Genomic DNA, 576,716 nt, shown 5'->3' with positions numbered 1-576,716 from the left:
AGCGTTAAATATGTGGTGACTCACCATGCGGTCTTCTAACTCATGACGTTGCACGTTGCTTTAATTTTATTTTTGCTAAAAATTTTTGCCTTCCCACGCCAACGCTTCCCTAACACGGATGACAGAAATATATAGGAGAAGAGCTATGGATTAAATTCCCTTTGAATCAAAGGAATCAAAGTTTGATTGTATTTAATTTACGCTCTATAGAATCCGCTTGAAAATCGTTGAGCTTCAGCTGTTCTTCCCCGGAATAAGGCAACGAAGACATCCAAATTCACTAAGCGAGACGCCAGTAAACCGAAGAGTCAACGGATCCTCGTTGCAAGCCGTCTAGAAGTATATCGCCGCCAGCTACAATTGTGGACACATTTGTGAAAAAGGCTTTGAAGTTAATTTTCAACAAGAGAAAGCTGGTCCAAACAAAGAACTGGCGCTTCCGGTTCGTTCGCCTACCAAACTTGCTAGCGAGAAGCAAGATTACTAAGTCAATAAAGACCATAGCAAAGGCTTCGAAAACTCCAAAGCCAAAAGAAGTTCTAACGGAGAATTCTGTTCGAAAAAAGCTGCTGCCAAGCAGTAAATTTCTTCGATTTGTATTATTAACAGCTGGTAGAAAACAATCAGTTCTTTTAAGAACTACTGAATAAGTATATGAAGCAGTTGAATTGATTTTGCGAACGGCATCATTTTCGCGTTGTTTGGGTTACAAATAATAATGAGAGTTACGACATTATCTCCCTGTCCGGATCCGGACGCGGCAAAGGTGGTAAAACTCGGCAGCAGCCGATTATTGTTTGGTGTGGAGTGGAAATTGCGCCGACCGTGTTGGATCCGAAACATCGATCTATTATTGTCAATTGCAAGGAAAATTGTCCAATCAATAAGTGCGCAATCGCTCATAAAAGTACTATTTTAGCTTAAATCGTTTCGGTCTCTTCGGCGCACTTATTGCTTGGAAGATAACGAAAAAGTGCGCCGAAGATCGAAACGATTTAATGCAAAATTGCACTTTATGAGCGATATCGCACTTTGGATGGTACAATTTTACTTGCAATTGACAATAAGCTGCTATAATAGAATATTAAATATGCTAGAAAACCCAAAGTTTGGTCGCGGAAGCAAAGGGTTTAAATTGGTGGGAATAGTGATGTCCGAAATTTTCAATTATTCGATTACCGATTAATCGGTGAGCCTTGTCTGCACTAATCGATTAATTCAACTATTCGTGCTAGAGAGCTTTCTGACAGCTCAAGCACCCACACTAGCGAACACGAAATCCGCGTGTATATACATGATGTTTACCTCATTTTGGGGAACAGCTGATGCTGGAGGAACAAACCGAAAAATAGCGATTACTAGTTGTGTTTCTCCGTTTGCCACACTGCAGAGCACATATTTCGGTCAAATTTTTCATCCTGTTCCAAATTCAAGCACTTATTTTGAAAATTTGCTGGTATTTAAGCCAGCGGAAGACGAAACTCATTCTGTACCTTGGTGACAAAGGAATGCATCTCTTTTGTTTACTGTAGTTGTTTGCCTCATTTTCACACATAACTTTGTTTGCCTCATTTACACACATAACTGGAAAGGTCTAGTGGTCTTCAATTAGAAATATTCGCATATTTCTTTGCATAATTCGATTAATCGAACGATTATGAACGATTACCGAGCATTATTCGGGGATTATACGTACTGATTGAACTATTCGATTAATTCAACTACTCGTGCTGGCATTATTCGATTAAAAATTATTCGAATATTCCTTGTGTTATTCGATTAGTTGAATTAATCGAACGATTAACGGACATCACTAAGCTCATCTGAAGGACGAAAGTTGACAATGGACACTACGAGTCAGAAATTTGAGAATTAGAGATTAATGAACGGACCTTTTCAGGTCCACCATATAAATTAGCTGAAGAGTTGAAATTATGAATTTCTCACATGTAAGAACACAATTCTTTGATGCGCAACTTGAGCATCTATATATGAAATTCATACAAAAATCACCGGCTTTAGCATTAGGAGACGAATTGCGCTACATTCGTAGTCCTACTTCAAGCCTGCGCCCGTGCCACTAGGCATGGACCCTTATACTTTTTAATCTGAATATTTGGTAACTCTATTCACTTTCACATACGCGCAAGACGCGCACGCTATGACCTTGTTGTTTTGGTTTGACGAAAACAAACGTTTTGAAAACATATCGAATATTCGCGAATTCTGGACATCCAGATTGTAGAAGAGGAAATTGGCTCGACAGTATCAACTAAAATGGTCTATTTTGAGTGCTGGAGAGAAATAAGTTGCATATGAGCTATATTGCCAAAGCTGCTGTGCAAGAGGAGACGTATTAGGTTTTTTTTTGGTTTTTTTTTAATTTGCCCGGTCAACTTAACCGTCAATTATGCATGACGCTTGATAAGTTTTTAATGTGAACGCATTCATACCAACGGGGTTCAGATTGAAAATGTTCAGATTAAGGAAGGTCATTCCAGCGGGGGTCACGGTATATTTACCGTTCCCACCCTAATATAACCTACAGCCCTATAAAGGTATACATTTATAGGGCTTTAATAGGCCTAATATATTAATATATGATAATATTGCGACATTTACCCCTATTTAGATTAACCCTATTTACACGATTATCACAGTCGAATCTTTCACACGATTTCGCTCAAGGAAAATGAAGTGAAAAAGAAAGGAAGAAAGGAAAAACTAAATGCCACTCTAGTGTCAGATTAACAAAAATTTCTTACAACTGTCAGTCGGCCCAATTAGCGAATCAGCTGGAGTGCAGTCGTGGCCCAATTAACGAATTCAGGCTGTATTATGAAGTGTCTTACCTCTCGAGGTTAACCTTGTTTTTCTAGGCAATAAAGTCTAAAAAGGTACATGGTTACTCATCCACACGTCCTTTCCACGTGAAAAATCACGTAAACAGGGAGTTACGTGACTTTCAATTGAACATTATTGGAAAATACAACAACATTTATCTGATTTCCATGTAAATGCACGCATACTAATGCATTGCAAATTACGTGAAATTCACGTAAATAGTACGGGAAAAGTTGGATGGAAAATAATCACATAACTTTTCCCGTATAATTTCGACGTGAAAATTATTTTATGGGTATGAAATAGGGTGATTTATCTATTTTAGACAGGCGTTACGCGTACTCTATTTTTGGACATTTCCATTTGATTTTGTCGTAAATGTCCAAAATAGAGTGCGTGTAACGCCTGTCCGAAGTAGATAAATCGAATTAAAAAAAAAGCACATCAAATTTTGTAGTAGAAACAATTTATTGTAAAAGTGTCTCAAATTCATATTTTTGATTCTAATTTTTTGGAATAGAATGGATCATTGTAGGTAGCTTTTACTCGTGATTATCGCTAGATGGACACTACACACTTAACAAAAAGCACCGAATTCGGTAAAATTTTACCGGATTATAAACAGCTGAATGTTTGGTAAAAATTTCGATGGTGCCAAACGACGTTTACAGATCATTAGTAATGTTTGGTGCAATAAAAAATTTTACCGAACGTTCAGCTGTTTAGATTTCGGTAAATTTTACCGAATCGTTTAAGTGTGTAAAGCGCCACGGGTCACATTTAGAGTAAACTTTAAGCACACTGTATTTTGTACCTTTTTACAATAATTTTTATCTTCGTGTTGTGGTTATTTTTCCGTTTTCGAGATTTCTTTAAAGTTTTCCACCACTGTGCATAGTTTTTCCAATATTTTTTTCTAAATGACTGATAAAATCGTTATTTCATAACCGTAATGCATATTTTACATATAATTTGTTGAAAAAATTCAATAAAATTAAGTGACTGAAAACAATTACGTACGAAATAGGTCACGAATCACGTAGTAGATGGATTCTGCCGGTTGCAAACACGCATAACGATGTTTGGCAACCCTTCGCCGTTGGCAGCCGCGCGCGATTTCGACAATCGACACACTGCCGCCACTGACAGGCAGCTGATTGGAATTTTTTCCCTCTCGCGTTGGCAGCAAGCCAAGTTCGTTCAGTCAGAATCGCGGATCGTATCGTTCAAGTGAAAAAGTGCTCGGAAAAATTGCCTCTTCCCATCGGTATTGCCTTCGCGGTAGCAAAAATTGCCGTCCGGTTGCTCGGTTCGAACGCCGGATATGTGCTAGTGAGTGCGTCAGCCGTTATTTTACCTGCAAATGATTTTTCGCACGTTCAAAAGTTGACTTCCAATGTTCACACGTGTTTGAGGTTAGATCTGTCACTGCTTCCTTCTGCGCGGCGGTTCTTTATCTCTTTTCGAGCAACAAAATAACAACTGTGCACGGGTCCGCGGACAATTTTGTTACATAAACGTACGCTTGCTGCAAAGCGACAACCACAACGACAATGACCAGCGCGGATCGGATACTGACGGTAGCGCTGCAAACCAGCTACGATCTGCGGCGACTGGCGAATGGTGGCGGCGGTGGCTCTGGTGAATCCTGGAAATTTTTACCATATTTAGCCGAATCGAAACCCATCGAACCGAAATGTCCGCCCACGAAGGCGGAACTGGAGGAAGCCGGTCTCCTTCCGACGCAGTCGGATCGACGAGAGCCAAGCGCCGATGAGGAAGCGAAACCCGACCCGGAGGTGCTGTTCGAGCAGATGTTTGAACTGGATATCGATTATCTGAAGAGTTTGGATCCGAAGGATTGGAAAAACCAGGACCATTACGCTGTGCTGGGATTGAAGAAAATGAGGTAAATTACTGAATAGCGAAATTTAAAGTAAGAGTTTAATTAGTAAACATGTGATTGCAGATTCGAAGCTACGGAGGACGACATCAAGCGAGCCTACCGAAAGATAGTTCTCAAACACCACCCGGATAAGCGGAAAGGACTCGGGGAAGAGGTTAAACAAGATGATGACTATTTTCACTGTATAACGATGGCTTATGAGACGCTGGGAACGTTGAAGAATCGAAGAGCTTTCGACTCTGTCGATCCCGAGTTTGACGATACATTACCTTCGCAGAGTGAGACTAAGAAGGATTTCTTTGGTTCGCTGAAGGAGGTTTTTAAGCGGAATTCACGGTGGAGTGAGTCGCGCAAACCGGTTCCACAGCTGGGCGATGAAAATACCGAACGCGCCAAGGTGGAACAGTTTTATGACTTCTGGTATAACTTCTCTAGCTGGAGAGAATTTAGTTATTTAGATGAAGAGGACAAGGAAAAGGGTCAAGATCGAGAGGAGCGTCGTTGGATAGAGAAGCAAAATAAAGCCATTCGCTTGCAACGTAAGAAGGAAGAGTCTGCTCGTATACGAACGTTGGTTGATTTAGCCTATAATAACGATCCGCGAGTTGTTAAATTCAAGAAAGAGGACAAGGATCGAAAGTTGGCGGCTAAACGGGCAAAGCAGGATGCCTATCAGGCCCAGAAAGCCGAAGAAGAGCGACTGGCGAAGGAAGTCGCCTTAGCCAAGCAGAAAGCTGCTGAGGCAGAACAAAAGCGAATTGAAAACATTCAAATTGAGAAGGAAAGGCTCAAACGGGCCTTGAAGAAGGAAAGAAAGTCTTTCCGGGACGCTGTCAAGGCTAACGATTATTATGTGACGGATGAAAAAGACCGTCTCAAACATTTGGAAGGAGTTGAAAAGCTGTGTGAATCGCTGAAACTTGTAGATTTGCAAGAGTTCAACAAAGAATTGACGGCCAACGGCCGTCCTGCATTCATGAAAGCTTTGAATGATCTGGAACAAAAGTTGGAAGAGGAACGCCGGGTGGCTCTTGCAGCTCAAAGTCAGTCAATCCCGAACAATGCCGGTCTGAAGGTGGTTAACCGAAAAGCCCTTTGGAATCACGACAACGTTCAGTTGCTAATTAAAGCCGTCAATCTGTTCCCGGCGGGAACAATCTCCCGCTGGGACGTAATTGCCAATTATCTCAACCAACACGGCACCAATTTGGGTGATTTGAAATTTTACGCTAAGGACATCTTGAATAAAGCCAAGGAGCTGCAAAGCGGTGACTTCTCCAAGAGCGATCTCAAAACCGTCGTCAACCAGCAGGCGTATGAGTCTTTCGAAAAGACCCGTAAAGACCTGAAGGTGGTGGACAAAGCTGAGATCAGTACAAAGGACGATGCGGCAGCAGCGGCGAAAACGTCGAAACCGCCAATGCAGAATGGTCGCGCGGAAGAGCCGCTAACAAATGGAACACATGAGGCTTCCGATGAGAAGGAGAACATCGTCAGCACTTCCCAGCAACCGAAACCGACTCCTGCTGCAACAGCAGCAGCAGTAGAGAAAAAGGACACACCAGCTGCTACGAAGGAAGCCGCCAAGAAGGAGAAAAAAGAAAAGGCGGAAGCAAAAGTGTGGAGCAAAGAGGAGCAAGCACTACTGGAGCAGGCCATCAAGACTTACCCGATTTCTACGCCCGATCGTTGGGACCGGATAGCGGAATGCATCCCGAACCGAACGAAGAAGGAGTGTCTGCGGCGGGTGAAGGAAATCGTCGATCTGGTCAATGCCAAGAAGGAAGCCCAGCAGACGGTCAAGTGAAACTAGACGGCGGAGAACTGCCGTTCGTGTGTACCGCAAGCCTGGGGTTATAGATTGACGAACGAACAGGTCTTAGTAATGGTAACGTCTCAGATACACATACAAACAGCGCACCAACGGTCTGCTGCTGCTAGTTAATAATCTTTACTTGATTTATCCTCTGCGACTACTTTATGTCAGTATTTGTAAATAAAACATTGAACTAAAACCAGATTAGTTGTTTTTTTTTGGTGTTGCTATGGTGGAAAAGAAAAATCCCTGCGATAAAACTGAATCTTCACGTGGTGCAGGGCTTTTTAAATAACTAGTAAATGTACAGCGGTCACGTTTAATTCTGAATGTAGGTATATTAAAACTCGAAGTGGGATTCGGGGTAAAAGTGACCAAATGTGATTGTTGCGTTGCTCAGAAAGTGCCTTCATTCTGATTAAGAATAAGGCCATTACGGGGATCTATGATAACTTCTAGTTCTAAATTAATCGGACTTTAGAATATCCTTAGTTCTAATAAAAATTTCTTAAAAATCCTTTATATGGAGGGGCGACAAGGATTTTAATGTTACTAAGAGCTAAAAATGAACAGTCACCAGACCCGGTTGGATATCGAAGAAAAATCTTACAATAATTCATTCTAGTGATGTTCCCATTTAGGTAAAGTAAAATTTCAGCTAATGTTAATCGAAGTGTTCTAGAGTGTATAAAGTCATCTCGATAAACAAAGAATTTCAGGTTGACGCTAACCAGGGAGAGCGTAAAAGAGGTAAAGTGAACCGCTGTAGAAAGTTAGGATCAAGTTATTAAAAAATTTATTAAATTTTATAAATTCAGGAGGAAGGAAAACACGTTTCGACGTCTTAAGGTTGACATGTTTGGTTATTTGATCGTATTACGCAGTTGCAAACATATATCTATGCAGTTTGCGGGGACAGTGGGGTTGCGCTTGGTTGGGATATCGGGCTTGGCGTCGGATCCCCGTTATAAATACTGCGCACTAGCTGTTTAGTTCCGAGAGTTGGGAGGCGGGGGCGACTCTATGGATTAAAGCATTTGTCAACTGCCGCGAAGGCCCTCGACTTGATGCGATCAATTTACTTTGTAGATATTTATTTAGGCTTATACAAATTTAAAAAAAAGTTTATGTCCTGGCCTTAAAACACATAAAGCACATAAAGTAAGCATCCAGCTTCCGGGGTTACTGTACTTCACCGCCCAGCACAAGTTTGATGATCCGGAGGAAGTAAGGATGCAGAAACTATCAAAGTTTGCCAAGAAATACATGATTTGGCAAGCGATCTGCTCATGTGGCAAACGGAGTGCGCCGGTCGTGACTACCGGGAATGTAAACGGGCAGATCTAGCTCAAGGAGTGTCTACAGAAGCACCTGCTTCCTCTGTTGAAGCAACACGAGGGCTCTACGGTTTTCTTGCCGGATCTACTGTGTTACCTGACTCACTGCGAAATGCGTTGTATTCGTGGTATCGTGTTGGTTCGAAAGGTTTCGAAAAATATCGCCCTTGTATCGAAAATATCGTTAATTTTGATCACTAAAAATAACGTACTTAAACGTTATATTTCATGTGCCTGTAGTACGCAATAATTGTATTGTGAAACTGAATTGTTATTTATGCAACTTTTTACAAATTAAATGCAATAACAAAAGCACAACTTATAAAAAATCGTTTGTTATCGATATTAACTGCATATGCGTTATAAACGAATAAAACGTATGGTTACGTTTTATTTCAATAATACGCATATTCGCAGTGAGTCAGGTAAAACAGTAGCTTCGTGTCACTATTCAAAGGATGTCCTGGAGTGATACGAAGCCAACGGGATTACTTTCGTACCCAAGGACATGAACGGGGGGAACGGAATGGAACCACCTGGAACTATGGTCCATCGAAAAATACTAGGCTATTATGAAGCAGGCACTATGGAAACATCTCAAGGAGGTCCAATCTGAGGAAGACATAAAGAAAAAGTTGGTTTCCGTACAGAAGAACCTGCAGCCAGGTAGTACAAAACTTTTTGAGTGAAGTTAAGCATAAGGTGCGAGCATACGGCTATGATATTGAAGTTGAACCAAATAAATATGCCAAAATCTTACTAATGGGTTATATTTTGCTGTCTAAAAGTTTGAAAAGGTTCGATCAATTAGGTAATTTTCTACAGCATTTCTTCCGTAGTGCAATTTGATGTGGGACACCCTTTATTTTACTTGGAACGCATATGCTGTGCTACCGACATATTTCAAGAAAACAAATCTCTGAAACTATTCACGTTTGAACGTGGGGGCTCCGTAGCCGCAAGGTTACCGAGTCTGCTTTGACAAGCGAGTGGTCGTGGGTTCGAATCTTAGTAGAACCAAGCCATTCGAAGTCAAGTGACTTTAGCATGGGTTTATTCTCAGGCCCCTCCATTTATCCTTCCTTCATGCTGAATTCTATATATTTACCCACTGAAGCCTCCTGACAGTGCAAATGTCCGTCCTGTAGTTAAGTGTACTGGTCAGAGGTATGAATGAGTCCTCGCCAGGGACGGCTATAATATGGGATAGTGCTGGCAGCGAGGAATAAGTGGGTAAAGTAGATCAAGCTTTGAAGGAAGGGTAAACCCCAATACACACAAGCACGCATAAATTTAATAAGCATATCGCTCACTCAATAGCGATTATAGTAAAAAGAAATGTAGTGCAGGTCATACAGCAAACACTCGGGCGATATTACAATAGATCAACTGTACTGGTCGCAGTGATGAGTCCACACATGGAAAAAAAAAATTTACGTTTGAAACCGCTTGTATCTTGGTCAACCTTTTAGTCTTGAATATCAGGCCATTCCTAAGGTGATGCTTGCTCTCAAACAATAACGTATATACCTTTGTACATTAAGGACGCAAACCGTTTCGATAGCAATTTCCGCCCAACTCTTTGGCATCTTTAATTGCTTCTGGCAGGGATGGTTCGATCACCTTGACTCATTTTTGATTCATTTGACAACACCGTCTCAGCCGAGCAAAATTTAAAAATTTATTGTACGTCTCTCCACTGTTTCTTGCTTAGAAAATTACTTTCCTTTTTCTTATCATATCCCAAGATACTTTCGAGTAAGTAAAACACATATTAGTGCTAAATTTGCAACACTTTCAAATCGTTCAACAAGATTGATAACTAAACGATGAACGTACCAGAAAGGTTCTCTTCCGAACTCACTACTCACTGCGCACAGGAAATCTTTAAAAGCTAACTAAAGCCTAGGTTTCTAATAGACACCCAATTGACTCTTTCACGCCATTGTTGTCATTTGTCATTGTTTTGTGGTATTTTTTACAGTATTTGACGCCAATTTTTCGTCGTTGTGTTCGTTGCTAAGACAACAAAATGTTATTTTTTACTACCGTTTTCTTACCGCCGTTCGTTCGTTGTCGAAGTAAGTACGAAGTTTGTCGGGTCAGCTAGTATTTAAAATATAACATCCCGAATTTTGGCAGAGTCAGTTCGTGGAGTCTGCGCAGGGCCGGAACGCCTTCGCCTGTCGGCTATGTTTGATGGGGCTCTACCTGTGTTTAGTGGACGACATGCCTATCTCCTCAGGTAGAACTAACTTTGAGGTCACGCTGATACTCTGATGACAAAAGAGTTTGCATACGCTATTAAGCGTCAAGCTGGATAACCTGAAAAAGGAAAAAAAGCCATGCTGGAAGAGAAAATTATATTCCCTATTGTCAGTGGCCTTCGAACTATCATGTATAGACATACATATAAACAAAAATAAGGCTATTTTCCATTGGCGGAACTAGCGCTCATTTCTAGGGGGGGGGGGGGGGGGTGATATACTACCCATAAATGCATAACAGTCCCATCTGACTTTTCACCACTTTTGAGATAAACCTGGGAATCATCTTTAAATTAACTGTTCTTTCAATATTTCAAACAAAAAAGTTATGTTTGTTCCCAAGATGTTGAAAAAAATATCAAACCATGTCAGCCCCATATTACAAATAAACGCATAACAGTCACAATAGCAAAAATATATCAATAAGCATTTGTTTTTTTGGAAATGCCTGGACCGATTCGACTGCAGCAACTACCAAACGGAAGATGGCCTAGAAGAACACTATTGAGGAGAATTGGGATCGGATGTACGATTCCGAAATTACAGTGGGAACAAGTTCCGGAATATATGGGACTTGAACATATAGACTATTGGTAGTCGTATAAAGTGTTCAAGACGTCATTGGCCACATCTAAACATGTCCGTGAATGTTCCAGATATCTCTACGGGGATCAGTTCCTGAATTTAACTAAAATACAACATGTGACATCTCTAAGTCGGTACTCGAAATTGCAAAACTAGTTTGAAATAGTTCATTTGTTGTCATATATAGTGTCCAGGATCACATTGATCATACTCGGACACGTTCTGGGAGTGTTCCGGGCACACAGGAAAGCGACCAGCTTCTGAGTCAAACAAACCGACGTGACTGTTATGCGTTTATTCTTGCTTATTCAAGCACCAATAAACGCATATCAGTAACTTCGGCAGTTTTGGAACAAATTTTAGGTTACTTGTGAACAAATTTTATGACGATTTGTACGATTTAATATTAAAGAAAAATGGTCGTGGCTTCAACTGCGTTTTTCGTAGTTGCACGTTTTTGCAAATGTGACTGTCTTCCATTTATAGGCAGTGTAGCCCCCGGCATTTTTTTTCTGCCATTTTATTTGGTCGGCCAGCCCCATTTTTTTACGGGGGGTTAAATCTCTCCTCCGCCAATGCTATCTTCAATATAAATATACATTCTGGCGGCGAACAGAAAGGAACTTTCATTATCTTCCTGTTCTTAAAGTCCATAATCCGAAAGATACGTCCAACGGCAACGTTTCCAACAGCAAAAACAGATATCCGTCCTGCAGCGCATGAACAGAACGACCAGAGATGCCAAATTTTCTAAAAAAATGTCTGCAACTGCTCGAAACCCGAAAAAATCGAGCAGTTTTCCGGCTACTCGAATTTTCTGGTTTAAAAATAATCTGCGAAAATCTGCACACTTTTTTAGGAAGTCTGTGAAAGTTTAAAGAGCTTCGAACAAAAATTTGCACCAAAACAATAAAAGTCAGAAAAACTGCAAATATCTGCAAATTTATAATGATCTGCAAGACCGTTCCAAAAATCTGGAATTGGCAGACAAATCTGCAAGTCTGGTATCCCTGAGAACGACTGATGACAACAAGAATGTCATCTAGTCTCTGGCTCGACTTCGGACGTCAACATTTGGTTCGATGGAGCAATCTTTGTCAACACAAGGAATGAAGACGTTCTCAAGGAGGATGAAGGACGCGCCTCGACGAACCGGCGACAGTTTGGCTACTCCTACGGATGCTGAGTCTTTCAGTGGCACGAAATATACACTTAGAATTCCGACGACGGTTTCCAAGCTCAAGAAATTATTTGGTCGGCGCAAATCCTTTTCCCGTGTCCAGTATTAATACTTTTAAGGTGAAATTAGCCGTAGTTGATTCTGTAAATTTCAAAACCAGTTTTTTTGTTTGAAACAAAAATTTTGTACAGGAAAATATATACGCTGTGTTCAGATTGGCAAGAAGAGTGCAGAATATATTTTTAGCTACAGAATCCCTGTTTTGTGCCCAAAAGTTAAAAAGTTACTGACTGCTAATTTCCCGTTAAAAGTACTCCTAGAACGAAGCGGACGATTTCATGTTGCAACGGCCGACAAGCACTGTGAAGCACCTATCTCTCGAAGTTTTCAAACCGTTAATTCAAGACTTTATGATTATATTATTACTAGCTGACCCGACAAACTTCGTATTGCCACAAATTAAATTGTGTTGTACATAAATCGTGAATCTCGGATGACCTTTGTCACAATCTCGAGTTGTGCAAATTTCTGAGAAGTTCATGGGTGTTTTAATATACATATGATCCTCAGAGTAAAGTAGAAAAAAGGATTCACTGGAGGCACACATGTGAAAACATTGAAAATACTCCAGCAACTGCTAGATTGCAGAAAATCCTCGCTAAAGATCATTCTAATGGGTTAGGTACTTTGAAAAAAGAGGATGGCTCTTTTCCTAGCTAAACTAAGGAAACATTAGAGTTAATGATGAGAACACATTTTCCCTGTTCAATCATTAATACATGCGGAGACCAAAGTGCACCGGCATTGAGAACTGTAAATCTTGAAACCAGGACATACATTCACGAAATAGCGAATGGAATGCCTGGGTTAGAAAGAAATAGGAATGATGCTTGTACTTTGGCCAAAAAAAATTTTACAAGAAGCAAGGTTGAATGGGCGATTGACGCTTTTGAACCCTTCAAATCACCGGGTGGGATGGAATTTTTCCTGTACTACTACAGAAGGGCAAGGCGTTTTTAACACCTATTCTAACAAACCTTTTTCAATCAAGCCTGATACTAGGTCATATACCAGCAGTATGGCGACAAGTACGGGTCACGTTCATTCCGAAGGCTAATAAGAAGGATAAGACTTCACCAAAATCCTTCAGGCCGATAAGCTTATCGTCCGTTGTGTTAAAAACAATGGAAAAAATAATTGATGAGCATATAAAGTCATCATATTTAGCCAAAGATCCTTTGAGCGAATATCAACTCGCATATCAAGAAGGCAAATCTTCAATAACAGCAGTACAATCTGTTGTAAAAAAAACTAGAAAAGTCTTTTGAAGCGAAAAAAAATTTCACTAGGTGCCTTCCTTGACATAGAAGGCGCATTTGATAATTCATCTCATAATTCAATGATTACGGCTATGACGAAACGTGGTTTTGATATATCCATTATAGACTGGATTAGCGAAATGTTATCAAAAAGGAGATATAAGCAAGCCTTGGAAGCTCATCCATAAGCATTAGAGCAGTAAAAGGTTGCCCACAAGGAGGCGTAATATCACCTCTACTGTGGTCTTTAATAGTTGATGATCTTCTTCAAAAGTTGACGGCGCTAGGCTTTGAAATAATTGGTTTCGCAGATGATATAGTCATAATTGTCCGAGGAAAATTTGCTTCTATTATCGCTGACCGAATGCAAATGGCTTTAAATTTGATTTCATCATGGTGTGATAGGCAGGTTCTCAGCATAAATGCCAATAAAACTACTATCATACCATTTACGAGAAGGAAAAAATTTACATTAAATAACATCAGATTGAAAGGAACACTTTTAAAACTTTCAGACACTGTCAAATATCTTGAAGTATTTTTTGACAGAAAACTCAATTGGAACACACATCTAGAGCAAGCAGTAAACAAAGCAACAAATGCTCTATGTAAAAGAACGTTTGGTAAGCAATGGGGACTGAAACCGAAGATGATCAAAATGGTTCAAAAATGGACAATCAAGTGGGAGCAGGAGTAACTGGCCCAGGAATAGACATGTCAATTTCTATGGGCAGATGGCCAACTGTAGTCCAAGCTGAAATACAAGCAATTCTAGAATGTACGACTGTGTGCTTGCGCAGGAACTATAGAGATTCATATATATGCATCATGCCAGACAGCCAAGCAGCTCTAAACGCTCTAAAGTCGGCATCATGCACATTAAAACTTGTCTGGGAATGTATTCAATCACTCCAAAAATGGTCTTGTCGTAACCAAGTCAACTTGTACTAGGTCCCAGGTCACTGTGGAATTGATGGAAATGAAAGAGCTGATGCACTAGCAAGACTCGGATCATCTCATCAATTTGTAGGACCTGAGCCTTTCTGTTGCTTATCTGCTTCTTCTGCTTCAAAAATGGAGCTAAAAGCATGGGAATGTACGAAAGTGAAATCAAATTGGAATAACAATTTCAATGCTAGGCAGTCGAAACGTTTTATCTCTCCAAACGTTTCAATGACTCGCAAAATCCTGGAGCTTTCGAAGAAAGATCTAAGCATTTATACTGGTCTTATAACAGGACATTTTCCGAGCCGATATCATCTGAAGCTAATGGGAAAACTTCATGATGATATATGTCGCTTCTGCGCCATAGAAAAAGAAGACTCGGAACACCTGTTATGCCGATGTTCGGCAATTCTCAATAAAAGATTAAGGTTCTTCGAAAGAGGACTGTTAGAACCCTCTGATATTTGGAGAACAACTCCCAGCGCAGTAGTGCGCTTCATCCGAAGTGCATCACCAGACTGGATAAATGCTATTAGTCAGACAATGACAATCACTTTTGATAGTGGTGCGTCATCTTGACAACATAGCTATAATAAAACGGGGAATATATCACAATAGATCAAACAAATGGTCGAAGTGATAAAAAAAACCCAACATGGAAAAAAAGGTTCTAAGGAAGGAATGTTGCGATGAGGGCTAAATGAGTAAATTTGTACTTGCTTTTCTTGCCATGATTGCAATTTTGGAAACTCCGTTCCCTTCAACCGTGCACAGGACCAGGACGACTGTTGAACGCTGGCAAGGTAAAGATGCGACCATTTGTGAAAATCCCGGTTCGATATTGGCGGAGAAAAAATCATCAACCGGAGTGAACTCTACACGACACACGAGGAGTTGTCAGCAGCGATTGAGTGGTGGGCGGAGCCCCATAATTTATAGAATTAGGGTTACCAAATTTCTGGAAAGTAATACCGTTTGTTGGCCTGATACCTATATTTTTTCTATTGATTTTGGCTGTATATGTCTCTTTTTGCAACAGCAAATATACATTATTCAAGAAAAATCTCAGTCTGGGGGTAGAAGCATATTACGAAAATCTTCAGGAAGATGATTCCTAGTAACTCGTTATATCTTATTTAGAACAAAATTGGTGCCGACGCAAAGTATGTACAAATGGAGTCGCACGGTTTTCCGTCAATGTGCCTAACAATAAAACACCAAAAATCCCATCGCTAACGTGAGTTTTGGTTTTTTTACAGATTATATACTCCTCACTGTACGAGGTGGTGGTCGATTTTACCCGGGACTACGAATCGATCCGGCAGGCGCTGCACAAGATCGAACACTACGACAAAACCAGCCTGGAAAATGTGCTGGTTGCAGTGAACAACATGTTCAAAACGCACTGGGGCAATCACAACTATTGCCAAATTATATTCATTACCGATTGCGGTGTCGGTATGGGTTCCAGTTCGCTGAAGAATACTATTATTAATTTGCAAAACTATAAGCAGCAGAGCAGCAGCAGTGGCGTCAAGGTGCCAGTATCGGACAACCACTGGGTTGGCTTCTCCTACCCGAGCAAGCTGACCTTTATGGGGCTGGGAAACGTGAACGATACGGCGTTTAAGTTTGGTTTGTTGCCTTCCATTATTAATTAATGGAAAACATTTTTGATGAAATTTTTGTCATTTTAGGAACAAAATTATACCAACAGCTGTTGGATATCAGTGGCCAGAATGGGCAAATTTACGTTCCCAAACTGAAAACCCTCTCGATTGATGACCCAATCGGAGACGACGGGGACGAAAGCAACCGACAGCTGAGTCGAAAATCTATCCAGGAATTGTTCGAGCGAACTTGCGAACAGAACTACAAGCAGTTCGAAGCGACCCTTCGCTGTGGAGGCTACTTTCGGCTGGAAGGAGCCATCACAATTTGGCCAGCACCTTTAGTAAGTATTTCATTTGAACTGCCTTTTTTCCAACGTAAATTAATAAAATGATTTTTTTATTCACACAGCCCTACACTTCGAAGGACATTTTCGGAGCGGAAACCACGACATTAATCTCACGTAGGTTGGAAATCTGCGGCTACATAAGTCTGTCCGACATCGGTTCACCGATGTCGGTTAGCCGTCATCTAATTCTACCGCGAGGTGATGGCGACAAACGTATCTCGTCGAAGGATAGCAATCTTACGGCAGAGGAAAAGTTGGAAAACGACATAAAAGCCTTTTATGCCAAGCCTGATGGTAGTGGTGGAGGCGGCGGTGGGGGAGATAATGACGACGACAGTGGTCCGGGTGGCGATGCCACCCGCGAATCCGTCTGTGTGCTGCTGCATGGTGCACTGAAGGTGGAAAATATGGCGGCGTTGGTTCTGCTGAACGACAACTGGTACGGATTCATCTATTCGTACGCTGACAGTAAGAAGAAGTCCAATCTGATGTTGAACGTCCTTCCACCGGGGAACGATGTCATACCGTGGTTGGGTGATTTTCGGTTTCTCGGTAATCTGGACGATGCATTCCCGGGTGAAAGCCCTAGTTTCCCAATCAAAGCCGAGAAGCGAAGCTACTCGCAGAACATTGTGGTTTGGATTCGTCAGGCGGGGCTCCAATCGGACATTCAAAAGGTGCTGCGGCATGCGAAGAAGTTGCCGGAGAAAACGCAGCACTTCTATAAGGAGCTTAACCGAATTCGCCGGGCCGCTTTGTCGCTTGGCTTTGTCGAACTGCTGGAAGGGCTGGCGCACATTTTCGAACGAGAAGCGGCTACTTTGGGGGGCAGTGCCAGTCCCGATTGCGGAATTCAACTGAAGCATGCAGCGAATGAGCTGCGGAAACCCAGCAATCGCGACCTGAAGGCGGTGATACAGGCACTGCCGACCAAGTATAATCAGATTGGTTGATACGTACGATAATAAAAGTAAAATTGAGTGAGCTAGCGTTTCTATTTAGATTGAATGCCGTACGTCACAGGATACTTTAATGCATGGATTATTTGCTACACTTCCCAATATAGAAAGCTCTTAAGGGCCCAAATTACTCCCTTGAGGAACCTCCGATAAATTTAAAACAAGCTTGATTTTTCCGGGTCGTCTTTTGGATAATTTAGAGTAACCGCAATTCGTGATAAACCAAGTATGGGAGTACTCGATCAATCCCTGCAGCAGAAACTTTTAAATGAAGCTACACTGAGTTTATCAATGGCTGAGATGATAGTCATAAGGGAGCCATAAGGGGACTGGATAATATGCTTGATTGATTGGAGATTGATAGGATGACCAGATAGCATCAGTTAGAAATCCGCCAAGTGCGCAATTGCTAAACAAAAACTCATGCTAAAGATTTGTTCAGAGGCAACGCCTAAATAAAAACAAAAAAAATCACTAGTTGTGTACAAGACACGATCGCATATTATAGGTGTCGCAGGACTACGCAAGTCTCTTTGTGGCGATAGTAGCATATATCCATACAAGTAATAATACGATTCTTCATGTATACATGCTACATACAGCATATACAGGGTTTGTTGAGACTGCAGGTTGAGAATATTCAATTATTTTCGAATGAATGTTAATAGCGCCTCAAATCTTACTTCAACATCAAACACAATTTAGTTTAATTAGTTAGATATAGTTATGCAGGCAAGTTCAATTGTAATCCGGACGTTCCTTCCGCTGATGTATTCCCCGCTTCCAGCTTGGAATCTCCACGTGGTGCAGGCAGTTTTGTTCCGGAGCTTTCTGCACACGCCAATGACGTGGATGGTATTTGTGCATACTATCAGAATGTGCGAGGCTTAAGGACTAAAGTGGACGACCTATTCCTTGCATCTAATGACTGCAGCTACGATGTAATCATTCTAACTGAAACCGGTTTGGACGGCTGCATCGATTCCCGTCAGCTGCTTGGATCCGCCTTCAACGCGTATAGTTGTGATCGTAGCTCGAAGAATAGTGACAAAAGTAGTTTTGGTGGCGTATTGATTGCCGTTGCTCAACAGCTCCCTAGTTCGCTGGTCAGCTTAAGACATGGAAATTGTTTCGAACAAGTCTGTATTTCTACTGTCATCAAAGGAATGAAGTTTTTGCTTGCTGCAGTTTACATCCCACCTGACAGAAGTAACGTTGTCAAGTTTATCGATGAGCATATTCTCTCAATCGGTGAATTACGTGACAAGGGGTCTTCAGAAGAGAGAATTCTCATTTGTGGTGATTATAACCACCAACCACAACAATTCTCTCCTGCTTCCTGCTGCTAGCGCTGCTGTGGTCGATGGATTTGAATCTCTGAACTTGAACACTGGACCTCGTTTACCGCCTTCCTGAACAAGACATCGCTGTGCGTCTGGCCATTTCTCCGTTACTTCCTGTTGATCTTCTCCATCCTCCATTAGATTTATTCTTGCGTATACTGGCATGCCCCGTTGAAGTTGTCAGTTTCGAAATTACGCCTCTGAACTATCGTCGTATTAACTTTGACGTTGTTGTGGATCACCTTTGTGTCTGGATTGGGCTACTTTATTAGACGAGATCGATGTGGATGATATGGCATTGCGGTTTTTGTGCGTTGCTATTTGCACCTGGCTGAACGAGAATCTTCCCAGAATTAGACCTTCTTCAAAACCTGTCTGGAGTAATAATGAGTTGCGCAGATTGAAACGGCATCGAAACGCAAAGCAGAGACTACGTCGTAAGCAACGAACACCGCAGAATAAACGCGCTATCAAATTTGCCAGCGATGCATACCGTAGGCTAAATAGTTCTCTCTACAGTTCTCTGACATCACTCCCGACATGTTCAATTCTGGTGCAATTTCTGGTCGAAGAGCTCCCACTCACCTGGACCCGATGGTAACTCTGAACAGCACCAAAAACTATATATCAGTCGACCAGCATGGTTTTATGCCAGATCGTTCTGTGGCGACGAACTTGATAGATTTCACTAGTACCTGCATCTCACAGATAGAGGCTGGAACTCAAATTGACGCTGTGTACACAGATATTAAGGCCGCTTCCGACACAGTAGATCATCGAATACTCTTGCACAAGCTCTCTAAACTCGGTGTATCTGATAGATTAACTTCATGGTTGAGCTCATATCTAACAGACCGTACTTTACGTTACAAGCTGGATTCCACAGTTTCACGTGCATTCAGTAATACTTCTGGTGTTCCGCAAGGCAGTAACCTGGGGCCTTTGCTATTCGCCTTGTACTTTAACGACATTGCCATTCTGCTTGGTTCCGGATGCACACTGACTGGTATATGCCGACGATCTAAAGATCTACCTCGTTGTGAAATCTATCGCTGATTGCTACCGATTGCAAGCACTGTTGGACACCTTTGCTGATTAATGTAGTAGAAACAGGCTCACAATAAGCATTGCCAAATGTGTGGTTATAACATTCCACCGATGTAATACGCCTATCTCATTTGATTACCCGATAAACGGAGCTATTCTCGGACGCGTCGATCAGATCAGCGATCTTGGAGTTCTGTTGGATAACAAGCTCATGTTCAACCACCATTAAACTGCTGTCATCTCTAGAGCTTCGCAACAACTTGGGTTCAGCACAAAAATCTCCCGAGACTTCACAGACCCCCATTGCTTGAAGGTATTGTACTGCGCGTTGATACGGCCAATACTTGAGAATGCCTGTGTCATCTGGAATCCTCATAACCTGTGTTGGAAAGCCAGAATAGGACGTACTCAACGAAGATTTGTTCGTATCGCCCTGAGACATCTACCCTGGCATCAAACTCACAATCTTCCCCACTACGTAGACCGATGCCAGCTTTTGGGTTTGGAGACACTAGAGAGTCGTCGAATGAATCATCAAGCAACTTTTGTGGCCAAGCTGTTTAACAATGAAAAAGATGCCCCGGCTCTGCTGTCCCGTATTGATTTTCGTGCTTCACGTAGACAGCTTCGCTCATCAAATTTACTGACAACCAGATTTCATCGGACTATGTACGGGTTTTATGAACCACTGACGTCATGCATCCGCACCTTCACGCTGGTCGAAGAATTATTTGACTTTGGAGACGTTTCTTCAAACGCCTTTAGTAGAAGACTGACAAGGTCTAGGATGCTGCAATAGTTTTGTTCTAGATTTAAATTTATATTCATGTAGATAATATCAAAATTGTCAGATGAATCGACCAAAATACAAATACAAATACAAACTCAAATGCGAGAAATCATCACGACAAATGAATCACTCATGGATGTTCCAAAAAACTTCCATAAAATTCCCGATTCGGTGGGTTCTGCACCATACGAATATTCGTCGAATATTTCAAAACATTTAGAGACCTTATCGTAGACGACATAATGGTTTCCTTAGCCTGTTTTTCGAAGGTTTCGAGTCCCAGTAAGTGGCATCGTGTATCATAAGGAGGCAAATCCAGCGAGTTGCTCTGGGGATGCATCCGAGTTGCTTGTTAGCGCTTGAGGTGATTTCTTAAAACTACTAACGAAAGGTAATGCGCAGTGTCAAGATTCACTGCTAGGTCACGAATAGAGTAATTGAAAGTAATCGGGTTTAGTTTGCGGTGTAACGAAATAACATTGCGTTTGGAGACACAGATTGTTAACAAATTATTAGTACACTATGCCTCAAATAGATCAGCCAGCTGCTGCAGTCTTAAGCAGCCAAGTGTGGTTTTTATAGACAAAGATGTCTGAGTATCGTCCGCGTAAAACAGACGACATCTAGCTGGTAGCATTATGGAGAGCTCGTCGATGAATAGTGTGAACAGCGAAGGGTCTAAATTGCTTCCTAGAGGAACTCCCGTTAGATTACAAAACTGTTCCGATTTTTCAGGGCCGATCTTCACACATAAACTGCGGCCAGTAAGGGAACACTTTTTCTATCTGGTGAAAGCGACAGAAATTCCCAGTTTCATCACCCGACTCAACAAGGCAGCGGTCTACCAGCGCATTCTTCTCCATATGGTTTAAACAGAATGAAGAAGCTTCGAATAATATTGCCAGAGGGCGACCAATTGCTGTAGCGGACGGACGAAGCTGGGTATTTTCGATATGAGGCCAAAAATATATTGGGTAGTTCAATTGGTAAGTAGGACTCCAACCCACACTTTCTCGGTTAGCGCCCGAGTGCTTTGGCAATTAAACTATTGCCATACAACCCTATATTAGCTAGTCTCATGTCTAATTTTGTCCCTCCAGTTTAACCATTCCATATACGCACACATACGCTTCCCCGCCGACGGTAATTAGTTGTTGTATGATTACCCTTTTGCTGCTACCGCCGAGAAGATTGTAACTGGTACCTAGTGTGACTCTACTGTCTGTACCGGGAAAGCTCAGTAGCAAGAGACCCTGTGACTATGGTCCCAGGATCGGCTTACTACTGGGTAATCAGAGGGGCTTCGCGAACAAACGTGCAGTCGACTGTCACTTTCCTTAAATTGGACTATTGTGATAATTTGGTTTTGGAGATTGAAAAGATTGGAATTGTGGGTGTGTATGTGTGTGTGTGTGTGGGTGTGGGTGAGGTTGAAGACCGGTACGTACCGCTGTCGCTGCCGCTGCTGGTCGAGTTTTCCGCTGCTGACTTACTGTTCGGGGGAGGCTGGGGGACGCTATCAACAGATCATCGACATACATTATCAGGAAGAGTTCATCGTTATCGTCCCATTTTGTGTACAGACAATTAATAATCATTCTTGGATCTGGAGAAACCGAACCTTAAAAGTTCTTCGTTGACTCGCTCATTCCAACGACGTGGAGATTGTTTTAATCCGTACAACGACTTGTTCAATTTACAAACTTGTCCGAGCTTCTTCAACATACCGTCCGGGATCTCGATGGAGATTGTTTCCTTGAGCTGCCCGTGTAGGAAAGCCGTGCGCACATCCATATGGTGAAAATGGAACTGGTGGTGAACTCCAACCGCCAATCTAGCAACCAGCGCGTAGGTCTCCTCGTACTCTCTCCCTTTTTTAAACGAAATACGTTATCTCGCAAAAGATAAGTCTCGCGAAATAAGTTATCTCGCAATTTAGGAATATAAAGCATTTTGTTGATATTTACTGGAACCCGCTAGTTACTACAGCCATCAATTACACCCTTCGTTTTTGCTATAAGAGTTTCACCATCCTTTGTAACTTGGATAACAATTGGTTTGCACAAGATTGACGGCGACGAGAACACACTGGCATCATTGACTAAAGGGTCACTTGATCCAGAATCCAGCTTGAAAATCAATTTTCCACTATGCGGCCCTGTTACTTCTTTGCGTTTGATGATGAAACTAACTGCTTTGTTGCCTGTAGCGACGTTGGCTTTCGTGGTACCCTTTTGACGACAATCCTTTTTCATGTGACCTTTTCGACCACATTTGTGGCACTTGCCGTTGAAAAATTTAGGCTTTCCTCTACCTTTTTCACCAACGAATGCTGTTGACTTTTTCGACGAATCTTTCTGTCTATCAAGAAGCTTTACCTCGTCTGCCAAAAGTTTTTGTTTAACCAGGTCCGCCGTTAACTATTCGTCGCTGCGATTTTCCAGCACCGTAATCAATGGATCATAACGTTCCGGAAGGGTTCCGAACAACTTCTCAATCAGGTCAGCTTCCGCTAGTTGTGCACCCGCCACTGTTGGTTGTCGAATTAAACCTTCAAAGACTACTAGATGGTTCTGCATGGATTCACTTTCGTTCATCTTCTGCCTTCCTAGCTGCTTTCGGACCACGTTTTGACTTACAAGAGACTTCTTCGCAAAGCAATTTTCTAGAGCTTGCCACAGTTGCTTTGCAGTAAATTTTTCACGAATAATCTCCAGACAGTCGTTACCAAGGAAACTGATCAATAACAATTTGGCTTTCCTGTCCGCTTCACTAAATTTCTGCCTTTCTTCGGTCGCCAACGGGGGATCATCAGTAAGCGTATTTATAACTCCTGCTGCATCCAGGAACATCTGAACTGAGAATCTTTAGTTTTGGAAACCTGGACCTCCGCTGAACTGAGGTCCCAACAAACACCGAAGATGAATTAAAATGCTTCTGATTTGGTTACAGCTGATTTACCTCTGAATACAGGTGGTTGACGCTGAATAAATTTAAGCAAAGGCCTCTGTATTCTATAAGTGTTTAAGCAGGCAACGAATGCGCTGTAAATCAGCTGCTTCACATAATATGGACACAAGCAGATTAGGCGCATCTTCAACCTCTTCACAACCCGTCAATATTTTCAATAATTGTGCTATACTAGCTGAACAAACGATTTGTCATCTTATATATAAAAATGGATTTCTGTCTGTCTGTCTGTCGGGATGTTCCTTATAGAATCAAAAACTACTGAACCAATCGGCGTGAAAATTTGCATGTAGAGGTTTTTGGGACCAGGAAAGGTTTTAGTGATGGTTAGAGACCCCTCCCCCCACTTAGAGGGGGGCTCCCATACAAATGAAATTCAAATTTCCTTATAACTTGAGAACTAATCAAGCAAATGAAACCAAATTTTGCATGTGAGAACTCGAGAAATTCGAGACTCTTCCATTAAACATTAGTCAATAACAAGACCACAAAAACTATCTATAGTAACACTAGATCATTCAGGACGAGACGGCGAGTGTTGCCGGTGACCCGCCGTCGGAAGCGCCGCCCACTGGGGGGAGGCAACTCGCCGCAGAAATCACTACTGTCTAGGTTTATATGTTTTCCTGGAACGAGCGACATTGAGTAAGGAGAGGATCGCGAAATGGTACTTTCGACCAGGGGTGGTTCGATCACTTTGACTCAATTTTGATTCATTTGATAGTATTGTCTTAACGGGGCCAAATATGACAAAGTTACGTAAGAGACATTTATAGAACAGGCTATTATCTATAATTTTGCAGAATAAAGTTTTGCTGTATCTTTTGTAGTTACGGCGCTACAATGCTAATATCTGATTAGTGACTAAATGAACGTTCATTTAGTCAGTGATGAGTTACTATCGTTGTAGCACTGAAACTACAAACGATACAGCAAAACTTTGTTCAGAAAAATTGTAGATTACAACTAGTTCTACAAATATCTCATATATAACATTGTCATATTTGGCTCGGCTGAAACGGTACTGTCAAATGAATCAAAATTGAGTCAAAGTGATCGAACCATCCCTGCTTTCGACAAAAAATTTTTCCGTGAAATGGTACATTCCGCTTAAGGTTTTTCGCAAAATGATATTCGGCGAAATGTTGTACAATCATGGCGAATATTACTAACCGCTTTCTGGCTATGCAATGAGGGGACAGGGGAGTTGTTTTCTACTCTACTGTGTGGAAAAATTACAAATTTGTATATTAAACTACCCATTTCTGGTAACTAGTAAGCATTAACATAAGCAGTACATCAGCATATCTGGCATTTTATACTGCACGTTGTTGTATATTATAACTTTTTGGCTGCATACTGCCCATAAATGGAAGACAGTCACATATGCAAAAACGTGCAGCGGCGAAAAACGCATTTGAAACCGCTACAATTTTTTCTTAAATATTGAGTAAATTTCGGAAACAAATCGTCCAAATCATCATAATATTTCTTGAGTGTACATTATAGAATACTTTTACAAGCAATTTGTTCACAAGTGACCTACAATTTGTTCCAAAACTTATAAAAACTGCCGAAGTTACTGATATGCGTTTATTTGTGCTTGAATAAGCAAGAATAAACGCATAACAGTCACACTCACAGCATGCCTTGATCCTTGCGTTGCCGGTGAGCCGGTGACTGCCGATGGAGTATTTTCAAAACCACGTGTCGTTGTTGTTTTGATAATTCACGTACACGTTTAATTCAACTGTTTCAAATGTCTGTATTGAACTATTTGAAATTTTACGGGAGTAAGGATAACTCTGAAGATAAACTTCCAGTTCCTAGCATTTTCTGCTTTTATTTGTAATTTGTTATCGTGGGGTCGCATAAGGGGTTTTGTTCAACTCAGAAACTGGTCGCTTTCCTGTGTCAGGAACACTCCCAGAACGTGTCCGAGTGTGACCAATGTGATCCTGGACATATTATATGACGACAAATGAACTATTCTGAGCTAGTTTTGCACTTTCGCGTAGTTAGAGATGTCACATGTTGTATTTAAGTTCTATTCAGAAACTGATCCCTGTAGGGGTATCCGGAGCATTTCCGGATATGTGGTTAGATATGGTCAATGACGTCTTGAACACTTTATACAACTACCAATGGTCTAGTTTTGCAAATTCGAGTACTTAGACGTGTCGTATAATGGAATTATTGTGATTCAAGGTGATTCAAGTTCCATATATTCCGGAACTTGTTCCGACTATAGCTTCGGAACCGTGTATCCGCTCCAAATTTTCTTCAATAGGTTCTTGTAGGCCATAAAATCTTTCGTTTGGTAGTTGTTGCAATCAAATCGGTTCAGGAATTTCCAAAATCAAATGCTTATTCATATATTTTCACTACTGTGACTGTTATGCGTTTATTTGTAATATGGGACTGACATAGTTTAATATTTTTTTCAACATTTTGGGAACAAACATAGCTTTTTTGTTTGAAATATTGAAAGAATAGGTAATTTAAAGATGATTCCCAGGTTTATCTCAAAAATGGTGAAAAGTTATCTGGGACTGTTATGCGTTTATGGGCAGCATAGGTGTTGTAAATTGGCATCCAAAATTGTATTCAAATTTTTCGTGTCGGTAATTGGCTGTAAATTAGCATTGTCAGCACTATAAGAAGGTTATCAGTAAAGTAGCTGTGTATTTTACCAAAATAGCATTTAAGGCGACTTAAATGCTCATTGGCCTACATTTGAATAGCATTGGTGATGCTTATTGGTAACCTGGGATGCTTTCATAGTTACGTAACTGCCAAAATGAATCATCTAAGGTTGAACTCCTCAGAAACTTGCAAAACTCGAGATTGTGACAAAGATCATCCGAGATTCATGATTTAAGTACAACACATGTTAATTTGTGACAATACGAAGTTTGTCGGGTAAGCTAGTGTAAAGTAAAACAATAGTTAAGCAATGCAAAACGTAGGAAAAATCAGTAAAATTGCAGTAAAATATCAGCAAAAATATCAACCTATCGGTATGCTTTGTAAATGGAGTTGCAGCGTACATTTTTGCATGCATTCCACATTACCAGCACTCTGAACAAAAAATGTATGTGAATAGATCTTTATTCAACTTTTATACAGCAAACCTGCCAGAACTGGAGTCACAAGGTCTGTGCTGGAGTTTTAAATTGTTCTATGATCTTTTATTCTATTGATGGTGGTTTTAATAGATCAGTTTATCATGTCCGAGCGTAGAAGACAGCGTTCGATTTGAGCTGATTTGTACTCAAATCACTATCTACTTTCAAAATCAACCTTGCAGTGCAAATTTTGTTGCCTTGTATTTTTTTGCTTATAATATTGTTTCACTCTACATTAAAGTGTAAATAGAGGTAATAAAGCCGGTATTTTTTGTGTTTTATCTTAAAAACCTATAAAGTATCCGAGCATAGACGACTTCTCCCTAGTTGAACACACTTGAAGGGTAATCATGCAAGTACCTGGCAAGAAAACAACACTACAAGACTATCGAACATTCCACTATGGGCCAGAAATTGAAATTTCGGGACAAATATATTTGCGGTTAAACGGCGTATCTCAGCTCAATGTAGTCTTCGGCAACTTTTTGAATGAAAAAATGATGCATCTTTAGAAGGGGTCGTCCAATATTTACGTGTTCCTTTAACAACAATTTAAGTAATAACTTTTTGAGTAAATTTTTTTTCACTTTTTTGGTTTAAAAATATTAAAGATAAACCAATTTCAAGTATTTTTTCTGAAGATATCAAACTTCTACCTTTTACCCATTTTCGGCAATAGACCTTTGTTTATAAACGACCCCTCAAATCACATTTCTTCTTGTAATATGTTTATTTCAACAGACAGCTCAATGTGATGTTCTAGACAACATTTTGCACATAAAAGAGCAATATTTTTGCTGAAGACTGTTTTGCTTTTTCTGCATTAATCAATAAAATATAACTGTTTTTAGGCTAAAAACCGTTTGATGAAAAATGTGTATATTTTCAAAGGTGGTGTCTTTGGAGAAGTAAAATAATAAAATATAGCGCATCTACCTGCACTATTAGGATGACCATGAATTCACCTATTAGGATGATACCAACTTTTGTTTTCTTAAATAATTTTAAAAAAAAGTTTTTTTCTCCAAAAGTTGCAGAAAATACTAAAATAAGCAACTTTGCTGAATAAAGTAACTATCTATCTCTTACCGGTTACGAAATATAATGATGTGTTAAAAAAGAGCACTTAAAAATCAATTACACTCAATAACTTTGCACACGATTATTTTATTGCTTTCAAATGTTCTACAAAGTTATTTAGTATGTTGAAATACGTATTTTCTGTAAAGACTGTTTGACGCTAGGACGCATATTTATTTATTTATAAAATGTATGAGAAAAAAATTCACACTATTCCCAGGTATTCCCAGCCATGGTATTCCCAGGTATTCTCTGAAATACATATTTGGGCAGATAGCTTTAATAATTCCCTACAAATTGGTATGCAAACTAATTGCAGATACTTGCAGATGGCTAAGATATTCGGATTTTTCATCAGACGGCTTTGAACCTAAAATCAGTTATATCTTATTAATTAAGGCATATAAAGCAAAACAGTCTTCAGCAAAAATATTCCTCTTTTATGTGCAAAATATTTTCTAGAACAACATATTGAGCTGTCTGTTGAAATAAACATGCTACAAGAAGAAATATGATTTGAGGGGTCGTTTAAAAACAAAGGTCTATTGCTGAAAATGGGTAAAAGGTGGAAGTTTCATATCTTCAGAAAAATTACTTGAAATTGGTTTATCTTTAATATTTTGAGACCAAAAAGGTGAAATAAAGTTTACACAAAAAGTTATTACCTAAATTGTTGTTTAAGTAACGCTTAAATATTGGACGACCCCTTCAAAATATGCATCAATTTTTTATTCAAAAAGTTGCCGAAGACCACATTGAGCTGAGACATACTGTTTAACCGCAAATATTTTTGTCCCGAAATTTTAATTTCTGGCCCATAGTGCGTTGTACGGCCGTCATGTCAACTTTGCGAATGCATCTCTTGATTCTACTAATCAACTTGTTTGCAATTCGTGGCTCTCCAGTTATTTTTGTACACCAAGGAACTCAAAATTCCGAAGAAATCTTCGATTGGGCACACTGAGACAGATTTCTCGGGTCGTGGGTTCAGAAACGATTGTGTTTTTTTGGCGTAATGCGATGATACTCTATCCGGTAAAAACACGTCCATCTGCATGATGTATTAGTAGAAAGGGGATCAAAAATTTCCTCAAATATTCGTCTGGTGCATCTTAATTGAAAGTCAAACCAGAGGGCTTGTTGTTGAAGAAACGAGAAAGAGAACGATGCCTTTCTGCGTCCATAATTTTGGTTGGTCTTCCAGTACCTTGCTTGCGAATAGTTGTTGGGCATCTTAGGATATGGTAAACAGTCGAAGCCGCAACATATTCGCTTTTTAAATGTTGTACCGTATACTTTTTGCTGAGATATCTGTGACAGTTCGTAGAAGTGTACAACGCGCTCCCTACATGCTTCTTGTTTCGACGCCATACTTGGGAAAACTGAGCAAGCATAAACAAAACAAAAAATGTTAACAAAAAGAGAAGTGAGAGAGAGCTAACACATACATACTCTCATTTCTCTCTGAGCTCGTTTGTTGTTGAGCATAAGGGCCGCGAAAAAATTCCAAAATTTTAGTTGCAACCCGTTACTAGAGGCAATAAGTTCACGACATAAATGACATCTTTAATGCCCTGGCTACTAAGATTGTTTTTCTTGAAAAGAAAAAGTACGAAATACCTATGAATGAATTTCAACCAATTGTCAAACTTGCAATGCTATGCTGGGGGGCTCCGTAGCCGCAAGGTTACCGAGTCTGCTTTGACAAGCGAGTGGTCGTGGTAGAATCAAGCCATTCGATGTCAAGTGACTTTAGCATGGGTTTATTCTCAGGCCCCTCCATTTTACCCTTCCTTCGTGCTGAATTCTATATTTACCCTCTGAAGCCTCTTGACAGTGCAAATGTCCCTCCTATAGTTAAGTGTACTGGTCAGAGGTACGAATGAGTCCTCGCCAGGGACGGCTATAATATGGGATAGTGCTGGCAGCGAGGAATAAGTGGGTAAAGTAGATTAAGCTTTGAAGGAAGGGTAAACCCCAATACAAGCAAGCACGCATAAAATTTAATAAGCATATCGCTCACTCAATAGCGATTATAGCAAAAAGAAATGCAGTGCAGGTCATACAGCAAACACCCGGGCGATATTACAATAGATCAACTATACTGGTCGCAGTAATGAGTCCACACATGGAAAAAAAATGCTATGCTGGATTGCGACTTTTCTAGGAAGAAACGGCGGTTTTGACGTAGGACTACGCAGGAAAAAAAATCAAAAAAGGGAAAATTGGTCGGGTTTTGAACGTTGATAACTCAGCTCGGTTCAATGGTTGTTTGTCAATATTTTTGCATCGATTGATTGGACTTAAATGATTGTTTTTAATTTTTCTACTTACGTAATGTCACACCGCACGTCGGGGCCATTGGGAAGCTTTTTTTCAGCCGGGGCCAGGACTTTCTTTCCGTTCTTCTAGTACGGACCACACTCGGGGCTCAGGCTCCGGGGCTTCAGGTTTCAAAGTTTATGTTCAATTTTATTTCACCGGCTGGATGGCGAGTTACTAGTCAATTAATCAATAATCAATAATGAGTGTTATGCGTGTGTCTGTGTCAGTGTTGTTTTTTTTTATAATTTGAAGATTTTCTTTTTGTTGTATACATTCTAAACTGTCTGCACTTCTAGGTTTTTTGCTTATTTTGCATCTACTAATCCTTCTGCTGCACACTACACAGTTAGTTTTTGCGCTTCCTTCTTTGATTTCCAATTTTCGTACTAGTTTACTAGTCAATTTTGAATTTCAATTTTCTGCTGTGGTATAGTTAGATTCCAAAGTGTGTGTCTGTGTGTTTGCTTGCTTAATCAGCGATAATTTCTAAACTTACTTTTACCGAGACGGTTTTTTCTGTGCTTTGCTTTTCTTGCTTGCTTGCTTGCTGCTCATGCTACGATCCCTCTAAAATATGGCACGGAAGCCACGGATTTGTTTGTTTTCTTCGTATATCTTCAGTTAGTAACGGGTTAACTTAGAAAAGAACTGTTCAACTCAAGTGCTTTTTTTTTTCTTTCTTCGTTATTACAGTATTGTTCAGTTTTTTCTTAGATTCAACTTTTGTTTTTCTCTTTGTACAGGGGGTGAAACTGGGGTTGAAGCGTTTTACTTTGCTTTGTTTTAGTCATTCACAAGAAAGTATAGACCGAATTTAGCACGAAAAAAGTATAGTTATTTATATCCGAATCTTCTTACGTAGAGCGGAGAAAATTGCTCGACCCCAAAGTGGCAGCTCGCGGGTAATTATAATGGGCCACGGTAATTAGGCACCGATCAACGCCTAGCACTAGGACTAGCACTAGGAGGTGACTGCAATTATGATTAATGAACTCCGGCTTTGTTATCAAGATGGCTTGCTGCGATGCCATCTCAACAATCACGCACGCAACACCGCAGGTATTTGAGCTGTCACTTTGAGGTTTCTGCTGCTGCTGCTGCTGCTACTTGGTTGGTTTGCCTTTTCCTAGCTGCTATGTGAAATTATTTTTCAAGGTTAATTTATTCGCTAAGAATTGAAATGCTATTTACAGTATGTTCAAACGACTTGACGACATGCCGGCCGACGTTTCATCCTATCCTATTTTTTTAAGGTATACGTTCTGAGGGTAGATTGTACCGTAAACTAAATCAAGATAAATAGGAAAATAAGTTCTAAATAGTAAACATTTTACGTATACAGGTTTCAATCAGCAGTTTAATTATGAGTGTATCAGTGTGTGTTTTGTGTGTGTGTGTTTTTTCTGCGTAATTTATTTACGTCTCAGACAATTGGCATTCGGTTTCCTCTTGATTAGCTACTAAATAAACTTATTCGTAGAGTTGGTATACTTTGCTCTCACCGCCACACTTTTCGTTAGTTTGCTTTTTGTTTTTAATAGTTATGACACAGAGATAGGAATTTTACGTATTTTTGTTGCATTTCAGTTTTTTCAGTTTTTTCAGTGGACTGTTTTCATTGTAGTAGTAGTTGCAGTAGTAGTAGTAGTAGTTTGTTGTTCTTCTTTTTGTTGTTGTTGTTTGATTAGCAAGAGATATGAAAATCAAATAAATCTATTATCACAGGCTTAATTCTTCCTCGTTTTAAATTTGCTGTTGCTCTACTCATTCATTGTTAGTTAGTGTGTATTCCTAAAACATCGTTACTTCCGTTACAATCTATTTCATATTCACTTGTTTCGATTACGTATATCCGTTGCTTGGTTAACATAAGCTTAATGGTTTTGAACTTCTTTAAGACAACCCAAGTTTTACACTAAAATAATGGTAAATCGTTATATTCCTACTTGAAAGAGCGTATACAGTAGCTTGGCTTGGCTTGTTGTTGACTTAGTGATCGTCCTCTCTCTAGGCTGTTTCCGAGTTTCCGAGAGCCGCTTGGTAAGAGGCATTAAAATGAATTCCACCTTTCCTCCCTCCCTTTTTTCGTCCCTGCCAGCCCTTTTTCTGTGTAGACCTAGAGCATTCAGTGTCCGCTTGATCGTGTTAATTGGCATTATCATAAGCATTCAATTATCGCTTAATTCGATAATTTATATTCGTGAAAGTGTGCCCTTTTTCCTCTCGATTCTTCGGCCGCGCTTGCATTGGAATATACAAAATCTATATGTAAATAATATTTATTCATGCAATCGTTTTCTGTATTTAACCTGAACTTTTTTTTGGGAGTTGTTTTTTTTCCTGTTCTCTGTTCAGTGTATTTTCAGTGCGTTTAATTGAGTTACGAATGTTTGTTTATTCTCGAATGCCTTTTTCTCGGGCTTCTCTGGCTTGGGGGGGGCGGCGACGGGCGCGGGAGGGACCTCATTATTTGTAATAAATATTAATCAATTCAACTTCATCATCGCACGGGAAAACGCACGAATATCCTCGACCTGATGATGATGATGTTTTTTCTCTCATTGTTCGTGTGCTTTACCGGTTCCTAAAGGGGCGCGGAGGTCGAAAGGCAGGACGACTGTGGCACTGATACTTATTAATTAATTATCATATTTTCATCATTTCGTCCTGAGAGTGATATCATAATTATTTATGCGCTCAGGTTCTCTCCCGTCTGCTAGTGGTGGTGGTGGTGGTGAACCAGGTCTTACCTTGTTTTTTTATTTCGAATAATTAAATAAATTCAGCACGTTATTTACAATCTAGGTGCTGCTAGGAGTTGTTCCTTACCTAATGTAGATGGTTTTCTAAACTCTACCACTGCACTGAGTACGACAGTGTGTTTCTTCCAAGCAATTATGACTTCCTCGAACAAATCAACAATGAAAAAAATAAGACTCACTAGCGAGATTAAGATTAGTTTTACAAAAACCTAAACCGAACGTTAAACTAGAATTGGTATGGCATTCGTTAAGTTGCTCTCAGTATACATCGGTTGCATTTTATGAGTTGGTGATGGTGGGGATTCTCAGCTCAGCGGCCCCCCGGATTGGAATCATCTTCTGAGCTTAGCTGCTGCTGCTGCTGCTGCAGCAGCTGCTGGGGCTGGCCGGGATAGAAAAATCGGCCCGCATGGTTGGTCAATTTTGCCGATGCAGCAACGAGCAGCATTCGCTCCGCTTCCATCGAACGGCTGATGTTGGAGCTAATGTTTTCGATGTCGGCCAGCAGTGGTGGAGTCGAGAAGTGATCCAGCTGAGGGTTATCTGCTGCTCCAGTAGTCCAGTAGCATTTGCTCGGGGTGGCCTGAACTGAGCTGTTGGACTGATCCACCGTGGAGGACGTTTGTGAGGATGATGGCGATGAGGGACTTTGACCTGCGGTCGATTGTGGGTGATTTAATGATTAGAGTGTTTTAGTATTTTGGAGAAAAGATGAAGAAAACTTACGGGTACTGTCGGATGGTTGATCTAGCATCGGTTGCAGGATGCGGCGTCGGGCATTGATGAACCAGTTATTGACCTACAGTAATAAAATAAAAATTAAATGTATTGATATATGCTGAGCATTTTTAGTGCATTTGTTTTATTAGGTTTGAGCTTCATGGTGTAATGTATGGAGTACCGCAAGGTAGTCATTTGAAACCGCTTCTATTATTGTTATATAGCGTTCGTATTGATGAATGAACTGCTTGTCGTAATTGATAATGCCCTCGTATTAGTTTACGACGTCGATCTGTTCTGAAGTTGTTTTATCCAGTGAAGAAGAAGGAAGATTGCCTGAAGCTTTAAACTGATCTGCTTGCTTTTTGGCCTTTCTGTTCTAGATATGAGGTGCGAATTCGCAACGCTAAATGTGCTAAAATATTTTTTACTCGCTGTTTAATCGTGATAATATTAGATTGCAAATTGAATGAATGAAACATCAAAGGAATGAGCGGGGTTAAGGACTTTTAACCATTTGGTCATTCACCACGCACTTAGAACGCGCTGTCGTCAATGTGTGTCCAATTATTACATTTTTCATCGATTTCAAGGTAGCGTACGATACAGTCGACCTAGAATAACTACGACCGATAATGTGCGAGAACGAGAACATCTTTCCAGATCACGGCTAGGTTTTACGGGAGTACTCTCAACCAGGGCTTGAAACGGGATCGCAAGTTGAATGTGACTGCGTGAATGCGTACGCTTTCCGCATTCAACCTGCGCTTTTTGAACGATCATTTGACTGTTTTGTGAATCTAATCAATCTGCCGCTTGCGCTGCTGCCGTCTTACAGTGTGACACATATGTTTTCGAACAAAACCAAAGTCATATATTTTTCTAAATAATCGCTTTATTTCGGATTTTAGTTTTAGAAGTTGTTTACCCATGTATACAGAACGCAACAAACATTCATTATTCTATTGAATCGCCTTTTGCCTGGATAACAAATGCTTCTTAAAGTCGTTACACGCGGCACGCACTACTGCACTACTGTTGAAAGCAATAATATTCTTCACCATACACTCCCCGAACGTAAGGCATCAAATTTGGTTCTAAAACCATTTCTAGATAATATTTTGCATTAACTTTCACATTCTTGGCAATAAACACAAGAGGAAGTTTCCCTTTCTTTGAAAAGCCTCCTCAAACCATGACTGCTAATGAAATTTGGTATCGTGGTACATTCCGTTTGTGCTTTAGAACGTCGATGACCGAAATTGACCACAACCGATCATTTTGAGCATGACGCGGGGTTTGAAGAACAAACAACTTCTCATTAGGAGAGATCCCTTCGAAATCACCGTCTCGACGGAGCAGCAGTTTGCATCTTTCCTGCCGTTTTTGTTTTGTTGCTTCCGTTAATCCATGGATTTTACGTTTTGACGTAGGACTACGTCTTTGTTTACTATACTGGGACTGGGTAGCACTTTGTGAAAACGAAAATAGAAATGTAACGTTTGAATGAAAGATTTCAAATACTAATAACTGCTAAACTACTGAACAAAACTGAACAATTTATATGTCGTTGGATAGATAAAATGACCAGCAATTTTTTAGGGGGTAAGAGAGCAATTTTAAGCAAGGTGTGAGAGGGGGGACTCCTATACAAATGAAACACAACTTTCCTCAAAACTCTAGAACTAATCAAGCAAATGGAACCAAATTTGGGGTTTGTAGGGATTTCAGAAGGCAAGAATTTTTCTATGGTAAATTAAGACCCCTCCCCTTTTTAGGAGGGGGAGGGAGCATACAAATAATATTCAAATTTCCTCATAACTCGAGAACTATTCGAGCAAAAGGAACAAAAATTGGCTTGTGGGGGTTTTCGGAGGTAAGATGTTTATCTATGGTGTACTGAGACCCCTTCTTCTTCTAAGAAGAGGAGCTCCCATACAAATGAAATACAAATTTCCTCATAACTCTAGAACTAATCAAGCAAATGAAACCAAATTTGGCATGTGAGGGTTTTAGAAGGTAGGAATTGTTTCTATAGTATAATGAGACCCATCCGTCTTTTAACAGTGGGGGGGGGGGGGTTCTATGATGGTGGATTAGAACCTTTGCTTTCTTTAAGAAGGGGAGATCCTATTCAAATGAAATACAAATTTCTTCATAACTCGAGAACTAATTAAGCAAATGGCACGAAATTTGGCGTGTGGGGTTTTTGGAGGCATGAGTTTATTTTGAATATATTTATTTTATGATGCTTTGAGACCCCTCACCCCTGTGGTAGGAGGATAATTCATTACCATTTCAACCTTTATTTAAATTTCTATGTCTAAAAGGTTGCAGGTATTGTACTTATGAACCCCCGTCCACGTTTTTCAAAGCCACCATTGCATTAAATGAAGAATTGAATCTGAATATTTCGCTCTTCTCTCTTGAATATTTACTTAAACAACTCACAGATTCTTATAAACATACATATGCCAGAAATGCAGTTTACATTAGTCTTTGATCTGATGATCTGATATAGTACTACGTCACCCTTTCGTACAACCCTTAGGGCTGCATACCTTGTAGTTTTTTCAATGCTTTCACATCCAGATCCATTTTCGAAATTCGACGAAGAGATTCCCTGCTCAACTGCCATTTTCCGTGCGGACCGCTCGCAACTGCGACAAATTCACTCTCGAGAAACCTTTTTGACCTCTGCAGTTCTAACGCGTCGTTTTCTTCCGGTTTTTTACGGTTTTCGACAGATCCCGTTTCGACAAATCTTTTTACTATATAGTACGCAAATCCTCTTTTTATGCCGAGATGTTTGAGATGTAGCACCGTTTCGGAATTCACTTATTATCAACGACCGTAACTCGAACATTGGTACGTGTACACCGAACGAGATGCAATACGCAAATGAAACTACGTCAAGTAAGACTTAAGTCATGATGACACACACACATGATATTAGTTTGATTGTATTAATTGTATATGCCGTTGCAAGCATAAAATGATTTTTGTTCGAATATATATGTGTCACACTGTATAATTCATGCGACCTCTCAAGAGAAGCCCACAGTCGTTCTACCGCTTTTTTCTAAATCGGCTGCTTACAGTAATAGTTTGTTAGTGTCGGTCCGATGCAAGCGAAAAGTTCGTTTGCTTTAGACGGAGTCCGACCGACTTCTTCCATGCACATGTAGAGGTTGTTTTTTTGTAGTATTGAATCACGGTTGCTTTTCGTTAGCGTGGTGACTGCTAGTCATTTGACTGTTTTGCAATCATTCGCTGCTCCAAACGGTAAAGGCAATTTGATCGAAACGAAAATGTTAAAAAGGTTTCAAATGCATTCATTCTACCGTTCAAAACGGAGGCGTGACTGAGCAAGCTACTAGTGGCGTTATGTATAGCGTTCATATTCCACCACTAAACAGACGGTGTCAATTTGATTGCGCGGTGATGTGACTGCGGTAGAAAAAAAAGGATCGGTTGGAGCCTTGGGCGAAAGGTTTCTACGTTTTTCGCTGCGATCGTTTCAATCGTATTCTTTACAAGCGCAGCGCAGCTTTGGAGGAGTACTGATTTTTGGCGCCCGGCAACATCCCTGCAATGTCGATACGTCAGCTAGCAACTTACAACAGGTTTGGGTTACTGCGAACATCCGAGGTTTAAAATTTTTTTTAGGGCGGTGTATATCCCTCCCGCCCAAAGCCAAGATACCGTTGTGATTGAGGCGCATGTTTCCTCTATTCGCGGGCTGTGCACAAAAAAAAAACATTCAATTGACGGTATTTTGATTTGCGGCGACTATAATCCAACCACACATTACTCGGGACCGCAAAGACGACAAGATTCGCCACATGAACACTTGGTGCGGCGACTGCACGGAATGGACGGAATGGATTTTCTCAACCTCCAACAAGGCTAATTTGGAGCTTGGTAGATTGCTTAATTTGGGTTTTCATTCTGCTGAGCCTGCGGTATCTGTTGACATGTGTGATGCCCCACTGCTCCCCGTTGATACCCATCACCCCCCCGATGTTGATTTCGTTACCTGCTTTTAACAACTGTATGGAAAACCATGCGCCTCCTGAAATTGGGCATCAGCAATTGAATTATCGCAAGATAGATTTTGGCCTACTAGCAGGCTGAAGTAGGCTGAAAACCTCTCGAATATAGAATAATAATAATAAGAGTTTTTATTTATTTCGACTGGGAAATTTTATTGGGTATAAAATGGGGAAGGCAAATGAGGAGCGTCCAATATAGCTCTAGCTATCCCAAGCCCCTACCTAGCGCCTCCACGTGGCCATACCCGGTAATGCTCTATTGAGTAGCCAAGCTAGGAGGTGCGATACTGTGTGGTTCCCGGCTGCCTGTTCTCATAATCGAGGTTTTGGGCAGACGGTGGAGCCACACGATCTGGTAAGCTTAATGTAAGTTATTTTAATTATTTTTTTTCGTTTTAGCTTATGAAGCATTTACTGCTTTATAGTGAAATCTTTGGCTAATACGAGTGTTAATACTGCACATGGATATTGGATACCAGAAGAAAAATTAAATTATTTATTAGAAGCACCTATGGAAACTAAAAGGACGCAACTCTATTCCATTCGAAGGACTGCTGGTGAGATTGTTCTATTTTTACCCATATATACCACATTTCATAAATAAACTAGAATCGGGAAGAGGGAGGGACCATCAGAGCACTTGTTTGAAGCGGTGGGCCTAGGGAGAGTGAAACAGTCAACTTTCTAGGGTTAATCTTGGCCCGATTAACAACACATCGTGGATAATGAGCGGGCTCTTCTCCCCACCTGCTGGAGTCATTCTGCATTAAGACGGTTTATTCAACGATTGACTCCGGTGACTTAGATCTTGGAAGGAGATTCTCTAAATCCCTGGTACGTGTAAGTGATGTTGCTTGTCGACCAATTCCCTTTTGGCCCTTCATACAAGAGTTGGGAAGCATGACCAATCGTTGAATATGTTCAACTCTTTTTGACATGATAGGCTCATTGCTATGAACGGATGTTCTGCTAAGGCAGGTGGTAGTACCATATATTCATATTCATTTCAACTGGGAAATTTTATTCAATATGAGAGAGTTGGCTGATATGACTAGCTTATTTTGTGATCATATTCCTGTGGCTCCAGTCTAATTTACCATTTACATATTAAGAAACGTCTCACATCGCCATATACTACTTGCCTTTTGCGTACATTGAATCACAATATACAATATTTCTCCGCTGGACCAGATGGAATTCCTGCCGCTATTTTTTGTCACTGCGCGTCAGAACTATCTGAGGCACATTGTAGCATTTTTAACATGTTCTATATGCAAGGAAAATTTTCTGATATCTGCGCTACATGTTCCCTGTCCATAAGCGTAATAAGATTTTTGAAATTATCGTCAGCACCGCAATCCTCAACCGTACTAAGAACTACATACATATCCATCTACCAGCGCGGAATCATGCCAGGCCGGTTTGTTTCAACTAATTTACTCGACTTCACTTTTTCTTGCAACGCGCAACTCAAGGAAAAAACACAAGTGGACGCAGTATACATGGACTTGAAGGCTGCATTCGATCGGATTGAACACCGCATCCTCTTGCGAAAACTGCAGCGTCTGGGAGCCGCGCAACGACCATTGTGTTGGCTTGGCTCATATTTACGTGATAGAGTCTTGAGGTCAAGTTGGAATCCACCGTTTCATCTGTGTTTACTAACAAATCTGGTGTTCCCCAAGGAAGTAATATGGGCCTTTTGCTGTTCATCTTATCATTCAACGACATAACAGCAGTATTTAATAGCCGGGAGCATACTTGTTCACGCTGACGATTTCAAACTGTAACTTAACCTGCGGTCTATCGACGATTGTCATCGGCTGCAAATCGGAAGAGATTTCAAGGACCCTAATTGCTCAAAAACTTTGTATTGCGCATTAGTCCGTCCTATACTTGAAAACTCAAATGTAATTTGGCATTCAGAGCATGAAAACTCATATGTGAACGCTTCCAGAGAAGGATTATCCGTATGGCTCTTAGGGATTTTTCTTGGTGACATGCTGAAAATTTTCCGCCGTATCCAGCACGTAGCTGTCTAGTTGGTTTGGATACTTTAGAAAGGCGCCGCTAGAGGCGAAAGTCCTAAACAACGATATCGATTCACCGACATTACTCGCAAAGGTAAATTTTCGCGCTTCGCAAAGAACTTTACTAACCGCTGCACAATGGGCCAAAACGAGCTCGTAATCCCAAGAATTAGAAGCCGCTGGTTTGGAATCTTACAAGATACCTATTCTTATGTAAAAAAAATACGGGAAATCGATTGGTGATGGTTTCATCCTGCGCAGACTTCGGGAAGTGGTCCATTTTACCCTATTTTCCCCAAAAATCATGATTAAAGCTAATTAAACAGTATAAAAACTTATTGGCCACTCATGAAACGAACTCAAATAGCTTCCAAATTTTGTCAAAACATCGGAAGAATCAAATTCCATCCATTCCATACTGTGCGAAATGCAAGAATAGTCCATTTTGCCAATTCACTCCCATATACAAAGATAACTTAATTAACCAAAAACCCCAAAAACAGGAGATATGTCGCAAAGGCGAGGAAATGTAGAGGATACTTCCCAAGTACCAGACAACCATTAGGTGAAAGTATTATATTTTATCTATAAAAAAATATTGCCATCATTGCCAAAGGAATCTCAGAAAAATCAATTGAAAAATCAATTGATCAATTGAGAGGTGAATTCACGGTCACTCTAATAGTGCAGAAAGATGCGCTATATTTTATCATTAAACTTCTCCGAAGACACCACCCTTGAAAAATTACGCATTTTTTGCCCAATTGCTAATTTCCGCGTTTTTTTTTTTCAAAATTTGACCACTGTAAGGCGGAGGGAGTATGAATATATGTTTCACCATAACTCCAATACGCCTGGACGGTTTTACATCGAACTTGGCACACGTGTTTCTTGGCATAAAAAAAAATCAGTGCAGAGGGGTTGACAAAAGGGGGGTGGTCCCTAACAACGGGGAGCAGGTCTTCGTGACAGGAGGGCGAGCTGACTGGGAAGGAGCCAACAGGGGAGACGAGGAACGTGAGTATGAATGCATGTTCCGCTGTAACTCTGGAACGCGTGAACGGCTCTTCATCAAACTTGGCACATATGTCTTTCGACATAAAAAATCAGCGCAGGGGGGCTGGGATAGGGGGGACTTTTTTTCCAGCATAACGCCCACCATTGGTATGTCTAGAGGCCACCCAACCAGAGGGAATCACAAATCGACGACGTTCTGATAGTTGGTCAGCACTTTTCAGACATTAACGCAATCTTAGCCTATCGGGGCGCTAACATTGATTCGAACCACTTTTTTTGGTGCGCCAAGAGGGACAGTCTTATTGATCGTCTTTTGTGGCAGATTTGGACAAGAACCCCAGTGATGGTTAAAATACGTCAAAAACTATGAAGTCCCTCTAGTGGACCGTCGGAGTGCCGAACAATCATAAACAGCGCAGGGGAAAACGTCTTATGTCGTGTAGCACCGAATCGACGTAACGAATGGTTTGACGAGGAGGGTCAGTAGATATTGGATGTGAAGAACACTTATCAAAATGGACCCGGATAAGTTAGCCAGCTGTTTGCAATAATTGATTGTTAAGATTTGGAATACAGACGATTACCAGAGGACTGGAAAGACCGGGTTATTTGCTTTATCTACAAGAAAGACGATAAGCTGGATTATGAGAACTACTGACCGATCACTATTCTAAATGCCGCCTTCAAAGTGCTTTCCCAAGTCATCTTCCATCGGCTGTCGCTAATGACCAATCGATTCGTGAGAAGTTATCAAGCTGACTTCACGGAGGGTCGGTCTACAATGGACTAGATCTTCACCCTGTGGTAGATCCTCCTAAACTACCGCAACTACCGAGTCCCCACTCATCAACTATTCCATGATTTCAAGGCAGCATATGATAATATAAGCCAACAAGAGCTATGGAAAATCCTGGCCGAAAACGAGGCACGATTTTTAATAAATCCAGTCAATTTATCTGCTTTACCGACAACGCGGATGCTGTCGGCAGAACATTTTAGGCGGTGGAAGATCAATAAACCAGACTAAAACGCGAATCAGAGAACATTGGGTTGAAGATAAATATGTCTAAAACGAAGTATATGCTGGTAGGTGGGACCGAGTGCGACTGAGCTCGCTTAGGCAGTACCGTGGGAATCGACGGGAATGAGTTTGAGGTAGTCGACGAGTTCATATACCTTGGCTCACTGGCAACAGAGGACAACAATACCAGCCGTGAGATTAAAAGGTGTATTATCAGCGGAAGTCAAGCCTACTACGGACTCCAAAAACACTTGCGATCCGGTAGAATGCCGGACAACTATCCTGGAAAAACGGTTCTCGCATCGAATCCGGTAGGAACAAGACAAAGAGGGCACAAAGAATGAGGTGGCAAGACCAGGTGGAACGAGATATGGCGAGCACTGGGTGCCCGTGGAACTGGAGACCTGCCATGGACCGAGTTAGATGGAGAAATTATGCTACGCAGGCCTTGTCATAAAGCGTAAGATCAACTAAGTAAGTAAGTTAGTAAATAAGATATCAAATAGGACTTTAATTTGGGCCATTCAAGATGTGTGATGGACAAAAAGGACATAACCAAATTTAGGGCAATAGATCCTGTTGCTGCCATCTCATTCAAGTTTCTGGTATCAACATTTACTGTGGCGACTATATAGTGAGGCACGGCATAGATTTTGTACTACGAGAAAAACAAATTAAGCGTGTCATTAGGTGCAGGCTCAGCAATGCCCTATTTTACGTGTTGAATATCAAAGGCAAATTCTTCAACTAGACCCTGACAAACAATAAACACTGGGCACTTCTACCTGTGGCCCTAAAATTCTCTCCCGCACAGAAATCTTCCGTTCCGGCGAATACCAATGCACTTTACGAGAAGGACGCTTCACAACGGAACAAACGTTCAACCTTGCTACAGATCCGCGACACATCAATCACAAGATCAACTTGTAGACCCACAGTTTATAGATTTTAAGGCAACGTTCAAATCAGTAAATCGAAAGTAAAGTTATATTGGATTACACTAGAGCATGGTTCCATGTCAAGCGCCATAAAACCGGGTAGGATATCGGACTGGTTTGTGACAAAGACTCACATGATCTCAGGTCTCGCGGATAACATCGATATCGTCGACGTTTACTGTAGATAGCAAAAGCTGTTTTCAGTCCTTTTAAGAAGGAAGTGTTCTATTGGACGGTGACGAAGCCTGGATGAGAAAGGAGAGTAGGCCAAAGCGGAAGATCGTGCGATTTATTCTTGGGCAATGAACTGGAAAATAAGTGTGGTGCAGGCGCATGAACCACGTGTTTTATCCGGTGTATAAAGATGTGGATGCTGTAAAGGGAGTAAAAGACTACCGGGCTACAATGGGCTGGTCACGTAGCGAGTATGCCGAATGAACGGGTGGCAAGGACAGTACTCAGAATGGAACAATTGGGGAGCCTAAGACCGAGAGATGTAGATTCTTCTTCTGGATTTGGTCTAGGATCAATACCACAAAAAGGTAAAGTTATCAGTATCTAAGTAGACTTGTATGATAGATAGAATAAACCTCTTTAGAGCGACTGCACTTTGTTAATTATTCACATTGCTGACGCGTAGATGATTGAAAAGCAAATTTCATGGTGATCTTTACGCAAATACACGCATTATTTTGTTTTAAAATGGAACCTTTAAAAATCAGAAGCTCGAGACATCAGGATCTTTCTAGGCAAAAATGTTACTGTTGTCCGTAAAGTATGGTATGATGTGCCGTCTTGTTGAAATAATTAGGTTTATGCTTTTATGCGTTTTTTTAGTTAGTTGATTTAACAGATATATGTTAATATCAATTGTTTACCATCGCCATTGATGATTTTCTCGAAAAAAAACTTGCGCATTATGATTTTATTGAACAATGTTAGTTTGTGCCAAAGTGAAAATAAATCAAAACTATTAATTCAACTAACCTTGAGATTGATTCAGTTACAGAACAAACTGAAATACCACCAAAATTACTGTTTTGTAAATCAAAAGCAGCTTAACAACTTTAAATTCAAGCAAAAATAATTGATTGCAATTAATTTCGCAGATATATAAGAGAAAAATCACTTTAACTGTAGTCGGTGTCAATTTGAAAGACGAATTATTCGAGAGGGCACGTGTAAATTTTGAACCTTTGCGAAGTATTTTTGGTATAAACTACTGCCTTTACTTACTTGTAGCAGTGTGAGATTGGTTTGGGCGGCTATTGCTCGTTTCTCGTCCTCAGTAGGATAAGGATGCTGTCGGTTCCCCCATCCATCATCAATCAAACCACCAAACGGACCAAACGGCGGACGGTGAACGCGTGAAAAGGAAAAAGAGCAAAACGGAAAGATCAAAATTAGTGGAACACAGAGGAAATAACAAACTGGAAAACGAATACTAACGACTAGGTGCTGAAATAACCAAGCGCGCATTACGCTGGTCGCATGTTTGGGCAAAATGCCTCGCTTTGAGTGTTTACCGCGACCCAAACCGTCACTACCCGCGCCGTCCAGTTCCGAATCGTCCAGTTCATCCGAGCTGCCGCTGCCGCTGAGGGCTGACAGCTGTTCGTCGGCAAAGGCTTCCAGCAGCGGGTGGGGCGCGGCGCCAATTTGATTAAGGAGTGCCGAAGCAGGACTTGGGAGCTGCCCTAGGGAAGGGAGTTCTTGAGGTAGGCAAGGCAATGTGTGTGACGGTTCTGTTGCGGGTAAAGTATGGGGAATACTACTGCTCGGAATGTGCAGTCCTTTTGGCGTTCGTTCCAGCATGGTAGGCTGCTGATGCAGTGCCGGCGCAGGGAACAGCTGATGCTGATTAAATTGGCCTGCTACGTTTGTTTGGAAGGTACAATTAGGAAGAAAAGAATGTAGAAACTGTCAAATTGTCAAATTGCTTACCTTGCATATTGCTGTACTCATTGGTATCGGTTGCCGATAAATAATCGGTGTTTTGGTAATATCCTTGAGCGCTACCCGACAGGTCCTGGGAAAAATAAGAGAAAATAGTTAACTGTATAGAATGCATCCAGAAATCGCCGAACAAACTCACCTGTTCCGGACTATTAATCGGACTATTCGAGTTGGACAGATTGTTGTTGTGCTCCATGGCATAGTCGGATCGCAGCAGATTTTCCGACTGCATTTTTCCCCGCAAACAGGCGATGTATCGCGTACAAAAGTCCCGGCACAGTTCCTGAACCTTCTCCAGCTCCAGCAGATGTATTCGCAGCACTTGTAATGCTTTGATCATAAGGCCGTCTAGTTCTGAGTTATTCGTAAGCAGCGGGCGTTTTTCCTTCTCTAGCATTTGCACGAAGGCCTAATAAAAATTCGAGTAAATCGAGCTTTAACGTTGGTAATTGAATTTTTATTTGTCGAATAAATGTCTTACCTGAACATCCCGGGAGAAACTGTCGCCTTCGCTGGTTCCATTGGTGGACCCATTCGGGCTGGATGAGTTCGAGGAGGGAATGTAGCCTTGGGTTGCCTGCTCGCACTTCTCTAGCAGCAGCGCCAGCAGGGAGAACAGTGGATGTCTGCATGAAAGCACAAAATGACCGAATGAGTATGGCAAAAGTAAAATCGAAATGCATTTTCCTAGTTGTTCAGTGTACTGAAAAAAAAACTAGAAACCCCTAAAACGATTTTCTGGAAGGCAACTCCAATCCAATGATTTCGTCCCAGTGCCCAGTAGTGGGAAGGAGAGTATGGGTGCCGCCTCCACAGTCCTGGTAATAAAGATATTACAGCAATTTCAACATTGCTAGATTCCGTGTCTTTCTGTGTCGCCAAACGAAGGAACGAACGAACGGAAACCCCTTTCCTTCTCTATTGTCAACTCTCTCAAGGATAAGAAAACGACAGTCGATTGGGGACAACGATTGTCCCAAGGAGCTTTGCAAAACAGCATGTCTGTCTACACATTTACTGTGGCAGAGTCCAATGGATGACGTTGTTATCCATCGGAATACCAAACTCTCTCTGTGTCTCTGTAACTGTACTGTACAGTCGAAATCCCACCGGCGGCACCGAAGTTCGATTCTTTTGTCTTGTTGGTGATCATATCTATAGCTCTAGGACTATGTGTTTCGTTGACTGTCAGAAATTATAAAATATATTCATACTTTGTGGACTATATTTCTTTGAATCACATCAGTTATCTATTCATATGTGCATTTCTTTTAAACTAAAATATGTATCTGGAATATCGCATTTGTGAAGATTCTTTTGCAAAATAATCGTAAATTTTGGGTCGGCTACAAGAAATAATTCCAAACCATGAAACAAATCATATAAAAAACACAAAAAGAATCTAAAAAAGTATATGTAACTATGTGGGAAATGAAAAGTAATACATAAATGACACCAAAAATAAGTGAAATAACAGAAAAACCATAAAAAATGATACTAGAAAAAATACGTGCAAAAATGACTCAACAATAAATAAAAATCTGTAAGGAATGGATACGTAGGAGATTTTCCGACCGATTAGTGAAAAAGTACTGAAAATCGACCAAGAAATTACTTAGTTATTAGTTATTGGGTATAAAGAAAATTAGGAATAAATAATTGATACAGAAGAGAAATGTAATTCAAAAGTGGCTCCAATAAGCTACAAAAATAACAGAAAAACGGTTGAAAGATTACTCAAGACTGACATAAAATGGTACCCGAAATAATACAAAAGTTACACAAAAATGAAACATGTACCTAACAAAAGGAAAGAGACACAAGAATGGCCATAAACAGCCATAAATAACTGACACAATTGAAAAATGACACCAAAATGGCACTAAAATGATACAAAAATAACAAAAACCATGCAAAATTTTACAAAAATGGTACGAAATAATTCAAGAAATAATACAAAAGCAACGCAATAATAAAACAAAAAAGTAGACATAGAAAGAATTGAAAAACACAATACAGAAATATACAAAAATGGTACCAAAAATAAGGTCATTACAAATATTGTATAACGTTTTTGTCCTTGCAATGTTGGGCAATTAAAGCGGGAGCGGTTGTGGTGGGTAAAAAATCAATGAAATTTTTGAACCAAACGGAAAAAATCACGCGCTTAAAATTTAATCATAAAAATCAAATTATTCTTGCTTTTCATATTTACGTTATTATTTCCCATTCAAAAATCCACCAAACAAATTCGAAAAAAAAATTTACCGCTTATCGCTCATTAAATTGTTTGAATTTCCTCTTCTGTTTCGTGCTAGAAGCGTTAAAACTCCGTACATTCATTTTTTGTGTCCTTTAGGCTATAGTGATTACAGACAATTGATTTTATACGAAAAAATTTACAATTTTGTTCGCCCCCTGATTTTTAAAGTCAATTTAAAAGGAGGGAGGTAACCAAGTCTTTAAAAATTTATAATGGCCTAAACAAAAAATAAAAATGGTTTAAAAATGACTAAAAATGGTTTAGAAATAATGCAAAAATAACACAGCACAAACAGATAAAATTAAATAAAAACACATTAAGGACCCCAAAAAGCATAAAAATAAAATATCCAGAAATAACAGAATAATTGGACAATGATAAAATAACATAAATAGACGCAGAAGATTCCAAAAACAACAAAGATACTAACAAAGAAATGAAAAATAGTATCAAAATAATACGAAAATAACAGAAAAGTAATTAAAAAAATACAAAAACTGACAAAACTTGACAGAAGAAACAATTTGAAAACAACGCAACAATGTGCTTAATAAATGAATAAATGAAAGACACAGAAAGATTCCAAAAACCGATACAAAAATAACAAAAAAACTGACTCAGAAAAGAAAAATGACACAGAAATATACAAAAATGGCACCAAAAAAGTACAAAAATAAGTGAAGTTTGATTTAAACTTGATACAAAAATGATGCACTGAAGTCTTTTTTTTCGATTACTCAACTTAGTGACCATTTACAAACTACGTGACGGATGTCGGGCCGGTCCCAAGTCTATTGAGAAAAAATGAATGGTCCCTAAGTCGCCCCGTTCTTAATAATCGAAAAAACAAACCGTGTAAAAAAAGAACTCGAGTGTACCTAAATAACACAAAATATTTCAAAAAATAATACAAGAATAAGGCAATAAGCCTTACACAGTAAATGATGATCCGTTTTATATGAAAGGCACAAAATAAAAAAAGAGTTAGAAAATGATACAGAAATGACACCAAAATGGCACAAAAAAGTTGAGCGGATTATTTTTTGCTAAAAAAACTCATTATTACAAAATATAAGCGTGTAATTTTAACCCTCAATTGATCAACCGGGTACACCTGTACCCTTGTCATATTTCATACTCCGATTTCGGCAAGTTTTTTTTGAAATAATATCTAAGGGCTCCTGTTCCTCGTTATTTAGACGAATTTGAATAAATTCAATTATTTATTTAAAACATGTTGAAAAAAAAAGTAGAGTTTTGGACCGTCAAAGTCTAATTCCCCGATTTTGATCAACCGGGTACAGCCCAAGCAACAATGTGAGTTTTATTGTACTCTTATGGTGGTCTTCAAGACCAATTTTGGTCTTAAATGCCATCATAAGAGTGTAATAAAACCCAATAAAACTTGGGAGGTGTACCCACTTAGCAATTCCACTATTAAGAGTGATCCGATTTAGTTCAAACTTTGTGTACTTGTTCCTTTTCTTAAAATTTTATATCACAATTTTTTATTTTGCGCTTAGGATACCCCCTAGTGAGTTAGGGTGGTGCTAAAAAAAATTGAAGCTATTTTTTTAAAATTTGTATCTCCAAAACAAAAAACCCGATTTAATCCACCTAGTGGTGAAAGGAACCTTTGTTATACGGTCTTACTTGCTATTTGAGATAGAAACCGACACGTCTTCGGAGTATAATCCATCTATTGGTTAAAGTTGCGTAGTGCGTTGGTTTACATAAAATTTTTGAAAATTGAATACGTTTACAAAATTTGAACAAAATATGACCATTTATAAATTTTGATAGATCCTTTTTTCATGAAATTGCTGAATAAGGATAAGTAAGTTGTTAATAATTTGAGTAAGTGCAAGTAAAAGTAGGTTGTAAGAGCAAATATTATTCTTTAACATATACATTGCGTAGTAAAGGTCTAGTTTATAGATTTTTGAACTATGCATAATTTCCTGTAATGCCTATTTGATTCACACCAATAAAGTTTTCTAGAATAAATTACATCAAGTTTTATTAACCTTCGGTTACTCACGCTGTTGTATTTTATATAACACGTGTAGGTTTTTGAACGCCATATTGTTATAAAGTTACAAATTGTTGTGTAACTAACGTATATTCTTCAATAAACTTGTTATGAGCAAAATGTCATAATTATTCAATGCATTAATACTTTAAATTGTTGGGAAAATTGATCAGCATAAACTGACATCACAGAAATGAAGCAATCAGCATATGAGGTGTACCGGAATTAGCCTGGAATTTTCTCTCGTTTCTTCATATGGAACTGAAGAAAAATAATTTTTTTATTTCACTTTTAGGGGGATTAATCAATTTTGCAGATATATTTGCAGCATTAAAATCTCTAATCTGATGTCAAAATAATTCAAACTAGATAAAGCATCTTAGATGAAATGGTTATAAATTATTATAAATTTTAATGTGTTGTATTCAATTGCTCGTAACTTTCAAATTGAACGTCCAATCAAAAAACAAATCAATAGTGATCTATTAGGCTATGTTACCTTTCAAATGAGACTAATAGCGCCTAAGTCGGTTTAGCCATCTCTAAGAAACAGGCGATAATTATTACCTTGTCAAAACAGGTTTTTTTAGGATAACTTTTAAACTACTTGTTTGTTTTCAATAAGATTTACCCGAAAAATTTAGCGTTAACAAGAGCTTTCATTCGATACCAAGATCGTTGAAATCGGTCACTTGGTTCCGGAGAAAATCGTGTCACGTAATTTTCACGTTTTTACTTATAACTTTTAAACGAAATGTCGGACCTCGAACTAATTCAATAGTGATATACTAGGCAATAATACCTTTCAAACAAAAGTAATAGCGAACAAATCGGTTCAGCCATCTCCGAGAAACAGGCGATAGAAAAGTTGCGCCTAGTGATGTCCGATTTTTTCAGTTAATCGATTAGTTAATAATCGATTACTTTTTAGGCGGCCAATAATCGACATAGATTAATCGGCGCTGCAATAATCGATTGGTTATAACCTTTACGTCCTGTAACGGGGCGGGATGGGTTTTGGGGCAGGGAGCAGTGACAACCTTCACTTAAGCGCCAGGCAAGGATTAACTTGCCGTGAAGGAGCGTGTTTAGCGATACAATCCCGGTCCGGTTAGAACACTTCAGGGCAGGTCCATCAAATGCTCAACTATAAACTTACGAACGAAATGCCGACAAACCTAACATCGGTTGAATCCCTTCGGCTGACTCAACAGGGGGACAAGAGCAACCATAGGCTAGTGCAGTGTCTCCTAGGCGTCCTACACTAACCTACCGGGAGCTAACTCGCAAACCGATGTGGGAGGGGGGGGGGGGGCAGCACATTCGGGGACTTACACTTTCCGAGGACACATATCGTAGCAAACACCATTTCGAGGGTTAACAGATCTTCATTTAAAAGTTTGGCTTAATCTAGTGCTTAGTTTTCTTCAGTTTTTCTTACGGCCTGCTGCTTCTTGCGACGAAGGGTCTCTGATGTTCCGATGAACAGGTGACTGTGCTAGTCTAGCGGTTTCGTAGACCGCTTACAGACAGCCCGTACCAGATACGGGGTGGGTGGCAAATGGTGAATCGAATGTTTAAGTTCGACCGGGTCCGACATCCGGTAGCCGGTACGAATGGTGGTGAATCCACGGACAGTAACGATTGCTTATGTGGTGGGTATAGCATACGGCTGGCTCTTCGGCTATCGGTTCCTACGATTGATGGTGTATAGGGCCACGGATGGCAGCAACTACCTGCTCGCTCGGTGTGTTGCTCGGAGAATCGGATCACGCACTCATGGTCGACACGTGTTGAGGCCGACTGACGACGGTCGCGCTCTCAAGCCCTAAGGGAAGACCTCCGTTTGAAGGAGGGTGCTGGTGGTCTTTTTCTTTGTTCCACTAGGTAATCAAACCTCGCTTTAGCGCCTATATTTTCTGCCCGTGTTTTTTCCACTTTACTTCTACTTATTGTATCTTTTCCGATTACTAGTTTACTTCACTTTTCGTCTTCTCATGTATCACTTTGCGTCTTCTAACTTCTCTTTCCAATCTTGCGTGTCGTCTCTTAGGTGGTTGTCTTTAAAATCACTCATTCCCCAGACTGATTTGCCTGCCAAGCACAGGACTTTACGACGGGACCGACGATTCAGCTTCGGCTAGTTTCGTCAGGTTCCATCCGGTGGGCATTAGCAGGGTTTGTTTACTGTCGCGGTACCCTAACCTAACCGGCAGGTAACGCGAACAGGCTGTTATGAAGGTTGTGTGTGGGATTGGACAATAGGGTTTGTTACCTTATTTATTTTGTAACCTCGTTACAGTCCCCGACACCAAAGAATAGCCTTGCGTCCCGTAGTACTGTCCACGAGTGTTTTGGAATGTGCAGTCAGACTTAGGTTAGTTACATAGAAATCGAGACCGCATTTTTTGGTTTTTGTATAGAAAAAGACGAAGGGTATTACCCAGTTTTCTAAAAATTCCTTTCAAAATTCCGTGTCTAACAGACTGACAAATTTCGAATTATCTTTTGACGGTGGCACGGTTAATATCTAGATTGAGTTTAGTTTGGTTATTAGGCTTCAGCGTGGTATTTAAACCGGCCTACTGCGTGCAAACTGGATGATTGAAAGCAAAGGCTTGGGGTTAAACATCCTTTCTAAGATTTGACCCATCTTTATCGACATACTTCACAGCCAGCTATTAGAGTACAAGACAATTACGAGGCTATTGCAGCAATCCTACTGACTCTATCTAGGAGCACCGCCTAGCTGAGATTTGAACATACGACTGGTTTCTTAGATCAGCATCGTACCTCGAAACCAACGAACTGGTTGATTGCGTGTGGTTAATTAGGCCACTGTAATAATTAAATTTGTTAGAAATTGTCAAACAAAATTTTAAATAATCCGGCATAATCGATCGGCCAGGTAATCGATTATCTAATAATCGGAACATAAAGCAATCGATTAAAAATTAATCGATTATTTTAGCGGATAATCGATTAGTTCGATTAATCGAGAAGTAATCGGACATCACCAGTTGCGCCCCGCACATACATACACACATACACACACACACAGACATTGCTCAGTTCGTCGAACCCTGTCGATTGGTATATGTGGCTCGGCCCTCCGGGCCTCGGATCAATTTCGTGTTTTTCGACCAATTCCTAAACCTTTGTTATAGTATAACAAAGGTAAAAATATAAAAACTGGGATCTTTTTATGTATTACAACATGAAAACACTAAAATTCAATGATGTTAAAAGTAAGCAAAAATTTGGGGTTCGATCCAATATTTTTCACAGAAAGCTCGTTTAGGTTATAGTTTTTCTTAAAAGTTCATTATCATATCTTTCATTTGCTGTAAAAATTATTAAAATCGGTTGAGTGAATCAAAAGTTATGATTTTTTTAAGAAAAGGTCTCATAGCAAGGTGATGATCTTTGGAACCACCCTAAGTCGGTAGGGGATCCCTAAGCGCCAAATAAAAAATATAGGTGATAAATTTTCAAAAAACGAACAAACATGCAAAATTTGAGCAAAATCGGAGCATTTTTTGCCATGGAATTACTAAGTGGGTACACCTGTACCCGGTTGATCAGATTGCGTTGATTTTTTGGTTGATCAATTGAGGGTTAAATCATGCCCTACCTTGAAAAAATGATACACCTAAAACATAGTAATTTCAGGACAAAAATGATGCAGAAATCATACTAAAATAATACAAAAATGACATACTCATATACACAAAATAAACACAAAAATGATATAAAAATGGGGCAAAATAAAACAAAGAAATATTCAAAAAAGATACCATAGCTATCAAAAAATATGCAAAAATTATTTTAAAATACTACAAAATGATACAAGAAATAACAAGGTATCTTACACCTATTCTTGCACTCAAAATAATTTTCACGTCGAAATTACGTGAAAAGTTATGTGATTATTTTCCATCTAACTTTTCTCGTACTATTTACGTGAATTTAACGTAGTTTGCATTAGTATGCGTACATTTACGTGGAAATCAGATAGATGGTATTGTATTTTCCAATAATGTTCAACTGAAAGTCACGTAACTCCCTGTAGAGAAATTTACGTGATTTTTCACGTGGAAAGAACGTGTGGATTATCTTGCGTGTGTGTAAAAAAATGCAGGAAATCGATTGGTGATGGTTTCATCCTGCGCAGACTTCGGGAAGTGATCCATTTTGCCCTAATATCCCCAAAAATCATGATAAAAGCTAATTAAACAGCATGAAAACTTTTTTGCCGCCAGTGAAATGATCTCAGATATAGCTTTCAAATGTTGTCACAACATCAGAAAAAGCAAATCCCATTCATTCCATACTGTGCGAAATGCAAGAATAGTCCATTTTGCCCAATTCACCCTTAAATACATAGTCAAACCTAATTTAAGCGATTAAAACTAATTTAAAGACAGGGGAATAAACTCGAATAACACCAGTATGTTCGAAAGATATCAAGAGAGTTGAATATCATCGGTTGTTTTATCTGATTCTCTCCTAGATCTACAAAACCTTGTTTATTTGCTATTGCGTAAAAAATTCGTAATTTTCAACGATGGTGTCTTTAGAGAAGTTTATCAATAAAATACAGCGCATCTTTTCAAACTATTAGGGTATTCTTATATTCATCTATCAGGGTGATGCAAAATTTTGTTTTTTTTTAATCTGTTAAAAAAAAATTTTTTCTTCAGAAAAATTGTAGAACACACAAAAATGAGCAACTTTGCTGAATATAGTAACTAAAAATCTTTTACTAGTTGCGAGATATGATTTTCTTAAAAAGTACACTTAAAAATCAAGTCTGCGGGATAACTTTTCATCCGATTTATTTATTGCTTTCGACTGTTCCCCAAAGTTATTCAGTATGATAAAATAGACATTTTTTCTGAAGACTGTTTTTCTGACTTTGATTTAGTTTTAACCGCTTCAGTTAGGTTACCTATGTGTATGCGGGTGAATTGGGCAAAATGGACTATTCTTGCATTTCGCACAGTATGGAATGGATGGAATTTGATTCTTCTAATGTTTTGACAACATTTGGAAGCTATTTGTGTTCATTTTACGGGCGACAGATAAGTTTCTATATTATTTAAGGCTTATACAAATTTGGAAAAAAGTTTATGTCCTGGTCTTGAAATATTGATCAAGGGGGGGGGGGGGGGGCAGGAAAAAAATAATAACATCAAACCTTTAATAACTAAACAAAGGAGAAGAAACCAGTATTTATTTTTCCATATTAATACAAATTTAATACATAAATGTTGTACAGTACTTAAATTTTAGTTCAAACCGAACCAACCTTCAACATTTTTCGATTCAAGCACATAAAGTAAGCATTGTGATAGAAATGAATCAGCTTGATAATAATGGACTGCCACAGCATCACCTTAAAGAGCCACACGCGTGTAACCATCATTTGAATTTTGCTTTAAACTTGCGTGTTACTCGGTTAGTTACCTTGTATTTAAGAATAATACAAATCTGTGTCACTTACTAGTTCAGAACTTGGTAACCACGAAATAGTATCGGAATCTAATCATCTTGTAAAAGTAGTTCCCTACAATTTTTTTCTTGGAACACATACGCTGTGCTGCGAAGTCTGTCGATAAAGAAAGGTCAAGTTCTTAAGGACGTTTATACGCATGGCTTTGCTTTTTTTTGCATGTGCTATCTCTGACACTATTCACGTTTGAAACCGCTTGTTTCTTGATCAAACTCTTAGTCATATGAATATCAGGCCATTCCTACTGGTTCTCAACAAGAACGTGTTTATCTTTGTATATTAAAGATGCAAACGCAACACTATCAGAAGCAATTGTCATTGCTTAACTAATAGCATTTGTCCAGGCCGGTGATGCACTTCGGATGAAGGTCACTACTGCGGTGGAAGTTTTTCTCCAAATATCAGGGGTTTTATTCTAATAGCCCTCTGCCGAAGAACCTTGATCTTTAATTAAAAATTCCCGGACATCGGCATAACAGGTGTCCCGAGTCTTTTTTTAAGCTTCTGATGAAGCGTAATGTCCTGTTGTAAGACCAGCATAAATGATTAGATCTTTTTTCGAAAGCTCCAGGATTTTCCGAATCTTTGAAATGTTTGGAGAGATAAACCGTTTCGACTGCCTAGCAATGAAAATGTTATTCCAATTTAATTCCAGTTTTGCACACTTCCATAATCCATACTAAAGCTCTATTTTTAAAGTAGAAGAAGATAAAGGTCAGTAAAAAAGCAATATAACTTAACATGACTTCATTTGATGTTGTGGTCGGGCCACTATTGAGCCCAATGATAATCACAATATGACAATAGTCAGAAAAGTGTCGAACAATTCAGTGACATCCTTTCTGCATGCATCCAATGCATGGTAAAATATTGTATTTGTGAGGTAGAATTGTAAGTTTTACGTCCCACACATTTTGGATGTTGAGATGTTTGATGATTAGGGTAAATTCTTGAACACTACGGAATAAAACGACAAATTAGAGCCCCGAAAGCACTGAAAGCTGATATTCCGCAGTGTCTAATTTGTTGTATTTCTACTTCAATCTATCTTCTACCTAAGACAGCAAAAAATAACCCCACTGCAATTCGGAATATCTCCGTCAAAAGCGATACCATATTTCACTAATATATTGTTTAGTTTATTGATGCCTCAATCTAATTCGGTTCTTTTAAAACAAGTTGGATTGAAATGGAATAAAATTTAAAGTAAATGGAGCCAAAAGTCTGATTTCAAACATCCCAATTTTCGGCGTCAGGATTTAAAGGTTAAGCTCAATAGTCGCCTATGACCTGTAGCAGGAATCAGAAAGCTTAGTTGATGAAGGAAAGTTGAACGAGACTCACCGGATAATTACTTCAAATTTGCACATATTGGGTAATTTAGAGATGTAAACTCGTTGAACTGTAAAAAATCTGCTTATCACTAAAGAATGCAACATAATAATATTTCACTTTATTTTTTTGCCCCTTCAAATTTGGAAATTTTTTGAAGGGGGGGGGGGGGGGGGTGACATAAACTTTTTTTCAAATTTGTATAAGCCTAATTAGCTTTTATCATGGTTTTTGGGGGATAATAGGGCGAAATGGACCACTTTCCGAAGTCTGCGCAGGACAAAACCATCACCAATCGATTTTCTGCATTTTTACATAGAAATACGTATCTTGTAAGATTCCAAACCAGCGGCTTCTAATTTTTGGGATTACGAGCTCGTTTTTGCCCATTGTGCAACGTAATAAATAATGTGGAAACAAAGAAATTCGTATTTACGAAAATAGACCCCAAAAATTCAAAACTTACACAGAAATGAAAAATGATACGGAAATGACATAAAAAGGTACCAAAATGTTACAAAGTAATTTGAATATGATGCAAAAATTATACAAAAATGACACAAAATGATACAGGAAATAATGCAGAAATTTCGCAATAATCAATCAAAAAAGAGAAAAAACAAACAAAAATAACAAAGAAACGGAAGAAAAAGAACAAAATTGCAAAAAACTAACGTAAGAATAAAACATGATACAAAAATAACTGAAAATTTGCTGACTGAAACTGAAACTGAAAGCTACACGGGTTTAGAGTGCGGACAATTTTCCGGTTTTTATTTCTTCGAAAGAGTGGCCTGCCTCTTCGCCTGATTTGAATCCTCTCGATTTCTAGGCATCGGGTTACATGCTAGGTAAACTAGAAAGCACCAAAGGATTGATTAAGGGTAATTTTAAGCAGCGTTTGGAGAATGTTTGGGATGAATTGCCTCAGAATATTGTGCATTCCAGCCGTAATGCTTTTTAATAACGATTGCGACTGGTAATGAAAGCAAAGGGAAAGAGATTTGAATTAGACTAATTAAAGACATCTATAGGATATACTTTACACGAAATACACTCAAAATTGAAATTTATTTTAACTGACAGTTATTACTGCTCACTCTCTGTAGCGAAAAAGTCGAAAAGTTTTTCGAAGAGCTGAGTCGCCACCCCGCCAATTACAGAAGTCGTTGTAAAACAAAATTTGTTAAGACTAGATTTTTTAAAGTTTTAAAATTGTAATTTTTGACAAACTGTGTTATGGGTTGAAGTACGTACGTCAATTAAACTCAAATATGAAATTCCTTGGAAAAAAAACCAAACTATTGTGTATTGTGTTTCAGGCCAATAATTTATGAAAACGTAGGTTTTGAGTCCCGGAAGTACGGTTTCCATCTTATATCAAAAACCCAAAAAGGAAAAAAAGGATTCCTAACTCACTTGTACACCGCCCGCTTGTCCGCCTCGAACTGGGCCTGATCGATCTCGCTGATGCTGGTGGCGCTGGGGCCGTTTCCGTTGCCGCCCGGCGGTGAAGCGACTGGCGTCGTGCCGGAAGCGTTGCTGGCAGCCGGGTGACCTCCGCCGCTCCCACCGCCGCCACCGCCCGCGGTCTGATTGCCGTTCCCCGTGATGCCGCCGGCGGCAATGGTGGTCGCACCGGACACTGCAACCGGAACTGCAGCGACACTATTTTCCTGCATCTTCTTGCCGCGCCGGCTTTCTTCGATTCGACTCGCTTCGCTTCGCACCAGCACAGATTTCGTCGATATTCAACAAATTCGAAGCCACCACAATCTTCTTCTGGCTGTTTCCTATCTGACCGGAATAGCGCACACGGAAATCATACGAAACGATGGACTAACTTATTGCACATACACTTTCGGCCCGAAAAGGAGGAACACAAAAAAAACTTATTTGACGATTCTACGGGGACCTTGTGTTTTTCTGCAGCGAAAAATAGGGAACTGATTATTGCACGGAACGTGATTCTCCGGCAGAACCGATAACCGGTGCCGGTGCTGGATTTAGTCCAATCGATTCGATTCTAGTGGACAAAGAGCAACTTCTGCCTTGCAATCCGATTTGCATAAATCAGTTCATCAATTTGGCATTGATTGTTTTCCGAGCGTCTCACTGCTGCTGCTTTTCGTGTCGTGTCGTGTCCCGCAGTTGCAGTTTATGTAGACAAAATTCCGAAGTGGATTAATTTTTCCATGCTGCTGCCTGCGCCCGGCGGAACGGTTTGTCGCCAACAAACGTTGGTAGTAGGATGGTGGTGCGGCTGCTCCTAGCGTGGCATAGCGCTGCTATTCGAATTCGGTTTGTTGCCTGCAAGAGGAAAAACGAAACGAAGGAAGCAAAATTAGATTTCCGCTCGCTGTAAAATTGATGGTTTTTCGGGCCATGAGTGATCGATAACGTGTCTGATGGAGCAATATTCTATATACTATCTGCAATAAATCACGGCGATTTCGGTGGTTACCCACCGAGCCAGTCGGTTAGTGCATATCCAACGGATGGGCGGAACGGTAATTGGTTATGAAGTCTGGTCGTGCAATGTAGTTCATTAAATTGAAAAGGTATCCGCTTTTTGCTGAGCCGAGAGCAAGAGATACTGTCTCGGCCAGCATGTCGAAAGTGTATTAATCATACCTAGAAACTAGATAATTTTGTTGAATGGTAACTGACTTGACCACGCTATGAATGCCTTATTTTCTCTAAAGATGGTTTCGATGTTACATTGAAAGCAAACGGATTGGATATTGCTTAAAATTTTGATCCTCAAAATTTGAATGTTATCTAAAATAAGGAATTGACCCATGTGTCAGAAAGTCGTCATAAAACATCAAGAAATCAAAATCATCAAAAGTCATCAAAAAGTGATCACGAGAACGCCGTTAGAAAGTCGTCAGAAAGTTGACAGACTTTTGTGTCAAAAAGTCATCGAAAAGAGAAAAGTCGTCAGAAAGTCGAAAGAAGGTCGCCATAAAGTCGTAAAAAACTCGTTATAAAATCGACAAATAGTCGTCAGAAAGTCGCAAGAAAGTAATCAGAAAGTCGTTAAGAGGTCGTCAAAAAGTTGTCAAAAAGTCATTAAAAAGTCGTCAGAAAGCAATATTGCAGATTGAGCAAGAAGTCAACGTTATCTACTCTCACCCGAGTGCGTATCAGAAGCATAGTATTCAACGCTTACGCCGCACATGCTAGCATAAAACAAACAGCCACCGTTGCTGTGTGCAGACATTCTGCTACCTACACAATCGCGCACGCACATCGTCACATCGTCTTTCTGCATAGCTTATTCGCGAGCCAAATAAGGTTTGTATTACTTAGGTTAGGTTTTGCATTACTTTTTCTTTTCTTCTTCATTCTCGCCCTCGATTCTACTCACGGGCTGGAGTGCACCTCGTGAGTAATCGGTTTTAGTAGTCGACACAAAGTCGTCAAAAAGGTATTAAAAACTCGTCAAATGTTATTAAAAAGTCGTAAAAAGGCGACATTCGACAAAAAGTCTTCGGAATGTTGTAAGAAAGTAGTCAGAAAGTTGTCAAAGCACCGTCAAAAAGTGAAAATCGTCTGAAGGTTCGCAAAAAGTAATTGAAAAGTAGTAAAAAAGACGTTAGAAAGTCGTCATAAAGTCGATAAACAGTCTTCAGAAGTCTTCAGTCTAACATTTTGTCAAAAACTCGTCAGAGAATTGACAAATAGTCGTCATAAAGAAGTGAAAAAGGCATCAAAAAGTGATTAAAGAGTTATCAGCCAGTCGATGGAAAGTCATTGGAAATTTGACAGCAAATCGTCAGAAAATCAACAGTTTTCAGAAAGTCGCCTGAAATTTGTTAAAAATTCGTTGGAGAATCGAAAAAAAGTCGTCGCAAAGTCGACAAAAAGGTCATTAAAATCAGATCATTAGAAATTCGCCAGAAAGCCGACAAAAAGTCTTCGAAAAGTCGTAAAGAAGTAGTTAGAAACTCGTCAGAAAGTCGTAAAAACGTTATCAAAAAGTCATCGAAAAGAGAAAGTTGACAGACTTTTGAGTCAAAAAGTCATCGAAAAGAGAAAAGTCGTCAGAAAGTCGAAAGAAGGTCGCCATAAAGTCGTAAAAAACTCGTTATAAAATCGACAAATAGTCGTCAAAATGTCGTCAGAAAGTCTTCAAAAAGACACCTGTAATTTATCAAAAATGCGTCAGAAAGTCTTTAGAAAATCGTCAGAAAGTTACCAGAAAGTCAACAAAAAATCTGCAGAAAGCCGTGAAAAAGTAGTCAGGAAGACTTCGAAAAGTCATCAAAATGTCATTAAGGGTCGTCAAGAAGTTGTTAAAAATGGTTAAAAACAGACAAAAAGCCTTCAGGAAGGCGCCTGAAATTTGCCAAAAATACGTCATAAACCTGACACAAAGTCGTCAAAAAGTCATTAAAAAGCCGTAAAAAAGTCGTCAGAGAGTAACATTAAATAGACAAATAGTCTTAGGGAAATTGTAAGAAAGTAGTCAAAATGTGATCAAAAAGAAGTCATCAAGAAGAGGGCAAAAGTCACCAAAAAGTGACCAAAAAGTCATCAGAAATTCGCCAGAAGGTCATCAGAAAGTCGTTAAAAAGTCGTCAAAGACAAAAAATCTTCAGAAAGTCACCAAATATTTGCCAAAAATTCGTCAGAAAGTCATCCAAAAATTGTCGTCAAAAATCGACCATTAGTTTTCAGAAAGTTCATCGTATTTTTAAAGCTTTTTGTCTTGTTTTCATCTTTTTTGTCGCATACTTGTTATCCTATTGTCGTTATCTTTCCTTCGTTATTTCGCTGGCGTTTCGCCGTCTCTACGTCGGCGTTTTGTTGTCTATGTGCTGCCTTTTAGTCGGTTTTCTCATTTTATTGTTTTCTTTTCGCTGTCATTTTGTCATCTTTCTGTCGTATTTTTGTCATCTTTTCATAGTTCTTTCATAGTTCGTTTTTTTTTGACTACTATTTTAAGAACTTTGCGCTTTTCTTCGGCGGCTTTTTGCCGTTTTTGTCGTCTTTTCTGCTACTGTTTTGACGCCTTTCCGTAGTTTTTTTTCTCGTTTCTTCTTCGCTTTTTAAATTTTTTATCGTCTTTTGTCGTCTTTTCGCCGTTATTGTTGTTGACTTTGTTCACTTTTTCATTGCAACAAAGACGTTATATATTTATTGTTATTTTGTCATGATTTTGTCATTTTTCTATCGTATATTCGTTATCTTTTTGTCGTCTATTTACATGTTTTGTTGCACTTTTGCTTTTTAAACTTCGTTTTGTTGTCTTTTTTGCTTTTTTTTTGTCACAGATATTTTTTATTTATTGCCCTTTTATCGTATTTTCATGTCGTCATATTTTTGTCAACTTTTCATCGTTTTTCACCATCTGTTCATTATTTTTTGGTCATTTTTCCATCGCATTTTCCTCGCTTTTACACCCTTTCTTCGTTGTTTTTTTTCGTTAGAATGTCGTCAGAAAGTTGTCAAAAAGCCTTGACGACTATGTCTCTAAGAGTCGACAAAATGTTGTCAGAAAATGGTCATAAAACTCACAAAAAGTCCGCGGAAAGTCATCTGAAATGTGAAATTGTTCAAAAATTCGTTAGGAGATCGACCGAAAATTAACCCACAGTCGTCAGAATGTCGACAAATAATTTTCAGAAAGTCGTCATGAAATCGTCAAAAATTGGTCAAAAAACAGTCATCAAATAAAAGTCAAAAAACAATCTGAGAGTCGACAAAAAATCATCAGGATATCGTGAGAAAGCCATCAGAAAATCTACAAAAAGTCGGCAAGTTATAAAAAGGTTGTAAAAAAGTCTTCAGAAAATCATCAAAAAAAAAAAAGAAATCATAAACAAGTGGCCACACAGTCAATAAAAAATGATTATAGAGCTATGAGAAACTCGTTAGAAAGTTTACAGAAAGTTGTTAGAAAATCAATAAAAAGTCTTCAGAAAGTCTCCTGAAATTTGTCGAAAGTTAGTCAGAAAGTTGACAAAAAGTGTTAATAAAATCCTCAGAAAGTATCATCAAGGCATAAATCCGATAAAAAGTCGTCAAAAAGTCGTCAACAGGTAGTCAAATCAAACAAAAGTGGTTAAAAAGTCATTGAAAAGTGCTTGAAGGGTCGTCAAAAAGTTGTCGAAAAGTCTTCAGCGTCAATTTGTCGAATAATCGTCAAAAAGTCGTCATAAAATCGACCAAATCGAGTTTTCAGAAAGTCATCAAAAAGTTAATGGGAACGTGGTTAAAAAGTCGTCGGAAAATCGACAAACAATCTTCAGAAAGTCATCTGCAATTCGCCAGAAAATCGTTACATCAAAAATTCGAAAATTCTCTCCATGGAAGGCGTCGAAGGGCAAAGTGCACAAATCTCCGCTGTTCAGCTTCGATTCTGTCAACTTCATTCTGGTAGTAAGGATTCCAAACTTGGCAACAATATTCCGGGATTGAGCGCACCAATGAGAAATACTCAACATTCCAGAAGGTCGTCAGAAAAACGCCAGAAAGTTGTCAAAAAGTCGCAAAAAGATATCGAAAAGTCGTAAGAAAATCAACACGAAGTCGTCAAAAAGTCGTCAGAAAGTCGTTAGATATCGTCAGAAAGTTGCCGGAATGTTGTCATAAAGTCATCAAACAGTTGTCAAAACGTTGAACTTGGTCAGAAAGCTCACAAAAAGTCTGCGGAAAGTCGCCTGAAATTTGTTAAAAATTCGTCAGAAAATCAACAAAAAGTCAACCCAAAGTCAGAATGTGGACAAATAGTCGTAAGAAAGTAGTCAGGAAGTCGTCAAAAAGCAGTCATCAAGTTGAAGTCAAAAATCCATCAAAAAGTGATTAAAGTGTTGTCAAAAAATCATCAGATAGTCGGCAAAAAATCTTCAGGAGATCATGAGAAAATGGTCAGAAAGTCGTCAAAAAATTATCTAAGTGAAAACTTGCCAGAAACTTGTCAGAAAGCCGACAAACAGGTCTTTAGAAATTCGTAGGAAAATAGATAGAAAGTCATCAAGAAGTGGTGAAAAAGTGATCAAAAAATGCTTAAAGAGTCGTGAGAAAGTCGTTAGATAACCTTCAGAAAGGTCACAAAGTCGACAGAAAACCGTCAGAAAAGCAACAAAAATTCTTCAGATAGTCGCTTGAAAATCAAAAATTTGTCAGAAAATCGACAAAAAGTCGTTAAAAAGTCATTAAAAAGTCGCCAAGAAACCAACAGAAAGCCTTCAGAAAGTTGTAAGAAAGCGGTCAGAAAGTCTACAAGAAGTCTTCAGAAAGTCGCCTGAAATTTGTAAACAATTAGTTAGAAAGTCGACAAAAAATCGTTAGTAAGTCATCACAAAATCGACGAATAATTTTCAGAAAGTCGTAAAAAATAGTCGGAAAGTCGTTAGAAACTCATCTAAAAGTTGCCAAACAGAAGCCGGCAAGAAATAATCAAAAAGTCATTAAAGTGATAAAAAGTCGTCAGAAAGCCGACAAAAAATCTTCAGAATGATGTCTGAAATTCGTCAGAAAGTCATCATAATAATCAAGTGGTGAAAAAGTCATAAAAGAGTGATGAAAGAGTCATCCGAAATTCGTCAAGAAGTCGATAAAAGTCGCCTGAAATTTATTAAAAATCGTCGTAAAGTCGTCTGAAACTGTTCAAAAACTAACCAGAAAGTTGTCAGAAAGTCGTAAAAAAGTCATCAAAAAGTCGTCAAATAGTGGTCAGAAAGTTGTCAAAAAGCCGTCACAGTCATCAAAAAATAATCAAAAAGTCGTCAAAAAGTTGTCAAAAAGCCGCCGAAAAGCCATTGTCGTTCGCAATTCTCGGACATTTTGGTAGTAAATAGTAAGGGAACGCACCTGAAAAGGTTGCTTTTGTTATTATCGTAAAGGTGTGTCACGTGGCGTTTGGGCACCAGGTTTGTTATAAAGCTGTAAAATTTTTTCATAGTTTTTTGTGTTATAATTTTTATAATGTGACTTTTCACTCGCAATTATTAACTTTCCTTCGCATCAACTTATGTGTTACAAAATATGAAGCGCCAAGGTCAGCTTTTCGGACTTTCAACCTAAAGAAGCGATGGTCTTTTGTGTCAGTATTTAGAAATTACTTATCTTCTTCTCGTTAACCATAGTTTCCCCTTGAAACGATACGCAAAATTTTGCACGGCTCGTTTGCAACGTACAATGTATTAGTATGCTGATGTTCCGGATGTTTTGAATAACATCAAAACGATGAAAATTTTTTTGACGGTCCACGCACATTTTGATAGTATACCGATAGTCTCCTCTATGATGAGGACTGTAAGTGTCTGGATCACCATTTTGTGGGTGGAGGTGTGGCACCAAAAATCAGGAACTCATCGTGGGTCGTTACAATTTTGGTGTGATACCGACTACAATTTGCTATCTTTTTGCCAGAGCTTAAAATTTTGAAAAACAATCGCGTCACAATCAACAATCAATCTTGAAAGAAACAGTGGCCACTTAAGGCCACCTTAAGTTGGGATTTAATTTTGCTTGTTTTGTGTGTATTAGTTAACTTAACTTAGTCACTAATTAAGGAAAAACTGAGTAAAATTAGGTGTGCTCAGTGCTGTCTATATATGTCTTGTAGATGAAAACACTCATTGGAGACAAGTTTGACAGAAAAATACTTTGTGCTACTTAATTTTAGTTATTTAATTTTTATAGTACTGGTAATCCTCAAAACGCAACATAAGTCATAAGGAAAATAATTCATCTAACAGTGATCGGAGTTTCTGACCATGACGGAGGAAAAAGGCCCTGCATGTTCTGTCTGTCATGGGAAGGACATTCTTAGGACCGTCGGGTGCCATATCTTTACATCACACCTCTAGTACTGTAGCACACCTACGTACGTAATTCAAATTATTCTCCAGACTGAACTGACGTACACCGCATATGGTACATGACAGCTTATGGACGGTCCTTGTCCTGGTGGCACATTGAAAGCAAAAAAAAAAGAGTGAAAGCGGTGAATGTAGAGAGGATTAAAAAAGTACCTTCTGGTGTAAGCTACGTCGTACACGAGACCAGTTGTACCGAAGGTACTACGTAGGTACCTGCTAGTCACACATCAGTAGTAGTAACAAGATGCACACGTTTATGATGATCCTCTTTTTTGCTGACTTCCCCCTTCACCACCATTTTCCCGTCGTAATATACTGGCTTATGGAAAGATAGACTTCAGATGCCCCAATCCGTACACTATGCCGTAGACACGGCAAACTGTCAAGAGACTGTCAAAGGTACGTGTTCTCCGCGTTTTCCCCCTTGCTCGGATAAAAGCATTTCGAGGTATTCACCTCGAACCGGAAACATTTGTTCAGCTGTGTCCTTCCCACCCGTTCATTGCTCTAACCACGGACCTTCGTATGTATTACTGCAGCAATGACAACCGTAAACATAGCTTTCATTCATGAATTTGGGAATTGAGACAAGATTATCAACTCGTCTCTGCATCAAGGCCCCAACCACTGATGCCCCATTCGTTCAATATCCATACACTACCGACATGCCGAAGCGATGACAGACAAAGGTCTTAGCAGCAACCCTCAGTTCAGTTCACAGCAACACTTTCCTCCGTTATCAGATGGTACTCTCCTGAGATCATGTCACAGTCATTCAATTTCCTTCCCGGCAAATGCTTTCACATTTCGTTGCCATTCTAAACCGGCCCCAAAAACATTCAGCCGAAGGGTGACCGGGCTAATTCCAGATGAAATGAGCCCAATTCAACCCTCGCGCCGAACTGTAATCTGGGATAGTACCTTCAAGCAGCACAAAAAAAAAAACTTTCAATTTTGCTCCGGTCTGCCAATATCGAAATTATGATGAGCTCCGTTTCGCTTTCTTCGGGACGCCCTTGACTTGACTTGCTTGCCAAAACTGGAACTGGAGACCGTGCATTGGCTTCTCCCATAGTTTCGTGCCTAATGAAAACCGGGGGGTGGTGATTTTAATCGAGCCCAACCCCAGAAGGAGGAGGAACAACCGGAGAAACCGTCGCCTGCCGCATGAGGGTCGGATTAAATCATGGGGAGGTTACCCGTTTCAATAAGGGGATAGAGGGGGAAAAATAAATTGGTCGATATTACGCAGGCAGCACAGTGCTGTACGTGAGACTTTTCCTTAGCCAAAAAGGAAAAAAAAGGTGGAATCATCAGAATGCGAATGGTACTGATTGGACATTCGGAGACGTTACTCCGAAATAAGGGGGGGACTGATTCTCTGGTGGGAAATGGATTTAGTTGATTTAATTAAAATAAAATATTGGGAAAGGGGAAAACTAATTCCAGCACGGGTTGGAATGATCCAAAACATAACCAATTTTTGGGGGAAACATCTAACCAACAGAGAATATATTTTTGGATACATGTCATATTACTATCCCAATTTTTTAAGAAAAGTTGCAAACGTAATATGCCAATATTATCTGCACTATCATTATCATATTAAACCGTTTTTGTTGATTGCCGACAAAATATTATCGACTCAAATAGTGGCTACCATCGAAGTAAGTCGCATTATTCCTTTATGGATTAGAACTGTCTTGTGTGCATCAATAAACATATTAGATTAGTAAAATCACCTCAATTTAGCGAATAATACTTTAATATTCAACATCAAACAAAATAATCACCTCAGTCACCTTGACAATCGAGGTGAACCGGGTTGAAATGGTGAATTGTCGGTTAGTCTAGCTAGCTAGACTGCGCCGGCCATTAATTCAATTTTGCAAAAAAAAAAAAATAGCTAATTTATGCCTAGCCATGGAAACTAAACCAATTCACAACCGTGGCTATAGATTAAGCCATCGAAACGTCGCATCGTCGTGGTGGTCGTTGGTTGGTGGCTAGTCGAGAGGCATTCGGAAACATTCATAGCTAGAGTCGTCGGGCGAACTAATTGCAATCACCTGACTGCACTGCTAAATCGTTCGATGTCGAGAATTGAAATAATTCTTTTCTGGTTGACTCGATGCGTTTGAAATAAATAATATAGAATGAATGATATTTTTAGCATAGGTAGCAATCAAAAATTTACGAAGTTTTTTGTAATCTTCGTATTTTTTTGGAATTTTGATCCAAAAATATTCTATCAGGTTTCAGTTTAGTGAATCCCAAAGTGATTAGTAAAGTCCCAAAAACCGGCCAATCATGTTGAAAACTCCGGACGTTCGGGTGCAGTTGTATTTAAAATAAAGTTGAAATTAGACTAGAAATTAAGGTTGAACTTGAAATCGGACTTAAGGGTATGAAATGGGGAAGGCAAATGAGCGTCCAATATAGCTCTAGCCATCCCAAGCCCCTACCTAGCGCCTCCACGTGGCCATACCTGGTAATGCTCTATTGAGTAGCCAAGCTAGGAGGTGCGTTGCTGGGTGGTTCCTGGCTGCCTGGTCTCAAAACCGCGGTTTTGGGCAGACGGCGGAGCCACACGGCCTAGCTAATAGGTAAGCCTAATAAGTTATTTTAATTATTTTTTTCGTTTTAGCTTATGAAGCATCTCCTGCTATATAGTAAAAACTGGCCAAAACGAGTTTAATACTGCACATGGATACTAGAATGAAAAATTAAATTAACTTTTAAAAATTAAAATTAAATAAGAAGCATTTATGGAACCCAAAGGACGCTACTCTATTCCATACGAAGGACTGCTGGTGAGATTGTTCTATTTTTATCATTTATACCACATTTCATCTTAATATCATATCATATATTAACAGTATTATTATTGATATCATAAATGTGGAAGGCTGGATGACGGAGTGGATTGCCAACCTGAATCCTTAAGGTCTGAAGCAAATATGGCACTTCTCAATTCAAAACAAACAAATCATCACGTGGGTTAAAGTTGGTATAGCGAAATTGATTATTACATGGAAGGATCCTAATGCTGGAAGGCGACTCTTATAACCCCGGAATGCGCACAAGTGCCTCTGCTTGTGGGTCCGCCCAATCCCTTTTGGCCCTTCTGTAACAGCATTAGTGTGAAATTCATTTGATAATCAAATTTGGATCTACTGTAATTCTACCCACATACATTGGCAAGTCCTTGAAATGATGGTGGCTTTCCCCTACTACTACTACTACTACTACTTGAACTTGAAATCGGACTTAACATAGAACGTTAAATAAGATTTGAATCTGGACTTATTTAAGCTTCAAGCTTGACTACAAATTAACCAGGGAATTGGATTAAAGCAATTTGAAATGAAAGATTTACTGGGAATTAGGCATGAAAACGGACCTAAAACAGAATTTAAAATTACTACAGAAAATTGGACTTTACTTGGAATCGGAATTGAAATTGAACGCAAATTGGATTTGAGATTAGACTTGAAATTATATTTGTAACTAGCTGACCCGACAAACTTCGTATTGCCACAAATTAAACTGTGTTGTACATAAATCATGAATCTCGAATGAACTTTGTCACAATCTCGAGTTTTGCAAGTTTCTGAGGAGTTCAACCTTAGATGATTCATTTTGGCAGTTACATAACTATGAAAGCATGGGTAGTTTAATATACAAATTTGCAATTTATCCTCACAGTAAAGTAGAAAACATACAATGATTCGCTTATGTTAACACGTCTAACATTAGACAGAAATAGAAAATCAAACAACAGAACTTTTTTTCTTTCTTTTCGAAGGTTTTTGCATGGAAAACAATAACATATATATGAAAAGCAAAAACAAATTTTTGGTTTTCACCTTTAAACTTTAGGTAAAAATGCGTTAGTTTTTCTCGATTAAAAAATTCTCTTTCCGTTCAGTTGCCCAACACTGGAAGGACAAAAACTTGAAAAAATATTTTTAGTAGCCTTATTGAATAATGTTTTAAGGAAGAGTCTAAAATTTCTTGAGAGGAACGATTAGTTTTTGAGTTATGCAAAAATATCTGTTTTATTTGTATGAGAGTCCTTTTCCCACTACCACAGGGGTGAGGGGTCTCAAATCATAAAAAAATAAATTCATGCCTCTAAAATCCCCCATGCCAAATTTGGTTCCATTTGCTTGATTAGTTCTCGAGATATGAGGAAATTTATATTTTATTTGTATGGGAGCCCCCCCCCCCTTCTTAAAAGGAGGGGTCATTATTCACCATAGAAAAAATGCCTGTCTCCTAAGACCCCCACATGCTAAATTTGGTACATTTGCTTGATTAGTTCTCGAGATAAGAGGAAATTTGTATATGTATTTGTATGGGAGCTCCCCCTCTTAAACGGGGGAGGAGTCATAATTCCCCTCCTAAAGAGGGAAGAGGTCTCAATTCACCATAGAAAAAATTCTTGCCTCCAACAACACCCAAATGCCAAATTTGGTTCCATTTGCTTGATTAGTTCTCTAATTATGCAGAAATTTGTGTTTCATTTGTATGGGACCCCACCGCTCCTAGTGGTGGGACGGGTCTCTAACTACTATAAGAACCTCCGCTGGCCCCAAAAACCCCTGCATGCAAATTTTCACGCCGATCGTGTCAGTAGTTTTCGATTCTATAAGGAACATACCGACAGACAGACAGACAGACACACAGAAATCCATTTTCATAGGTATAGATTAGACACGAAGTTTTTCATGAAATTGAAATTAAAAAAAAAAACCTTTTCGTCTTACTCTCACATTTTACCTCTATTTTTCTGTTCCGTTTTTCTCTTTTGCAGTCCCGTTTTTTCTCTTTACGTTCCGTTTTTTCTACTTTTCTGTACCGTTTTTTCTATTTTTACATTTACTTTTTTTCGTTTTTCTTCCGTGTTTCGTCTTGTTCTATTGGTTTTCTTTTTTCTGTCCCGTTGTTCCTGATTTATTGTTTCATTTTTCATTTTCATTTTCAATTCTGTTTTCCTCTTGTTTTTGACTCGCTTTTTTGTTATTTTCTTCCCCGTTTTCTGTCTGTTTTCTTCCAGTTTACCTTTTTTCGTTTCCGGCTTCCGTCTTTTTCAAACTCTTTTTTATCTTCTTTTCTGCACGTTTTTCATCTGTCTCGTTTTTCCTTCGTTTCTGTCACGTTTATTCTGTTTTTGACTTCCTTTTCTCCTGTCCTTTAATTCTACTAGCATGTAATCTATCCCGTTTTGTCACTTCTTTCTCCTTTCATATCCTATTTGACCTTGTTATTCCGTTTTTCTCGCTTTTAATTGCTAAATCTCTCTTTATTTCTGTTTTCAACCCGCTCTTCCTCTGTTTCTGTTCTCTTCCAATCCCGTTTATCACCTTGTTGTTCTTCTTTTCCTACTCATTTTTATCATTTTGATAATCGTTTGTTTCGTATCCTTTAACTCCTTTTCGATTATCATGTCCTCCTTTTCTAGCATGTTCTGTTTTCTTTCCGTTTTATTCCTTTTGTGCTCCGTTTTCATTTTTTCTCTCTCCATTTTATTACTTTTCTGTTCTCGTTTACCCTGTTACCGTTTAATTGGTTTCGAGGTACGACGCTGGTCTAACAAGCCAGTCGTACGTTCGAATCTCAGCTAGGCGGTGCTGCTAGATAGAGTCAGTAGGATTGTTACACTAGCCCCGTAACTATCCCGTACTCTAATAGCCGGCTGTGAAGTCTGCCGATAAAGAAGGGTTAGGTCTTAGAAAAGACGTTTAATCCCAAGGCTCTCTTACCTTGTTCCCGTATTTTCTCTTTTTCTTTTCTTTCTTTTCAATGTATTTTTTCCTCGTTTCCTTTCTCGTTTACCTCGTTTTTCCTATTTATCGTTTGTTTATCTTTTTCTATTCTCTTTCTTTCTCAATTTTTCCGGTCTAGTTTCTATTTGCATTTCTGGCATATTTATGTTTATCAGAATTTGGGTGCCATTGTTTAAGTGAATGCTTAAAAGAGAAGAGTGTAATATTCAGATTCAATTCTTCATTGCATGCAATGGTGGCTTTTACAATACGTGGACGCACGTTCATAAGTACGACGCCTGCAACCATTTAGACATAGAGATTTCTTTTCAAAATCACTTCATCATAAAGGTTGAAATAGAAATGAATGACCAGCCCACAGATTATTGTATTAAATATGTTTATGCGTAGCTTGACATGTTTCAATAACCTTACTTTAACTCGCTTGTGGCCTTCAAAAGGGCCATTGGTTGAAAATAACATTAAAGCCAAAGCACGTTCATCGCACACAGGACGTGCCATTCAAATTTCCTTCTCTTTTGACATGTATGGCAACAGGCACGTAAGTTAGCGGCGTCGACTCACTGTCTCTTGCTCCGATGTTTTACTAGTTTATTTTCACAGCTTACCGCTTGTTAAATAGCAGAAAACATGGTGCATACGCAAAAATTTCTGTTTTATTTGTAAGAGCGTCATTATCCTCCCACCTCAAGTTTTGAGGAAATTTGTGTTTCATTTGTAGGCAGCTCCCCCCGTCTTACCTCCCTCCTTAAAATTCCTCTCTTACCTCCTCCATAAAATTGCTGGTCATTTTATCTATCCAACGACATATAAATTGTTCAGTTTCGTTCAGCAGTTTAGTAGTTATTAGCATTTGAAATCTTTCATTCAAACGTTACACTTCTATTTTCGTTTTCACAAAATGTTACCCAGTCCCAGTATGGTAAACGAAGACGTAGTCCTACGTCAAAACTGTATTGAAAAAGAAAACCTAGAGAAAAATTAAAACTGAAATAGGGCGAAAAATGTGACGGAAAACAAGAGAAAGCATAAATAGTAGGCAGAAAAAAGGAAAAACAAGAAATAAAAAAGGGATAACAAGACAAACAGAGCAGACGAGGGAAGATGGAACAGAAAAAGAAAAAAAACATGTCAGATAATGAAGGAAAATGGGAAAGAAAAAGAGAGAAAACGAAACTAGAAAGGGAATATAGCTCAGAAAACAAGGAAAAACAAAAGGGAAGAGAGGAATAGCGAGTGTGAAAAAAGAAAACCGACTGGGTAAACTTGGAAAACGGGAAAAAGAGGCCAAACGGGATATAAAAGAAGAAAGATAAGATCAAATTGGAATGGGCAATTGGATTCGGAAATAGACAGAATAGGAAGAAAAAAGAAACAGAAAAACGGATCTAGAAAAAAATAAAAGTGGAGAGACAAAGATAGAAAACAGGAAATAAAAAACGAAAATCAGAAAGCAAAAGAAAAAAGGGGAGGCAAAATAAACGTGACAAAAAAGAAGAAAAACCGAGTCGTTTTAGAAGAAAGGAGTACAGGAAGACGAAAAACGTGAAAGACGAGAGTTAGAGTGTCGAAAACTGGAAACGAAAAAGGGAATCGGGAAGAAAAAAGACGAAAACTGAGAAAGAAAACAAAAAATGATAAGCAAGAGAAAAAATAGAACTGAAAATAAGAAAAAATGGGACATGGAACGAAAAAATACGGAACAATGCGGCAGAAAACGCGGGATAATGAGAGAAAAAGAGGAAAAACTAAACAAAAAGAAGAAAAGTGAGAGCAAAAACAAAGAAAACAAAAAAAAAAGACATAAAAGAACAGAAAAGAGGTAAAACGTGTAAGAGAGTGAGGTGAAATATGTAAATCCGAATTTCAACTTGAAATTTTCAAGTAAAATTTCTAGTACAATTTGAATTCCAATTTCAAGTTTAATTTCAACTACAATTTTAAGTACAGTTTCGAGCACAATTTCAAATCCAATTTTATGTCCAATTTCAACTTCATTTTAAGGTTAACTTTATTTCAATTTCAACTAAAATTTCGAATACGCTTGAAGTTTGAAGCTATAACTTTGTTTTAGATCCGATTTCGTGTCTAATTCCAGTCCAAATTGCTCTAAATTTAAATCCCGTTGAACCATTTCAAATCCCATTTTAATAACAACTTACAGTCAGTTTGAAATACAGTAATGTTCCGATTTTGTCAGCTCCATGTTGAATTTTGGGCTCACAAAATCGGGAATTTTTTTTTTAATTCAAGACTTAAGACCTTGCACCTATCGAAGACTTCTACTAAAAATTAAATTTTAACCCTCAATTGGTCAACTGAAAGCTCAATGAACCGGGCACATCACACTGGTCCAGAACCTTTTTTAGTGCGGACTAGCTTTGAGCGGGCAAACTTAGTTTTAGGATTATGGAACCTTTGGAAGAGTTTCTTAAAATTAAAAGTTCTATCGTCTAGCGGAATTCAAACTTTGATTAATCCCTTTAAAAGTGCAATAAAAAATTTATTTTTTTCAGTTTCAGTATAACACATTGATGTGTTCTGCAAAGTTTTACAGCATATTATTACATTATTATATAAATTTTGCTGAAGACAGTAACCGCCCAAGTAACCAAAAGTTCCGATAAAAGGGGATTTTTTGGCTTAATCAGCCAACGAAACGATCATGAATAGAACTCTACTCAACTTCATTTTTAAGTAATTAACCGTACTTTCAAGTTCATATTTGATGATTAAACTTCGAAGGGAATACAAAGTAACTTCTAACAGAACTAGAAAGTTCGCAAAAAGTGTGCTTAAGTCGCTATATAGAACACTGTTCAGCCCAAAAAGAAACTCCAATAATTTTAGAAATAAAAAAAGATTGGGGGAATATTTTCCCACTTCTTCCTGTTTTTGCAGATGCATGACATTTCTCATTAACTAAGGCATTTAATTTCGGTTAATAACCGACTGTTTTTTTTGCATATTAATTTATTGTAACTTACCAAACACCACCAACCAAAATCTCGGGGATTTGAACTCGAGTACTTCTTTTCGGTGACTTAGACGCATACCACTACTCCGTTGCTGGAATATGCGATTTGCATCGTTTTTACTCGGTGTGCTAATTTCTCATTTATCACAGCCCCGAAACGAACTTACACTTAATAACAACTCATCGGCAAAATTCATGTCACTAGCGGCGTCAGAGATGGTGCAATGCATTAGGATAGGCTTGCAACGCGGAACGCTCGGGTTCAAATCCAGCAGCGGTCGGTGTTAGTTAGGCTTTTTTTTATATGGTCTATCTTAATCGCATGACCGACGCAACCGACTTTACAAAAGTTAGGAGGAGGCGGAGGAAGAAAATAGAAAAGTTTAAAAATAGAGCTAAAAGTGCTGTTTTATAAACTTTTGCCAGAGTTTCTTTAGAAGCTGCTTAGCGCTCTATGCAGCGAACTTAAGGCAACTTTGAGTTCGGTTAATTACAAGTAAAGCTGCTTATCAAGCTATAGATCCATAGACATAAAGCTTGTTAACCTTCCTTAGACACCATTATCCGAACTCTAAGTTACTTTCAAGTTGTATGTTGAACTTTCAAGCTGCGTGTTGGACTTTCAAGCTGCTGTAGATATTAACGGTACTTTAATGAGAATGAAGTTCGGTTTATAAATGTAGTGTCTGGTTGTTCAGCAAGAAAGTTCTGCTGAACTAAATTTGAACCAAATATGAACTTTCAAGTTTGGTTCTTAAGTGAAATTCGAACTTTTGGTTGCTTGGGCGTGTATCTCTTTAGCGAAGATAAAAAAAATCCTATTAAAAATCATTAAAATCAGTTTTTCTATTTTACCTGTTTTTGCTGTTGTTGTATGACTTTTTCCTGTTTTGCAAAGTTGTACTAATAGTAAAAATACACAACATTGCTGAATATAGTCTACCTCTATCTTCGCTTGTTTAGGAACTATAGAACTTTTACTATAGAACTTTTACTATAAAAATACCTTAATTTCGACCCCGAATTACTCGCCAAAAGGCATCATTTTATTCAAAAACTCTCCCCAGAGAATCAGAATAGTTTCAAGCAGGCTGAAAAGTTTTATAACTTATGTTTAAAAGTACAAAAGTTAAACAAAATTTATAGGCTGACAAAATTGGGATAAAAAGCTGATAAAATCGGGGGTAGACAAAATCGGGAGCTGACAAAATCGGAACATTACTGCAATACTTCAAGCCCAAATTAGTTCAAATTCAAGTCTAATTTAATGCCCCTTGTCAATTGCTCTAGTTTCTATTTCAGTTTTAACTTTGATTACAAATCTAATGGCACCCCGAATTCGACAGCCTGTGATTTCTCGATTTTACAGGCAAAAACATTATTCTGAAATGTCGGGTGCCGTACCTTTTGTGTGCATGTCTGGGCACCTGTGTGTAGGTCCTTCCATAGCAAGTCCAATTTCATATCCAAATTCAAGTCTAATTTTGACTTTAAGTTTTAAGGTCCTACTTCAAGTGAGTCCTTTTTATAAATCCAATCTTCTAAGTATATAAAAGACCACCAAACTTGGCACACGTATTTGTTAGCATGCACCGTCATGACTCTGGAACGCGTGGATTGTTCTCCATCAAACTTGGCATATTGTTTCCTTGACATAAGCGGATCAGCTCAGGGGCATTGACAAAAGGTGATTGGTCCCTAGCAACGGGGGTAGTGGTTTAAATAAGGAGAAAGTGCTTTATTTATATGTTTCAAAGGGATTTCCCATCCCGAATTGTCCTAGAGATTGTCTTATGTAGCTGGCCCCTACGGCTGATTTTTGGCGCATGCGACGAACAATGTTTTTACCTTAACGTTGCTTAAGCCTAATCCATCTGCTCAGAAGCAACAGGCTATGAGCTATGAGAGCTAGTAATTATTTATAAAACATTATCTATTCCAGCACTGCACGGGCGGCGGAACAGCTCGTTCTGATGTAAGTATGTCCATAACTATCATGTACGGGACGCGTGTAACGTTACGCAACGGAACCGCCACCGCCGCGCCGGCCCGAATGCCACCGAATGCTGGAATAATTTAAACTGCCAATATTGGCACAAGATAAGCTGCTTCTTGGCACCAATAAAATAATATGCCTTCTGTTCCTTGGTTCCAGAATCTCTCGGTTTACGCGCGGCGATTGCGAACGAGGTTGCCTAGCGAGGGGTGGTGGATGGGACGGGAATATAAATAACTACCTACCATTCGGTACGGTATAAGTGCATCGTACAGCATCATCGTTATGACCGCCGGGAGGTGTCTGAATCTGAATGCTTCAACAAGGTAGCTAGCTAGGCTAGGTAGTAGGTACGTAAGACGATTCGAGAATGCAACAGTTATTTCATACATACTTTTGTTCCGTGCAGCATCCCGCCGCCGGTGCGTCTTCCGCCCCAAAGCCGGGATGGTGTGTGGGATGGTACATAATTGAAATACAGTTTTACTCCGGTTAGGATTCTGATTGTGGCACTTGGCATTTGCATAAGCGTTATTCTTCCCGGTATGCTGACTTGTATGTCACACATGGTTATGGCACAAACACACACGGGAGGCGAACTGACGAAACGAAAGTGATCCATTTACAGATAAAATATTCAAATAAAGTCTCCTTAATTGAAGTTAATTTGCCGACCGGTATTTGAAGAGTGCTGCCGGAGTGCGTTTGATCGTTACCGCAATTGAGTCGATGCAAGCGATGTCGGAATGATACGGACGTAGGGAATCGTTTGTTCGGATTTCCCTCTGCGCACGGAGCAAAGGAAGGGGAGATAGGCGAAGCCGCCGAGATAAGACTTCAAAGAAACGGTCCGATTGAAACTTCTTCCTACCGACCGGTTTCGATGAAGGATACCAATTCCTAACCAGTCGTTTCAAGTAGTTTGAAAAGATTCGAGTTACAATCGGATTTTAGCAAACCAAAAAAAAACTTGGTTTAGGAAAGCAACCCTTCGGTGTGGACATGGAAATCACATTTGTAATTTATGTCCGCAATATCCGAGCGGTTCGGCGTCGTTTATCCGCATCGGAAATTCGGGGAGAGCAATAAAACACACATTTTTCCGTTCCAATCCGAAAGTGCCTCCTCGTACTCCGTACAAACCGTCGTACGTACGAAGCGTGCGGGAACCATTTCACACACGTCAACCCACATCGCCACCGTTCGTCGTCGTCACTTGCCATCAGACGACGACCACATATGTTCTGCGGGAACGTCTTACAAAAGCCATTTCAGACAGACGCGCCCCGTATTTTTCCCGCACTACGCAGTTCACTCGCAGAGGGTTTCGAAGCTCGGACTCTGGCTGGAATGGCGTCACCACGTCATCGGCATGGCATCGTCCTCGTACAACAACAGCACAACTCGGCAATTAAATGTTGGTTATGTGTTTTTGATAAGTACCGCAGCATCCTTCGCTCTCGACTTCCCCCGCCACCCAGCCGAATTCTGCGGGGAAAGACATCGAAAGTAAATAAAACTCCAGTCAAATGCGTCTGGTTTGGTTGGATGCTTGTTGTGTTCGGCTGTTTGGGTCGACCAAAGTGTGAAACTCGGGAAAGAAGGATTGTCCTTCTGCCCGGACGCCGCGGCAGCAATCCGAGTGAGAAACGATGATGAAGCCCTCCCGGGAGAAAGTACGAGCAGTAAATCATATTTTTGTGTAAAAAACCTATTAAAAGCACGTGCTACTCGTACATATATTTGTGTGTTATTTTTATTATTGCCATTTTTTCTGTCTCGCGTTCCTCCCGGAACAGAACTGCAAAAATGCCAGTCAGATAGAATGGGTTTCTTTAGTTTGCAAAAGTGTAGTTCTAATGTATGGCCATCGACATCTGGGACTGATCTGAACTGAGCTAAGAACCATTAAGTGCTCTGGTATTCACGTATATTCAGCGAGTGTAATTTGATAAACATGCTGCAGTTAGTTGCTTGCATTGATGACTTTTTGACTGATCCTAATTGAGCAGTTTTCCCAACCAAACTTGCACGGAGATAATGTTGTTGAACGATTAATCTGCGTCAAGCAGTTGGTTCATAATCACACAATGATTTACGTTTATTGAGACAAATTATCGACAACGATCGATGAAAGCAAAAAAAAATCAGAGCAACTTGTGGTTTATCGTTCAGGGGAAAAATAAGTCATTGCTTGTAAACATGTTCCTATCCTCCTAACTCGGACGATAATATCTTCTTTTTTTTCTGCCCTGTGTCTACTACCCGGTCCGGCCCAGACCGGCGAAGGGTGTGTACTTCATCTTGATAAATCACTACGGTAAACGATCGGTTCGGAGTGGTAAAGCGGTGTTGTGTTGTGTAGCCTCGAACAGCTAAACCTGCAATTATTGGTCCCAAACTGTGCATTTTCCACGTCGCTCAGAACAGAAGCTCCTCACATCACATACCTTCTATCTACCACACCAGTAAGGAGGGAGCGCGCGCGCAAGGTAATGATGATGGTGATAGTTAACTTAATAGCTATCAATTTGATTCATAAACCTACACCGGCTGGCCGCCGGCAGCAGGAGCAACAGCAACAGCAGCGCCATCGTTCGTGCTCACTTGGTACGTTGTTCCGCCGAGATAATGATTATTTATTTAAATCAATAGGCACCTGAGGGTGTGAAATTATGATGATTGGCTGGCAAATATGGCGAAGGCATTGAAATAGTTGGAAAAGGATGAATATGACACGGCAATGTGGCAAGGCAAAGCAAGGCTTCACTTATTGGACGCGATTGGTGTAAATTATAACCTTCGCGTCGTGCGGCCTTTAAGCACTATCCTGTCTGGCAGTCTCAACGTGATTGATCAGCGTGAAGGCTGGCCGAGAATGTGGAGCAAATTTTTGATTTGTTGAATATTCATGTTTATAGTAATTCTTTTTCGGTGTTAATTTGGTTCTACTCGCCAAGTGACACCGGTTTCACAAGTAAAAATACACCTAATTCGCACAAAATAACTTTCAAATATATCCACCTCACCTGTATATCTAGCTAGTCAAAAGATGAGAAATCACCTCATAAGTACTTCTTACTAAACGCTTTCCTAGATTATCTGTCGTTCTGACTTCGAGCGCAACCGATGATTAAGTAATCGTCAACTTTAAAGATTAACTATATTGTACATTATAGTAATTGCGGATGAAGTCAGTCCCATGATGATGTGACGTGATGTTCTGGGAGCAACTCAAAGCGAAGTAACATCCGCAATGAGTTTTTGAAGAACTTTTCTTTAGTAACGCTGTGTTTTCGAGTTGTCTCTGAAATATCCAGAGACGGCACTCACTTTGTGCTTTTCTTGATATTGAAGGCGCTTCCGGTAACATATCCTTATAACATAACTTATAAGCTTCTTGTTCAAATCTAACACACTGCAATAACTCACTGCACTGGATTCAACCAATGCTGTCGAGCAGAAAAATCTCAGAATCATTGAGAGATACGTCGTCAGCGTAGTGCCGGGATGGCTCGTTTACCATTTCTGGTTCGTCACCGTCAACGATTGTCGTCCGTGGAACGCGCGCGTTCGTCTCTTTTGACGTTCTACCTTTCACGTATTTGATAGATGCATTTAGTTTTCGTCCAAGCTTCCTAAAGTCCGCTTTCAGTCTGGCGTAAATGGGCTCCGCCGTCGCAAAGTTTCTGGCTAACCAAGAAGAAGTTGGCTACCTTTACGTGCCTTCCCAAGCTGCAATTTAAGTTTTCTTAGGTTCCCCTGGTGGTTTTCATAACAAATTTCATGAAACCGCTTATAAAACTGTTAGCTCCACTAGAACTTTCTGATGACAGCTATAAAACTCTCCATTCCGACCAAGTGGCTCACTCCTAACCTTCCTAACCTCTTTAAGAATTACGTTATAAGCCAAAGTAGTTTTATATATCAATTTTGTTGATTTTAAGTAGTTGACCAAGTAGTTTTATTACGCTCTACTGAAAGCATCAATAAAACTGATTATAGTGTATAGATGAAGAAATTTTCGGAAGTGTCTTTAACGTAGTCAGAGACGACAGAAATTTTCTTGAGTCTCAAAAGAAGTCGGGTGGCGGAGTCCTCATAGCTTTGTCGTCTAATTTCAATTCTGAAATTATAACGACAACAAAATTTAAAGAATTTGAGCATGTCTAGGTGAAATCATGTATAGCAGGTGAAACACATCAGTGTATTTTCCTCCAGACCATGCTCATAAAACGTCTTACGAAGCATTTTTCCAAATCGCCGAACAAATTTTATCACAACTACCTCCTGAGGTTAAAGTTCACATCTATGGGGACTTCAATCAACGCCATGCAGACTTCATTCCGGACTCCGGAAAATGAATGTATCTTACTTCCAATCGTTGGGGAAAATGAAACACTGCAGTTCATTTCGACAAAACTGCTAATTTAGGTCTGAACCAAATTAATAAAATTAAAAACCAACAAAATTGCTATCTAGACTTTTTGCTCACAAACATTTACGAAGACTTCTGTGTGACTGAATCATTAAACCCACTTTGGCAAAATGAGGCATTTCACACAGCAATTGAATATTCTTTATTTATACACCAATACCAGAGACCCAACGATTGCGAATATGAAGAGGTTTTTGAGTACGAAAAGGCTAACTATGAAAATATTAGAGGTAGATTAAACTGTGTTAATTGGCAACATATTCTCAAGAATGTAGAAAATGTCGACGCTGCTGTAGACATATTTTATAAAATTTTGTTAGAAATAATGATGCAGAACATACCGTTAAAGAAAAGAAAACGTCACAAAAATTCAAAAAGCCCAGTCTGGTATAACAGCCAACTTAAGAATTTAAACAATCGCGAACAAAAAGCCCATAAAATTTGTAAAAAAACGCCACTAGTGAAAATTTAGCAATATAGTTGGATATATGCAACCAGCTAAATTTAGCAATCAGCAATGCATTTGAAGAGTACAGTTAAAAAATTGAACTTGAAATAAAGTCCAGTCCTAAGAACTTCTTTAATTACGTGAAAACTAAACTAAAGTCTGACAACTTTCCATCCATAATGCATCTTGATGAAAGTGCTGGGGATAGCTCGGAAAAGACTTGTAATCTCTTTGCAAAATTTTTCAAGAAATCTATACAACATTTTTCGAAGAAGATCGCGATCGCGACTATTTTGCATTTTATCCGGAATTTAGGTCCGTGTTAGGTGGATATAGGTGTCAACCAGCTTCATGCCCAGGACATTTTGCAGGCCTTAAAAAATTTAGATGCCTCAAAAGGCCCTGGACCCGACGAAATCCGTCCAGTTTTCTTGCGATGGAGTTTACAGCTCCTTTGTTTTGGCTTTTTAACTTATCACTGGAATCCGAAATTTTTCCAAAAATATGGAAAAGCTTATTTCTAGTACCTATATTTAAATCGGGTCGGAAATCTGACGTACGCAATTATCGTGGCATTGCCACAATCTCTTGCGTTCCAAAACTTTTCGAAGCAATTATTAATGAAAAATTATTCCTACAAATTAAATTAGAGAGTAGACCATGTAGAACCATGTAGAAGTACTTTATACGGACTTTAGCAAAGCATTAATTTGATCGCATTGACATACCAATGCTGCTTTTCAAATTGCAAAAAATTGGATTTAAGCCAGGGCTCCTGAAATGGCTTGAATCGTATTTATCTAATCGCCAACAAATAATTACATTTAACGGAAAGAACTCGAATCTTGAATTGGATTCGGTCACTTCTGGGGTCCCTCAAGGCTCTCTGGTGTGGTCACCTTTTTCCATCACGCACGAAGAGAGAATAGAATCAGTACAAAAACAATTTCTCTTATATGCCCTTCGTAAATTAGGTTGGACAACATTTCCTCTTCCATCATACGAAGCACGCTGAATGCTTATAAATATACAATCATTAAAAGAGCGTCGTAAATATGCAATGGTCTTAATTGTTTCGCAGCATGTTGACTCAGCAACACTTTTATCAAAATTTAACTTTTATACACCTACTCGGCCACTTCGTAATCGAAATGTATTTGCCATAAGCCATTATCGCACAAATTATGCAAAATTCGGCCCATTAAATCGTATGATGGCCCCGTACAATCAATACTGCGAAACCATTGACTTTACGATGTCTAGGCATAGACTTAAACATTACTTTCAGTCAACGCGTAATCGTAACGCGACTTTTATACGAGAAAATTGTAAATATTATAGTAGTCTACATCGGTTGACGAAATAAATAAATAAATAAATTAATTAATTAATTCTGCTACCACCGCACAGTGGGCAAAACCGACTGAAAAAATGGAACTTTTTGTTGCCGCTGTTTTTAAAGGGTAAAAAGTGACTTTTCTTATGTAAAAAATAACGAGAAATCGATTGGTGATGGTTTCAACGCACCGAAATGACGTGAAGTGGCCTATTTTGCCCCATTCAACCCTATTTTTTTTTAATAGTTTTGAAAGAATCCTGTACAAACTCTCTCTAATTTGGCATTCTATGGTAAAGAAAAGAAGAAAAATGTTAGAGAAAAGGTATATGAACAATTTTATTTTAATACAATATAACCTAGAATGCTGTTTAACCCCATTTTACTCAACGTTGGTTTTAGTACTACAGGCAAGATGCCAATTCGATACTTTTACCAGAGAATCAAAACGACAAAAGAACGAACGACGATCAAGCTTTTCACAAAAATGTCGTGTAAAGGAATGTTTTGCCTTGTTTTACCCTACAACTTGTACTGAAATCTGAGAACTCTAACTCTAACTCAGAAAGCGGCACCCTAAGCGTGCAATAAAAAAATATGGGTCTAAAATTTTTCAACTAGGAACAAACATACCAAATTTGAACGAAATCGTAACACTTTTACCGTTGCTCGTTTTCCTGTTACCACTTTCTCAGATTTCAGTACAAGTTGTAGGGTAAAACAAGGCAAAACATTCCATTACACGACATTTTTGTGAAAAGCCTGAACGTCGTTCGATCTTTTGACTTTTCAACTTTCTTGAAAGCCTTCTTGAAATCTCTGGTAAAAGGATCGAATTGGCATTTGGCCTGTAGTACAAAAACCTTGAGTAAAATGGGGCAAAACGGATTTCTAGCATTCTTGACCATCACCAATTAATTTCTTGTGTTTTTTATATAAGGAAAGTCACTTTTTACCCCTTAAAAAACCGCGGCAACAAAAAGTTCCGTTTTATCGGTCGGTTCTGCCCACTGTGCATTGTTTTCAAGTTATAACCAGGCAAGTCGTACACAAGGACTTTTAAACACCGCCATATTATGGTGCTTAAAAGATGGCCTTAATATAAAACCCACAAATACGGTATTCGTATCGTTCACTAAGCGGTGAAAATACACTATTCCTTCTCCTATACTGAATTTCGACTTCCAGACTTTTCAACTTTCAGGCTTCTCAGACTTTCAGATTATTCGACTTACAGAGTTTTCCACTTACATAGTTTTTGACTTCCAGGCTATTCGACTTGGATTTCTCAGACTTTTCGACTTTCCAACTTTCACAGTTTTCGATTTCGACTTACGCACTTTTCGACTTTCAGGCATTTCGACTATCAGACTTTTAAAGTTTTCGAATTTCAGACTTTTAAACTTTCGGACTTGTCGGATTCCAGGCTTTTCGACTTTCAGATTTTTTAACTTTCAGATTATTCGACTTCCAGAGTTTTCCACTTACATAGTTTTCAACTTCCAGGCTATTCGACTTGGATTTCTCAGACTATTCGACTTTCCTACTTTCAGAGTTTTCGATTTCGGCCTACGCACTTTTCGACTTTCAAACTTTTAAAGTATTCGAATTTCAGACTTTTCAACTTTCGAACTTGTCGATTTTCAGGCTTTTCGACTTTCAGACTTTTCAACTTTCAGATTTTTCGACTTCCAGAGTAGTCCTCTTACGTAGTTTTCGACTTCCAGGTTCGACTCGGATTTCTCACTCTGATCTCTCTTCAAATGTCGATTTGTGATGTCTCAGACTTTTCGACTTTCAAACTTTCAGAGTTTTCGACTTACGTACTTCTCGATTTTCAGACTTTTTAACTTTCAGAGCTTTCAAATTTCATGCTGTTCAACCTTTCGGACTTGTCGAATTCCATGCTTTACGACTTTCAGACTTTTCAACTTTCAGATTATTCGACTTCCAGAGTCTTCGACCTTCAGACTTTTCAACCTTCACTTTTTTCGGCTTCGGTGGCACTTTTCGATTATCGGATTTTTCAACTTTCAGAGTTTTTGGACTTCTAGGCTTTTCGACTTTGAAACTTCAACTGTCGCATTTTCCGGCTTCCGCACTTTTCAACTTTCAGACTTTTCAAGTTTCAAAGTTTTCGACTTCCAGATTTTTTGTCTTCCAGACTTTTTATTTTCGAGCTTTTCGACTTCCAGGCTTTAACACTTTTAGACATTTCGACATTGAGATTTTTCAATTTTTACATTTTTCAACTTTCAGAGCTTTTGACTTTGGTTTGTCAGACTTTTCAACTTTCGTACCTTCGACTTTGAGACTTTAACTTTCAGATTTTTCAACTTCCCGTGTTTTCGCTTTTGATTTGTCAGACTTCTGGACTTGAATTGCTCAGACTTTTCAACTTTAAGCCTTTCCAACTTTCACATTTTTCAACTTTCACATTTTTCGCCTTACGCACTTTTCGACTTTCAGGCTTTTCAGCTTTCAGAGTTTTCGACATTTTTTGGCTTATGCACTTTTCGATTTTCAGACTTTCCAACTTGCAGGGTTTTCAACTTACTTACAACTTACGACTTTCTGACTTCTCAGACTTTTCGACTTTCGGACTTTTCGACTTCCAGGCTTTTAGACTTTCAAACTTTCTGACTTTCAAACAGTTGAACTTTCAGAGTTTTCAACATTGATTTCTCACCTAAAATTAAAAAAGAAGAAAACTTAACTTGTCTGTTTTCGAACTAAAGCACTGAGGAAGCCTGCAAGTCGTAGGCGAAATACGTATCTGTCGTGAATAAAATATACATAGTAGAATTAAATTTGACAAGTTTTCTTCTTTTTTAATTTTAGGTTTCGTATTCTACTTACACACTCCAAAAACATCAGTCATTGAATTCTCAGACTTGTTAACTTTTGTACCTGTCGACTTCCAGGCTTTTCGACTGCTTTTCATATTTCAGATTTCTCGACTTCCAGACTTTTCGATTTCCAGCTTTTTCGACTTTCAGACTTTGCGCGTTTGAGACCTTTTCATTATCAGATTTGTCGACTTCCAGAGTTTTCGACTTTCGGATTTCTCGTTTTTCGGACTTTTCAACTTTCAAACTTTTCGACTTTCGAACTTTTCGACTTTCGAACTTTTCGACATTCAATTTTCAAATTATTCGACTTCCAGAGTTTTCCACTGTCAGAGTTATCGACTTTGATTTCTCAGTCTTTTCGACTTTCGGACTTGTCGACTTCCAGGCTTTTCAACTTTCAAACTTTTCGACTTTGAGACTTAAACTTTTACATTTTTCGACTTTCAGGTTTTTCAACTTTCAGAGTTTTCGACTTTCAGATTTCACAGTCCTTTCAACTATTGGCCTTTCGACTTTCAGCTCCAGGTTTTTCGACTTTCATTCGTTTTGACTTTGATACTTAAACTTTCACATTTTTCGACTTTCAGGCTTCTCAAGTTTCAGAGTTTTTGACTTTCAGTTCAACTCTTGGCCTTTCGACTTTCAGCTCCAGGTTTTTCGACTTCAACTTTTACATTTTTCGACTTTCACAGTTTTTGACTTTCTGATTCCTCAGACCTTTCAACTTTTGGCCTTTCGGCTTTCATATTTTTCAGACATTGAGACTTTTCAGCTTTCAGATTTTTTGGCTTCAGGAGTTTACGATTTTGATTTGTCAGACTTTTTAACTTTCGTACTTTCCGACTTTGGTACTTTTCGACTTTCAGTTTTTTGGCTTTTCGACTTTTCAACTTTCACATTTTCCGGTTTACGCACTTTTCGACTTTTCAACTTTTAGAGTTTTCGACTTCCAAATTTTTCAGCTTTCGGACTTTTAGACTTCCAGACTTTTCGACTTTCAGACTTCTCAACTATCAAATTTTACGACTTTGGTTAGTCAGATTTCAAATTTGTACTGATTTGTAATTTGTGCTTTTCAACTTTCATACTTTTCGACCTCAAGACTTCTTGCTTCTTGATTTTTCGACTTACGCACTTTTTGACTATCAGACTTTTCGACTTTCAAACTATTTAAATTTCGTACTTTTCGACTTTCAGACATTAATACTTTTCAACTTTCAGACTTTGAGACTTCAATTTCTCAGACTTTTCAACTTTCGAACTTTTCGACTGCTAGGCTTTCGATTTTCAGATTATTCGACTTTTAGACTTCTCAGACTTTTCCACTGAGGAGTACTGGGAGCACTGTTGACGGTTGGCGCGGTGTTCTGGACTGTGCGGAGTCTATTTTCCAGCAACAAAGAATCGCCCAAGTCTTACTTGATCACCGACTACGGACGACTAACTGCAGCCGATAATGCACCGAACTGTTCAACCCGTTTCTCACGACGCACAGTGGGGCAGATTGATCCGGCGCTCGGACAAAACCTCATAACTTCTTTCATATGCTTCGTAAAGCTTTATTGTATTCAGCAACATTGTTTGTAATAAAATTGCGCATCTTTCTGTAAATTTTAAGTAGTTGTATTTTTATTCCTATAGATGGCGTTGAGATCTAACTTTTTAAATAATGACTTTAGAAATATTGTGTCTTCAGAAAAGTTGTTTGTCCTGTAAAGTTACGTAAAGTTACAGAACATACCAAAATTCTAGGACTTACGGGAATCAAGTTATAAATATTTTAAATACTCAAACACATTTTTTAAGTAGTCGAAATTGGTAGTCTGACGACCTCCTATATAAATTATCACAATATGTATATCAAGAGTAATTTAGTATTATTATTCTGGTATAGGGTAAATCAACCATTTGTGGACCTTTCTATACATTATTTTGAACTCGTTGCGCTAAACACCCAACCAATGGCACTTACAATATTAATAACTTTCGAATAAGCCTAAATATATCAATTTCTGATGCAAATCTATATTTTACAGATTTTTTAAAACAGATTGGAATGTCCATTTTCCTTTTATGGACCCTTGCGGTTTACAATAGAATAACGACCGGGTCCATTATAGGAATTTTAGTGTATTTTGCATGGAGAGAGTCCGGTAATGGCGACATTTTTTGCATTGTATATAATGGACCCACTTGTTGAAAACGTCAATTTTAAAGCATTAATAATGAAATGCAGCTAAAATTTTATCAACTCAAATGTGTGTTATGTTTAGTACGTTCTGTTTCATGTTATATATCCTCAGAAATAAGAAGTATAAGCTAATAAATACCGAAATTTTATCCGAGTGTCCATTACAGGTAGAGGGTTTACTATATAGGTTAACTTACCCTACTATCTGCTTTAGTGCATTCATGTAATTTTTTTAATTCATTAGTTTGGCCATACGCAGCAAAAGGATATGAGTGGCGAGATAGGCTGTCATCGGCCTCAGCCAGATCCTGGCAGAAGGCACAAAAAATAACGAGTAACTGACAGAGTATAGCAATCTGTTTATTCTGCAAACACGTATCAACATGTTCGACTCTGAATAAACAAAATGGAGGCTAGTTGAATCGAGCTGAAAGTCCAATCGAACATATTCTACTGCCAACTTGACTTGAAACAGAGCTAATTGGGAAAAATCAGAGGGGTAGTGTACAAGACACGACCGCATATATAGGTGACGCAGGACTACGTAAGTCTCTTTGTAGTGATAGTAGCATGTATTCATGCTTGTAATCATTCGATTCTTCATGTATACATGCTATATGCAACATATATACATGCTACATGCGTTATATGTAACATTTATCAAAGTAGTAACATTGCATACGTTCATTTCTCAAAATATTGTGCGTTTAAAAACAATTTAACAAAATCAAGAACACAAACTATTGCTTTCCTGTTACCTTACTGAAATTGAACATTGTTTTTATTATCCATGGTTTCCCACGTTGAAGGGATTTTACCAATTCAATCCAATTTTATCAACAGCACATCTTTTCACTACACTTCTAATGAAACGGCAAGCATACGTATTCATACGGAGTCGTATTATAACCGAACACTACAGCTGTAGCACATTTTTCCAACACAGATATCAAATTCGCCGAGGTTTAATCGTCTCGCAGTAAAGAGTTTGCGATCTGTTGGGACAATGAACTTGTGTCACTTTTTCTGGCACACTTCCCTAACACAGACATTAAATTGGACTAGGTTTAATCGCGTTCGTAAGAAATCTGTTGGCACGAGGGGGCTTTGTCACTCTTTCTGGCGTACTTCCCAAGCAAGGACATCAAAATGGTCTAGGTTTAACTGCGGTGTTAAGAAATCTTGTTGAAATGAGGAAACTTTGTCACTTGTTTTGGTGTACTTCCCAAGCACAGATATCAAAATGGTATAGGTTTAGATCATCGCAAAGAATCTTCCCACCAATCACAAAGCGAGAATTCTGGTAAAACATAGGTTCATTATTTTCAATTTTTCAATAGTTCAACATCAAGGATCCATACTTTTCTTCATTTGGGCCAATTCTTAGAAGATTTACCGATCGATTGGTGTAAGAATATTGAAAATCGATCGGAAAACCGCTGAGCTATTAGCGTTCAAAACCTTTCATTTTTCGTGACGCTCGCATTTTTCGATTTTTTGGAATGACACCCTATCTCAAAACTTGCCGTAAGACGTAGTCCTACGTCAAAAGCTGTTAAGTAGCTGCCTTTACAATGTCCTGAATTCCCTTTATCGGCTCTGATGTATCTCATAACGATAATAATGCTATGTCTTACATATACAAGCATGACTATTTAACGTACAGCAGGAATGAACTTCGCACTGGCGCGCGCATTTACTAATTTGTAGCCTAAAATGCCGGAAAACATGCATTCGAAAAACTTGAATATCTTCGAACATCGCAACTAGTAGCAGCTAATTTTTTGCTTGTTACTAGTTAACACCCTGAATGTTGATTTTATGATAGTGTCAGAGCGGAAATCTGTGGAAATCTTTTTCTACACGCTATTGAAAATTGACAAAAATAACAAATATTTTGTTCTAAAACACTTCGTCAGAACAAAGCCTACTAGTAAAAAATCTGTCTTAATATCACCTAAACTATTAGTTTATAATCCCTTTAATGTGAATTGTCCTTTAAAAGTATAGAATTTTAAGCAGCATGGTAGCCAGATACTAAAAGATTAAATGATATTTATTTTTTCATTTTCCAAAAATTCTTTACACTGTGTTTCACCTTCTTTAATGCCTATTGAAAAACTACTTATTAAAACAATTTATGTATATTTCTTATAGATTATGTGTCTACTATACGTAGAATATTAAGTTTGACAGAATATCTCAAATAAAAATTTTGAGGTTTTGTCCGAGCTTTTTCGGGTTCTGCCCCATAGTGCGACGGTAGCGCAACATTGGCAGTTTTTTTAAACCCAATGCAGCTTTAAAAATCAGTTTAAAATGGCTCAACCATTTTATCTGCCAAATATCCAAGTAAATCAATAGCTTAAGCCAGTAAAACTACTTCAGAATTCTCCTCGAGTACCATCATACTGAATAAAGCCATATTTTCAACAATGGGCCGTATGAAAAAAACAGTTTGCTTTTCTTTTCCCGTGTAAATCTTATGGAAGAAGTAAAGAAAACTCTTTTATTCATACGGCCTAATGATCGAACAAAACCACTTTATTTATTAATGCGTATGCGTATTTCATTCATCTATTATCTTACCATTTAACTATGGTCGTACCGAACCATATGCTACAACAATGTTCGTACCGAATCATTTGATCTATCAATGGTCGTACCGAACCATTTCATCCATCTATAGCCGTACCGACTACCCTACTTTCTGCCAGGGGGGATCTATTGCTGTCAAATTCCTTACATGTGCGCGTTACCGCAGATGGTGCTTGGTCCTGACGTTTGTACTGTCATGAACCAAACGGCTTATCATTGATTTCGAGCCAGGGGAATCGCAACTCTATTCCTGTCTACTGCAGTTGAGAGGAATTCATTTCCCAACGTGCAGTACAGTGGTCGTTTGTGTAATTTTGATCTCGGTAATGCATTTATCTGCTTTTTAGCATAAATGAAACAAACTAAGTAATTTCTTGAAAGCTATATATACTGGCAGGAGCATCAGATCGGTAAGAAAAAAGTAGCAAGAGCGGTATTTGAAATCATGATCACCTCTCAAGCAATAACGTGAGTTTTATTGTACTCTAATGGCGGTTTTCATGACCAATTTTGGTCTTAAATGCCATCGTAAGAGTGTAATAAAACCCAAATTGTTACTTGGGCTGCCTGCCCCTTAGCATGTGAAAATCATAATTCCTCACCGATAGATCCCCTTTGCTTTCTGCAGCCTAGTAACGGGCGACTGCTCATGTAAGTATCACTTAAAACAGCTAGGCAAACTGGAAGATGACTCTTGTCGCTTTTGTAAGCTAGATAGCGAAAATGCGGAACATCTCCTTTACAACTGCGTAGCACTTCATCATCAAAGAGGAAATTCTTTTGTGAGGGCTTAAGCGGACAAGTTTTCCCAATAAGGAGCTAAACTTTATTCATCATATAATACCTTATTAGGACAATGCCATTAGTCAACAAGTGGAAATCACTCTTACTAACAGTGATACGGCACCGTGATTTGGGTACAGAAAATAGAATCAAATAACAAATAACTGGTCGCAGTGGAGAATGTACCCAAAACAAAAAAAGGGTCGCACCGAACTGTATACTTCATTGAACAATGATCGTACCGAGCCATTTTACTTATCAATGGTCGTATCAGAACCATTTAATTCATATATGGTCAAACCGAACCATTTAATTTATATATGGTCGTACCGAACCACTTTAATTAAATGGTCGTACCAAACCATTTCATCCATCTATGGTTGTACCGAATCGTACCTAATCATTTAACATATCATTGGTCGTACCGAACCATAAACTTTCTTCAACAATAAACGTACCGAGATTTTTTTTTATGTTGGGTATTTTTATCACTGCGTACAGTACTGCGCCGAGACAGTCATCCGTGTACGCTGCGTTGACCCTGTTCAGTCAGCAGCAAGCCAGATAAACCAATTCTAAAGTTATTTAAAATCACTTCGCGATTCATAAAATTGTTCTGAAATCAGTGCAATTTTAATTAGTTCTAGAGCAGACAATTTATTTTTAAACTACAGATATTGTTTCGTTTTTATCAAATGATCTAAATACCAGAATTATAATGTGTTTGTAAACATTTTTTTCAGAGCTTTACAGTCGAATATTGAGCAAACGAAAATACCCATACTGCTTAAAAGTTCCAAGACTGGTCCTTGTATTTTAATCTGGGAATGAGTCTAACCCTTTTAAGTACGCCCTGCTTCCACAATGTCTATACTGCTGCTACTCGCATAACAGTCCTATTTGTATAGGAAATTCCATAGAAAATGGGGCTGTTATGCGAGTAGTGGCAGTAGTATCAACAAAAATTTCGAAAAACTAAAGAGACTAAAAGACTAGTTAATGTTTTGAATAAATTCAATGTTTTATATAATTTGAGTACAGGTTTAGTACTCGCAGATCTTCCAGCTTGAGTAAACAGGAACGGCACACAACTTCTTAAGCGTTGCTCCTTCGCGCCTTGTCCTATTCTGTTTGGACACTATCAACACCTTTGTTACAGTCCTTTTTTCTACCATCCCCCACGTCGATTGTAAAAAACTACCGTTATAAAAAATTAAATCTTCTAGATTATTAAAAAACTCTTCATTAAGCGTTCGTTTATTCGCAACGGTCTTAAAGCCTCCAAGCTCGTTGTTTTGATGCTGTCCAATCCTGTTCCGTTTCGTCCAAACGGGTTCTATTCTGTCTGATCTCTTATTCCTGAGATGCAGTCCTCAAGTCGAGAAATTGGACAGCTGAAACCTAATAGAGTCACCTGAAAGGATCGATTCCCGGCAGTACAGAGGCATTTCTGTACTGTAGACGATCATAAACTGCCACACGTTCAAACTCAGTGGAAATAAAAACTAATCTCTTTCATACCAAAATAAATCTGCCTCCAATATTACAAACAAAAACTAATAATAATCACAGCATAGCGATGTGAGTGCCTGTGCAACTGTTATCTCGCTTCCTTGCCCCGTCGTCCGTCTGTGACCGACTCGGCAGTGGCTCGGCGCCGCGCTTCGTTTTTATTGCCTTCTGTTGAGGAACCGAATCTACCTACCAATAATAACGGATCGCCACATCCATATAGAACAGTAAGCAAGTCGTAAAATTGACACTCATCACGCTATAAATCTTTTATTGATGTCTAATTAGACGGAATTACTATGTTGTTTTGATGTATCGCGACACAGAGCGCAATTTATTTGTGTTATATTTTTCCAGCACAATTGGCTGCCGTGGTCGAAAATATATTACAAATATATAACGCTTATCAGCGCAGAGAACACCGGGGAAGTTCACGCTTTTTCGCAGAAGGCAATCAATTCTATCAAGGCAACGAGTCGAACTGATCTGAACCTCGAAAAAAAAACATTGCAGCAGCAGGATTAAACCGTTAAACTGCCAATAGACTGGCGTGTAATTGGATTGAAAGAACAGAACACTTAATCGAAAATCTTTTGCCGGAGAGCTTGTTTTTTTTTTGTTATTGGCAGTCCAAGCCAAGTTATTCTAGGATTTATGAAAAAAAAATAACAAACTTTCACGATACACCAAAAACTTTGGCGAAATCTAAAGTGAGAAATCCCCATCAACTACAGGCGAAACAATAAACTGAAAAACAGAACAAGGAAAAGTTCCATCTTCGGAAACACGGTACGCTCGCGAGTTCCCCGTCGTCGCAAGCCGAACCGAAAGGTACATATTTTCTATATTAAAGGTAACATTTGCGTTTTATTGCAGTTTTCGTTGGTTTTTGCTTCGCCATGGACGAAATGATGCTGCCACACGGCACGGTATGCTGTCCTGGCCCGACCAGGCAAGTGGCAATCCCCAAGCATTTGCGTGTAAATATGCGCTAGCACCTATACGTGGTGTTCCGCCAGCCAGTCAGCCAGCCAGCCAGCTATGCTCGGGTGGTGAAGCAAGCCGGAGGAGGAGGACTGGGAACGGGAAAAAAAGCCAAGTATAAAAGGTTCTGTTCTTGAGCTCCCTTACCCATTCTGATCACACGTAGATGGATGCGGTGGAGATGAGACGACAGTCTTTTCATCCCCCACCCCGAGCGGGGGGAGTGGGAAGCAGGCGCTAGAGCATAGATCGCACAAGACGAGCATCACATAACATATGCGAGATGTGAACAGCAGCAGAAGCAGCAGCAGCAGCAGCAGTGTAAATATACACACACGGACACTCGACTCAAAACGCTACTCGAACTTCTTTCAACCATGCTGCTTCAGCTGATTTCATATTTTACGCTTACAGCCAGCCAGCCAGCGCTCGGAGTGCGAGAATACAAATTTACTTGCAACCACGGCCGCCGACCTAGCCCCGAGTTACGTACTGGCTAAGCTAGGGTAGGGTAGTCTGACCGATGTGAGATTATATTTTGGGTCTATAAACATATTATCAGAGTATTACATCCGATTTAGATTGGTTTATTGGGTCTTTACCATCTCTAATATGTTTGTTAATATTGGTACAATAAAATATATTGGCAATTTCTAAACGAACAAATTAAATTTTGATTGTAACATTGTCACTTACTACGGTAGAGTATGGGAAAAGCAAATAGGGAAGGCAACTAGGAAAAAGCGCCCAACATAGCTCTAGTCATCCCAAGTCCCTACCTAGTACAACCATCTGATCATACCTGGAAATACTTCAATTTGTATAATTGAGTAGCCAAGCTACAACCATTAACCATTGCCTAGTTTTAGGCAACCATTAAACTACACAACTTTATTTTCAAGTATTATATGATTTAAACTAAATTTAACTAAGCGAAATAAGGCGTTATATCCTTGGCCAATTACGGTCTGGCTTCTGGTCTAAATGCCATTAGTTCATCCCTGAGAGTCCGAAGTATCACTTAATCTTTATTAGCAAAAATACTCCCAACGTCTGTAAATAAATCATTGTCTATATATATGGGAAGCGTTTGGTACGGGAGGTCCACGCTTTCTTCCTTGCCCTTGATTTCAAGGAGTTTAATGGAATTAGGTATTTTTTCTGGTTCCACTTGATTCCGTGGAATTCTCTCTGCGGTACATGCTGCGCAGTTGGCCTGGCCGTGACAAGAAAAATGATTGATTCAAGTAATCATTCTTTTTCAGGATGCCTTCAAGAATTGGCTGTGTTAGTGTGAGATTAGATTAGATTAGTAACATTGTCACTTACTACGGTACACTGTGATAAGTAATGAAAGAAAAATTTTGCACATTTTTTCGATTATCCATGTATTTTTTTTCTTCCTGTCTTGTATGTGTTTAGCGGTATTATATTGAAGTACATCAGGTATTATATTAAACGTTAAGGGATTTCCGGATTAAAATGCAATAAATACCCATCGTTCGCCTCTTCGGGAACTAATCATGTATACCAACATTCTCATCAGTTTCTAAATCGTAGTTTTCGAACTGGCTGTCGATGACAATTAAATGAAACTTGTTAAGAATCGTTGTGTCAACCTTATTACATGGCAGCTTCGCTCAAGCCGAACACCGAATATATATCTCTCGTAGCTGGAAGTTTTTCAAAATTATTGCCAAAATCCTTTTTCGTTAGATGCTTTCGATCGGCTTCAAGTTGGATGCATGGTGACGCATGCAAGGTACCTACAGCTAGCCAGTTATAAGAGAAAGACTTTATTAACACTTTTAGGATGATCGAAACGCCTTTTACGGCAAAAAAGGCAAAACAGATCTCAGTTTTGCAAAACTCGCCAGTGTTAACGTATCTGTGCGCAGCACGATGCCGAATGCAGAAAATAATTTTCACGACTTTTAGTTGCGTTGGTTGATTTTCAGTTAAAATGAACCAATGACTGAACATTGAGCATCAACTTCATCCTTTATTCTTATAATATCGTCGAGATAAAAAACTGACTGGCCAATTTTACTAGTGCTTCTTTACCTCCCAAACATTTGTACATTTGTTGTCATAACAGAAATTCTCATATTATAAAAAACAAAACTCTTTTTTCCTGATTTGGACGTCTCTCTTCCTTGTCAGCTTCCCCCATTTGTCACCCCTTTTCCTGTACTGATTCCCTTATGTCAAGTTTGGTGGAAAACGGTCCAGTCGTTCTGGAGTTATGGTGGAACATATATGCATGCATACCCCTGTTCACTTTTATATATTCTAACTGAGTGCCTGATGAGCCTAACTGAGGGACCGCTCGACGTCCCGTCCCCTTGTCAGATGCTCACGTTTGCTACACAGTTATTTGTACATATGGTTGCTATTCGGATGTCCCTATAAAGGAAGGGAACTAAAGCCTTCTTCTTTATTAGAACCACCCCCCAGATCTATCCCTTCTTTTCAGATCTTTACGTTGTCTCCAGGCTTCATTCTCGGTTTTTTGCTCAGTAGATGCTCAATTGACTATAGCACTTCAACTAAACAGAATTCGAAAAAGTAGTGTAAAGGGCGATTGTAGAGTATATTATTGTCTACATTATTGTTGAAGAAAGTATGGTTTTATCTTTTGTATTTACGGCGTTATGCGATTGCTACCCCGTTGGTAGCCAAATGAGCGCTCTTTTTGCTACCAACGGTGTAGCAGCCCCATAGCGCCGTAAATACAGAAGATAAAACTATACTTTCTTCAACAATAATGTAAATAATAATAAGCTCTACAATCGCCCTTTACACTACTTTTTCGAATTCTGGTTAGTTGAAGCGCTATAGTCAATTGAGCATCTACTGAGCAAAAAACCGAGAATGAAGCCTGGTTGTCTCCCATGTCTTCCATGTCTTGTTATTGATCCGGAATAAAACAAGACAAACAAAGCTCTTCTTCCTTGGACATTCTCCCCTTTTTATCGGTTACCCTCTCTTTTCTCAATCTCCTGTGCTAATACCCTCATGTTAAGCAACCTGTATGTCATATTTGATGGAAAACCGTCTAGGTGTTCCGGAGTTATAGCGGTGCATACATACATGCATTCGTTTTAACACAGGTTTACACAGGTCGTTCATACAGGGTATGAAATGGGGAAGGCAAATGAGGAGCGTCCAATATAGCTCTAGCCATCCCAAGCCCCTACCTAGCGCCTCCTCGTGGCCATACCTGCTAATGCTCTATTGAGTAGGGTAGCCAAGCTAGGAGGTGCGACGTTGGGTGGTTCCCGGCTGCCTGATCTCAAAGCCGCGATTTTGGACAGACGGCGGAGCCACGCGGGTTTGTTAATAGGTAAACCTAATATAAGTTATTTAAATTATTTTTTTCGTTTTAGCTTATGAAGCATCTCCTGCTATACAGTAAAAACTTTGGCCAAAACGAGTTTTAATACTGCACATGGATACCAGAATGGTACCAGAATCGCAAAGGACGCTCCTCTATTCCATACGAAGGACTGCTGGTGAGATTGTTCTATTTTTACCATATATACCACATTTCATCCTAATATCATATTATTAACAGTATTATTATTGATATCATAAATGTGGAAGGTTGGATGACGGAGTGGATTGCCAACCTGAATCCTTAAGGTCTGAAGCAAATATGGCACTTTTCAATTCAAAACAAACAAATCATCACGTGGGTTAAAGTTGGTACTGCGAAATTGATTATTACATGGAAGGATCCTAATGCTGGAAGGCGACTCTTATAACCCCGGAATACGCACAAGTGCCTCTGCTTGTGGGTCCGCCCAATCTCTTTTGGCCCTTCTGTAACAGCATTAGTGTGAAATTCATTTGATAATCAAATTTGGATCTACTGTGATTCTACCTACATACATTAGCAAGTCCTTGAAATGATGGTGGCTTTCCCCTACTACTACTACTACTACTACTACTACTACTACTACTACTACTACTACTACTACTACTACTACTACTACTACTACTACTACTACTACTACTACTACTACTACTACTACTACTACTACTACTACTACTACTACTACTACTACTACTACTACTACTACTACTACTACTACTACTACTACTACTACTACTACTACTACTACTACTACTACTACTACTACTACTACTACTACTACTACTACTACTACTACTACTACTACTACTACTACTACTACTACTACTACTACTACTACTACTACTACTACTACTACTACTACTACTACTACTACTACTACTACTACTACTACTACTACTACTACTACTACTACTACTACTACTACTACTACTACTACTACTACTACTACTACTACTACTACTACTACTACTACTACTACTACTACTACTACTACTACTACTACTACTACTACTACTACTACTACTACTACTACTACTACTACTACTACTACTACTACTACTACTACTACTACTACTACTACTACTACTACTACTACTACTACTACTACTACTACTACTACTACTACTACTACTACTACTACTACTACTACTACTACTACTACTACTACTACTACTACTACTACTACTACTACTACTACTACTACTACTACTACTACTACTACTACTACTACTACTACTACTACTACTACTACTACTACTACTACTACTACTACTACTACTACTACTACTACTACTACTACTACTACTACTACTACTACTACTACTACTACTACTACTACTACTACTACTACTACTACTACTACTACTACTACTACTACTACTACTACTACTACTACTACTACTACTACTACTACTACTACTACTACTACTACTACTACTACTACTACTACTACTACTACTACTACTACTACTACTACTACTACTACTACTACTACTACTACTACTACTACTACTACTACTACTACTACTACTACTACTACTACTACTACTACTACTACTACTACTACTACTACTACTACTACTACTACTACTACTACTACTACTACTACTACTACTACTACTACTACTACTACTACTACTACTACTACTACTACTACTACTACTACTAGGTTTCTAGGTTTACACAGGTCGTTTATACGATACACAGGTCAGACGCTAAGAGTTCCTTTCGGCACGTTATTGGCAGAGAAAGCCTCCATCCTACCACAAACAACAATGGCCTGGGGCTAATCAACTTCGCATGCAGCCAGAGCTAACCATAGTACCTATTTTACATGACGGAACATTCGAAAGCACACCTGGAAACACCCTAATGGAGAGGCCTGTTCTCAGATTGACCATGTTTTGGTTGATAGCCGACATTTCTCTGATGTCGCAGACGTGTGGTCTTTCCGGGTACCAAACATCGACTCAAACACTATCTCGTAGTAAGCAAAATTCGCGCCCGGTTGTCCAACATGTTCAAATCGAGACCGACGTGATGCGGCTGAACACTCGGAGGTTATCAGCGCAAGGATTTGCTGCAAAAACTGATGAGTGAGTCGTTTGAAACAGAATGCCAACGGGTGACTGACGAGAAGAATCGAGCCAGAAGTCACATATTGGCTGCAGAGCCGTAGTGTGACATTGTGGCGCCCTGGGCGGATACCCTATCTGACGCCCCCTGGTTTCCTAAATCCGTGTTCCTTTCAGGTTTATCTTTTTTTTGTATTCGCCCCTTCTTTATCCAACACTTTGCTGCACTTAACGTATGTATTAGAAAAATAGACTAATTTCGGTTGGCCGTAAAGTGGCCAAAAGGCCACATCCTACGCGTGATACTTCTTGATGAAGGCGATAACTTCTGGTAAGTACTTCGAACTGTATCTGAATATTCTCTTCTCGCCAATCGTCAGCCACAGAAGGATCTTCTTCGGGAGCTTGGCGCGGAAGATATATACTTGACGCCTACCTTCTTGGTGGAGAACATAAACTACTCGGTCCTCTACCGGTCTTTGCCGTCCAGCGCCAAGCAGTTTTTTCGTACTTTTCGTCGCCCATTATGACCACGACATTGTATTCTCATGGCGAAAACCCGCTACTCAAAAACAGTCAGTCTCGACTGACGCTTCCACATAAAAATGCCCATTTTGACCAAGAACTTCTTCATCGTTCAGCCGGTTACTCCGACCTCCCGATCCAAGATGCGGATCACATTGAGACCACCTTGCTCTCGGTTTTCATCGTTAGCTTCTGCTGTCAGACGACCGAAACCAGGCTTTCTTTCAACCATTTCGTCTTTCTCGAGGAACAGGATGTTTTAAATGCCAGAATGCCTCAGCGGATACGAAGTGCTTCATCTGGTCCAACTTCTACGCTACGGGATGGAGTTGGCAGTATGAACAAAGCATCGAGCGTAGTTGCTTGACTGTTTCCGCTGTTGCATGCAAATCAACTGATAACGTGACATGCAACAATCACTACAATCAGTCCATGCATATGTTATTGCTAATGCTTTACTGAGATGCAAGCAATTTTTGGCGCTCCTAAGAGTTAGCAACCTTGGCGGGGGCCAGTCTGACCAACCGTATGCTACAGTGCTGCTTATTGTTAGTGTCTTAATGAAGCTCATCTCAGTTTTGGGGCCCATGAAGGCTAGCGCTCTTGGCGGGGGCCAGTCTGGCCAACCACACGCTACGGCGATGATTACCGATGATACCGAGATGCAAGAGCTGCCGAAAAGGGACTTTTTTTTTGAAGCCACTGTCTATGACCATCTGCTATTTCATGGGAAAAATTATGTCTCTACTTCAAAACACGGACTTTATCCTGGCCGACTCAGCCAAACGTACTGGAGTTTACCTCGCTGTGTCTTTGTCTGCTATGGAGCAGGACAATCAGATCGACGCCATTTACACTAATCTGAAAGCGGCATTCGATTGAGCCGATCATGATATGTTGCTTGCTTATCTCGACAAATTGGGGGTGTTAAATTGGGTTCCTGTCAATTGAGATGGTTCCAGAATGGTTCTGGAGCAAAACAAGGAAGCATTTTAGGACCTTTGCGAATCTTGCTGTTTGTGAAGAGACGTCACTCAACTGTTGTCCAGCCCCCGGAACAAGGCTGTGCTACGCTGATGATATAAAAATTTACCTGCAAATTGAAAGACTGTTTGCAGCTTCAGATATTGATCGATTTGTTTGTTGAATGGTTCAACTCTAATCGTATGCTTATCAACATTCAGAAATGTACTATTATTAGCTTCATCCGTAAAAGACAGCCTCTGCCATCTGGTGTTCGATTATTGCATCAACGGAACGTCACTACTGCGGAGTAAAAACGTTGTACTGGATAGCCAAATGTCGTTCAGACAACACTATGCCTTTATTATTAATAAAACGTATGGTCTGCTTGGTACTATATTCCGAATGGGTAGAGATTTCTTTGATCCATGCACACTACGTGCTCGATACTGCTCTTTAGTCCGTTCCGTTCTTGCTTGAGACTAGCTGTGCTGTTTTGGATTCTCATTATGATTATTGGATACTTCACGTAGAATGAATACAAAAATACTTCATATGCGAGATCTGCGGCATGTTACCCTTGAGAAACCCTGGTGCTCTTCGGCCTTATGTGGAACTTTGCTTGTTAGTTGGGAATGCAGCGTCAGTCTTGAGCAGCGACGAAAGCATGTCATCGTAAGATTCTGGCGGGTGCTCTTCACTATCCTGCTTGTCGTAGCTTCAATTCACTCTTCAGTGTACTGTTGGGCCTCAACGGAACCAACAGGGTGCTGTTGTTTTGTTTATAGATTTGTATATAGACTTCAAGGCGGCGTGCGATTCAGTTAAACGAAATAAGCTGTGGCGGATCATGATCCTGATTTTCCAACGAAACTGATTAGGCTGATACGTGCTACCCTTGATGGTTCAAAATCAGTAAGCAAGGATAACGGGCCAGACATCGGACCCGTTTGTGACCTTAGATGGTTTGAAGTAAGCTGACGGTCTATCGAATTTGCTGTTCAACATTCGAAGGACAGGCGTGGAGGGAAGCGTTACCAGTATCACAAAATCTAAGTAGTTTCTTAGGTTGTTTTTTAGGATCCAAGGTGACCTAAACCTAGGTTTGGAGAGAAGACTGCGTTGCGTTTTTTACAGCGCTGGGAGGAGGTTAAAACGAAGTCCAAACAGTGAATTTTGAGAAACATTTTTTATGAGTATGCTAATGAACAATAATATTGAAAAGAATTTTCACAAAGATCCACACTTATGCTCGGAAAATAATCTCAATTCTCAGCGTTTTATTGCAGAGCGCAGATGAGCAATTGATTTGCTCACTCTCTGTCGGATGTTATCTCCTCGGAAAAGCGAAGGGATTTTTTTTTCTTTTGCAATGCATTGCTAGTAACCTCTGCATTCGAATGAGCTTGAATTTTATTTCATCTTTCTTCTGAATTTGGCGGCAATGTTTTAACTAAAAGTATCAAGTCTGCGTTCGGAAAACTGGCACATAATGGTACAAGCCAATGCACCCCAAGAGATTGACAACGTTCAATGGAGAGCGCTACAAAGACATGAAAACTAACTTTTTATGGCCAGGCTAGTGACCATAAGAACTATGATGCTAACAAAATGGCGCAGCATATGCCATACAGTTTGTTAAGAAATCCATCTTTTAGACAAAAAATCCGATATATTTTTTGCGGTACTCCGCTTTAACTATGATACAGTATGAACAATCCACAAATGGCTCAGACCTTTGAGTTGAGCATTCAACAAGTTATTTGCTTGATCTTGGACAGTTCTTACGGGACAGCACCGCCAATATAATAGATTCAACGAATGAAAAGTATATGAAAAGGAGCCCATTGAAGCGAGCTTTTCCACCTGCTATATTTTTAACATTTTTGCGCCAGTCGTTCGGAAATTTTTGACGTAGGACTATGTCTTACTTTAAAAGAGCGGCATGCTGCGAAAACAAAAATGATCGTGAAACGAAAAACTGACAGATTTTGAAAGGTAATAGCTCAGTCAATTCTGAACGGATTTTGCTGGAATACATACCAATCGATTCACAAAACATGTGCCTTTCCTGTGGTTTTCGCAAAAAGATGGATCTTTACTGTAAACTGCTGGAACAATTTTCGTGAATTTACATAGGCTTCAATCCAATCACGTTTGAGCATTTTCGGGTATGAACTTGCTACTTCTATTGCATTTATTAGGTGAGTGTGAGAGTGAAATCCATAGTTTTTATAATCATGCAGCCTAGTTATTGCCATTTTCTTTTCCTTTCCCTTTTCCTTTTCCTTTTATGCCGAGTCCTTCCAGACACACTGAAATGCAACACAAAACATTATCATTTTTCGTTACTACGTGTTGCAAAAAAAGTGACAGTTTCGCGGCTTGCTACTAGTGTATCAACAAGCTACGCCCTTTAGTTGCGTAAATGATAGAATGATAGAATTGAAAAAACTTTGAATCCCAATTCTAATGAAACAGTGACTACTTGATCACTTAATTAGTTTCTACGAAGCGTTCAACCGTGTGGCACGTGAACTTTGCCAGTTAGCTCCGAAAATTAATGGTGAAAGTTGCGCAAGGCTCGTAAAACATCACCAATGGTGATTAGAAAAGAAGACACAATGCACATATATAAGGTCCTGAAGCAGATGAAGCACTCTTATACTGGTAATTCTTGATACGAAATAAGTATCTTCGGACGAATTTCTATCGAGACTTCTAGTCTGACTCACTACACCAAGCGTTCCCTATGGTCAAACCTCTGGAAATATACTGCATCCAGGATTCCTGGCATCTTTACGATTCCTGAGCTTCTCAAGTAGTGACGACGTATAGATACACACCAACTAGCTACTGTAAATTAAGCACTGGCAGTAACATTAGTAGCAATAAAGCATACCCTCCTCAGCTCTAGTCCTTTAAGGACGGCTCGTTTTGTTTTGCAATTTTTCAGACAATCGTAACTAAGGAAAAACTGCTTTGTTGACGGACCTCGTCCACTATCCATTGATCCGAGAGGAGCATCTTCCGGGGGCCCGTATGCAAGCGTCAACCCAAAGCATGAACACATTTCCATTCATACCAACCGATCCTTTTCAGGGCAACCACATTTACAAAAAGAGTTAGCATCGAAATTTTATCCGCTGTTCAAGTCACGGCAACATAACTGATTTTTTAACATGCTTTCGATATCACTCTCATTCCTGAGTATACTAAGTACAAATTTACCTGGTTAATGTTTTGAAGTTGAAACTGATTATAATTACCTGAAAGTAAAAGAGAAAAAAGGAAATCATTAGATACAAAAAAAAACTAGAATAATTAAACTACAATAATTGAAAAGAATGTGCCCGATGGTGCAGCCTAATAGTAACATTTCACATAGCCTAATAGTAACATTTGAAATTGAAGTTTCCGCAGAAAAAAATTATTTTTTGTAAGTTTCCTATTTTTGTCCTTATTCTGAGTTTCGATGGATCTAAATTTCGTTCGACTTGTTTCGAACGAGTTGTTTTATCTGTTTGAGTTTGCTGGTGAAATGGTGAAATGTTTGCGTGGATAAGGCAAATACAGAATAAGGGTGCATGTCTGAAGCATGAAGGTGGTTTTTTACGCCAACATTGCTACCTATTACCGATGCTAACTGAAAAAATAATCATATTTCTCGGTCTAGTAGGGAATGCAATAGTCTTTTAGTACGAAAATACCATTGAACTCTCATGGACACTTGAAAGTGATGTCTGGATGGAACAGATAAGAATTAGAATCTTTATTTCAGGGATAGATTTAGAGCCAGTGACTGATTTGCCACTGCATATGAAAAATTACTAACCGCAAATACAAAGAATAGCTAATTTTTTAGGATTCGCCAAAACTAACCTCTAAAAAGTTTTGTTTCACAAAATAAAAATCCAAAAATTTGAGCCAATTTGATATATTTCAGTTGAGCCTATCAGTTTAAAGTTTCCCCTTTCACAACGCTCCACAAAAATTTAGATTTTCGAACGTTAAACGTTGATGTCCACCACCCTATCACGTGCGCCTATCTGCCTCGCCCGTTCTCGTGTGCAGATCTGCGTCTCCGCAGTCCAACACCCTCAGCACCATCATGGTGCTGGCTGGCGTGAAATGGCAAAATTTTGCTCATTTTCTTCTTCCGCCTCGCGTCTTCAATAGTGCCCCTTCTCATATATAATATCTAGAGCATTCAAATGAGATGAACCATCATCGGCGGCAGCACAGCAGCATCAAAGCCGGTGAAATGTGTGTGAACCGAACTGGGAAAGATGGGTGGGGGAGGTGCCTTCTATTGATGCTGCTGCATCCTGAAGCGATTTTTTTCTCTTCTCATTGTTCAGGTTCTTCAACCTAACCTTGAGAAAATATTTTGATACTGATATTCGACTTCATGTTTAACATTATGTTTCAGATATTCGGGACACCCTCTGCGAGGGTGCATCGCATTAGGGGGCACATATTCTATGTATTATGTATGAGAGGAAAACGAGCACCCAGACTCCCATTGAATCCCGGTTGGCTCGTTTGGCTAGTTTGGACGAAATACAAAAATGCAGACTGAATAGTAGTGGAATAAGATGGCGTGCAGAAGAAGAAGAAGAAGAAGAAGAAAAGAACTAGAAATTGCTACTCTCCACACAGTTGTGATCTGACGGGCTACTGCTTATAATAGATGAAAAGAGATCCGCGCGAACGGAACTCATCCCGAGCGAGACGAGCTGAAATTGGGATTGGTGTCGAAGGACGGAGGAGGTCGATCAGCGCCCACTTTGCACCACCCACCCGGCGATTCCACCCGGCGATTTTCCGACACTCCAGCTTCAAGCTCAGATGAAAGATAAACTGGGCCTGATCCGTTTTGCGATACACGTGGGAGTAGTTTATGCGATTGTTACTTTCTCCCGTCGTCGTCGATGCTTGCCATCTGCAGTAGTGGTTTTTTTCTTTTCGTTTCGGGATAAGCAGTATCCTGCGTGTGCACCCGAGTGTGTATGTGTGTGTCTGAATGGAGATGAAAACAACTGGTGCGATATATGATAAAGAAGTAGAAGAGATGGAGATAGAATCATCAATGGCTCTTATCTTTCTGCTTGCTTTCTACGAAATGGTGCTAGACTGAGAAACGCGTTCTGTTTAACAACAACTTTGGCTTGCTCCTGGTTACGGTTCCTGGCAAAAGCAATCCTTTTACGGATAAAGTGGATCACAGATAAGGCAACATTTAAAGGGATCAAGTTAAATATGAGAGAACTGGATTGAAGGAGACAATGTGTGTTGAAAAATTCAAGTCGAACCGAAACCTGGTAACAATCTTGCATTGAAGTAACTATATTTATACAATTTATCAGCTGATATGAAAGTAATATAAAATGAAATCACATCGCGGGTAAACAAACCGAGGGTTTACCGGTGGCGGCGGTGGTAAATGTTTGCTGTGCCACTTACAATTATAATTGCACGATTTCCAAGTTGCTGAACGTCGCGAAGGGAGTTAACGGTTAAAACCGAACAATTCAAAATGTGCTATCGTCTAACGCGAAGATAAAACAGTTTTTGTAGAACAAAAAAATAATGCGGATTTGATAATTAAAATATCACAGCTTTAACCTTTATCATTTATTGAGTTCCATTCGATTGTTGAAAATCTTATCTGATTTAAGTAGGAATGTAAGGCAAGCAGCTCTGTTTACCCCACATCTCCCCACTTTCAACCCAGTAGGTCTGGGGTCGGCTTATCAACAAATTACGTGTGCGTACTTTACCACCGTCGACGTTTTATTGAGGCTTGCGAATCGTAATGCTGCAAGCAACAGAAGCAGCTGATAGATTAAGTCTCGCCATATACCAACTACCGACTGGAGTAAAGTTCCAACCAACGTTTTGGGACTCAGACTATTGTTTCCCAATGCTTGCTTATTAAACAACGTAAGTCGTTGTTATCAGTCGAGATCAGAAGCTAGGGCGTGGACTTTCCTAAGATGACGAGGCGAATGGGGCATTATTTTCGGGCGTGATTTCTGATGAAACCGATGACCGGCTGGCCTGCAATCAGTAATGGGCGATACAAACGAAGCCTGCTGATAATAACCGGAACAGTAATTTCCAAATTTAACGAGGAGGAGGTTTGTTTTTATTATTTTTAAGTTTGCAAATCGGTGCCAAGAAAATTATTCCATCAATCATCATCGTGCTGAAGTTGAAGGCGAACGATTTGGTGCGTTACTCGAAACGAATCTGATCGGGTGTGTTCCCTGTCAAACAATATCTAATGCGATTGGTTGTAGACCAGTAGCGATATAAGCTAACCATAAAAACTCCTAAAATGACCAATCTCAAAATCCAGCAGGTTTTTAATATTCAGACTAGAATCACTGATCATACCAGCCGGCTCCACCGCACGCACAGAAATCTTTCTCCAATTTCTAAATTTCGCGCAGACAGTAGATTCATACATAAATTGATAGTTTTTTTTTAAATTCATTGATTCCAGGTTTCGGTACTGATAAGGTCAATCTAATCTCATATCCATTTTGTATTGAATTCATTCGGGTTTCTACCTATCACGCTTTACAACCGATAGGGCTCATGTTCGTAAGTCTCAGACTTAGACCTGTAGTGACTAATTATCCAATATGTGTAACGCACTGTACTTCATAGTCGTGTGCCTCAAATTCGTTTTCCTAAAGAGCAAATATTTTGCTTTTTGATTATTGTTAAAATAGACTACAAACCGTAATCGGTTCGATCTTTACTTCTTTTACTTCACAAAATCGAATACTACGAATAAATTATTAAATTATTTAAATTACAAGAAATGAAAAAATGACAAAACATGTTGAAACGGAACGAAATAACATTGAATAGTTTAAAAGCAGATTGCTTTTCGATCATTGGATCATTGGATTTTTGGATGAAATGTAGAAACAAAATAGCAGCTGTGGGATTAAAAGCTGCTCCAGAAAAAAAATCTCACCTTTGGTTTAAACTTATTGTACTTTTCCCTTTGTGGACATGGATGTTAAGCTTTGATATGGCAAATGGAAGGTATAGTAATAAGTTTTCTAGGAAAACACAGAGCGGAGCTAAAAATTATGCATCGCTGCTAAAATAATTAAAATAATAGTTAGTTTTGTGTTCTCATGGGTAAGGATATTAAAAACCCTACGTTTTTTTTATTTAGCCTGCTGATTGCTCGATCTTACTCGGGGTCTCTTTGTCTCTCAGTCACTGTACATTAGTTATTCTAACGAAAATTCTCATAATGTAAGAAACACACTTTTTCTTCATTTGAATGTATCTATTCGTTGTCAGCTCCCCCCTCTTGTTGTCCCCTAGCCACTTGTAAATCTGTATTCTTTCGGTAATCTCTATAAATCGACACAAAGCCTGTTTTAAACCTCCACCTTGTGAATGGCCACCCTATTCCCCCTTTCAGAAATCTACTCTTAGCGTCCAGCCACTTGTACAACTGTTATCATTGCAAATGCAATTGAACGCTCTTCCCGACTTGAAGGAAACCGCCAACCCTCCTGCGCTGGATCTTTTTTGTAAAAACATGTGTGCCAAGTTTGATTAACAACCGTTCAGGCGTTCCGGAGTTATAGCGGTTGAATCCTTCCCAGTCCGCTGCCCCTTCACTGTTAACCAATAAGTGGGAAGAGTGAGACAACGAGTATTGCATACTGAGACACCAATTTGAAATCGCTCTACACCATATTTTTGGGTAATAAAGAACATGTTTATTGTGTCGTGTTGTTTATTGTGTCTATAAAGCATACATTATTATGGGTATGATTGAAAATTCCGATTATTTTCACACAAACATTTATCTACTATATAAAAATGGATTTCTGTCTGTCTGTCTGTCGGGATGTTCCTTATAGAATCAAAAACTACTGAACCAATCGGCGTGAAAATTTGCATGTAGAGGTTTTTGGGGCCAGGAAAGATTTTAGTGATGGTTAGAGACCCCTCCCCCAACTAAGAGGAGGGGCTCCCATACAAATGAAACACAAATTTCTGCATAACTCGAGAACTAATCAAGCAAATGGAACAAAATTTGGCATGTGGGCGTTTTCGAGGGCAAGAATATTTTTTATGGTGAATTAGGACCCCTCCCCACTTTAAGAGGGGGGCTCCTGTACCAATAAAATACAAATTTCCTCATAACTCGAGAACTAATCAAGCAAATGGAACCAAATTTGGCAAGTGGGTGTTTTTGGAGACAAAATTTTTTTCTATGATGAATTGGGACCCCTCCCCACTTTAGGAGGGGGGGCTCCTATACAAATGAAATACAAATTTCCTCATAACTCGAGAACAAATCAAGCAAACAGAACAAAATTTGGCATGTGAAAGTTTTCAAGGGCAACAATATTTTCTATGGTGAATTAGGGCCCCTCCCTACTTTAGCAGGGGGGCTCCTATACAAATGAAATACAAATTTCCTCATAACTCGAGAACTAATGAAGCAAATGAAACCAAAATTGACATGTAAGCGGTTTTGGAGGCAAGATTTTTTTCTATGGTGAATTACGACCCCTTCTCCTTTTAAAAGGGGGGCTCCTATACAATGAAATACAAATTTCCTTATAATTTGAGTACTAATCAAGCAAATGAAACCAAATTTGGCACGTGGGAGATTTTGGAGTCTTGAATTTATTTTATGATAGTTAGAGACCTCTCACCCCTGTGGTAAGGAGATATGGACTCTCATACAAATAAAACAGATTTTTTGCGAAACTCAAAAACTAATCGAACTCGAGAAATTCGAGACTCTTCCATAAAACATTAGTCAATAACAAGACCACAAAAGCTATCTATAGTAACACTAGATCATTCAGGACGAGACGGCCGCGAGTGTTGCCGGTGACCCGCCGTCGGAAGCGCCGCCCACTGGGGGGAGGCAACTCCCCGCAAAAATCACTACTGTCTAGGTTTATTTGTTTTCCTAGGTCTACCTGGGTTTCCTGGAACGAGCGACAGCGAGTAAGGAGATGATCGCGAAATGGTACTTTCCACACAATAATTTTCCGTGAAATGGTACATTCCGCTTAAGGTTTTTCGCAAAATGATATTCGGCGAAATGTTGTACAATTATGGCGAATATTACTATCCGCTTTCTAGCTATGCAATGAGGGGACAGGGGAGTTGTTTTCTACTTTACTGTATAATTTGTATATTAAACTACCCATTCCTGGTAACTAATAAGCATTAACATAAGCAGCAAATCAGCGTATCTGGCATTTTATACTGCACGTTGTTGTATATTATGTTTTTGACTGCATAGGTGTTGTAAATTGGCATCTAAAATTGTATTCAAATTCTTCGTGTCGGTAATTAGCTGTAAATTAGCATTGTCGGCACTATAAGAAGGTTATCAGTAAAGTAGCTGTATATTTTGCCAAAATAGCATTTAATTAGCATTTAAGGCGACTTTAATGCTTATTGGCCTACGTTTCAATAGCATTGGTGATGCTTATTATTTACCTGGGGTGCTTTCATAGTTACGTAACTGCCAAAATGAATCATCTAAGGTTGAACTCCTCAGAAACTTGCAAAACTCGAGATTGTGACAAAGATCATCCAAGATTCATGATTTATGTACAACACAGGTTATTTTGTGGCAATACGAAGTTTGTCGGGTCAGCTAGTGCTCATATAAAGGACAATTCCTGGACATCTGACTTTTAACTTACACTTCAGAATTCATTTACAGGCAATTGCTATGGATTGATTTGCAATTGAACACAAAAAAAAAATTCACAAAAATTTGCATGACAAAAGCTATGTCTCAGTGTTACCCACGACTCTGTGTCTCACCGTTGCCAATAGGTATGTTTTATGAAAAATAGTGAACTAGCGGAGTTAGCAAACAATTCGATTGTCATATTCTTTCAAATATTTACTCTTATTAGTATGTGATGCCATGTAGTAATTTTAGTTTTAATTTAGTATGTATTTTGTTGTTGAAAATCACTTGAAAATGATTGCAACAAAATTTACTTGGACCCCCCCAAAACTAATTTTTGTTGAAATATATGTTACAAAATCAACAAATTTTTCTCAAACTACATTATGCAATGTAGGCTCACAAATTTGACTTTGCATGAAAATATCATGGATCTTGAATGTTTTATGACGTAGCTATTCCCGTTGTCTCACTGTTGACTACTCTCTCCTACCCGTAGCGGCATTATCGGTTTCATTTTTTCAAAAACAATTTCAAATCGGAGCAAATTTTTTTCTTGATAGCACTTTTTGCTGTAAAACTGCTGTTAAGTTACATCTTCCTCCGACAGAAAGAATGATGTAGTAAAGTTAAAGAATACTTTGAATTGTTGTCAATAAATTGTCTCTTTTGGCCGGCCGCCAGCACAGCTTGGGCTATATGGGATCAATAGCTTTGTAGAACATTCGAAAGCAGTAAACAAAATCGTGTGCAAAGTTACTGAGCAAAATAGATTTTTAAGCGCTCCTTTTTAACACATCATTATATTTCGCAACCGGTTAGAGATAGATAGTTACTATATTCAGCAAAATTGCTTATTTTAGTATGTTCTGCAACTTTTTGAATACATTTTTTTAAATTTATTTAAAAAAACAAAGGTTCGTATCACCTTAATAGGTGAATTCACGGTCACCCTAATAGCGCAGAAAGATGCGCTATATTTTATTATTAAACTTCTCTGAAGACACCACCCTTGAAAAATTACGCATTTTTTACCCAATTGCTAATGTCCGCGTTTTTTCAAAATTTGACCACTGTGGCGATGGTGCAATTTACGTACAACATGCTGCAAAGAAACAGAGGTTGTGATAAAGTAATCTTGGCTGTTGGCTTCATTCAAACAAATTTGTCCCTCCTTTTTTTCTAATTTCTTCCGTTTTATCAACGATGTGGTTAGAGGGTGTTGCCAGTAATAACTTAGCAACGAAAACTAATAATGAAATGATGTGCTAAAAATTGCAGTGAATTTATAAAAGTTGTTCAACTTTACGTAGAAATTCCAGGAGTTACTTGCAAAATTCAATCTTTTGATGAAAACTATACGAAAGGTACACCTTTTATGATTCGAACGGTATGCGAACCATAAAATTATATTCAGAAATGGCTGAGGTATAAGCGCTCAAAATCTATCACTTTTTCGTGTCACGAATATCTTTGCTTTCGTAGCATGCCACCCTATTAAAGTAAGATGTAGTCCTACGTCAAAAAACTATTTTAACTGTTGAATTACTGAACCGATTTGAATTTATTTTTATATAGCGAAGATAGGGTGCGGGAGGGTATTTCCAGCCCATTAAGCGGTAACCTGAATAATATTCAGGAATTACGTTGAAACTATATTTATTCGAGACAAGATTTTTATACCAGTTGGTAGAATAATATTTACTGAATATCGGCATGTATTTTGGTCTTAATAAAATGCTACTGAATTTGAGTTATAGTCGCGAGAAATGAAGTCGCTGCGGCTAAATTGAACCCATTTTCTATAGCGGTGTCTGTATTTTTTAAAACCGATCGGCCGAAATAGCCAGCACAGGGATTAAATGCTTTTCAAAAACAGATCAAAAGAGAGACCGATGGATAATGTGTCGGTATAACCTATATACCGGCTCTTTGAAGATAACTAGTTTTGCAGTGAGAACAGCTTGCTGCTGGCGCTAGTGTATCATTGAATCGTTCATATACACTAGCACCAAAAGCAACTCACTCAAATACTGGCTATATCAACACGATAGAATAGTTTCAGGAGTAGCTGCCTCACACATTGGTAGTAGTGTAAATAGAGCACCATATGCTGAAATTAAAAACAAAATGCTGCAAGTGGTAGTGAATGAAAATTGATTTATATTTTCATATCAGAAGGTAATTTTTGTGTTCTTCCGTGATAAAAAGAAGTAGAATTGTTCTGGGATAGCATATTCACAACTGTTTAGTTTCTAGAATCAGTAAACGTGATCATAATTGTGTGTTTTCCAAGCCATCATCAAGAGCGGATACGCGTAAGCAATTGCTGCTGGTTTTTCAGCCTGATTACGTGCCAGTGGAAAAACAGTGGTTTTGATGTTTATTGAATAGAATTTAACAAATTACTTACATTTTTATGAAAATAGTTATAACACATTAAAGCTAATGAGTGCTACTTTCTTTTCAGTATTATTACATAGCGGCAAAGTTTTTATTTGGAAAAGCGCAGCAAAAAAGGTAATGTATGCCGAATTTAGTAGCGTGCTGGGAATACCCTCCCGTACCCTTCCTTACGATGGCGCTTCGAAGAACTAATTCTATAGTTTGAACGAGCCTAGTGGATATCGCAATTTACTGTTTTTTTGTAAAATTTTTTTTATGGTTTGTGTACCACCCTAATGCATTATGATACAAGTTTTTTATGCTTTTAACGGCAAATACAAAATTTGCCATCTCAAAAACAAAAACCACGATAAAACAAGTAAAAAAACGAAACAATTTTTTAAAATTTTGTGAACCACCCTAATGAGCGATCAGTTTTTTCGATTTCTTATCCCAAATTTGATATCAGTGACCCAAAATTAGTCAAAGATGTTATATTCAGCCGGTTTGAAGTAACTTTTGACTTTTGGCCAAGCTTTGTATGGAGGAGTGCCACTGTGCATCGCATCATTAGAATAACACCAACAGTTAGTACAAATATCGCAACCTCTCACCGAGCTACCGGCGCAGGTTCAAAAGTTGTGTGATGTCATTGATAGCCTAAGCAAAAAAATCGACAACTTGCCTAACAAGCCGATGTACGCTGATCATGAAACACCTTCTACCTTACAGACCACACCTGTGTGGCCAAGTAAGAGTGTGAAGCGTCGCCGAACCGAGCGGGTTCCGTTTGCTGCTCAATCAGATCGTGGTGAAAACAATATCGATCTAAGCGATCTTTCAGTGCCATCCGTTGCTACCGTCGCAGTACAGAGACGGTTCTGGTTATATTTGTCGGGGCTGAATCCACAACTAACCGACAACGATATACAAAAAATTGTCTCTCGTTGCCTAAATACAACTGAGCCTGCTATTGCTATTCGTCTCGTGAAGAAAGGAATGGATACCTCTGGTTTTTCATATGTTTCTTACAAAATTGGACTGGATCCGGATCTGAAAAATATTGCACTGGATCCCGCTTCGTGGCCAACAGGACTGCTGTTTCGAGAATTCGTGGATCAGCCAAAAAACTAATTAGTGAGAATGCTACAATCAACACCGTGTCTAATCGTTTTGGTACTGGATTTGTATTGACTGGATCTGACCCGGGACGCACCGAAATTGGCAATTTGGAAGCCCCTAATCCACTCATCACAGTCGCGCCACTGCAGCCAGCGCTCATCAGCCGTCCCGGTCCTGTGTATGAGAACGGAGAAGGGGTCTTCCAGCTTGCTAGTATAGGCAAGTATTCTGCTTTCAATATTAATTCCGAGCAATCGGTACCTGATGAATGTTCTTTTTATGTACAAAACGTCCGTGGCCTAAGAACAAAAATTGACGAGTTTTTCCTGTCGACTACGGAGAGCAACTACGACGTTATATTTTTAACCGAGACTGGACTTGACGACCGTATACATTCACTTCAACTATTTGGCACATCATACAACGTCTTTCGCTGCGACCGCAACCCGAGCAACAGCAATAAATCTGCTTTCGGTGGTGTTTTGATTGCCGTTGCGCAGCGGTTCCCCAGCTCAATCATACGGACAATGAACGGTAACAGTCTGGAACAGGTATGTGCAAGTGCTACTGTTCGGGGGAAAAAACTATTGCTTTGTTGTGTGTACATTCCGCCTGAGAAAGCAAGAGTAGCCGATGTCGTCAACATGCACATCTCGTCCGTCTGTGAGCTGTGTGATGCTTGTGTGGAGCACGATAATTTAATAGTTTGTGGCGATTTTAACCAGCCACGCATTGAGTGGGAACCAGCTAGCGATGCGATTCGAAATATCCGTACATCCCAATTGACATGTGCTAGTGCCGCACTGGTAGACGGAATGAATTTTTTGAACCTTTCTCAAGTAAATACGCAGCGAAACTATCTCGGCCGTATTCTAGACCTAGTGTTTTGTTCTTCGGATTGCATGCTTACGGTTGATAGTTGTATCACTCCGCTGGTACCGATCGATCCGCACCACCCTGCTCTTGTTTTATCACTGCCAGTGCACAACAATACTGCCATTGGAGATGCTTTTGGTGATGATGTGAGCAAATTGAACTATAGGAAAATCGATTTCGCTGCCCTGAATGAATACTTAACGTGCACTGATTGGAGTTCTCTATTTGTTGGTGAAGATGTTGATGAAATGGCTTCACAGTTTTGCAATACCATATCTCAGTGGTTGAGTTTGCATTTGCCGTTTGTAAGACGACCAGCCACCCCCGCATGGTGCACTCCTCGCCTCCGACAACTGAAACGTTTACGCAACAGCGCCCAGCGTGCCCTTCGCCGTTGGAGAACAGCTTTGACTCGACGCAATTTTAAGCTTGCCAGTGATAAATACCGCCGTCTGAATGCGTCATTATACAAATTGTATGTACTGCGTGTGCAGTCCGATTTTCGGAAGCAGCCGAAAAAATTCTGGAACTTTGTCAACTCTAAAAGGAAATGTTCCTCTATCCCTTCCAACGTGTATTACGACGACGTTGAGTCGAACTCAATCTCTGACTCCTGCGAGATGTTTGCGAAATTCTTCGCCTCAGTTTTCGCTGATGAAACTGCTCCCGATAGTATTGCCGGAATTGCTGCTGCACCTGTTCCGGCCGATTTGGTGGACTTGGGTTTGTTTACCATTACTACTGACATGGTGATAACTGCCGCCAAAAAACTAAAGCGCTCCTTTTCTGCGGGGCCTGATGGTATCCCAGCCGTAGTTTTGAGTCGTTGCATTGCAGTGCTGGCCAATCCGTTATGTTCTATTTTTAATAAATCTTTTGAACAAGGCAAATTTCCCGCCATTTGGAAACAGTCGTTCATGTTCCCGGTATTCAAATCGGGTGATCGTCACAATGTGAGGAATTACCGTGGAATCACCAGTCTTTCTGCATCATCAAAACTGTTTGAAATAATAGTGAGTAGCGTGATGCTGTCCTGCACTAGGAATTACATTTCAACGGCTCAGCATGGTTTTATGCCCGGTAGGTCTGTATGCACTAACCTGCTAGAGTTTACATCGATGTGTATTTCGGAAATGGAAGACAAGAAACAAGTTGATGTCATCTATACAGACTTGAAAGCTGCTTTCGATAGAATTGACCATACAATACTCTTGCGGAAACTATCTCGACTCGGTGCTTCTCAACAAATGGTGAAATGGTTGAACTCATACCTCAGTGGCAGAGTGCTTCGTATAAAACTTGGATCCGCTGTTTCATCTGTGTTTACTAATAAGTCTGGAGTTCCTCAGGGCAGTAATTTGGGACCATTGCTTTTCTTGTTGTTCTTCAACGATATTGCGCTGCTTTTGGGTACTGGCTGTAGGTTAGTGTACGCCGATGACCTGAAACTATTTGCCTCGATAGGAAATATAGATGACTGCCGTCGACTGCAGGGTTTGCTTGATTTGTTTACGAGCTGGTGCAAACAAAATTGGCTGATTATAAGCGTTGCCAAATGTGAAGTTATGAGCTTTCACCGCATTAAAAACCCGATCCTTTTTGGTTACACCGTTGATGGTATTGAGTTACGCAGAGTGGACCGAGTTAACGACCTTGGAGTCCTGCTGGACACAAAAATGACGTTCAATGTGCATCGTGAATCAATTATCTCCAAGGCATCACGGCAGCTCGGATTCATCTTTAAGATTGGTCGGAACTTTAAGGATGCCCACTGTCTTAAATCGTTGTATTGCGCCCTTGTTCGTCCGCTATTAGAAAATTGCAGCCTAGTTTGGTTTCCAAAGCAGCTAACTTGGAACCTGCGCATTGAACGTGTGCAACGGAGGTTTGTCCGACTAGCACTGCGACACCTCCCTTGGCGAAATCCTGACGACTTGCCCCCATACGCAGACAGATGCCGTTTACTGGACCTAGACACACTAGAACATAGACGCAAGGTGCAACAGGCATTATTTGTAGCAAAAGTTATTAATGGGGAAATTGACGCCCCTAACTTACTAGCAATGATCAATTTTCGCGCTTCGCAACGATCCCTGCGCTCGACGGGTTTACTGCAGACCCAATTTCATCGGACTGTGTTTGGATACAACGAACCAATTACTGAATGTGTAAGGACCTTTTCGAATGCGGAGGAATTGTTTGACTTTGGTGAACCGTCGCGCTTGTTTGCGCAGAGATTACGCAGATTTAATTTAGTATAAGATTTTATTCATGTAGACAATATTTTATGTCAGATGAAATATCCCTAATAAATAAATAAATAAATAAATAAATAAATAAATTAACCAAGGAGGGCAAGGCAAATGAGTAATTCACGCCATAAAGAGAGCTAGAGCAGTGTTTTTCAATAGACGATCAGCAGCATGAGCTATTTAATCAATGATATCTCCAAATGCACTGCCACTAGGTTTTGCCGGTATGGCTACTGTAACCGATTAGCTCTCGCGGGCTTTAGATCTCTATTAGTTTGCTGACATCTAATGAATTGTGTAAACTGGTTGTCTCTGAAGCTACCAAGTACACTCTAAATTAATGTTTTAGAATAAGCTCTATGAATCAACAATAAGCCTTTTCAAGGGCCATGCGGAACTTTGAATTATTTCATTTCTTCGCTTAGCAAAATAGTTTTTAACCAGGATCCTTCCTTATTAAATCAAAAAGAAACCCTTTCTGCAAATAAAGAAAAAGGTGATGCTATCTACTGGCTACAGTTCCTTAGGAGTTCAAAATATCAAAACCCGACGAGATTAATTATTTGTAAGGCGCTTGTACTTATCATAAGCTAGGCATTTATCAAAAATCTACTAATTGGCCTGAAGATTATTGAGGAATCACTACGGGTGAACAGTATCGCAAGCTTTTTGTAATCTGACCACTATTTTATTGCATCAACTTTACGTAGTCCTACGTTAAATAAGCGGTTGAGTCTTGAAAACAACTTTCTACTTTTTTCGATCTAACTCTTTAATAACGCTTCGTATGCCTTGCAAATGTTCTAAAAAATTGATAATCTAATTAAATTGCACATTTTTGTCGAAAATAGTAGAGCTCTATCTTTTTCCCTTTAGAAGCTATCACTGACTTTTTACCTTTGTTATACAATATAACAAAGGTTTAGGAATTGGTCGAAAAACACGATGTCGATCTGAGGCCCAGAGGGCCGTGTCACATATACCAATCGATCAGGTTCGACGAATGAGCAATGTCTGTGTGTGTGTGTGTGTGTGTGTGTATGTGTGTATGTGTGTGCGCTTCAATTTTCAATCGCCTATTTCTCGGAGATGGCTGAACCGATTCGTCTGCTATAACTTTTATTTGAAAGGTATTTTTATCTAGTATATCACTATTAAATGGTTTCGTGGTCTGACTTTTAGTTTAAAAGTTATAAGCAAAAATGTGAAAATTACGTGACACGATTTTCTCCGGAACCACATAACCGATTTCATCGATCTTAGTACCAAATAAAAGCTCTTACTATTGCTAAACTTCACGCCAATTTTTATTGAAAACAAACAAGTGGTTTAAAAGTTATTAATTTTGTGATAGACTTTACATATAAATACTAATTTACATGTCAGGCAATGTTTCGTCACTAAATGTAGACTTTTTCATGCGTTTTGGAGACAAAAATTTTTTCGCCATTTTTTCAAATTTTTTTCCGCCATTTGTCACAACTTTGCACTGTTGAAAATACAGATGAAGTGACAAAAACTGACAAATTATAGCACACACACATCAGATTGATGTCTTATCTCTCTTGTAGTGATATATTAACAATGCTAACTATTGACATTCAGCAGTAAACAGGTTTTGAAGACGAGGTATGATATATCATACGCTGGGTCATAATGGGTTAACCTTCCTTTTAAATGAAAAAAATTATGGGTCTCAGTTTTTTCAAAAACGTTTTCAAATCGGGGCAAATTTTTTTCTAGGTAGCACTTTTTGCTGTTAAACTGCTGTCAAGTTACACCGTCCTCCGTCAGAAAGAATGATGTATTAAAGTTAAAGAATACTTTGAATTGTTATCAATAAATTGTGAAATAAAGAAAAGAAAGTAGGCAATCTCTATGCTTCTCTTTAGAATTTATCTAAGTAGTGAATTTTAATTAGAGCGGAATCGGACAATCAAAGCAAATCCTTGGTGCTAAAAGCCGTTTTCGAAACTTGAACTGCAGTTTTTATTCGACCGACTTCGTAGCCAGCTGTTTGAGTACAGAAAAATTGCACGGCTAGTACTCCCAAGTAGCAACGTGAGTTTTATTGTACTCTTATGGTGGTCTTCAAGGGGGGCTTCGTAGCCGCAAGGTTACCGAGTCTGCTTTGACAAGTGAGTGGTCGTGGGTTCGAATCTTAGTAGAATCAAGCCATTTGATGTCAAGTGATTTTAGCATGGGTTTAATCTCAGGCCACCCCACCTCATTTACTTTTCCTTCATGCTGAATTCTAAATTTACCCACTCTTGACAGTGCAAAAGTCCCTCCTATAGTTAAGTGTACTGGTCAGAGGAACGAATGAGTCCCCTGACGGCTATAATATGGGATAGGCAGTGGCTGGGACTGGCAGTGAGCAATAAGTGGATAAAGTAGATCAAGCTTTGAAGAAAGGGTGAACCCCACAATACACACAAGCACGCATAAAATTTAATAAGCATATCACTCATTCAATAGCGATTATAGCAAAAAGAAATGCAGTGCAGGTCATACAGAAAACACCCGGGCGATATCACAATAGATCAACTATACTGGTCGCAGTGATGCGTCCACAAAGGAAAAAAATGGCGGTCTTCAAGACAAATTTTGGTCTTAAATGCCATCATTAGAGTGTAATAAAACTCAAATTGTTACTTGGGCTGAGATTCGCGACAGGCGATTGGCTTATTAGACCAGCGTCGTATTCCCAGAGATTGACACCTTCATAGACAAACTTATTAGCAGATATCCAACAAAGGTGTAAAGATGTTACGTGGCCAGAAAATAATAATCATTAGTCAAATGAGATCAGTAAAATTAAAGCGAATGAGCGTGCCAAAAAATTTCAGGACAACGCAACGGAATGTTGAAAAATGTTACATAAAATTAAGTAATAACAATTTACATAAATCAACGAATTCCACCTGCAGTTGCCGTTGAAATTGTGTACCAAGAAAGGATGGAACATTTTCTGCTGAAATTGAAAAACTGACAAATTAGTGGCGCGACGTTCATTGGCACCTTGTGCCTTTGAACTAATTTAATCTGTGACAGCAATGCGATCGTAAAGGTTATAATCTGTAATGATCTGTAAAGAACTGACAACAGGTTACTGATGCGATAAAGCAAACTAGATACCCTTAACCGGATTTGATGAATCCACATTGAAAGTTAATGCGTTAGAATATGTTTCATTAGAATATGTCCATTGCGATTTTAATATGAAGCTAAACAAGAGAATATTAAATAAAATGATAAAAGTTATTTGAAATCAGTCTAAATTTGAAGGGTCTTCAATGAAGCGACACATTTATTCAAGTATTCTATTTAGCCTTATTTCGCAAGTTTTATTCTCTAAGTAATTAAGCCCGAATTTCTACATTCCGTCAACACTCTACCGTGGTACTTACGCTTAAATTTCGAAATCAATAGTAACAAAAACAAACGGCACGATTGGTTAGCCTTGGGGCACCCCCCACACCGGGGCAACCGGCGCCACGCCATGGCATAGCACGGCGTGGCGGCGGCGGCGGCGGCGGTAATCAACCGGCAGTGCTGATTTAATTTAACTGAAACCGAGAGATCGCCCGAATGTGATCTATTTACTATGATAAACATTTACTTTGCATATTAATTACATCAGCTACCACCACCGTGTAGGCGGTGGTGGCAAGCAGCGGTGGGTGCCGCGTTGTGGCAGGCACTGTTTCGAAATCCGAGCTGTGCTCTGCCTTGTGCTTCCTCCCCTGAAGACCGATTGCGATTCCAAAAACGCGGGGGTGGCGTCGAAGGATTGGCTTTTGTGGTGTAGGCACCGAGAGGTGGGGGAGGATGGAGTGCAGTGGTGAATTTTGGTGAAATAATTAAATAACATCAGGTTGCTGTCGGCACGGTACGGCTGCGGGTTGCGGGTTGCGGGGAAAGGTACCGAACTAATCTGGAGAAAGGTTCCGAATGTCGTTGGATTTTGAATGAAATTAATTTTACGTAAACATGGCGTCATTGTCGTCGTCGTCGTCGTCGTTTTTGGCCTCTAAGAGAAGAGCCTCACGGTGAAAGTACAATGTGGCGCAGCTGACTTTCTCGGTTGATGGTTTTGGGGCTTTGGGATTCGGGTTGGATTTTGGGTTCGCGCGGAAACAAGGGGACGTGTTTAAATTTAGTTCGTTCAGTTGTGTGTTTAATTTAGCGAACCTTTTCTCTTTTCTATTAGGCAAAGCTAAGGGATAAGGGAAGCAGCAGAAGAGTGCATTTACATAAAAATGTTTTCGAAGCTAAAATGTTTTACAAATTTTGGTACCGCTCGGTTCTTGATTAGGAAAGGTAGTCCCAGGAGAGCTGAAGGCTACATGCGAAGGCGAAAGGATCTGAATGTCTTAGTCTCCTGAGAGGAGAGTGCCGAGCAGGCAGGCAGCGAGGCTTGCGTTCATAAAATGGAAATTCTGTTTTGCTGGTTTCAAAGAACGGGTCGATTTCGAGTTGTTATCCAGTGAATTCAAAAAGAAACGACAGTCCAAAAGAACATTGACCGGTCGGTCTTCGATTTGATTGGATGGGTCATAGCTGCAGAAGCTTTCCCCTTGAACACGAGCACAGCTCACTAGTTTCTGGCTAATTGTCAATTTGCTTACGAACTTTTCGAATCGACTAGCTTTCCACAGCTCAGCAGGATATTCCCCATCGATAAGCGTCACTATCTGGTGCAAAAAGAGGAAAACAAGAGATCCGGAGTGCTGTTTTTTGTTCAACCAGCATAAAATATAAATAACGCACATGCCATGCCAACAAATTGTTGTACGGTGGGTGGTAAAAAAATGACCGGAAAAGATTTTCATATAAAATAAAAGTCAACCACACAGCTACAGTGCAGTGGTTGGCTGGTTTAGTTCTTAAAACTTTGGGAGAAGATCGGAATATTTAGCACTGTGCGGTTCCACAACCCAAAGGAAGAATGCTTCTGAAATGAGCGTTTATTCCGAAGACTTGGTGAGCTTGGAATGGAAATCAAAACAGCAACAGCAAACACACAGAGCTACGGAATGAAAAACTCTTCGTATACAAATAAAGAAATTTGCATAAATATGTTATAAAAGAAGCTTAAAAAACAACGAAACAGATAACAGAAATAAAACTCAGTGCCATGGTTTCCATCTTCAATTTTTTTTTGTTTCGCCGCTTTCGAGTCTGAACCTGAGTGGGTGGGCAGAACCGGGTGGCGAATTTATATTCATAAATGTGTAGGTGAAAGTGTTTTGACAGGCTGGGAGAGTTGGGTGGGCTGGAAGAAGGAGGAGGAGGACCATTTTTGCCCAGTCAGTAGGCCAGGTCCAGCCGAATTCATACCCCTGCTTTAGCTGCTGCCACTGCTGCTGCTGACCGGCTTTCGAGCTGATGCTGCAAGGACTGCACAAAAAGCCTGGCCCAGGCTTGGCCATCAGCAACGGGGCGTGGGGTGAGGAGAACCGCCGGAGCTTTGAATAACAGAGAATTTTAATTTTTAATCCATTTTTATGCCTTTTGCCACTGGGGATCGTGCTGAGATCGAGCGAGAGGCGAAAGAGAGACACACGGTGTGTTTGTGTGCGTCTGAAAGCGATAGATATATAATGGCTGTCTGTTCCAATTTCTGTCGAACCAACGTTTTTCTCGGCTGCTGGGATTGAAAAATTTATGCGTGATAATTTTTGTCTACACAATCTCCGATTATATTTGATGCAGTCGACAGTTTTTGGGCCATTCATAGCACACCAGCAGATTCCGTAAGTTGTGATGGTTCGAATAACACATCGCATAGAAAAACTTTCAAGGTTCGGTATCGATTCCAAATACAAAAAAAAATCAAATCGAAATCAACACTAGCGTATCAAGACATAAACAAAAGGTGGGACAGCTTTCAGAAGAATGTTTCGACGCGGAAAATCAAGTAATTGCAGGATGGCGAGTTATTACTTATCACAAAAAATACCGGCAGATTAGGTTGAAAACTCCGGACTTTCAGGTGCAATTAGCTTTAACACCGAACTAGAGACCCAGCTAGCATTTTTATTTGTATAAAAAAGTTAAAAATCAGCATTACTTACATATATACATGCTGATAAATCGTATTTGATGCGCAAAATTGGCATATCCGCGGTATTTTGGGGGCGATTTACGTGATGAGGAATAAATATACAAGTATCATCTATACGTTAATATCCGATTAAGCTCGACCCGCTCCGTAGTGCTATATGATGTTGTGCTGAATATCGTATGTATGTCAGCTATTATCATTATATACGAGTGAAAATCAACTTGGGCGGACTTTATTAAGCTTTAATTACGATTCCATATTTGTTAAGAGTTATTTACGATAATTTTCGGTTATTGCTTTGGTGCTAGCTGGGAATTGGACTAGGAATTAGACTTGGAACTGGATTAGAAATTGGACTTGAAATCGGACTTGACATTGGACATTAAATAAGCCTTGAATTTTAACTAATTTGTTGTTATTAATATATGTTGTTATTAATATATTTTAAACGCCAGGCATTCATTCGAGTCCTTATTTTAACTAATTTGAGCTGAATGTGAAGCTTTACTTCATATTGAACTGAAAATTTGATGTGATATTAGCTTTAAAATTAAACTCGAAATTGAACCTAAAATTGGACTTAAAATTCGACATAAATTGGAATTAAATTGGACTAGAGACAAGACTTCGAATTACATTTGAAATTAGACTTAAAATTGGAATTCAAATTCTATCTAAAATTGAACTTAGAATCAGAATTTAGATTTGACTAAAATCGAACCTACAATTGGAATCAAATCAGATTTGAAATTGGGTTCAAAATCAGAGACGCAATTGAACATTGAGCTTGAAATTAAGACATTGGACATTAAATAAGCCTTGAATTTTAACTAATTTTTTGTTGTTGTTACTAATATATTAGGACTTTTTAAACGCTAGGCATTCATTCGAGTCCTTATTTAAACTAATTTGAGCTTGCAGCTTTACTTCATATTGAACTGAAAATTTGACTTAAAATTAGATTTGAAATTAATTGATTTAATTCGAAATTGAACTTAAAATTGGACTTGACATTCAACATAAATTGGAATTCAAATTCTACCTAAAATTGGACTTAGAATCAGAGTTTAGATTTGACTGAAATTGAACCTACAGTTGGAATCAAATTAGACTTGAAATTGGGTTTGAAATCAGGAATGCAATTGAACTTAAACTTAAGACATTGGACATTAAATTAGACTTGAATTTGGACTAAGCTTTGAAGCTTTACTTTAAACCGTATAGGCAAGAACCCGACGGTAGACACGAAGTTTTACTTGAAATCAGGATTAACATTTTTCGTCTGCAGTATTATTCTTACACACGTTTTACCTCTTTTTTGTTACGTTTTTTCCTCTTTTTTAATTCTGTTTTTCACATTTGTTCCATTTTTTCTCTTCTTCTGTACAGTTTTCTGGGCTTTCGGTCTTACGTTTCTTCCTCTTTTTGTCTCGTTTTCCTTTTTTTGTTCCGTGTTTCCTCTTTTATGGCTACGATTTTCTTTGTTTCTTGTCTCATTTTTCTTATTTTCAGTTCTGTTTTTTCTCATGTTTTTTACTCGCTTTTTCCCCATTTTCTTTCCTGTTTTCGTCTTTTCTATTCTCTTTTTCCCTTTTTTTATTTCCAGCTTTCATCTTTTTCTGACTCTTTTTGTCCCCTTTCCTTCTCATTTTTTGCCCTCATTTGTTCCATTCTTCCTCTTTTCGATATCCCAGTTTTTGCCTTTTCTGTCATGGGTTATTCTGTTTTTTCAGTTTGTCCTGTTTCAGGTCTTCTCCTCTTTCGTTTTGAATTTTTCTTAAGTTCGTTTTGCCTGTTCACGTTTTTTATTTTTTTCTGTCTCCATTCTCCCATTTTTTGTCCCATTTTTTGTCCCATCTTTCTCCTTTTATTTTCCGTTTGATCCCTTTTTCCCGTCTTCCTCGTTTCCTCTACCGGTTTTCTATTTTATCTCTCGCCATTCTACTTTTGCTTCGTCTTGCTTTGCGTTCCGTATTTTTGTTTGGTTTTCCCTCTTTTCCTCTTGTTCTATTTTTTCTTTTCCTGTCCCGTTTTTTGCTCACGTTTCCTGAGTCCTGGTTTTCCGTCTCCATTTTCATCTCTTTTCTTTCGTTTTTCCTCGCTTTCAGGCCCTAATTTTTCTGTTTAACTTTTTGTCATTTTCTGTTTCGTTTCGGCTTTTTAATATTTATCGGTCACGGTTTCGTCGTGTTTCGTTTTTGACTATTCCGTTCTTTTTTTTATTATGTCCTACTTTTCTCCCCTTTCTGTTTTCATTGTTTTCCTTTTCCGTTTTATCCCTTTTTGTCTTGCATATCCAGTCCAGTTTTTCCTCCTATTCTGTTTTCTTTCTCCATTTCATAACCCCCGTATTTGTTTATTTTCTTTTCTATTTTCTATATTCTATTTTCTTCCGTTTCGGTCCCCATTTTTCCATTTCTATTTCTCTTTTTTTATCCCGTTTTTTGCCTTTTCGGTCCAGTTTATCTTCATTTTCTTCGTTTTTTCACGCTATTCCTTTATTTTCCTCTCGTATTTTTATACTTTTCTCTTATTTTCTCTCCATTTTCCACGTTTTTCCTCGTTTTGCCTTTCTGTTCCATTTTTGTTTCTTTCCCAGTTCCGTCTGGCCACTTATTGTCACGTTTTTTTCTTTTTTTTTCTGTACCGTTTTGCCATTCGCTCTTATGTTTCTTCTACTTTTCCTTTTCCTCTTGTTTTCCTATTTTTCTCCCGTGTTTCCTGTTTCATTGTTACCTTCTTTGTTACCTGTTTCATTTTTCTTATTTACAATTCTGTTTTTATAGTGTATTACATTCGTTTTTTTGCTGTTTTCTTTCCAATTTTCGTCTGTTCTCTTCACTTTTTTCTTTTTTTTCTTTTACAGTTTTCATATTTTTCAACTCTTTTTGTCTTTTTGTATTTTCATTCGTTTTTCGTCTTCGTCTGTTTCATTTTTCCTCTTTTTGATGTAACATTTTTTCGTTTTTCTGTCATATTTATTCAGCTTTTTTCCCTTTCTCTTCTTGCTTTCCATTTTATCACCCATTCAAGGTTTTTCAATTTAACAATTTTTCATTAGTCCGTTTTTTCTGTTTTTTTCGTTTTTTTCTATCCCATTTTCACGTTTTTCGTCCTATCTTTCTGCTTTTCTGTCCAGTTAGATCCCATTTTCTCATTTTCCTCGTTTACTCTACCGTTTCTATTTTCTCTCGCGATTCTTCACTTGGTATCTCTTGTTTTATGTTCCGTTTCTTTCTTGTTTCGTTTGCCCTCTTTTCCTCTCTCGTTTTTTCCTTGTTTATGTGCGCGGTTTCCTCTTGTTGTCATTTTTTTCGTGTCCCGTTTTTGCCCTCATTTTCTGGGTGTTGATTTTCTCTCTCCGTTTTCTTCCGTTTTTCCTTGCTTCCAGACCCGTTTTTCTCTTTTTTTGTCATTTTCTGTTCCATTTTGACCGTGTTCTTTTTTCGGTCCAGGTTTTCGTTTTTCTAACCAGTTTTTCGTTTTCGTCTGCTCCATTTTTCATCATATTTTATCCCTCTTCTCTCTCCTTTCTGTCATGTGCTATTTTCTCCTCCGTGTTATCATTTTTGTGCTCCATTTTAATTTTTTTTCTGTCCAGTTTCTACTTTTTATCTGTTCTCTTCCTCCATTTTCCTGCTCCTATATTTTCTTCTTTTGTAATCTTATATTTGTATCCCTTTTCTTCATTTCTATTTCTCCTCTTTTGTCCCATTTTTCTCCATTTCTGTCCAGTTTATCTTCATTTTATTCGTTTTCTATGCATTAGCTTTTCTATATTTTCCCTCATTTTTCTTCTTTTCTCTTCCGTTCTTCATCTTTTTCGTTCCTTGATTTGTGTTTCGTGTTCTTGTTTCGTTTTCCCTCTTTTCCTTTTTTGTTTTCCTTTTTCCTATGCGCCATTCCTCTTGTTTTCTTTTCCTGTTACATTTTTTACCCACGTTTCCTGAGTCTTTTCTTTCTTTCTTCGCTGTCGTCTCTTTTCTTCCATTTTTACTCGTTTTCATACCCATTTTTCCACTTTTTCTGTCTGGTTTTCGGTCATTAGCTGTTCCTTTCAGACTTTTTTCTTCTTTTCGGTCCCGGTTTTCGTCTTTTTTCGTTTTTATATCCAGTTTTTTTTTGTTTTCGTCTGTTCCATTCTTCATCTTATTATATCCTGCTTTTCTTTCCTTTCTGTCACGTTCTAATTTTTTTCGTTTCATCCCTTATGTCTTCCGTTTCTATTTCTGCTTCTTCTATCCAATGTTTCCTCTTTTTCAGTTCTATTTCACCATTTTCCGGTTCTTGTATTTTCTTCTTTTGTTTTTTTTCATCTGTATTCCCTTTTTTGCATTTCTATTCCAGTTTTTTCTCCACTACTAACCCGTTTACCGTAGTTTTTTTCTCGTTTTCTTCGTTTTCCTTATACTTTTCCCTTATTTTCTCTCATTTTTTATCTCTTTTCTTACGTTTTTGGCCTCTTTCTTTACAGCCTTCACGTTTTTTCCACATTTTGCCTCATTTTCCATCCCATTTTTAATCGGGGCCTGCCACAAAAGACGATCATTAAGACTGTCGCAGTGGCCTTTTAACCCATTCAAAAAAATCCCATTTTCTACTTTCAATTGTTTTCCCCTTTTTATGACCCGCTTTCCCTCCCATTCGTCACGATTTTTCTTGTGTTTATGCTTATTTTTATTCTTTTTCTGTCTTGTTTGTCCAGGAAAACCGAGTTTTTTAGAAGAATAAAGGTTATGTAATAAAAATTTAACAATATAAATTAAGCATAAGATTTGACAAAGAAAAAAATGTTCCAAAACGTGACAGAACATAATTTTCCTACCATTCTTCGAAGTTTTCCATCATCACTTTACTTAGAATTAGACTTAAAAATGGAAATGAATAGATTTTGAATTGTACCTAAAATTAGACTTGAAATTGGTCTTTAAACTATACTTAAAATCACGGTTGAAATTAGACTAGCATCGTACCTCGAAGGCAACTAGGCGATTAAAATGGATGGACTTGGAATCGGTGATCAAATTGAACATGAGATTAGAATTGATTTTGAACTTGAAATTTACGGGCTTGAAACTGGAATTATTTTTGTAATTGCACATTTACTTATCGCAAAAATAGTGGTCGATTAAATAAAAAACTGCGTACTTCTGAGCTTTTTTTACACTAAATTTTACAGAGAAGGTGGCACGTGCCCCAGTATGCCCCGGCCTGGGCACGCCAGTGGGAGCCAACATTTACACGCCAATTTTCGGGTGATTCGAAAATAATTCCATTTTAAAGATATCAGATCGTAGTCAAGATCCGAAGGCAGCGTAAAAAAATCCTCTCAATTGCCGCACTAACATTTCCATTTGAATAGTTACAGGCAGGCATTAAACCGCCGTTCATAGGACCACAAATTGAGCGGACAAAAAATTACTTTCGCATCGAGCGAGCGCCTGAAACGTGGAACAATTCCGAAACTTAAAAGAAAACAATCCAGCAAGCACCGAGCACATTCACACTCACTAGCAAAACATTTCAATTTGGCATCGTCTTTCGAAGCGGAAGGAGAAGAGATTTCCTCTGCTATCCTATCCTCCTATAGGGTTTCGGCTGCAGTGTGCGAAATCAACCGACCGAAATTTCACCAGAACACCGAAAAAAGGACGATTCCTTCCATGGACATTATAGCTTGCTCGAGCAGAGCGAGAACGAAACTAAAAAAAAGGAAAACAAAACGACAATGCAGTGAGTCAAAGAAAACATTTCTTTCCCTTCGGATTCACCCTTTCTTATCATTCAGCAGGACGGAAAATCCTTTCGAGCACCAAATTTATTCAGACGCACTGCAATCGGGACGCAGGAACCGGGACGGAAGAAGACAAGCAGTTTGGACGGGTTGATGCTTCGTTTTTTCTGTGCTATTTAATTATTTACGAACGATTTGAATTTGAATTCGGCACTGAACCGAAAACGGAGAAAGGCACAACTTTTCCTTCGGTTCCGAACGCTTGCTCGCTTATGGATGGGTGTCGAAGTGTCGAAGGAAAAACATAACCTCACACTTTACCTACCACCCGGTTCCGTGCCGTACCCTTTCCATCCGGTTCTTCCGAATCGGAGCAATTCGCATGAGATGCGTGTGCTGTTGTGTAGAGTTTAGTTGCTTGCTACCTCTATGCTAGTGATACCCATTCCTCCGCCGCGCCGGTGCGGTGCGACGATCCGAGCGCAGAGTGTTTCAATTTCAAAAGCATTCACGACGGTGGGGAAAATTTATGAATTGTGAAAATGGAAAATCAAGCCCCATTTGAACGGGGGGCCAGCTGAGCTGCGCTGAGCGAGCTGGGAAATTTGTTCATCCTTTATCGTTGTCGATCTTGCTGGCTTGCTCGCTGATGATGTCGTGCCACGGAGAAGTTCTGTAACGAAAGCCCGAGACCGAGACAGATTCAAAAAGGGGAAAGACAGAGATAGAACGCAAATTTTTACCATCAACTTTTTTATGTCTCTTCAGCACAGGGTCTCCGACGGTTTATCGCCGAGTCTTGGTTGGTTGTTTGAATAGTTGCTCGCCTCCCGGTATGGTTGGGGATGGTTCCGTGGAAAACGGAGAGGAAAGTTTGTTGTTTTTCATCTCATCGACACAACGACGGTGGAGGGAAATTGGTCGGCGAAAGTTTTACGTGCAAAGTTTACATTCTTGCGACGACGACGACGACGACGTCGACGGAACGGATTGACTTCTGTTTTGCTGCGAAGGTGGCAAAATTGGATTTGTTTCTGGTAGATTAAAAGAAAAACAAAAAATCAAAATTACAAACACAACCTGCACAGAGCTGAAGTGTTGTTACCAAATATGATTATACGGAATAGATCCGATTTTTATAAAGATGTTCAAAAACCTGTTAGTTGTCCGAGTAAATCAAAAAATTGTTTGGTACTATGAGAATGTAAAGATTTGAGTGGTCTCAACTTAATTAAGCCCTTTAAAACAGAATAAAAATTTAAATGTCTAGATATTTTATGAATTTAATTTTAGTGCATGCCTCGAATTCTTCTTTAATATCCCTAACTCCTGCTTTTTCTTACTCAACTTTTTGCTTTGCGACCGCGATAACTATAGAGTATGTAAAAACTAACTCTTCGTGCGCAAAATGAGCGCAAGAACAGGCGAGACTTTTTCCCGTGAGCTCGTTCATCCTTGTAAATCCAGTTCAGACTTCAAAGTATAGCGCAATCATGCCAATACTGTTAGAATGCTGATTTTTTTCCGTACCGAGCCATTGTTAGAATCTCTAAATAAACGAACTATTTATATTTATTTCGAATCTTGGTTTGCTGTAAATAATCTCGTTCAAGTCAATAAAATATGCGCTGCGTTGCAATTAAAGTTGCCCAGCAAAAGGCTAAGAATTTCGTAGGCGACTAAAAGAGGCAACCCAACATTTTAAACAGTGGTCAGTTTTTAAGAGCGGCGGATGATTTTATGGTTCGAAAAATCTTGAGATCATCAGCAAACGTCATTAACGAACAAAATTATAGATCCTAACGTACTACCTTGAAGCACTCTACTGGGCGCGCGTAATTTGACGATTGCAATATGGGCGGTCAAGTATGAAACTCAATTGCCTTTATTACCCGGAAGTTTTTAAAATCGGCAATGGTCGCTCAATGACCTCAAATGCGAGGACGGCTTGTCTTTTATTTTGGATGGGAAAACTAAAAATTTCTTGAAAATGATCCACAGGGGCCTGGGAGGAGAAGTGTGTTCAAATCCGGTTATAATTGGCGATTGGTCGATATTGAGTCTCGGTGCCGTACATGCGAGAAACACATCATTCTTCTTTGTTCGTAATCCTCGAACATTCTGGTAGTATATCGTAAATCAGAGAATTTTCGTTTGACGTTTTAGCCAAATTGTGCAAAGTTTTAGTGATAAGTCGTTGCTTCTTTTACACGAATATTCTAAACAACAATTTGCACTATATTATAGTCTTATTAACTGGTGTGCCCAGGCTGGGACCCACTGGGGCACTTAGCCTATTCTCTCTAACAGATTTATTTCAAAACAAAAAAATTTCAAAATGTAATCCGGAAGTTAGAAGAATTTAATTTGCTTATCCGCTATTCTTTCAAGTAACTAAATTAATATCATAAAAAATTGGCCAGTTTAAGGGTCAATTTAACTCTAATTTAATCTAAATTCAAATCCATTTTTAGATCCAACTTTAATCTATTTTCTAGTCTACTTTCACATGTAATTGCACTTCCGATATCAACTGTCCAACATCAACAATAAATTTCGCCGTTTGATTTTTGTGTAAAATTTTAACATTTAGCTCTAAGTTTTTGACTTTTGATGTCTGAAGTTCAACTTTTGTCTCTCAAGTTTTGACATTTGAGTTTCGACTTTTGGTGACTCTTGACAATTTGTGTTTGACTTTTGAATTTCAATTTTTGTCATGTGACTTTCCACGAATCTTTTCAAAAGGATCTAAGTGTGCGCGTCTCTTCTTTATCGCCTATTACAGCAATGCAAACGCACTGTAACCAGGCAACTTTGCATGAATGCCAGTTGCTGGCGTTATTAGCTAGCTAATCACTAAGAAAAGTTTCATTGAAATGCATCTACATATGTTGCTATAATCGAAATCGAAAGAGAATGGCACCAAAGACAGTCTCTCAATACAACTTAGTTCCTTTTAAATAGTTACGCGAGACTTTTGGCTTTAACTTTCGACTTTTGGCTTTTGACTTTCAACCTTCGGCTTCTGTGTGTTCACTTTCAACTAATATTCTGATTTATGTGTTTTCAATTTTTGTTTTTAAAGTCCAATTTTCACTCCGATTTTAGGCTCAATTTTAATTTCAATTAGATTTTAGGTATTATTTCAAGTCCAATTCCATGACTCATTGCAGGTCCAATTTCATGTCTAATTCAAAGCCCAATTTCAATCCTAAATTTATTAATGTTGCAAATCGAGCGAAAAACCAATGATGCCTACCCGTACCCGAGTGAGCGTGAAAAGCAGAGCATCCAACGCTTAATGTACTGACGCAAGCGTACGACAATCAACCCTGCAGACCAGAATTGCGAAGCCCACACTCGAGTGGTCTAATTTTCTCCTTCTAACGAACACGCCGGCATAAACATTCCTTTCGGACTCTCGCTCTTATTAATTCATGCTCTGCGTCGAGTTTTTGCGAGTGTGTATTTAGCTAACAGTTACGGTCGTCACCCTCGTTCATCATTACGGCCCGAGCTGCTGATATCGGTTATTTGTGAGGTCTCACACTCTCACCCGTGAGTAGAATTGCTGGTGTAAAAGTTGAATGCAATGCTTCTCATGCTCTCTCGCGTGAGAAAAGGCATCATTGACTTCTCGCGCTCGATTTGCAGCATTGGTTCAGACACTCTGCAAACGACATACTCGCGAGACTACAGTCTCGTAGCGTAGCGGTGCGCAGCCCGCTCACGAAACTAACAGCTAGTGAGCTGCTTGCAGCCCGCGTGCATAAATGGGATATATGGCTGCAGATTTTGCTTTATCTCTTCTTTTATTCATTATTCTACACCCCTTTCTTACACGCGGCAAGAGAACTGGTTGCAATGACAAGCGAGACCCAAGACCGTGGTTGATAGCTAAATCACACACTCTAGCTCGTCGCAGGTCATGAAAAAATAAGAAAGAGAGGGAGATGCTCATACTGGTGTGTTCGTTAGAACGAGTACGCGTGTGTGATAAATTAAGACTTCACGCATGTGGGCTTTGCAACACTAAAATTTATGTCCAGCTTGAGCTTGAAGTTTCACTTAAAATTCAACTAGAAGTTGGAAGAATTCAACTAGACTCATATTGTCGCTATTGAAAGGCGAATGTTCAACGCAACGGGATGCAAATTCAAAACAAGCCTCTGAAATAAAGAACCAAATCAAATCAGGGAAAAATATCTAACGGCAGCCCACTACTGTTAAGGTACGTTAAAGTATTCTCGTTTTAATTGGCTGTCAGTCTATTAATAGTAGAACAGATTTTGTGATCTTTCCAACGTTTCAACTGTGTATTTCTGTCTTCTTCAGGGTTTGCTACAATGTGTTACATGTTCGGTCTGTTTTAAAATATTTTTTAATTATACGTAGAAAGCTTTTCCGAAAGTTTCTAGACGTAGTCAATATCGGAGTAGTGGTTAGCATTCACGCCTCTTAGGTCGAGGACCCAGGTTCAAATCCTAACTCTGCGGAAGTTACGAATGACCTAAGCTGTAAAAGTAACTGTCTATATCTATACCTATAAAAATGGATTTTTGTCTGTCCGTATGTTCCTTATAGAATCGAGAACTACTGGACCGATCAGCGTGAAAATTTGCACGCAGGAGTTTTTGTGGCCGGGGAAGGTTTTTTCTTATAGTTAGAGACTCCTCTCCTTATGAGGGAGGACTCATATACAAATGAAATACAAATTTCTGCATATCTCGAGAACTCGGGTTGTGGATGCATGAATATTTTTTATGATGGTATGAGACCCCTCACCCCTGTGGTAGGGGGATAAGGATTCTCATACAAATAAAACAAATTTTTGCGTAGCTCAAAAACTAATCGAACTCGAGAAATTTTAGAGTCTTCCGTAAAACATTAGTTTGTTATTGACTAAAATGTGATCTAAAAGTTGTTATTGACTAAAACGAAAATGTGGTCAGAAAAAATTTAAAGTAGGAGAGTTCTTGAGATATGTATTAAAGTTGAAATTTTGCTTATAGAAAAAAAAATACATGCACATAAATACAAATTTCTCCAGGTGCGGTGCACCAATTTCAAGTCTCTTTCTTCCATATTAAAGAGGAGAAAATCTGCTACAGATTAGTCGAACTTCATTTTTGTGTAAGAATAATAGTACTGTAGATATTTGAGAATTTGTTCACAACAAAACAAAAAAGAACGCATTTTTTTGGAATAATTTCAACTTTGTCAAAGGTTTTAGACATGATTAACGCATTTCAAAAATTTCATTATGTGTGGGTCCTAAACAATCGGTTGAAAATTGTAGAAGTCATGACCATTTTACTGAAAGAGTAATGTTTGCGCATTTAAATATCATACTCTTGCAAACACCCCCTTACTTTAAGCTTTTACCCTCGTACTTGTCCACATGCCACAAATATACCTCTCCCAACGTCCCCCCCTCTCTCTCTTTCTCTATCTCTTTCCTCTCTTTATTTTTCAAACACACACTCATCAACATTACGGTCGGAGCAAATTTTCCAATTATGTTTAACTGTATTTTATTATATGTGGAGCCATTTGACTCATGCTTGGTATATTTAGTATATATTTATTCACATACTTGTAGCATGGGCTACGGGAAACGAGGATTATTTGAATCCCTGATGTAGTAATAGGATACCAGATGAACCGTTTCTTTTCAAAAGATGACGCTTTTATCAAAATTTGTCGGTTACCTATGTTTACCAGCCTAAACAATACCTAATCTAGTATTATCTAATTTTCATAACTTCTGCCTAACTTTAATAAAAAAAAAAATTTCCTATACTTCTCCATTGCAGCTTACTATCATTCTTCCGGGAGCCCGGGAAGGTGATTTTGATACCGTGCGAGAGTCGGGAGCTGAATATTTTTGCGACATTTCAATTTAAAGAAATTTAATTTCGTGACATGGACGCGATAAACAAAAACAATATTTACCAACTATTTGTTGGTTCAAACGTCAAAGGTTATACCGCCTTTAACGGTAAACACAAAAGAAACAGAGATGAAAGAGAGCGTGCTGTTGCCAAGCTGAGTAAAGTTTTTGTTGCGCAAAATTGGATTGTTTTCAATATGTACAATATGCGTTACCAAGCAACGACATTTGTTGTATTTAACAGGGACACATTGACAGTTTCAAGCATATTTTCACACATGACGCATGATGAAACACTAGCGCTAACTTCTGTTTTTCATATTCAGAAACTAGAGGCGGTATCCTATACAGTCTTCAAACTCTGCTTAATGCTGTCTATGAACAAACGCTATTCAGCTGGGTCATAGGGCTCACCTATGGCCCCTTTACATCAAAACAATAACTTCGAATAGCCCCTTTATATCCAAACACTAACAAGCATTGTCTTAATTGGCATAACATTTATCGAATCGCTTGTCATGATCAATATAAATGGACATGCAAATGGAAACGCAGTTTTCAATGAAGCAGTGAAATTAACCCGGGTTGTAAAAATATAGTTTCCACAGGCCTAACAGAGTTTCTGTGGATTATTTTCACGTTTAAACTCATGCTTTGTTACGCTCATTTTTCTTACTGTTCTTACTATTTTCACAGTTGTTACTATTAAGAATTCAATTCTCTTCAAGCATGATCATGAGCAAGATATTCAAATGCGCAAATATTACTGTTTTAGTAAAATGGTCATAACTTCTACTATTTTCAACCGATTGTTATCATTAACCCCATGATTTCTTTGTTTTTTATTGGCCTTTAAGACCCATATGAAACGAAGTTTTTGAAATGCGTTAATCTTGTCTAAAATCTTTGATAAAGTTGAAATTATTCCAAAAAATGCGTTCTTTTTTGTTTTGTTGAGAACAAATTCTCAAATATCTACAGTACTATTATTCTTACAGAAAAATGAACTTCAACTAATCGATAGCAAATTTTCTCCTCTTCAATATGGAAAAAAGAGATTTGAAATTGGTGCATCGCACCCGGAGAAATTTGAATTTTTGTGCATGTACTTTCTTTCTTTAAGCAAAATTTCAACTTTAATGTATATCTCAAGAACTATCCTACTTTAAATTTTTCTGACCACATTTTGGGATTCAGCGGCTTATTTTACTTGAAAAATCACCTTCAGCTTACTGAGTTCACGCTTTTTGTTTTATTTTGTTAACTAGTATATTTTCACTCTCAGCAGGAAAATAAAACCACCCAAATCAACCGTAAGCAACCGTGACCGGAACACTGTTCCTTCGCCGTGTCGTGGATGTGCTGCTAACTTCCCGGACCCCACCGCCGCACCGCCGCGGCACGAAACCGTCGTAAATTAAACAAATAAAACAATTTGTAAAGTTTCTCGTGTGTAACAGTGGAAGCTACGACGACGACGTGCAGCAGGCAAGCAAGCAAGCGTCAGAAAGTAATGATTAAATGCCATAATGAGATAGAGACAACAATATAAAGAGAAAGAACTTCCAACAAGGCGCAGTTTAAGTGTTTGTAAACAATTCATCTTCCTACACGTTGTATACACGGTGTGTAGTCGTCGGTGATGCGAGGTTCGTTGCCTCTTGGCCGGGGTGGCGGATGTCCATGAGGTGTCCAGCGGGCCTACCTACTTATGGCGATGGATGCCGATGGCGTTCAAGAGCGGTGTCGATAATGAGCGAGGTAAACACGGTGCTTCTTTTCCGACTCGTTGCTACAGGTCAGGTTGGTGTCGAAGCATTTTGCTTGATATAACCCTCATCCTGACTCTATTTATTTAAACGGCACTTGTTCAGTACAGTTGTTTTCAATATTCCCTGAGAGGGCTTTCGTATTGGTTTTAAATTAAGAGACTATTTCAAGTGCCCGACTGCTGCTGGCCGGTGAAACAGCGATAAATCGCTGGAAAATATTGAATGACACTGCGTTGTGTTTGTCTTCTTGAGTATCACTGACTATGGAATAGAATTCACTCCGCCTGTCGGTCGCTGTCGGTTCCCATCATCATTGCAACTGAAGGAAGGTTCTTTCCGTCGTGAACTGTGGCTGATGGTATTAAATAACGGATTATTAACGCATCGCCTCAGTTGTCGATGACTAAAGATATATATTTTGGATGTTTTCCACTCACATGGTCTTGCAGCTCACTTGCACAGTGGTGCCCATTGCCTGGCTGGCGGATAGAACGGGTGACGAAATCCGCATGTAAAACGTGTTCTGCATGTTTACTATCGTTAATAGTTTTTGAAATCGCGTTTCAACACTCGCTTCATATTCTACGCCGCTGCTGCGCGCGTACTCATCTACTGGTACTGGGAGCCGGCATGGCATTTTGCGTGCTGGGAAAGTGCCAGGGTTTCTCCTAGCTAGACGTGCGAGCCAGCCAACCGACCAACCGACGATGATGCCGACGACGACAACGACGTCGACGACAACAACGGCGATGTCAGCAATCGGTGGCTCTCCAGCGCATTAAAAATGCACCGAAGATATGAAGAGATTTCGAAGGATCCTTTTCTTACTTCTGACTGAATGGCTCCAACTGTGAGGTACACCGTTTGTCAAAAGTTTATTGACAGTTTAAGTCCCAAAAAAATTCTTTAGTTTTAAACCTTTTGAAACACATTTCAAATTATGGCTTCCTGGTTAAGAACTGTTCACCAGCTCATGTACAAATATTATTCAACCTCCTTGTCAGGCATCAAAATTGCCGAACAGATCCGCAACACCCAGTGTGCAGTGTACAGTGTGATGATGCCCCGTTTCGTGTCACAATTGGCACTTTGTTCGCACCGAGCCGCAATATTCTTGTCTTGTGCTTCCCTCCCATTAACCATTTTCCGCACGGAATGCGACGAGCTCCGGCGACTGCACTGCAGCAGCGCAGCGTCGCGGGCGAAGGCAGCCGGAGAATTTATGCTATTATTGTAAAACGAAAAATCATAACTCATCTCGATGTTATTATTATTGCCTTTCGGTGGCCATTAAGTCTCGACTTGTTTAATGGGCTAAAGATTTGCTTGGAGTTTTTTTTTCTTTCGCGTCGCGTTTTTTTCAGACTCGCGTTTTCCACTTCAACAAACAGTAGCAGCCAGCAAGCAAACGCAAGCGTCGTTCATTTGCAGCTGCCCATAAAAAGACGATTAAATCGAATTTTAATCGAGTTCAATTTTCAAACCCAGAAGACCCACGCTGCTGCTGCTGCTCTAGCAGCCAAAGGCTGTTGCTTCGTTCTGCTAGCAAAGCAGCAAAGGGGGATTTAACTTTAATTGCCGCTCTTAAATAAATATCGATTTTTATTAGCACGATCGAAATGAAATCAAGAGATTATTTTCTCAAATATGAAATATATATTTTTCTAAGAGTGGGAAAATGCAGTTCAACCGCGCGTACCGTTTGGCCCAAGCACCTTGCCGGAGATAAAGTATTATTTATTGACCACAAATATCGGCACAATAACGATGATGCCACCGGCTTACGATGCTGTTAATGAGGTATGTCATTAACGGAGATTTAGAGAAGCTGAGCAGGTTCTGTCGGTGCAACGACACGTACGTATGTATCACACGGTCGTGGCCATTAATTGGGATAGTTTTTTTATTCATTACACGCTGGCTGTATGCTAAGTGTGTTTAAGATTAGCATGACAGCACAGGGCGATGGGCTAATGTAAAAAGTGCTCAACCCTTCCGGGGTTTAATGAAGTTTTAAAAATAGCAAACCAGTTTTGGATTCGATTCCAACAAACCCAACGGAACAAAACCGGAGCTAAAATAAACTTGAACCACTTTAAAATACTGCTGAGATAAATCTTTAGACTTTTGCTGGTTTTCTTAATCATTTATCAAGACAAATTTTTGCTCTGCTCTTGGAGTAACTATTTGTACGAGAATTCAACATCGCTTGCCCTCGTGCCTCGTTCGACGCAGAAGCTTTAACGAAAACCTAACTCCGAAGTCCGAAGTCGAGACAATCGCGCAGTTGTTAATTGGGGCCAGCAGTTTTGAACAGTAGTTTGGACTATTGAGCTCGGAAAGTTACATCATGCCATGGAAACGAATGTGCATTCATTATTTAATTGGCGGATCAATGCAACTAAACAACATAAGACCAATCGAGATTGAATCGATTGAGTTGCGCTATCAGACCAACGTTCCTTTCCTTCCTTGATAGTACAGCCTTTTGGTCGTAGCCGGTCAGCGTTATTAGTTGATTTGCTAGAGCCATGTCAAGCAATTACGCTCGATGCTTTGTTCGTACTGCCAGCTCCATCCCAGAGCGAAGACCATCGACCATCGTCACATAGCGGATTTGATATTTACACCTCTCCCTTCTGGAAAAAGGCGAGAGTTTCCAGCCGAAATCTGGTTTCTGGCCTAATAAAGTGCAGCGGAAGCTGAAGAGGAACACTGAGAACAAAGTGATGTCATCGTTCCGCGTCTTTAGCCGGGAGGTTGGAGTTGCCGACCAAACGGTGAAGAAGTACCTGGTCAAAATAGACATTTTTATGCGTCAGTTGAGGCCGGCCGTGCCTGAAGAGCAGGCAATAACCAGGAAACTGTGGCTGAAGGTGCTGGTGAAAAACATCTTTCCGGAGTAGCGCGACGTCGTGGACATAATGGATATCAAGACCTACTTGACGCTGGACGGTGACGACTGCCAGGGAACCGGGCTATTTACATCCTTCACTAAGGAGGTAAGCGATGATGGTAAATATATCTCTCACGAAGTTCGCGAAGAAGGTCCTACAGGGCGACGCCACAGTGGGACGGATTCAAAAGAAGACGGACATCGATATTTGTGACGAAACTATTAAAGATATCAACTTACTGTCTTCTGCGATGTTTCTTTGATTTATGAGAACTTTCTAATTGTATTAGAAAATTAGGCATTAAAGGGATAACACAACAGATAGAAAAAATAACTTTTTAGTTTCAAGCTTAACGTCTTCAATTGCTAAGAAACATTTGTTGGCAATATTGTTTTGAGCAACTTCGCTGAACAAAGAAAGTAGCTATCTCTTAAGGGAAAAAAGTTACGGAGCAAAACTGGCGGGAACCCCCTTAATATTGGTTTTTTTTCACATAGCTCTTTTATTTCAACTATAAACATAAAATGTTCTGTAAAGTTGTAGACATTGCTAATTTGCATATTTTTGTAGAATATGTGGAAACTCTATAATCGCCGGTTTTCAAGTTGCTTAAAATTTTTGGTTTATTTAGTGCAAACTTTAAGGGGGTGCTTCTTGATCCACTCTTCATGTATAAGAATATGCATAAATGAAAGTGGGATCTCATGGAGCATTCATTTCATCGCCTTTTGAAATTATTCTATTTTTCAATGCATTCGTTATGCCAGGCAGAATTCTACCACTAATTTTTCTAAACTTTTATCATTTTACTAAATATTTGTATTCTACAATAGATGTGTCAATTTTTGTGTCTACTCTCCAGATTTTTCATTAAGTTGCATTATTATTGCATTATCCCATGTAGTATTTAGTGTTTCTTTTGCAACTTTTGCATCGTTTCGATACCATTTTATATGAGTCAGGTTTTTTTTTAACAATTTTTGCGCCTTTTTGTTTTTTTTCGTGAAGTGAAGGTGCGTTTGAGAAGAATGATAAATTGGATGAAACTGAGATATGAGACCAAAAATATATTGGGTCGTTCAATGGAAGGTGGAACTCCAACCCCCACTTTCTCGGTTGGTAGCCAGATGTTTCTGTAATTTAACTATCACCGCACCCTTCTATTAGATAGTCTCATATCTAATTTTGCCTCTCCAGTCTTAATCATTCCATACACGCACACACATCTCGGAAAAATTAACCATAACAGGAAGATAAGATTCATTATAACAGTACAGAATACAAAATACAGTAAAAACATTGAAAATTATTGCCATAAAAGGTAACCATTTATTGCAGTCCACCATAACTTTCATGGTTTTGAGAGATTCTACCATAAAAATGACGAGTTAAGATACTTAACTGACAATTAAAAAATCTATTTTTTCGCCAACAAAATTTTTCAGTTAGGTACAGTAAATGGTGTTGTCCTTTTATGGTATTTTTTTTCCAAACGAACAAGCAAAATATATTAAAAAAAAGGCAATAAACTTGTGATGAAATATGTTCCATTCCATTACCATTCCGTAAAATAAGAATAAAATTTGAATTTGTAACACTTTTACAATAAATTTACCATAATTTTCAATATCCACAATAAAAACTGTTGTAGACGCATTGTGAATCATTTTTATTTTTGTTTTGAGCCAATTTTTGTATTATTCCTGTATTATTTTTCGCTTTTGAGTTAGTTTTGATTTGCGCCTTAGTACTTTTTGTTCTTTTATATTTTCCATTTTGCTTTATTATTGCCAGAGTATTATTTCTTGGACAATCTTTGTCATTTTTGTATCATTTTTATCGCTTTCGAAACGCTTTTATAGTAGTTTGGAATGGTTATTTTTCATTTTCTTACATTTTATGATATATTTGTACCTTTTTGACGTTCATCGTGTGGCCTATAAATTGGGTTTGCTTTATAATTGCGTCATTTTTTGTCACTATATTTCTGTGATATTTACTAATATTTCTGTGTTTTTTGAGATACTTGGATTTTTTAAGTGACGTTTTTGTATAATCCTGCACCAACTTTTCAAAAGGACCTAACTGCCAAATGGAAATAAACGGAGTGATAGTTAGATCCTGTTAAACTAGCATAGAGAAAGAGAAACAAATTCTCACTTGGTTGAAAAAGTTGGTGCCAAATTATGCATCTTTTTCGTTATTTTTGTTGGGATTTACGGTTCTTTCAGTGTCTTTTGTTTGGTTTTGTTTTAATAAAGCGTTATTCTTACATTGTTTCTTGTACCATTCTTGTCATTGTCATTTTTCTTTCATGTATTCAGCATGTTTGAAATGCTTTTCTTTTATTTTTATCCCATTTTAGTGCTATTTTTGTATTTGTTTCTTTTGTTGCTTCATTCCCGAGCAGGAGCGAAGAGCAAAATAATACAAAAACAATATCAAATTGTGTTATAATGGTATATTTTATTATTGAATAGATACGGAGATACATTGATAACATATTTTGTTATTGAGTAGATATTTGAAACAGGGGTTGTAAGATGAGTATAATAACTGATTTTGTTATCAGATCTTGGCCTTTGGCCTTCGATATATTTCATACAATTTTTTTTATTGATTAAAAAAATTTTAGATTATAAATATTTTAAAAAATAATTTTTTAATATCTCATATACTACCGCATTTGATATTCAATACCTTAATAATACTAAAATATGTTATTTTAAACTCTGAATACAGTCATGTTATTGCTTTGTTATTCAAATAACACAAGTTGTTATTCTTTTAGCCTTGAAGGAGTAAAATTTTAATATTATTTTTTGTTATTTTACCAACTATGTCAGCCAAAACAAGACCAAATTTTGATATGAGTTATTCGATTTCCAATAGCACATTTTGATATTATTTTGCTATTCGCTCCTGCTCGGGTTATTACGTTGTTTTTGTATTATTAGTTTTAATTAATTTTAAAATCATTTTCTGTTATTATTATATTTTTTCTAGGACACTTGCGTACCATTTTTCGTTTTTTTGTTAATTTATTTTTGCTACGTGGAATTTTGTTGTCATTTCTTGTAAACCTAAATTTTGTGCCATTTTTGAATCATTTATATGCTTTTTTGTGCCTTTTTGAAACGCTTTAGTGTTTTTATATTTTTTTGGTTCTTTTAGACCATTACAAATTATTTTTAAAGCCCTCCCCCTTTGGACATTGACTTGAAAAATTAGGGGGCAAAAAAATAATTTGTGCGATATAAGTTGAATTTTTTTTATAAAAAACTTTATAAAATATTTGTAATGGCCTTATTATTGTAATATTTTTTGTACCATTTCGTGCATTGTTTAGTACCATTTAGTAGGTATCATTTTTGTATAATTATGGTGAGAATTTCATATAATTTTTGTACTATTTTTTCGCTTTTGCCGCAATTTTCGTTTTGCTGCCTTTTTGTGTTTGTTTATTTCTCTGTTAGTGTTGCGTTATTTTTGTTGTTGTTTCTTGTGTCACTTTGTGCTGTTTTTGTTTTATTTTCTGTTCTTTTTGTACCTTATCTGGGCCATTTCTGTATCAATTCTATTTCGTTTTTCATTTCTGTGTCAGTTTTTATATTATTGCAGTGCGATGTTGGGTTCCTTCTCGTGTGTTTATATATCTTTCGATGATTCATTATTGCGATATAGTTGTAATATGTCTTTTGCATCATTTGTATCATTCTTGAAATATTTTTTTTTATTTTAGTATTATTTTGGTTCCAGTTTTGTGTCATTTTTGTACCATTCTTCATTTCTACATTAATTGCCCTTAGTTTTTGAGCCTTTTTGTGTTTTATTGCCCTGTTATCGTTTTCATATTGTGTTATTTTAGCATTATTTCTTGTATTACTTAGTGCTAGTTTCATATCATTTGTTTTTTTGTTTTTGTTTTTTTTTCTAGGCCATTTTTGTATCATTCCTGTTAAATGGGTTAATTTCAATTTTGTTTTACTTTTATGACTAATTCTGTGTTTCTTAGTTTTTTTGCTTCATTTTATTGCGTTATTATAGTATCATTCCTTGCAGTATTTTGTACCATTTTCATATCAATTTTATGCACAAGCGTTTTAGGATATTTTTTATGGTGTTTTTATTTTTTCATTGTTCATGTTTTTGACTACATTTTTTATTGTTTTATTAGGTCATTACAAATATTTTAAAAAGTTTTTGTCCTTTAGGTGTTGGGCCACTGAAGGGAGGGGCGAAAAAACAAAGAGATTTTTTTAATCGAGCAAAAAAATATGGGTTTTAAGCATTTTTACTTAAAGCTTAAACGAAAAAACCAGATCTGTTCTTCCTTTAAATATATACGTTATTATTTTCCTTGCAAAAATCTACGAAAAAGACAAAAACGGAAGAAAAAATTTTTGAACTATTTTCGGAAATTTTATTTTCGAATTTCCATTTCTGTTTCGTGCTTTCAACTCGTACACTCATTTTTCGAGTTTTTCAGGCTGTAGACCCCACAGACAATTGATTTTATAAAAAAAATTAACTCATATCCTACAAATTATTTTTTTGCCCCCCGATTTTTTACGCTAATTTCCAAGGGGGGGGGGGGGTTGACAAAAACTTTGAAAATAATTTGCAATGGTCGTATTGCATTATTTTTATATTATTTGCATCATTTTCGCCGAGTCAAGCTCGAAACATCCTCTACTTTTTAAAAAAATTTGAGCAGTTTTTTACAGTTTTAGAACAAAATGTCTGATCTGGAGAATCATTTTCATGTCTTTGCTTGATTATAAAATCAACCTTTAGTCAAAGGTGGGGCACGTGCCGCAATGAGCCCCAGCCTAGATATGTCAGTGGAAACAACAACAAAATAGTACAAAAATGATACACAAAATGATGCATAAAAGTACTAATATGAAGATAGACGAATGCCACAAAAATACAACAAAAAATAAAAAAAAAACAATTTAAAATTTTCTCAAAATAAATGGCAAAAAATACGAACATGATAAGAAAATAAATGTACAAATGAAAAAAAGATAGGTAAAACCGCAAGATAAAATTGAGTCGAAATATACGTCATTTTTGAGTTTTGAAACCAGCATACAAAGTTTTTATATGCGTTTAGACATAAAGTAAATTCTGGATATCTTTTTTTGGATAGCATAACATTTCCAGAATTTTTAAGAAACAAAATAATTACAAGAATTATACTAAAAATTAAAAAAATCCCTAACTCTTAAGATCTATTTTTTATTCATGAAAATCTCATGAAAATCTTCATCGGAGAAAATCAAACCAAGCTTGAAGAGCTTGAAGTTTTTAGACGGTAGATACTAGAGCAATCGCCTCCGGCATTCGTAAAGCGCTCGTGACAATCGAGTCATTCTTTAGCCACAGCCAGCGAAAGCGAAGCGAAGAAGCAAAAAAAAAGTCAAGCCGCTAAATCCTTCAAACCCTGTCTCCCATCATCCTCGATGATGACGGCCGGCGCAACGAACGAGCGCGTACGGCAGCAGCGGGAAGAGGTAGCAAAATGTAGATAAATTCCATTAAATTATCATATTTTGCTCGTCATCAGCATAAGCTATTAAAGCAGCCTCCCGGCGACATTCTTTCCGAGTCATTCCCTCAGCAGCTCTCAGTTCAGTGTCGAAATTGGCTGCTGAAGTAGGCAGGCATGCCAACAGCAGACGGTTCGCGAAAACAGGCGCGGATAAGCGGGAGGCACTCGATAATAAAGCGTTCGTTATAGTTACACCTTCGACGTGGACACTAGAGTAGAGGACGCACCGTTTAGAGCTTCGGATCGATCATCACACACCCACAGATCCTAGAAGACGGGTGAATGCGCGAAGTGCATCCCGTAATTGATGTCGATATGATGGACTAATGATGATGGGAACTGTCTTTTCGTTTGACTTTTCCACTTTCCACTGTTTGGAAATGGAATTTTGGACTAACTCTTGGAGGGAACGTGATTGAGGACGAATACTTGTGATCAATAATGATTCACTAATGAAGATTCAAATTAAATTGATGAGATAACCGAAAAAAGAAGTCGTTCACTTACCTATTCGATGATCATTTTGTAGGTGTCTGTAATGAGAAAGCGAAAAGTAGAATGTTAGACTAGCTTTAAAAGTAGAACGTTTCAAGTACATGCAAGAATTTTCTATGATTCACAATTTAAAGGGCAATCCAGAGACTTGACCCTTGTGCATGACAATCAAAAACTGCAGCTACCTGCAGTGAACGTACAACGAGTAACGAACATTATAATGACAATAATCATCTAGAGAGAACCGGACACACACAGCCACACGCCCACTCCGAGTCAGCACACCGAGCTTGCCAGTAAAGGTTTGGTGTCAAACTATTCAACTCTTCTTCTGCTGACTGACCGGTGGTGCTGGTGGAAGCCCGGAAGATGCGAACTGGCGACGACGACGACGACGACGACGACCAGCAGGCAGGAGTAACTAGAGCAGCAGCATCCATTTGGTGAAAGTCTATTATTACACCCTGGAGGGAGGGAATGGCATCATAGTACAATGCTTTGGAAGTTATCATCGTGTACCCGTAGACTGATGGACATTTTTCACATTTCATCGTCATCAAAGCATGTTTGACAAGAAGAGCTGTTATTCCCCACCGTGTCTCCGTTGTTCGTTGTCGAATGTGACAGTCAGTGGTGGGGTGACTTTTTTGCTGCTTCCGGTCGGTCCCTGGCCTGGAATTCCGAGCTACTCCTATTGATCAAACGGAACTTAGCTATCTCAATGTGTCCGTTCGTTCGTTCCCTTTCGTCTCGTATAACGCTTTATTCGCCATTCGTTCGTCCACTTATCTCCGAACGCTATGCATCGACGTTATGTCCGGCACGATCCTACTCAGCATCCGATAGGATGATGTATGTGTACGTATACCGAATGACCCTCTTGGCAGTTTCAAAGGTCGAAGAAGCAACCGCGTCGACGCCATCAGTCCAGTCCAGTCCAGTCTAGTCATGATGGATGTTTTGATGGCGCTGCTGAATGACTCTTTCGACACTTATACGCAAACCTTTAACGAAGCGGACAATAATGTCCTATAAGGTGGAGCTAATCTCTGTGCCTGTGTATTCCGATTATGCCAAAATGCTGTTTGCCGGCCGGCTGGTCCGTAGAGTCCCAGAGCCAGTCTACAGTCACCAGTCACCACGACAGTTGAGACGCCAACGGAGGCCCACTTCAAACGAGCTGACTGCACTACTGGCAGCCGTCGTGAATGGCTTTCAATTCCAGCCGGACGCCCACTGACTGACTGACTGGTGCCTTAAAGTAGTAGCTGCACCACTCCAGTCCGTGAGTGGTGACGAGCTTTATTCACAATCATCGTCATCAAAGCAGCATTCGCAACTTGAGAAGTTGTGTTTGTTTTTCAAAGAGTTGTGCGGTACTTTTTGTATGACAAAACTGCATTTGAATTTATTTAAATTAAATGGAAAACGTTTTAAAATCGTTGGCTGTTTATTTTATGGAAGCTAAATTAAAAATCTAGAGTTAGTAATACGATTTTTAATTTTGAAGCCTTCTAATATAGATCAACTAATCGCTTTTACTTGGGAGTTAACCAACATGTTTTAAAGGTACATTCGGATTAATCAGGATTAAAACCTTATGCAAGGGCGTAGCCAGGCAATCTATACCTAAAAATGAATTTCTGTCTGTCAGAGAGACATGTGCCTTATAGACTTGGAAACTACTGAGTCGACCGGCGAGAAAATTTGTATGCAGGGGTTTTTGGGGCGGGGGAGGTTCTTAAATATGGCTTGAGACCCTTCACCCTTCTGGAATGGGGGGCTACCATGCAAAATACAAAACACAAATTTCTGCATAACTCGAGAACTAATCAAGCAAATGAAACCGAATTTGGCACGTGGGAGTTTTTGGAGGTGGGAGTTTGTTATGTGGTGGTTTGAGACCTTTCCTCCCTCTGATTTTATCTTTATTTTATCTAGCGTAGCTATGGGAGGCGTTTTCTACTTTACTGCGAGGAAACCCATGGTTTCATAGTGATGTAACTGTCAAAATGAATTTTCAAAGGTGGAACTTTCCAGAAACTGGCAAAACTCTAGATCATGACAAAGGTCGTCTGAGATTCACAACTTATGTACAGCATGGTTTAATTTGTGACAATACGAAGTAGTTTATCACATAAAAGTGAAATTTCTCAATGAATGTAACAGTCTGGATTTGGCAGCTTGTCGTCTCTTCGTTAACTATTCTTCCCCGATCTAATTTGGACTTTTCCAGAGGCAATCTTGCTTACATATCGTTGCTGAGAAGACATCCGTATAAGCTCGCTGGAAGGATGTAGATCGAACATTAATCGATTAGTCAAGGTTACGTCCACGTCTAAGTTAAAAACTAAATCCTTGTTCAAGTTGACTGCCAATTCAAGCCTGAATGAACCTATTAAGGGGGTTGTAGGGTTTCCTTTTTATCCCGTGCGCTGTGGTTCAAAGGTTCATCAATATCTGCAATGGTTCGATTCACGGATCTCCCAGCTGTAGAGGAACGTCATACAAGCTTAATTAGCGTTGCATCAATTACTTTCCCTTACCTAATTTTCCACTCTTTCCCCTTCATGCCTCGCCACCCCTGAGATATTATCAATACTTTTGTTTCATTACTTTCGTCTACCAACCCATTCGTCGATTGCAAAAAAATCCATCATAATCATCCGATCCGATCATGTAAAATGTATCGTCAGAAAATTTTTTTTAACTAATTTTTGGCAACTGAGTCTATATTTGGGATCAAAAATCGAGGAATAAAAATAATGTTCTCAGTAGTTGACCCCGAATCTTACGATGCGGAAAATATAAATGTCTGTTTAGAATTCCGAAAACTGCGGCTATATTCCATTGGCCAGTGTTTGCGAAGATGTTTAATCTTTGTATTAGTTCTTTATTGAGTTCGAGTCGAATCAAGCAATCGAGTCAAGCAGTCCGGTCGAGCAGTTGAGTCGAGAAGTCGAGTCGAGCAGTTGAATCGAGTGGTCGAGTCGAGCAGTCCAGTCGAACAGTTTAATCGAGTAGTTAAGTCGAGCAGTTTAGTCGAGTAGTTCAGTCGAGCAGTTGAATCGAGTAGTCTACTCGAGCACTTGAGTCGAGCAGTCGAATTGAATGGTTTAGTCAAGCAGTCAGGTCAAGCGGTTAAGTCTAACAGTAGGTTCGAGCAGTTGAGTCTAGCAGTTCATTCGAGTCTAGTGGAGTCGAGTAGTCCAGTCGAACGGTTTATTCGAACAGTTCATTCGAACAGTTGAGTCTAGCGGTTGAATCGAGCAGTGGAGTCGAGTAGCCCAGTCGGGCAGTTAAATCGAGCAGTTAAGTCGAGCTGTGGAATCAAACAGTTAAGTCAAGCAGTCGGGTTAAGTGGCTAAGTCGAGCAGTCTAGTCGAGCTGTTAAATCAAGCTGTCAGTTGAGTCGAGCAATCAAATCGAGTAGTCTAGTCGAGCAGTTGAATCGAGCAATCGGGTTGAGCAGTTGAGTCGAGCAGCCAATTCGAATAGTCCAATCGAGTAGTTGAGTAAAGCAGTTCATTCGAGCAATTGAGTCGAGTAGTCCAGTCGAGCAGTGGAATCAGTTGAACCGAGCAGTTGAGTCGAGCGTCGAATCGAACAGTTGAGTCGAGCAGTCTAGTCGAGCAGGTAAATCATGCTGTCCAGTGAAGCAGTTCAGTCGAGCAGTCAGGTCGAGTAGTAAATCAAGCAAATGTGTCAAGCAGTCGAATCGAGTAGTCCACTCGGGCAATTCAATTAAGCAGTCCAGTCGAGCAATCAAATCGAGCAGTCTAATCGACCAGTCTAGTCGAGCAGTCTCGTCAACCAGTTGAGTAATCGAGCAGTCCAGCAGTCGAGCAGTGATGTGACTGAGAATACAATCCATTGCTACGAAAGCATGACGTCCTGTCAGGGACCTGTTTTTAGTTACCGATAAGCCTCTTATGACGTTCTGTCAGAGACATGATTTTTGGTACGGACATAAGCCTCTTATATAAATAGATTAGGGAGGTTCACAAAATTAAAACAACATTTCACTGTAGTAAAATGCAACAGAGGCAACTTGGCACTCAAAAACCACTAAATTTTGAATCAAAACGGAGAATTACCTTTATTTGTGATGGTACTCTCCGTTTCGATTCAAAACTAAGCGGTTTTTCTAGTACTTTTAGAGGTTTTGCTGACTAACAATATGACGGAAGCAGTCACATAGTGACACAAAAACAATGAAACCCTCGTTCGCCAAGGGGTCCAAGAGTTTAAAAAAATGTGGAATTTTTAGCAAACCTTGAGATATATATCATGTGATAATTTATAAATTTATGAATGAAACAACTGACAATTGGCACAGTTCTGTAAAGAAGAAGAATTGGGCTTTCAAATGAAGTAAATCACCGTTTTCGCCATGAGCCCCCACTCGATTATCATTCTAAGACTACCATTGGAAAACTGAGAAAAAACACTACAAGAAACAATTATAAAATTAGGTGTTATGATCGCACCGAACCAATTCACTTACAAATGATCGTACCGAACCGTTTTAATAATCTAAGGTCGTACCGAACGATATACTTAATTTAATAATGATTGCTACGAATCATTTTGCTTATATATTACCGTACCGAACCATATGCTTTATTCAACAATGTTCGTACCGAATCATTTAACTCATCTATGGTTGTATCGAACCATATACTCAATTACACAATGAGCGTACCGAAATTTTCCACTCATATTCGTTGGTACCGAAGTTTTTTATCACACGACCAGCTTAAAGTATTGATATTTGGATAAAATACTTCAAGGTCACTCAGTTCAAGTTATCAGTTTCAAGTTCAAGTTCTTAATGTTTCTGCCATAATAAATCATAGCGCAACAAGAAAATGGGACAAATTAGGGAAAATAAAGCACTCGGAATATATTATCCAATGTTAACTCCTATACCTAGAATATTGAAAAAAATAATTACCTTTCACAACGAACCAGTTTTTTCTATCTGCAGTACACCTGACATGGTTCGAAAAACGATAACCCACCAGGGACGAAACAACGAAACTATTCTTTTTTCCGTTTTTGACGTTGGCGTACGTCTTTCAGGAAAGTAGCTGGTATAGGGGGTAATTCCAAAAAATCTTACTCGAAAAGTGGTCAGGTTTTGAACGCTAATAGCTTAGTGGTTTCCCAATCGATTTTAAATATTCTTACACCAACCGATTGGAAAATCTTCTAAGAATTGACGCAAATGAAGAAAAGTATCGATTCTTAATGTTGAACTATTGAAAAATTGAAAATAATGAACCTATGTTTAACCAGAATTCTTGCTTCGTGATTGGTTGTTGGAAATGACGTCATCAAAGTGGAAATGCGTTTTCACGCATCGGCTTATAATTCTGACAATTTTCAATAGATTTCCGAGATATTTACACCAATTGATGGTAAAATCGATTTGGAAAATATTGAAAATATAGAAAACTATTGGTTTTCAATGCGCGTCATTGAAAAATTGAATCTCACTTCAGGGCTTCCCTAGCACGGATGACAGAAATATATACAATGTGTGCCATGGGTTAAGCTTCTTTATGATTGTATTTAATTTTAGGCCCTATAGAATCCGATCAAAAATTGTTGAGCTTCAGCTGTTGCTGTTTCCCCGGATAGGGCAACAAAGGCATCCAAATTCACCAAGCGAGACGCCAACAAACTGAAGAATCCATCGACTTTTACTGCGCATCGTCAGTCGGTCAGCGGCTTTCGTTGGCGACACATCGGCAAGTAGCTAGTTTGTGGCACATCGGACAGGCAGCTTTCGAGTCACATCCGTGGCATAATTTTAAAGGTTGTATTTGAAACATTGTTTGCCGTACGGTGCACATCGTCGTCAGTTGGTCGTATAGATTTAATCAATTCATGGACATAACTCCAAAATCGGTTGAGGATTGAACGTAAACAATGTTACTACTTTGATAAACGTTGTGTATGTAGATTGTATGTATAGATGGATATATCCTACTATCGCTACAAAGAAACTTACGTAGTCCTACGTCACCTATGCGGTCGTGTCTTGTGCACAACCCTTCAGAATTTTTATCCCCTTTTTTCTCGTTTTCCTTCTTCGTCTGTTCCGTTTTTCATCTTTTAGAAGCTCAGTTTTTCTTCTTTTCTGTCCCGTTTAATCTGTTTTTGACCCCTTTTTGGCTTTTGCTCTCTGGTTTCCCTTTTTTATCTGCCGTTTTTTCGTCTTTTCCCCTCTCGTTTTACCTTTTTACCTTTTGGGTTGTTTTTCCTGTTTTTTTTTCTTTTCTTCCTTTTCTGTTCCGTTTAATCTCTTTTTCCTCGTTTCCTCTATCGGTTTTCCCTTTTCTATTTCGCTATACTTCTTTTCTCTTTTGGTTTCTATGGTTTTTCTTGTTCAGTTTTCCCTATTTAGCAGGAGTGTAGACCACTGCGACCATTTCGGACGATCTATTGTGGTAGCTGTTTTCCTTTCTTGTTGCGTTCTCTCTCGTTCTCCTTTTTACTACCACTGTTTCTTCTAGCTCTTCTTTTCCTGTTCAATTTTTTTTTCATTTAAAGCATAATTTCTTTAAATTTTCAGTCCTGATTTTCCTCTCGTTTTCACTCAGTTTTTGTGATTTTCTTACCGATTTTCCGTTTTTTATTTTCCTTTTTTCGGTTTTCAGCTTGCGTCATTTTCTAACCTTTTTATCTGTTTTACTTCTCGTTTTTCGTCATGGTTTTTTTTCAGATGCCTGTTTTCTCTTGTTTTCTAACCCGTTTGCTTTTATTTGTTTTCTGTCCTAGATCTCATTCAAATTTTGTCCCATTTCTCTTCATTTATATCCCTTTTGATCTTTTTTCCCGTTTTCATCGTTGCTTCTATCGGTTTTCTTTTTCCTTTTTCGTTATTCCTTTTCTCCCATTTGCTTTCTGTTCCATTTTCCTTTTTTTTTTGTTTTCACTCTTTTTCTTTCCCGAGTTTCCACCGTCTTTTCTTTATGGGTTCCGTCTTTCCTTTATGGGTCACGTTTTCTCATCTGTTTTTCCTTTCTTTCTGTTCGCTGTTTCCTTCTTCTCTTCTTTTCTTGTCCCGTTTTCGCCTATTTTTCAGTTGACTTTCTTCCTCTTCTTCTTTCTTTTATTTTTCTCGAAAGCGACAGAGAGTTTTGCAGTTTATTATCTTCATGTTTTCGATTTTTTTATTTTCATCTGCCCTGCTTTACCTCCTTTTCTGGGACGCTCTGTATGGCTTTTCTATTTAATCCCATTTGTCTTAATTTTTCTCACTCCATATTCTTCTTTTTCTATTCTCGTCTCCCAATGTACCTACCCCCGTTTTCTCTCTCTTTCTATGTCGTTTTTTCTTCTTTTTTGTTTCTGTTTTATCTCCTTTTCTGTTCAGTTTGTTTTCATTTTTCATCAGTTTTCTTTCTTTTCGCATTCATTTTTATTCTTTTCTCTTGCGTTCTCTGCTTTTTCCTGTCCAGTCTTCTCTTTTTGGCTTCGTTTTCCCTTTTTATCTCATCCGTTTTCTTCTTTTCCATTTTTTTCTGTTTTGGCGACCCGTAATTCCTCCCATTTTTCACGATTTCTGGTTCGTTATTTTTTCTGTCGTGTTCGTTTTCCTCTGTTTCGTGCCAGTTTTTCTTCTCTCTCTCGCGTTTTTCCTCTGTTTGCTTTTGATTTATATTAAATTATAAAGAGAAGGTGGGGTAGGTGCCCCAGCCTGGGCACGCTAGTAAGTGAAACCATCTGGAATTTACAAAATTGTTTCCCTTCTAGAGAAAGTAGAGAGCGTCGAACGGAAACCTGGTTTTGGCGCCTGCCGATGTTGCACGACCGCAAAATGCAGCAGAAGGTAATAGGAAACACCAAGCAATAGGTGGTCTCATCCTTAAGCCTTTTGGACGGAGCAACTGGCCAAAATGGAGAAGAATTGCCTGGTCAAAATGGAGATTTTTATGCGGAAACGTCAGTCGAGGCCGGTCGTGTCTGAGCTGGAGGCAGTCACCCAGAAGGAGCGGATGGCAACAACTGGCAGGGGAACGGGTACTTTACGGCCCCCAGTAAGGAGGTAAGTGACGTCAAATATATCTTCCACACCATCACTACTGGAAGAGATAAACGTTATGCCTGCTAATCCAGCTAGACCCAAGTAAATCCACTACGGGGTGGCGGTAGTTTAGTTAGTAAAATATTCGGGTACTAATCGAAAGAAAGACACTTTCCAAAATAGTTTACGTCAATACCGTGTATAGTCATGCACAAGTAAAAGAAAAGAAAAAATATAATTATTTTGTCAAAACAACTGCTTCCAAAAATTTAAAAATTGCAATGGCGCGATGATTATAACCGCCTATTATACCAATATGCCCGATAAAATTTAATTTTCATATGCTGCACAACTACGGAGGCCGTTCAAAATTAGAGGTTCTATTAAATTGGTAATGAAAGTGAAAAAAAGAACGTAATAATCCAAATAATTGTTCCATAGGAATAGAAAATAGGAGGGAAGCGATAAGAAAATATTGTGACCGTATTATGACTAAATTTGATCATGTATCTGTTTGAACAACTCTTTTATAACAACTGTGTTTGAAGGTGTATATCGGAGCGGTAAAAAAATAGTGTTTTCGCAGATGTTCAAATAATCATTTTAATTTTGTAGCAGTTATTAAAAACAAAAGCTTTTTGCATCTCTTAACAAAACTCAATTGTTAATAAATCTAGAGTTGCAGGGTGTCACAATGCTCTTTGTAAAACAAAATGTGAAAATTACGCCAGACGTCGTCCGGACCAAACCGTTCGAATTTCATCGACGTTAACGACGGCAGCGTCTCATGAACCTGACGATTAATTTCCCTAGGGGTGTTATTTTCTTGGGACTGATGCGGACAGGACGCAGAAGACTCGTCTGTGTCTTTGATAGAGTGTGCTTGTTTGGTTTAGTATTCTAGCCAGACGCACGATGTGAATGATTTCTCAGATGGTCGAAAATATTATTTTGCATTTATTGTGTGCCCGCATCAAGCACTGCATCGAAACAAAAACTTGCCAGGAGATCCAATGTAAGTTCTTAAAATGAAACATACCTCTTTTCTGTTTTTGTTTTCAATTTTGTACAAAATATAACATGGGGCTGTAGCAGGACCTGATGTTTTTATTGAATCCTGTTGGAAAAGCATTTGATAGCATTTGAAACAATATAAATCAAATCACTTTTGCCAAAATGGTCACTCCACTGTGAAAGCCACAAACCGCCCGACACATGCTTCGGATGTACCGAAATGTTTCGGTTGCAGTTTTCCCACCCAGCCGGAGTCGAAAAACAAACAAAACAGAACCATCGGTCAGGCGAGGATTCTGCTGATTCTACATACTACTTCAAAACAGAATATCTCATTCCCGTTTCTTTTCCTTCTTTCTCCAAGCAAAAGCAACGATCCTTCAATAAATATTGCGATAGATAAATTTCGTCGCAACTGTTTTATCTACGAAATGAGATTTTTGGCTTCGCCCGACCGATTCCGTATGCCAGAGAGATACAATCCTCCTCGAGCATATTGCCACAGTGGCAATTCGAAAATGTCATCCCTGCAGAGTAGCTCCGGCAAACCGCCCGCGTCCACCACCACCACCATCGTTCGGTCGTCCTTTCGGGGAGTAGAAGAAATGTGCATAATAAGCATCCAACCAACGACGGACCACATTCTGTATGCGAACGGGAATCTTCCCCCACCCCCCTTCTCCGTTCGTCGACCTACCGACGACCGCCTGGCACAGTAGAAGAGTAGAAAAGAAAGCACCCTTCCGAAGAACGTTTTCGGACCCCGGATGTGATGAACGACGGGTGTAGCGAGCGACTGTGGCAAGCAAGCAAGCAAGCAAAAAAAGTGGAAAATTATATCTAAATATATGACACAATCACTCGAAGAATGAGAGATGAGTTCAGTGAGCAAATCGTGTGCTGTTGACCGCTTTCACTTTGATTTTGTGCTGTGATCGTGTCCCGGTTTCGGTACGAAAACTTTTTCGTAAAAATTTATAATCAATTCAAGTGCCATGCGTTTCCATTGAACTTTGCTTTGATGGAGCCGCTTAGTTTTTTGTTGAAGGTTTGTTTCGACCCGTCACTGTCGGATCGACTCGACTGCAGTCATGATGTCATGAAGGGGAAAATATGCTGCGATTTGGCACCCTTTTCACCGAACAGACGCACTCCCTGTGTTTGATTAATTTATTGCGTGCAACGTTGTCCTCTCGGGATAAGCTTCGGATCGGAACCGACAGCCAGCCAGCCAGACACAACAAACATCGCGTGTGCTTCAGCACACTTGCTAGACTTGCAGTGATTTATCGTTTTATGACCCCGGATACGCAGTTTTTGGCCGCAAGCGGCAAGCGTTGTCTTTATGACTGAGATTGAGTGGTTGATAAACGTCGGCAGGACGGTTTTTATTTAGTATGGTTGACGTCTAACCTTGCAGGCTTCAAATCGTATAGCAGACAGGAAAAAAAAAATCGAAAACCGAAAAACTTAAACTCTCCCAACTTTGGGTTCTGCTTTAACAACCTATCCGATTAGTATTCCGAAGAAAGCGTTCTTCATCCTGCATCATGCCCTTGGATCTTCATTGTATCGACTCCCCGGCAATTGACTGTTGTTCCAAAGCTCTGTCCGAGACAGAGTAATGTATGTGCCTGTGTGAGTATATATTTTTTTTCTCTCTTCGGCAAAAGCTAACTTCATCCACCCGATTCAAAGTTCGGAACTGTGTTCTGATCCAATCCCGTCATCCCACGTCCGGTCTCAAACCTCTCCCGTTTCGCTCCAGAGTTTGATGAAGATTCTGTTGAATACGGTACGCTGCTATTGTATTGTAGTTTTTCTTTCTACCATCGTCGTTTCATCGTGCAAGAAACCCTTTCCGTCCCTTTCCGCCCTTTCCGCCGTTCCTGGCTGGTTTGTATCCTTTTCTGCAGTCCGATTTTGGCGAGATCTTCATTCGTATCCGTATCGAGGAGGTGCAGAAAATACGGAAGCTCCACCGGAACGGAGAGAATCACCGGTATCTGGTACTGGGTCTGGAGCTGGCTATTGTTGGATTATCGCTAACATCAGCAGAAGCATTTTAGCGATTGGAACTGAGCGGTGCGAAAAGATACGGGTGACTGAATCGAACGGACGAGAAAACGCAAGGCAGACGACGACTACGACAGCGACGACGGCGACGACGTCTCCATGCCAAAGCCCCAAGTATCCAATTTTACTTTTGCAGCGATATCATACCGCATTATTTTTTGTGCTATAGGTATTTGAAGTTTGATCAATTTTGCAGTGAAACTGAAAAGTTTCTGCGAGGGCCCATAATTTAGTCGGTTGTAAGTATTCTTACCGAACTATTTAATCGATTTGAAAATATGGTCAAGTAGAAATCGAAACCGGATTCGGAACGTCATTCAATAAACATGCCAGAAGGCTAAAATATTTACCCGTTTGTTGCCAATTGTTTTTTAGAATACAACATTCGCATCTTAAAGATGGCAAATGTTAGTTGCAGGTATTTTATTTAAATTGTCGTACAAACTGAATTATCGTTTTGTGGTAATAATTATTGCTGACCCAATAAACTATATTGTGATCAGCGGAGAACAACAATCTTTTATATCTTCATATAAGCAGTATTAGTATTAGCAGTTTTAGTGACATCTTTTGCATCTTCATATAGGAATTTGTTCATTCTTAAAAGAACGGTTTTCGGTGATTGATGAAACTTAGGAAACTTGGAACTTAGGGGTTTTCACTCGGTTTTCTTTAGCAACACAAGTCTATCCATCACCAATGCTACAGTAAAACGAGGCGTAATTTTTCTTTGGTAGCAAAAGGTGAACGACTCACTGGTAGCTTTGCTCTTTTGTTCAAACTGAAATACTCCATTTTCTCCAACGTAGATGATAGAATGACGGACCACGAAAAAAAGACGGAACCGATTCTTGTCGCTTGCTCTGGTACATAACACGAGGTAAGCCAGAGAACAGCATTATTCAAACGCTAGTTGAGCTACTGCACCATTTTACTTGCATGTAAGCTGAGCTTTGGGGTTAAGCCCCCCTCCCTCAGACGAAAATTTGTTCTACACTTTGAAGCTTGATATTTCTGCTACCAATTGCTTAGAGAACAGGAAAATTTACGGGACTAGTTGTACGATCCTCGTTGTCGTCGTTAGTAGCATAGATCTCGTGCTGTTCAACGAATCGACTGCATGCAACTCAATCTTGGGTTACTCGTCGCCTATTTCCCAGGCGTTTCAGAAGGCGCAAATCGCGAGACTAAGTTGAGCCATCTCGCACGTAGAGCCCCTCTGTTCTGGGTGCCCGTGGCGTGGGGTTGTTAAATAGAATCGTTTTCCTTATGACTGTCCGGTCCACCGTAGCTTACCGTATGCTTCACCAGGTGTCCGATGGTAATTTCCCCAAGTTGTCTCTTCTGCTCATGATTCATATACACGCAAATCTCGTTTTACGTCCACTATTATGGGACGTAAGCACAATCGGTCGTAAAAAGTATGGACGCTAATTCAAATTTTAGACGTAAAACGAGACGACATTAATTAAAATTCCGTACCTAAAAATATTGACGCAAAAGGAAATCTAGTGTGCCTCCGCCGCTCTCCGCTTCCAGCTTTTGCTCCGTCAAATATCGTCCTCCGTCCTCCGCGGGCATGTCCTCCGTGAGTATCGTCAAATCCATAAAAACTACCGGTCTAATAAGGTCTATGTTCTTTTGTCATGCTCGTACGGTGGCCACCAGCGATCCCAACGATTATCGTCCACGAAAAGTGCACGTTCGTCTCTTTCAGCATCTACCAATCATGTATGGACTGCGACACATTTACTTTTATCCCAATCCTACTTGCCTACTAGCTTCGATTTTGCTCGCCGGATCCTCTTCTCAAGAGCGATGTTGAAAAGCATGCAGGTTAAGCTGTCAACTTGTCTCAACCTTTGCCGCGCCTGGAAGGGACTCGGTCCTTTTGGCTCTAATAGTCTCTCCTAGCCAAGATTTTAATATAAAACGTACCACGATGTCAACTGGGAGGCGCAATTTCAACATTTACTTTCTTTTATATCAATTTGATTTTTTTTTTTCAAATGAAGAACCCAGAGTATAAACCAAAATAGCTTATGATAATTGGAAATAACACTAGTTAACAAAATAAAACAAAAAGCGTGAACTCAGTAAGCTGAAGGTGATTTTTCATGTAAAATTGGTCGCTGAATCTGAAAATGTGGTCAGAAAAATTTAAAGTGGGATAGTTTTTGAGATATGCATTAAAGTTGAAATTTTGCTTAAAGAAAAAAAGTACATGCACATAAATACAAATTTCTCCGGCTGCGGTGCACCAATTTCAAATCTCTTTTTTCCATGTTAAAGAGGAAAAAATGTTCTATCGATTAGTTGAACTTCATTTTTCTGTAAGAATAATAGTACTGTAGATATTTGAGAATTTGTTCACAACCAAACAAAAAAAAACGCATTTTTTGGAATAATTTCAATTTTATCAAAGGTTTTACAGAAGATTAACGCATTTCAAAAATTTCATTTAATGTAGGTCTTAAAGGCCGATAAAAAACAAAGAAATCATGGGGTTAATGATAACCATCGGTTGAAAATTGTAGAAGTTATGACCATTTTACTAAAACAGTAATATTTGCGCATATGAATATCATGCTCATGATCATGCTGGAAGAGTGATTGAATTCTTAATAGTAAGAATTGTGAAAATAGTAAGAACAGTAAGAAAAATGACCGTAACAAGGCATGAGTTTAAACGTGAAAATAATCCACAGAAACTCTGTTACGCCTGTGGAAACCATATTTTTACAACCCCGGTTAATTTCACTGCTTCATTGTAAACTGCGTTTCCATTTGCGTATCCATTTATATAGATCATGACAAGCAATTCGATAAATGTTATGCCAATTAAGACAATGCTTGTTAGTGTTTGGATATAAAGGGGCTATTCGAAGTTACTGTTTGGATGTAAAGGGGCTATTGGTGAGCCCTATGACCCAGCTGAATGGCGTTTGTTCATAGACAGCATTAAGCAGAGTTTGAAGGCTGTATAGAATACCGCCTCTAGTTTCTGAAAATAAATAACAGAAGTTGGCGCTAGTGTTTCATCATGCGTCATGTGTGAAAATATGCTTGAAACTGTTAATGTTTCCCTGTTGAATACAACAGATGTCGTTGCTTGGTAACGCATATTGTACATATTGAAAACAACCCAATTTTGCGCAACAAAAGATTTACTCAGCTTGGCAACAGCACTCCCGCTTTCATTTCTGTTTCTTTCGTGTTTACCGTTAAAGGCGGTATAACCTTTGACATTTGAACCAACAAGTTGATAAATATTGTTTTTGTTTATCGCGTCCAAGTCACGAAATTTAACTTCTTTGAATTGAAATGTCGCACGGTATCAAAATCACATTCCCGGGCTCACGGAAGAATGATAGTAAGATGCAATGGAGAGGTATAGGAAAAGTTTGTTTCTATTAACGTTAGGCAGAAGTTATGAAAATTAGATAATATTAGATTAGGTATTGTTTAAGCAGGTAAACATAGATAACCGACAAATTTTGAGAAAAGCGTCATCTCTTGCAAAGTAACGGTTCATCTGGTATCCTATTACTACATCAGGGATACAAATATTCCTCGATTCCCGTAGCCCATGCTACAAGTATGTGAACAAATAAATACTAAAAATACTAAGCATGAGTCAAATGGCTCTACATATAATAAAATACAGTTAAACATAATTGAAAAATTTGCTCCGACCTTAATGTTGATGCGTGTGTGTTTGAAAAATAAAGAGAGGAAAGATAGCTAGAGAGAGAGATATTTGTGCCATGTGGACAAGTAAGAGGGTAGAAGCTTAGTAAGGGGGTGTTTGCATGAGCATGATATCAAATGCGCAAATATTACTGTTTTAGTAAAATGGTCATAACTTATTCAATTTTCAACCGATGTATCATTAACTCCATGATTTCTTTGTTTTTTATCGGCCTTTAAGACCCATATAAAATGAAATTTTTAAAATGCGTTAATCTTGTCTAAAATCTTTGATAAAGTTGAAATTATTCCAAAAAACCCGATTTAATCCACCTAGTGGTGAAAGGAACCTTTGTTATACGGTCTTACTTGCTATTTGAGATAGAAATCGACACATCTTCTGAACATAATTCATCTATCGGTTAACGTTGCGTAGTGCGTTGGTTTACATAAAATTTTTGAAAATTGAATAAGTTTAGAAAATTTGAACAAAATAGGAACACTTAAACTTTGATAGATCTTTTTTCATGAAATTGCTGAGTAAGGGTAAGTAAGTTGTTATTAATCTGAGTAAGTGCAAATAAAAGTAAGTTGTAAGAGGAAATCTTATCCTTTAGCGTATGAATTGTCTAGTAAAGGTCTAGTTTATAGGTTTTTGAACTATGCATAGTTTCCTGTAATGCCATTCTATTTGAATCACACCAATAGAGTTTTCTTGAATAATTTTCATCAATTTTGATTAACTTTCGGTTACTCACGCTGTTGTATTTTATACAACACGTGTAGGTTTTTCAACGCCATATTGTTATAAAGTTACAAATCGTTGTTTAACTAACGTATATTCTTCAACAAACTTATTGTGAGCAAAATATCATAATTATTCAATGCATTAATGATTTAAATTGTTGGGAAAATGTATGCAGCAAAACTATCAACAAATGTAAAATGTTTAAAATGTATCTGTCTGCTGGTAGTCAAGTAATTCGGAGTCAAAATTAGGGTATTCTTTATAATCAAAGTTCTACAGTTCCTAAACAAGCAAACATACAGGTATTCCAGCAAAGTTGTGTATTTTTACTACTTGTACATTGTACATGTACTACAACATGAAAAATTGCAAAAAGAGCAAAAGTAGAAAAACTGATTTTACAAATTCATATACAATACATAAGATATTTTTATCTTCGCTGCAGAGATAGAAGGTTCCTGTCTTTAGCAAAATTTCTTGTAATAATAGGCTCTATAACTTTGCAAAACACATCACAATGACAACGAAGAAAAATATTTTTTTATTTTACTTTTAGCGGGATTAATCAAAATTTAAATTTCACCAGACGATAGAGCTTTCAATTTCAAGAAACTCTTCCAAAGGTTCGATAAACCTAAAACCAAGTTTTCTCAGTCAAAACCCTAGTGCACACGTTTTCTTTGGTTTGGGGCTATTTTGCGCGCGAGTAACCGTGTTATAAAAGTTGGCGCGAGTGTTCGAGGATTAATATCTTTTGACCGGTAAAACCAATTCTTATGAAATTTTGCATATATATTCGTAGCGTCAAAACCTCTCGTACGATATTAAAATAATTGAGATTAGGTAATTTATCTTGGTTAAAATCATTATATATTATTATTAATTTTGGTGTGGTGTATACGGTTGCTCATAACTTTCAAATTAAACGTCCAATCAAAAAATCATTCAATAGTGATCTATTAGGATATATTATCTTTCAAATGAGACTAATAGCGCATAAATCGGTTTGGCCATCTCTAAGAAACAGGCGATAATTATTACCTTGTCAAAACAGGTTTTTTAAGCATAACTTTTAAACTACTTGTTTGTTTTCAATTAAAAATTCCTGAACAATTTAACTTTAATAAGGGCTTTCATTTGATACTAAGATCGTTGAAATCGGTCATGTAGTTTCGGAGAAACCCTTGTCACGTATTTTTCACATTTTTGCTTATAACTTTTAAACGAAACATCGTGTCACGAAACAACTCAATAGTGATCTACTAGACTATAACACCTTTCAAACAAAAGTAATAGCGAACGATTCGGCTCAGCCATCTCTGAGAAACAGGCGATAGAAAAAATCATTACATACATACATACACACACACACACACACACACACACACACACACAGACATTGCTCAAATCGTCGAACCCTATCGATTGGTATATGTGACTTGGCCCTCCGGGCCTCGGATCAATTTCGTGTTTTTCGACCAATTTTTAAACCTTTGTTATAGTATAACAAAGGTAAAAAATGCGCTCGTTTTTGTTTTGTTGTGAACAAATTCTCAGATATCTACAGTACTGTTATTCTTACAGAAAAATGAAGTTCAACTAGTCGATAGCAAATTTTCTCCTCTTCAAAATGGAAAAAAGAGATTTGAAATTGGTGCACCGCTGCCGGAGAAATTTTTGTTTATGTGCATGTACTTTTTTTCTTTAATCAAAATTTCAACTTTAATGCATATATCAAAAACCTTACTACTTTAAATTTTTCTGACCACATTTTCGGTTTCAGCGACCAATTTTACATGAAAAAACACCTTCAGCTTACTGAGTTCATAAATGCTGTTAACTATTGTAATTTCCCATTTCCTGAATAAACTCCTTAAGGTTAGGCTATGTCAAACTTTTTTTTTTAAATTTCTGGCTACGCCCCTGTCTGTTTTCATACGGTGGAAAAATTGAAGAATCGTTCCAGGGAAGGAATCTTAATGATGAATTTCCGTTGCACGGGTTTGATTCTTGATATCCAAATCTCAGGTTGCGATTTGCTATTGATATAATGTTGGAATCACAGTTAAGGAAGGTAAGCTTCAAATGCAGCTCCATTCCCAAATCTTTTACGTACAAGAAGAGTCGCGGTGGTGCTATATGCGTACATATATGATTGGGGTTTTGCTTCTAGAAAACGTGATATCTGAACAGTTAGAAACACTTATAGTGAGATTGTTCAGACCACTGCACCAATCTGCAAATCGGTAATTTAAATCTTGTAGTTCTTTGGCAATCCACAACTGATCTTACAGCATGCAATATTTTCAAATCGTCCGCATATATTTAACTGCTTCCAGGTGGTATCACAAAACAAACCGAAATCGTTGAAGTATATGAGAAAAAGTAATGGGAACAAATTGCTTCTTCGTGGAACGCCGTACTGGCTGTAAAAATACTCGACTCGGTAGTGCCCAGCCGTACCGAGAAGCTACATATTGCACATGTTCAGCACATGCTGTTTTTTTATTCTGTAATGTTTTTTGTTTTCGGGTATAGAGTTCCTCCTCCACTACGTGGATGTGAGGATAGGAGTTAGTGGGCAGAGGTGGTAGATTTGCACATGTGCACTCCTTGCTAGGCCACAATTCATGGGACTTGGGGGAAAGTTAAAGTTTGGTTCGATCCGCGGATCCTCAATCTTGGGTAATGAGAACGTTATACAAACTTAATAAGCGTTGCGTCAACGTCCTTCCATTTCCTTCGACTTTTTCCCCTTCACCGTATTTTTTTTTGCCCTGAAGCTACTATCAACGCCTTCCCCTTATTGTAAAGACTATCGCAATAGAAATTACAATAACATTTTTATGAGCGATTGCTCACTTTTGACGATAAATTTTTTCTTGCAATCAGCAATACTTCCAATGTTGCGAATCGAGCGAGAAGTCAACGTTGCCTGCTCACACGCGTGTTAGTGTGAGAAACATAGCTGCCATTCAGGGCTGTCTAACCGGTAGTACCGGTAGTACCGAAACCGGTAATACCGGCCAATTTTTGGATACCGAAATACCGGTTTTGGAAAAGCCAAAAACCGGTATTTCCGGTATTGTCTAATCTGCTTGTTTTTTCCAACTCCTTATTCGAATAGGAACTAAATTTGATAAAAGATTATAAAACTCTTAGAAAAACAACTTGGTGTCAATGCCGACGAGATTCTTCGACTACTAACAATGAAGAGAGTGAAATTGTGGGTCAAATAATTATAGTTCTTGAACCCGTTTAAGGCACAGTAGAGTAACTTTGCTGTAAAATTTTTCATTCTATGAGCCAGATACCGCGTTTCAATTCATTTTTGAACAACTTGATATTCAAAAGCCACCAAATTATTCGAAGCTCTCAAATGACGAATTTAGGAAACAAGATCAGGACCCAGAAACGTCACTTACAATAGTAAATTGTTATTCAACAATGAAGTAATGAAGCTTCATTACTTGGCAATCGACAAATTGTGCCTGACTGTCAATCGTCGTCATTCGACACAGTCAGTAGCTTCAGCTGAAGCTTGCTTGAAACGTTCTGTTCAACAAATGAAACGAGTCGCTTCATGTATGAAGCGAAGTTAATAAAAAGTTAGCTTCATTTATTTGTTTCGACGATGCCGATGCTGATGCTCTTATCAGAATACGAGGATCTTTGCGCTATTTGAGCATTCTTGCCATCAAAGCATCTGTCAGGAAAGAATTTGGAATATTTTTCAAAACTCTCGAGTGATACATTGATTAAACAAGGAGATGAAATCTGCATCCTACTATCTTCGAATAGTGGGATTGGTAACAGAGAAGAGAAGGTGTTTGTGAATGATGATGATGAAGAGGACAACGTTATGCAGGAGTTCCGGTTTGGAGATGGAGAAAAATTGTTGAGAGACTGTACCCTGTAGGAGACCGGGGCATTAATTATGCTGGAAGCTACAATACAAGATATTTTGTAAATAATTAAAGGCGGGTTTCCTTACTATAAATTTGAATGAATGAAAAGAAAATTCCTGATGTGCTTAGAGCCGTTCGCCAGATATAGATAAGAGCGGAAGTTTTTTCAACTGTTGGAAATGTTGGCAATAAAATTCGTTCTAGTAAGGGAATTAAATCGCTAAGAGTATTATATCTGCTTAAATTCTACTTTGCAAAGCAACAATACTGAAGCTAAAGTTTCAAAATAAAAAAAATTACTGAAAAACATTTCAATTGATTTCGAATAATCTGGCAATATCGGTATTTTACCGGTATTACCGGTATTTTCTACGCCAATACCGAAATACCGGTTTTCACCAAAAGCGCCCAATACCGATAGCCCTACTGCCATTGCTGTGTGCAGACATTCTGCTACCTACACACTCGCGCACACATCCTCGCATCGTCTTCCTATAGAGTTACGAATCCTCTTCGTCATACGTAAACACGATCCAGACTTTATTGCGAGTTTTTTACACCAGATAAATCTAACACATCTTGCCTATACATGTATACCCATTTAGCCTGAAAAAATATTTCGGAACTTACATTTTTCAAGCTCCAGCGGGAGTTCGTCATACCAAAAATTCTCTTCGTCATTAACAAGATTTCTTTCGTTTATCATGAACATAGCAATTATTTACAAAAATCTATACACGTATTCTTTGAGCCGTGCCCAAGAGCTAGCCAACTACTATAAAAAGAGTGGAAATAGTTTGAATCACAGCTCAAAATTTCAAGTACTTACTTTTCGTCATACTCAAGCTTCTCTTCGCCATACTCAAAACTGGTAGAGAAAAACCAAGAGAACTTCTATTTTTTGAACAAGTATTGAAAAATAGTAATTTTCTAAAATAATCTTTTCCTCGATAGCGAAGGGACAATCCATAAATATCAATATCAGGTTGGTTTGACAGTAATTCGCATCGAAATTGGTTATAATGCTGGTTTCTTGTCGATATGTCTGGAAAGTAGACGAAGACCCGCCGTAGACGAACCTATCCAGCACCCTAGAGCTTTTTCCTGAGCAATCAGCTGCCCGTGAGGCTAGTGGTGCAGTGGTTCTTTTCCTTTTCATCTTCGCCCTTGATTCTACTCACGAGCGGGAGTGCGAGCCCTCGCGTGTAATCGGCATTAGCAGCTCGGGCTGCAACGACGAACGACGCGCAACGACTGTAGCTGTTAGCTAAACACACTCGCAAAAACTCGTAGCAGTGCATGAATGAGCAAGAGTGGGAGTTTGGAAGGGATGCTTATGCCGGCGTGTTAGTTAGAATGAGTACACGTGTGTGAGAAAATTTGACCGCACGAGTCGCAACACGGAATACTTCCACTAGCTAAATTAAAAAAAAAGTCGGAATCTGTGGCAAAAAATTGAAAAATCAACGACGGCAATATGAGAATTTAGCGGTGAATTTTAATTGGACATAAATTTTAGCATTTAGTGGAAGATTTTTGACCCAAATAGCATTGCAACTTAAACGTCAACGAGCTATGACTTGTAAAATCTTTCTAATTTAATCAGGTTAATTACCTGTAGTTCTATTTTTTGTGACAGATGATAAAGCAATGGAAAGTATGTTGGCAAGAGGAAGAAGCGAAGGGATTGAGTGTTCAGGCGATTAAAAATTGTCGCTATCTGAAGAGACAGGCTATTTTTTTTCAAGAATTCAAACATTTGGCCACTTTTTAAATTTAGTCGAATTTAAATGGAGGCAGGTTGTTTTTTATTATCAGACTTTAGAGTGCTCTCGAAGCATATATATTCTCAAGCAGCACTTACCCTCCCGCCCGTCACCGCGCCTACGAAAAGCGTGGAAATTTAAGGAATTTCCTGCCGATAACATAGTGATGTGGTTCGCGACCCGAAACACCGATCAGTGCTGGGGCACTGATGACGCCGTGATGATAATAATGCGAACAGGCAGGAGAGTTAATGAAGCCGGTCGGGCCGGCGGCGGAGGTTGCGGTGCGATGGTGATATAGGAAATGAGTTTCTTCCTCCATGCGTTTGCCATGCCGCCGCGCCATGCCATTCGCATGATTGCATTAAAGCCACACAACCGCAAAGGACCGTCCCAAACCTTCCCACAGCCAGTTCGAAAGTCAATCGAAAATCACTCTAGACGTGACATCCCGTCGTCGTCATCGTCGCTAGAAAGCCAGGGTCTGCCTGCCTGCCTCCGGCAGGGATGTGCGTACTATCATTTTACACATATGCGAGGAAAGTGTGGTTGAAGGCGAGAAAATTACAGATAAGATCATTTATTGCTTGTAACAGGGGAGCGATACCTAATCCGAATTTTAGAAGGGTTACCAAGAAGATGCGAGTGCGTGTCGTCTTTAATGTTTTCGATTAAAAAGGGGACAAATCTAGAGCCAGTTTTGGAGAAGAAAATTTCTGCGGGCTGCTTGAATATTTTCCATGCAGGATAATTGCAATTCTGTCACGTCGCTGGCACTATTCCATCTTCATTTTCATTAGCGTTCGAAGAATGAATCATTTCCCGGACAATGCATTGCTTTGTCGTGAGCAGCGTGCAGTTTAAGTTCTTGCAATTTTACTGTAGGCATAGATTATTTATTTGTTGAAACCCCAATTGTATGCTCCTACTTTCTTTGGGCGATCTATTCGATATTTCATATCGAGCAAAAGAAGAAGTTTTCTAAAATTTCTAAGCAATCTTCACCATCATCGGCTTGTTGGAAAACTAATTTCGACGGGAAGGGATCAGCGGGAGGAAATTTTAATTTAATATTTGCACAACAGATTCGCCTTCATGTTTCATCACGTGGTTGCCAGCCACAGAGAGAAAACCTGGCGCTTTGGAAATGTTCGACAGAGGAATATACATTTTCCAACCTTTCCCAGCCAACCAGCCAGCGGAAGAAGAGAAGACTTCATTTCATTTTTTAACCTTCCCTCGGTCCTCTCCGGTTTCCACTTGAACCTTGCCAGTTGCCACCTCCAAGACATGAATATTACCGAATACACACAGCGTTTGAAGCCGAGCGTGGAGCAGAACACACGCAGCATCAGAACATATTTAAGATAAAAATCTGATTAAATTTAATCATTTTAGATTCTGCTCCGCCGCTCCAAAGGCGGTGTTTTTTAAGCTCTTCGGCACCGGCACCGGCACCGTCGTCGGTGTGTTTCGCGTAGACTCGTATTATGATTATATGGGTTTCGTTCGATGCCTTTTCTTGGCACTTGGCAGGCACACGCAGCACACAGTACAGGACGACGGAACCGGAAGAGCTTATATCGTTTTCGTAGTACGATAAGTTGGGCGGACGAAACCCGCCGGCTTCGTCCGTGTTCTCGTCCTCGACATCGTCGGGAGAGTGTGTATATTACAGTTCAGCCTGTTCTCGGTATGACGTGCACGGATCTGAAGCTCCGCTGCTGAGAGCTGTGGCAGTAATGAGATTTCTGTAGTATTTAAATTTTTAATACAATTTATGAAGCAGTTCGGCAGACGTGGCTCGCCCGGTGTAATGTATGAAACATGTTGGGAAAAGCAGATTCCTGTTTGAGATTACACCAATTGTTGGTTCAATCTGATTGAGGCTGAGCGCCGAAATTGAGATGTTCAGGGCGTTCCCGTTCCCGTTCTTTATTTTGATCTAAAATGTTATTATGAAACTTTAATTTTTCAGAAAACACTAACGACAGAAATTCAAAACAAAACAGGAAATCTGAACTCCAGAAAACAATGCCCTTCCGAGCTTTATGTTACGATGCAGATAAAATTAGTTGCAACCAAAACTATTCAAACAACCCCTGTGCACACAGTCAGTCAAGCAAGGAGCAGTGAAATGCGTACCCCCCTACTATCCCCCCAGGGGGTGGGGGCACTGTTCCAATTTTCCCAAACAAAACCATACAACAAATCGATTGCACCGTGTGTGCGGCGGTCAAATCTCCTGCAGTGAGGCGAGCCATGACTATGACAGATAGTAGTTCCACACTGAGCACCACTGAATGAGCAGAGCACGGTGCGGTGGGCCCATTCCCCAACAATGGGGCAGTGCGCGCACGCGACGCAACGTGAAATGGTTATTTGAATATCGGAAATAGACTGTAAACGGCTTATGACGAGAGGCGACCCGTGGCGCAACAACGGCTTGCTGGCAGCAACCATCCATCGGCAGGATATCACCGAAATCCGATCCGCTGCGCTGTGCTTGTTCTCGTTGTTGTTGTTGTTGCTGCTGGTACCGCTGATCCGACGAACCGCAGGATAACCGGTGGGTGAGTCGTCGGGAATTACGGCCGAGAGTCCTGCACCATGTTTATGTGCGGAACAAAATCACAATGACACGGATAATCGACGGTTTGAGTGAGCGCTCTATTCTCCGGTGGTGCGGAGTGAATGAAACACAAAACATTTTTCGACTGATTTTCAGCCAGCCAGGGATGTTTTATTCGATTTGCAGTGGACTTTCGGGGAAGTTTCGATAATGATTGGCATTGACGAATCGAAATGTTCGAGTGGTAAACGGCTACAAAATGAAGATGAAAAACCACTCGAACCCGTAATGTTTGTAGCATAAAATCACAAACTAGAAACCATTATCTGCAACTCACTGAAACAGGGTTGGCTCACTATAACTGACTGGCTGATCCATTAGAGGCTGTGGGTGGTAGCATTTTCCACGCAAACCAATCAAGAACACACTGCTAGGATGGATTTCACGCACCATCATGCTCTGGCTGTTTTGCTGCATCCCCGGCCGGGCGGCCGTAAATACAGGCTTTCTGCCAGGCTGTACCATTAGCGCTAATGTGCAGCCCCTCAGGTGGTTTGCCGAGTGCCGAGTGATGAACGGCGGCAGGCAAAAAGTCGTCGAAAGAACATCAAAAAGGCAGACGCCACTCCGCTGCTGGTGCTGCTGCTCTTTTGTTCGGTCGGCGCTTATCGTATCAAAATTGGTTGGATTTTTTTCTTTTCTCCACCATCCTTCATTCCTTCTTCGCTTCTGAAGAGAAAATTCCGATCGATGAGTTTATCTCTGCCGCATGCCGTTGAGTTTTCCACCCGCCGTTCGCTCCTCTGGCATGATGATGAGGACAGGTTCTCAGAGTACATCGCTTGAACGCAAATGAAAGGGAAACAGGCGACTGCGAGAAAGCTCCGGAGTCAACCGGAACGAAGTTCACGGGCGGGGGTGGGGCTGTTGAGGCATCAGTGCGTAAAAGTGATTTATTCATAGGGTTGACAGCGATGAATCTGTTTTCGTCCTTGAATCAAATGTCGTTTAAATGGTTGCAACTCTAAATGGCGATTCATTTTTATTTAAATAAATCAAAATTGGTAATTTAACAGTAGCCTAGTTAAGTAGTATCCTAGGATCATAACAAGTACCTTTACTCTAAAATAAGACACACACCTCTTTCGCTATGGAAGAAGCCAAACCCGGTGCCGGTGGCTCCTGGCTCCTGTTCTGTCAGACAAAGGGCTCAGTGAGGGTGAAGTGTGTAAAGGTGGTTTGTTTAACGATGATGCAAAATGCGTGTTGGCTGTCTGCTGTTGTGACTTTTAAAATCAATCCCAGTTTGTGTGAAAAGTTACCGCACGGAACAAGCTAGAAGCTTTTTCGTTCGAAATACCAATCCAGCGAAATACAGTTTAAGGTTTGTTGGGATGAGTATTGAATAATTTCTATTTAAATCGGCGATCAATTAGCCTAATTTATTTTCTGTATTCACTATGGATAGCTCACATACAAAGTCTGAAAGTGGATATCCCATGGGCAGTCTCGGTTTCGGGTTATAAAACTTATTCCGAGTAGAAAAATGGAACTCATGAAAAAAAAACTCATGGAAAGTTATGTTTCATATAAGTTTTAGCATTGAACAAGATTTAGCACGATGAACAAGATTTCCCTGAACATCGTGTAATTGTCGCCAAGCGAACACCATCTGTGCAGGATAGTTGGCCGGCATTCTTGCAACATGCCCTGCCCTTCGTATTCGTCCAGCTTCAGCTACCTTTTGAATATTAGTGTTTGCTATAGAGCAGCGCTAGTTTATGGTTTACTCTCCGCTTCCATACTTTGTTCTCCAGTACGTAGCCGAAGATCGTTCTTCGCACTCGTCTCGCAAGAACTCCGACCATTCGCAGGTTCTGCTCCAGCGCCGTCCACATTTCATGCCCGCACAGAATAACTGGTATAATAAGCCCCAGCAATCCACAAATCGTATAATAATGTATAAAAATTGTCTTAAATATCGCTAAACAAACTCAAAATCGTACATAAAGCTTAATAAAGCGCACCCTAGTTTACATTTATTCGTACAAAATGATAGTTACTGATTCACATACGATTTTCGTCACAGAATTGTATAGCATTATGGAACTAATCATGTTGAGTCGGATTTCATCGTATACAAACACTTATGAATGTGAATTGTTTTCATTTAATTTGCAGTATGTATATCGCCTCCAAAACAGTACGCATATGCTGGTTTCGTGCATCGAATACGATTTTTTTAGATATATATCGGTAGGGGAGACCAGGTAGACTTGATCCCTTGGGACAATTGATCCATTCATTGTTTCTCAGTAAATACAATGTTTTTTTTATGCAGAAAAAAATAAAGTTGTACATTTCATTCAAGTAACAAAATTGCAAAACAAAAATGTAATAAATTTTTACATTGCAAGGAAAATATAATATAATAAGATTTGCAACGGAATAATTCTCTATACTTCTTTTTTTAGTGAAGTCCAACTTTTTGGCTACGGAGAACTGTCTTAAAATTTTTTAATTGCTTTTCAAACAAAAAATTAGCTAAACATGTGTATTCATTGATACTATATACATTTTGCAATAAAACTTGTATATATTTTACAAAATTAATTTTCAGTAAAACTTACTACGACAGGTACACTTGATCCACATAATTTCAGTGACACTTGATCCTTTTATTAGGAACTGAAGAGCTTGGAATCCGTTATGTCGTAAATAATAAAGTGAACAATTCTTCATATCGTAAACATTCGTCATGTAAAAATCACGAATAGTCCGGAGATCCGGCCAGAACGACTGCAAAAATGTTCAACTTGAATGTAATGACACTTAAGCGATATGTGAGAAAACGAAAAAATGCTTCTGAAAAGATCATTTAGCAACCGGACTATGGAGGAGCAACCCGTGCATTTTACAAGGAAGAAGAAAGACCGCTCGGACGGAAGTATTTATCTAAACAAAACGACTCATCTTCTTTGAAGAATTCTATTAATCATTGGTACCCGATGATTCCGAACAATACAATTATCTAAACACCTGTAGATATAAAACCATTTCCAAAGGCATCGCCACGTAAAAATATGCGAAGAGTAGGAAAACGAGGAGATACACATCCTTACAGATGCACTAACGAAATTGAAGCTGGAGGCTGCTCTGATTATTAAACAGGAAAAATATAATGCTTCGAAAATTCAAACCCAACGAAAAAGTTCTCGTCGCAGATTATAAAAGATGTCCAAAGCTATACTTTTACAGATCGATGGACTTAACGATTTCTAAATACTTTTTATATTTTTGAATTAAGCTGTTGTACACTAAATAATGATACTACATGAACTAGGCCTATTTTAATAAAACTTCCAAATGAAAGTTGAGCTTTAAAAATATATATTTGCAAATGGATCAATTGTGCCTAAACTGGGGATCAAGTCTCCCGCATATTTTGAATATGTACAATTTTCTGTACTTTCCAAAATATCCCATATCTTTTGATTAGCGCTACGTATCACTAACTGATAAATTGTAGGCAGTAAGCTGTATTGTAAACTGTCGAAAAATTGAAAACCCAGGGTTTTGTTCTCGTGGACTTTTGAGAAATATACATAAAACAAAATGGGGATCAAGTCTCCCTTGTTTCCCCTACATATATCATATTTGTTACTTTGACATACGTACGAAAATGTTTGCTGGGGCGTCTTGTGCAGGGTACACTTTATACTGGTGCTTAGACTGTTCGACCGTAGTAGCTTGTGAAACCTCTGATCGACTGATAATAGCCGCCGAATCGCACGGCTGCACAGTGGTTTGATTGCTCGAAATCGTGAACTTTTTTAATAATTCTTTTCTTACCGCCAGAACCGTCACATGTCAAATTTGGTTCCATTTGATTGATTAGTTCTCGGGTTATGCAGAAATTTGTGTTTCATTTGTATGGGAGCCCCCCCCCCCCTCTTAATGTAAGGAGGGGTCTCTAACCACCATAAGAACCTTCCCTGATCCCAAAAACCCCTACATGCAAATTTTCATGCCGGTCGGTTTAGTAGTTTTCGATTCTATAAGGAACAAACGGGCAGACAGATAGTAATCCATTTTTATAAGTATAGATTGACATTATCAACAGGCCAACGCTGCTTTGAATTCAATAAAGAAGTTTTGCGTGGGCACATCATAATCCCGATATTTCTGCAAGACCTTTGGATGGTAAAAATTACATCCACAGTGGCATGAACTCTCTTGAAACCCGCCAATAAACCTTATGCTAATTGTGACTTTCTACGTAACAGGATTTGAGACTGAGAGAGTACCTTCTAGACGGCGTTTACCAGCTCATTGCCGTGGTAGTTGCAGTAGTCGAGCCGATCACTCTTTTTGTAGATGAGACCAGAACCTCCTTCCATCCATTCCCCCGGTAGATTATCATCTTCAGCACAAATCATGGAAATCGCCCAGTGTAGAGCCACTGCCAGCGTTCCTCGACCATGTTTTTAAAGCTCTGATGGTAGGGGATAAGTAATAATCGGACAGCGCAATTTGTGCTTCCAAGTAGGGTTTAACGCATTTTGCAACCTGACGTCGAATGTTTCATGTTGTAATAGAATTCTACACCGTTCCCTAGAGATGGAACTTCTTTTTTGCCGTTGAAGCACTTATTGACTTGGGAATTACCAATGCTGAAGTAAGCGCTTCCTGCGTTTGTCCTGGATCTTCATCCTGCAACGTCTCCAATTTAGTGTGGTCTTTCTTCACGGTCGTCAACATCTAATTCACCATCCTTGAAGCAACGGAGCTTGAAATGCTTTAGCCGTTATTTTCTTTGAATGAAAGAATAAACCCAATACTTCCTTAGAATACGAACTGGGAACTTTATGGGAGTGGTCAAGGACACGGTGCAGGTATTTGGTTATGAAGAGGAGATCCAATAATCTAATCTAATCTAATCTCACACTAAAGCAGCCAATTCTTGAAGGCCGATTACTTGAATCAATCATTTTTCTTGTCAACGGCCAGGCCAACTGCGCAGTATGTACCGCAGAGAGAATTCCAAGGAATCAAATGGAACCAGAAAAAATACCTGATTCCATCAAACTCCTTGAAATCAAGGAGAAGGAAGAAAGCGTGGACCTCCCGTACCAAACGCTTTCCATAGACATAGATAATGATTTATTTACAGTCGTTGGGAGTATCTTTGCTAATAAAGGTTAAGTGATACTCCGGACCCTCCTTATTTCGCTCTCTGAAAATGGATTAGTTTGCCAAAAATATTAGTCTAAATTATATAATACTTGAAAATAAAGTCGCATGGTTTAATGGTTGCCTAAAACTACATTTGTAAGGTTACGACCCCACACCAGCTTGGCTACTCAATTATACAAATTGAAGTATTTTCAGGTATGGCCACGTGGAGGCGCTAGGTAGGGTCTTGGGAGGGCTAGAGCTATGTTCGTGTTGGACGCTTTTTCCTAGCAGCCTTTTCCATTTCATACCCTTTGGTTATGGAGAGGAGATCCAATAAAGCAATTAAGTGAAAATATAACCATAATGGTGTATTTTATTCCTGTACATTAGAAGAAACTTAAAATGAAAAAATTCCGACTTCAAATGATTAAAATTCCACCGTTCGTTGGTCCTTTTAATCAAAGTTTTCACCTTTCAATTGTGTGGTCTAATGGCTGAAGGGAAATACATTCAAGAAAATATTAACAAAGCAACTATTTACGAAGAAACTTCCGTATTGGCCAGCAACGCAAGTTCCGAATGACCCTTAAGAAACGCCGCTAGTTAAGGTATAATTTGTCAAACTGTTATAGTACTTAGTTCAGCGGTAGTCAAAATTTAACCTTTGATTGAAGAGATCATTGGTAGCTATCATCAAAAATATATGAAAATTTTGAATTTTTGGCAATTCACTTGCCAAAATCATCACAGGACAAAATCATGTTAAACTAAATTTTTGGTCTTTCCTATCTGGAACAGTTTGACCGTTGAGATTGATCCAGATGTTCCCGAGCAGGAGCGAATAGCAAAATAATATCAAAATGTGTTATTGGAAATCGAATAACTCATATCAAAATTTGGTCTTGTTTTGGCTGACATAGTTGGTAAAATAACAAAAAATAATATCACAATTTTACTCCTTTAAGGCTAAAAGAATAACTACTTGTGTTATTTGAATAACAAAACAATAACATGACTGTATTCCGAGTTTGGAATAACATATTTTAGTATTATTAAGGTATTGAATAACAAATGCAGTAGTATACGAGATATAAAAAATCCTTTTATAAAATATTTATAATCTAAAATTTCTTTAATCAATAAAAAAAATTGTATGAAATACATCGAATGTCATTTTAAGGCCAAAATAAGATATGATAACAAAATCAGTTATTATACTTATCTTACAACCACTGTTTCAAATATCTATTCAATAACAAAATGTGTTATCAATGTATCTCCATATCTATGTAATAACAAAATATAGCATTATAACACAGTTTGTTATTGTTTTTGTATTATTTTGCTCTTCGCACCTGCTCGGGTTATCCTACGTTTATAAATAAATTCTGGGGTGCCGCAGGGTATCAGTTTCGGTCTACTTTTTTATATATATATTTTGAAATAATAATTTACACCGATAATCATCGTTATAGACAAACAGGTGCCTCGGAATAGTTACGAGATGGTCACTCGACTTCTTTTATGTTCCATTTTCCCGATCGGAATCGATTTTTTCTCGACAAAATTCCCGTACGTATTTCGGGTATAAAATGAAGTTAACATAGATCCCTGAAATTAAATAAAGAAGAAAACTTTTCTAATTAAATTCTACTACAGTGCTTTACCGGTTTTATCTACCTCTCCGAAAATTTTTGGTAGATTATTTGGAAAGTAGACAAATTTGGGAAAATATAATATAAAATAATTTGAATGAACAAAAAATATTGTTATTGTTATTGTTATCATTTTCTAAATATTATAATTATTAATCATTTTGTTCGGTTTGACAAGCAACCGCGATAAGATAAATTTTGATTGGTGCGCCATTTTGTATTGCTGTGCTACATTTATAGTAAGTTTATAAGAGCTAGTGCAGCCAACAAGTTTTAACGTAGTAATATAAGCAACCACAATAAATTTGCTTTATTATTATTTATTATAGTTTTGTTGTGGTTTTCTAGCTAGCTGTAAGTGTATTTGAACTCGTATCCTCTTGATATTGCCCTATACCACAATGAAACCAGGGGTAAGGCCATTACAAATATTTTTTAAAGTGCTGACGAAATATTTGCTTTGCAATAGTGACGCACTTATAGAACGCAGATTTCAAAATTTTAAAAGAGGCGTGCTAGAGTCCAAGGGGTCCGATTCGCATCGCCGATCAGGGTAACTAGTTTTATAAATTAAGCTAGCATAAGTGATACGCTAGCTTTAAATGTAGTAGATATCCCAAGCAGCAATTTGAATCTTATTACGTTCTTCTAGTGGTTTTCCTGACCATTTTCATACACCGCAAATAAAACTATGAGCTCTACTAGAATGGTGATCTTCTGATGACCGCTATAAAACTACCTTCCTACTAAGAGGTTCACTCTTGAGACGGTTGTTATGAGTTCGTGCAGAGTCAGGCTATAAACTCAAGTAGTTTTACCATGCTCTGCTCACAGCAGCAATAAAACCGTTTGCTTTAAGAATAAACTAAATTAATCAACCAGCTTTGTTAATTTGAAAAAACATCCGTGAGCAAAAAGATTAAAGCACTGACGAACTGACATGACACTTAGAAGAAAATCCTTTAAAAACCATCATTCTACACATTTTGCTTGCACACTAGCACCCTCTGTTATGCATGTTGCGGAGTAGCTTGCATTTGCAGGGTTTTATGCTGTAGGGTTTTGTACATTTGGATGGTTTTAAAACTGAAAACTCAAAGCAACACCCGCGCGCTGCGGTGTGGCCATGTTGCGAAACATGCTTTTTTGAAAAATGAGTGGTTTTCGATTGGACGATGGAATTATCGCGAGTGTCTTGTCTGTTTGTCTGTGATTAAAGTTTTACTATCCGATCATCCTGATCGGTTTGGTTTAAGGCAACCATAACAAAATCTATACCTATAAAAATGGATTTCTGTCTGTCTGCCCGTATGTTCCTTATAGAATCGAAAACTACTGAACCAATCGGCGTGAATCTAAGGTTCTTATGATGGTTAGAGACCCCTCCCCCAACTAAGAGGGGGGGCTCCCATACAAATGAAACACAAACTTCTGCATAACTCGAGAACTAATCAAGCAAATGGAACAAAATTTGGCATGTGGATGTTTTTGGAGACAAGAATTTTTTCGATGGTGAATTGAGACCCCTCTCCACTTTAGGAGGGGGGCTCCTATACAAATGAAATACAAATTTCCTCATAACTCGAGAATGTATTAATTAAATGGAACCATATTTGGCATGTGGGGGGTTTTGGAGGCAGGAGTTTTTTTAATGATGGTTTGAGACCCCTCACCCCTGTTGTTGGGGGATATGGACTCTCATACAAATAAAACAGAATTTTTTACGTTACACAAAAACTAATCGAACTCAAGAAATTTTAGAGTCTTTCATAAAACATTAGTCAATAACAAGACCACCAAAACCTATCAATAGTAACATTAGATACTTCAGCGCGAAACGGCCACAAGCCGCGAGTGTTGCCGTCGACCTGCCGTCGGAAGCGCCGGGGGGGGGGGGGGGGGACAGGGGCAGCCCCCCGTGGAGATCACGTCTATCTAGGTTTATTTATTTTCCTAGATCTACTGACCTCTATTACTTTCCTTCAGTTGGGTCACCCCTGCGAAATGATACTTTATACGAAAATATTTTCCGTTAAACGGTACATTCCGCGTAAGGTTTTTCGCAAAATGGTATTCTGTGAAACTCTATATTCCGCGTTATGGTGACCCGACCAATGGTGTTTCGCAAAATGGTATTCGGTGAAATAGTTTGTAATGATGGCGAATATTTAAATGGTATCCGCTTTACTTTATCAGGCTAAGCAATGGGAGGAGTTGTTTTCTACTTTACTGTGAGGAAAATTTGTATATTAAAACACCCATGAACTCCCCAGAAACTTGCAAAACTCAAGATTGTGACAAAGGTCATCTGAGATTCACGATTTATGTACAACACAGTTTAATTTGTGGCAATACGAAGTTTGTCGGGTCAGCTAGTATCCCATAAAATAGAATAAATAATAAATTTTCAGTAGTTCCCGTAGTTGTACAGCATATGCGCAACTAATTTTATCTTGCGAATTGGTATAATAGATTAACACGGCATCGAAATTTTTCAATTTTTATTTTATCTATAGATTGGGGTCTACTAAAGATAAAATTGAATTGTTAAACATAGCAGGGGTTTACAAAATTGCTTGTAGCCATTGTGAAAAAGTTTACATTGGGCAAACTAAGTCCAAAATAGCGAAACGTATATTCGAGAATATCCATCCATTAACCCCTGAAAACATCCACCTTCTTCAATCTGGAAGTTGAATGTTGCTGATAGTCTGGAAATATATCAGCTAGAATCTTGACACAGTAATCCTCACAGCGAAGAAAATCAGCGACTGCCTTATCCGAGAATAGTTTTTGAGCGTTTTATTTGCTGCTTTGTGTCAATTAGTTGATTGCAATTCTTTACATAATTCCAATTGTCTAATTGTCAAATTTGGAAATAGCTGTAAAGCGAAAGAATCTAGTAAGATGCAGAGGATGTAAGGTAATTGATATTTTAACCAAAATTCTCGGAAGACAGCACCCTTGAAAAATTACGCATTTTTTACCCAATTGCTAATGTTCGCTCTTTTTCGATTCTGGACCACTGTGCGATGGGAAAATTTGTTCAGTTTTTGTTTTGTTCTGTATACTGTAGAAAATGGTTCATACTGATGAAAAGCAATATTTGAGATCATTCAAGGGCAGAGCAAACGATTGAACAGTTTTTAAGATAAGCCAATTTCCTCGTCTATTTACTACTAAAGTTCGCCAATCCATGCTGGAGAATTAATTTTATTGAGCAATCTTTGCTTTTTGGGTCAATGCTACCACTGATTGCTTGACTGACTTTAACAGTCTATACCAAGTACGACTCGAGCATACAACAATTCGCTTATGCTATGTATTTAATGCTAATTGTTTATGCTGATGGCAAAAGAATCTCAAACTAAATTTAATGTTTGTGTGCATTATGAGCTAAGAAGATTGCACAGTGCTGCAATATTCCAGTATTATCTTCATTTGAAAATTAAGCTCAAATATGAAGCTATACATCAAAAATAGCTAACAATCTCTTATCGTAGTTAAAATTTAGTTAACTTTATTCGACTCATTGGTTTCATCTCTGATTCTAAATATTTATCTAACGACACCCATTATTAACGAAACTACCCTACAGGCACAAAAAAAAGCTCCACCACAATCTATGCAGGCAAACCGAGCGCGTTAAGGGATTTAGGTGAGCCCCATTCCGGTGTTCGCGGTGATTTCAGGACACGCGGGCGGCACTAGAGCACACTAGAAAGGACCTGCTAAAACATGAATGAAACCAACTGCGCTGGTACACGCTGCCATGCCGTGCCGTGCCGTACCGTTCCCCTTTTCCCCAGCACGGGAAGGCGGATGAACACACATTCCAGCAGCGAGTGCGAATATACGCGAGTGTAAATACATTACGCGTGGATGGATAGGTGGGCCAAAGGCCCGGCTTGAGCCCCGTCCCGTATCATCGCTCGCATTCAAAAGGAAAACAAATAAAATTTTATTGCACAAATGGCGGCGAGTTTTCTCTCGTAAGCACATTTTTTGTTTATTTAAAACTCATCCACTCCACGGCAATTTGTGATAGGGTACTTGTTTGGCAAAACACTTACGGTTTAGGGGCATTCCACCACACAGAGTAACGCTGCCGTCGGTCGAGGCGAGATTTTGATGTACTCGGACTTTGCTGCTGCTACTGAAAAACACTGATTTCTCACTAACGATTGAATCTGTCAAGATTTTTTTTGTAGGACCTTTCCTCTATCACTCACTAGCACTGGTAAATCACTGCACGCACAGACAGGAACTATAATCCTTTCAGCCTTTTCGCTTCTCAAACACTGTCAATCATCTGGAAATAACAGATCAGAGAAAAGTTATACCGTGTTAGTAACTACTGTAGGCAAAAGCTTGCGCTAATATTCCGTCTAGTGAAAAATTGATTGATTGGCGTCAACACAGCACAGGTCTGCACAGCCTGCTGGGGTCTGCGAGATTGAGGAAGAAAAATTAACTCCCACACTGAGAGAAAACAGGATTACTGAAGTAGATCCGCACTCCGCACAAACCGACAGGGACACAAACTCCTGAAATCCGCTTTTCGAGGAATGCTTAATCCGAACCGTGGAAATCCCGTCACTGTCTCCTGACTGACTGACGGCCGACAAGAGAAGACAACACTCTTTTACCAACTCGACTCCGACCGGGTTGGGTATGAGTTTTTCCAAATAAATTTTGCGATCCTATCGGAGCGCAGCGAAGGATACTGCCAGGGAGCACAACACAGGCATTATTACACGGCTCGCACGAACACACAGACGCGCGTCTGGCCAACCTAAGAGTTTTGACAGTGACGACGACGACGACGCTAACGAACGACGAGATGAGATCAAAGAGAAGCCAGCATCCGGCAGCGACCGTGGAACGTCAACAACGTCACACCAGCAGCAGCAGCCAGGAGGAAAGCCACCACTCGAACTCGCTACTCACTGAAGGACAAACAGGGAATGAGAACACTCACTTGCTCGCGCACCGTGCGTCGGAATCCCGGCTTGAATTGAATCACCCTAGAAAAAAAAATGCAATGCATCCGTATCCTTGGGCGTCCGCAGCGTAACTCTCGCAAAAAAGTAGGCGCCGGAGGCAAACATGTGCTTCCACACAACATACACACAGTGTGGCTAAGGGACCAACGTGCCTTCATGGTGCAACCAGGCAACACTGTTTGTTCACTCATCGACGGGAGAGCGAACTGAAAGGATAACAATGGTTCCATGCTCCTCAATCCTCATCGATGCTATCACACAACTCGCCTGGGGGTGGCGGTGGGTGGTTGCCGTAAATGATCGCTCATTTTCCGACCCACTGACTGGCGGACGATGAGTGGTATAAATCAACCGGAGAGCGGACGGAAGAGGCGGTAGCGTAGTGTAGTAAAGAGAAAGAGCGAATGAGTGAGTGACTGACTGCGCGTGCACCCTTCGACTCCGACAGTGACGGACATGGATGAAACGGCGATGACGATTTGTGGCCGCAGCCGCTCACGGCACGCCGCGTCTGTGAAGATTTAAGAAAGGGAACCATATTTATGGATTTCCCATTAGCCGACTGGAGGCAGTGTGCATGTGTGTGTGTGTGTGCGTATGTATGGGGTGTGGAAATGTGTATGCGTGGGTAATCGCAGCGCTGTTGTGTCCTCGATGGGCACGAAACGAGAGTGGATTTAATTTTAATGAAATGTGTTGACAAACGAAATTTGATTCATGATTATAGAAAGTTTTCTTTCCCGGGATGATAGAGTTTACTGGAGGTTTTAGCAGCTCTATACATGTTCGCCTTGGATAATGATTTATGTTTGTAAACTGTGAGGAATGCATACAATAAATATTTTCAAATGAATTAAAGTGCCTTGTCTGGAATCTATACTTGATATGCTTTCTGATTTACTTTGGCAAAACCATGAATTATGGCCCAAAAAATTGAGAAAATAATCTAAAAACTGCTGAAACGTTTGTATCAGTAGAGATTGTTCAAAATAATTGAATTATAAACACTGATGGCCCATGATCTTCCTATTGAATTTTAATTATAATAAAAAATGATGTAGAATCACAACAGTATTTCCATACAAAAAAATTACGATAACTAAAATACAGATAAATATATAACTGTATAACTAAAAATATACTAATAAACTCAACAAATAAAAAATTATGTTGACATTGCAGGAAAAACAAGCAAAATAGTTGGATTAGATTATTAAAATATTTTAAATAAATGTGAGACTAAACCAAATTTGTGAAAGATCTAGTTGGAGCAATCCCAAATCTAATTTTATCTCGATTATAATGCTACAATGTACGGTAGGCTCCATTGTTTTAATTTCTGGACAGTTTTTTGGTTTATTTCGGTGTTCTTCTAATATTCTTCATAATAACAGCAATAAGCCTGTTTGATCAGGTTGCTGCCATTTTAATACCATAAAACCAGTGCCAGTTGGGAGTTCCAAATTCGAATAGAGTCAATCGATTTGGACTGCACGGTGACCTTAGGCGACGCCCGAAAGAATGCGGTTTAATTCCCCATTCGCGCCCCATATAGGTGGATAGTGGGAGAGAATTGTGTGCAGCATTAAAGAAGCACTAGCGTCGTTGGATGAGGAGTGGAATTTGACCGATGAGACTGCGCTAATCGAAACAGTAAGATTGATGAACTCTCGACTGCTTACTTAAGTTGAACTTTACCGTTTCTGCTGTTAACCTAGTAGAGTCGTATTTCAAGAAACGAGCCCAAGTCGTGTTCTGTGGAGAGCAACAGTCCGAAGTGGGTTTTTCAACATCTGAAGTTCTCAAGGCTCAGTGATAGGACCTCTGCTCAATACAGATGTATGCGGATAACGTTTAGATGTACCCGAATGACGTATAACTTCTCATTAACTGATTAGGATGATGTACGAAGATCTAGCAAGCAACCACTCGTCAACCACTCGAAGAGCACAGCAATGGTTTTAAAGAGTCATCGTAGAAACACGGATTCAACCAACCTTTTAACTTCTGTCTGCTTCTGAACGGGTCGACTATTGAGTGTATAGAGCGTGCGAAAAATCTGGGTTTCATTTTCCAGACCGATCTGAAATGGGACAGCCTAGTAAACCAGCAATGCGGAAAAAACCAACGCAAACCTTCGATAACTCTACGATTTTGCTTCCGCTGCCATAACGAGCACGCGCCTGAAATTGTTCAAAGCGTTTTTTTACCCCACCTTCACTTTAGACCAAGCGCGGGCTCCATGAAAGGCTAAAAGTCCGTGTACGCTTTGCAGAAAAACCTGGTCGCATGCCCACTGGAGAATTTCTACGCGCAAGGACGTCGCCTACAGAACCCTGTAATGCCTGCTAACAGTTCGATTAGCTATTCAAACTCACTATTCGTTAGAGCTGTGATAAACTGCAGTAGTAAGTAGTGAGTAGTAATAGAGTCAGTAGGATCGTTGAACTAGCCCTGTACTGTAACTCTAACAGCCGGCTGTGAAGTCTGTCGATAAAGAAGGATCGAGTCTTAGAAAGACGTTTAAGCACACGGCTTTGCTTTTTTTGAGACATGAGTAATGAGAGATAAGAAATGAGAAGCGAGTAATGAATAGTTCAAAGTGAGTAATGAGAACTAAATAGTAAAAAATGAAGAGTGAGAAATGTGTGCTAAGTAAAAAGAAGTGAAAAGTGAGTAGTGAGTAATAAAAAATTAGAACGAAATAGTGAGAAGTGAGTAGTGGGAAACGAATAATGAAAAGTGACAACCAAATAGTTAGAAGTAAGTAGTGAGGAATGAGAAATGAGTAGCTAGAAAACTGATTAGTTAGAAAAGTGAAATGAGACATAAGCATGGATAGAGAACCAAAAATCAAAACAATTAAGTTTTATGATGTTCCTCTAGTGGTTTTCATGATCAGTTTCATAAAACCGCTAATAAAACTATGAGCTCCACCCGAGCTTTCTGATGACTGCTCTAAAGCTGCCTTCTGACCAAGTGGAATCAGGTTATTAGCTCTTGTAACAAAACCGATTACCTCAACGGTGGAAAACATTTTCCACCAGTATTGCGAAGTGTGGTCTAATTTTCTCTCACACGCGTTCTCGTTCTAGCTAACGCACTGCCATGAGCATCTCTCTTGGACTTCCTTTTTTAGTTTTTCAAGGGTTTTTGCGACCCAAGTAACACACAAAACAAGTTGGAAAATAATATTCGTGAAAAGTAGTCGCTTAAGAGTACTATAAACGTATTTTGAAAACATATGTCGTTATTATTAAGGTTTTGAGATGTTTTGGGATAACATGAATTTATTTGACAGCTCATATCAAATGTATACTGTTTGTTTTGTGAACATGTCAACACGAAGTTTTTATTATGTCTCCATTACTAACTTCAAACTACTGAAAGAACAAATTGTAGCTTATGCTATAATAACGTTTTTAATTGGTATGAAATAACCCGATACATACTTCTTTCAATTCTTGTTTCATTAGACTTCAATTTTTTGCGCTTTTCAGGTAATAGAGAAGTTCTGATATTTGTAATATAATACTGTTCTATAACAAGCTGTGTTGCTTGGGGAGTGTGTATTTAGTTGCCGTTGCGCTCGCTCGTCATTGCAGCCCTAGTGGTTGATGCCTAACGCTCACGAAGGCCGACACTCGCACCTGAGGTAGATGCTGTACTTCTCACAATCACAAGCGTACGGGTCAGCATCGTTTGCTTCTCGCTCGATTTGCAACATTGCTAACTTGAAAACATATAGCCGTTAGCAGAAAATTGCTTTGGTATACAGCGAGTATAATGCAATATCCTATAGATATAGAATAAATAATAATTTTTCACCAATTTCCTTAGTCGTGCAGCATATGCGCATTGAATTTTATCATGTAACTGACGTCAACATCAGCGTGCCATCGTAATTCGGGAAGTTCGGGTAAAATCAAGCGGCCTAAAATTTTTTTGTTAGATTATAGTCACTTTAACAGCTTGGGCCATTCATGACTTCTGTGGGGTTGGAATTTGAAGCCGGGTCCGCAGCATGAGAGGCGAGAATGCTAACCACTACTCCGGGACTGACCCTGGCTTTAAAATGGTTACTTGGGTTGCGTTCTTGATCGCTAGAAGAATTTTTCCCCGGAAATGTGTAGTGAGAAGTGAGAAGAGAATAGTAGGAAACGAGAAGTGAGTAGTGCGTAGTGAGTAATGAAAAGCGAGAACTGAGTAGTTAGAAGTGAGGAGTGAGAAATGAATAGTGAGTAGTGTGCAATAATTAAAGGGTATTGAGCAGTGAGAAGTGACAAACGAGTACGTAATTAGAAAAGAACAGTGAATAGTGAGCACTGAGGATCGAAAAGTGAAAAATAAATAGTGCGAAGGGAGAAATGACGAGTGGGCATCAAGATGTAGCAAGTATGTATTTTAATACCAGTTGGTGTCAATTTGAAAATTCAAGCTAATGATGATTATTTTTCGAAGCTAAAACATGCTTTTGAAAGGTCGGTGACTCGCTGTCTAGGCACCTGCACTATGGGCCAGAAATTGAAATTTCGGGACAAATATATTTGCGGTTAAGCGGCGTGTCTCAGCTCAATGTAAACTTCGGCAACTTTTTGAATAAAAAAATGATGCATCTTTTGAAGGAGTCGTCCAATATTTACGTGTTACTTTAACAACAATTTAAGTAATAACTTTTTGAGTAATTTTTTTTCACCTTTTTGATTTCAAAATATTAAAGATAACCCAATTTCAAGTATTTTTTCTCAAGATATTAAATTTCTGCCTTTTACCCATTTTCGCCTTTGTTTATAAACGACCCCTCAAATCACATTTCTTCTTGTAACATGTTTATTTCAACAGACAGCTCAATGTGATGTTCTAGACAACATTTTGCACATAAAAGAGGAATATTTTTGCTGAAGACTGTTTTGCTTTTTCTGCATTAATTAATAAAATATAACTGTTTTTAGGCTAAAAACCGTTTGATGAAAAATGTGTATTTTTTCAAGGGTGGTGTCTTCGGAGAAGTAAAATAATAAAATATAGCGCATCTTTCTGAACTAATAGGGTGACCATGAATTCACCTATTAGGGTGATACAAACTTTTGTTTTCTTAAATAATTTTAAAAAACAAAGTTTTTAAAATTAAAAAGTTTTTTTCTCCAAAAGTTGCAGAAAATACTAAAATAAGCAACTTTGCTGAATAAAGCAACTATCTATCTCTTACCGGTTACGAAATATAATCTATATAATAAAACCAAGTTGGTTCGTTTGTTTGTAAGGGATAAACTCAATAACGGCAGGACAGAATTGCATGATTCTTTTTTCAGTTAATGTGTTTTGGTTTGCGTCAGGTTTATACGCAAAAAAAATATTAAAAATCTACGCGAAAAACTGAAAAATAGTAAAAAACCGATATTTTACTTTTCCCGCCATTCGTCGCATAGACAATGTTTTAGACTACTATGATTATTATCGGTGCAAATCAACCGGCGTCGCATTCAATATGAAGCGTCGTTGCTGGGCTAACAAACATGTTGATGAGGGTAACTTTGATTGAATGGTCAATAGCGCCTGATTTTCACAGAACATCTGTTCGTTACAACTGTGTTAGAAATACTGAAAACTGAAATACTTAGAAACTGAGTTAGAAATGTTTGTTCGATTTGATCGACGTTTTTCGGCGAAATAAGTATGAAGATTTTTAAATACCAGTTAGTCCGGACATTTCGAGCTACTACTGGTCTTCGCTCATCATCTGCGGACAACTTTTTCGTCCATTAGGTTCTATTTGGCTTATCTTTCTCCAAGTCCATCTTTATACTTATTTCGCCGAAAAACGTCGATTAAATCGAACAAACATTGCGGTGGCGGCGATTATCTGAAATCAACATTAGTTAGAAATGGTAATCTTTCCAGAATCCTAAAACTTATTGCCAAATATTCATTGAAAACATGTGGAAAATGTTGATTTTTCAATTAATAGCACTCAACAGTTAAGCTGGCTGTTACTTTATTTTTTGTAAAAGTAAATTCGATAGCTCTAGATAATGCCTAATTCCTCCTGCTGTAGTTGTCCGTTAATATGGTATGCAATATACATATATTGAAACAGAATCTTTATTCTTGCTAATAAACAGTTTCATGGGCTAGCAAATTTAAAAAATAATAAATGTTGTATAATGCGTTGGGGGTTCCGTTTATAAAAGAGCCTAATAGTCTTAAACTAATTCTTTCACATCATTTATCAAATTAATGAAATTAACCAGAACTGGAAACTTTCTACGTTGTATGCGTTTCTAATGCATGCTTACAAATGTTTCAATGACTAAAAATTAGGTATGAAGCTATATGACCGTCAAGTGAAGAATATACTTTATGTATTAAATTTAATTGAAAAGTGTAGGTACTTGATAAGAATATTAGCTGAAATTAATTAACACTAAAAGTACATGTAACCCATTAGAATAAATCGTATTGAAAACAACGTTAATTATTTTTTGTCCTTTTCTCTTCTGATTAGACTTCTAAAAGTGCAAAAAGGCTCATAAAATTATAATTCTGTTTCAAATTGTTTTGAAATACCAAAGTAATAAAGAAGACAAAAAAGGGTTTAAGACAAGGCGTACATTTATTTGCATTTTCGTATGTTTGAGGAGCCCAGCAAGAAATGAAATTAGCAAATTACATTGATTATATTTTGAGGAATAATGAAGCCTATCGGATTGGTATAATATACTAACAAAAGTAATTGTTTGAGGACTTTGAGTAGAGTATAATTCATTCGATAAATTCCTACCAATCGATTGATAAGTAAAATTAAAAATCTAATGAATCTAATTGACATTCTCATTTCATACATATGAATATCAAATTTAAATTCAAAAATTACGGTGGCAATCACAACAAAGCTCTGATTTTGATAGAGGAAATCGAAAGTGTCAACAAATTATATGTTTAATAAACCAACAATTTGCGTAAAAAAGAACATGCAAAATTTCAAATCAATAATGGGGGAATGCACAAAGGCGAAAGAAAACATTTGAGGGCGTTGAACAGAACAATCATAGATTTCGGCGGCAATGAAAATATAGTTGGTGGTGCAAGGATTCTGTTCTCAAAAAGTTTTGAATGTATATTGCATATCATTAGACAGTTAACTGCAGTAGACGGAATTAGGCGTTATATAATAACATCGAGTCTACTTTTACAAAAAATAAATTGACACTCAGCACAACTGTTGGGTACTGAGAATTGAAAAATCAACATTTTCCACATGTTTTTAGTGTATATTTGGCAATAAATTTTACGATTTTGCTTGCTATTTCTAACTAATGGTTTAGCACAGTTTTAAGAAATAGATGTTCTATGAAAATCCGGTAGTCAATTAACCATTCCCTCAAAAGATAAACTTCTCAAAAATGCACAAACCTTAACCCACACTTTGAGTACATCCAAAATTTACTATTTACGGCATTTAATTCAATTGGTGGCAGTATGAAGTTTGCCGGGTCAGCTAGTGATGTATTAAAAAAGAGCACTTAAATATCAATTACACTCAATAACTTTGCACACGATTATTTTATTGCTTTCAAATGTTCTACAAAGTTATTTAGTATGTTGAAATACATATTTTCGTTGAAGACTGTTTAACGCTAGGACGCATATTTATTACGTTATAAAATGTATGAAAAAAAATCCGCAATATTCCCAGGTATTCCCAGCCATGGTATTCCCAGGTATTCTCTGAAATACACATTTGGGCAGATATCTTTAATAATTTCCTACAAATTAGTATGCAAACTAATTGCAGATACTTGCAGATGGCTAAGATATTCGGATTTTTTATCAGACGGTTTTTAACCTAAAATCCGTTATATCTTATTAATTAATGCAGAAAAAGCAAAACAGTCTTCAGCAAAAATATTCCTCTTTTATATGCAAAATATTTTTTAGAACATCACATTGAGCTGTCTGTTGAAATAAACATTTTACAAGAAGAAATGTGAATTGAAGGGTCGTTTATAAACAAAGGTCTATTGCTAAAAATGGGCAAAAGGTAGAAGTTTTATATTTTCACAATAATTACTTGAAATTGGTTTATCTTTAATATTTTGAGACCAAAAAGGTGAAAAAGAGTTTACTCAAAAAGTTATTACTTAAATTGTTGTTTAAGTAGCGCTTAAATATGGGACGACCCCTTCAAAATATGCATCAATTTTTTGTTCAAAAAGTTGCCGAAGACCACATTGAGCTGAGACATGCTGCTTAACCGCAAATATATTTGTCCCGAAATTTTAATTTTTGGCCCATAATGACCTGGTGGGCAGTTGCGCCTTCAAGTCATTAGATTGCTTAGATCTAGAGCTGTTGGGACGGGGAAACTTCGTAATTCGTGTTTACAACTGAAGTTATAACACAATTAAAATTGTTGTACACACAAGTTACACCCAATTATCACAGAAAAAATGGATCCTAAAATTTGTTTTGTCCATTTGTTCAGATTATCCAGCTAGTCGCTTAATAACGAGTAAAACCCTACGCCGGGCCCTTTTCTATTGAGTATCAGGGAAACCCAGTTTTACCTGACACGACAGGCAATATCGCCCACTAGAACACTGGTAAAGCCCCAAGCATAGCCGGCGCATCTATGCCCGCGACGGAGGCGTTCCGGCCCTGCGCGGACTCCACGAACTGACTCTGAGGTCTCACTGCCAAAGGCCGGGATGTCATATTTTATATATGTTGATGACGATAACGAATGGTAAAAATGGTAGATAGATCGAATTTGTAAATGTGCTTTACCTTAGACATCTACTTGAGTTGTAAGATGTAGTATAGTGAAGAAGTGGAGATTTCGTTAGCCCCGCCTAACACCGGTTGTCCTCGCACCGCGCACCTGCATTTAATTTTCTAACGCGAACAACCACAAATGAGCCAAGACAGGAAGACAAAACACGGACCATCGCTAGTTATCAACTTATCAGGGCTCGACCCATGGAACAATCTTCATCTTCCATCCTCCTGGCATTTATGCATTGTTTCAAAATAGATCTACAAAGTAAATTGACAACGACACGTCCTTGGCGTTCGCGATAGTCGACAAAGGCTTTAACCAATAGAGTCGCACCCGCCTCCCAAACCTCGAGATGAAGCAAAATCCGACCGTTGCCAAGCGCACGCTGCGTGCTAATCGAGCGGACTATACGTTCTACAACACTTCGATCAACATTAGCAGAAATTTTACTCGGCATAAATGAGAATATTATTAGAATGAAATATGGGTTATGGCAGTTTATATGAGAATTGAGGATATGCAAGTGTCTGATTAATTTAAGATTACTAGTTATCACAAGATCCCCGCACTAGCCTTATTCTAATTCAGAATGAAGGCACTTTCTGAGCAACGCAGCAATCACGTTTGGTACGTTTTACCTCGAATCCTACTTAAATCCACAAAAGTATTCTAATTTAGCACAGTAATTTAATTTTTGCACCCAAATATATTTGAATTTTTTCTCTAAATTTATGTCATGGATTCTTTGTTGTATAAACTGTATCAGATAAAATCTGTTAAAATTTCACAGTCAAAAATTTGATTTTGCTTAGCTTTGCTAGAAATTCATATGTCATATCATTTCCCATTTTAATACAATTTTATATGCCACAAAGTATAACACTCCGCTACAACCTCCCACCCTAGTAACCTTAGTCTAAGCTAGTAAAAGTTACAGGCAAGAAACTACCCATTTTGACCCATTCCGGTTGATCACACCCCGTTAATTTCCGCACGTTGCTGCCACTACGGCACACATTTCTTGGCCCGGTTCTTTCACTTCGACGATGATGATGGTGAAGTGTTCGCGTTCAAAGTTCGCGTCACATTACTTTCGTTGGCGGCGGCGGCGGCGACGGCGCCGAAATGAATTGTTAAGTGAGCTGGAAATTGGAAATTAAATAATTTAACAGCTTCTGACACGTAGAGATTCGCGCGAGCACGCGACATTTAAACCAAGCCGCACCCGCGCTTCACCCTACTTCGCTGCCAGTCGAGATTCGTCCGCGCAAAAGAAAGGGGTGATATCTTGTGCTGGCTGAAACTATTTCTGGAATTTCTCTTCGGCGACCGCGGTATGCCTGCCTACAGTGCGCGGTGGGGACGACAGAAATTTCATTCACCTTCCCCCCCAGTGATGGAAGGAAAAGGGATAGAAAAGTAGAGTCCCCTGCTCTGGGGCTGGGACTACTGGCGCGGAGGGATTGAAATCTTAATCACACAAACTACACAACGTCAGCGTCAGCGCCATCGTCATCGTCGACCGACAGCTAGAGCAGTGGACGGGCGAAAAGAGTGCTTGCGAAAATGAAATCTCAGCCGCATAAATCTTAATTAAACGGATGAAGCAATTGTAGAGAAAAGGCGAAAAAAATGACTACCTAAATGAACTTAATGAAGTCTTGAAATTTGAAACGTTGAAAAATGCAGTTTCGCTGCTCGCACCAAAGCAAAAAAAAAATGCAGAAAGAATTAACTGGAAAAAGGAAATTGTTCGTTTTGGTTGCAGAGGGAAAAAATCTCGTTAGAAATTCCTTTGACATTGTTGTTACCTAAGCAATGTGAACATGACTGAAATGCTGGAGATTTACCAAATTTTATTAGACAGCATTGAAGATCGTTCTTTTTTCTCAATCCCAAAACTTTAGAAATCTCAAATAGGCGCAGTGCCCCACTTTCTCTACAGAATTTAATGTAAAATAAAATAATGTCTGCAACCCAAAAATTCGCAGTTTTAGTTTTAAAGGGCCACTATTTTTACGATAGAAACAAAAAAAATTACAGACTAGCAGTAGCCCGCGTGCGTCGCCTTACGTCTCGAATATTGTTATGTTTATAACACCAACTTTTTTTTCGGGTCCACAGTAAATCCTGCCCCGCATAGGAGAGTGTTTGTGAGGTTTAAATGTTCAGCTTTGTTAACATAATTTAGGGAGCAAGCTGCGATTCTTGCTACGAAACCATGACGTCCACGTCAGAGGCCTGGTTTTGGTTACAGACGAAATAAGACGCCTAAAATATTAAATGGATTACCGATGGATTTAGGTAGACCGTCTAGTACTGCTTTTCAGAGAAAGAGCACTGGATCTGGAAAGAGCACGAGGGGAACGCGACAAAAATGGATGAAATATAGTGTAAAAGAAAAAACGGGAGAAATAAAGAAGGAAAACGAGGCATAAAAGAGGAGACTGAACGAAATAAGGAATAAAGGAAGAGAAAAGTAGAAAGACGGGGGGAAAAACAATAATGAAAATGGGACTTAAACTTAAAAAAAAGTAAAAAAAATCAGGCAAAAAAGGGGAAAAACGCGACAAATAGAGAAAGAAAAGTACGGGAGCAGGTAAAAGAGCTAAACAGAACACAAAAACAGGCAAAATGTGACAGAAATAGAACAAAAATTGAAAAAAATACGCACGACAAACGGCATGAAACGGAAAAGAAAAACAGAACGTGACAGAAAAGGCACCAAGAAAAGGAAGAACGCAAGAAGTTAAGACAGGATAGAAAAGAAAGAATACATTTACATTTATTAACATTGATCCATCTGACAACAGTGTCTACATGAATAAAACATACTAAATTACTACTAACATACTAACATGCTAACTAGATTACATTCAAACTTTGCAAGCGATTTCGAAAACAATTAGCAGAACAATTAAAATCAAAGTAACTTTATACACGATTAAACGTACAACACATAGCTCTGATTGGCTCATTTTGTCCGTAATCAGTTCTTCTAAAATCCGGCCGAAGAAACTTTGAGCTGCGAAGGGCACGTGGAGCAGCGTTTATGTTAATTTGAGCGAGGATATTTGGAGAGTCCAATTGGCCCAGCAAAACTTTCCTGAGGAAGAGTATCCTATCAATATTTCTCCTTTTGGCGAGAGTTTCCATATCGAGTAATTTACAACGGTCTTGATACGGCGGGAGCAATAAAGGGTTTGCCAGAGAAGGTGTCCAATGCGTATCGTAAAAAATTCCTTTGAACTGCCTCTAGCCTGGAAGACCAAATTCCAGTGTAAGGGCTTCAAACTACAGCAGCGTATTCTAAGAAAGATCGTACGATAGAATAGTACAAAGCGCGTAAACAGTACGGATCTCTGAACTCTTTGGACACTCGAAATATAAAGCCCCAATTTTGATTGACCTTGGATATAATGTAGGAATAGTGCTCCCGAAAGCTAAGGTGCGAGTCGAGTACCACTCCTAGATCTTCAACAGTAGATACCCTTTCCAAGCGCTCGTTGCCAATGGGATAACTCCAAGTTCTTTTTTATGGTTAAAGGAAATAACCGAACACTTGCACACACTAATAGAAAGTTCATTCTTTCGACACCAGTCCACAAAGATATCGATGAGCTTTTGCAATGTTTGGCAATCTTCAAATGATTTGACCAGTACGTAAATTTTCAGGTTATCAGCGTAGAGCAATCTACAGCCTCTTGGAAGCACAGTGTACATGTCGTTGAAAAATACAGAAAACAGAAGGGGCCCAAAATTGCTTCCTTGTGGGACGCCAGATTGATTGCAAAATTCGCTGGAATGCTGGAACGCTGGTTGCGTTTTAAGTCAAGTCGCTGAACATGTAGGGAATATAGTCGACAATTTATAAGCATTACTTGCGAGTACAAACTATCTTTTCGTGTACGGGTTCCGATTATTCGAGTATTGTCGAAGAGCTCTTGCACGTTCACTTTTTAATTCACGTAAACGACGGTTCGACCAAGAAGGGTTAGGTTTTGGTCGAGGCTTGGGAAGGAAGTAAAAAAGGAAAAAAATAACAACCAGACAGAAAAAGTTGACAAACGAGCTCAATAATGTGGAATAACAAAATAAATAAAACGGGACAGAAAAGAGAAAAATCATTGCTGAAGCGCGAAAAACGGTACGAAAAGATAGAAGGAGCAAAAAGAAAGAAATGGCAAGCGAGACAAAAGAGGAAAACGGGACAGAAAGGGAACATAACGAAAGGAGGAAAGGGAGAAAAGGAGGAGGAAAGGGAAAGGAAGGCACACTGGTGAGGAAAAAAGGAGAACGAAAAAAACGAGAAAGGTAGACACAAGAAAGAAAGGATGTAAAAGAAAACAAGAGAAACCAAAACGGAAAAGAATGGGGAGAGAAGAAACAAAACCAATAGAGATTAAACGATAAATATCAAACAAATTATAAGGAAAAGATCGGACGAAAAACAAAAGGACAAGATCAGAAAAAGAAGCAAAGAAAAACATGATAAACGGACCAAAGAAAAAGGTGAAACAAAAGAGAAAAATGGGAAAATGAAATGAAACATTGAAAAGGAAATAACAGGAGTGCGAATGAAGAAAAAAAGGACACGAAAAGGAATAGGGAACCGAAAAGAAGGGAAACCAAAAAGATATAAAAGATATAAAAGAAAACCGATAGAGGAAACGGGGAAAACGAGAAAAGGGGTTAAACGGAATATGAAAAGATGGGATAAAAGACGGAGAAATGAGACAGAAAAAAGAAAAGGAAAACAGGACAAACGGACTAAAGAAAAGTTTAAAACGACAGAAAAAAAACTTTAAAACGGGAGATACAAGAGGGAAACCGAAGAGCAAAACAAAAAAGGGTGCCAAAAACAAAATGAATGTAATAGAAAGGAAGGAAAAATGAGGCATTTAAAAGAAAAAAACATAACGGTTAAAGACAAAAAACCAGAACGAAAAGAGATAAGAAGAGTTAGAAAAAGGCGAAAACTGGTAACGTAAAAAAGGAAAAAGCGAAAGAGAAAGGATGTAAAATGGGCTATAGAATAACAAATAGCAAAACAAGTATACAGGACTTATTAAAATTAATAAACTGGAACAGGAAGCGAAGAAAAATAGAATAATGAAACAGGAAACACGGGAAGAAACAGAAGAAAAACAGAAGGAAAAAGAAGAAAAGTGAGCATGAAAACTAAGAAAACGGATATTTAAAATCCAATACAGTGGACCCCCGTTCGTTTGTACGATTCCTTATGCAAACTAACGAGGTTAGTTTTTAATTTGAACAACTGGCAACCCTAAATATGCTGAAACTTGTATGAATTGGCTGCCCTGCTCTCTGTTATTGTTTTGGTGGTTTGATTTAGTTCGCAGTTTCAAGCATGCAACAGTTGCAAGCAGCAGTTGCAAATCCGATCGGATTTCTATCATAATCGTCTAGGTCAGTATAAGCAAATCGTGTTTATGAGTATTGTCTGCATAACCAAATGATGTCATATTGCGAATGACATTCGAACCATTTTTGATTTGCACGTCGTGAAAACCAGCGGGGTTCAAATTGACAAGTGTTCAGATTAAAACCGATCAAATGAATGGGGGTCCACGGTACAACTTTTTGAAAACTAAAATCCACGGGCAAAATCCAAATTCCATTGTCCAAATACTCAAATTCACAGTCCAAAAATTTAAGTTTCAAATACAAAAGTCCACAAAATCCGAGTACCTCATTCCAAAATCCAACTTTTACGGTCCAAAATACAAATTCGAAAAACCACTACAGTCAAAATTCCATTTTCTACATTGTACCAGAACAATGAACCAGGAAACACGGGTTTGAACAAAAAAGAAAACGATAGAAAAAGATGATAAACGGATGGAAAAACTACAAGGTATACAGCCCTAAGGGTTGACCGAATGGGTGACGTAGGGCTATATCGGATCATTAGATCAAAGACTAATGTAAACTGCATTTCTGGCATATGTATGTTTATAAGAAACTGTGAGTGCCATTGTTCAAGTGAATGTTTAAAAGAAAAGAGCAAAATATTCAGATTCAATTCTTCATTGAATGCAATGGTCAAAGCACGTTCCTCGCAAATATGACGTGCCATTCGAATGTCCGAGAAGATTTTACTTAACTCTTGCGAAATTTTTTGTCAAGCATTCATGTTTCAATGAAAATGGTGAGGGTTCCATTAAATGTGAGAATATTGAGTGTGCTATGAAATTAGCTGCTGCTGTCTCGTCATTGTCTGAAAAGTATGAAATTTCGATATTGAAACCGCTGAAACCAAGGGTAAGGATTATTGGCGTATCCAATGACCTAAATGCTGACGATATAGTCAGTTGGCTGAAGCAACAGAATAACCTTCCGAAGCCCTGTGATATGAAATTAATTAGATTACAAAAAAGTGAAAACCGAAAAACAGTCAATGTTGTGATAGAAACTGACGCACGTTTGTTTGAATGCCTGATGAAACTCCTGACTGGAATCGCTGCTTGGTTCTGGAAGATGTCAATGTTAACCGATGCTATAATTGCTCTGCTTATGGTCATAAGGCGTCCACATGCGATAAACCTCTCTGCTGCCCAAAATGTGCTGGTGATCACTAAGCAAACGAATGTGAAGCTGTTTATGAAAAGTGCGTTAACTGTGATCAAACGAACCGAAAACGAAAGTCTACCTGTGAAGAGATAGTTGACATCGACCACTCAGCATGGGGTAGCAGCTGTCCAATCTATACCTATAAATAAGGATTTCTGTCTGTCTGTCTGTCTGTCTGTCTGTCTGTCTGTCTGTCTGTCTGTCTGTCTGTCCGTATGTTCCTTATAGAATCGAAAACTACTGAACCAATCGGCATGAAAATATGCATGTAGAGGTTTTTTGGGGCCAGGAAAGGTTTTAGTGATGGTTAGAAACCCCTCCCCCCATTAAGAGGGGGGCTCCGATACAAATGAAACACAAATTTCTCCATAACTCGACAACTAATCAAGCAAATAGAACAAAATTTGGCATGTGGGTGTTTTCGGTGACAAGAATTTATTCTATGGTAAATTGAGACCCCTCCCCTCTTTATAAGGGGAATTATAGCACCTCTCCTCTTTAAAAGGGGGGGCTTCCATTCAAATTTCCTCAGAACTCGAGAACTAATCACGCAAATGGAACCAAATTTGGCATGTGAAGGTTTTCGAGGGCAATAATATTTTCTATAGTAAATTAGGACCCCTCCCCACTTTAAGAGGGGGGGCTCCTGTACCAAAGAAACACAATTTTCCTCATGACTCGAGAAGTAATTAAGCAAATGGAACCAAATTTGGCATGTGAGTGTTTTTGGAGACAAAAATTTTTTCTATGATGAATTGGGACCCCTACCCGTTTTAGGAGGGGGGGATCCTATACACATGAAATACAAATTTCCTCATAACTGAAGAACTAATCAAGCAAATGGAACAAAATTTAGCATGTGAAAAATTTCGAGGGCAAGAATATTTTCTATGGTGAATTAGGACCCCTCCCAACTTTAAGAGGGGGGGCTCCTATACAAACGAAATACAAATTACCTCATAACTCGAGAACTAATCAAGCAAATGGAACAAAATTTGGCATGTGGGTGTTTTCGGAGACATTATTTTTTTCTATGATGAATTGAAACCCCTCCCCACTTTAGGAAGGGGGGCTCCTATACAAAGGAAATGCAAATTTCCTCACAACTCGAGAATTAATCAAGCAAATGGAACCAAATTTGGCATGTGCCAGTTTTCTAGGACATGAATATATTCTATAGTGAATTAGAACCCCTCCCCACTTTAAGAGGGGGGGCTCCTATACAAACGAAATACAAATTTCCTCATAACTCGAGAACTAATCAAGCAAATGGAACCAAATTTGGCATGTGAAAGTTTTCGAGCGCAAGAATATTTTCTATGGTGAATTGGGACCACTCCCAACTTTAAGAGGGGGGGGCTCCTATACAAACGAAATACAAATTTCCTCATAACTCGAGAACTAATCACGCAAATGGAACCAAATTTGGCACGTGGGTGTTTTTGGAGACAAAAATTTTTTCTATGTTGGATCGGGACCCCTACCTACTTTAGGAGGGGGGCCTCCCATACAAATGAAATTCAAATTTCCTCATAACTCGAGAACTAATCAAGCAAATAGAACCAAATTGGGCATGTGGAGGTTTTTGGAGGCAAAAATATTTTCTATGGTGAATTAGGACCCCTCCCAACTTTAAGAGGGGGTGCTTCTACACAAATGAAATACAAATTTCCTCATAATTCGAGAACTAATCAAGCAAATGGAACCATATTTGGCATGTGGGTGTTTTTGGAGGCAACCATTTTTTCTATGATGAATTAGGACCCCTTACCTTTTTAAGAGGGGGGGCTCTCATACAAACGAAATACAAATTTCCTCATAACTCTAGAACTAATCAAGCAAATGGAACCAAATTTATCATGTGGGTGTTTTTGTAGGCAAGAATATTTTCTATGGTATATTTTCTATGGATTTCCCAACTTTAAGAGGGGGGGTTCCTCACTTTTTCCTCATAACTCGAGAACTAATCAAGCAAATGGAACCAAATTTGACATGTAAGTGGTTTTGGACGCAAGATTTTTTTGTATGGTGAATTGAGACCCCTCTCTTCTTTAGAAAGCGAGTTATGGCCCATCTCCCCTTTAAGAGGGTGGGCTTCCATACAAATGAAATGCAAATTTCCTCTTATCTCGAGAACTAATCAATCGAATGGAACCAAATTTGGCATGTGGGAGTTTTAGATGGCAGAAGTTTTTTCTATGGTGAATTACGACCCCTTTCCCTTTTAAGAGGGGAGCTCCCATACAAATGAAATTCAAATTTCCTTATAACTTGAAAACTAATCAAGCAAATGGAACCAAATTTGGCATGTGGGAGATTTTGGAGTCTTGAATTTATTTTACGATAGTTAGAGACCTCTCACCCCTGTGGTAGGGGGATGTGGACTCTCATACAAATAAAACAGAAATTTTTGCGAAACTCAAAAACTAATCGAACTCGAGAAATTCGAGACTCTTCCATAAAACATTAGTCAATACAAGACCACAAAAACTATCTATAGTAACACTAGATCATTCAGGACGAGACGGTCGCGAGTGTTGCCGGTGACCCGCCGTCGGAAGCGCCGCCCACTGGGGGGCTTGCAAAACTCGAGATTGTGACAAAGATCATCCGAGATTCATGATTTATGTACAACACAGGTTAATTTGTGGCAATACGAAGTTTGTCGGGTCAGCTAGTGTATCATAAATGTGAGAATAATGCCAGACAGCGGATCGATTATTCTATCTAGCAATTACAAGAGACCTGTTGTCGTACCTGTATCGCCGCCACCTGTTCCCGTATACTTCCAGGACGCATTGCCTGCTGCTGCGAGGGAGTCCATGAGCCACCCGACCAAGCCGCGCATCCTGATGGTTCCTGTCAACATAATCGTCCCGCTTCTCTTGTTCGTTCCTGCCAACAAAGTCATCCTGGCGCTTCGGTTGTGGTTGGTGACGGGATCTCCCGTAAACTTTTCTCAGGCAAGTATATGAATTCCGGTACCGTCCACCTGCCTGATTCCTTCTTAAGTTACAGCTGTAATAAACCTGCTAACAGTGAAGTTCACATTGTCGGTGATTATTCCCCTGAATGCTGCTGTCGTGTACAACCAGGACGCATTGCCCACAGTACAAAGGGAGCGCCCGAGCCACCCGACCAAGTAGAGTTTCCTGATGCTTCCTGTCTACATATTCGTCAAGTTCCGGATGGTTCCTGCCAACAGAGTCGTCCTGGTCCTTCGGTCGTGGTTGGTGACGGGATCTCCCGACAAACACTCTCAGGCAAGTATCTGATCTCTCGAACGCTTCCAGCTAGTCTTAACTATCTCCTGGACGAGCATTACCTGTAGGTCATACGAGGCGCATTGAAGCTGACATTATAGAAGCCTCTGAGTTTCGACCCGCGTTTAGCAGTCGTACTGTGTTTCCTGCGCGCAGAACGGGATCTCCACGTGAAAGGAGTACTTTTTTGGAACTATCAACACACACCAGTAACACGGATGGCATTAGAGAGTACTATCAGAATGTGCGAGGTCTAAGGACTAAAGTAGACGACCTGTTCCTTGCATCTAATTACTGCAACTATGATCTAATCATGTTAACTGAAACCGGATTAGATGGCTGCATCAATTCCCTTCAGCTGTTTGGATCCGCCTTCAACGTTTATCGATGTGATCGTAGCTCAAAGAATAGTCACAAAATCTCTTTTGGTGGCGTGTTGATTGCCGTTGCCCAACAGTTTCCTAGTTCGATGGTCGATCTAAACCATGGAAGTTGTCTCGAACAAGTCTGCGTTTCTGCTGTTATCAGAGGCACGAAGTTTTTGCTTGTAGCAGTTTACATCCCTCCCGATAGAAGCTAGGTAATCAGGTTTATAGACGAGCATATCCTCTCGATTCGTGCACTACGTGAGAAAGAGGTTTCTGACCACAGAACTTTGATTTGCGGTGATTACAACCAATCGCAAATTTCCTGGTTTAATGGGGAGGATGGAGTACAATACGACAATTCCCTCGTGCTTCCTGCTGCTAGTACTGTTGTGGTTGATGGATTCGAATTCCCAAATTTAAAACAAGTAAATTCACTGAGTAATTACCTTGGACGAACACTCGACCTCGTGTACTGCCTTCCTGATCAAGAGATCTCAGTGATTTGCGCAAAAATTTCTGTTTTTTTGTATGACCTCATCCTCCTACCACAGGGATGAGGGGTCTTAAACTATCATAAAATAAATTCAGGCCTCCATAAACCCCCACATGCCAAATTTGGTTCCACTTGCTCAATTAGTTCTCGAGTTATGAGAAAATTTGTGTTTCATTTGTATAGGAGCCCCCCCTCTCACGCCATCCATAAAATTGCTTTTCATTTTATCTTTCAAGTGACATATAAATTGTTCAGTTTTGTTTAGTAGTTTAGTAGTTATTAGCATTTGAAATCTTTCATTCCAACGTTACACTTCTATTTTCGTTTTCAGAAAGTGCTACCCACTCCCAAATAGTAAAGTAATATAAGTAAATAGTAAAGTAAAGTAAATAGTAATAGTAAATAGTAAAGACGTAGTCCTACGTTAAAAGAAGATGAGCGAGAGCGAGAACTAAGCAACGGTACAGATAACAAAAAAGTGAAAAAAACTGGACTGAAAAAAAACAGCCGGAAAGAGAAGAGGTACATAAAACGTGTGAGAGAATAAGACAAATATTATCAATCCTGACTTCAACTAAAACTTCGTGCCTAATTTCGTGCTCATGCCGGATTCGAAGTTCAAATTAGTCCAAATTCAAGTCTACTTTAATGTCCAAATCAAGTTCAATTGCATGTCCGCTTTGAATCCCATTTCAAATCTAATTTAATTCCAATTTTAAGTTCAATTTTCAAACAAATTTGTGCTTTGATTTCAAATCTATTTTCTGGTACAATTTAAATTCTAATTTCAAGTCAAGTTTTATATACAACTAGCTGACCCGACAAACTTCGTATTGCCACAAATTAACCTGTGTTGTACATAAATCATGAATCTCGGATGATCTTTGTCACAATCTCGAGTTTTGCAAGCCCCCCAGTGGGCGGCGCTTCCGGCGGGCGGGTCACCGGCAACACTCGCGACTGTCTCGTCCTGAATGATCTAGTGTTACTATAGATAGTTTTTGTGGTCTTGTATTGACTAATGTTTTATGGAAGAGTCTCGAATTTCTCGAGTTCGATTAGTTTTTGAGTTTCGCAAAAATTTCTGTTTTATTTGTATGAGAGTCCATATCCCCCTACCACAGGGGTGAGAGGTCTCTAACTGTCGTAAAATAAATTCAAGACTCCAAAATCTCCCACATGCCAAATTTGGTTCCATTTGATTGATTAGTTCTCGAGATAAGAGGAAATTTGCATTTCATTTGTATGCAAGCCCACCCTCTTAAAGGGGAGATGGGCCATAACTCGCTTTCCAAAGAAGAGAGGGGTCTCAATTCACCATAGAAAAAAATCTTGCGTTCAAAACCACTTACATGTCAAATTTGGTTCCATTTGCTTGATTAGTTCTCGAGTTATGAGGAAATTTGTTTTTCATTTGTATAGGAGCCCCCCCCCCTCTTAAAGTGGGGAAATCCATAGAAAATATACCATAGAAAATATTCTTGCCTACAAAAACACCCACATGATAAATTTGGTTCCATTTGCTTGATTAGTTCTAGAGTTATGAGGAAATTTGTATTTCATTTGTGTAGAAGCACCGCCTCTTAAAGTTGGGAGGGGTCCTAATTCACCATAGAAAATATTTTTGCCTCCAGAAACCTCCACATGCCAAATTTGGTTTCATTTGCTTGATTAGCTCTCGAGTTATGAGGAAATTTGTATTTCATTTGTATAGGAGCCCCCCTCCTTAAGTGAGGAGGGGTCCCAGTTCATCATAGAAAAAAATTTTGTCTCCAAAAACACCCACGTGTCAAATTTGGTTCCATTTGCTTGATTACTTCTCGAGTTATGAGAAAATTTGTATTTCGTTTGTATAGGAGCCCCCCTCTTAAAGTGGGGAGGGGTTCTAATTTTCCATAGAAAATATTCATGCCCTAGAAAACTTTCACATGCCAAATTTGGTTCCATTTGCTTGATTAGTTCTTCAGTTATGAGGAAATTTGTATTTCATGTGTATAGGATCCCCCCTCCTAAAACGGGGAGGGGTCCCAATTTATCATAGAAAAAGTTTTTGTCTCCAAAAACACCCACATGCCAAATTTGGTTCCATTTGCTTCATTACTTCTCGAGTTATGAGGAAAATTGTGTTTCTTTGGTACAGGAGCCCCCCCTCTTAAAGTGGGGAGGGGTCCTAATTTACTATAGAAAATATTCTTGCCCTCGAAAACCTTCACATGCCAAATTTGGTTCCATTTGCTTGATTGGTTCTCGAGTTATGAGGAAATTTGTATGGAAGCCCCCCCTTATAAAGAGGAGAGGAGTTATAATTCCCCTTATAAAGAGGGGAGGGGTCCCAATTTACCATAGAATAAATTCTTGTCACCGAAAACACCCACATGCCAAATTTTGTTCTATTTGCTTGATTAGTTGTCGAGTTATGCAGAAATTTGTGTTTCATTTGTATGGGAGCCCCCCCTCTTAGTGGGGGGAGGGGTTTCTAACCATCACTAAAACCTTTCCTGGCCCCAAAAAACCTCTACATGCATATTTTCATGCCGATTGGTTCAGTAATTTTCGATTCTATAAGGAACATACGGACAGACAGACAGACAGACAGACAGAAATCCTTTATAGGTATAGATTTCAAGTTTAGTCTTAAGTCCAATTTAACTTCAATTTACGACCAAATCTCGTGTTTTTTTTCCAGCGTCTCTATGATTCAAAGGTACAAGTACCAGCGAGCCACATGCCCTGGCGAGTGTTGTGGGTTCGAATCCGGTTATAATCTTAGATTATAGCTTGGTTCGACCCATGCACCTTCCAGCATTGGAAAAAATGTAGGAGTCACAACCTCACCCATGCTCTCATCCACTCATTCCCCGCCATTCAAAAAATTCTTCATTACCTTCCCCTAACGTCCCTTCATCAATTGTAGAACCATCGTTTCAAAAACATGTCCAATTTACGTCCAATTTCAATTCCGGTTCAGTTTCGAGGCCAATTACTGATCTGATTTCAAGCTCAATTCGAAGTCTAATTTCAAATAAAACTTCAAAGTCTGTTTTAAGTCTAATTTTAGGTCTAATTCCCAGTGAAGTTTCCAGTCTAAATTAGTCTAAATTTAACCCTAATTTCAAATCCAATTCTAAGTCCGATTTTTAGTTTATTTGAAAATAAAGTTTCAAGCCCAAATTAGTCCGAATTCAAACCTAATTTAATGCCCTATGTCAAGTCCAATTTATACTCTAATATCTAGTCCAGTTCCAAGTTCAATTTCTAGTTCAATTCGAACTTTGAATTTAAGTCCATTTGCATCCGAAAGTCAAAAATTTTTAACATAATCGGCTGGTATTTTTGTGATTAGTAGTGATAGATTCGCCATCCTACGATAACCCGATTTTTCTAGGCCAAAACATTTTTCTGAAAGGCCCTTTTGTTTATGTGTGGGCACGCTCTTGTGGTTGTGCTTGTGCTTGTTAGAAAACATTTACCTGTATGATTTGAGGGTTTAAAATAGTCTGGACAACCATTAAAACAGCAACAGTAGTAGGGAAATCCTCGCAAAAAGAGTTTTCTGGTACTTTTCTGCTAGGTAGCACAAGTTTAAGCAATGATAGTCGACAATTATTTCACTTTTCACTTTCAACGTTTTACCGCAACTTCACTCTCAAAACCGGCTCTCGAAAAAATCGTGAAAACTGGTGTTGGTAAAAAATTTGTACGATTACGAGTTATCGTAATTTTACAAACGATTTTGATTTTCACTGAATCGAAACAGAATGACACATATTACGAAAACTTTTGACACTTCGTTTGCTCGTAGCAGTAGCTTGCTTTGATTGGTATCACCTGCAGGAGGCTCTTTCCCTTCTATCACATAATCTAAAGGACTTATAATTAAAATGATCTATAAAGGTAAGATTGTTTAATCATCAAACTGGTAGTGTCAAATGTTAAAAAAATCCGTTCCAACTAAATATTCTTGTTATTCAAATTCTTAAGAAAAATCTTCATTTTCGTTAATCACTGAAGTGACGAAGCCTCCAACATCTCAACTAGACTCTACGCGGCAAAGATTCTAAATTTAATTAAACCCACCAAAACAGGACGGAATATTAAATTCGCCACATTGTGCCACCAAGCATTTCCATCTTTTCCAGAAGATTTTTAATTCGAAAATATGCTTCATTGTCCTGCTAAACCACCTGATTCCAGCTGATATGCTCCTACTTACAAACCAAAATATTTCTAATTTTGACACGCGTGTGTGCGCGCATATGTTCTCAAAACATTTCAACCCTCTGTCGGTAGCAGTTCCAGCAGCAGTAGCAGGCAGTCTGGTCTTTGCTCATTTTAATTTCCCTGCATCCCCCGTGCATATCATACTTACGTCGCGGAGAAAGTATTTAATGCCGGTCGGTCGGTCGGTACGGTGCGGTGGCATGTACATGGCTGCCTATTTTCTAGAAGTTAATCTTTCATTCCGCAGCCTTTACATCACCCATTCCGAGTTCCCCTCGGCGCAACAAACTGCACACAAGCAAAGCTTGTGCCATGCAACAGAATCCTTCTGGCTAGGGATGACGGATTTTCCGTACTGTGTAATCTTAAAAACCAAAATCTGTGGATTTGGCCAGCATTAATATTATATACTGATCATCCCTCGGTCGCAATACCACGCGCCACAACAGGGTGTCTGCTTTCTTCCTCCGCAAGCAAACCCACTCAAGTGGGTGGGTTGCTGGTAGGTTGAGTTGAGGGTGGATTTTATTGCCCTCTGCAGAACATCACCAGACTGCAGCAGCAGCAGCAGCAACAGCAGACGAAGATGAAAGAATGCGGCGAAATAAGCTGAAAAGAAGCGTAAAAGAAAATCGGCAGGCTTTTCCCCCTCTGCGCGTGCGGTTCTGCCGGGTTCATTTTTATGCTGTAATTTTTCGCATCCTTGAATGGCACTGTCTCGTTATGATTGCATAAGTAAATTCGTCCTCAGCTGGTGCGGGGAAAAATCCTGGAATAGGATAGTCCGCGCGTTCGGCCGTATCAGTAGCACTCACACATAACACACACAGTGGGATCCGACGGGGGTGAAATTGGGAAAATTTCATTTGGCCCATTAATTACTGTGGGACAATAAGGACTAAACCTGAGATCGGTTCAACCACCATTCGATTGAGAATTATTCTAGTAAACCTAATTTTGCAGAAGCGAATCACAAAATTTTGTAAACTCTCAACGGCTGTTGACAGCCACCATGTGGTGGGCCAGAACCGGGGGGACGGGGGCGAAACGTGCCGGAGGCAAATACTTATAAATACAGGCGTAATTTATTCATTCTCTGTGCCGCGCTTGAATACGATATGAATTGCTTAGCCATGTCCCCCATTCGTTGTTGCGCAGTTCCCGGCCATTCCGGCCGGGCGTCCTTTCGCTCGCTCATGCCGCCATAGTTGCCACAGAGCCTCTCGGTTAGAGCAGGCAGGCAGGCAGTGACAGGAGAAGAAGTTTCGGCGGCTGCGGCCCGGTTGTGCCTGCTTAATATTTAAGTGCATTTATTAATAAAGATACGATAAGAGAGGAAAGTTCGAGCGCGGTGACAGTCGGTGGCAGATTATTGGCTCGCGAGATCAAACGACCACAGCCAGTATCATGGTCTGTCGATGACTGGAAGTGATGGAGACGCTTGAGACTTGGTCCACTTAGGAAAGTTTTGATCGTTAGTTTTTTTCAACTGTTTTTCGAAGCGTGGGTTATGGTCGAAATTGTTAATTTAGCATCTGGAGGATTAATCTGTAAGAACGCGCCGCCCATTGGTGTGCATTTTAAATTTGAAATTAGCGATAGTATAGTGTGAATTATGGCCGATTTAGAGCACTTTGGAAATAGAATGTGCTCTTAAATGGTTTCTTATTTTATAATTTAATCTAATCTAATCTCAAACTAACACAGCCAATTCTCGAAAGCAACCATGGAAGTGACGATTACACGAATCTATAGTTTTTAATGTCAATGACCGGGTCAACTAAACAGCAAATGCTTCTACTTTTTCTATGTGCCTTATACATCGCACCTGATCGTGTTCGCGACAACGTTCTAATTGACGCTCACTGCCAGCCAGGTTACTCAGGCGTGTCAGCAGGGTTACCATTTTCACAGGTTTTTCTGTAAAATCACAGATTTTTTCGTTATTTTAAAGCACAGAATCTGTGATCACAGATGACAGATATTTTTGAAACTCACAGATTTTCACAGATATGCTACATGTTGAAAAAAAGTTTATCAATTTTATCACTGGAAGCGAAATGGCACAAAAAATCGGGAGGTAAAGTTAAAAACCGAAATTACTGCACATTAAAAACAAAATTCACGAAGCGTATGGATGATATTGGATGAATCATATTGTTCAAAAACATTAAAATGCTAATTTTTCTTCATGGAAGCTTTAGTAACAGATTTTTTTGGATAGTTTTACAGATTTTCACAGATTTTTAAACTATAAACATAGATTTCAAAATGGCAACTCTGCGTGTCAGTCGCCAATGCTTTTTGCGGTATTCCACGAAGACTGAAGCATCACCCGAAGTCTTGCTGGAACTATGTAAGCGAGCAACTTCGAGAAAATGCTGCCACTCTTCAGGAACCGCCCCCCCCCCTTGCAGCCCACAATGTCCAATCTGTATGCTCAAACGCTGGGTGTCATTGACATTAATGTCGAAATGATTTCGAAGGCCACGCCCATGCTCAGGTCATCCTTCAATTCTGAACCCAATGGAGTACCTTCCATATTCCTGAAGAGAGGCATAACCTGCTTACTGATTAACTCCGTTTATTTCAAATGTCGATTACCTGTCGTTATCCCCGAAAAAAGGTTAGGGTACCGCGACAGTAAACAAACCCTCCTAATGCCCACCGGATGGAACCTGGCGAAACTAGCCGAAGCTGACGCGTCGGTCCTGTCGTGAAGTCCTGTACTTGACAGGCACAAAAATCTGGGAAAAGAGCCATTTCGAAGACAACCACTAGAGAGTTCACACGGACAAACAGTTCAGACAAGTACGAAAAATAAAGATAATCAGTGTAAAGTAAAGTAAAAAACAAAAAAGTACAGACAATAGAAAGTGAAAAGTTTTAAAAGCACGGTTTAGTTAAAAAAAATAATTAAAATGTATAAAAAGAATTAAATGACAATCGGATTATAGGTTAGGAAACGATATAGACGATAGCGTAAAGTTAGAGTGGATAGTGACACGAAACAGTAAATGTACAGGTAAATGTTAAAAAGTTTTTGTATGAAAAAAAAACTGTAACAAACTCTATGTACAAAAATACTAACACCCGTGTTATCCCGTTTGAAGTACCCTCCTTCAAACGGAGGTCTAACCCTAGGGCCGGAGAGCGCGACCATCGTCAGTCGCGGCAGATCATCGGCGTGTCTGTTTCTAGTTCAAGAAAATTAATCAAGATCCATATTCCATCTATTTTCAATCTGTTTACCGACTTTTAGATCATCTTCTGTTTATTTCTGTCCAATTTCTGTTGATTTTCGGTCCCTTTCAATCCATTATCGGTTCGTTTTCCGTCATTCTTGCGTCTTCATATTTCTATCCCTTCGTTTCTTTTGACTATTTTCTTTCCATTTTATATTCTTCATCTGTTTATATCCTGTCCGGTTTAAATTAATTTTTGCTAATTTTGTGTCCATTTCTTGTTTACTTTCCATCAATTTTCTGTCCATTTTCAATTCATTTTCTGTTCATGTTCTGTCCATTTTTGTCAATTTGCTATCCATTTTATTCATGTTTCGGTTATCTTTTTCCCATCTTCTCTCCATTTTTTGTTCGTTTTCTGTCCATTCCTTTTTTAATTTCGGCTCATTTTTTGTACGTGTTTTGCTATTTTTTCTTTTTATTCTCTCTATTTATTTTATCTATTTTCTGCCCATTATACTCTGATTTTTTGTTTATTTGCTCTCAATTTTCTATCTATTTTCTGTCTACTTACTTTCCATTTCTCGTTCATGTTGTGTCCATTCTTTGTTCAACTTCTTTTGTAGTTTCTTTCCACTTTTTAGTTTATTTTTACCAACTTTTTTATTGAAATTTTATTCATTTTCTTTCCTATACTTTTCCTGTTCATTTTCTGATAATTTCCTGACCGTTTTTTTACTTTTTTGTTCATTTCTGTACACTTTTCATTAATTTTCCGTGCATTATATATCTATTCTGGTTTTTGTTTGATTTCTGTTAATTTTCTATCTATTTTTAGTTAATTTTCAGTTTTTTTCGGTCCATTTTTGGTTCCTTTTCTATTCAGATTAAATCCATTTTTAATCTATTTTCGGTGCATTTTCTGTCTGTTTCTAGTTCACGCTCGGCTCATTTTGTATCCATATTCCTTTCATTTTTAATCTGTTTGCCGACTACTTTTAGACCAATTTGATTTCCGGTCCCTTTAAATTCATTTTCTGTCCATTTTTGGTTCGTTTTCCGTCATTCTTGCTTTTATTTTTTCTCCAAGTCCCTTCGTTTTTTTGACCACTTTCTTCCCATTTTCTACCCTTCATCTGTTTATATCCTGTCCGATTTGAGTTAATTTTTGTTAATTTTGTGTCCATTTCATGTTTACCTTCCATCAATTTTCTGTCCATTTCTGTCAATTTGCTATCCATTTTATTCATCTTCCGGTTATCTTTTGCCCATCTTCTCTCCATTTTTTGTTCGTTTCCTGTCCATTTCTTTTTCAATTTCGGCTCATTTTTTGTACATGTTTTGCCTTTTTTTCTTTTTATTCCCGAGTCTGTTTAGTTTATCTATTTGCTCCCCATTAGACTCTGATTTTCTGTTTATTTGCTCTCAATTTTCTATCCATTTTCCATCTATTTCCATTTCTTTAACTCTCCATTTCTCGTTCATGTTGTGTCCATTCTTTGTTCATCTTGTTTTGAATTTTCTGTCTGCTTTATAGCTTATTTTTGTCTACTTTTTTGTTAAAATTCAATTCATTTTCTTTTAATTTCATGCATTGTTGTCAATTCTTTTGTTCATTTGTCCGTTCACTACCTTTTTCCTGTACTATTTTATGTTTATTTATTCTATTTTAGGCCATTGCAAATTTTTTTTAAAAGTTTTTGTCCCCCCGCCCTTCAAAATTGGCTCTAAAAATCGAGGGTTTGACTTTATTTTGGAAGGTTTTTGCATAGAAAATAGCAACGTATATATTAAAGGCAAGAATAAATTCGGGTTTCACGATTAAACTTCAAGCAAAAATTCTTAAAAATCTTATTTTTTTGCGTTGTTAAAAAAATCTCTTTGTCTTTTTTCGCCCCCCTCCCTCCCTTCAGTTGTCTGGCATCGGAAGGACAAAAACTTTAAAAAATATTTGTAATGGCCTTATTAGTCTTTATCAATTTTTGCTCCTTTCTTTCAGTTCGGTCGTTTTGTTTATCGTTTTTCTGTCCATTCTCGGTTTGTTTTCCGTTTATTTTTTCTGTCATGTTTTAACTGCTGGCATTCCATTTTCTACCTTTTTCTGTTCATATGTTGTCCGTTTTGTGATAATTTTTGTTCATTTTGTTTCCACTTAATGCCTACTTTCAATCAATTTGCTGTCCTTTTCCTATTAATTTCCCGTTCATTTTTTGTTGGGATTTTCTGATATGGAGCTTTGCGATGTTGCCTACACAATACTGGGTCAGCTTTCTGCATCTCGGCTAAAATGTGTGCAGAAAAAATTAGCTCTGCTAGTTGTCTTCTTTCTGCGCAAGATAAGGTGTTGTAAGAGAAAATAGTATTTTCTCGGGAGCAAAGAAAATGTTTGAACAAAAATCAATGCACTTGATCGCTGTGAAAAGCAGATTGCTCTGTCTATTTATAATTAAGATGAGCAAAGACAAGCCTGTTACTAAGTAACTAGCTAGCTTTCTCCCTCTTAACCCAGGCGCCTGTCTTCGCTATCTGCTGTTGACTTCAATGTTCATCACAGAGAACGTAAGAGAATCAAGTCAGCCATTACTGCCAAATTTTTCGCAAACTCATTACAGGATGCCGATTTCTTGGAAAATCAGGGACGATCTGGAAAATTGAAGGAAATTTATTTCAACCTGGAAAACTAAGGAAACTTCAGGGAATTTCATTTGAAGTCAGGGATTTTTAGCAATAGGAGAAAATATGAGAGAAAAGCTAAGCAGGCAACGCTTCTCAACAACGGCTGGATTTGATCGATTTTGGTTTTAATTAGAAGAGCTCACAATCTAATTGATAAGGCCATTACAAATATTTTATAAAGTTTTTGTCCTTCCGGTGTTCGGCCACTGAAGGGAGAGGGCAAAAAAAACAAAGTGAATTTTTTAATCGAGCAAAAAAAACATGGATTTTAAGAATTTTTATTTAAGGTTTAAACGTGAAAACCGAATCTATTCTTGCTTATAATATATACGTTACTAGCTGACCCGACAAACTTCGTATTGCCACAAATTAACCTGTGTTGTACATAAATCATGAATCTCGGATGATCTTTGTCACAATCTCGAGTTTTGCAAGCCCCCCAGTGGGCGGCGCTTCCCACGGCGGTTCACCGGCAACACTCGCGACCGTCTCGTCCTGAATGATCTAGTGTTACTATAGATAGTTTTTGTGGTCTTGTATTGACTAATGTTTTATGGAAGAGTCTCGAATTTCTCGAGTTCGATTAGTTTTTGAGTTTCGCAAAAATTTCTGTTTTATTTGTATGAGAGTCCATATCTCCCTACCACAGGGGTGAGAGGTCTCTAACTATCGTAAAATAAATTCAAGACTCAAAATCTTCCACATGCCAAATTTGGTTCCATTTGCTTGATTAGTTCTCGAGTTATGAGGAAATTGGTATTTTAGTTGTATGGGAGCCCCGCTCTTAAAGGGGAGAAGAGGCATAACTCGCCAAAGAAAAAATTCTAGCGTCCTAAGACCCCAATATGACAAATCTGGTTCCATTCGCTTGAATAATTCTCGAGTTATGAGGATATTTGTATTTCATTTGTATAGGAGCCTCCCCCCCCTCTTAAAGTGGGGAAATCCATAGAAAATATACCATAGAAAATATTCTTGCCTACAAAAACACCCACATGATAAATTTGGTTCCATTTGCTTGATTAGTTCTAGAGTTATGAGGAAATTTGTATTTCGTTTGTATAGGAGCCCCCCCTCTTAAAGTGGGGAGGGGTTCTAATCCACCATAGAAAATATTCATGCCCTAGAAAACTTTCACATGTCAAATTTGGTTCCATTTGCTTGATTAATTCTCGAGTTATGAGGAAATTTGCATTTCATTTGTATTGGAGCCCCCCTTCCTAAAGTGGGAAGGGGTCCCAATTCATCATAGAAAAAAATTTTGTCTCCAAAAACACCCACGTGCCAAATTTTGTTCCATTTGCTTGATTAGTTCTCGAGTTATGAGGAAATTTGTATTTCGTTTGTATAGGAGCCCCCCCTCTTAAAGTGGGGAGTGGTCCTTATTCACCATAGAAAATATTCTTGCCCTCGAAAACTTTCACATGCCAAATTTTGTTCCATTTGCTTGATTAGTTCTTCAGTTATGAGGAAATTTGTATTTCATGTGTATAGGATCCCCCCCTCCTAAAACGGGGAGGGGTCCCAATTCATCATAGAAAAAAATTTTGTCTCCAAAAACACCCACATGCCAAATTTGGTTCCATTTGCTTAATTAGTTCTCGAGTTATGAGGAAAATTGTGTTTCTTTGGTACTGGAGCCCCCCCTCTTAAAGTGGGGAGGGGTCCTAATTTACTATAGCAAATATTCTTGCCCTCGAAAACCTTCACATGCCAAATTTGGTTCCATTTGCTTGATTAGTTCTCGAGTTATGAGGAAATTTGTATGGAAGCCCCCCCTTTTAAGGAGGAGAGGAGTTATAATTCCCCTTATAAAGAGGGGAGGGGTCTCAATTTACCATAGAATAAATTCTTGTCACCGAAAACACCCACATGCCAAATTTTGTTCTATTTGCTTGATTAGTTGTCGAGTTATGCAGAAATTTGTGTTTCATTTGTATGGGAGCCCCCCCTCTTAGTGGGGGGAGGGGTTTCTAACCATCACCAAAACCTTTCCTGGCCCCAAAAAACCTCTACATGCATATTTTCATGCCGATTGGTTCAGTAGTTTTCGATTCTATAAGGAACATACGGACAGACAGACAGACAGACAGACAGACAGACAGACAGACAGACAGACAGACAGACAGACAGACAGACAGACAGACAGAAATCCTTCTTTATAGGTATAGATTATTTTCTATGCAAAAATATACGAAAAACCCGAATTAATCCACCTAGCGGCGTGACCTAGCCTTTCTACTGCCACAATAATCGTTATTTAATTTCTCAGGAACATCTATAATTAACTTGACTATATTTTTAAATATCCGTTCCGTATTCCTCAAAATCCTTATTTGCCAGAAAAATTCACAACGTATTGCGTAGAATAATTATATTTTCTTTCCTTGAGTGCGTAAATACTTTAAGCGTCATTTATGTTACTTGATTATTTAGTTTTATAATCGGTTGGCCTTAACTTTCGGGTTTCAGAGCCACATACGAAACTTGTTTCGAACTGACAATATGAAATATGTGTTCATAGCAGATTTTTTGATATTTTTTTTGAGTGGTTTTTTGGGGTAGATTTTTTTGATATTTTGATATTAATACCATGCGTTCGAAAGTTAGCATCTTTGAAAAACAAGAGTTCAGAAAAATTATTATTATACTTCGCTTTTTTCTTAGCTGGCGTTCCTTCAGATAATTATTTTTGCATGAAAATCAAAACTTAAGCTTCTTTTGAATGTACTTTCATGAAAAGATAGTCATTAACTTGATCACATCGTTTTTACAATGTTAGAGGGTTAGGAAAATAAGATGAGGTCGAAAAATAGTGCAAAAACTGCGCCATAAACATGCTTGAGAATGAGAAATATGATCAATATGATTTCCAGTGCTTGTCATTTTTGATTTATTAATAAAATATGATACATGACCTAAGACATCTGTCCGTTAAAATGTCACTAACGAAAACAAATCTTACAAAATTACTACCGTGCACCGTTTACTTCCTATTTTTCATATAACATTTCTAAGCTCTAGTATCTATGGATTGAAAAGAGCATCTATTAATGCGCAAAATTTGTATGAAATTTGTATAAATTTATTTGGAAAAATCAACTCACTAGTATTTTGATCCTATACACCACTATATGTACTTATATACTTAAATTAACTGCTTTTCTTGTACAATTGTGAGTAACAGCAAGTGAAGAAAATGACTATTGAAATCTAAAAAAGAAAAGAAAAAACTTTTCGATTGAATCCCACTATTTAATATTTATTTGCGACAGATACGTAGTTCGCCAACGACGTGCAGGCTTCATCAGTGTCTTATTTCAAAGCGTATACGTATCTGTCGCGAATAAATATTAAATAGTGGAATTTACTGCCCATGGATGCATAGTCGACGTAACGACCAGCACCATGATTGTTGAGAAAACGCATTTTTATCGTGAAATAAAGCCATATAATCTTTGCTATAAACTTTTTCAAACGAATAATCTGTCTATTTAGTAGAGTTTATTAATCAAAAGAGGACTGATGGGGTTTCATGATTAATTCCTCATTTATTGTGTTTAAAAAATGCGAACGCCAGTTTATGTGAATAAACAGACTGGTTTTTGAACGATTATTCCCATAACTTGGCGTCAAGCTACAAAAACAATTGATGATTGATTATGCAGGAAATTACGTCAACCATTAGCATTACGTGAAACCAATAGCAGAGTAACTCAATTTTCCTAAATTTCCCGAATATTTTCGAACAAACATATGTTGTTTGAGTATTGGGCATGTGAACAACATAGTTAAGAGTGCGTAGGACCGAAAAAGTACATTTTGGTCATTTTGGTTTTTACGTCAACTATGCATCCATGGGCAGTTTAGTAGGTTAAAATTTTTTTTCTTTTATTTCAGAGTTCGTATTCCACTAAGAGGCTTCAAAAACTTCAGACTATTGACATGTTTCTCACTTTTCTTGAATTTCATAGCAAATTGTCATCACATATATACATACATACATACATACATACATACATACATACATACATACATACATACATACATACATACATACATACATACATACATACATACATACATACATACATACATACATACCTACATACATACATACATACATACATACATACATACATACATACATACATACATACATACATACATACATACATTGCACACATTGAATACAATCAACATTTGATTGATATGTTTTGATTTCACACGTTTTAACGGTTTAATATACGGTGCTTAAGTGTTAAAGTTTGAATAACTTTTGAATGAACCGTCCGATTTTCAATAACTCGGTTTCGTTTGATAGATCTCAGCAGTAATTTTCAAATAATAATAAAATGTGTGATGTTTTTCATTTAATTAATTCTTAAATGTTACAAAAATAGGTTTTAAATACTATTTTTTCACATTTCTTTATGTAACTTTCAAACTACAAGTCCAATCGTCATGAAATTTGGAAGTTAAGGGTTTGTAAGGCTCCTCTTTCATATGCAATCAATTTTGTTCAAATCGGTTAAGGGATCTATGAGATAATGAAGTCCCATATTTTTCGTATTTTTATACATAACTTTTGAACTAAAAGTCCGATCAGTATGAAATTCAATAGCGACCAATGGGACACCTAGACCTTTCATTTGACACTAAGAACATTAAAATCGGTCCAGCCATCTCCGAGAAAAGTGAGTGAGATTGAAAGCGTTACATACACACACACACACACACACACACACATACATACACACACACAGAAAATGCTCAGTTTTCGAAACTGAGTCGAATGGTATATAACATTCGGCCCGCAGGACCTTCTTTCCATTTTCGGTTTTCCAAGTGATTTCTATACCTTTATACTATATATTTATATAGTAGAAAGGCAAAAAGACAAAAACGAAGGAACATTTTTTGGACGATTTTCGGAAATTCCATTGTTCGAATTTCCATTTCTGTTTCGTGCTAGAAGCGTTAATTCAACTCGGAGACACATTTTTCGAGTTTTTCAGACTATAGAGTCCACAGACAATTGATTTTATAAAAAGAAATTTGACTCATATCCTACAAATTATTTTTTTGCCCCCCGATTTTTCAAACCAATTTCCAAGGGGGGGGTGACAAAAACTTTAAATATGATTTGCAATGGCCTAATTATCAATATTTTATAGATTCTTTAATATTGATCGAACATTAGTTGTGTACAAAAATCTATTTATTTTGTGTAGAAAATAATATAAAAAGTCAATATTAGGCTGGTGGATGTTGACAAGCAAAACGCATATTCATAGTCGGTACTAGACTATGACCACAGACAAACAGACATAACACTCGTTTTCCATTTTTCGTACCGATTGAACCGTCATTTCAAAGTTGGGCTTAGTTGGGAATGTCTTCGTTATGGTCAAAGTGGCGCTTTTTGACGAAAGAAGGGGAATGCCCCATAAAACATACTTGCTAGTTCGAGGGATACTCCTGCTGCTATTTGATATTTGGGAATGTTGCCTGTTAGGATCTTCATTACATTAGATTTCAATTCGAGGAAAAAAGCAGAGCCTTGGGTTATAAACGTCTTTAAGACTAGACGGAGAGGCTCCGTAACCGCAAGGTTACCGAGTCTGCTTTGACAAGCGAGTGGTTGTGGGTTCGAATATTAGTAGAATTAAGCCTTTCGATGTCAAGTGACTTTAGCATGTTCAAGTGACTATTCTCAGGCCCCTCATTTACCCTTACTTCATGCTGAATTCTATATTTACCCGCTAAAGCCTCTTGACAGTGCAAAAGTCCCTTCTATAGTTAAAAGTGTACTTCTATAAGTGGGTAAAGTCAAGCTTTGAAGGAAGAGTAAACCCTAATACACAACACGCATACAATTTAATAAGCATATCGCTCATTCAATAGCGATTATAGTAAAAAGAAATGCAGTGCAGGTCATACAACAAACACAACCGGGCGATATCACAATAGATCAACTATATTGGTCGCAGTTATTAGCGTACTGGACAATTACAAAGCTAGTGCAACGATTACTGACTCTAGCAGCACCACCCAGCCGAGATTCGTACATACGACGACTGGCTTGTTAGATCAGCATCGTATCTCGAGGCTAACTGGGTGGCTAGTTAGTTAGTTAGTTGTTTTTATGGAACATTTCGTGATTTTCCGAAGCAAAATCTAATAGAAACCGATTTTTGACTGAGCTTTAAGATATTTGTTTTCTTGCTATTTTCAATAATCTTGGTATTTGACTTGGGTGTCATTCCAAAAAATCGAAAAATGCGAGCGTCACGAAAAATGAAAGGTTTTGAGCGCTAATAGCTCAGTGGTTTTCCGATCGATTTTCAATATTCTTACACCAATCGATCGGAAAATCTTCTAAGAATTGATCCAAATGAAGAAAAGTATGGATTCTTGATGTTGAACTATTGAAAAATTGAAAATAATGAACCTATGTTTTACCAGAATTCTCGCTTCGTGATTGGTTGTTGGAAATGACGTCATCAAAGTAGAAACGCTTAGGTTTATAATTCAGTCAATTTTCAATAGATTTCCAAGATATTGACACCAATTGATCGGAAGTTCGATTTGGAAAGTATTGAAAATACAGAAAACTATTGATTTTCAATGCACGTCATTGAAAAATTGAAAATAACTCTAACTCGGTCGTACTATAAATTGTCGCTTTGTGATTGGTTGAAATAATTTCCAATTGTTATCGAACAAGTCTTGATACAATTCAGGAATCACCGAGAAAGATGATGGACAGTTCCATTTAATTCTACTATAACAAAGTTACAAGAGAATTAAATGGAATCCTACCCTTTCTCGTTGATTGCTAATTGGCTTGAAAATTCCTTATTGAGATGTACCACCAACGGCAATACGAGCGGTGACGCAGTCGTGCATGTTTGCAGTTCCCGGTCGGTCGTGTTCATCGGCTGTTGAGGAAAGGAAAGTATGCTGAGCGTGTGTTGGATCGGATGGAGCTGGAGCACTCGCTTCGCTGCCGTGATGGAATATCTGGCAGCTGAAGTTCTGGAATTGGCAGGAAATATGCTGCTCGCGACAACAAAACGACCAGATTTATCGTCACTTGCAGCTGGCCATCCGCAACAACGAAGAGTTGAACAAATTGCTGGCCAGTGTCACCACTGCTCAGAAAAGTGTCTTTCCGAACATCCAAACTGTTTTGTTGCTGCCTAAGAAGACGGAAAAGAAGGATTAAATTTCCAACATATCACGTCAAAAAACCGTTCTTTTGAGGGCGAAACATATGTTCATGAAGATTTGAGGAATTTTTGCTCACTGATTTTAATTCTATTTATTTCGATTGATTCTAATTGTTCGCTTCTTATCAAATAATTTTAACCGATCACCTCTCGCGCTTCTGTTCGCTTGTTGCTGCTGGTTGAGTTGGCCGTCTCGGAAGGTACCAGCAGCCAGCAGCCAACAAATATACCAGCTCCAAAAAAATGTGTTCGGTCAAGCGTCAAAATGCAGTGAAAACTGGATTGAAATTGTTTTAGTGACATCTTTTGCATCTCAGGGCTTTTCACTAAGTTTTGTTTAGTAACACAAATCTATCCAGCACCAATGCTACAGTAATATGTAGCGTAATTTTTCTTCGGCAGCAAAAGGTGAACGGCTCACCGGTAACTTTGAACTTTTGTTCACACTGAAATTGAAATGCTCCATTTTCTCCAACGTAGATGATGGAATGACGGACCACGAAAAATAGGCGGAACCGATTCTTGTCGCTTGCTCTGGTACATAACACGAGGTAAACCAGCGAACAGCATTATTCAAACGCTAGCTGAGCTACTGCCAACATCTTACTGGCATGTCTGGACACGACAAAGGGCGAAAGCATAAAGGACAAGCGAAAGTCACGCTCAAGTCGTGCACATCTGCAGTTCCCGGACAGTCGTATTCACCGGCTGCTGAGGAAAGGAAACTATTGAAACTGGAGCTGGTTGCCGTGATGGAATAATTAACTGCGGAAGTGCTGCTCACGATAGCAAAAACACCAGAATTATCCCACGTCGCTTGCAGCTGGCCGCCTGGACTGGTATTTCATCGTGACTCATGACTATACACGAACGGCTTCGTCGATCGCATAGTTGCTGTGGCTTTCCGGTTGGTTCGTTGCAACAAGCCGAAAAGAAAATTACGTTAAGTGCGTTAGTGCAAGTTTATTGCAAGCTGGAGTTATGATAATCAAACAATCGGTTCTTTTAAGGACCACGCAACAATTGAAGAGTTTATTGCATTTCCTAGTCCAGTTAATACGATAATAACACAGGTAACGAGGGAAAAGTTGAATTTTTCGCCGTTGCGGACGACCAACAAGTGGCGGGGATAAGTTTTCTGGTCACGGACGACATTTTCTGCCACTTCCAAAACGTCTGCAGCTTGTAAATCAGTGTTCTTCTTTTGTAAGCCGCAGAAAAGTTTTGCGTAAAATTTTCAGCTTTTTGAAAACTAGCGCGTGTCGTGTACCGATGACCAGAGGAAAAGCAATATTCAACGTAGAAACAAATCATGAAAATTGTTTTACTGTTTGGTTTAGTGTGACTGATTCGTTTTAATAAAACAGATTCAATCAATTGATTTTTTTTTGTATGCCAGAAGGGCATTGGGTTAGAAGGCCACTGTGACAGTCTTAATGATCGCCTTTTGTGGCAGAATCAATTCATAGAAATAACTCCTAAATCTGTTGAGGATGAACGTATACATTGTTCCTACTTTGATAAACGTTGCTTACAGCGCTTGTAGCATGTATACATGAAGAATTGTATTGTTACATACATAGTACATACTTACGTAGTCCTACGTCACCTTTGCGATCGTGTCTTGTGCACAACCCTCTGATTTTTTGCTTTAACTAACCCTTCCCTCTCCCCTACATAAAAAAAACTCTCGTGAGCCCCTAGCAATGGACACTCAACACTCAACCATAAACAAAGCAAGGAAAATAAAATTCCATTGGTTGAGCGCAAATCAATAGTATTGTCTTATTCGTGAATAGTTTTTGAGCGTTTCATTTGCTGTTTTGTGTCGGTTAGTTGCTTGCAGTTCTTTACATAGTTTCAATTGTATTTCTGTTAAATATGCAAATATCTGTAAAGTAGAGTGTCTAAAGAAGCAAGTAAAATGAAGAGGACGTTAGCTAATTGATATTTTAACTGACTATCCACATGTTAGTTATAAGCCAATTACACTTCAAATCAATCTATCATAATGAATGGTGCTATCAACAATTTCGTGAAAAACGACGAATGTGAATCAGTGTTGTAAATGAAAACTCAGAATGATTATTTATTGTTTCGGTTTAACCGTAGTTGTAAGCAAGCCCCTTAAGTAAGCTAACTACATTAACTGCATACCAGTTTCAAGTCAGTTACTTATTGGTTCCGCTAGGCATAGAGCTCCATACTTTATCGAATTCCGTAATCTTAAAAAACCGACGTCAGTAGAAGTAATCAAATTTCTTAAAGAAAAATGAAAAAAGGGAATAGTTCGTATCTGATAACCCGGAATGACAGGCGCGAACTTTAGCGCAACAGTCACTTTGGTCAACCTACAAGAGTTGGAGAGCGGATTGTTCTGCATAGGTATGCAAGATTTTCATCTGAATCTGATTCTGTTGCTTTACCGCTGGAACGAGCGGAAATCCCAGCTGAACCGGATAGTTCAGCAGAAGTCCAAGAAGCCGAAGAACCATAAACGAGTTCCGTATCACCGCAAGTGCTTCCACGGACAACTCCAGCGGAGGTGGACGCTTCCAATGGACTGCACAAGACACGCGGTGGTCGGGAGATCAAACCTAAAAGACTGACAGCCGGTTATGCCAACCACACGCGTTAAAGATTCTTACAGTAGTTCCAGGATCAGTAATTGAACACAAATCCTTCGATACCGTAGTCCAGCGCCTCTATGGTTCAAAGGTACAAGTACCAGCGAATCACATGCCCTGGCGGGTGTTGTGGGTTCGAATCCGGTTGTAATCTTAGATTACAGCTTGGTTCGACTCATGCACCTTCCAGTATTGGACAAAAGGTAGGAGTCAAAATGACTACTTGTCAAGCATAGCTACCAATCCCCCCCCTTCCTTTCCGCTCTTCCCCACCTTCACCAAAAAATTTTCATTTCTTTCCCTACCGTCCCTTCATCAATTGTAGAACCATCGTTTCAAAAAAATATTAAAAATCTGATGTTCCGCTTGATATTTGCAACACGGTATCACCTGATTGATGTGATCTATCCAAAGAATGCACAATAGGCCAAAGCAAGCATTTAATCCCAAAAAGTAGAAGCCGCTGGTTTAGAATCCTACATGATACCTATTCCTTTGTAAAAAATGCAGGAAATCGATTGGTGATGGTTTCATCCTGTGCAGACTTCGGGAAGTGGTCCATTTTACCCTATTTTCCCCAAAAATCATGATAAAATCTAATTAATCAGTATGAAAACTTATTTGCCGCCCGTGAAATGAACTCAAATAGCTACCAAATATTGTCAAAACATCAGAAGAAACAAATCCATTCCATCTGTGCGAAATGCCAGAATAGTCCATTTTGCCCCTAAGCATCCATTTAGCACGTCACGCAAATTTTGACCAAAATCAAATTCCCCCCTCCCCCTTGTCACATTTTGTTACACATTCATGACACCCCTAAGAAGTACGTCACGTCACGGAAAACCCTCCCCCCCCCCTCCCTGAATGATCTCCAATTGCTGCGATCGATCGATCGATCCTGGTCCTTTATATCCATCCACTCAAATTCGTCTGATCTAGTTAAAAGAATCAGGACTTCCTACTGACGCCAGAAAAGTTCTTCCACGCCTTGGAAGAACTTTTCTAACGGATTTTGTCATTTTGTGTATTTTTTGCAATCATTCAACATTATCTTAGATACGAAATTTAATCCGCAAGTGGCACAAACCCTATCCTTCAGGGAGCTTTTGAGTGAGGGGCAGTATAGGTTATACGACAGAACCTTAAAACCAGCCGTGGAACTTCGGTATGAGTTTATGTTCATCGATTGAGTTCAGCAAGAATATCCAGGGAGACATTGCCATTGGTCTCCGGTAGCACCCCGTAGCCCCTCAGGAGTTTGTGCGACTGCTATTTGCGGTTGCAAAAATCTATCTTTTAGGCAGGCCGGTACTCAAGTAGTTCTCCAGTGGTGTAGAGCATATTCTGTGAAGCCTTAATGGAGAGTTCATACTAGAAGAATAAATGAGTCCTGTACATATATGTTAAAAAAAAGTTATCATAAAAATCATAAATCATAAAAATTTAACTATTTGCTTTAAAATCCATCAGTACGTTAATTTATGAAATGAAGGCTAAATTATAATTCCCCTAATAAATTTTCCACTTGATTTTTGCTCAATTTCATGCTCAAATGTTTACGTTGGCATCACTCCATATAAATGTCCGTTCCCTTGGCAACGTACAACAACGACGGTCGCGGATTCGGAATTGCAATCGAAACAAAGTGAAGTTTTTCCTATCAATTCAAGTGAACAATTCTAGCAAAATGATTATAATATCTCTCTAAATAACTGTTCGGGTGCTAAATTAAAGTTGTTTGTGCCTCAAGTTAAGTTTCGCGAGTGATTTGACGACTAAAACGGCTGAAAAAATAATGAAAAACCGACGGCGAAAATGTGAAAATATAGTGATGAATATTAATTGGTCACTTACCGTTCTGATTCAAACTTCGAACACTTAAGCCATGCTGAAACTTTCTTCAAAGTAAAATGCTCGAAAACATCTTTATTCTACCCCCATGAATGGTTCAATAGCATGACAATTTATTTATTTTCATGGGAAAATTTCAAAAATGAGGATAAAATGTTATTTTATAATGAAAAACACTAAAAAACTGCTGTTCGGTTTTGATTCAAACTTCGAACACTTTCATGGTCGGCATTCAAAGCTCGAATATTTCAGTCTCAGACATCGAATACTTGTATTACTTTGAAAAGTATTAATGTTTTTAGTGTCATTCAACTTAAATAAGTGAAATTACATCTTTTTTCTAAACACTGTCCTTTTAAATTCACCTAACAGTGTGATTTAAATTTTTCCCGCAATAATTAGTTTCAATCCTTATTTCTGAAGTCAATTGCTAATATTTACGAACTCCATGAACCACATCTAAAGGAAGTTTACTTTCTACAGCTTTATCAATGCAGACAATTAATTTTCGCGAAGGAAAACCCGAAAAAACCGGATATTATTCGTGGGTGTTCGAAGTTTGAATCACACCTCAAAACGTGATTCAAACTTCGAACACTTTTTATTTATCTAATATCTTTGAAATAATGCATGAAATATTGTATTTTAACTATGCTTTAGTACATATATATCTTGCACTTACCTAATAATCGCGCAGTGGGAAGGTAAATGTTCTAAAATTGGTAAAATAATGCAAACGAAAAAAACAGCTACTTTTGCACGAAACGCTAAGAGTATGCGAACGAAGTTAACATCTGAGTTCTCACTTTTTTCCAACGCCTCCTGATTTCTTACAAAGAGTCCTACAGTTCAATGTCATACCTCACCGGATAGAGGACATTCTAACGAACACGGTGGTGTACAATAAACATAATATTTTATAATATTAGCGATACAAACGAGCATTTTATTCTGAAGTGTTCGAAGTTTGAGACTGTTCTAAGTTTGAATCAGAACGGTATCTTAGTAATTAGTGTAATTAATGACCGAAAAAGTAATAGAACTTATAGAATGCAATGTTTAGTGCTCCGAGTTGCAAGATTTTGTTACGGCTAGCAGGTTAGTTGAAGTAATTTTATATTTTTGTGATGGTTTCCCGAGTCTGTGGGAGCATGCTGATACACTGAAGAAAGGAAGAGTAGGCGGATATTCGGTGCCATGCTGACAGCCATAAATGGACTCTGACGGCCTTGTCGTTAACAAGACAAAAGTGGAATTAAAAGTAAAAAAAAATGTATAGAGAGATGATTATTTAATACTACATTTTACAAGTGATAAGTTGTTTACTTATAGACATACATTTCTTAGACAAAAGATGAGAAAGTTTTGCCTGTCCGAAAAACGATTCAAAAGTGTTATTGAGTTTTCGTCGTAAAATTGATGTGTTATAGCAAATTTAAGCTTTGTATTTGTTTATAGTACAAAGGAATTACTAGAATGCTGCGAAATTATTGTTTACAGAGCATATCAAAAATACTATCTGCTTAGGTGTCCGGATGTTGATGCAGCATGGTAATAATTTATTTAAAAACTACACTCAAAAATCAATTCTGCACAAGAACTTCGCATCCAATTTATTTATTGCTATCAACTGTTCTCCAAAGTTATTCAGTATATTAAAATACACATTTTTTAAGACTGTTTTTGCCTTTGAGTTTTTTTTCCATGTGAAGACTCATTACTGCGACCAGTCAAGTTGATCTATTGTAATATCGCCCGGGTGTTTGCTGTATGACCTGCACTGCATTTCTTTTTGCTATAATCGCTATTGAGTGGGCGATATGCTTATTTTAAATTGTATGCGTGCTTGCGTGTATTGGGGTTTACCCTTCCTTCAAAGCTTGATCTACTTTACCCACTTATTACTCGCTGCCAGCACTATCCCATATTATAGCCGTCCCTGGCGAGGACTCATTCGTACCTCTGACCAGTACACTTAACTATAGGAGGGACATTTGCACTGTCAAGAGGCTTCAGAGGGTAAATATAGAACTCAGCACGAAGGAAGGGTAAATGGAGGGGCCTGAGAATAAACCCATGCTAAAGTCACTTGACATCGAATGGCTTGATTCTACTAAGATTCGAACCCACGACCACTCGCTTGTCAAAGCAGACTCGGTAACTTTGCGGCTACGGAGCCCCCCTTTGCCTTTGAGTTACTTTTAATCGCCTTAATTAGGTTATCTATGTATATGGGGGTGAATTGGGCAAAATGGACTATTCTTGTATTTCACACAGAATGGGATAGATTGAATTTGATTCTTCTAATATTTTGACAAAATTTGGAAGCTATTTGAGTTCGTTTCACGACCGGAAAATAAGGATTTATAGTTTTTGAAACGGTGGTTCTACGATTGACGAAGGGACGGCAGGGGAAAGAAATGAAAAATTTTTGGAGAAGGAGGGAAAAGAGCGGATAGCTGAGGAGGGGGTTTTGGTAGCTACGCTTAACAAGTAGTCGTCTTGACTCCTACCTTTTGTCCATTGCTGGAAGATGAATGGGTCGAACCAAGCTATAATCTGAGATTATAACCGGATTCGAACCCACAACACCCGCCAGGGCGTGTGGCTCGCTGGTACCCGTGTACATTTAAACCATAGAGGCGTTGGGCAAAAGGAGACTGCGCAACCCCCTATTAATGTAGCGACGTATCTGGTTGGGTATCAGATTCAAATTGTGCCTCTTCCTTCGTCTATTGTAGATAACCACCGACCGAGAAGTTTAAAGTTTTAACTTGTGTTTTACTTGTTTTTTTGTTTAAACTGAATTCATACTCCTTTTGCTTCTACTAGATCGTTTATAAACCCAAAAGTACTTATTTTTGATTCTACAGTTTTTTCTTTAGAAACTAGCAATTATTCAAAATAACAAACCTTATTGTTGAACTAAAAAGTCAAACAGTTAGAATAAAAAAAATATCTGGGTTAGCCTTCAGTCTACAATATTTTTTGTTGAATTTATACAAAAATTTTTTGCATTTACAATTTTTTTTTTCTGCGTGGAGTTTTGAGGGATATGTTGGACTATGCTTTCAGAAATAGACGCAACTATTTACTACAAAAAGTATAGTAGTTCCATTATACTAGGTAAGACCATGTTGTGGACCCGAAAGAGAAGGGACCTAAAATTTGTTTTGCAAACAAGTATAAGGCAATTTGCTGAAAAGAGCGCAGGTCTAAAAGCAACAAGATAATTTGAGAAAAAATTGATTTTTAGTTGACCTGCGATGGTAGTTAAAATTAAACCAGTCGACGAACGATCGATACATTTAGCTAGCTTTCATAATACTGTGCATTTTAACTAATTTTTAGTTTGTTTTGTGTTGGCAATCCGGTTTTATAGAGAAGTCCTGGTAGCAAACTATTTTAAATACGATTTTTCACTTTGGAATGACTATGTTGTTAAGCAAAAAAAAATTTCCATAATATATTCCATAATCTTTATCACCTTTACTTACAAGACTTCAGTTCAGTTTTGAATGAAATTTGTCCATTTAATCGTTCAAAATAAAGAAATACACTTGCGCCCTTTTCCAAGTTTAAGAAACTGTATAGCCTATTGCTCGCAACTGCTAATGCCTTTCAATTCGATTTTTTCATATGGTATCTCGATTAATAAGATTTCAAATCAACGCAAATGGTTTAAAAAAATTTGATTATTTTGGTAACATTAACGGCCCCAAAATAGGCGATTTCCTGGAGCCGAAATGAAAAATAAACTTCATCACCAGAACTGTTTATCAAACCATTGAGTTCCTATATCATCGCTTGTCTAACGCCAGACGCTTGAATTGCATTCATCCTGGCTCCCACAAAAAAAACACCTCGCGCGTCTTCTGCAATCACAAACCCGCAAGAGCAGCAGCAGCTTGCTATCTTGCCTCCATTTATTCTCTAAACAGACGAACGAAAATAAATATTCCGAATGTTTATCATTATTCACTTCACGTCGTTACCGAAAGGAAGAAGAAGAAGACTATGGAATCAAAACGCAATGTGGCCAAATTAAAACCAAAATATAATCGAGAAAAGAGCGGTGCTGTGCAGTAAGAAAAAGAAAACAAAACACAGTCGAAATTTCATTTTTTTCCCTCCTGATCAGCTCTTCTGCAATGTTTTCATACAAAACAAGCGGCGGCGGGAACCACTTCGTACTACACGTACGACTGAATTTGAAATCCCAGCGCTCCAATGGAAATTATGACACGTTTAAGGGATACTTTTCTTGCCGTTTTGTCGTCGTTATCATTTCTAATGTCACGAACTTTGCGGATTTTTTTCTGAATAAAATAAAAGCTCGGTGCGGCTGAGCCGCACACGAAAGCGAGAGTACGAGATTTTTAATCTCAAACTCCGTTCCGTCGCCGCTGGACTTTAGACTTCAGGTGGGAGCTGGTTTTTGTTTCCAAAATAATGCGGCATTTACTGTCCGCTGACATATTTGAATAATTTTCCAATAATCATAATCAATCGTCTCCGTCACGGCCAAACCAGCGACCGTAGCGGAATTCGATTAACTGTTTGTTTACCTTTTCCTGCTCACTGGCTGGCTGGTGGACTGGTGTCTAATGCAGCTAAATATAGCCGGTGGTTCGGGACTCCACACGGATAACACCTACACATACAGCTCGAAACGGCAGCAATTGGCCAGGATTTACCTGAACAGTACCTGAACCCGTACGGCACCTGTAGCACTTTAGGAACTGTTATTGTGGGGTGCACGAAACAAAAACAATTCATAAATCACTCGCAACCTCACCGTAGAAGGGTGCAACACAACACACAATCCCCGTCGGCCGAGAAACCAGCTTCTGCAGCTTACTGCGTTGTTTTGAGGCTAGGCTACGCGCGTGTTAGTGTCAGTCGGCGTATTTCTACACGCAGGACTTTTTCTCCCCGGTCGATCCAAGAAACGTACGAATGAACGAACGAACGAACCAACGAACGGCACGCAAACGGTGCGAAAGCGAAACCGCAACTGTTTCGGTTTCACAGCACAGCAGGCAATCGACCGAGTGCGAGCGTTCTATGCGCGTGTTCGACCAGTCTGTTACCGCCAGTACCACTTGTGATTGTGCAGCCTGCTTTGCTTCTGTCAGTGTTTGTTGGGTACGCGCATGTGGTGAAGGTGCTTTTGAGAAGCATCACAAACACATGGCCATTACTGGATGTGTCAAGTGCGATTGCGATGAGTGAATATTCTACTTGAAGAAGCGAGATGAATATATTAACGCTGTCAAGCTGACACACGTCTTTCGAGTGAGTGAAGAGACCTTGGTGGCGAGCATCGGTACTTTTTGATAGAACAACAAGCCTGATTTGAAAGCAGTGCTGCCGTGTTGTTGTTAACGTCTGAAAATATCCGCCAGTTAAATTATTACTCTCAGAGAACGACGAACCTTGTCGTGTTTCTACACTCTCGAAAAACGAGAACAAGGTCAATAGCGTGTTGAATTTACTTTCAAAAGTCTATTATTTTTCGACTGAAATGGTCAATCTTAATGAGAAATAAAATTGTCTCTGTTTTACCTCTTTTTGGGGCGCATCACTAATAAGTTCTCTTTTCATTTGATTTATTTTACCATTATTCATACCGTCCACTTCTGTAGAGAACGAGCATTTTAATTTTTTTTCAGCAGCTAGGACCATATCTGTAGTCATATAAAATGTGCTTAGATCGACTAAATTCAACGGAACAGACTGTGAAGCTGTCTCAGCTTCTAGTTAAGGTGCAGTATTGTCGGTGGCGGGGTACTCCATGGAATGGAAACTGGCGCCTTTAATAACGGAAGATTCGAATTTAGCCATAGGTACAAAGGATCACAAAACAGCTCTCTTCAATTAGGTTTTCGTCAAGAGTCCGGATGTCGTTGGCTAAGCTGCGTCGCCATTCCAGTCGAGTGCTCTGCAGATTTCGTTCGCTCCTTTCCTCAAGGTGTGTCCGATTCACTTCCACCTAGTACGTTCACGAATTTCTGTTACTGTTATCTAACTTGCTCTCCTCCGCTAGGTCGAGGTCATTTAGCTGCCCCATCGTTAGAGGATTCCAAGGCAATCCTCGATTTGATCTACTGTCAATTGCTCTAACTAATATCTCATCCATAACGATGAGAAACAGAAGCGGGGATAAAATGCAGCCCTATCTCACGCCAGCAGTAACCTTTATACGGTCGGACAAGGACCGTTGTGCAAAACCTTGCTCGAGAACGTCTCGTACTGAGCCTCGGTGAGTTGGACTAGACGGTATTTATTGGCGGATAAAAAATCGCCGACCGGAGTTGTCAGCAACGATTGAGTGGTAGGTGGATTAATAATTATTAATAATTTTTGGAATTGGGTTTAGCAACTTCCTGGAAAGTAACACCGTTTGGCCGAGTACCTGAGCCAAGTGCAGCACTGCCATTTTTCTTATCCAAACCGATTTTAAAAGAGTTCATCTGGAACTTCTCTACGCCTTAGTGCGCTCCAGATGTTTTCGTGGTTGAGTCGGTCAAACGCCTTTGCGAGAGTCCTGGTATTCGTCGATCTGCTCCAATATAATGCGGAGCGTTGTGATATGGTCTAAACATGATCGGCCAGAACGGAATCCAGCTTGCTGCCGCCGGAGAGTGGCGTCAACTGTCTCCTGGATCCGGTTGAGGATTACCTTACAGAATACTTTAACCTCTACCTCCGCCCGCTACGTATTTTGCCGAGGGTTTCATCACTGGTCGTGATGAAAGCGTTCTTGATGCTCAGTCCATTGCTCTTTGACGGTTCCACCAGGTGGCATATCCGAGGTTCGGTATTCAAATTTTTCGACAAAGGCCCTTTTCACCTCAGGGTTCTCCAATTGGCGGACAGCGTAACGACACCCAACTTTCTTCTCCCATCGCTTGACACGTGCGACGCGTAAGCATATTTCAGTGATAATAATGTGATGGATTTGCAAACTATTGCAGATGTGGTCAATTTGGGTTTCGTGGTATTTGTGGTTCGTGGTCAAACTCACGTGGTATTTGTGCTGGTTTATGGGGAAATCGCTCACCTCTTCTAGGCCATGGCGTCCGTGTTGTTTGAACCAATCTTCGCGTTGAAGTCGCCCAAGTGGATTTGGATGCTTTCTCAATCTGTAGAAACTCTCTTTCTTCTGCAGGTCACTAGCATCTGTTCACTCATAGCACTGGATTGCAGTAAGGTTTCTAATCCGTATTCGTGCATCTGACTACAATCTTTCTTTCGTTTATTAATTTCCACTTCGTCAGGGCCGCACGTGCCCCTGAGCTCAATAGGAATCCTAATACTAAAAGTACCCGGTTAACGGACCTCGTTCAGTGCCAGGATATCACGCTTCAGGGTTCAAATGAACAGAACTTGGGAAAGAACCACCATTCTTCAAACGTGCCCGAAGGTAACTTGAAGTTTGGTTCGTGAATCATAATTTACAGAGCTGTCAGCTTGACAAACAAACGAACCGTGAACCATGAGCAGCTCATTTGAATCGGTTCGCAGCAGCATATGAACGGTTCAGAGCCAGTTGGATGTTAGATCTTAGATGTGAGGGGGAACTAAATCCTAAATCCGAACGTCAAATATCGATTTTTGACTTCTAACGGTCAGCCCGTTTAAAAAAAAAATCTATGTTGCAAGGGTTTTCATGCAAATGGGGGAAGTCTCCTAGTACCGGACACCTAAGCATTTTGACATATATAAAATCAACACTTAGCATAACTTCAGTTTTTATTCACTGGAAGAGCAATTTGGAATTTCCAATAAAAATAGGTTGCACGCCATTTTAGAAGCCCAATTTACACCATTTTAGAAGTCCAATGAGAAATTGATAAAAATCATTACTAAAAAATTATGTCTTCCGGTACCGGATGTCCCTAAAGCTAGCAGTACAAAGTTAGCAGAACATTAGCTGCACCATTCAGTTAATTAATGCTCAATTAATGCTCACTAATGCTCCTAACGACGAATTTAATGCTCCATTGTTTCATAGGAAAAAGCAATGCACTGCTAGCTTTAGATAAAGTTAGCAGGACAATGCTCGGAAATGGCACTTCCGGTGCAGATAGAGCTACCCAAGTATGATTTAATGGTCTAGGAAAAACATAGTTTCGGTAACTTTGATAGTCATTTGCCATTAAAAATTGAGCGAAAAAGACTGTACTGCTAGCTTTAGATAAAGTCAACAGGACAATGTTCGGAAATGGAAAATGACAATTTTTATGGAAAATGACTATCAATTTTTTATGGAAAATGACTATCAAAGTTACCAAAACTATGTTTTTTCTAGAGCATTAAATGAGCATTAAATTGTTATCGTACTTGGGTAGCTCTATTTGCACCGGAAGTGCCTTTTTCGAACATTGTGCTGCTAACTTAATTCAAGCTAGCAGTGCATTGTTTTTTCCGATGAAACAATGGAGCATTAAATTCGTCGTTAGGAGCATCAATTAACTGAATAGTGCAGCTAATGTTCTGCGAACTTTGTACTGCCAGCTTTTGGGACACCAGTACCGGACACTTAACAGAAATCATAAAATAAACAAATTCGCGGATTTTATTTCTGCAAAATACATGTCAAACTGTTTAAAATCTCTCACTGCTTGCTTACTTTTTGACCAAAGATATTAGAAAAATTGCCTTGAATAAAAACCGATGCTTTTTTTATACAATACTGGGCTTCATCAAGGTGATGGTCTTTCATACCTGCTGTTCAACATAGTGCTAAAAGGTGTTGTAAAACGGGCGGATATCAACACGCGAGGTACGATTTTTAACAAACATAGTCAATTCGGGTTGGTTAACGGCTGGATAATGCGGAACATAGAGTGGTCGTTAGCCTCTTATCCAGCAACTCCGATCCCGACCTCCTCGTGGTACCAGCCGGAATATGAGCAATCTTAGCGGAGATCGGGTAACCAACCCCGGTGGAAACTAAGGTCGTATACTAACCGGGAAGGAGGTATAGTGAGTCTCGGCACTATAAGATGGCAGCCGCATCGCGAGACTCGGTAGTGTTGCCCCAGTACGGTTACACACCTAAATTAAACTTAAACTAACAACATTCAAGCATATTCGGAGCGGAATATTCGGCATCGACCTAGGCGACGGAACAAGGACGACGAATGGAGACTCGGGACTTGGAACTGCAGATCGCTAAATTTCGCAGGTTGCGAGCGGGTGCTGATTGAACAGCTTGAACCCCGCAAACTCGGCATCGTAGCTCTGTAGGAAATCTGTCGCAAAGGAGAGAAGGTATGGAAGATCCGTGGCGGAAAGGCCCAGTTTTACCAGAGCGGTGGCGCTACCAACGTACTGGGAACGGGCTTTGTAGTGCTGGGCGGAATGCAGGATTGCGTGATAGATTGGAAGGCGATCAACGAGAGAATGTGTGTATTGAGGATAAAGGGCCGTTTCTTCAATAATAGCATCATTAACGTGCACTGCCCGCACGAAGGTAGACCCGACGATGAGAAAGAAGCGCTCTACGCGAGGCTGGAGGCTACGTGCGACAGCTGCTCGTCACGGGACATCAAGATCGTCATCGTGGATATGAACGCCCAGGTCGGTAGGGAAGAAATGTATAGACCGGTGGTAGGACCCCATAGCCTGCACACCGACACAAACGATAACGGCCAACGATGTATAAACTTCGCAGCTTCCCGAGGCCTGGTGATCCGGAGCACCTTTTTCCCCCGCAAGGATATCAAAGCCACAAAGCCACCTGGAGATCACCTGACCAACGTACAATGAACCAAATCGACCACGTTTTCATAGAGGGCCGGTTTTTCTCTAACATCACGAACGTACGCTCCCGTCGGGGTGCGGATATTGATTCTGACCATTACCTAGTAGCAGTACATGTGCACTCAAAGCTGTCCACCGTATACCGGACACGTCAAAGCCGCCCTCCTCGGCTGAACATCAGGCAGCTAGATAACCCACAAGCTGCCGAAAACTACGCGCGAGTACTGAATGAGGCACTGCCTTCTTCCGAGGAGTTAGATGCTTCAAACCTCGAAGACGGTTGGGGCAGAATACGCTCGGCCATCGGAGAGGCCGCTACCGCGGCACTAGGTATTGAGCCTCGGACTACACAAAATGATTGGTTTGATGGGGAATGCCAACAAGCGGTGAAGAAAAAAAAATGCTTGGAAAAATTATCTAAGTATTGCCACTAGAGAGAACCTGGCCAAGTACCGACGAGCTAGGAACCAGTTGACCACGATCCTGAGGAGAAAAAAGCGCCAAAAGGACGACAGAGATCGTGAAGAATTAGAGCAACTATTCCGAGCTAATGACACGCGCAAATTTTATGAGAAGGTGAACCAAACTCGGAAGGGCTACACACCGAAACCTGACATGTGTAGGGACGAGGGAGGGAATCTAATTACAAACGAGCGCGAGGTGGTCGACAGGTGGAAGCAGTTCTTCGATGAACACCTCAATGGCGAAGTCGCAGAAGGAGGCGGAACGGAAATTAACCTAGGAGCGCCCAAGGAAGATAGTAATGTCCTAGCACGTGATCTCCAAGAAGTCAACCGAGAAATCTGGCTGCTGAAGACCAATAAAGTCCCTGGCAAGGACCTCCTACCGGCAGAGCTTTATAAACATGGCGGAGAAACGCTAGCAAAGGCTCTACACTGGGTTATTTCGAGGATTTGGGAGGAGGAAAAGCTACCGAAGGAATGGATGGAAGGAGTGGTTTGTCCCATCTACAAAAAGGGTGATCGGCTAGACTGCTGCAACTATCGTGGTATTACGCTGGTAAACGCCGCCTACAAGGTACTCTCCCAGATCCTGTTACGCCGGCTGTCACCGATAGCACAAAGTTTCGTAGGGAATTATCAGGCGGGTTTCATGGGGGCTCGCGCAACTACGGACCAAATTTTTACTATCCGACAGCTCTTGCAGAAATGTCGGGAGTACAACGTGCCCACGCATCACATCTTTATTGATTTCAAAGCAGCATACGATACAGTCGATCGAGACAAGCTATGGCAGATAATGCACGAATACGGTTTTCCGGACAAACTGACGCGACTGATCAGAGCTACATTGGATCGAGTGATGTGTTTCGTACGCATCTCTGGGACACTCTCGAGTCCTTTCGAGACGCAGCGAGGGTTGAGACAAGGTGACGGTCTATGCTGCATGCTGTTCAACATCGCTCTTGAGGGGGTGATCCGACGAGCGGGCATGGAAACGAGAGGCACGATTTTTACCAAGAGTAGCAAACTTCTAGGCTTTGCAGATGACTTCAATATCATTGCCAGGAACTTTGCGACGGCGGAGGCAATCTACGTCAAACTGAAAGCGGAGTCTAGGAGAATTGGGCTAAAAATAAATGCTTCGAAGACCAAATACATGAAAGGAAGTGGCTCAAAGGAAACAAACGCGTGCCTGCCATGGACGGTAACCGTTGACGGCCCGACGAACTAGAAGTGGCAGAGAAGTTCGTGTATTTGGGATCGAGCGGCGCATCTAAGCGGGAAATCGGGCCTAGTTTGCCCTTCGTAAAACGCTACGATCAGGAAGCATACGCCGCCGCAGGAAGCTAACACCCAAGTAACAATTTGGGTTTTATTACATTCTTATGATGGCATTTAAGACCAAAAGTGGTCATGAAAACCGCCGTAAGAGTACAATAAAACTCACATTGCTGCTTGGGCAATGTACAAAACCATTATTAGACCGGTAGTTCTTTATGGACTTGAAGCCGTGACGCTGCTTACGGAGGACACACGCGCCCTTGCCGTGTTTGAGCGGAAAGTGCTACGGACGATATTTGGCGGAGTACAAACTGAAAGCGGAGAGTGGTGCAGGCGTATGAGTCACGAGCTACAGGCACTGCTTGGGGAGACTCCCATCGTACATCTAGCGAAAGTTAGCAGGCTACGGTGAACCGGACACGTCGTAAGGATGCCGGACGACAGTGCGACGAAAATAGTCCTCTTCAACAACCCCACCGGCACCAGGAACAGGGGGGGGGCAACGTGCACGATGACTGGATGACCAGGTCGAAAGCGATTTGCGACTTCTGAGACGACTAGGAAATTGGCGACGGGTGGCCCAAGACCGAGTTGAATGGAGACGAGTGCTTGAAACAGCACGAGCCACCTTGGCTCTATGCTGCTGAAGAAGAAGACGTCAATTCGTCAATCGACGCCGCTTTGGTAGAAGTGCAACGATCGACAACGATGATTTTGAGGTAGTTGACGAATTTATCTACCTTGGCTTACTATGGGCTTCACAAGCAATTGCGGTCGAGCAGACTAAGTCCCCATACAAAATCCATTCTGTACAAGACGCTTATTAGAACGGTTTTTCTCTACGGACATGAAACATGGACAATGTTCGAGGAGGACTTGCGAGTGCTCGAGGTTTTCGAAAGACGAGTGCTATGAACAATTTTCGGCGGCGTACAGGAGAACGGAATATGTAGGCGGGGAGAATGAATCATGAACTCACACAGCTGTATGGCGAACGCAGTATCCGAAAGGTGGCTGGAAGGAATTGGGGAGCGATAGCCCACAACCGAGTTAACTGGAGAAAACTTGTTCAACAGACAACAGACAATCGTGGATCTACAGGACCGGTCGATATAATATTTGTACTTGCTGGGTTCTATAATCACGGGCCGTGAATCACGGCACCCTTGTGCTCCAATCATTGATGGCGATAGAAAATTAGACGCGTGTTGTGGATGTTACGAGCGCGACTTAAATAAGTTTCCCGGCGTAGATACACCGAACAATAACTAACGCAACGAAACCGACTATTGTTGACTAATTTCAAGCTACAACTCGGCCTTTTCCGTCTCCTGCTAGTTGCCTTACTACTGGACAGGCCTGTGCGTGTGGAGAGTAGAAAACAGTTTCGCAACAATTAGAATCCAAGCTTCTTAAGGCAGCTAACTTCACGGCTTGATCAAGTCTTCGAGTCTTTAGTTTTAACCATTTAGCATGACGAAGTACAAAAATTAGAACTTTTATAGGATAGACGCTGCGGATATTTGCTTTCCTTTGATTTCGTCACAACTTTTGAACTACATAGAAAACATGTTTTCTATCGCTGATTACTTTCATTTTCCGATTACCTAGTTCACTTTTAGTTTACTCTTACCTTCCTGCTTCTTCAAGTGTCCTATATTCAACTGAGAACCAGAACCTCTGGCCACGATCTTCCAGTGGAATTTCGGACGAGGCGGCATTTAGAGCTTCTGATTCTAATTCTGTATCCCGTTTCTTTTTTTCAGTTCGCCGGATAACTTCAATATAACACTTGAAATTCACAGTTTAATTAAGTTTTTAAAACTCAATCCTAGTAGAAAAGGGACGCGAAAAAACTTGACGTTTCTATAGCGTAACCGCTTGCTTCGATCTAATCTCAGATGTTAAAATGCTCGAACTATAGAGGTAAATGGGCTGCCAGTGAAATCCTTTTAATTTGTAAAAGGCAGATCTTATTCGATGAATGATGATATTCGACGAATTTTTATGAATTGTTTTTGGACCAACCTGAAATTATAATAGATATATTTTTATAGTTCGACTAATAGCTCAACAAATTTGTTCCCCGACTGATCCACATGTCCTGACGATTTTCCACATTACAGCTTCTGCGTTGTGTATTTCGGGTTCTCCTTTCATCCTGGGAAATTTTGGGTTGGATGTCTGCTACTTTTCGCTCGAGTCTCCCCGCTAGAGCCGTTTGGTATTCTTTTATATAGTTCGGTTGACTATTTCTGTTAAAGGCTTGGGTTTCTGATATTTAAACCTGATTTCAGTTCCAAAGGGCTGGTGATTATCACAAGACCGGATCCTTCAACGCTGAGAAACGAAATCTAACAACTTACTGTTTCTGGTTTTATTATACATACTCTAAGGACTTTGTTTCTTCTCGCGTTTCAGTTCCTCTCGCCATATTGTTTCATTGTCCACCGACGTTAAAATACGTTTTGCCTGAAGTTCACTAGTTCTCGCATTACTATTAATATATATGTAGGTAGTAATAGTAGTAGTAAATAAATAAATAACATCACAACGCTTGCAGTTCAGTGTTCTTATCATCATTTGTTTCATAGTTTTTTTTTCTTCAACTTCCGCTGTTGGGTGTTCAACTTCCGCTGTGTTCGCGCAATATTAATTCGCACACCGAAGCACACTGCTCAGCTCGGGCGCTACCGTTTGTTTTTTTTCTTTATTTGTTCACACTTAACCTAAGAATAATTGTTCTGTTCTGTTGTTGTCTCAAAGAGATGTGTTAACTCTCCGAGTCAACGTTGCTAAAATTTATCTGTTTTTTTTTCTTTCTTGTTGTCTGTTTATTATAGATTTAATTCACTAAGTTGATACTGTTGATTTACGCCCTTTGCTTGCATTTTTGTTAATGTTTGTGTTTTTTTCTTGCTTGTTTTGTTTTGTTTGACAGCTTTCTCTACTCGATAATGATCACAATTATTGTTTCTTTTTAGAGTTGCAAAAAGTTGAGTTACTCTTGTCTTGTTTTTCTTTTCTTTTTGTTAGTTAATTTGGCCACTGTTGAAACGGTTGTTCACTGGTTGTCGTCGCCGGTCCTCCTCCGCTCGGAGCTCGCACCGGGGAGGACGAATATGGCACCGAGGAGGAGGAGGAGCAGGAAAAGGAGGACGCAACCGGGACGATCTCCGCCGCTAGCGACGACGAAGATGACATGGACGAATGCTGAGATGAATGCTGCGCCGGCAAGGAGGGATCGTTCTCTTCCATGCAGCTCTTGTTACGATGCCGGACGGCATCACCCTGGCTGTAGTGTCTGCCCCCGGCGGGGGACTGGTTTAGGTCGGATTTGTTTTTCTCAAAATACCTGGGAAAATGGGGAAAATGACTTTCATACCAAAAACAAATTCAGAAAATACTCACTTTCTTCTCGCCATGGCGAGCAACTGTTCCTTCCGTCGCTGCAGGATGCGCTCCCGTTCCTCCGAACTCTTGGAAAAGCGATCCCCCAGCGGAACGTCGTCGAAGCTTTCGTCGCGCAGCAAATGGTCGAAGTTGCCGAAAATGTTGGTACTCCGTTCGACCTCGTAACCGCTGCTGTTGCTCCCGGTCGAGGAAAGCGTCGACGCAGTCGACTCGTAGTGGGCACCCGAGCCGAGCTCACCATTCACGTCATTGACGTAGTACTGCGCTGTGCTGGACGATATGGCAGGAAAGTCCGCAACGCCCTCGACCGGCGTACTGTTGAAGCTGGTGCTATTGCTTATAATACTACCACTGTCGTTGCTGGAAAGGTTCGGGGTACTGGATGCGGTGTTCACGGTCGAATCATCGTCCAACAGATCGTCAAACTCTTGAAAACGCGCCGGCACCTGCAGACGTCCCTCGAGAATGTTATCGATCGTGACCTCGATCGAGCGGGAAATCTGCAGGTCGGCTATCAGTGTCGACAGTGGAAAGTGCGGGAACATTTCCTGCACGTGACGAGCCATGTTTCGGATTTGAGAGGTATGATTAGCTGCGGCCGTTTCCCGCGGGCTCGGTTCGTTTCGCAGGACAGAGTTTATGTGGGTCACCTCGACGGAGAAGTTCGGCAGCCAGGAGACGTACCGGGAACCGTTGAAATGGAAAAAGTGGTTGTTCGCTGTTCGGCCGGCCGGTTCCGTATCGTCGATACGGATTTCATTCGGCAGCAGATTGACGTTGTTCTGGTGAACGCTCAGCCCTAGCCGGCACGTCGGACAGCTGGTATCTTGCTCGAGCCACGATTGAAGACAGGAGCTAAAAATAAAAGTGCTTTAGACGTTGTTTTGAAGAAAACAGGTCCTCTAAACTTACTTGTGAAACAAATGCGAACATGGCAACTTGCGGGCGGTTTCCATCTTCTCCCAGCAGATCGCACAGTTATCGGAATTCTGCTTCAGATCGTCGGAAGTCGCCAGCGGGTAGCTCTTCTCCATGTGGTTCAAAACCCATAAATAGTTGCGGTGCTTCTTGATCTTTCGTTTGATTTCGTTAATCAGGTAGCGCAGCTGCATGATAATCACCAGACTGGCCATCGACAGGAAGATGTTGCTCCACAGCAGCATATGCAGATGATGGCCGAAGTCGACGATCAAGGCAGCCACCTCGAAGCACAGCTCAATATAGTAAGCCACAGGACCGCGTTTATCCCACGAAATCGCTGAAACGATCAACACCGAGAAGCGATTAATTAATTAGCGGTGCGAAATCGGTGTACGCCTGAATTTTAAAGCTCCATTAAACGGGCTGGCGTTTCGACAAATTTACAACGGCATGGCAGTCCACCGGGGCGTACCCAGGCTGGGGCACACCGAGGCACGTTTAATTTAATCGGCTGCGACTTTTGCGAGAAGTGAATCCAGTTTCAAGTCCAAATTACATTAAATTAATTAAATTTTAAGTATAGTTTCTAATAAATAAATATAGATAGAAATAGAATAGAAAAAGAGGTAAAAGGCAAGAGAGAAGCAAATAATATCGGGCACGAAAAATACGGAAGAAAAAAGCATGACAGAATGGAAAGGGAACATAAAAAAATGGGACATAATAAAAAAAGAAGAGTAAAAATGAGGGAAAACGAGTCAGAAACCGAGGACACTTTACACCAAAAGATGAAGAGCGGAAGTGATGGGTGAAAAAATGAGGTTAAAGAAGGAAATAATCACAAATAAAAAAAGTGAAAAAGAAATTAAGGGTAAATTGAACAAAAAATGAGAAAGAACTGGACAGAGAAAGAGAAAAAAGGAACAGAAAGGAGGATAATACGGAAGTGGGAAAAGGAGAAACGAGAATAGAAAAAGGAAAAAAACGGGAACGAAAATGAAAAGAAAAGACATAATGTATAAAACGAATGCAAACAGAACGTGACAGAAAAGGTCATCTGGACATAATAAGAGACGAACCCCGGGACCGAAAAAGTTGAAACTGGACAGAAAATGATAAGGAACGAGCAGGAACAGTGTAAAAATGAGCGTGAAAAGGAAGAAAAAAACAAGACAAATAACAAAAATCAGAGCTACGAAGGAAACATAAAGCAAAAGAAGAACGAGAACGAAACTAAGGATAATCTGTGGAGGAAAGCAGACTGAACGGCTCAAAAAATAAGAGAAAAGGTGGAAAAGAAATAGAGAAAATACGTGAGTAGAAAAATGGAGAAACGAACAAAAAAAAGTAAAAACGGGACAGAAGAAAAAAAATTTAAAACGAAAGACATAGAGGATAGAACGAAAAAACTGAGCGTTGCAGAAAGGATGCAAAGCAGAACATAAAAAGAAGGAGAACGGAACAGACAAATACGAAAAACGGAACAGAAAAGGAGTTAAAAAGCGACAAAAGAGGAAACCCGGAACCAAAAAAGTCAAAATGAAGGAAAGAAGGGAATTCAAGACCCAGCAAACAGGCGACAAACGGTAACGACAAAAATGGGAGAGAAAAAGAGGGAAAACGAGGCAAAGAACGAGGACACTTTACAGCCAAAGATGAAGAACGGAAATGAAGAAGGAAGAAGCAAAATGAGAGAAAAAAAAGGAAATAGCATAAAGAAAACGAAAAACGAGAAAGAAACTAAGGATAATTTGAACAAAAAGGTGAAAAACCGGGAGAGAAAAAAAAGAAAAGAAAAGTAAAAAACTACGGGAGCATAATATTGGAGAAACGAGTACAGAAAAAGAGGATAAACGGGAAGGAAAAAATAAAAAAATACCGGAAATGGAAGACATAAAGAATAAAAATGAAAAGCAAAAAAGAACGTGACAGTCAAAAATGAAAAGCAGGACATAGAATAAAAGGGAGAAAGAAAGTTGAAAAACGAAGAAAGGTAGAAAAAGGGAGTTAAAAAGCGAAAATAGTCGAAAATTGGGACCGAAAAAATTGAAACGGAACAGAAAATGACAAAACAAAACCAGAAGGAACAGAGGAAAAATTGACTAGAAAACGAAGAAATATACTTAGAAGAAAAATAACTTAGGAAGATGGCAAAAAACGAACATGCAACAGAGTATAAAAGTATCGATGAAAATGGAGAATAGAAAAATAGGTTAAAGGGGATATAAACTTAGGCAAAAAACGGGAAAATCGAACAGAAGAAAAGAAAAAGGAACTAAAGAAAAAGGTATACCGGAAGAGTAAAACTAGTGAAAAAACGAAGCAAAGACAAGAAAAAACGGGAACAAGAAAGAAACCAAGGAAAAACTAAACAGAAAAGGAAGAAAAACAATTGATGAAAAAGAAAAACAGTCATGATGAAAATCAGGATAGCGCAAGTGAAACAGAGGAAAACGAAAATTAGGATGAAAAAGGAGTTAAAAAATGCAAAAAAACGAAAACCTGGATCGAAAAACTCGAAACCAGAAAGAAGGAACAAGAAAAAAATGGAACAGATAAAATTCAGGACTCGGGAAAAGGCAAAACGTAAATGTGCAGAAAAGAAAATAGCAAAACGGTAGAATAAAACCTAAGAAAAGAGGGAAAAACGAGAAAATGAGGAAAACTGGATAAAAAGGAGAAAAAACAGAATAGAAAAAGAAGAAAAGTAGATACTGCGCGAGCATGGAAAAAGAAAAGGAGAAAAAACAAGAGAAAAGAATGGAAAGTATAAAAAATGGAGAGAAAAAACAGAAACCGGAAGACGTCGATAAAAAGGAAAAGCCAAGCAGAACGTAGCAGAAAAGGATGAAGAGCAGGACATAATAAAAGGAAGAACGGAACAGACGAAAATGAAAAACGGAATAGGAAAGGAGCTAGCGAAAAAAGACGGAAACCTGGACCGAAAAATTCAAAATGGGACGTAGAATAACAAAATGAAAATGAGAAGGAAGAGAGGAAAAATGGATCTGAAAACGAAGAAAAAACGGAACAGAGGAAATTCAGGACTCCGAAAAAGGGAGAAAGGGAGGCAACGAGGAGAAATGAAATGAAGAAAGAGTGGATAAAAACAAAAAGAAAACCGATAGAGGAAAATGGGAAACGGGATATAACGGGATTGGGCAAAAGAGGGGAAAATGGGACAAAACCAAAAAATAAACTAAAGAATTAAGCAAAACAGGGGAGAAAAAAAAAGGTAAAACGAAGCAAACCGAGAGAAAAGAAGGAACACGATGAAGAAAATGTGGTAGAAATTGGGACAAAAAAAGAAAAAAAGAAAACAGGACTAAAGAAAAAAGTCCTGTTTTCTTTTTTACTTTTTTTTGTCACAAAAAAAGGGAAATAAAAAAATAGAACGGAAAAGAAAAACTAGTTAAAAGCAAAAAAAACAATAAAAGAACGAAAGAAACAAGAACGAAAATGGAAACAAACTAGACAGATCAATGGGAAAACCTTGGATAAAAATGAAGAAATGAAAAGGAAAAAAATACGGGAGCAGGATAATAGAAAAACGAGATAAGAGAAAGAAAAAAATGGAGAGGAAAATGAAAACGGAGAACATGAAGGGTTGAAAGAAAGAGAAAAATAAAGCGTGATAGAAAAGGAAAAACAGAATAGAAAAAGAGTTTAAAACCGAAAAAAAAGATGCAAACAGGGACCGAAAAGCGAAAGAGAGAATGACAATAAGGCGAGAAAGAACAGAGGAAAATGGGCCTTTTTAGATCAAAGCGATCAAAAATTGAACAGAAAGAATTCAGGACTCGGGAATGGGGACAAATGGGACAAAAAAGTGGAGATCATAGAGAGAACTTGAGCAAAGCTTGGAGTAAAAGCAAAAAAAGCTGACTAAGGAAAAGGTGAAATGGAAGAAAACAGAGAAGAAAAAGGTAAAACGAAAAAGAAAAACTAGAGAAAAAAACGTTAAGGAAAACGAAAGAAACAAGGAAGAAAACGAGGACGCAACTGGAAGAAAAAGGAGGGGATGGGAGCAGGATAATGGAGAAACGTGAAGAATGGAATGAATGGAGAAGGATGGAGGATAAAACGGAAAAGACGAAAAAGAGTCAAAGAAGAGTAAGCGATAGCATTTTAAAAGCGGGACAGAAAAGATATGAAAACTGGAGGGAAAAAGTCTGTACTTGGGACCGAAATGCTTTAAACGAGACATAAAAACACAATAAACGGGCCTGAAAACGAGGTAAAACGGAAGAAAAAGACGGAAAATGAAACATTAAAAACCAGAATAAAGAAAAAAAGCGAAAACATGGGACAGGAAATGAAGAAAAATCGAATTGAGAAAGAGAAAACAGCGAATATAAGAAAAACTACTATATGAGAGGGAAAACGAGACAAAAAAATGAATACGGAACAGAAACCAGCAAGAGAAACCATTCGAGCAACAAAGAATAGTGGGAGGAAAAAGAAAGAAAACCGATGGAGGAATTGAGGGAGAGAAGAAAGATCGGAAATGGGAAAATGGGACAGAAATAGAAGAAAAGACAGATAGGAAAAACGAAACATAAAAAGGAGAAAAACGGGAAATGAAAAAGCGGAAAACATGAACTAAAGAGAAAGGGCAAAAGAGGGAGCCAGCAGCAGAATAAACGTGACAGAAAAAAGAATGAAACGAGTGAAAAACGCGAGGAAAAACAGAACTACAATTAAGACATGGGCCTGAAAACGAAGAAAAGCGGAAAACACAAAACAAAAAATGGAACAGAGGAAATTCAGGACTCAGGAAAAGGGCGAAAAACGGAATAGGCAACAAAGAAAAAAAACGGATAAAAGGAAAATGAGAAAATAGACCAAAAGGGATATGAAAAGAAAACTAGGGCAAAAATGGAACAGAGAAAAAGAAAATCGGGTTGAAGAAAAAGGAAAACGGAAGAGAGGAACTAGGCATAAGTAGAAAAAACTATAAAGAAAATGAAGGAATAGAGAAAGAGAATGAGGAGAAAAGGAACAAAATAAGGGAAAAACGTAATAGAGAAGGCAGAAAAGTAAAGGAGAAAATACGGGAGTAGGATAACGGAGAAACGAGAACAGAAAAAGGGGGTAAAAAATCGAGACAATACTGAAAACAGAAAGCCAAATGAGGCAAATGGGGTATACCCCAGAAAAGAAAACCAGGAAAAGAGAAAAGAAAAGGAGTTGAAAAGTGATAGTTAAAGTGGAATACAAAAGAGATGAAAACTGGGACCGAAAAAAAGAAAAAATCAAAACGCGACAGACAAAACATGACAAAAAACGAGACAGGAAGAACGGGAGTTAGAAACGGAAGAAAAAGGAAAAATGGAACAGAGTAAAAGGAGTAAAATGGGATAAAAAATCTGAAAATGATACAGAAGATTATGAAAAGGAAAATAGGAAAAATTCAAGTAAAAGACCGGGAAATAAAAACAGGAACCGAAGAGGAAAGGGGAAAACGGAGGCCACCAATAGAATAACCGTGATAAAAAGAAAAGCAAGACATTAGAAAGAGGAAAAACGGAACAGACAAAATGAGAAACGATAATGAAAAGACAAAATGAGAAACGTTTTTGTCACCCCCCTTCCTTGGAAATTGGCCTGACGAATCGAGGGGCAGAAAAATAATTTGTAGGACACGTGTTAATTTTTTTTATAAAATCAGTTGTCTGTCGGCTCTATAGCCTGGAAAATCGAAAAATGAGTGTATGAGTTGAGTTAACACTTCTAGCACGAAATAGAAATGAGAATTCAAACAGCGGAATTTCCGAAAATCGACCAAAAAATTATTCTTTCGTTTCTATCTGTTTTTCGTAGATTTTTGCATGAAAAATAATAACGTATATATTAAAAGCAAGAATAGATTTGGTTTTCGCGTTTAAACTTTAAGTAAAAATACCTAAAATCCATTTTTTTTGCTCGATTAAAAAATTCTTTGTTTTTTTTTCGCCAAGCCTCCCCCCACCCCTTCAGTGGCCCAACACCGGAGGGACAAAAACTTTTTTTAAATATTTGTAATTGCCTAAAATAAGTTAAAAAAAGACGAAAACTGGAAACGAAAACAAAGAGAGTAAGAGAACTAAAAAGTCGGAATACGTGAAAGAAAACCAGAAAAACACGACTGAAAATAAGAAAAAAGCGAACAGGAAACAAAGAAAAACGAAACAATGAAAAAGAGAACGTAGAGAAAAAAAAATGAAAGAAAAAGAGGAAAAACGGCGGAAAACTGAGATCTAGAACCAACTAAACGAAACAGAAAAGAGGTAAACCTAATTTTAAGTAAAACTTTATATTTAGCTTCGTGTCCATATCTGGTTTGAAGTAAAACTTCTAGTTTAAATCCATGTTTAATTTAATGTTCAATGCCAAGCTCAATTTGCAGTCCAATTGCATGTCCATTGCGCTCGGACATTCAAATCGAATTGAAACCTAATGTTAGGTTCAAGTTTAAGTTTAAGTAACAATTAGAATAGGTACTAATTTCAAATCCAATTCCAATTTTAATTTATATTCAATTTCAAAAAAAAAATCAAAATTTAAATTAAAATCAAAGCTTTAAATGCTGTTTTGGGCCCGATTTCTTATCTAGTTCCAGTGCAAATTACTCTAAATTTAAGTCCAATTTTAAACCCAATTTTAAGACCAAATTTCCAGTACAATATGAAGTAAAACTTCTAGCCCAAATTAACCCAAATTCATGTCTAATTTAATGGTCTATGTCAAGTCCGATTCAAAATTCAATTTCAACTCTAATTTGTAGTGAAATTTAAACTTTTAGTTTAAATCCAATTACTCCCGTTAGTCTGGAGTTTTCTACCTAATCGGTCGCTATTTTTATGATAAGTAATAACAGATTCACCATCCTATGATTACTCGCTTTTCGTCAAGTCAAAAGTTTCTTCTAAAAGCTCGGGTGCCCCACCTTTTGTTAATTTCTGGGCACGCTAGTGTCATGCACGGTACGACGGCGATCAGGGCGAGACGAGACGGTGATAGTAATTCGGCATGACTAATCGCACTCATCCGCTCTCGCTCTCCCCTCGTTTATTGTACCATTGCATTGCTGGTTGATTGTTGATGGATTCGGTGATCGCCACCGACTAAGCGCTGCGCGCTAATTAATCCACCGGCTGACAAGTGGCGCCTCCTGTTTGCTGTGTAATTAGCGAAACGCCTCGGATGGGGAAGGTAAATCTCCGATTTAGGCATTTCAACCGTAAAAGGAGATAATCGCACACATTTCGTTTGGTACAAGTTTGAATTTACTTACATTCATGGCTTATTCCTCCCTGGCGCATATCGTATAGGAACATTGCATAGCGGATCAGCACGTGTAGGGTTCGTATCGAGAGCAGGACACACTGAAACGAAAGAAAAAAAGAATAAACAGACCATTTAGATACGTACTAATTTAAACTAAATCATAAAAAAATCGTCAGACTACGGCAAACTAGTTGCTACATGAGTAATCGAAGGCCGCAGCGGTCAAGTGTAACACATGACTGGTTTGGAACAATTATATTCCGGCTTAGCAGCCGGCCGGTTAGTTGGTTGGATTCCAAGCAAACCCGCTACTGGAGCTACTGAATAATGCAACACTTAGTAGTGGCTTCTCCTGTAGCTAGAGGTGAACGGTGACGTTATTGTTTTAGGTTCGTTTATCGCGTCCCAACCGGTTAGTAACTAATTTGTGGCAGGTAACTGGTTCTGTTCTGTTAGACGATTCATTTACATTCGAATTTGCGGTGACGTCCGTTACAGTGAATTTCGTATTCCAAAACATACGTCCGAAGTGAAATAATTTACGGGCAATTTTTCGATCGAAACGTCTGAATGTTTTGAACGAACACACTCGAATTAGATACCCTGCAAGGATCGGAATTCATACTTCCGATTTAAATACCTAACGAAGCTAGATAGTAAAATATTCAGTTTAGATGGTCGTTCGACACACGGAAACCTAACGTGAGACGTGTGCCCTTTGAGGTTCATGGTGGATTTTAACCTCTACATGCGCGCACGAACAGTTCGATCTCTGTCTTCGAAGCCTTGTAAGTCTCGTGGTGTTATCAAATCCCTTGATTAATTGGTGCTTATGGAAATTAAAACTGTGCTTTATAAATAGATTTTTGCTCATTTAGATTCGTATATAAATAACAGTGATTTTCGACAAGCGATGATAACCCGGCAACCGTGATCTTGATATAAATCAAGATGATAAGGTTATGATCAAAACTTCGTTAAACCGAGTGTTGGTTGATTAAATTTTCGCTAAAAAATCAAATTCTTTTTCTTTTTAAAGCTTAATTAGTTTGAGTAATAGAAAAATTCGACTAATCTTCCAGTTGACAGAATTCGCACTACCAGCTTCAAGCTGTTTCCTCTTCCGGATATCGTATAAAAACGCTAGCCCAGGAGGCCGTTTGCAGTCCTTCTTGACGTAGATTCCGACCGCGTTCAACAACCAGCGTTGCTGATTACAGTCAGTCGTCTGCGGCTGGTTAACAAGTAAGACTTAGGCGATTCTTTGTGGCTGTAATACGGATTTCGCACAAATGGCGATCCTGAAAGGATAGTTCCTATTTTAGCAGAATTAATCAGATTCGTTGTTCAGGTTTACATGAAAGAATTGCCCAAGAAAACCGGAACCGCGGGTGAAAAAGTGCTACGTTGACAAAAATTAACCAAAATTTTTGAGGTAAAATTCCACCTCCATTTCCATGCGATCGTTTTACTTCCCAGGTACATACGACTATCAGCTACACATACAATACACTAAAAGAAAACATTGAAAATATTTAGGAGGAAAAGGCAAAAGAATAACACCCATTTAAACTGCCGAGTGAGTCTACTAAAACAGCTGCGAAATAAGCAAGGTAAGAAGTAACTTCTTTTCAGCTCAACTTTTGGTGGGACCAAACCACCCGAGAGCGGTGGCAGCAGCGAGCGAGTGGCACTATGGAAAACAGACATGAAGGAAGGCCCTGTAGACGCGGAAATTGTGAACTACGCGAACACAATCAGGTGCTGGTTTTCGCAATCCCACAATAGTTTTGATATCTGTTGACCCATTCACTCACCCATGGTAACCAAAATGGGTTCTATGGGGCCATAAACTGAAATGATTCGGTACAATCATTGCTTGTTCGGTACGACCATAGATGCATGAAATGATTCGGTACGACCGTTGTTGAATAAAGTAAATATCTGATGATGGTCGAACGAAACGCAAACAGTAAGCCGAAACGTAATCACTGACTTACTTACTCAATTGAGCACACGTCTTCTGACAAGGCCTGCGTAGCATAATTCCTCCATCTAATTCGGTCCATGGCAGCTGGTCTCCAGTTTCGCGGGCACCCAGTGTTCGCAAGATCCCGTTCTACCTGGTCGTACCACTGCGCTCGCTATTCCTCTCTTCGTTTTATTCCTACCGGATTCGATTCGAAAACCATTTTTGCAGGATAGTTATCCGGTATTCTAGCAACATGTCCTGCCCAACGTATCCGTTCAGCTTTACTCACTTTCTGAATATTGGGTTCGCCGTTGAGACGCTCGAGCTCGTGATTCATTCTTCGCCTCCATACATCGTTCTCTTGCATGCCGCCAGAGATGGTTCTTAGCATCTGCCGTGGGAAAACTCCGAGTACTCGTAGGTCCTCCTCTAGCAGTGTCCACCTTTCGTTACCGTAGCGTAGAGGATAACTGGTCTAAATAGCATATAAATTGACTGGTTTTATTGAAAATCGTGCCCCACATTTCTATTGGCACTCGTCTTATAACACCTTCAAGCGCAATGTTGAATAGCAGGCAGGAAAGACTATCTCCTTGTCGAAGTTCCCTGCGAGATTCGATTGGGTCCGACAATCCATCCGAGATTTTCACACAGCACTGGATCCCATCCATCGTAACCATGATAAGTCTAGTAAGCTTACCCGGGAAGCCGTTTTCGTCTAGAATTTTGTAGGGCTCTTACACTATCATATCAGGTACGTGGGATTCTGAATTCACCGCACTGGAGGATTTGCCGCAGGGTGAAGATTTAATCCGCTGTAGACCGACCCTCCATGAAGCCGTTCTGATAATTTCCCACAAATCTATTGGCTATTAGCCAATACTTGGGACAGCTCGTTATAGGCGGCATTCAGGATAGTGGTCGCTCGGTAGTTCTCCCAATCCAGTTTAACCAACTTGTCCGGACTCATTTTAATAAGTTCTGCTCCTTTCCATCCATCCTTTCCCGCTCCTTTGTTGTTCTTCAGCCGCTGGGTGGCTTCTTTAACTTCCCTTATCGAAACGTAATCAACAAAGTTTAATATTTCAACCGATCGAAATCAATTTGAATACATGCAGTCATGCACATAAAAACGCGGTGACTAAAACCAAATCATTGTGAAATAAAGTGTATGGTTCGGTACGACCATAGATGGCTGAAATGGTTAGCTACGACCATTGATAAATAAAATGGTTAGGTACGATCATTGTGGAATGAATTATATGGTTCGGTACGACCATAGTTAGATGAAAAGGCCTGATCCATGTCAGATCATAGTTGAATGAAATGGTTTGATACGCATTGGTAAATAAAGTGGTTTTGTACGATCATTCGAAAAGATCGCTTTAATGGATTATGAAGCAGTTTTACTAGTTTAAGCTATTGCTTTATTTGGATTTTTGGCAGATAAAATGGTTGGCCCATTTTAAACCACTCCTGATTGTTACCGAAGACTGTAATATATAAAAAAGAGACACAGAAGGTGAGTAATATGTTAAGTGGAAATGAACAAACGTGAAGTCAAATTTCCTTTTAGGCGTACCCTATGAGTCGAAATATCCTCAATGCCATGAGTAGGAGTAGGAGTAAGAGTAGGAGTAGGAGTAGGAGTAGGAGTAGGAGTAGGAGTAGGAGTAGGAGTAGGAGTAGGAGTAGGAGTAGGAGTAGGAGTAGGAGTAGGAGTAGGAGTAGGAGTAGGAGTAGGAGTAGGAGTAGGTATAGGTATAGGAGTAGGGTAGAGTAGAGTAAAGAAGAGTAGAGTAGATCCAATTTGATCCAGTGTTAAAAGCTCCTCCAAAAAGGCCTATAAATTTATAGGCAAAGCTAATTGTTTATGGGTCGGAGCTCCAGCGAAGAAACCCAGATTCATTTATTTGATCAATTGCAAACTTCCAAAAAGACTTCGGATTCCATTTCAATTTTCCTTTTTTCTGCCCTCTACTCACCTTCGTTGCCTGTCCCATTTTGCGACCAATTCCCGAGTGCTGAATTTCCTTTGCTCGACTTTTTCGCTTTTTACCTCCTTTTCGTTTTCACTTGTTTCGTTCTTCCTCTTGTTTGGTCCTTCTTTTCATCGTTTTCTGTCACGTTGTTTTTCTTTTTCGTTCTATCCTTCATATCTTTCGTTTTCAATAGAGAAACGTTTCAGCGTTTTCAGAGAACATTCCTTTTTATTGTTTTTCCTTTTCTGTCCCGTTTTCATTCTTGTTTGACCCGTTTTTATTTTTTTCTGTCCAGTTTATCCTTATCTTTTCTCGTTCTTCGTTTTCTTTATGTTATTTCATTTTTTTTCTTGTCTCTACGGTTCTTAATCTTTTGCTGTAAAGTGTCCTCGCTTTTCCTTCTAGTTCATTTTTTTCGTTTTACCACTTTTCATTTTTCATCCTATTTCTTCATTTTCAGGCCAATTTTTCCAATGTTCTTTCTTCAAGAAAAACATCCTAGAAAACAAAGAAAAACGGAACAGAGATAATTCAGGACTTAGGAAAAGGACAAAAACAAGGAACAGGCAATGAAGGAAAAGAAAACGGAGAAAGAGCGAGAAAAAAATTTTATGAAAGAAACGAGGAAAATAATAGGCCAAAATAGTGGGGGATGTAAAAGCAGCAAAACATGGGAAAGTTAAAACAGGAGACTAGAAAAAAGAAGAAAAACCATCAAAAACGAAGGAATCTAGAAAAAAATTACGACAAACTGAACAAAAGAGGAGAAAAATTTAATAGGAAAGGAAAAAGTACGGGAGCAGGATAATGAAGAAACGAGAACAGCAAAAGAAAAAAAAACTTTGAAAAAATTGAAACGGATGATAACAGGGATAAAACGGAAAAGCAAAACATAAAAACTTTAAAGAAAAACAGGAGTTAAAGCAGTTGGCGATAAAAGTTTAAAATCCGAATGGGGAAGAAACGAAAACTGGACCGAAAAAAAAGAAAAAAGCTGAAACGGGACAGACGAAAATTGACCACGAAAAAACGAGACGTAAAAAGAGAATAGCCGGGCTTGATAACGATGTTAAACGGAAGAAAAAACCGAAGAACAGTACCAACGGCAATCAGTGCAAAGGGAGAGGGTGAAGAAACTTGACCAAAAAAGAAGAGAAAAAGAGATAACAGAAGAACAGCGAAAAGAAGAAAAACTAAAGCGAGCAAGAAGGAAAACGAGTCAAGAAAAGGAATTTGGAATAGAAGACAAGAGAAACCGAAAGGGAAAAGAAAAATAGTAAGAAAGAAAAAAAAGAAAGCCAATAAAACGAAGAAAACGGAAAAAAAGTCCAACGGGATATTCAATTGAGAAACGAAATCAGAAAAAAAGGAAAAACGGAACATAAAAACAAAAAAAAAATGAATGTTGGAAAAGAGACATAAAAACAAAAAAAAAGAAGAAAATGAGACAAAAAAGAAGAAAAGAAAATATGATGAAAAACGAAACGGACCTAAACGAGAATGAAAACAGACCAAAGACGAAACCTGTAAACCTGTAAAGAAAACGAGAAGAAAAAATCGGAATATGGAAAGAAAATAACGAAAAACTAGTGAAAAAGATAAGGAAAATCAGAAATGAAAATAAGTAAAAAGGCTCCAGCACACAAAGAAAAATGGAAGAAACAAGGAGGCCCAAGTTTGAAAACTGGAATAAAAAGCGAGAAACATGAACCGAAGAGGAAAGGCTAAAACAGGAGCCAACAGCTTATTCGTGACAGAAAAAAAGAAAAACGACACAACAAAAAGAAGACAAACGGAACAGACGACAACAAAAAACGAGAATAAAAGAAGTTAAAAGGAGTTTAAAAAAGACGAAAATACCAAAAGGGTTTAGAAAAAGACGAAAAGGGAAAAAGAGAACAAAACAGTCAGAATACGAAAAACAAGTGAAACATGGAATAGAAAACGGACACGAAAGAAAAAGAGGAAAACCGGTGGGAAATTGAGACCAAAAAAACAAGAAAACGAAACAGAAAAGAGGTAATACGTTTAGTTTCGTGTCCTTGTCTGGTTTGAAGTAAAATTTCTAGTTCAAATCCAAGTTTAATTTAAATGTGCAATACCAAGCACAATTTCCAGTCCAATAGCATGTCCGGTTTTAGGCGTAATTTCAAGCCTAATTTTAGACCTAATTTTAGGTTCAAGCTTAACTTTAAGTAACAATTGGAATACTAATTTCAAATCCAAAATTCATATCCATTTTCAAAAACAAAAAAAAAAATTAAGTCCAATTCAAATCAAAACTTCAAATGCTGTTTCAAGCCCGATTTCTTGTCTAGTTCCATTGCAAATTACTCTAAATTTAAGTCTAATTTTAAGTCTATGTCAAGTCCGGTTCGAAATTCAGTTTCAACTCTAATTTGTAGTAAAATTTAAACTTTTATTTTAAATCCAATTACTCCCGTCAGTCCGGTGTTTTCAACCTAATTGGCTAATACTTTTGTGATAAGTAAAATATATTACAGTTCAAAATTAACAAATAAAAGATATATTTTAAAACCCTAAAAAGGTTCCAATCCGAGACCGAAACGTTGGCATAAAATACAAGCAATTTCTCAATCTGTTATTGTTTTTGTGGTTATTCGGGATGCTGCAAAAATGCTCTAATTTTTTTAGGATTGTATTGGGGTTAGTTTTAATCAGTAAAATAATGGCAACACTAACGGCATATAGTCGTTGTGCCCTGAATCACTTAGCTAAAAAATTTCCCTGCAGTTGATCATGCAAAAGTGTCACTATCACTAAATAAATATCGATTCTCATTCAGATGGAAGTTTTATTCCACACTCCTGAAAAGTTTCCGGTTACTGATTCGATTCTACCTCATCTTCAGCTTATCAGTTCAAATGCAGTTCAAACCAAGGTTAAGCTCTCTTGCGCTGCAGCCAACTTTTGTTAGCAAATACAAGCGACTATCTTTAGAAAAGGACAATTTGCAATGGAAGTATGTATTCTGAAGAGGGTTTGTCATTACCACAATACAAACATGAAGTACATAATTGCGGAAGAAAATCCAATTACATATTCAAAATCATTTTTCAAATATATCATGCATCTCATGCAATGCACCTTCAAGGGACCGAACCAAAATCACCTTGGCCCCATTTTTTGCACTCCGCTCTGCATTGAGTCAACCGGAATCAGAACGATCTTACGCGGCTGATTGTAGGTAGTGTAGGTAATATGCGCGAAAATAATTCCAGCGTCGACCCTCATTTCACCGTGGTGCACATTTTTTTTATCGCTCTCCTCACTGCATCCCGGTCGACCTTTTCTCGAGTCGAGAACATGCCAATCATGTTGCGATGCTTAATGTCCAACCGACCTCTAAAGTTAGTGGCGGAAAATAAGAAAGAAAGAAAGAAAGACTGACCCGCCGACCCCCAGGCAGGCACCACCATTACCGTCACCGCCCGCCGTCGCGTGTGTGAAAAATGCTTTTCTTCCTTTTTCCCGTCTCGCAAAAGTTCAAGGCAATTCCGCTACTACTGCTGCTGCTGCTGTCCCTGCTAAAACGTAAACTCTCATTGCGGCGCGGTGACCTCTGCTTTGGTTACCGACCGCGACACAAGCGACCGGTCTCGGCCATTTGGCCCAACAGCACAACCGGAAGCCTCCAAAGAGCTAGCTCTCTGTGTACGATGTGTAATGCACGGTTTGTTGGTACGTGTGCTGTGCATGTCGGAAGAAATGCTGTCTTTTCTTTATTTTATAATCTGCCACACAGCCTTCACGACTGACTTCATCGGGTAATTGGCTGCCGACTTACCTTCGCCAGAGTCATTCCTATCATTGGAGCGATTACAGTGCAGGAATGAAAATGTTCATGATGATTTATTTTAAGTATTCGAAAATGTTGTTCAAAATTTTTTTTATTGTTTGAGAAAGATTTCTATCTTATTATTCAATGCGAAATTCGCAATTGAACTAGTATTTTAATAAGTAGCATGAAGAATATGTCAATGCCTAAGCCCGTTAGCAAAAAACAAACAAACAACCATTTGCGGTGTACATTCGTCATTCCATAAACTGTTCGACTTCCATTTATTCAAATCATGCAGCAAAATATTACGACTTTGACCATCAGTCGTACTGGCGGAGTTGATATCCGCGTCAGGGGGTATTTTGGGTGGAAGACGAGTGGCTGGGAGGGGGTGGGGGGATATTCGTTAAGGTGGCCGCAAGCACGCAATGCTACACACCGCACTCGGGCGACATGAATTGACGAAATGTTGCGTGATTGGAATAATTAAAGTATTCCATTCCGTCGATTAGATTCGGCGGTAAACCTGGCCTGCGGGCAGCCTAGAGCGGTCGGTCGGTCGGTTGACGGTCCGTGTGTGTGTCGTCGTGTCATGCAAGCTGCGCTTCTGTTTCGAGCCGATCAATCCTTGGAATTACAGCTAACGCGCTTCGCAGCGCCAATCAGATAGCTAATCGAATGTCAATCTTCTATAGTTGCAGCCGTTTTTGTGTCTAGATTAAAAGATAATTCATTTTAAATCCTGCTCTTTCTGTCCTATAACGAATGATATTAATATTCACCGTTGTTCTTTCAAAGCATGGGAAAGAAAAAAATTACTAAGCAGAATATTATCGAATAATTTAAACTAAATTCTAAACATTGGAAAACATAGAAATTTACATTGTATGTTTGGTCTTGACATCTTTAAACTTCAGAATTTTCTTCGAACGGAGCTTCAATCATCCTTCGATTTTTCAATACTTTCAACAGAGTCATCCGGCGTACTCTTCAGAGTTGCTTTCTTATTCGATTATGGTGAGTGGTGTATTTTATGATTCTGTATTCTAAATCAATCGTTCCGATAATACAATAACTGCATTAACTAAATTAAAATTTGATACCCACAATCAGTAGAGTATTGCCGTTATCGTCGGACCACTGTTATGGTCGGGCCATCGCGATTTTACAGTTTTAGTAACTCATGATATCTATGATACAACCATTGTAAAACTTCTTACTGTGATAGCTAACTTTTCACAATATTGTGAGTTTCAAAGGTGTATTCAAAACACCCGTACTGAATTCAGTGACTAAATCTTACAAAAAAAGTTTTCTAGGCGCAATGAACTTTTCTTCAAGAAATGATTCATGAAATGCAATTATCGAGATAAATTTTGAAAATGTATGAAGTGTGTTGTGCTGCACACGAGGACTATAGAAAAATCCCCTCCAGTAAGGTGTTTGGGAAGGCTAAAATGAAATACTAGAAAAGTGCTATTTGTAAAGGTCGGGCCACTTGAGTAGTCATGGTTGGGCCACCATAATTTTAAGCGCAGAAGCGCAATAATCGCTAGAGAATGTCAGTCACGTAAAATGTGATGAAATAAAGCAAAATTAATACGATAAAAACCTAGATTTTTGTAGTTTTTTTCATTGTAGTTGTACACTTCGGAAAAGGCAATTGTAGCAATATTGATTTTACAAGATCGCCAAAATTTCGCAATAATGTAATAAAAAATAGAGTATTTGCACCTATATGAGCCGTTGTTCACGAAATTCATTCTTTTCATGTCTCTATATAGAATTTCAATACGTATGTCTAAGATTTTCTGCGGTGGCCCAACCTGGACAACATGGCGCGACTATGACAACATTTTTTGTCTTCACGTAAATGCCTATAACTTTTTTATTTTTCAAGCAATCAGTTCAAAACGTTGCGGAAATATACCTTATTCTTAGACCTTTGCAACGATGTATTTAGATTTCCAAAATTCCTTTTGAAACGAAAGTTATGGGCGAATTCCAAAACGTGGCCTAACCACGACGACACTCCCTTACTTTAATACCCACTCAGTTTTACCATTTCTCCTGGCAGGATCGCCAACACAGTCCAGTTAGCTTCGAGGTACGATACTAGTTTAATGGTGGCGCTCCACCTTTGGGCACGCTAGGCGTTGCAATAGTCCTGTTATTGTCCTCTACTCTAATAACCGGCTGTGAAGTATATCGACAAAGAAGAATAATGTCTAAAGACGATGATACCAAAAATGGTTTGCTTATTGATTTTACCATTTCAATGTAAAAACAGCTTTTGATGAGACCAATGGTGTAGTTTTAAGAACTGGAGAAACATTGCTACATAAAACTTCACTGCGGTAACATTACAAAAATATAATATTAGGAGGGGTTCCTAATTCATCATAGAAAAAAAATTTGCCTCCGAAAACTCCCATATGCCAAATTTGGTTCCATTTGCTTGATTAGTTCTCGAGTTATGCGGAAATTTGTATAGGAGCCTCCCCCCTCCTAAAGTGGGGAGGGGTCCTAATTCATCATAGAAAAAATTCTTGCCTCCAAAAACCCCCACACGCCAAATTAAGTTCCATTTGGTTGATTGATTCTCGAGTTATAAGGAAAATTGTATTTCATTTGTATAGGAGCCCCCCTCCTAAAGTAGGGAGGGGTCCTAGTTCATCATAGAAAAAAAATTTGCCTCCGAAAACTCCCATATGCCAAATTTGCTTCCATTTGCTTGATTAGTTCTCGAGTTATGAGGAAATTTGTATTTAATAGGTATGGGAGCCCCTCCTCCTAAAAAGGAGAGGGGTCCTAATTCACCATCAAAAAAAATCTTGCTCCCAAATGCCAAATTTTGTTTCATTTGCTTGATTAGTTCTCGAGTTATGCAGAAATTCGTGTTTCATTTGTATGGGAGCCCCCCTCTTAGTGGGAGGAGAGGTATCTAACCATCATAAGAACCTTCCTTGGCCCCAAAAACCCCTATATGCAAATTTTCACGCCGATCGGTTCAGTAGTTTTCGATTCTATAAGGAGCATACGGACAGACAGACAGACAGACAGGCAGACAGAAATCCTTTTTTATAGGTAGATTATAGAGGATTTCATCCTGCGGCTGGCTCGCCTCTTTTCATATTTGCATCTTTTTATATTATTTGTATCATTTTTATATGTTGTCATTTTTATATCTTTGCTTTAGATATTCTGCTGAATTCTGTTACATTCCGTTATATTCTGCTACATTTTCATCAACTTTTTGTGTCATTTCCGTAACATTTTTGAAACATTCCTGTATTATTTTTCTGTCCTTTTTGTACATCATCTTCACCATTCATCATCGTTATCCGATCATTTTCCGATGATTCTCAAATCATTTTCAGAGCAAGTTGCAATTATTTTCCGATCATTTTCCGAATATTTTCTAAGCATTTTCCGATCATTTTCAAATTACTTTCCGATCATTCTCCAATCATTTACTGACTGTTTTCCCAACTTTTTTCGATCGTTTCCGATCATTCTACGATCGTTTTACGATTGTTTTACGATTTTCTAATTATTTTCCGGTCATTTTCCGAATATTATTCGATCATATGTTAATTTTTCCGATCATTTTTGATCGTTTTGCGATAATTTTACAATCGTTTTTTATCATTTTTCCATTTACTAATCTTTCCGATCATCTTTATCGATCATTTTTTGAAAATCTTTGATAATTTTTCAATCAATGTACGATCATTTTCTAATCATTTTTCCATTTTTCTGATCGTTTTATGATCATTTTATAACTATTTGATTAGGCCATTGCAAATCATTTTCAAACTTTTTGGCACCCCCCCCCCCTTGGAAATTGGCTTGAAAAATCGGGGAGCAAAAAAATAATTTGTAGGATATGAGTTAATTTTTTTTTATAAAATCAATTGTCTGTGGGCTCTACAGCCTGAAAAACTTGAAAAATGAGTGTACGAGTTGAGTTAACGCTTCTAGCACGAAATAGAAATAGAAGTTCAAGCAGTGGAATTTCCGAAACTCGACCAAAAAAAATTTCTATCGTTTTTGACTTTTTGTTCGAAGATTTTTTCATGAAAAATAACAACGTATTTATTAAAAGCAAGAATAGATTTGGTTTTCACGTTTAAACTTTAAGTAAAAATGTCTAAAATCCATTTTTTTTACTCGATTAAAAAATTCTCTTTGTTTTTTTTTTCGCCCCCCCCTTCAGTGGCCCAACACCGGAGGGACAAAAACTTTTTTAAATATTTGTAATGGCCTTATTGATTGATATTTTCCGATCGTTTTGCCATTTTTTTATCATTTTTCGTTTATCTTCCGATTATTTTCTAGCCATTTGCCGATCATTTTTTTTCTCATTTTCCGATAATTTTCCAAACATTTTTCGGTCACTTTGCGATCATTCTCCTATCATTTTTCGATTATTTTGCGATCGTTTTACGATCATTTTCTATCGCTTTTGTTTTTAATAAAATTATTTTCCGATCATTTTCAGATCATTTTTCGACCATTTTCCAATTATGTTTGATCAGTTTTCGATTATTCTCCCGTCATTTTCCGTTCATTTTAGAGATATATTTTTTTATTCTTTATTATAGAGGATTTTATCCTGCGGTTGGTTCGCCTCTTTTCATATTTGCATCTTTTTATATTATTTGTATCATTTTTACATGTTGTCATTTCTATATGTTGTCATTTTTATATCTTTGCTTTAGATATTCTCCTTGTGTTCTGTTACATTCCGTTATAAGGTTTGTTCTCGACAAAATTTGGATGCCCCTAAACACACACAGCTTCGGAAATACATTAACAATGAGTGAAATATTTTGCAGAGTAGTAGACGTATGTCTGTTCTTTCTGAAAATATAACACTTGTTTATATTACAAGCGCTCAGCGAAAAATGGCGTCGAAAGAAGAGCAGGTGCGAAAAGCAATTGTGTTAAGAAAACTTCCCAAAAAGCTTGGATTTCCTCCAAGCATTGTTCACAGTGTTTTAAAATCGTTCGATACTCGCTTGATAACAGCTACAAAAAAAGGGAAGTGAAACAAAAACGGATTTGAGGAACCACCACAAGGATGCGAAGGTAAAACAAATATTACGGAGGAGACCAGATTTTTCTGTACGTACCATTGCTCGTAAAATAAAAATGTCGCCAACAATCGTGCACACTTCTAAGCAATGACAAGGCATGAAATCTTTCAAGGTGAGGACTGTGCCAAACCGTAATGATAAACAAAATACGACGGCCAAAACATGCGCTCGTAAGCTTTATCGCGAATATTTAACGAAGTTTCCATGCGTTATAATGGACGATGTCCTAGAAGACTTTAAACAGCTTCCTGGTATGCCTTTTTACACTGCCATGGAACGGAATGGCGTTACAGAGCATTTTAGGACAAAGGAGAAAGCTAAGTTCCCCAAAAAATATTTAGTATGGTAGGTCATATGCAGCTGTGGTCGAGCAAGCAAAAATTTCATCACTACGGGAAAGGAAATATACTGTGAAGAATGCCTGCAGAAAAGATTGTTACAGTTCCTACACAACCATGATGTACCCGCGCTGTTTTGGCCTGATTTGGCATCCAGATGTTTTGGAATGGTATGATGCTAATGGAGTCCATATTGTACCGAAGGAGGCGAATCCACCTAACTGTCCAGTGTTACGCCCCATCGAGCGGAATTGGGCTTTGGTGAAGAGAGAGTTGTCCCAGCACAGACAACAAGCAACAACTATAGATAAATTTCGAAAATCCTGGACAAACGCAACTAAATTGGTTGCCAACAAGTCTGCACTGGCCCTCATGGCAAAGGTAAACTCCAAAGTTCACCAATTTTTCATGCAGACCGAATAAGTAATGTTAATTTGTTTGATAATTATTAACGATACACACATAAATGATATAAAATTAAGCTTCTAGCAAATTTGTTTTATTGCAAAATTGAGGTGTCCAGATTTCGTCGCGAACAAGCCTTATTCTGCTACATTTTCATCAACTTTTTATGTCATTTCCGTAACATTTTTAAAACATTTTTGTATTATTTTTCTGTCCTTTTTGTACATCAGCTTCACCATTCATCATCGTTATCCGATCATTTTCAGATCATTTTCCGATGATTCTGAAATCATTTTCAGAGCAAGTTGCAATTATCTTCCGATCATTTTCCGAATATTTTCTAAGCATTTTCCGATATTTTTTAAATTATTTTCCGATCATTGTCCAATCATTTACTGAATGTTTTCCAAACTTTTTTCGATCGTTTCCGATCATTCTACGATCGTTTTACGATTTTTTTACGATTTTCTAATTATTTTCCGGTCGTTTTCCGAATATTATTCGATCATATGTCGATTTTTCCGATCGTTTTTGATCATTTTGCGATAATTTTTCTATCGTTTTCCAATAATTTAACAATCGTTTTTTGTCATTTACCAGTAAATGGAATTATTCTGATCATCTTTTCCGATCATTTTTCGAAAAATTGTCAATGTCCGATCATTTTCCGACTATTTTCCGATCCTTTTTCAATCATTGTTTTCCATTTTTCCGATCGTTTTATGATCATTTTACGACTATTTGATTAGTGATTGATATTTTCCGATCGTTTTACCATTTTTTTAAAATAATTTTTCGATCATCTTCCGATTATTTTCTAGCCATTTGCCGATTATTTTTCTCTTATTTTCCGATAATTTTCCAAACATTTTTCGATCACTTTGCGATCATTCTCCTGTTATTTTTCGTTTGTTTTGCGATCGTTTTACGATCATTTTATATCGCTTTTGTTTTTAATAAAATTATTTTCCGATCATTTTCAGATAATTTTTCGACCATTTTCCAATTATTTTTGATCAGTTTTCAATTATTCTCCCGTCATTTTCTGTTCATATACCGATCATTTTACGAATATATTTTGATCATTTTGCGATTATTTTGTTATTTTGCAATCATTTTGCGATTATTTTGCAATCATTTTGCGATTATTTTCTAAGCATTTTCCGATAATGTTTAAATTATTTTCCGCTCATTTTCCGGTAACTTTTCAGTAATTTTTAAATCATTTTTTGATCATTTTCAAATCATTAACATCATCATGTAAAAGTACATGCTTTTCTGACAGTAGGTAAACATAATGAGTGTATTAACAAATTACACCCGAAAACTAGTTGTTTAATTTGACAAACGGCATTAATAAAATGGGTCGAAATAAGGTCGGCACTTCAAAGTACTCGGGGCAAGTGGGACCTATTAAAAATAAAGTGTTTCAGCACAAAACTTCCTGTCTTAATACATTTTTTAGCTGTACTACCGAACATTTTCAGTTCAATTACATAATATTTATATCAGTAAAGCTATAAAATAAAACCGAAAAGGACTAAACCAAGGGGCCCCCAAAAAGAAGCCTATTAGCACAGCTTATGAGGGAACAAACAGTTTGGTCACATTTTGGTTACACCTAAATGACGGTAATTGAATTTGGAAAGGCAAATTTGATATAATTAAGCAAATCTGCAACTAGAATTGAAACAGTAAAGTGTTGTGGTTACTATAGCGTAACTATCTCTTATGAGTAGCTCTACCCAATTGGGCATGGTAGAACAAACAGATCATAATCGTATTTTCGAGCTATTAAGCAATGGTTAATCCTAAATTACATCTCGCAAGAATTGGATACAAGGACATATTCAACTACATTTCATTACAATAATGCTTTACAGCGTAATTGCTCACGATCTGTGTTTTATATAAATAATAAAGTCACCCGTTGTGATCTGATTTTGTTACGCTATTTTTGAATGAACCATTCGTACAAATATTGTTTTTGATTGCTTCTTGTAATGCTTTAACATTGCTGTATATCAACTTACACAATTTACTATTGTTTTGTGCTTTTAATCAAATTTGAATATAGGTCTCACTTGCCCCGGTAAATGGGGCAAGTGGGACCTATCGCCATAATTTTGAAAATTCTCCAGATTCATTTCATGTAAATTGATAGGCCTTTTTAGTAATTAATCCTTCGAAGTGACACCACTGAAAAGTTCCTGTGCTGAAATTTTTTTGAAATAATCATAGGTATAGATAACACAGTGGAATAAAGCCAAACTATGCATTTTTTAGGTCCCACTTGCCCCGGTGTACCTTACCGATCATTTTACGAATATTTTTCGATCATTTTGCGATTATTTTGCAATCATTGTCCAGCTATTTTCCGGTAACTTTTCAGTCATTATTAAATCATTTTTTGATCATTTTCAGATCATTTACGATCATTTTGCGATCCCCGTCATTTTTCGATTCGTTTTCAAAACGATGTTCCCGATCATTTTCAGTTAATTCATTTTCAGAGCATTTTGGGATCATTTTGCGATTCTTTTTAAATTATTTTCTGAACATTTTCCAATCATTTTTCAATTATTTACCTAATATTATTTTCCTAACATTTTTTCGATCATTTTGGGGTCGCAACGGGTGCGACTGGCATGCAGAATTGCAGAGAATTTTCCAATTAAAGCTTTTTTCAATCAAAATTTTAGCTAGCACAACATTGATCAAATTTTTCCGATCATCAATTTTCCGTCCATCATTTTTCTGATCATCATTTTCCCAATCATCATTCTTCTGATCATCCGTCTCGATTCTACACTCCGATCGAACTCGTTTCGATCATGAATCATATTCCGAATTCCGATCGTTTTGTGCTACATCATGCCGTTTGATTTGAAATCGGAATAAAACTACTGAATGGAACGGGTTTAACCGGAATGTAGAATAGAGATGAAGGCTTAATCGATTGTCATTTTTCCAATCATATTTTATGAGATCAATTTTTTTTCGATCATATTTGTTCCAATCAAATCCTTACCAGTGATTAAAACACATCTGCTTGTTCGAAACAAGAAACTTGACTTCACCGAAAGCTCCACACTTCGGTGGGCTAACGACGGTCGAAACTGCCACACAATTTTTTCACGAATTTTTTCACTTATTGGTTAAAATGTGGCGTGAAATTAAATGATAGGCTTTTTCCCCTCAAATAATGTAAATCACTTCAGATTGCGACTTCGTTCACACTTTGATGGATGGATAGTTAGGTGGCCCTCGATAAAAGTGACGAAAAAACGTACTTCTGCTTTATGAAGGCTGCTTATGTTTTCTCCTCAGTTGTATATCGACTCTCTTTGTCTGGAATAAAACTAAGGCCATTACAAATATTTAAAAAAGTTTTTGTCCTTCCGGTGTTGTGCCAATGAGACAATGAGAATTTTTTAATCGAGCAAAAAAAATGGATTTTAGGCAATTTTACTTAAAGTTTAAACGTGAAAACCAAATCTATTCTTGCTTCTAATAAGTAAGTTGTTATTTTTCATGCAAAAATCTACGAACAAAAAGGCAAAAACGAAAGAAAATTTTTTTGGTCGAGTTTCGGAAATTCCACTGTTTGAACTTCCATTCCTATTTCGTGCTAGAAGCGTTAACTCAACTCGTACACTCATTTTTCGAGTTTTCCAAGCTGTAGAGCCCACAGACAATCTATACCTATAAAGAAGGATTTCTGTCTGTCTGTCTGTCTGTCTGTCTGTCTGTCTGTCTGTCTGTTTTGTGTTCCTTATAGAATCAAAAACTACTGAACCAATCGGCGTGAAAATTTGCATGTAGAGGTTTTTAGGGCCAGGAAAGGTTTTAGTGATGGTTAGAGACCCCTCCTCCCACTAAGAGGGGGGGCTCCCATACAAATGAAACAAATTTCTGCATAATTCGAGAACTAATTAAGCAAATAGAACCAAATTTGGCATGTGGGTGTTTTCGGTGACAAGAATTTATTCTAGGGTAATTTGAGACCCCTCCCCTCTTTATAAGGGGAATTATAACTCCTCTCCCCTTTAAGAGGGGGGGTTTCCATACCAATTTCCTCATAACTCGAGAACTAATCAAGCAAATGGAACCAAATTTGGCATGTGAAGGTTTTCGAGGGCAAGAAAATTTTCTATGTTGAACTAGGACCCCTCCTCACTTTAAGAGGGGGGGCTCCTGTACAAATGAAATACCAATTTCCTCATAACTCGAGAACTAATCAAGCAAATGGAACCAAATTTGGCATGTGTGTGTTTTTGAAGACAAAATTTTTTTCTATGATGAATTGGGACCCCTCCCCACTTTAAGAGGGGGGGGGGGGCTCCTATACAAACGAAATACAAATTTCCTTATAACTCGAGAGCTAATCCAGCAAATGGAACCAAATTTGGCATGTAGGTGTTTTTGGAGGCAAGAATGTTTTCTATGATGAATAAGAACCTCTCCCCACTTTAGGAGGGGGGGCTCCTATACAAATGAAATACAAATTTCCTCATAACTCGAGAACTAATCAAGCAAATAGAACCAAATTTGGCATGTGAAGGTTTTCGAGAGCAAGAAAATTTTCTATGGTGAATTAGGACCCCTCCCCACTTTAAGAGGAGGGGCTCCTGTACAAATGAAATACAAATTTCCTCATAACTCGAGAACTAATCAAGCGAATTGAACCAAATTTGGCATGTGTGTTTTTGGAGACAATTTTTTTTCAATGATGAATTGGGACCCCTCCCCACTTTAGGAGGGGGGGGTCCTGTACAAACGAGATACAAATTTCCTCATAACTCGAGAACTAATCCAGCAAATGGAACCAAATTTGGCATGTAGGTGTTTTTGGAGGCAAGAATTTTTTCTGTGATGAATTAGGACCTCTTCCCACATTAGGAGGGGGGGCTCCAATACAAATGAAATACAAATTTCCCCATAACTCGAGAACTAATCAAGCAAATGGAACCAACTTTGGCATGTGAAGGTTTTCGAGGGCAAGAAAATTTTCTACGGTGAATTAGGACCCCTCCCCACTCTAAGAGGGGGGGCTCCTGTACAAATGAAATACAAATTTCCTCCTAACTCGAGAACTAATCAAGCAAATAGAACAACATTTGGCATGTGGGTGTTTTTGGAGGCAACCATTTTTCCCATGATGAATTAGTACTTCTTACCTTTTTAGGAGGGGGGGGGGGCTCCCATTCAAACGAAATACAAATTTGCTCATAACTTTAGAACTAATCAAGTAAATGGAACCAAATTTGGCATGTGAGAGTTTTAGATGGCAGAATTTTTTTTCTGTGGTGTATTACGACCCCTTTCCCTTTTAAGAGGGTGGGCTTCCATACAAATGAAATACAAATTTCCTTATAATTTGAGTACTAATCAAGCAAATGGAACCAAATTTAGCATGTAGGAAATTTTTGAGTCTTGAATTTATTTTATGATAGTTAGAGACCTCTCACCCCTGTGGTAGGGGGATATGGACTCTCATACAAATAAAACAGAAATTTTGGCGAAACTCAAAAACTAATCCAACTCGAGAAATTCGAGACTCTTCCATAAAACATTAATCAATAACAAGACCACAAAAACTATCTATAGTAACACTAGATCATTCAGGATTTTCTGATCTGGTTTTCGGACCCATTCCTTTCATCATCGTTCATCATTTTCCGATCGATTTTCCTTCATTTTTTTTATCATTCTCTGAGCGCTTCTTTATGATTTTCCGAGCATTACCTGATCCATTTCCTATCAGTTTCTGACCAACTTTTCAACATTTTCCGATTATTTGGTGATTAACTTCCCATCGTTTCCGCTCAGTTCTGGTCATTGCTGATCATTTTCCGAATAGCTTTTCGGCTTATTTTCCATTCATTTTCCGATCAAATTTTTTCCGGCTATTTTTCATTCATTTTCCAGTTACTTTTTCGATTACTTTTCGATCATGGTCTGACCACTTTTATGATCTGTTTTCGATAGTTTTCAATTTCTTTTTAGAGCATTATCCGATCATTTCTCGATTATTTTCCGATCAATTTCCTAGCGTTTTTCGATCATTTTCCAATCATATTCCGATCATTATCCCATCCATTTTCTATCAGTTTCTGATCAATTTTTGATTATTCGGCAATTATTTTTCGATTTCAATTATTTTTTGATTTCTTTCGATTTTTCATTTCTGTCCATTGCTGGTTATTTTCCGTTCATTTTTTCGTTACATTCTTCTTTCCTTTTCGTATCAAACTTTTTCCGATTTTTTTCTAATAATTTTACGATCTATTTTCGTTTGTTTTTTAACCATTTTTATCTCCAATTGGTTTCATTTTCCTTTTTCCCTTTCGATAGTTTTCTGATAATTTGAGCATTTTCAGATCATTTTTTTATTATTATCCGTTTATTCTTGGATTATTTTCCGGTCAATTTCCGATTGTTTCTTAATTATTTTCCAATCATTTTCCATTCATTATCCGATTCATTTCTGATCAGTTTCTGATTAATTGTCGATCATTTTCCGATTATTTGGTGATTATTTTCCGATCATTGCCGCTCATTCGTGCTTGGTGGCCTGACAACTGGATATCCAATGAGGAACTCCATCGTCGATGTCATCAACGGCCGATAGCAACAGAACGTAGGTGGAAGTGGATCGGTCAAACCTTGAGGAAAGAAGCGAACGAGTTCTGCAGAGAAGCGCTAGACTGGTACCCGCAAGGACAGCGTAGAAGAGGCAGACCCAGAGGCTCATGGGGAAGCAGCTTAGCCAAAGACATCCAGGCTGTAGACGAGAAGCTGTCCTGGCGACAAGTAAAAGCTGTGGCGGGTAACCGTCAACAGTGGAGATCTCTGATTTCATCCCTTTGTTCTGCCGGACCGGCGGATATGGTCACATAAGTAAGTAAGTAAGTAAGTAAGTAAGAGGGTAAGTAAGTATTTCCGCTCAGTTCTGGTCATTACTGGTCATTTTCCGAATAGTTTTTCGGATCATTTTCCGATCAAATTTTTTCCGACTGTTTTCCCCGACCTCGCGTCAGTTGTGTAATATCAACTCATTTTTCCGATCATCACAGTTTTTTGATCTGTTTTGTTCATTATTTTTGCGATAATCGCCCCGATTACACTTTCCGACCGGCCTCTTTCTTATCAGAAATTTGGAGTAAGGTGCTTGACTGCATCCAAAGCTTCACATTTCGGTGGCCTATGGGAAACGACGGTTAAGACTGCGCAAGCGCAATTTGTTTCGGCAATTTTTTACCTGGTAGACCTTTTCCTTCGCTCCTCTACATCATTCTTTTTCAGAGGGGAGGTGTGCTATGCGCATTCGGTTCTGTGTATTTAACACATGGGCGCCTACGAGTAATGGAAATACAGTCAGCATTTTACAGCTTTTGATTGAAATTTTAAGTTAATTACGATTCATTTTCTCTTAACATGTTTTGTATTTTTGATAATTTCTAAGGATAATCTGAAATTCTTTATTATAATTTAGTAGTTTTAAACAATGTTGCGGAGTAACTCAAGATCTATTGAAATTTCTCAAGAAAAATTTTTTTGCGGCTGTTCTGTGAGGTGAGTGTTGTGCCAGACTAAACTGAATTTCGTTCTTGTTGTCATTCGCATTTACTTCAGTGTTTTGTGAATCGAGTCGCATGTCTCGAGAGGTTTGTCTGGAAAATCCCACTTGGTTCGATGTGACTTGACTAATACCGATTGAAATGGGAATGGCAGTGAATTAAAATTTGCTATCTTTACAAAGATTTAATATTTTCTTCGTTTCCCTAAAATTTTGTTGGTTATTATCTCCTCTATCCCCAGAGTAAGTCCTCCAAAAAATGATAGGTGACGACTATGAACAATTTACCGGAGACCGTGGGAGTTCAATTTAAATTACCAAACCAAAGTTAGACGCAGACAATATGTGTCAGTACCGACTGACTTCAATGTCAAAAACTCTCTATGCTACTCTCCTAGACCTAGAGTACTCACCTCGGCCGCCATGAAGGCGAACGTGTTAACACCGCTGATGAAAACGCCCACTCCGATGGAGACGATCAGCATAAAGCCGGACAGCGTGAGGATCGCCGACAGTAGTGCAATCAGTCGAAAATGGGACCATCCTGGCGTTGTTGGACTGAACGAAAGCTGTGGAAGACACAAAAAAAAACGACTTTAAATAGTTAACATACAAACAAAAAAAACGAGCGCTTAGAATTAAAATTAATGAATCCGTTGTCAATCTCAATAAGTGAACTATTTCGAGCTCCGAGCTTTCGTTTGAATGCGGCTAACGTCGAACACCGGATTGTGTCAGGCTGATTGTGGGCTGGCTGGTGGGGTTGTGGGTGAAGCTGGTTCCCCTAACCGAACCGGTTAGCAACGATTGTCGTGACCGGTTCGATCGGGCAGATAGCATACATGTTAACAAAATCAAGATCAATGTTGGAAATTGCCCGGGGTGTGTCATTTTTTCCACATTTTATTGTTGAGTCATTGAATATTTTGAGATAGAAATAACAGTCACACGCGAGAAGCCTGCAGGGCTTTATTCATAAATCGTAAATAAATCGTTGATAGACGGATAAATTTCGGAGGGGGGGGGGGGGTTATTTACGATCAACATGCGTTTGAACACCTTCGTTTTGATTTTGTTTTCATTAGCTGTAAATTAAAATGTTCGAGATGGAATGGTAAAGCCAGCCTCCAAACATGAAGCGTTTGCCTGGTTAACCATGAACGCAGCAAGTATTGGATTGACTCCATTACGTTACAATTTTGTTCCATTAAACGGAAACAAGTTCCGTACGCGGTTTACCGACGAGACGAAGTAAAATACTGAACTAGTCATAATGAAGGAAAAAAAACTATGACGTTGTTTTACTGACGAGACCCTTTTTTTTAATCGCCAGTATGATGAATATCCGATAGCCTGTACCGAAATCGATTACTTCCGAAACATAAAATGAAGATCATTAAGTCCAGTTTTTTATGTGTGGGCTTGATTCCGTCTGGTTGTAATCGATTATCGAGGTCGTAATAGGTTTTCGAGCATGTCAGTCACCATTTACTGTAAGCTTTTATGAACTTTTCCACACGAGATTGACAGATTGACTGTGTTTAACGAAGCTGAAAGGTGCCCCATCGTGGTGCAGCGATGGAGGTGGTCACGTTTTCAAGCATCGTTTGGCAGCACAAAATGAAAAGCTTTCTGCTGCGGTACGCGCGGCGCGGGTATTGTTTCACGAAATCAACCTTGCGTGAAAGAGTTTCCTCACGTGCTCGGGCAGGAGGCAGACTTTCCGTAGTTCATTTCCACGACGCGTGTTTTGACTCGCCTGTCAGCGCACGCTGGAAACTCATTCAAAGTCGCTTGCTGCTCAATGCTGATGGGTAGCTTGTTCTAGCCATCCAGTGACTGGCAACAGTGATTTTCGCTTTAGAATCGCCGCCGCCGTCGGCGCCCTTAGAGGTGCAGTAACTGGAAGAAGTTAGTCGACAAACCCGTCGAGAATATATCGATATCGATATAGAAAACCGGCTTCGCTCTAAATGGCATTCTCCAATGCGGTGGAGCGCTTTAAAAGGTGAAAAACTTCATATATAGGAAGTTAAGGAGGTTCACTTGCTACGCGGGTTAGAGCTATTAGCTAGTTACTGGGTACTTACATGGAACGAATGTACGTCCGCCAGAGCCAGAGCGAGGTGCGAGTTTTAGCACTGCACACCGAAGAACAGCAGGGGAGCAAGCAAATCATGAGAAAACCCAATGCCGCATTGTATTTATAAATTGTTATATATTTGAAAATCTGTGGCCAACAGCCCGTGAGAAAATATTAGCTATGCTGCTAATAATATTTTTACACCTTTTTATTAGATAACTTTTTCGAATGCTTCGGTTCCGGTTTGCTCAACATTAGGACCAAAGTGAGACTTTAAAAATTTCAAATCGCAAAGTAAGTTTTCAAGTGAGGCTATCAAGGGTTATTAACCGATATGCTCAGTTAAGCTGGAAAAAATTGACCTGCCGGTCATGATGGAGTTCGTTTCGTTCATCACGTCGTTTTGTTTTGTTGTTTCTATGAGTCTGACTCATTGCCAAACAAGCTGGCCGGTTCAAGTAGGCAATTTTCTTTCAATAAAAAGTAATTGTATCCTTTCAACTTCTATATTATCAGCACCCGTACAATAGCCGCCCTGCAGATGAACTAAAATGGTAGAATTATTCCATTAAGAGAAACGAAGAAACGATATCTGAAACGTCAAAAGCAAAATCAGCACGATTTTTCAATCGTTTGATAAAAATAACAGATTCGGAGTGTAAAAATAAAACAATTATTTTTAATATAACTGTCTGCATTGAAACATTTCCATTTTTCCAGCTTCATATTATAACTTGCTTCAATGACCGCAGCAAACGAACTAGTCGATGAAATTTTCTCAGCAATGGATTCAAAGAAAATCATGGGAGTTCTCTTCTTGGAATTAAAAAAAAGCTTTCGATCACGAAATACTTTTACAAAAACTTTACTATTACGGGATTCGCGGAACGGCGAATGATTTGATCAAAAGTTCGTACGGACAAATAACACATTGAGCGAACCTGCACCTTTGACTGTCGGCGTACCGCAGGGCAGCAGCTTAGAACCGTTATTGTTCCTGCTGTACACTAACGATCTTTTTTAGCCTAGCTTTTTTAACTGTAGCACCTCAGCCAAGCAAAATTCGAAAATATTATATATGGGGCATGTATAGAGTAAATCATTATCCATAATATTACTGAACTAAGTATTGCTCTATCTTTAATATTTACGGCGCACTCCCAGTTCTCACTGGCTGTGGTGCACTAAGGTGCGCACCAACGCCGACGAAAAGTTAATGACTGCTGATTTCCCCGGTGAAGCAATGAAAAGGTGACTAAAATACATCGAAAAGACAACGAAGAGCCGGCGAAAGACAGCGGAATGTTGACGAAAATGTGATTCAAAGTCAACGGTACAGTGATAAAAATATGGCAAAAATACGATAAAAAACGACGCAAAGATTGCCAAAACTGCGACAACAAAAATGGGAAAGAGACATTTCAAAACAATCAAAAGGCGAAAAAATAGAAAAAAGACGATGACAACGGATAAACAAGAAAAAGACAACATTTTTGTTGGCTTGGGAACAAAAAGGACGAAAGACGATGAAAAGATGACAATAAAATCGAAAAAGGCAGCAAAATATCAAAAAATCAAGATACGGTGGAAAACTGGCAAAAGGACCATAAGAAGACAACCAAAATACAACAAAGAAATGACAATGAGATAACAAATACGGAGAAAAGGCAACAAAGAGGTGACAAAAAGACGACGAAAAGGTTCCTAAAAAGCAGCGATAATATGGCGAACAAATAATGATAAGGTGATGAAAAGACGATGAAATATCGTTGAAACGACGGCAAATAAATGACGAACAGCCAGTGAAATACCAGCGAAAAGATTTGACGGAGAAGTGAATACAAGTAGCCGAAAAGGTGACAAAATACGATTAAAAGATGTCAAAAATGGCAAAAAAACGATATATAAAACGACGCCTTTGACTGAAGGTTTTGAAGAGACAATTAACAGTCATTGAAATAGTAACAGACTCTACCAAAAATGACACTAATGACGACGCCGTCAAACCGAAGACGCCACAATAAAAATAAAGCAATAAAACGGAAAGAAAAATTGTTGAAAAGAGACAAAAAGACGATGATAGAATACCAGATGTTAAAAGTAACAAAAAAAAACTAACAAACGTTAAAAGAACAGCAAAAAACGAGGGGTCAGTGACCCAAGCTGTGAAAATGACTATAATCAGATTAAAACAAAAAAACACGACAAGAAGATGACAGGAAAAAGTGACGGAGCACACTTAGCAAAACAAAACAAATGAAAAATAAAGACAAAATACGAAAAAACCAATCGACGAAAAACAAAAAATGAAACACGGAAAAACAATGGCCAAAGGTGAATAACGAAAGTCAAGCGCATGCGTTCTTGAATAATATAGAGAATATTTGAAATGTATCCTGAACTCATTTGATTCAAAAAAGTACTACTTTCTTTCAAATACAATCAAGTACAATACCTATACGATAAAAAAAAAGTCACTTTCATCACTTTTCAGCAAAATTGAGAAACATTTTACATTAACAAACTTTTAAATGAAGAACAAATGTCAGTCAAAGAATTCAGTGTCCCAATATACACAATTTATAAGATTTATGGAAAGTTACCGCCGAAAAACAGATTTTCGGTTCATTCTCGTGGATTTTGCAACAAACGAGGCACATCGGCAAGCGATACTAAACGGTCGTAGGAATAAATACTCACTCAGCACCTATAGGTACTCTGCTCACGTAAAACAAAACCTGAATACTTTCCATTTTTTTGTAAAGCCAATGCGAACTTATGGAAATTGTTTAATTTAAGTTCACATTAATATTTTACTTCCCTTTTTGGTTGACAATAAGTCACTTTCCTTTTTACCTTTGTTATACTATATAATTACCTTTGTTATACTATATAACAAAGGTTTAGAAATTGGTCGAAAAACACGAAATTGATCCGAGGCCCCGAGGGCCGAATCACATATACCAATCGATAGAGCTCGACGAACTGAGCAATGTCTGTGTGTGTGTGTGTGTATGTGTGTATGTGTGTATGTGTGTATGTGTGTATGTGTGTATGTGTGTTTGTGCAGCTCATTTTCTATCGCCTGTTTCTCGAAGATGGCTGAACCGATTTGATCGCTTTTACTTTTGTTTGAAAGGTATTATTGTCTAGTATATCACTATTGAATTGCTTTGCGGTCCAACGTTTCGTTTAAAAGTTATAAGCAAAAATGTGAAAACTACGTGACACGCGGTTCTCCTGAACTACGCAACCAATTTTAACGATCTTAGTACCAAACGAAAGCTCTTGCTGTTACTAAACTTTTTACCAAGTTTTATTGAAAACGGACAAGCAGTTTAAAAGTTAGCCTTAAAAAACCATTTTTGATAAGGTTCAAATGATCGCCTGTTTCTCAGAGATGGCCAAACCGATTTATGCGCTATAAGTTTTATTTGGCAGGTAATATAGCCGGATAGATCACTATTGAATGGTTTTTGGATTGGACGTTTAATTTGAAAGTTATGAGCAATCGTATACACCACACCAAAATTAACAATAATTTATAATGATTTTAACCAAGATAATTTACCTAATTTCAATTATTTTAATATCAAACGAGAGGTTTTGACACTACGAATATATATGCAAAATTTCATAAGAATTGGTTTTACCGGTCAAAAGATATCAATCCTCGAACGCTCGCGCCAACTTTTGCAACACAGTTACTCCTAACAATTTAAAGAAAACGTGCGCACTAGAGTTTTGACTAGGAAAACTTGTTTTTAAGTTTATCGAACCTTTGGAAGAGTTTCTTGAAATTGAATGCTCTATCATCTGGTGCAATTTAAATTTGGATTAATCCCCCTAAAAGTGAAAAAAAAAAATTTTCAGTTTCAATATAACACATTGATATGTTCTGCAAAGTTTTAGAGCCTATTATTACAAGAAATTTTGCTGAAGACTGTAACCTGAGATAGAAACGAAGACAGAGAAATCTTATTTATTGTTCCTGTATTTGTAAAATCAGTTTTTCTATTTTAGCTCTTTTTGTAATTGTTGTATGACTTTTTCATGTGTTACAAAGTTATACAAATAGTAAAAATACACAACTTTGCTGAAAATAGTATACCTCTATGTTTGCTTGTTTAGGAACTGTAGAACTTTGATTATAAAAATACCCTGATTTTAACCCCGAATTACTCGACTACCAACTGACGGATACATTTTAAACATTTTAAATTTGCTAGTTTTGCTACTGCTACAGACATCATTTTTCCATATGAAGTAACGTGAAAAAAATTCCAGTTTGGGGCCAATAGCGGTACACCCACGGTTTCCAGTATGCCAGATAAATCTGGATTTTGCCAGATTTTTGATTGCGTGCCAGACCAACAGAAAAAGCTTAAAACTTTCCAGATACTTGGCAATGTGCCAGATTTTCGATCCTCTGTCTTGCAAAAAGGTCATCACTTCTAATTTTGGACAAAATTTTGCATCTACGGTGAGCAAAACGAGCAAGATTTTTTCAGGAAAACGCCTCCCCATCGGACTAATTTACCACCAGATTTTTGCCAGACACTTTTATTCGTGTTCGCCAGATTTTCGGGAAAACCTGGTGGCAACCTTCGTATACCTCACATGCTGCTTGCTTCGTTTCTGTGCTCTCGGTTTATGCTGATCTATTTTCCTAACAATTTAAAGTATTATTGTATTGAATAATTCAGACATTTTGTTGAACATTTTTTTGAAGAATATACGTTAGTTAAACACCGATTGGTAAATATGGCATTCAAAAACCTACACATGTTATTCAGAATACAACAGCGTGAGTAACCGAAGGTTAATAAAAATTGATGAAATTTTTTCAAGAAAACCTTATTGATGCATAGTTATGCATAGTTCAAAAACCTATAAACTAGACCTTTACTACGCAATGTATATGTTAAAGAATAATATTTCTTCTTACAACTTACTTTTACTTGCACTTACCCACATTAGTAACAACTTACTCAGCAATTTCATGAGAAAAAGAACTATCAAAATTTGTAAGTGCTACTATTTTGTTCAAATTTTGTAAGCTTATTCAATTTCCAAAATTTTTATGTAAACCAACGCACAATGCAACGTTAACTAATAGATGAATTATGTTCCGAAGACGTGTCGATTTCTATCTCAAATAGCAAGTAAGACCGTATAACAAAGGTTCCTTTCACCAACAGGTGGATTAAATCAGGTTTTTACCTTTGTTATACTATATAACAAAGGTTTAGAAATTGGTCGAAAAACACGAAATTGATCCGAGGCCCCGAGGGCCGAATCACATATACCAATCGATAGAGCTCGACGAACTGAGCAATGTCTGTGTGTGTGTGTGTATGTGTGTATGTGTGTATGTGTGTGTGTGCAGCTCATTTTCTATCGCCTGTTTCTCGAAGGTGGCTGAACCGATTTGACCGCTGTTACTTTTGTTTGAAAGGTATTATTGCCTAGTATATCACTATTGAATTGCTTTGCGGTCCGACGTTTCGTTTAAAAGTTATAAGTAATAATGTGAAAACTACGTGACACGCGTTTCTCCGGAACTACGCAACCAATTTTAACGATCTTACTACCAAACGAAAGCTCTTGCTATTACTAAACTTTTTTCCAAATTTTATTGGAAACGGACAAGCAGTTTAAAAGTTAGCCATAAAAAACCACTTTTAATAAGATTCAAATGATCGCCTGTTTCTCAGAGATGGCCAAACCGATTTATGCGCTATTAGTTTTATTTGGCAGGTAATATAGCCGGATAGATCACTATTGAATGGTTTTTTGATTGGTCGTTTAATTTGAAAGTTATGAGCAATCGTATACACCACACCAAAATTAACAATAATTTATAATGATTTTAACCAAGATAATTTACCTGATTTCAATTATTTTAATATCAAACGAGAGATTTTGACACTACGAATATATATGCAAAATTTCATAATAGTTGGTTTTACCGGTAAAAAGATATCCTCGAACGCTCGCGCCAACTTTTGCAACACAGTTACTCGCGCGCAATAGCCAAAACCAAAGACAACGTGCGCACTAGAGTTTTGACTAGGAAAACTTGGTTTTAAGTTTATCGAACCTTTGAAAGAGTTTTTTGAAATTGAATGCTCTGTCATTTGGTAGAATTTAAATTTTGATTAATCCCCCCAAAAGTGAAATAAAAAAATTATTTTTCTTCAGTTTCAATATAACACACTGATGTGTTCTGCAAAGTTTTAGAGCATATTATTACAAGAAATTTTGCTGAAGACTGTAACCTTCTATCTCTTCAGCGAAGACAGAGAAATCTTATTTATTGTTTCTGAATTTGTAAAATCAGTTTTTCTAGTTTAGCTCTTTTTGTAATTGTTGTATGACTTTTTCATGTATTACAAAGTTATACAAATAGTAAAAATACACAACTTTGCTGAAAATAGTATACCTCTATGTTTGCTTGTTTAGGAACTGTAGAACTTTGATTATAAAAATACCCTGATTTTAACCCCGAATTACTCGACTATTAACTGACGGATACATTTTAAACATTTTACATTTGCTGATAGTTTTGCTACATACAGACGGCATTTTGCCATATGAAGTAACGTGAAAAAATTCCAGTTGGGGTCAATAGCGATACACTTCACATGCTGCTTGCTTCGTTTCTGTGCTGTCGGTTTATGCTGATCTATTTTCCTAACAAATTTAAAGTATTATTACTTTGAATAATTCAGACATTTTGCTCATAACAAGTTTATTGAAGAATATACGTTAGTTAAACAACGATTGGTAAATATGGCATTCAAAAACCTACACATGTTGTTCAGAATACAACAGCGTGAGTAACCGAAGGTTAATAAAAATTGATGAATTTTTTTTCAAGAAAACTTTATTGATGTGAATCGAATAGAATGGCATTACAGGAAATTATGCATAGCTCAAAAACCTATAAACTAGACCTTTACTACGCAATGTATATGTTAAAGAATAACATTTCTACTTATAACTTACTTTTACTTGCACTTACCCACATTAGTAACAACTTACTCAGCAATTTCATGAGAAAAAGAACTATCAAAATTTGTAAGTGCTTCTATTTTGTTCAAATTTTGTAAGCTTTTCAATTTCCAAAATTTTTATGTAAACCAACGCACAATGCAACGTTAACTAATAGATGAATTATGTTCCGAAGACATGTCGATTTCTATCTCATATAGCAAGTAAGACCGTATAACAAAGGTTCCTTTCACCGCTGGGTGGATTAAATCAGGTTTTTCTTTACGGGAAGAGTAAATGTTTAAAGTGACAAATCAAAAACTGACTATCAGCCTGCGTGGCAAGAACAAAACGAGTCGGTAAATAATACTCCCGTTGTGTAAATGCGTGATAAAATCACAAAGTTCGATAACGCAACAAAATTTGATGTTAGACTGTAAGATATCAGCCGGCCAGCGTTGGTGTAATCGGTTAAACAACACGCTCAACTAGAGATTGAGAGCTGTTAGTTCGACTCTCACCCTCGCTTAGTCGATATTTTTAGTCTAAGATCAAGATTTTCAGCTCATCTTATTTTTGATTTGTCACATTAAACATTTACGCTTTCCGTAGAGAAAAAAAATGTTTTACTTCAGTAAATGGGCTCTATTATCAAAATTAGGCACGCAAAGACTAGCGATTACGACGATATCAATTCGAGTGTTTGCTCATTGTTTTATGAAGAATTGATTTATTGATATCGGGATCACGGGTAATAGATTAATCTAAAAAAAAAGTGTTCCTAAAAAAACTTGAGTATCCTCTTAATGAATATTACAGGAATTGTCACCGCCAGTTTGGTGCACATGGTGACCTCGAGCAAGATCAGATATTTATCTAGTTTTTCCATACTATGATTGGGTAAGATAGCATCGACCACTAAAAACTTTGCCGGAAAGATTTAATTTGGAGACCCCGCAGATTATACATCCAAATATTTTTGGTGCTATTTAAGGTTTAAATACGCATCGTCGATTTTTTTACTTCAAAACAGCAGTTTTTATGCTCAAGACAAAATTGAATTGCGGGTTTGAATCTTAAGGGTCTGAATATTATCTAGATCTGGAAGCATTTTTGGAATAAAAAAATCACCATGCGTCTCCTTATTCTTCTAAATCGATGGAGGTGCTTAGCACTGTACGGCTATTCAACAATTTCAACACAATCAAGTTACAGAAACAACCATGCCATGATGACTTTTTCCAGATACTCTTATATTGAACAGTTGCTGAGTTGTTTTAAGGCAAAATTTACAACCGGCCCTTATCAATGCATAATTGTTTAGGCTATAATTGTTTATTAATTAAAAGTCAACAGATTTTTCTATCCTACTGACTACTTAAAAACTAATAGCTAGAGTTCTAAATCGGTTTTTCAGTTCCACGTTGCGGCTGACGTCAAAGTCGAAGTAGGACACAAAACGGTTCCTGTCTACTTGACAATACTTGACAATGTTGAACAAAAGAATGTAAATTTGATTCCCATACAGCAGAAATCCTCAGGATACTGATAACTCGGTAATGGAACTGTCTTTACTGAAAAATAAGAGTTCTACCCAAATAACCTTCCAATATAAAATTGGTCTTAAACATTTCTTATAGTAATTTTATCAGAGCATTGTCGAGTCTGTCAGATTTAACAATAGGTTTCCTCGAGTGAATTTTGTCTTATTTGATTAACAGTTCTGAAGTATGATTGAAGAACACACGAAGAAACACTCATAAAACTGTATTATCAATAAGTGTAATCCATCTTATAAACTTTTTTTAAGGATACTTGATTCCCGTTAAATATCGACATATTATTGTTTCCTTAAAACTTGACAATAGTTTTAACAAAACTTTCTTCTGCAAGATGGATGTATCTTAGCAATGCTGCCATAAAATTCTCTCGAATGACCGAATGTACCGAATGACCGAATCACGAATGGCCGAATCACGAATGGCCGAAATCCAAATGACCGATTTACAACAACAGTCACAGAAGGCCGAATCACGAAAGGCCGAATCGCGAAAGGCCGAATCACGAAAGGCCGAATTTTCCCGGAAAGCCCAAATCAACAACATTTTTATTGCTTATGTTGTAAGACCTTACACATTTTGAATAAATTTTTTCATCTATTTCTCTCCGCGAATTGGAAACATCCCCCTAAAAAAGTTTTAAAATTTTCCCCTCTATTGCCTTTTGTTCCACTCGCAGCTCTGTGACGATCCGCGTCTTTGATAGGTGAAGGAGAAAAGCTTTTCGTAAAATTCTGTACCTTAGTTTCGGAAAAACAAGACATAATCTGCGTCTTATTTTTTATTTTAGTAGATAGAGTATAGATGATTGAAGATTCTTTGTTCCCCTAATCGCGAATTATTTACGTTTATTATAGGGTGCGAAGCCTATTGATCGTGTCAGTAGCAAATGTTAGCTAGATGATTCAAGGCGACGCAACTGCAGGGGGCAGCCTGCCCGCAGAAATCACTACTATTTAGGTGCATGCATTTTCCTAGGTTTACTGACTAGTAGGGATTATCCCTTAGTTAAGTCCGAACGAGCGGCAGCGAGTAAGGACGGCATATACCCAACATTTGTGCAGGATGAAGGTCGTGATTATTTTCTGCCGAATATGACATCCGGCCATTCGTGTTTCAGCCTTTTGTGATTCGGCCATTTGTGTTTCGGCCATTCGCAGGTAATCCGAGTTTATGGCTATCTCTCAAAAAACTTGGTTACCTGAAGTAATTCAAGCAATATTTTTCAAGCGCATCTTGTCTCCTTCATAACTCTTGGAAAAATCTTTATTATCTTGTGCAAGAAATATTGAAAGAATAGCGACCAAGGCTATCTTAACTGCTTTCGAAATGGTATCCGATTGCATATAGGTGTTAATAATATAGTATTCTCCAATACTATAAGTAGTGTACCTACTTTAAATAAATGTTTGAACATAGAAAAGGCTTCTTACCACAATTTGTTTGAAATTTGTAACTATCAGCTGCAGCAATTAATAATTCAGAATGTATCATTATTCAATAATCTAGCAAAATTCACTGATGTGTAAAAATTTTCTAACTTTTATGTCACAAAACATCGACAAACTTAGCGCGGCATGAAAAATGTCTCATTTATGTGTTACGAAGTGAACGCAATAATAATTTTTATTTTCAATTTTCATCTATAACCGTTTTTGTGAAGCAATATCTGTGGATACTTAGTAAATTCAACATTAGCCGGTTCAGGAAATAAAGTCTGTGAAAATTTTTGATGTCAAATTAAGAGTTATTTAAGAGCTGATCCGTAAAACCTTCAACACTTGTAGTGGTTTTATTATAATTTTAGGCAATTCTCGGAAGCCCCTATGAGTAGATATTGACAAAAATTTCAAGTTTTAAGAGAACATTTGAAAATATTCTTGAAAACCTTCTTTAGTGTGGGCCTCTCTAGTTTTATGTTCCGTTTTATCTGCTGTAGTTGCTAACAGAGCTCCATTTTGGCGGTCTGTGGGAGGCAGCCATGAAGTCCGCCAAAACGGCTTTTACTCAAAAATCCACACTGCCAATGCCATTCCACAGTGTTTCTCGGAGATTCGTGCATTCTTATAGTACAACTTGAACTATGTATGTCTAAAATCTTCGGCAGACTTGGAAGCTTTTACCCCAAAAAATTTTCGGATTGGAACCAGTTTTCAACCTGTTCCTCAGAACAAAATTCGAGGCGTTCCAGTCAACCGACTGGCCTAGTGGGAAATGACAACAATTTACCACAACTTCATTTGGGAGAATTCTGAATACACATCCTGGCATGGATGTGTTAAACTCATGTTGTCACCCTCAAAACAGCTATCTACTTCAGAAGCCATCAGCAGATTAGATGTTAAAATAGCACTGCTGCCAGTTCCAGACAGTTCGATTGCTCCCAACCATGAATGACACCTGGTGGAGCACCCTTAATGATGCTTGATAAGGTTTCACTTTCAAAAGAGAGCTTTGTTGAGAATCAAACGACATTGTAACTGGAAGAAGACGGATTTTCGCCCATGGACACGTGAGGAAGCCATTGTCAGTGGAAAGACTCTGAAGAGTCGCGATACGTAATTTTCGCAACGATTGCCATTGAATGGAATTTATTCATAATTTAAGTTTTTAGCACATACTGTAGAGGGTAATTTGTGTTAACAGAGTCTCTATATCGTGGAAGAGCAAAAGACGATGACCCACGATGGGGACAAAATGTTTCTGAGCTGAACGTATCGTTGTCTCCCAGAGGCCGCCGAAATGTGACCACGGTGGATTGAGGTACCACCCAGTTGTAGTCACTGAACATTCGCGTTGAGTCGATACCGATTCGTTGCGCAACAATTTTCCTAGCTCATTCGCATCCTCGACAAAGTTTGTGCCGTTATTAAACAGTATATCAGAAGATAGCCCATCATCGATGCGTATAACTTTATTGACGGTAATAATTGAACATACTACTAATAGCGACTAAATGGAAGATTTTAACGACACAAACTATTGCCGTTTAAAAGCCTTCCATTCGTTAAGAAAACACTCGCCTTGTAGAAGTCGCGCGAAAGACAATTCAGCATCGCGAATTATCAGATGTTGTAAGTGGGGCTTTTTTATTTTTGGATTTGAGTTCAGGATACATTTAGGCCATTGCAAATCATATTTAAAGTTTTTGTCACCCCCCCCCCCCCCTTGGAAATTGGCTTTGAAAAATCGGGGGGCAAAAAAATAATTTGTAGGATATGAGTCAAATTTATTTTTATAAAATCAATTGTCTGTGGGCTCTACAGTCTGAAAAACTCGAAAAATGAGTCTACGAGTTGAATTAACGGTTCTAGCACGAAACAGAAATGGAAATTCAAACAATGGAATTTCCGAAAATCGTCCAAAATATTTTCCTTCATTTTTGTCTTTTTTCGTATATTTTTGCATAGAAAATAATAACGTATATATTATAAGCAAGAATAAATTCGGTTTTCACGTTTAAACCTTAAATAAAAATTCTTAAAATCCACGTGTTTTTGGCTCGATTAAAAAATTCACTTTGTTTTTTTCGCCCCCCCCCCCCCCCCTTCAGTGGCCGAACACCGGAAGGACAAAAACTTTATAACATATTTTTAATGGCATACTGTTCTGTGTAACTCAAACAAAATACATATATTTGAAGAATTACGAAACTTTGTGTTTCTTTCATCACTTCTGCATCGCCAGTCACGTCAATAGTTTAAAGAGGCTACTGATCTCTCTTTCCTTTCTCAATCATTTAGGACCCTCCCAGTACAATTCGTTGTGCAGTAAATGGGGAATTGGTAGTATAGTATTGTAATTAAATTGCCTATGCCAGGAACATTGTGGCAACTGCAGTCTTATGATGATCGTTGAAAGAGAGATATTGCGCATGTTACCTCTCAGTAGACTCACAATTAAAAAATAATTTTGTCACACCAAAGTATGCTCACACCAGCTTTCTTGCATTTAAAGCAGCTTCAGATATTTAGAATTCAAAATCAATAGCGTAGAACAGGCTTACTTACAACAGTTCTAGATAAAAGGACGTAAAAATTATAGTCTTAACTTGTACTTTAAATATCAGAGACACTGTAAAGTTTCATAAGGAATCCTTGAAAAAAGTGAAATGGAGGCGTTGCATGTATTTTACATCAATCATATCAAATATGTTTAGTGCTTATTGAGAGTCAGAATACAATCTGAATGTGGCACCATATTTGTAAAAATCATCATGTGTTCCATTTTTCTTTTCAATCGATGGAGGCGCCTTGCACTGCATGGACGCTCAACGATTTCAATGCTTCAAATAATAGGTAGAAACCCCTGGCTTCGATGTCTTTTTTAGATATCATATTAATCAGTAGTTTGGCTACTTGAATGCAAAACCTAAAATATTGAAAAAGCCGATGCTTACTCTACTACTGGTCTTACATAAGTTCCAACATAGGTATTTTTAACCTGCAAATTCATTATCTATTTGTGGATTTCAAAGTGACATACGATTCAATCAAACGGAATGTGCTGTACTATCGGATTACACTTAAAAATAGTTTTCCGACGAAATTGGTTAAGCTGCTTCGAATAATGCTACAACAGCTGGTATAATCTGCTATGAATTTGTTTTGTGCATTTCAAGGTGGCGTACTAATAATTCATTCATAATTCATAATTCACTAGCGTGCTCAGACATAAACAAACCTTATTACAAGAAAAATCGACCCATTATGTTAGAAACTCTAGGCTTGCGAATGCAGTTGGATCAAAGTTGAAATTAGCCTAGAAATTAGAGTCGAAATCGACTCGTAGTGCGAGTTATTTGACATAAATTTGAAGTTATAAATTTGCCATAAATTGGAACTAAGAATTGGAATTAAAATGGATTTTAATTTGGACTAAATTGAACTAGAAGTTTTAATTCAACGGACATGGTCACGCTCACGACAGTTTTACTTAAAATTAAGATTGGAATTTTGCGGCTTATTCTCTTTACACGTTTTATTTTTTTTCTGTTTCGTTTTTTCCCATTCTAGTCTCGTTTTTTTTACTTTTTGTTTCGTTTTTTCTGCTTTTCTGTTTCGTTTTTCTTGCTTTTTGCTCTTAGTTTTCTTCATTTTTCTTCTGTTTTGGCTCTTTTTCTATCGTTTATCCTTTTGTTGTCCCGTAGTTCCTGTTTCATTGTTCAACTTTTCGTTGTTTTGAGTCCCATTTTTTCTTACTCTGTTGTTCTTGTTATTTTCTTTCCCGTTTTCCGTCTGTTTACAGTTCTCGTTTTTTTTCTAACTCTTTAATCTCGTTTCTTTCTTGGTTTTCGTCTTTTTCTGTTTCGTCTTTCAGATGCCTTGTTTTTCCTTTTTTTCTGTCACGTTTAATCTGGTTTTGGCTCGCTTTTTCCTTTGCTCTCCGCTTTCCTTTCTTATCTCCTGGTCCATTTATATCCCGTTCGACCTTTTTCCGGTTTCCCTCAATTCCTTTATCAATTTTCCATTTTCTAATGTTTTCTGTTTCGTTTTTCCTCTTTTTCTCTTCCGTTTTCTCACCTTATCTGTCATATTGTTCACCTCCTTTTCTATCCCGATTCTCCTCTCGTATTACCTTTTCGTTTTTTGTCGTTTTTAATCTTGTATAGTCTCTTTTCCCTCCTCCTAGCGGGAACTCCTTTAATATTGTTCTCGTTGTCGTCTGTTGCGTTCTGTTCCGCTTACTATGTCCTTTTCTGTCTTTTTTTATTTTTATTTTGTCTTCCGTTTTCATTTTTTCTCACAATTTTCGTCTTTTTCTGTTCCCATTTCTCCTACTTCCGCAACTTCTGTTTTTTCCTCCTTTTCCATCCCGTTTCTTCTCATTTTCTGTCCATTTTTTTCTCGTTTTCCTGGTTTCCTTTATCGTTTTTCTTTCATTTCTCTCATTTTTCCTCCAATCTCTTTGCTTTTTTCTATCCAGTCCCCGTTTTTTGCCACTTTTACCCTCTTTTTCTTTCCCATTTCGGCGTGATCGGCGTGAAAACTTTGCATGTAGGGGTTTTTGAGGCCGGGGAAGGTTCTTATGATGGTTAGAGACCCCTCCCCATACTAAGAGGGGAGGTTGCCATACAAATCTATACCTATAAAAATGGATTTCTGTCTGTCTGCCCGTTTGTTCCTTATAGAATCGAAAACTACTGAACCGATCGGCGTGGAAATTTGCATGAGGGGTTTTTGAGGCCTGGGAAGGTTCTTATGATGGTTAGAGACTCCTCCCCTACTAAGAGGGGGGGGGGGGGCTGCTATACAAATGACACCCGAATTTCTGTCTGTCTGCCAGTATGTTCCTTATAGAATCGAAAACTACCGATCGGTTCACAGCATGAGGGGTTTTTGGGGCCTGGGAAGGTTCTTATGATGGTTAGAGACCTCTCCCCCCACTAAGAGGGGGGACTCCCATACAAATGAAAACCAAATTTATGCATAACTCGAGAACTAACCACGCAAATGGAACAAAATTTGGTATGTGGTTGTTTTAGGAGACAAGAATTTTTTCTTTGGTGAATTGAGACCTCTCCTCTCTTTAGAAGGGGAATTATGACCATTCCCTCCTTCAAGAGAGGGGGCTCCCATACAAATAAAATACAAATTTCCTCATAACTCGAGAACTAATCAAGCAAATGGAACCAAATTGGGCATGTGAAGATTTTTGGAGGCAACAATTTTTTCTATGGTGAATGAGGACCCCTCCTCACTTTAGGAGGTGGGCTCCCATACAAAAGAAATATAAATTTTCAGGAGCAGCCGCCCCCGCAGAGAATACTTTTATCTAGGTTTATCTATTTTTCAAGGTCTATCCGCTTTATTTTTTCAGGCTAAGCAATGGGGGGAGTGGTTTTCTACTTTACTGTGAGGAAAATTTGTATATTAAACCACCCATGAACTCGTCGGAAACTTGCAAAACTCGAGATTGTGACAAAGGTCATCCGAGATTCACGATTTATGTACAACACAGTTTAATTTGTGGCAATACGAAGTTTGTCAGCTAGTGGTTCATAAAAATACGTAAGTAAGTAGCATCTGATGAGTGGTTGGTCAATATTATAGAAATTTCTTGTTCTATTTCACAGCCTAAGTCCCGTATAAGTTCTTCGAGGTGGGGAGGTTGACACCAAGACGATATTCTTCCGCTTTTAGAGAAATCTTTAGTGTCCGGGCAAAGAAGCGATCTGTCTGGGAGGGGCTCATGCTTACAAATTGCTGTTAATTGGTACAAACTTGTGATGAGCACAATAAATGCATTCTGTTTATTACTTTCCTAATGTCTGGTCGTGTGGCATGAAGCGCCATCTTGTTGAAATCCATTGTATTTTTGGCCATAGTATCGGGAAAAAAGTTTTCCACAAAATTTTCCTGCTCCTTAATGTATCAACAAACAAGTAACCGCTCAACAAATTCCACTCTGTGTTTAGCTTAGTGGTTTAATAAACAAGAACAACTTCATATAAATTTGCATTTCAAACACAATAACTTTCACTTTCCACTTATGTATCTACCGGTATTTGCCTTGTTTCAATTTCCTTTGTACTTCACACTCGTTTTGCCTGACCTATTACATACGAATCAAGGTACGTCGCGTATGATGACAAGGACAGAGTCATTTAGCTATGCAGCAAACTGCAGTGGCAGTGGCTGCGAAGTAGGTGGTAGTAAGTCATACATGCATGATAACTTCACTTGATTTACTATTAAAATTTTATTCTTTAAATAAAAATTAATTAAATAATCATTAAGCTAAAGTGTGATTATGAGAAAAAAATCTCTTTTCCGTTTAATTATGTAAAATAGGGAACCTCATTCCCATGAAATCCAAACAGCAGCATTCCCAGAAACGAAAGATCAGATCAGAACAGTTCATGGCCGAATCCAATCTGCAGACTCTGATGCGGTAACATCTCTCAAGTTGCGTGATGTTCACTGAATATTTATTTATTATTGCCAGAGTGCTTACAGCACTGCCTGCGTACACACTGGTCCCGTCATTACCCTGTCGACAGTGACGATTACCGGTATTACAACAATCAAGTCATTACCCATGTGGGCTACAACCGCGTTTATACGTGAAAAGCCACCCCGGGCGTTTCTCGCCCGAGAAATGCCAGCAGCCAATTAGCATACAATGAATCACATGACCCAATAAAAGCAACGAACAGCAACACCTTCCGCCCTACTCTGGCCGTTGCCGTTGCATTGGCCGCAAGATTCCACTATGTAATTATAGACCAGAACACGATGACAGTTGCGTACCTACTAACTGCCAACCCAGCCAGCCGCCCAATCGTCATCATCACATCCTTTGTTTTGTTTTGTTTTGTTTTGTTTTGGTTGGTTGGGCGGCGCGATGCGACGCGACGCGTCGTTCAAGTGCACATCGCACGCTCGCGAGTTGCGAGTCGCGACACGACAACAACGGCTGACCCTCTCCGGGTGCAGCACCCTGCCACAGCCTGCGGCTGTGATGGTCTTTTTTTAACCTATAAAATTTGCAGTTGCAACGATTACGAAACACTGCCGCTGTTGCTGAGTAACTCACATCGCAGAAGAAAATACATAAAAACAACAGCAAGCAAGCAGACAAACAGCGAACTGTTGAACTCTCTCACGTCAACACTCACTCACTTACTCACTGCACTGCCGGTTGTGAATCATGCATGACAGTAGGTACACGGTACAGCGCACAACAACAACAACAACAGGTGCCACTTAAGCTAACGAATTTGATTATCCTATTAAAATTGTTTGTTAGTTAAAGATCATTGTTTTGGTGCCAACTTTGGGGCATTTTTGGGCTGAACTGAATAATCGAAAAATTTAGGGACAATTTGTCCAAACCAGCGCAGTCAAACTGTACCGCAACCGCATCCAACAACGCTCGGGGATTGATTGATTGATTGATTTTCGCAAAGTTAGTTAACCTTCGGTCACTGTTGTACGTAATACTGTAAGTAGTCACTCGAGGCACTGGCATGCCCAGGCTAGGGTACACTGGAGCACTTCTTTGCAAAATCTAATGTAAAGCCAAATAATTTCTGCAACCCAGAAGTCCACAATTTTTAATTAAGTCGGCCACTATTTTTGCGATAAAATAGTTTCAGTTTTAAGCCCACTTAAGAATTAAATTTCAAGTTTAGTTTGAAGCCTACTTTCAGCTCAATTGCAAGTTCAAGCTCAATTCTAATCTTATGTCCAATTTCCGCATCAATTTCTAGTTTAATTTTAAGTCTTGTTTCAAGTAGGTACAATTTCAGACTAATTTCATGTCCGGGTCTAATGTAAACTTTCAACCAATTCATTTCACTTTTAAGTGCTTATGTTCTGTTGCATGGAATTTTTTTTTCTTGTTTATCAATTTGTGGTCTTTTAATGATAAAATTTTCATGATAACATTTCCATTCTTGTTCCTGTGTTATGGCTGAAAAACTGAACTGAACTGAACTGAATCTAATTCAAAAATTCATATTTCATGAACCAAACAGTACGCAGAGCAAACAGTTTGTTAGAAAAATGCTAGTAATTTTTTTAGCATATTCACATATGGTTTACCGATAAATCTAGAGATAGTCCGTCTCCTGCTGCTCTTCAGAAAAGCAAGCAAAAAGAAAAACTGCGACGAAAGGAGAAAAAACAGAAAAGAACACAAAGGAAAATGTGACAAAACCTGAACAAACGGGATAGAAAATGAGGAAAAACGCGACAGAAAAAAAGAATGGAATATGGTATGAAAAAAAGAAAAACGTGGTAAAATGGGAGGGAAAACTGCATCTAAAAAAAAGTGGAAAAAGTGGAAATGGGAGATAAAGAGAGAAAAAATGAGGCCACTTTACTGCCAAAGATAAAAAACGGAGGAAAAAGAAGAAAAAAGAAAGAAGAGAAGGAAAAATCATAAAGAAAATGAAAATGAAAAACGGGATAAAAAAGGAAGACAAGACGACAGTAGGAAAATGAAGCAACGAGAACAGAAAAAGAGGAAAAACGGAACCGGAAAAAAATTGAGAAATATATAAATGGAAGACATAAATGATCTAACAAAAAAAAACAGAACTTTACAGAAGGAGATGGAAAGCAGGACATAATAAAGTAAGAGGATAACGGAACAAACAATAACGAAAAATGAGATAGAAATTAAGTTAAAAAGCGAAAAAAGATGAAAACTGAAACCGAAAAAGTTAAAATTGGACGAAAATGACAAGAAAACAAAATAGAGAAGTAAGAAACAGCGGGCAGAAAAAAAGAAAAACGAAAGTGAAAAAGAGGGAAAACGTAACAAGCACAGAAAACAAAAGATCCAAAGTAATGAAAAGAGAAAAGAAAAATAAAAGGATTAAAAATAACCAAAAGAGGAAAAGATCAAACGGGATATAAGTAGAAAACTATGAGACAAAAATAGGAAAAATGGAACAGAAAAAGAAGAAAAACAGGAGAAATGAATTAAAGAAAAAGGTAACACAAAAGAGAAAAAGACAAAAACGGGGTATAAAAAAGAAAAATTCAAGAGAAAAGAAAAAAGGTAGCTAAAAACAGAGTAAACGTGTTTGAAAATAAGAAAAACGAGGCATCAGGAAGAAGAAAACCGAAACAGAGGAAACAGACCGAAAAATGAGAAAGAAAGGATAAAAAACAGACGTAAACTTTATTTGAAAGAAGGTGAAAAAATGAAAAAGAATACGGGAAAGAAAATAACAAACAACGAGTGAAACACATAAGGAAAACTGGACTGAACATAAGAACAAATGGGCCAGGAATAGAAAACGAGAAAAAACAGAGTTTACCGAGAACCGAGAACATAAAATGAGGAAAAACGAGACAGTAAAGGACAACAAATTGAGAGAGAAATGAAAACATGAGACATAAAGGATAAAACTGAAAGGAAAATCAGAACGTAACTGAAAAAGATGGGTTAATGAGAGCAAAAATAAAACAGACAATAGCGAAAAACGGGAGAGAAAAGCATTCAAAAAACGAAAAAAGACGAGAAATGTCGAAAAACGAAGGAAAAGAGAAAGAGAATACATCGGCCAGAAAAAAAGGAAACCGAAAGAGAAGGGAAAGCAGAAAGATGGGACAAAAACGGAAGAATGGTACATAAAAGGAAGTAAAGAAAATTAGAAAAACGAATGGGCCAAATTACAAAAGTAAAATAGTAAATAAAGAAACGTTAAACGGAAAATGAAAAAGGAAAACCAAAGAGAAAAAAGAGAGACAAAAGCAAAAAAAAAGTGACAGAAAAGAAGGAAAACCGAGGCATCGTAAGGAAAAATGCGAAGGAGAAAGAGAATAAAACGTGACAGAATGGGAAGTGAAAAAGGACGTAAAAACAGGAAAACAGTGAAAAAGAAAATAAATCAGAGGGGTTGTGTACAAGACACGACCGCATATATAGGTGACGCAGGTCTACGTAAATCTCTTTGTAGTGATAGTAGCATGTATTCATGCTTGTAATCATTCGATTACATGCTATATGAAACATATTCCCATTCCCTCCCTCATTCCCTCCGGCGTACCCCAAGGAAGCGTACTGGGGCCACTGCTGTTCAACATTTTCGTAAGCGACCTGGGTACATCTATGTCATCTCCTGTACTTTCGTTCGCCGATGATTTGAAAATTTTTCGAACAATACTGTCGGTGTCGGACTGCGTGGCACTGCAAGAGGACTTAAACAAACTATTAATTTGGTGCGACAGCAATGGCATGCGCGTCAACTACAAGAAATGCAAAATAGTAACATTCACTCGAAGCAATAATGCTCTACACCATCAATACTCACTGGGGTTAGACATTATAGATCGCGTTTATTCAATATGCGACTTAGGCGTCACAATTGACTCGAAAGTCAGATTCAACGAGCACATCGGAATTATCACCGCGAAGGCATTCACCACACTAGGATTCATTCGACGTCATGCTTCCAGCTTTAGTGACATTTACGCACTCAAAACGTTGTATTGCGCGTTGGTGCGTAGCATCTTGGAGTACGCGTCTGTCGTTTGGTGCCCGCATCAGGTAACGCAAACCCTTGCAATCGAACGAGTACAGAAAAAATTTTTACGTTTTGCTCTGCGCAATTTGCCCTGGAACGATCCGATCAATCTTCCTCATTATCAAGCTCGGTGTCAGCTGATCAAACTCGATCTACTATCGGGTAGGCGTACCAATCAACAAAGAATGTTCGTTTTTGACCTAATGCAGGGAAACATTGACTGTCCAGCATTATTAGAACAGGTGCCAATCAACGTACCTCCTCGTCGGTTTCGCGATACGCAGTTACTTGCAATACCTTTCCACCGGACGCATTTTGGCCAGAACAACGCTTTAAACTCATGTCTTCAAGCCTTCAACGCTGTTGGTGAAATTTTTGACTTCGACATGCCAAAATCACTTTTTAAAAAACGAATCAGTGAAATTACACAGTAAAACATAGTTTATAAGCATATTCAGTCTGTACGATTTTTTATCGAAGGCGGTGTTAAATAAAATAAAATAAAATAAAATATATACATGCTACATGCGTTGTATGTAACATTTATCAAAGTAGTAACATTGCATACGTTCAATTCTTCAGAGCTATTTCTATGTGCATTAGGAAACAATTTAACAAAATCAAGAACACAAACTATTGCTATCCTGCTACCTTACTGAAATTAAAGATTGTTTTTATTACCCATGGTTCCCCACGTTGAAGGGATTTTACCAATTCAATCCTATTTTATCAACAGCACATCTTTTCACTACACTTCTAATGAAACGGCTAGCATGCGTATTCATACAGAGTCATATTATAACCGAACACTGCAGCTGAAGCACATTTTTCCAACACAGATATCAAATTCGCCTAGGTTTAATCGTCTCGCAGTAAAGAATTTGCGATATGTTGGGACAGTAAACTTGTGTCATTTTTTCTGGCACACTTCCCTAACACAGACATCAAATTTGACTAGGTTTAATCGTGTTCGTAAGAAATCTGTTGGAACTAGGGGGCTTTGTCACTCTTTCTGATGTACTTCCCAAGCAAGGACATCAAAATGGTCTAGGTTTAATCGCGATGTTAAGAAATCTTGTTGAAACGAGGGACTTGGTCACTTGTTTTGGCTTACTTCCCAAGCACAGATATCAAATTGGGATAGGTTTAGATCACCGTAAAGAATCTTCCAACCAATCACGAAGCGAGAATTCTGGTAAAATATTGGTTCATTTATTTCAATTTTTCAATAGTTCAACATCAAGAATCTATACTTTTCTTCATTTGGGTCAATTCTTAGAAGATTTTCCGATCGATTGGTGTAAGAATATTGAAAATCGATCGGAAAACCGCTGAGCTATTAGCGCTCAAAACCTTTCATTTTTCGTGACGCTCGCATTTTTCGATTTTTTGGAATGACATCCTATCTCAAAACTTGCCGTAAGACGTAGTCCTACGTCAAAAATGGGAAATCAAAACAGGGTAAACGAGGCAAACGCGAGGATACTGGACAGCAAAAAATGAAGTACACTGAAGTCGCATTTAACGCGAAGGATACGTCCCGCGTAAAAAAACCGCGTAAATTCCGAAATTCGCAATAAAAAAAAACAAAATTTCGCGTAAAAAAACTTAGTGGAATTCAACACTATGCGAAAAAATAGACGTTATGAGCACATCCGCGTAAATTCCGAAAATCGCGTAAAAAATCGGCGTAAATTCCGAAATTCGCGTAAAAAACAAACCGCATAAAAAACCCGCGTAAAAAGCGACTTCAGCGTATAGAAAAACTGAAGAAAGAGAGGAAAAAAATGCAAAAGCATAAATAATACGAGGAACGAGAAAAAAGAAGGTTAAATTCGACAGCAAAGGAGAAACCCCGGAGCACGGCATAAAAAATGAAAAAAATAGGAGAAATGGAAGACAAGAAAAGAAGAAAATACTGGAGTAGGTAAATGGAGAACAGAAAAAAGAAGAAAAACGGGTTATAAAAGGAGTCAAAAAGCGAAAAAAAACGAAAATCAAGTCGAAACAGAAAACGATAAAAAAACGAAGAGTAAAAGAGCAGAGAAAGGGGAAACGGTGGACAGCAAATAAGGAAAACCTATTTACAAAAAGAGTTAAACCGATGCAAGAAATGGAATATGGAACAGAAAACAAGAGAAATCAAAAGGGTAAAGATGAATTGAGAGAGAAAAAAGAAAACCAACAGAAGAAACGAGGAAAATGAGAAAATAGGTCAAATGCAGGGTGTCGATCTCCTGGAAAAACCTGGAAAATCAGGGAATATCAGGGAATTCATTTTTGGATCAGGGAAATCAGGGAATATCAGGGAATTTCGAAATTCAATCAGGGAAATTTTGTTTACCCGGCAATATTGTTGATCAACTTTGGAATCAAATCAATTTTCGTGTAAAATATACGCAGATTGATCGGTTGAATTAAAACTTGTTACATGTCTAGTAGCGATTCGATTATCTTTCAGTTTGCCGTAAGTTTTTTATTTGTTTTGCGCCGTACAATTGTCAGACTTCACTCGCTGTAGTGCTCGAAATCGGCAATGGCAGGCCTCACACAATTCACGGTGCAGACATCAAGAGCACAAAGCGGGATACAGACTATTATTTACACGCGATTTACAGCGTTTTCACCAATTGCAGAATTTTACACTCAGAAGCCCCATGCATTGATCATCTTCCTTCAGTGTCCATGATTCATGTCCGTTAATGGTTACCGGGAGCATTAATGTTCTGTAGAATTTGCGTTTATGCGAGTTGGCAACCTTCGGGACTGGTTCAGCTGGTTACATAATACGCAGAAAGCTTACATATTTCTCTATTCTGACGTGATCCGCAGTGAGCAAGCGGCTCTAGGCCTGGTTCTTCTCATCTGTCATTTTCTGGCATTCGACATCAAACAAGCTGTTACACTCACCCTTATTCTGCGAGGCGAGTGACGTAACTAATTTGGAGTCATCGCGAATGAGGTGACAATTGTCACCTAGGTGACTCGCTTTGCCAGCTAGGTGACCCGCTTTGTCACCTAGGTGACACGGTTTGTCACTTAGGTGACACGGTTGTCACTTAGGTGACAATACTCAATTCGACTCGCCGTGGTGGGTCACGGCGAGTGACAATCTCGCAGAATAAGGGCGATTGTCTTCCCCACGTCGTGCCTATCACTTCCCTCGTAGTTGTTGGCGCCATGGCGGATCCTCCACAGCCTACTTACGTCTTATTCCCTTTCTTCCTGCTGTTCTGCGATTCGTTGATCAAGCTTTCTGGTGTACTCCACTGCAACGTCATAGTCCGTAAACCGCTAGATGTTGAAATACAACATCCTCTCAGTGCGAGCCTTCGCCGATTTCGATAACCTTGCGTGGATCTTACGACGAGATAGTGGTCAACAGTGTTACCAGGTCGATTGCCCATTTTCCCGCTGCCCAGCGATTGATTTCCCGCTGAAATCCCGCTGTCTAGAGTCTATTTCCCGCTAGAAATCCCGCTGAATCAAAAGTCATATTATTCTTTCGTTTCTGGTGCAGAATAAAAATTAAAAATTATTTATTTCAGTAAGGCTTGCATTTGAAATTAGGAGATGATCTGCTGAAATTGAGAGGTTGCAATTAAATGAACATTATGCAAATTTGCTGCATTCATGTTGACGAAGTTTTTGGCTTCAGGAAACAGAAAAAGAAATATTTTGTTATCCCTCATATAATGACAGTTTACTACGAAATTTCGCAAGCATTTTAAGATTAAGGAATCTAAGAACACATGCAAAAATTTCGAAAGAAGCTTATAGCACAAATTCTATGATAAAAATCGTGCAAAATTTTAGCAACGCTGGCAAATGGTTATGGTTTTTGGTGACAAAGGAAAATATGTTTCAATCTTTATAAGCACCCAAAAATCAAAAATATCTGCAAAGCGCATTGGCTCTTTGTTCTCGCTGATATTTTGTTTTAGCAAAAATGTACCGATTTGTTTTGGTTTTGTTATCATACAAATGCTGCGGTATATAGCTACGATGTATATAGTATAGATACATAAGTGCTGTTTTGTGTCCAATTCATGAATCAGTTGGATTTTGCCTTTGGCAACGAATTAATTTGTGGAAAAATTAGGAATACGCAAAACGAATTGGTTTGGTGGTCTTCTTTTTCAGTTAGTTCTAATGAGTATTTGTCAGAACTCATCCCATTCTAGGCAAAAACCACGGAGTTTTATAATCAACAGAATATACTGAACCATTTGCCAATGCATGAGCAGACATTGGATTGTCAATAACCCAAGTGTTTTGCTGTCAACCTCTTTTTCAGCAGTCTTCTTGCCTACCAAATATTGCTAAATCGAAATCCCGCTAAAATCCCGCTAAGTTATTTAAGAAAACCGCTAGATTCCCGCTAGCCGCTGTTTGGCCATTAAGTCCCGCTGTCCGACTTGAAATCCCGCTAAATCTAGCGGGAAAACCGCTGATCTGGCATCGCTGGTGGTCAAAGTCGCTAAGAAAAGACTGTATATTGATGACTTCCAAAAAGTATTGATCGTTAAACAGGATCGATCTGGGAGCTAGAGTCTTGAATTTTCAAGTCGTGCGCACCCCATAAATCCTTTCGAACCTGTCATAGAATTCGTCCCTAGCAAAGCAAAGCAAAGTCTTGAGCATTAACCGTCACTAGACATTATCCTTCTTTATCGACAGACTTCGCAGCCGGCTGTTAGAGTACAAGAAAATTACGGGGTCAGTGCAACGATCCTACTGATTCTATCTAACAAAATCCGGCTAGCCGAGATTCGAACACAACTGGCTTGTTAGATCAGCATCGTACCTCGAAGCTAACTGGGCGCTTCAATTCGTCCCTAGTATCATCGAATTTATGATTTGTTGGTGACTATACGATGATTAAGCTGTAGTTGAAGAACTTGCCTTAATACTCAACACCCATATACGATCATGGGACCGAACGGCCGGCCACCGAACTACTTTCGAGTCAATGTTGCTCTCAAGCCTCGATAGTTGCAATCCGAAATCATGACACACAGCTTTAGTCTTAACTTCGCATAGTGTGCACCATTGAGGATTGAAATCTTTGCCATTTGGACATTTTCTAACAATATATCTAGCTAAAGTTTTGCCGTACCTCGAAGCCACCAAAACGCACATTTTTATACCAAAAATCTTTGGGGAATCATCTCCTTAACCCCATGCTTTTTGCAGCAAAGATAACTAGCTGAAACTTCCAGGAAAGTTTTGTTTTAGTTTAACTGAAAAATCGCAGACATGTGTCCACCTTCCAGCGGCAAAGTTACTAGTTTGAGCTCACTGAAAATTAGCAAGATTTGTTATGTTTACACGGCTGTAATTTTGTTGTATGTAACATCTAAGCTTTGTGCAAAAACAGGTCGATTAGATTATTTCTCAATCTTTGTTTCTTTGGATTCAAGTTGATACCTCAAACACAACTGTCCCTGCCTAGACTCGATAGAAGAAGGCGTTTTCGAAACGCTGGTAAGAAATAGGTCAAGAATCTTTGATATGTGTTCTTAAAACATGAAGAAATCTAGCTTTAGTTTTCAGCAGCTCGCATAAGCCATGCTAAAGGCTTGAAAACTTAAGTTAGAAATCGCCCAAATAAGCTTGATATTCGAGTTTTGAGGGTCAGGGAAAAATATTTGAAGCATCAGGGAAAATCAGGGAAAGTCAGGGAATTTTATTTTTGGATTTGAGTCGACACCCTGAAATGAGATAAACAAGCAGAAAGATAGGACAAAAATGTATAAAACGGAACGAAAAAAGAAGAAAAGAAAAACAGAAAAAACAGCCTAAGGTAAAAAGGAAGAGAAAAATGGGAAAAAAGAAAACTAAAGAGGAAATGGAAATACAGAGACATCAAAGTAGAATAACCAGGCATTAGAAAGTGGAAAAATAGTACAGTCGAAGGTGAAAAATGAGAATGAAAGAAATGAGTTGAAAAAATACGAAAACTGGACACGAAAAAATGGGAAAAAAGAATAAAAAATCGGAATACGAGAAAGAAAACAACATTAAACAGGACTGAAAATAAGATAGAATAGGACAGGAAATGAAGACAAATAATCAAATAGGTAACATATGACAGAAATCTGGAAAACGGAAGAAAAAATGAAATCCAACAGAAAAGTGAGAGCAAAAACCAAGAAAACGGAACAAAAAAGTGGAAAATACGGAACGGAAACGGAAAAAACCAAGACACTTTACAACAAGAAATGAAGAACGGAAAAAAATGAAGCAAAATGACATAAGGGAAGGAAAAGGCCTAAAGAAAACCAGGCACGAGAAGGAAAATGAGGATACTATACATAAAAGGAGAAAAAACGGAATACAAAAGGAGAAAACACGAGATAGAAAAGGAAAAAACACGGAAGCAACAAAATGGAGAAATGAGAACAGAAAGAAAAGAAAAACGGAACAGAACTAGAAAAAAATAAAAAATGGAGCACAAAAAATGAAAACGGAAGACATTAAGGATACAACAGAAAAGTAAAACTAAGAAAAAGAAGAAGAACGGCCCGAGCATGAGCAAATAGCAAAATAATATCAAAATGTGTTATTGGAAATCGAATAACTCATATCAAAATTTGGTCTTGTTTTGGCTGACCTAGTTGGTAAAATAACAAAAAATAATATCAAAATTTTTCTCCTTTAAGACTAAAAAAATAACTACTTGTGTTATTTGAATAACAAAGTAATAACATGACTGTATTCAGAGTTTAGAATAACATATTTTAGTATTATTAACCCTCTAGTTCCCAACCCTGCCAATTGGCGGGCTTCGGCAAAATCGTTGTAAATCTACTATGCTTATTCGTTTTATGTTGGTATCCACCCATACCTTCTCATTATAGTCTAATATAACTATTCGAGTGGTTTGTTTGTTTTATTACGTTAATTTGAAACAGATATTTCGTGCAAAACTTGAAAAATGCAAGAAAACTGAGAAAAAAATTATTTTGCTCTGCAGAGTGAAATTCAAATGGTTGTAAATTCTCGCGTAACTTTTCAAAAGGTCCTAAGTAACAAATGTTAAAAAATCGAGTTGATAGATGATTATAGTTAATCACATTCTTATAAATATTACACGAAAACATCCATTCAAATTGATATCCTTTGAATTGAGAAAATCAAAGCAAGCAAAACATCCTATGTACAATTTTGATTCATTCTCGTTCCACTGTTACATTGGACATTTGCTTTGGTAACCACGACAACGTCCAAAGTAACAAAACAAATCAAACAACTCTAATCTGTACTTTGGTCGTTATTTGTGTTCAAGTGTATTGCACATCAAGTTCCAAAAATCTAATCTTGAATGCACCGAAGGCAGTTGCTTATACAAAAGGACGCCCATTAGTTCTTCAGCCAGTGTTTATTCTGCATAGAATAAGGAAAAAACAAGTGCTATCTAACCAATTGAACGGTTATTGTGTGAAATATTATAGTGATAATACATCATATAAACTTATACTGACTGACTGACCAATTTTAATATACTTTTCAACTAACGGCATCCTTCTGAGTCCAGGACAAAATTTCCTCATTGATCGTTGCGCTCTCCAAAATGAAAAAACTTGATGATTGAATATGATAGGCAATTGACCCCATTCGTGAAAGAACTCCGGCTGTGAAACAGTAAAGTTCTGCGGTTCTAAAATACCCAGAAAATAAACTATTTAATACTTCAACCAACATAATCATATTTAACCGTTATGTGTGCAACAGGGTACCCGGGTACCTTTTCAGTTTTAAAATAGATATAACTCATTCAGTTTAAAACATACGTCATTGAAATTTTGCGACATCGTAAAACTCGTTGATCTTAAGTAATTGAGGTGTTTTTGGTGCATATCCATAAAGGGGATTAGCCATGAGAGGCACTTGAATTTTTTTATTACGTAGGAGGGCGACAAGGGTACCCGGGTACCCATGATTTGCTATGTTCATAACTTTGGCTATCTTGAACCGATTTGGATGAAACCAGTGGCATTTGATTCATACATTTATCTAGTTTTGATTAGATAAAGCATTTGGCCAACAAATGACATGTAGTTCCCGGGAATCGGTGATTCCGGAGCAATGTCCGGTAAAACGTGGGAAGCCGTTTGTTTTGAAAGAATATCAGCTTTCAGCAAAGCTATTTGCTTTGAACTTGACGTTGTGGACCCTTTTTTTCATCTTATTATATAAATTGGTGACTTTAGATCGCATTAGCCATTCCAGAATTGCGTTTCTGTAGGGTTACAGATGGCCAGTTGGGCGCCTAATCCAATATTAGAATTGGTTTAGCGGATCTTTTAGATGTTTTGAGCCGATGTGGCTGTGCAAACTAGAATTTAACCGACACAAAGAATCGCCCAAGTCTCACTTGTCCAACTAACCGCAATCGACTGAGCTGTGGTCAGCAGTCAGCACTTTGACCACGGTCGGAATCTAGACGATACCGATGGTTGCCGACACGATAATTAACCGAGCCGCTCAAACCGTCTGTTGCAGAGCGCATCACTGCGGAGATGCGTGATGCATATTCTGATGCTGGTATAAGCGATATTCTGTACGAAGGGTACTCAGTCCCCACATCTCTCCTCTTCTCACAAGATAAAGCATGGTAAAAAACTACCTAACATGAAAATATATAAAAAAATCCAACTTGCACACCTCAAAACGATTTTATTGACGAATTTGCCATTCATTATATTTATTTGAGAATAAAACCCGGCCTTACATTCAACTGGTACCCACCAAGTGCACGAAATCCTGAAGGTTTCCTAAAACCATCCTCTTCCTAGAATTTGCGAGTTGGGTCATCGAAAACCGAGACACATATTTGTAGCGGACGGTAATCTGTTTAGCTCGTCGCCTAGAGGACAACAATTTGGCTCAATTACCAGTATTAGCGTTGTTAAAGTCCTTAGCAATTTTGAAAGTCATTTTAAATCGACACCAAGTAGCTGTACCAGGTGAAAACGGACGGATGTCCTATTTTCCAATGGTCGTACCGAACCATATACTTCATACAACAATGATCGTACCAAATCATTTTTCTTACCAATGGTCGTACCGAACCATTCCAATCATCTATGGTCGTACCGAACCATATACTTGATGCCACAATGATCGTACCGAATCATTTTTCTTATTAATGTTCGTACCGAACCATTCCATTCACCTATGGTCGTACCGAACCATATACTTTATGCCACAATGATCGTACCGAATCATTTTTCTTACCAATGGTCGTACCGAACCATTCCAATCATCTATGGTCGTACCGAACCATATACTTTATGCAACAATGATCGTACCGAATCATTTTTCTTATCAATAGTCGTACCGAACCATTCCATTCATCTATGGTCGTACCGAACCATATACTTTTTGCAACATTGATCGTTCCAAATCATTTTTCTTACCATTAGTCATACCGGACCATTCCATTCATGCATGGTCGTACCGAACCATATACTTTATGCAACAATGATCTTACCAAATCATTATTCTTATCAATGGTCGTACCGAACCATTCTCTTTTATTTAATTATGGTCACGTCGCACTGTACATTTATATTCTGAATTTGGAGTCATCAATTGTGTCGGTTATGTAGACCAAGACTTTTATCGGAATAGAAGCAAGATAATTAAGAAGCGTTGTTATTGAAGGTTGTCGCGAGCTTCAGACTTTTCAACATCTTCGTCGTTTAGTGCAAAATGAACGAGCTTCTCATCAGTGTGCGTAAATACTCGGTCATCTCTTTCAAACGCAAAAAAGAGCCCGATTCAAACTATGATATTGATGGCGAGTCACTGAAAAGTCTCTGTCATCAAAGACGTAGTGTACAGCTGGACGAGAAGCTCTCGTCTCGTGAGCATTACTCGTGCTTAATAGCGAAGAACATAAAAAATCTGGGATTTCTTTCGAGTCACCAAGGAATTTCGCGCTCCATATTACCTGTGTGCGCTTTAGTATTTTCTCGTGCAATCCGTAATTGAATACGCAGCTCTTATACAGGTATTTGGTCGTACAGATTGGAAGCCATCCAACGCAAATTCATTCGATACGCGCCTAAATATCTTCCATGGAGAATTACAATCTGCCTCCGTATCAAGACCGCTATCGTTTATTGCATGTGGACACATTGGAAAGACGACGTAAAAGGATTCTCTTCTTTGGAAAAATTTTTGGCAGCGAATTGGATTGCCATGTGATCCTGTTTCGAATTAACATCGAAGCCATCCCAAGCTTTCTACGAAATAGAGAGTATCTATGACCTGACTTTAGACACACCGAATATGGCCAGATTGAACCCATTCGTTTTATGATGTATACAATTATTTTGTTTCCATATTTCTTGTAGTAAATTTAAGCAACAACTGTTCAGGAGCTTTAGTTTTTATTCATGTAGACAACAGCATCAGATTGAACAAATAAATAAATAAAAACATTCTTCAAGTTCAAGTTCTTACCCATTCTGGGATTATGCATTCGAAACAAACAACCCGTGTAACAAGTAATAATATTTCAATACACATGTGAGCAATATTTTTTTACTAAAATGGACGGATTTTAGATGAAGCACGTCGCACACGCGCAATTTAAGTGGCCGAATACAGCCCTGACCCTTGCAAAACAAATTGCCTTTTCCCGGCTAGAAGGCAACCCCTGATGACGGTTACCTATTTAGCCTCATTCTACCAACAAAGCTATCAGTACCACACTCTGCTTCGTTTCTCCCATGTACAAAGCAAAAAGTTTGGTATACTATCTCGCTATACAACTCCTGTTTTAAAACAACAATGCAATTATCTGCGCTCGCCAGCTCGTATACTTTGGCGCAGCTGTTTGGCAGGCACGATGCCAGTCGGCTACTCGAAACATACAAACATTACAAGTATCAAATACTCACCATCAACTGAACGACCAGCGCACAAACAGTGCAACACTTTTCTCCATACTCCCAGAGAGAGAAGAAAATAATATAAAAACACTTACGTTCAGAATCCAACATCGTCTGCTAAAAAAAATTGCCTCGCCAAGAACAATAGAGCAATACTTGACTTACCTTCCGCAACGTTTTAAGATTCGCGATCAAGTCGCGAACAGAGAAAACGACACTGGTGGCGATCAACCAAACAGGAACACCTTTCTTGCTAGTTGTCGTCGCCGACCAGTTTCTCTCTCTTTAATCGCGATGGCGAAGTTGAAAAAGGTTAGTAACCGATTTTCACACAATGGCAATACAATAGCGCACTGTAACTATAACACGTATTTCGAACAAAAAAATTGCACCAAAGCTGAAAAAAACCAACATTATAAACTATTACACACTTTTTCACACTTGGTTCGTAGATAATAGCTTTCTTAGGCGATTCTTTCACATAAAACCGAACAAACAATTTGAAAAAGAATCTGTACGGTACTATTAAAATAGGAACTATCCTGTCACGATCGCCATTTGTGCAAACTAGAATTTAACCGACACAAAGAATCGCCCAAGTCTCACTTGTCCAACTAACCGCAATCGACTGAGCTGTGGTCAGCAGTCAGCACTTTGACCACGGTCGGAATCTAGACGATACCGATGGTTGCCGACACGATAATTAACCGAGCCGCTCAAACCGTCTGTTGCAGAGCGCATCACTGCGGAGATGCGTGATGCATATTCTGATGCTGGTATAAGCGATATTCTGTACGAAGGGTACTCAGTCCCCACAGTGGCCAGTTTAGTACTGATTAATAATTTCGGAACTGATTCCAAATGTATAACGGATGGTTCTACGTTTTAAACTGTTCTGATAATGATAAGCATTATCTTGAATTCTGCGGTATCATCTGTGACCCCGTAGAAACCATTTTCGAAATAACCAATCAAAATACATCGAAATGTAAAAAATATCACCTACCGAACTATTTCCAAGAACTTTGATACCCATATTGCTAGGTTTTACCTCCAATCCTAGACTGGCCACCCATGACCCCACAGGAACCTACTCCGGAATGGCCAACCTGATTCATCTCATTATATGAAATAGTTCATTGTATGAATTTTTAGATTTTTTATATCCGCATGACTGATTTTCCTGCAATACAATCAGTTCTCTACCTCATAGCGGACACTCTGTCGGAATTCCGGATTTTCGGGCCCCGTATGTCTTTTAATGGCCAAACGGCCAGGTAATTCAAAACTAGATTAATTAACGAATCAAATGACACCTATTTCATCAAAATCGGTTTAAAATTGTTGATATTATAACAATATCAATTTTGGGTACCCGGGTACCCTTGTCGCCCTGCTAAAGGTGTTTTTTTTGTCGCACACATAACGGTTAAAATACTATGCAGGCATACGATTAACGAAATTGGCTTATTTGGAATCTAAATCTTCCTGTTTTTACATACATTTAAAGACACATTCAAGCGTTACGGGACACTACGTCCACTATGCAAATCAGTTCCATTTAAACCAAATCTTTGGCATACACCTGCAAAGTAAAGTCCCTTTTAGTCACCAATTTTACAAGCTATTTACTATAAATTTGGTGAAACAAAAGTTAATTTTACAGTAAAAATGGATGCTAATTGTGTCCCGTAACGCTGAAATGTGTCTAAAGCAATTCAGATTTGGATGATTAAATAAAGAAACTGATAAATGACTGTATTTAAGGAGTTTTCGTTAATAAATAATTTTTATATATTATTTTCCATCTGTATTTCTTTGTTTATTTTCTGTTTAATGGATTTGCAAAGTGTTTTACAACCGGGGGCACTTTTGTTGGCAAAAAATACCCTGTTTTCTAATTTTATTATAACTTTTTTGTTTCAAGCGAAAAAATACGCAGTCTTTAGCAAAAGGATATGTATGTCTTCAAACTTTTATATGCTTTTAAAAGATTCGAGATTGAATGATCCGATCAAAAAACTATGACCAAAATACAAAACCTTTTTCATAACCGGGGTCATTCCCCTACATGTTTTGGATAATGGAAAATGGACGATATTGAAAGATATCGCCAACTGTACAAATCATGATCTGTATAGCTTATGACAAATAGTGGATCTGCGGTCACATGAATTTGATATCACAGCAGTCGACTACAGAGTAACATCTTACCTAGCAGCGAGCAAACGGGTACCAATGTTGCTTACATTGAGAATAGCGCTCAGCACCAGGGCCCGACAACGTCACCTTCAATTGCATAGCGTCATTTAACAATGAAGTAGTGAAGCTTCGATTTCAACAGAAACAGGACCGCTTCAGTTTCAAACTGGCTTCAGTCAGCGTCAGCGAAACGGGCTTCACTTCATCATGACTATCGGTTTCAACTTTTCATTTGTACTTTTCTATCAAATATTCAGAAGAATACTAGCAACTTTAAATGCAAATAAATTGATTTTGAGTAATCTTTCCTACAATGCAACGCATATTAAAGTTAACCTAGGTAATGTCGACCAATCGTGCCTGATTTTCTGCCATCGTCAATTGAAACAACCACCAACTTCAACCGAAGCTTGCTTGAAACGTTCTGTTCAATAAATGAAGCAAGTCACTTCATGTACGAAGCGAAGGTAAGAGAAAGTCAGTTTCATTTATTTGTTTCGACGATGCCGGGCCCTGCTCAGCACACAACTAATAGCTGGCCGGTATTTGTTAAATTTGTTTATGCAGTCATATGAATCAAATCATACTAGTGAATCAAATCTGTTAAACATAAAAATCAGATCTGTTAAGAATGTTAAATTAATCGTCAGAAGATGATAAATGAGTCGCTCAGAAGGAAAGGGGTGTAAGTGACAAAATTGAAAAAATCGAGATAATGATAGGAAACGATACTTTGAGCATGGTTTTATGCATGCTAGAAAATTCGTGTCAAAATTTTACCGTTTAATGACTTTTTTAGAAACATGAAAAAAAGAGCAAAATAAAAGTTGGGTTTCGCTTGGAAGGAAAGGGGTGTGTAAGTGCAAATAACATTTTCAAAAATGTCTTATATCTCCCAAAAATTATAAAATGCTTTTCCAAGATTTCAATAGAAATTAATAAAGTGAAGTTAACAGAACCATAGTGCGCCATTAGTTTTGTATTTTAACCTGACGAATTTTCTAGCTGACTTCTAGCTTAACTTTGGATCCGATTTTCTCGAAATATACTTTTTGTCACTTACACCCCTTTCCTTCTGAGCGACTCAAATTATTTATTGATTACACATAGCGATTTGAACGAAAGTCTTATGTTCTTAGACGTTAGAAGAAATTTTGCCCCGTTCCTGCTCGTATGTATAGCCACTATGTTAAATATCATGATATTGAAATCGTATCATAGAAATATCGCGTTACCGGGACGATGAAATGAGAAAATTCAAAACGACCAATCCAACAATAAGTTAATCAAAGCGACCTATGTAATATGTCCAATGTACATTCCGGTTGAAAAAATGTCCTATGTAACTTTTTGGGCTTATTCAATGTAAATTCTGCATAAAATTACAAGATCTCTTTATTATGACAAAGTACTTTTATGCATACTGACTTTGCCGAGGACAGAATAAAAAAAAAATGATTCAGTTTTAAACACTTTCAAATAATATTTCATCAATCTTCGCGCGCGCTTTACTGGCAAAAAGTGTTTTGTTAGATAGGTCCTTTTGAAAAGTTACGCGAGAATTGCTTATTTCTTGGAATAAATGAACAAAAAAATTATTGGTGAGTAGCTGATAAGTTGTACTTCATGGTAAAAAAGGAAATTTGCGATAAAAAGTTTAGGAACTGGCCGATTTTTATCAAGGAACTGACCCCGCCAATTGGTGGGGTTGGGCATTAACGTCAACTTTTTTTGGTAATTTGACAACGTGTTGTTTTCGTTGTATTTATTGATTTTTTTCGAGTTTAAGCTACAAATTATTGTTATAGGCCTTGTTAGCTTCTTTTATATGCCTTAAAAAATACACAAGCATGCAGTGGGATTAATATGGAAGGGTAATTTACAGGATTTATCACCTAATTTTCAGTGCGCATTTTGACGAGCTGCAATATAACGCTTTATAGCTATATCACAAAACATTTTTGCATTTTATGGTATTTGAAAACCATAACCCTATAACCAAGAAACAGATTCATTGAAACCCGGCGAATTTTACCTCTTAACGACAAATTCTTGATAAGCAAGACAATATTATTCAAAATGGGATCCATCATAGACTATTTTAAAACCGCAAATTTTAATCTATACCGCTTAATAAGTTTGTGTTAATGAACAAATTGAATGAATTACAGTTTCAGGTTACAGTTTCAAAGCATATTATGGTGTAGGCAATCCTGACTTGGGAGCAGCTACTAATGTTGATGTTCGCCTTTCTAAAATTTTGCCGGATTTTAAAAATCATATTTTTCGATTATTATTATGCGACATTACCTTTTAAATTACGATATTGATTTTATGATCTCCACTCGAGAGGAACGAGAGGAATATACGACTGGGAACTATTCGGAGTAATAGAATCCCCAAAAGCAAACTGCTTACTGATAAGGACATCAATAGGCAAGATCGTGGTGATTCTGCTGAATCCATTGCCAAATTTGAACATACAACTGTTTCTGTGAAAGATTCGCTTCCCACGGACAATGACTATAGACAACGATGAACTGGAAGTGGTTGATGAGTTCATATATTTGGGATCTCTGGTCTCCGCCGACAATATTACGGGCAAGGAGATTCAATGATGCATTCAAGCTGGAAGTCAAGTCTAGTTTTCCTCCGCAAGACGCTTCGATTAACCCCTCTAGGGTCTACTTCATTTTTAGCACTGCAAAATTCACTAAAATGGCGGTAAGTTTTTTATCTTTCAATATTTTTTCACCAAATTTGGGAATTTTTCCGGAAATATTTTCTATTTTCATAATATCTATAGATAATAGCCATATGTCATATGGTCCCGGAGTTATTCCGGAGTTCCTAGGGCGACCGTGACATGGCTCTTTTAGATAAAGTTGCCAAATATTTAAAACTTGTTTGAAACCTGTTGATTTTTGTAAGCATATCATCGACTGTGGACATATCAGTTACTTTGCCGCAGTTATGAGCCATGGTGCGCGCCATCCGAATTCGGGGGGGGGGATATTATAAATCCGGAACCGGTTCCCATAAAGGGACATTTCAGCATCAGTAAATTATGTCGTGTCGCATATCAAAAAACATCAGCACTCGACAAAATAGCGATTGGCGATCATCTCATGTCTCACAGAGGCCGTATGACCGGTTCCGGGCCCGGGGAGGGTTTCTTTTCTGATTCAAGTACGGAACGGATTTCGAAGGAACTCGTCCGGGACCTGGAATCGGCCATATGGTCAAAAATTTCAGTTGAAGCTCATTATAACTAGTTTCATAAATACTAGCACTGTTATAGATGTTCTGAAATTGAGGTCCCGAATTAAATTGAAAAATTTGATTTTGCAACTTTTTTGCGTCCAGGTGTCCAACCCCGCCAATTGGCGGGTTACGAATTTCTATAAATAATCAAACTATTCCTGAACTTAGTAATTAGAGAATATTTTTTCCATTATTCTAGCCACGAAATGAGCATTTTTAAATTTTTTCAAGCAAATCAAAAATTTGGGCACTAGAGGGTTAAGGTTTTGACTAACAAGTGCAGTAGTATATGAGATGTTAAAAATTCCTTTTATAAAATATTTATAATCTAAAATTTCTTTAATCAATAAAAAAAATTGTATGAAATATATCGAATGTCATTTTAAGGCCAAAATAAGATATGATAACAAAATCAGTTATTATACTCATCTTACAACCACTGTTTTAAATATCTACTCAATAACAAAACGTGTTATCAATGTATCTTCATATCTATTCAATAACAAAATATACCATTATAACACAGTTTGATATTGTTTTTGTATTATTTTGCTCTTCGCTCCTGCTCGGGGGAACAGACGTAAATGAAAAACGAGCAAAATATTACAGAAATCATAGAAAAGAAAAAGGAAGAGAAGGAAACCGAGAAAAGAAATGGAATATAGAAGAGAAAACAGGATAAACCAAAAGGGAAAAGAAGAGAGAGAGAGAGAGAGGAGGGAGAGAGAGAGAGGGAGAAAAAAAAAACCGATGGAGGAAACGAGAAAAATGAGAAACCATACATACAAGCAGAAAGATAGGACAAAAAAGGAAAACATGAAAAACAGATTATAAATGAGAGATAAAAAGATGGAAAACGAGAAATAAAAAGAGTAAATCGACGAAGAAATAGTTTTCTCTTTCTTCGTCGATTTACTCTTTTTATTTCCCCACAGAAGGCAACAACAAAATAAACGTGACAGAAAAGATGAAAAACGAAGCATCAGAAAGAAAAATGAAACACACGAAGATGAGAAAACAAGAATGAAAGGAGATAAAAGAATTAAAAAAAAAACACAAAGAGTAGATACCAAAAAGGGGAAAAAAAGAAGAAAAAAGTCGAAATGCGGGAAATAAAATATGAACGAGACAGGAAACAAAGAAAAACGGAATAATGAAACAGAAAACATGGGATGAAAAAGAAAAGAAAACAAAAGAAGAAGGGCTAAACCAAGAAAACGGTACCAAAAATGAAAAAATCCGGTGCAAAAAGTGATAAAACAGGGAAAAGGAAGAAAAAGAAACAGAAAAAAGGTAAAACGTGAGAGAGAATAAGACGAAAAATGTCAATCAGTTTTAATTTTAAGTAAAACTTCGTGTGTCTAATTTCATGAACCAAATTATACTAATTTCAATTATAAGTCTAATATCAAATCCAATTTTAAGTCCAATTTCCAGTTCATTATGAAGTAAAGCAAAGCAATTGATATAAACGTCCTTCAGAACTTGACCCTTCTTTATCGACAGACTCCGCCGCCGCTTATTAGAGTTCAGGAAAATTACGGGGCTAGTGCAAAGATTATATTAACTCTGTAACGACACCGTCCATTCGAGATTCGAACATACGACGACTGGCTTGTTAGGCCAGCATCGTACTCTGGAGCTAACTAGGCGGGCCTAGTAAGTAAAGCATCAAGCCCAAATTAATAAAAATTCAAGTCTTACTTAATGTCCTCAAGCAAGGTCCGATTTAAAGTTCAATTTCAACTTTGGTTTTAAATACAAATGCATCCTGTGTCCGTGTGAAATTTTCTACCTAGCCGGCCGTAATTTTTTTGGGGACAAGTAATAATAGCTTCGCAATCCTAGGATTACTCCGTTTTGCCAGGCTAACAACATTCTGCTGAAAGGTCGAGTGCTCCGCGTTTTGGTTTATGTCTGGGCACACTAGTGATCCGAAATATTAACTGTTTTATTTTTTTACAATTTTACTTACGTATTCGAATCGATCCTTGCTCAGCTGCGACAGTAGATGAAGGAAACCGAGCACAGAAAACCACGACACCCACAGCAGGACCTAAAATTAGACAAAACAAAATAAAGAATTATTAGCTTCAAGCTAAAGTAAAGGTATGATTGGGTTGAACATCAGTAACAAAATTGTCGAAATAATGATGTATTAAAGTATTTTTACATTCAGGAAACAAATTAGTGAATGACAAAAGATTTTAAGGTCATAAAACATAAAAAAAATAATTTAAACGGGTCACTTGATATTAAAAAATTACGCTTTTATAACTCTCCAAAAGCGGCGTGACCCCAATTATTGAATTGCCTCAATAAAAACCCCAATTTACTGGCCAAGAGTTAAATTAAAATTACCGTAAAAATCAAAATGATGTCAACCCCTTTTTGTTCCTCTTGTTGTATCGATCAACAGCCAACTCACCTCGTGTAGATACTGCACATTAACGACGCCAAACACGAAAATGAACTTGTAGAATATAAAGTTCCAAAATTTGTCCTTCATGTGCTGGAAAGAAAGGAAACAAGAAGAAGAAAAAAACTATTTTATATAAAACCTCCAATAAAACTGGAATGAGGACGACATATAAGGCAGGCGAAGTTCGAAGTTGTCCCTCACGTTTACGGTTTCCTGCCGGACGACGGAAAGATCCAGTGCCTCCATTTTCAGACCACATTTGCAAGCACGTCACAATGAGCGAGCCTCCGCTGCGCTGTTCTGCAGCTCTGCACTGGCGGCGAAAGGTTTCTTCGAACTGAATCGAAGGTTCGCAGCGGCACGATTTCTTCATCTGCATCATTTTGAGCACCTAGACCTAGATTTCGAACGAGTCGACCGACCGACCCACAAAGATTAGAAATTTTCGAGCAGCTTCCGATGACGGTCCGGTAGCACTCGGTTCCAATACAAAAGGTGAGACAGTTCCAATTCGCACGCGCAAGGACAGCTACCTAACTAGCATCGATTGACGCAAAATGCTTATCGTTGTTTAAACAAAATCCGGCTTTCAATGTTGAATCGGAAATTCAATTAATTTAATTTATAATCATAGTGGCACAGTTTCGGTTCGAACCATCTCCAATTTATTAGTAGTTTTTTTTTTGTTCATTCTTTTGCAACCCATTTTTCACAAAAGTTCAATGCCAAATCACACACTTGCTTTCAGGTGAGTGGTTCTAGGTGAACAAGTTCAGAACGGATTCTTTTTAAGGTTAAGCATTTAACTGTTAAGTTTCAAAAATCGTACAGGGATTAGTTGTGAGCTCGAGCGCGCGCCGGAAGCTCCGAAAATGGAACGTGAAGCCGGCTAACCTTTTATCCTGCACCGTGCACCGTCGACATTTCATTTCACATTAACCAAAAGCTAAAATAAAAACACTGTATTTAACGATGCCATAAATGTTTCCTTTTTTTTTGGCTTCTAACGAAATTGACTCCAAAACCGGTCGCTCAGTGTGGTTTATGATCGCTCGGTGGACCGACTACCAAAGTCAAAGTTGGGCTAAGATAGAAAAAACGCGGCTTAACACAGTAAGTCGGTTTACAGTGTCAAGCCCCTGGCGCCGCGCCGCGTCGCGGCCTTCGATCGTAATTGGAACGCAGAGCAAGACTGTGTTGCAGGATGTTGGATATATAGGTGTGGTGTATATTTAGCTTACCTGTTGCTCTGAGATTCGTAGTTCACCAAAGACCACCTTCTGGATCGATTTGCCGAGCAGGACCAGACAGCAATAAGCCATGTTGATCAAGGTCTGTAAGTAATGGAAGTGAGAAATAAGGAAATTACTATAATTTATCATTCTGATAATATGCTATTGAAATTCAAACACTCGGACCCTTCGAAATTGACTAAAATGCCCGCATTCTATAGAACAACTACTGGAAAAGACAGTGTAATAATAGAGGCCGTGGCAGTGAGAATAGATGTTTAACGCATAGTCAGTCAGTGACTGAAGCATAACTTTACTGAAGCATAGTAAGATAGTATATTTAACAAAAGTGCCCAGCATTCGCTACCTCGAAAACCTTCTTCGATGGAAAATTTCAATAAATTCACATGAAGCATTGTGATATCCAAGATTCAAATGTTGGATCTGGTAAAACGCAAAATATTTGAAAAAAAATCAATGTAAATTACTATTTGATGCTAACCATCGATTGTGTGTAAAACATAGTTGCGACGTATATAACGTCTATAGAACCCTTTTTTGTGTACCACAAGGGAGTAATCACGGATCGATACTTTTCCCCAACATGATAGGATATTTTCTTCATTACACCAACTAGGTCAGATCTGTTCTAGGTAGATGATCTGACAGTATTCTTGAATGCAAGGTCCATTGAGGATTACAGACAGCTGCCGTGGATAGTCGACAGAGTCAACCTACAAGAATCTTAAACAACCCTCATTGAAGGAACACCAGTTACAACATATCAAAGGCTAATCCTAACCTAAGCTTCATTTTTCACCAGCAACTAGATTTTGGATCCGATTTTGAAACAAATTTTGGACCAGATCCTGGATTTGATCCATATTTTCGACCTGAACTATATCGTGAACCACATTTGTTTTTATTAAATTTTGTTCCAGATTTTGAAAAAAAAAATTAGTCTAGATTGTGGACCATGTATTTCTTATTAGGGAGTGAATGTGTTTTTGTGAAGAACGAATATTGGAAGAACTGGGACAGGGTCCCACCTGGACAGTTAATTATTTTTCACAGTTTGCATATCATTTTTCCCAGTTCTTTCAATGTTCGTTCTTCACAAAAACACATTTACTCCCTAATAAGAAGTACATGGTCCACAATCTAGACAAAATCTTTTCCATAATCTGGAACAAAATTTGATATCAACAAATATGGTCCACGACATAGTCCAGGTCGAAAATATGGATCAAATCCAGAATCTGGTCCAAAATTTGTTTCAAAATCGGATCCAAAATCTAGTTGCTGATTTAAAATCTGATTTAAAATGTAGTCCAAAATGTGGACCAGAATTCAGTTCTAATCGGTTACAGAATTTGTTACAAAATCTGGAAAAACTCTGCAATCTAGTCCAGATCGAAAATACGGACCTAATCCAGAATCTGGTCCAAAATTTGATCAAAAATGTGGTCTAAAATATTATCCAAAATTTGGTCCAAATCTGATAGAAATAAGGCCCAAAATCAGGTCTAGAATCTGATGTAGCTCCAAGATCTGCTTCAGGTCCAGAATCTGTTAAAAAATCAAGACCAAAATGTGATCATTTCCGATCAGATTTAAAGTCTTATCTAAACAATGGTTCATGATAAAAATGTGGTCCAAAATCTGAGACAGGTCCAGAATGTGGTGCAGACCAGGTCTAGAATCTGGGTTTAAAACCCGATCCAAAATGTTGTCAAAAATCTGATCATAAATTGGTTCAGAATCGAGTTCAAGTCTATTACAAAATCTGAAACAAAAGTTGATAAAAAATGAAATCCTCGATGTAGTTCAGGTCCAAAATATGGTTCAGGTCCGGAATCTGGCTCGAAATCCGATCCAAAATATGGTTAATGGTTCTGGCCCATAAAAATCTGATCAAAAATGTGGTCTAAAATCTTGTTTATAACGTGGTTCAGTTCCAAAATCTGATCCAAAATTTGATATTCCACCCTGTGAATCCAGTGGATATTTTTCGGAAATGGAATTTCTGAAAGCTGTTTTCCAATGTTTCAGCTTAACTGACCGGCATCCTTAAGGTTTTTCACGAATGTCCGATAATGAAGTATTTTGGTGTAAGTCCTTCGCCTTTACCTTTGTGCTATATACGTGCTATATACGAGAGCGGGTATTTGCTAATCCTTGTTTTTCAGTAACTAGGATTTCATAATTTATTTTCTGTCCACCGTCGGGTTTTCGTATAGCATCTTTAACGCTCTTTACCATGCGCTCCCATATGCCGCCCATGTGTGGAGCTAAGAAAAAGTAGAAAATTGATTTTGTCTTAGCAGCTGTAAACGTCGCTGCATACTCTAGATTACTAAAATCTAACTTCTCTAGGTTTCGGCCAACCGAGTATCATCTGTTGTCTAGAGCTGTAGAGATTTTTCGTTGGTTGTTGGTTGCACCACCAAAAGTTGAAAACGACCTAATGTGCATCCCTGTTTCACCAATTTTTCATCTTACCAGTGTCGTTGGTAACTGCTTTCTTCATGTTCAGCCCAATACTTCTTCATTGGATGAAACTGGGGATTCAGCTTTTTTGAGATGGATTAGATTCCGTCGTCGTAGTACCATTGTAGCACATCCTTGCTGTAATGGTAGCTACCTAGAACTGTCCAAAACGTAACTAGACCATTATGAGTATTACCCAAGGGTTAAATTCGTTGGTTGAGGCGCTCACTTTTTTATTCTTCCGAATCCATAATTTTATCTTTCACAAAAATACTGGGATGCTTGTCACAGGAACAGATCCCTTGCCAAGTCATGACTTTTTTTCTCGAACTTATCGGCGTAAACAAACTGTAATCTGCTACGAAGCTTGCCGCGAGCAGGAGTGTTGCAGAATTTGACCCCCCTGGAATTTGCTTCAAATCAATTTTTTCACAAGCAAGACACATCCATTACGTTTTCTCGCTTCCACGCTTGGTGGTAAAGCTTACAACCCTGAATTCTGTGCCACTGCTTGTTGTTTGATGATTCAGTTGAGTTCTCTATTTGCTCGGTAACACTTGTAGCCTTTGCGGAGATGGATGCCTAACCAATAGAATAGTTAAGACTGGAGGGACAAAATTAGATATGAGACTATCTAATAGAAGGGTCTACCTCCGTACCGTTTAATTGCATAAAACACACGGGTACCAAGCGAGAGTGCGGGTTGGAGTCCCATCTGCCATTGATCGACCCAATGTCGAAACGTCGGAAAACATCAAACTGAAGACTGCCCTGCCAAATATTAACAGGAACAATTGAATCCAGTCGATAAAAAACACAACCGAACGTTATAACGTTGCGTCTTTTTCTGCAGAAAGAGATAGCATTACATTTCTGTACCTTCACTTCCATCCCCTTCAGCGTGTGCCAGTTTAATAATGCGTCAATATCAGCTTGGATTGCACAGCACTCAGCCGCTGACGTTACTACACGAAAAAAATTGAGATCATCTGCGAACGAGACTGTATAGTGGTGCACATATCGTTCACAAATAGTATAAACAGCAGTGGACCTAGATGGCTTCCTTGAGGTACATCCGATTCGATCTCAAACGGAAGTGAACTCGTTCCTATGCGGAATCTATGCGGAAGTAAGCAGTACGCTCGGTGAGATACGACAGTATCCACCGTGTTAACCATTCGGGCAATCCAATTTTTTCTATGCGGCACTTTATCGAAAGCCTTTGCAAAATCGATGTAAACGGCATCGACTTACTGACGTTTATCAAGTGCACTGCTCAGCGATGAAACGTAAGCCATCAAGTTGGTCGTCGTTGATCGTTTTTTAACGAACCCATGCTGCCATTCGGAAATACTCTGGTGAATCTTCGGATACAGTAAATAATAAATTAATACAAAAATTGTCAACATCAGTGAGGGTAATGAGTACCAACATTATGCCACAAAAAGATCGAAAATCGAACATACGTAGCCCGCGAAAATTCAAAATTCGCGATACTTTTTGAACAAACCTCGCAATATATCAATTAGTTTTTGCGTATACGTTTAAAATGCCTCCCAGTTGGCTTCGAGGTATGGCGCTGGCCTACTAAGCCAGTCGTCGTTTGTTCGAATCTCGACTGGGAGAAGCTGTTAGAGTCAATTGGATCGTAGCAACTGGCCCTGAAATTGTCCTGCACTCTAACAGCTGGCTGCGAAGTTTGTCGTATAAAAACAGAAGGTCAAGTTTCGATAACGGAATGTAGCACCTAGGCTTTCCTTTGCTTTGCTATTTGTTCTAAATGACGAAAATTGATAACGTCAGCATGTGCACAAAAAAAAGTTTGTGTTTATTGAATCTTTCGAAAGGTAAGATTTTTATTGGCGTAGGACTACGTCTTATCGCAAGGTGTCAAAAGACTTACAATAGCTCCTAGTGAGCTTTTTGAACATTTGCAAGTTTCTGAGGTGTTCAACCTTAGATGATTCATTTTGGCAGTTACGTAACTATGAATGCATCCCAGGTAACCAATAAGCATCACAAATGCTATTCAAATGTAGGCCAATAAGCATTTAAGTCGCCTTAAACGCTACTCAAATGCTATTTTGGCAAAATATACAGCTACTTTACTGATAACCTTCTTATAGTGCTGACAATGCTAATTTACAGCTAGTTACCGACACGAAGAATTTGAATACAATTTTGGAAGCCAATTTACAGCTGTCAAAAAGCTAATATACAACAACGTGAAGCATAAAATGCCAGATATGTTGATTTGCTGTTTATGTTAATGCTTATTAGTTACCAGGAATGAGTAGTTTAATATACAAATTTGTAATTTTTCCTCACAGTAAAGTAGAAAACAACTCCCCTGTCCCCTCATTGCATAGCCAGAAAGCGGATAGTAATATTCGCCATGATTGTACAACATTTCGCCGAATATCATTTTGCGAAAAACCTTAAGCGGAATGTACCATTTCACGGAAAATTTTTTTGTGGAAAGTACCATTTCGCGATCATCTCCTTACTCGCTGTCGCTCGTTCCAGGAAACCCAGGTAGACCTAGGAAAACAAATAAACCTAGACAGTAGTGATTTCTGCGAAGAGTTGCCTCCCTGGGCGGCACTTCCGTCGGCGGGTCACCGGCAACACTCGCAGCCGTCTCGTCCTGAATGATCTAGTGTTAGTTTTTGTGGTCTTGTTATTGACTAATGTTTTATGGAAGAATCTCGAATTTCTCGAGTTCGATTAGTTTTTGAGTTTCGCAAAAATTTCTGTTTTATTTGTATGAGAGTCCATATCCCCCTACCACAGGGGTGAGTGGTCTCTAACTATCATAAAATAAATTCAAGACTCCAAAATCTCCCATATGCCAAATTTGGTTCCATTTGCTTGATTAGTTCTCAAGTTATAAGGAAATTTGAATTTCATTTGTATGGGAGCCCCCCCTCCTAAGCAGGGGAGGGGTCTCAGTTCATCATTGAAAAAATTTCTGCCCCCTAAAAGCCCCACATGCCAAATTTGGTTCCATTTGCTTGATTAGTACTCAAATTATAAGGAAATTTGTATTTCATTTGTATAGGAGCCCCCCCTCTTAAAAAAGAAAGGGGTCGTAATTTACCATAGAAAAAATTTCTGCCATCTAAAACTCCCACATGCCAAATTTGGTTCCATTTGCTTGATTACTTCTCGAATTATGGGGAAATTTGTTTTTCATTTGTATAGGAGCCCCCCCTCCTAAAGTGGGAAGGGGTCCTAATTCACCATAGAAAAAATTCTTGCCTCCAAAAACTCCCGCATGCCAAATTTGGTTCCATTTGCTTGATTAGTTCTCGAGTTATGAGGAAATTTGTATTTCGTTTGTATAGGAGCTCCCCCCCCTCTTAAAGTGGGAAGGAGTCCTAATTCACCATAGAAAATATTCTTACCCTCGAAAACTTTCACTTGCCAAATTTTGTTCCATTTGCTTGATTAGTTCTTGAGCTATGAGGAAATTTGTATTTCATTTGTATGGAAGCCCCCCCCCCCTCTTAAAGGGGAGAGGAGTCATAATTCCCCTTCTAAAGAGGGGAGGGGTTCCAACTTACCATAGAATAAATTATTGTTACCAAGAACACCCACGTGCCAGATTTTGTTTATTTGCTTGATTAGTTATGCAGTTATGCAGAAATTTGTGTTCCATTTTTATGGGAGCCCCCCCTCTTAGTGGGGGAGGGGTCTCTAACCATCACTAAAACCTTTCCTGGCCCCAAAAACCTCTACATGCAAAATTTCACGCCGATTGGTTCAGTAGTTTTTGTTGATTCCATAAGGAACATCCCGACAGACAGACAGACAGACAGAAATCCATTTTTATATATAAGATTCTTCAAAGTTTGACACATTTCTATTCAGTTGCTTCAGTTCAAAAGGATGTCGATTTTGGCAACATAAGCAACACGCATTTGTTGCCAAATTCGAAATCCTACTGTATTTAAAATCGACAAAACAGCGGTACAACGACAATGGCGTCACGTTTGGTTTCAAGGAGTGGAATTTGGCCAATCATCCACAGCTATGGTCGATTGAAGAGTACTGATCGATTGTGAAGGGAAAACTAAAGAACAAGAGTGAAACTGTAAGGGATGAGAAGAAGTTCAAGCAAAAACAGAGTTTTTTATGCTGCTTTTTACTATAAACATATTTTCAACCGAATTCATTTGAAAAAACAATTAAAGAAAACCACCAGCTTCGCTTTTGGTTTTATAGAGTGACTCATGGTGGCAGTATTCGCATAATAAAATACGTGAGCAATCGGTGAAATACCTTGGTAAATGATGACTTGCAGTAGTGATGAATAGCTTCACGCTATCAGTAGCTTGTGTACCGCCGTATTATTTCTTTGAAACTAGACTACAAAATGATCACATAGTTGCGGTATACAGTACGTGATAATGATATCATGCTTCACGCATCAATATAACACGATTGAATAACACTGTCATAATAAATTATCAGTAGCACGATATGTGTACAATGTTCAAAAAATAAATTTGACGACGAAGTTTTCGTTCTGCGGTTTTTGTAAAGTACCTCTTTGCATTATTTTTTTCAAACTGTTTGAACGTTAAAAATTCCATCCGCTAATAATAAGACAAAACCTAGCAAGGAGTATCAAACCAGTTTGGGTAAACACCTTTTGCCGGTACAACATTCTCGGTACATAAGCATGCTAAAAATATACAACAGAGAGCAACAAATATACAGCAGCGCGAAGCAGTCAAGCTAGCAACCAATTTGGTGCTTAACCCATTTATGTAGCTCTCAGCATGACTATTATAGCAACGAATTATATCTCTAATCTTGGCCGTACCTTCAACCTAATCCAAAAATACGGGCCAACGAAATTGGTTAAACCTTTCTGTGGACCCATGTAAGCTTCCAAATGATCAGCCCCCCAAGCCATTGTAAACTTAATGGTGAACGTACAAGTTTTCAGCCGTGTGAACTTGACATTGAGCAATGCCTGCCTGGTTGGTTGGAAGCCACGCGATCGAAAGGAACGTAATATACCTACCCTGTGCTTGGTGCTAGGAGATGGATGAGGGTGGCAGTCTAGTCGGGTTATACGTGAATACGCCAGCTAGTACCACCCTAACCCGGTCCAGCGTAGTCGCCTAGAGTAGACAACAGCATATAGAAGTAGCGAGCGCGAGTGGGTGCTAATTGAACGAGCACAAGCCCCGGTGGATGACCGCCGGGTGACATTGATCGACAATCGACATTACGGCAATTTTTATTTCGAACCAAAACAGGTTCGCAGAACCGATCCCTACCGAGTAGATATGCCGGCACGGCCGGCGCGGCGGATAGAACGTCAACAGTTAGCTTCGTCGAGCAGAAAAAAAAACGGAAAAATATTATTTCAGCTTTTATTGATTTACGGTACATAAAAATTTCGTTTACTTCGAGGGCTATTGATCATGGCTTGCGTTACAGGCGCTATTGTTTAACAGCAACATGGTTTTGTTTGCTTCTCTTGCATGAATCCTGGGACGTGGGACGTGAATGCGGCGGCTAGACGCAATATTTCGCAGTCATCATCAATCAAGCCATGTCTGGTCGTAAATTTCAGATACCAATCATGATGGATTCCAACAAAGCTATCATGATTCATGAATCTGGTTAACCGATACAGAACAGAGAATGTTTTTTTGTTTTAGATTGAGAAAGAAACAAAAAACTATCAGTTAAAGCTACTTATAGCTGATGATTTTATTAGTAAGTGTGCTTCAACCGACAGGGTCATTTGCTAGTCTGAACTCAATACATAATATTACCGCGGGGGTCACCGTCCTTGATAGAATTGCATCAGCTGCTTTTAGCACATCATAAATATCGTATCATTTCAAGGTGCTTTCTTGGTGCAATTCTCTGCTGAAGCTAGACAGTAGTCGTCGTTTGAAAGATATGATCGATGATGATAGATGTCACAGAATAATCTATTACCGTTTTCAAACACACCCTCTCATAGATCAATCGGGTGTGGTCGACACGAAACGAGGATAACATCGGAGAAAGGATAGTCACATTTAATGTTAAAAATTTTTTTTTGTTCATTTTTCGGAGGAAAAATTTGCGACAAAATCATAGCGTAAACTAATAATCCCAAATTTAGAGTTAGGGTATTGAATTTGCGAAACAAACAACCTTTATCACACCGACTGGCGCCAGGCTGTTTGCACGTTCCTACTTTACGCCTGAGAGGAAGGAGCTAATTAAATGATTATCAGAGTGCAGCCAAATTGATCACAAAATCCCCGAAGTTTCGTCACGAAGTAGGCAAACTGTTATTCCAAGAACGGAAACTTTAAAGCCATGCTAAATGTTTTCTAAGACACCGTTACCGTCTAAACATGACAAACAAAAACGAAAAGAAAAAGGAAAGGCAGCTCGTTGCTCTAACATCATGATCATGACCGCAATCGCGATGCACGTTGACAGTGACGGTGACAGTGACATTGATAAACTCATTTGCATTAAACCGAAGAAAGGTCAAACTATTCCGGTTAGCAATGGTAATATCATAGTTCAGCGAAGTTTGAGCGAATCGAAATATTTTTTTTGTTTAAGTCACGGTGAAAAAGCATAAATAATTAAACGTAAATTAGCACCAAAAATTTGGTGACATCTTCTTTCTTCTTACTTCGGACTACTTACTTCTTACTTCTTACTTCTTACTTCGGACTACTTACTTCTTACTTCTTACTTCTTACTTCTTACTTCTTACTTCCTACTTCTTACTTCTTACTTCTTACTTCTTACTTCTTACTTCTTACTTATTACTTCTTACTTCTTACTTCTTACTTCTTACTTCTTACTTCTTACTTCTTACTTCTTACTTCTTACTTCTTACTTCTTACTTCTTACTTCTTACTTCTTACTTCTTACTTCTTACTTCTTACTTCTTACTTCTTACTTCTTACTTCTTACTTCTTACTTCTTACTTCTTACTTCTTACTTCTTACTTCTTACTTCTTACTTCTTACTTCTTACTTCTTACTTCTTACTTCTTACTTCTTACTTCTTACTTCTTACTTCTTACTTATTACTTATTATTTCTAATTTCTTACTTCTTACTTCTTTCTTCTTTCTTCTTTCTTCTTTCTTCTTTCTTCTTACTCGTTACTCACTTGTTTTTTACGCGTGTCTTGTTGCTTGTTTCTTGTTTCTTGTTTCTTGTTTCTTGTTTCTTGTTTCTTGTTTCTTGTTTCTTGTTTCTTGTTTCTTGTTTCTTGTTTCTTGTTTCTTGTTTCTTGTTTCTTGTTTCTTGTTTCTTGTTTCTTGTTTCTTGTTTCTTGTTTCTTGTTTCTTGTTTCTTGTTTCTTGTTTCTTGTTTCTTGTTTCTTGTTTCTTGTTTCTTGTTTCTTGTTTCTTGTTTCTTGTTTCTTGTTTCTTGTTTCTTGTTTCTTGTTTCTTGTTTCTTGTTTCTTGTTTCTTGTTTCTTGTTTCTTGTTTCTTGTTTCTTGTTTCTTGTTTCTTGTTTCTTGTTTCTTGTTTCTTGTTTCTTGTTTCTTGTTTCTTGTTTCTTGTTTCTTGTTTCTTGTTTCTTGTTTCTTGTTTCTTGTTTCTTGTTTCTTGTTTCTTGTTTCTTGTTTCTTGTTTCTTGTTTCTTGTTTCTTGTTTCTTGTTTCTTGTTTCTTGTTTCTTGTTTCTTGTTTCTTGTTTCTTGTTTCTTGTTTCTTGTTTCTTGTTTCTTGTTTCTTGTTTCTTGTTTCTTGTTTCTTGTTTCTTGTTCATGCCTCTGGATTTTTCTTCTTTCTTATTGTTTCTTTACCTGATTTCTAATTTCTGATTCCTGATTTCCGGTTTGCGCTTGCCAATTTCTAGTTTCCGATTCCGGCTTTCCGTTCTTCAATTTGCGATCTTTATTTTCTGAATTCCGTTTTACGATTTTCGATTTATTTTTCCAGGTTCCTGTTTACCAATTATTGCTTGATGATTTCTGGTTTTTGATCTCGATTTCCAATGCTAGATTGCCGATTTACTATTTCCGATTTCCGTTTTTCGTAGATTTAGGATTTTCGATTTGCGGTTTCCAATTTTCCGATTTTTGATCTCCAGTCTTCAATCTCCAATCGCCAATTTTCGGATTCCGATTTCTAGTTTATGAATTCTGATTATCAATTTTCGATTTCCAGTTTCGTTCTCCAATTTTCGGTTTCCGGTTTCCAATTTTCGATTTACGATTCACGATTCACGATTTCTATTTCTGATTTTTATTGTCCGCTGATTTCTGATTTCCAATTTTCGATGCTTGATTTCGATTTCCGATGATTTATATTTCCTGTTTCCGTTGTCCAAGTTAAATGGAAGAAAGATTTCTACTTTCTAATCGCTGTTTTCCGATTTCCGATGATTACCGATTTTCGATGTTTGATTTCTGATTTCCGATCTCCAATTCCCTATCTCCGATTTCCGCTAATTTCTGGTTTGATTCTAGTTTCCAAATTAAATAAAAGAAAACTTTTTCCACGAATAAATTCAATCCGATTTTCTCGGTTTCGCATTTTCTTACATTTAATTTTTGTATTCTCCTAAAATGTTTAGAAGATTCCGATTTCCGTTGATTTTTGGTGTTTGATTTCCAATTTCTGATTTTTGATCTCCAATTTTCAGTTTCCGATATCCGGTTTCCGATATTCGATTTCCAATTTCCAATTTTTGATTTCTGATATCTGATTTCTGCTTTCTGATTTCTGATTTCTGATTTCTGATTTCTGATTTCTGATTTCTGATTTCTGATTTCTGATTTCTGATTTCTGATTTCTGATTTCTGATTTCTGATTTCTGATTTCTGATTTCTGATTTCTGATTTCTGATTTCTGATTTCTGATTTCTGATTTCTGATTTCTGATTTCTGATTTCTGATTTCTGATTTCTGATTTCTGATTTCTGATTTCTGATTTCTGATTTCTGATTTCTGATTTCTGATTTCTGATTTCTGATTTCTGATTTCTGATTTCTGATTTCTGATTTCTGATTTCTGATTTCTGATTTCTGATTTCAGATTTCTGATTTCTGATTTCTGATTTCTGATTTCTGATTTCTGATTTCTGATTTCTGATTTCTGATTTCTGATTTCTGATTTCTGATTTCTGATTTCTGATTTCTGATTTCTGATTTCTGATTTCTGATTTCTGATTTCTGATTTCTGATTTCTGATTTCTGATTTCTGATTTCTGATTTCTGATTTCTGATTTCTGATTTCTGATTTCTGATTTTTGATTTCTGATTTTTGATTTCTGATTTCTGATTTCTGATTTCTGATTTCTGATTTCTGATTTCTGATTTCTGATTTCTGATTTCTGATTTCTGATTTCTGATTTCTGATTTCTGATTTCTGATTTCTGATTTCTGATTTCTGATTTCTGATTTCTGATTTCTGATTTTTGATTTCTGATTTTTGATTTCTGATTTCTGATTTCTGATTTCTGATTTCTGATTTCTGATTTCTGATTTCTGATTTCTGATTTCTGATTTCTGATTTCTGATTTCTGATTTCTGATTTCTGATTTCTGATTTCTGATTTCTGATTTCTGATTTCTGATTTCTGATTTCTGATTTCTGATTTCTGATTTCTGATTTCTGATTCCTGATTTCTGATTTCTGATCATCATAGAATGACCATCATAGAATGAAACTGGAGAAATTCGAACATTGACCTTTCCCACTGAGACCACGTACGTTTTGACAGTATCGAATGCGGTTGGTATCGAATTATTAAAGATGTCATAGGGAACTTAGTCTAAACTGGACTGGTGCACAGATTGCTAAGCTCATCGCATCTCATGACTGCCCATAGCTTGTGATCTGTATGTAATTTTCTCACATGCGATGCGAATGGGTTATAATCAAGCCAAACAAAAAATTAAAGAGAAAACAACAATAACTCTCAATATTGTGAGTGATTTTTTATGAATAGTTTTAGCAGAAAGGAGTCAGAAATAGCTGCCAAAAATATCCGTTTCGGTGTGGTTGTAAATATTGATTAACCTTTATGTGCTTTGCTTACAGAGAGTAATTTAAAAAAATATTCAAACCATCCACAACGTAAAACAATTTAAACAAATTTGCGAAAAGTAGTTAAATTTTAAATTCATTGGTGCCATTAGCATCAGTTCCACAAATAAACAGTTACCACCTCTATCCTTCCGCAAGAAACCTTTGCGTTTCTTCACACAAATCGATCCGCTAGCCGTTAGCCGGAGATTGTATGTTGTCTTCACTTACTCGTTACCGGCTCAGGTTTCATAGACTTCTGCACGCACGCAAGTCGCAAGCAAGCGTTTCCCTTAGCAAAAGCTGTTTCCAAGTCAACGAACCCATCCATCGTCGTACTGATGTTACTGTTGTTTATATGTTGTTTTGCTACATGCTGGCTATACTTAGAGCCGTTTGTGGAACAATCTAGTCGATTTCATTCCGTTCGCTCGCTTGGGCTATATCGGATAGAAATTGGAAGAAGGTTGAAGCATGTCCGTAATCTGGTTAGACATCGCTCGCTGTTGTAAGTCCATAAAGCACTGCGTTTTGTTTGGTACAACAAAGGCTAAATAAAAACTCTTCCTTTTCAGTGGTAGAGAAAACAACTGATTGACGTCACCGCTCAGAAGTGCTCAGCTAACTGTGATCGAAACGTTGACACAGCGTAACCATGGCGTTTGCCAAATTAGAACAGCAATCAACAATCAAACGACACTGCAGTGCCTTCTAGGTGATTTGTTTGTGCCCCGCTATGACTTGTGCTTGTGCTGACCTACTGAAACACGTTCACGTTCAAGGTTCGGCTTGGGGTTGCTGTTTCAGGTTAGAACCACAATGACACCCGCTATCCATTCAAAACCAGGGCGCATATTTGAAACGCGATTCTGTCGAAGCATGACCGAACCAATGTCGACCGATGGCAGCAGTAGTCAGCAGTAGTGTTTGCCGGCGGCCACTGCAAGCCAGCCAGCAGGGATTTTAGAAAGTATGAAAAGTGCAATGACAAAAAATGGCCGGATAAAGCCATAGTGATTTAACTACGTAGTGTGTATGTACCCGGTTGCGAAATATGGAAACAAACAGGAACTTTCTCCTGTTTGCCTCTCGAAGCCATAATTTGATCATGCAATCTTTGCCCGGCTGGCTGACTTGCTATATCTGTCTGTCTGTCAGCCGTTGCAGCCTTTTACTCATTTGGTCACTAAATGACTTGTGACGTGGGGAAATTGACGACGGGTATTATCGGTTGCTTTTCCCCTTCATGAAGGGGTCATGAAATACTTAAAATTTACCATTATGCGGTAAATCAACACCCGGGAGGTAAAAGTTAACAATTTTTGCCTCATCTCCGAGTTGCTCTTCCTCAATACTTATTTTTTGTTGAGCCAGACTGATGAAAAATGCCGTTCAGCACTGCTAGGAGCATTGAAAAAAACAGGGAGGTTTTCTCCGCTTCGCACGAGTGACGTGTTAGACCACATATCATTTGCCAAAGTTACGCAAGCATATCTACGTATGATTGAAGAGAACCAGTCTAACAATTTTTGCTCACTAGCGGGATACGAAACGACAAAGTGCACCAACCTACCTACCTACTCGGGGCACATGATCAAGTGAAAGGTGATCGGTAGGTAATTGGTTGAACAATTCAAAGCAATCCTTTAGGTCGGTTGCATAACATAATCGTATAACGGAGATGAATTATTTGCCAATTTGTGCCAGAGATCAATTGAATAATCTGTCAATTTTTTCAGCGCAATTGTTGTTTTTTTGCAGATTGAGTCACGGCAACAGAAGAAGTAGATTTGGTCAACAAAAAGGTACCTATTATTGAATGTTGCAAGAACTGTTGCGTCTTGTCTCGGTGCGTTATGTAAGTGCTCTTACGTTTGGCACAGAATCAATACATAAGTAGTGGCAATATCGTTGAGATATTGTGCACGTTAATTGATTCCGCGGCGATGCGACTTTCCTTCTACAGTCATCACATTAACTTGGCTAATTAGATCGTCTGAATCTGGATATAATACCGTCATCTTATGATCGCTGTATGAAGAAAACGGGTTGCCCGCTAATTCTTGAAGCAATCGTGTTAAGAATCTCGTCATTGGGCTTCTTTTCATCATATAACGCCCGAGTCGCATCCTTGAGGGATTTCACCATCCGTTTCCAAATGCCGCCCACGCGTGGTGTATATGGGAGATTGAGGTACTAAGAAGATACAAGAAACAAACCGCATTCGAAAAGACTGCCCTCAGTAATCGTGTATTGAAATCCGGTGCTTTTTTTTGCATCCAGCACTTTTTTTTGTATGCCAGAAGGGCAATGGTTAAACGCCAACTGAGACAGACGGAGAGAACTCCTCCTTGTGGACTTCCAATGATTACCGAAACCGTCTTACCGACGACGTATCTCCCAATGATGCTGCGATTTCTCTACTCGAAAGCGTTGCTTGAATCCGGCTTATTGTAGTGTGGACGATTCCGCTTTGAAAAAAAGCCTTATTAATTGTTGCAAAGGACGTGTTGTCGTAAGCGCCTTCAATATCAAGAAAAGTAAAAAGTCCCGACTCTTATTATTTAAGCGATTTCCCAATTAAAACCACTAGCAGTGCAATGCGGTTTCTGTAGATTTACCGTATGGGTTAGAGTGTTAGTTATAAACTCATTATGGATATCGTTTCCGTGATTTTCGCCATCAGCTTAAAAAAGCGAATCAGGTCCCGTTTTGTCTTTTTTACCAGCCTTAAGTATGAATGTAAAGATGCACTTTTCGCCAATTCTCCGGTATATGTCCCAAACTGAAACTGGCTCGAAAGAGATAAGTTGATAAGCTCGGACATTGACATCGTCCGGGTTTTGTAAGAAAATGAGTAGAATACCATCCGGATCTGGAGATTTCATAGGTTCAAAAGAGCGAGCGAGGCCAATTTGATCGAAGCCTCCGTAAACAATCGGCGTGCAAACAGAACGGAGTCGTTTGGCACATTATGTTACGACTTATTCCGCTGTTGCCCGCCTTTGTTTTGTCCTATGGTCACTGTCGTACCAAAGAAGTGCGTGTCGATATAAACTTCCAAAATTTCGCTGGTGTTAACAGTGAGACACCCATATTCTATTTATCTTTAGTCTATTTGCTATTCATTTTCTCTTTATTTTGGGTCAATTTACTGTCCATCTTCTGTCCATTTTCTACCTATTTTCTTTCTCTTTGCTGTCTATTTTCTGTCCACTTCTTGTCCAATTTCTAGCAAAGCCTTGTTAATTTTATTTTCATATTTTTTAACCAATTACTCGCAATGTTGTTAAGTTTTTCTCCAGATTCTGCCCATTTCCTGACCATTTACTATCCCTATCGTCCTAAGTGTCCATTTTCTGGCAATTTTCTATCAATGTTACATCTATTTTATTACCATTTCTGATGAATTTCTGACTATTTACAGTCCATTGTTTATCTATTTTCTGTCCACTTTTAATTCATTCTCGGTTTTTTTATATCCATTTAAACCTCTTTCCAATTCACTTTTTGTCTATTTTCAGAACATTTTCGGTTTATTTGTTTTTATTTCTGAACATTTCCTGCCTAAAAATTTTCTTTCCATTTTTTGCAATTCATCTGATTTTATTCTGTCCATGTTGTGCCCATTTTCTATCCATTTTGTGTCCATTTTTAGTCCATTTTCTATCTGTTTTCTGTATGGTTTTCTCTGTATGCACTGTGCATTTTCTGTCAATATTTTTGTCTACTTTCTGTTCCTATCGTAAGGTACATTTGCGTACAACTTAACTTCTATTTTATTAACATTTCTGACAGTTTTCTAACTAATTTCTGTCTATTCTCAATATATTCTCGGCCCATTTGCTATCCATATTCCATTTCTTTTCAATCCATTTTCAATCCATTAACCGTTCATTTCCAGATTCGAATTCTATTTTCCATTCAGGTTTGGTCAGTTTTCTGTATATTTCCTCTATATGTTCTGTTCATCTTGTGTCCAGTTTCTGTTCCTATCGTCCCCACCCTAGCAACAATGGGAGTTTTATTGTACTCTTATGGCGGCCTACATGACCAATTTTGGTCTTAAATACCATCATACGAGTGTAATAACCCAAATTGTTACTTGGGTAAGGTCCATTTTCAGACGATTTTTACCCTATTTCGGAACATTTTTTATTCAGTTTCTCCATATAGGCATTTGTTGTGGATCTCCTGCCTGTTTTCGGTTTAATTTCTGATTGCATCCTGTACATTTTCAGTCCATTTTCAGTTTATTTACTGTCCATTTTCCATCCATTTGACGTCTACTTTATTATCATTTCTTACAGCTTTCTGACTATGTGCTGTCTATTTTTAAAATAATCTCGGTCCATTTTATTTCCATATCCTAGCCCTTTTCAACTCATTTTCAGTCCATTAACCATTCATTTTCAGATCATTTTCGGTTTATTTCCTACCGAATTTCCGAACATTTTTTGTCCATTTTCTGCTTTTCTTCGGATAATATTCTGTCCATTGTCTATGCATTTACTGTCCATTTTATGTCTATTTTCTGCCATTTCCTGTATATTTTCTCACCATGTTCTGGCCAGCTTCTGTCAATTTTCTTTCCATTTGTTGTTCCTTTCATCTCTAATGTCCATTTTTCGTCAATTTTCTAAATATTTACGGACGGTTTTCTGAGTATTTTCTATCAGTTTTTTTTTGTCCATTTTCGATTCGTTTTGTATTCATAAATCACCTGTTCATATTCTGTCAATTTTTGGTTTATTTTTGGTCCATTTCCAATCCATATTCTATCAATTTTGTCCATTTGCAGAACATGTTTTGTTTAGTTTTTGTCCAATTTCCTGTCCATTTTATGTTCATTTTCGATGTCCTTTTTCTGTCCTTTTTCTGTCCATTTTTTGACCATTTTCAGATAATTTTTTATTCATTTTCTGTTCATTTCATACAAATTTTCAGTTCGTTTTCAATTCCTTTTTATATTCATATTCTAATCATTCATAATCCATTTTCTGTCCATTTACCATCCAGTTAGAGACCATTTTCTGTTCATTGTTTCTCCAATTCTTGTCCCTTTTCTGCTGTTACTTTTTGTTCAATTGAAGTTTATATCTTGTCCATTGTTGGTTATTTTCTGTTCTGTTTTTGTGCATTTTCTTTTCATTTTTGGTTTATTTTTTATCCATTTCCTATCCATATTCTATTAATTTTAAATCCATTTTATGATCATTTTATGTCCCTTTCCTGTTCATTTTCTTTCCATTCTTCTGATTATAGTCTTTTCATTTTTATCTCTTTTTCAAATTTCCGTTCAGTTTCTGTCCATTTTATGTCTTTTATATTGATATTCTATCTATTCCTAATCCATTTTCTGTTCATCCACCGTCCATTTGGGCTGGTACCGAATGACCGAAACACAAATGGCCGAATCACGAATAGCCGAAATCCAAATGGCCGAATTTCAACAACAACTGCGGGGCAGATCCCCCCCCCCCCTCCCGCAGAAACCACTACTATTTAGGTGCATGCATTTTCCAAGGTTTACTGACTAGTAGGGATTATCCCTTAGTTAACTCCGAACGAGCGGCAGCGAGTAAGGACAGCGTGTACCCAACGTTTGTGCAGGCTGAAGGCCGTCAATATTTTCGGCCAAATATGAAGTTCGATCATTCGTGTTTCGGCCATTTGTGATTCGGCCATTCGTGATTCGGCCATTAGGTACATTATGCCATTTGTTATTTCGGCCATTTGTGTTTCGGCCACTCATGATTCGGCCATTTGTGTTTCGGCCATTCGTAAGTAATCCGTCCATTTTCAGACCACGTTCTGTTTAATGTTTGTCCAATTCACGTCCCTTTTCTGTTGATTTTTTTACTGTTTTGTTCAATTCCAGTTTCTTTTTTCCATTTTTTGTCCATTTTCTGCGTATTTCCTATCCATTTTCTGTCCATTTTTGGTTCTTTTCCTGTTCGATTTCTAAACATTTTTTGTGCATTTTCTGTACATTTTTTGTTGATGTTTTGAAAGTTTACTGTACATTTTACGGCTTCTTTTTTATTCATTTTCTTTCCATTTTTCATGCACTGTGTATCTATTTTCTACCATTTTCCGTTTATTTATTCCCGATCTGCTGTCCATTTTGTGTCCATTTTCTAATCATTTTCGATTTCATTTTTTGTACAATTTCAATACATTTTTTTGTACATTTCTGTCCGTTTTATGTTAATATTTGCTTATTTTCTGTTCCATCTCTGTTTAGTTTTTGTCCGCTTTGCATTCATTTCTTATACAATTTCTGCTTACTTTCTTCATTTTCTGTTTGTTTTCTTTCCATTTTCATCCATTTTCCATCCATTTTCTATCCATTCTATACTGACGAAAGCGTACAACAACCAACCGCTGATGCTGTGTACATATTCTGCTACCTACACACTCGCTAGGACACAGCCTGATGGCGTATTCCTACGTAGCTCGCTCCCGATGGAAACCAATGCCACCAGCTCGTGGGTGCGAGTGGCAGACTAGGATATAAAGATACAGATTTTGATTTACTCCTTATTTTAATCTTCATCTTACGTCCTCGCTTACACATGCGAACAAGAGTCCTCGCCCAAGTGCGTGGTTGCAATGACATGCGACAGCGACGACCGTGACTCGTCACACTGCAGTGGAAATTACGCTCAAAAAATCAACCACGTACCAACCGAGAGAGCGTGAGTGCGAACCCCACCTTCCGTTACCTCTATATATTTTTTGTCTATATTGGAAATTTCTAGTTCATCCAATCAATCATTCATCACATCAGACACTTCCTCGCTTTCCATAACGGTTTATGTCATGACCGTGTACGGTCATATACAAGCAAATAAAAGTAAACTGAAAATATATTGAATTTAAAATTGGATGTGATTTTTTTTAGGAAAATAAAGGAAAATCTAGTGCGAAAAATGATAAACTGGATGAACTGGAAAATTTCCAATTGAAGACTAAAAATATATTGGGTCGTTCAATGGCAGGTGGGACTCCAACCCACGCATTTTTGATTGGTACTCAAAGGTTTTTTGCAATTAAACTACTGCCGCACCCTTATATGAGATGGTCTCACATCTAATTTCGTTCTCCCGATTTTTCATTGTTCCATATATATCGATGGTAATTATTTTTTGTATGATTGCTCTTTGCTTCTAATACCGAGAAGATACACGGTTATTAATTGAGGAATTATTTAGTTGCACGTGCAAGTTTTTAGAGAAGCTGTGGCACGTGCCCCAGCCTGGGCACACCAGTGAAGGAAAATAAAGCTTAAATATGCAATAATTTTGTGAAGATAACTCCTAGAAATTTGCAGTCTTCTAAACAAATGTGTGTTTTGATTGCTTCGACAATTGCCAGGAACAATATATTTTCGTAAAATGCAACCAACAAAAGTTAAGCATGAAAAACTAATTTCAAAGGAACTTCCAAAGAGAATGCTCTATAACTCTGCACACGCTGGAGGTACAAATTCCATTTTTGTTCAGCAAAGTTGCTTCATTTTACATTTGCTACAGCTTTGAAATTGAAAGCAACATCCATTTTTTGCATCTTTTGAAAAGGACCCTTTTAAAAAAGGTAAAGGATAATGCAATGAGATTGTGAGAATGTCTTACGTAACTTTTTTCAGTGCCAAACTAATTTTTATCGGCTATCAGTCTATTGAAAATCAGAACGGATCTCTCCAATGTCTCGACTACGGTGTATAACCTTTTTCAAGGATTGAACAGTGTCTAAATTATAAATTGTTCTTTTCTTCTGTTGTTGTTCGTCCACTGACTGTAGCTTGTACGTAATGTTTCATCAATTGCTGGGTAGAATTCACACTTTGCTATAGATTTCATACGCTGTAATTGTACGTTTTCAGTACTTAGTGATGTGTTCTTTGTCATTCCTGAGTTATGGCTTATGGCAGAAAAAATAATGAAATAATGAGTGTATCGATCGTTAGTATTTCGACCATAGATCAGGATCGAACAATGCAGACCAACAATCCAATGGGGCCACAGTCCAACATACAAACAAACCGAGCGACGATTCATTCTTGTATGCCGGTCCAGCAAAAAAGTAACGGTCTCATTCGGTTTGTTAATATGCTGAACTAATGGCTTAGTTCGTTTTCGAATAATACTGTTGTGAAATTTTTCCCACAAAAGGTTAAAAATTGGTTAGTAAGAAGAAAACCTTTAAAAAAATCCGGATCCAAGCTATACGATCAATTTGCCAAATCTCAAATCCAGTCTTAGTAACAAAAAATTTGAGATTCTTCAACTACATGTAGTTACTCTCAGTACTCATTGAACGTATGTCTTTATTTTACACTGCAAATGGTTTTCCCGCTCAATGATAGTTAAAATTGAATCCGCTGCCAAAAAGTGTGAGGCCGCTTTCCTGGTCGGCCGAAAACGGAACGGTCCGAACGACCTTGACTAGCAGCGGAATGGAACGGCACGGGATAAATAGCCGCTTTGGTGCTCACTTTACTTCACCGCGCCTGGACAGGCAAATTATCTCAGTTAGAATCGCGGGAATGAATTGCAAATTATTGCCCATGTACGACCGACGTCTCTACTCGTTAGCATTATTTTGCAAACAGGTTCTCTTATGCCCAGATAAACAGTGCACAGATACCGCGAACAATGGCGCAAACACTTGAGCTTCAAGTAAGACTGAATCGAATTTAAAGTGGAATTCAATTGTATTTCAAACAAGATAAAGACCAGGTATTAATTTGCAAAAAACACTTACCCAAATGCAAATCGGTTCACTGCCCATGAAGGAAGCCACATCCCTCAGATGGGCTCCGATCGTTCTCGAATCATTGGCCACCGACCGCTCCAGCAGGTCGGCTTCATGTTCGATCATTTGCTTCAGATCGACATCGGATGCGGCTAGTATCTTCTCTTCGAGATCATTGATCTCCTTAACGGTTAGCACCGCGTCCAGTTTGTTTGGAGCGGGCACAGCTGCGGCTCCTGCAGCAGCAGCTTCTCCGGCAGCGGCTGCCGCCCCGGACAGCAGGCTATTTACGGCTCCTGCTCCTCCGGAGGAGCTTGCAGTAACATTGCTCAGCTGCCGCCAAAATGGGTCACTCGTCACACTGACCGCGTAGTACAGACAGATCGAAACCAGCAGAATACTTGCGCTGGTGTAAACTCTAATACTGGGCAACGGTAACGAACCGTTCAAAACGACCGGCATTTTTGCGCTGCTATTTTACTGACGGATCTGACGCTGTGTATTTATTTTTCAATATAAACTTTCACCTGCCAAATAGGAACATGGGACGCACTGCACTAATCTACACTGCTTCTTTTACACATTTTCACACTGGCCGAGTAGAGAAAGAATATTCCGCACTGTCAACACTGAGTATCTGTAAATAAAGCCAGAACAAATACGGTTTGTTAGAATGGTTTGCTGGATAAACAACGACAATTGAAAGAGTCACCATTTGCGGTTGCCATGGTGCGAGGACGGTAGGGCAAAATGCAACCCAACCCTTAATGCGTTAATTTAAAAACTCAAACCGAATTAATTTTTCTCTTGTTTATCAGAATTTATATTAAATTCAAAATATTACTTTATGTTTATGGTACTTTCTTGGTAATATGAAATACTCCCACTGCACAGCCAAGAAAAAATCAGCGACAATCGCTGCTGCAAACTGCTAACCGTAAACACACCACAAGACGGCCACCGTCTGTATGCCAACAGGAAACGTAAACAACCTGCGGGTTGCTGAGTAAATTCCATCCACACCGGGAGCGGGAGCATCCATTATCAATTACTAAATACATTCACACACTCAGACAGACGGACGGACGAACAGACAGACAGACAAGTAACACACCGTATCGCGCCGCATCTGCCTGCCTCCCTGCCAACCAGAAAGCAAAATCAAATCAAAACAAACTCGAAAGCCCCGTGCGACAGTACGGGCCGGCCTGAGTGAGTGGACCGAGTGGACGAACGAACGGATGACACATTTCGCCACCCTGCCTGCTGCGCCCGGCCCGGCACGGGGGCTCGATCGTGTGATGCTGGGGACGGGCGTAAAAACAATTTGCGCCGCAGATTTTGACTGCCCAAATTTGCATGAGTGTTTGCCTTTCTCTAACTGCTTCTCTTTCTCGACGGTGACGGTGACGGTGACGCTGACGCGGGACTCGATCGGACCTGTCCGATTAGCATATATTTTTAGAAAACATACAGTTTTATGGTTGAAAAGAAAAAAAAATCGATTAGTCGTTTAGTGAAAAAAAATTGTTTCACAGAAAGTAAAAACGACGGCAGGAATGCGCTGATTTGCGCGTCCAACTTGTAGATAAGTTTTTAAGTTGAAGGCTGGACTAAGTACTATTTGAGTGATAGAATACAAACAAGAGTTAATACGATAATAATCTTTTCGTAAACGAAGACAATTCTAGAAAACAGTTTCAGCTTAAACGGTTGTTGGGTTGTAAAATAGGTCGCCTGCTCCAGGTGCAAATGACCCCAGGTTAGGGGCGGTTCAAGCAGCGTCTGTCTCGGAATGAGTGTCTGCATTAAGAAATACTGTATTTCGTCAGCTATGACAAAGGTTGCAGTTCCATCACAGGAATAGGCAGGTATCGCGACCCGGGTAAGGATACATATCAAAACCTTCATTGCAATTCCGGGGTAATCAAGTTTCGTGCAGAAGATCCTATTACACGCACTTTTGTCGTAGGGCTGCATCTTATAGAAAGGTAAGAATGTAAAATCTAAAAGTATGAAAATGGTCACTTGCAACTTATAACTCATTCATCTTTATATGGTTGAACTAGACTTTCACATCAATCGATCAAAACATTTTTCTACGAATTGATTTGCATAGAACAAAAGATTATCTAAATAATAACTGATTTGATCATAACTGAGAAGATGTAAATTGTCCATACATTTTCTCCGCAAATCTTCCATTTTCCAAAACCAGACGGTAAATACATATACAAAGTATGTATTTCGACACAGCGGATGGTTGCATCACAAAGAACTAGAAGCGAGCAGGGCAGAATGCGATCAGACAAGATTGCTCAGCTTCGAAATAACGACGAGCACAGTTTGTTATCGTCCGTGAAACGATATAGGGGTAATAGACAACGAACAGACAAGCATTGCAGCTCAGAAATAAGGGTACAGACCTGAAAGAAAACGTTCAAACAGAACGGAACAGGATTGGACAGCATCAGGAGACTGTAAGAGCTGAATTGTGTAATGGAACGGAACAAACACAATGAGTGCGAGGTTTCGATATCAGTACCCCGCAATTTCGACATTGGAAATTCGTTTCATTTTTAGCAGCCTAAACTAGCTCACCTGCTAAAAATACGGAAAAAGGCTAATAATTGTTAGCACTCGTGTTTTAAATGACACGAAAACCTATGATTTTATGATAGGCATCAACAAAAGATGATAGTTTCGTTTGCCTAGGAACATAATAATACAAGGGTAAGTCGCTTAGAACACTCTTTGTACCTTATTCGTACAAATTTTGCTCACTGCGTGGCTTATTGTGCCGGCAGCGGCAAGGTGCTGATCACGTTAAACTTGTGCTCATTTGTTCAGTTTGACAATGTCAAAAATTGGCAGAACTGCCGGATTCCAAAATTTTAGAGTTTGGATGTATAACCTGGGTACCACAGTGTGCAACAAATTGTGCAATGAATGTACCGCAATTGTGCTCAATGAGCTGAATTGTATAAGACATCGTTCCCTAGACGGTGCCTAGCATAATGTTCTCAGCGACTTTCCCCTTGTAATAATAGTTTTCTTTAATAGACGAGATTTTATCACAAAAATATCCTTACATAGTCCTACGTCAAAAACCGCGCAACCCTACTGATTTTCTACTCACGTGTTGCAAGTCAGTGCAAGCGCGGATTCCAACGTTACGAGCCACCATGCACTACCATTTTTACAATGTGTTTTGTTTGTGGATTTCAAAGCGGTGAAAGATTCAGTTAAGAGAAATAAACTCTAGATCTTCGGGACACTTTCGGGATGATAGGATGAACTGCAGTAAGAAGACGTGCTCTTAAACTTTTTTGTTTATTAAAATTAAGTCCATAAAAAAAATTAGATCAACGAAATAATAGCTGTGTTTCTAGTCGATTTGGTACCCTTTCAAAGAAGCACACAGCACACAGAGCGATTACACAGCGAATAAAAACTTCAACGCCGTTTTTCTCGAAACCAGGTTTTCAAAGTCGGTACCATAAATAGCTCAAGAACAGCTCAAGCAATTCACTTGCTTCTTTTTTTTTTGTTTAAAAGCTTGTAAAATTATCTTGTCTTTGACCCATCCTTTTTTGATATTGCAATTTATGTATTTTTTTGGAACGTTTAAAGCCAATTTTTCGACTAAAAAACTGACTGCTATGTTTGAATATCCTCCATTTTGTTATGCATTCAAATTTTAGGAAAGGGATGGGTCAAAGACAACATCGTCATGTCGTTTTAAAATTTTTCATTTCGGATAAGCCCCCGACCGCGCATTCAAGGTACCGCAAATCATGTTTTTTTTTTCGAATGATCATGTTCAAGCAGCCGTAGGGAAGGGGGAGGAAGTTCCCACAGGTAAATAAAATTGTAAATCTAATCTAATCTTGGGATCCTGGGTGGGGCCTAGGGCCGAAAGTCTGTCCAGTCTCCATCGTGTTTAGGAGGGGTAATTACCAAACGAAGCGTTGCAATTCAAGTGAACGTCATGGGATGAATACAGAACAAAATTGTAAATCTATTTATATCTTCTATTTATATAAGAGGTTTATGTCTGTACCGAAAACCAGGTCTCTGACAGGACGTCATAAGAGGCTTATCGGTGACTAAAAGCAGGTCCCTGACAGGACGTCATGCTTTCGTAGCAATGCACAATGGGCAAAAATGAGCTCGTAATCCCAAGTACTAGAAACCGCTGGTTTGAAATGCTACAAGATACCTATTCTTATGTAAAAAGAATGCGGGAAATCGATTGGTGATGATTTCATCCTGCGCAGACTACGAAAAGTGGTCCATTTTACCCTATTTTCCCCAAAAATCATGAAAAAAGCTAATTAAACAGTATAAAAACTTATTTGCCGCTCGTAAAACGAACGCAAATAGCTTCCAAATTTTGTCAAAACATCAAGAGAGTCAAATTCCATCCATTCCATACTGTGCGAAAGGCATGTATAGTCCATTTTACTCAATTCACCTCTAAATACACAGTAAATCCTAATTAGGGCGATTAAAACTAATTCAAAGACAGCGGGATAAACTCGGATAGTACCAGTTTATTCGAAAGACATCAGGAGAGTTGTTTGTCATCGATTTAGTACCGTGATGAATTCACAACCAGTCCGTTTTGCCTGATTCGCTCCTAGATCTACAAAAACACGTTCATTTGCTATTGCCCAAAAAATTCGTAATTTTTCAATGATGGTGTCTTTGGAGAAATTTATAAATATAATACAGCGCATCTTTTTGGACTATTAAGGTGACCTTGTATTCATCTATCAGGGTGATACAAACTTTTGTTTTTTTTTAATCCGCCCAAAAAAAATTTTTTCTTCAGAAAAATTGTAGAACGCACTAAAATGAGCAACTTTTCTGAATATTGTAATTATCTAACTTTTGCTAGTTGCGAGATATAATGATTTATTTGAAAAGTACACTTAAAAATCAATTCTCTACAATAACTCCGCATCCAATTAATTTATTGCTTTCAACTGTTCTCCGAAGTTATTTAGTATGATAAAATACACATTTTTTTAAAAGATTGTTTTTGCCTTGGAGTTAGTTTTAATTGCTTTAATTAAGTTATCTATGTATAAGGAGGTGAAATGGCAAAATGAATTATTCTTGCATTTCGCACAGTATGGAATGGATGGAATTTGATTCTTCTGATGTTTTGACAAAATTTGGAAGCTATTTGAGTACGTTTCACGGGCGGCATATAAGTTTTTATACTGTTCAATAAGCTTTTATCATTATTTTTGGGGAAAATAGGGTAAAATGGACCACTTCCCGACGTCTGCGCAGGATGAAACCATCACCAATCGATTTCCCGCATTTTTTTACATAAGACCTTGTAAGATTCCAAACCAGCGGCTTCTAATATTTGGGATTACGAGCTCGTTTTTGCCCATTGTGCGTCGGTTGGGAACCCTTGATCGTCAACTGCCGTTGAAGGTCATTCAGAAAGTCAATGTTGGGATTATGATTTCGCGAAAAAACTGAATATTGAACGAATTCATTTCCGGGCAGTCTACACTATCGAGCAAGCAGAAAACCCAATCGAAGCCTCAAACAACTAATAGTGGCCAGATTTCGGGTTCGCAAGTTATATGACTAGGTGCTGACGAAACGCAATGGATGTGACTTGCTTAAGATGACCAGTTATCCCAGATTTGAATGACTTGGCTCGGATAACCCTATAACATACTTTTGATTAAATAATATCAACCGTCGACTTTCTTTTATGCCAACCAGATACATGGGTGGTAAGTTACCAGTAGTAGTAACCCACAGACTGTTTCTTGTAATAAATGAAGTATGGACTACAAGCTAAATGACACTCGGGTCTTCGTGCCTTGTTCAAAATTCAAGTCGTCTAGCAGAGTATTAGCGAGCAAATCCTGTCAAATTGTAAAGATCTCGTTTTTGCGCATATTTTTGTAGAAGAGAAATTTATCTATTCAAATTTCAAATTCCATTTTTTAGCTCTATTTTCGCATTTTTCTGACAAAACAAAAAGACTTCTTGATTATATCATTTAGGTTATTTGTATTTCTGGCTTTGTAGGCCACAGCCCTAAAGTACCAGGTTGTGTAAAATTAAAAAAAAACTTACTTAATTTCTAACATCAATAATCTATTTATATAATCTCTTCTCCCTATATATATGAGAGGCTTATGTCTGTACTGAAAACCAGGTCTCTGACAGGAGGTCATAAGAGGCTTGTCGGTAACTAAAAACAGGTCCCTGACAAGACGTCGTAGCAATGGGTTGTATTCTCAGTCACTTTACCGGTCGACTGCTGGACTGCTCGATTTGATTGCTTGACTGGACTGCATAACTGTACTGCTCGACTGAACTGTTCGATTCGACTGCTCGACTCAACTGCTTGATTGGACAGATCGACTTGACTGCTTGACTGAACAGCTCGATTTAACTGCTCGAGTGGACTACTCGATTCGACTGCTTGACTTACTACTCGACCCGATTGCTCGACTTAACTGCACGATTGAACTGCTCGACTGGACTGTTCGATTCGACTGCTCGACTGGACAGCATGATTAATCTGCTCCACTAGACTGCTCGACTCAACTGCTCGATTCAACTGCTTGATTCCACTGCTCGACTGGACTACTCGACTGGACAACTGCTCGACTCGACTGCTCGAATGAACTGCTTGACTCAACTACTCGATTGGACTATTCGAATCGGCTGCTTGACTCAACTGCTCAACCCGATTGCTCGATTCAACTGCTCTACTAGACTACTCGATTTGATTGCTCGACTCAACTGACAGCTTAAATCAACAGCTCGACTAGACTGCTCGACTAAGCCACTGCATCCGACTGCTCGACTCAACTGCTTAACTTAACTGTTTTATTCGACAGCTCGACTTAACTGCTAGATTTAACTGCTCGACTGGACTGCTTGACTGGACAGCATGATTAATCTGCTCGACTAGACTGCTCGACTCAACTGTTCGATACGACGCTCGACTCAACTGCTCGATTCAACTGCTTGATTCCACTGCTCGACTGGACTACTCGACTCAACTGCTCGACTCAACTGTTCGACTGAACCGATTGACCCGACTGCTTGACTAGACTACTCGATTCGACTGCGGGACTAGATTACTCGATTCAACTGCTAGACTAGTCCAGTCGATTTAACTGCTCGACTTGACTGTTCGATTTAACTGCTCGGCTTGACTGCTCGACTCGACCACTCGATTCAACTACTCGACTCGACTGCTCGACTCAACTGCTCGACCGGACTGCTTGACTGAACAGTAGAGATGGTCGGGTATGAAAATTTGAATACCCGAACCCGACCCGTACCCGATTAGGAAAAAAAATAAAAACCCGTGCCCGACCCGAACCCGCAAGTTTATTTTTTTTGATACCCGAACCCGACCGCAACCCGTCGGGCACGGGTACGGGTCCGGATACCCGACAATCTTTAGTGTTAAACGAGGTCAATAGACCCGACCCGACCCGTACCCGGTTTCAAAACCAAACCCGTACCCGACCCGAACCCGCAAATTATTTTTTTTTCAATACCCGAACCCGACCCGTACCCGGCGGGTACGGGTACGGGTGCGGGTTTCGGGTAAATTTTCCGCTACCCGACCATCTCTACTGAACAGCAGGAATTTTCTAAGCAACATTTTACTTTAATCAGACTACATAAATGTTGCAAACAGCCAGAAGTTTTTTTCAGTTAAATAAAATCCAATACTACCATAAAAACTATTCGTTTAAGCTTCCGGCAATGACTCTTTTATGTACAACATCTTCAACAACAACAACATCATGAGGGGTCAGTCCCGGCGTAGTGTTTAGCATTCACGCCTCCCACGCCGAGAACCCGGGTTCAAATCCCAACCCCGCAGAAGTCACGAATTACCCTGGTCATTCCCGAAAGTGACTATAATCGAAACAAAATAAACATCATGAGCAATATAAGAACTCAAAGAACTAATACAAAGACTAAACATCTTCGCAAACACTGGCCAATGGAATGTATCCGCAGTTTTCTGAATTCTGAACAGACGTTTATATTTTCTGGATCGAAAGATTCGGGCTCAACTAGTATATTTATAAAACTATATACAGTAATGTTCCGATTTCGTCAGCCCCATGTTGAATTTTGGGCTAACAAAATGGGGAAACTGAAAAAATCGGGATTTTTTTTTCAAAATTCAAGACTTGAGGCCTTGCAATATCGAATACTTCTACTAAAAATTTAATTTTAACCCTCAATTGGTCAACCGAAAGCTCAATTAACCGGGCACAGCACACTGGTTCAGAACCTCTTTTGGTGCGCATTAGCTTTGAGCGGGAAAACTTGGTTTTAGGTTTATGGAATCTTTGGTAGAGTTTCTTAAAATTAAAAGTTCTATTGTCTAGCGGAATTCAAATTTTGAATAATCCTCCTAAAAGTGCAACAAAAAATTTATTTTTCTTCAGTTTCAATATAACACATTGATGTGTTCTGCAAAGTTTTACAACATATTATTACAAGAAATGTTGCTGAAGACAATAACCTTCTATCTCTTCAGCAAAGACAGAAAAATCCTTGTTTCACATTAATGAAAAATCGGTTAACTCAGTTTTTCTATTTCAGCTATTTTTGTAGTTGTTGTATGACTTTTTCTTGTTTCACAAAGTTGTACAAATAGTAAAAATACACAACATTGCTGAATTTAGTATACCTCTATCTTTGCTTGTTTAGGAACTATAAAACTTTTACTATAAAAATACCCTTAATTGACCCCGAATTACTCGCGAGAAGGCATCATTTTATTCAAAAACTCTCCCCAGAGAATCAAAATAGTTTCAAGCAGGCTGAAAAGTTTTATAAATCATGTTTAAAAGCACATAAAATAAAACAAAATTTATAGGCTGATAAAATCGAGATGAATAGCTGAAAAAATCGAGGATAGACAAAATCGGGAGCTGTCAAAATCGGAACATTACTGTATTATGATATAAGAGCTATATATGAGCAATATAAGAACTCAAAGAACTAATACAAAGATTAAACATCTTCACAAACACTGGCCAATGGAATGTATCCGAAGTTTTCTGAATTCTGAACAGACATTTATATTTTTCGGATCGTAAGATTCGGGCTCAACTAGTTTGTTGATAAGAACCGAGTCCAATCTTCAAATTGTCCACCAGGCGTTGCTGTGCAATATAGGTGCAACTGGCAGAAGATCTGATAGTTCATTTATAAAAAGAGAAAAGAGCAGTGGTCCAAGGTTGTTCCCCTGTGATACGCTAGCGATGTTGCTGAGCAAGTCGGAAAACTCGGACCCAATCTTCACTCAGCATACGGTGTGTTAGGTACGATTGTAGCCACTTGCAGAACGGTGTGGAAACTCTCAAATGCACAAGTCTTGCCAGGAGGATACTGTAATCGATCCGATCAAACGCTGCTTTCAGGTCTGTACACTGGTATCCTGCGTCAATTTGCATTCCTTCATTCATGTTGCGCAGGCAGAACGAACAAAATCAACGATATTCGTAGAGATTGAACGTTGGTCTGAAGAAATGTAGTGTTGACAGCTAGAGAACAAAGCATGGTTCACGATTATCCCGAGCACCCTTGTCACCCTTCTTGTGTACAAGGAAAATAACTGAGTCTTCCCATAGGGTAGAGAACTTACACTACTGGATTGAAGCATTAAACAACAATAAAAGAAATTTGGCGAGAACAGTAGAACACTTTTTCAGAATGCAAGTAACATCAAGAGCGGAGCGATGCATCTATACAACTACTGCAAGTACATCTTTATTCAACTCGTTCTTAGGCCATTCGTCGGTAATTTCCCAGGCGTCTCAGAAGTCGCAATTCGCTTATTCCAGGTCTTGGACGGTAGGCTGCACTGTTCCTGGTGTTCCAGGTATACGTTGGAAATCTCTCCAAGCAGTGCCTGTAGCTCGTGATTTAAACGTGATCCCTGATATGACGGCCTCCGTGGGCAGAGTGTCACAGCTTGAAGTCCATAAAGATGGACTCGATCGACTGTATCGTATGCTGCTTTGAAGTTAAGAAAGAAGTATTGTGTGAGCACGCTGTACTCCCAACATTTCTGCCAGTTCTGGTTGGCCAATAGTTGCACGAGCTCCTATGAAGCCCGGTTGATAATTCCCTATGAATCTTTGTGCTGTCGGTGACAGCCGATCTAGGAGAAGGTGGCGTTATGTTTTAATAGATGCAGCGTTCGAGCCCCTTTTGTAGAGGAGGCAAACAATTTCATCCATCCTCCTCTCAAATCTTGAAAATAACTCAGTGTAAAGCCTTCGCTAGTATTTCTCGACCATGTGTATAAAGGCAGTGGCTAAGTAACGTTTTTGACGTCTGTTAGAATATGGCTAAATGTTAAATTATGTCAGTCCACTGCGAATAAACTGGCGCAGTGGTGTAATGCGAAACACACGCGACCGGCCGAGAGTTATGGGTTCAATTCCAACCTGCTTACCCACTGACCAGTCATTAGGCATGGGAGTCTTGTAAAATTTCAAATATCAACTAATGACGCTTGACGATCATGATCAAGATCACGAAGATGATGATGACGATGGCCATCTTATTTTCATGAAACCGACGTTTCGACCTTATATTTCAGGTCTTTTTCGAGAAATAAAACTACCTAATTGGTCTACAGATGGTTTATGCGTCTGTTTTCATTGGTTTCCATTACAGAAACTAAAAAACTTTCAAATACAGTTGATTAATCTCTGAAACAGTGCTAATTTATTAGCGGTAAAAGTTTCACACAGCCTTAAGCCACCTGGTAGTTAGATTTATATTTTTCTCACTATCTCAAGAGGATTGTATTAAGCTGAACTTTTTCTATAGACGACACGAACATTTATTATGGGCTTTCTTTTGATTCTCCGATGTACTTTTCGGTTTACAACGGGAGAATTAAAGCGTTGTACAAAATAACGGCATTTAATCATAAAACCAATTGAAAAAAAAACAAGGAAACATAAAGTCAAACGCTATCGAGGATCACCTGGTGAAAGGCGTACCCAAATATACTGCTTTGGCACAGTTTCGAGTAACAGTAGCACGGTGAAGGTAACGGCAAAAATAGTTGTTTATCGCTGTCTCTGTGCTGCTCTGCACCTAGTCTAGGTCCGTTGCCGTTGCGGAACTTCAAAATACAATACGAGGCGAGCACCACTCATTCGTCGGTGTGGATGTACTTGTTTGTTGCATAGAGAACGGAACGGAACGGCCTGACGATGTCTAGGAGGACGTCGCCGACGGGCGAATGAGGCAGGAACGAGTGCGCTCGCTATAAATATCCTCGAGGGCAGGGAATCGGCCCAGCTGTGAGCTGCTGTGAGGGTGCTGCTGCACGCTACCACCAACAACCGGAACAAGAGAAAAAAGGCCATCCAGTGAGTGGTCGTGGTCGTGGTACGACCGACAAGAAGCGTTAAAGCACTCTCCACGGTCTCCAGCTAACCTATACGGTAGCAGCAATTCTTCTAAATCATAAATGAAGCAAGTGAATGCGGCGCAAGCTAGCTAGCCGGAGGTGGAAAAAGTCATCCCACAAAGGAAAGGATTGAGTGAAGTTGATTTTGATGACACCACAGTGACTGCCATCAGGCAGGCCAGATACAATGGGATGAGAGATGGGTGATGCATGGAGAGGGCACACTCTCTGCCGTCCGTCGTGGTTGCGGCTGCGGGTGCCGGGCGGGCTAATTCAATTAGAACGAACGACGAAACGCTTCATGCTATCGGCAAGGACGAACGGACGACAGCGGATGATAAGCGCCATGTAACGCGGAGCCGTTTCTCCTGTGTCGATAAGCGCAACCATAATAGCTTGTATTTTGTTCGTTCGTTTGTTATCTGCACCGTTCCAGTTGTGTTGATTTGCACATATCGACATCGTGACCGCGCCGGAATGAGCATCTACACGGTCCGGGGATAAACAATTTAAGAGACTAGAATAGCGCCAGTTAAACATGGTCTTAGATTGTTACTTCGTGCCATCACAGCTTGCGATACCCGAACGGTGATAAAGTTTATAGTTTTTCGGAACGGGTTTAGTTCTGGTTTTAGATCGAAAAAAGGAGATGATAACTAGCAGGAAATGTAAAATAGAACCAGTCAGCTGAATTTTTGACTGACCTTGACCAGATCTCGAACCGCGATTCTACTGGAAAGAAACCTGTTTCGAAATCGTTTCACTGTCAACGCTGGTAAAACTAGTTGTGGAAAAGTTCAAATCTAATATGCAAAATGAGTCCCCATAAATTTGCCAGCTTTCTCAAGGCAACCAAAGTTCACAGCACAGTTAGTTCCAACGTGTGTTTGGTTAAGGTTGAGTTCGACACCCACGTCTGCGGGCGGGTGTCACCATGAACTTGACAGAGAGCATAGCGTATGTTAATTTCAACTTTAATAGGTGGTTTGACTAATATTAGGTAAACAGTTAAGATTTATTTTTTCCAGGTGTTTCCAAATATCACAAACACTGGCGATGAAAGCAACATAAACTTATTGCCAGTTAATTGTTTGATTGACGAACTGAGTTGAACGCGGAACAAACAAAGTTTTGCTGAGTCACGATGAAGCCACGGCAATCGCGCGGCTGCGCCGCCGCGCAGCGAGTGGCCGACTAGAAATAACATAACTGCGAAATTGGGTTAAATTGACGCTAAAAATAATGCCGCGGAGAGAAATCTGCAGTTGCACGCCACACTCCTCCTCCTCCTGCTCCTCCTCCTCCTGCTCCTCCTCCTCCTCCTCCTCACGATCGCGTTGACTGTATACAAACATAAAACAACATGACTGTCTCAGAGACGTGCCGGAGGACCGTTATGCTGCGGCTGCCGATAAAAATTGTTCCAGATGCTGAACTGAACTGAACCTGTACAGTACGTACAGGTACGGCAGAAAGATCGATAAAGCCGGTTTGCGAAAGTAACAGTGCTAAACCGTTGCTGTTGTTGTTGTTATTGTTGTGGATAATTTCTTCCTAACTGTATAGTAAGCGGGATTGTTTTTGCACTTTCTTCTGCGACGAAGTTGTTGGCCTAGATACCGGAACATTCCGAGAAAACTGTTCACATTCAACCATTATCTTCAATCATTTTCCTAGCAGAAATAAGCCAGTTTGATCTATTCGCAAAAGACAACTTGAAAGAGAAACTAAGATCTTTGTTTCTGTCTTTAGAGACTGCAATTATAGCACTGGCGATTATCGAAGTTCGTAGTTGGCGGGGCCGTTTTTTCGATCAACGAACGACAAAGGAAGAGAAATCCTGACAAGCTCGGTTGCTAAGATCTGTGACGGATTGTTTTGTAAAATGAACGAATTTAGAACACTTCACTTCGAATTTAGATCACAGAGTTAAGTGATTGATATAGATATCATTATATACCGTGAACGTACCATATTCTGCGCAGTTAAGACATTTTTATGATTCTTCCGCTATTCTAAGTATCCTAGATTTAAATTAACACCGTGGATAGCAGCAACGTGTAGTGCTACGGTCTATAATATCTGGTAAAAAATATGGGAATTATAAGTCGACCAACAATTGAGTATTTTTTTCGTTTTGTAAACTTATCCACGGTGCCTAATTCTGCGCACTTTCTTGCACATGTTCCTAATTCTGCGCATATTTGCTCCTAATTCTGCGCACACAAAAAGTGAAAATAAATACTCTTACCATGCTTTTTATGTCTTTATACGCTGAAAGCACACAAAAAATCCGGCATTAGCCATTACCATAATTAAATCCATGATCCGGCCTTCTTGTGCTGTCCGGGTGGCAAAGGAATATTGTTATCATTTTGATTGCCTCATTTTAAATCTTTGATTCTCGATAACGTGAAGGGCGAATTGATTCGGGTTTTCTGCATACTGAACATTACACTGTAGACTAATACTAAAAATTGTGTTTTCATATAGAAACCACTTCCCCACTCTCTGACAGCCCCATGAGGTTGAACATTAAATAAAAATAGAAGACATGGTTTCATGAACTAGCGCTCGTAGGTTCGGACCCCGTGACACAGCACAGGATGCCAATCAATGCAAGTTAAAGATTCTACTTGAATTTTCATGCCTCTATACCTCAGCCATTTGGGCGAGGTTGCGTATTCTATCGCGATGTCTTCGTAGGATACATTACTGCGCAGAATTTGGAACATGAATAAAAAATCTGTGCCTAAATCTGCGCATTATTGCGTCGCATTTTTCTAAGGAAAGCATTGCATGCAATCACTCTTTTTGTCTAAAACATGACTAAAACTAATTATTCTTTCTAATTATGCTGGGTAATTTGATCATTGCAAAGAATTTCGATGATAAATTTGTTAATTTTCTAGAAGGATAATCTTAGCTTTGGTGCTAACGGCGATGTTTTCTGCCATATAAAATACTTTCAGTTTCACGTTAAATTATTTCGCTCTCAAATATTATGACCCGTTAGTGAATAATGGCGTAATATTCAACAGATATTTATAAAAAAATAACGCAATGATCATAGTTATGCACAATGTTGAAAAATACTCATATAAAGAAAAATGCGCAGAATTAGGAGCTGCGCAGAATTAGGGGCGGTCACGGTAGTACCAAACTTTACCACTACGCAGTACAGTAAACATGTTTTGCTAATTCTATTATTCAATTCAATATAATTTTATTAAGGATTTCGATACACTCAAACATATTCTCGTGATTTTTGATTTTGTTTTCTTAACCACCATAATATCGTAATATGCGTTTTATACTATGTTTACCTTTGTTTATTTTAATAACAATTTACCTCGCCTTTATTTTCTCGATTTTGAGTGAGTTGCTTCTACGGAGTACAGTTTTAACAGTTTTAATTCTTTTAATCTATACCTATAAAAACGGATTTCTGTGTGTCTGTCTGTCTGTCTGTCGGGATGTTCCTTATAGAATCAAAAACTACTGAAACAATCGGCGTGAAAATTTGCATGTAGAGGTTTTTGGGGCCAGGAAAGGTTTTAGTGATGGTTAGAGACCCCTCTAAGAGGGGGGGCTCCCATACAAATGAAACACAAATTTCTGCATAACTCGAGAACTAATCAAGCAAATAGAACAAAATTTGGCATGTGGGTGTTTTTGGAGACAAGAATTTATTCTATGGTAAATTGAGACCCCTCCCCTCTTTAGAAGGGGAATTATGACTCCTCTCCCCTTTAAGAGGGGGGGGGGCTTCCATACAAATGAAATACAAATTTCCTCATAACTCGAGAACTAATCGAGCAAATGGAACCAAATTTGGCATGTGAAGGTTTTCGAGGGTAAGTATATTTTCTATGGTAAATTAGGACCCCTCCCCATTGTAGGAGGGGGAGCTCCAGTCCAAATGAAAAACAAATTTCCTCATAACTCGAGAACTAATCAAGCAAATGGAACCAAATTTAGCATGTAGGTGTTTTTGGAGGCAAGAATTTTTTCTATGATAAATTAGGATCCCTCCCCACTTTAGGAGGGGGACTCCTATACAAATGAAATACAAATTTCCTCATAACTCGATTACTAATCAAGCAAATGGAACCAAATTTGGCCTGTGGGCCTTAGGGGGCAGAAATTTTTTCTATGATGAATTAAAACCCCTCCCCTGTTTAAGAGGGGGGACTCCCATACAAATGAAATTCAAATTTCCTTATAACTTGAGAACTAATCAAGCAAATGGAATCAAATATGGCATGTGGGAGATTTTGGAATTTATTTTATGATAGTTAGAGACCTCTCACCCCTGTGGTTGGGGGATATGGACTCTCATACAAATAAAACAGAAATTCGAAACTCAAAAACTAAACGAACTCGAGAAATTCGACTCTTCCATAAAAAATTAGTCAATAACAAGACAACAAAAACTATCTAACAACACTATCTAGTAACACTAGATCATTCAGAACGAGATGGCCGCGAGTGTTGCCGGCGACCCGCCGTCGGAAGCGCCGCCCACTGGGGGGAGGCAACTCCCCGCAGAAATCACTACTGTCTAGGTTTATTTGTTTTCCTAGGTCTACCTGGGTTTCCTGGAACGAGCGACAGCGAGTAAGGAGAGGATCGCGAAATGGTACTTTCCACAAAAAAGTTTTCCGTGAAATGGTACATTCCGCTTAAGGTTTTTCGCAAAATGATATTCGGCGAAATGTTGTACAATTATGGCGAATATTACTATCCGCTTTCTGGCTATGCAATGAGGGGACAGAGGAGCTGTTTTGTACTTTACTGTGAGGAAAAATTGCAAATTTGTATATTAAACTACCCATTCCTGGTAACTAATAAGCATTAACATAAGCAGCAAATCAGCGTATCTGGCATTTTATAATGCACGTTGTTGTATATTAGCTTTTTGACTGCATAGGTGTTGTAAATTGGCATCCAAAATTGTATTCAAATTCTTCGTGTCGGTAATTAGCTGTAAATTAGCATTGTCAGCACTATAAGAAGGTAATCAGTGAAGTAGCTGTATATTTTGCCAAAATAGCATTTAAGTGATGATGATGATGATGATGGTCCGGCCACATACCCCTTCAAAGGTTTGAGCAAGACGATATATCTGTAAGATAATAATAATTATAACAATTTAAACCAGTTATTCAAATAAAAAACAAAACGACCTGGTTTACCATACAGGTATAGGTAATCAAAATTTTAAAAAATCATTATATCTGTATTCCGCGCGCGAGAGTCAAACTTTTGTAGACTGCTCTTGTATTATTTTTAATTACTATAACATGAAAGTAAAATCCATCATCACCATCGTGGTGAACATAGTAGTTACAGTGTTATGACAAAAATGAAAAAATGCATAAATTTAAAAACATAAATACAGTTTAAATTTCAAACACAATGAGATAATTCATAAAATACTGCGTCAATTACAATCTTCTGTTCCTTAAATAAAATAAATAATCCTAATAATAATAAATTAGTAAATAATCTTAAAACAAAATGGACCATAAAAAATTTTAGTTGTTTTATTCAAAACTTCGTCAATAAATCAATAAATGAGTCTTAAAAGGCTGCTTTTACGTGTGAAATACATAGCCTTTTAAACTCTGCAAGTGTTGACGCACGTTTAATGTGTCTTGGCATCGAATTGAAAACATTTATTCCTTTGTAAAATAGTGAATTCTGTGAACCACATGACAAGAAATTCGGTGTTCTTATTTCATCTGCGTTCCTTGTATTATATCTATGAAAGTCTCTTCCTCTTTCAATTCGAGTACACAAATATTGAGGCAGCAAACCATTGATTACTTTAAAAATGAACACCATAGTCAAATAAACAACTCGCTGCTTCACTGACAACCATTGCAAAACGTCCAGCATCAATATCGAAGAAGTAAATCGGTTACATCTTAAAATTAAACGCATTATTTTATTCTCTAAGCGCTGTAGTCTCACTATTTGTGTTTCGTTAGCCAAAAATAAAATGGAAGGGCAAAAGTCTAGGTGGGGAGAGATGATTGATTTGTATAGCTCTATTTTGCTCCAAATTGTTAATTCGTTTTTCAATCGGCATAAAATTCATACTTCTTGGCAATTTTTTTGATGACATTGTCAATGAGAGCTTTGAGCTTTAGTTTGTCATCAATAATCACGCCAAGATATTTAATCTCCTGAACGCGCTCAATTGCCTCATCATCAATCATAACTGAGACATTTTCATCTAATCGACTGCGCGAAATCACCATAACTTTAGTTTTAGTTATGTTTAATTTCAATTGCTTATATTTCAACCATCTACCAAGAGAACGCAAATCTTCATTCAAGTGTAAAACGGCTTCGTGCAAATCTTTAGCTGCAATGAACAACACAGTGTCGTCTGCAAAAAGATTAATATCGCAAAAATGCAAAACGCGGCGCATGTCATTAATATACAAATATAATAAACAAAAGTGGCCCTAATACACTTCCTTGTGGCACACCAAGATTGTTTCCCACTGGAATAGATACGAAATCATTAAAAGCAGTCCTCTGACCTATCAGACAAATCACTTTCAAACCATTTTAGTGCGGTACTCGTAATTCCAAAGCGCTTGATTGTTCTCAACAATAAGGGCCTTGAAATTGTTTCAAAAGCGCGTTTTAGATCCAAGAAAACAGCAACTATTGTGTCCTTCTGCTCTAAGTAGTCCTTCCATTTTGCTAATACCAAGTTCAATGCGGTTTCACAAGAATGGCCTTCTCGATAACCCGATTGTTCCGGAATCAACAGGGAATTCGTACTCAAATATTCCAGCAGCTGACCTTTAACAGCAAGCTCTAGGATTTTTTCTAAAGTGTGCAGCATGTTGATGGGACGAAACTCTTCGGCTTTAATCGTTCCAGCAACTTTTTGTATCGGAACATCCAACGATTCTTTCCACACTTGAGGAACATGGCCAATTTGCAAAGATTCGTTAATCAGGACCAACAAGGTGTGACCAATGACATGAAAGCAATCTTGAATAACCTTAGCATTCACGTTATCTACGCCAGCCGTTCTTTCTAATGAAAAGCAAATAATCCTAAGTTCATCTAATGTAATTGGATGAAATCTTTCAAATCTACAATTATTATTAGTTGGTTGTTTTATTTCATCAGGTTCATCGACCAATTCAATGGATTGATTGATCAACGAAACACTATCGACGAAATAATCATTAACCCCTCTAAGGTCTACATCATTTTTAGCACCGCAAAATTTACTAAAATGGCCATAACTTTTTTATCTTTTAATATTTTTTCACCAAATTTGGGAATTTTGCCGAAAATATTTTCTATTTTCATAATATCTATAGATAATGGCCATATGTCATACGGCCCCGGAGTTATTCCGGAGTTCCTTGGGGGACCGAGATATGGCTTTTTTAGATAAAGTTGCCAAATATCTAAAATTTGTTTGAAATCTGTTGATTTTTGTAAACATATCATCGACTGTGGATATATCAGTTACTTTGCCGCAGTTATGAGCCATGGTGCGCGCCATCTGGATCCGGGGGGACACTATGAATCCGAAACCGGTTCCCGTAACGGGACATTTCAGCATCAGTAAAGCATGTCGTGTCGCATATCAAAAAACATCAGCATTCAATAAAATAGCGATTGGTGATAATCTCATGTCTCTCAGAGGCCGTATGACCGGTTCCGGGTCAAGAAATGTCTCTAGCCAATTTTCTAGAATTTCAACAACACGCTGGTTGCTAGAACTGGGAAAATGATACAAAACATCCCATCCCATGCCACGCACAACTGTAATGCCCAAGAACCAGTTGCCATCAATCACTTCATTAAGACAAAGGTTGAATTGAACTGATTCTCTGACATAAATAGCAACACCGCACAAGTAGCATTTAAGGCAACTTGAATGCTTATTGGCCTACATTTGAATAGCATTAATGATGCTTATTGGTTACCTGGGATGCGTAACCAGTTACGTTACGTAACTGCCAAAATGAATCATCTAAGGTTGAACTCCTCAGAAACTTCCAAACTTGAGATTGTGACAAAGATCATCCGAGATTCATGATTTATGTACAACACAGGTTAATTTGTGGCAATACGAAGTTTGTTGGGTCAGCTAGTAAATAATAAAAATGGTAATAAAAGCAGCTGCTAGGTTGCCCATAAATGCGATTTTTTTCGTGCCACGGTCAGTTTGTTGATGTTTTGTGACATGAAAGTTAGAAAATTTTAACGCGCCGGTTATGTTTGCTAGATTATTGAAAAATTTAATAAATAAAAAAAATTCTATAATTTCATAAAGAAGTTGATAACTACCAAATTTTTAACAAATTGCGGCAAAAAGCCGTTTACATGTCAAAACATTTATTTAACACTTACCGAATTGTAAAAAAACATATTTATAAACACCCATATGCAATTGGCTACAATTTCAAAAGTAATCCAAACTGTCCTGTTCGCCATTATTTCAATGGTTCTATCTAAATCAACTAGAAAGCGCTTATTAGACTAACATTTATTGCACAAGACAAAGAAAATTCATCCAACAGGGCGATAAGTTCAGCTATACTTATTGCATTCTTGAAGAAGACAAGTTACGCTTGAATAAGAATTGTTTGAATTACTTCAGGGCACCAAGTTTTTTGCAAGATTACCATTCTAGTATAAACAAAGAAAACGTCACCGAAGTGTCTTTGTAACGTGTTGTTTGTGCTGGAGACTCATATGCTTGTATTGAGCTCAATATTTTTAAAGTTTAGCAGTCATGTTGATTATCAATATAAATTTATTTTAAAAATTAAAAGAGGACTGCACGACAATGCGTCCATGCGTAAAGTTTAATCTACAGAATTTTTAATGTACTTTATCTTTACTATCCCTTTTAGAAAATATGCGATCCTTCCGGGGACCAAACGTCGACTCGGACCACTATCTCGTAGTAAGCAAGATCCGCGCCCGGTTGTCCAACATATTCAAATCGAAGCCAACGAGGAAGATACGACTGAACATTCGGCGGTTATCAGCGAAAGGAGTTACTGCAGAGTACCCTCGGAAGACGGATGAGCGGTTCGGTGAACATCACGGAGAGAACCTGAACGAACAGTAGAGACACATCCACGACGCGATCAGTACTACAGCGCGGGAAGTGAGGCTTCTTTAGTACGATCAACGGAATCAGGAACCAGACCGTGCCAATTCCTGTTATGTGCAACGACATGAAAGGGAACCTGATTACCGAAAGATCGGAGGTGGTTAGGAGTTGGAAACAACATTCCGATGCATTGTTGAATGGTGAATAAGATGGAGCCGTCAACAGAAGTAGGATAACGATTATAAGGATGATGGACACGCTATGGATCCACTAATTTTGGACGAGTTTAGGAAAGCAGTGATAGAGCTGAAAACGGCAAAGCAGCTGGAAAGGACGGCATCCCTGCCGAACTTTTGTAAGTCGGGAGCGAATGGCTGTATTGTGCAATCCATCAGGTTATACTAAAAGTATGGACTGAGGAGGAATTACTTACGGACTGGTTGGAAGGTCTCATATTTACAAAAAGGGCCATCGACTCTCCTCAACTCTGCATACAAAAATTCTCTCCCGCATCCTGTTCCTCAGACTGAGGCCGCTGCAGGAAACCTTTGATGGCGAAGACCAGTACGGTTTTCGAGAGGGACGCTCCACGACGGACCAAATGTTCATCGTGCGACAGATCCTCGATAAATTCAACGGGAATTCAACTTGCAGACTCACCATTTGTTTATAGACTTCAAGGCAGCGTACGATTCAGTTAAACGAAATGAGCGATTATGCTTGAACATGGGTTTCCAACTGATTGGCTCTGGCTCTAGCTCTGGTTCTGGCACTGGCTCTGGCTCTGACTCTGAGGTAGTCTTGGTTAGTCTTGATTCAAACTTTGCACACTTCTGCCGCAAAATTTAAATTTGCAGCGAGCCATATCGGTTTCTAATTGTAGTCGAGATGCCAGATTTTGAAAAATAACTGCCAGCCTTTGTGTAAATGGCGGCTTAAATAATACCGAACGGTAAAAATAATTTTCACAGCAACTATCATGAAGCCGTATGTCGAAAATAATTTTTGCAGCTGCAGTTTGATAATAAAAGTTGGACAGTTTACAGGATCTTCTAATTTAGTGGTCGATTACGAAGCTGATGTGCGATGAACTACAGACTGTTCCAAGTAGCTCAGAGCTGAATCAAGTAAAATAATTTCGTAGCTACTAATTTAAAGTAACCAGATTATTTATAAACGAACGCGGAACATAGTGGATGACAATAAAGAAGAAAGTTGTTTCTACAGAGGCTGACAAATTTATGCAGGGGCAATTAAATACAAATTTACATGCATTTTAATGTCTGGTCAGCGTTTATTTCAATTGTAAGTGAGCATGCTGCTGATGTTCTATTAAATGAAACCGACGATTGACATTTCGTCATCTTATGTCAAGTCTGCACAATGCCGAACTGATCACAGATTTTTGCGAAAAATAAATTCACCATAACGAGTTATTGGAGGCTATTTAGGGTTACAAAACCAAACCACAGGTTGACTTGAGGCAGAGGCACTGCAGCCTCAGCTTGGCCTTTATTATCATACTCCTTGCTGAAAGTCACAAAAATGCTTGGATCTGCTATTTGAAATCTCCAAGACTGCATTCTGTCAAATTCAACCAAATGGAATGCAGGTGTATTTGGAACTCACCGGGATCACGAAGATCAACGTCTGAACCAAATACTTGTTGTTAAAACCAGATCGAACTGTATTTCTAAAGAAGTTCTGCAAACAAGAGGAAACGTCTCGGCGAAGAAACAACGCAAAAATTGCAAATTTTCGCAAAACGCCGCCAGCCAACGGTGGCGTCTTAGTTTGATACTAAACCATAAACCGAAATGAAAGTGGAACGAACCGGTCGATTGGGATCTACAAAAATAACACAGACAGCAGAGGCTCGTTGGTGCCGTAGCTTAAGCTTCAACTTATTCAACAGCCAAGCTAAAGTTGACGAGCTAATCGACGAGCAGTGGAGATCCTTAATTTTATTGCTTTGTTCTGCCGTAAGAGAATGCAAAGAATATAAATTCGAAGAAGAAAAAATGACCACCTTAATTACTGATTCTTCGTAGTCAGTTTCCGCATTGCAGGTGTAGCCTTTAGTATCAATAAAAAAACGAAGAAATTAAAGTAGAAGTTAAGTTGCACTCTTTTTTCTTAATTAAGGATGTTTTAAGAAATGTTGGTAATACTTGATGTTAAACATTTTTCAAAAGCTTTAGTAACGTTTCCTATTCGGAATAAGTTTTGATTTTAACCTAAGAAAAATTTAATTAACAATAAAAAATAAAATGCCAAATGTACCAGACCACATCTAGAAGACACCAAGTAAAAATATCATTAAAGTGTTGAATCACACACCACAGAGCTTTTTAGAATTGTTTGCTTCGGTTACAACTGCTGTCAGTTCATTGGTACTACACAGTCTATTCCACAGCTTCAAGCTACAATTATTTAAAGAAATGCAAATATAATCAGCTATCTGCATCTTACAGTGTACCTATTACCTAACATAAAAAATATCCCGTCTAGAATTTAATAAGACATCTCACTATGAACCGTGCAATAACCTGACATTATATGCTTATGAGGTGATGTTTTATCTTCTATTTCACCTCGGTTTCTACTAACAGAAACAACCTGCTTTCACGTAGCTATTGTTCCTCACGATACTACCTGGGGCACTAAGGTGTAAGTTCACATCACAACCATGTTTGCATGAAAAAATATAATTACTTCGTTTCAATAGTCTGTCTATACGGTATTGCAGCCCTTCTTTTCAAACTGTTAAGTCACCACTGTATTTCCCATCGTACCCCAAAAAGAACGCAAGCAAAAATCAATTTCGAGCTATTGAATCAGCATGAATATACATAACATCGCTCTCTAGGATGGATTTCAGTATAAAACAATCCCAAAATAAGGGCGATTACTAGCGTACAGAAGTGTTTTACCTTTCGAATACCGCATAACTCGAACAAACGATGATCTTCCTTGTGCAGGACTCGGCAGTTTCTTATTTCTCAAAAATTGAATACCATTCAAATTGACCGAAGGGAAAAAAACACCTCCACACAATTTCACAACTTGGTTCGGAAACGTTTGCCCGTTCACTTCCACAGCGCAATACGCGAATTTCTTCCGGGAGATTTTTTCCAGTAACACCTTCCACTGTATCTCGGTTTATCCCACTTTTGCGGAATCGTTAATCGGCGAAAGATTATCACTATTATTTTCGTCGCAAAGTCCGCTGCTGCTGGCTGCAAATCTGCAGAACGATTTATCGCGATTTTTGCACCTTCTCACCCGTGTCCGTGTCCGTGTTCGCTCGATGGCTGACAGCTCTATAGCCAGCCAGCCTCTAGAAATGAAAATATACCGTCGTCGCGCGCACACACCCGTTGCCGTGTCAGTGACAACACAGAATGAATGAATCCGGCCGAGGCTCCCGTGTCGAAACCCCGCACACGCAATTCATCTACCTATAAACCTATGTGACGGGACGGACGACGAGCAAAAGCAAAATTACGCCAGAGGATGTTTGTGAAGTCGCGGTTGTTTGTGTCGGCAAAACCGACCGTACGGCCGTGTGTGAGTGAATGGCCCACGAGTTCATTTTGCCGTTTGACAGCGGTAAATTTTCCATTGGAACGATACGGAAAATGGAATGCTGTACTTATGAGACGTTGAGGTGCAGGGATGTAGTCAGTGTAGTTTGTCACTTTTAAATATGAATTTAGAAGAAATATACTTCATTATCAATTACATTGTATATGTGGGCCTTTTGAACTTTGGTATTTTATTCATAGACGTCAAAATATTTTCACACACGCAATTTTCTCTAGTTGCTTTGAATTGTAATCGCTTCTTCAGTTACACTACTATAGCTGATTCCTCAGCTTCGGTTTAGATATTTTGTATATCATCGAGTACCAAGAATGAATGAGTGTGCTAAATTTGTCAACGATTTAGTTATTATGAGGCGCTAAAGATTTGTGGGTCCTAAGATACTTCCTTGGGGCACACCTGCAGGGATGTTAAATATTTGTGAACTGAAACTCTGCCAAGCAGATAACTTCTGATGATCTTGATAAGATGCATTGGAGAATTATATCGATGCAGCTTGAACACCTGGCCGTCGTGCCACACATTATCGGAAGCCATTGCACAGTGGTCCTGCAGCGAAAATTAAGTGGAAAGTTTTTTGTGGTTCAAAATAGCTCCCTACAATGTTCAACAAAGTTGTTCAACTCTAAAACACAATTAATGTGAATTCAACGGCCCAATTCCAGTTTGGCTTGTAAACACATAACACATAATAACTTTTTGTAGAAAAGAGATAGAAGGATAATTTCTTCGACAAACTTGTAACTAAAGATTATATAAGTAACTTTGTCAAAGACATAGTAGGCGTATTTTTTATAGTTTCTATCTCACAGGACGTTTTATGTAAAGTACCCATGCCTTTGCTTTGCAAACAATAGGTACTAATTTATTTGAGAGATTCACATTAGCGTACCACTGCCAGGAGGATTCTAATGTCGGGAATACTGCTCGGAAATTTTTTAGCGAGTGGAAAATCGTTTGTTCCATTACTGGACTGAACTGTGAAATCCAAAACAGCTGGTGCAGATAGAAAACAGATGTTATATCTGAAATTCGAAGACTATTTTACGTAACAATCAGAAGAAATTATGTCATTGTACGACAATTTTCTTTTGCACTATTGACTTGGCTCTAATCGTCTTATTAGAAGAAGATATTAGGAAATGCTGCATTATGGAAAATGGCCAAACATGGAATAATTAAACTGAAATTACTCTAGTTAGAGAAAAAACCAGTTTTTTATTTTCACATATGTTTGAAATAAAATTTCAAGCCTTCAAAAACGGCCAAGGTTGATTTTTTCCATTTGCCACTTTTTGAGATATTCTATCCTGAAAAAGACTAAAAAACACAGGAAAACCGTTAGAACTCGTTATACGTAGGTGTTATCAACATACAATGTTTTACAAAAATAACGTCTTTTGATAAGAGAAATAAGTTTGTAAAACATTATGATGCAATAAAACCATTAAATTTGAAGTAATTAGCGAAAAAGTGATTTTTGACAGGTCTTTCCATAAAACGCCCTGTGAGATAGAAACTGTAAAAAATACGCCTACTATGTCTTTGGCAAAGTTACTTATATAATTTTTAGTTACAACTTTGTCGAAGAAATTATCCTTCTATCTCATTTCTACAAAAAGTTATTATGTGTTATGTGTTTACAAGCCAAACTGGAGCTTAGCCGTTAATTTCATATTAATTGTCTTTTAGAGTTGAAGAAATTTGCTGAACATTGCAGGGAGCTTTTATAATCGCTTAAAATGCTTAAAAGTAAAAGAGGTTTGTACATTGTCAATTTTGTAAGGTGACTTATGCCGCCTATTAGCAGCATTTGGCGAAGGCCAAAGTAGACCCGTTGTCCTGCTTGAATACGCCGCTCGATCTCCTTATTTAGGTTGTTGGGATCTCCTTATTTAGGTTATTTAGGTCCGGGGCTACCAGCGATCCCACATACACGAGCTCATCTACCACTTCTGGTTCGTCGCCGTCAACAATTTCCGTCCGCGTAAAAGGCACGTTCGTCTCCTTTGGTCGGTATTAAATCAGACCGGACCAAGTCGCAAAATTTAAAAGAATGAGTTAATGACAGCAAACGATCAAGAATTCAAGAACAGCCAGAGTTATGAGATGATTTCGAACAATTGATAGCTACAAACCATACAGAGCAGCAAACTTTGAACACATTTTTCTCGAAATAAGAATTTTGTCACTTGGCTCGGTCTGACATAACAGCGACCATTTGAACCTCTATCATTCATGTATAAGGTACGTAAAACAGACTTTATGTCTATTTATATGGATTACCGAAAAGCATTCAAATTTACAAGTGGCCGGGGGACAACAGGAGGGGGAGTTGACAAAGAGTAGATAATGCAGTAAATAAATACAAAGAAAAGTTACTAATACAAATACAAATACAAGTGGCAGAGAAGCCAAGAGTCCTCGAGTAAGATCAGGCAATCAGCTAGTTAGTTATAATTTCATGTTTTATTCGTGTAGACGTAGTAGGCTAATAAATTTATGTGAATGAATGTAAAAATATGAACACAAACAGAATCGGCGTTTAGGCCGGCAAACCCGTGCGGTCGCACAGAGCCTCGCCCTTCGGGGGGGCTCGCTTGGTGATGACTAGAGAAAAATGTTAAAAAAGTCTAGTGGATAATCCCTGGCTGTTCAGAAATATTTGCATGATTTCCATTGAATTCCTTTCTCTTTCATTTAAATGCAAAGTGTAAAGTGTTTTAAAAACTAATACAACCCTAAGGGTTGTACGAAAGGGTGACGATCAAAGACTAATGTAAACTGCATTTCTGGCATGTGTATGTTTATAAGAATCTGTGAGTGCCATTGTTTATGTGAATGTTTAAAAGAGAAGAGCGAAATATTCAGATTTAATACTTCATTTAATGCAAATGGTGGCTTTGAAAATACGTGGACGGGGGTTCATAAGTACAATGCCTGCAACCTTTGAGCCATAGAAATTTCTTTTAAAAATCACTTGTGTGCATCATAAAGGTTGAAATGGTAATGAATTATTAAAAAACCCCACATGCCAAATTTTGATTAGTTCTAGAGTTATGAGGAAATTTGTATTTCATTTGCATGGGAGCCCCCCTTCTTAGAAGAAGAAGGGTTCTCAGTACACCATAGAAAAACATCTTACCTCCAAAAACCCCCACAAGCCAATTTTGGTTCCTTTTACTCGAATAGTTCTCGAGTTATGAGGAAATTTGAATATTATTTATATGGGGCCCCCCTTCTAAAGAGGAGAGGAGTCTTCATTTACCTTAGAAAAACTTCTTGACTTCTGAAACCCCCACATGCTAAATTTGGTTCCATTTGCTTGATTAGTTCTCGAGTTTCGAGGAAAGTTTTGTTTCATTTGTATAGGAGCACCCCCCCCCCCCCTCCTCTTAAACCCCCCTTGAAATTGCTCTCTTAGCCCCCTAAAAAATTGCTGGCCTTTTATCTATCCAACGACAAATAAATTGTTCAGTTTCGTTCAGTAGTTTAGTACTTTTTAGCATTTGAAATCTTTCATTCAAACGTTACACTTCTATTTTCGTTTTCACAAAGTGCTACCCAGTCCCAGTATAGTATACAAAGACGTAATGCTACGTCAAAAATCGATGAAATCAGGCCTAGCTGCTTTAAAGTAGGTCATTACATCATGTGTCAAACGGCTCGACTCAGCCTGCACGCCGATTGTTTATGGAGGTTTTGAACCAATGAAAATCCAGAAAATAGATATTGTAATGTCCGAGCTCATCAACCTTTTTCGAGACAGTTACGCTTTGAAACTAGCACTGTCTAGCCGGTAGTACCGGTAGTACCGAAACCGGTAATACCGACCAATGTTTGGATACCCAAGTACCGGTTTTGGAAAGGCAAAAGGATCTTAGAACATACCGGTATTACCGGTATTTCCGGTATTTTCTAAGATCTTAGTTTTTTTAAACTCCTTATTCGAAGAAGGACAAAGTTTGATAGAAAATTGTAAAACTGATTGAAAAACAACTTAGTGTTAATGCTGATGAGATTCTTCGGCTACTAACCAAGAAGAGATTAAAACTGTGGGTCATATAATTATAGCTCTTGAAACCGTTTAAGGCACAGTAGAGCATCTTTGCTGTAAAAATGTTTCATTATATGAGCCAGACGACGTGTTTCAATTTATTTTTGAACAACTTGATATTTGAAAGCCACCAAATTATTCAAAGCAAATAACGAATTTTGGAAACAAGATCAGGACCCAGCAACATCACTTACAATAGTAAATCGTCACTTAACGATGAAGTAATAAGGCTTCGATTTCAACTGAAGCAGCGCCGCTTCGTTTCAAAACTGACTTTAAACAGCGTCAATGAAATGGTTTTCACTTCATCATGACAACTGGTTTTAACGTTTCATTTGTAATTTTCTATCAAATATTCAGTAGAAGACCACTAAGAATGCAATTGAATTTAATTTGAGTAACATTTTCTACAATTTAACGCATTTTATGATTAACCTACTCAACATCGACAAATCGTGCCTGACTGTCAGTCGTCGTCATTTGAAACAGTCACTAATTTCAGCTGAAGCTTGCTTGTAACATTCTGTTCAACAAATAAAACCAGTTGTCTAATGTAGCGAAGGTAAGAGAAAGTTAGCTTCATTTATTTGTTTCGACAATGTCGGGCCCTGATCAGAATACGGGGTTCTTTGCGCTTTATGAGTATTCTTGCCATAAATGCAAAACCCTAAAAAGTTCTGGTCGGTCGTAAACGAGAAACGTAAGGAGAGTGGTCTTCCAGCTAAGATGTTTCTTGGTGAGCAATCATCTAGCGGTCTCGAAGATACTTGCGGTTTATTTGCTCAACAGTTCTCAAGTGTTTTTACTGACAGTAACGTATCAACTGAGGGGATTGAAGATGCTATCAAGCTTGTCCCAGAGAACCTCTGCTGTATCAACATTGTTAGTTTCTCCGAGAACGAAGTCATGAATGCTTTAAATAAGTTGAAGCCGTCTGCAACTCCTGGGCCGGATGGCATTCCCGCTCTCATGTTGAAAAAATGTGCAATTCCACTCGTGTATCCACTACGCAAAATAATCAATCGATCTCTTTGTGAGGAAACGTTTCCTGCAGTTTGGAAGAAGTCGTTCGTTTTCCCCGTGTATAAGAAAGGAAACAAAAATGATGTTCAAAATTACCGAGGAATCACCTCACTTTGCGCTGGTTCTAAAGTATTTGAAATACTGATATCTGATGTGTTACAGCGTAATGTTACTTGTTACATCTCGGCTGATCAGCACGGGTTCTATCCTGGCCGTTCAATTAACACAAATTTGGTCGAATTCACTTCATTCTGCATCCGGAATATTGAAAAAGGAGCTCAAGTGGATACTGTTTACACTGATATTAAAGCCGCTTTTGATCGTGTCAACCATCGTCTACTTTTAGCAAAGTTAAGACGCCTGGGAGCGTCTCATTCATTCGTACGCTGGCTAACATCGTTCCTCTCCAACAGCTTTCTATCAGTAAAGCTTGGAGACTTCAAGTTCCAGATTAAGTCGGGAGTAGCGCAAGGCAGTAATTTGGGACCGCTGTTATTCTCGCTTTGCTTCAATGACCTCTGCCTGGCGCTTCCAGTTGGTTGTCGAACTCTGTATGCTGACGACTTGAAAATCTTTTCCGTCGTACGGTCGAAGGAGGACTGCACGCGGTTTCAACAGTTACTCGATTTGTTTTTCGGATGGTGCACGTGCAACCATCTGACTATTAGCGTGGCAAAGTGTATGGTAATTACGTTTACGAGGAAAAAATCGCCTTTAGCCTACTGCTACACTATTAATAGCCTGTCAATTCAGCGCGAAACAGTGGTGAAGGACCTTGGGGTGTTGTTGGATACCGAATTGACTTTCCAGTGCCACTATAGCTACATTGTCGCGAAAGAAAACAAAAACTTGGGATTCATCATGAGAATTGGGAAGGATTTCCGTGACCCCTATTGTTTGAGATCACTTTACTACTCGTTAGTTCGGTCTACCCTCAAGACAGCTGCAGTAGTTTGGAGTCCTTATACTACAACGTGGTCTACAAGGATTGAGGCTGTACAAAGAAGGTTCATAAGATTAGCATTGCGATTCCTTCCATGGACTAACTCGTTTGAGCTCCCCCAATACGAAAGTCGTTGTAGATTATTAAGCATGGATACCTTGGCTAATAGAAGAAATTGCACGCGTGCTATATTTATCGCTAAATTGCTTTATGGTGAAATAGACGCACCCAACATTTTGGCGCAAGTGGATATAAATGCACCTGCGAAACCTCTACGATCCAGTAACTTTATACTCCTGACTTTTCATCGGACGGCTTATGGTCAAAATGAATTAATTCGAGCAATGTGTGCTATATTCAATCATGTGTATCATTTGTTTGATTTTTGTATTACGTGTAACTATTTTAGAAATCCTATCTATAATTTTAATTATTTTGACTGATCGTATGTAATGTTTTAGTATTATCATGTAAACCCTGTTGTCCGATGATGTAAATGAATAAATGTAAAAAAAGGATCTGCCAGGAAAGAATTTGGAATACTATGCAAGGTTGTTTCGGTTTGGGAATGGAGGAAAAATTCGTGAAGGAGACCAGGGCATTCATTATGCTGGAAGCTGCAATACCGGTTTTCACCAAAAGCTCCCAATACCGACAGCCCTATTTGGGACATATCCCGGAGAATTTGCGGAATGTAGAGGTGGTGTTCATGCCACCAGGGAGATGAAAAAGAGAAAAGCATGAATAAGGCTTTCAGACCAATTAGTCTGACTTCAACACTTAAGTTGAAGGACAAAATCACAGATATCCGCAAAGAGTTTAAAGAGTTCTCCGTTGCATGGAAATCCACATACATACCAACACGGCAAATCTACGGAAAACCCACTGCACTGTGTAGTGACGTTAATTGAGAAATCACTCAAATATTAGGAGACGGCATTTTGTGCTTTCCTTGATATTGAAGGAGCTTTCGATTACACGCCCTTCGTTCCAACTATTATGGCTGACTTTCAAAATGGAATTCACCAGTCTACAATGAAGCAGTCTTTTGAGCAGAGAAATCACAGCAGCATTGGGAAATACGTCAGTCACGATTTTCAAAATGCTGTGATCAAAGGATGTCCACAAGGAGTACTCTCCTTCTCGTTCTGTATACTAATGGCCGATGCACTCCTTTACAAAATATTGCATCTTGGTTATGAGACTATTGCTTAGGTCGTCGACGTAACTTGTCGTCGGAGGAATGTTTCACTGACTTTCCAGTTTGGACTTTGACTGACCGACGTTTTGACTGTTTGACCGACTTTCCAGTGGTCAGAGGAAAGTTTGGAAGCAGTACTGTCAAGTTGTTTGTTAGGAGCTCTAAGCACAACCATGCTATGAAGCTTACAAGACGAACTTAATACAAGCCCCACAAAAACAGTTATTATATCATTCACTAGGTGAAGAAAACGTTTCCCTGTACTGATTGGTGCCAGGCTGAGCTTCAGCATAAGGGTCAAACTCCTCAGAATAATTCTGGTTGAAAAACATAACTGGGCATCGCATTGGAATCAAATACAGGACTGTAGACCAAACAGACCTAACCCAAATCCTACAGCAGCTTAAAATGGCTCAACTCAACTTGTATTGTATCATATGAGCACAATCATAGGATTCCTAACTAGACACTGTCCCGCTCTTTATCATTGAAATAATATCGGATGATACCGATACCTGCCGCTTTTGTAGGTCTGAACTTGAATGTTCAGTGCATCTGCTATAAAATTATGGGGCTCTAGCTTTATCTAGGCATAACTACTTCCGAAGTTTCATTCCTAGAGCTAAATTCCCAAAGGGTCAATGATTTTATTAACCATGTAGTACCGAATCGGGGCTCAAGATTACAACTATTTAGCTCAACTCCAACAATGGGTATGAGCAGTGCGTAAACTTTGATAGAGCAATCGGAGCCTGCCTTTTAATTCATGCGATTGTGGCATTTAAAAAAAGCCCCACTACTTAATCTGCACAGGGCCTCGCGGCTTGTAACGTCGGCTCTGAACACAAATATCGAAATGTGACGAACTAAAAGTCTATTGAAAACGCCACAAATGTTTAGTTGAGTGCATGTTATGCACCTGCAAAATAGGAACGTTGCGGAAAGCGGAGTGATTGCACGAGCTGCCATCTGATGGCAACCATAAAATGCAGTACCGGATTTTCGCGATAAATTGAGGCGATGCCTAATGCCTGATATCTGACGGTGCCTAATTATGATGGAGCTGTGCGTCCGCGAACGCAAACGAAAAGCCCGTTTCTCCATGATGATAAAACTCAAACACGTAATTTGAGGCTGCTCCAGAGTCGTTAGGTAACTTTTTCAGAAGCCTTCATGAGGCAACAAAACTGTCCAATTTTCACCATAAGATGAATGAAGATGAAGGGTAGGCGGCCCAAAATAGAAATAGGCCGAAAAAAGAAATAAGCCGAAAAAACTGGAGCTGAATTTGGCAAGTTGATCCATTATTGTGCTCATGTTATCTGGAATCATGACTTCCAAAAGGTGGAAAACGTGCAATTTTCAAAACCATCGATACTGGATAATTTTATTTAAAACATTCTATATTTACGTTAGCTTACCGTGCGTAGGACATCTTTATCCGCTAAAGGTTCCACAACTTAGCAACTTTTCTGTTCACATTCTAGTGCTCAACTCAAATGCTGCTATCACATATAGAATTTGCTCAATCTATTAACACTCCGTTTAGAACTTGTTACGCAGGCTGGTAGAATACTACACCACTATGTTTAACACCACCAGGTAATACCAATCAGCACAATAAACCTGTAATTATTGCCAGTAACAATAATTAGTTGCTAAAACTAATATGTCGAACAATTTCAGGTTCATCTGGAGAAAAAATACACTGAGTAAATGAATACGTTTGTTTACCATCATAGCCACAGTCAGTTTTTCCCCACGCCTACTATGTATCTTGCTTTATTGTTGACTGAAATCAGAAGAGGACACAACCTCTACTGATGGCATCCAACATGTTCAGAGGCCATTATAGTAGTGGAATTCGTTCGGACAAAACGGTAAGCTCGCCGGATTGAATCAATTTAATTTTTATTCTATTATTTTTATTATAATAATATACCTTTTTTTCTTTTTTGCTCGTTTTCTCTCGTTTAATTATAATAATATAATAGGTTGTATATTTTGCGAAAATCACAATTCTTTGTTTTCTATAATGTGTTTTTTTTTGTTTCTTTCACATATAATCTTCACTGTTAATATATATGTACTAGCAATGTGTAGCCATTGTGTTGGTTTTCTCGTTATCGACAGCTTCCTCTACTGTTTCGTTCTCATTTTGTTTAGATTATCCTACAGCTACAGACCGAGTAAATCAGTATTTTATTCATTTTTTGTTCAGGCTTATACGCAAAAAAATGAGTTTAAGTCGATTGCACGAGTGTATATCTATATCGGTTCGCTTTATAAATCCACCATCACCATTTTTTTCTGCTATTTTTCACTATGCTTCATTAATCGTAAGCGAAACCATCTTCTTTATTTACGCAACCTGTTACCGCTCTGTCGCTCGCTCGTTCATTTTGATTTTACAAGTCTCGTTGAATGTGAGTTTTTTCTTTTTGTTACAATCTAAGCCTATTCTCGGGGGATCGTGGAACGATTTTCCGACAACCTAAAAGGTAGAGAATTGTATTCTACACAGATGCCGCGCGATACTATAAAACTGATAACAATTAGAGTTTACATTTGTTAATTAACTTTGTTAAATGTGTTTCTGCACATAGTTTTGCTGCACTTAGTGCACATATCAGTGTTAATGATAATGATAGTTACGTTCCGTTCGTTTTTCAGCTTTGCGCCACGCTTATTAGCTCAGCGCGCGGCAAACAGCAGCTGATTCGATCGATTTATTCCTAACAGAATTAACAACCAGTTAATTACCTACGTGTGTTAACATAAAAATACAGATGCTGGGTATGATAATACTATAACTATACACAATAAGCATTAACTAAAACAAGCAAATTTGAACTAAAAATAAATAGTTTCGCAAACCGATGTACACTTAACAAAACGCTTACAAGCTGCGAAGCAGCCAACACTTAAAAATGAACTTGAAACTTTAACTAAAATTTTTTTGAACCGATTTACATATTTCGACTTTGCCTCCCTTGCACTGCTTCTAGCATGCAGATGCAAGTGCCAAGGCGAAAGAGATTGTTCAGTCAGTACTGTGTGGCTGTGGTTGTGTGATTCATTCGCTTGGACTTCCGTCCATTCGTCTTAATTAGTATCATAAACATACTTGCTAATAAAGAACAATATCTGTAAAAATGAAAACAACCTATTCTTCTCTCAGAGAGCACTAACGTACGTACGAATGATTTAGTGGTTTGGTGAGGTTCGCGTGTGACCGCGTGCGCGGTCACCCGGGAAACCACAGTAAATAAATTGGTAAATTTCCTTTTGAGAATTCTTCCAGTGTGGAAAGAATTCAATTTTGAGTGTCGTGAAATATTTCCGTTTCTTTCAGACGGACAGCCGAACTGTCAACGGTTAAAATTTCTTCAATCAAAGTAAGCCGCGTGCGCGGTGCTTTTTCTTCGATTATAAGTTTGTGATGCTTAACCGTGGTGCACGTGGTTCGGTCTGAACTATTATTGTGTTATAGTTTTGTGACAAAACAAAAAAAACAGTGACGGTTCCTCTGGTCCTGATTGTGTGTAATCTGATTTATTGGAAAGGCACGGCATTCAAACGTGCTTCGGTAAGTGATGGTTCCACTGTATTCAGTCTGTGCTTTGCTGTTGTTGTTGTTGTTGTTGTTGCAAATTCTCTATTCGGTACAATACTAGTACAAAAAAATGTGCAGCCCGCTAAGAAACCAATCTACGAAGCCAGCCATTTCATTCTAACCATATCCTGAGCAAAATTTGTTCCGTGATTAACGTGTTTTTTTTTCAACTGGTCAAGTCTTTTCGAGTTTTCCCCATTTTGTTTTACAATAAATTATTTCATCTAGCTTTCTCATCTCAAACTACAATAAGGCATATTCTTTTGTTCGTTTATCCGGTTTATCCTGAGCCTAACTCCGGCCTAATTTGGCGGCCGTGGCACTACTCCAGCCAGAGTGCGGCCTTGCTTCGATCAGTCAGTCACTTACACTTCTCTCTTCGCTCCCGCTAGCCCTAGATCTTGGTCACCAGCGTTTTCACCTGCAGTAGATTACGTACGTTTTCGTTGTACTTCACCAGTACCACCTTGTTGGAGTTGATGTTGAGCTTCTCGCCGGCGCACAGCAGCTGCAGGCAGGTGGCGCGCGTGAGGAAATCTTCGATCTTCAACTCCCGAATAATGTCCCGACAGCCGCTCCCGCTGTGACCGTTGCTGCTGCCATTCGTTGAGTTGTTAGTAGTGGCCGGGGTGTTGCTCGAACAGATCTGGGAAGGGGAAAGATCGATATATTAGTGTCACATGAATTGTACTTTAAAAAAGGTTTATGTCTGACCAGAAGGCTAACGTTTAAGTCTAAATCCAGAACCATATTCAAGTTGGAGTCGAAGCCCAATAGCAAAAGCAAGACCAAGACCAAGATCCAAGGCCTACGACCAATATCTAAGGCATAACACTGAAATCCTAGACTAAGACTAGACTAAGACTAAAGCCAAGACTAAAATCCAAGACCAAGTCCGAGATCTAAGGCATAAGACTGAGGTCCTAGACTTAAGACTAAGATTCAACGCCAAGACCAAGACTAAGATCCAAGGTCTAATATTAAAATCCAAGGTCTGAGACTAAAATCCAACGCATAAGACTGAGATCCAAGACTTGCGACTAAGATCCAACACCAAGTTGGTCTTGGTTGCGACTAAGATCCAACACCAAGTTGGTCTTGGATTTTAGGTCCAAAATCATGACTAAGATCCAAGGCCAAGGCCAAGATCCAAGGGTTAATATCAAGATCCGAGGCCAAAAACCAAGATTCAAGGCCTAAGACTAAGAACCAACACCAAGACTTAAGACCAAGATTCAAAGCCTATGGCTAAGATCCAAAACCTAAGACCTAAAAACAACGACAAAGATAAAAAATTGATGGAAAGATAGCGCAAGTATGATGAAAAACTGGCGATAAGATGACAAAAATACGATGAAAAGCGAATACGATGAAAAGCGAAGTGAAAAACGACAAATATACAACGGAAAAAACTCGGAAATACGATAAAAAGACGACAAAATAACGCCGAAACAGTGAAAAAACACAAAAAAAGCCATTTGAAATTCGTCAAATAGGCTGCAAAACATGCAAAAAAGCCCACGATAAAATGACGAATGAACTACAGAAAGGCCAAGAAAGAACCACTAAAAGGCAGTAAGAAGACAACGGTGACGAAAAGCGGCAACAATCTGGCGAAAAAACAACTCAAAAAATAGCAAAACGAAGAAGAAAAGTTGACAAAAAAAAACTTTAAAATTAATACGGGAAGACGCCAAATCAGTAGACAACCAAAATGGCAAGAAATCGTTGAAAAGACAGAAAGACAAATGATAAAAAAGCGATAAAAATATGACTAAAATACGATTTTAAGTTGGTGAAAAGACAACAAAAATACAACGAAAATAACATGAAAATACACTAAAGAAGACGATAGAAACACGCCAAAACAGCGACAGATAAAACAGCGAAAAGACGTTTACAGAGTCAAAAAGGCGACAAAACATACATAAAACGAAACAAGGACAAATATGCGGAGAAATACGATGAAAAAACAACAACAAAAAAAGCGGTGCAACGAAGATGAAAAGTTGACGAAAAAACAAAACAAAAAAGACAACAAAATGACGACGGAAAGACGGCAAAACAGCAACAAAAAATCGTTGAAAAAATGTCATTAAATGGCAAGAAATGGAGTTCAAAAACAGTGAATAGACGACGCAAATACGCCCAAAAACGGCAAACAAAAACATGAGAAGTCAACAAAATGATAGAATGATGATAAACAGATGATGAACACGGAAAAAGCAACAAAGAGAGATATCAAGTCCAAACGAATTCTGATACGTTGGAAAAGTATACTAAAAAAAAACGGACAAATGGCAAAAAAAATCTGTCACAAAAGCGACGAAACTACCGAAGAAAGAGGTATAAAATCGAACAAACATAAAAAGACAAGACAAGAAAAAACATAAAAAATAAGACAAAGATGCCTAAAACACAATTCATTCATTGTATGCAACACAAGAGATGAGATGGTGAAAAGAGGACGGAAAGCGTCGTAAAGACAACAATAGGATGACAAAAAGACATCAAAAAAGAAGCAAATAAACAATAAAAATGCGACGACGAGGTACGGCGAAAAAAACAGCAAAAAGACGACGGAAAGATGACGAAAAAGTGGTTATAAGTAGGCGAGGAAAAGATGAAAAACAGGACAAAAGATGATAAAAATGCAACTAAAAGCGATGAACACGCCAAAACATGCCCTAGAAGTGGCAAAATAGGTCAAAAACATGAAAAAAATTACGAGAAGACTGCAAATTTGATGCAAAATAGCGATGAAGAGAAGATAAAAAGACGGCAAAACAGCAACACAAACCGTACTAAAATACATCTAAAAAGCGTTTAAAACGTGACATTCAAGATGAAAAAAAAAGACTACGAATGTACGACAAAACGACGGTAAGAAAATGGTAGTAAAAAATAACATAAAAATAAATAAAAAAAACGTTTTGTTAGTAACGAACACAACGACAAAAAAGATGGCGAAACGATGACAATAGAAAACGATGTAGAGGATAAATGGTTCACAAAAAACTGAATAACGAAACGACGGACGACGGGCTATAACGAAAAACCAAAAACGGTATCCCAAAATGCTAAAAATGGAGGCCAAAACAATGACAAATGACAACAATGGCGTCAAAGAGTCAATTCGGTGTTAAAAGGGACTCTAGTATATTAGAAAAGTATATCAAAAACAAAATGCGGCCCAATGGTGATTAAAACACACCAAAAAAGAGTACAAAAACAGCAAAAATATCAAAAACAGACAATTGTAAACGAAAAGACGACAAACTGACGCAGAAAAAGTGAGGAAGAGACGATAAACGGATGCAAAAACGCTTGGAAATTAAATAAAAAGAAAACTTATCCAATTTAATGATACTATGTATATTTATTCTTGACAAATACGTATTTCGCCTACGACTTGCAGGGTTCCACAGACATGAGTTTTCTTTTCATTTAATTTCCAGGTTTCATATTCTACTAAGACCGTCCAAAAACTTCAGTCAAAAGCGCGACAAATGACACCACGACAGGAAAACGTCAAACGAACGACAAAAAAGCAGTAAAAAAAGCGACTTTTCGGTTTTGGAAACAAACAGAAAGTCGATAATTGGCAAAAAAGTGACGAAGAAACGCTTAAAAACAGTGAAACAAGGATGCAAAATTGACAAAATAAAGAAAAAAAGACGACAAAATGACGATGAAATAACGCCAAAAAAAGCAATAAAGAAGACAACAAAAACGGTTAAAATAAGAGTTCAAAAAATGACAATCAGACGACCACAAAGGTGCCAAAACAGCAATAAAAAATGCAAAGGAAACCAAAAACGGCAAATTGCCACGACAAAAATATATCAAAAGGATGATAAAAAGACGACGAATACGAAAAAAAATACAATAAAGACATGACAAAAGCAATCGTGAAAGCATCGAAAAGATAACAACAAGACGACGAAAGTCGACAAAAGAACTAAAGCCTAGTATCGACCTGAAAAGAAATGGGCAAAAAGATAGGCCAAGAAATGTTAAAGAAAAGATTTTCCATTTGCGATTTCTTTAGCAGTATGCGCCTCACAAGAAATATTATTTCACTTTCAGATGGCGCAGTTTTACAAGCAAGTGAATAATATCCGGCGCAATTATTACCACAAGAAAAACTACAGATAATTGCTTGGCCTTGCAGTTGTCAAATTTTCTTCGGTAAATAGCAGGATTTTTTCTTGAGCTGTTTTCTTTTCAGCTGGATACTAGGCTTAAGATGGCAAATAGACGACTAGAAGACCGTGAAAGGATAGCGAAAAGTCGACAGAAAGATGACGAAAAAGTGATTACAAATAGACGAAAGGCCTATGATAAACAAGACAAATGTCGTCAAAAATGCAATCAAAGTACGTCGAAAAATCCTACGACAAAAAATGTTAAGAACTGACAATAAAAAATACCGACAATAGAGTAGAAATTGATGCAGAAAAAGCGATGACGAGACGCTAAAAAGGCGATAAAACAGCGACATAAAACACTAGTAACACATTTAAATAGCCCAAAAACGCGACAAACTAGACAAAAAAAGATGACGAATATACGATAGAAAAACGATGAACTTATCGACAGCCTTATTGATTTGTTGACAACAAATTGAACTCATCGTCAGGAGCAAACAACTAACAAAAAGATAACAAAAGAACGGCGAAACGCAAATGAAAAATTGATAAAAAAACAAAAAAAAACGATAGAAAGACGCAAAAACAGAAACAAAATTGACAACAAAAACGGTCGCCGATAAAGTGTTACACAAAGCTAAAAAGAGAGGTTAGAATACGACAATCAGACGACGAAAAGATGGCAAAAAGATTATGAAAAGTCAACGAAACGACAGAGCGATGCCAAACAGACAAAATATGCCAAAAACAGAAGTCAAAGAATTAACGAACAGAAGATGAAAATACGGTGAACAGTGAGCCACACGACCGACGAACAGACGATACGTCAAAAATACGTCAAATAGGTGATAAACAGACCACAAATACGAAGAAAAGCTATTGAAGAGATGACGAAAGACGACAAAAAGGTGTTGAAATGGCTACAATAATATAAGGAAAAGTTAACAAAATAACGGAGACAGCAAATAGACGACAAAAAGATGACGAAAAAGTGATGACAAGTAGGCGAAAAGGCGTCGAAAAAAAGACGTAAGATGACAAAAATAAGATGAAAAGATGCTTAGCTTAGCTTAGACTGATTGCACATATCAATGGTTGCACTCAGTGATTGACCCGAACCAGTGAAATTGCACAATGAATCAAGTGAATGAGGCTGGGAGTGACCGATCATCCTCACTGTGCAAAACTCAGTGACTCGATATATAAAGGGTCAATAACTGCGCCGGCCACGTCCTTGCAATCAGATGGTATTGGGGAAGGAGTATTAGTGTAATCTTTGCTGTTTTTGGGACCGTGTTAACCTCTGCATCCCTGCAAAGATTACAGGAAGGAGTTGCGATTTGTTAGTAAGGCAGGTTTCGTTGGATCGGGATTCACCTTGATAAGTGATATGATCGTTATTCTTTAAATTTATTTAGTTTTTAAAATGGTTGGGAGAATTATTACATATTTTAATATTTTCAAGTCGACAGTCAAGATAAGCCTGTTTAAGATATTTTAGTTTTGCGAACAGATTTATACCAGAGAAATTTTTTTTAGCTTTGCCTGGAAATAGTGTAAACAACAGGTGGATAATTGTTGGATCAAGGTAACGAGTAAAATGTGTTATCATTATTGGCAGCAAACTAAACTCAAACCGGCGGTCGTAGGGAGTTTTGCTATAGGTATCCGAGATTATGATATGTTTCTGTAAATGGCTATTTTTTTGAGGACAACGCGCGTACGAATTATGATGTATACATTAATCGTTTCATTTACTACAGAGAATGAGCATGATGTACTAATATTGGATCCGCGAGTTTTAAAAGTATATAGTCAATATGTATGAAAAAGATTGACGATTGGGTATCTTAAACTTCAAGCAGCAAAAAAGAAAAAGAATGTTGGTTATCGATTATTTGCTAATCAGTTCACTCCAAATACTCTCTGCGAATAAATGAGTATACTCAATGACTGGTCAAGCCGGTCAGCCTATCAATTGATCAACTTGAATATTGAGCATCACTATGTCTAGCTCAACCGCTGCGTATATTTATGTATCGCAATCATACTCCTAAGCCATTAAATAATGACTATGTTGGATGATTATATTCCATTCTATGTCAATCAAGTATTAATGCGTATGAAAACAAAAGATTCTTTACTTGGGAAAATCGAAATGGAGTATTCCGATGCAATCCGAATTGCTGCAGACGTGTCCCACATGCTCACAATCAGATAATCATAATCAAAAAGATATATGTCTTCATAAACCAAAAACCACCGTAATTTTGAAAATACCATCGCCAACACGTCTCATTGTCATTATCATACAAAATCAACTGGTAAACAACAGGCTCACTGTACACTCCCCCTGGTATGGATCATTGAATGCAATGATCTAATGCAAATACTAAAGAAAACCTGAATTCCGATTCCAATACTTCCTAGTGGCAACTGGCAACCCACCACCAATACAGAGGCGAGTCCAAAATGCAAACATCTCCTGAAAACGAACTAGACTAAAAAAACATTACCTGTTCTGTCTTGTAAAAAACATATTTGTGTGCTGACAGAGCCCTTATAGAACCACTTAAGAAAAAAAGAGAGAAACATTTTGCAAAAGCTCGCTTTGCCAGGATTACGATGTTGCCCTGTTGCCACTTTTAAAGTTTGTACCTTTGAGTTTGAGTGAAACAAAAGCAAGGTCAAGAATCTGTTAGAGTGCAAAAGACCGAAACAAAAACAAATAGAGCAAAAAGGGATAAAATCGACGTACAAATAATGAATATACGATGAAAAATTGACAAAAAGACTCTGAAAAAACAACAAAAATAAGACAAATAGATGACAATTAATATGAAGAAAAGACAACAGACGAGATGATGAAAAGGCGTCGAAAATACAACAATTAAATGACAAAAAGGGACGTCTATTAGGACGCCCATAGAGACACAAATACAGTGACGAAGCGCGGTGAAAAGACAGCGAAAAGACGACGGAAAGATGTTGAAAAAGTGATTACAAGTAGCAAAAACATGCCGAAAAAATACCATAACGGTCTAAACCGGCAGTAGAAACCGACGAAAGGCACCTGCAGAAAATGTGATGAAGAGACGATCAAAAGACGACAAAACAGCCACATATAACACTAGTAAAACATAAATCAGAAAATGACAATTTGGTAACAAACAGACAAAAAATGTCAAAAACAGAAGTCACAAAATAACAAACAGAAGAAAAAATACGATGAAAGCAACAAGACGACAACAATTCGATAAAGAGTTGATAAAAAGACGAAATACGAAGAAAAAACATTAAAGAGATAACAAAAGGCGGTGAAACGGTGTCTAAAAGACAACAATAAATAGACGAAAACAAAAGAACAAAGGCAGCAATCAGACGACAAAATGACGACCATGTGGAATGAAAAGACAATGAAAAGACAACGGAAAGATGACAATAAAGTGATGACAGTGATGGCGAAAAGGCGTAGAAAAAAGATGTCAAAAGACAATAAAAAAAATTACAAATTGATGAAAAACGGCAATTAAGTGACGATAAAAAACGACAAACCGCTGATGTGAAGCGGAGGGCCAAAAGGCAAATATCCTAAAGAACGAAAAACTACTAACAAACGTTAAAAAGAACAGAAATACGACCAGAAGACCACAGTAAAAGATGACGGAGTATACATTTATTTATTATCAAATTTTAACAAAACAGACGAAAAATTACCGACGAATGGAGAAAAGAATGAGCGTCATTGAATAATTTATACAATTTTTTGATTCAGCACGAGCCACACCAACTCTGCTAGAGGAAGTCCACGTCTAAGTCCAAAACTAAATCCAAGTCGAAGCCCTAGTAAAGTAAATCCCATTTCTAGTGACTAGTGCTAGTCTTATTTCTCGTCGCTGAAATTCTTGTCTTGGAAATTTAAGTTTCAGTTTCGGAAGTTCAATTTTTAGTCTTGGAAGTTCAAGTTCTAATCTTGAAAGCCCAAGTTCTATTCTTGAAGATCTATTTCTATAATAAAAGTTCAATTTCCAGTCTTGGACGACCAAGACCTAGGGAAAGTCCAAGTTCTAATCTTGGGAGTCTAATTCCTGGTGTTGGAAGTTCGAATTCTAGTCTTGAAAGGCCAAGTTCTAGAGAAAATGCAAACTCTAGTCTTGAAAGTCCAAGTTTCAGTCTTGGAAGAGCGATTTCTAGTCTTGCAAGTTGAGAGTTGTGGGTTCAAAGTCCACCTGGACAGTCAATTATTTTTCCCAGTCCTTCAAATGTTCGTTCTTCACAAAAACACATTTACTCCCTAAAAAGAAGTACAAATTAACTTGGCCAGTATAAGTCAATATCAAAAATGATAAAAAATTGCAAGTTCAGGTTCCAGTCTTGGACGACCAAGTGCTAGGGGAAGTCCAAGTTCTAGTTTGAGAGGTCCAAGTTGCAGTCTTGGAAGATCGATTTCGTGTCTTGGAAGTCCAAGTTCTAGTCCTGGACGTCCAAGTTCTAGAGGAAGTCCAAATTCTCTAAAGTGGAAAGTTCTAGTCTTGGAAGTCCTAGTTCTAGCGGAAGTCCAATTTCTAGTGATAGTCCAAGATCTGGTGTTGGAACTAAAAGTTTTAGTCTTAGAAGACCGATTTCTAGTCTTAAAAGGCCAATTTCCAGTCTTGTATGACTAAGTTCCAGTCTTGGACGACCAAGACCTACGGAAAGTCCAAGTTCTAATCTTGGAAGAGTAATTCTTGGTCTTGGAAGTTCGAATTCTAGTCTTGGAAGTCCAAGATCTAGAGAACATGCAAACTCTACTCTGGAAAGTTCAAGTTATAGTCTTGGAAGTCCTGGTTCTAGTGGAAGCCTTATTTCTAGTGATAGTCCAAGGTCTAGTCTTGAAATTAAAAGTTTTAGTCTTGGAAGATAGATTTCTAGTCTTGGAAGTTCCAGTCTTGGACGACCAAGTTCTTGGAGAAGTCCAAGTTTTAGTTTGAGAGGTCCAAGTTCTAGTCTTGGAAGTCTAGCGTCTGATTTTGGAAGTCCAAGTTGCAGTCTTGGAAGATCGATTTCGTGTCTTGGAAGTCCAAGTTCCAGTCTTGCCCTACTAGCACCGTTGTTACAACGTTGTTGCGGAAACCGAAATACAGTGGACCCCCGTTCGTTTGAACGATTCCTCATGCAAACTAACGGGGTTAGCTTTTAATTTGAACAACTGGTAACCCTAAATATGCTGGAACATGTGTGAACTGGGTGCCCTGCTCTTTGTTAGTGTTTTGGCGGTTTGATACAGTTGGCAGTTGCAAGCAGCGAATATTCATTCTCCGATCGGTTTTCTACCATAATCGTTGGGAAAACGCAATGTGAAACAGATTAAACACGCTAGATCAGCACAAACAAATCGTGTTTATGTGCATTGTCTGCATAAGCAAATGATGTCATATTGAGTATGACGTTTGAACCATTTTTAATTTGCACGTCGTGCAAACCAACGGGGTTCAAATTAAAAAGTGTTCAGATTAAAAACGGTCAAACGAACGGGGGTCCACGGTATAACTAATTTCAGTCGTAATTCGGTTGCTTCTACTAAATGGGCCTAAAGTGTGCTACTTGGGTGGAGAACCAAGTTTTAGAGGAAGTCCAAATTCTAGTCTGGAAAGTTCAAATTCTAGCCTGGGAAGTCCTAGTTCTAGTGGAAGTCCAATTTCTAGTGATAGCCAAGATCTAGTCTTGGAAATCTAATTTCTGGTCTTGGAAGTCCGAATTTTAGTCTTGGAAGTCCAACTTCTGGTATTGGACTTCCAAGTTCTAGAGGAAGTACAAGCTCCACTTTTAGAAGTCCAAGTCCTAGTCTTGAGAGTCCAAGTTCAAAGTCAAAGCAAAGCCCAAGTCGAAGCCCAAGTTCTAGTAAAGGACGTCCCATTTCTAATGGAACCCCAATTCTTACCTTGGAACTTCAAGGTTCAGTCTCGGAAGTCCAATTTCTAGTCTTGGAAGTTCAAGTTCTAGTCTTGAAAGTCCAAGTGCTATTCTTGGAACATCGATTTCTAGTCTTAAAAGTCCAGTTTCCAGTCTTGTATGACTAAGTTCCAGTCTAGGACGACCAAGACCTACGGAAAGTCCAAGTTCTAATCTTGGAAGTCTAATTCCTGGTCTTGGAAGTTCGAATTCTAGTCTTGGAAGTCCAAGTTCCAGTCTTGGACCACCAAGTTCTAGGAGAAGTCCAAGTTTTAGTTTGAAAGGTCCAAGTTCTAGTCTTGGAAGCCTAATGTCTGATCTTGGAAGTCCAAGCTGTAGTCTTGGAAGATCGATTTCGTGTCTTGGAAGTCCAAGTTCTAGTCTTGGACGTCCAAGTTCTAGAGGAAGTCCAAATTCTAGTCTGGAAAGTTCAAATTCTAGTCTTGGAAGTCTTAGTTCTTGTGGAATCCAATTTCTAGTGATAGTCCAAGATCTAGTCTTGGAAGTTTATTTTCTGGTCTTGGAAATCCAAATTCTGGTCTTGGAAGTCCAAATTCTAGTCTTGAATGTTCATGTGCCAGTCTTAGAGTTCTAGTCTTGGAAGTCCAAATTCTTTTCCTGGAAGTCCAACTTCTAATCTTGGACTCCCAAGTTGTAGAGAAAATCCAAGTTCCACACTTCATCCAAGTCCGAGTTCATCTCTTGGAAGTCCAAGTCCTAGTCTTGATAGTCCAAGTTTTAGCCTTGTAAGTCCAAGTTCTAGTCTCGGAAGCCCCAATCCTAATCCTCATCACAAAAACCTGTCTGACGTAGTACTACGCAAGGTGAGTTAAAATAGGTGATCTAGTTTTCACAGTTTGTAGAACAGAAGTGTGCGGAACGATTGGTTAGCAACCATCAACGTTGTTTATACATTCAGCAGTTTCCGCTTTGGAAATTTCGGTGGTCGTCAAGGGTAACTCAGAGGGGGTGAAAAACAAATTTGAACATCAGAAAACCTTTCTTGACTAACCTTGGTACTACGTAAGCAACGCGGTCATACCAGCTATCGTACTCACCTGTCTTATCACCGCCTCCTTGGATTTCAACTTCAAAAAGTTGCACAAATCCGTCATCATCATCCACTTGTCCGCGCCGGACTCGTCTTTCAGGAGATACAGCGGAGGCAGCGGCCGATCGGCTTCCTCGTATTCGAACAGAAATTCCCCCGCATCGTCGTCATCATCGTCACTACCGTCAAATTTACCTATCCCATTGTGGTTTTCTACATCCTTCCGTTGCAGCTGGCCATTCACGTAGGACGTAGGACCAGCCGTGGCCGGCTGGCCACCTCCGCCGGTGAGCTCCTGAATGTCGTTCAGCACGACGGCACAGTCCTTGTATTTGCGCTCGCAGATTGCGTCGGGTTCTAGTTTAACGTCGAAATTCATAATGTTTGAGTTGGAGTCGCACTTCTTCGGCGTGGTCGGTGTCGTCGTCGTCGTCGTCAGCGGAACTGGCAGCTCCGGAGGTGGGAGTGGTGGCGGAGGAGGTGGAAGCTTTGTCGCCCTATTTTCCATCGTCTCCGACGATGCTGTGAAATTACTCGCCGAAGAGCGTTCCGTTGTGGTCGAACTGTTGTGCACAACGTCGTCCTCCTCGAATCCGGGAATGTCCGCAAATATGTCGCAACCGCTTTCCTCGGGGTCTGTAAGAAAGTTAATTTTATTTCACAATTATGAAGGAATATTGGACTCAGAACAAACCGTGAATCTTCCATGGTCCATCCATCTTCCAGCCGGTTTTCGTAGAACTCATACTCTGAATGTCGTACAAGTGATTCTCCAAAAACAGTGCCATTTCGTTGTTCTCCGCCAGCTGAATCGGCGTTTGGCCGGCGTACGTTGCCAGCAGCGGATCTGCTCCGAACGCCAACAGCAGCCGGACAACTTCGATGAAGGAATTTTCCACGGCTTCGTGCAGTGGCCGCACCCCAGAGGGTGCCGCTTCCGAGTGACTAGCTCCGTACTGCAGCAAATAGTTGCAAATATCCAGATGACCCTTGGCACAAGCCTCATGCAGTGGGGTATAACCTGCGTTGTCCTTCAAATCCGGGTCCATTTCCAACCGCTCCAGACAGTACACGATGACGTCCTGTGAATTAAAGCAAAATAAATCCGTTATTTTGGGAAACAAAACTAAATTTAAGAAACTCACCGAATAACCCAGTCGAGCTGCCTTGTGCATGACACTCTCGCCAACTCCCTTATTCAGCACCCAACTACGAATCTCCTTATTGATGTGCGACTCATCCTTCGACTCCAGATTCTCGTACGCCGAAATCATCTTCTTTTTCGGCACCAGCGGTGTACTGCTTTCACCGCCGACACTGGCCGGAACGGGCTTTTTCTTCTTCCGAATATAGTCGAAACCAGAACTCCCCTTTCGGCGGCTTTTGTGTGCCTTCTTTTTGCCGACTCCCTTGAACGAAACCGGCGTCGCTAGGTCCCGCTCGGAAACAATGGACGGTGTATCGCCGTCCTCGGTTGCTTTCTCCAACTCCTTCAGAACACTATCCTGCGTTTCGTCGTCCAACTCTTCCAGCTTAATTTTTGAACTGGATGTTGGCTGCGCAGCAGCCGCAGCTGCTCTTAACCTCTCTTCTTCAGCTTTTTTCTGCGCTAGAAAGGTCGCCACATTGTTACTTTTGGTGAGCATTTCGTTGTACATCTCATCGTAGGTTAGGTTGCGGAGTTCCTGAGCGCACCCTAGTGGGGGTGCGCTCTGTGGTCTCTGATCGTCTCCACCGAAAACCTCCCGAATGATCTCCTTGCTTTGCATCACCTTCTGTTCGGTGCGCGTTCGGGATTTCAAAATGGCTGTATCAAAAAGCGATTTTTTCTTCCGATTGAAGAGAGCTTCGCTCTCCGCACCGGGCGTCGGAAGCAGTTCGAATTCCGGTTTAGGCTTTGCCGCTTCCTTATCGTTGCTGTTAGATTTGGACTTTTTTGCCTTCGCTTGCTTAACATGGCGCAGCATCCGCTCGTGCAGCATCTCTATGATCGACGTAAACTTATCGTTTCCCTCGAGCTTTCGCTTCTCCTCCTGCTGTTCTTTGTTGAGACTGTTCACCTTTCCGCCCTGCTTGGCAGCGGCCTTGGTTTTAATCCTCTTCGCCGCCGGACTCTGATCCTTTTGGTTGATCTTCCGGACGATCTCCGAGAAGGTTTCCGATTCATCACTGTGGTGCGAGTCCAGATCTGGGAGAGAAGCGGATATCCGGTGAACGTACTGTTTACCTCCGATCATGATCAACTGCGGAGGCACCTTCAGGGATCGCTTGAACTCGTAAAACTCCTTCTCCCAGCCTGGGTAAAAATTTTCGCTCGTATTTTCCGTCGCACAGTCCTTGGAGGTTTTCTTCGGATGACGGCCGCGCTTCTTCGGTGGTGCTTCCGATTTGACGTTGTTCTTCTTTTCGGAGGAGGCACCGCCTCCGGTTACGGTTGACGATTGTTTAGCTGGGGTTTTATACTCCTGACTGTTGCCCCGCTTGGATGCGGACGACGGAGCCGACGTTTCCGAACACTTTTGTCGGCGCGATCGCAAACGCTCCGAGACGGTTTCGGCGTCACTTTCCTCCGAACTATCCGAGGCGGAAGTCGTTTGCAGTTTGGACGTTTTGGCGATTCGCTTTTTTGTGCCTACTGATTTGGTGTCCGAATCACTGTCCAGAATTCGTTTCTTCGTATTTTCCAGTTTGACATTAACGGCGTTCTTTTTCCCCTTCTGAGGGGTTGTGCTTTCCGACTTTTTTCGTTGATTAACAAAGTTGCCAACGATCTTATCGTTTCTCAGCACCTTACTGTTGGACTTACGCTTCTCCAGTTCCAGCTTACTTTTCGATCGGGTCATTGTTTCCAGCTCTTCCTCCGAGGATTCCGAACTGCTTGAAGTTTCTTCCACAACCTTCGATCTGGACGTCGTTCTAGTTTTCCCCTGCTTCTTCGAACCTTTTTTGGCATCCTTCTCACTCCGATCGGATTCTCCTTCGTTAAACTGCGCCTCTGCTTCGCGGTTTTTCTTCTCATTAGCACTCTCTTTAGGTCTCACACCACCCCCGCCGTCGCTATCGGAGCGTGTCTCCTGCTTTATCGTCTCACTTTTCCCATCCGACGACCCCCGCTCCTTACCACAGGGAGACCTTTGCGTTTTCGGATCTTCCTCATCCGAGCTCATATCCGTCTCATTCTCCTGCTTAATCTGAGACTGACACCGACTGACCCGTTTGGAATTACTCCCATCCGAATCAGACGAAGTCTGATTCATCTTCTTACGCTTCCGCAAATCTTTCGCACCTTCTTCCTCCTCTTCCTCATCTTCCCCATCAGTATTAACATCGGACAACTTGAGCGGAACGCTCGACCGATGCCGCAACTTCCGAGCTCTCATCTTCGAGCGTTGCACCACCCTCCTCGTATCGGTCTCACTCTCCGAACTGCTCGAACGGCCCAGTTTGGCTTCGTGCTTTTGCTCCAGCTCCAAGCGTTGCTTCTCGCGAATGTTTCGAGCCAACTTCTCCGTCAGCTTTTCCATGGTAGAATTTCGAACCGTCGTCGCTTGCAGTCCCGACCCGGGATCATCCTTCACCGTCGTTTCACCCGTCGAATTGGTGTGCTGCGTCAGTTTCAGCAGATGAAGCGGTTTATCCTCGTCGCTGGAGCTGGAAAATTCCCCCGGCATTTCTTGGGCTGCCGACTTGAGGACCTCCTGGGGGATGTCCGCGAGCGTACTGCTAGCTATTCCCGGTAGATTATCGGTGCGAAAGGAGTCCGGTTGTGAGTTTGCGGTTGCTGTATCCTGGTCTCGTGCGCCTCCGGCGATGCCACGTTTTCGACGACCTCGCTTTTTGCCGGTTTGCAGCTGTTCTACGAACTCGTTACAGGCGCTGCCCCAATCGAGCATGTCCAGCGCGGAGGCGCCTTCAATGTCCGGTGGGGGCTCGATTGGTTCCTTAGGGATTTCGTCCGGTTCCGGTTTCACCGGACTGGTCGATTGTTGGCGAGGGGACTCAGCAGGGGGCGCCTGTGGCGCTTCGGACGTTGTGCTCGGGGTGTCAAAAGCTGGAATCGGTGTGTACGCTTTCATGGCCCCTTTCGAACGAAAATGCGATGGAGGCAGGGAGTTTGTGTTCGTGTCCGCTGGTTTGCTGGTGCCGTCCTCTTCGGACATCTCCGAGCTGGGTTGCTTGCGGAGTTGATTGATGCGTTCCTTTTGCTCCAAGCTGGTTCGTAGTTTGGAAATTACCGATTGGTCGGCCCCTCGGTGTTGAGGGGAAGTTAGAGTTGATGGGTGTCCGGCTCCGGACGACTCCGGATGGCTGGGGTATTGTTTTGGGGCGTCGCTTATCAAGTGGGGGATGTTCTCATAGGACCGACTGTGATGGTTTTCCACTATATTTGGAGAACGTATCGGGTAGTTTTGCAGCAAGCTTTCCGGATGTTGTTTGTAGGGAACCGGTTGCGGCTGGCCACCGTACTGAATGTGCGAATGCATCAGTACCGTCGACGTCGTCGAGGGAGGCAGTTGTTGGCTTTTCTGGCTGTCGGGTGTACAAGTTGATTGCTCTACCGATGATCCGTAGTACTTCGAATCACCGTGGCCGTCACGAAAGGGCTCCGGTTTGGGGTAGAACTGCCGCTCATCCGCGTGTCCGCCGTACGGCGGATGGTAGTCCGTCCGGTGCGGCGGATGGGGAGCTTCTTCCTGCATCCGTACGGGTTCCGGTCTACTGGACGACTGGTAACTGGTCTGGATGACAGACGGGTGCGGATCGACCGGTCGAACGTTCTGCTGGACTACGCTGGAGTGCTGCGAAACCGTCGGCGAAGCGTGAGTTTGTGCCGCAGTTGTCAGAACGCCACGGGTTATCGAGGGAGCTTCCGAACGCTTCTGATCGGCGTAGTAAATGCCGGCCGGTTGGGGACTTGCCGGTTCCTGTTTGATCGGTACCGGATAGTAGTCTCGAGGAGCCGCTGGACCCGGGTACGGATAGGGACCAGGACCAGGATAACTGTTGTCATACGGACGATGAATGGCGGACTCCTCGACTCGTGCCATTTTGGTGGGGGAAGTCTTCGGTATCGTTTCGGCCGGACGCTTCTTCGCCGGAGCCAGGACAGATGGGATTCGAGTGGAAAATTTTCCCGCCTGGAGGTCCGCTATCACTTCGGCTGAGGGGGACGTTTGCTTTTTGAGCATGCTCTCGACAAATTTACGATCTTCGATGCGAGGATCGCTTGCTGTCGGGGGTTTTGGCGGAAGTCCCGCTTGTTTGCCGCCACCGCCTGGACGTCCGATATCGTGCGGTGGGTAGTAGACGCTTCTACTGCTGACCGAAGAAGTTGCCGGCTTGGCATTGTTTGCATAGTACGGATCGGGCTTCGACGAAGGTCCCGGTTGTTGGTAGGGGGGCATCCCGCCGGGAGGCATTCGCTGAGGGTATTGACCCGGTGGAATTCCGTAGGGAACGTGTTGTTCGCGATGATCCAGCGGAGCTGGAGGTCTCGCCGAAGGCGATGGATAGCGACTGTCCTGTGGATATCGATCTGAACTGCCACCGACGGCTCGGTAGTTTGCCGACATGTAGGCGTCGGTTCGTTTGTCATACCCGGGAGGGATTGCCGGACTAATTCCGGCCATTTGTGGTTGATGGTGTTCCGGCTGTGCCGGACTAGGCGCTGGGGAAGACTTCGACGATGAAGCTGGTTGTTGAAGGGTTTGCTGATTCGGAGGCATCGGTGGTACTTCACGGGACATTAGTGGATGATATGGTTGTGTCGGGGCCGGTGCTGGTCGCTCCGGATGCCTGGGGATGTGGATCTTGAAGTTCGGATTGAAGTTAACCTTCGGGACGACGTCCCGATTGCGACTGTTGTGCCCGTACTGGTCGTCACTGGCCGTTGAATCGGCCTTGGTCTTGACGGTTTTGACGGACAAATCCAGCGGGGACTCGCGTTTGGTTGTACTTGTTGCAGGAGCCACGGTCGTTGAGGAAGGCGCCGCAGGCGCTGTATTCGCCGTAGCAATCACCTTCACCGGTATGTTCTTACTGATGGGCGGTTGAATGACGGGATTCTGCCGTTCGTCTCGCATCACCGTAGCTCGTTCGGCGGGCGGGTAACCGCCGCCAGAGGGACCTGCTTGCGCCGGTGGAACGACCTGCTGGGATTGTTGTTGGTAGTGTTGCCACGCGGGGTCCTTGCTCATCGCCGGAACTGCGCCGTGAGTCGGATTGTACTGTTGAGGATAAGGCTGCGAGGAGGTTGCCTTCATTTGAGGTGCCGCAGGATAGTGCTGCCCGGACGGGTAGTGCTCCGGATGCGTCGCTGGATGAGGTCTCTGCTCGGCGTAGGCCGCCGCACGGGATCCGGTGCTGCGTTCCTGGCTGTAGGCATTACTTATCACAGATGGTTGCTGCTTCTCGGAAGACCGCTCGTACGGGGAACTTGGGTAGGAACTTTTACCGGGTGGAGGACCGTATTGGGAATCGTTGCCGCTCCCAGGAGGATATCCCGGGTAGTGGGAAGCCTTCGAAGAGCTCGGTTGAACCGCCTGCGGCGGATAACCCGGGTGTTGTTTGGATGAAGGATGATACGAGGGTTCGCTGGGTGGGTAACGTTGAGCAGGTGACGGATCACGGCCGGCGTGTTTGTAAAACTGAGCTTCCGACTTTCGCATTTCTCCCTCGGGATTGATTCGCGCTGGATACTGCGCGTATTGGTTGTAGTAGTTGAGATTCTCCTGGCTGTGAGAGTATCGTGAGGCCACCGTTGGAGCGCTGGGCTGCGTATGAACGGCCGATGTGGACACCGCCCTTGATCGACCGTATTCGTCATAGTGCTGGTCTTGAGGTTTGTGCGGCGGATGCCGCACATAATCTCCACTGCTTCCAGGGTAGGGATGACCCCCGGGTTTAACGGAGGACGTTTGCTTCTCCTTCATCTGATGGGCCTGCCGAACTTCGGCAAATTTCTGCTCCATATTATAGTCCAAACTTTTGTACCCAGGCTTATAGCAATCCTTATCGATTTCAATACTAACCATGCGTTCGCCACTACCCCCCGGATAATACTGGGTGTACTTCGTCACGGAATTCCCCGGTGGTCCCGGTGGGCCGGGGTACGGCGCCGGTGAGGAAGACGACGGACTGGGCGATTTATAGCTGTGCGTGCTTGGCCCGGGCTGAAGTCCGTACGCGCTTCCTCCGGGGCTTGGGGAGTTTTTTTGGTGCATAAAATGGTTCGGACTAACGGAGGTGGCCGATGCCGACGAGGGGGACGAGGTGGCACTGCCACCGTGTGGGCTAGGAATAATTCGGCTTTGACTGGGCCAACCGGACGGGGGATGCATTCCGCTCGGGGCATTCGATTTCGGAGCCGGAATCGGAATCGGACTTCGATTCTGGTTGGGGTGCATTGGCGTTGGCGAAGAGGCCGCTGACGAAGCAGGGCTGATCGCTTGCTGTTTGTGGTGCTCCGGTGGTGGCGGTTGATAGTACTTGTTGGATGGAGGAGTGGCCGCCGAATGGTGGCCACGGTAGTACGGATCGTAAGGTGATCGATCGCGAGGGACGGGCTCTGCTGGTGGTCTGCTTCCGGAGGGAACTCGAGCAGAGCTCGCCTGGGGAGGCATTTCGTAGGATTGCTTGAGTTTGAAGTCCCGGTAGAGAATCTCTTTCGAGGATGCCATCATTTGAGCTTCTCGCTGCTCGGCGGACGGTGAACGAGGTCGCGGAGCATGATGGGGATGGTACTGTTGTTGGGGATGATAATGCGAGTTCGGTGATTGGGAAGGATTGGCGTGAACTCGGCTTTCATTGGGTTTCAGCGTTATGATGGTTCCTTCCTGACGGAGTTGTTTTTCTTTGTGTTCGAGGCGAAAGTCAGGCTCCTTTGATTTGGGCAGGGCCTGCTGCTGCGGTTCGGGATAGTACGTTTTGACGTGATTAACAATGATACCCCCGGGATGCGAAGCGTGTGAAGGTTGCATGACCTCCTTGCTTTTGCTTGTCGCCGCCGGTGGATAAGGTGGATAACCGGGGTACGCGTGAACCGGAGGTTCACTAGTTAACGGTGGAGGTCCCTTATGAGGACCAGCGGTTGAGTACTGATGAGTATATCGATCTTTGTCGCTTGGCTGTGGATAGGCTGGATTCCACGGCTTGCTTGGATCGGGAAGACCAGCCGAAGGTGTTTTGTGTATGACGTGAGCTTTCGGTTCTTCCAGCTGCATCTGCATGGAAGCCTCCGGTCTGTACAGATTCGGAGGATTAGGCCTTGACGTTGGAGGTTTCTCAATGCGGTAATTCGTCAAACTAGGACCGGACACTTGAGAGGAAGGGCCTTTTACCACACTCGGCAGTTCCTGCCGAGGAGGATTCTTAAGCTGCAAATCGCTGATGTAGTTACGTTGCTTACTAATCTCTGCAAATGAGGCCTGGTTCATGTAGGCCGCTCGCTCATCAGCCATTCGTGAAGATGACGGTGGAGGCGGCGGCGGAGCCGCCTTAGCACTAAAACTTTTCGAGAAATCTGGATTAGCAATCTGCAGCTCGTGGGAACGTGAGGTAGTAGCCGCCGGGCCTGGGCCAGGTGCAGGAATACTGGAGCTGGACTGCGGAACACTTGAAGCTGGTAGGATGCGACTAAAATCCGGCGTTTTCATCTGTAACTGACTAAGGCTTTTGGTAGAAGGTAAGCTTCTACCCCGGTTTGAGCTTGTCGTCGACGTTGGGGTCGTCGTGGACAAGCTGGGTGCCGTGAAAATCGGCTTGCTAAAATCCGGCAGCTCAGCATAATACATTGTCTTCGAACGCTTTACTGGTGGGCTGCTGCTAGCTGCACTTGTCGGTTGCTGATCAGTCTCCTTCGTTGTATTCGATAAATCCAGTGAGGCAGCAGCGCCAGCTGCCACGGAAGTTGTGCTCGAAGAAGCCGCCAGCGGCGGCCCCGTTGGGGATGAGCTCATCCCCGGTTTAGGCCACTCCCGAAAATCTAACGAAGCACTTCGACTGTACGTATCACTCGCACTTTCTTCGTGCACCGACTCACTACCACTGCCACTAACCTTACTCTCCGTGGAGTGTCGCAACCGAGCGAATGATTCTTCTGTCCGATTTGGTTTCACTTCGGCGCTTTCACTACTCTTCACCACATTACTGCTATCACTACTGTTACTGCTGCTGTTGCTGAACGATGAACTTGGTTCTACGGATTCAGGTCGGGCACTGGAACACGCCGGTGGAGTACTTTTACTATCCAACGTCGTACCACCCTTGAAACCGTCCTCCTTCGATTTCTCGTCCTGCCTCAGAGGACCCCCTCCGAGGGTGGCTCTACTGAGGGACGACGTAGTCGCCAGTGTTGCCTCCCCGTTGGTGCTGCTGACACCGCTCATAATCAATCTACTGTTCTCCAACCGCTTGGTACTGTCCTGCATCCCGTTCAGCAGGGAGAACTTTATCACCTTGTGCATAAGGCTGCCACCTTCGACTTTCACTTCAATCTCGTCGTCGTTACCTTCGGTAACATCGAGTATACTAAGATCACTGATTCCATTGATTTTTATTCTATTATCACCAGTGACGACGCTTTTCACGCCCACACTACCACTGCCACTACAGCTGCTGACGAAGCTAACGCTACTACTGTTGTTGTTGCTGCTGTTGTTACTACCATTGTTCACACTAACACTGTTTCTAACACTCTGACAATTACCACTAGTACTAGTACTATTGTTACTACATCCGGGTACGTCACTGTTTGACGTCACACTATTAGCTCCATTCACCGTGGCTTCCGTTTCACCACCGATCGGTTGAGCAATCGTTGAGGTATCAGCCAGCGGAGCTGGCACATCCTGGCGGTTGTCAGCGCTACCAGGATCTGCATTCTGCGGCTCTGCCGGAGTGACCTGGATCGGCACACTTTGCTCGACGGCACTGTCAGCGTCCGTCGGAGCGGACGACGCTTCCGACATCGGATCATTGTTTCGGTGCTGCTGAGCCGGCGGTGATTGCAACGAATCGCCCGTCGAAGGGGCCGGTTGCGGCGACTGGCTTTGTCGTCCGATGTCGCTCTTTTCGACGACGTTCGTCGTCGTCGAGGGATCCGCTGTTTCGTTGGAGGACGGTTCCGGTTGAGCAGGTGGCTGGTCAATGGCTAGCGGATCGGTCGCGTACTGCGACGGATCTTGTGGTGAAGCTACGTGCTGTGTTGATTGCATCTTTCATTTGTAGATTCTGAAAGGGAGAGGAAAGAAAAACAAGGGGTTCAGTACAGAATTCAAAGAGAATAAAATCTCTAGAAAGCAAGCAGTTGTAAGCGAACAAAATATAACTTTTTGGTACATTTGGAATTTGTACTTGTGCTGTGAAGTACAACCCAATATAGTAAACAAAGACACAATTCGAGGTATAAGCCTTCAGTTACTCTACACTAAATAGAATTATGAACAGATTAACGTTTCTTTAAACAATCATTTGGATTTCCGATGGAACATCAACAATTCCACGAGAAAAAAAAACTATCAAAATTTAAAAGTTCTCTAATTTTGTTAAAATTATGTGTGCTTGCGGAAAATTTTAGACCAACATTTTATTTAGCGCCTAGGGTGTCTCTTTCTGAGTTAGAGTGGCCCCAAAATGGTCATGCTTTCCAACCTATTCTCTTCTAAAAATGCAAAACTATTGAATCAATAAGCCGATATCAATGATTATGGTATCAGATGATAGGTATTTCAATGGTATGCAAACCAAAGAGACCCTCTTGTTGCATTTTTTCATCACCAAAATAAACCCCGTTAATTTAAAAACGGCCGTCTGCAGAGACTTCACCCAGCAAACATTTTGGTCTGTATAACTTAATTCTAAATGAGATAAACGTCAGCATATAAGGTTTATCAAATCATATATCATGCGCAGAAACGGCATATGCATGCAAAAGTGGAGGCGATATACATGATTTAGTTCTTCAGAATAATTGAAATGCCGACAAATCAAAACAGTTTATACGACTGAGCCGATTGACTGGATTGCATTTCGACACAGTTACGATAATATTTCTACTCTACCCTTCGCCTTTCCCCATGTGGTAAATGGCAAGTGTCAAAAATTGCATACAGAGCAGGCTATTTATAGCTAAATATTCGCCCTGAAAGTCAATGAGACAAAAAAGTAAAAGCTTTGCTGAAAGCTTTTTTTCATAAGCTTCCAGATATTAACGACCTGTCACAATTATTTATTTATTTACTAGTCTTCGATGGTATCGCACAGACAGTTCCTAATTCTAATACATACTTATTCTAAATTTAAAAGTCATTCTACTAATATTAAAATCATAAGAGTCAGACACTACATTGAATTCACGACAACATACGTCAATAGGATTGTTCTGGCCAAATAGAGTGCGATGAAATATTTATTTAACTTTTAACAATATTTAACATAATTTAACAATATTTAACTTTTTTGTTTATATCATTTAAAACAAAGCTGTACTCACCTGGTTTAGAACCAAGAACCACCCGTACCGCAGTATTTGTTCATTACCTTTAAGCTATTGGTACATCAGTACCTCAATGATATTTTTGCACATCTTAAACCAAAGTCATCGTACATGTAAGCAATGAGATCCTATCTGATGCATTGAACATGTAAGTACGGATTTGATTTATTCTCATCCGACATACGAGTTTGTGTCAATTGTGACTGAATTAGAGTGTCGTAAATAAGTTTGCATTTGATCGTTAATTTTAATGATAATGCTGACTTCATGGAATGATATGCACTACCTTTGATAGCATTCCGTGGTACAGATTGTTCTAAATATACATTAGAATACGTTATATGCATATTCATATTTGATTACATAGAAATAATATTATTAAAGCTCAAACATTTTTGTATGTTGTCTGTTATTTCAGAAGCTCTTAAAAAGAAATTAAAAGTTTTTTAAAATAGAATGCTTAACATTTAGATGCTATAGGACAGCTCAAAATTGCTTACAACAATAAGCATCAAACATTATTTTTTACTGTACCAGTTTAATGCTGAAAGTCTTTTTCCAATTCCACTTAACATTTGCATTTCTTCTGAAAAGCCATAAGATGCACTGATATTAAGGCATTTAGATTAGCGGAATGGATCATAATCTAGACTTGCCCAGTTCTGAGAAATACTCTCCTTGGTAAATTTTAAGATTTCCGTTCGTTCACTTACCTATCAGAGAAATATCTAAAAAAATATGAGTTTCTATTTTTAACATTTTTAATTTTTAAAACGTTACGTTACGTGATTTTAATACGTCAAAAAACAATCAAACTCCTCAAAGAGTGCTTTTTCAAAAAGATTTTTTATTGTCTTGTCAGTATGACTTAATCATTATATGCTTGCTGCTTAATATTTAGGCGGGCTTATTTGAATTATTAACATTTTAAAATAGTTAAAAAGGTAATTGTAAAAGTTTTTCAAACCAGATAATAGTTTTTTGAATATTCCGCCACAATAAAAATAAGTTCGATGCACCTTTACACACAAGTTTAATGCACCTAGAATCTCATGATTATCACTGCTTGTATATAAATCTAAAACGATGTCATATACGACATTTTGCAAAACATAATCCGATGAAAACTGTAATTAAATACGATTACATCTTCATGATAGCCATTGTTGGTAACTAAATCTAAGAAATCGTCATGTGCGATATTCGCTAAGCATAATCCGATTATCTTTCGACCTATTTACGATTTTTACTATTAATTCGTATATCAATCATCGTGTGCATTACATACGATGAAATTTACACAATGTGCTTACAACATGTGTACATTTATACGAGTCCGATGTGATATCCACTTATATAAGATTAAATCTCGACATGAATATACGATATCTGGTTTGCTGGGCAGATGCATAGAGTTGTAAAAAAGTCAGGTGCCGAATGAGAAAAAAGCTCCGGGGCGTTAAATTATTAGGCAGCATATGTTCCAATGTCAATACACTTCCGTTGGTACGTCCGTTGGTACCTGGAAAATCTCGGATCTCCAGAACATTTGAGAACGACAAACTTCTCGTTAAATGTTTTGCGTCCAAAGGTACGTGGATGACCAAATATTTGTTTTAATGATTTTGTTCCAGTAGTACAACGATTTGCGGCAGAAAAAGTGATCCCTTCCTCATTGGCGAAACTAGTGGTCATTTCTAGGAGGGCCAAAGCTCTCGGCATTTTTTTCAATCATTTTATTTGGTCGGCCGGGTCCATTTTCTAGGGGGGGGCTAAGTCTCTCCACCGATGCCTTTCCTAGGCCGCATTGCTGTTGGACAACTATTCAGCCCATCGTACGAACGACATACGACTGCAAAGCGCTGATGAGTTTCTCCCGGCAATCACCCAGTTGATAGACCAGCACGTGATTCAAAACATCAACTTGCGATACCATGAATAGCTTTTGACACATTCCGCCGTGACGTTACAACGTTTTGACTTTTCTTTGCAAATTATTTATGTTTTAGCTTAGAAAATCATTGAGAAACCCCCAAATATTATTATATATTTGGAAAGAGCATAAAATTTTCTATTAAAAGTGAACAAATTAATAGCATTTGCTTTGCCCAGATTGGTTTGGAAAGCAAATATGTAGCGTGACGTTACAACGCGCCAGAAATAAGTCTTATGGTTCTTCTGTTAAAAAACATGAAAATTCTGCTCTCTTTCAAATTTTATCTGAAGATGTTCTTCTATGATTTGATAAGAGATGAATACTGAACAACTTACCGTTTTCAGAATTTCGATAGTTAGTGAAGTTAATTTTTAAACAGCTTTTACTTTTCGTGACGTTACAACGCTCTGCTTTGCACAGAGAGGGTCGTAGCTCCATTGTAACGTCACGAAAAATCTGTTCATTTAATATTCGTTAATTATCGCTGTTGCTGCCCTCTGTATATAAGGGATAATCCAAAAATGTGTTGTTAATTTGTCTTTCACTATTTTACCTACGTAATTGTGGAGTTGTTCACAAATTACGTCGCGCAGTGGGAGGGATTCTAAGAAAGTGAGACATAAGTAATAGCATCGAAACCTTAAGACATAGCATAATAGTTGCTTCAAAAATTTTTCTTGATTTAAAAAGCACTTTCTAGTGGAGAAAAAATATTCGGACATTAGGGTGTCCTCAAGTAGATACAAAAATATTTTCTCTATTTTAAGTCAGAAATGATTGTTGTCTACAAAACATTTGTATAAAAATTAATTTTAAGAAACTTTGTTGAATACTGAAGATTTATATTTCGTACATGAAAAAAGTTATAGAGCCAAAATCTTAGGGACACCCTTAAAAATAGCTTTTTTCCATCTCGCTCTTTTATAACGCTTCGCGTGGCTTAAAAATGTTCTAATAAATTGGTAATCAAATTAAATTGCATATTTTTGTCGAAAATAGTAGGCTCTATCTTTTTCCCTTTAGAAGCTATTACTGGCTTTTTTATTTTTATATGTACTTTTTAATGTACTGTATCTCGGAGAAAAGCTGCTAATCTCACTTGTTTTTTGTGAGTCAAATTATGCTGTATTCCACCATGTACAACATAGGGTAGAACACTGTGGAATATCTAAAAAAAGGTATTATGAAGGCAACCGTAGGTGAACGTGTCGAAATAAAAGAAACAAGGGATAGCTCCTAAAGGGAAAAAGATGGAGCTCTAGTATCTTCGACGAAAATGTGCAATTTAATTCGATTACCAATTTATTAGAACATCTAAAAAGCTTCAATCAGTTGTAACTTAGGTTCTACTTTACTTATCATCATTCTTTAGGCACCGTTTTAAAGGTATTTTTGAGTACAAAGAGAACACGGATTATTAGTTTGTTCGAATTTGTACTTTTCTACGAAAGCGAAAAAGTACGCCTTTTTCGTGACGTTACAACGCAAGAAAATGGTCCAATTTCATCCACTTGAAATACAAAATAACTGTAAAATTACATCCAAACTATTTTTGGAATGGATTCAGCATATATTCCTTTGTAAGTTGGTCGAAAACAAGTGATATTATGCAAAGTATTAGCGCACTGTAGCAGCATTTTCAAGAATATCACGAAAAATCATTTATTTCTTGTAAATTTAATTTATTTTCGATACACGTTTTATATAACTTCCGAAAATGCTAGAATACCAGTTATGGCAGTTTTGAAAGGTTCAAACATTGCCAAATTATGGAAAAATAATCAACAATGCTAAAAGCATGTTTTATAAAATGTCTGATTGGTATACCGGCCCGCGGAATGTGTCTTTTGCTTTACCTTATGGCATACGACAACGGACATAACACTAATAAACATTTGAAGAAAATATCGTTAAAATAAATTTTTGGATACGGGAAGCTTGGGCCGGATTGGGCAATGTTATAATACGACGTGTTGGAAGAAGATTGCACTGTCAATAAGTTAAGAATCACGAATGGCCGAAATCCAAACGGCCGAATTCCAACAACAGTCACAGAAGGCCGAATCACGAAAGGCCGAATCACGAAAGGGTGATTTTCCCAGAATACCCAAATCAACAAAATTTTTATTGCTCAGACTTTATTGTTAGACTTTACACATTTTGAATAAATTTTTCATCTATTTCTCTCCGCGAATTTGAAATATCCCCTCGAAAGACCTTTAAAATTTTCCCCTCTTTTGTTGCACTTGCCTTTTGTTCCACTCGCAGCTCTGGGATGATCAGCGTCAATGATAGGTGAAGGAAAAAAGCTTTTCGTAAAATTCTGTACCTTAGTTTCAGAAAAACAAGACATTCTCTGCGTCTTTTTTCTTGGTAGATATAGTATAGATGATTGATAGTTGTTTCTTCCCCTAAGCGCGAATGATTTACGTTTATTATACGGTGCGAGGCCTATTGATCGTGTCAGTAGCAAATCTTTTCTAGATGATTCAGGGCGAGACGGAAGTCGGAAGCGCTGGCCACTGCGTGGGGGCAGCCCTCCCGCAGAAACTACTACTATTTAGGTGCATGCATTTTGCTAGGTTTACTGACTAGTAGGGATTATCCCTTAGTTAAGTCCAAACGAGCGGCAGCGAGTAAGGACAGCATATACCCAGCATTTGTGCAGGCTGAAAGCCGTGATCATTTTCGGCCGAATATGACGTTCGGTCCTACGTGTTTCAGCCTTTTGTGATTCGGCCATTCGTGATTCGGCCATTAGATATATTATGCCATTTGTTATTTCGGCCATTTGTGTTTCGGTCATTCATGATTCGGCCATTCGTGATTCGGCCATTCGTAGGTAATCCCTTATAACGTAGAAGAACCCTATGCTGGCTAAACATACACAGATGCAGACATTCTAATATTCCTGATGTTAATGAAGAATGAGGAACCAGAGCAACCTGAAAAACTAGACCGAAGTTTAAAAAGTTAAAGTTTAAAGCTCAAGACCTCGCTTAATTAATATCCCACTATAGCATTACACTGTATAACTACCCGAGCTTTCGCACTGGCTCAGACCACAAGCTGTCAGCGATCTTTGCATTAATAGTTAAAGCGAAAGAAATGGTGCTTGCAGCAATAATCTGGATTACCGATGGGATCTTCTTTGCCCCCAGTTCAGATCTTCAAGCAGCTTAGAACCCGCGTCTCATGCCGCATGACTTTGTCACCATAATTAAAACCAGTGGGTGTTGAGCCCAGCTGCGAAATGGAGCGGAATTGTGACGACCGAATAGTGGCAATCGTTGCCACACGAGATACCAAACACAATGTCGTTTTACTTAACTTTATTTCACTGATGCTGTCCGCATCCGGACTATTCGGTGGTACGACATAGACTAACTTAACTGATGAACGAGAGCGCTACCGATCTACAGATATGGTTGAATACTCTCACAAACGATCACTCCCGATAAATTATTTTAATCGGCTCTAGGCTCAGCTATTCTGATCGAAATTGAATTATACCGTTTATCGCTACACTAAAACACAAATTTAATTCAAGCCACAACAGTGGGTTTTCGGTTTCCTTTTCGGTTGATGTTTGGAGAGGCAAACATTAAAATGATTACTGTGTTCAACCTTCTACAAATAGGGTAAAGAACTGGTTTTAAGCAGTCTAAGCGGGTCACTGATTGTTTTACCTTATTACAAGCGGTGGGTTGACTAAGTGGGGGATATCAGCATACCAATCTTCTTGCTATCTTTATTTCTTCAAGCTGTTACCATTGGAAGACACTATTGTTGAGCTAAACTTTTGATTTTTCGCTTTAAAAGTTGGAGCGGTGGAACTAATTTTGAACAGACCGAACATATTTTCACCCGCAAGGTGCTTTCTTAAGCAATCCTGAAATCTGAATTTTTTACGTCCCCATAAAAAATCCCTCGAACTCTTCCCCCTATTCAGTAAGTTCGCGTTCCTATCCGCAACCTACTAATCGGCATCTGATGCGTAATCGGCATAGCGTATCGGCATAGATGCGTAAAATGCCATCTGTCTAAATTGTTTATCGGGGCATACACTCACCACGCCGTTCGGCAAACGGTATTCGTCGTCTCTTTTATTCTCTAGTGTTCTTATGGGAAACTGCGAGTTTGTCGTCTCACTCGCTGTTCATAAGGATGGTGGGAGAACAAAAGAGGTAAACATATAGCAGTACAAACGATCCGACTCAGAACAGTGTTGTCAAAGCAAATAACATTGAAACACATCGTTGCTTTATTAAATCACTGAGAAAATCTTCGAAAATTATTGAAAAGCTGTCTTTTGTGTTGTTTTTTAATAAAGAAAAATTAATTATGAACATACATTTCTCTTGAAAGTATTGAACCACGTTTTCACCATAGGAGGTTTCAGTTCATTTCAAACTTAAAATTCTTATTTCCAAAACCGAAACAGTGTCTTGGCAACACGATAGTTCATCAGTTGTGCTGCAGCTGCTGCTAGTGGTGAACAGGTTCCGTCAATTCAGAATTTGTTTTCAGTTTTGTTAGAAAATAATAAAACTTTCGGCTAGTGACAAAGCCTTAGATAATAGAAAAAAGAGAGTGAATAATATGGTATGTGACAATTGAGTGCTTGACTTTTAGAGTGGTTGTAATCAGTGCTGAAAAATGTGATGGATTCGTTAGTAGCGAGGTGGCGATTGCCTTCGGCAGCTGAAAAATGTACGTTTTTGGACAACAATTTTTAATTCATCATATTTCTTGTCATATTTCATATCATATTGTGTTTGTGTGAATCAAATGTATGGTTAAGTGATTTGTGAAGATGATCCTATCAAAAAATTTTGAAAATATGAATAAAAAAGTGCATTTTCGGCTCATTTATGTTCAACTGATTAAAATAGGTGACACTGCTTAACTCGTTCCTTACCCTACTGTGTTTCATTTCACATGTATGTCACGGTGGATCACGGCGGAACATTTGAGAAAGCTGCAAATGAAATTTCCAATTTTGCATGATTTCTTTGTTCTGAATCAAAATATGCAAGAAAAAATATAGCCAAAAATAATCAACAATCACGTGGCAAGGCTTGCGTTGCTTATTTTTAGACACTCACATGCGAGCAAAAACAAAAGTTTTTGACATACTTTTAGCATTTGCGCCTAGCGTATTTCGATTTCAATGCAAAAAATCGTGCGAAATTGGTAATTCTATTTACAGTTTTCTCAAATGTTACACCGTGATCCACCGGGACATCCATACGAAATGAAACTCACTATATTGCAGTATGTAAAGTTGCTTTTAAAATAAAGCCTCTTAAAAATTGATTGACAATTAGACAAAAGCTGGAATAGCTCGAAAACCAAGAAAGATAGAGCAGCACTTTTTCAGCAAAAAGATGTATTTTCATAGTATGTTATACTTCGAAACATCAAAACTGCGTAGAACTCCAAAATAACCAGAAAAAATTAGGAAAACTGGTATTAAGGGGATACATTAGTTTGTAGCACTATAAGTTCTTTCCCTTAAGAGATAGTAGTTCTCTTTCTTCGACAAAAACTTCTTAAATAACATTTTGTACAATTTTTTCTCGGGCTTTGTTTATTATTGGCTTTCTACAAAAAAGTTAAATTGATTATTTATTGACCCACCCCCTTAATGCAAACTTTTTTGGTATAACAAAAAAGTACTTCAAAATTCAAAAACTTTTGTGAAGGCACAAATGCAGAAAACTTAGTAGTTTCTACGCAAGAGCTGATTGTTAAGTGGATCCCGATCTCTGTGATAGTGTCCATTCGAAGATACACTTGGCGGCAAGGGCCGTAGTGTATGCGGAGAGAGTGTTGGCGGATGCAGAGGAACGGAAACGGAGTAGCTGGTGACCTGGATTCTGAAGGAGTAAGGAAGAGGTGCGTGGTGGAAACGCGTCCCCGTCAACGATGTAATAGAAAAAGGTTAGATAGTTCATGAGAAAAAGGGGAAGAGTGAAGCCAGAAACTGTTGTGAACGACAATAAATTTGTAAACCGGATTTACAATAGTTTTACATTATACATCACGAGCATTTCTCTTTGCCCGCGAAAACTAGGATAGGCAGGCCGACCCAGAGGCCAGCGGGTCCATACTACGCTCGTGGCTGTGCTTAGCCGCAACTTACAAAGAGTCCTAGAATAGTCCAGGAAGAGTTCAAAACCAGTTCAAAAAGAATCCAAGAAAAATACCAGAAGCGTGCAAAAAGTTCAATAAAAATTTAAAAAGATTGCAAGGAAAGTTCAAAAAGAATTCAAGAAGAGCCCAAAAAGAGCCTAAGAAGAGATCCTTCCCAAATGGATTCAAAAAGAGTTCAAAAGGAATTAAAGAAGACTCCTTGAAGGGTTCAAGAGGAATCCAAGAAAAGTCCAGGAAGAGTTGAAGAAGAATTCAAAAAGAGTCCGAAAAGAGTCCAAGATCCAAGAAGAGTCCAAAAATGTTCAAACAAAGTTCAAAAAGACTCAAAAACAGTCCTAGCGGAGTCCAAGAAGCGCTTAAGATGAGTCCAGGAAAGTCCAAGTAAAGTTCAAGAGGAGTTCTAGAAGTGTTCAGAAAGAGTCCATAAAGAGTACAAGAACAAAGCACGAAGAGTATCCAAGAAACGCCGAAAAAGAGTTCAATAAATATCCATGCAGAGTCCAAGAAGAGTTCAAGAAAAGCCCAAGAAATGTCTAAGAAAAGTTTGAAAAGTTTGCAAAGAGAGTCCAGAAAGAGTCCAAGAAGAGTCTAAAATAAGTCAAGTTGCAAACCACTACGGTTAGCACAGCTTGAAAAACTTGATTGAAATCTGTATACAAGAAAACTTTTCCTGCCAACTCCCGTTTTCCTACAACAAAAAACTAGTAAAAATTAAACTTTTATGAACAACTTTCAAAGTTAAACTAATCTATCTTGCGCTTCATTAGTCTTCCGGCTCTGCAATATATCATGCAGCTTAAAGCTTTGCTTATTAATTAATAACCCACCATAGCAATAAGCTGCACGATCTGGTAAAGACATAAAAATGTATCAGACGAGATTTCGTTAAGACGAAAAAAAATGGTGCTGGAAACAAAAATCTGGATTACCGATGAGATCTTCTTTGTCATCAGTCCAGAAAAGATTGCGACTTCCTGCTACAGCGCAAGCAGCTTAGCGCCGAGTGACTCGTGCTGTTGCAAGAAGTTTTTTTGCAAAAACTTTATTTGACCTTTATGGTTGAAGTTCGGAGGATCTATGCCTTCATCGTCGGAGCAACATGTCAACAATTGTTTTCTTAGTCAAATATTGGGATGCAAACAATAAAATAGTAATCTAGTTTAACCCTCTACAATTATAACTTTTATTGCGTATCACAACCAGATTGAGCAACGTTTATTTCCATTATACTTGGAGGACCAAGCCGAGGACCACTCGCCGCCATTTCGTCGCCTGAAGTCAGCCTGAATCCGCCATCAGGGTCAGCTAGCACGCTGAGCCCTTCTATTCCTGATGCCGGTGAGGTTCTTAAAATAAACAGATTTCACTGCATTATCGTCTGGCATCCTTGCGACGTGGCCGGTCCGCCGTAACCTATCGCCAAGTGATACAACAGGAATTTTTTCAAGTAGTGCCTATAGGTCGTGGTTTCTACGTTAGCGCCACTCTTCGCTTTCTGTTTGTACTCCGCCAGGAAAGGTCCGCAACACCTTTCGTTCAAATACGCCAATTGCACATTTATCAATAGTCACTGTTCGTTGGAGGCAGGTGTTGCTTTCCTGGAGCCTCTTCCTATCATATATTTGGTGTTTGATGCATTGATTTGTAACCCAAACCTCCTGGCCTCCATTTTTAGTCTGACGTGGATTGCTTCTGCCGTCTTAAGGTTTCCGGTAATGATGTCGAGGTCGTCTGCGAAGGCCAGAAGTTAGTTAGTTTGTACGGAAAACCGTACCCCGTGCATTACCTGCCATAGCTGTTCGCGCTCGACTGTATCGTATGCTGCCTTGAAATCCACAAAAATATGATGCGTGAGCACGCTGTTCTCCCGACATTTCTGAAGGATTTGTCGGAGAGTAAAAATGGGACCCGTAGTAACACGAGCCCCCGTTAAACCCGCCTGATATTACCCTACGAATCATCTTGCTATTGGGGATAGACGACGTAACCAAATCTGGGAGTGAGCCCTATAGGCGGCATTGACCAGCGTAATGCCGCGGTAATTACAGCAATCTAGCCGATCGCCCTTTTCGTCTAAGAGCCAATTGGTTGAAACAACTCAAAATCTAAGAAGATTCTGCAGAAGGTTTCATCAAATTCGGTAAAAGTAACCTACATATTTGTCATCATGAATTAGTAGCATACAGCCGATATAGGACAAATTTTCTACTTAATATCGGAGTTTGTACACGTTAAGAAGAACTTGGAACCACCTCAAAGTGTTGCCAGCCAAGTTTTAGGCAAACATAGCTAAGAGTGTGAGAAAAAAAGTTTCAAAATCGACGCACGTGTATTAAATGCCGCTTCCAGTCCGTGTAGTAATGTGGAAATTAACTTTGTCGATCGAGTGCTATGTCTATTTTGAAACTTATAAGTTGAGATTAACACAACTTAATTAGTTATAAGGTGACAATTAAGTATGTTAAGAATAACACTGAGGTGAGAATGAATTCTGTTTTGGCTGAGTATATCAATTTACATTATGATGATCATAATGCTGCTGTTACGCTTCTAAAGGGACTGTTTTTGCTAAATTTCCTGCTTGGTCCGTCGTTTTCCACATTCAGCAGCTACAAATTATTTACCAAATAAGCAACATTTACGGGAATTTCGATCTCGTTGTTATTTCATTGCAGTCGGGATACTCTGCCGATCTAACGGAGTATTCTCCGTTAGATTCTTGTTGTATTCTTGTCCATTTAGACACCAAATTCTGGCTGGAGCTTCCTTGAAAATAATTGGTCAATTTCATGCTCAAATGTTTACGTTGGCATCACTCCATCTAAACGTCCGTTGCCTTGGCAACGTACAACAACGACGGTCGCGGATTCGGAATTGTAATCGATATGAAGTGAAGTTTTTCCTATCAATTCAAGTGAACAATTTGGGTAAAATGATTATGATATCTCTGCAAATAACTGTTCGGGTGGTAAATTAAAGTTTTTTGTGCCTCAAGTTAAATTTCGTGAGTGATATGACGATTGAAACGGCTGAAAAAAATAATGAAAAACCGACGGCGAAAAAGTGAAAAAAAAATGTAGTGATGAATATTAATTGGTCACTAATCTCAGTATTTCGTGTAATTAATGACCGAAAAAGTAGTAGAACTTATAGAATGCAATGTTTAGTGCTTCGAGTTGCAAGATCTTATTACGGCTAGCATATTTTTGTGATGTTTTCCCGAGTCTATTGGAGCATGTTGGTACACTGGAGAAGAGAAGGAAAGGGTTATATTCGCTGCCATGCTGACTGCCATAAATGGACTCTGACAACCTTGTCGTTAACATAGCACGAAAACAAATGCCTGTTGTGGTTCTATAAACTCGTAACCTAATTTCGTAAAATTTAGATGATTTCTACTCATAAATCGTGTCTTATAAATCAAGAAAACAGAAACCAACGAACTCATTCGAACTTTGTTTTGTTTGCTGTGCACCTTTCCATTATCTTATCAGTCAGTCAGTCAGTCAGTCAGCGGTGGAAGTGTGCCATCTAATTATCCGCATTGCTCCCTTTTTTTTCGCGGTTTCCGTTTTTTTGTCGGAATTCCTAGATTACATACTGATTGCGAATGCCGCCGCACTCGCTCGGTCGGCCGGTCGGTCGACCAGAGGAGGAGAACGAACCTGGAACGGAAGATGTTATCGCATTCACGCATACCTAACAGCCGTGTAAAAGGGGCTATTAGCCTTGACCTTTATAGATTGTTTTGGCAGGGCGGCCGATGATTAATGGCGGCGATGAACGCGGATTGCCGTGACAATAGATGTGAGGTCAGGTGTGCTCGCTGCTCGCTCGCTCGCTTGCAGCCAGCCAGCATCAGCAGTGTGATCCCACGCGCGTGCTATTTTTACGCCGGACATGATCGCCGGAGGAGCGCCAAGGTGTGTTGTATAACGAAACGAGTATTCTAGCGCGAATATATTGTCGTCCTGTCCTGAACTGTGTAAACGTTCGGCACGCATTTATCGTTCGACGGAATTACGTGCGTGTGTGTGCGCGTTTGTCTGTGCGTCGTTTCTATACTTGGGCTGAGTGAGGAAAACCGGTCTGCTGCGATGAAACATTGTGATCGCTGCCACTCTGCCAGTCTGAAGGATTCTAGTTCAAAGCACTTTCGAGGTGCCAGTTAATCAGAGTTCACTGTCTTCGTAGCGCGTGACTAGACTGGAGGTGAGTTAGCAACACTGTCATCGTTCCACTTCGTTTCCATTCGTTTAACCTTGAAGAATTCGGATCGCGTTACTCTTATTCAGCTTGTTTTTCTTCACACCGCAAAACGGACCACTTCCAGGGTAGGATAAACGACTGTGCGCTTCGCGCTACAACGACGTGACGGCGAAGGCAGATAAATATCAGCTGCTTCTTAGTTTTCCCAGCCTCACTACTGCTTCCTCGCGTCAGTTGATCCTTTTCGAACAAACCTTTTTCCTCAAAGCTATTACAACCAGAACTAAACTCACGGTGTTCTCCAAAACTCATTTTTCATTATTTTATTCGACCCTCTCTCGCTTCAACAACCGTTCCGTCTCACCCGCCCAGAGGCGGGGCGGCGATCACTGCACGTACGAGCATCGCTCGATTTAGAGGTCGTTGATCTTGACGAGCGCAGCCACTCGCTGCTCTCTGCTTGCTTTGCTAGCTCGGGTGCAGTGCACAGAGTCGGTCGGCGGCAGGATGCACCGTCGTCGGTTTTGGTGGCTTGCACCGAATTTCGGCTAAACTGCACCGTGGAAAGTGTTCAGCACGGCACAGCACAGCAGACGGACATGTGATGTGACACACACAAAACATGGCGAAGAGGAGGAACAGCAGCAGCAGCGCTCCCTCCGTCCCATCCAACGTTTACACATTCAATGGCGAAAATTTCTCGTCTCGGGCGAGAGCGTGTTTCTGTGCCAAATCAAGTTTATTTTGGATGCAGTTCTTTTCGTTTTTGACTTTCCTATTCTGACTGAAACGTTTGGTTTAGAGGTGGATGATGACCACCCTGCCATCTGCAGGGTATGTTTTCTTTTGAGGTTTGTCTTTGGAAGATGAAATGAAACCACGAATGAAGTGTTTCTGTTTGACGGTTTTGTTTGTTTTTCGACGACGTATCGTAGCGGTGGTCTGCTTGGATCGATTTCGGTTTCGGTTAATGTCGGTGTGTGTGGTGCTCCGTCCGGTGTGTTGGTGTGCATTGCATTGTGCTGTGGCATGTTTTCAATTATTCTCACCCGCTTGCGCTTGCCACGCTACGCGTGGTCAGGGCGAGAACGACGAGGCATCAGATTCGGTTGACTGAACTCGGTCGATAGGTGCCGTAGCATTTTGGCATCACAGCTTGTTATCCACTCAGTTAGCAGGCAGCCGTGTTGCGTTATTTATCATCGTTTATGCATCGAACCAACTGCCAGGCTGTCATTTTTCTACACTAGAAAACGAGCCAAGATTGCATAAAATGAGGTGGTTAATGACGGTGACGCACAAGACGCAGAAAAGGTGCTCCTATGTTAATTAGTCGCATGAATCGAGCCTACTGCGGTGTTGTTGTTTAATAGGCTAGGTACCGCACTTTCGCATGGAAGAAAACAACATCGGTGTGGTGCGCAATCACCGTAAGCCCGCATGCAATCGCTGCTGTGTGTGGGAAACTTTCCCTTTTCAATGAGGTGAAACTGTGCGTATTCACTGGTTGGTCGAAGTTTTTTCAATCAACAGGTTAGAATAAAAAAAAACTACACATCTGTTGGGCAAACCTGCGGCAAATACTGTAGCTGTTTCGAGCTGAACTTTGGATAGTCTCAAACTTCGAATATTTTAGAATGAAATGCTCTTTCAGGCTAGCTAAACAACTGAAATTACCCAGAAATACCGTATGGCGAGTTATCAAACGGTATAAGGAACCATTGACGACGATTCGGAAGCCTCAAGCTAATCATCGGAGTAGAACTGTCGACCGGAAACTGCGTGGTAAGATTTTGAAGACCATCAAGAGGAATCCCAACCTATCAGACCGTGATTTGGCTAGAAAATTCGGTGCTGCCCACCCAAGCAACCAAAAGTTCAAATTTCACTTAAGGAACGAAGTTGAAAGTTCAAATTTGGTTCCGAAGCACTTTCTTGCTGAACAACCGGACACTACATTTGTAAACCGAACTTCATCTATACCTATAAAGAAGGATTTCTGTCTGTCTGTCTATCTGTCTGTCCTGTGTTCCTTATAGAATCAAAAACTACTGAACCAATCGGCGTGAAAATTTGCATGTAGAGGTTTTTGGGGCCAGGAAAGGTTTTAGTGATGGTTAGAGACCCCTCCCCCCACTAAGAGGGGGGGGCTCCCATACAAATGAAACACAAATTTCTGCATAACTCGAGAACTAATCAAGCAAATAGAACCAAATTTGGCATGTGGGTGTTTTCGGTGACAAGAATTTATTCTAGGGTAATTTGAGACCCCTCCCCTCTTTATAAGGGGAATTATAACTCCTCTCCCCTTTAAGAGAGGGGTTTCCATACAAATTTCCTCATAACTCGAGAACTAATCAAGCAAATGGAACCAAATTTGGCATGTGTGTGTTTTTGGAGACAAATTTTTTTTCTATGATGAATTGGGACCCCTCCCCACTTTAAGTGGGGGGGGGGCTCCTATACAAACGAAATACAAATTTCCTTATAACTCGAGAGCTAATCCAGCAAATGGAACCAAATTTGGCATGTAGGTGTTTTTGGAGGCAAGAATTTTTTCTATGATGAATAAGAACCTCTCCCCACTTTAGGAGGGGGGGCTCCTATACAAATGAAATACAAATTTCCTCATAACTCGAGAACTAATCAAGCAAATAGAACCAAATTTGGCATGTGGGTGTTTTCGGTGACAAGAATTTATTCTATGGTAAATTGAGACCCCTCCCTCTTTATAAGGGGAATTGTAACTCCTCTCCCCTTTAAGAGGGGGGGCTTCCATACAAATTTCCTCATAACTCGAGAACTAATCAAGCAAATGCAACCAAATTTGGCATGTGAAGGTTTTCGAGAGCAAGAAAATTTTCTATGGTGAATTAGGACCCCTCCCCACTTTAAGAGGAGGGGCTCCTGTACAAATGAAATACAAATTTCCTCATAACTCGAGAACTAATCAAGCGAATTGAACCAAATTTGGCATATGTGTGTTTTTGGAGACAATTTTTTTTTCAATGATGAATTGGGACCCCTCCCCACTTTAGGAGGGGGGGGGTCCTATACAAACGAAATACAAATTTCCTCATAACTCGAGAACTAATCCAGCAAATGGAACCAAATTTGGCGTGTAGGTGTTTTTGGAGGCAAGAATTTTTTCTGTGATGAATTAGGACCTCTTCCCACATTAGGAGGAGGGGCTCCAATACAAATGAAATAAAAATTTCCCCATAACTCTAGAACTAATCATGCAAATAGAACCAAATTCGGCATGTGGAGGTTTTTGGAGGCAAAAATATTTTCTACGGTGAATTAGGATCCTTCCACACTTCAAGAGGGGGGGCTTCTACACAAATGAAATACAAATTTCCTCATAATTCGAGAACTAATCAAGCAAATGGAACCATATTTGGCATGTGGGTGTTTTTGGAGGCAACCATTTTTCCCATTATGAATTAGGACTTCTTACCTTTTTAGGAGGGGGGGGGCTCCCATTCAAACGAAATACAAATTTGCTCATAACTTTAGAACTAATCAAGCAAATGGAACCAAATTTGGCATGTGAGAGTTTTAGATGGCAGAATTTTTTTTCTGTGGTGTATTACGACCCCTTCCCCTTTTAAGAGGGTGGGCTCCCATACAAATGAAATACAAATTTCCTTATAATTTGAGTACTAATCAAGCAAATGGAACCAAATTTAGCATGTAGGAGATTTTTGAGTCTTGAATTTATTTTATGATAGTTAGAGACCTCTCACCCCTGTGGTAGGGGGATATGGACTCTCATACAAATAAAACAGAAATTTTTGCGAAACTCAAAAACTAATCCAACTCGAGAAATTCGAGACTCTTCCATAAAACATTAACCAATAACAAGACCACAAAAACTATCTATAGTAACACTAGATCATTCAGGACGAGCCGGTCGCGAATGTTGCCGGTGACCCGCCGTCGGAAGCGCCGCCCACTGGGGGGCTTGCAAAACTCGAGATAGTGACAAAGATCATCCGAGATTCATGATTTATGTACAACACAGGTTAATTTGTGGCAATACGAAGTTTGTCGGGTCAGCTAGTTCTCAATAAAGTACCGTTAATATCTGTAGCAACATGAAAGGTCAACACGCAGCTTGAAAGTTTAGCACGCTGCTTGAAAGTTCAACGTGCAACTTGAAAATAACTAGAAGTTCGGATAATGGTGTCTAAGGAGGGTTAACAAGCTTTATGTCCATGGATCTATAGCTTGCTAAGCAGCTTTACCTGTAATTAAGCGAACTTCGGAGTTGCCTCAAGTTTGCTGCATAGAGTGCTAAGCAGCTTCTGAAGAAACTTTGTGAAAGATTCATAAAATAGCACTTTGAGTTCTATTTTTATACTTTTCTATTTTCTACCTCCGCCTCTTCCCCCCAATTCTCCCAATCTTTATTTTTAGGATTATTGGAGCTTCTTTTCGAGCTGAACAGTGTTCCATATAGCGACTTAAGTGGACTATTTAGGAAGTTTCTAGTTCTGTTAGAAGCTGCTTTGTATTCCCTTCGAAGTTTAATAATTAAATATGAACTTGAAAGTACGGTTAATTACTTAAGAATTAAGCTGAATAGAGTTCTATTCATGATCATTTCGTTGGCTGATTAAGCCAAAAAATCTCCTTTTATCGGAACTTTTGGTTGCTTGGGCATAGTACCGTGCGGAGAATTCGACTTCGGGAAGGAATCAAGTCTTAGCGAGCTAGCAAACAGCCAAACCGAACCATAAAACAGAATAGTGTGGTCAAAATCCGCCATACGACCGGGTGCTAACCAAGTTCGACGGGTGTCTGTTGATGGACGATGAAACCTAGATGTCAAGGCTGACTTCGACCAAATTGCCAGGTCAAAAATTTTACTTCACAACGGATCCAGGGAATGTTCCATGCAAATTTGCCGACAAAGTTGCACGAAATTTTATGATTTGGCAGGGCACATGCAGCTGTGACAGAAAAACGAAAGTTTTCGTTCCAAATAAGATAATGACGTCGGAACTGTGTTCCAAAAGGAGTGTCTCCAAAAACGAATTTTGCCGTTCATTCGATCCCACCACCATCCTGCGATGGTTTGGCAACCTGTCATTACAGCAAACTCGTTCAAGAATGGTATACAGAGAAAGGGGTCCAGTTTGTTCCGAAAGACCTTAACCCACCTAATTGTTCCCAGTTTCGCTCTATTGAGAAATACTGGGCAATCATGAAGAGGAGACTCAAGGCAAAGGGAAAAGTTGTCAGATGAAGATCTGGTGGAATAAGATAGCCAAAACGATGGAAGAAGAAAGTGTGCGCCGCCTAATGAGCCATATTACAGGAAAAGTTCGAGAATTCACCTTTGAAACCGTGACGAATAATTTTATCCGTATTTTTTCTTAAAAGTATGAGGAAAATGCTTCATTTGCGTAAGAAAATATTCTAAATTCAATCATAGATAACTGAAATACACGCAATTGGTTTTGTTCCAATACTAATTTGAAGCAAGCTTTATGACTTAGGTTTTAACTTGATTCGGTCAAGACAGTTACTCAGCTTTTTTTCGGAACTGATTTTTTATAAGTCAAGATAGCGTTTCCAATAGACGGAGGGAATGGTAGAAGAAAGTATTGAAGCAAAGGTTTTTATAGTATTTCGAGGGTGGCACAAGACGTGAAATGGATAAAGCGGAAACTTAGATAAAGATAAAGGTGATTGAAGCTGTACTTACTAGGTTCGTAGTTCGTTAATTTTACCAAACTAGGAGATCCCCGATTTGAAGAAAGTTTAATGGGAGACAATTATAATAGGATTCAAACTCAATTGTCCCCCTACGCCCTAGTGATTCACCGATATTGCATAGCGTTTGAACCACAGAAGATAAAAATTAATCTCTGTAGCCTTTATATAGGCATGCGACGTGTTTCAGTCTACGCTGATGAAACCGTTTTTAGCACAAAATCTCGTTTTGCTGATTTCTCGGTCTTATTCGGGGCCCTTTTGTCTCTCAGCCACTTGTAAATCTGTTATTGTAACAAAAATTCTCATAATGCAAGAAACAAAACCCTTTTTCTTCATTTAAATGTGTCTACTCTTTATCAGAGTCCTCCTCCGGTTCTCTTCCAGCCAGTTAAAATCTGTATTCGTTTCGGTAATCCGAAACAAATATCTTTTACGTTTTAAGCCTCCTCCTTATCAATGACTACTTCCTTTTTTCCCTTTCAGAAATCTCCTCTTACCGTCCAGCCTCTTGTACAACTGCTCTCGTTCCAAATGCCAGAGAAACGCACCCCTTTACCCATTTGAACATTCCCCCCCCCCCTTGTAAGAGACCGCGGCACACCTTTGTCAACCGACCGTGTTGACACACCTTCTCCCACCTTCCTCTTTTTTGTAAACCCCCCCTCCCCCCTGCTCTGATTCTTTTCTATCAAGGAACACGTATGCCAACTGCCAAGTCTGGTGGAGAACCGTCCAGACGTTGTGGAGTTTTGACGGAACATACATTAACAGTCACGTTCCTCCTCCCTCCTTTCTCCTGTTAAGTCCCTCCTAGTCAGCACCCCCAGCTCCTCCACCCCTTGATAGGGACCACCGCCCCTTTGACAGGCCCAGAATAGGAATTTAAATTGTACCAGAAATTAGACTTGGAATCAGGGTTTAAAATTGACTTACAAAAAAAAGCAAAGCAAAGCCGCAATTAAATAAGACTCGAAATTGGGCTTAAAACCGAACAGACACTGTGACTTGAAATTGAACATGACATTGGACGTTAAATTAGACTTAAACGAATTTTTACTTGAAATCAGGATTGACTTTTTTCTTCTTTTTACTCTCTCACGTGTTTTAACTCTCTACTGTTCCTCTTTTTCGCTTTTTCAGACCCGTTTTTCTCTTTTCCTTTTTTGTTGCGTACTTTTCCGTAGCGTTTTCTTGGTTTTTGTTCTCATTTTTCATCTTTTTTCTGCCGTTTTGCCTCTTTTTCTCTCGTTTTTATTTCTTTCCCATTTTCTCGTATACTCACTCCAGTCCTATTTTACCTCTTGCATTTATTTTTTTTGTATTATTTGGTTCTTCCCTTTTTACTTTTTTCGTTTTCAAGTTTCATCTTTTTCCAACTTTTTAATATATTTTTCTTCTCGATCGTCTTCACTGGTTTTGTTTTTCTTTTCTTTAAAATGGCCCGTTTTTTCTTATTTGTCACGTTTATTCTGTTTTTAGCTCTTGTTATTCTATTTGTCCACCGATTTTCCTTTTTTTTCGTTTTGCCTTTTTTGGTTCGGTTGCCCTGCTGTTCTTCTCTTTTTTTCTGACCTATTTTCCCATCCCATGTTGTCCCATCTTTCTCCTTGTATATCCTGTTTGACCCCTTTTCCTCTATCGGTTTCCTTTTCTCTTTTTCTATAATCTTCTTTTTTTGGATTCCTCTTGTTTTCTGTTCCGTTTCCTCACTTTTCTTTCCCGTTTTCCCAACTTTTCTGTTCTGTTCTCTTGCTCTTCTTTTCCCGTCCTGTTTTTCGCACTTTTCAGTCCTAATTTTCCTTCTGTTTTCTCTTTTCTTTTTGGTTTTTGGTTTGGTCTGTTCAGTTAACTCCTTTTTCATTTTTTTCGTTTCCGTCGGTTCCGTTCTTCCCCCTATTAAGCCCTGCTTTTCCTCCTTTTCTGTCACGTTTTATGTCCCTTTTTTGTTTTATTCCGCTTGTCTTCCGTCGCCATATTTTCTCTCTGCTGTTTTTTCTGCTTTTTTGTTCCGTGTTCTCCTTTTCTGTTTTTTTTCCATGTGTGGACTCATTACTGCGACCAGTATAGTTGATCTATTATAATATCGCCCGGGTGTTTGCTGTATGACCTGCACTGCATTTCTTTTTGCTATAATCGCTATTCAGTGAGCGATATGCTTATTTTAAATTGTATGCGTGCTTGCGTGTATTGGGATTAACCCTTCCTTCAAAGCTTGATCTACTTTACCCACTTATTCCTCGCTGCCAGCACTATCCCATATTATAGCCGTCCCTGGCGAGGACTCATTCGTACCTCTGACCAGTACACTTAACTATAGGAGGGACATTTGCACTGTCAAGAGGCTTCAGAGGGTAAATATAGAATTCAGCACGAAGGAAGGGTAAATGGAGGGGCCTGAGAATAAACCCATGCTAAAGTCACTTGACATCGAATGGCTTGATTCTACTAAGATTCGAACCCACGACCACTCGCTTGTCAAAGCAGACTCGGTAACCTTGCGGCTACGGAGCCCCCCTCTCCTTTTCTGTATAGTTTGTCGTTATTTTCTTTCTTGCTTTCCTTGTTTTCCTAATCGTTTTTCCTTTATTTATCTCACTTTTGTTCCTTTCTCTTTCGTTCTCCCCTTTTTCCGGTCCAGGCTCCAGACTTTTTGCCTGCGTTTTCTCTTTTATTCTCCCATTTTCTTCTTTTCCATTTTTCCCTCGCATTCTGTTACGATTTTTCTTTCATTTTTCCTTTTTTCATGTCAGATTTTCTTCTTTTTCTCTGTCACATTTCCCTTCTTTTTATATCCCGTTTGTCCTTTTTTGTCACCTATTTTCTCCCGTGCTCCTTTCCGTACTTCTTTTTCTCCAAGACCACCAAGTGGCTTTTCAGTCCTATTTTCCTCCTGTTTTCGCTTTTCTATTTAGTTTTTCATGTTTTTTTCTTCCGTTTTTTCTTTATTTTGAGGCACGTTTTTCCTCTTGTCCTGCCTCGTATTTTATTTTCTGTCCAGTTAACTCCTTTTCCATTTTTCTTTTTCGTTTTCGTCGGTTCCGTTCTTCAGTGGGATTATTTTTCAGTGGGAAATTTTACAAACAAGAAAAAAATATTTCAACAAATTTTCATGTAACAAACAGAAGACAATTTTCCAACTTTTCTTTGTAGTTTTCCACCGCCACTTAAATTAAAATCGGACTTAAAATTGGAAATGAATTTAATCTGGTTTTAAATTGGACTTTTAAGTTGAAAAGGATTCAAAATTGGGCACGAAATCGGACTTACAACTGTACTGGAAGTTAAATGAAACTTGAAATTGGACATGAAATTGAATTTGAAACTCCCAAGGAACAGTTTTGTTGTATAGCAGCTTATCAAGCGCTTGTTCCATTGATTTTAGCTATACAATACAGTAATGTACCGATTTTGTCAGCTCCCGATTTTGTCTACTTCCGATTTTATCAGCTTTTTATCCCGATTTTGTCAGCCTAAAAATTTTGTTTAACTTTTGTGCTTTTAAACATAATTTATAAAACTTTTCAGCCTGCTTAAAACTATTTCGATTCTCTGGGGAGAGTTTTTGAATAAAATGATGCCTTCGTGAGAGTAATTCGCGGTCAAAATTAGGGTATTTTTATAGTAAAAGTTCTATAGTTCCTAAACAAGCAAAGATAGAGGTATACTACGTTCAGCAATGTTGTGTATTTTTACTATTTGTACAACTTTGTATAACATGAAAAAGTCATACAACAACTATAAAAACAGCTAAAATAGAAAAACTGATTTTTCATTTATGCGAAATAGGATTTTTCTATCTTAAAGAGATAGAAAGTTACTGTCTTCAGAAAATTTCCTAGTAATAATATGCTGTAAAACTTTGCAGAACACATCAATGTGTTATATTAAAACTGAAGAAAAATAAATTTTTTATTTCACTTTTAGGGGGATTAATAATAATTTTAATTCCGCTAGACGATAGAACTTTGAATGTTAAGAAACTATTCCAAAGGTTTCATCAACCTAAAACCACGTTTTCCCGCTCAAAGCTAATGCGCACGCAAAAAGGTTCTGGACCAGTGTGCCCGGTTCATTTCCGTTGACCAATTGAGGGTTAAAATTTAGTTTTTAGTAGAAGTCTTCGATATTGCATCCCGATTTTGTCAGTTTCCCCGTTTTGTCAGTTCAAAATTCAACATGGGGCTGACCAAATCGGAACATTACTGTAGTTAAATAAGCCACTGTTAGACAAAAATGTTTGTTGGGCTGGAGCTATCTTAACGCAATTAATTGACTAAACAGCAAAAATAGTAGCAGATTAAATTAAAAAATGCGGACTTCTGGGTTTCAGAAATTATTTTGTTTTGTATTCAATTTTAAAGAGAGGGTGGGGCACGTGCCCCCATGTCCCTCCCCCCCCCCCCCCTGGGCACGCCTATGATTTCTAATCGGATTTCAAGCAAATTTTAAATACAATTTAATTCCCAGTTTCAGTTCAGTTTCAAATAGTCCAGTACAATTTCATGTCCTATTCCATTCTTTTTTCAAGTCCTATTTCATATCGCATTCAAAGTTCCGTTCAAACTTTAATTTTATATCCTGGATTAAGTTAAACTAAGGTTTAATTGTGTGTCCCTTTTCAAGTCAAATTTCAACTCCAGCTTAACAAATTCAGATACAATTATAACATCATGCTGAAGTGGAAGTCACAAAATGGGAAAAGTAGAGGCAGGGAGAAGACAGTCGGTTGCGAAGGACTCTAGAGGTGATCCGACGACAGCGGCGCATCCGGCGTGAACGCTGGAGAAGAGGCTGGCCACGCAGTGAGAATGCCAAATGACCAGCAAAGTTAAAATTCAGCAGGGAACCAACCAAAAGAAGCCGATAACTTTTTAACGAAAGATCCTAGAGATTTGCAAGCTTCTGCACAAACATGTGTTTTGAGTCCTTCAATAATCGCCTAGAACCATATATTCCTGTAAAATGCAACCAACATAAGATAAGTATGAAAAATTAATTTTTGAAGAATTTCCAAGGAAAACGCTCTATAGCTCTGCACTGGATAGGAATAGAAATGTCATTTCTTTAGCAAAGTGGTTTATCTTTATTTTTTCCATAACTTTACCGAAGAAACCATGTGTCTATCTACTAAAACAAAAAAATGGACGTGAATCGAGCCTTTAGCGAACGCGAAACACATCAAACATATGCTTGCCGTAGTCTCTTTTGGGCGGTTGGGGACAAACGGAACTCGTACAAGTTTATAGTGTTCGACTTAAGTTTTAAGGTGAAGCGCTGATTTCATAAATCCGCTTGCCCCATTTCACCCCATGGGCTAGTGAAGCTATGGAAATTTAAAGCTTGAATATGCGATAACTCAGCAAGTAAAGGTCCAAGAGATTTGCGGTCTTCTGCAAAAACATGTATTTTAAGAGCTTCGATAATTGCCTAGAACATTGTGCTCTTGTAAAATGCAACTAACAAAAACTAAACATGAAGAACTATTTTTTTAAGAAGTTTTAAAGAATATGCTCTATAGTTCAGCACTCGATAAAGACAGAAATTTTATTTCTTCAGCAAAGTTGCTTCTTTTTATATTATTCACAACTTTGACGAAGAAACTATGTCTATATTTCCTAATACAAAAAGTTGATTGCCAAAAGACAGGAGACTCTAGCTGGTCAAAAGTTTTGGGACTCTAATCCAATGGATCTCGGATTTCCTTTGATTGCGGCAGTTATTTTTATTTTTCCGAATAAGCTTTGCTGTCGTACTGAACAAGGCACCTCCATCGGTCCCAGCGAAAATGGAGACGCATAGTTAATTTTTAATTTGTCATGCTATACTTACTCTTAAAGCACTAAAAAGTTAAAAAATCCTAGTTCAGTTGACGTGCCTTTGAATAAAAAGAGACGCGTAACGGTACATCTGCAAGTGCATCACTCAGTCTCCACTTCGACTCTGACTTAGTCCTCCTCTGCATCAATGGTTCCTAAACTTTTTTGATTGGCGAACCCCCTGGTGGAATAACCATATATTATTTGGCTGCGAGCTAAATTTTTGGAGAATCCACAATTGGGAAACACTTCCCTACATCTTAATTTCCCAGGAGAGAAGGTTTGCCCGTGAAGTTGTTTGAGTTTTGGTCTTCGATAAACGTCCCACGAGTTGGTACAAGCTTAAAGCAGTAAGGGTCGAGATAGTTTGGAAGACAGTTTCAGTTACTATTTGCTGGTTTTCAGCAAGAACCGTTACAGAGCATTTTAAATTTAGTTTTGATCAAAGTTTGACTAACTATAAAGCTTTTTTTTTAAATCCAGCATAATCCAACAGTCGACACAAAATCCCGTACCGACAGCAATTCTCCGGAAAACAGATGAACCACCGCATCAGCGGGCGTGCGAGAAATCCCCAAACGAGCCACCCCTGCCGGCCGGGTCTAGGTAGGAAAGCTTTGTTGAGATATCTAGCTGCTATCAACACACAGTCTGGCCCCTTCCAAGCCCGTCGAAAGGGTGGGGGGTTACGGTTGGTAAATCTACACATGCTGGTGCTCCTCACACAAACGGCTCCCACCACCCACCACCACCTACTCGCTCGCTATGCGGCATCTGCCCCCTGTCAGGGTCACATATCCAAATCTTGACAGCGGCGTTTAATGCGCACCACCATTAACAACATTATGTTCCGAAATCGCCCATCTTACCCTAACCAGAACCGTCGTCATTTCGCAACAAACGACGGTAAAAAAATAGCGCACTTGTATAGGATATACGACCATACATACTGTCTGTATAAAGCCGTATGAGAGCCGAGGGGAATAACACTACGAGAAATGAACGCAAATGGACCACCTTACACCTCTTGCCGCTTACCCCCCGTTAGGCCGCTTTTTCTGTTTTACCAACCAACCAAGCAGCCTGCCACCCACCACCAGCCCGCCCAACCCGGCCAGAGACGATGGGGGCTGCGCCCGGTTTGTCGGTCGGTCGGTCGGCCGCTTGATTATTTATGCTAGTAAACAAGAGTGCTACATGGTTGAATGTTGGGGCAAGAATAACCAACCAACCAACCAGCTAGCTTGCTGGGTAGGTATGAGAAAGCACAACAGAAGAAAAACAGCACTACCTTTGCGCTGCTAACAACCACCACCCTTTTCCCATGCTCCCCATCTTCCTGCCGGCCACCCGGTTCCCAAGCGCGCAAAGAGAGGGCAAACAAAAACTGAAACAAAAAGAAGGCAAAAAAAAAGTGGACGACGACGAAGAAACGAATGGCGAATTTAGGTCAACGACCTTGACAATTCGTTTCAAGTTTTGTCTGTCGTCAGCCAGCAACCAAGCAGCAACGCAACGGGCGGCGAACGAGTTTCGTGTGAAATGTTGTTGTCAGGAACAGATAGGAATTAAATGGGTGCTGCAGCCTGCAGCCAACCGGCCAGTCCGTGGACAACAATAATATCCGTATCAGCAGCAGTAGCGAGCAGTATCACGCCCCGTTTTGGGTACGTTCCGTGGTCGTTCACTGTCGAGTTGGTTGAGGTCGGTACAGGCACTATGTACTAAATGCAGTCAGTGGTGATACGCTATCGAAATACCGTGATAAATTTTGCGGATACTTTGGTCCTCGGTTCGGGTGTCACACACCCGTCGGTTGTGGCCACTGTTTAGGTTTTGTACGGAAGGAATTGCTACATATTTTATCTGTGTCCAAAATTTGACACTATGTGGTTAAGGCGTTAAGGGGTGTTTAATGGGGAAAGCAAACGATAAATTTATTAGACATACAACTGCTGCTGTTTATAATAATTATATGACTTAAATGTGCATTTTATCGAACTTCTCGATGTGATCATGATTTCGAATTGGTAGGAAAGAACACAGTAACAAGCCATGTTAATGTGGCTTAACAAATAGTGCCGAAAGCAACTTTCAAATATTTACTCTTTTTGTTCCTCAGGGTAGAAATATGGGACCTATATATTTTGTGACTTAAATAAATGATTTTTCCAAACTTTTTCACCTTAAAAAATACAGAAAAGTACAAGGGTCCCTGCCTAGTGGCACGGGCGCAGGCTTGACGTAGGACTACGAATGTAGAGCAATTCGTCTCCCAGTGCACAATGGGCAAAAACGAGCTCGTAATCCCAAGTATTAGAAGCCGCTGGTTTGGAATCTTACAAGATACCTATTCTTATGTAAAAAAAATGCGGGTAATCGATTGGTGATGGTTTCATCCTGCGCAGACTTCGGAAAGTGGTCTATTTTACCCTATTTTCCCCAAAAATCATGATAAAAGCTAATTCAACGGTATAAAAACTTAAAGGCCGCCCGTGAAACGAACTTAAACAGCTTCCAAATTTTGTCAAAACATCAGAAGAATCAAATTCCATCCATTCCATACTGTGCGAAATGCAAGAAAAGTCCATTTTGCCCAAATCACCCCCATATACATAGATAACCTAATTAACCGTTTTATGTTTCAGCGGAGAAACATTGTTTTCCCTCGGCCAACATCCCGCTAGGCGCTTGACGGGGTTTGAATAAATTGTGGAAAAGCGAAATATATTTTGTAAATTCTTTTCACCGTATTTTCAAAACAGATATGTGAGTGATGTAAAACGCTGCTACAAATTTTCAACAAGTAATATCCTGCCTATAATCGCCTATCAGTCCCATATGCATTTTCATCGTTTTTGAGTTAAATATCAGATTCTCTCTTTTTCTTGCTTTACTATCCATTAAGAATACAAAAAAGTTTATTATTACAAAAAGTCTGAAAAAAATATGAAGACAATTTGTCCCATCTTAAAAATAATCGCATATCAGTCCCACCAAATGTTTTTCCTTGGTATGGCCATATATTTTACTTCAATAAATCATCAAAAATCATCAGTTAATTAATAAATACAGGGTTGTTTCAAAGAAATTCCACATGAAAGTTAATTGAGTAATTATTTAACTTTCATGCACCTCAGATTTTTCTTCACAGGATGTTAGTATTGGTCAAAACAATTAATTTGGAGAAGGTCTTGAAATATTCTATCTTGGGTTTTTTACAAAATTCAATTTTCAAGGTTATATAGGGGTCATTCCCTCTCAAGTGATCATATCCGTTGTAATCGACCACTTCCAATGTCAACCAAATTTGGTATAATTACTTATTATGAACCCACATTCAATTTCCTAAAATTTTGAACGGATTGATCAATCCCCCATGCAGTGACATGCAAAGAAAAATGAGTTTTTTCGAAAATCTAAGAAAATTGGAGAAGCGTCACTGCAAGGGGGATTGATCAATCTGTACAAAACTTTAGGAAATCGAATGTGGGGTCGGAATGAGCAATTATACCAAATTTTGTTGAAATCGGAGGTGGTCGATTACAACGGATATGATCACTTGAGAGGGAATGACCCCTATATAACCTTGAAAATTGAATTTTGTAAAAAACCCAAGATAGAATATTTCAAGACCTTCTCCAAATTAATTGTTTTGACCAATACCAACATCCTGTGAAGAAAAATCTGAGGTGCATGAAAGTTAAACAATAATTGCCTTCGGACATAGCGTGGGCCACTAATGACACGTGAGGTCTTCAAATATTGGAACTCTTATACTTGATTGGAACTTGATTGGTTGGAAATGGTTAAAATTTGAGAATTCTTAATACCTCGAAACAGTGGACCCCTCGTTCGCAAAGGGGCTCGATGGTTTAAAAAAAAGTTAAATTTTTAGCAAAATATTGAAATATATATCATGAAATATTTCCTAAATTTGCAATGATACAACTAATAAATGGAACAGTTCTGTAAAGAAAAAGAATAGGTTGAAATTCCCGAAGTAAAAATTAAATTTTTTGGTGGTCATCTTGTATTTGGTCACTTTATTGGATTTTATGACAAAAATCGCCGTTTTCACCATGAGCACCTCAACCGATTTTCATTTTAAGACCACCATTGAAAAGCTGAGAAAAAATGCTATTCGCTGAGAAAAAATGCTAGCTATTTCTATCGCAGAACGGTTGCGACTGAGAATAGCTGAAACTGATATGCGATTATTTAGCTACTCGATGGCCTAAGTAATCGCATATCAGTCTCCACATTATTTTTCATTGCACTTTTCACGAAAAATGCAATGTTTTGATAAAGAAGTTATATTAAGGGTCTATTTCATTATATTATGTTGAAAAAATAGGAATAAACTGCGCTCAACAGGTAAAATAACCAAAACAAGAAAAATACCTTCAAACGCTGTTTGCTCAACTCGATGATATTGCAGATGGGACTGATATGCGATTATAGGCAGTATCCTCCTGTTGATATCGCATTTGCCGTATAACGAAAAATTACATCAAAACCGCCCTAAAATAACATTTGCACATAACTCAGTAACTATGCTTCGTAAGCAACCAAAGTTTACGTTAGATTCAATCTGTCAAAGCAGTCACCCATCCATGCAAATGTAGTCAATTTACTCCAAATCTGCACCGATAAATCATTGAATCGCACTTTTACCCTATACTCTATAGCATGACACATTAAAAATTAACTACACGTCTCCATTTTCGCTGCGACCGATGGAGGTGCCTTGTTCAGTATGACAGTTATCCGAATATTTCGCTTTGTCGAAACTATACTGAGCATGATAAGTCCAATCCCAAGTCCTAACATCAAAGGATCAAAATTACGGAAATCAGCACAGCCGCAACCGAAGGAAATCCGAGAATCCTGGCAACCCAGTGGTACTAATGGTACTGATACAGTATTTTCGAAGGAATCTTCAACAGTCTTAGTGTTTTGTTAGGACTATTGTGGAGAACTTCTAAGCTTACAAACCTGCGAGTAATGACAAAGTTTTTCCAGATCGAATTTAACATGAAAAACCAATGCTAATTTCATCTCTAATCGACACTCTTGAGAAAAGTGTGTTTGTTTAATCACATACACTAGTTGGTTTTCTCAAGTCCCTACCTAGCGCCTCCTCGAAGATCTAAGTCAATGATAACGATCCATGACTATACTTAGAAATGCTTCATGTACATACTAGTGCAGCTAACTATGCGTCTCCTTTTTCGGTGGAACCGATGGAGGTACCTTGTTCAGTTCGACAATAAAGCTTATTCGGAAACATTAAAAATAACTAAATAGAATGTTCTATTCGTCTCGTTAACGATCTGAGCTGGTTTGCTTGCTCAGGAGCTATATTGATTCGGAAATCGCTGCTATTCAGGAAGCTTGATGACCACCAAATTTAGGAGAAGAGGCCGTAGACTTTTTGGGGCAGTCCACGCACCCGATGACGGTGCGCTGTCGAGGATGGCACACGCTCAGCTGGTGCTCGAGGGGATTGGAGAACGGTAGCCCAGGACCAAAGGTCAAGTTTCGATAACGGAATGTAGCACCTACGCTTTACTTTCTTTTCTACTGCCAAGTAAAATTTTAAAATGTTTTGTATGGGACATTTGGAGAACTAATTGTTACCTACAATATTGTTGCGTTAGGTCTTGCTCTATGTTATGTATTTACGAGGTATCTCCGGGTCACACCCGTTAGTGGATAAAGTGCATCGTATTTACCAAAAACGGAGCAATAATCAATGCAACTATATTGTAGGTAACAATTAGCTCTGCAAATGTTCCATGCATAACTTTTTAGGTCGTATTTTCTCGATTTCGAGTTCTGAGTCATATTTTTGTTTTATTTTCCGTAGTAAATTGATTCAGGCGGGTCGCCTTGCTAGGGCCCAATGACCTAGTTCCGTGATAGGGCTGCACTCTTAGTTTTATTGCCGAAACAACACATTTTTTAATTTGGACGGTTGCTCTGGATCAAATGCTGTTATGAGCCGCTCCTAATATGGAGTACATCTGCCCACTTGGTTGAGGAATCGTCAAACCGTCAAGTGCACGTTAGAATAGACATTCAAGGCTGCCAAGGCTATTCCTCGTTATTACACTCAGCACTCGCATGAGTGCTTCTTTCCGTCTTGGTCTTGGTATGTGTTTTTCTTGGTTTCTTGGTTACCCGATCTCCGCTAAGGTTGCTCGTATTCCGGTTAGTACCACGAGGGGGCTGGGTTAAAAAGCTAAGGACCACTGCGGGGTTTATTTTATACCTATAGATACGCCAGGCACCAACGTTACGTATCATCCCTTGGCTGAGACGCTGTGGCCTATTAAGCACTTACTTTACTTTATTGGCGACGGTCTGTTATCGATCCTGCGCCGAGCGAATTATGGTCTTTCAGAACTGTCGGTCCTATCATATCAAACCTATAAAAATGGATTTCTGTCTGTCTGTCGGGATGTTCCTTATAGAATCGAAAACTACTGAACCAATCTTCTCGCCGATGATAAGCATGTAGTGCCATGATGATTTTTTTCCATGATGAATTAGGACCCCTTACCAAAAAGGTAAGGGGGGGGGGGGGGGGGCTGCCATACAAATGAAATACAAATTTCCTCATAACCCCAGAACTAATCAAGCAAATAAAACCAAATTTAGCATGTGGGTGTTTCTGCAGGCATTTTTTTTCTATGGTGAATTGAGACTCCTCCCTTCTTTAGGAGGGGAATTTTCTCCATAAGAGGAGGGGTTTCCATATAAATGAAATACAAATTTCTTCATAACTCGAGAACTAATCAAACAAATGGAACCAAATTTGGCATGTGAAGGTTTTTGGAGGCAAGAATTTTTTTCTAAGGTGAATGAGGACCCCTCCTAACTCCAGAACTAATCAAGCAAATAAAACCAAAGTTAGCATGTGGGTGTTTCTGTAGGCAATTTTTTTTCTATGCTGAATTGAGACCCCTCCCCTCTTTAGGAGGGCAATTATGGCCCCTCTTCCCTTTAAGAGGGGGGGCTTCCAAATAAATACAATAGTAACACAAGATGATTCAGGGCGAAACGGCCGCAGGTTGCGAGTGTTGCCGGCAACCCGCCGTCGGAAGCGCCGGTCACTGCGGGGGCAGCCCCCCTCCCCCGTAGAGATCACCTCTATCTAAGGTTATTTATTTTCCTAAGTCTACTGACCTATATAACTTACCTTCAGTTGAGTCCGAAGGGTCACCCCTGCGAAATGGTACTTTCCACGAAAACATTTTTCGTGAAATGGTACATCTCGCGTAAGGTTTTTCGCGAAATGGTATTCCGCGAAACTCTATATTCTGCGTTATGATCTACCGAGAAGTGGTGTTCTGCAGAATGGTGTTCGGCGAAATGGTATATAATCATGGCGAATATTTTAATGCTATCCGTTTTATTGTATCAGGCTAAGCAATGGGGGAAGTTGTTTTCTGCCTTACTATGAGGAAAATTTGTATATTAAACCACCCATGAACTCCTCGGAAACTTGCAAAACTCAAGATTGTGACAAAGGTCATCCGAGATTCACGATTTATGTACAACACAGTTTAATTTGTGGCAATACAAAGCTTGTCGGGTCAGCTGGTTTCAAATAGAAAGAAAAACATTTCATTCGTTATCAGTTGCTTGAACACACGAAAAGTATTTCTCAATTCCTCCGCAATCTATTCCGGTTGATACTCAAATTCCGCAAAAATTAACATAAACAATGAATCCACCGTTTACGGGCATTTCGAGCCTATTTTACTGCACGTTGCTTTATAATATTAGGGCTTGATCCCAAGATCATAGAGGAGGGAATCAACCATAGCTCCCATATTGGATTTGTCCGAAAATGAGCAATACAAAGAATGCAACACAGTACAGATCTATTAATATGTTAGAGAAGTTCTAAGAAAAAAAACTCTCGAAATCGTTGTCAAAGGACAGTTTTAGAAATTCGCTGATTGATGTTAAAGGACTAAATACGGCAACACTGTGGGAGTACCTCAGGAAAGTGTCTTCGGACCGCTACTCTTTATTTTCTACAAAAATGACTTGAAAGGCTAGTTGGGGTGCGGAAAGCTGAAACTGTTTGTTGAGTGTACCACAATCTATTGGACCTGTGACTGCTTAGATGCAGTGATTCAAGTAGCTGAATCATGAATCTAAAACAGATCGCTGAGTATTTGAAAAAAAAAAAATGCTGATAATGTTGAACTCGCAACTAGCGACGAACTAACAAGGTCTTAGGCTTAAACGATTTTTAAGACTTGACCCTTCTTTGCCGATAGACTTCGCAGCCGGTTATTAGAGTATAAGACAATTACGGACTAGTCAGTGATTCTACTGAATCTATACAACCAACAACTTTTATGCTAAATATGTTCCAACGAATGTCAGCGAAACAACGAATATTCTATAACAGCTTAAAATTCCTACTTGAAAATTACTCTTCTATAAAGGCCTTCAAATGTAGAGTTGTAAATTGGTATCTAAAATTCTAAAATCAAACTTATCAAGTCAATCAGCTGCCAATATGCACTGTCAGTATTATAAGAAGGAGAACAGTAAAATAACCGTATATTACGTCAAAACAACCATTAAGTAGCATTTAAGAAATGGCAAAGAACTTCGATATTATTGGAATTCTAGAGGTGTTGAGAGCAGTGTTGAAAAATTCATAGCAGCAAAAATGAGATTTCAAGCACCATGAAATTTCAACCTTGATCAGAAGCACCGAACTTACATATGAATTTCTCTCGCTATTATATGCGATGTCTCTGTTGCTATGCGATGTGAACCAAATTCAGCTGTGAGCATTTTGCTTACTTCTTCCACAGCTGGCATTTCATACCTACAACGAACCAGAGAGCGAAAGAGAATTAACCGCCAGAGAAAACATCAGCTGCGAAAACCGCTAGCACACATTCATGAATGAAGATGGCAAACAAATTGGCAGAATTTATATTTTTCCATCGCGGGAATCGTCATTTTGTTAACTAGAAAGTAAAAAGCCTAATAAGAATTAGATAAACATGTAGTTTAAATGTGTGTTTAAGTTTAACTTTACGATTTATTTGGAGATTCATTCTCTTACGCTCAGTCACAGTGACGTATCGCACGAGAGAATACCTATGCTGTTCAAGAACGAATTTGTATGTATAGGTGTATAGCTCCGGGTAGCAGTTGAAGCAAAGCATGCAACATCGCGAGTACCGCAAGGCAGTCATTTGGGAACACTTCTTTCCCATCTATTGATGAATGAACTGCCCACTGCAATTGATAATGCCTATCGCATTAATTTTCACCGACGATGAGAAGCTGTTTTACTCGGTATGAAAGAAGGAGGATAGCTTATAGCTCTAAAGTGATCTATAAATTATTTGGCCGGACTTGGGAGTTAAATCTCTAGTTTCCAAACCAGCAATTTGGCGGATTAGAGCGAAATCTCTTGTAGGGTTATGTCTCTGACTGACACCTTGGAAGTTGGTAGGCAATATGCGTCGAGAGGTTGACAAAGCATTATCTTCCAAATTAAGCTAACTGCAAAATACCTTTGATATTCAATTTTTGCTCTACCAGAAAGGAATAAAATTTTCCTCAGTGTAACATTCCGCCAGAGAACGCGAGTGTGATGATAAAAAACCCAAGTACCAATACTGACAGCACGGAAATCATCAAGGCAACTGTTGCAGTTCGTTTATAATGGACCGCAAAGCACAGGTTACTTGATCTAATGTTGATCTGGCTGTTAGTGCTGTGCATATGAGTTTGAACTTTTGTCACTCTAATTGTATAGTTAAAATTAATGGATTCTTAATTATTTCAATTTCTTTACTATTCAGGATTTACTTTACTAGGTAATTAAAATCTAATGAGGTTTCGAGGATTGAATCTTAAATAGCTGAAAGTCAAGTTCATAATAACTTTCTAAATAACTTAATTGCACAGGAATAGAACTGTTGTCAAACAGAGTAAGTTCTTTGCAGTTCAAGGCCCGGAAGTCCTCACGGCCTTGACAAGATGAAATCGATAAACCCCTCACCAGGGACTTTGTTAAAAATAAAGAACCTCCAGCTTAGTGTGAGCTCCTGCTCGCGATGAAGTTTCCTAATGCTCTCTCATGTTTTATTCAAAACCAACGGTCAATATGTGTCGATTTATACATCCGAACTGTAGCCTGTGCTGTGCTGTAGAAAATCTCCATGTTGATTGCGTCGTTTGGCATGCTGTAAGTCATCTTCATGCACATCACGTCACCGTCTGCCAGCCATAACGTTGCGCTATACGTTCAAGAAAGCACCATCTCAACATCGGCTCCAACACCGACGCCGACGACCATGATGGCGATGATGGCATTCCCGTGTACGCGCCTTACGGCCATATGGAAACTAGAATATGTGCTGTTTATTAATATTAGATGACACTTTGCGCCCAACCTCACCATTCTCGTGCCACTTCCACGCACGCACGTCTTCCGTGGTAAAACCGTGAGGAAACGTTGCCTGCTTTCCGTTTTGTCTTAAGGCCAGAGTCTAAACAAAAACTCACCGACCCGCATCGTCTCCCAGCGCAGCGGCCCGGGAAAGGTGGAAGTCACGGTTACACCACCCGCCACCGCAGTGGTCGGTCGGTGCTCGAGGACGACGACGGCACACGGCGCAGGCTGGCTGGTGGTATGGTGGGTGATTATTTTCAAACACACGCGCTCTCATCTGGCAGCCGTATGTGTACCGTCCGTGCCGAGGGGGTCTGTCGCCCCCTGTCTGGCAAGCTAGCTAGCTGAGCGCTAGCTAGAACGGAATCGTCGTCATTCGCCGCGAGCGTTATTTATACTACACATATAGACGACGACGACGACGACGAAGACGACGATTGACCATTGGCAGGCATTTCGCGGCACGATTTTCCGAAACTGCACCGGGTGAGGACGAACAAAACGACGACAGTAATGTGGGTTGGGGCCACTTTTGTTTGCAGAAAACATTGCAAAGCACTGCGACATGATTTTCTTCGCGAGGAGTCGCGCAAGCAAAAAAAACCTTAATACGTATAACGGTTTCGGTCAAATAAGTGTTTCAGCTTTCTTTGCCTTCCACCAGAGCAGCGCTCGCTGCTGATCAGGCACTGTGTAAATTGGGTCTTTGTTTCCGTGCTGTGAACCAGCACAGCAGGTGAAAATTTGGTACATTTGAATATGACAAAAGAAAAACAAATTCCGTTCAGAAATGACGTGGTCAGCAGCAAAGCTGCTCGACAGGAAAAAAGTGTCTCCTTATATTCCTTTACCGACGCAGATACTGCGAATTTTTATTTCAAACACTACTCTGTTTTGACCAGCTGGAAATCGACCTTAAAATTGTAATTGAAATTGGACGTAAATTGAATTTAAATTGATCTTGAGATTAGACTTGGAATTACATTTGAAATTAGACTTGAAGTTGGATTTCAAATTCTTCTAGAAATTGGTCTTGAAATCATAGTTTAAATTTCACCTACACGTGAAACTGAATTAAACTTGAAATTAGAGTTAAAATAGGACATGCAATTGGACTTGAAACTGAACTTGACATTGAACACTAAACTAGACTTTGGAGATGGACACGAAATTAAACACGAAGTTTTACTTGAAAATAAGATTAACATATGAGTCATTCCACGTCAAGTGACTGAGAAAAAGTTCCAACGTGTGATCGGCCTTTACGGATTTTGCCAGATTGTTCATATTAAATAAGAATGTAAAAGTCTAAAATTTGGTACCGGTTGGACTTTCCCGTTTTTGTCAAACCCTTTTATTTTCTTTTGCTTATATCTCCGGAAGTATTAGGCTTAGAAAGACACTATTTACACATTACCCAAGAAATTCGAAAGAGCAGTACTGCCAAATATTTTTAAACTCAATTTGAAAACTAAATTTACTTGTTTCTCTCAATGAATACAATTTGATCTCAAAAATTCCAACTCCATCGTGTTTCGCAGACTTTTTTACATAAGAATCACTCATCGCCCCGAGGTATTTCTTGCCGATCCCGAGATATGGCGTTTAAAAGCAAGCAATCCCCCATTTTGTAACGAAGAGCAAAATAACTTTTTCTTGAAGCAGTGATTCTCTACGCAATGTAAAATACTTTGCCATACCGGTAAAAGTTTTTCTTAACAGTGTTGCCAGCCCTTCTTTTTTCGTACATTCTATGGAAGAATTCCTTTTCCAGTCCCGTTTTTCCACTTTTTGTTCCGTTTTTCTTTCTTTTCTGTACTATTGTCTTGGTTTTTGCGCTAACTTTTCTTCATTTTTCTTCCGTTTTCCTTTACTTCTCTTTTTCTCTCTTTTTCGTCGTTTTATTGTCCTTTTACCTTTACCTTTATCTTTTGGCCGTTTTACCAGTTTATATTATATCTTTCTCCTTTGACTCTTTTCTCCCGTTTGACCTCTGTATCACCTCTCTCTCTCTCTCTCTCTCTCTCTCTCTCTCTCTCTCTCTCTCTCTCTCTCTCTCTCTCTCGCTCTCTCTCTCGCGCTCTCTCTCTCTCGCGCTCTCTCTCTCTCTCTCTCTCTCTCGCGCTCTCTCTCTCTCTCTCTCTCGCGCTCTCTCTCTCTCTCTCTCGCGCTCTCTCTCGCGCTCTCTCTCTCTCTCGCGCGCTCTCTCTCTCTCGCGCTCTCTCTCTCTCTCGCGCTCTCTCTCTCTTTCTTTTTCTTCTTTTCCCTTTTGGTTTCTCTTGTTTTCTGTTTCGTTTACCTTCTTTGTCTTTCCCGTTATGTCACTTTTTCTATCACGTTTTTTTTTTCCTTTTTCTGTGCCGTCCATTTTTTACCTCTATTTGTTTCTTTTTCCCTCCTTTTCGCTCCTGTGATTCCTCATTTTTGCCCGCAGTTTCCCCTTCCCCCTGTTTTCCTGACCGATTTCCCCCCTTTTTAGTCCTGAATTAGCTCTTGTTCTTAACTTTTGTCTCGTTTGACGTCTTTTTCTGTCATTTTTTTCCTTATTTTCAGGTTCATTTTTTCCCTTCCCAGTCTTGTTTTTGTTTTCTGGAGTGTAAATTCCTTTTTTTGTCTTCGTGTTTTGTTATTTCTCTTCTTTTGTCCTGCTTTTGCTCCTTTTTAGTCACGTTTTGTTTTATCATTTTATCCCATTTGTCTTCAATATTCCTGCTCTCGTATTTTATTCCTTTTTTTCCTCTTATATCTGAGAAGACTCTCTTTTATCTCGTTTTCCCTTCCATCGCATCAGGATTTTGTTTTCGTTTTTCGTTTTTTCATGCCAATTTTTCTTCTTTTCTTCTCTTACTGGTTTGTGCAGTTTTTGTCACCTTTTTCCCCGTGCTCTTTTCAGTTCTTTTTTTCTCCGGTAGCAGCAAGAGACCGTCTACCTCTAGATCTATCAGTAATCCATCATCTGTAAATATTCGATGAAAACTTACTTGTTTTTTAACAAGAAAGTGCTAAGTTCATGAGATATTATGTTGTGAATAAGGTTAATACAGTAATGTTCCGATTTTGTTAGCTCCCGATTTTGTCTACCCCCGTTTTTATCAGCTTATAAGTTTTGTTTAACATTTGTGCTTTTTTTTGGGGAGAGTTTTTGAATATAATGCTGCCTTCTTGCGAGTAATTCGGGGTCAAAATTAGGGTATTTTTATAGTAAAAATCCTATAGTTCCTAAACAAGCAAAGATAGAGGTATACTACAGTCAACAATGTTGTGTATTTTTACTATTTGTACAACTTTGTGAAACAGGAAAAAGTCATATAACGACTACAAAAACTGCTAAAATAGAAAAACTGATTTTAGGGATTTTTCATTTATGAGAAATTGGATTTTTCTATCTTTGCTTAAGAGATAGAAGGTTACAGTCTTCAGCAAAATTTCTTGTAATAATATGCTGTAAAACTTTGCAGAACACATCAATGTGTTATATTGAAACTGAAAATTTGAAAATTGATTTCCACTGGACGACAGAACTTTTAATTTTAAGAACCTCTTCCGAAAAGTTCCATCAACCTAAAACCACGTGTTCCCGCTCAAAGCTAATGCGCACCAAAAAAAGGTGCTAGACCAGTGTGCTGTGCCCGGTTCATTGAGCTTTCGGTTGACCAATTGAGGGTTAAAATTTAATTTTTAGTAGAAGTCTTCGATATTGCAAGGTCTTAAGTCTTGAATTTTGAAAAAAATTTCGAAATTTTTTTTCCCGATTTAGTCAGTTTCCCCATTTTGTCAGCCCAAAATTCAACATGAAGCTGCCAAATCGGAACATTACTGTACTACCGTTATAAAAAATTAATTAAACACCTGACCTCAATATAAAAATCAAGACAAAAACATGAGATTAATCTGCTCTTTTCTGCTGTTTTTATTTCGTTTTTCTAGTTCCGTTTTTCCATTGTTTGTTTGTATTTTTCTTTTTATCTGTACCGTTGTTGTGTTTTGCTCTCACCTTCCTTCTTAATTCTTCCGTTTTTCTTTTAGTCTCGGGTTTTTGCTCAGTCCCGTTTTTCTTCGTTTTCTGTCCTAATTTTTGCTTATTTCCAGTTCCAGTCCATTTTTCTTCTTGTTTTTCACTCATTTATTTAAACTTTCTTTCCCGTTTTCTGTCTTTCTCTTCCTTTTTTACTTTTCTCGTTGTAGTAAAGTAATGTTCCGATTTTGTCAGCCCCGTGTTGAATTTTGGGCTGACAAAATGGGGAAATTTTTTTTCGAAAATTTTTCAAAGTTCAACACTTATGATCTAGCAATATCCAAAACTTCTACTAAAAATTAAATTTTAACCCCCAATTGGTCAACCGAAAGCTCAATGAACCGGGCACAGCACACTGGTCCAGAACCCTTTATGGTGCGCATTAGCTTTGAGCGGGAAAACGTGGTTTTAGGCTGATGGAACCTTTGGAAGTCTTTCTTGAAACTAAAAGTTCTATCGTCCAGCGGAATTAAAATTTTGATTAATCCCCCTAAAAGTGCAATAAAACAAATATTTTTCTTCAGTTTCGAAATAACACATTGATGTGTTCTGCAAAGTTTTACAGCATATTATTACACGAAATTTTGCTGAAGACAGTAAACTTCTATCTCTTCAACGAAGATAGAAAAATCCTATTTCTCATAAATGAAAAATTCTTAAAATCAGTTTTTCTATTTTAGCTGTTTTTGTAGTTGTTGTAAGACTTTTTTCTGTTTTACAAAGTTGTACAAATAGTAAAAATACACAACATTGCTGAAAGTAGTATACCTCTATCTTTGCTTGTTTAGGAACTATAAAACTTTTACTATAAAAATACCCTAATTTTGACCCCGTATTACTCGCAAGAAGGTATCATTTTATTCAAAAACTCTCTCCAGAGAATCAAAATAGCTTCAAGCAGGCTTAAAAGTTCTATAAATCATGTTTAAAAGCACAAGAATTAAACAAAATTTATAGGCTGATAAAATCGGGGGTAGACAAAATCGGGAGCTGACAAATCGGAACATTGCAGTATTCGCCTTTTTTCTAACTTTCCTCCTTCTCGTTTTTCGCCTTCGTCTGCTCCGTATTTACACTTTTAGATGCGCCTTTTTTCTGCTTTTCTGTCATGTTTGTTCTGTTTTAGACGCTCTTTTTCCGTTTGCTCTCCGTTTTTCTTTTTTATCTTTTTCGTCTTTTTCATCCCAGTTTTACCTTTTCTTTGATGCGTTTTGCCTGTTTTTATACTCTTCTGTGACTGTCTCATTTTCCCCCTTCCCGTTTTCATTTTGTCTCATCATTCTCCTTTAAAATCCGGATTGACCTCCTTTTCCTGTACTTTTCGTTTCCTCTATCGGTTTACTTTTTACTCTATCGCCATTCTTATTATTCCGTTTTGTTACTCTTATTTGGTGTTCCGTTTTCCCTTTCACGTCTCGTTTTTTCTTTGCAGGTTTCCTACCTTTTATTTGCTTCGTTTTGCCTAATTTACATTTTTATTTTTCTTCTTTTCTATCCACTGTCTTTTTTTCTTTTCTTTTCTGTCGCATTTTCCGCCGTTTTCAGTACTGATTTTTCTCTTGGGTTTGGTTCTTCTCCGTTTTGTTTGTTGTATTTTTTCCCCGATTTTTCTTTAGTTTCAGTCCCGTTTTTTCCTCTTTATTGTCACGTTTTTTTGTTTTCTGACTCGTTAACTCCTTTTCTCTTTATAGTTTTCGTTTGTTCCTGTCTTGTTTTCCTTTTCTGTTACGTTCTGATGTTTTTTTTCGCTTGCCTTGCCACCATTTGCTACCTTGGGAAATATTTAAGCTCAAAAAAGTACTATTTTTCACCAAAAAAGCTCAAAATCTCCGAAACTTCAGAAAATAATATATAATAATGTTCTACAAATTCGTAGATTTTAGCAAGATAACCAACTTTCTAGAACACTATGAACACATAAAGGTTGACCAGAATAAGTCAGGGTTTAAAAACTCTTTTAAAGGGTTTGTCCACATAGACAAACTCTTTTAAAGGGTTCATAGACAATTTCCATGAAGAGATACAAGTATGGTGTCTTTAACAAAGTTTTTTGTATTGATGTTTACTACAATTTTGCCGAAAGTACCAAACCTGTATCTCGAATATACGAGAAAATAAATTTTGTATCTCACGTTTAAGGGAATTAATCGTCCAAAGATTTTACTCACAAGGAGGGGCTTGTAATACCAAGAAATGTTCCTAAAGACACTACATGCAAAAAACTTCACGTTTCGGCGCAATATCACGCGATCATGTTTTTCGCTTTTTGGACCACTGTGCCCTGTACTGGCTCTATTATGTCAAAGAACATGTGTGCCAAGTTTGACGAAGAACCGTCCAGGCATTCCGGAGTTATGACGCTAGAATCTCTTCCCCCTTTTGTCCCACTGGCGCTTATGGATCTGTTTGATCTCCAAAAATCCCTGCAGCAGTGGGAAAGAGAAACGTAACCCTTTACATATTTGGGCTTCTCCTCCCCTTGTTGGGCACCATCCAAATGCCCAGGCATGCCAAATTTTGTGGAGAACGGTCAAGGCGTTATTCCGCCATAACTCCGGAACGCTTTGACTGTTTTCCACCAAACTTAGCAAACATGGCTGGATGATAAAAGGGGCTTTCTGAAAGGGGGAAAACATTAACAAGGCGGAGGTTCAAAAACGTTAAAAAGACTTTGTCTCACTTTATATGGATTACCGACAAGAAGACAGATTTACAAGTGGCTGGGGACAGATTGGCTTCCAGGTTTAGCTTGGATGCAACTCACATTTGACGCTACAGTTTTACTGTCGTTAATCACCAGACTGCAAACCATCGGTATCAATATGGAAAAATGGGAAACATCCTTCATCAGGAAAATCGTTTCCTGATGCAAACGAACCAAGCGACCGCGTTGCCGCACATCAGCAGTCTATCCCGCCAGAAACGTCAAACACTTGGAACAATTTGATGAGTCACAAAAATCTAAGTTCACCATGAGCTGTCCGTCGTCCGTCAGGCAGGGTTTCCTTCTTGTTTGCATTTTTTCTTCTTTTTTTCTCCTGCACGGTCTGTCCCAATTACGAATTCACGCCAGGCCAACTATGTATTGTATACATATACTCTCTAGTTACCCACCGAAGAAGCAAAGTAGCTCAAAAAAGGTGCACTATTTTATACACTAGTGCTCCACACTATACAGTGTTCTTCAAAACCGGTACGTATAGTTATGGCAAACATCCCCGTTGAAGGCAAAGCGAGTGCGCGTCGAGTGCGGCGGAGTGTGCAATGGCAAAAACAGTAACAACCAACAACTGGTTTCATCGGTGAGCTGCGGGAATGTTGGCTGCACGGTGGCTGATGAGGGCAACAGCAGCAGCGGGGACGGCGGCATTGAAAGTCGTAAATATACAGCCAGAGCCAGAGCCGAATGCACGCGACGCGACCGACTACTGCGCTGCACGTATGTACTCTGTACGTACCCCGACGCTGCTGCTGCTGCTGCTGCCGCAATATCACACATTGTAGTGGTGCTCGTCGCAAGTACTAAAAAGTTGCTTCGCTTACATAAACGAGTTAAAACTGCGAGGATCGCGTATGCCTGCATGCATGCCTGCCTGGCCTGGCCTGCTGAGCTGAGTCGATTCGTGACAACCAACAAACGACGCGGTGGTATACTACTGAAGGGTACATCGGCGGTGGCGGTGGCGGCGTCGTCGTCATCGTCGTCGTCGTCGCCGCGATTAGCGTGCCAATATTTACTGCGGCAGTGGCATTGGGTCGACTCTCGGGGAGGTTTAGACTTCGAAGGTGATACTTTCTAGTGGCGAACGTGACAGCTCAAGTGGCATTGTGAGAAATTAATTACGACTGACAACGAGTGCGCGACGAGCGCTGACGGGGGAAACAAAGCAAAAAATGCATTTGAAATATATTTCGAAAGAAATCTTTCCCGTACAATTGTAAACAAACACTATGGGCAGCAGCGCTGCATTCAATGTGATCAGCGAAGCGTCTAATTTGCTTCCGCACTCAAACACAATACTCGCACTGTCGAAGAGGAGTGTCGCCCTAGTGAACTGCGCTGCGCGCAGCGCTGCTATTTCTGTCAATCAATCGCACACAACAACCTTTCCGCCCGGGCCAGGTTCGGTGTCAACCAGGGTACCGCCGCGCCGCGCCGCACCGGAGGGCGCACGTTGCATAATAATTGCGTGCGAAGCAGGCGCCGCCACTGGCGGTGGCATTTCACGGTGCCATTTAAACGATGACATTGCGTGGAACTTATGAATTGTAATTAAAATCATTCGCGGAATCCTCCGGTGAATGGTCGAACAATAAGCACGGGCAGCGCATCAGAATTCCGCGGAAATTAAGCGAGATTGAATTTATACATTTTTCGTGATTCACTCAAAGCGAGGAGGGAGGGGGAGTTGATAACGATATGACTTTTTCCCACTGGAGGGGGGAACGTAATTTTCGAATGGCCATCAACCCGAGCAATAATGCTTCTGGGAAAGCTCTCGGTGAAAGAACGCAGTTTCGCCAACATAGAGTGGTGAGCCTCCACCCCACCTACCGTTGTTGTTGTTGTGCTGGCACAAAAAGTCATCTCCATGGTGACTTCGGCGCACGAGGAAGCCCATCGTTAGCAAATTGATCGCAGAAAACCACGATTTGAGTTTTTTTTTCATCATTCATCATCGTTCATCATTCAGTCAGAATCATCATCGCCACTTGAGCGTTAACAAATGCGCCTTCTGTGGCATATCGGAGTAACAGAAGGTGATTAAAATGTTTATTTTTGCTTTCCTCACCGCGAGAAAAGGCTGTGATGTTGTTCTAAAAATGGCTGTTTTTCTACCTCGATAGCCAAAAACCCAGGTTTTTGTTCGATGGTAGAGGAACGACGGGAAAAATTCAATTGTCGAAACGATCCGGAATAAAAAGGGACATTAATGAGCTTTACTCACCTTGCTAACAGTTCGATGACTTCTGCCGATGAAAGTGTTGGCTATTGATTCTATTGCGTACTATGCTTCCATCGTTCAACGATGTTTGGTGGTATTTTATCGAATATCTGTAATGAAGAACAAAAGATAAAATGATTAGAGATATTTCTGAATGCGCGTTCAAATTGTTTGAAAATCTCAAATTTTTGATATTCATTCGAGCGTACGCCAACGCACGTGGCAGCGTTTTAATCTTCAGTACGGACTGTTTCCCAATGATTTTGGATACTTTTCCCCAGTCTTTTTACAAAAATAGTAAAATTAAATCCCAATCGATGCCCAAAATGTTTTGATCGGCCTAGCCGTGGAACGGTTTGGAGGATTCATCGTCTTCGGTATGAATTCGACTCCATTGGCTTTGTACCAGGCTAGCGTATTTGTCGTGTATTGCAACTTACGATTAGGTTCATTCAATTTTCACATACATTTGATCATCCATTTACGCGTTAGCACTCCGATCTTTCACACAACAGTTTGCAATATAATTTACGGGCTCTTGGTCTGACAGATGCGGGTTATGTTGCACTTCGTTTGAGATTCTTTTGCTTTTTATATGCAGTAAAATCCATTGTTTGTCTTGGCATGGTCAACGTTGTTACTCTTCGATGTTTCAAGCTTTTTGTCTACAGCTCAAATGGAAGCATACTTTTTAGGGAGAAGCGAACAATGCCCACTAACACGTGAGCGAGTATGAAAAGCGGTTACATCACTGACGCGAACGTACGACAAAAAACCGCTGGTGCTGTGTGCATACATTCTGCTACCTACACACTCGTCGCGAATGCACAGCCTCGTAGCGTCTTTCTGCATAACTCACTCACGAGGCCAGCAACACGTGAACAGCCAACAGCCCGTGAGGCACACGGGATTGTATAGATACGGATTTTGCATTGCTTTTTCTTCTCGTCTTAATCCTACGCCCTCCCTATGCATACGCGGCTGAGAATGCGAGCCCTCGCGAGCTGACAGCTAAATACACGCTGGCAATAACTCGTGCATGAAAATATGAGAGCGAGAAATGCTCATATCGGCTATCCATGAGTGCGGGCTTCGCAACACTATGGGCTATGGGCAAAAACGAGCGAAAAAGCAGATGCAATTAAGGTACGGCCTGCAGGCTGATAAAATATAGGTGGTCCTAAGTAAAATTTTCCGGAGAATCTCGTGGTGCCCACCCCTTTCCTGTTTGCCATCGGGAAGTGCCCCATTTTGCTCATTTTCCCTCAATTTTTGACATTTTTTCACACTTATTGGACCGCCAATCGTATCAACCACGTTACACTTGATGCTTTGTTTGTACTGTCAGCTTCACATCGGAGCGAAGAAGTTAGACATCGTGAGGCTCTTCACAACCACCGGATATAGCCGATCTGGTATTTACAACATCCTCTTCTTTCTGGGATAAGCTTCAAACGGAAATCTGGTACTGGCCGCCCGATTACCCGGCGCTGCGTGACCGTAAAACTCTATAATTATTGAAAAGAGAGGTCCAAGAGCAAGGTGACTCCATCGATCTGGCCTTGGGCCTAGAGGAGGTCGGAGCAACCGGGCAAACAATGAAGAAGTACCTGGCCAAAATGAACATTTTCATGCGCAAGCGTCTTTCGAGGCCGGCCGTGTGTAAGCAGCAGGCCCAGAAAGAGCGGCTGAAGGTGCTGGTGAGAAGCATCTGTCCGGCGAAGTGCGACGTCAAGGTCATAATAGATGACGGACACAGTTACTGGCAGGGTACCGAGTACTTTACGTTTCCCATCAACAGGGTAATCGATGACGTCGAATATATCTCACACCGAATTCCCGAAGAAAGTCCTTGTGTGGCACTGACCACTGACCATGGTTAAGATTCCGACCAACTGCTGATCACGAGTCAGCTCCTCTGACACCAGCCAACGAAATCATCTATTTTTTTCATGTTTCGAACTCCATATGGTAGTAACAGAGTTGCGTCGTTGAAGAACGGCCTGAATAATAATATTGCTCTGAAGAAGTTTGCTAAACTTGGGTTTTCTCAACGTCTTTGTCGCTGGTTGGAGTTATACTTGAAAAATAGGAAGCTACAAGTTAAAATCGGATCATCGCTGTCTGATTTTTTCGTTAATGAAACTGGAGTTCCCCAAGGTAGCAACCTTGGCCCGTTGTTATTTTCACTGTTTTTTAATGATGTGACAGCTCTACTTAACGATAAATGTAAACTGGTATATGCTGACGACCTAAAAATATACGTCGCTGTGAAAAGCTTGGGCAACTGCTACGTTCTACAGTCTTTGTTGAAAACCTTTACCAATTGGTGCCAAGAAAATAGAATGACGCTCAGCATTAATAAATGTCTCGTAATTTCATTCCACCGTAAACAAAGCCGTGAAGTTTTCGAATTTGACTATCGTATTAATGATCAGATACTTGAACGTGTGGACTGTATCAAAGATCTTGGAGTTTTAATCGACACAAGGTTAACTTTTCGGAACCATCTCTCAGCAATCATCGATAAAGCAAATAGACAACTGGGATTCATGTTCAAAATTGCCAAGGAGTTCGACGACCCACACTGTCTTCGCTCATTATACTGTGCACATGTCCGATCTCACCTGGAAAATTCTGCAGTTGTTTGGTCACCTTATCGTGCAAACTGGATTAATCGGATAGAGGCTATCCAACGCAAGTTTGTTTGGTACGCCCTTAGGCATTTACGGTGGAATAACCCACAGAACCTTCCACCATATGAAGCTCGCTGTCAGTTGCTGGGATTGACAACCCTCGAAAAGAGAAGGAAGGTGTACAAGGCTGTTATGGCAGCTAAAATTCTCACGTCAGAAGTAGATAGTCCCGCATTACTAGAACAATTACAGGCAAGGGTATTGCCCAGAAACCTTCGTCAACGTAGCGGATTTCTGCATATGCCCATCAATCGTTCAGATTTCACGAAGAATTCTCCTATTCAATCGATGTGTGCAACCTTCAATGAGTTCTTCCACCTGTTCGAGTTCAACGAGTCGTCATCGGTGTTCAAACAAAAGCTGCTTAAGTTACTTAACTCATCTATTAGTTAGTAATATGTTCATTTTTGTTTATTGTGAATTGACCATTACGTTTTATTTTGTAAATTTGTATGTGCGATGCTCTATCCTTAATTATTTTTGACTACTATTGTGAGCTTTTATAATTCGAAATGCTAGTTAAACGATACTGGGTTTTGTGCCTATTCGAGAATGACTCCACAATCGTTTTTTCTGATCAACTCGAACGGGCTTTCCTAGTCATTTACATTCATGTAGACTATTAGTCGGATGAATTACATTATAAATAAATAAATAAATAAATAAATAAATAAGGGGCCCATGCTACTTCCTTGTGGCACTCCTGAATTATTGATAAACTACGAAGACCGTGATCGATACGATCAAAGGCTGCTTTTAGATAAGTGAAAATGACGTCAATTTGTGCTTTCAGTGGCATTTTCGAAATACACGGTGAAGCAAACTTCAGTAAATTGGTACATACAGAACGGCTCGGCATAATCCTGACAACTTTGTCTTAATCTATAGTGCATACTGCAATTAAATTTTAATCAGTCTTTTCAGTCGACTAGCAAATGGGGATGCAGATATTCCAAACTCGAGTACCGATTCGACAGAAGTAAATATGCGAACCGTCTTCGAGCGAGTAGTAAGTAGTTGAAACCCTAAGTATCCATCACCACCACTATGGAAGATTCCTGAGAGTGAGCCGTATCAACCTTTTTTGGACTGGCTCAACCCTTAAGTTTCAAGTTGCGTCGTTTGGTGTCCATATCACTGAAGCGTTTTCAAGGCTTGGTCTAACAAGGGAATATAATAATATAATGCCTTCAGGCAGTGCGGATCCACTGCGGATGCGGTGCGGACGCGGCCTTTGGCACTTTTGAAGCCAAATTGCCGGTTTGCCTAGGAAATAATCAACATCTAGTACGCATGGGAGCTGAGTTTAGGATGCAGGCCCCCTTGCAAATGATTACAAATGGTGCTCGATACGATACGAACAAAGCGAGAATTCAACGTCGTTGAAGAAAATCATGATCAAAATTGGCCCCAAATTGCTCCCTTGCGAAACACAGAGAAGCAGTAAGAGAGAGAAAGGAACCGAGAAAGAGAGAAAGGAATTGAGAAAGAGAGAGCATTTCAGAGATAGAGAGAGATAGAGTGGGATGAGTTGAGAGAGAGAGAGAGAGAGGAACGAAAATAAAAAGTTATTTTGGACAGCTTCTTTTTCGGATCCACAATAAATCCTGCCCCGGATAAGAGAATGTTCGCAAGGAGCGAGAGCGACGTCCTGAGAGTGGTCTAGGTTTCCCGCCGCTGCAGCGCGCTGGGCTAGGATCAATCTTTTGAAGTCAAAAAAGAAATATATTTTTATAAGAATTTCAATGGGGTGATGTTTGTTTACGGCACGCATATATTTCCAGCAGTTTTGTCAAAAGAAGGACATTTTACCCTACTTTCTCGACACGGAGAGACGTAAAAGTCCATATTCCGGATTCCGCTGACATAAAATTGAGCTTTTTTCGCTAAAAATAAGCTGTCTTCGATTGGAATCCGACGACATTGTGTTTGTTTACGAAACGTGGTTGTTTCCCATTGTTTTGGTCAGATAAGCGGCATTTAGTTTTAGCAATGCTTATCAATAAAAGAGAATATCTCTTGATTTTGTTGGGATAAATTGAATCTTTTTTCACCTCAAGAAAGTTATTTTTATATACTTTCGAACAGTTTGATGTTTGTTCACAGCACCTGTTTGTTTCTTGTAGTTTTTCTCAAATAAAGATCATGCTACCTTAATTTGGCAGCGTTAATTAAGAAAATTTTGCCGCGATCAAATATTCTGTGATCGGAATCTACATAAAGTTAACTTTCTTGTGGCGAAAAATGTTCGGTTTTATTCCACCAGGTTCCAGAGTTATTGATCAATATATCTCTGCACCCCTCCAATCTCCAAGAAGTCAAAAGAGAAATCGGGCTGCTGAAGACCAATAAAACCGCTGGGAAGGACCGCCTACCGGCAGAGCTTTATAAACATTGCGGAAAACCCCTAGCAAAGGCTCTACACTGGGTTATTTCGAGGATTTGGGAGGAGGAAAAGCTACCGGAAGAATGGATGGAAGGAGTGGTTTGTCCCATCTACAAAAAGGATGATCGGCTAGACTGCTGCAACTATCGCGGTGTTACGCTGGTAAACGTCGCCTGCAAGGTACTCTCCCAGATCCTGTTACGCCGGTTGTCACCGATAGCACAAGGTTTCGAAGGGAATTATCAGGCGGGTTTCACGGGGCACTATGGGCCAGAAATTAAAATTTCGAGACAAATATATTTGCGGTTCAATGTGGTTTTCGGCAACTTTTTGAATGAAAAAATTATGCATCTTTTGAAGGGGTCGTCCAATAGTTAGTGTTACTTTAACAACAATTTAAGTAATAACTTTTAGAGAAAATTTTTTTTGCCTTTGTGGTTTCAAAATACTAAAGATAAACCAATTTCAAGTATTTTTTCCGAAGATATTAAACTTCTACCTTTTACCCATTTTCGGCAATAGACCTTTGTTTATAAACGACCCCTCAAATCACATTTCTTCTTGTAACATGTTTATTTCAACAGACAGCTCAATGTGATGTTCTAGACAACATTTTACACATAAAAGAGTACTATTTTTGCTGAAGACTGTTTTGCTTTTTCTGCATTAATGCATTAAATGCATTAAATTCAAAAAGAAAGTTTTTTTCTCCAAAACTTGTAGAACATACTGAAATAAGCAATTTTGCTGAATAAAGTAAATATCTATCTTTTACCGGTTGCGAAATATAATGATGTGTTAAAAAAGAGCACTTGAAAATTAATTACACTCAATAACTTTACACACGTTTATTTTATTGCTTTCAAATGTTCTACAAAGTTATTCAGTAAAAAGACATACTTTTTTTTGGGAAAACTGTTCGACGCTAGGACGAATATTTATTAAGTTATAAAATGTTTGAAAAAAAAAAAATCCGCACTATTCCCAGGTATTTCCAGCCATGATATTCCCAGGTATTCTCTGAAATACACATTTGGGCAGATAGCTTTAACAATTTCCTACAAATTGGTATGCAAACTAATTGCAGATACTTGCTGATGGCTAAGATATTCGGATTTTTCATCAGACGGTTTTTAACCTAAAATCTGTTATATCTTATTAATTAATGCATATAAAGCAACAAAACAGTCTGCAGCAAAAATATTCCTCTTTTATGTGCAAAATATTTTATAGAACATCACATTGAGCTGACTGTTGAAATAAACATGTTACAAGAAGAAATGTGATTTGAGGGGTCGTTTATAAACAAAGGTAAACAATTGCTGAAAATGGGTAAAAGGTAGAAGTTTCATATCTTCACAAAAATTACTTGAAATTGGTTTATCTTTAATATTTTGAAAACAAAAAGGTGAAAAAAAGTTTACTCAAATTATGCATCAATTTTTTATTCAAAAAGTTGCCGAAGACCACATTGAGCTGAGACATGCTGTTTAACCGCAAATATATTTGTCCCGAAATTTTCATTTCTGGCCCATAGTGCTCTCTTTTGGCTTTTGATAAGTTGAAACATGAAATTGCGATTGATAAACTCGATAGAATGGTACTTGGCGGCACCCTACTGCTCTTGCTGAAGTCCTACTTGGCTGATCGGCGGAGAATCACTATCCAGCGAGTTTGTAGCCACGTCCGGTATTCCACAAGGCAGTCATCTAGGCCCGCTCATCTTCGTGCTATATTATAACGATGTAAGGTTTTCGCTACGAATACCCAGGCTTTTTTTTGCTGGTGATCTTAAGATGCTAAAGCATCTCGCAGTCTTGACCTAATCATGCGAACTGCGAGCGGTTTCACCGATATACATTACTTGAAGAACTTGTACTAGATCCTTCGGATCCAAGCAGGATTGGTATATGGGAGAGCAACTGGCAGGGTCGCTACATCTCCCCCCCTCCTCTCTTACGAGCTGTTTAGCACCACTGAAAGAGATGCTCGACAACTGGTGGCAATTTTTCAAGCCAATTTTCAAGGAAGGGGGGGTGACAAAATTTTTAAAAATAATTTGCAATGGCCTTATAAAATTTAAATAAAGTGATATAAAGTTTAAATATTGATATAAAATACTAGTCTTTTGGGTACAAAATTTTTGTTTCCTTGTGATTAGCTAGTGCCCCGCCGCTTAGGGCTAGTGTTGACACTGCTTGATAATGGTGCACGTCCGTCTTCCTGTTGATTTCAGAAATCTAAGCAGGTGTTCTATCGACGATATCGGCGACCGGTCATCGTCCGGTCCAGGTATCCATTTTGTTGTTGTCTGAGAGGTTTTGGGGAATGGTGGGAACTTTGAGTGTGTTGGATGAGCGGAGATTCTTCCTCGGTCGTAACGTCATCTGGGCAGCTTCTCGAAAAAATCGTCGTCTTCATGGACGACACTGTGGCAGTGGCAACACTGTGCTTCGCGTTGCGCGATGTAGCCCCTTGGCTTTAATATTCTTTTTCGTTTTGGCCTCCTGGCCTACCGTATACTTTAGGTGATTTTTGACATATTGATCGGCTTATCAAAGGCTAATCAGCTATATCTAATGGAAGAAGTCTGTGAAATTACGATGGGTAAACCCATGCATCACCCATGGGCCTATTCGGTGGATTGTTGGACTTCAACAGCGGACTAAAAGGGAGTTAGATGGTTTATGTGTTGGTGTTTTTCAAGTGCTGCCAATATACCGGCAATGTAACTAACTTAGTATGGATTTTTACTGAATGTGCTAGAAGCGTTCTTGACGCTTCTGCTTTGCGCTTTTGTAGTAGTGTACGGGTGCTACATTCTTCCCAAGAAACATTTATGCGCTGATTAAACATTTTAGCAGCCATAATTATTCAGCCATAGCTGAATATGCATCGAATAAAATTTATGTAAACAATTCTACAATACTTATTCAGCCGAAATTGGAGAACTAATACAACCTATTTCGTTTGAGACGCCTCAGTGCGCCTTGTTTCCAACTTTGCACAAATTGGTTATTTAAAAACGCACAAAAGCTACATTACAGCTTCAAAGCAGCTATTAACAAGCCCGACAAGCTTGACTTAGATTTTTAAGAGCTGAAAAAAGGTTTTTATTTCTAAAACTAAACCATAGTTCAGCCCCAGGTTGAATAAATTCAGCCAAAAAACGTTTGATCAGCTTGAAATTGTTACCTGGGTAGATGCTTTCAAAGCTGCAGAGGAGCTTAATAGAGGCTTTTGCGTGTTTTTAAATAACCAATTTGCGCAATGCTGTCAATTCTATTTTTAGAACGAGAAATAGTTTTGCAATGCTTTTTCAGTCGCTTAATCAACGTCTCATCAACCTTTATGCAGCCAAAAAATGATCTATTTTAAATTTAAAAAAAATAAAAAGCATCATATTTATTTTGCTATGGCGTCGTATGCTATATATTTTTAATTTCGAATAACTTTAATTCGTGTATGCAAGCTAATTAAAAATGCATGTCGTCTTCTCTCGGGAATTGAACCGCCATCTTCTGATCCATAAACACTCACTGTATGATCCGCCCCATCTGCATGTGCAGAACAGGCAGTGAATATATATTTACACTTGAAACAGTCGATAATGTTGATAACTGACAATATTTTTGCTGGCAGTCGAATTGCGAAATTCGGTATGATCTGACAGTATGTGTGCTGTGAACCGACTAAAGGTTTGGTATTAGTTTGCCACTTCAACACCCTTAAGCAGCTTTAAAGTAGTTTGAAAGCTGTGAGCCTAGTGAAAGCCTCTACAGGTTTATAAAGCCACTTTAACACCTTTAAGCAATCGTAAAACGGTTTGAAGTTTATGGCTGTTTAAAAGCGGATTGTCTGTTAAGCTTGTTTATCAGCTTTAGGTGAAAGCTGGTTTTAAAAAAAAACTTAAAGTAGCTTAAACATCGCTTGATCAAACACCATTTGAGTGCTTACTTTAGGCAGCTTGGATCGCTTGGTTTAAGGCGATCCAATGTGCAAGTTTTTTCGAAAACAGACACTGATGAAGCCTGCAAGTCGTAGGCGAAATACGTATCTCTCACGAATAAATATAGAAAGTAGAATTTATATTTTGAATGCTTGGAAAGTTTTTAATTTCAGAAGATGGCGGTTCAAAATAGATTTTTTTTGGCTGTATAAAGGTTGCAGCTTTGAAAGCAGCTACCCAAGTAACAATTTCTGGCTGATCAAACGCTTTAATAAACAACTCTTAAACAACTAAATTTGGTGATTTTATCAAGCTTCGGGCTTGCTAATAGCTGCTCTCGAAGCTGCAATGGAGCTTAATAGAGGCATTTGCGCGTGTTTAAATAACCAATTTGCGCAAAGCTGGAAACAAGGCGCACAAAGGTTATATAAAGGGCGATATAATTGCTTAACAAGTGTTTTTTCTGTCTCAAACGAAATAGGTTGTACGGCTGAATAATAATGACTGCTAAAATGTTTAATCAGCGCATAAATGTTTCTTGAGAGGGCTTTTTTATTAAGATGAAAAATCGTTTATTCAGCTAATATAGCACAATTATTGAGAATATTGACGGGTTGTGGAGAGGTTGAAGATGCACCTAATCTGCTTGTGACACTATTCTGTGAAGCAGCTAATTGGCAGCACATTCGTTGGCTGCTTAAACACTTATAGAATACAGAGATCTTTGCTTAAATTTATTCAGCGTCTGCCACATGTATTCAGAGTCAAAAATCAGCTGTAACCAAATCAGAAGCATTTTAATTCAGCCTCAGTGTTAAGTTCGCGGTAGTTGCGTGGTATGATCGGGGAAGGAGAGTTTTTGCTTTTATCAGCATGCATTGTTTCGGGCGGGTGGCCTTCGAATTCGTTCTCGTTCTCAGATAGTTCTCGTTGTCGATGCATTAAACTCACGATGATATCACAGCCTTATTATTACATTAATGGCTGAGATGTCTCTCAAGCTATTTACCAATTAACCAGCAAGCGTTGCCGCTAGCAGTAAAGCAGCAAACAGTTTAGTTTAAAATTCTGGTTATTGAACCATTAAAGGCATATCAATGGTCCGACATGGGTGCCTTGCTCAATTCCAGATGGAGCAGCACATTCGTCACAAAAATTATCACAGATTTTCAACACATAAATGATCACCAGTGAGAGGCGAGCGTAACCAATTGCTCAATCTACCGCAATCGAGTCGTAACTTTCCTGATTTGGCTAAAACGATCAAGCTTCTGTTATCTACGCAGTAAATGACTACTTTGACATAAATCAGTGTTGATCCTCACCAATACCTATTCCAAACAATATGAGAATTGTTTTCAATTTCAGTTTGCAATAGAAAAAGATGGAACCCATGCCCACAGGCGCTATTTTATTTTTCCAACAACACGTGATCAAACCCCCGCCGCCCATTTCTTCCAGGAAATAATCAAAGGAGCTTGGGACTTTTCAAAACAACACATCCGCGAATGTAAATAAACCGAGCGAGAACTGCTTTCTGCGCAACTGGGACACGAAAACAACTTTCACTCGGCTTGTTTACTGGCGATACGTTTGTTTTCGGCGAAGTTTTTGTGACTGTTTTTGATTGTGATTGACCAACACCAAATTCCTGTAACCATTCCAGAACGACAGTATGGTCGTTCTGACTCTGATAAAATCACTCATCATCAAGCATTACGAAACAAGTTCCGACGCGGGCGCCATCTGCATCTGGTTTAGTTAACAGTCAACGGAGAACGAAACTTAAAAATAGCACACACTGACTGGATTATGATGGCCTGTCGATAAAATTCCCGGTGAAGCACAAATGGACGATCCCGGCGGGGCTTGATGGAAGCGTATGATCACGCGACGATGCGGATGGCGTTGCTTGCTTGTAGGAGGGCAGATGTTTGCGTGTCGGAATTCAATAACCCCCACGTACGTAACGTACAGATGCTACCCAACCATCCGTCAGTCAGTATCAGTACAGTGGACTAACACACGAGCGCGCGCATTAATGCTGTTCTCGGAGCATATGTCCGTCCGCTGCTGCTAGTGCTGTATTTGCTTGCGTGGTACGGTCAAACGGGAAATACCTCCTAAGTGCCTTACGTCATAAAAATCAAACTAACGTGCTGCGGTTGTTGTTGTTGTTGTTGTTGGGTGGGCTCCATTACCGCGCGCGATCGAAAGATCTGACGTACCTAACTAAACTACCTACGAACTAACAACCGTATGAGAATGTGGTGATTGGCCTTGAACTCTAATTTTCACAACAGCGCGTTCTCGTGTTGGCGATAAACGAAATTCCGGGCGCGATAGCGATAAAACGGCGCACAATTTATTTCTGTCCGCCAGTATGTAAACAGCGAACGAGCTCCATCCGTCCATTCGTCCGTTCATCCATCCATCCCGGCCGTTGAATGTCTTTCATTGTGGTACAATTTTAGCTTGCAACGCCCAGCGAACAAAAGTTTTCCTTTTATTTGATAATGTCTCGATAACATGGGACGGGGCAACCATGCAATCCGGCCACTCGAGCGTAAATATCAATTTCACGCGATGTCAACGACTCTGTCACGTGAGCCCACCAATTGGTACTTATCTGCTTGTTTCTAGGTTTCGCAATAATATGTATGCAGGCGGAGCGTTTCCCGGCGGCTACGGATGGTTGAGGTCACGTGTCTAAGCCGCTTAGGTTAGGCAAGCGATTTCGTTTCGTCGTTATTTTCCTACAATTCCGAGCTCCGCCGGGTGAGTTGAGTGGAAAACTCTACCGAACGAAGATTAACCTTTGAAATCGATACATTGCATGCCCGGCATGCAATGCCGGGGCACTCCGTTAATCTCCGTAGAAGTTTCCAACGAAACGCGGAAGCGAATGATGCTGCTGTTGCTAATGGAAACGGCTGCCACGCTTGAGAGAAAAAGCTGAATAACTGTATGAATCTTTACCAAAGCTCCACTGGAGCTTGAGAACGTCATCTGGCTTTTAAAACCATCAAAATTTTATTCTACTGACGAAAAATTTCCCAAACGCGGGCTCCTCCTTGCTGATGCGCATAATGTTTTCGACTTAAACCGGCCGCGCAGCTACTGTGGGCTGTGGCGCGCAGTAATTCCATCGCGTTCCGTCCTGATACGCCATTGCATCGAATCGGCGTCTGGCAGCAGTCAGCGGTGACCTACTTTGTTTGTGCCTGATTCCCGTCCCGTCCGCTACGGTGGAGGCACTACGAGTGGCGGGAGATAACTCAACGAAGGAGGTTCCACCGGAACGGGGTGGCAATTCGTATTTGCGTGTTTAATATTTTGTGCTCGGTGATTTCAGACAATTTAATCCCCTGAGTTGTGAGTGACGTGAACTAATTATAACAATTTTACTGATGAGGTATTTGATAGACGGTATTTTTAGAAAATCTGTATCAAAATTAACATTATTTCTATTCACTGACAGTTTGGGTTGTACGTTTGGTTTCGAACCCTACTCATATCAATTTCCGGCACAGTTACAGTAACATTGACCTTCAACTTTGCGCAACACATTCAAACCGAGCCGTCGTGAATTGAATGCACTTTTTTGTGAAGCTTAAAGTTATCTAATCAGCAGCGGGTAAATTACAACATTTGCTGCATTTTTGAATGCTCTGCTGATGATAAGGCGTGAACCGAATGCATATTGATGGCGAAGTTAGTCAGACAGACAGAACTGGTTTAATTTCATCAAGTCCAGCCAGCCAGTCAGTCGGTTTGAGGACCTGTTTTTCACTCCAAAAACCAATCCATATTCCGCATTCTGTTTGAGGTTCGGATGCTCTACATTAACCTAGACGCGTGATGAAAGTGGGAACCGGTTTTATGGTCATCACGCTCTAACATGGACGATCGGGTTAATTTGCGCTCGCGCAAAGTGGGTTGTTAACCTCACAAAGGAAAGGACCGACAGGGAAAAAAGTGAAACGAGATCAACCGTTTTTTTCGCCTTTGTTTTATGTGTGCTCCCCAATTTTTGTACTCTAAAAGTCACACGCTTGGTTTATTGAAAATAAACATGATTAAGAGCTTTTTCGTTTCGCCAATTACTGGGTCCTCAATATGCTATTTAAAAAGACAATGACGGTACATGCGGTACATTCTTTTTTCGTGTCCAAAATTTACCATCCCTGAGCCTGAACGTGCTTGAACCGCGGAAACAGAAGTAGGCGTTAGCCGGAACACAACAAACGTCAAAAATTTTCACTAGCGTGAGTTCGAATCAAATTTTAAGCTTCATTTCATTTTGTTTGAACCAATTTGTGTGAATTTCGATTCTAAAGAAGAAAACTAGTTCTCTGGTGGACAGTGTCGGTGTGGTGAAAAACTCATCATTTGCCCTCAGAACTCGTGAATATGCGCTACAAGCAAAGGTGTGCACTTTAACAACAGTAAAGTTTTAACAGGAAGAGTGGCCATAAGCTTGAAGGCCACGTTATAGTGCCGTGCAATGAATAAGAAGAATAACGGAAGGTATCGATTACCTACGTATTGTCGTCCGCTTGTCCTCGCCCCACTGGATGAGGTAAATCCGTATCAGAATTTAGATGCTTTTTAAGGCATTTTTCACGTGTCTCAGGCTTTTGTTTACGATTTTGCAGTACAAAAGTTAAGGTAAAAGTTAAAGCAATTGTTCAATGCGCCATTGCAAACTATACCCAATTTTTAAGTGAAATGTTTATAGTGAAATGCATCAATTAAGTGACCTAAAGTAAGACCTCTTTTTTCCACGTGTAATTTACTTCTGAAAAAAAATTAATTTGACAGACACGCTCGGACGGACACGCCTCATATTATACGAATTTCATTTAAAAAACACTTCAAGGTATACAACCCTAAGGGTTGTACGAAAGGATGACGTAGGACTATATCAGATTATTACAGACTGATGTAAACTGCATTTCTGGCATATGTATGTTTATAAGAATCTGTGAGGGCCACAAAAATTTCTGTTATATTTGTATGAGAGTCCTTATCCACAGGGGTGAGGGGTCTCAAACCATTATAAATTAAATTCAGGCCTTTAAAAAACCCCACATTCCAAATTTGGTTCCATTTGCTTGATTAGTTCTAAAGTTATGAGGAAATTTGTATTTCTTTTGTATGGGAGCCCCCCCTCCTAAAGTGGGGAGAGGTTTCAATTCACCATAGAAAAAAATCTTGTCTCCAAAAACACCCACATGTCAAATTTTGTTCTTTTTACTTGATTAGTTCTCGAGTTATGCGGAAATTTGTATATTATTTGTATGAGAGCTCCCCCCTCCCTCCTAAAGTGAGGGAAGTCGCAATTCACCATAGAAAAAATTCTTGCCTCAAAAACCTCAACGTGCCAAATTTGGTTCCATTTGCTAGATAAGTTCTAAAGTTGTGAGGAAATCTGTGTTTCATTTGTAAGGAAGCCCCCCACCCTCTTAGAAGGCGAAGGGATCTCAGTACACCATAGAAAAAAATCCTACCTTCTGAAACCCCCACATGCCAAATTTGGTTCCATTTGCTCGATTAATTCTCCAGTTTTGAGTAAATTTGTGTTCCTTTTGTATAGGAGCCCCCATCCTCTTACGCCCTCCTTAAAATTGCTCTCTTAGCCCTTAGAAGATTGCTGTTCATCTTATCTATCCAACGACACATAAATTGTTCAGTTTCGTTTAGTAGTTCAGTAGTTATGAGCATTTTCGTTTTCACAAAATGCTACCCAGTCCCAGTATAGTGAACAAAAACGTAGTCCTACGTCAAAATGTGAATAAAAATATCGTTTCCTTCAGTAAATTGGGTTCCAGATATATCAAGATAGCTATTATCTAAATTGGTGCACACCGGCATTCGAATACTTCAAAAGCATGTTTTGAGCTAAAAAAAAACTTCAAACAAGCCTAGGCTAGCGGGTCTATTTTTATATTACTATAATCTACTTATCACAAAACCACTGGCCTTGGATTTGAAATATGATTTGATTTTGGGCCGATTTAGGCCTGAATTTGGTCTTGAAATCGGACTTGAAATTAAACTTCAAATTGGATTCGGTGTTGGATATTAAATTGTTCTTCAAATTGAGCTTCAATTTGGACTAATCTGGACTTAAAATTGAAAATGAACGTAAAACGCAACTTAAAATGGTACTTGGAACTTGAAATTAGGCTTGATATTGGACATGAAATTGAACTTAAAAATGGGCTTCAAGTTAGACAAATTGGGACCTGCATTTAAGTCCTGCCGGAGGAGTGGTTGGATAGCCTCATTTGCCCAATTATCAAAAAGGGACATCGACTGGAGTGTAAAAACTATCGAGGAATTACATTACACAATTCCGCCTACAAGGTGCTTTCCCGTATCCTGTTCTGCAGACTGAGACCGTTAGCGGAGTCCTTCGTCGGCGAATACCAAGCTGGTTTTCGTGAGTTGCGTCAGTTGCTAGACAAGTTTCGGGAGTACAACTTACAGACACACCATCTGTTTGTGGACTTTAAAGCGGCGTACGATTCAGTTAAACGAAATGAGCTGTGCCAGGTAATGCTAGAACATGGTTTTCCGACGAAACTAGTTACGCTGATTCGTGCGACGGTGGATGGATCCAAATCATGCGTTAAAATAGCGGGTGAGACCTCAGCTGCTTTCGTGACGTTGGATGAACTGAAGCAAAGGGTTGCACTCTCTAACCTGCTATTAAACATTGCCTTGGAAGGTGCATTACGAAGGGCAAATGTGGAAAGGAATGGAACTATCACCACGAAATCTCACATGCTTCTTGGTTTTGCGGATGACGTCGATATCATCGGAATCAACCATAGATCAGCGGAAGAGGCCTTCAGGCCCTTTAAAAGAGGCGCGCCAAAATGAAGTACATGGTTGCTGGTAGGGAACGTGGGAGCCCAAGTGGTGTTGGTGCCGAGGTGGACTTAGATGGGGAACGATATGAAGTAGTGGAGGAATTTAGTTACCTTGGTACACTCGTGACATGTAACAACGATGCAAGCCGCGAAGTGAAACGACGAGTTGCAGCCGCGAATCGGGCTTTCTACGGATTACGTAGCCAGCGGAAGTCCTGTAGTTTGCAAATTCGCACAAAACTGGCGCTCTACAGAACACTAATCTTTCCGGTTGGCCTTTTCGGACACGAATCATGGACGCTAAAGGAAGCTGATCGGCGAGTGCTTGGGGGTTTTGAGCGTAAAATTTTGCGATCTATACTTGGTGGCAAAATGAAAAATGGAGTGTGGCGCAGACGCATGAATCACGAGCTGTACCAAGTATATGCTGAAATATGCTGATATAGTGAAGGTAGTGCAATGTGGCAGGCTGCGGTGGGCTGGGCACGTGGCCAGAATGCCCGACGAAAGAGTAGCCAAAACTATTTTCAGTAGAGAACCAGGAAGAGGCCGTAGGATCGGTAACGGACCGTTGCCACTAAAGTAAAGTAAATATTTAGCCCTGAAATTAGACTTAAAATGGAACTTGAATTGAACTTCAATTGGGCCAATTTGGATTTGACTTAGGCCATGAAATTGCACTTAATTAGGAGTTGAAACTTGGCTTTAAATGGGACTTAATTTGGACTTAAAATTTGACCGTAAATGAGACTTAAAACTGGACTTGAAATCGGACTTCAATTTGAACTAATATGGACCCGAATTTGGTCATGAAATTAAACTGAAATTGGTCTTGAAATTTGATTTAAAGTGGAACGCAATTTGAACTTGAAATTAGACTTGACATTGCACATGAGATTGTAATTAAAATTAGACTTCAATTCGTAATCATTTGGACATGCGTTTAGTCTTAGGATTGGATCTAAATTTAATTTAAATGGAACCTTAATTGGAGTTGAAATTGGAGTTGAAACTGGACTTCGAATTATACTTCCATTCGGGTTAATTTAGTTTTGAAGTTGAACTTGATTCGAATTAAAATGGGACCTAATTTAGACCTGACATTTGGCTTAAAATTTTAAATCAAAAGAACTTCTGGAATTGAAATTGAACTTTAATTTTGACTAATTTGGACTTGACGTTCGACTTGAAATTGGAGTTAAAATGGATTTCAATTTGTACCAACTGGGACCTGAAATTGCTCTTGAAATTTAACTTAAAATGTGACATAAATTAAACTGGAAATTGGGCCTCAAATTGGATTGCAAATAAACTAATTTGGACCTTAATTTGTTCTTGAAAATGCACTTAACTAGGATGTTCGAGTCTCGGCTGGGCGGTGCTGCTAGATAGAGTCAATAGGATTTTAGCATTGGCCCCGTGGCTGTCCTGTGCTCTGATGGCCGGCCGCGGGGTCTGTCGATGGGGAGGGGTCGAGTTTTAGAGAGACGTTTAAGCCCACAGTTTTACCGCACTAGCTCTTTGGTCTCGAGGGTTGGAAGGCGGGTGCGTCTCTATATTTTAAAGCTTCTGTCGACTACCGCGAACGTCCAGCTTGTGTTGCGCTCAATTTCTTTTGTATCTTGGGACAGTGCATAAATGCAGGGAGGATGTTAGATTAAATTTGCCCTGATAAGTTGATAACCACTAATGCTCCAAAATTTGTGTTTCCCATTAGTTCATTTATGGTTGTTTGTGTTGGGAAATTGATAGCGGGCGCGCGGTTGAGGACCAGTGCTAGTGCCTGAAAACCTGCTTCTGCCTAGTGCTAGGCGGGGATGACGAATCTCCACTTCACTATACTACATTTTACAACTCAACTAGTACAAAAAGTCCAAAGCACATTTACAAATTCGATCCACCATTTTTCTTCTTATCATCATCATTATCATCATCATCGTTATCTTCATCATCATCATTATATTTCAAATATGACATTCCGGACTTTGGCAGAAAGATCTTAGAGTCTGTTCGTGGAGTCCGCGCAGGACTGGAACGCCTCCGCCTGCGGGCATAGGCGTGACGGCTAAGCTTGGGGCTCTACCTGTGCTTTAGTGGGCGACATTGCCTGTTTCGTCAAGTAGAACTGACGATTGAGGACTCCCTGATACTTTGTTTACATCACAAAATGGCGCAGAGCGCAGAGTTTTATACGCTATTAAGCGACCAGTTGGATAACCCGAAAAAAAGCTTTGTGAGAAAATTGGAAAAATTTTTAAATTTTGTTTTCGTTCATAAGTTCACTACTTTTCACATAATCCCGGGACTAAACCTATATAATTTTGAAAATGATCTAAACAGTTATCCAGGATCGAATGGTATTCTACCCATTATTTTACAGAAAATGGTCGACGTTATAATGCCCCCGCTTTGGAACATATCCCGGAGAATTGGCGTAAAGTAAAGGTGGTTTCATACCTAATGGAGATAAAAAAGAAAAATATGCATAAGGCTGTCAGACCAATAAGTTTGACATCAATGCTTCTAAAGTTGACGGAGAAAATTACCGATAACTATATCCGCAACGAGTTTTTAAAGAGTTCTCCGTTGCATGGAAATCAACATACATACCAACACGGCAAATCTACGGAAACCGCACTGCACTGTGTAGTGACATTAATTAAGAAATCTTTCAAATATTAGGAGTCGGCACTATATGTTTTTCTGGATATTGAAGGAGCTTTCGATTACACGTCCTTCGTTTCAATTATTACAACTCTCTTTCAAAGCGAAATCGACCACACTATAATGAGCTAGATTCGAGCAATGCTTTCGTGCAGGGAAATCGCAGTATCATTGGGAGTTACATCGGTCACGATTTCGGTGATCAAAGGATGTCCAATGTGTCCATATTCAACAAACGACTGCGGTCTTGGTACGGAGGCATATTATATATGTTTCTCCATGGAAGATATTTAAACGCGTATCGAATGAATTTGTGTTTGAGATACCTGTGTAAGAGCTCCACACCACAGCTACGTATTCAATTACGGATCGCACCAGAGAGTAGTAAAGAACGCGAAGGCAATATAGATCCCAAAATTCGTAGGAAATCCGAGATATAAATCCCACATTTCCATTGAAATTGCAATTAGGTAAAAGTAACGCTCACGAAACCAGAGCTTTTCACCAAGGTGTACACCGAGGTCTTTGATAGCGGAGACCCTATACAATGACTTGCCATCGATGTTGTAGTTCCATATAATCGGACTATTTTTACGCACACTGATGAAGACTTCGTTTGTTTTGTACCACTCGACGAAGATATGGACAACCCGCTGAAGCTCGCGACAATCTTCAATGGACTTTACGTTGACACTGAGCGAGAGTTTCAAATCATCTGCATACAGAAGTCTGCTTCCTCTGCGCATACGTCATTGAAGAATAATGAAAAGAGCAAATGTCCAAGATTGCTCCCTTGTAGGACACAAGATCGGTTACAAAATGGACTCGAATGTGCGTTTCCTAGCCTCACAGAAAGACTCCAGTTAACTAAATGTGATCTTAGCCAGTCTCAAAGTTAGCCACCGAACCGCATCCTTATGATTTACTTTGGCCAAAAGCAAGTCTTGGTCCACACAGTCAAAGGCCTTCAGGTTTGTGTAAACAGTATCTATTTGAGTACCGTTTTTCATATTTTGAATGCAGTATGATGTAAACTCTGTGAGATATGTGGTAATCAATCGTCCTGGAAAAAATTCATGCTGGTCACAGGAAATGTGACGTTTTGTTTCTAGTAGCTTCGATCCCGGTCCCGGTATTGCATTGACGGTCTTAGCTTCTTGATTGCAACTGCAATATCTGTTTCGGCGAATCGAATATCTCGCATCTCAAGTATTCCCTCTAGACCAAGAGCATCGTCGATTATTCGTGTTGCATCTTTTTCAGTCTTAAAGTCACTAGAGAAGTGATTTGCAAATAAGCAGCAGATTTCATCAAGGTCGTTGTGTATGCCCCACGTGACATTACCGATGCGAGGCCTCGCTCTTTCAGTTTAATAATAATCTAATTCTAATTCAGTTCGGTTGACAACCCCAACACCTTTTGATCTTCACTTCCAGAATACTGGAAGTAGCGGATTTCTACCCAAAATATTTGGCATTTCTTGTTTTCAATACCATATGCATTAGTGTACAATCATTAAATTTCCTACAATACAATCGACCATCTGATTGTAAGGCACATTACGGTCAATCAAACTACTTCAAGGCTCCTACGAAAAAGTGACGTAGGTCGGTGTATCATTATCTCAAGTTATTACAATCTGTGATTCCATAAGTTGTGTTCAGTCTGCTTTGACGAGCGAGTAGTCGTACGTTCGAATCTTAGTAGAATCAGGCAATTCAGACCATTGTCTAGTGACTTTAGCATGGGTTTATTTTCAGGTCCCTCATCACCTCATCACTTCCTTCATGCTGAACTCTATATTACTCCGATAAAGCCTATTGACAGTGCAAAAGTTACTCTTATAGTTTGAGTGTACTGGTCAGAGGAATAAGTCGTTGCCTAAGACAGTCATAATATGGAATAGTGACTGGCAATGAGGAACGAGTGAGTAATGTAGACCAAGCTTTGAGCAAGGGTAAACCGCAAGCACAAAAATGCGCATTCCGGGGTTATGAGAGTCGCCTTCCAGAATTAGGATCCATCCATGTAATAATCAATTTCGCAGTACCAACTTTAACCCACGTGACGATTTGTTTGTGAGAATTGACAACTGCCATATTTGCTTCAGACCGGATTAAGGATTCAGGTTGGCAATCCACTCTATCATCCAGCCTTCCACACAGGGTTGATTTGCTCCTTTTCCTGTTTTTTTGCTATTAAACGACCAGTTGGATAACCCGAAAACGAGGAAAAAAGGAGTTTAGTCCTCAAATTGAACCTCAATTGGATTTAAAATTTGATTCAAAATGAAACTTAAATTGGCTTTGCAATTGGACTTAAAACTGGACTTCCATTTGGTTTATTTTAGTCTTGAAGATAAACTTGAAATTTGATTAAAAATGGGACTTAATTTGTGTTTGAAATTTGGCTTAAAATCTAATTTAAAAAGCATTTCATTTAAACTAGAAATTAAAATTGATATTGGACTTGAAATTGAACCTAAATTTGAACTTGATTTTGGACTAATTTGGACCTGAATTTAGTCTTGAAGTTGAACTTAAAAGGAGACTTAGTTGGAACTACAATTTGACATAAAATTTAATTTTAAAATTTGACCTAAATTAGACTCCAAATTGGACAGTTTGGACCTGAATTTGGCCTTGAAATTAGACATAAAATGGGATTTGGACTAATTGGGACCTGAAATTAGTCTTGAAACTAAATCAAAAATCGTATTTAAATTGGACTTCAATTAGACTAATTTGGGACTTAATTTAAACTTGAACTGTGACCCTAAATGAGAGTTAAATTATACTTGAAACTGCACTTCAAATTAGATTTTAATTTGTACTAATTTAGTACTGAATTTGGACATTAAATCGGATTGAAATTGGTGAAATTTGATCATAAATGGGACGTAGTTCGGACTTGAAAGTGGAGTTGATACTGCACAGGAAATTACACTTCAATTCGGAATAATTTGGACATTAGTTTAGTTTTGAGATTGGATCTAAATTGGACCTGAAATTTGACTTTAACGGAATTTCAAATGGATTTGAAATATACACCTAAAAAGCATCGAATTCGGTAAAATTTTGCCGAAATCTGGACAGCCGAACGTACGGCAATTTTCTTTATGATACCAAACGTTACTGAAGATCCGTAAACGTCGATATGTACCACCGATACCATTTTTACCGAACGTTCTGCTGTCCAGATCTCGGAAAAGTTTACCGAATGGTTTAAGTGTGTAGGATTTAAAATTAGACTTCAAACTGGAATTCCATTTGGCCTAATTTGGTCTTGAAGTGGGGTTTGAAATTAGACTTTTAACTGAATTTCAATTTGGACAACTTAGACCTGAATTGGCTCTAGAAAATGGACTTGAAGTTGAATTTAATACATGACTTAATTTGGGCTTTTGGGCTATTAGACGTGAAATTAAACTTGGACTGATTTCAACCAGAATTTGGTCGTGAAATCGAACTTAACATGGTACCTAGTTTGGACGGAAAATTGGGCTAATTTAGACTTCTGTTTATTCTTGAAATTGGACTTGAAATTGGACCTAAATTTGACTTCAAATTTGACTTAAATTGGACAATTCGAGCCTGAATTTGGTTTTGAAATTGAAAGTGTACTTCAATGTGGACTAGTTTGAGGCTTAATTTGGTGTTGAGATTAAACTTAAATTGGACTTGAAAGGTGACTTAAAATGAGACTTGGATTTGCACCTTATTTTGACTGAAGTTTTTCGAGCGTCTTAGTAGAATATGAAACATGAAATTAAATTGATATTTTTTTGAAACGATGGTTCTACAATTGATGAAGGGACGGGAAGGGAAAGAAACGAAATTTTTTTGGTGATGGAGGGGAAAGAGCGGAAATGTGAGGAGAGGGGGGGATATTGGTAGGCACGCTTAACAAGTAGTCGTTTTGACTGCTACCTTTTGTCCAATGCTGGAAGGTGCATGAATCGAACCAAGGTATAATCTGAGATTATAACCGGATTCGAACCCACAACACCCTCCAGGGCATGTGGTTTGAACCATAGAGGCGCTGGACAAAAGGAGACTGCCCACTTATTAAGATAGCAACCATTTGTGTTTCGGCCTCTTGTGTTTCGACCATTCGTGATTCGGCCATTCGTAGGTAATCCCACCTTCCCTCTTAATATACTGTGGTTACCTACAAGGTTACCTAACTTGTGGCGATATCCCTAAATGCTTACCTAAATGCCAAATAAATTGAACTGTTAGCTGGTTGGCACTTTCATTCTGTAAACGTTATATGTTCACAACATACAACTGCTTTTACTCTAAAGCACAGGCAACGTATTAAAGCAAAATAAAGTGAAATGTCCGGGATACTGTTCGAGGATATCTTCAATGTTAAAGATATCGACCCAGAAGGGAAGAAGTTCGATCGTGTCAATAGATTACATTGCGAGTCCGAATCGTTCAAAATGGATATGATACTAGACATCAACTCGTGGCTGTATCCGATGGAGCTTGGCGACAAATTTCGGTTGGTTTTGGCCACGACGTTACACGAGGATGGAACACCAGCCAGTATGGAGTACAACGCAGCCGAAATTGAGGGTTCGCGTGCCGATAGTTTTGAGTACGTGATGTTCGGCAAGGTGTACCGGATCGAAGGTGACGACGGTCAGTTCGAGTCGGCCAGCCGGCTGTCTGCCTACGTTTCGTTCGGTGGTTTGCTAATGCGACTGCAGGGCGACGCAAACAATCTACACGGGTTTGAGATTGACCAACACATGTATCTGTTGATGAAAAAACTAGCCTTCTAGAAAGTAATTTGGATAGAATTAGGAAATGATTTATGAATAAACGAAGGAAGTAATCCCAGTACAGTTTTTATATTTATACAAAGTAGAAACAAATAAATATACCACTTACACTAAAGCTGGCTGCGAGCACCTCATGAAGACTGTCATCCGAAGACTCTGTCAAAGGGACGCACAGTCTGTGATTGCTAATTTGTAGTTGTGTTAGGAAAAAAACTCTACAATAGCACAGTGAAAACCCACCAACAGCAGCAAAAAATCGCGTGTGCGCAAAGGGTTTCAAGTAAGGCGTTATTTTTAAGCATTGGACAAAAGGTAGTGGACAAAAGGTAGGAGTCAAAACGACTGCTTGTTAAGTGTAGCTACCAACCCCCCCCCCCCCCCCCTCATCACCTTTCCGCTCTTTACCCTCCTTCACTAAAAAATTTTCATTTCTTTCCCCTACCGTCCCTTCAATTGTAGAACCATCGTTTCAAAAAATATTAATTATGGCCGCATTAGTCTACATGAAATTGGATTTAAATTTGCCTTGAAATCAGACAGGACAATTCAGACCTGAATTTTATCTGGAAATTTCACTTGATATATAACTTGGACTTAAAATTATACTTGGACTGCAATCCGGACTACTTTGGATTTGAATGTGGCCTTGACATTGGATGCAAAATTGGACTTAGTTCAGACTTCAATTTGGACTAATTTAGATCTGAATTTGGTTTTGAAATTGAACTTCTAATTAGGCTTGACATCGAACTTTAAATTTGACTTAAATTGGACTTCAAATTGAACCATTTGGACCCAAATTTGGTCTTGAAATTGAGCTAAACGTGGACTTCAGCTTGGACTAATTTAGATCTGAATTTGGTCTCGAAATTGAACTTGAATTGGACTTGAAATGTGACTTTAAACTGGACTAATTAGAACTTGAAATTTGGCTTCAAATTTGATTTCAAAAGAACTTCATTTGAACTTGAAATTAGACTTAATATTGTGCTTGAAATTGAATTTAAATTTGGCCTTTAATGTGAATTAATTTGGACCTGAATTTGGTCTTGAAATTGTATTGGAAATTTGACTTAAAATTTGATTTAAAAATAAACTTTAATTGGACTAACATTGGCTTTCCAACTTGACTCAAAATTGGACTTCAGGTTAAACAATTTGGACGATAAATTGAACTTAAAAGTGGACTTCAATTTAAACTAGGGTAAACGCACCATTAGTGGTGGTAGTACCAGTAGTGGTGGAAACTCGAATTATTCCATTATTTTTGCAGATTTTGGTACAAGTTAGATACTTATCAAATAATACTGTTACTGGTAGTTCGATACTTATCAAACTTGTACCAAAATATGCAAAAATAATGGAATAATTCAAGTTTCCACCACTACTGGTACTACCACCACTAATGGTGCGTCTACCCTAGTTTGGACTTGAATTTGGTCTTTAAATTGCATTTGAAATTTGACATTAAGTTGGACTTGAAATTTGGGCTTAAAGGAAACTTAAATTGAACTTGAAACTGGACTTGGAATTAGACTATAATTTGGACTAATTTGGAACTGAATTTGGTCATAAAATTGAACTGAAATTGGACTTGAAATTTGATTAAAACTGGTATGTAATTTAGACTTGAAATTGTACTTGATATACATATGGAATTGTACTTGAAATTGAACTTCAATCTGGAATAATTTGGTTATGAGTTTAGTCTTGAAATTAGACTTAAATCGGCCTTGAAATTTGACTTAAAATGAAACTTAAATTGGATTTGAAATTTGATTTAAAATTGAACTTGAAAATAAAACTTGAAAATTGGATATGAAAAAAAGCAAAGCCATAGACATAAACGTCCTTAAGAACCTGCTTCTTCTTTATCGACGGACTTCGCAACCGGTTATTAGAGTACAGGAAAATTACGGGGCTAGTGCAAAGATGCTTTGACTCTACAAGCAGCACCGCCCAGTCGAGACTCGAACAAACGACGACTGGCTTGTTGGTCCAGCATCGTACCTCGGAGCTAACTAGGCGGGCAGGGACATTGGATATGAAATCTAATTTAAAAATAGGTTTCAATTTGGACCTGAATTTGGTCTTGAAATTGCTCTTAAATAGGATTTGAAATTTAGCTTTAAATGGAACTTAATTTGGACATAAGATTTGACCCTAAGTGAGACTTAAATCGGCTTGAAACTAGACTTGAAATTAGACTTCAAATTGGAATAATTTAAACCTAAATTTGAACATGAAATTAAATTGAAATTGGACTTGAAGTTCGACTTCAATTCGCAATATTTTGGACATGAGTTTAGTCTTGAAATTGGACCTAAATAAAACTCGAAATTTAATTTAAAGTGGAACTTAAATTGGACTCAAAATTGGATTTGAAATTAGATTTCCAATCGGCCATCAAATTGGACTTTCATTTCAACTAATTTGGACCTGAACTGGATCTTGAAATGGTACTTAAACTGGCCTTGAAATTAGACTTAAAATTGGACATCAATTTGGACAATTTAGGCCTGAATTTATTTTAGAAATTGAACGTGATATAAGACTTAATTTGGCTTTATTATTAGACTTGAAATTAAACATGGACTTCAATTTGAACTAATTTGGACCTGAATTTGGTCCTCAAAGTCGACTTGAAATTTGATTTAAAATTTGATTTTGAAAAGGACTTTATCTGAATTTGCAATTAGACTTGACATTGGACTTAAACTTTGACGTAAATTGATCTTCAAATAGGACATTTCAGACCTGAATTTGATCGTGAAACTAAACTTTAAAGTGGACTTCAATTTGGGCTAATTTATTCTAAATTCGGACTCGAATTTGTTCTTGATATTGATTTAAGTTGAACTTGAAATGTGATTTAAATTGGACACGAAGCTTAGCTTCAAATTGAACTACTAATTTATGTATGTGCAAATGTGCAAAATGTACAAATCTGTGGTGCCGGCTGGAGTACGCAGCTTTGGTTGTCGTACGTGGCCAAGGAAGAGGAGAACAGTGGCTCCCGTTCACATTTAAGATGGCAGCCCCATCAGCGGGATACGGTTCAAGGGCTAAAAACTTACCCAACCCGAAAATCAAAAAATGTTACTAAAAATCAATGTTCACGAGACAATGCCTTCTATACGAATTCGATCATCTAACAAAACTTGGATAGGTTTTACCCGCTTATGGTTTACAGTCATTTATTAGCAAATTTTGAAAACATGTGCGTTACTCGATTGGCCATTTTTCTGCGCGTCTGCAAAAACACAAAAAAAAAGTTTTTGGGTAGATTCAGAAGCGTTGTGAATTCAAAATTTTCCATGAACACCACATGTTGTTCATCGATGTGAAAAATTATGGAGCAAAAGCAATCGATCTCCAGTGAATTTTTGATTACATTTATATTGCATCTGGGTTAAATTTGGAATGGATTTGTTTTGAATTTTGATTTGATTTAGAAAAGATTTTACTGGGATTTTATTCAGCTTAATTTGGATATCAATGGGATTGGGATTGGATTTGCATTCAATTTAGACTGAATTTGCATTGCAGTTTAGTTGGTATTGGACTGGATATGGATTGGAATGTGTATTGGCTACTGTAACTTCGTTCTATCGTAGATTATGTTCACTATACTATCTATATATATCTATCACTATACTATAAAAGAATTGCATTTCACGTCCTTCTTTCTCATGTGGATTCATGATAGATCGTACTAACGAAAATTTACTTTTCCTTGGATTTCGCAAATAAAGCAGAATACACAAATTGACGTTATTTATACCGATCCAGTTCAGGAGTCCCACAAGGAAGCAATATGGCATTCTGATTATCCACCTTTCTCTTCAACGAAATAATGAAATGCATGTAAATTAGTAAATGATTATGCTTGCTAATGTATCACCAGAAAATTGCCATTCGGTTTGGCTCCTAAAATTAGATTGTTCAGAAATTCACGGATAGGACGTATCCACAAGAAATATCATCCGACTTGCTATACCTCAGCGTTTTTCTATTGCAGGTAATGCGAGTTTGAGTAGCTTAATTAAAATTTTCAAGTTTAATGTGATTTAATCAGTTTAATCAGCAGCTAGTTTTGAAGATTTGTTTCCATCGGCAGATACGTTGTTTTGTAAAAATATCCGAGAATTTGCTTTCATGCACGATTCATAGTAGAGTATTATTAATGATGTAATAGAAATGTATATATATAATATTGAGATAAACTAATTTCACTGTCAATCCAATTAGCTAAAAAACATGAACGTTTTACTGCTAACAATCCCAATATTCAACTTATTTAATGAGTTAATTATTTTTGGATTGTCTGTACTACGAATAATAATCGAACAGGGCACAGCAGATGACGAAAATATTCCTCAAACACTCATTAATAGCATCATTCATTACACAGTGCATTGCACTTTCTACACGTGTTGTTCGAATTCACTTTCGTGATCGAATTCCGTCCCTCCGAACCAGTTTCCTCCACTGCAATGCCTCGATGATTCCGAACCGTACCGATTCCGATTCCGATAGCGACCGACCGGACCGTATCTCAACCTGAATCAAATAGAAACAATTAACATTCCTGATCGTTCCACTTTTCCTGTTATTCTCGTTTGAATCGAATCAAGAAATTCTTCTTGCCTGCTTGCCTGGTTGCTTGCTTGCCCGCAAGCTGCAACAAGCTCGGAGTAACTTGACCCTAAAGGAAGGAAAATGAAACGGAGTGAAGTAAAGAAAGAAGAAGGAAAAAATCGTGAAATTCATCGGGGAGGAAAAGCACCCGAGCAAGAAAACAAAACAAGCGCAAAAGTTAATCACACCATTAAAGGCACCGAACGGAGGCGAGGGTAAAAAGACTGAAGGAAAAATATCCTCCGTTCAATTACCTTTGCTTTGCTTTCTTTGAATCGAAAAGTTATGCAATCCGGTGCCGGTGCCGGTGCCAGCACCAGCACCAGCTTTCTCTCCAATAGATTTCTGCTTGAAAAAAAAATTGTTCAAATTTTGATGATCTTCAACAGTCGAAGATTGATTGATGATAATTGTGTAGAAAGCCCTCCCCGACCGGAGCCACTTCGTGGCTGGCCGGAGTCACCCTGCTAGGTACCTACATCGCGGAGCTCACGTCGTCGTCGTCATCTTGGGAAAATAAGGTATGTAATTAAAAACAAAAGCATATCTTACACACCGGCGAAAGTACCGAACCTAAAACCGGGATAAATCGACCAACCAGCAGAGAGTCCGAAAAGTTCGATGCCATATCGACCGAGCGAACGAATGAAGTAGTGCTAAGCTAGCTTTTACACTACAAAGGAAAGGAAGGAGAACGGAGCCCCGGCAAACCGGTCCTGGTTCGGACGGAACGAAACGGACCTCAGCACAGTTTCCACCCGCGCAACATCATTGACGACGACCGACGTTCTCGTTCCGATGATGTTCTTCTGAGTCGCCTTTCTTTGCTTCTTCCCAGCGCAGGGCAGAGCAGCAATGAGCTGAGAGAGTGGTCGTTCGTCGGTTGTTAATACATATTTATATACCAGGCCAGGCATTGGCCATTGGCAGCAGCAGCAGCAACCAGCAACCGTCAAGATTTATCGCTGTGTTCCCCTTGTGGATTGCGGCGCATCGTGACCTCGTTTCTTTTTTTCTTCCATTTGCTTAGTTGGTTGGTTCGTTGGGTAGTTCTTTTGACGAAACTCGATCGACTCCGGGTGCCCCGCTTAGATTGGTCTTGTAGAATAGGATTAACTTTTCTTGGTTGCTTTGAATCATTTAGATTACTTTCGGACCGGAGGAAATAGGCAAACAGAGATTTTATCGTTCGGCTTGTACCTATTTCAATTCTTCTATTATCGAAATTAAAAAAATGTAAATTTTATAGTGGTTACTGGTTTTCACTGGAGGACGTAGATTTAATGAGCAATCATAAAAACCGGCTGACTCTACTCTACGAGTAAGCCATTCAAGGACATTGTTTGGTTGTGCCGGTGAATAGTTGCACGTTGTTGGCTGTCAGTCAGGGACGAACTACTGACTGGCTGGCTGGCTGATCAGCTAGCTAGCAAGCAACGGAGCTAGACCTAGAGACCTGCACTCCGGCGGCGGCACCCGGTGAGATGATGATGGTTCGCACGAGATGAGGCCAGGGAGAGCACATCGTCTGTGCACGACTTGTCGGTAATTAATTATTATTGATTACAATCACGTCGTCGCTACACTCCGCGTGACATTGATCGGGAAGGTTATGCAAATACAGCTGAAAAGTCGCCTGACGCGGAGGGTAAGCTCGTAATCAAACGGCCGTTAGTAACAGTTCGAGCATTTCTGGTTCTGGAAATCGCAGTTGACGCTTTCGGTGGCTTTTATATGTTGTCAAGGATTTTTGATTTTGTTTTTAAAACCGTCATTATATCGTATTTAATAGGTAAATGATTACAAGTACTCTGATTGCTACGCACTTATACGCCTTACTTGAAACCCTTTGCGCACACGCGATTTTTTGCTGCTGTTGGTGGGTTTTCCACTGTGCTATTGTACAGTTTTTTTCCTAACACAACTACAAATTAGCCATCGCAGACTGTGCGTCCATTTGAGTCTTCGGATGACAGTCTTCATGAGGTGCTCGCAGCCAGCTATAGTTTAAGTGGTATATTAATTCGTTTCTACTTTGTATAAATATATAAAGACTGTACTGGGATTACTTCCTTTGTTTATTTATAAATCGTTTCCTAATTCTATGCAAATTACTTTCTAGAAGGCTAGTTTTTTCATCAGCAGATACATGTGCTGGTCAATCTCAAACCCGTGTAGATTGTTTGCGTCGCCCTGCAGTCGCATTAGCAAACCACCGAACGAAACGTAGGCAGACAGCCGGCTGGCCGACTCGAACTGACCGTCGTCACCTTCGATCCGGTACACCTTGCCGAACATCACGTACTCAAAACTGTCCGCACGCGAACCCTCAATTTCGGCTGCGTTGTACTCCATACTGGCTGGTGTTCCATCCTCGTGTAACGTCGTGGCCAAAACCAACCGAAATTTGTCGCCAAGCTCCATCGGATACAGCCACGAGTTGATGTCTAGTATCATATCCATTTTGAACGATTCGGACTCGCAATGTAATCTATTGACACGATCGAACTTCTTCCCTTCTGGGTCGATATCTTTAACATTGAAGATATCCTCGAACAGTATCCCGGACATTTCACTTTATTTTGTAAATCTTCCTTTAACGCTTGCTTTAATACGTTGCCTGTGCTTAAGAGTAAAAGCAGTTGTATGTTGCGAACATATAACGTTTACAGAATGAAAGTGCCAACCAGCTAACAGTTCAATTTATTTGGCATTTAGGTAAGCATTTAGGGATCTCGCCACCAGTTAGGTATCCTTGTAGGTAACCAAAGTATATTAAGAGGGAAGGTGGGATTACCTAACAATGCACAGTGGTCCAGACAATCAAACTTTGTTGTTTCTGAAAGCTTTAAATTTTATTTCAAATATATGCGAAAATAAAAAACTGGTTTTATCTCTAACTTGAGTAATTTCAGTTAAATTATTTCATGTTTGGACATTTTCTACTATGCAGCATTTTCTAATATCTTCTTGAAGACGATTAGAGCCAAACCAATAGTACAAAAGAAATTTATCGTACAATTGAACAATGTCTTTTGATAAGAGAAACAACTTTGTAAAACATTATTATGCAATAAAACCATTGTAAATGTAAAGTAATTAGCGAAAAAGTGATTTTTGAGAGGTCTTTATATAAAACACTCTGTGACATGGAAACTATAAAACATACGCCTACTATGTCTTTGACAAGGTTACTTATATAATCTTTAGCTACAACTTTGTCGAAGAAATGATCCTTCTATCTCTTTTCAATAAAAAGTTATTATATATTATGAGGTTACATGTCGAACTGGAACTTAGTCGTTGATTTCACATTAATTGCCTTTTAGAGTTGAACAACTTTGCTGGATACTGTGGGGAGCTATTTTGAACCACAAAAAACTTTTCACGTAATTTTCGCTGCTGGACCACTGTGCAATGGCCGAATCACAAATGACCGAAACACAAATGGCCGAACGTCATTATATTCGGCCAAAAATATTCACGCCCTTCAACCTGCAAAAACAGATATTTTTGAAAATCACAGATTTTCACAGATATGCTACATGTTGAAGAAAGGTCTATCAATTTTATCACTGGAAGCGAAATGGCACAAAAAAATCGGGAGGTAAAGTTACAAATCCGAAACTACTGCACATCAAAATCAGAATTTACGAAGCGTGTGGATGATATTGAATAAATCCTTATGTTCAAAAACATTAAAATGCTAATTTCATGGGAGCATAATTATGTAATACAGATTTAGTAACAGATTTTTGTCGATAGTTTTACAGATTTTCACAGATTTTTAAACTGGAAACAGATTTCAAAATGGCAGCTCTGCTCGCACCTTATTATGAACGAAGTTCATTTGGGCTTAGGGGAACAAAGAACTATCAATCATCTATACATATAGTAAATAATTGTGTAGCTTATTTTGTTTTATGTTTGATTAAAGTTATTGGTTAGCTACTTGCCAATTCTTGTTTTCAATATATAGTTAGGCCATGACAAATATTTTAAAAAGTTTTTGTCCCTCAGGTGTTGGGCCACTGAAGGGGAGGGGACGAAAAAACAGAGAATTTTTTAATCCAGCTAAAAAATATGGATTTTAGGCATTTTTATTTTAATCTTCAGGTTTAGTTGAACTAAACCTGAAGATAGTGATTTTGCGGTGACTTAAAATCAAAGAATTTTTATTTTAAGTTTAATCGTGAAAACCAAATCTATTCTTGCTTTTAATAAATACGTTGTTATTTTCCATGCAAAAATCTACGAACAAAAAGATAAAAACGAAAGAAAATTTTTTTGGCCGAGTTTCGGAAATTCCACTGTTTGAACTTCCATTTCTATTTCGTGCTAGAAGCGTTAACTCACCTCGTACATGCATTTTTCGAGTTTTTCAGGCTGTAGAGCCCACATACAATTGATTTTATAAAAAAAGTTTAACTCCTATCCTACAAATTATTTTTTGGCCCTCAGATTTTTCAAGCTGACAAAAACTTTCAAAATGTTTTTCAATAGCCTTATTTAGGCATTCCGAAAAATTCGTCCTTTTATGATTCGGCCTTCTGTGACTGTTGTTGAAATTCGGCCATTTGTGCTTCGGCCATTAGGTTGCAGTCCCTGTACGGAGCGAGCTGCGATTCTTTCTTTCTTTCCTTTCGGAGACCTGGTTTTGGTTACAGACAAGGCTCGTTAGATATTAGATTGTGTGCACATTTTGATCAAGAAATTACGATTATAAATCATTTTGGTTTTTTGATACCATTTGGGTCCTTTACGTATTTTTTCTTTTCTTTGCTTTTATCATATTACTAGTTGAGCCCGATTCTTACGATCCGGAAAATATAAATGTCTTTTCAGAATTCAGAAATCTGCGGATACATTCCTTTGGCCAGTATATGCGAACACGTTTAATCTTTGTATTAGTTCTTTGAGTTCTTATATTGCATAATATAGCTCAAAGATATTGTACATAAAAGAGTCATAGCCGGAATTTGAAACAATTTTTTTATGGTTGTATTGGATTTTATTTAACTAAATAAAGACATCTGGCTGTTTGTAACATTTATGTAGTCTGATTAGAGTAAAATGTTGCTTAGAAAATTATTGATCGTTTGCTATCATTAACTCATTTTTTTTTAAATTTTGCGACTTGGTCCGATTTAACACCGACTTGGTCTGATTTAACACTGACCATATGATATCGCGACAAGCAATCGAGTTGAGCAGGCGAGTCGAGCAGTCGAATCAAGCAATCGAGTCAAGCAGTTGGGTCGAGCAGTCGAGTCGAACAGTCAAATCGAGCAGTCTAGTCGAGCAGTTAAATCAAGCTGTTCAGTCAAGCAGTCCAGCCGAGCCGTTGAGTCGAGCAGTCGAGTTGGGCGGTTGAACCGAGCAGTCGAGTCCAAGTCCAGTCGAGCAGTTGAATCGAACAGTTTAGTCAAGCAGTCTAGTCGAGCAGTCGGGTCAAGCGGTTCATTTGGGCAGTTAAGTCGAACAGTTGAGTCGAGCAGTTCAGTCGAGTAGTCCAGTCGAGCAGTTAAGTCGAGCTGTCGAATCAAACAGTTAATTCAAGCAGTTGAGTCGAACAGTCGGGTAGAGTAGCTAAGTCGAGCAGTCCAGTGACAGTTGAGTCGAGCAATCAAATCGAGAAGTCTAGTCGAGCAGTTGAATCAAGCAATCGGATTGAGCAGTTGAGTCGAGCAGCTGATTCGAATAGTCCAATCGAGTCGAATAGTGGAATAAAGCAGTTGAATCGAGCAATTGAGTCGAGCGCCGAATGGAACAGATGAGTCGAGCAGTCTAGTCGAGCAGATGAATCATGCTGTCCAGTCAAGCAGTAGAATCGAACAGTCCAGTCGAGCTGTTCAATCGTGCAGTTAAGTCGAGCAGTCGGGTCGAGTAGTAAGTCAAGCAAATATGTCAAGCAGTCGAATCGAGTAATTAAGTCGCGTAATCCACTCGAGCTGTTCAGTCAAGCAGTCAAGTCTATCTGTCCAATCAAGCAGCTGAGTCGAGCAGTCGAATCGAGGAGAGGCGACTGAGAATACAACCCATTCCTACGAAAGCATGACGTCCTTTCAGGGACCTGTTTGTAGAGACCGATAAGCCTCTTATGACGTCCTGTCAGAGACCTGGTTTTCGGTACAGACGTAAGCCTCTTATATAAATAGATAACCTTATTATTGTATTATTTCATGTATCGTTTTGTGTCATTTTTGAAGCATTTTAGAATGATTTTCCTGTCATTTCTTCAATTTTCAGCTGTCATCATTCATTTCTCTTATATTTTGTTACGTTTTATACCATTTTGTTATTTCTGTGCTTGTTAGTTTTTGTGCTTCTTCGGTTTTTTTGTGTCTCCTTAGACGGATTTTACGCTAACTCGACCAGAGGTTGGCATGACCCTCTCAGAATTTTATGACACTTTGTGTGTGTAAACAGTTCATGTAAATAAACAACTTTGCATACCTACTTAGTTTTTCGAAAATTGGTCTAGACTAACTTTTGGAAAGGGCTTAAATTTTTTCTCTTTTTTATTAAAAAAAATGTAACTCGAAAATTATAGGACCTACAAGAAAATGATCTATGAGTAACTTTTAGAAAATCTTCTGAATTTTCTTTAAAAAAATACTAAAAAATTAAAATTATTTCTAGACTGAAAAAAAAGCATTTTAAAAGGTAAAATTCGATTTTCCAGAAAAGGGTCATCTCAGAAATTGATGAATTTTTTTTTCGAGTATTTTTATTTCTTTTTTTTTGTGTCAGTTTTCAGTGTCAGTTTTATATCTTTTTCCGGTTATTTTTCTATCTTTTTGAAACCATTTTTATATCATTTACGCAGGGTTTACCTTTCGCGTAAATCAAAGCCGCATAAATGTCGAAATTTGCGTAAAAATAGTTGCGTTAATTCTAAAATTCGCGAATAAACCGACTACAATATACTCTTTCGTTTTTTTTGTGTTTTATTCCTTTTCCCGTTTCATTATTGGTTTATTTCTGTATTATTTCGTAGCATTTTGTGCCATTTTTGTGTCATTTCTGTGTCATTTTTCATTTCTGTGCCAGTTAAGGTGATTTTTCAGTGTCATTTTCTGGTTTTATTTGTGTTCTTCTTTTCATATTGTTCTGCCTTTGGGCATTCTTTTTTGAATCTTTTTATTTCTAGTGTTGTTTCATTATTGCGATATAATATTTCTCCTAAGTAACAATTCCAAGTTTTACTACGTTCGTATAGTGGTTTTCATGACCAATTTCATAAAACCGCTAATAAAACTATGAGCTCCATCAGAACTTTCTGATGACCGCTATAAAACTGCTTTCTGATCAAGTGGCCCACTTCTCAGAATGTTTTCATAACCGCTATAAGAATCAGGTTATAAGCTCAAGTAGTCGTATCACGCTCTGCTGAAAGCAGCAATAAAACCAGTTAAGCTTTCGCTGCTTGACAGACATCGCCGTAATTTAAAAAAGCTTTTCGCTTTTCGCTTTTCTGGCAAAAGCTAAATTCGTTCACTAGGTTTGTCAACTTGAAAATATCTGGTTTTGGTTTATAGAGATCAGCATAAAATATCCCAGAGAATATTTATTAAATTTTAAGCAATTTCGTTGGTTTGCAGCATGTGCGCATTTAATTTTATCGTGCATATTGATATGATAGGTCGATAAAATCAGCGCGCCACTGAAATTTTGCAGTTTTCGAAAACTGATTGTTTTAAGAAATTGAAAATATTCAGTTAGTCAATCTCAATTTTTAGCAAAATCATTGCAGTTGCTTCCTCTGACCGGAAAACCGATTGATAATAACTTTCTTTCTGCAAAACACCTTTCTTTGATGAATTGTGTTTGCGAGCTAAAACAAAATACTAGGATATGGCAATATGGCTTCGCATAAAAACATGATTTTGGTTTTGAATGTTGGTATTCTTCTTAATAGCAGCAAAAAAACTGTTTGTTCAGGGTGTTACCGTTTTAATAGCTCTATAAAACTAACAGATTTATTGCGGTTTGACAAGTAACCGCGATAAGATCAATTTTGATTAGTGCGCCTTTTGTATTGCTACGCCACACTTATGGCACGTTTCTAAGAGACGTGGTGCAGCCAACAAGTTTTAACGTGGTAATATAAGCAACCACAATAGATTTGCTTTATTAACAGTTTTATTATGGTTTTCTAGTTAGCTATAAGTGTGGTTGGACTCGTATCCTCTTGGAATCCAGAGGTAATGATTGATGCCGCAATAAAACCTTTATAAAATTCAAGTAAAACCAAGTGGCTTTAGAATTGTTAATTGGGCTTGCATTTTATGTACCGTATTTTAATCATTTTTCTGTTATTTTTTTATTTTTGTAAGATCACTTTGCATTATATTTCATTTGTGTCATTGTTTCTTACACAATTTGTGCTATTTTTCCATATTTTTTATGTCTTTCCGGGCCAGTTTTGTGACATTTTTGGTTTCTCTGTCAATTTTGTTTTACTTTTTTGTGCTTTTTTATGTTTACTTTTGTTTAGTTTTGCAGTTTTATTATTGCATTATCTCTTGAAACATTTCGTGTCATTTTCGGAACGTTTTTGAAACATTTTCCGTTATTTTGGTGTTATTTTAAGGCTACTTTTTAACGTCCCACCCGTTTTGGCCGTCTCGGCAGTAAAACGGCAGAAGATTGAACCTCTCAGTCTGTGGTTTGACTACAACAGATAAAGAGCTACAGTTTGTGTCCAAAATTAACTCAACCCGCTAATGTTGGTGGACTTTAAAATACGTCGCACGTCTTAATAAGTGGTTGTGGAGTCTCCTTTTTATCCAGCCTGCTGTGGTTCAAAGGTTTACCTATATCTGTGATCCACAAGGCCCGAAAGAAATTGAGTTCGAATTCGGTTATAATTGGTTATAATTGGCCCAGCTTGGGCAAAGAGGAATGGTACACATATTAATTAAGCGTTACTTCAATGACTCTCCTTTATCTAATTTTCCCTATCCTTCCACTTCACGTCTTGTCCCACTCAGTTTGGTACTATGAACACCTCTGTTTCATTACTTTCTTGTACCGTTCCCTCCATCGGTTGTAAAAACTACCGTTATAAAAAATGCCTAATCTCATTATAAAAGGTCAAGACAAAAACATGAGGTTGGTCTATGAACAGAGTACTAAATTAACGCACAAAACTTCTTAGAAATGCTTCAACAGCAATCAAGAATAGTTTACTTGCACAAGAATTTCAGTTCAGAAAATTGCTTACATATAGGAAAACTCATACGATTCCATCGTCACCGCACTTCACTTATTGTGAAAGTTCTATGGATGGATTTTCCGCGCATACATACACGTACACACTCATACACTTGCATTTCGAAGTTGTTTCTTGTTGTGTTTTTTTTTCTGCCGTTCCGTTTTCCCATCCTACAACATTATCATTCTGCTCAACTCCACCGAACTGACTCGCTGCTGGCTGCTCACTTCAAGTTGAAAACTTTCACTCAATTTCTCTTCAACGCCCGCCCTCAGTCAGTCAGCCCCCACTTTGCGCTACTTACGCTGTGTGTGCCATTTAGTTTAGTCAGTTACTGATCGATCGATCGATCGATCGTCTTCTTCGTTTTGCGTTTCGATTGCTTCATCGCTTGTTATCGGAGCGGTGGAGCTCTTATGAATGTTGTTGTTGTTATGGTTGTATAGTTGTTCCAACTTCCTGTTGAATGTCGAACAACAACAACATCGTAGTAACCCGAAGCGTTTGGGATTCACATTAAATGTGACGTCGTACCGTGCGAATTTGCAACAGGACTGGCTGGCAGCCTGCGGCTGCAGGAGAGGAAAAGAGCCAAACATAAAATGCCGCATTCGGTTGGGTGGAAAAATTGCACAATTGCCGTTTTTTCGCCATTCGGTCGCGGACCATGCTGGGCCCGGTTCATTTTGGTTTTGCGGTGGTGATTCTGCGGTCGAATCTGCTAGCGAATGTTGTGGACCGGTTTTCGCTGCAACGTGTGTGCTTTGCACACTTAAACAAAAAATCCTCGAAATGGTTATATCCTTTTACAGTCATTGTCGTCGATCTGCGAGACTCCGGCGGGACCTTGAACATGGGACGACGATGTCTTCTGCACTAGTAGATGATACAGTAGGTGGAGAATGTTTTCACAACCTTCGTCGCGAGCCGTCCGCAATCATGGAAAACCCCGAATGAGAAGTGTGCAGTGAAGGACACTCGACGAGAAATGAGTGCTTTCTCAAGTACGGTTCGGGGAGTGGAGCCGTGAAATTTCGACATCGACGGCAGTCGAGATTTCGGAAAGTTTTTTTTGTAATGACCCTCGAAGATAAACAGTTACTCTATGCGGCTTGATAGACTGCAAGCATTAGGACTTACCTCTCTTGAGGCTAGTCTACACTATCAGATTGGCCGATTTGACTTAGACTGGCAATTCTGGTTAAATGAATGAAAGTATTTCTTCTCTACTGTTATGTTAAGATGCAGCTATCAGAGTAAGCCTAAGCATTGTTTGATAGGGATTGATAGGGGAACATGTGACAAATAATCGGACAGGTTGTTAAAAAATCGATCAAATTTTCGGAATACAAACTCGCCCGTAATAATTATGTTTTGGTATGTAGCTTTCATTTGGAGTTCAACAGAATTAGTTCTTATTCTTTCTGCTATAGTTCTTTTAGAAAAATTTAAACTGTTCGTTGAATATTTGAATGATTAAAAAAACCTCAATGTTGCTGCCTAATTTTGATACTACAAGGATATTTAATTAATTATTCGTATAAGACTCTATACGCGGCCATGACGTAAACTATTTTGGAAACGGAGAAAGTGGCGAAATATGATTAATTGGATGAACAGGAAAATTTCGATATAGACCAAAAATATGTTGGGTTGTGCAATGGCAGGTGAGGCTCGCGCCCACGCTCTTTCCGTTGGTACCCGAATGTTTTACTCACTAAACTACCGCCGGTTATATCAGATAGTCGCATACCCCGTTCATTGATTTCAAACCCGCAAATGATAGTGTAAACCTAGAAGAGCTATGGAACGGACGGACACGGCTTTCCGGGGAAGCTTACTGCCCAAGCAACAATGTGAGTTTTATTGTACTCTTATGGCGGTTTTCATGAACAATTTTGGTCTTAAATGCCATCATAAGAGTGTAATAAAACCCAAATTGTTACTTGTGTGGGCTTGTTATGGCTACGATGGATGGAATTCAGTGAAAATTTCGGGTGGATTGTCGGACCCTTTCGAACCTCGCAGGGGACTTCGACAAGGAGATGCTCTTTACTGCCTGCTATTAAACTTTGTGTTTCATGTGGTTATAAGACGAGCGACGATCAATTTTTATTTTTGTAATTGTTGTCGACAGAACATTTGAGGTGGTGCATTAGACTAAAATGCGAAGCAGAAGCGATTAGGTTGAAGATAGATACGTCTTAAATGAAGTATATGCTGGCAGGAGGGCAAGAATGCGACATGGTCTGCGTAGGCAGTCCGTGGTAATCAACAAACACTTACGGTTGAACAATCTGAGCCTCCGTAAAAGGGGACATTGAACCAAACGCCAATTAAACTGATTTTGTTCTACGAGCATGAAACATAGTCACTGCTAAGAGAAGATCTGCAGACGCTGGAAGTTTTTGAGCAATGAATCATCTTTGGTGGCACGCAAAAGAACGGAGTCTTCAAGGCAAACACAGTATTCATAAAATGGCTTAAGATGGATGAATATTTTGGGCTGGACATGTTGCTAGAATGCCGGACAACAATCCTGTGAAAATGGTTTTCGCATCGAATCCCGAAGGAACAAGACAAAGAGGGGCACAGCAATCGAGGTACCAAATGACCATATCAGACCAAATGAAGCGAGATCTGACAAGCTCTGGGTGCCTGCGGAAGTGGAATTTTAAGTCTAATTTCAAGTACAATTTTATGTCCAATGTCCGGGGCAATTTCTAGTTTTAAATTAGTCCAAATTGAAGTCCATTTTAGGTTCAATTTCAGTCCTAATTTGAAGTCCAATTTCGAATCCAATTGACGTCCCGTTTTAAGTCAAATTTCAGGTCGAATTGAAGTCTAATTTCAAGATCAAATTCAGGTCCAAATCAGCTCAAATTAAAGTCCACTTTCAAGTCCTATTTAAGCCCCATTTTAAGCCAAATTACAAATTTATTTTATATTTAATTTATAATTTATTTTAGTTCAGATAGAAGTTTACTTTCTTGCACAATCTCAAATTTAAAATCTAAATCAGATCTCATGTCATTTTATGTCAAATTTCACCCCCGAAGTAAATTATATTTCATGCCCAATTTCAAGTCCCATTTTAAGTCCAGATTAAGTCTCATTTTAGGTTAAATTTCATGTCCTATTAAGTTCAAATTAAATCAAATAATAATTCAAATTTCTAGTCTCACTTCAGGCCTTAGTCAAGTCCCAGTTTAGGTCAGATTTCAAATCTAATTTATGTCTAATTTCCAGACCAAATTGTGGTCGCAATTAGTGCAATTTAAAATCCACTTTTGAGTCTAATTTCATGCCCAAATCCAATTCAAAGTTACTTCAAGTCCAATTTATGTCTAACTTCCAGACCAAATTGTGGTCGCAATTAGTGCAAATTAACATCCTCTTTTAAGTGTAATTTCATGCCCAATTTCAAATCGAAATTAAATGTCAATTTTCATGTTCAATTTAAGTCAAATTTCATGCCTAAATTAAGTCCTGATTAACCTTTACGTCCCGACATAAAAAAATGATGGTACTTGTAGTTACACTTTTGGCTCTATCTCCACTTATTTTCATCAGATTATTATGCAATTAGTCTTAAAAGAACCACAATAGATTGTCCTTGAACGAAAAAATAATTAAATAAATTATGGTTCCATTTTCCCGGGGATATTCCAGATCGCAGTGGGACTGTCAACAGTTCGTCATTGCTCACTATAGTAAAAATAAAAAAATAACTTTTTTGTGTTAGAACATATAGACATAGTTTCTTCGGTAAAGTTGTAAATATTGCTAAAACAAGCAACTTTGCTGAAGAAATAAAATTTCTATCTTTATCGAGTGCTGAACTCTAGGGCATATTCTTTAAAACTTGTTTAAAAATTGGTTTCTCATACTTAGCTTTTGTTAGTTGCATTTTACAAGAATACAATGTTCTAGGCAATTATCGAAGCTCTCAAAATACACATTTTTGCAGAAGACCGCAAATCTTTTGGACCTTTACTTGCTGAGTTATCGCATATTCAAGCTTTAAATTTCCGTAGCTTCACGAGCCTATGGAGTAAAACGAGGCAAGTACATTTATGAAATCAGTGCTTCATCTTAAAGCTTAAGACGAGTACTATAAACTTGTATGGGAATTCTTTAAAAATTGGAAATTCTTTAAAAATTAGTTTTTCATACTTAGCTTATATTGGTTGCATTTTACGAGAATATTTGGTTCTAGGCGATTATTGAAGGACTCAAGATACATGTTTTTGCAGAAGATTGCAAATCTCTAAGACCTTCCTTTACAAAGTTATCGCTTTTGGCTCGTGAAGTTAAGGAAAAATAAAGCTTAAATAAGCGATAACTTTGTAAGGAAATGTTCTAGAGTTTTGCAAGCTTCTGCAAAAACATGTATTTTGAGTCCTTCAATAATCGCTTAGAACTATATACTCTTGTAAAATGGAACCATCATACGCTAAATATGTAAAACTAATTTTTAAAGAAGTTATAAAGAAAATGTTCAATAGCTCTGCACTCAATAGAGATAGAAATGTTATTTCTTTAGCAAAATTGTTTATCTTTATATTTTCTATAACTTTGCCGAAGAAACCATGTGTCTATCTACGAACACAAAAAATGGACGTGTATCGAGCCTTTCGCGAACGCGAAACCAGGGGCGGACTGGCCCACCGGGCAACCGGGCATATGCCCGGTGGGCCCTAGTAAAAATTTCGTCGTTACACAAAATGAGATTTTCCAAAAATTTTATTTCAGTTACTCTTTGTACGACTCACGAATGTTCAATTGCTGGGGCCCCATGATTTATGAAATCAACCGATTTGATGATTGAAAACTCAGCTTCAAATGGAACTGTTGGGGCCCCGAACTTTAAACCAAAATTTCTCTTTCAATCAAACTTTTTCTATGACTCACGAATGTTCGATCGCTGGGGCCTTATGATTCATGAAATGAACCGATTTGATGATTGAAAATTCAGCTTCAAATGCAACTGTTGGGGCCCCGAACTTTAAACCATAATTTCTCTTTCAATTAAACTTTTTCTATGACTCACGAATGTTCGATCGCTGGGGCCCCATGATCAAATGGGACTATTGGGGCCCCGAACTTTAAACCAAAGTTTCTCTTTCAATCAAACTTTTTCTATGACTCACGAATGTTCGATCGCTGGGGCCCCATGATTTATGAAATCAACCGATTTGATGATTGAAAATTCAGCTTCAAATGGGACTATTGGGGCCCAGAACTTTAAACCAAAGTTTCTCTTTCAATTAAACTTTTTCTATGACTCACGAATGTTCGATCGCTGGGGCCCCATGATCAAATGGGACTATTGGGGCCCCGAACTTTAAACCAAAGTTTCTCTTTCAATTAAACTTTTTCTATGACTCACGAATGTTCGATTCTATGACTCACGAATGTTCGAATCAACCGATTTGATGATTGAAAATTCAGCTTCAAATGGGACTGTTGGGGACCCGAACTTTAAACCAAAATTTCTCTTTCAATTGAACTTTTTCTACGACTCACGAATGTTCAATTGCTGGGCCCCGTGATTCATGAAACCATTTAAGTTGAGCTGTTGGGGTCCAAGCTCAGAAAATATTACTAGCTTCAATTCTGAGTATTTAAAAGTAGAATTAGTATTTCATCCGCAGTTATTTGACTACTTATAAATATCGAACTGTCGGCTTAAGCTCCATACTTAGTTTACTTCAGTGGCGATGTCTTCTCTGAAGTCTACGGTCTCTTCTTGATTCTATGATTAAAATAATTTTGGTTACTCTTTCGTCGGGCATTCTAGACACGTGACAATCCCAGCGCAGACTGTCACACTGTACTATCTTCATTATAACAGCATATTTACATTCTTAATACAGCTCGTGGTTCATGCATCTGCGCTACACGCCATTTTGGATTTTGCTAAACTTTAAGCATTCGTCGATCAGCTTCTTTTAGCGTCCATGATTCATGTTCGTAAAGGGACACCGAGAGGATTAGTGTTCTCTAGAGCATCAGTTTATGCGAATTTGCAAGCTACAGGACTTCAGCTACAAAATGTAATGCCTCCGTAAAGGCCAATTCGCAGCTGCAATTAGTCGTTTTATTTTGCGACTTACATCGTTGTCACATATCACGAGCATATCAAAATATATTCAGTTCCTCTTCGACACCAACACCATTTGGATTTCCACGCCAGGTACTTCGTTTTGGCGGTGTTAATGGTAAGTCCCAATTTCTCAATAAATGACCTAAAGGCTTCTTTCGCTGCTGTACTTTTGATTTCGGTAATATCGACGTCATCCGCAAAATCAAGAAGCACGTGAGGTCTCATCTGCTATTCTGACTTATAATTTTTACTCATCCAGCGTCACACGAATCAACGTAACTAGTTCTGTGGGAAAACCATGTCCTAGCGTTAACTGTCACAGCTCATTTCGTTTTACTGAATCGTATGCCGCCTTGAAATCCATAAAAATATGATGAATCTGCAAGTTGTATTCCCGGAACTCGTCAGTTACTAGACGCAGGGTAAATACCTGATCCATCGTGAAGCGACCCTCATGAAAACCAGCTTGAAACTCGCCGACGAAGAACTCAGCTAACGGACTCAGCCACACACGATAGGGAGAGCACCTTATAGGCAAAATTGAGCAACGTAATGTCTCGATAGTTTGTACTCTCAAGTCGATTACCGTTTTTAAAATTATGGGAAATGAGGCCAATCAACCACTCCTCCGATATTTATTTTCGTCCCATATTCTATTCCTGACAATGAGGTGGCGAATTGTTTCGTTCACAGCTGCTCACTCCTCGTTTTTAGAAGTACAGCCAGGATACCATCCTTTACAGCAACCTTACCGTTTTTCAGCTCACTGATTGCTTTTTTGACCTCCTCCTGTGTTAATGGCTCCACAGTTTGGCCGTCGCTCAAAATTCTTATCCTGTACCTGCTGATCTTCCTGTTTACTTCTCTATTCAACAGCGTCTGGAAATATTCTTCCACCTGGCTGCTACCGTCGTTTTGTCAGTAAGCAGGTTGCCAGCACTATCATTGCACATCACAGGCATGGCAAAATTCTTGCACCTGACCGCTTTGTAGAAACTCCGTGTGTTGTTGCTGGCGAACCTCTCCTCTGGACTGACGAGCACGTGCTCTTCGTACTGACATTTTTAGACGGTGGGTTCTTTTTTCCGCAGCTCTATCAGGACGAACCAAAAAGATTCGCGCAGAGTATCGGGCATTCCTCACATTGGAATCGTGAGAAGAAATTCTGCAGAGGATTCGCACAGAATACCTTACTTATAGAAGCAGAATTCTTATAGGAGAATCCAAGAGTTTAATCCCAGGGATAGCTATAACTCGGCACGGGAATCGCCTGCACTATGAACTGTTTTGTTCTGATGTGAAGACGCAGTAAGCTACTTATCTATATTGAACTGTTGACATCCTATCATTTATAAAATCCGCTTATTTGGTACTTTGATACTTAATTTGATTTGATACGCTTATTTGAAATATGAATGGGTGATAGATGAGGAAAACGTTGCATTGCTGGCAAAAATGCGCAGTGGCACTTATCAGAATGTGGAAAGTTCTCTTCCGGGTTCGCTGAAGCACGGTCAATAAAGAATCAAATATTCACGCTGCGGCAGATCCTCCAAGAAGTTCATGAATACAGAATTCTACGCACAATTATTTCATTGATTTCAAAGTTGCGTATGTTACCATCGACCGTAAAATCATGGCCATTCTAACCTCGCAGTGGACTTTATTAACGTGATGGTCCCTCAGGTGGGCTGTACAACATGTCGTTACAGGATGTTATGAAAGGAGCAACACACAGGCACAATCGTCAGCAAATCTAGTTAGTTCGTCTGCTTTGCCAATGAAATGGATATTGTCGATAGAACAACATCTGTGGTGGTGGCTGCAAAAACTAAAACTCAAAGTAGCGAAGATTGGGTTGAAGAAAAATGCGTCCAAACTAAAGTACCGTGAACCGCTAATATGACGCACACGCTAAAAGCTGATAACTCGGTCCTAATAACGACTGAGTTTGTTTTGTTTCGAGCATCGAGCCGCTATGCTGTCCGTTCTCCCGATACTCGACACTCGACGTGCCTGAGTCGAGTCAAGTTGCACGGGGCCCCTAATCTCAAAGGCCCGGTGGGCCCTTTGGCTCCCAGTCCGCCCCTGCGCGAAACGCATAAAACGTATGCTTGCCGGTACTCTCATTTGGGTTGTTGGGGACAAGCGGAACCCATACAAGTTTATGATACTCGACTTAAGCTTTAAGATGAAGCGCTGAGCAATCATCCGACGGATTATCAGGATCTGGGCGGAAGAACAAACACCGGAGAAGTGATTGAAGTGCTGTATTCGGTCTCCAATTCTGTTCACTGAGGCCATTAGCAGCGCCGTTTGTCGGCGAGTGCCAAGCTTATCTCCGTGAGAGTTTCATGGATCAGAATCAGAAGTTTACCCTTTTTACGATGGATCAGATGTTTGCCCTGCGTCGGTTATTAAACAAGTTTCCGAGAATACAGCTTTCAAACTTATAATCCGTCTGTAGACTTTAAAGCTGCGTACGATTCAGTCAAACGAAATAAGCCGCAGTAGATAATTCTGGTTTTCCATGGTTTTTCGACGAAACTAGTTAAACAGATTGATGCGACGCTGGATGGATCAAAATCATGCTTAAAAATAGCGTGTAAAACGTCAGCAGCTAGCACGGCTACCAAATTCTGCTTCAAGTGCCGATTCGGATGTTTACTGTCACTGTAAGTCCTATAGCCTTCTCGAGCGAGAATATTTCGCATGGTTTGACAGTTGGCATCGTACTTTCTAGCTATATCCCGGTTAGGGATGTCAAGATTGGACCAAAAGTACCTCAATATCATCCCTTCTCAGCTCTCGGTTCCTAGTTCTGGGTTCCTTGAGGGTTTTTTGCCGCCTTTCCAAAGCATTTCCAGATTTCTAGATATTCCAAGTGTTGTGCAAGATTTTTTACGCTGTACAGTTCCGCATTGTAGTGGAATATTTTAACGAGGCTTGTTCTTCGTAAACATGTAAACAAAGTTATGTCAAACGGTGCCGGTAACGTACGAGGGGCGTCCACTTCAACGTTAATTGACAGACAGATTTAATTGGTCGAAATTCTTTCCACTAAATTGACTAAAAGTAGTTAGTAAGCAAAGTTGAGTCACATAAAGAGAAAGCTGCTTGGTACAATTACGCAAAATCTGAGATATTCAACTTACAGCTAATTTTGACATTACGAGTCGTTTTATGTCGCAGCACATAAAACACCGCACCGCACCGTGACGCAAGTAACGCACCTTCAGTGGCATGACACCACACACACACACACACCAGTCGCAGTATTTGTTTCGTAATCGGGCTGGAACTCACCTGCAATTAAAAGAAGATAAAATAACATTAATGTTATGCTTTCGTCCACGGTCGCTCAAAGCTTATACGCAAGGCAACAAGAGATAAACAAAATTTGACAGACAGACAGACAGGACAGAGTGCGTTCACCGTAGCAACCAAGGCATTAAGCACGTGCGGCTGCGTTCGCAGCCCAACAGTGCAGTGCAGTGAATAATGAAATTCAACAACTTTCGATAGACATCTTAATTGCCGCGGGCTACATCTATCTAGTGTGTTGCAGTTCAGTTCAGTTCAAAGACGGTCACAATCAGTTTCAATGTTCCAACTTCCAAGCTTGTTGGTTGGTTGGTTTGTTTTTCTGGATCAGCATTTTGATGTGCGGTCATCCATCGTCCACGTCGCGTCTGCTGACTCGATGCTGCTTAGCACTCCAGCTGTCCGGACCTCGGAACCTGACCGGCTTTTAGTGTATAAGCTGAGTTGTAGTGCAAGAAGCTCGACTAGAGGAATACGTCAATTTTTCAGTGGAGATTTGTGAAATTGGATTTTATTGTTTACGAATGGTGACATGTAAATATACATAGTATATTTATTGATGAAACTGATAACTAAAAGATTGGATTGTTCAGTCTCACAGTCATCGCAGCAATCCGTTTTAGTTTTTGCTTGCCTAGAGACTTTTTTTACTATAGATGTGCTGACTTCATACCAGTTGTGCCAACAACGTAATGTGCTTTTTAATTTATTGTCGATTACAGCGGTAACGGTAAAGTAGGTTAAAAATATCAGCCCTTTCCAAGCATGGCTGGACAAACTTTCTGGGTTTCTTTATTGGTAGTAGGTACCCTTAGGTTCGTCGGTATTTTTTTCTCCCAACGTTAGACCCTCTAAAAATAACCACGTCCACACACAGAAGATGCAGCCTTTCTTTTTTCCTTCCCAACGGCGACGAACAAAAAAAAGCATGAAAACGACCGCACCGCATAAGTTCGTGAAAAGTACCCAAACCGGGTTTCCGAACGATCCTCCTAGCAGAAGGCAGCAGCAGCAGCAGCAGCAGGAAGGAACGAAAGTCGTAAAATGTCTCCGAACTCGGTGCAAAATTTATCCCGTTTCCCACACACACCCACGCCCGCGGACCGACCGACCGGCCGCACTCGTGTCTCGCATTTCCCGACCGCACCGACGACGGAACGGAAAATGACCGACGACCGGCGAACGTGGCAAAGTAAGAGCAGCGGCGGCTCTTGCAATGCAATGCAACGGCAACGGCGGACGGACGGCCCGGCCCGTTCGTTCAGAGTGAAACGAGGTCAAACATTTGTTATTTCGTGATGTCTTTCACTTCTTCGTTCTTAGCCGCCTTTGAGAACCCCCTCGTTCCGCCGATCAGCGCACACAAACACACACATACACCGGCGCGAAGGCTGCATCGACCGGCTGAGAGCTGTGGTGCAGTGCCAATGTGCTCAAGCGTGTGGTGGTCGTTTGCGGTTTGTGTACAACAGAGCAGAGCCATGCATGGTGCAGGCAGAGTGAAAATCAGCTAAGAAAGCTATCTTTATTGACTTTGCCAACCAGCCAGGCTCTCGTGTTTTTCTTTCGCTGCCGGGGTCGGAGCCGGGGCCGGGGCCGGGGCTGGCATTCAACGCAACGCAACACCACACGGGCGGGGCGGTATGTTGCAAGAAGCGGGTTGAAAAATACTACATTGGACGAAAATCGATTGGTTGCACTTTCGCACATCTGGTGCACAACTGCTCTCTAAACAGAAGAATTTCCATTCCATTCAGGCCATTTTAATTGAAGTTGATTGTTTTCCAGTTAGCCGAAAGATGATCTCAATAGTCACCATTTTATCGGTGTATAATGAGAAAAGGATGAAAATGAAATACAATTCGAAAGAAAGTATAAAATGGGAACGGTTAGAAACCAACAAGAATGGCAGAGGAGAAATCCTTCGGGGCAGGTGCTGCCTGTCTAGCAAAATTCCCCGGGGAAGATTTGATTCAATCAGAGTGGTACACAACAAAACTTTCACACAGCCAGTCAGGTTCGCTCCTGTCCTGACACGGTCGAATGACGAGGGATGCACGCCGTGGGTACGTCACGACCCCAGACCGGTTGCTATTCGCGTTGACGGCATTAAACGATCTCTTGCACACTCATAGAAATGCCCGTATGTACGTGTGGGTGAAAAACTGCCAAAATGTTTCGATCTCTTGCGCTCTTTAAGGAATCCCTATTCCGCTTCACCCCTACAGTAAACTTTTGGAGGTGGCAGCAGCTTACGTTCGTCAACGCGAATTAAATTCCTCCCTTCGACGGTTCTGCTTTGTCAACGACGACGACGGCGGTGACGATGAGAGTGCCAAGCACTGGATGAGCTGGTGATTCAGCCAGCCCGAAACCAGACGAAAGAGACCGTTCCAATCGATTGTGAGCAGGAGGAGGAAATCGGGATGCAAAGAATCAGACGATAATCTCGAACGGTCGTCAATCAATTTTACAGTGTCCTGTTTCAGCGCAGTTTGCACGCCGCCGACTCGGAACGGCAATAAACGGTGACCTACGGTAATGGAAAGCTGGAGGTTTTTTTTGTTAAAATTGTTTTGAAACTTGATACGACAGCTGATCGAATCGAAGGCGATTCAAAACTAGTTTAGGCAGGAGAAATTCCATGTTTCAATGTTCACAAATGTTCACTTTCAAACTTTGAAAAGATTAAAACCACTTTCAATTCAAACCGCGTGTCAAACTACAGATTACCAATGCCTACTCCGTTTCGTTGTCGTGTGATGATGATGATGACATTTTGTTAGTCTGCGATTGGTTTGCATAAATTTCGCCCGTCGTGTTCGCCACCGCTCACTCAAAGCAACGAAAGCAACAGACACACACACGCATTAAATCTTGATAAATGGCAAACATCAGCCCTGACGTTCACGCCGCAAACGCGCGCGCCCTTGCGAGAGTTAAAATTAGAGCTTCAAGCACTTGCGCTGCATTTTTACTGGCAATCAGCACCACGAACATACGAACATACATATGTTTATAATATCTATCAGTGGCGAGCAACTTTGTACGCCGTTGCATGACACAGCCAGCCCCAGCGGCTGTGTGTTTACCTACTGGGAAACGTGTGCGTGTGTGTTTGTGCCGTCAAGGTATATTTACTATCATTATCAGTATTAGGGAGTAACTGACTGATAACAACGCAAACTTCCAGTCCCTTCGGGTATGGTTGGCAGCACGGCACGGCTGATAGTGAAATGTTTACAAATACAGTCAGTCGAATGGTTTTCCGACGAGATACGATAATTTGTGCTGCTTAGCACAGCACAGGTTTCCGTCATCGGCATCGCAGTAGCCATAAACTGTCGGCTGGGTGCGAGACCGTTGTTATTGTAAGTGACACATGGCACGAAAGATCGATTTGTAAGCAATGGTACGTTTACGATTAACAACTGCGTCAATGTTGTGATGAAAGGGTGCAATTTGCGACAGCGACGTAACGTTCATGGCCGTCGTGAAAATTAATAAATGCAATCAATCGCTCATACGACCAATTGAGTACAGTTTAACTCCAAATTAGTAAGCACAACAATGAGCTGTCAAAATAAAGGTGAATAGAAAAAGTGCACTAAAGTATTCAGTGTTTATTTAAATTTCGTAAACTGTACAAAAAGTTGTTTTTAGTTGTTTTCAACCGCAAATACTGCCTGCGGTGAAAAACTCATTGAGTATTGATGCTCGCAATGCCGTCATCAAAGTCAAACAATTTGGAAAAACAAACCGTCCGATCGTTGAACATTTTGGTATTAAGGACCAAACCCAAGCAGCACACTTTTCGCACTTATGGTTGCAGAAACTTATTTATGACTGAAATCAGTCATAAATCGGTTGCCATAACTGGCTTGTAACAACTGTGCTAGTAGGGCGTCCGTCAGTGTTCTTCTGACAGTTTTTCCATGGGTTTGCTGTCAAATTGACGCTGACGGATGCGTTGACGCAGCATTCCCTTTGGGCCTTATGATCCCAAAACATACTGCAAGGCTGGTTCAAATCATGGTTTTCAAGGAAAAAGGTGTTCGCTTTGAAGTGGATTCGCCGGAATTCAATTACACTTAGTCTGATTTCGATGTTATAAATTAATCCTCGACTATTCCATTCTACATGCAATCTTGTACAAGATTTACAGAAGCAACGATCTACAGCAGACAGAAAACACAAAACAGAGATCGTAAACCGAAAGGAAGAAGCTAGAAATACAGAAACCGAAAGCCAGAAGACAGAGGTCAGAAGACAGAGGTCAGAAACCATGACCCAGAAGCCGAAAAAATGGAATATAGAAAACAGAAACCTCAAACCACACAAATTGAACAACAAAAGACGGAGGATAAACCGCCCCGTGCGCTTATACTACCAAAATGTGCGAGGATTGCGAGTAAAGGTATTTCCATTCTTTCTGGCTGCAAGCGAGTGCGATTACAACGAAAGCTCTGCCTCACCTAAGTAAATCAACCCAAGCAACAATGGGAGTTTTATTGAACTCTTATGGCGGTCTTCATGACCAATTTGGGTCTTAAATGCCAACATAAGAGTGTAATAAAACCCAAATTGTTACTTGGGCAATGATTGCCCTTAGTGATACTTTTGAGTTCCGCCCATTTTACGTTAGTAAAAACATCGTTAGGTCTGCTCTTCCAAAGTTAAAGCTTTATCAAACGTTGCTGGTTCAGGTGGCATTATTTAATAGGTCACTCCATAAATCGACAATGGAGGACAAAAGCTTAAGCCAGTAGCAAGTAGATCAGCAAGCAAACTAGAGTAACTCAGAGACTACATATTCTTAACTGCCTGGTTCAAAAATCCTATCTGACAAACCAATTGCGTTACTTTAAGATCGGAGCTTCTCGTTCTAAAGCAGTGAGGGCCAAACTGCTGTCCTTCTAGATGATTCATGCGGCCTGCGAACTGATTTGAACGATGGTGGAGTTTAGTTGTAATATCTCGTGCATGTTTTGGATCTGAACGCTTTCCGGTTTAAATCTTATGGTGACACCCAGGAAATAATTTTTGCTGTCGCACATTTTACATTTTATTATGCATAGGAATGGCCCGAGATTATTGCTGGGTGCAAACCAGCATTCATGGGCGATCTGAAGTGCTTGAAAATGTTTCCGGCGTCCCCCAGGGGAGCAATCTTAGACCCCTTGTGTATCTGCTATTTATCAACGAACTTCCCACACTGATCGCTGCCGGCTACTCGAAATTGATACCTTACAGTAATTCGTAAGATTCGTTATAGTGTGCTCTCTTTGCTGAGGAAGTCGATTTGGCTGAATTACTACTGTACCTCTACTTCTATGCTCTACTAGAGAGAGAGAGTTATACGTCAATGCAACTTTTTACACTTCGCTGCTCCTAGTTAACAAGGCTCAAGCTACACACCACAAACCACAAGTCCAAAAACAAAAGACGGACAGAAGATGAAAGACAGCTGACGGAAGATGGCAGATGGAAGGTGGAAAATGGCTTCAAATCAGAAGCCAGAGGACGGACAAAAAACGGGAGCTAAAATGAAATATGGAAGTTGGAAGATGGCCACCAGTAAGCAAAGCCTAGATGCTACATTCCGTTATCAAAACTTGACCTTCTGTTTTTATACGACAGACTTCGCAGCCAGCTGAGTGCAGGACAATTGCATGGCCAGTTGCTACGATCCTATCGACTCTAACAGCCTCTCCCAGTCGGGATTCGAACATATGACGACTGGCTTATTAGACCAGCATCATACCTCGAGGCCAACAGGAAGGCGGCCACCAGTAAAGAGCCAAAATAAGGACAAAAAAACGAAAAACGAAAGATGCTAGATAGAAGATAAAAAATGCAGTTAAAAGCCAAAAGACGGACAAAAGACGCACGATGGAAGATGAAGTTTGGGCGATGGAAGATGGAAAATGGTCACAAAGAAGAAGAGACGGACAAGACAGCGTTAGAAGACGGACGGTGATAGATGAAAGATGGAAGGTGAAATGTGGAAGATGGCCACCAGAAAGAAGCCAAAACGCGGATAAAAGATGGAAGATGGATTATAGACGATGGAAGACGTTAAAGTAGAGAATAGTTGATAGTAGAGAATTAAGAAGAGTGATGGATGTATATGGACTTAAACAAATTGTGAAAGAAGATACACGTGTTACGCAACAAAGCAGCACAAGGATAGATTTAGTTTTTGTTAATTATGTTAATGAAGCGGAAGCTAGTATTGAGCCAAACTTACGTGTTACTGACCATGAAACGATATGTGTTACAATCGACAATACATCGGCATTAGATGATGAATTCACGAAAGTGAAATGTTGGAGAAGGTACAATCAAACTGATTTATGTTGTCTGCTAAGGCAGAGTCGACTTGACACACAAGCTTCTTCCTGTTGCTTGCAAAGGCGAGACAGGCAAGATAGAGATGAGATATTTGCAGAGGTGGGCACCGCTAATCAGCTAACCGCTAACCTTTTAGCCAGCGAGTAGTGCGTTCGCTAGGTTTCAAATCTGTTAGCGCTTTCATTAGCTTCCAATAAGTTAAAGTGCCACTAAATAAACTACTAGCCGCTAATTTTTGAAAATAATAATAAAAATAAGTGAGCGGTTTCTTACAAATTGATAAAATTGCTCGTTGCTGTTCGCGACGCGAGCAAATATAGTTCATTCATGGCTAGTTGAACTATTTCCAAAAATTATTTTCAAAAATTAGTGGCTGGTAGTTTATTTAGTAGTACTTATGTTTATCGGAAGATAATAGAAGCGATAGCACATTTAAAACCTAGCGAACGTGCTACTCGCTAGCTAAAATGTTAGCGGTTAGCTGATTAGCGGTGCCCACCTCTGGATATTTGCCATAGATCAGTGCTTGAATTGTAGTACACATGAAACGTTTGAAAATTGTGTCCAAAATTATGACCTAATGCTTAAAAACAATGTAGCCAGATTACTAGACAACAGAATTTTAAACACAAATCGGTGTGATGGTTGGTATACTAATGAATTAGCCCAGAGGAAGCGAGAGTGTATTCAGTTAAATAGAGAACACAGAAGACACAAAACACAATATCATTGGAACAAGTATATTTTGGCCAGGAACAAATATTCTAGGGCAATTCGAGATGCTAAAAATAAATCTATTCAAGATGAACTAAACAGAAATAAGCATGATGGTAAAAAGATGTGAAAAACTATAAAAAGACTCACAAATCCGAAAATTGAACATGCGAGTACAATAATATTCGATGGGATAGAGGAATCAGATGAACTCTCAGTTGCTAACAAATTTAATGACTACTTCATAGATAGTATATACGAGATACGAAACAATATTCCAAACACAAACAGTAGTCAACCAGCTATGTCACAGATAACATGCAACCGGTGTATGTATAGATTTGAGGTTATCTTAATGACGAATTTGCCTAATATTGTGAACGAACTGAAACAAACGGCAGGAATTGACAATGTGTCTACCAGAGTGTTCAAGGATGCATTTTTGGAAACCAATGACATACTATTGCGATTTATTAACACTAGTCTATCAACGGGTTTGGTGCCAAGTGCATGGAAGGAATCAACCATAGTCCCAATTCCGAAAGTGAGTAATACAAAGAATGCAACGCAGTATAGACCAATTAATATGTTGGAGCTCCAAGAGAAAACACTGGAAATCGTTGTCAAAGGACAATTAATGAGTTTTGTCAATTCTCAGGATATTATAATACCTGAGCAGTCAGGATTTAGAAAAAGTCATTCCTCAGAAACGGCTATAAATCTGATTTTGCATAATTGGAAGACTAATATTGAAAAAGGAAAATTCACTGTAGCTGTTTTTTTGGATTTCAAAAGAGCATTTGAAACAATCGATAGATCGCAGTTGTTAGATCTTTTACATAACGTAGGGATACGGGAAACTGTTTGGAAGTGGTTTAACAGTTATCTTTCTAATAGAAGTCAAAGGACTAAATACGGAAACGCTGTTTCGAATTCGCGTAAGAATGATTTGGGAGTACCACAGGGAAGCGTATTAGGACCCTTACTTTTTATTTTATACATCAATGACCTAAAAACTTGCTTGAGACATGGAAACCTGAAACTCTTTGCAGATGATGCCACAATTTATTGGGCCAGTGACAACTTAGACACGGCAATTCGAGAAGCTGAAATTGACCTCAAGCAGATCGCAGAGTATTTGAAACGGAAAAAACTAAGCTTGAATGTATCGAAAACAAAGTGGATGATTATAGGAAATAAAAAATTTGCTCAGAATGTTGAACTCAAAATAGACGTACCTCTTAGAAAGAGTGACTGTTTCTAAGTATCTAGGAGTACAAGTGGACGAAAAGCTCAATTTCTCTGAACACGTGGATTACGTTATAAAAAAGATTGCCATAAAGTATGGAGTACTGTGTCGGATAAACAGATATCTAACGTTTTGGTCCAAGCTAACATATGTAAGATCAGTTATATTGCCGCATTTCGATTACTGCGCAACGGTGCTGTTGCTGGCGTCAGATACGCAAGTGCAAAGGCTTCAAAGGTTGCAAAATAAGATAATGAGACTATTGCTCAGATGTGGACGGTTAACACCAACGAATCTTATGTTAGATATGCTCCAATGGATGTCAGTGAAACAAAGAATAATATATAACAGCTTGATGTTTATACATAAAATGAAAATTGGTATATTGCCTGAATATCTTACACAAGAAATACAGTTTGGTAGAGATATACACAGACACAACACTAGAGGTGCTTCTGACTTTAGACTGCCTCGTTTTTTGAAACAGACGACTCAGAGATCGCTTTTCTATAAAGGACTTCAAATATACAATAGTTTGCCACAGGAAGCCAAATGTTCAACGAATTTGACCCAGTTCAAACGCATGGCTATTGAAACAGTGAAAATCCAATTTTAAATCAACGATTATTGTGAACTTGTCGAGTCATTCACTCTATAGTCTGCTAAGGCAGAATCGTTTTTTACTAGGGAATATCCTGTTGCTTGCGAAGGCGAGACAGGTGAAATAGTAATGGTCCTGTTGCTTGCGAAGGTGAGACAGGTGAAAAGTAATGGTAGCCCAATCTATATGAAATCATAGAAAATACGATTATCAGAATATAATAGTATTGTGATGGACATACGCGGGAGAGTGATGCAACAAGTAGTATGGCTGATAAATAGATAAGCAACAATATGTGAAGTAACTATATTTAAATATCCAAGAGATAAACGTCCCTCCCACTCCAAAGATGCGTATGGGGTGGAGGCAAAGACCATATAGGGTCTGGGGCCATCACAAGAAAAAAAAATGCAAGATGGAAGATGGAAGTGGTAAAATGGTCACCAGAAAGAAGCCAAAAGACGAAAAAACACCGGAGAAGAAAGATGGAAAATGGAAGATGGAAGACGTCAAAAGGCCACAAGTCAGAAGTCAAAAGACGGACAAAAGATAGAAAATGGAAGATGAAAGATGTAAGGTAAAAGGTGGAAGATGGCCACCAGTAAGAAGCCAAAAGACGGATGATGGACTATGGGCGATGGAAAACAGACTATGGACAATGAACGACAAAAGATGAAAGTCGGAAAACGGAAAATGAAATTTAGAAGGTAAAAGATGCAGATGGCCACCAACAAGGAGCCAAAATACGGACGAAAACCGAAAGATGCAAGATAGACGAGAAATCAAAAGACAGACAGAAGACGCAAGATGGAAGATGAAAGATAGAAGTTGGATGATGGATGATGAAAAATGGACGATGGGCAATGTATGATCGAAGATGAAACATGGAAGATGGAAGTGAGGGATAACAGATGGAAGATGAAAGGTGGAAAATAGCCACCAGTCAAAAACCACAAGACGGAAGATGAAAGATGGACGGTGAAAGATGGACTATGGACGATGGACTGTCACTAAAGACGACAGTCTGTCGTAGTAGCCTTTGAGCCCAATGCCCTTCTTGCACAAAAAAATGAACGAAGGAAGATGAAAAGTGACAGATGTGAAATTGCCACAAATTAGAAGCAGAAAGACGAACAAAAGACAGAAGAAGGAAGATGGAAGTTGAAATATGGGAAATGGAAGAAGGAAGAAGGATGATGAAAAATGTAAAAAGGTCATAAGTTGGAAATAAAATGAAAAATGTAAATTGAAAGGTTGAAGATAGCCACCAGTAAGAAGCCAGAAGACGGAAGATGGAAGAAGATGGATGATGAAAGACGCAAGATGGAAGATGGAAAATGGAAGATTAAAGATGAAAGGTGGAAGATGAAAAAGCGCCAAAAGACAGAAACAAAAATACAGAAAATGGAAGATGGAGTGTGGGGGTAGACAAAATCGGGAGCTAACAAAATCGAAACATTACTGTATTTCAAGAGGCTTAACCCTTGGGAGAGCTTGTTAGCGAGTCAGATTAGAAGTTTCGGTAGGAATTCGTTCAAAGATACTTATTTCGTTTCAAGAATTACAAGTGTGAGAGTGGATCTGCTTCAGGACCTTATGTATGTGCATTGCGGAACTTGTATGAACTGGACGGCCTGCTCTTTGTTATTGTTTTGATGGTTTGATTCAGTACGCAGTTGCAAGTAGCGAATATTTCATTCTCCGATCGTATTTATATCATAAACGTTGGGAAAACGCAATGTGGAACATATTAATCACGATAGACTAGTACAAACAAATCGTGTTTATGTGCATTGTCTGCATAAGCAAATGATATCATGTTGAGAATGACATTTGAATAATTTTTAATTTGCACGTCGTGCAAACCAGCGGGGTTCAAATTAAAAAGTGTTCAGATTAAAAAATCAGAGAGGTTGTGTACAAGACACGATCGCATATATAGGTGACACAGGACTACGTAAGTCTCTTTGTAGTGATAGTAGCATGTATTGATGCTTGTAATCATTCGATTCTTCATGTATACATGCTATATGCAACATATATACATGCTACATGCGTTGTATGTAACATTTATCAAAGTAGTAACATTGCATACGTTCAATTCTCAAAAGATTGTGCATTTGAAAACAATTTAACAAAATCTAGAACACAAACTATTGCTTTCCTGCTACCTTACTGAAATTAAAGATTGTTTTTATTATCCATAGTTTCCCACGTTGAAGGGATTTTACCAATTCAATCCTATTTTATCAACAGTACATTTTTTCACTACACTTCTAATGAAACGGCAAGCATGCGTATTCATACAGAGTCGTATTATAACCGATACCGAACACTACAGCTGTAGCACATTTTTCCAACACAGATATCAAATTCGCCGAGGTTTAATCGTCTCGCAGTAAAGAATTTGCGATCTGTTGGAACAAAGAACTTGTGTCATTTTTTCTGGCACACTTTCCTAACACAGACATCAAATTGCACTAGGTTTAATCGCGTTCGTAAGAAATCTGTTGGTACGAGGGGGCTTTATCACTCTTTCTGGCCTACTTCCCAAGCAAGGACATCAAAATGGTCTAGGTTTAACCGCGGTGTTAAGAAATCTTATTGAAATGAGGGAGCTTGGTCACTTGTTTTGGCTTGCTTCCCAAGCACAGATATCAAATTGGTATAGGTTTAGATCATCGTAAAGAATCTTCCAACCAATCACGAAGCGAGAATTCTGGTAAAACATAGGTTCATTATTTTTAATTTTTCAATAGTTCAACATCAAGAATTCATACTTTTCTTCATTTGGGTCAATTCTTAGAAGATTTTCTGATCGATTGGTGCAAGAATATTGAAAATCGATCGGAAACCCGCTGAACTATTAGCGCTCAAAACCTTTCATTTTTCGTGACGCTCGCATTTTTAGATTTTTTAGAATGACACCCTATCTCAAAACTTGCCGTAAGACGTAGTCCTACGTCAAAACGGTCAAACGAATGGGGGTCCACGGTTGTATTGGTTTCATTAGTTTTTTTTTTAAATTCTATCATTTCATCATCTACGTAACTAAAGGGCGTAGCTTGTCGATACACTAGTAGCAAGCCGCGAAACTATCACTGTTTTGCAAAACGTAACAACGAAAAATGATAGTGTTTCGTATTGCATTTCAGTGTGTCTGAAAGGATTCGGCATAAAAGGAAAAGCTGGGGAATTAAGAGATAAAATATCCAATATTGATTAAAATGGCAATAATTAGACTGATAGGTTATAAAATCTACGGATTTCACTCCCACATCCACCTGATAAATGCAATAAAAGTAACAAGTTCATACCTGAAAATGCTCAAACGTGGTTGGCTGGAAGCTCATGTAAATTCACGAAAATTTTTTGACGGTAAAGGCCCATCTTTTCGTGCAAACCACAGAAAAGAAACACGTTTTGAGAATCGATTGATATGTAATCCAGCAAAATCCGTTCATAATTGATCGAGCTATTGCCGTTCAAAATCTATCAGTTTTTCGTGCCACGATCAATTTTGTTTTCGAAGCATGCCACCCTGTTAAAGTAAGACGTAGTCCTACGTCCAAAGAAAAAAAACGGAACAAATAGTGGGAAAACGGGACTGGAAAAGAGAAAAAAGGCAAAGAGGCGAAAAATACCAATCTTAATTTCAAGTAAAACATCATATCTAATTATGTGTCCATATCCAAATTCAACTCTAATTTAATGCTCAATGTCAGGTTAAACATAAAATTGCATGTCCGATTTTAATCTCAATTCCAAGCGTGATTTAATTTAAATTTTATGTTCAATTTTAAGTCAAATTTAAACTTTGATTTCAATAATCTCAAGTTCAATTTAAAGCCAATTTCAATTCCAGTTTTAAGCTCAGTTTTGAACTTAATTTCAAGTCCAATTTCGATAAAAATTACCGGAATAAAGCATTCTTCTGAAAAGTCGGGTGACCCACCTTTTATTTATGTCTGAACACGCTTATGCTACTTAAGTAAGTTCACACTTTTTCACACTGATTCAATTTGACCTTTGCATGATCTTAAAAGCCTTTAACAATAAAAAAGGATCGTTTATATCATAAGTCTTACACTTATGAATGCTTGACCCTCATAAGCTGAAAGCAGACTGCGTCTGAGTCACCGTCTGAAAGGAGTACAAGAGGACTGTAATGCCCAAGGCAACGCATTGAAACACTACTTTTATGTGTCAGAGATTTCACTCTTTTTTTTTTCGTTTTCAACTTAAAAAAATTGCAAGAGAGCTTAAAAAGCAAGACAAACAAGGTTGTAAGAAATATGGCACGTTCCTATTTAGCGTTCCATCAATGGATATGCTCTAATCTAATTGTGTTGACAGCAATGGACAGCGTTGCTATGGCGTTTTGTATGTGATAAAAAGCCTTTTATTGAACTGTCAGATTTTTGTTAAGAAACTGCATAACAGAAATCTATTATTAACTACACTTCAGTTATCTAAACGAGAGCGAAAAAATACCCTCGCTTAGTTTTAGTAACACACACGAACCACCGGTGGAACACGTTCTGTTTGACCACGTGTCATAACGTGGACACTGCGGCTCTATCACCGGAGGCACGTGCGGTTGTTCACCGACAACAAAAATGACCGCGTACGGTACCTTCCGTGGTTGTTTGCCATTTCCTTGGTCAACTTTTATGTCATTCTCAGTGTTCCGAGTGTTCAGTGTTCATTGGGTTTTCAAGGATTTGTGTAAATGAACCAATATTGTGTATCAGTTGTCAGTCAACCGAAGGTTACCGTTACGAAGGCGGCCAGTTAATTAGTGGCAATTAAAAATAAAAAAAAAGCAAGATAATTTGTATGACTTTGCGAAATGCCTGGATCCCAGTCAGGTTGAGCGGGCAAATTAGTGTGAACTCATTATCCGCTCGGAATGCACTAACTAACTGTTGGCTGTTCTATTTTTCCAATAGCAGAGGCGAGTGTTTGTTTGTCCTGCTATTTTCTACTGAAACCGACCAATCTCAGCGGGACGGACGACACCATCGATCCCCGGATGCAATTAATTCCAGGGAAAACTTTCCTGTTTGCCCCGTTAGTTAGCCCGCTCCTTCTGGAGAGGACGGGCGAGCTTGCAAATGCCACGTCCATGGTAGCAGACCACCTCCGGCGGAGTGGCGATTTAAACCGGCCGGCTGAGGCTCAATCCACCTAAAGCAGTGCACTGTCAAGGCCAATTCATTGTTAGTTAGTGTTTAGTCGTCGTCGTCGTTCGCCACGGTTCCAAGGTGACAGTGGAGATTAATTCCCCAACAACCGCTCGCTGGGCAGTACGGCAAACAATGCCCGAATCAGCTGAGTCATTTTCCGATCCAGTAACACCCAGCCATAGCAGCAGCCGCTTTTGCTGACTAACGGTACGGAAAAACGGAGCCGGACCGGTGGAAAATAGGAAATACCGGTTCGGGCGTAGTTGGAAGATAAATTAAATGGTGTGAACGATTAGCATCCCTCCCCCTCTCTCACACACGATTTTCTGTTACGTGGGATGCGAATGCGAATGGGGGGACGGACGTAAAACGAGTTTGCATTCCGATGGCGAAGGAGAAGCCTAAGCAGAAAAAGAAGAGCGAAAGCAATAAATTTAATAATGCCTTCATAATTGCTTATATATGCGATCAACTATTTCCGGATTGTTCGTCGTAGTTGCGAACGAGCGTAGAGAAAAAGGAACAACGAAACAAGGGGCAAAGGAAGACGCAGATTGATTATACAAATCCGGTTGAAGCCCGCTAATGGAAGCTTACGTCTTACGTTTCTCGAGTATTTCGCTTTGGAGCCTCATTCTGCCTGCCTGCCTGCCAGCGCCGCAGGAAATTTCGCCATGACAGTGTAGTGCAGTGCAGTGCCGGTGCGGTAACGCGTGGAGGCACTAAGTAGGCCTCGATTCGATTGCAGCACCCCGATTATTGATGCTATCGAGAGAAACTATCACCGTCATCATCATCATCATCATCATCATCATCATCGTCACCGTGCGTCGACGTGATTCGCTGCAGCAACGGGAAATGCTTCCGTGGCAGTGAATGACGACAACCGGTAGGCCCAGGCCGACGCGACGGCTTGTCACTTCTTCGCTGGGGTGCACCCCAGCCAGCCGACGTTGTTGTTATGGTGTGTTAGGCAACCGCTTACTTGGATGGTTCGATGTGAATTGCTGTGGTTGGATAGGGTTGGGCAAGTTCTGAACTGATTTCGAATGATTTTACTAACGTATGCATGGAAATCTTCTGAGTGTATCAGAGTAATCAAAAACTGATCATATTTGGAACACGACAAGATTTCAATGTCATTGGAAAACATAATAGTGACGACTCATGATCATGATTTCACTCAAACGTATATTTATTATAACTCTCGCGGCCCCTTTGAGTGATCACTCAGCCACTTGTACATCTGTTGTAACGAAAATTCTCATAATGCAAGAAACAAAACCCTTTTTCTTCATTTAAATGTCTCTAATGCCTTTGTCAGTTTCCCCTTCCCCTCCCGTTGTCCCACGCCATTTGTAAATCTGTCATCTTTTCGGTAATCGGCATATAAATAAAGCAAAATAAAGCCTTCTTTGCGTTTTTTTAACCCATTAAGCCCCAGACTTTTCCCAGCAGGGATAGAAAGTTGGAACTTTCAGGAAAATTCTCTTTTAGGTCAACTAAGAAAAAACCACTGACATGTATTTTTAATTTTGACCCTGTGTCCCGCAACGCTACGTTGCGAAAACGCAACGCTGGGCATTAAGGGTATACCGTTTTTGCATACCTGCATTATTATGCTAATGCTTCATACTTTTTTACCGTTAAATCAAATTTGGAATTTTTTTTTGTGATTTTGAGTATTAATAAAGATTAAATGAATGGCTTAGAGTATTACATGTTATGTTTTATGATAGATATCAAAACATTTGGGTTGGAGACCATCTTTGCACTAGACGCATAGTATGCAGTTTGAATGCTAAATGCAGGTCAACGGTTGTAACATTAAATTTGGGTCCATGAAACTGTCGTTGCCATCACTCAATTCCTCCAGATATTCCGGAGGCAAAGGTACTTTAACAATTTTATTACGCTCTTATCACAACGGCTTCTCCATCTGCCATCAGTGTTTGAAGCAGCGAATTGTATGTTATGTAATTTTTTATAATGTTTCCGGGATATTTTAAATAAGCGAAAGATGAGATTTACATTCATTTGTTTACTAAAAAGCAACGACATCAAATGAAACACCGCAGCGAACGAACGAAAACAAACATTCCCGTTGCAAATTTTGAATATCGTTACTTCCTAGCGTTGCGTTTTCGCAACGCAAAGCTTCAAACCTATCTGAAAATTACAAAAATAATCAAAATTATGAAACAAAGTTTTTTTTGGCAAGCAACCGATTCTTACTAACACTGATTGATAGGTCAGGCGTTAATAGAGGTAGAATCGAATTTTATGAGCATTTTTCCTTAACTGTCTGAAAAATAGCAAAACCTGTTTTTTTGTCACAGCTGTAATTATGTTACATGTAATATCTGACCTTTGAGCAAAAACAGGTCGATTAGATTTTTTTCCAATCTTTATTTGTTTCTCAGGGTCCAAGTTGATATCTTCAACCGGGTCTTCTCTAGAAACGAATGAAAGTGCGTTGCGTTTTCGCAACGCTGGGAGGAAATGGGTTAACCTCCTCCTTGTTAAGGACTAGCCTATCCTCCCTATCAGAAAGCCTCCCTTGTCATCCAGCCACTTGTACAACAGCGATCGGTCCTAATGCAAGAAAATGCGTACTCCTGTACCCATTTGAACCTTTCTTCTCCCTTTTAAGGGAAAAGGGAGGGGGCTTTTTGTCAACCGTCCGGCGCTGATTCTTTTGTGTCAAAGAACATGTGTGACCAGTTTGATGAAGTACCGTCTAGACATTCCGGAGTTATGGAGGAACATATATTCAAAGTCACGTTTCCCGTCCTCCCCTGTTGGCTCACTCCCAAACAGTTTATCCTTGTGTCACATCTGTTTCCATATACCCTCCCTGGAGACTTGACCTTTCTTTATCGACTCAAAAAGATTTTCAATGGCGGAGAAAGCTCGATTGCAGGCAGTTTTTGGTTCGTGGGTTCCTAATCTTTTGGATTTTGTGTCTAACTGTACTTTGGAATCCGAACGTACAGCACAAGCTGACTTAATTTGTATAAATTTGATAGCAGCAATTCACCGAATTGATCACCTTATACTGCTATTACGCCGATGACTTCAAAATCTATCTTAAACAGAGTAAATCACATCAATGACCGTGACGTTATTCTTGGTAGAACGCTAACGTTCGATAGGCACGCACATAGGGTAAATCGCTAGATTAGGACGGGACTTCAAGGATCGTTATTGCCTGATGTCGTTTGGACGTCGCAGCAGCTCGATTGAAACTTGCCGATTGAGCGTGTGCAGAGAAGATTCATTCGTTTAGCTTTGAGGGATTTGCCTTGGCGAGATTCCGCCAACCTTCCCTTACCCGGATCGCTGCCGTTTAATTAAACTAGACAGCCTCGAATGACGCCGCTAACTACAACAGGCCTTACTTGTGGCGAAACCCAAGAAACATTTATACGCTGAATAACATTTTAGCAGCCATAATTATTCAGCCATAGCTATTCAGCCGAAATTGAAGAACTTATACAACCTATTTTATCCGAGGCGGAAAAACACTTGTTAATCCGTTATATCGCCTCTGTGCGCCTTGTTTTCAGCTTTGCGCAAATTGGTTATTTAAAAACGCGCAAAAGCCTCTATTAAGCTACATTACAGCTTCAAAGCAGCTATTAGTAAGCCCGAAGCTTGATAAAATCACCAAATTTACATGTTTAAGAGCTGAAAAAAGGTTTTTATTTCTAATACTAAACCATAGTTCAGCCTTTTTTAAGTTTTTTAAGTTCTTATCGGGAAAAATAGATAATTCAGTATTTCTAAAATTATAGCACCTACAAAAAAATGTTGTGTCACTGACTTTTAGAAAATGTTTTTAGTTTTGATAAAAAATATTGACAAAAACAAAAATTATTTCCTACACTAGAAAAAAGCACTACACAAATTAAAACTTTATTTCCCAAAAAACGCCATCTCAGAAATTCATGAAATTTTGTCTAAAGATAGACAATTATGTGACCTACATTTCTTCCATACATTGCAAAATGGTCATATTTAAGAGAAAAAAGTTTTTCTAGCAAGAACTTATAGCTATTTATATCTTTTTTTTCAGTGTGTATATGAAAAAGTTTTTGTTAGGAAAACTATTTTCTCTTTGATTGGACCATTTTGTGACGTATGGAAGACTTGTAGGTCATATAATTTTCTGTCTCCAGAAAAAAATTCATCAATTTCTGAGATGGAGTTTTTTGGGGAATCGATTTTTAATTTTAGAAATGCTTTTTCTAGTGTATTTTTTTTCTTTTTTATTTTTGTTAGGAAAACTTTTTTTCTTTCAGTTTGACCATCTTGCGATGCATGGAAAATCGGTAGGCCATATAATTATCTATCTTCAAAGAAATTTTCATCAATTTCTGAGATGGCGTTTTTTGGGAAAGCGGTTTTTAATTTTTGAAATGCTGTTTTTCAGTGTAGAAAACAATTTTTATTTTTTTCAGTATTTTTTATGAAAATTCATAACCTTTTCTAGAAATCACCCACAGATCATTTTTTTGAAGGTCCTATAGTTTTCGAATTAAATTTTTTATTTAAAAAAGTGACAAAATTGCGCCCTTTCCGAAAGTTAGTCTAGACCAACTTTGGTAAAACTAAGTATGCAAAGTTGCTTATTTACATGAACTCTTTACACACACAAAGTTTTATTGAATTCTGAGAGGGTCGTGCCAACCTTTGGTCGAGTTGGCGTGAAATCCGTCATGTCTGGTGTGGACTCCACACCATCTCGACTGGAACTTGCGGATTGAGCGTGATTCGTTAAGCTTTGCTTTTGATTCCTTTAGCTCTCCCCTTACTCCGATTGAACTAGACACCCCAGAGTGACGTCGCAAACTACAGCAGGCCTTAATTGTAGCGAAAGTGCTCAACGGTGAAATAGATTCCCCGAAACTGCACTGTCTATGATGAAGTTCCGTGCATCACAACGTGTGTTAAGACCGTCCTCGATGGTTATAAACCACTTTTGCCGGATGAACTTCGGTTATTTTGAACCAACAGCGTTTTGTGTGAAAATTTTCAATAATAATTTGGCTAACCCTCTTATATGTTGTCATGACCGCTTTCGTTGGTTGATTGGTTTCAAGGTACGATGCTAGCCTAACAAGTCAGTCGCCGTAAGTTCGAATCTCAGCTAGGTGGAACTGCTAGATATAGTCAGTAGGATTATCGCACTAGCCCCGTAACTGTCATGTATTCTAATAGCCGGCTGTGAAGTCTGTCGATAAACCCACGTTTAAACCCAAGGCTTTGCTTTGCTTACAAGTTTAAAAGTAGAATAGTTAGAAACAGTTCACTTTAGTCACTTTGAAAAGATTTTGTGTCAAATGATGTACAGCAAATAAACAAATAAACAACGGTTGTTCGAGGGAATCTTGGAGTGAACGACCGGAGTGAGCGTTGTGAAGCACGAAATGCATCGAGTGCGATGTAAGTTTAGTGTCAAGCAATACCCCAAGGTCATTAACTTCAGTGACTCTAGTGAGTACATACACATTAATTTCATAGTTGTAGACGACTGGACTGGCAATGCGGTGGAAAGTCATTACTAGACATGTCGTGCATTTTGTGCTGCTCACAAGCCATTGCTTCCTGCGCCAATCGATAAACAAATCCAAGAGCTTCTACAGCCGGACACAGTCATCTGTAGAACGAATCACCGAATATAATTTCAGATCATTGGCATACATCAGTTTGCATCCAATTCCTAGCGGCGATACAATATCGTTAAAAAACAACACAAATATGAGAGGGTCCATGATGCCGCCTTGAGGAACAACCGACCAGTTGATTAACTGGGAAGAGAAACAGAAGTCAGCCTGAAGACGTAGAACTCAGCCCCACAAATAAGAAATTTTCCGCAGCAGTATTTTATGATCAATACGATCGAACGCTGCTTTTAGATCAGTATAGATCACGTCAATCTGTGCTCTTTGTGGACGTTTAACGTTTGTGGTTTAAGCTTACGGATCGACCAGGCATAAATCCGCGTTGGTCGGCATAGATATAGCATTTTGTTCTAGTAAGAATGAAATAACTCACTTCCTTTTCAAACAGCTTGAATGCAACAGAAAGGCTGGTAATACCACGATAGTTCCGAATATTTCGACGATCGCCACTTTTGAAAATTGAAAAAATATGAATCGACTGCTTCCAGACATCCGGAAATTTTTCATGCTCGAATGATAGATTGAACATAAGACACAAAGATTCCACTAGACTCCACTCACGCCATTGTACTACGGGTGAAGACTAAAGATGGAATACCATTAGGTCCGGGACAACACGAACATTTGGAAAATAGTGCGAATAGCAGTAGCCCCATGTTACTGCTTTGTGGAACACCAGAATTGTTGGTAAACTCAGTAGAGCAGCATTTGTTATGTTCTAAACGCAAAACTCTATCGCGCAAGTACGAACTCAGTGATACAGTAAACTTCTGTGATGCATCAAGCCGTGCCAGTTTGCTATGGCCTATCCTATCCAACGCTGCTTTCAAGTCGGTATAGATTGCTTCAACTTGAGTCTTCTGTTCCGTGTGTGTAATACATTTAGACGTAAAATCGAGTAGATTCGTACAAACTGATCGGTCGGGCATAAATCTGTGGTGATTTGTTCGATTTTTTGTTCGGGATAAAAGGAAAGTGCTTTCAACATAATTTCACAACCTTTTTTCGTAGTTTTCCACCATAATTCAACTTTAAATTGGATTCAAAATTAGATATGAAATGGGACTTAAAGCTAGACTTGAAGTTGGTCTTCAAATCAAAGTTGAAATTGAATTTGAATTTGAAATGTTGCAAATGGACACAAAATTAGAATTGAATTTGGACTTGAAGTCAAGCATAAATTAAGCTTGAAACTAAACTTAAAATTTAGTTTATAACTACACTTGAAATTGGATTCGAAACTAGAATTAGTGGCAGATTAAATTTAAAACTTCTGGGTTATAGAATTTATTTTGTTTTACATTAAATTTGAAAGAGAAGGTTGAGCTCGTGCCCCATGCAAGTGCCTAAAAACACCTTTAAAATGTATTATTTTGCTTCTTCCTTAACAACAACAAAAGAGTATCTTCCCAAAAGACACGCGCTGTCGGAAGTGCCACCAACACCAATCGTCATTGCATTGCATAATGTCAACTTCGCCGGGCGGGCAAACTTCGGGGCAACCTTAACCTTGAACCCCGCTCACGTCGTTAATCGCGACGTTTGCATTCTTGCTCACGCAGAATCGCACCTTCACTTCTCGTTCAAGTGGCACCCGCGGTGGCGGCCGGCGGCAGGCGACAGGCGGTGGAAGCCAGCGGGAGCAGCACCAAACAGCAAACGGTCATTAATCGTCCAGTCATGGGTGTTCTCGGAGCTCGGTCGGTGATTGTGTATTATACATACCTACCACACTATAATAATGTGGCAATGTAGTACTGCTCGCGCTCAAGGACAACCGGTTCATTGTCTCCTCATTAGAGCTCCAGGAGTGGCCTCGCGGGCACTATTCGCTGGATGACGATTGACGAGTTCGTTGATCGTTTTTCCGAACGAACGCACCCCTCGCGCCGCGAGAATGTATGCATGAATGTACGTACGTCTGTATGTGTTTGTGTGTTCCGTTCTGCGGGCATGGAGCATGTTATAAATTATAATCCATACCATATCTACTACTAGCGGAGGTCGTAGGACTGTTAGTTGAATGAGCTACGGCTATTTCCGGGCCACCATAAGCACTACTACTAGTAGGTGTGTAGACGAAGACCGACGACCGACCGAGGGTTGCTTGCTTGCTGCTGCTGCTGCTGCTGTCGACTTGCTTGAGCTATCCGGACAGGTGATTGAGCGGCTATTGTTCGCACGGAACGGAGAGATCGCCTTCCGTTCGCGGCCAGACTATTTGCATGCCGAGAACTTCCCCTATTTGGAACGCCATTTCTGTGCGCCCCCTTTAATTGGCTTTTCAGCCAGCCAAAGTGCCCGTCTGGATGGATTGGAACACGACTTTGTGCAAAAGTTTGTGCCTTTTTTGTAGTCCGCGCGCCGTTTTCTGCTTCCCCCTTTCGACTGACTGTGCACAGGCTGTGTGTTTATGGACCCTCCCCCCCCCTTCTGCGCAAAGATGGATACGTTCGTGATGGGGATGAAATTATATGCTGCTAGCTAGACTGCAGCAAGCAGAGGCAGCCCATATGGTTTGGTTGTCAGCGGCATATCAGTAACAACGGCCTTCACTCCGCGCGTCGTGTAAGTTGAATTTTGTTCAGGCCAGCACCAATTCCGGCCGGCCGACCGGCCGACGGACGTTTTAAGGCTTGTGCACCTTTTTCGGCGAGCTGCGAAACACCGGGGGAATAAAATAAATTGCAAATGTCAAGGACATTTGTTCGCACACGCTACCCGTGCGGTGTGCAGGATGGATGCCGGCTACGCCGGTGCCGATACCGACGATAAATTCTTGCTAACTGGATGATTGCCGTTTTTTCGGCGTACAAAGCGCTCGGTCTTTAGAGTGGTTTGAATGTGGTTGCTGTATTAAAGCACTTTCTGCTATCAAATAAGCAAAACAAAGAACTGAGAGACTGACACTAACAGTCTGTACCAGTCGGGACTCGAACATGCGACGATTGGCTTGTACCAACTGGAAGGGGCTGCTATTAAATACCATCTAATCTGAGTACATCTACTGTTAATTTGAAACAGCATGCTTGGATGGCTCTGACATTGGTAATAATTCGACAGCCGGTGTAGTTGTTTATTTCGCAGAAATCAACAATTCGTCGTTGCTATGATTACATATGAGAAGCAAACAAGCAATTCAATTTGTATCAAACAGAGAGCGCCAAGGTGAAGGCCTTTCTCTGCGTTTGCCCCCGTGAAATTCTCGCAGAATTCTGGCTTTAATCTTCTTTTGCTAACAAGGTTACAGCTAAAATCTTTCTCCACAGTAGCTCACGGTCTAATTTAACTATTGGACCTAACGCTACCGACTGAATGGCTTGGCCCGGAGCCATGGATATCCGTAATCCCAACCAGCTTTCAAATGCGACTAAATAGAAACAACACGTGAGCGGTAGAAAATCAAAATTGAGGCTTTTTAATACATATCAACGCATAAATGTCTATGCGTGAAATCCGTTCGAGTAATATCCGATTTAAATGATTGTTTTGAACGCCAATTTGACTCAATGACGGTAAAAGTCTTCGTCTTTTGAGGTTATCCACGAATCAAGTCATTTATCGATGTCTTTATATGAGCGAAACTGCTGATAATGCTGTGTGACCTTTTCACGAAATTTTTATCTTGTTCAGCAAATTTCTTCAACTCTAAAAGGCAATTAATGTGAAATCATCGGCTTAGTTCCAGTTTGGATTATAAACACATAACACATAATAACTTTTTGTAGAAAAGAGATAGAAGGATAATTTCTTCGACAATGTTATAGCTAAAGATTATATAAGTAACTTTGCCAAAGACATAGTAGGCGTATTTTTTATAGTTTCTATGTCACAGGGCGTTTTATATAAAGACCTCTCAAAAATCACTGTTTCGCTGATTACTTCAAATTTAATGGTTTTATTGCATCATAATGTTTAACAAAGTTGTTTTTCTTATCAAAAGACATATTTTTGTAGAACATTGTATGTTGAAAACTCATACGTATAACGAGTTCTAACGTTTTTCCTGTGTTTTTTTCCAAGATATTAGAAAATGCTACACAGTGGAAAATGACCAAACATGGAATAATTAAACTGAAATTACTCGAGTTAGAGAGAAAACCAGTTTTTTTATTTTCACATATGTTTGAAATAAAATTTCAAGCTATCAGAAACGGCTAAGTTTAATTTTTTTCCGTTTGCCCCTTTTTGAGATATTTTATTATGAAAAAGACTTAAAAAACTCAGGAAATACGTTAGAACTCGTTATACGTATGAGTTTTCAACATACAATGTTCTACAAAAATATGTCTTTTGATAAGAGAAACAACTTTGTTAAACATTATGATGCAATAAAACCATTAAATGTAAAGTAATTAGCGAAAAAGTGATTTTTGAGAGGTCTTTATATAAAACACCCTGTGAGATAGAAACTATAAAAAATACGCCTACTCTGTCTTTGACAAAGTTACTTATATAATCTTTAGCTACAAATTTGTCGAAGAAATTATCCTTCTATCTCTTTTCAATAAAAAGTTATTACGTGTTATGTGTTTACCAGCCAAACTGGAACTTAGTCGTTGATTTCACATTAATTGTATTTTAGAGTTGAACAACTTTGCTGAACATTACAGGGAGCTATTTTGAACCACAAAAAACTTTCCACTTAATTTTCGCTGCTGGACCACTGTGCATTGACAGTTGTCTTACTCAATGAGATCATATAAGGTGAGGATGAAGATATGTTTCTGTAACAGCGAATTTCTTTATTCAGTTTGGGTTAGAACTGGATGAATTTTTTGGTGTTCATTTGCTCCTATTTGATAGATAAAAATAAACAAATTTGTTATACGATAAGCATCCTTGCATTGATAAAAAATCCAAGGAAAAATCAGTGAAAAACGTCAACGTTCAACGTTCTCTTCCTCACCTGTGCATATCTCATTGGCTCTCAGAATAACCATCGAACTGCCAAAAATAACCATGCTCCAGAGCATGTGAACTGTCAAATTTTAACTAAAAAGTTAAACTTATGGTAAATTTCGCGAAATGGTTCACAGCCTAAGCCAAACCATGTTCGGATCGTCGAACAGAACAAGTTATGATCAGAGGGCACAATATCGGGAGAATTAAATGTTTTTAAGTAGGTCCTTTGACGAATTTGGCAACGTATGGTCGAGCGTTGTCATGTTGTAGAATCACTTATTTGTGCCGCTGCTCGTATTGTTACCGTTTTTTAAGCAGTTCCCAGTGAAATGTACATTCGATTTCAAACCCGTATAATAAATAACACTGGCACAGTCCCATCTAATGCACCTTCTCAGCGTAAATATTTGAAAGAGCTGACATCCTAGAAGCATGACCGGGTAGCCCCCATGACTTTTTTTGTTCTTTGTAAGGAATCCTTTTTTTTATCAGCAGTCTCGAAGCGATGTAGAAAACTTTCCCATTTTCACCGCTGGAGCACTTGTTTGCGGACGGAAAAATAATGCTCAACGTCTTTTGGCTTCAAATCATAAGAGACTCAAGTTCTGGCTTGACGAGAAACTCCCAATACTGAAGTAAGCTCTTTTTTGCATTTGGCTTGAATCCTTAGCGAGTAAAGTGACCAATTGGTGCAATTCATGTTTCGGTCTTCTAAATACAATTTGAAATCATCGACGTATACTAATTTGCAACCAAATGCCTGTAGCAGAATAACGTCGTTGACGAACAGCATGAACACTGAGGGACCCACGTTACTTCCTTGTGGCACTCCTGAATCCAGCTCTAAAGCGCGAAATATTACGCAAAAGTATTCCGTGGTCGATACGATTGAAGGCGGCTGTTAGATCAATGTAAAGGACACCAAATTGTGCTTTATGTTCCATTTTCGAGATGCACGGTGAAGTCAACTCCAGTAAGTTGGCACATGCGGAGCGACCCGGTACGAATCCATGTTAGGATGTAGGGATGTAATGGAAAGGATGCCTAGTGACGGCACGGTAATTCCTGACGTTCTGCCGATCCCCAGACGTAAACACTAAAAACATAAAAGACTGCTTCCATATTTCGGGAAATTTTTCTTGTGTAAATGGCTTGTTGAGGTACACTAAACTGACTGCAATCTCGAGTTCTGAATCGAAAGATTCGATCAACAAAAATAGAAGCAAACAGTACAGTACAAAAAGGTCGCACGAATCTGATTCTGGTGTCGCCTCAGTACCAAGTACCAGTTCGGAATGGACGACGAGTTCCAAGTTTAGAAGAGATGTTCCTTAGAAACACTTCACAATTGTCAGAAAAAATCAGTCTTTTCTGTAACATTTTTCTAATCATTTCCGATTAGACCGATGCAACCGATGGGCAAAAATGAGCTTATAATCACAATTATTTAGGAGACGCTAGGTTGGAATCCCAACACAGTACCTATTCTTATGTAAAAGAATGCCAAAAAATGGATTGGTATTAGTCCCATCTTGTGCAGACATCGGAAAGAGGTTCATTTTGCATTACTGTCCACGAATATTACGATAAAGGTATAGAAACAGTATAGAAAGTCTTATTTATCGCCCGTGAAATGAGCTCAAATAGCTTCTAAAGATTGAGAAACCGTCAGAAGAGTCAAATCCAATCCAATCCATTCTGTACGAAACGCAAGAGTAGTCCATTTGAAAAACATCGGGACCCATCGTGCGACGCTAAATATCAATCAATGTGGGGCACGTCCCGGAATACTTGGCAACCCGAGACAAGTTGTCCAACTTTGCGACGGTTCCGCAAAACCCGAAAATTTGTTATCAGTTTCAGTTATCAGTACAAAGATTTTTGGCCTTCCTTCTCATGGTTGGTCGCCAACATGGCAATCGCTGTCGTTAAAGCAACGAAACCGATACCCATTTAAAAATGAACTGATTTAAGTGATCCTTCACTTATCACAACAACGCTGTTGTGTGCAGAAAAAAATTGCAGCAGCCATGACGAAAACAGTTATGTAACTACGCTCGATGCTTTGTTCGTACTGCTAGCCCCACCCCCAAGTGAAGACGTTGGATATCGTGAGGCAAATCGTGTTCGCTGAATTCAACCAATCTGGCATTTACATAATCCTCTTCCTTCTGGAGAATGGCCAGGGCATCGAACGGAAGCCTGGTTTCGGAAGCCCGATGGTGCTGCGTGACCAAAAATGCAGCAGTAGCTGAAGAGGAAGGCCGAGAGCAAGATGAGCTCATCGTTATCGCCTTGAGCCGGGATGTCGGAACAACCGGACAAACGATGATAAAATACCTGGACAAAATGGATATTTTTATGTAGAATGTAGTTTGTCCAAAATGTAGAAGCAGCTTATTATCAAGGCAACGAAACAGCAGAACATGCCGATATCTATCTTTTCATCGACCATAGCTAAGCTCCCGGTCAACCGCAGCAAGGCTGTAAATGCCACCAAAAATTAGACCATTTTTAATTGTATACGTTAGGCACGAATCTATAATTTTTCATTTTGGCTGTAGTCGGTTATAAATCGTTACTCTTGACAGTGCAAAAGTCACTCTTATTGTTTGAATGTACTGGTCAGCGGAACGCGCGGCTTTGCTGGTCTTCAACCAAGCGATTTTTCGTTTGACTTCTTGGTGGTCAGATGCTCGGCTCAGGGACGGCTATAATTGGAGTTAGTACTGGCAGTGAGGAACGAGTGCGTGAAGTAGAGTAAGCTTTGAAGGAAGGGCAAACCCCCGCTGCATAGAAGCACGCATAACACTAATATACAAATGCGATTATGGCAAAAAATGGAAGACGCAATAAGATACTTCTAAAGTCAATTCATTTAACGTCCATATTTTGGATAGAAATGGAAAAATAATTGACCACCAAATAAAAACAGAGTATTTAGTAACTAATCCTCTAAGTAAATTTCAATTCACTTATTAAAATAACAAATCTGCAATAAATGTATTACAATATTGAGATATTGCAGTATACCAATTCAAAAATCTATTGCAACTAAAGGAATCTCACTAGTAGCCTTTCTTGATATTGAAGGAGCATTTGACAATACTTCTCATTATTCAATTAAAAGTGCAATGAGATCAGCATAGGCTTGATCACCAAATAATCAGCTGAATTCAAGCCATGCTTGCTAATCGCAAATTTACTACCTAGCTTAGAGGCATGCGCCAAACGAAAAAAAACCAACCAAAGAAGATCTTCAAGGTGGGATACTTTTGCCCCTACTGTGGTCACTAATCGTTGACGATCTGCTCAAAGGCCAATTATTACCGAAGACACATACGTTTAGAAATGTCCAGAATAAGCCTAAACTTCCGGTTTCGGTAGAACCGATAGTGAATATTCTGAAGTGTTCAGATTGACCAAAAATACACGCAGCTGTTCATCCAGACCTTTGTCTTGAGAAATTCTGTAATTTTATGCCCCATTTACTATATTTCTAGAAAAAAATTAGAGGGGTTGTGTACAAGACACGACCGCATATATAGGTGACGCAGGACTACGTAAGTCTGTAGTGATAGTAGCATGTATTCATGCTTGTAATCATTCGATTCTTCATGTAGACATGCTATATGCAACATATATACATGCTACATGCGTTGTATGTAACATTTATCACAGCAGTAACATTGCATACGTTCAATTCTCAAAAGATTGTGCATTTGAAAACAATTTGACAAAATCAAGAACACAAACTATTGCTTTCCTGCTACCTTACTGAAATTAAAGATTGTTTTTATTACCCTTGGTTCCCCACGTTGAAAGGATTTTTCCAATTCGATCCTATTTTATCAACAGCACATCTTTTCACTATACTTTTAATGAAACGGCAAGCATGCATATTCATACAGAGTCGTATTATAACCGAACACTACAGCTGTAGCACATTTTTCCAACACAGATATCAAATTCGCCTAGGTTTAATCGTCTCGCAGTAAAGAATTTGCGATCTGTTGGGACAACGAACTTGTGTCATTTTTTCTAGCACAATTCCCTAACACAGATATCAAATTGGACTAGGTTTAATCGCGTTCGTAAAAAATCTGCTGGCACGAGGGGGCTTTGTTACCCTCTCTGGCGTACTTCCCAAGCAAGGACATCAAAACGGTCTATGCTTAACCGCGGTGTTGAGAAATCTTGTTGGAATGAGCAAACTTGGTCACTTGTTTTAGCTTACTTCCCAAGCACAGATATCAAATTGGTATAGATTTAGATCATCGCAAAGAATCTTCCAACCAATCACGAAGCGAGAGTTCTGGTAAAACATAGGTTCATTATTTTCAATTTTTCAATAGTTCAACATCAAGAATCTATACTTTTCTATTCATCTGGGTCAATTCTTAGAAGATTTTCCGATCGATTGGTGTAAGAATATTGAAAATAGATCGGAAAATCGCTGAGCTATTAGCGCTCAAAACCTATCATTTTTCGTGACGCTCGCATTTTTCGATTTTTTGAAATGACACCCTATCTCAAAACTTGCCGTAAGACGTAGTCCTACGTCAAAAACGAATACACAGTAGTGTAATATTCAATCTAATTGATCAAAACTGAAACGGATAACTTTTGCGTAGTCAGTGAAGAAGAGCAGTAACAACTCGGTGTGAAGCCCATGAACAAAGATTTCTAACACTGCTTGCTGTTAAGACATCAAACTGAACCAAGTCCAAAAAATGCAACTTTAACTGATCCAACTATATCACTATTGTTTTACAGAACTGTGCATAAACGAAATCACAAACTCAAAACCTCTTCTGTTGGACTGCCTTTGCTTTGCAAATTGTCGAAAATTTGTCCTGCACTAAATTGTGGGTCGTTCTATCCACACACATAACAGCATACTTTGATTCAAATTCCACTCACAAACTCAGAAAGCTATTGCGTTTCAAATCTCATGAAAACATTTCCCATTTGTTCAATGTTTATAACAATCATCACGTACTGTAACACTCAATCTCTTCTGCTTTTGCTCTGCTGCGCAGCAGGCCATCTGCTTCCACGCCACTCTTCATGTACGTACGCATAATAAACGCATTAAATCCGATACGGGAGTGCTGCTAAAAAGTGCATACCGCTGCAAATTCAACTTACCTTTCGTTATCTCTTCGATCGAATCTCCGACGAACATTCCGCGGCAGCGGCGGCGGGACCACCGGCAAAGTTTACTGTGATTGTTGTGTACAGTTGCGAATTAATTCACTTCAACAACAGCGCAATTACGGCAGAGCGGCGGCGGCGGCGGAGCTGCTCTATCGAAAACAAAAAAAAAGGCGAACGAGGGGGACGACCCCCGTGCTGGTAATCCAAAAGTTGCAGTGTACGGTCGAAAGCCGACCGAGAATGAGGTCACACGCTCACAGCGACGCGGCGACGGCGACGGCGACAACTGACTAAAAATAGCACCTACTTAATCCATATTGCACGGGGCGTAGTACTAGTGCTACCGCTACCATTGCTGCTCTTTCGCTGTTAGCAATAATCCAATAGCGATAAGACATTTTGATTTTCCTCTTCGATCGTCACAACATACACTTGCCTGCACTGCCGTTATGCACTTCCAACTATATCACACTGGCTGGTTTCTTCGCTTCGCGAACCAGCTCGAGACTCCTCAAGGCAGCACCGCTTGGAAATTCACTAAACTTGCAGACGGCGTGTTCTCTTAGGTTCCGGACCAGGCCGATTACGTGGTTCTCATTTCAGTCGAGATTTATAGCCATCCGGTCGTAATTGCACAATAATTCATCTTATTTTCCCGTTTCTCCCATCTTTTCTTACAGAAACTCGGCGCACTCTTCACGAGCTCGAAGCATCGGAAAACAATGCTAGCTGAATCTGAATCTTTCTTCGCAACCAATCGCTGCGTTGCGCTTCAGGTGAGCTCTTGGTTTTCCGCCAGTTGCACCAACACCAACGCCACCACGCAAACACTGCGCACACCACTGGCACGTACAAAGCCACAGAAACACTTGCCACTTATCGTTCACAGTACACCACTGGTTCGCATGTACGCGTGGAACTTTTTTTTTCTCACTTCTTGGCCACCAGAGCTGACTCGCTTGTTCCGTTTTCTATTCCTTCGGAGGCAACTTTCCTTTGTTTCCTCTCCAAACAGCGACACACTTGACGATTGGTATGGAAAAAATCGACCCCCAGGGTTCGTACAACAGCGACCAGATCACGGTACGTCCGCGAGTTCGTGCAGTTTGCGATGAGTTCCGCAACTCTAGAGCTCCAATTACTGATTTCGTAATCAACCAGTGCCCACGTAGATAACGCTTAAAAAACTATCGATGCTTCACTCCGCATGGGTTTTTTTTTCACTGTAACTCAAATCCCCCAGCGGTCAATTAATTACAATGTTCACCAACGATTATACGATAGAACGCACCATTTGCATACCCGATCGGGGAAGAATGCAACTACGGGAAGTAAAACGTGATTTGGAAAATCCTCCAACTCCCCCCGAATAGGCCTTAACTGTAACGGTTCGGAACCGCACTGGCTAAGTAGCTAGCTGATATTTCACAAGCACGAACAGAAATTTTTCAGTAACTTTTCACTTCTTCTTCGCGACTCCACACTGCTCCACACACAGCGAACAAACGGACGCAAACACGTTCACACAAAAGCACTTTTGTATTTCTTTGCCTTCTACTACACTCCGCCTACTGGCGGCGTTGGCTATAGCCACACGAACACAGTACAAAAAATTTAAAAAAAAAGACTTTTCTCAATCTTTAATTCCAAGGGCGACCGAATGGACGAACGGCGCGAACACTGCGTGCGAACCGCTCGACTACTCCTGGACGACTGACAGCGAGCGAACGGCGTTCGGCCGCACGAAGCTCCACCGCTCCGGAGTCCGGTCCGGAGTCGGCTCAGAAACTCTCTCTCTCGGTCTCTCGCGAAACCGGTTCAAGCGAGCGGCTGTGTGTGCGTGAACGGTCTTTGTTTCCTCACGCTTCGCGCTCCACCCGCACGTCACTGTGTTGGTTCCGTGCCGTCCACGGTGTTGCTTGTTTTTGTTGCTATTTGTCTGCTCTTCGGTTTGTTCGGTTCTCTCCCGACTTCCAACCTGCACTCAGCACTCTCTTCGGTTCCGTCCGGCGGCGGCGGCGGCTGGCCCGTTCCCGTGCCGGTTCCGTCCGTCCGTTCGTTCGACGGACCGTGTGGGTTATGCGATGATAATTATAAATATTTTGTAATGGGTAATCCTTCGCTGTTTTGCTGCTGTTGATCTTTCACAATCGCCGGTTCTCGGTTTCGGCTAAGGGATTTATGTACGTGGCACCGTGCTGCGGTAACGAGCCGGAAGGTCGCGCGGGGTTTGCGGAAACACTACCAATAAAACCGGAGCCTGAAATCAGAGATCGAGAGAAAGAGGCAAGGAGGAGGAGAAGAAAAAAAAACACTAAATTAGTTGATTGTTTTCGATACAGTTCTTTTGTGCCACTTTCGGTTCGACGGACGGGTTGGCTTGGCTGGCTGGCCGTGGCCGGTATGGTACGGTTTGTTCCCACCAGACGCTTCGAGGCGACACGGCCACCACCGTCATCCGCCACAGCTCAGGCAGGGCGTGAATGGCACGTCATCGTCAAATCGAGTGCGCAGTCAAGTGACTGGAGCTGGACTGGGAAAGGGGGTCGGTCGATATACAATATTTACATTATGGTGCTGTTTATCAATAACACGTTCGGATTACTGGCACAAACCGATGTTTAGTGTTTAGGTTTTTTTCCTCGCTCTCAACTCAACATGATGGAATCTACGATGGTTTCAACAATCCCCAATCAGTTTACTTTGCAAAAACCGATCATCGCGTGATACTTTGAGTACGAGCGCAATGAGGCCAATAGGTGACTCGCCGTAAATCAGTCCAGTAATTCGAGAGGAAAGGAAAAGATTCGATTCAATCGAACCGAACCACATTCCGATTCGGTTTTCTGTTTTCCAATAGCTTTTTGAATAGAAAAATTTATGATGAGGTGCTCTGCTCATCGTCTTCTCCTGGTAGGTAGATTGTCCTGTTTTTATGGAATGTAATAATGTTGCGTTGAATTTCACACAGCCATTCCCTTTTATCGCTGGGATGGCAATAAACTGAACTGACCACTGACTGTGCGTGTTACGAACAAGTCGAAGGCAGGCACGCAAGCCAGCACGTATTTTGTCCATTCAAAGAACAACAACAGAACTAAGTTTATAGGGGAAACTAACAATTGTCGGTAGCATGTTTCTTGTTGTCAGAACGTGATAAACATGAATTTAGAATTGGAACTTAACGAGTTTACACGTTTGCTAAATGAACGAACCAGCCGATTGGGTGATAATTTTGATGCTAAATTATCGTAAAATAAAATCGGTTTTTCTGGTGTGAAATAATACCCTTTAAAGTGATGTAAACCGACAATTTAAAAGCATTCAACTTGCACCGTCAACGCAACTCCTACGACGATTGTATGACATTTCTCTTGTACAGTTGCTGCTTCGTCGTAATTGCCTATTCCCGTCCTATCCAACACAAATTATTAAAAATATCAGCATTTTTATGACACACAATGCAAAACTAGTTAGTCCCTAATATTTTAGTTTGTTGTCTATCATACGCGATGAATCAAAGTGAGCTGAGATCTATTTAAATGCTTTTTATCATTAAAGAAGTCCTACATGCCAAAATTCCTATGTTTTTTCGTGCAACGAAGAAGAAAATGTCGACTAATCGTTCATAAATAAAAATAACTCACGCAAGGTATTGTCGTTATTCTACAGCCAGGAAAACTTGCCTGGCCTGCAGAAATTTTGCAGAATAACATTTGTCATGCCGTCCTACACAAATACATGCGCGTTAGCTTCGTAAACATTGTTGTGATTTTTAGTTCGGACGAAGAAAAATTTTGATGGACGGATTTCAAAACGGTACGACGAATTTAAGAAATGAAGTCAGTTGCGCAATCTCAATAATATGCTTTAATAATAGCTTTTCAGTGATTTCAAAGTTCACGGATCGGAAGGTAAGTGTGTTTAAGTCAAATCAGCACAAGAGCTTTTTGAGTATTCATTAAATCCACCCCAGTAATTATTGAAATAAGCATAAATATCGGGCACTGTCAAGTAATGGACAAACCAGCCAATCACATGTAAGCACGGTTTTGCTTCCCAAGCCCGGTACGACATCTTACAGACCTGCCATTTCGTTTACTTCGAGTCTAGAAAAAAGTGACAGAACCTTTCCGTCCCAACCGGTTAGAAACCGGCTTGATTCGATAATACCTAGACAAAGTTGATGTCCTGAAAGTAACCCGTTTTGTGAAAGTGTAAAATTATCTCTCTCCTACGACCGATTTCATCATTTGAACATAGAACCTAGACAAACTAGATCCTCAGAGAGTAAACCGTTAAAGTAAAGATCACAACCATCCCTTCCAGGGGCGGACTGGGAGCCAAAGGGCCCACCGGACCTTTCAGATTAGGGGTCCCAGCTTGCAATATTCTCATGATAGTAAATTAACACGAAAAACGACATCTACTCAAAAGACCTCAGCGTTACAAGGACAATAAATCGAATGATTATGGGCTCTATTTTGTAAGTCATGTCGTGCAACTTGACTCGACTCAGGCACTGTCGAGTGTCGAGTTCCGGGATAACGGGCAGCATAGCGGCTCGATGCTCGAAACAAAACAAACTCAGTCGCTATTAGGACCGAGTCACCAGCTTCTAGCGTGTGAGTCATATGAGCGGTTCACGGTACTTTAGTTTGGACTCATTTTTCTTCAACCCAATCTCCGGTACTTTGAGTTTTAGTTTGTTCAGCCACCACGACAGATTTTGTTCTATCGACAATATCCATTTCATTGGCAAAGCAGACGAACTAACTAGATTTGCTGAAGATTGTGCCTTTGTATTGCTCCTTTCAGAACAGCCTGTAGCGGCATGTTGAACAGCCCACATGAGGGACCATCACGTTGACAATGTTCCCTGCGAGGTTATAATGGCCATGATTTTACGGTCTATGGTATCATACGCAACTTTGAAATCAATGAAATAATTGTGCGTTGAATTCTGTATTCAAGGACTTTTTGGAGGATCTGCCGCAGCGTGAATATTTGATTTTTTACTGACCGTCCTTCAGCGAACCAAGAAGAGCACTTTCCACATTCTGATGAGTGCCACTGTGCATCTTTGCCAGCAATGCAACGTTTTCCTCATCTATGACCCATTTATATTTCTGCAGATTTTAAGTTATAGGATTAATTACATGCAAAATTGCAAGTATCAAATAAGCTGATTTTATAAATGATAGGATGTCAACAGTTCAATATATATGAGTAGCTCACTGCGTCTACACTTCAGAACAGAACAGTTCATAGTGCAGACGATTCACGTGCCGAGTTATAGCTATCCCTGAGAATCACTTCTTGGATTCTCCTATAAGTATCCTGCTTCTATAAGCAAGGTATTCTGTGCGAATCCTGTGCAGAATTTCTTCACACAATTCCAATGTGAGGAATCCCAGAGACTCCGTGCGAATCTTTTTGGTTCGTCCTAGTAGAGCTGCGGAAAAAAACAACTCACCGTCTAAAAACGCCAGTACGAAGAGCACGTGCCCGCTAGTCCAGAGGAGAGGTTCGCCAGCAACGACAAACGGAGTTTCTACAAAACGGTCAGGTGCAAGAATTTTGCCATAGGTGATAGGTGCTCTTCCTGTCCTGTGTTTTAGACTGAGACTGTTAGCGCTTGGTTTTCATGAGGGTCGCTTCACGATGGATCAGATATTTACTCTGTGTTTAGTAACTGACGAGTTCCGGGAGTAACACTTGCAGACTCATCATATTTTTATGGATTTCAAAGCGGCATACGATTCAGTCAAACGAAATGAGCTGTGTCAGTTAACGCTAGGACATGGTTTTCTCATAGAACTAGTTACGTTGATTCGTGTGACGCTGGATGAGTAAAAATTATGAGTCAGAATAGCAGATGAGACCTCACGTTCTTTTTGATTTTGCGGATGACGTCGATATCACCGAAATCAAAAGTAGAGCAGGGAAAGCGGCCTTTAGGTCACTTATTGAAAAATTGGGACTTAACATTAACACCGCCAAAACGAAGTACATGGCGTGGAACTCCAAATGGTGTTGGTGTCGAAGAGGAACTGAATATATTTTGGTATGCTCGTGACCTGTGACAACGATGTAAGTCGCAAAATAAAACGACTAATTTCAGCTGCGAATTGGCCTTTACGCAGGTATTACATCTTGTAGCTGAAGTCCCGTAGCTTGCAAATTCGCTCTAGAGAACACTAATTCTCTCGGTAGCCCTTTACGGACTTGAATCGTGGACGCTAAAAGAAACTGATCGACGAATGCTTGGGGTTTTAGAGTAAAAATTTGGAAAATTCAAAATGGAATGTAGCGCAGACGCATGACCCACGAGCTGTATTAAGAATGCAAATATGCTGTTATAATGAAGATAGTACAGTGTGGCAATCTGCGCTGGGCTGGTCACGTGTCTAGAATGCCCGACGAAAGAGTAGCCAAAATTATTTTAAGCAGAGAATCAAGAAGAGGTCGTAGACTTCGGAGTAGACATCGCACTGATAGATGTGCGCTATCGAGGATGATGCACGTTCGACTGGTGTTCGAGGGGTTTGAAGAAAGGTAGCCCAGGATTGAGTACTGGAGGATCATGATTCATTCGCCGCAGGATCGATAATGGACCGTCGCCACTGAAGTAAACTAAGTATGGAGCTTAAGCCTACAGTTCAATATTTATAAGTAGTCAAATAACTGCGGATGAAATACTTATTCTACTTTTAAATACTCCGCATTGAAGCTGGTAATATTTTCGGAGCTTGAACCCCAACAGCTCAACTTAAATGATTTCATGAATCATGGGGCCCTAGCAATTGAACATTCGTGAGTCGTAGGAAAAGTTCAGTTGAAAGAGAAATTTTGGTTCAAAGTTCGGGGCCCCAACAGTCCCATTTGAAGCGGAATTTTCAATCATCAAATCGGTTGATTTCATAAATCATGGGGCCCCAGCAATTGAACATTCGTGAGTCGTAGAACGAGTTTAACTGAAATAAAAATTTTGGCCCGGTTGCCCGGTGGGCCAGTCCCCCCCTGATCCCTTCCATTCAACCGATTACACTAGTTAACAAAATAAAACAAAACCCGTGAGCTCAGTAAGCTGAAGGGGATTTTCCATGTAAAATTGGCCGCTGAATCCAGAAATGAGGTCAGAAAAAATTAAAGTAGAATAGTTTTTGAGATTGAGCACAAAAGTTGAAATTTTGCTTAAAGCGTGAAAGTGCATATACGTAAATACAAATTACTCCAGCTGCGGTGCACCAATTTTAATTCTCTTATTTGTGAATTTATTCACAATAAAACAAAAAAGAACGCATTTTTTTGGAATAATTTCAACTTTATTAAAGATTTTGGACAAGATTAACGCATTTTAAAAACTTTTGTTTCTCGTGGGCCTTAAAGGCCGATAAAAAACAAAGACAGGGTGTCGATTTCCTGGAAAAACCTGGAAAATCAGGGAATATCAGGGAATTCATTTTTGGATCAGGGAATATCAGGGAATTTCGAAATTCAATCAGGGAAATTTTGTTTACCCGGCAATATTGTTGATCAACTTTCGAATCAAATCAATTTTCGTGTAAAATATACGCAGATTGATCGGTTGAATTAAAACTTGTTACATGTCTAGTGGCGATTCGATTATCTTTCAGTTTGCCGTAAATTTTTTATTTGTTTTGCGCCGTACAATTGTCAGACTTCACTCGCTGTAGTGCTCGAAATCGGCAATGGCAGGTCTCACGCACTTCACGGTGCAGACATCAAGAGCACAAAGCGGGATACATACTGTTATTTACACGCGATCTACAGCGTTTTCACCAATTGCAGAATTTTACATTCAGAAGTCCCAAGCATTGATCATCTTCCTTCAGTGTCCATGATTCATGTCCGTTAAGGGTTACCGGGAGCACCCAGTAAACAATTTGGTTTGTATATTTCGGTTGCAACTGAGCGATACGAAATCATATCCGCACGAAAAAGTTTTATTTCACACCACATAAGAACATATAAGTACCAAAGTGGAGGCAATATAAGTGCAAAAATTTGGATAATTCTATCTTGCATTCTATACAACAATTTTTGGAGTACGCAACTTAATAATGCTCAATATACGATTAAGATATAACTAAATGTTACAGTCATCTATACTGCTTTACAATTCACAGCAATAAGTTGTATATGACGACACGCACGACCGCAAAACAACTTATTGTACACTTCGTCTTGACATACTCTAATCATTATGCAATTCCAATGTAAAATTGACATGCATACGACTTAATGTGCACTTTCTATTACGATCTTGTGTTATCTGGGCATTAACGTTCTGTAGAATTTGCGTTTATGCGAGTTGGCAACCTTCGGGACTGGTTCAGCTGGTTACGTAATACGCAGAAAGCTTACATGTTTCTCTGTTCTGACGTGATCCGCAGTGAGCATGCGACTCTTGGCCTGGTTCTTCACATTTGTCATTTTCTGGCATTCGACATCAAACAAGCTGTTACACTCACCCTTATTCTGCGAGGCGAGTGACGTAACTAATTTGGAGTCATCGCGAATGAGGTGACAATTGTCGCCTAGGTGACACGATTTGTCACTTAGGTGACACGGGGTTGTTACCTAGGGGACACGGTTGTCACCTAGGTGACAGTACTCAATTCGACTCGCCGTGGCGAGTCACGGGGAGTGACAATTGTCGTATTGAGTCACGTGACTCGCGGAATAAGGGTGATTGTCTTCCCCACGTAGTGCCTATCACTTCCCTCGTAGTTGTTGGCGCTATGGCGGATCCTCCACAGCCTACTTACGTCTTATTCCCTTTCGTCCTGCTGTTCTGCGATTCGTTGATCAAGCTTTCTGGTGTACTCCACTGCAACGTCATATGCCGTAAACCGCTAGATGATGAAATGCAACATCCTCTCAGTGCGAGCCTTCGCCGATTTCGATAACCTTGCGTGAATCTTACGTCGAGATAGTGGTCAAAGTCGCTAAGAAAAAACTGTATATTGTGACTTCCAAAAAGTTTTGACCGTTAAACACGATCGATCTGGGAGCTAGAGTCTTGAATTTTCAAGTCGTGCGCACCCCATAAATCATTTCGAACCTGTCATAGAATTCGTCCCTAGCAAAGCAAAGCAAAGTCTTGAGCATTAACCGTCACTAGACACTATCCTTCTTTATCGACAGACTTCGCAGCCTACTGTTAGAGTAAGGAAAATTACGGGGTCAGTGCAATGGTCCTACTGATTCCGTCTAACAAAAACCAGCTAGCCGAGATTCGAACACAACTGGCTTATTAGAACAGCATCGTACCTCGAAGCTAACTGGGCGGTTCAATTCGTCCCTAGTACCATCGAATTTATGATTTGTTGGTGACTATACGTTGATTAAGTTGTAGTTGAAGAATTTGCCTTAATTCTCAACACCCATATACGGTCATCGGACCGAACGGCCGGCCACCGAACTACCTTCGAGTCAATGTTGCTTTCAAGCCTCGATAGTTGCAATCCGAAATCATGACACACAGCTTTAGTCTTAACTGTCCACCATTGAGGGTTAAAATATTTGCCATTTGGACATTTTCCAATAATATATCTAGCTAAAGTTTTGCCGTACCTCGAAGCCAGCAAAACGCACATTTTTGTACCAAAAATCTTTGGGGAATCATCTCCTTAACCCCATGCTTTTTGCAGCAAAGATAACAAGCTGGAACTTCCAGGAAAGTTTTGTTTTAGTTTAACTGAAAACTCGCAGACATGTGTCCACCTTCCAGCGGTAAAGTTACTAGTTTGAGCTGACTGAAAATTAGCAAGATTTGTTATGTTTACACGGCAGTAATTTTTTGCCTTTCTACTATATAAATATATAGTATAAAGGTATAGAAATCACTCGGAAAACCGGAAATGGAAAGAAGGTCCTGTGGGCCGAATGTCATATACCATTTGACTCAGTTTCGAAAACTGAGCATTTTCTGTGTGTGTGTGTATGTATGTGTGTGTGTGTGTGTATGTGACGCTTTTAATCTCACTCACTTTTCTCGGAGATGGCTGAACCGATTTTAATGTTCTTAGTGTCAAATGGAAGGTCTAAGTGTCCCATTGGTCGCTATTGAATTTCATACTGATCGGACTTTTAGTTCAAAAGTTATGTATAAAAATACGAAAAATATGGGACTTCATTATCTCATAGGTCCCTCAACCGATTTGAACAAAATTGATTGCATATGAAAGGGGAGCCTTGCAAACCCTTAACTTCCAAATTTCATGACGATTGGACTTGTAGTTTGAAAGTTACATAAAGAAATGTGAAAAAATAGTATTTAAAACATATTTTTGAAACATATAAACATTAATTCAATGAAAAACATCACACATTTTATTATTATTTGAAAATTACTGCTGAGATCTATCAAACAAAACCGAGTTATTTAAAATCGGACGGTTCATTCAAAAGTTATTCAAACTTTAACATTTAAGCCCCGTATATTAAACCGTTAACACGTGTGAAATCAAAACATCAATCAAATGTTGATTGTATTCAATGTGTGTAATGTATGTATGTATGTATGTATGTATGTATGTATGTATGTATGTATGTATGTATGTATGTATGTATGTATGTATGTATGTATGTATGTATGTATGTATGTATGTATGTATGCATGTATGTTTGTATGCATGTATGTTTGTATGTATGTATGTTTGTATGCATGTATGTATGTATGTTTGTATGCATGTATGTATGTATGTTTGTATGCATGTATGTATGTATGTTTGTATGCATGTATGTATGTATGTTTGTATGCATGTATGTATGTATGTTTGTATGCATGTATGTATGTATGTGTGTGTGTATGTGATGACAATTTGCAATTTTTAAATTTGCATTGAAATTCAAGAGAAGTGAGAAACATGCCAATTAACTGAAGTTTTTGAAGCTTTTTAGTGGAATACGACCTCTGAATTCAAGGAAAAGATAAAACTTTTACCGACTAAATTCCATTATTTAATATTTATTCGCGACAGATACGTATACGCTTTGAAATAAGACACTGATGAAGCCTGCACGTCGTAGGTGAACTACGTATCTGTTGCAAATAAATATTAAATAGTGGGATTCAATCGAAAAGTTTTTTCTTTTCTTTGTTTTCAGAATTCAGTTGTCATTTTCTTCACTTGCTGTTGCTCACAATTGTACAAGAAAAGCAAAAAGCGAAGAATAGCAGTTAATTTAAGCATGTAGGTATAGTGGTGATAGGATTAAAAATACTAGTAAGTTGATTTTTCCAAATAAATTTATACAAATTTCAAACAAATTTTCCGCATCAATAGATGCTCTTTTCAATCAATAGATACTAGAGCTTAGAAATGTTATATGAAAAATTGGAAGTACACGTTGCACGGTAGTAATTTTGTAAGATTTGTTTTCGTTAGTGACATTTTAAAGGACAGATGTCTTATGTCATGTATCATGTTTTAATAAATAAATCAAAAATGACAAGCACTGGAAATCATATCGATCATATTTCCCATTCTCAAGCATGTTTATGGCGCAGCTTTTGCACTATTTTTCGACCTCATATTTTCCTAACCCTCTAACGGGATACATTGGAAAAATGATGCGATCAAGCTAATGACTATCTTTTCATGAAATTACATTCAAAAGAAGCTTAAGTTTTGATTTTCATGCAAAAATAATTATCTGAAGGAGCGCCAGCTAAGAAAAAGTTCAATTTCTCTTTTTCATATCTAATGCTTTATTCAGTTATTCTTTCTAATTCAGATATATTGCAAAATTCAAGCCAAGCAAACTAATAGCAAAGTTTTGAGATTAATTATTTTGTTGTAGATTTCCTTTTTCTTCAAAAGTGAAGCATAATAATAATTTTTCTAAACTCTTGTTTTTCAAAGATGCTAACTTTTGAACGCATGGTATTAATATCAAAATATCTGCTATGAACACATATTTCATATTGTCAATTCAAAACAAGTTTCGTGGCTCTGAAGCCCGAAAGTTAAGGCCGTATGTAGACCCGTTAGAGGGCTAATTTCTAATTTTCTATATGTATTCATTGAAGTCTGCAAAAATTATCTTTTGTGTCTACATTATTTTTCTATAAATCACGTAAATATTATAAAACTAAATAAGGTGTTCATCAAGTAACACAAATGACGCTTACAAGTATTTACGCACCCAAGGAAAGAAAATATAATTGCTCTACGCAATACGTTGTGAATTTTACTGGCAAATGAGGATTTTGAGGTATACGGAACGGATATTTAAAAATATAGTCAAGTTAATTATAGATGTACCTGGGAAATTAAATAATGATTATTGCGGCAGTAGAAAGGCTAGGTCACGCCGCTAGGTGGATTAATTCGGGTTTTTGTATGTAACATCTAAGCTTTGTGCAAAAACAGGTCGATTAGATTATTTCTCAATCTTTGTTTCTTTGGATTCAAGTTGATACCTCAAACATAACTGTCCCTCGATACTCGATAGAAGAGGGCGTTTTCGAAACGTTGGTAAGAAATAGGTTAAGAATCTTTGATATGTGTTCGTAAAACATGAAGAAATCTAGCTTTAGTTTTCAGCAGCTCGCATAAGCTATGCTAAAGGATTAAAAACTTAAGCCAGAAATCACCCAAATAAGCTTGATATTTGAGTTTTGAGGGTCAGGGAAAAATATTTGAAGCATCAGGGAAAATCAGGGAAAGTCAGGGAATTTTATTTTTGGATTTGAGTCGACACCCTGAAAGAAATCAGGGGGTTAATGATAACAATCGGGTGAAAATTGTAGTAGTTATCACCATTTTATTAAAACAGTAATGTTTGCGCATATGAATATCATATTCATGCATACTCGTCCAGATGCAACAAATACTCTCTCTCTCTTTCTCACACACATACACACAGACATAGGAGCGCGTGCGCGCTTCCGGTGAACCCCTAAACCCAGCGGTTATGATGCCAATCAAAGTCATTTTGGCTTTGTACGACCCTATATAGCCATTAAATGTGAGTGGAATCTCTTATCCCTACCTCCACGCGGTGCCGGTTGGGACGCAACCGGGCCTAGGGTCGACAAAATACCAATCTTTGGTTGCACACTCGGTCCAGCCAGGTCAGGAGTGCCGAGGGCACATCAGGATCGGTTCCAGGAAGATCCTAATTATGGTATGTAAGGAAGGGTGACACCTTCCCGAAACGGCGAATAGGCTAATGGTACAGCTGCCATCCGTCCCGCTAACATCGTGGCTGGTCTCTAGGAACGTTCAAAGCTCGTCATTCACGTCTAAGAGCGGTGGTGTAGGCTCAGCTGATATATTCCTGACTAACGCTGATTGGATGCTGACATCCCTATCCCAATGAAGGATAGGGGGAGTGTCCCTAGCCATGGCCTCCTTGCTTGCATAGCTCACCATGGGATCGTAAAGGCGACTACACGGATACGAGCGGAGATAGCGGCCTAGAGTTGGGATCCACCAGCATGGAGATAGATCCACAAACACCATAACACGTAGGAGAAAAAGGAGAGGAAGACCCGTTCGCCCGATGCGCGAAATTGCAGCGTTCGCCAACTCGGACCGAGGCTGCTATGGCAAACGCCCAAAGGAGCAAGAATCCCCATGGAGGTCAGCATGTACTGGCCACTGGTAAAAGCAATTTGCAGGTCGTGTAACAAGGACTGCCGTACGGCAGATCGAAGCTGGAGGAGGCCAAGAAAGCAGCGGAAGAACTCTACGGTTTTGTTAAGGACAAACACTACGTGAACAAGGAGATCAAGCAGCTGGCGATAAGATTAAAGTCCGCCATTCATGTTGTCGATAAGGAACAGCAGAGCCTGCGAACGAGAGTGGAAACGGCTGAAAAAGCGTTGACAAACGCTAATGAAGCACCACAGATAGCGAACCGGGCAGCAGTGACAGGAGAGACGAAAGGAACTCCCCAGGGGGCATAATCCGGGTCTCTTTCCACGCCGAAGAGGCCAAGACCTTCGCCAGGAGACGCAAGACCCGGAAGCTCCAAGAAACCCAAGGATACGCCAGGCACTAGCACACAGCTGACTACTGGAGAGGTCACCGATGAAGACAGCCCCGCTCCGTGGCAAGTCGGCGGAAGCAAAGGAAACGAAAAGAGTAACAGAAGTAGACCCGGTAAACGTAAGTTCATTAAGGGGAGGAATAAAGGCGAAGCGCTAATAGTCAAAGTAAACGGTGACTCGTACGAAGAGGTTCTGTGTGCCATGCGGACAAAACCGGAACTCAAGGAGCTAGGTGCAAATGTGCAGAAAACTAGACGCACCCGTAATGGCGAGATGATCCTCGAGCTGAAAAAGGACCCGCAAGTAAGTAGCTCTTTTTACAAAGAGCTAACTGAGAGAGCCATGGGTGACGCGGTGGAAGTGAGAGCGACTCTCCAGTGCAAGGATTTGAATGAGGTTACTTCGGAGGAAGAGCCATATTGAATCCTATCCAGTGATGGGAGTTGGGTAGCGGACAAGGCGAAAATGGCGGCCATTTGGACGGTGGGAAGATATCCTCTACAAGAAGTAGTCTATTCTGCAGAAGAAGGTTTCGTGATCGTTATTAATGGTGTTTTCATCTGTGGTTGTTACGCGCCTCCACGATGGAAGATAGAGCGGTTCAACCAGATGCTGAATCAGCTGACGGATGCGCTAGTCGACCGGAGACCAGTTGTTATCGCCGGTGACTTTAACGCCTGGCCAGTTGATGCGGTCAAAAGTCTTTTCTCGCTTTTCCTGACGTTTTCGAGCGTAGGTGTCTTAAGAGATGTTTCATAAAAAAGTATTCTGCATCTGATGACATTTTCATATAATTAGATATTAAGGGGATAACAAACACTGCGGGGTAGAAGGAAACGAGAAAGCTGACATATTAGCAAGACAAGGTTCATCCACTAACTTTATTGGTCCAGAACCATTTTGCGGGATCTCACCAAGTGCCCTGAAAATGGAATTCAAACAGTGGGAAAACATTACTATAAAAGAGAACTGGCTTGCCGCAACTGGACTGCGGCAGTCGAAGATGTTTATTATACCTAGTGGTAAGAAAAGCCTGGAGCTGCTTAGCTTAAATAAAAAAGAACTAAGCATAATGACAGGTTTGCTTACAGGACACTGCCCGAGTAAATACCATCTCACGAAGATAGGCATTCTCAGTGAAGATTCATGCCGCTTTTGCGGATACGACACTGAAACATCAGCACATCTACTGTGCGAGTGTGGTGCGTTAATACAACGCAGATTAAGAGTCCTCGGTAAAGGAACATTGGAGCCTCTGAATATTTGGACTGAAAGTCCCAACAAGGTAATCAACTTCATAAGAAGTGTTGTGCCTAATTGGGACAACTGTGCATACTGAGTACTGACAACTGCTCGGAATACTGGTGGTATGTCAGGCAGTGCACATAGATTAAGGATGGAGCATACCACAATAGATCTAAATGCTGGTCGCAGTGGTCTAGTCTCCTATAAACAAAAAAAAGGGGATAACAAATTTGAAAAAAATAATTTTTTATAGGAACTAGATAACAGGGTTTGAAAGGCTCCCCTTTCATATGCAATCAATTTTATTCAATTCGGTTAAGGAAACTATGAGAAAATGAAGTCTCATATTTTTCGTATTTTTATACATAACTTTTGAACTAAAAATCCGATCAAAATGAAATTCAATGCGATTGTGTGCAATTATTTAAGTAATCTGATTTCTGAACAGAATATCGACAAACGAAGATGTTTTCAGAAGATTGTTAATGACATCGGATCCATTGATTTTAACTTTAAGAAGACCAACAGAAAAAAAATCAATGCGGTTGTTATCAGCAGCATACAAACTTTTACAAAAGTACCAGAACGAAAATAATTCTGCAACAGATAGCGAAACAGACGTGGACGAGGTCCTGTGAAATTATTATGTACATATACGAATAATAAAACCCTGATAACTTACTAAAACCAGCATATATGTATGTAATTTATAATTGAAATAACCAAAATACCCGACCAGACCGGGCCGAGATTTTTGGCACACTTATACCATATTCTATAGCGGTTCAAGCAATGCTAACTTTAGCTGCCAATAGGTGCCTATGTACGGAAAAAATTACTTGTAAAAACGGTAAAATTTATGCTTCGAATCAATTTTGAAAACATATAAAGCAACATATGATATTTACACCTTCTAGAAAGTTACGTATTTTAATAGTATCCAAAAGTTTGAAGAACATGTCGAACCTGTTAGAAAAGGTTTGGGTATCCTTGGGGAGAAGCGTACAGAGTTGCTATGTCAAAAATTAAAGGTCCTTCCGTACCACCCGAAAGGTGCCCGGAGAAGATGAAAGCCATTATCGACGGGATGTTTCCGCAACATGAAATAACACCCTGTCCAAGCCCACCGTATGGCGAGGAGGCGGAGCACGTAGAGGAAGCTCGAGTCACCAACGAGGAGCTAATCGAGCTGGCGAAGGCCATGAAGGGAAGGAAAGCCCCAAATCCAGACGGAATTCCGAACCTGGCTTTGAAAGTAGCAATCATGGAGAATCCAGATATGTTTAGGACCACACTGCAGAAATGCGTTGACGAATGTAACTTCCCCGATACCTGGAAGCGCCAGAAGCTGGTATTGCTGCCGAAGCCGGGAAAACCCCCCGGTGATCCCTCAGGGTACAGGCCTATATGCCTATTGGATACGGTTGGCAAGCTGCTAGAGAGAGTAATCCTGAATAGACTCACCAAGTACACGAAGAGTGAGAACGGCCTGTCAAACAAGCAGTTCGGCTTCCAGAAAGGCAGATCTACAATAGAAGCCATACGAATGGTAGTGGATGCTGCGGAAAAGGCCCATACAATCTTCTTATAAAAACTATATAAAAGGCACATATTTTGTGATTCGAATGGTATGCAAACCATAAAAATATATCCAGGATTGGCTGAGCTATAAGCGTTCAAAATCTATCACTTTTTCGTGTCACGGTCATCTTTGCTTTTCTAGCATGCCACCCTATTGAAGTAAGTCGTAATCCTACGTCAAAAACACGTGGTTGATCTGCCTTAGATGAGTTTAAGAAGAGACCAAAAGGAATCTAAGAAGAGTCCAGGATGTGTCCAAGAAGTGGCCAACAAAAAGTTCTAGAAGAGTAAAAAAGAATCTGAGAAGAGCCCAAGAAGCGAAACTAAAAGGAGTCCAAAAAGCATTCAAGAAGAATTCAAGAAGGGACCGAAAAGAATTCAAGAGGAGTCCAAAGAGAGTTTAAGAAGAATCCAAAAAGATTCCATGAAAAGTCCAAAAAGTCACCGAGAAGAGTCCGAAAAAAGTCTCCGAAGAGTCCAAGAAGATCCCACAAAGAGTCTAAGAAGAGCCCAAGAAGAGTCTAAAAAGTGTCCAAGAGGAATCCAACAACAGTCCAAGAAGAGTCTACGAACAGGCCAAGAAGAGACCAAGAAAGGTCCAGAAGGGTCCAAAAAGAGTCTAAAAAGTATCCAGGTAGTAGCGATGGACGGCAATTTTAATACCCGAACCCGACCCGTATCCGATAAAGAAAAAAATTAAAACCCCATATCCGGCCCGAACCCGCCTTTTTTTATTCGAACCCGTCGGGTACGGGTACAGGTGCGGGTTTCGTTAATTTTTCCGCTACCCGACTATCTCTACCAAGAAGGGTAGGAAGAGTCTAAGAAAAGATCAAGAATGGTTCAACAAGCTACTAAAACGAGAGCAAGAAAAGTGCAAAAAGAGTTTAAGAAAAGTTAAAGCTCGAGAAGAGTTCAATAAGTGTCCGAGAAGAGTCTAAGTAGAATCCAAGAAGAATCCATGATCTTTGAAGTGTCCAAGAAGAGTACAAGAAGAGTTCATTTGAGTCCAAAAAGAGGCCAACAAGAGTTCAAGAAGAATCTAAAAGGAGTCTAAAAAGAGGTCAAGTAGAGTCCAAGAAGAATGCATGGTAAGACCAAAACGAATCCAAAAGAACTCTAAGAAAAGTCCAAAAAGCTCAAACACGCTATCAAGAAGAGTTCAAAAAAAGTTTTCATAAAAATATAAAAATCCATGAAGAGCCTAAGATGTCTGAGTCTGAGAAGGGTTTGAGAAGTTTCGGGATGATCTAACAAGAGACCTTTACCCGAAGCCATCCTGCAAAAGATCTTTAACGGATGACCTCAACGACGCCAGTTATCTTTGAAGACACTCGAAGTCTCGACCAAAGACGCGCCAAAGTACGGCTTCTCCTAGGAAAACTGCGGAAGAACGAATTTGAGTTTGAAAAACTTGAATTCGAACTGCAGACGCTATGCATCCATCCTCTGGCCACATTCATCATATCTGGACATGTTCCATTGAACCAAGAGCAAGTGGTCACCGTGCGACACCTTGAATCACACTAGAATTCAAAGGAGGTGGCATTTACCAATAGTTAAAGCAGTACAATTTTGGCTGCAATGGCACTTAATCTTGAGTAAAATATTACTCATCTAAGAACTTCTGCGTTCAACTTATAAAAAAGGTAAGACATACTAAAAATGTTGCATGAAAAGTATGTATCAAAAGTATTGCCGATCTAAAACTCTATATCTCTACAAAAAACTGACCGTAAATTTAGTTCTGAATCAACTCAGTCAACGATTTTTCGGAAAAAGATCATCAGTGTGGAAAAAATTGCTATAACGTGCTATAAACATACAACGTACACTTAAATTCCATGAAAACAAAATCGAGTACTGCGTCAATAAAAAAAAAGAGTACTAAAAACTCTCGCCGACCGTTGTTTGCAGCCAATGGCCGGCTATTCCACCAGAAATTATGTTCAGTTTTAAACGGCAAACCACTAAGCTGGCAGCACGATTCGCGCTACACAACCATCCATCACCGTTTAAAATAGTACCTATAGTTTTTGCTTCGGATTTCAAGTGCATGCAAATGAGGAAAACCGTAAAAATCATCCTTTTACGAAACGACTCGACGACAGTAAAACGTCGGTAAAATTTAAGATCTTTTCTCGTGGTACGTTATTACGGATAGTGAAAGTTCGTTTAATAGAATCGAAAAAGTGCCAGCTAAAAAGCGGCCGAAGAAAACAAAAGCCTTCGTAGCGCGGATTGGTTCTCCATAAACTGTAACATTTACTTCAGGTCACAAGAAGAACACAATAAAGTTATGCTTTCGGTAATAAAATCTCTGTGCTTGTTGTGTCAGAGCAACTAACCGCTCTATTTATTGTTTTTTTTCTCTTATTGCTTCCTCTATGGTGTGTCGCACTAGCTAGCTGCTATTAGTGGCCTCACTTTTCACGTGGAAAATTAAAAAAAAGTTTCCGACGATTTTAACGATTCTATTTATCGCTGGCTCTCATTCAATAGGTTTAAAAGTCATTATGCTTCCGCTGGACGCTGCGATAAAAAACAGTCATATTTTTTTTGCAACACTTTCATTTACATTTGTGCTACAAGAGAAGAACGATCGTTTTTTGTTGGTTAAGGTTTTGAAACTTTGCGAGAAATTATCAAAATTGAACTAACTTAACTCAACAGCACTAAATATAACTCGAATTGAGTTCGAATTTCTAGTTTATAGACGCTAACGCTTACAAATTATTTGACAATCAGCTACGGTTAATTTCTGTTAGTCGGTTCTACGGGATTCAAAATTTAAGGTTATTTTTTTCGAATCGACTGAATTAACTGACTTTAGTGAGTGACTTACTAGGATCTACCAATTTAGACAAACGAAATTATTCCTTTTAATTCTACTTTAACAAACGAGTGGTTGTGGGTTCGATTCATGGCTAGAATCAGGCCATTCGATGTTAAGTACTTTTAGTAATGGTTTATTCTCAGGCACCTCCATACGTGCTTCACTCCAACTTTTACTAAATTTTGCTTTGTCAGCAATGAAACCGCTTCCCAGGACAAGTTATAAGAGACGTAATCAACTCCCTTGTCCAAGAGGAAACTACAACTAATTTCCGTACTACAGCGATTCAATAGCGGTACAGTACCGCCCCGCTAATCCGACAAATTTATAGCCGGATTAGCGAATTTTGACTTGATAATCCGACAGTCAAACTGACGTCAGTGCTAGCGTCAGTGTGAGTTTGAAATGTGGTTTTGTTTACATCCATACGTAAACAACTCCGGAAATTTTTGAAAATATTTGTCGTAAGTACGCAATAACTATGTTTTATACGCGGTAATACTCAATTTCGTCAACAAAATACTTTGAAATTCTTAGTTAGTGTCGAAATAAGCGCAAGCATATCAGCCTATTGAGAATAGCAATGAAAATATTATAGCTATGGCAAAAGTGAACGTAGTTAGAAGCAGCACCGTGTACCATTTCCATTTAGTTAGAAAGAGTGCCATTCTGACTTTAACGGAGAAGCCAAACGAAGGTAGTGTTCGATTGAAAGAAGTCAAGTACAATACGTTTTAATTCGGAATTTTCCGGATTAGCGAGATCCGGACTATTGAGTCGTCGGATTATTGGGTGTCGGATTAGCGGGGGGATACTGTACTGCGAAAAAAAAACGAAATGCGGAATACGGAAAACACCCGGACAATATTCACAGTAGAATAAAATACTGGCCGCAATAATGATTTCCATAAAATGAACTATTACTTCACGATTGTTCTAGCAGAAAGGTAGTTGGACAAATCTGCAAGTCTGCAAGGTAATTGAAATTGGCCTTAAAAAGAAATATTTCGTCTTTGTTAATCAAAAGAACTAAAAATTCTTTTGAAATTTGATACGCTATAGAACAGTTTCTCTCCTGTCTTCTACTTTGCAGGATAAGAAATATTTATTATCAAAACGTTAGAGGTTTTGTCTATAAAGTATCGGATTCGTCGATTGCAGACGTGCAAAAATAAGTTTGCTGGCTCCACAAATAATTAATTGGTTCGGGAGACTATTTGTGCGATAATTTTTCAAAACGACTAGTCGAACGGATTGGCTGTACTTTTTACTAGAGAAAGAGGATTCTAGAATGAAAAAAATTCCAAGGTTTTGTTGTTTTTAAAAAGAACATCTTCAATGGAGTATTAGATAAACTCTACGGAACTGTTCTAGAGCCTTATCTGCGACAACATGGCCACATCGAGTGCCGAATTTAGGAGCACCAGTCTCTTGAGTCTGGAATAAGTCGGCTACCTACAAGGTCTACCGGTTTTACTTGGAATTAGAGTATTCAATGCTTTTCTCGAATAGTTCTCAAGACTGATACTTTATTTATTTTAATTGGCATTTCATACAATAATCTTGGCTCCATGACTGTGCTCATTATGCTTTTAAGCGGAGAATACCTTCCATTGAAATCAATATCGATTCAAATTTAAGAAACCCGCGAAAAAAACCACGTAAAAGCCGAAGTTTGCACCACACAGGAAAAAATAACTTGGAAAGAGTTCGAACATACGTTTAAAAAAAAACCCCTAAAGAAATTTAAAAGAAGTCAAAGCCAAAAAAAAAGTCAGAAAAAACAGAAATGTAAAATCCAAACAGTCCAAACAGAGTTTGAAGAAAGCCTAAAAAAAGTCTAAAGCTAGTTTGTAAGAAATTTTAAAGCAGTCCAAAAGAAGTCTAAAAGAAGTCCAAAGGAAGTCTGAGCGGGGCTTAGGAGAACTCTAAAAAAATCTGAATGAAATAGTTAGGAAGTCAGTCAGTAAGATGTCAAAAAGAAATCTAAAAGAAGTCCAAAAGATTTCTAAAAATAACCTATAAAAAATCTAAAATAAATTTAAAAAACAGATCTAAACAGAGTTTTGAGATAGTCTAAAAGAAATCTAAACGGAGGTTGTAGGAAGCCTAAAAGAAGTCTAGAGCAAGCCTAAAAGAAATCTTGAAAAAGTCCAGAAGAAGTCTAAGAGAAGTATAAAAGAGATCTAAAAGAAGTCTAAATGAAGTTCAGAAAGTCTAAACGGGGTCTAGGAGAACACTCTTCTAAGAGTTCTAAGAGAAAAGATCTGAGTGAAAACGTTGGGAAGTCTAAAAGATGTCAAAAAGACGTCTAGAAGAAATCCAATAGATTTCTAGGAATAATCTAAAAAAATCTAAATGAAGTTTAAAAGAAATCTAATGTTATTCTGAAGGAACTCTTAAAGAATTCTAAAAGAAGTTTAAAGGAACCCTGAAAAAACTTTGAATGAAGTCGTCTTGAAGTCACAAAAAGTCTGAGAGAACTCTAAAAACAGTCCGAAATAAGTCGTCTGGAAGACTAAAAGAAGTTAAATAGAAGTCTAAAAGAACTGGTAACAAAGTCTAAAACGGAGTCTAAAAGAAGCCAAAAGAAAGTCTGGAGGAAGCCTGAAAAATTTAAGTAAGAGCCAACCGCAATGGTTAACTACTATTTTGCGATTACACGCGTTTTAAAATGTAAGACTTTAAATTGAGAATTTCTTTGGTCATCAAACTTGGAAAACAACAGAAAATAGACAGAAAACTTAAAGAAAATGGGCCTGAAAATGGACAGAAATTAGATGAATATGGAAAAGGGACAAAATCTGGAAAAAAGATGAACGAGTAATGCATAAAGAAAAACTAGCAAATAGACGCAAATTGAACAAAATGACTGACTGAAGACAAAAATGAACAGAAAGTTAATCATAAATAGACCAATAAAGATAAAAAATTGATGACTAATTGAAGTAATATTCTAAAGATATTTACATTGACACAAAATGGTAAAAATGTGGACAAGAACTGCTCAAAAATATGACGAAAAAGATAAAAAATACAATAACGGACAAAACAGGACAAGAAAAGAACACAAAATGGTAAATATATTGACAAAAATGGTCGCAAATAAGTGCGAAAAAGCACAAAAGACGGACAAAAAATTTGATAAATATTTGACAAAAAAGACTCTAATAGAAAATATAACAAGAGGAGAGAATATGAAAAAAACGGAACAAAATTGGAAAGCAAATAGATAAAAAATAGAGAGAAGTCGTAAAAAATGTGCAAAAACTGACAAACAATTGACAAAGGTAATAAAAAGTCAAAGTAAGACGGCAAAAATGGGTAGAATAAGACAAGAAAAGGACAAAATACGGACAGAATTGACAAAAAAAAGAACAAAACTAAATCGAATTGACATAAAATACCAGAAAATAACCAGAAAATAAATAAAACATGATTAGGAAAAGGCCAGAAAATGTGTAGCAAATAGAAAATAAACGGACAGAAAATGGTATGAATGGAAAATGGACAGAAAATTGATAGAAAGTGGACAGGAAATAGACACAAAATAGACAAAACTTAGCACGAACTGGACAGGATATAAACGGCAAGAGGGTATAAAATGGTCGAAAAACGATAGAAAACAAAGAGAACATAAAGAGAAAATAAACTGAAAACAAACCGAAAATGGACAGAAAATTGCTACAAAATGCACAGGAAATGGACACAAAATTAACAAAACTTGACTCAAAAGGAAAACGGATAAAATATAAATGGAAAAAATGTAGAAAATGGAAAGAAAATGGTCACAAAACGCTATAAAACAAAGAGAACTTGAAAAGAAAATAAACGAAAAACTGACGGAAAACAAACTGAAAATAGACAGAGAATGGGCAGACAATAGATTGAAAATGACCGAAAATAGATAAATATTGAACAAAAATTAACAAAAAATGGTCTGAAAGTGGACGGCAAACAGATTAAAAATAGATGGAATATGTATAGAAAATAAACCGAAAATAAACTACCAACAGATATAAAATGGACCAAAAATAGATTAAATAAAATGTGAATAGAATATGAACCAAAAATTTACGAAAAATAAACTGAAAATTAACTAAAAATTGATAGGAAATGAACAGCAATTAAACAAATAAAGACATATAATGAACAAAAAATGAACCAAAAGTGATATTTTTTTAAACGAAAGACGAAGGGATGGTAGAAGAAAGTAATGAAATCTAGAATGAAGAAGAAAGAGCGGAAAGGTGAGAGGGGGGAAGGGGTAGGATGTTATTAGTAGAAAGTAGGCATGAAGTGGACACAAAATGAACAAAAATTATCACAAAACGTACAGCATATAAACAGAAAAATGGTAGAAAACGGAAGGCAAATAGTCAAAAAAAATGACAGAAAACGAAGAAAATATGCAAAACGACCGAATTGAAAGAAAGGAGCAAAAAATGGATAAAGACTTACAAAACAAATAAATAAATAGAAAATAGTACAAGAAAATGGTAGTGAACGGCAAAATGAATAAAATAATTAACAACAATGCATAAAATTAAAAGAAAATGAATAAATTTTTTACAAAAAAAGTAGACAAAAATAAGCTACAAAGTGGACAGAAAATTTAAAAGAAGATTAGCAAAGAATGGACACAACATGAACGAGAAATGGAGAGTAAATAGACAGAAAATGGATAGAAAATTTAGAGCAAATAAACAGAAAATCAGAGTCTGTCTAATGGGCAGAAAATAGACCAAATAGACGAGAGAATAAAAAGAAAAAATAGCAAAACATGTACAAAAAATGAGCCGAAATTGAAAAAGAAATGCACAGAAAACAAACAAAAAATCGAGAGAAGATGGGCAAAAGATAACCAGAAGATGAATAAAATGGATAGCAATTTGACAAAATTGGAAAGAACATGAACAGAAAATGAATTGAAAATGGACAGAAAATTGATGGAAAGTGAACATGAAATGGACACACAAATAACAAAAATTAATTCAAACCGGACAGGATATAAACAGATGAAGGGTAGAAAATGGGAAGAAAATGGTCAAAAAAACGAAGGGACATGGAGAAAAAATAAAAGCAAGAATGACAGAAAACGAACCGAAAATGGACAGAAGATGGATTGAAAGGGGCCGAAAATCAACAGAAATTGGTCTAAAAGTGGTCGGCAAACAGATTAAGAATAGATGGAATATGGATAGAAAATGAACCGAGAGTGAACTAGAAACAGACAGAAAATGCACCGAAAATAGATTAAAAATGGATATCATCTGAACAGAAAGCGAACCAAAAATGGACCGAAAAAAATTGAAAATTAACTAAAAATGGATAGAAAATTAACAGAAATCAAACAAAAAATTGACGAAAAGTATACAGAAATGAACAAAAAAGTAAAAAAAATTGGTCAGGAAATTGTCAGAAAATGGACAGGAAAAGGATAGAAAATTGGCAAAAATGTACAAAAATAAAATGAAAAATCTACAACGGACGATAAGGACGGAAAATTAACAAAGAATGGGCAGAACATGGGGAGAAAACAACTCGAAAATGTACTGAAAACAAAACTAAAAAGAACCAAAGCGGAACCAAGAGCGTAGACAAAGGATAAATAGGATGTTGTCTGAAATGGACGGCAAATGGACAGTAAATAGTTTGAAAATGGACCAAAAATGAACTGAAAATGGACAGAAACTAAGCAGAAACTACCGTAAGCGCGCCTAATTCTGTACATGGTTCTTAATTTTCCTCACCGCATATTTGTAACAAAAATTTTACCATTGTTGAACTCATAATTACATGTTCACATATTTTCTTAGATGTGTTTACGATTAAATTAGGATTACAATTGAATAAATTGGGATAAAAATTTGCAGGAATTTGAAAGTTTTTACCAAAAACGTGGAGTGTGCAGAATACAGTGCGCTTATGTTAGATAGAAAATAATCAGAAGATGAACAGAAAAAAACAGAAAGTTGATAGAAATCAGACAGGAAATGGACACAAAATGAAATCAACAAACATTGACACAAAACGGACAAAACATAAACAGGAAAAGGGTAGAAAAAGGGACGAAAATGGTCAAAAAGAGGACAGAAAACGAAGAGAAAATAGAGAGCAGAGATAGTCTTAATGTGCAGCTGGGACAGCAGAGAAAGCCGGGACAGTGGGTACAAGTGGGACAGCTGAGGCGGTAGAGACAGAAGGAACAGTAGGGGCAATAGAGACAGTAAGAACAGTTCATCGCCTCTTCTTTAAGTCACAGTTTTTCTTTAGTTTTGCCTTACACAATTTTGTCAGTCTGCAATCAAGGATTACACAAAATTATGGGTCATTAAAGCTTTTTCTGCCGATTAAGGCGTGAATATTATACTAATTTATTGATGAAATTGTTACTCATAAGTAGCATTAACAATTTGATTATTCATTAGGTGCTATTCAAACGGAAATTAGCAGCTAAAGCTAGAATGACCCACAATTGTGTGTGACCCATGATTGTGGACTGACTGTATTTACTACCAAAAAGTCAGAGGTTTCTCTCGTGTAAGCACTTGAATTAATCGAGTGTAAGCGTGCAAAAAGCACGCTGTGAAACATTCTAGGAAATTTCTGTTGAAACTTGCTATGAGATGGTGAGATGGGCTACGCGTAATAGATCCGCGTAAAAACGCAAAACAAAACTCTAGGTCTGCATTCCTACGAAACCTTCTGACCTTCTGTTTTGTTGTTCGGCAGCCTTTGCAGCCAACAGGACACGTTTATCACGTTTTACTTTACCAACTACCTACAGACATGCTCTAATGTGTTGAGTAATGTATAGTGTTACTACGATGTTTTGCGAAAAATTATTCGCGTTGTATCTGTGTAGTTTTTGGTACAATTTTGGTAACATTTTTATTACAGAAAAAATAATTATCTGTTTCTACTCGACCGCAGTAAAACTAACGAACTTTGCGAATGACTATAACATCAAGCTCAGTCTCTTGAATTTTATATTTTCTTTTGTTGAGAATCATATTCAATGCAAAAATTCCGACATTCAGACACATAATAGAACTCACCCCGACTGGCAGTCACCCCTAGGGAAATACAACTTTCCAAGGGAGCTTAACCTTTATCGCTTTTTTACTTCATTTCTATTGTTTCATTCACCTTCAGATTAAATTGAATCAAATTTTATTCTAGCATTGTATGAATAAAACACATCTTTTTCAATGGTGATACGCGCTGCCGCTGACTGGCTAGGCTGACTGGCTGGCTGGCTGGCTAGGCTGACTGTACATACTAGAGCAACGTATTGCGGCACAGTATTACACCATGCGTGTACATTAGCAACTCTCTTTCCACTACTGCGGTTACCTTGCTCTTGCCTCGCTTTTTCACTCTCTCGCTCCACTCCATCTGCGGGCCCCTCGTCTTCCAGCGACTCCAATGGCCTCCTTCAGCGACGCGCTTCAAGCAAGCAACCAGTTGTAGTAGCAGGCAGCCAAAGTAGGCCACGCTTTACCATTTTCCTCTAGCTTCTTCTTGGCTTGTTGGCTGGGTACCCGTACCCGTTGGTATAGTGGTTCACATTTTATTTGTTTACGTTCTTAATTTTTATGCCAAAAGTGCAAATAAACCACGCAACAGACGCGGGAGAGAAGCCCGAAGACTTTCCACACAAACAAAGCATCAAGTAGGTATTGCTTCTTTTTTTTTAATGTTTTTATTTGTCTGTAGTTTGCAAGTCAAAGCGCAAAAAAACACAGTTTGCAAGAGTGAGAAACTGACCAGCAGAAACGTGCACACACAAAAAAACGAAGCGATAATGCACCACCGCATTGCATCGTGGCAACGCCGCCGGAGCGTGCTGCGTTGTCAAAGCGACAGACCCGACCCGGTCCGGTTCGGCCCGGCCCGGATTGTTGGTGGAATGCCGCTTTAAAGCTCGTAACCTTGAATCAGACAAAATCTCAACTCATTCCCCGTTTGACATTTCATGCAAAACCTTCACCCTGCCTGCTGTGCTCTAACCAAACCAAACCAACGCAACGCAACGAAACGGCGCGCCGGCAACGTCAGCAGCAGCAGCAGAGCGATGTGGGTGAAAAAGGGGGCCAACATTTTCTTCCATTTCGCCCACCCATCCAATCCAATCCAGAAGGGCATGGATTGGGGGACGGTGCGATGGTTGGCACAGTTGGCAAAAATCGGGTGACTTATCTGAGCAAGAAGTAGGTATACAATGAGTCAGTGAGTTTATTTATTTCAAGTTTTGTTTTAAATGGTTCACCGCAGCCATAAAGCATCTAGCCGCCTTTATTGCCATTAGATTTACGACAGTGCTGGATGGTCGCAATTCCGGCACACCCCCCCAAACGCAACGACCGGGGACGGACGGAGTCGTAATGCGTGCAAGGACAAGGAGAGTGGTTTAGAGACTCAATTCGGATGCTTTTACCTTCCAACTGGCAAGCAGAGAAATGGCTCTCGATATGGTTGACGGGCTACATAGCCTTAATTTTTTTCGGTTTCTTGGTGTGGGCGAACTGTTTGCGTGTTCCGAAATTCGATTGTCGACTGTGTCGTGTGACCTAATTTTTCGCTTCGTCGTGTTTTCCTTCGTCGCAAGTTAGCTGAGCTCTGTGTCTGTGGCTTTGAAGTTCCACCGTTCTCGGCCCGCGGCATGGCAGAGAGAGGCACAGAGTGCTGTTTGCTTGCTTGCTAATATATGTAATGCGTCCCAACCAATCGTTATCAGTGTCGAGGTCGAGTGCGAACCGAACAAAGCGAAAGAAGAATTTTTTTTTTGTATGTACGACGAAGGTCGATTCACAATCGCCGCTGCGCTAGCCGCTTCATCAACGTCAACAACAACAATGACAACAACAACAACAACAACACAAACATCAGCTGAATGCGTACCAAACCAACCCGACATAAGCACTTAGGCGTTCGTTTGTTCGAATCCGGCGTCGCATACGTGAATGTTTGCATGACAAGTGCTCTCGATTTGTTCTTAATGGTAAAAGTACCAGCGGGAGACGTACCATTATTTGATTTGTGCGAGTACATATATGAGCTTATATACAGTACATTTCGAAATAAATTTTTATTTCTGTTTTATTGCCTATAAGGTTTTTGTGCAGTTAAAGATGAAATAAAAATTTGTGTTTCGTGTGTCTTTCGAAATCTGGCAGCTCATTTGAGTTTATAGATTAATAAGTATACTACGTCATTGACCGATTAACACATCCATGAAATAAAGACTTGAGTTCTAGAGATAAGTTCATTTTGCTGTGGTAATCGCTGCGTACCTGCGATAGCCTAAATCGTATTAAGTTCGACTGCACAATTATTCCTGCGTGTGATGTTTCAACGATAAATTTAATTTTTGATTGAATGGGTATGTCAGCAAACGCCGATATGTGGTTTCAACAAGACGGCACTACATGCCCATGCATGCACACTAAAAAGTGAACCATTTATTTTTTGTGCGGTTTCTTGTCGATGCGAGTAAACCAGCAACAAGCAGTGATGCCAGAGCTTTATCGAATTTATCCGTAGATCTATACGAACTTTGGAATCTATGGGTCAGCGATAAAAAAAAAACAAAAATCACGACAAAAAAACGACAAAGAATACGACGGAGAGATGACAAATATACATGCGAGAGCAAGATGACGAAAGCAAAATAAGACCACAAACAGGACGACAAAAAAATGGCAAAACAAGTGATAATAAGAATACAAAAGCACGACGAAAACACGTCAAAACAGCAACAAAAAGACTACAAAAACTTTGACGGTTGACGAAAAAAGAAAATATGATACGAAAAAATAGGACAGTGAGCTGTTTGAAAAAGTAAACATTCAAAAACAAACGGCGAAAAAACAGCAAAATGATAATATTTTTGTTGAACAACATTTTTTGTTTAAACTAAATAACAACAAACTGGCAAAAAAATTGACAAAAAGGCAAGAAAACACAACGAAATGACGACAAAAGGCGATGAAACGATGATCAAAAACGAGAAAGTGATGAAAACATGGTCAAAATACGATGAAAAGTTGACAAAAAGACGATAGAAATAAGACGGAAAAGAGAAAAAAGGATAAAAAACGACGAAAATACGACAAATCGGCGACAAAAAACGACAAAAAGATGTTCAAAAAGAGTCAAAACGACAGGACGACAACAGAAAGACGATAAAAGAACGACAGAAAGGCAGTAAAAGAGAAAACATTTGATATTTTTTACCGTTGTTTAACGGAAGGACGAAAAACTTCCAAAAAGTGATAAAAAGCACATAAAAATGTCGGCGAAACAACGAAAAAGACGACAAAAAAACGGAAGAGCAAAATGACATGATGAAAATACACCAAAATATCAACAACATAAAGAAAAAAATGACCAAAAGGCGTTTTAAAGCGTCAAATAGGTGACAAAACATGCAAAAGATTATGAAAAGATAACGAATATACGACGTAAAGACGGAAAAAAGAACATCGACAAACAGTAAAATGAAAAAAAACGACAAAAACACTACGAACAACGCGTTGAAAAGACAGCATAAGGCCGACGGAAAGATGACGAAAAGTAATGAAACGAGAAGGCGACGAAAGATGACAAAAATACAACGGAAATAACATGAAAATACAATGAACAGACGACAAAAGGAGGCCAAAATTGCGACAAAAAATAAAAACAAAAAAAATTCGCCAAAAAAAATTGCGACAAAAAACGGCAAAAAAACCGACGAAGACGAAAAATGACCAACATGCCAAAAACAGAGGTCTGAAACGACGAAAATATGACAAAAAGAATGGCGCATGGACCATGAAAATAATAATAGATAAACAAAAAGACGGTGAATACGAAAAAAGACAACAATGAGATGACAAAAGAACAACAAAATGACAGCAAAAAGGCGATAAAAATATTAAGAATAGGCACGTTGACAGGCAGCGTTCAAGGTGTGAAAGACAGCGAAAAGACGACGGAAACATGATGAACTGAAATGAAAATTTGGTTAAAAAAACGGCGAAAATAACATGAAAAGACAACAAAAGGAAACCATAACACATTAAATTGAAAACAAAACACGACGACAAACGACAACCAGACGTTCAAAAAGAAGCGTCCCAAAGGCTACCAAACATACACAAAAGACGACGAAATAATGACTATTATACGTCAGAAAAATGATGAAGACACGGCAAAAAGATGACAAAAAAGTGATGAAAACATGGTCAAAATACGATGAATAGTTGACAACAACACGACAGTAATAATACGGAAGTACATACAGGAACAAACGATAAAAAACAACAAAAAGACGACAAAAAACGACAAAAAGATGTTCAAAAAGAGTTAAAACGACAACAGAGAGACGATAAAAGAACGACGGAAAGGCAGTAGAAAAGAAAACATTTGTTATTTTTTACCGTTGTTTAACGGAAGGACGAAAAACTTCCAAAAAGTGATAAAAAGCACATAAAAATGTCGCCGAAAAAACGGACGAGCAAAATGACGATGAATTTTGAGGAAATTTATGTTTCATTTGTATAGGAGCCCCCCCCTTATTACGCACTCGACTGAAGACGAAAAAATTACCAACATGCCAAAAACAGAGGTCTGAAACGACGAAAATATGACAGAAAGATGGCACATGGACCATGAAAATGATAATAGATAAACAAAAAGACGGTGAATACAGAAAAAAAGACAACAAAGAAATGATAAAAAGACAGAAAATAGGCGATAAAGATATGAAGGAAGAGGCGTGATGAAAAGACAGCGAAACGACGACGATGAGGAAAAAGAGATGGGAAGTAAGGGAATAGACGATCAAACAAAACACGAAAGACTACACAAATACGATGAAAAGACGCCAAAATAGCAACAAAAGTAAAAAAGACGATGAAAAAGTGATGAAAAAATGGTAAATATACGATGAAAAGTTGACAAAAAGACGACAACAGATTTAAGACGCTTGAACTAAGATGAAAAGACCACGAAAATACGTCAAATCAGCGGTAAAAAAACAAAGAAAGGACGAAAAAATGTTCAAAACGAGCCAAAAAAGCAAAAATAAATGCAGAAACGACGACAGAAAGACGACGAAACTGACTTTGACTGCCTGGTCAAAGAAAACATTTGTTTTTTGACTTGACAATACGACGAAAAAACTTTCAAAAAGTGACAAAAACAAAACGAAAATGTCGGCGGAACAACGACAAAAGGTCAAAAGACGCCAAAAAAACGAACGAAGAAAATGATAACGAAAACACACCAAAATAGCCACAAAAAGGGAGGACGAAGATGACCAAAAGACATTTAAAAACTTGAAAAAGGCAATAAAACATACAAAAGACGATAAAAAGATACCGAATATACGACAAAGACGACGAAAGAGCAACAAAATGACAGGAACAAGACAACAAAACTTGTACGAACAGGTGCATTGAAAGGACAGCGCAAAGCCGACAGAAAGATGACGAAAAGTGATGAAAAGTTGACGAAAATACGATGAAAAGTAGACAAAAAGACGACGAACTATGAAAGTACGATAGAAATAACAAGAAAATACAATGAACAGACGACAAAAAGAGGCCAAAATTGCTATAAAAAATAAAGCAAAAAAAAACTCCACAAAAAGCGACAAACCAACGACTTGATAAAAGGACAGCAAATAGGCGATAAAGATATGAAGGAAGCGGCGTGATGAAAAGACAGCGAAACTACGACGATGAGGAAAAAGAGATGGGAAGTAAGCGACGACGTAGATGATGAAAAAAAAACACGAAAGGCTACACAAATACGATGAAAAGACGCCAAAATAGCAACAAAAGTAAAAAAGACGATGAAAAAGTGATGAAAAAATGGTAAATATACGATGAAAAGTTGACAAAAAGACGACAACAGATTTAAGACGCTTGAACTAAGATGAAAAGACCACGAAAATACGTCAAATCAGCGGTAAAAAAACAAAGAAAGGACGAAAAAATGTTCAAAACGAGCCAAAAAAGCAAAAAAAAAAATGCAGAAACAACGACAGAAAGACACAAAAGAACGACAAAAAAAACGACGAAAAGGCAGTCAAAGAAAACATTTGTTTTTTTACTGGTGTTTGACAATACGACGAAAAAATTTTCAAAAAGTGACAAAAAAAACTCACGAAAATGTCGGCGAAACGACGACAAAAGACGATGGAAAGACGACAAAAAAAAAACGAACGAACAAAATGATGACGAAAACACACCAAAATAGCCGCAAAAAGGGAGGACGAACATGACCGAAAGACATTTAAAAGCTTGAAAAAGGCGACAAAACATGCAAAACACGATGAAAAGATACCGAATATACGACAAAGACGACGAAAGAACAACAAAATGACAGCAACAAGACAACAAAACTTGTACGAACAGGTGCATTGAAAGGACAGCGCAAAGCCGACAGAAAGATGACGAAAAGTGATGAATAGTTGACGAAAATACGATGAAAAGTAGACAAAAAGACGACGAACTATGAAAGTACGATAGAAATGACAAGAAAATACAATGAACAGACGACAAAAGGAGGCCAAAATTGCTATAAAAAATAAAGCAAAAAAAAACTCCACGAAAAGCGACAAACCAACGACTTGACAACGAAAAAATCGCAGTGAAGTGACAAAAACACGGATAAAAACGGCAAAAAACCGACGACGACGAAAAAATAAGCCTAAAACAGAGGTCTGAAACGACGAAAATCAAGGACCATGAAAATGATAATAGATAAGATGATAAAAAGACAGCAAATAGGCGATAAAGATATGAAGGAAGAGGCGTGATGAAAAGACAGCGAAACGACGACGATGAGCAAAAAGAGATGAGAAGTAAGCGAATAGACGATCAAAAAAAAAACACGAAATACTGCACAAGTACGATGAAAAGACTCCAAAATAGCAACTAAAATAAAAAATACGATAAAAAAGTGATGAAAAAATGGTAAATATACGATGAAAAGTTGACAAAAAGACGACAACAGATAGAAATAGCAGATAGAAACGCATGAAATAACATGAAAAAACGACGAAAATAGGTCAAATCAGCGGCAAAAAAATGTTCAAAACGAGTCAAAAAGGCGACAAAAAATGGATGACCAGTAGGCAAAAAGCCGATGAAAAAGAAGACGAATGACGGCCAAAAGACCCTAAAGAATACTAGAAAATATGGTGAAATCGACACCGAAGGTTCTGGTGATGATCGAAAGGGCTTTCAGTCTGCCCTCTCAGATGATGAACAGATAATCGTGTTTGATTACGTAATTGCATGTACAGAGGCAGGAAACGTCAACCAGTCAACGCCAAAGTATTGATGCTAGTACAGACAGGGGATACTGATGCTGCTACAGCTCTTGGGTAGTCAGAAGTTCAGCCTTAGTCCCAGTTCTAGTTCCAGTCCCCGGTTCTGCCCCACTCAATTATGCCTTTGTTTTTGAGATGACTATAAACAACGTGCACTATTTTCTTGAAATGCCCGGTATTCTCTGAGGCATAATTTTATATAACACTTAGGGTTGTTAATTGAATTAAAGCAGTTTAAATTTTTAATCTCTTGATAATGCTATTAAAGCAATTACTAGTTCGGTCAATCAAACTTCCTTCCCAAAACCTCTACTCTCTAACTGTAACTGGTTTCAGTTCATGAATTCCGGTCCGAACAAAAAAATAAAACTAGTAAAGCCTCGTGCATTATATAAGCGCTGCTGTTAATGGCCGTCGCCATACTCACAAGCTCCTGTATTTCCGCTGTCGTGGGGTAAAACACACGCTTTTTCAAATCGAAACGTCGTTGAAATTCTAACCAATAGTTCCCACTTGGAAAATAAACTAGCCAATTGTTGAATTTTTTTTTTTTTTTGGGTTCCATAAATAACCGAAAAAATACCTCAGCGAGCCACTAAACGCTAAGAGGACAAAACCAATGCTGCGACCTTGTACCGGGCGTCCCCGTCGGAGCTGGTTTCCGTCCGCCCAACAATGCCATACTATCAACACACTATCATTGGTTCGTCGGTTCAGCTCTAGCTTAGCTTATAGAGCTAGAGCCATCCGCAGTTGAACACGTTCAAGCAAGTGCACGCATGGAAAGCGATCCGGCCTACTGCCTTGCCTATAGAAGAGCATAGACGAAGTGCGAAATTAAGCGAAGCCTGCTATGAGCTGAGGAGTTGGTGCAGCAACTGGCCGCCGGCAGCGGCGCGGCGCAGTGCGGCGCTGTGCTCTCTAACACAAGAAAGCTCCATTAGAAGAGGTAATGGAGCCCGAGCTCGAACTGAGTGCGCCGCCCGGCGATGCGACGAAGGCAGGCGGCCTAGAAGGGGTGGACGATAAAAGAGGGTAAATGTGCCGGGGCGCATTCAACTCGTTTCCCTGCGAGTGTACAGTTATAATTTTTATATCAAAAAGCTTTTTTTTTTGCTTCTTTCTTCACTGTTGGTTTGCTCCATGTTTCTCTTCAGTTTTCAATTTTCCTCTTTGCGCAGCAGTAGCGATGCCTCTAAACTTGTTTCTAGTCGGAGGCTCTTCATACTGCTGTGCTGTGTGGCTCCTCGCCTCGCCTCCCTCGGTTCGGTTAGGTACTCCGTACCTAATGCACACCAACCTCGATCTCGTTGGTGGCCGTGGAGGACGGACGGAGGAGGATGCGGGGAATATCTTTATCGTGCCCCTCTGTAGCACTTTTTATAGGTATTTGAGAGAAACTATCATTATTCGTTGTGCTTAACAGACTGGGAAGCATGAGCGCTGGAAACATTGAGTTTTGCATATTGCGATCTTTTCCCGTGGCTGGCTTAACAGATGCGAGCCTATAGCTAGCCGGCCAGCCAGCCCATTCACATATTATACATAATATCATAGAGCTTCGAGACGTGGCAGCTGTGGGAAGACGAAAAATATCCTCCAGATCGACCATACCCATAGCCTACTCCGAGTACCGTTGTTTAGAGATGTTGCAACTGTCAGTTCGGGGGTGTTATTAAAGGTTGTCATTATAGAATGCCGGAATGAAAACGATTTTCCTGAAATTCGATTTGAGTGTTTCTTGACTTTTATCTTTTGCTTGACCTCTTCTCGCGAGAAATCAAAGATCATGAGAAGAGAATGTCTAAAGGGAATAAACCTTGTCGAAACCATATTAGCAAACTTTATTTCACTTGAAACTGATTTTTTTGATTTAAAAATTGGAACATTCTAGTCGAAATTCATCGTTTTGTATGAACGTCGATAACAGATGGAGATGAGGAATTAGTAATTGAATGAAACACTTCGAATTCGATTGAACTCAATTCCTTATTCTCAAGCGGAAAGTTGAGAAGTTGAGAGAATCACATTGAAGGTTAATACAATGCCATCAGGTAGACCACATTCTTCGTTTTGGAACTGGGACTAAGATTGAGACTGGGACTGGGACTGGGACTGTGTTGTATAATTGACATTTATTTGTCGTCTTATTGTGTTTTGTTACTTTTAAGGCGTATTTTTTTTTTTAAATTTGTTGCCGCTGTTTTGGTATTGGCTTTGTTTAGGTTTTGACGTCTTTTCGTCATATTTTCACGTTATTTCCATCGTATTTATATTGTTTATCGTATTTCTTATATCTTTACATTATCTGCTTGTCACTTTTCAGCGATTCGTTGTCAGTCATACGAATAAATCTTTCGAAGGCGTGATCAACACAAAGATAATTTTTTCGTCATCTTTCCGTTGGTTTTTACTATCTTTTCACCGCGCCTTTTAGTCGTATTTTTGTCGTCTATTACTATTGTTTCTGTCATTCTTTTGTTGTCCTTTTGTCCTCTTGTTATCTTTTGTTGTCTTTTGTTATCTCATTGTTGCCTTTTCAACGTATTTTGCCGAATTGGTTCTCTTTTCAGTTACGTTTTTGGCATGTTTTTGTCGTCAACCAACAGTCAAAACAACAAAACTGTTGTCTTTTTAGTGCCGACATCGTTTCGATGTGTTGTTTGTCGCCTTTTTGTTTTAGAACGTCTTTTTGTTGTGCTAAAGTGTCTTTCCGTCGTCGTTTAGCTGTCCTTTCACCACGCGTCTTCCTCGTATTTTATCGGCTATTTGCTGTCTTTCTATCATCTTTTCGTTGCCTCTTCTTTGATTTACCATGTTTTTCTCACCTCTGTGTCGTATTTTTGCCGTCTTTGCATAGTCTTTTTGCCATCTTTTCACTCTATTTTCATCGTTTTTTGTATTTTTTCGCCCTTTTATCGTCGGCTTTTTACCGTTTTGATTCTCTTTTTTATCGCTGTTTCAGCGTATTTTTGGCCACTTTACTGCAATTTTTTGGTCGTCCCGTTTGTTGTTAAAGTCACAAGAATGTTATTTTGTTGTTTTTTGTTCAGTTTTTTTGTTTTATTGGTTTATGTTGCAATTTTTGTTTTCTTTTATCTTCTGTTCGCTAAAGCGTAAAAATATTACGCTATTTCTGTCGTGTTTTTGTCAGCTGTCATCACCATTTCGTCAACTTTTCATCATATTTTCGTCATCATTTCACCATTTCATTTAGTCATCTCTACGTCGGCTTTGCTCTTTGTCTTTTTGGCACGTCCGTGCTTTTGTTATTTTGTTGTTCTTACGTCGTCTTTTTGTCGTATATTCGTTATGTTTTCATCGCTTTGAAGATGAGAAAAAAGGTTGTCTTTTTACTGGGGCTACCCTATATGGCATAAAGACATTTTGCATAGTGCTGTTTGGCATAGCGCCATTTGGCATAACGGTCTTTTGGCATAATGAACATTTGGCATAATGGTTATTTGGCATAACGGCTTTTTGACATAATTAATAACCTAGCCAGATTTTGTTGTTTGGTGCTACGATTGCCTCACAGAGAAATAGTAATCCGTCCTTACTCGCTATCGCTCGTTCGGACCCAACTGAAGGAAAAAAACTAGAGGTCAGTAAACCTAGGAAAACAAATAAACCTAGACAGATGTAATTTCCGCAGAGGGACTGCCCCCCGCAGTGGCTGGCGCTTCCGACGGCGGGTCACCGGCGAACACTCGCCTTTGCCTACGGCTCGCTCTGAATCATCTAGGAAAGCGAACATTAGGTCATAAAATAATGTTTGAGGAATTATGCCAAATGACGTTATGCCAAATGGCATTATCCCAAAAGGCTCCTTATGATTATGCCAAATAGCATTATGCCAAATGGGCGGCCCCGCTTTTTACTGCCTTTTCGTCGTTTGTTGGACGATTTTCTGTCATCTTTTTGCATGGTTGGTCGCCTTTTTTAAGTTTTTTAAACATCCCTTCATCGTTTTGCCTTTCTACTATATAAATATATAGTATAAAGGTATAGAAATCACTTGGAAAACCGGAAATGGAAAGAAGGTCCTGCGGGCCGAATGTCATATACCATTCGACTCAGTTTCGAAAACTGAGCATTTTCTGTGTGTGTGTGTGTGTGTGTGTGTGTGTGTGTGTGTGTGTGTGTGTGTGTGTGTGTGTGTGTGTGTGTGTGTGTGTGTGTGTGTGTGTGTGTGTGTGTGTGTGTGTGTGTGTGTGTGTGTGTGTGTGTGTGTGTGTGTGTGTGTGTGTGTGTGTGTGTGTGTGTGTGTGTGTGTGTGTGTGTGTGTGTGTGTGTGTGTGTATGTAACGCTTTCAATCTCACTCACTTTTCTCGGAAATGGCTGGACCGATTTTAATGTTCTTAGTGTCAAATGAAAGGTCTAGGTGTCCCATAGGTCGCTATTGAATTTCATTCTGATCGGACTTTTAGTTAAAAAGTTATGTATAAAAATACGAAAAATATGGGACTTCATTATCTCATAGGTTCCTTAACCGATTTGAACAAAATTGATTGCATATGAAAGAGGAGCCTTGCAAACCCTTAACTTCCAAATTTCATGACGATTGGACTTGTAGTTTGAAAGTTACATAAAGAAATGTGAAAAAATAATATTTAAAACATATTTTTGTAACATATAAGCATTAATTCAATGAAAAACATCACACATTTTATTATTATTTGAAAACTGCTGCTGAGATCTATCAAACGAAACCGAGTTATTTAAAATCGGACGGTTCATTCAAAAGTTATTCAAACTTTAACACTTAGCCACCGTATATTAAACCGTTAAAACGTGTAAAATCAAAACATATCAATCAAATGTTGATTGTATTCAATGTGTGTGATGTATGTGTGTATGTATGTATGTATGTAGGTATGTATGTATGTATGTATGAATGTATGTAAGTATGTATGTATGTGTGTGTATGTGATGACAATTTGCATTTTTTAAATTTGCATTGAAATTCAAGAAAAGTGAGAAACATGTCAATTGTCTGAAGTTTTTGAAGCCTCTTCGTGGAATACGAACTCTGAAACTAAAGAAAACGAAAAAACTTTTACCGACTAAATTCCACTATTTGATATTTATTCGCAACAGATACGCTTTGAAACAAGACATTGATGAAGCCTGCACGTCGTAGGCGAACTACGTATCTGTCGCAAATAAATATTAAATAGTGGGATTCAATCGAAAAGTTTTTTTCTTTTCTTTGATTTCAGATTTCAATTGTCATTTTCTTCACTTGCTGTTATTCACAATTGTACAAGAAAAGCAAAAAGTGAAGAAAAGAAGTTAATTTAAGCATGTAGGTATAGTGGTATATAGGATTAAAAATACTAGTGAGTTGATTTTTCCAAATAAATTTATACAAATTTCAAACAAATTTTACGCAACTTTAGATGCTCTTTTCAATCAGTAGATACTAGAGCTTAGAAATGTTATATGAAAAATAGGAAGTAAACGTTGCACGATAGTAATTTTGTAAGATTTGTTTTCGTTAATGACATTTTAAAGGACAGATGTCTTATGTCATGTATCATGTTTTAATAAATAAATCAAAAATGACAAGCACTGGACATCATATCGATCATATTTCCCATTCTCAAGCATGTTTATGGCGCAGCTATTGCCCTATTTTTCGACCTCATCTTGTTTTCCTAACCCTCTTACATTGTAAAAACGATGCGATCAAGCTAATCAAGACTATCTTTTCATGAAAGTACATTCAAAAGAAGCTTAAGTTTTGATTTTCAAGCAAAAATAATTATCTGAAGCAGCGCCACCTAAGAAAAAGTTCAATTTCTCTTTTTCATATTATTCAGTTATTTTGACGTAGGACTACGTCTTTGTTTACTATACTGGGACTGGGTAGCACTTTGTAAAAACGAGAAATAGAAGTGTAACGTTTGAATGAAATATTTCAAACGCTAATAGCTACTATACTACTGAACGAAACATAACAGTTAATATGTCGTTGGATAGATAAAATGTCCAGCAATTTTATAGTAACATACTAATAATAATTTTTTATACGCTAAATAGTGAAAATGTGTGTAAAGATTCAAGGTCGAATTTTTCCATACATTTCCCTTGTTATCGCCTAGCTTCACAGGCACGGACGACAATTAGATACACCAAAGGATTTGGATCCAAATGATAACCTTGAGACCACTTTGTAAGCCACACCCCTTTTCCAATCCAATCGGCAACATCGATGGCTATTGACGGCAACACCGGTCCCAAAGACAAGCGGAATCAGAGGGCAATGGCCAACGTGAATCCCACACGATGCACTTAACATTACATTTTGCATTATCCCCATCGCAGACATGCGAAATTGTTCGATAGCTTGCTCAATCAGTGTCGGACAATCATTTAAGCAGCAGCAGCCGATATGGTTTCCCCCACCACCTACACTAGCTTACAAGCAGCAGCGGCAGTGCCAGTGACTATAAAATGGTACTCTTGGTTCGCCGTCTGCTCATTCATCGCACAATCGCACTGACGGACGGTCAGTATTTACCATCGACGGCTATTGGTGGCGAAAGCAACGGCATTTGGCGGCAAACACCAGCGATCGGAGCCAACAACGATAGCAATCGGGAGGTAACGATAGCATTTTTGGCGGCTATTGGAGGCAAATCCAAGGACCTTTGCGGCATCTAATGTCATTTTCGATGACAATTCGAGGCACCCAATGGCATTTTGGCGGTTATTTTCGCAAACCAACAGCAAATGGAAGCAAATCGACTGACGGGCAGCAAATTCAGCAGTAGGCCGTTGTAGTCTTAAACAGTTCTTATAAGAACTATAGTAATTGAAGAATGAAAAGATTTTTCTTCACTTTTCTAAATGGTTAACGTTTCAACGTTCCATGGAAAATGCTTGCTCATTCAGCGTCGGATAATCATTCGAGCAGCAGCAGCAATTGATCTGGTTTCCCCCACCACCTCACTAGCTTACAAGCAGCAGCGGCAGTGCCAGTGACTATAAAATGGTACTCTTGGTTCGCCGTCTGCTCATTTATCGCACAATCGCACTGACGGACGGTCAGCATTTACCATCGACAGCTATTGGTGGCGAAACCAACGGCATTTAGCGGCAAGACCGGTTATTGGTGGCAACACCGATTGTTGACTGCACTGAAGAGGTTGATGTTACTTGTAACCAATGGCCCTTTTAAGGGCCGCAAACTAATTAAATGAAGCATAATCAGAATTTATCTCAAATGTGCAAAATGGTTTTGATTATTATTTGTAACCAACGGCCAGAAACTATTTGAAGGAAGTTGGTTCAAATATCAAACTACGCATAACATATTTATTACAATGATCTGTGGGCTGGCCATTCATTGCTATTTCAACCTTTGTGAAATACAGTAGTGATTTGTTAAAGAATTCGCTATGTCTAAATGGTTGCAGGCGTTATATTTACGTAACCACCGTAAACGTATTCGTGAACAAGTGGCTGGTGTAGTAACTGAACCAAGGATATCCTTAACAGGAGCAAAGCGTACTAGATTATCACGCAAACGAAAGCGTGAGAGTGCTTCTAGTTCGGCAGGTGAAGTTGCAAGTTTGTCGCACGAAGAGGCATCGCCCGCAGATATCAATCCATCGCATACCGTTATAATTCCGTCACATGAAATGACAGGTAAGCATATTTATAGAAAATTATCGCATGCTATTTGAGCTGTTTAGAAAGAAGTTCATAATAAATTTCGTAGCGAAATTACAAAAATACACTACAACTCAGTGCATTGATGGCAACAAATGTTTGTTTATTCGTGAATCTAAAATTGAATCTAAAATTTCAATTTAACCTTCCTAGTGCATTGGGGTCGTTTTCGACCCATCGGCATACTTACAAAGCTTGATACTCAGTAACGGAACGAGCTAGAGACTTGAAATTGTCTGACTTTTCCTAACTTTGAAAAACTAGTATTGTGGGGGAGTTTCAGCTTTTAGCGACATCTAGAAGAGCCACAGCAAAAAAAGTTACATATAATGCATTGGGGTCGAAAACGACCCAAGTTTTGAAATTGCTCTCATTCATCCATTTTCAATCCGAATTTCGTTTTCTTTACCTCGTTTGAAAGGTATGGCCAAAACCTGGCACCCAAGGTATATGAGGGGATATTTATTGACTAACGGCCACCTCTGCGTCAGTTCCGGAACACCCACTACCAGGGCCCGGGGGACATTTTTATACTTTGAGGTAATTCGTTTTGCGGCACATCAAATCACATTGGCTTGATAAAATAAGACTAGTGGAAGTACAAAGGGAACATTGTGGACCCGAATGGCCACTTCACCATCGGTTCCGAAACATCCAGTACCCGGTTTTTGAGGACAATTTTGAATTTTAGGATGATTTGTATTGTGGCACGTCAAAATTCATTACATTGATAACATAAGGCTATTGAAAGTGTAATAAAGACATTTTGAAGGCAAATGGTCACATCAGCATCGGTCCTGGAACATCCGGTACCCGGTTTTTGGGAACATTTTTGTATTTTAGGATAACTCATAATGCGACATATCAAATCACATAAGCTTAAAAAAATAAGACTGATGGAAGTAAAACAGTGTCATTTAGAAGCCAAATGGCTACTTTACCATCGGTTCTGGAACATCCGGTGCCAGTTTCGGGGGACATTTTTGGATTTTGAGATAATTCACCATGCGGCACCTCAAATCACATCGCGTTGATAAAATAACAATAATGGAAGTACAATGGGGCGTCAATCGCATATAATATGGTACACGAGAACCGTAAAACGGGGTAACTCGGAGAAGATGAATTACCCTGCAATCCAAAAATGTCCCCAAAAATCGGGGACCGGATAGTCCGGAACCGATGGTGAAATGGTAATTTTGGCTCCAAAATTGTTCCATTGTACTTCCATTAGTGTTATTTTATCAAGCCAATGTGTTTTGATGTACCGCATGATGAATTATCCTATCCAAAAATGTTCTCATAAACCGTGCTCTCGATGTTCCGGAACCAATAAATGACCATTTGTCTTCGAATGGTCCTCAAGCCTCTTGTAACTGTCTTATTTGATCAAGGCATTGTGATTTGATGTGCCGCAAGATGAATTATATCAAAATCCAAAAATGTCGCGCGGAACCAGGTACCGGATGTTCCGGAACCGATGGTAAAGTGGCCATTTGGCTTTTAAATGACCTTATTTTTCTTCCATTAGTCTTATTTAATGAAGCCGATGTGATTTGATGTGTCGCAAGATGAGTTATCCTAAAATACAAAAATGGCCCCAAAAACCGGGTACCGGCTGTTCCGGGACCAAAGCTGATGTGGCCATTTGCCTTCAATATGTCATTATTATACTTTCAATAGTCTAATGTTATCAAGCTGATGTAATTTGACGTGTCGCAAGATAAATTATCCTAAAATTTAAAATTGTCCTCAAAAACCGGGTACCGGATGTTCCGAAACCGATGGGGAAATGGCCGTTTGGGTCCAAAAAGTCCCCATTGTACTTCCATTAACCTTATTTTATCAAGCCAATGTGATTTGATGTGCCGCAAAATGAATTATCTCAAAATATAAAAATGTTCTCCGGGACCTGGTAGTGGGTGTTTCGGAACCGACGCAGAAGTGGGCATTAATCAACAAATATTCCCTAACATACCTTGGGAGTCAGTTTTTGGTCATAGCTTTCAAACGAGGTAAAGAAAACGAAATTCGGATTGAAAATGGCTGAATGAGAGCAATTTCAAAATATGGGTCGTTTTCGACCCCAATGCATAATATGTAACTTTTTTCTAATGCATTAGGAAGGTTAAATTAGTTGTGAAAATCTGGTGAATACTTAAATTACATAGTGGATCGTGAAACAATGTTCAAACTATCTCTGCTCTATTTACTCTATTTACTGCTAAATTGCTAGGGAATAGTAGGGAAGTGAACTGCTTGTATCCTCATGACTCAAGAAATGCACCGATTTTATTGTCCAGTCCCAGATACACCTGGCTGAGCTTCTATCAAGCAGTTATTAATAATTGTGTAAGACAGATTATCTAGTTTGACATATTATTTAATGAGTATTATATGACACAGTCCTACGTCACCCTTTCGTACAACCCTTAGGGCTGTATACCTTGTAGTTTTTTCTAATTCAGATATATTGCAAAATTGAAGCCAAGCAAACTAATAGTAAAATTTTGAAATTAATCATTTTATTGTCGATATCCTTTTTCTTCAAAAGCGAAGTATAATAATAATTTTTCTGAACTCTTGTTTTTTTTCAAAGATGCTAACTTTTGAACGCATGGTATTAATATCAAAATATCAAAAAATCTGCTATGAACACATATTTCATATTGTCAATTCAAAACAAGTTTCGTATGTGGCTCTGAAGCCCGAAAGTTAAGGCCGTCTGTAGACCCGTTAGAGGGTTAATTTCTAATTTTCTATACATATTCATTCAAGTCTGTAAAAATTATCTTTTGTGTTTACATTATTTTTCTATAAATATTATAAAACTAAATAAGGTGTTCATCAAGTAACATAAATGACGCTTACAAGTATTTACGCACCCAAGGAAAGAAAATATAAATATTTTACGCAATACGTTGTGAATTTTACTGGCAAATAAGGATTTTGAGGAATACGGAACGGATATGTAAAAATATAGTCAAGTTAATTATATATGTTCCTGAGAAGATAAATTTTGATTATTGTGACAGTAGAAAGGCTAGGTCACGCCGCTAGGTGGATTAATTCGGGTTTTTTGTCGTTTTTATTTGGTGTCTTTTCCTCATCTGTTCATCGCATTTGCTAGTTATGTATTTCCGTGGTATTTCTATCGCGTTTTGCCTTCTTTTCGTAAACTTTCCATCATATTTTCTCCATAATTTCTTTATCTTTTAACGGCTTTATGCATTGTTTTCGTCGTCATGCTGTCGTATATTCATCGTCGTTTTTTGCCTTTTTGGTGCTCTTTTTTTAACATTTTGTCGTGTTTTTTGTTTTTCTTTGTCGGTGTTGGCTTCATTTTGTCGTCTTTTCGTCGTCTTTATACCGTATTTTCAGGTAACATATTTCCGTCGTATTTCTATTGTCTTTTCGTCATCTTTTCATTGTGTATTTGCCATCTCTTCATCACTTTTTTATCGTTTTTACACCGCAACTTCGTCGTACATTCGTTATTTTTGAATTTGTGTTTTCGCTTCTTTTTAAAAGTCTGTTTGTTGTATTTTTTGTTGCTATTTTGGCGTCTTTTCATCGTATTTTTGCAGTATGCCGTTTTTTTTTCTTCGGTTATAGCTTATTCGCTGTCTTTTTTGTCATATCCTTGTTATCATTTATTCGTATGAGAATCCATTTTGCCATCCTTTCATTACATCTTTGGTTTTTGGACGTCTGTTTCTGGCATTTTCGTACTTTTCTTTGTCTTCGGCAGGTCAGCTTTTTGTCTTCTTTTGAAGTCGCAGCTACGCTAAAAGCTTTTCTGTGATTTTTTCGTCGTCCAGTTTGTTGTCAAGGCTAATAAAATTGTGTCGTTTTTTGTAGCAATTTAAGCTTATTTTTCGCCAATGAACAATAAACAGTATTTTCATGCTATTTCCGTGTTGCTTTTGTCGCCTTTTTGTCAACTTTTCATCGTATTTTCGTCAGCATTTCACCATTTCATTTCGTCATCTTTACGTCGGCTTTGCACTGTCTTTTCGATACGTCCGTTCTTAGCAATTTTGTCATTTTGTTATTGCGCCGTTTTTCTGTCGTGTATTCGTTATGTTTTCATCGTCTTGCATGCTTTGTCGCCTTTTAAACCTTTTTTTCATCGTATTTTCGTCTACCTTCCATTACATTCGTTATCTTTTCATCGTCTTTTGCATGTTTTGTCTCTTTTTTGACACCTTTTCGGTCGTTTTTTCCGCCTTTTTGCTGCTATTTTGATGTGTTTTCGTCATCATTGTTGTTCCTCCGTTTTTTGTCATATTTTCACCGTCTATTTTGTCATTTCGCCAACATTTTTGTCACTTTTTGGCAGTAGAAAAAACAAATATTTTCTTTACACTACTTTACCGTCATTCTTTTGTCGTCTTTCTGTCGTCGTTTTGGCACGTTTTGTTGGCATGTTTTTGACTCTTTGTAATCAAATTTGACGAATTTTCGTCGTCGTTTTATCTTATTTCTTGTTATGTACTTCCGCCTTATTTCTGTCGGTTTTTTCTTGTTGTTTCTTCATTGTATTTTCATGTTACTTTCTTAGTATTTTTGTCGTGTTTTGTCGTTTTTTGTGAACTTTACATCACTTTTAGTAATCTTTTCATCGTCTTTCACGCCTTGAGGGTGTCAACGCACCAACGTCTTGTTGTCTTATTGTTTTTTTGTCGGTTTCAGTTTGCTTTTGCTGTCTCTTCGTTGCATTTTCCTTTTCGCCTGTTTCTCAATACGATAAAAATTTTCTGCATCTTTTCGTCAACTTTTTGCTGTTTTTGCAACGCGTCTTTTCGTAATATATTTGTCTTTTTTTTGCTATCAACACAACAACAATCTTTGGCATCTCAGTGTTGTCTTGTTGACTCCTTTTATCATCTTTTGTCATTCCTTTGTTGTCTTTTCTCTGCATTGGTCGTTTTTTGTTGTTTAGTTCAAAAGTGTTGTTCAACAAAACTATTATCTTTTTCCTATTTTTCTGTCGTTTGTTTGTGCTTTTTAAATGCGTCTTTGTCTTGCTTTTTTTGTACCGGTGAACCGGTTTTTCACCATATTTTCAGATTTTTTGTCATTTTTTGTTAATTTTTCATCATATTGTAGTTTTCTATTCGGTACCTTTTCATCGTCTTTTTTCATCTTTTTTGTGGTTTTTCGATATTTATCGTTTTTTGGCCTGTGATTTGGCTTTTATGTTGCATTTTTCGGCAGTTTTTGTCGTATTTTTGTCGATGTTTTAACCTGTTTTGTCCTGTTTTTTGTCCTGTTGTGGTCTTTTTATTGCCTTCTCGTCATTCTTTCGTCATTTTTTCGTCGTCTTCTTTGTCGTTTTTATCGTGATTTTGGTTTTTTTATCGCTGCAGCGCGTTGGTCCATAGAAAGTTCCTAAATGCGTAGTTCTACGGATAAATCCGATAAAGCTCTAGCATCACTGATTGTTGCTGGTTTATTCGTATCAACAAGAAACCGCACAAAAAGTAATCCTACAAGGAAATCCTTGTCAAATGGTTCACTTTTTAGTGTGCCTGCATGCGCATGCAGTGCTGTCTTGTTGAAACCACATATCGGCGTATTTGTCCATATTCATTGTCGTTTTTTCATCTCTCTGTCCGATTTTAGTCATTTTTTCATGGTCTTTTTACCATCTTTTCATCGAACTTTCGTCGTCTGTTTGTCGTTTTTGACCCGTTGACGGGTTTTTGGCATCGTTTCGTCGTTTTATTCATTTTTTGCTTTTTTTTGTCATCCTGTCAAGACAGCAAAAATGTTGTCTTTTATAGGACGCAATTTCTTCATTTTTCTGTCGTATAATCGATGCTATCTTTCCGGCAACTCTTCATCGTATTTTCATATTATTTTCGTCGTATTTTTGTAGTTTTTCGACGTATTTTTCTCAACTCGTTTTCGTACTTTTGGCATCTTTTCATCAATTTTTTACCTTTGTTATAGTATATAACAAAGGTTTAGAAATTGGTCGAAAAACACGAAACTGATCTGAGGTCCGGAGGGCCGAATCACATATACCAATCTATAGAGCTCGACGAACTGAGCAATGTCTGTGTGTGTATGTGTGTGTGTGCAGCTCATTTTCTATCGCCTGTTTCTCGAATATGGCTGAACCGATTTATGCGTTATTAGTCTTATTTGAAAGATATTATTGCCTAGTATATCACTATTGAATTGCTTCGTGGTCCGATGTTTCGTTTGAAAGTTATAAGCAAAAATGTGAAAACTACGTGTTTTCGTCGTCATTTGTTCTTTTATCCGTTTTTTGTTATCTTTCTATCGACTATTATCGTCACTTTGCCATTTTTTGTTGTTGTCTTTTTGTCACTTTTTAAGCATTAAATTTAATTACGTTGTCAAGGCAACAAAAATGACCTTTTCTACTCCTTTTTGTCGTCTTCTCATGTTTTTTTCGGCAGCCTTCGTTATCTTTTCGTCAACTTTTCATCAACTTTTCATTTCCAATTTTCGCTATTTTTTCATCACGTTTTCCGTCATTCCATTGTTGTCATTTCACGCCTTTTCGCTGTCAGTCCTTTTTCCAACTCTTTGTCTTTTTTCCGTTTTTAACGTCTTTTTATCATCTCTCGGTCGTATTTTTGTCGTCTTTGCTTGATCTCGAAAAACAGACGTGAAGTTTTTATCATGTCGTCTTTTTCTACGGCTTCCTACTATTTTTGTCATCTTTTTTGTTGCTGTTTTGGCGTCTTTTCGTCGTTATTTTTGTTGTCATTTTGCTTGTCCATTTTTGAGCAACTTGATGATTACAGGCCAATGTTTCGTCCTGTTTATTGTCAAGACAACGGTTTTTTGCCGTTTTTGTCTCTTTTTTGCTGCTTTGGTGGCGTCTCTTCGTCGTCATTTTGCTGTCTTTTCTTCTTTTTTTTTGTTGTTGTCTTTTCATCATCTTTCACCGTCATTCCTGCGTCTTTTTTGTTGTCTTCATATCACTTTTTGGCCATTTTGTTATTATGTTTGTTGCATTTTACTGTCGTCATTTTAGCAGATTTTGTCGCCTTTTTAATATTTTTATGCCTTTTCTTGTTGTTTTATTTTTTTTTCGCTGATTTAACATCTCTTTGTCGTCATTTCAACGTATTTTTATATTATGTAGTTCTGTCATCTTTTCTTCAACTTTTCATCATATTTTTGCCATCTTTTCACTACTTTTTTGTCGTCTTCAGGCACTATTTTCGTCGACTTTTTGGAAGTTTGGATGCTTCATTGTTCTGTCTTGTTGGTTTTTGTCGGTTTTGGCTTCCTTTTGTCGTCTGTTCAGTGTATTTTCATGGTAATTCTGTTGTATTTTCATTGCCTTTCGCCGCCTGTTCGTCAACTTTTCATCGCATTTTCGTCATCTTTCCGTTACTTTTCGTCATCTTTCCGTCGGCTTTTCAATGCACCCGTTTCATAGTATTTTTGTCGTCTTTTTACTGTCATTTTCTCGTTTTTTCGTCGTCTTTCGGTCGTACATTCGTTATCTTTTCGTTTTCTTTTGCATGTTTTGTCGCCTTTTTCACGTTTTTAAACGTCTTTTGGGTTTTTTGGTCCCCCCCTTTTCGCTGCTGTTTTGGCGTGTTTTCATCGTCATTTTGCTCGTCCGTTTTTTGTCGTCTTTTTATCGTCGTTTCGCAGACATTTATGTGATCTTTTTTGTGGTCATTATGCCATTTTTCTCCGCCTCTTTGTAGTCTTTTTGTCGTCTATTTGCTGTCCTTTCGTTGTTTTTTGATCGTCATATTGTTGTCTTATCGACGCTTTTGTCGTTTCCCAGTTTTCTTTTCTTCGTATTTTTGTCATCTTTTCTTGATCTTTTTACCATCTTTTCATTGTATTTACGCGGTTTGTTGACTCCTGCTTTTAACGTTTTTTGTCGCCTTTTTCGGTGATTTTTTGCCGTTTTTGTAGTCTTTTTTGTTACTGTTTGGGCGTATTTTCGTCGTCATTACGTTTTTCGTCTTTTCGTCACTTTTTCCCACTTTTCGTCTTTCTGTTTATTGTTAATACTACGCAAATGTTATCTTTTTACTGCCTTTTTGTGTTTCTTTCGTCGTCTTATTGCAGTATATTCGTCATTTTTTCATCGCCTCTTTGACGCGTTCTAAAAATTATTGTTGTTTTGTGTCGTGTTTTTGTTTTGTTACTGTTTTAGCGTCTTTTCGTCATCTTTTCATGCTAACTCCGTCGTATTATCATCGTCTTTTGTCGTATTTCATCACTTTTTCGTCATCTTTTTATCACACTTTCGTTGTCTTTACATCAGCTCTTCGTATTTCAGTCATCTTCTCATGGCCTTTTTGTTGTGTTTTATGAAGGCTTTCATATCAACAGATCGCTTAGCAGAAGCAAAACTAATTAACGCTAATAAATCAAACGTACTCATTAGCGTAGTAAACGACCAGAAGCACGTGGGTGATATTATGGATAATTTGAAAAAGGCCTTTTCTTACCAATCTTTGTGGGTAGATTATACAACATGAGAACAGCGCCTCCGGTGGAATTCCGAACCTAGCCCAATAAACCACTGCAAAAAAAGACTATCGTTCTTATCAATGAACGATAAAAGTGCAACTTCCTGGAAGGCAATCAACAACACCCAGCTTAAAACGGATCTCCTGGCAAAACCGGTTGTTCGGGCTCGCAGGTGCCAGAACCAGTTTCCGTCCGTCTCGCGTGCTGCAGCAGCAGCTAGCGACAACAGTTCCTTAGCTAAGGCTAGAAAACTAGAGTGAATGTGTCATGAAACTGCAGAAAAATACTGCTTCCTCCCACCGCACCGTCATCCCACCGCAACCATCAACGATGTTGAAGCTAACCCTTCACGGCAAAGGGACCTTCCAGTTGAAGACTGGCGTCCAATGAGTAATCAAAGCAAACTTCGCGTCCGCGAAGTGCTGCTATTCCACTCTATACCCTGCCGGTGTCTCGCGTAAAGCCATTATTCAAGTTGGACTTGACCAAAACGACGAAAGCAAAAGCAACCGGCAGGCACTTGGTCGAGTCGGTGGGCCGGGTCGTGGGGTTCGGTTGGAAACGGCGAACAGGCCGCGGAAGCTGCCGTTCAGTAATACACTCGCTGGCACTGGCGAAGACGACGACGAGACGAGATTGGAACCCGCACAAACTTGCCAAACGAGTTTTCGCAACCCCTGCCCTCGGCAGACAACGACAGCGCAGCCAGCGTTGTCCGATCCTCAAAGTACCAACGAACGGTGGTGGTGGTGGTGGCCGCTTGGATCCCTTTGCACCGACCTGCCTTTCGGGCACACCTAAACAACGTACAGCGTTCTGTTTTATTCCGGTTTTTCTTTTTCGAAACCAAGCACACCATTTAAATTTTAAAATGGACCACAGTGCAGCAGCAGCTTCACCCGTGCCGTTTGTTGTTGCATCTAAGCAACCATTAAATATTGAACTGTAATTAAGTGACCCGTAACCATGCTACGCTTCGGGGTGTGTAAAGATAGTTTTCAAATTGACAAGTCACTGATGCGCCATGACATTGACAGTTTACAAGCAGACCAAGCAAAGGCAAAATTAGCTAGCTTTCAACATAGTATGAATAACTAACAACGATTCACAGCTGGAACGTGGTCATTCATAAATGTACGACCGGCTGTTGTGAGGAAGGTACAGTTTATTTATTTCAACAATAAGGAAACCCTACCAACCACGCCACGATCCGTACCGCCCCGGTCCGCCTCGGGAACTGTGGGTCAACAATTGTAACTTATATTGTTGACTGACTTTTGAATATATTAACACCGGTAAAGCGTTACGTTCTTACGGCCCGGCTCGGCTCGGCTGGTGGCACACAATCCACGGACTGCGGCGGCGAACGCGGAAATGGGTGTAAACCTGTGCGGTATGTCCGCATGTTTGTGTGCCGCGCGCCACTGAAAAGGGCTCTGCCGGGAATAAATTAATGCTTTCTGGTTCCATTTCGCAAACAGAATTAGTTTGAATATTTTCACACGCACCGGTAAAATACACCCGGCATTGAGTGGCCGGCTGGCCCAAGCCGGCGGCGGCAGCAGAGCGGTCTTGCTCAGAGCCGCAGAAGTTGTGCCGGCTCCGGCTGGTGGATGGGTTAATGGTGCGAACTGACCTAGATTTTGCGACGACCGACGGTGGTTCGACGTTCCCTACATCCTCCTCAGGCTCCGCAGCCGAGCTGGCCGCCACCTCCGCCAACGGGTCGCCGTAAATGGGGTTAATCGAGGGAAAGAAAATTATGGGACACACAAACACCACCACCACCACCGCCAATAATAATCACATAACAGCAGAGCATAATGTACCCTTGTAAATGAGGCTTCTGAGCCGAGCTGAAAGGTGTCAAACGACCAGTAATCAAACATAGGAGAAGTGCACGACGCGCGCTGTTCCAGTTTAGGTCCGGCCTAACCTGATTAACCGTCAAGGGCGCTGTGATTCTTGTTAGCTTTTGCAGCCAGCAGGGACAATGCCACACCACCTTGTGTGTTGTGTGCCTTGCTTCTAATAGCTGATAATGGGACTCTGATAATACATTCTTTATGTTGCTCGTTCGAAAAAGAGCATAAAAATAGTGTTTTAAATTTTGTATAACCTTGTAAATCGCTATAGAATTTTAGCATTTCACAAACGGGTTTTATGTTTAAGATATGATCAACGTTTATCCTTAGCTAGGTTTTCTTTCAATGATTTGCAAATTTACCAGTTCTCGGTTTTGTGCTTTACAATAAAACTTGGTGAATTCCGTTAAGTAATCCCGCCAAAACTATGAATTATTGCGTGATGGATAATTGCTGTTAAATACATTTGAAATCTGTTTTGAAGTGGCATAAGTTCAGAATAAACCCAGAAGTTCGGAGCAGAGCGTAGCCGTTAGTGGCGTATTTGCCAAAGGGAAGTGTATCCGACACTTCTTCCCTTTCCAAAATAGTTTACGTCATGATCGCGTTCTCGTGCCTTATCTGCCATAGCTGTTCGCACTCGATTGTATCGTATTCTGCCTTAAAATCCACGAAAATATGACTCCCGACACTTCTGGAAGATTTGTCGGAGCGTGAAAACAAAACCCGCCCGTATTGCCCTACGAAATCTCTGGCTGTTGTGGATAGTCGACGTAACAAAATCTGAGAGAGCACCTTAGGCACCGTTGATTGTCATAATGCCGTGGTAATTACAGCAAACGAGCCGATCGCCCTTTTTGTAGATGAAACAAACTACTCCGTCCATTCCTCCAGTAGTTTATTCTCTTCTCAAATCCTTGAAAGTATCTAGTGAAATGCAGTTACTAATGGATCTTAGCTATTTTCCAGCTTTGCCAGCTTCCGGTTGACCGACTCTGAATTACGTGCACAGCAACCTCGTCCAATTTGTTTACCACAGAACGCCAGGTAGGCCATAAATTGCTTCCCTATTGGAACAGACTTCTGGCATGTCAGGTGGTTCTTGTCCAGGGATGCACAACCTCCACGTTGTTGGTGGCATTTTGCTCGATCGCCTTTATCGTTTAATGGCAGGGTGCCAAATCCGGCCAAAACAGCACGGAACACTCGTGTTGCTTTAGCAAAAGCAGATGATTTTTTCCCAGATAGTCGTTCACGTTCACTTCCCAAGTAACAAATTTAATTTTAAGGTGCATTTGAAGAGGTTTCCAGCATTTTCTTCTTAAAACCGATCATAAAACTTATAATTCTACAATTTTGCGATAAAACAGCCATAAAACCCTTATAAAACTAAGGAGGCCCACACTAAAGAAGGTTCTCAAGAAAAATTCCAAAGGTACTTTTAAAACTTGTAATTTTTATCGTTATCTATTTATAGTGACTTTCAAGAGTCGCTTGAAACTAATAGAAAACCACCACAAGTGTTGCTGATTTTATAATAGTCTTCTCAAAGAACGCTTGCAAGACATCATACACTTTTCGCAGCCTTAAAGTTTTTAATTGATTGAGAGCTATAAGAGAAAAAAGCATTCACAGATATTACTTTTCCAAAATGGATATAAATGAAAATTGAAAATAAAAATGGTAACTAAAGCAGCTGCTTTATTGCATATAGATGACAAATTTTTCATGCCACGCTCAGTTTGTCGATGTTTTGGGACATGAAAGTTAGAAAATTTTAACGCGCCGGTTATTTTTGCTAGATTATTGAAAAATTTAATTAATAAAAAAAATTCAATAGTTTCATTAGAAAGTTGAATCTACCAAATTTTTAACAAATTGCGGCAAAAAGCCTTTTATATTTTCTAGATAAAATCATTTATGGTATTGTAAAACACCATGTTTATAAACGCCCATATGCAATTGGCTACAATTTCAAAAGTAGTCAAAACAGCCCTGTTCGCCATTTTTTTAATGGTTTTATCTAAATCAACCAGAAAGCGATTCCTAGACTAACATTTCTTGCACAAGGCAAACAAAATTTTTCCAAGAGGACAATAAGTTCATCTATACTTATTGCATTCTTGAAGAAGACAAGCTGCGCTTGAATAAGAATTGTTAGAATTACTTAAGGGCACCAAGCTTTTTCGCAACCATTCTAGTATAAACAAAGAAAACATCGACGAAGTGTCAAAGTGTGCTGGAGATTCATATGCTTCCCCTTAGCTCGATAATTTTAAAGTACAGCAGACATGTTGATTGTCAATATAAATTGATTTCCAAAAGTAAAACAGGACTGCACGACAGTTCCATGCGGAGAATTTATTCTACAGAATTTTTTATACACTTCATTTTTCCATCGTTTTTACAAAATACGCTTCAATTGCTTCAATCCCTTCAAACATTTTCCAAACAAAGACACCGTGACACCAAACAAAGACTAGTGACATAGAGGCCATTCAGTTTAAAAGATACAAACAACTCTAGAGGAAATCCGCACCGTCTCCGGCAAAACACAATCGAACCAAATTTATCTAATTACAAACAAATCTACCACTGATAAATCATCACCGGCACCTTCATTCCCCAGCTCTGTTGCTCTCGTCATTCATTTTGTGACTCCGCTGATTGTTTATATGAAAGAGTTTTCAAAATATTGGGCCGATTTTTGCTTAATCTATACCTATAAAGAAGGACTTCTGTCTGTCTGTCTGTCTGTCTGTCTGTCTGTCTGTCTGTCTGTCTGTCCGTATGTTCCTTATAGAATCGAAAACTACTGAACCAATCGGCATGAAAGTATGCATCTAGAGATTTTTTGAGGCCAGGAAAGGTTTTAGTGATGGTTAGAAACCCCTCCCCCCACTAAGAGGGGGGGCTCCTATACAAATGAAACACAAATTTCTGTATAACCCGACAACTAATCAAGCAAATAGAACAAAATTTGGCATGTGGGTGTTTTCGGTGACAAGAATTTATTCTATGGTAAATTGAGACCCCTCCCCTCTTTATAAGGGGAATTATAATTCCTCTCCTCTTTAAAAGGGGGGGCTTCCATACAAATTTCCTCATAACTCGAGAACTAACCAAGCAAATGAAACCAAATTTGGCAGGTGAAAGTTTTCTAGGGCAAGAATATTTTCTATAGTACATTAGGACCCCTCCTCACTTTAAGAGGGGGGGCTCCAGTACCAGAGAAACACAATTTTCCTCATAACTCGAGAAGTAATTAAGCAAATGGAACCAAATTTGGCATGTGGGTGTTTTTGGAGACAAAATTTTTTTCTATGATGAACTGGGACCCCTCCCCGTTTTAGGAGGGGGGGGATCCTATACAAATGAAATACAAATTTCCTCATAACTGAAGAACTAATCAAGCAAATGGAACAAAATTTGGCACGTGAAAGTTTTTGAGGGCAAGAATATTTTCTATGGTGAGTAAGGACCCCTCCCCACTTTAAGAGGGGGGGCTCCTATACAAACGAAATACAAATTTCCTCATAACTCGAGAACTAATCAAGCAAATGGAACAAAATTTGACACGTGGGTGTTTTTGGAGACAAAATTTATTTCTATGATGAATTGGGACCCCTCCCCACTTTAGGAAGGGGGGATCCTATACAAATGAAATACAAATTTCCTCATAACTGAAGAACTAATCAAGCAAATGGAACAAAATTTGGCATGTGAAAGTTTTCTAGGGCAAGAATATTTTCTATGGTGAATTAGAACCCCTACCCACTTTAGGAGGGGGGGCTCCTATACAAATGAAATTCAAATTTCCTCATAACTCGAGAACTAATCAAGCAAATAGAACCAAATTTGGCATGTGGAGGTTACTGAAGGCAAAAATTTTTTCTATGACGAATTGGGACCCCTCCCCGTTTTAGGAGGGGGGGCTCCTATACAAATGAAATACAAATTTCCTCATAACTGAAGAACTAATCAAGCAAATGGAACAAAATTTGGCATGTGAAAGTTTTTGAGGGCAAGAATATTTTCTATGGTGAATAAGGACCCCTCCCCACTTTAAGAGGGGGGGCTCTCATACAAACGAAATACAAATTTCCTCATAACTCTAAAACTAATCAAGCAAATGGAACCAAATTTATCATGTGGGTGGTTTTGTAGGCAAGAATATTTTCTATGGTTTATTTTCTATGGATTTCCCCACTTTAAGAGGGGGGGGGGCTCCTATACAAATGAAAAACAAATTTCCTCATAACTCGAGAACTAATCAAGCAAATGGAACCAAATTTGACATGTAAGTGGTTTTGGACGCAAGATTTTTTTCTATGGTGAATTGAGACCCCTCTCTTCTTTAGAAAGCGAGTTATGGCCCATCTCCTCTTTAAGAGGGTGGGCTTCCATACAAATGAAATGCAAATTTCCTCTTATCTCGAGAACTAATCAATCAAATGGAACCAAATTTGGCATGTGGGAGATTTTGGAGTCTTGAATTTATTTTACGATAGTTAGAGACCTCTCACCCCTATGGTAGGGGGATATGGACTCTCATACAAATAAATCAAAAATTTTTGCGAAACTCAAAAACTAATCGAACTCGAGAAATTTGAGACTCTTCCATAAAACATTAGTCAATAACAAGACCATAAAAACTATCTATAGTAACACTAGATCATTCAGGACGAGACGGTCGCGAGTGTTGCCGGTGACCCGCCGTCGGAAGCGCCTTCCGCTGGGGGGCTTGCAAAACTCGAGATTGTGACAAAGATCATCCGAGATTCATGATTTATGTACAACACAGGTTAATTTGTGGCAATACGAAGTTTCCCAAGCAACACAGCTTGTTATCGAATAGTATAATATTACATATATCAGAACTTCTCTATTACCTGAAAAGCGCAAAAAACTTAAGTCTAATGAAACAAGAATTGAAAGAAGTATGTATCAGGTTATTTCATACCAATTTAAAACGTTATTATAGCATAAGCTACAACTTGTTCTTCCAGTAGTTTAAATTTAGTAATGGTGACGTAATAAAAACTTCGTGTTGACATGTTGACAAAACAAACATTATACATTAGATATGAGCTGTCAAATAAATTCATGTTATCCCAAAACATCTCAAAACCTTAATAATAACGACATATGTTTTCAAAGTACGTTTATAGTACGCTTAAGCGACTAATTTCCACGAATATTATTTTCTAACTTGTTTTGTGTGTTACTTGGGTTGTCGGGTCAGCTAGTCTATACCTATAAAGAAGGATTTCTGTCTGTCTGTCTGTCTGTCTGTCTGTCTGTCCGTATGTTCCTTATAGAATCGAAAACTACTGAACCAATCGGCATGAAAATATGCATGTAGAGGTTTTTTGGGGCCAGCAAAGGTTTTAGTGATGGTTAGAAACCCCTCCCCCCACTAAGAGGGGGGGCTCCCATACAAATGAAACACAAATTTCTGCATAACTCGAGAACTAATCATGCAAATGGAACCAAATTTGACACGTGGGTGTTTTTGGAGACAAAATTTTTTTCTATGATGAACTGGGACCCCTCCTCACTTTAGGAGGGGGGGATCCTATACAAATGAAATGCAAATTTCGTCATAACTCGAGAATTAATCAAGCAAATAGAACAAAATTTGGCATGTGGGTGTTTTCGGTGACAAGAATGTATTCTATGGTAAATTGAGACCCCTCCCCTCAATATATGGGAATTATAACTCCTTTCCTCTTTAAAAGGGGGGGCTTCCATACAAATTTCCTCATAACTCGAGAACTAATGAAGCAAATGGAACCAAATTTGGCATGTGGGTGTTTGTGGAGACAAAAATTTTTTCTATGATGAATTGGGACCCCTCCCGTTTTAGGAGGGGGGGATCCTATACAAATGAAATGCAAATTTCGTCATAACTCGAGAATTAATCAAGCAAATGGAACCAAATTTGGCATGTGGAAGTTTTCTAGGGCATGAATATTTTCTATGGTGAATAAGGACCCCTTCCCACTTTAAGAGGGGGGGCTCCTATACAAACTAAATACAAATTTCCTCATAACTCGAGAACTAATCAAGCAAATGGAAGAAAATTTGGCACGTGGGTGTTTTTGGAGTCAAAATTTTTTTCTATGATGAATTGGGACCCCTCTCCACTTTAGGAAGGGGGGCTCCTATACAAATGAAATGCAAATTTCGTCATAACTCGAGAATTAATCAAGCAAATGGAACCAAATTTGGCATGTGGAAGTTTTCTAGGGCATGAATATTTTATATGGTGAATTAGAACCCCTCCCCACTTTAAGAGGGGGGGCTCCTATACAAACGAAATACAAATTTCCTCATAACTCGAGAACTAATCATGCAAATGGAACCAAATTTGACACGTGGGTGTTTTTGGAGACAAAATTTTTTTCTATGATGAACTGGGACCCCTCCTCACTTTAGGAGGAGGGGCTCCTATACAAATGAAATACAAATTTCCTCATAACTCGAGAGCTAATCAAGCAAATGAAACCAAATTTGGCATGTGAAAGTTTTCGAGGGCAAGAATATTTTCTATGGTGAATTAGGACCCCTCCCAACTTTAAGAGGGGGTGCTTCTACACAAATAAAATGCAAATTTCCTCATAATTCGAGAACTAATCAAGCAAATGGAACCATATTTGGCATGTGGGTGTTTTTGGAGGCAACCATTTTTTCTATGATGAATTAGGACCCCTTACCTTTTTAAGAGGGGAGGCTCTCATACAAACGAAATTCAAATTTCCTCATAACTCTAGAACTAATCAAGCAAATGGAATCAAATTTATCATGTGGGTGTTTTTGTAGGCAAGAATATTGTCTCTGGATTTCCCCACTTTAAGAGGGGGGGGGCTCCTATACAAATGAAATGCAAATTTCCTCTTATCTCGAGAACTAATCAATCAAATGGAACCAAATTTGGCATGTGGGAGATTTTGGAGTCTTGAATTCATTTTACGATAGTTAGAGACCTCTCACCCCTGTGGTAGGGGGATATGGACTCTTATACAAATAAAACAGAAATTTTTGCGAAACCCAAAAACTAATCGAACTCGAGAAATTCGAGACTCTTCCATAAAACATTAGTCAATAACAAGACCACAAAAACTATTTATAGTAACACTAGATCATTCAGGACGAGACGGTCGCGAGTGTTGCCGGTGACCCGCCATAGGAAGCGTCGCCCACTGTGGGGCTTGCAAAACTCGAGATTGTGACAAAGATCATCCGAGATTCATGATTTATGTACAACACAGGTTAATTTGTGGCAATACGAAGTTTGTCGGGTCAGCTAGTTTTCGTTTAAAAATCCATTTTTTTCAATTTTCTCCAGGTTCAGACACCCGTTTTGACAGATCAGTTGTTTACGCTAGAATGTTCTTTCTTAAGAGTATGATTTCTCTTTCAAGAATACACGGGTTTAAGAGAGTTTTATGGCAGTATTGTTAAGACAAACCAATCTTGCAGAAGAATGTCATAAATTTTTGTCAAATCTTTTGCTAAGCTTTGAGGAGCGTCGTTTTAAAGCATAAATCAAGTATCCCTTAAAACCGCTTATAAGGCGAATTACACTTATTGATAACTAGCTGACCCGACAAACTTCGTATTGCTACAAATTAACCTGTGTTGTACATAAATCATGAATCTCGGATGATCTTTGTCACAATCTCGAGTTTTGCAAGCCCCCCAGTGGGCGGCGCTTCCGACGGCGGGTCACCGGCAACACTCGCGACCGTCTCGTCCTGAATGATCTAGTGTTACTATAGATAGTTTTTATGGTCTTGTATTGACTAATGTTTTATGGAAGAGTCTCGAATTTCTCGAGTTCGATTAGTTTTTGAGTTTCGCAAAAATTTCTGTTTTATTTGTATGAGAGTCCATATCCCCCTACCACAGGGGTGAGAGGTCTCTAACTATCGTGAAATAAATTCAAGACTCCAAAATCTCCCACATGCCAAATTTGGTTCCATTTGATTGATTAGTTCTCGAGATAAGAGGAAATTTGCATTTCATTTGTATGGAAGCCCACCCTCGTAAAGAGGAGATGGGCCATAACTCGCTTTCTAAAGAAGAGAGGGGTCTCAATTCACCATAGAAAAAAATCTTGCGTCCAAAACCACTTACATGTCAAATTTGGTTCCATTTGCTTGATTAGTTCTAGAGTTATGAGGAAATTTATGTTTCGTTTGTATGAGAGCCCCCCCTCTTAAAGTGGGGAGGGGTCCTTATTCACCATCGAAAATATTCTTGCCCTCAAAAATTTTCACATGCCAAATTTTGTTCCATTTGCTTGATTAGTTCTTCAGTTATGAGGAAATTTGTATTTCATTTGTATAGGATCCCCCCTTCCTAAAGTGGGGAGGGGTCCCAATTCATCATAGAAAAAATTTTTGTCTCCAAAAACACCCACGTGCCAAATTTTGTTCCATTTGCTTGATTAGTTCTAGAGTTATGAGGAAATTTGTATTTCGTTTGTATGAGAGCCTCCCCTCTTAAAGTGGGGAGGGGTCCTTATTCACCATAGAAAATATTCTTGCCCTCAAAAACTTTCACATGCCAAATTTTGTTCCATTTGCTTGATTAGTTCTTCAGTTATGAAGAAATTTGTATTTCATTTGTATAGGATCCCCCCCTCCTAAAACGGGGAGGGGTCCCAATTCATCATAGAAAAAAATTTGTCTCCAAAAACACCCACATGCCAAATTTGGTTCCATTTGCTTAATTACTTCTCGAGTTATGAGGAAAATTGTGTTTCTTTGGTACAGGAGCCCCCCCTCTTAAAGTGAGGAGGAGTCCTAATGTACTATAGAAAATATTCTTGCCCTAGAAAACTTTCACCTGCCAAATTTGGTTTCATTTGCTTGATTAGTTCTCGAGTTATGAGGAAATTTGTATGGAAGCCCCCCCTTTTAAAGAGGAGAGGAATTATAATTCCCCTTATAAAGAGGGGAGGGGTCTCAATTTACCATGGAATAAATTCTTGTCACCGAAAACTTTCACATGCCAAATTTTGTTCTATTTGCTTGATTAGTTGTCGAGTTATACAGAAATTTGTGTTTCATTTGTATGGGAGCCCCCCCTCTTAGTGGGGGGAGGGGTTTCTAACCATCACTAAAACCTTTCCTGGCCCCAAAAAACCTCTAGATGCATACTTTCATGCCGATTGGTTCAGTAGTTTTCGATTCTATAAGGAACATACAGACAGACAGACAGAAATCCTTCTTTATAGGTATAGATACAGTTTTATGAGTGTTTCTTCAAGTCTCTTTCAGTCATACTTCAGAAATTATAATCAAATAAGATAAAATTCTCTTGGGGAAAAACATTATAAAATCTGATACACTTGGCAATGCTTTGATAAAACTACTATAAGAAATGAATAAGACCAATTTGCTATTGGATTGTTACTTGGGTTTTAACGCTTGCCGAACTTCGACAATTTCATATGCTTGAAAATATCAGTTACTAGTTGCCATATAAAACTCTCACCCAGGGAGCTGTTTGAAGTCTACCTTGACGTAGATTTTGTCGTCCAACGCAATTCTATTTTCTGTTTTTCGTTTTCTGTTTTCTGTTTTCTGTTTTTTGTTTTTTCTTTTCCTCCATCCAATCAGAGACTGTCGTTAATACTAGCTCAAACTATTGAACTCCGTTAGTACGCGAAGAGGGCCAATTTGATCCCCTAGATATGTTTTGTCAGTTTTGCAGCCTTAGCGTCGAGCTCTGTGAGTTTTATCGCACTCTTATTGCGGCTTTAATGATAAATTTTGCTTATAAAAGTTAGATAAAACCCAAAGTGATACTTAGGTTGTTTCCTACACACTGCGATAGTGAAGGAATGCGTTAACACCAACACCAAATCGACGTATCCTCCAATGATGGTGTGCTTTCCCGGCTTAATCGGGTTCCCTTTTCAATACTGGCTATCTAATATTTAAAGGGAAAAACGCGTTATCCAAAGCGCTTTCTTTATCAAGAAAAGCACAGAGTGCTGTCTCTTAATATGTTAGCGACTTTTAAACAGCGTCGCCTAGCCGTCAGTGAAGTGTGCTTTTCATATATCTACAGTGCCCGTAATATCAGTAGAAATTCTTTTTCAAGGGGTGTGAGCGCCAACGAGGTAGCTTCGGCTTGGTACTTGGACCTTTAGCGCTCATGTTTGACAACAGAATTTCCGTCTATCAGTGCCGCTTGTTTTGCACGAAAGCGTGTCATGAATTGCTCATGGGCGATTTCGGTGCTCGGTTGTCGTCTTGTTGCGCGTCGCCAAAGAGAGAACAGGAGAAGTGTCCGTGCGATTCTGGACTTTCCCATTCGGTGTAATCAGGTTGATCGAAGAAACTGAAGGTGCTCCATACAACGAATCGCTGCTGAAATTGAAGCTATGCTCCAGCTCTTGTTCCATCGCTCGATCAGTACCACGCGATTCCTCAGTATCGCGCACAATGGAGTTCTGACACTTTAGTTTTTCGGCATGTAGAACTGCCAGTGCCAGAAGTATTAAAGTTATTTGTTTTAAAGAAATTCATATGAGGCCAGACTGCCGTTACTCGCATAACGCATAAGTTTGCTATTTAAATGGGACTGTTATGCGTGTGCCGGCAGCATAGGAAAGGCATAAATATAGTTGAGAGCGTCCCACAGGCTCTCAACCAAACCGATGACATTGATAATCCCTTCACTTGAGTCTTCAGCGGTTGCAGATTAGTAAATCAGACCATGACTTATCTACTAGTTCCTTGTTGAAACTTTTAGTTCTCTTCCTCAACTCAAACGACACAAAACAAACCATTATCGACGTCATAGCAATCCACGAGTTCGCAATTTTCATTTCTCAACTTGAGAGGGAAGCTCTATTAATAAGGAACCATGGTGATGTCAAACATCGCGCAGCAAACTCACAATCAGCCGAAATCGACTAGCTGCTGGTGCTCATACCTAGTTGTAGAAATCAGGCCAGATTCCGAGAGCCGCAGCAGCAAAAGAACGTAGTAGAACCGTTTATTTACCCATCAGCTCAGCTAGCAGAGCACCGAGCAAATCGTGCCACACTCACACTGTGCCAGTGCACGGACGACGGAGACGCCACCTCATTCGTCGTCCCAGACAAAACCTCCCCCCACCCCAACAGCCAACAGATTTGCCTTTTGTCGTCAGCTGTTAATGAACGATGTAAAATTTGGCCTTGAAAATTGGTCGACCGACACGAGAAGAGCAGCGCTCTTGCCTGCAGACACGGCGAGAAGCGGACAAAACGACACAGAAGTAAAAAGTCGTTTACGATAAATAAAATAAATTCCGATACATTGCGTTTCGTTTCGCCTGTCAGTGAGTGGTAGGTAGGTATGTACATATGCAGATTGGTTTGGTACAGTCAGTCGTCGTCACGATTGACGCCGAGCCGAGCCGAGATCCGATGCGATTACGGCATGGCCTCGCGCGCCTGGCGAGGTTTTGTTGCTGCATTTGTTTATGAAATGTTTTGTTGGCATTGCGTCTCACACTCGGTTGACAATATTTTCTTACAGTGCATTACCCTCCCCCTAGCGTCGACCGACGCGACCGGGTCGTAATCAAGGGGCGGCTTCCGGGTTTCCGTGACGGTGTCGGCTGAATGAAGGGAGCTTTACTTTCCTTATTTACCTAGCCAGTGTCAATGGTGTCTGTCAGCGAAGGTTTGAGCAATCTCTTAAGTGAAGCTTCTTGGTGAAACAGAAAAATTTTAGTGTAATATGAGATAACACAATTTTTAAAACAAAATTTTTGCCCAGAATTTTTGCCTTGGTAAAAGGTGGGACACCAAAATTTTGACCCATAGTGCCAATTGTATTAGGAACAATTGAATTAAATTTAATAATAATGCACTCAAAAATACACTTAATTTTTACTTTGATTTTGCCTTCGAATATTTGGTGTCAATCTTGACTGATTGCATTTTCCATCATCTTTCAATTTTGTGTTCTTATTTCATCGCAACATTCTCTAAATAGTGTTTTGTTCAATTTCGTCTCTATTTGACTTAAGTTGTTCAACTTAATCTTGTTCGACTGCTGTCGATTTGGTATTGGTTTGAAAATAATGGTGTTGGAACACAAGACTATTGGAACAGTTGGAACGCTGTCACCAAAGCTCAAATTAAATTTTAAACAGAACTATGATAAGTCAATATCAATTTCGAATTGATATAAAATCAACATCTAGGGATCCAAATTCTTCTGTCCAAAATCCAAATTCCATAGTCCACAATCTAATTTCCATTGTCCAAACTCTAAATACCACAGTCCAAAATGCAAATTCACAGACCACAATTTACATTCCATTGTCGAAATACTGAATTTCAGAGTCCAAAATTCAATATTGTAAATTCAAAATGCAATCGAAATCCATCAATACCGAATTCCAGAGACAAAAATCAAAATTCACAGTCCAAAATCCAAATTCCACAGTCGAAAATCTAAATTTCAGAATCCAAAATCCAAATTTACAATCCACAATCTCAATTCTATATTCCATAGTCTAAAACTCATACTTCAAATATAAAATTCAAAATCCGAATGCCAGAATACAAAACTCAACTCAAAGTTAGACTAGCAATCAGGCTTGGAACTGAACCAGAACTGAACTTGACATAGGAAGTCCAACTTCCAACCGGCTTTGAACTCAAAATTAGACGTGAAGTTTTACTTGAAATTAAAATTGATATCTTTCGTCTTATTCTTTCCATGCATTGTAGGTATCTCTTTTCTGTAGCGTTCGTTCTCTTCTCCAGTCCCGTGTTTTCACTTTTTATTTCGATCTATTCTCCTTGTCTGTTCCGCTTTCTTGGTTTCCTGCTAACCTTTTCCTTCCGTTTTCATCTCTTTCTCTCGTTTTCCTTCTACTTGTCCCGTAATTCTTGTTTCATTGCTCCGTTTTTCTTCGTTTCTTATTTTCTAAAGTTTTTTTTTAGCGTCTTAGTGGAATACGAAGACTGAAATAAAAGAAAACTTTTTCTTTAATATTTTTCTTTCTCCTTAAATTGTTGAAGAACAATCAGTAGTGGAATTTAATGATCTGTCCTATTTTGCCTCGTGATTTTCACTCGTTTTTTGTTATTTTATTTCTTCCCTTTCTTCTTTTATTCCTTTTTTCGTTTCGAGTTGTCGTCATTTTCTAACTCTTTGGAACTCCCTTTCTTCTTGTTTTTCGTTTTCGTCTCTTCCGTTTTTCCTCTTTTTGATGCCCCATCTTTTCTGTCACGTTTTTTGTCTTTGGCTCCTTTTTCTCATTACCATTTCCTTCCTTCGGTTTCTCCCGTTTTTCGTCTTTTTCTCTTTCGGTTCCCCTTTTACTTAAGTACATTTTACCTATTTCTATGTTTATTCTTTTTCTGTCCCATTTTTTCGTGTTTTTTTTTTCATCTTTCTCCTCTCATATCCCGTTAGAGATCCGTTAGTTTTCTTTTACTTATTTTCCCCCTATCTCTCCCGTTTTCTCTTCTTTTCTGACCGCTGCGCTGTTTTCTTTTTTTATGTTTTGTTTCTATTCTTTTCCGGTCCAGTTATTTGCCCTATTCAGTCTCAATACTCAGTTATTTTTCTCTTGATTGTTCAGTTTTCAGTTCAGTTCGGTCTTATTCTCTCACACGTTTTACCTCTCTTTTCTAGCCCAGTTTTTCCACTCCGTTCCGTTTTATTGATTTTTCTCTTACTTTCCTTCAGCCTTCCTTTCATTCGCTCCTTTTCCTTTCTTCTGTCCCGTGTTTCTTGTTTGATTGTTCCGTTTTTCTTCTTGTCTGTTCCATTCTTGGAATGTTTCTCTTCCTGTTCCATTGTTTCTTATTTGTCTTGTTTTACCTCATGTTTTTCACTCGGTTGTTATTTTCTTTCCCGTTTTCCTTCCCTGCTTCTCTCTATTCCCTTTGTTTCGTTTCCAGTTGTCGTCATTTTTTAGCTCTCTTCATCTCCTTTCCTTCCTTTTTTCAGCTTCGATGCCCCAATTCCTCTCCGGTTTCTCTTTTTCATCTCTCGTTTTCGTCTTTCCCTCTTTCGATTTACCTTTTCATCAAGTCCATTTTTCTGTTTTTCTTTTATTCTTTTTCCCGGGATTTGATCCATCTTTTTCCTTTCATATCTCGTTTGACCCCTTTTCTCCATTTCGGATTTCTTTTTCTCCTGTCATTAATCTTTCCTTCTCTTTTGGTTTTACTTGTTTTTCCATTTTCTCTTCCGTTCTCCCATTTCCTGTCCTGTTCCGCCATTTTCCTGTCCCGTTATTTACTTTATTCAATGTTGGTTTTCTCCTTGTTTTGATTTTCTCTTTCGATTTTTTCCTGTCAGTTTTAGATTTTTTTCTTTCGTTTCTCTTAGTTTTTTTTACCTTTTTCTGTTCTGTCTGTTTTCTCTTATTTTCCTCTCCCGCTTTTCGTAATTTTCCTGAGTCCAAACCTTCCTTTGTTTTGTGTTTCGTCTATTCTTCTGCCATTTTTCTATGCTTTTAGGCACGTTTTTTCTCTTGTCGTGTCTTTTTCATCATTTCTGTCCTGTTTTGACTTTTTCGGATTCGGTTTTCGTCTTTTTTCGTTTTTTAACTCCATATCTATCCAGTTTATTCCGTTCTTCTTCTTATTAAGTCCTACTTTTCCTGTTTTCATTTAATTTGTACCTTTTCCCTATCTTTCCATTTCATTGTATGCTTCCGTATTTTTTCCCTCTCCGTCCTGTTTTTTCTTTTTTTTCGATTTATCTCTATTTTCTTTCTCGTTTTCTTCGTTTTCTTTAGGCCTTCTGCGTACATCTTTTTATGTATTCCTTGTTGTTTTCGCTTTTCATGTTTTTTTCGCTTCTCATGTCCCATTTTTCTGCTGTTACGTTTTTGCTTTTGTTTTTCGTCTTTTTCTCTTTCGGTTTACCTTTCTTTTAAGTTACATGCTTTTCTTTTGTTCTGTTTTGTTGTCCTGTCTTTTTACTTTCATTTGTCCCCTTTTTCCCGTTTCTTTTCTCTCTCTCTCGTTAATCTTCTGTTTTCTTTGGTTTTACTTGATTTTCCCCTTTCTTGACCATTCTTCCCCATTTTTGCCATATCAAGTCTGGATTTTCCTCTTGTTTTTCTCATTTCAGTTCAGTTTTCTGACTTTTTTCCTCGTTTCTTTTACCTTTTTTCTGTTCACTGTTTTATCTTTCTCTGTTCCTTTTCTCTTGTTTTCCTTTCGTAATTTTACCGTGAACGGATTTTCCTCTGTTCCGGTTTTCGTTTTTTTCTAGTTCCATCTCTCCTCGTTTTCAGGCCCGCTTTGCCTTTTTGTCATTTTCTTTCCCGTTTCGATTTTTTCGGTTCCGGTTTTCGTCTTTTTTTGCTTTCTAACTCCTTTTCTATCCCGTTTTTCATTTTCGTCTGTTTAGTACTTCCTCTTATTATGTCCTGCTTTTCTTCCTTCCTTCCTCTGTCATGTTGTTTTTCTCTTTTCTCTTTTCTGTTTTAATTTTTCGTTTTATACTTTGTTTGTACTCATTTCGCCATTTTCAAGCTTCCGGGTTTTCTCCCTTTCTATTCCTCCTTTTTTATTCCATTTTTTCTTCTTTCATATCCGATTTATCTCTATGTTCTTTCTCCGCTTTCTTCGTTTTCTTTATAATTTTTCCTTCTTTTTTCTTCTCTTTTCCTCCGTTTTTAATTTTTTTTGTATCTCCTCTTTTCTATCCCGAATTAATTTTCTTTTCCACTTTTTTTTCTCTTTTTATGTTCCGTTTTCCTGCCCATTCTGTTACGCTTTTTCTTTCGTTTTTCCAAGGCACTGAAGAAGTCTGTAAGTAACGTAAGTTGAAATATGTATCTGCGCTGTATTAGTGTTGGTGGTTAGTAATTTGAATAGCTATGATACAGTGTAATTATAGTAACCTACTAAATATTCACTAAGCGAACAATTACAGAATGTCTCTTGGAATTGTTCGCTAAGCGAATATTAACAGGTATTCTCTCCTATTCTGTACAGTTTTCTTGGTTTTTTCTCTCATTTTTCCTTCCATTTTGCTATCCTTCTCTCGTTTCTGTCAGGCGCTTTTCGTTTCATTGTTCCGGTTTTCTTCGTTTCGTGTCATTTTTTTTCTACCTCCTTTCTTTCTCATGTTTCGTCTTCATTTGTACCGTTTTTCTGCAGTTTGATGCTCCGTTTCCCATCCTTTTTGTCACGTTTGATTCTGTTTTTGGCTCCTTTTTTCCTTTTCCCTTCCGGTTTCCCTTTTTCATCTTCCATTTTTCGTTTTGTTTTTGCTTCGGTTTACCTTTTTCTTAAGTCCGTTTTACCTATGTTTCTGTTATTCTTTCTCTGTTCCACTTTGTCGTGTTTTTCTCTATCTTAGTCCTTTCATATCCCGTTTGACCCCACTTATTTCGGTTTTCTGTTTTCTCTCTCGCTTATTTTCCTTCCTTTTTGGCTTTATTTGTTATCTCTTTCTCCTCCGTTGTACCTCTTTTCCTACCCTTTTCCCGTCCCGTTATTTACTCTATTAATAGGTTTTCTTCTTGTTTTTGTCTTTTCTGTTCAGTTTTTCGACTTTTTTTGTCCGTTTTTCCTTGGTTTCTTTAGCATGTTTCCTCTTTTTATATTCCTTTTCTTTTCTTTTCTTTTCTTGATTCTTGATTTGCGTCTTCTCCTATTTTTCCTCGTCTTTTCTCTTTTCCTGTCTCTTTTGTCATTTTCTTTCGAGATTTTTAATCCAGATTTTCGTCTTTTTTGCCCTTTAACTCGTTTTCTATATCGTTTTTCCTTTTCGTCTGTTCCGTTCTTCCTCTTATTATGTCCTGCTTATCTTCCTTCCTTCCTTCTTTCTCTGTCACGTTCGTTTTCTGTTTTTCATTTTCTGATCTTATTCCTACATTTTCATGCTTCCGTATTTTATCCTTTTCTTTTTCTCCTATTCTGTACCGTTTTTCTTCTATTCTGTCCGATTTATCTCTATTCTCTTTCTCGTTTACTTTACGGTTTTTCCTTTTTTTGTCTTTTTTTTCTTTTCTCCTTCGTTTTTTATCTATTTATGTAAAACTGCCTCGTTTTCCTTCCTCTCCATTATTTTTCCACTTCTTTTCTCCTTTGATGTCCCGTTTTCCTTTCCGTACTGTTACGTTTTTGCTTTCGGTTTTCTTTTTTTCGAACCAGTTTTTTTTCTCCATCATGTCTTTCCTCTTTTTCTATTCATTTTGTCACGTTTTCCTTTGTGTTCTTTACCTTTTTTTCTCCTTTGGTTTTATTGTTCCTTTTTCGCGTTTTTGCTTTTTATGTCATGAAAATATTATTAAAAATTAAAAAATTGACAAACAAGAAAAAAGCATTTCAAAAAATTTTCATGTGACAAAACATAATTTTCCGACTTTTCTTTGGAGTTTTCCACCGTCACTTAACTTAATATTGAACTTAAAGTAGAAAATGTATTCAAATGAAGTGGTTTTAAATTGAACTTGAAATTGGATTCGAAGTCGGACTGGAAATGACTGAACTCCAATGGACTTGCAATGGATATTAAATTGAACTTAAAGTAGGAATTGAAATCGAATATAAAGTGTATTTCAATTACACTTGAAATTGTAATTTGAAATTTGAAATTGTAATTTATAATCAGACTTGAAATTGAGCTTGAAACTGGAACTATTTTTACGCAATTTAACAGTGACCGATTTGATTAAAAACTGTTGCCTTCTGGGCTACAGACATTATTTTTTCTTACATGAAATTTTACAAAGAAGGTGGGGCAGCACTAATAATTTTGACAAATTGACAGTCAGCAGATACAAAAAAAAAGTCAGCAAACAAATCTAAATCCATAAATCACCCTTGTTACTGCGATTTTATCAGAAGAAACAAGAAATGACAATCGCCTGCTTTGTGATCTCTTATAGCTCTGTTTTCGCTATAGAGATATTATTTGATTCTCGATTGTGAAGATCAAAATCTTTCTGGGCTGTAACTGAGTGTTTGTGATAGAGCTTGGAACAGCCTACTTTGAGGGAAGTGGCTCAAAAAGCAAATGACATTAACGCAAAATTCTGACTAACCGCGAAATATCTATCGTGCTTTAATCGGGGAAAACAACCCACAAACATTGCTTTTCTTAGACCATAATTTATCAAACTATCGAACGAAGTGGCATTTTTATTTCCCACAGAATAGCATTCATTATCG

General features: G+C 39.1%; 7 protein-coding genes across 7 annotated transcripts in view; 3 read left to right on the top strand and 4 right to left on the bottom strand.

Annotated features, from left to right (window-relative positions):
* LOC128738901 (integrator complex subunit 14) overlaps positions 1-17,115 on the top strand; it is a 22,542-nt gene extending 5,427 nt beyond the window's left edge. The window contains exons 2-4 of the mRNA XM_053834364.1: positions 15,459-15,834; positions 15,897-16,153; positions 16,222-17,115. Of these exons, the coding sequence (XP_053690339.1) occupies positions 15,459-15,834; positions 15,897-16,153; positions 16,222-17,112 (1,524 nt within the window). The 3' untranslated portion in view covers positions 17,113-17,115. The remainder of the gene's footprint in view (positions 1-15,458; positions 15,835-15,896; positions 16,154-16,221) is intronic.
* On the top strand, positions 4,045-6,761 carry LOC128738900 (dnaJ homolog subfamily C member 2). Its single transcript, XM_053834363.1, has 2 exons — positions 4,045-4,753; positions 4,814-6,761. The coding sequence occupies exons 1-2, from the start codon at positions 4,398-4,400 to the stop codon at positions 6,555-6,557; spliced, it is 2,100 nt and encodes a 699-aa protein (XP_053690338.1). The 5' UTR covers positions 4,045-4,397; the 3' UTR covers positions 6,558-6,761.
* Positions 17,116-29,946: 12,831 nt separating the features above from the next.
* LOC128735039 (homeobox protein PKNOX1-like) lies at positions 29,947-225,803 on the bottom strand. Its single transcript, XM_053829499.1, has 11 exons — positions 225,408-225,803; positions 178,612-178,850; positions 143,906-143,931; positions 56,862-57,752; positions 44,782-44,926; positions 44,440-44,709; positions 44,289-44,373; positions 43,794-44,218; positions 43,581-43,646; positions 33,290-33,362; positions 29,947-33,217 (listed from the first exon to the last, which is right to left on the bottom strand). The coding sequence occupies exons 4-11, from the start codon at positions 57,122-57,124 to the stop codon at positions 32,874-32,876; spliced, it is 1,671 nt and encodes a 556-aa protein (XP_053685474.1). The 5' UTR covers positions 57,125-57,752; positions 143,906-143,931; positions 178,612-178,850; positions 225,408-225,803; the 3' UTR covers positions 29,947-32,873.
* Positions 225,804-234,734: 8,931 nt separating this feature from the next.
* LOC128738932 (E3 ubiquitin-protein ligase AMFR-like) lies at positions 234,735-353,021 on the bottom strand. Its single transcript, XM_053834426.1, has 10 exons — positions 352,570-353,021; positions 329,073-329,700; positions 307,803-307,895; positions 306,568-306,651; positions 306,115-306,195; positions 265,559-265,714; positions 243,970-244,060; positions 236,685-237,030; positions 235,770-236,627; positions 234,735-235,713 (listed from the first exon to the last, which is right to left on the bottom strand). The coding sequence occupies exons 2-10, from the start codon at positions 329,523-329,525 to the stop codon at positions 235,395-235,397; spliced, it is 2,481 nt and encodes an 826-aa protein (XP_053690401.1). The 5' UTR covers positions 329,526-329,700; positions 352,570-353,021; the 3' UTR covers positions 234,735-235,394.
* Positions 353,022-362,414: 9,393 nt separating this feature from the next.
* Positions 362,415-508,583, bottom strand: LOC128737786 (uncharacterized). The gene is made up of 6 exons (XM_053832493.1): positions 506,477-508,583; positions 429,968-430,074; positions 376,361-385,445; positions 375,910-376,297; positions 375,223-375,851; positions 362,415-364,728 (listed from the first exon to the last, which is right to left on the bottom strand). Exons 3-6 carry the CDS (start codon positions 385,427-385,429, stop codon positions 364,477-364,479), a joined length of 10,338 nt encoding a protein of 3,445 aa, XP_053688468.1. The 5' UTR covers positions 385,430-385,445; positions 429,968-430,074; positions 506,477-508,583; the 3' UTR covers positions 362,415-364,476.
* LOC128737788 (DNA-directed RNA polymerases I, II, and III subunit RPABC3-like) lies at positions 452,880-453,332 on the top strand. The gene has a single exon (XM_053832495.1). The coding sequence runs from the start codon at positions 452,880-452,882 to the stop codon at positions 453,330-453,332; it is 453 nt and encodes a 150-aa protein (XP_053688470.1).
* LOC128737787 (DNA-directed RNA polymerases I, II, and III subunit RPABC3-like) lies at positions 460,092-460,544 on the bottom strand. Its single transcript, XM_053832494.1, has one exon. The coding sequence runs from the start codon at positions 460,542-460,544 to the stop codon at positions 460,092-460,094; it is 453 nt and encodes a 150-aa protein (XP_053688469.1).
* Positions 508,584-576,716: the final 68,133 nt, after the last annotated feature.

Source organism: Sabethes cyaneus, chromosome 2, assembly GCF_943734655.1.
Source record: "Sabethes cyaneus chromosome 2, idSabCyanKW18_F2, whole genome shotgun sequence".
Taxonomy (NCBI): domain Eukaryota; kingdom Metazoa; phylum Arthropoda; class Insecta; order Diptera; family Culicidae; genus Sabethes; species Sabethes cyaneus.
This window is presented reverse-complemented; position numbering and strand designations above follow the sequence as displayed.

Bases quoted from the DNA above. Each gene is read 5' to 3' on its own strand.
- LOC128738900 (XM_053834363.1), top strand. From the start codon at position 4,398: ATGACCAGCGCGGATCGGATACTGACGGTAGCGCTGCAAACCAGCTAC. The intron at 4,754-4,813 runs GTAAATTACTGA...ATGTGATTGCAG, and splicing joins CTGGGATTGAAGAAAATGAG to ATTCGAAGCTACGGAGGACG.
- LOC128735039 (XM_053829499.1), bottom strand. From the start codon at position 57,124: ATGCAGGAAAATAGTGTCGCTGCAGTTCCGGTTGCAGTGTCCGGTGCG. The intron at 44,927-56,861 runs GTGAGTTAGGAA...GCTTTCATGCAG, and splicing joins GACAAGCGGGCGGTGTACAA to ACATCCACTGTTCTCCCTGC. The intron at 44,374-44,439 runs GTGAGTTTGTTC...TATTTTTCCCAG, and splicing joins CGATTAATAGTCCGGAACAG to GACCTGTCGGGTAGCGCTCA.
- LOC128738932 (XM_053834426.1), bottom strand. From the start codon at position 329,525: ATGCCGGTCGTTTTGAACGGTTCGTTACCGTTGCCCAGTATTAGAGTT. The intron at 306,196-306,567 runs GTGAGTTGGCTG...GTCTAATTTTAG, and splicing joins ATGTGCAGTATCTACACGAG to GTCCTGCTGTGGGTGTCGTG. The intron at 265,715-306,114 runs GTAAGTAAAATT...TGTCTTCCACAG, and splicing joins GCAAGGATCGATTCGAATAC to CTTTCGTTCAGTCCAACAAC.
- LOC128737786 (XM_053832493.1), bottom strand. From the start codon at position 385,429: ATGCAATCAACACAGCACGTAGCTTCACCACAAGATCCGTCGCAGTAC. The intron at 375,852-375,909 runs GTTTGTTCTGAG...ACTTTCTTACAG, and splicing joins TGGACCATGGAAGATTCACG to ACCCCGAGGAAAGCGGTTGC. The intron at 364,729-375,222 runs GTGAGTACGATA...TCCCCTTCCCAG, and splicing joins AGGAGGCGGTGATAAGACAG to ATCTGTTCGAGCAACACCCC.
- LOC128737788 (XM_053832495.1), top strand. From the start codon at position 452,880: ATGTCCGGGATACTGTTCGAGGATATCTTCAATGTTAAAGATATCGAC.
- LOC128737787 (XM_053832494.1), bottom strand. From the start codon at position 460,544: ATGTCCGGGATACTGTTCGAGGATATCTTCAATGTTAAAGATATCGAC.